This window comes from Schistocerca piceifrons, chromosome 1, assembly GCF_021461385.2.
Source record: "Schistocerca piceifrons isolate TAMUIC-IGC-003096 chromosome 1, iqSchPice1.1, whole genome shotgun sequence".
NCBI lineage: Eukaryota > Metazoa > Arthropoda > Insecta > Orthoptera > Acrididae > Schistocerca > Schistocerca piceifrons.
In genome coordinates this window covers 152910185-153403357 of record NC_060138.1, presented here as the reverse complement: position 1 = coordinate 153403357, position 493173 = coordinate 152910185, and the positions used below count along the sequence as shown (strand labels likewise).

General features: G+C 39.3%; 2 protein-coding genes across 3 annotated transcripts in view; one reads left to right on the top strand and one right to left on the bottom strand.

Moving 5' to 3' along the window:
* Window positions 1-29031, top strand: part of LOC124803722 (dynein light chain Tctex-type protein 2B-like) — a 103227-nt gene extending 74196 nt beyond the window's left edge. Inside the window, exons 4-5 of one of the 2 annotated variants that reach the window (XM_047264695.1) lie at window positions 26141-26211; window positions 26511-29031. In XM_047264695.1, coding sequence (XP_047120651.1) covers window positions 26141-26188 — 48 coding nt within the window. In that variant the 3' untranslated portion in view covers window positions 26189-26211; window positions 26511-29031. Of the gene's footprint in view, window positions 1-26140; window positions 26455-26510 lie in introns of those variants that run through there. The other variant, XM_047264694.1, reaches the window with a different exon arrangement.
* A 15922-nt stretch (window positions 29032-44953) lies between these two features.
* Window positions 44954-414953, bottom strand: LOC124803706 (protein dopey-1 homolog). The gene is made up of 33 exons (XM_047264693.1): window positions 414627-414953; window positions 379527-379605; window positions 366391-366481; window positions 363185-363371; window positions 362503-362668; window positions 359889-360078; window positions 359189-359364; window positions 356194-356344; window positions 354887-355020; window positions 343947-344214; window positions 334951-336034; window positions 298141-298388; window positions 272994-273262; window positions 254822-255818; window positions 249312-249743; window positions 249035-249238; window positions 232390-232532; window positions 232087-232285; window positions 231570-231727; window positions 228795-229020; window positions 226675-226811; window positions 184030-184189; window positions 171351-171488; window positions 165603-165836; window positions 156307-156433; window positions 149534-149696; window positions 137226-137437; window positions 136989-137141; window positions 111235-111430; window positions 87608-87619; window positions 73710-73877; window positions 58219-58345; window positions 44954-45803 (listed from the first exon to the last, which is right to left on the bottom strand). Exons 2-33 carry the CDS (start codon window positions 379580-379582, stop codon window positions 45606-45608), a joined length of 7404 nt encoding a protein of 2467 aa, XP_047120649.1. The 5' UTR covers window positions 379583-379605; window positions 414627-414953; the 3' UTR covers window positions 44954-45605.
* Between the last annotated feature and the right edge of the window lie 78220 nt (window positions 414954-493173).

The window sequence follows — 493173 nt, the reverse complement described above, 5'->3', positions numbered from 1 at the left end:
TAAGATTCCCATGAAAATCATACAGGATCTGCATTTACCCATTCCGGGATGACTGAAAGCTAATTTGAATGCCAACAGTTTTCCTGTGCCGTATAATGCGTGGTATGGTGTTGTGTATGCAAATAATGGCTACATTCTGACCATTTACAACATTGTCTTAAAAAAGATGTGTTGGCCTGGGGTGGATGGCTCCACATTGGCATTTGTTGAGTCGAGGCAGTCGGTTTTTGTTAGGATGATGACCAATGGTTGACTACAGAACATCTTTATTAGTCATACATGTTTTTGAAGAACAAACTATAACACTTGTAGCAGCACTCTGCAGTGGCAATGAGATTCGAACCACAACCTTTTGTATGTCTGGAATGTACGTTAACCACCACTTCCCAATGCCGCTCTGTGTACTGTTATCATTTTTAAGGCCCTAGAATATGACATGAAATTATTATTATTATTATTATTATTATTATTATTATTATTATTATTATTTGCAAACTGGGGCCTCCAGAGTGAACAGCTGTAGAATGTGTTATCTGGGACCTTAACCTATAACGTGATTTCAAAATTTCGATCTCAGCCTTGGGGATCTCTCCTTGTTAAGTCCACAGCATTAAGCCTGCAGGTAGTGGGTACCAAGTCTCGTGTGGCTGCATGTACAGTCGTGTTGCTTTATGGACCATTGTAGGCACCTCCTAATAGATTTCGGCAGCCAGACTGCAATTCTTTTGGCTGAAAGTGGCAATTTTATACTGGTTTTGCATTTACTTGTTTTGCTGAAACACCTCTTTCGACCACTTGGATCGCAGATAGGGTGAGCAGTAAGTGGTCTGCTGATGCCACAGTCAGTCTACTTTTCTGCTGCGCAGTTGTTATTGCAATGCTGGCCCCTTGCCTGGCCTGCAACGTGGAAATCAGCCAGTGGTGTTGCAGCATCTGACATAACAGGAGTTTGGGCAGATCCACGCTTGCCCACAGCATCGCTGTTTTGCTCAGTAGTGGCAAAATAGTGGCGGTACTACAATACAGATATGAATTAGTAATTCCTACCCACCACTTTCCATGTGTTACAAAAATAGAACTCTTCTATAGAATAGAAGGAGCCTTCAAGGATAAACTTTTCCATTTTCTTTTCAGATTGAACTTTGCTTTCTGTAAAGACACAATGTTGGGTAATTGATCAAGAATTTGGCGGCAATATTATACACTCCTTTTGTGATAAAGACAAGCTTGATATGGAATAATTAATAATATAATTTTTTCTTCTGGAACTGTGTTCCTTTTGAACATTGTTCCTTAAACAATATGCCTAGCTCTTAAGCAGCTGTCTAGAAGGTGATCATATGGGTGAGCATCACTAGTTATTCTTGCATCATGTTTGTGAACAATAAAAACTTTATTTCTTAAAGGTAAGTTACCTTAAAACATTATTCCATATGATGTTAATGAATGAAAATATGAAAAATCTGCTAAGTTACTGATTTATCTGTCCCAAACATATCTATCCCAAACATTCATAATAATTTAAAGTGCAAATGTGGTTGAACAGAGTTGTTTTAGCTCTTCTAAAAAGTGTCTCTTCCAGTTTCATTCTCATTTATGGGGACACTAAAATTTTTGAAGTTTCCACCCTAGTTGTTATTTCATCATTTGTTCCACTTATCATTGGTGTAACTCGAGGTGCGTAGAACTGAGTGTGTTGCTATATGTATTTTGAATTGATTGTGGTACTGTGGTCATCTGCAAAAAGAACTAATTCTTCTTCTTGTTTATTAGATGGAAAGTCATTTACATACATGCGAAACAATGTAGACCTAAGATTGAGCCTTGTAGAACCCTATAAGTGATTTCTCCAGAGTCAATTCTCATGCTTACATTGGTTGTATTGGTGTCTGTTAAATTGAGTGGGATTACACTAGTAGCAGTGGTCATTAATGGTCTACTTAAAATTTCCCTTGATTAATGGTATACTCTTTACAAATGGGTAAACCCAGAGCATGTAATAAACTATCCTCAAGGATAATTCATCTCAGGCACACATACATAACGCAATAGAAATTACCTTGACACCTGAAATGATCTACTATAGATTATGGTGACGTAGTTATGTAACCTTGTCACAGAACATAATCATGATATGATGAAACAGCTGTTGTCCTGAAGCTTTCAAGGCAAACTTACCTTCCCTGACCTGAAAATAAGATACTGAGAAATGCTTGATATTTGAATAAATTGCTTGGAACAGAAGTGGCTCAAGTTGAACTGTCGATTGAATAAAGCATGAGAATATTTCTGCAATTACCTCTTAATAAGGCAGGTTACGTAAAGGCTACTCATCTTGAAAAATCACTTATTTAATTAAATTGATCAATGAAATAGAAATAGGCATGGTATTTTCTTTTAACTCCTGGGGTATTATTTGATCCCAAGAAACACAAGGATTCTTTACAGAACAATCAGATTAATGTTACATGACTAATATTGTGCTCTCAGCACACTCATACAAAGACCTGATCTATAACATGGCTTTGAAAAATGTATAAAATGGAAAAAGTCTCGTTGACAACAGATTCTCTTGTGAAGCCACTTCCAGTTCCTTCCTCCCTTCCTGCCCCTTCCACCGCCATTACTAAAAAGTAGTTTAAACTGCCAATACGTGAGCACTAGCCAGCTCTGAATGTGTAGATCAGTGAACAGCTCTGTTCTAGAATACTTCCGAATGTTCTGGAATACAACACGACATGTGCTGCATTGATCCGTACTCTGGCAAAATCACCCTAACTGATGAGTTGTGCTACGTATCAGACACGAAGGAACAACTCACTGAAAAATTGTATCTGCTTATAAGGAAAAACTATGTAAATAAAGCCTAGGTGGATTTACAAAAAATTTTAGCAACAAAAAATTAGTTCAACAAATAAATCAGTGAATACTGAGTGATACCAGTGGGAGAAAAAGATACAGTATTTAAATCTGTTCATACAATGATAAACTAAGGCAAAATCTTAAACCATCCAACAGAATTCCTAAGTTTGCTCCACATTCCTAGTATGCCCTTACATAAAAGCTTCTAACCAACATTTAGAAAACAAATAGGAAAAAAGACTAAGCAAAGAGGGTCCTTTTCAGCTAGGTAATTTGCAAAGAGACAGCAAAAGGACTTGGAAGAGCAGTTGAACGGAATGGACAGTGTCATGAAAGGAGGGTATAAGATGAACATCAACAAAAGCAAAACGAGGATAATGGAATGTAGTCGAATTAAGTCAGGTGATGCTGAGGGAATTAAATTAGGAAATGAGACACTTAAAGTAGTAAAGGAGTTTTGCTATTTGGGGAGCAAAATAACTGATGATGGCCAAAGTAGAGAGGATATAAAATGTAGACTGGCAATGGCAGGGAAACCGTTTCTAAAGAAGAGAAATTTGTTAACATCAAGTATAGGTTTAAGTGTCAGGAAGTCGTTTCTCAAAGTATTTGTATGGAGTGTAGCCATGTATGGAAGTGAAACGTGGACGATAAATAGTTTGGACAAGAAGAGAATAGAAGCTTTCGAAATGTGGTGCTACAGAAGAATGCTGAAGATTAGATGGGTAGATCACATAACTAATGAGGAGGTATTGAATAGGATTGGGGAGGAGAGACGTTTGTGGCACAACTTGACTAGAAGAAGGGATAGGTTGGTAGGACATGTTCTGAGGCATCAAGGGATCACCAATTTAGTATTGGAGGGCAGTGTGGAGGGTAAAAATTGTAGAGGGAGATGAAGAGATGAATACACTCAACAGATTCAGAAGGATGTAGGTTGCAGTAGGTACTGGGAGATGAAGAAGCTTGCACAGGATAGAGTTGCATGGAGAGCTGCATCAAACCAGTCTCAGGACTGAAGACCACAACAACACAATTTGCAAATAATAAGATTATTCGTTTTGTTTTTCAAGCTGATAATATTTTGGTGCTTGATACTACATTCAATCTCCAATTTTGCTTTCTTTGTACTGCTTATAACAAAGTTATGTGTTCAAACCATCTTTGGGTAGAAGACACCTTTCTCATGTGTTAGTTTTTCCCATTTTCTGCCCTCTTCTCCCAGTAATTCTCATAGTACAGATTTCACTTAGCTAAGTTCTGACTGGAGCCAGCTTTTCAACAATTTTTCTGCCTTTGCTGCAAAGCCTACATGTCCAAGAAGAACCTTGTCAGGAACCCCCTAGTTTTTCTCCACTTCATTTACCCACACAAAAATAGAATTTGCAGTTCTCCACAAAACATTCAAACATACTATCTGGCATTTCACTTTTTGGGCGAGACAAGCTCTGGCTGTTACATGCAATTATATGTGAGGAATGATGCAACAGTGGCTCATTAAAAATACTGGTCTGACTGGCCTAGTAGTAGTGTCTAATAAGTTCTTCTTTCCAGAAAGTTATGGTGAAAACTGCAGTGGTCTATGAGAAGAACGGAATGAGGTGATCATCAATATGGCTCTCACAGCAAAAGCAGCAACTCTCTTCATTGCCATTGGTACAAAGAGAAGTTCCATTCTGGAAGTAGTCACAAATGATAGAAATTGATGATATTGGTAGGCCGACTGTGATACTGTTACCTGCTGGCACCTTCCAACAGATGTAGTACTGCAATGTGGAAGCCAACAAGAAACCACCTTAGTATTATTTACTCTTCTCCTTGTCAGTAATAGATTATTTTATGATTAGCATTATGTGATGCTCAGTTGGGTGGAGTTCATGAAGCACAGTGGATTGAGCTGCCGCTATTAGTTTGCTGTATCCTTTGTCAGAAGGTATTATTGAATTATAGTAACAAAATCATGTCATGAGATTCAAAAGAAACTTCATCTTTCATGGAAGTTTAATCTTGGAAGACATTCCCTACTTGCAAATTATTGTTCAGTATCCTTCTGGCATGCAATTGTAAAATTCTCTACAATACTTGGCTTTCTTTGTAATACTTCCTTTGTCCAAGTGTTCACACCTGACCACATCTTAGACTCCACTTTAACAACTACCCTGCTTGTACACACTGTAAAAACGAACAGCTGCAACACTCATTGTCAAGTCCAGAGATGCTGAACTGCTCATTGTTGCACTTCACTTAGGTATATTTGTGCTCATATCGTTTGAGCTGCAGCAAAGATGACATCACATTCCCAAGAACTCTTAAATTTTCATCCTTGGTTGTGCATGCGAATGAAAAATCCCTGATAAGGAAGCCCAAACAAATTTATGATTCAAAACATCCAAATCGTCCAAGAAAGATCACAAAATGTGATAAAGTTCAATTAACATTAACATTGTTGCATGTCTATAACTAATATATTGTGTGCATAATGTTAGGTCTAACCAGTGTAAGGGTGCAGGTGATGGTATAAGCTGTGGCGCTATGGAATGAAATACTTCTTTTTCGGCAGATTGTAGAGAAATCCTCCTCTTCTACGTCAGTCCTCTTCATTAACACATGTCAGTTTTAGAGTGTGGCTGAATGTGTGTAGTATTAACAGTCAGCAACACAGAATGTTCATAATCTACATGAGAATAACCTACCATTGTGTAAGGATGACTGTAACCATGATTTAGCAATGATGCATCGTAGAATGTTAGCTAAGCCCTAGTAACTGTCTAATCTTGTGGAGCAATTTAGAAAGAAATACTACTAATAACATCAACCATAATGATAATTGATTAGTAAAGGTATGATGCTATGTACAGTAAAATGTACATAATGGATGAAAAGGAATTATGGGCAAACTTTAAACTGACTCTAAATCACACCCTGGAGCAGTTTGTGCCAAGTAAGTGGATTAAGGACAGAGGGATCTACTGTGGTTTAATAATAAAAGTCGGAAAATTGCGGCAAATTGAAGATTTTTGCACTCTCAGTTTAAAAAAATGCAGAAATGTTGACAGGCAAAAGTTAGTAGAAATCCATATGCACATAAAAATATTGATGCGCAGAGTATCCTGACCTACAATTACTTCTCCTTTGAAGGCATTACCTACAAACAAACCCGGCATATGGCTATGGGCACCCGCATGGCACCATCCCATGCCAACCTATTCATGGGCTGACTAAAGGAATCCTTCCTAAACACCCAGAATCCTAAACCCTTCACCTGGTTTACCTTCATTGATGACATCTTTGCTGTCTGGTTTGAAGGCGAGAACAAGCTATCCACATTCCTCCAGAACCTCAACTACTTCTCCCCCATTTTGCTTGACCTGGTCCTACTCAACCCAACAAGTCACCTTCTTAGATGTTGACCTCCACCTCGAAGATGACTACATCAGTACGTCTATCCATATCAAACCTGCTAACCACCAGCAATACCTCCACTTTGACAGCTGCCACCCATTCCATGCCAAGAAGTTCCTTTCATACAACCTAAGCACTCGTGGTCATCGCATCTGCAGTGACGAGCAGTCCCTCTCGAAATATACCAAGGGTTTCACTGAAGCCTTCACTGACGATAATTATCCTCCCAACATTGTACAAAAACAAATCTCTTGTGCCTTATCTTTCCATTCTCACACCACCTCCCAAAGCCCTACCGTCGGACCACAGAGGAGCATCCCCCTTGCAACTCAGTACCATCCAGGACTGGGGTCTAGTGCAGCAGGGGATACAACCCGTCGGCTTTGAACAATGACGTCATTCCTTAGTCATAGATCTTAATGTCTTCGCTTCGAGGCATAGATAATAAAGCAGTTCTGTGTTCTAATAAGCTTTTGCTGTTATGTTTCAATTTCGTTTTTTTACTGATTGCTTAATAAAGTAGGATCAGTTTATTCTATCTAGTGAGATTTTTTTTTTTTTTTTTAAGCCAAAAAACACTTATCAGCTACTGAAGGCAGCTACAACACTAGAAGAATCACTTCTCGGCTTTTGACAAGATATTGCTTAATAAAGTAGGATCAGTTTATTCTATCTCGTGAGATTTTTTTTTTAAAAAGCCAAAAAAAACACTATGGCTTAATACAGTAGGATCAGTTTATTCTATCTCGTGAGATTTTTTTTTAAAAAAAGCCAAAAAACACTTATTAGGTACTGAAGGGAGCTGCTTAATAAAGTAGGATCAGTTTATTCTATCTCGTAAGATTTTTTTTTTAAAAAGTCAAAAAACACTTATTATGTACTGAAGGGAGCTAGAACATAAAGAACAATCGCTTCTCGGCTTTTGACAAGATATTGCTTAATAAAGTAGGATCAGTTTATTCTATCTCATGAGATTTTTTTTTTTTTAAAGTCAAAAAACACTTACGCTTTTGACAAAATCAATGTTTATCTCTCTCGCATTCCTTTGTTTCTCAACATTCTCCTCAGCTCTTTCATCTCTGTAATACATGCTCTCTGGCGACTTGTGACGTCATTGTTCAAAGCCGACGGGTTGTATCCCCTGCTGCACTAGTCCCCAGGACTGGAGCAACTGAATTACATTCTCCAATAGGGTTTCGATTAGCTCTCACTGTGCCCTGAAATGAGAAATGTCCTGCCCACTATCCTTCCGACCCCTTGTAACATTACGAGTCAAGACAGCTGTAACGGAACTTGAATAGCGTAAAGTTATCATTAAAAACGCACGCCGCGTGATTTGTTACGATTTGGTCAGTCATAATAGTAGTAACATGCTTTTGAATACAATTAAAATATAACGGCGATACCTGTTTCGCGTTATTGGAAATAATATGTAATAAATTAATGAGTAAGGTAGCCGATCCTATAAGAAGAGGTAAAATTGGGCATATTAAGGTGTTTTGCTTTATATCGACTAAGCCGATGATACGGCGTCTTTTTTTTCCCGTTTACTCTTAGAAGAAAAAAAAGAAAACAAGTAACGAAGTGCTAATTGTGCGTTGAGAAAAATATAGGGGCGAATTTTAAATAGCTACAGTGTATAATCAGACTAACAAATGGGCATTCAGTTACGCGAAATAGCGGACAGTGAAGTGTGGTCATTAAATTGAGTACACCTACAGGGCGGTCAATTCCGGGATAAGTCTATTCGCATCTCACGAGGGACGCGGTATTGAGACCGGTATTTTTTTTATTATATCACGGAGAGCGGGCTTCAATTTATAAAAAGGAGAAAAGCTGTATCATTATCATTGACTGTTGGTGTTAAGCAACCAAAACTGTTCATCAAAGGGTTTCGGTGAATGAGTGGTGAATGCGAAATGAAACAGTGAACGAAGTTATGTTAAATAAAGCAGAAGAGACAAGACAGTTTGGTCGTATCTGTTATTATTCCATAAACCGTAACATTTATTCTCGTTGTACGAAGCCTTTATAGACGATTGTTATGACAATTTGCTTTGAAGGGATCTCGTTACGAGTTAAGTTTTGGGGACCTGGTCAACAGGGGATAGTTCGTAGATCTTAACTACTGCAGCTATTCTGGGATCAGGTGCTACCGTGACCGTTGTGTGTTGTCAATGGCTTAAGGTCATCATATCTCATGCTCTAAGATCGATGCGCCTTTCCTCTTGGTATAACGGTGTCTCACGGTAACCACGACAACGCCGACAGCGAAGGAAGATACGGTAGCAGTGGCGCCCAACGTGGGGCTCGATCGAGGAGGATTGCTGCATCGAGTCGAGTGTCATCCGGATTCACGAACCCTAGAGTTGGAAAATATTGTAGCAGCCAGTGAGTCTGTCCAATGAAAGAGGTATTCTTCAATAATCGCTAAAAGTGAGCGATACTACCAGGTATGATTAAAATAACTGTATAATTATAAAAAAAGGAAGTTGAGACTTGTGATTTCGGTAGATAAATATATATAAATACATAGTGAAAGTAAGTGTATGTCTTGGTAGTGAATAATCATGTCAAAACGAACGAAAAGAATACATGATAATGTGCAGTTGAGTAGAGTAATGAGTAGAGAGGGAGAGGAAAGTGAAGAGGATAGGGATGATGCATCCCATGAGCTCAATGTGGGACAGGAGACATGTACAGATAATAATACAGTTATTGATTTAGAGCCGTTAGGAGATTCAAATACTATGATAAGTAAAGTAAGCAGCGTGGGAGAACATAAAGATCTTGAGGTTTCGGAAGTAGATCAGCAAGTTGATCCTCAAAATGGAAATATTAATCAAAAAATGTTTGATATGCTGGTATCAATAAATACTCAAATGGGTGTAATGAATGGAAGACTTGGTTCACTAGAAAAAGATAATAAGCAATTAAAAGAGGACAATCAAAAGTTAAATGAAAAATTTGAGGCCAAATTTGGTTCATTAGAAGGTAAAATGGATTCTTTGGAAAGCAAACTGAACCACCTTTGATTATAAATTGGAAAATACTAAGAAAGAATTCAAGGCGGACTGGGAGACTCAATTAAATGCGAAATTTGGAGAACTAGATGTAGAGTTTTCTAACACCTTAGAAAGGCAATATAATAATTTAATGGGAAAACTTCATGACGTAGAAAAGAAATATGAGGTAGTTTCGAAGAGTTATGATGGCCTGTCCAATAGGATGGTTAAGTGTGAAAGCAGCTGTTTCAATGGTAGCGCACAGATAGAAGAGCTTTTGAAACAAATAGTCGAGTTTGAGTCTGATGCTCGTAAGGGGATTGACAAGTATTTAGTAGATCAAACTAAAAGACTTGACGAAGATCTAACTGAATGGATAGAAATAAAAGGAAATGAAATTGTAGACAAGGTTAAGACTACTATTGGATCCCAGCCAAATGAAAATATCAATGAGCACCTAAGTAGAAATGATGAATTAATTAAGCTCTTCACTAGCGAAATTCAGAAAATAAAAGAGAAAATAGTTGATGAGTTACCTAAATGGCAAAAGGAAACCAATCATAAATTGGCGGAGTTAGAACGAAAGTCATCACAAAATTTGTTGACAGAGGACGAACGTTCGGAGAATAGGTCGAAAAACAACCGAACATGTGATAATACGAAGTACAATTGTGGTGAAAATTTGCATTGGGAAGTTGATGATTCGGTTGGTAAAGATGATGATTCTTTTGGTCAGCGAGGATATTTATCTTCTTTAAAGGTGGAGAACAGCATTTTTAAAAGTAGACAATTCCCAACATTCTCCACTGAAAAGAACAACCTGCATCCGAAAATCTTTATCAATAATTTCAAAAGAATATTTCCGCGTAGCTGGTCAGAACACGACCGACTTCAATTTATAGTATCCAAAATTACCGGAGAAGCCGCATTATGGGCCGCCGAAGTAAGTGAAAGTTGCCATACTTGCGCTGAGTTTGAACAACTTTTTTTGGCTGAATACTGGTCGTCGAGTAAACAAGAGAAATTAAGAAAAGAGGTTTACCAATCTGAGTATTTTAACAGTAAAAGGAGTACTTTAAGGCAATATTTTGAAAAGTACATAAATAAGACACGTTATTGGAGTGATCCAATTTCTCACAAGGAAGTGATCAGAATTTTGAAGGGAAGGTTGCCCATAAATATACGTGAAAAGTTAATAAATGTTCCTGACCACGATGTAGAACAATTCTTGTCGGTGATTGACTCTATAGATATGATTATGGAAGACGCAAGTCAAATGAGTAGTAATCAAATGTCGACTCACACTCATAGTAATATGAATAATTATAATAATAATTTAACGTATGATAATAATAATACCGAAAACCAGGTCAAATCCGCATCACAGGAGCGTGGACAATCTTCATCCTATGGTTGCAATAAAAACAATGATTATAATAAATATAGAAGAGATACTTACTGTGCTAGAGGTAAACCTCGATATGGTGACGCGAATGTGCATAGTAGTGATATTAATAAGAGTAACAGGTACCCAAGTGATGAACCCAATTGCATTCGACCTTGGGAAGATAATTCGAAGCATAATGTTCATCGGCAGGATGGAACAAATGCGTCGAGTCCTCATCCAGCACAAGGAGTTATACCAATGGGCGAAGGAGCCTCCAATGTGCGACGGGGTGAATACCATAACTCGGATCATACTGTACGGATTGTGGAAGTTCATGAACCCCCACCGATGACTCAACGAGATAGATTAAACTAATACCAGTCACCAGATGCCTTCCTAGGATGACTGGAAAGGAGAAGGAAGGCAGGCATCAATTTGAAGTGAGAGTATTAAGGTACAATAATGGTCAGGATATAAGGAATGAGTTAATTGAAGAAAAACCTGAAGTTTCTAATAAATGCGGACAAATTTTACAGGCAATAATTCCAACAAGTATAAATAATGTTGATGTTGAAATATTAATTGATATTGGAGCAACTATTAGTGTCATGACGCTGGACTGTTTAAAACAGATAAGCCGAGTGGGTAAAAATGCCCACTTTTCCTATCACAGGATGTACCGTGTCTGGCGCGTTCAGCGCAAAAATGCAAAAAGTTGTGAAACAGGTAGATGTTGACGTTACAATACAGGGGGCTCAAATAGAAAGTACATTCCTGGTTGTTCCTAAAATGACAGTACCATGTATCTGGGGTTTGGATTTTTTATGTGAGACCGGTGCAATCATTAATTTAGAGAAAGGTGAATGTATATTTAATTCAAATGGTAATGTTTTGACAACCACCCTGAGAAAGGGCCGAGTAATTCCATATCAATTGTGTATGAATCTAATGGTAAAATATGTCAGTATTGATGATGAAAATGTGTATGATATATGCCTTATTGAGTGTTCTGAAGAAATAATGGATAAAATGTCATTGCAGGAAAAGGTGTTAGAATCAGAATATTTATCTGTTATCCAAAGGGATGAACTGTACTACTTGTTGGAAGCATATCAGACAATTTTTAGTAAACGTCCGGGTATAATAAAAGTATTTGAATACCATATAAAGACGTATGCACATAAACCCTTTTGTCGTACTTCCTATTCTATCCCATGGACAAAGAAAGAAGTAGTCAGAAAGGAAATCAATAAAATGTTAGAATGGGGTATTATTGAGCCCTCAGATTCTGAATATTGTAGCCCTCTTGTGGCGGTAATTAAACCCAATGGTGACATCAGATTGGTGTTGGATGCCAGAGAGATCAATAAGATCATTATACTTGTACAAACGCGACCGGAGAACCTAGAAGAGTTAGTACAAAAGTTTTATGGTGCCCGCTTCTTAACTTCTTTGGATATGCGTAGTTCATATTGGCAAACTAGAATATCGAAAGAATCTAGAAAATATACTGCATTCGTTTTACTGGGCCGAAATTACCAGTTTACTGTCATGCCATTTGGGTTGAAAATAAGCGGTGGTGTTTTCATATTGGCATTAGATACCATACTGGGCAGAGACCTTTTGAATGAAGTTACTTTATATGTGGATGATTTGCTAATTGCTTCTGAAACTTGGGAGGAACATTTGGACTTATTAAGAAGAGTTTTTGCGAAATTTTTGGAATACGGAGTTACTATAAATTTGAGAAAATCCAAGTTTGCTCATAACCAATTGAAATTTCTTGGACATATAATCACTCCTGAAGGGATAAAACCAAATCCTAAAAAGATGGATGCGATTAACAGATGTGCTTATCCAAAAAATAGAACGGAATTAAAGTCATTTATCGGCTTAGTTTCATTTTTTCGACGATTTTTACCCAATCAGTTAGGAAGCCAAGACTTTGTTACGGCTGTTAAGAAAAAATGTCATGTGGGAGTGGAATTCCGAATGCACGCAAGCTTTTGATAACATCCGCAATGCTTTGACTAATGCTCCACTGTTACATCATCCGAGACTTGATCAAGATTTTTATATTGCTGCGGATGCTTCTGAAACAGGATTGGGTGCCACTCTTTTCCAGATGGACAATCCAGAAGATATCAGTACCATCAAGATAATTGGGTTTGCCAGCAGAACACTCTCTAGCTGTGAACGTGCATATTGTACTACTGAATTGGAAGTACTGGCCGTGGTCTGGTCCCTTAGAAAGTTTCGCTATTTTGTATATGGAAAGAAGATCATTGTATTCTGTGACCACAAAGCTTTATCTTTTATTTTAACAGGAAGGATGTTCCATTCACGTTTAACCCGGTGGGCCTTGCTACTGCAAGAATATGATATTACGCTCAAATACATCAGAGGGAAAGACAACATCATAGCCGATGCTCTTTCAAGACTACCGAAAAGAAAGAATGACGACGGGTGTGAAGAACGGACTATTGACTTTAAAGTCATGAATTTATCAATCCACAACTGCAAGAAGATGATAAGCTGTGGAAAGCCATTAGGCATGCTGTTGAAAGCAAAACGCTAAGTCACTCTCAAGAACAGTATCAATTAAAATCCGGAATATTGTATCGGAGGAAGGATGAAGAAGATGTTTGGAAAGTTTGTGTTCCAAATAAATATTTAGAATCACTAGTATGGTACACTCACTTGAATTGGGGTCATTTTGGTTCCGCTAAATGTACAGCCAAAATAGCACAATACTGCTATCATCCAAATTTGGGACATATAGCTACAAATATTATTAAGAAGTGCAAAATATGTCAGAAGGCGAAACCCATAAACTATTGTCGGAAGATAGAATTACATCCTATCATCCCACAACAACCTTTAATGTTGGTGTCATGTGATGTCTGTGGGCCATGTCCCATGACACGTGGACGGTTCAAATATGTATTGGCTTTCTATGATCTCTTTTCAAAATATGTGAAATTATATCCTTTGAAAAATCTCCACGTTCGACCCATGTTACGCAAATTTATCAACAACTATATAACTGAGCTCGGCAAACCTATAATGATCTTGACAGACAACGCTGCTTATTATACAAGCAAAGTATGGAGAGACACTATGAAAGAACAAGGAATCCAGCACATTTACATCTCAAGATTTTACCCTTGTGGAAATCCGGTTGAAAGAATCTTCCGAGAGTTGAACCGATTTTTACGGATGTACATACCCAAACAACATTATAAATGGATCGATTGGATTTATGAATTTGAGAAAGTGTGTAATGACTTACCACACTTATCGACAGGTTATTCACCTAACCAAATAGTATTTGGTGAAAGTATTGTGCCAGAATGGATGAAGAAATTACCTGCGATAGAACAAAAGATTACCAAGAAAGAAGATATGGTGAAGAAGGTCTACGAAAACCTGAAGCATCAAGCACAATTGAGAAAAACCCGTTTTGATAAAAATGTGAAGAAAGTAGTCACATATGATGTAGGGGAAGAAATTTTATTGAGAAATCACCCAGGAAAAGACTGAATAAGAAATGGCAATATTTATATACAGGTCCATATAAAATAATGAAAATACCTCATGAAGGGAGCTACCTCCTGGCAGATTGTGATACTGATGTAATTAAAGGCTTGTTCCCTCACATAGACCTGAAGAAGTATTATCAATAATGAGCAAAATATAGATTCAAGAAACACTGAATGATACCAAGACTACACTCAGTGGACTAAATAAAAGCACCAATGGATAAATACGTACTTATACTAACTTACAAAGAAAATTAAAGAATGTACCGACGATTTCCATGGATACCTTCTTCGTATCAGCAACAATGACGACGCTGAAATACGATTTATCCTCTCACCCAACAGCGAGGATGGATGATTTAAAAGTGGAATTAAGAGGAAAAGAAAAGGACCAAATCCTCTCTGGTTAAACAAGTGGCCTGATAAGGGTTTTGGCCTAGGATGCCAATCGTCGAACCCGGCTGTGATCCCTGCCTTGCACAGTCGGTTGAAGAACTGAGGGCTTCATCCAAGAAAAAAAAAATGTGGTGTGAATATGAAGTGATTAGTGCGAAGTGTTTCTAAGACAACCTATAAACAAATGTGGAATTTAGTTAAGGGCATTTTGTCTAGGCCCATTAATTCAACTTAAATATTGTAGAATGTATGTACTGACTTGTTGAGTGAATCTGAGAGTGAGTGTATTCGCCGAAACAAATACCCTCTCCTGTCGCAGTACACAAAAAAAAAATAAGCCTATTCTGTCTGGAACCCTCTTCAAGACATCACAGTCTGGGGGGCCGTGTAACATTACGAGTCAAGACAGCTGTAGCGGGACTTGAATAGCGTAAAGTTATCATTAAAAATGCACGCCGCGCGATTTGTTACGATTTGGTCAGTCATAATAGTAGTAACATGCTTTTGAATACAATTAAAATATAACGGCGATACTTGTTTAGCGTTATTGGAAATAATATGTAATAAATTAATGAGTAAGGTAGCCGATCCTATAAGAAGAGGTAAAATTGGGCATATTAAGGTGTTTTGCTTTATATCGACTAAGCCGATGATACGGCGTCTTTTTTTCCCCGTTTACTCTTAGAAGAAAAAAAAAAGAAAACAAGTAACGAAGTGCTAATTGTGCATTGAGAAAAATATAGGGGCGAATTTTAAATAGCTACAGTGTATAATCAGACTAACAAATGGACATTCAGTTACGCGAAATAGCGGACAGTGAAGTGTGGTCATTAAATTGAGTACACCTACAGGGCGGTCAATTCCGGGATAAGTCTATTCGCATCTCACGAGGGACGCAGTATTGAGACCGGTATTTTTTTTTATTATATCATGGAGAGCGGGCTTCAGTTTATAAAAAGGAGAAAAGCTGTATCATTATCATTGACTGTTGGTGTTAAGCAACCAAAACTGTTCATCAAAGGGTTTTGGTGAATGAGTGGTGAATGCGAAATGAAACTGTGAACGAAGTTATGTTAAATAAAGCAGAAGAGACAAGACAGTTTGGTCGTATCTGTTATTATTCCATAAACCGTAACATTTATTCTCGCTGTACGAAGCCTTTATAGACGATCGTTATGACAATTTGCTTTGAAGGGATCTCGTTACGAGTTAAGTTTTGGGGACCTGGTCAACAGGGGATAGTTCGTAGATCTTAACTACTGCAGCTATTCTGGGATCAGGTGCTACCGTGACCGTTGTGTGTTGTCAATGGCTTAAGGTTATCATATCTCATGCTCTAAGATCAATGCGCCTTTCCTCTTGGTATAACGGTGTCTCACGGTAACCACGACAACGCCGACGGCGAAGGAAGATACGGTAGACCCTCCCACAGTGGTATTCCACCATCCACTAACCTACACTATATACTCGTCCATCCTTACACAACCCCTCCTCCCAACCCCTTACCTCATGGCTCATACCCCTGTAGTAGGCCTAATTGCAAGACCTGTCCCATACATCCTCCCACCACCACCTAATCCAGGCCAGTCCCTAACACCACCTATCCCATCAAAAGCAGGGCTATCTGTGAAACCAGTCCTCTGGTCTACATGCTAAGCTGCAACCACTATGCTGCATTCTATGTAGGCATGACAACCAACAAGCTGTCTGTCCTCATAAATGGACACCGACAAATTGTGGCCAAGAAACAAGTGGACTACCCTGTAGCTGAACATGCTGCCAAACATGATATCCTTCATTTCGATGACTGCTTCACAGCCTGTGCCATATGGATTCTTCCCACCAACACCAGCTTTTCTGTATTGCGCAAGTGGGAACTTTCCCTGCAATACATCCTACGTTCCCATAACCCTCCTGGCCTCAACCTTCGTTAGTCACAGTCCTCACCCATCCAGCCCCTTCCCTGCTCCCATTCCAGCACTACACATGCATCATTCCACCACCACACCCAGTCTTTTTTAATTTTTTTATTTATTTTTCTCTATTTCTCTTTATGTCTCACCTTTTCCGCTACTTCCTCCCCCCCCCCCCTCTTTCCCCACCTCTCCCATGCCTGGTGCTCAACCTGGAGCACTTTACTGTCGGCCATTACCACCAGACTATCCCCTCCCCGCCCCAGCCTCCTCCTTTTCCCCACCCTCCTCCTTTTCCCCACCCAGTCGCTACTCCCGTCATGCACTGGTACTGCTGCTCGCAGTGTGGTTTCAGTTGCCTAGGACTGCAATTGTGTGTGTGTGTGTGTGTGTGTGTGTGTGTGTGTGTGTGTGTGTGTGCGCGCGTGCACGTGTATTGTTGACAAAGGCCATTGCCTGAAAGCTTTTAGTGTGAAAAACTTTTTGCTGTGCCTATCTGTGATTTAGCATCTCCGCTATATGGTAAGTAGCAACTTTGCTTCTCATGATATTGGAATATGCTTATGACTTTCACATCGCCAGGAATCTGCCACTTAAACGTGTCATATTTCAGTCGCCATAGCAATTGTTTCAGTTGTCATAATTTTCTTTCATGTAAGGTCTATTCCCAATTGGAATCAATGATAACACGTTGCTGTTATGCTGTAGCACATAGTTGAGACTTACTTTGGAGGATTCAATTTTGTACATCACTACAAAATACCAAGTTCTTTTCAGTTTTGGAAAATTGAAGGACTGGCATATGGCAGTTATGGAATGCAATCACATTTACCAGTCTTATCAAGACAATTCCACTGTTGTTGTCTTGATGCCAGTGGTTCAGCTTTGCTTTCTAGCAATTCCAAATGTCTCGTTAGGTCATTAAATTCACACTGTGTTATTTTGTGAATTTCTGTACACTCATAGTTACCCACAAAATCGGGATCTTTTGAAGAACTGAGTTTTGAAGGTGATGGTGCAGCAATAGTTTCACTACTGCCTTCATCATTATCACAGTCAGTTGGGACAGGAACAGGCAGTCCGTCTCCATGAAGCACTGGTCACATGGCTGATGGTATGTTAGGATATGTCAAGGAAGACTCTTTATTCTTAGAAGTACCATGTGTTATTGGAATTTTCATACAATAGTAACAATCTTTCATTTGGTTTCATGGTTTGCGCCAGATCGTGGGTATAAAAAAGAAAACGGAACACACTTTGCTTAAATGAAACATGCTCAGTTCCTCCCTACTTCTTCCCCTTGTTGCTATTTGCCTGGGCTAAAAATAGCAGCAAAATACACTCAGCTCTTGTTGCCTGAAATTTCATCACTCTGTCTACCATCTGTGGAATCTTGAAGCCTATACAGGAAAGGATCAACAATGAATGCCATTAAAATATAACTGTAATTAAATGCACCTCCTTTAACTTGGAAATGAGAGCTAATTTGAGTTTTTTTCCAATTAACAAACATTTATTTCATCCCAGTTACATCTTCACAGTTGGCTAATGTTATAAATGTAGGCAGTAATGGACTTAAGTTGTTCAGGTCCAAATATCTTATCAAGTGCTCTCATAAAGATGGTAGATAATACATTCAAACGAAAGGGGTTTCCTTAATTTGTAGCCCTAACCCTTGTGCAGAAACACAGTGTATTTCTGACTTTCCAGGTGAGATAAAAATTGCTGGAAATTGTTTGTGGTCCCTAAACTTTGGTAAAACTTGAAACAATTAAATTTCTGTAATAGCTTCTGTAAAGTTCCAGATTGTCTCCTTTGTGGAAGAATGATGCTGTTGGTTGCTCTGGCATCTAATACAATCCAGATAGTTCCATTCTGCGTGATGAGTGCAGGGATGGGACTGCTTCACACTTTGTCGTATCTCTTGGTAATTCCCATATCTGACATTATCAGAATGCCTTGGTCAGTGGCAGATGCTTCATAAAGATTTTCTTGTAATTCACAAACAAATCCTTTTAATAGTCTGGACTGGGACAGAAATACATCTAGGTGGTACTGCAGTACCACTGTCAGCTCTTCTTCTGGATGCTTGGCAAGGTGTGTTAACATAAGTTAACAGAACTTGCCAAGCGTCCAGAAGAAGAGCTGAGAGAGATACCACCTAAATGTATATCTGACATAGCCAAGAGTAATGAAAGGATGTAATTCTGCTTGAATTTGTGCAGTAGTGTCATTCACCCTCATCCTGTGTCTTCTTACATGCTAATAAAATGAAGATTCAGCGCGCAGGCCTTCACTGTCTTTGTCTAAAATTTCTTTGAAGTAAGCTTTCATCTTTTCTTCCTGATTTTCATGTAGCACACTCATCTACAAAATCTAATCAGTAATAATACCTTTCTGTCATACAGTCTGTATCGAATATGATTCCAAAGCTCAAAAACAGAGTAATGAGAACCGGCTGCTCAAAATATTCACCCAAAATTCAATATTTCAATGGAAACTGTCCTGTAATTGCCTTGCTTCAATTCCCAGCTGCAATTACAATTTTTAGTTCATTTATCAAAAAAATAGGCATCTTTACACAGTCATTGAGCTCTTGAAATAATTTATCTGTTATTACACTTACATCTGAGTCAGAATCCAATAAGATATCAACAGCAGTTCCTCATTCTTCTCCTGTAACAGTCAGTTTAACTGCATCCTTAGTACATTCATCTTTCCCTAATAAGTATTCTGTAATCTTGCTTCCATTGCCGTATGTGCATAGCTTGTAATATGCTACCAGAAAAAGGAAGTTAGTCCACCTGGAAAGACGATATCGAGTTTGATCTGATGACGGCATATGCCACTGGGGGGGTAGTAGATGCACTGATAATGGTTTCAGTGTGTTTTGCCAACAGTTAGCATAGTGGCAAAGCTACCAGAATGCCATCTATGTCTAACTTCTAATAGGGAATGCTCACAGTCAGAAAGCTCAGTATGGTGCAAATGAGTAGAAAGCAGGCAACCATGTCACAGACATGCTCATGCTTCCTGCAGCCAACTGAGTGAATTTGAAAGTGGTCAAATTGTGGCCTTCTGAGTGGCGGATTGGTCTTTGAGAGAATGACCACACAAGTTGGACAAGCTGCATCAGTTGTGCAACAGTGCTGGTATCAGTCGTCACTTGAACATTCTTAGACCCATGGACGAGGTTCTGGATGTCCACATAGCACAGATAGATGTCTGCCATTGTAAGGGCAACAGTGGAAAATGGTACAGTTACCACAGCACAGATAAGAGGGCTTGTGAGCTCGGACAAGTCAATATGAACTATTCCAAATTGATTATTAGTAGTGGGACTATGGTCACGAACACCTCTACCCTGTCATCCACTCACGCCACAGCATTGATGTGCACGGTTCAACTGCTGCCACCAGAGGATCGTGTGGAAGATGGAATGGCATGCCATATTGTTCAGCGATGAAAGCAGATTCTGCATGCACGCAAGTGGTTGTTGTTTATGCGTGTGACACAGAGCTGGTGAGCATTGTCTCATCGAGTGCATTTGCCCAAGACACATTGGTGGAATAAGCTTCAACTCGTTTCTGGAGGGGACTCTAGTCAGTGCACAGCATGTGCAGAATGTTGTTAGACCCATTCTTTTGCCATTCTTGCAACAGAAAGGTGATGTGTTGTTCCAACAGGTAAGTCCTCACCCACACTCTGGTCGTGAAACTCCAGTTGCTCTGCAGGACATGCAGCAATTTTCCTTGGCCAGCACAATCTTCAGGTATGTCTCCAGTTAAGCACATGTGGTATTTGATGGGATAAGAAGTGACTCTTCCAATTCATCAGCCAACAACTTGCACAAAACTACAAAAACATGTCATGCAGGCATGGTATAAAGTATCCCAGAAGTGTATTTGCCATCTGTACGATTGACTGGATGCCAGTGTCAGTGCCTGCATTGCTGCCCGGAAAGGGTACGCCTCATACTAATATGAGCATTTTAGCATGGGTCAGTAACTGGTGCCACAGAGCCATTTTTGCTATTGATCTGTAAACGTAATCATTTTATGTACTCCATATACATTGTTGCAACAATAAATCTTGACTGAATTGGAAACCTCTAAAAGAGTGTACCAATATTTTTTTTTTCTGGCATTGTAGTTTGTATTGCTATAGGTGATGTCATGTTCATAGATACAGTGTTGGAATGGATCACATCCAGAACTAAAATCAATTATTTTGTAAATCCTGATGTGGAACCCCATGAGAATTTCCTCTACATTGTGGCAATTGATTGTAAGTCTTGCGATCATCATTCGTGTCATAAGTCTTGCGATTGTCATTCATCTGGAATTCACGATGATACTCCTGCCATTGTGTCTTATTGTTACCTGCGGTTGTCATACTTTCTTGGTTCATTATTATAATTCCATCAATTTGCTGCCCTGAAGTTCCATTCATTATGATTTCATTTTTTCGGTGCTTCATTGCCTCTGTTTCTTACACTGGAATGATTGCTCTCACACCACCTTCTCATGGTGCTGAGAATTTCAGTTCGCTCTACACTAAAATGTGTGTTGTCACTGTCTTTGTATCACATGTGGGCTAATCTCTCATGAACAGACAATGTTTATTGCTGTGTGAGAAAACTATGATGTTTTTGTCTTTGATAGGCTTTTTCATATGTTCGTTACAGTGCCAATACCTCTACAATAATTCACAAATGCTACTGTCACTTTGACTGTATAGTGGTGTTGTCAGTAATGTAGTCTCGGCTGTCCACTGTTGTTTGACTGACCAAAACCTATTCAAAAAGGGACCCGAAATTCACTGAAATTATTGTTATTATCAGCTACCCCATACATGTGCACTGTATTTCACGTTGCTCACCCAGATATCTAGTTTTTGTTTCTTGAAATGCCATGTTTGAATTGACACATGAAAGTAACAGGATGCAATTACTTAGTTGGTTTGAAGTCGGAAAACTTGCATCTACCAATACTGATATCAACAGTCAAGTTTGGCATTGCACACAGCATATTATGACATTTCTCTTGTACCATATTATTGAATTTTTTCTTCTACCATATGTTCATCTAAAGCAGATTGCTGCTTGTTTTCAAATTCAGCTGCCTCCTCCATGCGTTGTTCCTGTATGCCAGCTACCATTTTAATGAGTGACTGTTACAGTAGTAATCAGCCTTTTTTATTGTGATCTCTGCTTTGTGTTAATTGATTTTACCTTCTACCTGATTGAGTGTGGTTTTATTGTGTGCACAATCATCGTCTTGCTTAAATTTTAATGCCTCAGCTTCTGATTTAAGCTTGAATTGTTCCATCATAACTTTGTTACGTGACTCATCGTTTATTCCTGTGAACACTGATGAGTTCCTTTTGTAATTTTTCTGTTGCTTCTCTGAATTCTTTTTGACTTCATTCTTCACCTGATTTAATTTGTGATTACGATCATTAGTTCACTATTTAATATCATTATTAATTGTCTTGATGTACTCAAACAATTGACTTAATCCAACCATCCACGTTTAATGACTATTGTGCTGTCACTTGGTTAGAAACAAGCAACCATAGAACTCATTATTGAGCTCTGATCTTACTTATTCTTAGGGTCATACTGTAGCAAAGGATTAGGAAAATTTATGACATGGTTGTGGGAGAATTGCCCTGTTTTTCAATTCGAAACATTCCATAGCTTTAAAATGACTCCCACAAAATTCTGTGGCAGGCACAAGTTAAGTGTTGTGAATAAACCTTTTGAGAAACCTTTGAAACGGAAATGTACATGGAAGTGTGGGGATGATATGAAAATATCTCAGACAGAGTGTGTTTTGGTAAAATAATGATCCAAGAATTGAAGAGGACAGCAAAAAATTATTGAGGTGCTGACATTGAAGCAGCAGAAATATTGGAATAATGAAACTCAGACTGCCTGGGAAAACCACGTAAGAAAATGATTATGAAAGTAGCAAAAATTCATGGATGGAGGATATGTAAAATAAGGAAAAGGGGGGAATCACTGTCCTATAGCAGATCAATGTGTGGAGCACATTAACGCATAACAGAAAATAGCTTTCACATCAGCTCTTTTTTCAGCAGTAGTACACACATTTACACATGCAAACACACAGGAACCAATATGCACACTCCTGTGGCCATGGCAAGCCTAACTTGTCTTGAATGGCTCTGGGATGGTTGTGTATGCGTGGTTGTTGGTGTGAATTTGTGTACTAGTGCTGGAAAAAGTGCTGTTACTTGAAAGCTAGTGTGAATGCTGTTTTCTGTTATGTGTTACTGTACACCATGCATCGATCCATTATGAGTAAATGATTATTGACATAAAAAACCAATGGAATTGCCTTAAAGGGGTATACTAAATGCACCAGAAAAGATGCTAGAATTAAATAACGCAAAAGAGAAACAGCCATGGGTAATAAATAAACCTGAAAATAACCACACATCAATCCTGTATTAGATGCATCAAGAATTCTTGCAAGTGTGCTTTATTGAGGAATGGCTGGGAAAATTGGAAAGCAGTCTAGAAGAGGGCTAGTTTGGTTTTAGGAGCTCTTTTAGCACTTTGTTTAGCAGTGCAAAATGAGGAAAAATGAGGAAACCGACATCTATAGATTTGGAGACTTTTGATAATATGAAATGGAATAAAATGTTGTTTATTCTTAGAGAGTCTGTTTTCCTGTACAAGGTTAGGAGGATAATCTATTCTTTCTACATGAAACTGCTTGGAGTGGTCAGCATTAATGAAATTACTTTGGCTATATCGAACCTTTTCTTTAGTGCAATGGTTAATTCGTTGTACTTGAGAGATCAGTGCTGACAAAAAAAATAAAGATCATAAATGAACCATTGTGGAACTATGGCCATAAAATGAGAGCCAATCAGTGCAAACACATGAAAATGTGTGCATTTAACATAATTTGTCCCAGCTAATGCATATTATGTTAAAATGAGTGTAGATAATTAAGCTGAAAAGTCAGAACCAGGCAGACTTGATATTCATGACCATGCTTGGTTTGATTAGATGTTATTTTTCTGTTTCATTAACTGGATAAAGCTTGACATTCAACTAAATACACTAAAATTACCATAATACCATTAATTATTAAGATTATATGTTGTACTGCAATAAGGAAGTCAACATGTGTTTTAATTTTAATGTGTCATTAAAAATACAGTCAGTGTGAATAAACTTTTATTGTAAGAGGTAGATCAATAACTGAAAAAAAGAAAGAAAGAGAGAGAGAGAGAGAGAGAACTCAAATTTAAAACAGTGTTAGTGTCTCAGGTATGTCTCCATTTCTTCTCCCCAGTAACTGATAGAAGTTTCTTTCTGTAACTCACTAAAAAGGTGATGTTGTCAAAGAAATGATTGCATCATTATTTTCAAAATTGTGTCAGATTGAAAATTATTGTTTTGGCCTCAGAAATTCTTGCAATCAGCTCTTCATGGCTGTTGACTTCCACAGACTGGTTGCAGAATGGCTACTGTTTTGTGGCCATAATTCCACAACAATACACAACAGTTGCTTTGTGGTTTCACTTAAAAACGCTGTTGTTGTTGTGTTTTTTCACTGAAGAATACGGAAAACTAACTCTTTTCAAGGTTAGGAAATGACTGAAAGAACTCAGTAACGGTTGCCAACAATGACATAAATGTTTCTACATTCTTAATGGAAAGTAAACAAATTTACATGTATAATAATCTTTGCTTCTCTGGATCTTCTGGAAAACTACTGCAGATACTTCTCTGGTACATATTTTATTAGATTGACCAGACCACTTACAGCAAAATAAATGGAAGTTGTTCTTTAGTTTAATCTTGAGCAGTTTCACGATGGCTTCATATTAGCGAAGTTGCTAAAGTTCAGGCAAAATCTTATTAGCCATAACTCCCTAACTAAAAATTTGCAGGCCTATGTTTATATGAACTTTTTTCTTTAGTTTTACTTGTAGAATAACATATTAAAATATTTGCATATCTTTGTGAATCACCCTGTATATTAGTTTTAATGTTTAGTGAAAGCATATCAGTTAGCAACAATCAATTAAAATTGTTTGGTCAAAATTTAACACAAATAAATACCTATACAGTTAGAATCATAAATACACTCCTGGAAGTGGAAAAAAGAACACATTGACACCGGTGTGTCAGACCCACCATACTTGCTCCGGACACTGCGAGAGGGCTGTACAAGCAATGATCACACGCACGGCACAGCGGACACACCAGGAACCGCGGTGTTGGCCGTCGAATGGCACTAGCTGCGCAGCATTTGTGCACCGCCGCCGTCAGTGTCAGCCAGTTTGCCGTGGCATACGGAGCTCCATCGCAGTCTTTAACACTGGTTGCATGCCGCGACAGCGTGGACGTGAATCGTATGTGCAGTTGATGGACTTTGAGCGAGGGCGTATAGTGGGCATGCGGGAGGCCGGGTGGACGTACCGCCGAATTGCTCAACACGTGGGGCGTGAGGTCTCCACAGTACATCGATGTTGTCGCCAGTGGTCGGCGGAAGGTGCACGTGCCCGTCGACCTGGGACCGGACCGCAGCGACGCACGGATGCACGCCAAGACCGTAGGATCCTACGCAGTGCCGTAGGGGACCGCACCGCCAATTCCCAGCAAATTAGGGACACTGTTGCTCCTGGGGTATCGGCGAGCACCATTCGCAACCGTCTCCATGAAGCTGGGCTACGGTCCCGCACACCGTTAGGCCGTCTTCCGCTCACGCCCCAACATCGTGCAGCCCGCCTCCAGTGGTGTCGCGACAGGCGTGAATGGAGGGACGAATGGAGACGTGTCGTCTTCAGCGATGAGAGTCGCTTCTGCCTTGGTGCCAATGATGGTCGTATGCGTGTTTGGCGCCGTGCAGGTGAGCGCCACAATCAGGACTGCATACGACCGAGGCACACAGGGCCAACACCCCGGCATCATGGTGTGGGGAGCGATCTCCTACACTGGCCGTACACCACTGGTGATCGTCGAGGGGACACTGAATAGTGCACGGTACATCCAAACCGTCATCGAACCCATCGTTCTACCATTCCTAGACCGGCAAGGGAACTTGCTGTTCCAACAGGACAATGCACGTCCGCATGTATCCCGTGCCACCCAACGTGCTCTAGAAGGTGTAAGTCAACTACCCTGGCCAGCAAGATCTCCGGATCTGTCCCCCATTGAGCATGTTTGGGACTGGATGAAGCATCGTCTCACGCGGTCTGCACGTCCAGCACGAACGCTGGTCCAACTGAGGCGCCAGGTGGAAATGGCATGGCAAGCCGTTCCTCAGGACTACATCCAGCATCTCTACGATCGTCTCCATGGGAGAATAGCAGCCTGCATTGCTGCGAAAGCTGGATATACACTGTACTAGTGCCGACATTGTGCATGCTCTGTTGCCTGTGTCTATGTGCCTGTGGTTCTGTCAGTGTGATCATGTGATGTATCTGACCCCAGGAATGTGTCAATAAAGTTTCCCCTTCCTGGGACAATGAATTCACGGTGTTCTTATTTCAATTTCCAGGAGTGTATATATTTAGTTGTTGAACTTTTTGTGTGGTGTATGACAGTTGTATCATAAGAAGTAATTCTCTTTGTTTATTTTTCAGGACACTATAGTTTGTATGGCAGTAATATTTGCAGTGTATTTCTATTGATTACTTACTGCACAAAAACTTTGGTAAGCTGTGTGCATACAGTCTATTGTTTATACTCATTTTCTTTTGTGCTGAATATTTATTTGATCTGTTTATATGTTGAAAAGTAATGATATTATGGTGTGTTGCACAGTTACATCCATAGGATGAAGTTGAATGTGTGAAATAAACTTGTAGGCATAATTTATTTCATAAAAATTGGTTCTGATGTTCTGTATCATGAATTAATGTGCTGACCTAAATTATATTGCTATTTGTATACAAAATATGTGTTTATTATTTGTATATATTAATCTCACATTTTTACGTGGACCCTGTACAGAGGCATGCTGGGGGCAGAAGATCCGGTCAGCTCGTAGTTCATTGGCAGCTCAGACAAGCCCCACATCCTTCTCCCAGGAATCCAGCGTACAGCTTGTAAAAGAACCTCCCATGGCAGCCAGCTTACAGCTTATATAAGAAAAGAATGTATAATTGGGTAATGAGTCACAGAAGTCTCATAAAAATTGATGGTGAATCATTAGAAGGAGCAGTTACGACATTGACCATCACCAGGCAAAACACCGCATATGAGTCAACAGTATTCACGCAATAGTTACTGATCATTACAGCACACAATACTGTTACATAGCTTTTGTTGGCAAGAGCTGTAAACATTGGGGAGCAGCCCAAAATCAGCTGACTTCCATTGATCGTAGAGGGGCCAAGTAAATGTTTGTGATTAGTAGTTGTTATTGCTCACAGCCCATTTACATGTATTGAAGCCAAAGATAAATTACACTGATAAGAAATTAGGTGGATCTTTTTGTGAAACTACTACTACGTCTACATCCATATTCTGCAATTCACAGTGAAGCACACAGTACAGAATTTCCCATTATAACAGTTATTAGGGCCTCTTCTCGTTTCATTCACACATGGAGCACAGCAATAATGACTGTTTAAATGCGTCTGTGAGTACGCTGTAATTATCTCCCTACAGGAGTTATAAGTAGAGGATTTTAGCATATCCCTAGAGTCATCATTTCAAGCTTGTTCATGAAACTTCATTAACAGGATTTCTCGGGATAGTTTGCATCTATCTTCAAGTGCCTGGCAGCCCAGTTTCTTCAACATTTCTGTAACATTTTCCTGTGGGTCAGACAAACCTCTGACCATTTGTGCTGCCCTTCTCTATAGGCTATACATTCAATATCCCCTATTAGTTCTATTTCGTACAAGACCCACATTCTTGAGCAAAATTCCAGGATGACTTACACAAATGATTTGTAAGTAATCTCCTTTATGGACTAATTGCACATCCCTAGTATTCTTCCTATAAACTGAAGTGTGCCGCATGCTTTACTCGAGTCTTAGCTTATGTGATAATTCCATTGCATATTCCCTCAAAGTGTCACATCCAGCCATTTGTATGAGTTGACTGATTTAAAGCACATTGCCAGTCTTTACACCACTTTGAAACCTTACCAAGGTCTGACTGAATATTTGTGCAGCTTCCTTCAGATAGTACTTCATTGCAGGTAACTGTATCATCTGCGAAAGCTTGAGGTTACTATTAATATTGCTGCAAGATATTAATGAGTTCACCAGAAAAAATGTATACACTCTTTGTCAGGCTCTATTGAGATATTGGTATTGTCATTTGATTTGAGTTACGAGTGTGTTGTAGAATGGTCTTTAGCTCAACAGTTGTTAGTACTTTCATCTCAGTATTGAGAAAACAAGATGGCTGGAGCACGCTTGACATTCGAGCAGTGAAAAAGTATTGTGAGGTGGTTCTTTATGTTTGATGATAATAATAATCCGTGCAACATCAGTGGAAGTGGGAATTTCAAACAGAACCACCAACCCGCTTAACAATTAAATGCATCATTGACAAGTCTGAATTGTATGGAATAATTTGTGATATATGCAAAGGAAGATCAGGAAGACAGCGTACAGCTACAAATCTTGCTTTGTTGGCTCTCTTGTTGGAAACTTTTATTTATTCTCCACAGATGTCTGCTATGCAATGTGCACATGAAGTTGGGGGTTAGCAGTAAAAGTGTACGAAGAATTCTGAAAGCTGCAAAGTGGAAAGTTTACAGTCCACGATTACTGCACGCAATTAATGATGACAATCCTGATCGCCAAATGCAATTTTGCGAATGGTATCAGCAAATGGTAACTGCTGAGGAACAATTTGTGATGAAGGTAGTGTGGAGTGATGAGGCACAATTTAAACTTATGGAACTTTGAATTGACATAACAGTGTGTATTGGGCACTGGAAAACCTGCATGTTTATGTGGATGAAGTGGTCAAACTACCAGCGGTTCATGTGTGATGTGGAGTATCATCTAGGGGCTTAGTAGGACCCCTTTTCTTTGATGCTACTGTCACTGGAGAAGTGTAGCTGGAAATGTTATACACATCAATTTTGCCAGGTATACGTGCACTTTTTGGAGCTGATGAAGAGGTCTTCCACCAACAGGATGAGGTGCCACCACACTACCAGCTAGCCATACGAGCCTTCCTGGATGACGATTTTCTGGGGCATTGGGTTGGATGAAGAGGGCCAGTTGAGTTTCCTCCATGGTCGCCAGATCTAACATCTATGGACTTTTACTTGTGGGAAACTGTGAAAGATAACATCTGTCAATGTAAGCCACGCACGCTGGATGAACTTCGCCCAGTACATTATAGTGATGTGTGCAGTGATCTCCACTGTAACATTGACTGACATTGTTGCTGTTACCGCTCGTTGTTTGTTATGTGTATAGCTGCCAACAGTGAACATTTTGAACATTTAAAGAAATCTGGTGCTAAACTGAAGGTTGTACAACTTGTGTGATCAATTATTAAATGTAAAATAAACACATATGTAATACTTTTTGTTCCTTAAAGTGTGCATACATTTTTGTGGCGGACTCTGTATACAACATGAACAGCAAGGTTCCAACACACTTTCTTGGAGTATACTTGAAGTTACTTCTACATCACTTGATTCTTTTTCATCCAAAAAATCCTCAGTTCGGTTACAAATATTGGTTGATACACCATATGACAGTACCGTGATAACTAGCTTAGTATGGAATCGAATGCTTTTCGAAAACTAAGAAGTACTGCATCTACCTATCTTGGTCTGTGGCAGTCAGCCAGTCACCTGAAAAAAGTGCAAGTTTAGTTTCACATTAGCATCATTGTGTACTACTGTCTAGTGTTGTTGTTGTTGTTGTTGCTTTCTTCAGTCCAAAGACAGGTTTGATGCAGCTGTTCATGCTACTCTATCCTGTGCTAGCCTCTTCATCTCTGAGTAACTACTGCAACCTACATCCCTCTGAATCTGCTTACTTTATTCTTCTCTTGGTTTTCCTTCTACTATTTTTATCCCCCCTGATCCCCTCCAGCACTAAATTGGGGATCCCTTGATGCCTCAGAATGTGTCCTATCAACCATTCCCTTCTTTTAAACAGGTTTTACCACAAATTTCTCTTCTCCCCAATTCTATTCCCTACCTTCTCATTAGTTACATGATCTACCTATTGAATCTTCAGCAATCTTCTGTGGCACCATGTTTCAAAAGCTTCTATTCTCTTTTTGTGTAAACTGTATATCATTCATGTTTCACTTCCATACAAGACCACACTCCATACAAATATTTTCAGAATGGACTTAATGACACTTAAATCTATACTAGATGTTAATAAATTTCTCTTCTTCAGAAATGCTTTTCTTGCCATTGCCGGTCTACATTTTACATCCTCCCTACTTCAACTATCATCAGTTATTTTGCTTCCCAAATAGCAAAACTCATTTACTTCTGTAAATGTCTTATTTCCTCGTTTTTCTTTTGTTGATGTTCATCTTATATCCTCCTTTAATGTAGTGTCCATTCTGTTCAATTGCTCTTCCAAGTCCTTTGCTGTCTCAGACAGAATTACAATGTCAGCAGCAAACCTTGAAGTTTTTATTCCTTCTCCCTGAACTTTAATTCCTACTCCAAATTTTTCTTTTGTTTCCTTTACTGCTTGCTTAATAAACAGACTGAATAACATCGGGAATAAGGTACAACCCTGTGTCGCTCCCTTCTCGACCACTGCTTCCCTTTTGTTCCCCTTGACTCTTATAACTGCCATCTGGTTTCTGTACGATTTGTAAATAGCCTTTTGCTCCCTGTATTTTACCCCTGCCACTATAGAATTTGAAAGAGTGTATTCCAATCAACATTGTTGATAGCTTTCTCTAAGTCTACAAGTGCTATAAATGTAGATTTGCCTTTCCTTAACCTATCTCCTATGAAAAGTCATAGGGTCAGTATTGCCTCACGTGTTCCTCTGGAATCCAGACTGATCTTCCTCGAGGTCAGCTTCTACCAGTTTTTCCATTCGTGTGTAAAGGATTCATGTTAGTATTTTGCAGCTGTGACTTATAAAACTGATAGTTTGATAATTTTTACACCTGTCAATACCTGCTGTCTTTGGAATTGGTATTATTCTACTTTTCTTGAAGTCAGAGGGTATTTTGCCTGCCTCATACACATTGCTCGCCAGATGGAAGAGTTTTGTCATGATTGGCTCTCCCACAGCTCAATAGCTCTAATGGAATGTTGTCTATTTCCAGGTCCTTGTTTTGACTTAAGTCTTTCAGTGCTTCATCAAATTCTTCATGCTATATCATACCCCCCTTCTCATCTTCCCCTGTGTCCTCTTCCATTTCCATACCATTGCCCCTCAAGTACATCTCCCTTGTATACAGATCCTCTGTATACTCCTTCCACCATACTGCTTTCTCTTCTTTGCTTAGGACTCATTTTCCATCTGAGCTCCTCATATTCATGGTTCCTATTTCTCCAAAGGTCTTTTTGATTTTCCTGTGGGAGTATTTATCTTACCCCCTAGTGATATATGCTTCTGTATCCTTACATTTGTCATCTAGCCATTCCTGCTTAGCCATTTTGCACTTCCTGTCAATCTCATTTTTTAGACGTTTGTATTCCCTTTGGCCTGCTTCATTTATTGCACATTTATATTTCCTCCTTTATCAATTAAATTCAGTGTCTCTTGTGTTACCCAAGGATTTCTACTTGACCTCGTATTTTTACGTACTTGATCATCTGCTGCCTTCTCTACTTCATATCTCAAAGCTATCCATTTTTCTTCTAAGGTATTCCTTTCCCCTGTTCTTGTCATCATTCCCTAATGCTCCCTCTGAAACCCTCCACAACCTCTGGTTCTTTCAGTCTATCCTGGTCCATCTCCCTAAATTCCTGTCTTTTTGCAGTATCTTTAGTTTTAATCTGCCCCAATAAATTGTGATCAGAGTCCACATTAGCTCTGGAAATGTCTTAAAGTTAAAAATCTGGTTCCTAAATCTCTGTCTAACCATTATATAATCAATCTGAAACCTTCCAGTGTCTCCAGGTCACTTCCACATATATACAACCTTCTCTCATGATTTGTAAACCAAGTGTCAGCTATGATTAAATTATGCTCTGATCATAATTCTGTCAGGCAGTTTTCTCTTTCATTCCTTTCCCCCAGCCCATACTCACCTACTACTTTTCCTTCACTTTCTGTTCCTGCTATTGAATTCCAATCCCCCATGACTATTAAATTATCAGATCCCACAACTATTTGGATAATTTCTTTTACCTCATCATACATTTTGTCAATCTCCTCCTCATCTGTGGAGCTAGTTGGCATATAAAGTTGTACTGCTGTGGTGAGTGTGGGCTTCATATCTATCTTGGCTACAATAATGTTTTCACTATGCTGCTCATAGTAGTTTACCAGCGTCCCTGTTTTCTTAGTCATTATTAAACCTACTCTTGCATTATTGTTATCTGATTTTGTATTTATAACCCTGTATTCACCTGACCAGAAGTTGGGTTCCCGTCCCACCAAATTTCACTAATTCCCACTATATTTAACTTTAACTTATTCATTTCCCTTTTTAAATTTTCTAACCTACCTGCCTGATTAAGGGATCTGACAGGCCATGCTCCAATCCGTTAGAACACCAGCTTTGTTTCTCCTGATAACGATGTCGTCCTGAGTAGACCCCCGCCCGGAGGTCTGAATGGGGCATTTTTTTTACCTCTGGAATATTTTACCCAAGAGGATGCCATCCTCATTTAGCCATGCAGTAAAGCTATATGCCCTCGGGAAAAATTACAGCTGTAGTTTCCCCTTGCTTTCAACTGTTTGTAGTACCAGCACAGCAAGGCTGTTTCAGTTGATGTTACAAGGCCAGATCAGTCAATCATTCAGAGTGTTGCCCCTGCAACTGCTGAAAAATCTGCTGCCCACCCTCTTCAAGAACCACACGTTTGTTTGGTCTTTCAACAGATACGCTTCCATTGTGGTTGCACCTATGGTACAGTTGTCTGTATTGCTGAAGCACGCAAGTTTCCTCACCAGTGGCGAGGTCAATGGTTCATGGTCTAGTGGGTGCCATTTATTTCTGTAGAAAGAGAGTTGCAGTGCGACCACTTTTCGAGAAGAAAATTGCCACTATTAACTTGTGACACTTCACATTCTTTCATGGATATTGATTGGTTAAGGTCAACACTTAATCAATACATATTTTTCTACACTGAACTTGTAACTCCGGTTTTCAACACCAGCAATAATGTTGGCAATTTTTAAAAGTCTCTGTCTTATACAGGGTGTTAAAAATTGTTAATTATTTTGAGAAGTCAGAAAAATAAAAAGCAGTCCATTGAATATGGATCTGAAAATGCACACTTTTTGATGTCTGGGAATTTCTTCACAATAGGTAGTAAAACACTTCTGTTTGTCATTATGTGCACAGTGGTTGAATTGACACTGGGTTAGCAGTGCGATCTGATGTCTTTCTCTTTCACAATATTTCAGGTACACATTAGTCTACAGGGGATTTGATTTAATTCATGTTTGTCTTCTGCTGTAGTACAATAAATTGTTCACAACTCTGGGTAAGTGTCACAGTGTCTTGTCTACTCACTGGGAGTATTTTACGTTTGTGTTTACTATTAAAGTGCTGTTTGTACATATGAGTTACTCAGAAAACTTTATTATTTCTTTTCCACCACTTATTAGCAATTGGAGGCTGCCACTTCACAAGTGATACAGCAGGTATGATTTTGTACTATGGTTTAGCAAATGGAAGTAACCAGTGAGGGTGAGACCCTCTCCATTCAAAAATACCCATGTGGCAGAATGCTTTATGGTAAGCCATTTGGCTGACTTTTGTTACAGATTGTTTTGAACTCCAAAAGGTAAACACTAGAAGGGCCTCCTTCATTTGGCTCGCCTGTGATGGAGGAACATGTGCTGCATTTGTTGAACAAAAGTTCTGGAACCAATGAGTGACGATTGACAGCAATTGAATACATGACTCATCCTGTTGTCTGAGAGGTATTTCTGAACAATTACTGTTCTTTGAAGAATGTGAGATTCTTTACACTGAAGGACAGACAGTGGCATTGACAGAGACGGATTTCATGATGAGTACCTCCTATTAACAAGCTTTGTGAATGGACACCACAATGACACCTTCCCCTATGAAAAAGTGTTTGCATGACAGAAAGTATGCACTCTGGAGTACTACCACTTCTCAGAATACTCGACAAATTTTTCACCGTCCTTTTCGACTTATATCTGCTAATTTTGAATCAATCTTATTTGCTTCTGACCAATTCTGATGTTAGCAGGATTATTTTCCAACAGTATATAGCATTAGAGTGTAGCACATAATTTTCATTTAAAAAAACAATACCATTGTTTGATACAGATGTTTGTTCACTCATCAGTGAAGTATCCATAAGGATGAAATTTCCCTTGGAGGTTATCATGCAGGATTTTCAAATACGGCTCCATTGTTATTTTGTACAATTTTGTCTGCAGCAATATTGTTTTTCTCTAGTGATACAGGTGCAGAAGGGAAATATTTTCAGCCCTTAGAGCCATAATAATAAGTGTAGAAAGCAAATTGTACAAAATACTGGTGAAATATGTTATTGTCAGTTGTAACTCTAGGATATACAGTGGGTTCTCTCAAAACTTCTGTAGTGCATCTTGTACAACTGTGGCTTTGGCATCTGTAAATGAAATTATTCTTGATCATATCATTTGCCTTTATGGAAGAACAAAATAATCTGCATTCTTGACCTTAGAGGATTTTAGTTTGTTCAACTAAAAAAAATATAGAACAACAAATGCAACACAAAGTGTGGAAGAAGCTCTTCATTGTGAGGTGAATAAAATACCACAAGATTTACTGGGGTATTCAATGTTAAACTTCAAAATAATAGTTCAGGGGTAAATAAGCATCAATATCCTATTAAGCTGTTCTAAAAGAATAGTTAATTCTTTGTTTTGGTAAACAATGACCTCAATTAAAAAATGCAAAAGACTTAACATAAAAAAATAATTATGCAGCCTCATTTAATGGACCTTCATATCTACATGTAAGATGCTATATTTTACTTATAAGTGGGTAATAAGAATTGTGCAGATGTGCCACCTAATTGCTTTGGGAGCGAAGGGACAATAACATTGATGATGTATACCGACTATGGTCACTGGGTTTTTTTAATAACTAAATATTTTGGATGGAGCTGTGGAATACATTCATCTTAACTAGTGAGGAATATAGCAAATTCAAAATACTGAAAGAGCTATTAAACACAGCTATTCTCATATCTCCTCTGAAAAAGTGTCTGCCACCCACCTGTTGAGCCATGTCAGTGTGCCCTGCTGATCCTTGTCTAAAGTGAAATGACCATCCAACCATTTCTTCATGATCAGTTTAAGAAGTTGAAGTAGCATCAGATTGGGTACTGTCATGCAGTGGAATAAGATAGAAGCCTCTTTATTCTGAATTACTTTGTGCAGTACTTGCAATGTTTCACAATGTGCAGCCACACTAGTTGTCCTGCCTGACAGTATGAGTTCAACAAACCAAAGATTTGTAATCATAAGCATTTTGTTGCTACATGTTCACTGAAAGTTTTCTGCTAAATGTCCGCTGAAAGTTTTCAGCTTGTTTGAGGGAGTGAGTATGCATCCACTATTTTGCCATGAACTTTTGAAAGAACTCCATGGTTCATCATCTGTCACACGTATGTTCAGTAAGTCTTTGCCTTTTTCCTTGTTCCACAGCAGTAATTTTAACACCATCACCTATCAGCCAAGTTGTATTGTCAATCAACATTTAGGGTGCCCACTGTGCACCAAGCTTCTTGGTAATGGTGCTGACTTTGAAATTTCTGGGAGTTGATAATTGTAAATGTGTCTCAAACTGCTTGATCTGTTTGCTTATTAAAGACTTCTTTCTTTCATCACCTGCAACATTCCCGCTTATCTTAAAAGAAGAAGAAGAAGAAGAAGAAGAAGAAGAAGAAGATGATGATGATGATGATGATCCTGCACCACTCTCTCATTGTTGTAAAGTTGTGACCATGCTCATTGTAAGATAAATTTTTGTCTCATTATTCTTCTCCACTAGAACTTGTCAGAAGAGTTGACAGTATGCACTATGTTTATTTGCTCTGATTATGCACTTGTTCCAGCACCTTTTCCAAGCTTGGAAGCACTCCTGGAACTGACTTTTCATTAGGCTGTTCAGCTCTGTGAGCAATTCTGTTTTATCTCATCAATAGTGGCAAAATTATGTCTCTTCGTGGTTCTCCTCAGCCTCGGGAACAGAAGGATTTGCAGGGGGCCATGTCCGGTGGATATGGTGGCTGGGGCAACATGATGTTGTTGTTGTTGTTGTTTTTGCAAAAAAATCATGAACAATCATCAAGGTACAAGTGGGAGCATTATTGGGAGACAATTTCTGTGAGTGGTTTTGCCACATTTCCGATTGTCTTCTGTAGATTGCTTCATGCAGCTGGCGCACATAACTTCCAGGTACTGTTATTTCTTATTAACTGTACAGCCTTAAGACAGGAACTCATGATGCACTATCCTACTGTAATTGACCTACAATGAGGAGAAGAACCTTCATATGTGATCAAACCTATCTATATTTCTTTCTTACTTCTTCTTTTTGCTGTCTTGGCTCTTCAAGCAGATTACATTGAGGCAGTTGGACCTTTTTGTTTCGATGTTATACCCATATTTTGTCACCTTCTTTAAAAGTTGTGAATCTTCTTCAACTTCATTCGGCAATTCCTGAGCTACTACATGTTTCATGCCCAAAACATCAAAAAAAAAAAAAAATTTGCTTGGCATGAGCCAAAGGATAGGCTGACATCATCAACAACCTTCCTGATGTTGATTCGGCGATTTTGCAGAACCATTTTCTTTACTTATTCCTCAATGTCTTCAGTAATTGGTATGCTAGGGCATCCAGGACAGTCATAGTCTACAACGTCTTTTCAACCCTCTTTGAAACATTCATACCACTCATAAATTCTTGTCTTGTTCGTAGCAGATTTGCCAAAAGTCACAGTCAACAGTCTGAATCCGGTGTGCTGTACTTATTAGTTTTTCAAGCAAAATATAATACAAAAGTTTTGAGATACCTTTTTCTGAAATAAAAATTCACTGACTGCTTGAAAACACATATAGCCTTTTCAACAAACTAAATATTCAAAACAGCTGAAAATGTAAACATACATCAGGAATCAATAAAATTTTTCTGAGTTTGTGACTGCACTGTCAATATGTAAAACTAACGACGTTTCGGTCCCTAACACAAGTGACCTCCTTCAGGGTGTATTTGTTTACATGCTGCGGAAGTCTAAATTTACATACATCAGGAACATATGTACCAACAAGATAAAAAAGTTTCGAAAATTGGGCATATAAAGCCCATGGAATAAAAATTCCTATTAATTTTTGATAACATCTCATACATGCAAAAAAAAATCCAAGTGTTAAAATTTAATAATTTACTTTATAGTGCGAAGCACAGGTGCACGGAAATTTCTAAAAATGCAAGAAACAAGAAAGCGATTAGCAAAGGGACTAAGCCTATCCGTAGAACTACAATGACTAGTATTACTACTTTTGTATTCGGGGTACATGCCTACAACAACCTGTAGTGCCCCTCACATAGGTAGGTAGCTCAATATCGAACTGTTTTGAGTAATTATTTTCACCATCAGCCAATGTAGTTTAATCTCATTCCAGGCAATGCGCCATAAAGAATGCTAGGTGAGGGTAACTGCGTAGTTTTGTTCAATGTTGACTGCAGCAACACTTCGTAAAAGGTTATCAATGTGAGAAATGCATCTTCCCGTCCGCACTTCCCTACCTATTTCTGTGCAAATTATCTTCAAACCTAAGGCTTCTATAGCACCACATCTTAAATCCTTCGATTCTCTCTATCTTCTCATGTTCCTCTCCCCCTCTCTCTTCACGATTCATTACCATACAGTGTTGTGTTCCAGTTATACTTTCTCAGAAGTTTATGCTTCAAATTAAGGTCACTGTTTGAAATGAGTATACTTCTTCCGGCCAGGAATGTGCTCTTTGTCTGTGCTCATATGTTATTTTGCTTCAAAGGTAGCAGAATTCCTTCACTTTCTACTTTGTGGTTTCAATTTTTACATTAATTTTATCACTGTTCTCATTTCTGCTAATACTCAATTTTGTCCTTCAGTTTACTCTCAGCCCATACTCTGTGTTCTGTAAACTGTTCATTTCAATCAGTATGTCATGTAATTCTGCCTCGCTTCCACTGAGCATCGCAATGTCATCAGCAAATCTTGTCATTGATATTCTTTAACCCTGAATTTTAATCCCACTCTTGAAGCTATCTTGTATTTCTGTCATTGCTTCTTCGGTGTACGGATTGGACAGTAGGATGGAAAGGCTGCATCTTTGTCGTACATCCCTTTTAAACCTGAAGCACTTCATCCTTGGTCTTCCATTCCGACTGTTCCTTCTTAATTCTCTTATACATATTGTATATTAGCTGTGTGTATTGCTTACACCTGTTTTTCTGAAAAGTTATAACACCTTTGCACCAGTTTGCATCATCAAATGTTTTTCTAGGTCAACAAATCCTATGAAGGTGTCTTGATTTTTCTTAAGTGTTTCTTCCATTATCAAGCATATCAGAACTCTCTCTCTGGTTCCTAAAGGAAAAATGATCTTCATTTAACTGATTCTCAATTTTCTTTTCCATTCGTCGTTGATGGATGAGTTGTAAACTGAATGAAAGCACTTGTTACCTCAGGATTATGTGGATGATGTTTTTCCAAATGTCAGATTGTTTGTGTCCAGTCTAATACATTCTACACATCCACATGAATAGTCGTTTGGTTGCCACTTCCTCCAAATTCTGAAGTAATGCTAGCTATGTGTCCTGCCTTATTTGGTAGCAAATCTTCTAAAGCTCTGTTGCCTTCAGGGTGTAATACTGGATCACCTGTCATCCATATCAATACCCAATTCTGTCACCCCATCAGACAGTTCCTCCTCCTTGTAGAAGCCTCCAATGTGCACTTTGCATCTGTCCATCTGTTTAACAGTGGAAATCCTCTTGCACTCATAACACTGATGCCTTCGGTTTTAATTTCACCCAAAGGTTGTTTTGACTTTTCTATATGCTGATTTTCTTTCAGTCTGGGTCTGTTGTATTTTAATCAAAGAGTAAGAACTAGGTCTTGCCTCCCACATTTCATTTCATGAAATTTACTTCATGCTAGATGTCATGACGGAAGGTCTCACTGATGAATACAGATGATGAGTATTCAGAAGTCACATTCCATCTGCATACATTTCTTAAGTTGACAGCCAATGCATTCTGAACATCAAAGTCACCAACTTCCTAGAATGTTTAGACGCTTGCCTCACATTGCTTTCATCCACAGTCTTGAAACATTTAAGAGAAAGTGGCATGTAGGTGCTACATACTTTTTATCTGCAGTGTTTCCAGAACAAGGTACACACACTGATGGAAAAATAAATAATGTAGAGTAACAAAATTTTGGGAACACATTTGTCTAGGTAACATACTTAAAGTGATTAACATTGCAAGATCACAGGTTAATGTTAAGTGTGAGATAAGCCACTGCAAATGTGAAATTCTGGTACTTTAATTATCCGTGTGACTGCGAGAATGTTGAATGCAAACATGGAAATGTGCATGCGTTTTGCTAGATGCCGGATGTCAGTTTGTGAGATAGAGTTTCATGCCTGTTCCACTTGGTCAGTCAATACAGGGTCAGTTAATGCCGTTTGTAGATGATGCTGGATTACATCCCATCTTGATTCGAGACAGATCTCGTGTAACCACAAGAGTGCTCCCACTGTCATACAAAATAGCACCCCACACATAACTCCAGATGTAGGTCTACTGTGTCTAGCACGTAGACAGGTTGGTTTCAGACCCGTAACTGGCATCCTTCTAAGCAACACACGAGCATCACTTGGACCAAAGCAGAACCAGCTTTTATCAGAAAACACAGTACCTGCACTCTGCACTGCAGTGAGAAGTGGTTTAGGGGTCAGGGGAATACATGCTACAGGTTGTCTGGCTGTGAACTGGCCTTGAAGTAACTGAGTTGTAATAGTTCGCTGTGTCACTGCAGTGTCAACTGCTACTAAATTTGCTATTGCAGATGCAGTGTGCCAGAGCCGTATGCCGAACTCAATGGTCTTCACTCTCAGTAAAGCCACGGGCTGTCCTGAGCAGCCCAAACTCCTTGCAACCTGCGACCATACATTTTGGTGACAAAACGCTGCCAGCAATCGTGTTCAATGGCTACATTCCTACCCAGTCTTTCTGTTATATTGCAAAAGGAACATATTGCTTCTCATAGCCCTGTTACATGACCTCATTTAATCTCAGTAGGTGACAATAATGGCACCTCCATCACCTTAAAGGCATTCTTAACTAACATCATTTCACTAAATCCAGCTTCAAAGATAGCCCATGCTCACGGCCGTTACAGTGTGTATTTAAAAGGAATTTGACTTGCAGCTTCATAGCGGCACTACTAGCACTGGCACAACATTTGAATATATGTCATCTTTCGAATGTAGAAACACACCTACCAACTTCCGTTTATGTTGCACAACTACTCTTTGGTGTTGCAATTATTTTTTCTATCAGTGTATTCTTGGCCTGTATTACACATCTTCTGCTTAAACTTTCCTTGTGTGGTGTCTCTCATCCTCTTCTGAGAAGACCTCTTCAATTGTTCTGCCCTCTGCCGCTTCATAACAGGTAATTGAGACAGTGAGCGAGTGCTCAATATTAAGGCCAATTTCAAATGATTTGCAGATTATTTGAATACCAACAAAGATTTTTTTTATCATCATAATCTGTATTATTATTATTTCTTGTAGGAATAAAAAAGAAGAAATATGCATATTCACACTACCAAGCTGTCAGAAGCAGCTATTCAATAATAGCCTCATATTTCATGCATTTCAGGAACATAATGGTATGTACATTTACTTGCCATTATGTTCCTGAAACATACTAAGCACAACAGTTTTGGAAATTTAAATATCTGTGAGTCATTGGGAATGTAAGCAGGAGTCTGTTCAGATATATCATGATCACATTAAGGACATTTTTGTTCTCTTGCAGCTCATAAAATGTGGCTATAATCTTAAAAAACATACTTTGGGTCCCTCATGTTGCCAGTTGTTTTACTTGTCACTTGCCATTCTGTTACTGCAACATGTAGCCATTGTCATTTACCATGAAGCTTCACCCTCACATTTGTACTCTTTAGTGTTGACTCTACAACTCAAAATACATGGCAGTGGCACTTACCATTGTGTTCCCCCAAGCTGCTCAATTAATATGACCCAATGGAGTTCTTGCCTTGCCTGTATTGCAGCCTCGGTGAAAGAGATCCTGGTATTTGTTGAAAATGTTTTTGGAACCCTTGTCAAGACCACGTAGGTAATTTGTCCCGCACTCCCTTGGTGTGCACTTGTGTGTTACAGTCTTTACTAGTTAACAAAGTCTCCATATAATTTTGGGGAACTGAGTAATTTTTTCCCTCTTTCCTTGTTGAGATCTTGATGAACTTGCTCCACTGAACAATGTTGCTATTGAATCATCTCAGATTGAACATATGTTTCTATAATGGAGATGAGAGTTTTGTGTTGTTTTTCCCTTAGTGTACTGCAACATTTGTAAAAATGTTTTGGTTATGTTCAAGTTTTCCATGTATTCTTTAGTGTTTAAAGTAAAGTAATGTCAGAACAATTTCTTTGAAAAGGATACATCTTACATCCTTAGTGAAATTGTCAACAAGGTATTAAACACTATGGTTCATTTGAAATTGTAGGAATGTTATATAATGAAAAGTGTGTGTGTGTGTGTGTGTGTGTGTGTGTGTGTGTGTGTGTCAGTCAGATAGCAATACTGATACTAAATTGGAACAAATGGCTTAATATATGTGCTGTATGTTTTGGTTATTTTAGGTTCACACATCCTCTTGATTCCTCCAAATCTGTGTAAAGCATGAGGAGATACAAGAAATAAGTCATATACCAAACATTTTTTGACCAGTGGTTTCATTAAGAATAAAAACAATGTAATAATACTTTAAAGTCATATACAGTGTACTGACACTGAAAATTCTTAGATAATACATCATAGTAGCAGAAATACTTTTCAAAGCTGCAGAAAGCACCACTGTAGAATAAACATACTCTGAATAATATAAAAATAATGTTTTCCAGCAATGTTTCAATATCTGCAATTTAAAATTAAATAAAATCTCCATATTACATACTATTAACATGTACAAAATACTACCATACAAGAGTTGATGTTATTAAAGTATTTACAAATAGTAGTAATGAAATATAGTACAGATAAAATATACCATTTCTTTTTCCTCAGATGAAAGTCAAAAAACTTAGTTTCATAGACACACAGTAATTACAATTTATATGGTCATTACTCTATTATCATCACATATACATATATATATGTATCTATTTTCAAACAATGGAAATTCCATTGTCATTCATACTCATTTCTACATTTGGCTCCAGGTGCAAAACATATATGGTCCCTTTAATTTTGACCATGAGTGAATTGAACAACAGATAAAGTGAATGTATTCCAGAACAAAAAGTAAAATATTACTAGCCCTACACTGAAATGTATATATACTCTGGACATAACAGTAACAATAAATTTTATACACTTTTACAGACGTTACAAATTTACAAGTAGATACAAAATATTTTCTGTTCACATATCTCTTTTTCTTTAAGTGTTTTAATGGAATCAGTCTTTTATGCAATAAACTGTACACAAATTCCAGTCAGTACGATTGAACATGAAAATACGCTGACAACAAAGAACAAAAAAAAAATGAAATTACTGTCACTAATAACAGAAATTTAAGCTTTGGTACAGGCTCGTGAGAGTACTCATTCATAGCAGGATGTAAACAAACAAAAATTAGCAAAGACAATCACCCACTTGCAGCCGATTGATGTATCATGCATAACAACATGTACCAGCTCAGAGATTTATTAGCTTTGAATTAAAGGAGGTCTGGATCAGAAACTAGTATAGACTGTGTTGTTTCGAATTTCTATGTGCTACACACAAATCAGATACAAGCTGCCTTTCCAAATTCTTGTTTACAAAATGGTATTTGATTTATATATATTACAGTTAAACTACATTAGCAACAGTGCTCAATTCTATGTATTGTGTATTTCAGTCCATCACAGCAACAGATAAATTATGCACGCTAAACCAGATTTCTTTTTTTTGTTTGTTTGTTTTAATTATTAGTATCAGTACAAGATACTATCCATGTAAGCACCATAATACAACCATATACACTACATAACAAACAGTGAAAAATACATATACTCAACTGTGTGACAGCACAATACAAGGTAGTTAGAATACAGGAAAATGGCAAAACAAAATAACTGACATTGTAACACCAAGGATCAGACAGATCTGGAAAATAACATTGCTCAAAGTAGTGTAAGGTAATGACTGTTGCGAAAACCAGTAAGTGAAGAATGGGTAAAGACTCTCAAAATCAGTCAGGGAAACTACAGGTTTGTTTTTGTTCACATACGATTAAATAATTAGGTAATACATACAAAGAATGAGTCTATCAGCAATAATTACTGAAGGACATTAAAGACTGGCCGTATAGGATTTGAAAAGTCAGAGCCCAGACATCAAATTCCTAAAGCAGTATACACCCCTCCCAAATCACCTTTGAAGATCAGGAGATTTCCAAGCAGTGTTCAGCAAAAAACATTTGTATTTCATTAATTAATTGATCAGTAGGTAGGAGCATCTTGTTGTCAGATTGCAGTCATGAAGTCACTAATGTGCATAATTGTTTTACTTTTTAAAATGGAAATTTTAATTAACAAATATTAAATCATAATTGTTTGTAAGAAATAAATTAAAAGTTGATACAAACACAGAAAAAGGATGTTACAAAAAAATTAATTTTATATTTGACATTACGCATTCACTGGGAATACTCGCATTTTTGAATGAACAGCAATTAAAAGTAAAATTGTTTTTTTTACTAAAAAATGTGATTATTTATTAGTTAATTTCCATTGGTTAATAAATATGGAATTTAAAAAGCTAATAACAAATAATCTACCACCTACCTACATTCAAACCTATGACTCTACAATTACAATTCCATAATGCTATGCACTGAGCTACCAACAAATTTGTTAATACAATACAAATGTTTTGTACTTAATTGTGTTCTGAAAATTTCCATTCTTCAAAGGTAATTTATTTGAATTTTCTGAGAACTGAGTCGTACAGCTAAATGAAACTGAGGTACAGACACTGGTTTTCAAAGCCTATAAGTTGTTGCAATATCTACCATTAAATGGATGTATGCAGATTATAAGTAGGAAGGAAATTGCAGGGGGGCCACTTCCAGAGTCCCCTTGTTTTAATTTTACCTCCTGAAGGTAAGAATGTAGTAAGTATGATTACAGCACATGAAGATTCAGGACTCCTAGATAGCAACGACTTCACGCTCAAACACATCATTTAAAATTATACATTCCAAATGGATAGAAATTATTGAAAAACATGGTTGCTTTATATCCCATGTCCAATTGCAGGTACAGTATCTAAACAGTAACAACAATAATGTGAAAGTCGTACCTGTCTCCCCCTTTTCATTATTTCTCTTATAAGTATGTTCAAGTAATGAAACATGCAAGCCTAGGATGACTTGTTTGCAAAAATTGTAAAATATGTCAGAGGAATTTGTTTCATTGCTCATAAGGTATTTTCCAAGATACTTTGAAGCTGTTCTGTGGAAGTGCTACTATTCAATAGAAGAATTCATAGAGGATGAAATGATAATTTGAGCAGTGGGTAATCAAGTGTTAGATTTTCTTCTATGTATACAGAACAAATGTGTATTAGTATCCTTTTGTTAACACCAACTGTTCTATGTTTATAGTGAAATTTTACTGCAATTTTGACATGTCTCCAGTACTTGAATCAAGTTATTTATATTATGTGCGTTAAGAGTCTAGTAAACCACAATTCACAATAGAATGACTTAGTAAATGCAGTGTTGTTAAACCAGCTACCTCTGTACCAAGTGCAGTATGTAGCATCAATTTCCAAGTAGTGTCTCTTATTGAGATACTCTGGACAACAAATACTTCAGACAAATATAAGATGAAATCTGCCATACGTTCTTATGTAACTCTGAAGTTAGAAATACTAAAGTATTGTGCTTGACTTCTTGATATGCCTGAACATTATTTTGCTGGAAATTGTAGAATAGTGTGTGTGTGTGTGTGTGTGGGTGGGGTAGGGGGGGGGGGTGGGGGGGGGGGGGGTGAGGGGGGGAACTATGCACTTCCTTTTAATAGATCAGACAATCATAATCACTTTTTGTACAAAAAAATAGGCTTGTCATCATCTTCAACATCCGATACAACAAAAAGGACTTGTGAATGTAGTAACTAAACAAACAGGTAACATTTCTCAGTTTTTAAGTTAACACATGCCCATATTTTCCCTGCACTTAAACTATTATTTGTGTTATGGTACGTTCACATTTACTAAGTTGCTAAGAATACACTGTGCCTATTCTACTATTAGGCTCTTACTAAACTAGAACCACGTTAAGAGACAAGCAACTGGCCCATATAACTGTGCCAGATAAAATTATTTTGCTGCATGCATCCATCCTCTGAGACTGCCAGTCACTGACATGAAAGGTGTGTAAGAGAACAGTCACATAAATAATGTATAAATTCAAAAAACAATTACACTGTATAACTGAGTGCCTCAAAATTGTTTTTAACCGTACGCTATAAGATCCCTATTCTCTGTTCTACCTGACATTCCCTGATGATGGCAGAAATGAAATTTTACTTGTATAGTCAGAAATTTACAAACCCAAAACCAGAACCAGAAGAGGAATTCAGGAATTCACAACACAGAGCATGCAATTCTTGATACCAATTGTAGCACATGCTAATGGATTTATCTAGGAGGTAATTTTTCCAAGAAGTCTAATTCTATGGCACTTTCAAGCTGACTGATTGATGTAACTGGAGGCTGAGTACGATGCTGACTTAGTGTTGTGAAAAATGGATGCAAATCTTGAAGTGTATCAATGGTGCTGGTTGTGAGAAGCAACTGCCCAGGCTGGCGTGTCATTGGTTCCACTGATGTCTGAAACTTTACAAGTTAAAGCAAATTAAAATAGGTAAAACATCTTCACAATTTTTTATAAATAAAAGGACAGTAACAATTCATCCCTTCTCCCCCAAACACTCTCTCTCTCTCTCTCTCTCACACACACACACACACACACACACACACACACACACACACACACACCTGTTGTTGCAAATGAAATTTTTTATGGTAAAGGAAACACTCAAATAATATGAAAGTAAAAAAAAGCATTATCATCTTATACACTTGTAGCTCTGTCACTACACAACCAGTAAATTCAACCTCCCCCACCCCCACCTTTCCTGTTCTCTTTTAAGCCAAGTATCAAATACAGTGCAATGTGTCAGGTACACATTACATTTATAACTAATCATTAGCCAATGCTTCTGATGAGGTAACATGAGCACAATTCTAGGCACTAAATCACACCTTAGTTCAGTCAGAACCCCTTCCCCCGTCCCATCCCATACACATCCACCATCTTGAAGAACTTGTTCACAATGCAATGAGCATTTAACACACATTAAACTTAACTTTATAATCTAATGTGGACTATTCATATGCTAGATATCAGACTCATTTCTTAGAGAGTATGTAGTACCAGCTTAAACCCCCTCCCTCTTTCTTTATTATATTCACAATATCATGGCCATTAACACTGATTTTTACATAGTTTTCTGCAAAAAGTTTATTGTACTCCCAGTCAAGTCAGCCTTGGAACAAAACAGGAAACACACACTATACACAAAGTCATTTCAGTGCCTTACTGATAATCACAACCTGATGAAAGTGACTCTAGTAGCAACCTTCCTTCAGCTTGTTGCATTGTATTACAACAGCTTTAATTTAATTACATGGTCACCTCTACTCTACAATGGGCTTTCACGAGCCTTTGTTATTTTCACATGAAATATGCTAATCCATACTGGGCACACTGCCTCATGTGGTATGATGTCATGTCAGATGTAAACATTGCTCCTCAAGATGCTCCAGAACATGATGACAATTTTTGCGCCCTGTTTCTCACCTGGTACATCCCCTAGAACTGAGTGACCTCCCTGTTGTCAACAAGATGTGGATTTCATGCCTATTCTTCTCTGTTTTACAAAGACTACCAACTTTTAATGTTTTAACCAGTACTGTGTTTCAAGTTTTATTTACCATAATTTCATAATGATTATCAATAATAAGTCTCACATTAGAACATGAATATATTTCTAATGTGGTTCCATGAAAGACTTTCGCTTCTGTGTTTCCTTTACACAATCTGAACAAGAGGGGAAACACATGTGTGCGTTTGTGTCAGTACTCGGCCTCTTGACACTGCCATTGTGTTTGGTGCTTTTTATACTGTGAAGAGACAAGTAGAGCTAATTGCACACAGATTAAGGGTTAATGCCGCACAGAATCAAGTTACTTGTACACTGAGATAGAGATTCTAACAGAGAAATATATCCCAACTGATTTTAACAGAGAAACAAATACTGATGTAATACATTTTGTTTCCAAATGCATGACATCCACATTACTAATTACAAAATACTTGATATTATGATATCTGTGATTTTCAAATCCTCCTCATAAAATATTATCACTTATTATCTCGATAAAAATGTAAACAAATTGTTGATATTCTTTGTTCTAGATCAGTGGGATCAGTGGTTCCCAATTTTTCCTACCAGGTGCTGCCCCCCCCCCCTCCCTTTGCAACCCCAGAATATCTATTGCCTCTATGTTTATTTATTAATTTTTTCCGACTGTAATCCACAATCAACACTTCGATAAGAGAGAGTTTTCAAAAGCAGAGTAATACAAAACTATTCTGTTTGAAATGGCTTAGTAACCAAGATAGAAATACCTACATGTCTTCTTAAATTCCTTATGATATCGTTTTCAACTGAACAAGACTTTTCACATCCAACTTTTTATTTTATGTGACGAAAGTCGCAAAAAAATTCCAGATCATCAGTGAGATCCTTGAAATTGTTTTTATTTAAGCAGCTCCTGAATGTTGGTTTGAAACTAGTTGAAATATACCTAAGGACATTCTCCATGTTCAGGCAACCAAGATGTTTTGTTTTCATGGCTAGTCGAACCCAGCTCACTTAGGCATGTAGATGAGGACTGGCGGAGGATTTTTAAGGCGGCTTTTGCCACTACAGCATTCTGAGGACAAATAAGGAACTTAAGTTTGAACTCTTCTTGAAGCCATTCTAGGCATTGGGACTGACAATGTTCTCCACTCATTGACATGGCACTGTTGCCAATCTAAAAGTTCATTGAATGAAAAGACAGTAATGGGAGCATCTAGGTGACACTTTAATAGATGTGTCTTTCACAAGAAGGCCCTCAGGGTGTTCCATTGACCAATTTCACGATAAGCTTAAAATGGCACAAAATGCATATATTATACCTATAGATTTATTTATCCCTAGTCAAGAATTCATCTATGGTATAGAAGGAGATATGTTTCAATTTATTTTTAAAAATATTACTGCTGTCTGTCAGATATTTTATTTCATGTGGTAATTTATCAAAATGTTTTACAGCAGCATATTTTACCCCTTTCTGTGCCAAAGATAGGTTAAGTAGAGGATAGTGTAAGTCTTTCTTTCTTGCATTATAATCATGAATGTCACTGATTGAGCAAATGTACTATGAGGCTATTGTAAGAATTCCTAACCTTTTAAACAGACACCTACAAGATGTGCGACTATGAGCCCCACACATTATTCTAACTACTTTAATCCATTGCTATGGTGTTTTTACCTTGTAGTAGTTTCAAATTTAGATCATTCAGGGTTTCAAAGAAGTATGCACAGTATGCTGAGGAAAACAAAGCTGTCATCAGTGATAGAATGATGTAGCTCAGGTTTCCCTCGACTCAAAAGTCCTATCTCTGACTTCAATTCATACAGCCTGCTGAGCACACTGCCCTTCGTAAGCCACCAGACTTGTTTATGGAAGATTGGTGTTCAGCACTGAGATCAGCACACAGGACTCGGAAAAAATGAATATTCACAGCACCTGAATTAATTTTATTAACTACACTGACAGCCACTTTCAGTGAAATGTTCAGTTAGAAGCTAGGGCTTGTCTGCGGATCATACAGCGAAAGCCAACAAGGTTAGGATTTGTTTTCTTTGACAATATTTAGGAAGCCAAAACATGAATCTAAAATGGCTTGTGCTCCAGCAGTACAAATTCCCATAAAGCTGTCCCCAGACAAACAGCTATGTTCTTCCAAGTTCTTAGAAAATAGTAGTTCTTCTCATCCACAAATCAACAGTATACTATTAAGTGGGTGGCAGGAGGAACAAGACTTCTGGTCAGGTGAATACACTGTTATAAATATGCAATCAAATAACTGTAATGCAGGATTGGGCTTAATAATGAATAAAGAAATAGGAACGTGGATAAGATATTACAAACAGCATTATGAACACATTATTGTCACCAAGATAGATGTGAAGCCCACACCCACAACAGCAGTACAAGCTATGCAGATGAGGAGGAGATTGACGAAATGTATGATCAGATAAAAGAAATTATTCAGATAGTTATGGGAACCGATAATTTAATAGTCATGAGGGACTGGAATTCGATAGCAGTTGGTTATGAACTACAGAAACTGCAAAAAGACAGGAATTTAAGGAGATGGGACCTGGATAGACTGAAAGAACCAGAGGTTGTAGAGGGTTTCAGAGGGTGCATTAGGGAACGATGACAAGAACAGGGGAAAGGAATACCATAGAAGAAGAATGGGTAGCTTTGAGATATGAAATAGAGAAGGCAGCAGAAGAGTAGGTAAAAATATAAGGTCTAGCAGAAATCTTTGGGTAACACAAGAGACATTGAATTTAATCGATAAAGGAGAAAATATAAAGGACACAGAGAAAGATGAGAAGGGAGATATGATACTGCGTGAAGAATTTGATAAAGCACCGACAGATTTAAGTCAAAACAAAGACCCGGAAGTAGACAACATTCCGTTAGAGCTATTGAGCTGTGGGAGAGCCAGTCATGACAAAACTCTTCCATCTGGTGAGCAAGATGTATGAGACAGGCAAAATACCCTCTGACCTCGAGGAAGATCAGTCTGGATTCCGAAGAAAAGTAGGAATACGCGAGGCAATACTGATCCTACGACTTCTCATAGGAGATAGGTTAAGGAAAGGCAAATCTACGTTTATAGCACTTGTAGACTGAGAGAAAGCTTTCAACAATGTTGACTGGAATACTCTTTCAAATTCTATAGGTGGCAGGGGTAAACACAGGGAGGAAAAGATTATTTACAAACTGTACAGAAACCAGATGGCAGTTATAAGAGTCAAGGGGCACGAAAGGGAAGCAGTGGTTGAGAAGGGAGTGAGACAGGGTTGTACCTTATCCCCGATGTTATTTGGTCTGTATATTCAGCAAGCAGTAAAGGAAACAAAAGAAAAATTTGCGAGTAGGAATTAAATACCAGGGAGAAGAAATAAAAACTTTAAGGTTTTCCGCTGACATTGTAATTCTGTCTGAGACAGCAAAGGACTTGGAAGAGCAATTGAACAGAATAGACACTATCCTGAAAGGAGGATATAAGATGAACATCAACAAAAGCAAAATAAGGATAATGGAATGTAGTTGAATTAAATCAGGCAATGCTGAGGGTATTAGATTAGGAAATGAGACACTTAAATTAATAAGTAACAGATGATGGTCGAAGTAAAGAGGATATAAAACATAGACTGGTAATGGCAAGGAAAGCGTTTCTGAAGAAGAGAAATTTGTTAACATCGAGTACAGATTTAAGTGTCAGGAAGTCTTTTCAAGTGAAACACGGACGATAAACAACAATTTCGACAAGAAGAGAATAGAAGCTTTCGAAATGTGGTAGAATGCTGAAGATTAGATGGGTAGATCACGTAACTAATGAGGAGGTATTGAATTGAATTGGGGAGAAGAGGAATTTGTGGCACAACTTGACTAGAAGAAGGGCTCAGTTGGGAGGACACATTTGATGCATCAAGGGACACTAATTTAGTACTGGAGAGATGCGTGGAGGGTAAAAATCGTAGAGGGAGACCGAGAGATGAATATGCTAAGTAGATTCAGAAGGATGTAGGTTGCAGTATTGCAGTAGTTATTCAGAGATGAAGAGGCTTGCACAGGATAGAGTAGCATGGAGAGTTGCATCAAACTAGTCTCTGGACTGAAGACCACAACAACAACAACACTTTTAGGTCATTGTTGAGCTATATCAGTAGAATCGTCTTGTTGCAAGGCAAAAAAAAAAAAAAAAAAAAAAAAAAAAAAAAAAAAAAAAAAAAAAAAAAAAAAATAATAATAATAATAATAATATATATATATTTTTCCCACGTGGAATGTTTCCCTCTATTATATTCATATATATATATATATATATATATATAAAATTATTGAGACAGTTTCAGTCTTTTAAGTAGATGTTCTTTCACATTCAGGGAAATTTCGTCAATCCCATGTTGTACATTTGTTGTCTGAAAGAGTTATATTGTCCATTTTTTCCTGACTACCTTCTCCAAAAACAGTTCTGGCTGCTTCAAGAATGGGATGTTTGAGTAATGCCTACCCATGGTATGAGGTTTTTTGCTGTTAAGAGAGAAATTTCACATGATGCTTTAATAACTTTCTCATTTTCATGTTGAAACATACAATCAGAATTCAGTTTCATGTGATTTAAAGGAACTTTTTTCCAATAAAAGACACTTTTTCTATGCCAGGTGAGTTGTTGTATGATGTTCCAGACACACAGGCCGCAATGAATCGTTACTGAGGGCATTATGACACACAACATAATGTGGCAGTTGGACATTGTCTTTTTCAAAAATGTGAATCCATGCTTAATAAAGTCTTCATTATAGAAATCTTCTTTTAACCAAAATTTTGCTCAATGCAAAAAGTGAATAAAAATTATATTTACTTCTACAGAGCACAACGGGCAGTTACGAATGCAAGGTCCAGACCAAAGAATGTATTGTGTTAGTAATAACTTAGTAATGTGCAAGGCACACCTGATTCTGCCAATTCTAGAAAAAAAAATGCAGTCACTAACTGTAATAAGATTATAAAATTTTCGATCTGTCTGATCACATGCTTCTATTCTTCTGATGTGTCTTCTGTCCCACTCCCTCCCCATAAATTTGTCACGCTCCCCCCATTTGGGAACCACTGTTGTAAATGCATTAATACAGATTTTAAGGTCAGGGTATAAGAATAACTACCATTCTTTTAGCATTCCTGAAAATGCTGGTGATATTTATTCTCATGTTCAAGCTGTAAATAAGCTCATTTGAAATACATGGGGCCTTCTTCTTTATGAGGTTCTTACATATATTACACTATGTGTAAACTACTGCAGGAACATCAAGAAAAACAAAAAATATTGTAAACATTTATATCTCAGGGCTCCTTTTCATTCACGGTTTTTATTCTGTCATTTGTAGTAGCAGGTCAATACTTTTCTCAAGCCTACATCATATAAACATTCAGAAAGACTGCAACAGGGCATCTAATGCTATCGTTCACTGTTGTGTCACTGGGGCATCTAATGCTATCGTTCACTGTTGTGTCACTAACATTTTCACCTGTAGGAAGAAGATCACTAGGGACAACATACAAAGCGTTTGATTTCCAACTTAAATGATACAAAATAATATATACAGGCACTGTGCAGCATCTCATCAAAGTCTTCAGTGCTTGTATTGAACAAATTGTGTAAGCATTAGTTAATATTAAAAATCAACATTATGCCTCTCATTTATTTGAACTACTCTGCCCACATCGCATTCCTAATCCATTACACACTGAAACATTTCTATACAACTTTCTTGCATTCACGGCATTAGATTTGCACGTGGTAGCCAAAAGTTTCCAACTATAGTCAGTTTAAAATTACTTGATAGTTGACACTTCACAGTTGGAGGTGTCAGTCTCCAACCAGAGCACTCATGCAACATCACTCCTGAACCGTTTTCCATTGTCAAAGTGTCTCAACAAACTCTCAGTTAACTTCTAATTACTTGTCTGGATTTTTTACAAGTTGTGTTTGGATCCTGAGTCCTGGGTCTGGTCCTTTTATTTCGCATTTCATCACACACAATAAACACACCCAAAACAACACACACACAAACAGACAACACGATGGTAACGAAATAACGCACATTTCATACACACCACTATCCAAAGACTGCTGGATTCTTTTGCACAAGACGCGATTCAGCTTCACATATTTAATTATCATCACAGAGATTGGCCTGCAATAGGTAAACTTCATATGACACGTTGTGAAACTGATTTTTTTGAAGACAGAAAACAATTGTTGCAACTGGTTCTATATACCCTGTATAAATATAACAACATAATTTCAACCGGTTCTGCAGTGCAGTGGTAATGTCACAGTCTGTGGTCAAAAGTAGGCAGGTTTGAATGTTGCAATATGTGATAATATTTTTTTGTTTTTCAAGCCTTGACCAAAATAACTCTATTATTTTCAATTAACAGCTTTCAATCTAATTTCTTTTTTTTTTTTTTGTTGCATCATCTTTCATGTTGACTTTTTTATTTGCTCTTATTTTTTCTTTGTATCATTATTCTTCCTTCTTTTGGAATTTGCTTGTGTGAATAATAGCCTGTAAATGAGTTCCAACCAGGACTGTATTGTGACAGCCCATGTAGCAAAAGTGGGAAGTTACAGTTCGCTTTTAGCACTGAAACTGAATTTTTTCCATCTTAAGTTCACTCGTACAGGTCAGCTTTAAAATCTGTGAGCAAAGCGAGTGTGATTAATAGTTCTGCCACAGGTGGAAAACTGCCATTTTCTCAATACATTGTACGTCAAGAGGTTGTGGCTAAGATATGAGTGTACCGTATTTACTCGAATCTAAGCTGCACTCGAATCTAAGCCGCACCTGAAAAATGAGACTCGAAATCAAGGAAAAAAAATTTTCCCAAATCTAAGTCGCACCTGAAATTTGAGACTCGAAATTCAAGAGGAGAGAAAAGTTTTAGGCCGCACCTCCAAATCGAAACAAAGTTGGTCCATTTTAATATGAGACACAATTTAGGTCGAATGAATGACGATACAGCTACAGTAGTTTGGTTCGAGTCGTAAGCTTAGCAGTTAAGCTTTACCAGGTAGCCATTGCTATGCGTCAGGCGCTCCGTCCGTATTTATACGGGTACCCTTCCTTTTTCACGTGCCTCGTCTGGTTTGAATGGATTGCTTATTTTTCTTTGATCTGATAAGCGCCATTTTTTGTTATAGGTGTTTACGTCACTCTAAGCTGAAAATGCATTACTGTACTGTGTCATGCATTGTTTGCCGCATTCTGATAGTGCGTGTTTACGGCCTGTTGCCGCTCGCGGCATGGCTTGCTTTTCTGCGCGCTACCGCCGCTTTCAATTATTTTTTTAAAAAAGAGAGGAATCGTCTCATTAGCGAAACCATGGCAAGAGACTGCTATTTGTTGTTACTTACACTGCTGCTTTCTTTGATAATGATCAACAAGAACCAAATAACAGACTGCGTATGATAGAAGATGTTCTGCACGAGAGTTTAGCGAAAATTTTTCCCCGTTTGAAAATCTTTGCAGACGCCTCTTTAGTACATCACATTACCTTCTGCACAGAAATTAGAGTCATCTTAGATTTAAAAATCTAGTCAATTGCCGTGCTTCGTTTCTGACTGTATCACTATTAGCCATAAGAATAATACGAATATAAACATGACATGATATGTATATTCTTCCGCGTTTGCTGTTGTCTCACTCTAGTTTCGTAGTTTATTTGGCAGTCAGGATGTAAATGAGATAGCAGCAAACGCGAAAGAATACATCGCGAAATGCTTATATTCGTATTATTCTTATGGTGAAGAGTATATTGCATGTGATTCACAATTCAGAAAAGTTCCTATTAGCAACCATCTCTTCTCACAGGTAGGAAAAAATTCAGAATGTAGAGTTGGCCATATTGACAAAAACCCCGAACAGTCTTGCCAGTCGATTTTCTCAGTACATTGAAATGCTGCTACATTCGAAGATGAAGAATACAGAATTTGTATTTACTTCGTTGGATAACGTATGAAAATGCAGTGGTCGAAACTCGGGGCAGAGAAAAAAGCTCTTCTTCCACCTTTTTTTAAATTTATTTACTGACGCAGAGGTTTTGGCGCCAGTATTTATCTTTGTGCCTGCAAAGCAAGCCTGTTTAGCGCTACATATATTTGACGGTAGAAGTTAGTTGTGGCGGCACCTACCAACATTTTTCATAACTACCGCTTACTTTGCGCTCGATTCTAAGCCGCAGGCGGTTTTTTGGATTACAAAAACCGGAAAAAAAGTGCGGCTTGGATTCGAGTAAATACGGTAAATTCAGGGCTACAAAATGCATTGTTTGTTGCAATTCAATCACTGGCCATTTAAAGTCTGCTATGGATAGAGCTGGTACTACATACTCTCCAAAAAATGAGTGTGATATCTAGCATATGAATAGTCCACATTAGGTTATAAAGTTTAGTTAAATGTGTGTCAAATGCTCACTGCACTGTGAACAAGCTCTTCAAGATGGTGGATTTGTATGGGGTGGGAGGAGGGGAAGGAGTTCTGACTGAACTAAGGTGTGATTTAGTGCTTAGAATTGTGCTCATGTTACCTCATCAGAAGCATTAGCTAATGATTAATTATAAATGTAATGTGTACCTGACACACTGTACCTTAATTTAATACTTGGCTTAAAAGAGAACAGGAAAGGGGGGCCTCACTGCGGAACCGATTAACGCTGCTCCATGTTAAATGAAAAGCATTTCAGCACATGTGAAGTGACCCAACATGCTTGCGTGTTGCCTTTAATTGTGCAGTAGCTGATATGGCAACACTGTAGGGCCAAGTGACAGACATCATCAACTATCAAGTAATTTTATCCCAGCATTAATCGGTTCCGCATTAATGCATTAGAATATCAGCAAGTTTTCGTGCCATATGCTGATTACAGCCCGCACTGGTCATCTATAAGTATCTGCAACTGGTATCTGATCAAAAACCACAACAGAAAATTATGTAAGTTTTGTCATTAGAGGCAGAGCTCATGCTCACAAGGAGACACGGCCGTCAGAATTATATATTTTTTTATCTTTACAGTATGAGAAGCACAGAACTCTGATATCACTCTGCCACAGCAGTTCAATGCAACTCTCAAAAATTCTTGAGAAAATAAACTTCAAAGTTTTCAGAATATCTTTAATACCCTAAACCAAGTTCATTCTTCAATGGATTGTGTGGCTTTATGTTAGAATACTAGCCTGCCATGTGGAAGGCCCAATTTTGACTCCTAGCTGTGGTATATTTTTAATCAAAGGCATATGCCCCTGTTTTTAAATTCAAGCAATCTTTGTTAACAATCTTTCATAAAAGATCAGTAATCAAGAATTTATGTTTGCTATGAAAACTGAATTTTTGTGTGCAATATGTAATTAGAGATAAGAAGACATGTATTATGGTAAAAGTGACAAATAAGTGCAAGTTAATTAGCATATGTTGATGAATTTAATATTTAAATAGAGGTATTCAAACTCAGCGGGGATGGAACGACCGAAAAAAGACTTGATCCAGCAATTACCAGTCTCGACCCATACGGTTTCTTTTTTTTTCCCCATCTTTCTGTATTTTATGCTTCACAGATGGGCTTGTAAAACATCACTTTTGATTAAAAATTTAAACTGGCTGGCAATCAAACCCAGCGCCCCCACATGGCTGGTGGGCATCGTACCACAGAACCACACTGCCTTTTGGAAAATCAAACTTAGTTTAGAGTATTAAAGGTGCTCGAAAGACATTAAAGTCAATGTGCTTGAGAATTTTTTAGAGTTTCATCAAAATGTTAGGAAAGACTGATATTAGAGTTCTGAACCATAAACATGAAAAATTACAAAAATGCAATTTCTGTGTGGTCCTCTTGTCAGTTGGAGATAAGGAACTGGGTTTGGGAAACGGCCATAGCCCTATTAAAGTGATCAGCCAAGAATGTGTCCTCCATTCATTTAGACAAATTCTGAGAAAAACTTATACTCACATGTGAGTTATAATCTCATTCCACGTAATGGGAATTTGGAGTCTCAACCACTGCATTGCCTGCCTTGGTTACAGACTGTATCCTTTTGAGGTTGTATTAATAAATTTGAACATGCAGCCAACTTGCCACTGTATGTATACTGCTCTCTGAACGTGCATTGTGCAGAAGCAATTACAACTACGTTTTGGATACGTCTTTTATGCATACTATAAAAAACTGTCGCCGGATACATGCCACGATATGGTGCATCAGTTCGTACCATTCTTGTTTTGCATGTTGGTATTCCAGTTGCTTTACCGATCGATATTTTTTATTTGTAGTTCACTGTTTCTATTTGAGTTCACATATTATCATTTGGAGATAGTGAGTAGAGCTGTGGACACTAGAAAATGGAGTTCAAAGTGAAGACATCGGAACGTTTCTGACAATCTGCTGTTTGAGTTTAATAGAGGGGTGATAGCAGTGGAGTCAGCCAGAAACATTTGTGCCATATATGCGGATGATGTCACTGGACAGAGCACAGTAAGAAAATGATTTCTTGTTTTAAGGAGCCTCAATTTGACATCAGTGACTCTCTTCATTCAAGAAGATGTTTGGGTTGTGGTGAATATCGTTTTAACGTATTAATCCACAATGCTCAATTTCAGTGTACACAAAAACTGGCAAATGTGATGACTATGCTTGCATGCAATGCAGAAAGTTCAAAAATCTGGTGTATGGGTACCGCATGCTCTATGCCAAAATCACAAAAATGTTATGCATCTGGGGGAACAGTGATGGTGTGGTGTACTACAGATTGCTTCCCCAAGGTGCAATCATCACTGCTGACATATTGTCAACAACTGAGAGATTTTGCAGATGTAGTCCAAGAATAACAACCAGGAAAATTGTATGAAGTGATGCTACTCCATAATAATACTCGCTCACATTTTGCTAGACTGACAAAAAATACGTTACAGGAGTTGGGTTGGAAAGTCATTTCGCATCCACCTTATTCACCTGATCTTGCACACTCAGATTTTCACCATTTCCACATTCTCTCACACACCCTTCAAAGGACTTCCTTTCTGGATGAAAATCCAATCTGAAAATGATTCAATGAGTTCTTCACCTCAAAACCGTGCCATTGCTACAGTCATGGAATTGAAAAGTTATATCAGTGTTGGCAGTCTGTTGTAAATAGCGAAGAAGAATATATTATTGATGACTAAAGTCTCTGTTCTATGTGTATGTCGTGTTTATTAAATTATGGAAAACCATTACGAACTTATGTATTAACCCAATAATATGCAATCAGTTTATATTTACAGCTAATATATGCTACCTTTATATCCATTAAATGAGCTATCCGTTTGATGTGAGGAACAAAATCGTGTGGACGAGCTGTTTCACCTAGTCCTTGATTATCCACATCTGACAGCTCAGAACTATCCACAAATGCCCAACGATACCTGGAGAGAGAGAGAGAGAGAGAGAGAGAGAGAAAATGGTTATGAATACACATCACATTACAAAGGTACAAACAAGTGCACGAGAAAATAATAAAATGGTAAATACTATCATATGATTCATACTAAAACTCAATATGAAACGGATTTTAACATAAAATTAATCGAACAATTTTTCAGCAGAATACTTCATTGTGTGAGATGATGGGCTATCATCCGCTGATGAGTATGATTGTCTTCAAAACTCAGTTTCTATGAGATCTTAAGTAACTGTACAGGCTAATCTAAGAGTTGCAGATTTTTCCACAGTTGAAATCAACTAATACAAAAATAGATCCAAACCCTGATGATTTAGAATTTTGTAATTTTATTCTATGTGTCAAAATAAGATAAAATTCAAAATTAAAGTTTTTGGGATGTTTCATTTTTGAGTCATTAATTTTTAAAGCTCCCAAAACTGCAATTTTTGCAAAATTTTGAAACTTCAAAGTGGCCATATTGCAAAAAGTATCGGACATATAGGCCTGAAATTTATACCATTTTATTGTTTGTTATAGGCTTTAAAAATTTGTGTTGCTCGACCAAATTCATTAAAATGCAAAATTTTCCCAAACCAAAATTTTTAAATTCTGAAAATTTCAAAATCGGAATTTTCTTTTTTTTTGGAAAAAATATGTTAGTTGTACACTGTTTGTTAATGCATGTGCCAAATTTCATGATGATATTCCACAGAGAACATACGGAAATAAATTTTATTTTACTGTTACTTCTATTGCATATTCTATCTCAACTGCACTTGGTTTGCAAGCTGGTTCACAAAATTATCATTAAAATGAAAGTACTGAGTACTAGGACACTTCACTTAAGCATTTTAGATTTGTAATACACTACACCATACACTGAGGTGACAAAGGTCATGGGATAGCGATATGCACATATACAGATGGCAGTTTTATCATGTACATGAGGTACAAAAGGGCAGCGCACTGGCGGAATTGTCATTTGTACTTAGGTAATTCATGTGAAAAGGTTCCCAACTTTATTATGGCTGCACAATGGGAGTTAAGAGACTTTGAATGCAAAATGGTAGTTGGCACAAGATGCATGGGAGTTGTCAGACAAACAATAATATGTGAAATAACCGCGGAAATCTGTGTGGGACTATGACATATGTATCCATTAGGACAGAGCACCAAAATTTGGTTTATGGCAGCAGATAATCGATGCTAATGTTTTTGCTAACAGCTTGACATCACCTACAACGCCTCTTCCGGGCTCGTGACTATATCGGTTGGACTCTAGACTGAACTCTAGACTAAACTGAACTGATCATTGACTGAAAATGATTATGTTTGTTTGCTTGGAGACCATTTGTAGCCATTCAAGGACCTCATGCTTCCGAACAATGATGGGATTTTTATGGGTGACAGTGCGCCATCTCACTGGGCCACAATTGGTTGTAACTGGTTTGAAGCGCTTTCTGGACAAAGCACATGGTTTAGCACCGAGATTGCCTGGCATTAATCCCATCAAACGTTTATGAGACATAATCGAGATGTGAGTTCATGCACAAAATCCTGAACCAGCAACACTTTCACAATTATGGACGGCTACAGAGGTAGCATGGCTCAATGCCATGTCGAGTTGCTGCACTACGTTGGACAAAAGCAGGTCCGACACAAAATGGTATCAGGTGACTTTTGTTACCTCACTGCATAACAGTTAATATAAATAATGTTATGGATAGTATGCATTTTTCATTTGTTATATATTTTAATTTACATTAGTTTAGTTCTTATTTGTACAATGACTGTGTGTGTGTGTGTGTGTGTGTGTGTGTGTGTGTGTAAAAGCAATTTATAATAAAATATAAACAATCACTTCTATTCTTAACGTTTGAGTGGGATAAAGCATGTATGCCATCAGTCACTTTTTCTATGTGACAAATGATGAGCATGCAGCATAAAAATGGAGCTTGGCAAAAAGATTTTATAAAGCCACAGTCATCACAGGGACTCAAAACTATCGTGAATTTATACCTATGAGCAAGCCAAAGATATATGTTTATGATTCTAAGGATTTTAATGTTCATAAAATTCAAGTGGGTCCAGACGCTGCAGCATTTGAACAGATTACAGAACTTGTTTCCTGTGCCCATGACAATAAATGGTGGATGGTTTCTGTGCTATCAAAGTAAACCTAAACTTCATACTTTGTAAATTAAATACCGCAATTACCACAGGAAGAACATATAGACTATGACCTGAAGAGCTACGTACGGCTTCAGAATACATTGGAAAAAGACTGTGTCATTACATCAACAATCTGTCACTGCGCTTGGAAGAACTAGGTTATGTCATTTGAAATAAAACTCCAATACACAATCATAGATTCTAGTAAGATTGTTAGTGGATCACCTTAATATCTACCTTGTTGCCGAGGAAAAAATTTTTCTTTGCAAGGCACTCAATTACCACATTGTTAAGTAATAACAGCTACATCACCGATAATTGATAGTATTGATGAGTATCAATGTATTTGTAAAGTGAAGGTATAATTAAGGAAATTATTCACAGTGCCGAAGAAACTGGTACAGACACGTGTAATCAAATACGGAGATATGTAAAAAGGCAGAATATGGTGCTGCGGTCGGCAATGCCTATATAAGACAACAAGTGTCTGGCACAGTTGTTAGATAGGTTACTGCTGCTACAAAGGCAGATGATCAAGATTTAAGTGAGTTTGAATGTGGTGTTGCAGTTGGTGCATGTTTTCCTGTATGACCATTTCACGTGTGTATCGTGAATATACGGAATCCAGTAAAACACCAAATCTCAGACATTGCTGCAACCAGAAAAAGATCCTATAAGAATGGGACCAATGACGACTGAAGAGAATCGTTCACCATGACAGAAGTGTAACCCTTTCACAAATTGCTGCAGATTTCAATGCTGGACCATGAACAAGTGTCAGTGTGTGAACCATTCAATGAAACATCATCGATATGGGCTTTTGGAGCCACAGGCCCACTTGTGTACCCTTGATGACTTGATGATGCCTCGCCTGGATAACTTCATGAATCCATGGAACCTTGCATGTCAGCAGGGAACTGTTGAAGCTGGCGGAGGCTCTGAAATTGTGTGGGGCATGTGCAGTTGGAGTGATACAAGACCCCCGATACATCTAGATACAACTCTGACAGGTGACACATACATAAGCATCCTGTCTGATCAGCTGCATCCATTCATGTCCATTGTGCATTCCGATGGACTTGGGCAATTCCAGCAGGGCAGTGCAACACCCCACACGTCCAGAATTGCAACAGAGCAGCTCCAGGGACACTCTTGTGAGCTTAAACACTTCTGCTGGCCACCAAACTCCCCAGACATGAACTTTATTAAGCATATCAGAAGACACCTCCAACCCCTTGTACTCTTACGGATTTATGAACAGCCATGCAGGACTCATGGTGCCAGTTCCCTCCAGCACTACTTCACACATAAGTTGAGTCCTTGCCATGTTATGTTTTGGCACTTCTGCAAGCTCACAGGGACCCTACACAATATTAGGCAGGTGTGCTACTTTCTTTGGCCCTTCAGTGTAAATTTTAAGTGTATAATTCTAATAATGTAATAAATTCATTATCACAAAATAAAAAATAATGACTGGGGAGTCTTATCTGGTTTTTGACATATTACATCTGAGTAAAAACTCCAAATCCCTCCAGACCATGCATTAAGTGCTGTGCCTACCAGTAAAATAAAACTTATTTTAGTGCTCCTACTGGAACACAATCACAAAATTTGGCACACACATTGACAAATAATGTGTGACTAACATAGATTTTGTTTGTTTGTTTCTTTCTTTCTTTCTTTTCTTTTTTCCCCCAAAAACAAAAAAATTCCAATTTTGAAATCTTCGAAATTAAAAAAATAATTTAACCTGAGAAAATTTGGCATTGTTATGAATATTGTCAATTAGTATACATTTGCAAAGTTTATAAGAAAATTGGGTGAAAAGATACAAATTTTACATCTGTATGTTGAATAGTTTTTGAGAGATGGTGATTTTTATGTTTAAAAACCTAACAAAAATCACTTAATTTTGGAGGTTTTATAAATTAATAACTAAAAAAGGAGAGGTTTTAAAATTTTAATTTAAGATTTTTCATGCAACAACTGCTACTACAAATTTACAAAAAATTATCAAAATCTGAAGTATCAAGAACCAGACCATTGGTGGATTTCATATAGAATGTCTGTTGTTGACATACATTTGTTCTGGTGGGGACCATGTGCACAGAATTGGTTATCTTCAGGAGCTCCCATGGTTTCCGAGCACTGTGCTTGTCAGTTTCTGTTTTCCGTACATTTGTTTGAAGCGCTGAATTCCTTCCCAAACATTACAACAGCATACTGGACAATTAAGTGCAGTAGTTTGCCAGTTACTTTTCAATTTGACATCTTTGAATATTGTCCTTTAATAGAGCATTGTATTGTTTTTTGTGGTCTTCTTAGTTTTCTTTGATCATCCTTTGGCTGGAAATACATAATTTGTTTTGGTAAAGGGGCATATGAACAAGGGGCATATGAAGAATGCGGCCCATCCAATTGAGTTGACAATCATCAGGACTCAATGTTAATAGAGTTTGCTTCTTCCAGAACACTGATGTTAGTGCACCAATCTTGCCATTTCACCCTTAGGATCCTTATGAGGCAGCAATGATGGTACCTTTTTCAAAAAATGCCTTCTGTAAGTATTCAGTGCTTTGCACCCATATGTAGGACATGGTATACCAGCAGCTTAGTATATATAGAGCTTGGTCTTGATGTTGTTATTATGATTACCAAAGACACTTACCAAAAGACAACTGAAAGCAGTACTGGGACATTGGAGGCAGCATTGGATTTCAGCATCAATATATGCGTTTTCTGAATGATAGCTGCCATAGTATGGGAAGTATTCTATGTTCCACAGAATTCTGCCTAATACTGCAATTGTTAGGCATGTGGCAATATGTAGTTAGGTTCATGCTGACACAGGATCTGCTTCTCCTGGATGTTAAGGTTTAGTCCGATAGTCGTATATGCGTCATCAAATGTATTTACAACTGCTTGTAGATCTTCTGAGTTGGCAAGAATGACATTAACATCAGCATATTGATGTTCAATGATGGTTGTAATGGACACTTTTACAGCTGGGCACAAGATTGTTAATCCATTAATTAACAAAGTTAATTTCTCGAGTAATGGGTTAACTTGTAACTCAATTTAAAAATATATATATATTAACGGGCTCTTTAACTTCCATTAACTTTCTTTGAGTCCATTAATTGTTAATTAGGTACCCACTATTTATGGCAAAAATGATGCTATGCTGCCAGCAGGAATCATCTTTTGACAAGTTCAAGTCATGTGGGTGTGGGTTACACCGGGATGTGCACAACTGAGGTAAGCAACTGAGTGCAAGTGAGAATAACTAGGTGTTATCTGGTTATTGTTGTTTGTTTACCGAGTTCCTGTTAAGTACTACTTTTTGATAGCGGATTTACTGTGGAAACTAAATCATGGAATCGGATTCAAGCTTACAACTGAAGAAAATCTGTGGCTGCACCTAAGTGATTATGTTAATTTTGTATCCAAATCAAGAGAACAAATACTTTTCAATTGTAAACTGAGTTTGCCTAAAAATGAACACTTAGGGCTTACACTTTGAGCTTTAATAATTTGAAACAAAACGTAAGAAGAGCACATGAATCACAGTACGTACAGTTCGAAGAAACTGTGAAAGCAAGGTCCAGTTGAGGAAACCCAAAAGGAAAAATTGATCTTGGGCATTCAGATATCAACAGTGGAGCCAGTAGCAGTAAAAAGAATACGTAAAGCTCACTATTATGAGTTAATGATTAACTTTACCTTCCGATAAATCTGCTGTAAAGTAACGCTTTAACATTTATCGAAGTTAACTTTTTGAGTTAACACTGGCCAGCTATGGATACTTTAGTCTTGGCATGTAGTCTACTGAGATTGAACAAACCACCACCTGTGCTATATTCTATTTCTATGCCCTCTGGCAGTTTCGCATTGACAAGATGAAGTGTAGCTCCCACAAATATCGAGAAGGAAGTGAGAGGTACCACACGACCTCACTTCACTCCCACTGTGTTTTCGAAATTCTCTTCGGGGGATTTTCACAAGAACCATGCCATTCTTGTCATCATGCAGCAATCTAACAAATGTACTTTACAGAACAGCGTATTTTAGCTAATATATTCCACAAGACATCTTTTTTGACTGAGTCGAAGGCCTAGACAAGATCTATGAATCCACATACAGATGATGATGTCATTATTTGCAAAGGTCCTGCATTTGTCTGGCACAGAAGATCACATCTGTGGTGGTCAAAATCCACCCTGTTTTTCAGGCAACTAGTCTTCAATCAAGATGTATCAGGTGGTTGGACAGAATCTGAGCAAGCATTTTTCCAGCAGCATATAAAAGGGATATTCCACAGTAGTAACCACAGTTGGCTCAGTCGTCTTTCTGGTAACAATCAGTGATTCTTTGATGTCGGGAGGAATGGTTTCAGTGCTTCATATTTTGACAATGAACATTAGTAAATGTTCAGTGAGGATTCGTCCACCTTCGTTGAAAAAATTCTGCAAGGATTCCATCTTATCCAATGGCTTTGTTGTTTTTCAGCTGCTTAATAGCTTTTTAAACTTCTTGTGGAGAAAGAACTTCACCAAGATGAAGTTTTGTAGGTGGTTTTTTTTTTTCCTTTTTTGAATTGTGGAAAGTGTTGTTTCATAGATCTCTGGGTCTTTATCAAGAGTTCATGGAAGTGGTCCTTACATCATGTTGTAATGGCATTACTGGCCTTCAGTAGAGTGGAACCATTCCTAACTCAGTTGGGTTTAGACCTTGAGTTACTGGATCATACACAGTTTCCACCATGCTGAAGAAAGTTTGATTGTTATTAGTTTCTGCTAGATGTTGCATTTCTTGAGATATCATGTCCACCATTTGTTTTTCAGAGCAAGAGTTTTCGTTTGAACTTCTGCCTTTGCTTCTTGATATTCTCTTTTCTTGATAATTGACTTAAGATCACTCTTCCAAGTGTGGTATACCTTTCTCTTTTTATGTAGTAGTGCCTGAATTTCTTGGTCATTTTCATCAAACCAGTTTTGATGTTGTTTGGTTTTGCAGTATCCAACTGATTCTTCATCAGCCAATGTCATTTCAGCCCTTCAGTGCCACTCAATGTTCTTCAGTGCTTTCAGGATATTTATCTGGTAGCCTTTCATCCAAGAGTTGCTGGAATTTTTCTTTACTGCTACTATCCTTCAGATGGTTTGTGCTGTATGTAAGAGGCAAACAAGTGCAACTTGAATGATTGGGCAGGCACTGAAGGTGGAGATCATAATGCTGCAGCATGAGTATTTCACTTCGTACCATTACAGGGACATGCTGAAGGATAAATTAGTTGTGCCTGCAATCCAGGCTTGAAATAAAAAGTAATCTTACATTTTTGCAGAATTAAAATTTACTTTCGTAGCTGTGATCTCTCATTAAAATAAGACCTTTTCGTAACAATTAGGGCAAATGAGCTTTACAAATAACTACAGATCATTAAATAATATAGTTGATTTAGTCTACAGATGCAGTTTAGAGTAGCTGCATCTTTGTGCTATAGTATATTGAATCATTTCACAACTTTGAAGTTTCTTCCCTTAAACACTATGCATAGAAAGCTATAATTAAATGAATAATTCTTTATGCTGTCTAAATAAGTATTCCAATCAATGACTAGCTGCTTCTTATTCTTTGTGAGTATATTCTTGAAGAATATCCAACTGTTAATCCACTCAACAACTATTTTGTGCAGTTTTATCATCTACTTTAATTTTCTCTTACATAAAATCTTTGCCGTCATCTGTAGCCTAGAGCAATGAAACATCTCAGAATAAGTCAAACTTTAATTTTTCTTGTACCGAAAAGAACATGGAAAAATTGCCAGGATATAACAACTATAATGATAGAAAAGAAAATATTTGTTTGTAGTCATTCTTTCACAACTGGTGAATTCAGCAAACACTGATTTTCACACAGATTTCTGCTCAGAGTCAGATTTGGAACAAAGGAGAAAATTCAGACTATATGCAGTGTCATTGATTACGTAATGTAGCATTAGCATGGTAAGCAAGATTTTCATTGTTTGCGTGTTGGGTCATGGCCACCTATATTATAGGTTCATCATGTTTGAAAGGTGGGGAAGTATGCTGAGTCATTGCCTTAATCATAATCACTATTAGACAATAGTGACTCTAGTAGCAACCTTCCTTCAGCTCATTGTGTTGTATTATAACAGCTTTAATTTCATTTCACAAATATTGCGTTTCAAGTTTTAGTTACCACTATTTTATAATGATTGTCAATAACAAGTCTCACATTAGAACACGAATATCTTTTTCATGCGGTTTCACAAGAGACTTTTGCCTCCAAATTTTATTTACACCACTGAACATGATTGGAATGAAGAGAGAAACCAGTGTGACCGTTTGTGTGTGTCAGCACTCAGCCACTGCCTTTTTGATTGTCTTGAAGGCAGTGGCTTAGTACTAACACTCACAAATACGTGTTTATTTGTATAAATGCCTGTGAAATTACATTAAAGCTGTTGTAACACAACACAATGAGCAGAATGAATGTGGCTACTAGAGTGATTTCTGTCAGATCGTTTAAGCTGCCGCAACTGAAAACAGAAGACAGTTACAAATCATACCAACATGTTATGAAAAGAACTAGGCAAAAAGTCTTCATGTATCTAAAAAAATAAAAATGGTTACTGCATATATAATTAAAAATTCTGAAACAACATGTGCCATTAGATTAAACTTCACTAACAGTAGCTGCTAAAAATTATATTCTACTTTTTCCATACAGTGACCACTTGTTTGAATGTAACAAGGGAGTTGTTATACTAGCTGCTAAAATTTATATTCTACTTTTTCCATAGAGTGACCACTCGTTTGAATGTAACAAGGGAGTTGTTATACTAACAATGATCCTGAAAAATAGTACAGTACCGGTAACAATAAACAAATACCTATGTAAAATTCACGTTCTGCAGTAACTATACCCGGGCCTCTGAAACATTGCACTTGACGTTTGCGTATGAAGTTGGTAGCGTAACAGTGTAACAAGTGAAGAACGAGAGGCGCTAGGCGTTCAGCGTGGGGTGACAGCCAATCACAGCGCAGTGAGCACTGCTGTTACTCACGTGCTTTGACATCAAAGTTCCTGCATTGCCGGCTTTGTTTAGTGAATGTGTAAACAACGTGAATTGTATGTTGTTTACCGGCATGTTTTTGTAGCAATGTGTTCTATATCGTTGTGACTTTTGTTACGTTGTAAGTTTACATACTTGGAAAATGTCACCGAAAAGACTTTTTTCACCTAGTGACAATCCTTAGTGTCGAGGGGTGCCGCTAACCAGCCAGGCACTGGAGTTACTACACAGAACTCTATAGAGTTTTACGACCAGGAGAAAAACTACGTAAGCATTCATGGACAGCCATCAATTCCTGCCGATAAAGTGGTGGAACGTACGTCAAAAACTCTTGGAATTAGTGCAAGAACTGTAGTAATTAAGGGAGTATTACTACAAAACTTGGAAGATACTGAAGTGAGCCATAATTATTCTGAGCTGTCTGGATCAAATAATACATTTTTAACGACCCCGGGAAAGAAGAAAAAGCAGCCTAGTCCTATCACAGATTTAGACTCTTTCCAGACTGATGCAATTCGCAGGCATGTTTATGCTTACTACAGCAGAAAAGAGTATCCAATTGTAGCTAAGTTTTTAGTCTCTTTAAAAGAAAGTGAACTCTTCACGGGTGGTAAAACATCACTAAAAATTGTGCTAAAAATATGGGTTTCCGTTACAAAATACTAGACGGACGCAAAATACTGTTAGAAAGGGCACATACTGTTACCGCTCGAAGCATTTTCTTGCACAAAATTGTGGGCGGAGACATTCATTCCATAATTTGGCTAGGCAAAACGTGGGTTAATGCTGGGGAAGCCGTCAGTAAATGCTGGACGGATAACACACCCAGCAGTAGCGGCCGTCAGCTGATGGGAGGAGGAGCAAGATTAATTGTGGTCCATGCAGGCTCCTCCAGTGGTTTTATCCCCGACGCGCTTTTAGTTTTTAGATAAAAAAAAGACTGGTGATTACCATGAAGATATGGATCACACACGATTTGTTGAGTGCTTCAGGAACCTTTTAAAACAATTTCCTGTACCTACAACCATTGTAATGGACAATGCTCCATATCATTTGGTGATACTGAACAAAGCCCCAACCACAAATTATCAGAAAGAAATTATGGTGCAGTGGTTACAGGCTCGAAATGGATATGAGCATGACAAAGGTTCTATTATATTCTCTTGTTAAAGAAAATAAGCCTACGACACCTGCATATGTAGTAGATGAAATTGCCAAGGAGCAGGGTCATAGTGTAATAAGGCTGCCACCATATCACTGCCATTTCAACCCCACTGAGTTAGTATGGAGTGATGTAAAAATGTATGTAAGGAACAACAACAAGTCCTAAAGCTGTTGGTTGAAGCTCTTGTGACTGTGGATGCAGCCTCATGGAGGAAAAAAGTTGAGTACGTCGAGAAGCTTATACGAGCAGCACAGACAATAGAAGGCATTATCAGTGGCCATGAACAGTTAATGATTTGTCTTGCTCATGACGACGATGAAGACGGTTTTGGCGATGAATCGGACAACAGTGACAATGGCGAGCTGGATGGAACTGCGCCATTATCGCTGTAAATTGGTGAGTGAAAAATTACTAATATTGGTTATTTATTGCAATCTCGGTTATTATTTATTTTGTAAACTATGTCCAGTATTGATTTTAAAGTACCAGTCATCAGATGCTTGTTTTCTGTATTTCTTTGCTCCGTTATCGAAAGGGTGTGCATTGTTATGCTTTTACGTGCATTATTATATGGTTGTTTACTTCCTGTCATTGTAGTATCACTAAAAATGAGTTTTTATATACTCTGTAATTGCTCAATCACTTGCATTTACGAGACGGGATGGAAAACTGTATCGTCTGCTGTGTGTATAGAGGCTGCTGTTGCAACATCGCTATTACAGTATAGCCAACCTAACTTGACAAAAAGTGAATTGTCAAGTGCAATGTTTCGCCAGCGTGGGTATAGAATAAGTGCCTATGAGTGAAACGATTAGAAAATATAGGAAATGTATCTATGTGGAAGATGATTCTGCAAAATATAGATTCACATGATGGATTGTGAATTCAATTAGTGAAGGACATCCCTGAACACGATTGTCAGAAATCATGCCAATATCAAAGCCAATGCGAGGCAGCCTGGTTCTATGGAAAAAAGCATAACAACATTCAGCCATCAGGATATGATCGTTTAGATAAGCTCATTGCAGAGTAGTTTGTTTGCACAAGAGTGTCGGGAATTCCACTTAATGGCAACATACTGGGAGAGAAAGCTCTTTGGTTGCTGCACAAATGAGGATCCTCAACTTCACAACATCGAATGGCTGGATCAATCAATTTAAAACTTGTCATTACATTGTTTACAACCAACTGTGTGGTGAAAGTGTACATGTTAATAGTGGAACTGTGGACCAACGGGAAAAAAAAGCTGTAAAATATCTTAAAGATTATTATCCAAAAAATATTTTTAATGCTTACGAAACTGGTCCTTTTTTTTTTATAGCATTTTACCAAGTAAGACCCTATGTTTTAACAGTGAGAAATGCCATGGAAGGGAACTGAGTAAGCAGAAGATAAGTGTCATTCCAACAGCACTGCATGGGTGACAAGTTCTATCTCCAAATCTATCATGCATCCACTGAATGCTAAAATGGGGGCAAAAAATAGGAAAATAATGCTGCTACCTGACAGATGTTCGTCACACACTGAAAATCTGCAGCTCAAAAATATTAAGTTAGTGTTCCTACCTCCTAATTACACGAGTGAGCTTTAACTGTTAGATCTGGATATCATCCATTCACTGAAATGGAAATATAGAAAAATGCTTGTCCATAAGTCTGTATTTATACATGATAGTGTCATGGATTTGAAATCTATGACTATGTCATTGTGTAGCCAAAGCATGCATGGATGTAACTCTTTTAACTGTTTCATGAAAGCAGGATTTTTCACAGAAAACAAACAGAAACCACTAGAAGAAGATTCTTCAGATTTTTCTGTAATAGGCATACTGTCTACATTTCAAGAGTATGTAGGTATTGATGCTTCAGTCATTCCTTCAGAGGTGCCAACAATTGATAGCATTATTGCCAAACATTTTGAAGCAGGGAAGAGAGAGGTAAATGGTGAAGAGGATGATGATGATGATGATGATGATGATGACCAAGAACCAGTTGTTCCAAGCAGTAGAGAAGCAATGAAAACTATTAACATTTTGAGGCAGTACACTGGTAATGCATCAGGCGATGGTAATGCGTCTGATGCTTTGTATACTGTGGAGGGACAAGTATAGATAACTACTGTGAGAAAGAAACAAAAACAATTCATTATTTCAGATTTTTAATAGGTAAATTTTAAACTGTTTTAATTTCATATTTTGAAAAATATAAAGAGAATGACTGTGAGAATAGTTCATTCATTTTCATTTGTTGTTTTTCCTATCCTTTCCTGTATTTTACACTTTGTTGCATTTTATACTTTTTTTGGATCAGGACACTTCAAAGTATAAAAAGAGGGTTTTACTGTATGTATGTGTGTGTGGCACCTTCTCCTAAAGCACTAGACCAATTTCAACCAAATAAGGTACACATATCCCTTACTGTCAGGCAACAATTGCTGTCACACTAAGAATAACCTACCTATAATACATAGTTCAGGAGATATGACACCATAAACAATGAGCTGCATGAAAAACTGCTGCATTGTGCATAATGTCTAAATTTATCACTTCTTTGCTACTAACTCTATCTGCAATACATTTTGCAGACAGTGTCCACATATTTCTCTGTATGTGCCTACAAAATTATGTCATTGTATGACACATAGGTCAGGAGATACGACACCATAAATACCGAGATGCGTGAAAAATGGTGCATCATGCATGAAGTTTTAATACACTCCTGGAAATGGAAAAAAGAACACATTGACACCGGTGTGTCAGACCCACCATACTTGCTCCGGACACTGCGAGAGGGCTGTACAAGCAATGATCACACGCACGGCACAGCGGACACACCAGGAACCGCGGTGTTGGCCGTCGAATGGCGCTAGCTGCGCAGCATTTGTGCACCGCCGCCGTCAGTGTCAGCCAGTTTGCCGTGGCATACGGAGCTCCATCGCAGTCTTTAACACTGGTAGCATGCCGCGACAGCGTGGACGTGAACCGTATGTGCAGTTGACGGACTTTGAGCGAGGGCGTATAGTGCGCATGCGGGAGGCCGGGTGGACGTACCGCCGAACTGCTCAACACGTGGGGCGTGAGGTCTCCACAGTACATCGATGTTGTCGCCAGTGGTCGGCGGAAGGTGCACGTGCCCGTCGACCTGGGACCGGACCGCAGCGATGCACGGATGCACGCCAAGACCGTAGGATCCTACGCAGTGCCGTAGGGGACCGCACCGCCACTTACCAGCAAATTAGGGACACTGTTGCTCCTGGGGTATCGGCGAGGACCATTCGCAACCGTCTCCATGAAGCTGGGCTACGGTCCCGCACACCGTTAGGCCGTCTTCCGTTCACGCCCCAACATCGTGCAGCCCGCCTCCAGTGGTGTCGCGACAGGCGTGAATGGAGGGACGAATGGAGACGTGTCGTCTTCAGCAATGAGAGTCGCTTCTGCCTTGGTGCCAATGATGGTCGTATGCGTGTTTGGCGCCGTGCAGGTGAGCGCCACAATCAGGACTGCATACGACCGAGGCACACAGGGCCAACACCCGGCATCATGGTGTGGGGAGCGATCTCCTACACTGGCCGTACACCACTGGTGATCGTCAAGGGGACACTGAATAGTGCACAGTACATCCAAACCGTCATCGAACCCATCGTTCTACCATTCCTAGACCGGCAAGGGAACTTGCTGTTCCAACAGGACAATGCACGTCCACATGTATCCCGTGCCACCCAACGTGCTCTAGAAGGTGTAAGTCAACTACCCTGGCCAGCAAGATCTCCGGATCTGTCCCCCATTGAGCATGTTTGGGACTGGATGAAGCGTCGTCTCACGCGGTCTGCACGTCCAGCACGAACGCTGGTCCAACTGAGGCACCAGGTGGAAATGGCATGGCAAGCCGTTCCACAGGACTACATCCAGCATCTCTACGATCGTCTCCATGGGAGAATAGCAGCCTGCATTGCTGCGAAAGCTGGATATACACTGTACTAGTGCCGACATTGTGCATGCTCTGTTGCCTGTGTCTATGTGCCTGTGGTTCTGTCAGTGCGATCATGTGATGTATCTGACCCCAGGAATGTGTCAATAAAGTTTCCCCTTCCTGGGACAATGAATTCACGGTGTTCTTATTTCAGTTTCCAGGAGTGTACATGTATTCTTTACTACTGAGACACTCCTACAGTTGAGTCAACTTAAGGAAATCTCTGACACCTGACAGCACTTTTGATAGATTTCAGCTGTGAAACACAAATGGCTGTGGCCGAAAGCAACAACTGTCTATAAAGCTATGAAGAAGTGTTGTCACTGAGATGTTTACAAAATCACATTGTGGATATGCAAACCAGCTGCACCCAGTGTACAGAAACTGTACACTTCTAATACGAAATTTGTGAAATGAACACCTGGGCAATGGCGGGTTTGCCTATTAATAACAATATAAAAGCCCACCCAGGTAAATTAAATAATTGCTATAAATTTCAATACTAAATGTACCATTCACTATGTCGCCAGGCTGCTAGTTGTGCTTGTGGGCATCCATAGAAATTTAGCAAGGTAGCACTCAAGACTTTAAAAGTGTAATTTTTTTAATAAAAATGAGCTAGCCAGTCAGTTTTGAGATGCGCCACGCCATAAAACTGAATTTCATAGGTTATACTAAAAATGTATTGCATCCCATAGAATTTATGGTTATCCATGGCTATATGAGAATTTTACAACGAATGAAAACTCGGTACTCCAAATTCATCCCCCTGCCCCCTTGTGTACAAGTAGTGTTGCAGTTCTTTCTTGACTGGAAGCTACCTTGTGCCTAATTAAGAATTGCAAAAAAAATTTTCATAAGTTCTGGGAACAAACTATGTTTCTGACTGACCTTTTTTTTCTAGTTATAAGTAAAATTACTTTTAAGAGTCCGTGATACATACATCTGAAACTGAGGCAAGTGGTGTGCAGGCAACAAAAGAGCGAGGTCCAAAAGCTTAGCAGCACTCAGCTGCAGTTGGCGCCAATGTGGATGACCATGAGCGTGCAGGCCGTTGTTACTGTTTACAACCCAAGATGAGTCAAGGGCAGACAGCAGACGGATGTGTGAGCTGCAATCAGAAGACAAATGCACTGTAACATTACCAGTAAGACCACTGGGAGGAATCTAAATTACATTTCCTCTTTTAGTGGTATGTAGGTGACAGTATGAGACTGAAACAGTAGTTAAAAAGTCACACGAGGGTTGTAAGGGCTTAAATACCACTTTATAATATTTGACAATTTGTTTCTGGACTTTTGACTCTCATGGGGAATGGAAAATATTTGTTGCAGATAAATAACAAGTACTTACAAGCCAACGAACTTGAATTGTTCTAACAGACACAGAAGAAAATAAATAAATAGAAACACAGATGAATCTCAAATTTTCAAAGTTCTTAAATAGTGGTTTGTAAAAATACAGGAAGATAAGAAATATGAAGATAAGGTTACATGTGGTGGATGGAAGGATTATTCAGTTTTACATTCTAAGCAGAATTGCAAAAAGACAGTTTTAATTGTACCGTACATCAAATCAATAGTATATCAACACAAAATAGCACATTATGTAGTCACCAAGTATAATGGCAACACACGTTTATTATTTCATGTTCAACTTTCAAATTCATTGTGTGGACTGATGTCCTAAATCACATGACAGACATTGGAATATACAATAATCCATCAGTTAAAGAAAAATCACGCACACAATAGTATATCTTGAGAAAGAAAAAGAACTGCAAATAAATAAAAATTGTGTGTTCCCTAATTTCAATAAGTACTACACTTGATGCTTCCTATGACAACTATTTTTTTCTTCTCTTTTGAAATTATATTTAGAAGTATGTTACTGCCCTACAGGTAAGTACAGAGTACCACCAACCCCAAATACACACAATATTAGAGATAACGACAATCCATACATACCATGCAGCTGCATTATAAGACATTAAGCACAAACATGCATAACCAAGATACAAATAAGCACCAAGCTATTAAAACTGAAGCTATTTACTGTGATGTTGGCTGGTGTCTTTTCATGTATGTAACTGTGCTCTTGTTTCTTTTTGGCACAACATTTGTCAATGAGAGCCTGACAATAATAAGGCACATCACTCAAATATTGTGTCAAACAAACACTGACTTCTTGCTGCATGCACAACAAGGCATCAGACAACAATGTGCTTTATTCAAATGGTAAAATACACATGCAAGAAAAACTACAAAGTACACCTATAGCAATACTGTGTAATAACTGCTAAATTCCTGTCAATAAAGGGGCTTAAAATACGAATATCAATACAATGATTCGAAATTTATTCACAAGTAATGGATACAAGCCAGGTATTAAAAGGGAATAAATCATCCTGAGACTAATTTATTTTTGTAATCCAATTCAAGGTAACATTAAGAAACAAATGAAATTGTGAATGGAGGAAGAGGAGGGGGTGGGGTGGGGGGATGGGGGTTGAGATCAGGGCTTACTGTCCCATTGACGATGAAGTCATTAGAGATCGAGCACAAGTTTGGATTAGGAAAGGATGGAGAAGGAAACTAGCACATCCAGAGGGCACTGCTGTATTGAAGAACACCCATATATGCCTTGAAACACCTAATGTTAGCACAAATTGGAAGTGTGGACTCACATATTGTTATGTGCAAAGAAAAATAGGATTGTTTCGTCTGTCAGTGATGAAAACATGCAATGGACTTCCTATTTCGCCAGTTACTTAACTTAACACAGAATATCTGTCTTCTGCCAACATTAAGGGACTTAAACTACTACTGAACTTAAAAATAAAGAGACCCTATGTGAATGACCAACACATGAGAAGTGCAGTATTAAGAACTGTGATGTCAGAGTGTGTATGTGGGATAGAGCATGATTGGTTTATGAATATATGCTGCAAAAAAATAGTACTAATTGCATAATGTAGGAGATGCATATATCATTATCAAATATACACAAAATATGGAACATTTTCGAAAAGTATGAGCTGTTTGCTTGTACTTAAATGCTGGCAGCTCAGAAAAGGCAGCACCATCAATTGATTGTTTACAGAGCCACAGGAGTCACTGTTGTAATTCAGCATTATTGATTGTGGCTGAAACCTGACAATGCTGGTATACAAAATTGTTGCTCTTGTCAACTGTGAAGTTAGTGCCATTATTTGACTTTTGTGTGACTAAGACTCTGCTACTGCTGAAATTCTTTGGTAATTGAGCTTTTAGCTAATGTGTAGTGAGTGAAGGAAAGCTTAGACAATGGAGCTCAGGCTTTAAAAGGATAACACAAATATGCATGATGAAGTAATCAATCAGACCAATGAAATCATGTAATAAGACAACCAATGATTTGATCAACAATCAACAAATTGTGTTCTGCGTGAAGAATTTCCTTTATTGGATGCACTACTAATTTCATGATTTTCACACTGAAAAGCTTGGAAATGATAAATTTTGCGCAAACAGATACTGATAATGCTTCCTAATACAAAGGTTAAAAGCTATCAAGCAGATGAGCATTTTTGAAATGCTATCAAAAAGATGGAAATGATTGTTTCCTCATATTGTTAAATGGATATCATATACCAACACGGAGTCAACAGTTAATGGGTGGTGCCACTCAACCTCTTCCATACTGACAAAAATTCAATAAAGGAAAAGACAAGATTGCTACTTACCGTAAAGTAAACATGTCACGTTGCAGACAGGCATGATTAAAAGACACTAACATATAGCCTTCAGCCGCAGCCTTTGTCAGTAAAGACACACACACACACACACACACACACACACACACACACACACACACACAAGCACCCTCACATGCACACAACCACCAACCCCAGCATCTCGGGCTGCGATGGCATGCAAGCAGTAATCTGAATGGGGCGGAGAAGGGGAAGGGATAGTAGTGTACAGGTGGGGACAGAGACAAACACTGTCTGGTGGAGTGTGCAGGGACTAGACTGCCAGCAGATGCAGCATCAGGATGTTGTGGGGCACCTCCCTGCCCCACAACCTCCAGACGCTGCGCCTGTTGACAGTCTAGTCCCCGCACACTCCACCATACAGTGTTCATCAGTCTCCCCACCTGTACACCACTATCCCTTCCCCTTCCCCCTCCCCCTCCCCACCCCCTCCAGATTGCTGCTTGCACGCCACATGATGTTGCATCCGGGCCCAAGATGCTGGGGTTGGTGGTCGTGTGCGTGAGAGGGTGCTTGCTTTTGTGTGTGTGTGTGTGTGTGTGTGTGTGTGTGTGTGTGTGTGTGTGTGTGTCCTCTCTCTTTACTGATGAAGACTGTGGCCAAAAGCTGTATGTGAATGTCTTTTAATCACGCCTGTCTGCAACTTGATGTGTCTTCTTTACGGTAAATAGCAATCTATCTTTTCCTACATTGTTGATATTCCTACCTGGAGTTTCCATTGTTTGAAAAATTCAATAAATCTCTTTACTCTAGATAAAATTTACTGCTACCTTCTTCTGCTCAATTTCATGGAATGTGGGTTGACTATTAGGAATTCCAACTGAAAAAAAAAAATTCTAACATACTTCATTAGAGCTGAAAACAATTTGTTAGCTATACGCCAAGTAGCAGTATTCATTGCAAGCTACTTGACAAATAATAATGTACTATAAACAGGACTGTATTTACAGACGCAAATAACTATTTTTTTAATACCACTGCAATCAAGTAAATAGTAAGCTACCAATAGGAGACAGTGCAGCTTTTTTTAACATAACTGAGAAAGCAGCCACTTTATTTATTTATTTGATTTTTTTATCAAAGTAGTAGCTTTTCTTGCAATTTGCAATTTAGTAGCTGATATAAGCACAAACAGTATCAAATTGTGTAGTGATAGTTTTGCTAATACAGTGTACACATACAGTTTGTCTACTGTATGCTTTTCTTTTGTTAATGTATACTACAAAATCTTTCACATCCCTTCTTGATAGGATCTACAGAACACAATGAATGATTGATTGTATAAATTGTTTTTAAGTGCAGGGAGAGCAGAGCTGTAGGTTGTGAAACATTTGTAAGTGTTTTCAAATTGTGCACGTAGTACAAAAAGTAACTGAATTTTGAAAACTGCACTACGAAGAGTAGTCATAAAATTTTAATTATCACCTTGAAAAAGAAAAGTTACTGGAATGTGATTAATATTTTGTTTTTTTGCATATTATAATGTTTTCAGTAACAGAAATTCATTTTTGGAAAAATATTGCTGTGTTATAATCACACCTATGATTTATCGATCGAATTTTAAGTTTGCATCACACATGGACTGAGTCACACAGATTTAATAACAATGTATTTATGTCCTTTTGGACTTACCATTTTTTTCTCTTTGATTATTTAATTGTTTGCTTTTCTTTTCTCAGTACAAAAAAATAATAATAAAATCGTTACAAACAGACACCAACAATGGGATAGTGGCTCAGTTAAATGCATATTGCTTGTTTCTCTAGCTGCATTAAGTGTGAGAACCATTTTGGACTTGTGCTTATACAGTCTTCTTTATGAAGTAAAAATAAAATCTTTCACACTCAATTATTTGTAGACTGCATTCCAAATATATTATGTATGTACAAGATGCTCTGCACCTGCAAGATCTCACATCTTCTTTCATATGAATACATTTTCACCATGATAACAACTTTATTTTTCTATTTGTATGTAGTGTATCATCCGCAGCTTGTTTTCTCGCTTCCTGAGCACAGGGTCCCAGGTTTGATTCCCGGTGGGGTCAGGGATTTTCACCTGCCCCGAGATCTCTGGGTGTTGTTGTGTCGTCTTCATCCTCATCATTCATCCCCATTACAGTCGGAGGAAGGCCATGGCAAACCACCTCCATTAGGACCTTGCCTAGTACGGTGGTGCAGATCTCTTGCATTGTTCCCCTATGCTCTGTCAAGAAGCCTGGTACTTCATTTCCATTCCATGTATCATACGTGTAGACATAAGTTTCGTATATTCTGAAACGTGTGCAAAATTAGAAATTTAAAAGTATGGATCTCCGGTTTAAAAGCTCATAAAGCAGGTCTATCTGGAATTCTTTCTTCTGTACTCATGTCACATAATCCATAATTATGAAATGGAAAGACTGCACTCACTATAAGGAGACATGCTGAATTGCCATCAGGTGCAACCTGGGATGGATGGATGGTTGGACGGATAGATGGAGAAACACACACACACACACACACACACACACACACACACACAATTGCTATCTACGACCAGAATGCAACTGCGTTGTGTCAAATGCCAGCAGCAATCTGGTGTGGGGCAGGGAACGGGCAGGGATAGCAAGGTACAACTGGAGGGAGAGCAGTCAGTGCTGTCTGGCAGATCATGCAGGAGATGGTGGCAGGACAAGACTGGTGGACACCGGATTGGTAGTCTTACCAGTATAAAAAGCCGTGTAATGATTGCGGCAGAGATAGTATATGACATGGCTACTTTTACAGGTGGCCCAGCCTCAAATGGGATAGGATAAGTATGTAACAGGACTGGGATAGGTAATGCTGGGTCTTCCACAGGGATGTCATCCCTGTGATAAGTGGTTGTCATTGGGAGTGGCATAGGAATGGACTAGGATGTTGTGAAGGTTGGGTGCACAATGGACACTACTTTAGGAGGGGAGGGAAGGATTTTTCATAGGATGCCCCTCATTTCAGGGCACTATGATAGAAAATCAAAGCCCTAACAAAGGAGATGGTGCAGTTGTTCCAGTATCGGGTGGTACTGTGTGACAAAGGGGTGCTCCTTTGTAGCTGGTTCATACTTTTTCTTTAAAGGGGAAGTAGTTGTCTGTTAGGATAAATTTTCTAATGTGTACAAGCGCTTTTCAAAAAGTATCCAACATTATTTTTTATTGTTGAAACCAACAATGATATAAATTTCCATGTTCATAGGCATACGAGGTCAGTTCAAAAAATTCCAGAACAATTCATAATTTCAAGCCATTGGTGTGTTGGAGCAAAATGCGACTGGCAGCCTTGCACACCCCTGTGCTTAATGTGTAACTGCTGAAAGTTTTATTGTTGTATGCCTGTTAGTTATTGTTCAGTGCTGTATTGAGTAGAACATAGCAAAGTTTGCGAATTTTGAGAGGGCAATGCATCTGCATTAAATTTTGTGTGAAACTCAAGAAAACCTTTACAGAGACAAATCAAATGATGTTGGAGGCCTAAAGCTGTGAGTGATTAAGCCATACTCATTGGGTTCACACAGTTTAAAAGTGGCCATACAGAAGTTAAAGATGACTCTTATTCAGGATGCCCTTAGACATCTACCGACGATGCTCATGTCATGAACATCAATGAAACTGAGTGTGACAATTGAAGATGACTGTTCAAGAGATTTCAGAATAATGTAACATTTCAGTTGGATCATATCATGAAATCCTGACACAGCATTTTGGAATGCATCGTGTTGAGTCAAGACCACAAAGATCTTCATCTCGCAATCTGTGAAGAGCTTCTGGATCACACAATTGAGAACTAGATGTTCCTTAGGAGAATCATAACTGATGATGACATGTGAGTCTACGGCTATGAAGTTGAGACGCTGAAAGGATGAGAATTTGCAAAGACAGATAAAAGAAAATTTCCAGACAGCGCTTCACAGAATCCCTAAAAGGCATACCGAGACTGCTTCTGGAAGTGGAAACAGCATTTGGAGTGGTTTATCAATTGTGAAGATTTATTTCGAAGAAGACCACGCACAATAAGTAAAAGGTAGCCTAGATAAATTTTGTGGACAAGATTCTGGAATTTTTTGAACGGATCTCATACATAATGTACATGCCTGATTTTTTTTCATGACTTTGGAAACAGCCAGTTACTGGCTATCCATTGACGAGTGGACACATGTAAGTTGTCAGATTTTGTATTGTGGGCGACTCTCAAGTTGAAATAATCCATAAAATTTGACAAGTGTTTGGGGGTTAAGCAAGTGGTCCAGTACAATATAGGAGAGGTAGAACCACTTCAAAGAGGACCGATCATCAGCAACAAGTGAAGCACATTCAAGTAGGCCCTCAAAATCCACGAACGAGATTTTTATTGATCACTTAAGGACCCTGCTGATGAAGGATAGACAAATTCTAATCACAGAACTCGTAAATGAGGTTAAAATTAATACTGGATCCATTAATTCCACTTTAAAGGAACGTATGGACCTCAGGAGGATCTCAGCAAAATTTGTACTAAAGTTGCTAACAACTGCGCAGAAGCAACTTCGTTCAGAGATCACACAGGACATGCTGGATACTGTGAACTGTGATCCCAACTTTCTTAACATGTTGATCAGTGGTGATGAGTCCTGGATTTACAAGTATGACCCAGGAACAAAATTTGAGCCACAAACATGCCGCAGAAGGTACTGACGTCAATAAGGAGTATTACCAAGAGGTTCTGCAGAGCCTTCGTGAAACAGCGAGACACAAATGGCCAGACTTACGGGCAATGGGCACCTTCACCATGATAATACAACCACTCATCGTTCTCAATTAATTGAAGAGTTTTTGGCCAAACGTAACACGGCTGTGGTTTGTCAGCCTCCCTATTCCCATGGCCTAGCACATGTGACTTCTGCCTTTTCCCTAAATCGAAAGAGATTCTAAAAGGGACCAGATTTCAGAATTGGAAAGACACTACATAGAATTTGATGGAACAGCTGTGCACAGTACCAAAAGAGGCTTTCCAGTGATGCTTTCAGCAGTGCCAGCACTGTTGGGAATGGTGTTTAGAAGCTGAACAAGACTACTTTGAAGGTGACTAGTGTCAAACAATTTTATCTGAATAAAGACTGATTTCATAAATAAAAGTTGTATACTTTTTGAACAGCCCTCATGTGAGGAATGAGATAGTGGGTTTGGAGTCTGGAGGACATTTGGAAAGGTAATATTCAATAGCGGCAAGACTGGGTATGAGGGAGCTTGGTGTTTAGGGAAGTGCCATTAACATGAGTAGGGATGCAGGATTCAGGGCCAGGACCCCTACCCTGATTTCTTCACAACCTCACCACCTTCTCTCCAATCTGCTTCACTGGTCCTCCTCAATCCAGTGTTTCAATTTCCTGGACATTAACCTCCTCCTCTTGATGGCCATATCCACACATCTGTCCACACTAAAACCACCAACCACCAGTAGTACCTACATTGCCAGGTCACTCAGGGACAGTGTATCTGCAGTAAGGAGAACTACCTTGCCCAGTGTATTGAAGGTCTCACAACTGCCTTCACAGACAGGCACTATCCTCTGAACCTACTCTACAAACACATTCCCCACACCATATCCCTCCACACACCTCCAATCCTCCACCCCCAAGAACCAGTTACAAAGGAGTGCCCCCTTCGTCACCCATTACCACTCAGACTGGGACAACTTAACCACGTCCTTCGTCAGGTCTTTAATTATTTGTCATCTGTCCTGAAATGAGCAACATCCTACAGAAGAGCCTTCCTGCGCCACCTAAAGTTGTGTTTGTCATCTATCCAACCTCCACAACATCCTACTCCATCCTTATGCCATTCCCAATCCCAATAGCTTTTCACAAGGATTCCTGTAGAAAACCCAAGTTCAAGACTAACACTTCCGATTCCAATCCTGTCACAGTTTTACTCTAACCCACCAGAGGCCAGGCCATCCACCATACTGTATTGCACACGTATACGTGCATTCCCTTCACATGTTTAGGCCAAGTATTATGCACATTTATGTGATTGGGAATGCTCAGTAGCAACCAGGCTACATGTACATCTGACAATTATACGTCAGCAAGGAGCATTAATAACAATATCATAGGAGGCAATATATATAGTAGATGAGTAAAGTGTTCTTATTGGCTGAGGGAGAAAGGTGGGGTCTCTCTTGTCCTTAGGGAAGACAGGGCGAGTTAGTAACGAGGCACCACTCAAAGCACACCGTCGAGTAACTGGGGCGGCTCTGAAAGAGCGGCCGCGAGTAAATATTCCAGTTATTAAACAAGATATAAAGTGAAGGTATTAGTTATCAGAATGCCACGTGTCGTGGGTGGTGTCTATCAAGAATATGGAAAGTGAGAACTGTGTTAATGTGTTGTAAAGGGTTGAATATAACAGTGTAGCCCAGAGCCGCCATATTGTAAATTCTGTGACGTGTATGTCAAAGTATTTTCTTTATTAAAACAAGTATAGTACAAAATGTTGTTGACATTTAACAACTGGCATCCTGAAACAATCCACTTCAGCAGGATAACAACCTACATTGAACGTGATGCCTGAGCGCTACTACTGTGTGACGAGGGACTACCGAAGCAGCAAGATACAGAAACCAGAGAAGTAAGGCAGAGTCACTTCCTTCTCGCTACAATGCCACAGAGGGCACTATAATACACCATGTCATAGACCCACTCTGCTCCAATTGTTGCACAGCTTTTTGTATTGGATATGACTAGCAATCAACTGTTTGTTCACTATATCTCTGCAGTATAAGTTGAAGGATCATTTTTCCCCATTTAGCAGCTACAGCTCCTGTTTGTTAAAAGTATATTGGTGACATGCTTTTTGTTTTGAAATCATATGCATTTTCTGCACTAACAGAGTGCTTAGCAGTTGTGTGTTCATATCAGTGTGAAATTCTGTCTTGTTCTTCCCCACCAAACAAAAAACTCTTTCCATTGGGCAATTAATATGAGGTACCTGAAGAACAGTCATCATTAACTTACTCAATGGATGGTACTTTCTTATTCCTGGAGTATCAGTGAGTTCTGAAATCTCATACCAAATTCTGTCAGCAAGCTGCAAAAACTCATCTTTAACTGGCCAGTTGTTGGCAATGTATGCACACGTTTTTGCATAGAACAGTCTGACATCAAATAAATGTCATGTAGTTTTGTCTAGAGAAGCTTACTTTATGCAAGCCCTCATGTTTGCTTCGATCACCAGCTCACTACCACTTTTCTGTACCTTAACAGACCCAAATTTCACATGAAGTAAATTGCCACCAGTCTCTCGAAGTGAGGATGTTCTCACAAAGCACACAATAAGATCACTGAAAAGATTGTTTAATTCTGAGTGAAGTTTATGAATAAGTGGGGCTTCTTGTGGCAGGAACAGATTTAAGGAGTTGAGAAGTGGAAGAACAAAGCTGAGAAACAAAAGATAAACCGTAGTAGACGGATTTTCAATCTGTGATTTAAGCTTGTAGAAATTCTCAAGTGGCCTTATCAAGATATGATTCACAGAAGAATGGTTCCACTGTTCTAAGACCCTTAATACACACTGTAGCACAGACAACCACCTCATGGAAACATTCTTCAATATTTTGTGTGGCTTTTCAAAGACTTGCTGACATATCTTTAAAGCATTTTCATCTCCCAATGATTTAGTAAAAATGTTAAATTCTTGATTTGTGGCAATTGTCTCTTCCACCATGCACAACTGAATAATCCCTGCTACGCACACACTACGTGAATTAAATTTGGAGGAGCGTCGTAAACATGGCCATGCTTTTGAGTATTCCTCCCTAAATTTTTGAACAATTCTTGGTTTCTTAACAGTGTCATTTTGCTGCACCTAGAATCACTGCACTGTTTATTTCAAAATCTTTCTAACATATTTCTTCAACACCATCTTAGTATGCACAAGAATAAAATTCTATGTTAATTTTGTTTATGAGAAATAACTCTTGTTAATATGTCACACACAGCTTGACTCCAATTTGTTGTCACAACAAGACAAAAATATCTGCACAGGAGCTCACCAGGAAGAGTGATCATGTGGCTAGCAAGAGAATAACTATGTAAGATATACCACTTCATGCCTGGTTATGTGTTGAGTGAAGTCATATACCACATATGGTATTTTGTGTAATCAAAATTCTACGAGGGTCAGAGAAGGACAAATACACTACCTGTTTATGAAAAATGTGAAAAGAAATATTGTTGAGAATTCAAATTGTAAAAAATTATTTTCTGTTGTGCCTCCTTTTCAGCACTTTATGAGCTTACACCTATAAATCAATAAAAAAAATTGAAAGAATGGTAATTTTTGCCATGTCATTCATAAAGTCATAATTATGGGTGGAAATTTGCCATTGTTATAATTGATTCAAAATAGTTGGCATCTTTGCCCTGTGTATAATATGCAGCTGAACATAAACATGCTTGATTCCAATGACTGCTTCACACACCTGGCCATCTGTATCCTCTCCTCCAGCACCAGTTTTTCTGAACAGCACTGATGAGAGATATCCTTATAAAACATTTTCCACTCCCAAAATCATCCAAGCCTCAACTTATGGTAATTTACTGTCCCCACATCTTGCACCCAACAGTTTCTACCTCCTCTGTTCTATCACCTCCTCCAGGTCATGCCCCCTCACCCTCAATGTGCACCACTCTCTACCAAAGCACACACTGTCTTTTCTACTTCGCTGCTCCTCTCAATTTCAGCTCCACCCCCCACTCCCTCCCACCCCAACAGCCTCTTTACGCCATGCCTGGGAGCCTTATCTTGCCACCATCTACTCCCTGAATGATCTGCCAGACAATGCTGACATCTCTGCCCCCACCTGTAACTTGTTATCCCTTGCCCTTCCCCACCCTGGATTGCTGCTTCTGTTCGAAATGACACAACTGCAGTGAGGTTGTATTGGCCGGAGGTAGAAGTCATGCGTGTGGGAGGTATGGTTCCTTGTGTGATTGTGTTTTTTTTTTCCTTTCTGAACAATGATTTTATCGAAAACTCAATTGGTACAAACTTTTCTTTATGCCTGTCTGCAACTCAATGTGTCATCTTTAGAGTGAGTAAAAATCTATCCTTATCATAATATTGTTGATATTCCCACCAGGACTGTCCATTGTATAATTAAGGGGCATTCAATTTAAGGGGCATTCAATTTATTAATGATGTTATAGCTTTGTGTAAATACTGCTTACATGTTATGTCCTCTTATTTTCTGAGGTCAGTGCATTCTATTTTGTCAGAAAGCGAATGGTATGAGATTTCAAGAATAAGAGTCTTCCTTAGCAGCCAAAGACCTGTTTAAACAATATCAGGCCTGAAGCCAAAGAATGAAAGCTATTTGGAACATAGGCATATAAATATGTTAAAATGAAAGTATTTAATAATTTTAGGTTGATAAAAATGCTACTGTTAATAATGAACTGTATATGTACATCAATTTATTATTTCTTGGCTAGACTTTTATATATTCAGTAACTTATACAGCCCTTTCAAAAATTTTTGAGTTAAACACAGTTGTTGTTCCTGGTGCAGAAGTTTAATCTCTCAGATTGCATAAAAATGCCCAATTATTACTAGTTTCAGTGAAATTAAATCACTATCTCAGATTACTTGTATAGAAAAAAAATGTTACCGGGCCAATCCATTTTGTCAACTATTCGCATTAATTGGACACCTTATAAAGACGATATTCCACAATATTATCTCCTGTCATACTATAAAAGAATAGCTCTGCAAACAGTGCACAACAGTCACAAATAAAATACACAAAACATGTATACAATCCTTTCATCTTGTGGCCTTGTAAACAAAGACACAACAACTTGTTGACAAGGGCACAACATGAAAGAATTTTATACACATCTTATGTATTTTATTTGTAACTATCAAACAATGGAAACTCCAGGTAGGAATATCAATGTAAGCTAAGATAGATTGCTACTTACTGAAAAGATGACACATAAGTTGCAGACAGGGACAAATAAATTGTGTAAATGTCTCAAGTGTACCTGTCTGGAACTTAACGTGTCATCCTTATGGTACTTAGCAATTATTTTGTGACTATTGTGCACTGTTCACAGAGCTATTCTCTTATTGTACAATGAGAGACAGTGTTATGGAATATCATCTCCATAAGTTGTGTCCAGTTTAATGAGAACAGTCGACGAAATTGACTGGCCCTGTAAAACTTTTTTCTGTACAAAAGATCTGAAGATTGAGATTTAATTTTGCTGAAACTATTAATCATTGTGTGCTTTTATGCAGTCCAGGCAAATAAACTTCTGCAATAAGAAGGACAAGCATGTCCAAATTCTGAGATCGCCTATAAAATAGCTAACAACATCAGGTAATCATCACAATATTTTTGAGATAGCTGTTACTTTTTACACTGGCATATGTTCTTCCCACACTTTCTAGTTGCCGTAAATGTCTTACTAGATTTAGTGTGCATACAGACTTCTACTTTTTCCTTATTTATCTTCTTATTATCAAACATCTCGATTCTCATTACTACATAGCACATCAGTCACGTACCACTAAATAACTAGGCACAGAAGGACATATAATATTTCCTTAACTATTTTCAACTTTTCTGAGAAATAATGTGTTGTGATCTATTGACTGATCACAGTTCTCTTTAAATGCAATGAATTATATAATTATTTTGGAAGGATAAAAATCACAAAAATTGAGTAGTCCTTTTTTCCAAATTAATATAATGATGTCACAATATTAAAAAAGTAAAACATTACATAACAAATAAATATTATTAGAACTATTTAAATTCAGTATGCGCACTTATATATTCTTAAATATGAAATTGGACTGCCTCCCCAAACTGAAATAAGATTACATGAACTTGATGTAATTATTTCCCTTTCTACAGGACAGTGGCCACAATTATTCACACTATATAAGCAATGCTTGTAATAAGTTGAAGCTTCAATTTAAAAATATGATGAAAGCTAAATACTAATGCAATGTATATACATGCAAGCAGGTATTACAATATCAAAATACAGCAAAAATCGCCTATAAAAGGAACTTCATTTACCTGTTGTTGCGCCTGTGCTTCCCAACACCAATTTAACCACCAGGAAGAGGAGCAAAATAGACAGAAAAAATACACACATTAAAAACCAAATGACTGCTTTAAGCAGTGCAGTCACAAACACAATTTATATAATATCTCTAAAATGCCAATAAACTAATGTTAAAAAAGTGTTTGCATTCCCATTTAAAGTTACATATTATCACTTTACAAAGTCTGTTAAAAAAATTAGAGATCATATTTTTTTAAAGATCTTAACTCCTCTTATAACTCTAGAGCTTTCTTCAGTCCCGTTTTCCCATTTCTGGGAAGTATTCTTACATACAACTCCTGGAATCATCAAACAATGTCATAAATTTTTCTTCATGCCTTCAATCTGTCTGAATCACTTTCAGTTTAATGAGGATTTAAACTGAGGAACTAAAAAGAATTAACTGTGTGAGGAAAAATTATTGTTTATTTACTATGAACATGGAACTTTCTGAACAGACCTTGTACAACAAAATCTATAACATAAAGTTTACAGAACTTCAATCACACAAGCAAGATTACAAGACAAACATATCCATTGCATCACACAACATAAGACATTTTGCTGCTCCTCATCTAGGTGGCACATTAAATAACAGCCAAAATAGTGACCTTACCAGAGTACCTTCTGGGAGGGGGCAGGAAGAAAGACAGTAACATTTAGAATCAGAGAAATGTCTTAAGATTAGATTCTCCACCTCTCTGATCACAATAAGTGAGAAAGGAAAAACTATAGGAAGTTATAATGCGTGCAAATGGGAGCAAAGAAATTGAACTGAAGCCCAGGCTAAAGGGGAGAGTAAAATTATTGGCTAAGATATAGTGAAATGCCACGATTATTTCAAATTTTCATGTTTTGTCTTCTATGATTTCATGTTTATTTTGGTAAGCACAACGATTTAATATGTCATATCAACATATTATTATCTGGAAATGTCAATTTAGAGGCATAGGTTTGGAAAACTTTTAAATTCACTTTAAAAGTAAAAAATCTGTAAGGTGGCTAGTATTTTAGAGCACTAAATCTTGGACATAAATGTGACACATCCCGACATAGCTCAGTCTTCGTATACATACACGACTGGGTGAAAATCAAATTAATATACAGATTTTCAGGAAACTTGTTCAGTAAGATTCACATTTCATATTTAATTTTAATTACAAACTATATGCACATACAACAAGCTTTATACACAAGGTACAGGTCTGTAAATTATGTTGCTCAATTTTGCTGACAGTGGAATATCAATTCTACTTAATTTGTTGTGTTAAAAACGTTGCACATACTGTAATGCATTTATTCAAATTCTTTAAAAATCTACATGCTGCCTCTAAATTTCATTTATCCTTTCCTTCTTTTAACATGGTATGTTTCAGTGCCTATAAACCATCTTCAGTATGTCTCACTTCATTTCAAATTGAGTTCCTTTGATATTGTTTTCTTGTGGCCTGTTAATCATCAGCCATTATGAATTCAGTATGGGGCAGTGAAAAGCACTGGGGAAAAAAAAGACTTTATGTCCTGAGCATGACTTTGCAGGTATACAAATGTGACAATACAGGGCAGAAAAGACACTTTCTAGGAATTTTAACAAATTTGTGAATGTTTGAAATGTTATTACATCATTGCTTTTCCATAAGTGCAAATTTTTTAAAAAAAGATTGGAGAACCAATAATAACTATGCATGCAGTGATTTCTGTCACAGAAGATGTTGTTCAAATGTAAATATATTCCGCTATCTCTCAACAGTGATAATAATGCAATATTTTTTTCTCTGTATTTTCATAAATAGTAGAACCGAACTTTGCATAGACCTTTTTTTCCTTCTTCAGACTTAAATATATTTCATTAGGTCGGAATACATCTGATTTATGGTCACTGCCAGCTGATTAGTGGTGCAAGTTAGAAAGTGACCTACACATAAATGTGAGGTTACTGCTTATCACTCTTTTAGTATTGTGTCACAGCAATAAATCACTACACATAACTACCAAATCCATTGAACTAATAGCTTGGTCAGTACAGCATCAAATGGTACACAACAGCCACCAATAACATTCAACATGCAATATCTGCCACCCAGCATTGTGTATCAGACATGTTACAGTCAACAAAATGTGAAATATGAACAACAACACATGATTAGTTATACAGTATGAACTACATGAAACTCTCATTGCCACAAACCAGTAATTATGCTTACAGACTCAACTCCAGATGATGATGATGAGACTGACTTGAGCTTTTAATAAATGAACATATAGTTAACAGGTGAAACGAGGTAAATATTTTGTAAGAGCACATTATTTAATAAAATTATACTTAATCAAATCATACTTGCTGGCACCTTGAAGGTACTTAAAAATACTGAACTCTGACAATTTGAATAAGTCTGCACTGTAAGATTTAACAGGTAAGTCCATTCTTCTTCAACATAACAGAATTCACACAGAGCTAAAGAAAAATGAATAAAATGACAATTTGCTATTTAAATGTGTAGTTAGTGAAGACATATATGTCTGCTTGTGTCTGTGTGTGTGTGTGTGTGTGTGTGTGTGTGTGTGTGTGTGTGTGTGTGTGTGTGCCTGTCCCTTTTTCCCCCTAAGGTAAGTCTTTCCGTTCCTGGGATTGGAATGACTCATTACCCTCTCCCTTAAAACCCACATCCTTTCGTCTTTTCCTCTCCTCCCTCTTTCCTGATGAAGCATCTGCGGGTTGCGAAAGCTTGAAATTTGTGTGTGTGTTTGTGTGTTTTTTATTGTGTCTATTTCCAGGACTGGATCAGACTCTGAATGTGGCTCTCCAGCAGGGATACGACTTCCTCAAATCCTGCCCTGAAATGAGATCTAACCTTCATGAAATCCTCCCCACTCCACCAAGAGTGTCTTTCCGCCGTCCACCTAACCTTCGTAACCTCTTGGTTCATCCCTATGAAATCCCCAAACCACCTTCCCTATTCCCTGGCTCCTACCCTTGTAACCGCCCCCGGTGTAAAACCTGTCCCATGCACCCTCCCACCCGCATGAATGGACACAGGCAGACAGTATTTGTTGGTAATGAGGATCACCCTGTGGCTAAACATGCCTTGGTGCATGGCCGGCACATCTTGGCACAGTGTTACACCGTCCGGGTTATCTGGATATTTCCCACTAACACCAACCTATCAGAACTCTGGAGATGGGAACTTGCCCTTCAATATGTCCTCTCTGCCTGTTACCCACCAGGCCTCAACCTCCGCTAATTTCAAGTTGCCGCCACTCATACCTCACCTGTCATGCAACAACATCTTTGCCTCTTCACTTCCGCCTCGACTGACATCTCTGCCCAAACTCTTTGCTTTTACATACGTCTGCTTGTGTCTGTATATGTGCGGATGGATATGTGTGTGTGTGCGTGAGTGTATACCTGTCCGTTTCCCCCCTAAGGTAAGTATTTCCACTCCCGGGGTTGGAATGACTCCTTACCCTCTCCCTTAAAACCCACATCCTTTCGTCTTTCCCTCTCCCTCCCTCTTTCCTGATGAAGCAACCATGGGTTGCGAAAGCTTGAATTGTGTGTGTGTGTGTGTTTGTGTCTCTATCAACATACCAATGCTTTCGTAATCACAACTAACACACTCATGATCACTGTTTCTGGCCACTGAGACCACACTGCTACAGCAGCTGAGTCTGATGGGAGAAGCAACCTGTTGGTAGTGGGGGTAAGGAGGAAGCTGGAGCAGGCATGGGGAGCAATAGCAGGATAAGGATGGGAGGGAACTTGTGGCAGCATGCAAGGATGTAGTGGTGACAGCATAGGGCTGGGTCGTGAGCTATGTGCAGTCATTAGGCTTGGGCAGGAGGGAGGGGTGGTAGGTAGGAAAAGGAGAGTAGGGAAAAAAGACTAGTGGGTTTATCGGTGGAACAGAATGCTGTGTAGTGCCCAAGTGAGAGCAGGGAACAGGACACATGGGAGGAGAACAGGGGGTTATGGAAACATAGAATTTTGCAGGGAGAGTTCCCACCTCAACAATTTCGAACACTTGGTGTTGGTAGGAAGGATCCAAATGGCACAGGTTGTGAAGCAGTCATTGAAGTGAAGCATGTTGTGTTGGGCAGCATGTTAAGCAGCTGGGTAGTCTACTGTCTCTTGGCCAAAGATTGACGGTGGCCATTCATGTGGGCAGACAGCTTGCTGGTAGTCATACCCAAGTAGAAAACAGCACAGTAGTAGCAGCTTCATTTGTGACTTTTCTGAATAACAACACATGACTGCTTGATGAGACAGGTGATGCTTCTGACAAGACTGGAGTACATTATGGTGGGAGGATGTATGGGACAAGGTCTTGCATCTAAGTCTATTGTAGGGATATGAGCTATGAAGAAAGGGTTGGGAGCAGGTGTGAAGTAAGGTGGACAAGGATACTGCATATGTTTGGTGAACAGGGGAATACCCCTGCAGGAAGGGTGGGATGGAAAGTGGGTAGGATTTTCCTCATTTCAGGGCATGACAAGAGTTAGTCAAATCCCTGGGCAGAGAATGTGATACAGGTGTTCAGTCCCAGGTGGTGCTGTTTAATGAGGAGAGTGATCCTTTGTGGCTGAACAGTGGGAGTGTAGGAGATGGTTAGTGATTGGAGAGGCAAGACATCGGAGATCTGTTTCTGTACAAAGTTGGGAGGGTAATTTCAGTCTGTGATGGTCTTAGTGAGACCCTCTGTATATTTGGAGAGGGACAGATTGTCACTATAGATGTAAGAGCCACAGATGGCTAGGCTGTATGGAAGGGACTTCTTGGTGTGGAATGGATGGCAGTCTTGAAGTGGTGGTATTGCTGATGGCTGGAAGGACTGATGTAGGACTGATGTAGCTACCTTTGATGTGGATGTCAACATTGAAAAAGGTGATTTGTGGGATTGAGGAGGACCAGGTGAAGAGAATGGGGGAGAAGATATTGAGGTTCTGAAGGAATGTGGATAGGGTGTCCTCATCCTCAGTCCAGATCATGAAGATGTCTTCAATGAACTTGAACCAGGTGAGGGGTTTGGGATTCTGGGTGGTTAGGAAGGATTTTTCTAGAATGTCTTGGCATAGGATGGTGCCATGCGGGTGCCCATTACAGTACCACAGATATGTTTGTATGTTAGTGCAGGGGGAGATGGTATTAATGGTGATGAGCAGGGCACATTGTGGTGAAAGAAAAAGAACTGCAAAGAGTCAGTGGAAGAATGGTTGGTGTCTTTTATATAAGAGGGTAGGTGACAGGTAATAGGCTGAAGATGTTGTTCCACAAGAGCACAGATTCTCCCAGTGGGGGCACAGTAACTGGCCACCATGGGGGGCTTCCTGTGTGTGGGGAGTGGTAGGTGTGTGGACCGATATAGACTCAGCAGAGAGGTTCTAGGATGATACTAAGGATTTTGGAGGGCATTGGATATGCTGTTGGATTTCTGCAATGTGGTCATTTCGGGAGCATTTGTAGGTGGATGATCAGGAAGCTGGTGGGGTCCCTCCACCAGGCAATCCCTGCAGTTCAAAACCACAATGGTGCAGCCTTTGATGTCAAATATGATTATAAGATCAGGATCAGTTTTTTGTGGTGAACTGCAGTTCTTTCTGTGGGCATACAATTAGTTTCCAAGTTGAGGGATTTGGGAAATGAAGGCGAGGCAAAGCTTGAGCATAAGAAATTCTGAATTGATAACGGGGGTGATTTTTGGGCAGTGGGAGTGGATCACAGTTGGATGGAGGAGTGAACTGAATCTGGCAGGGTTCAACATTGGCTTTAGGTTGAGTCTGATTGGTAAGGTTGGTGGCAGTAAAGTGTTTCAACTGTAGGGGGAAGAAAAGAAGGTCTTTAACAAGTCCAGCATGACTGAATTTCATAATGGGACAAAAAGTAAGGTGCTTTGAAAGGACCAATACTTATGTGGGACTAAAATCTTTTGGTGGAAAGATCATGATTCTGTTCTCTGCCTGATTAGGTTCTGGATTCTGTATGGTGATCGGAGAGAGTTTCTGAGGGATCGGTAAACATAACAGATCTGTGACGCAGGTTTCGTCAGCTGTGAGGGGATGCAAGGGAGGGTTGGAGGATCTTATGGAGGTGGCAGATAGTGGTTGTCCAAGGTGAACAGGTTGGAAAGTTTTTGAGGTGGCATTGTGCATGCTGCTCTGGTTCCTGGTTGGCAAAAGTTTCAATTTGAGAGATGTGATATAGGAATTTGAGATTGCAGATCAGGAAAATTTTATGGGTGTAAAGAATATATTGCAAGGAGGTTTGCTGATTTACTTGGTTCTGCAGGACTAGGTTGGTTGGGGCTCTGGACTAGCAGAACTTGAACAGGTAGAGGTCATTGTGGAATGAGAGTTTGCAGCCAAAGATGTGTAATTTGATGCTAAGGCCATTTGGTGGGATTTCATGAGCTGAGCAACAATACAGGAGAAGTAGCTGTGACTGGGTTCTGATTAGAGACAAGGAAACTTTTCTGTATTGGTGCAGATGGAAGGAGTTAGAATCGATGGTGGAGTGTAATAAACAAGTAATAATATGTAAATTACATAAAAATACATGTGAAAAACTCATAAAAATATGCAAAATACTTAAAACCTGGTCCCAACCTTGTAATCCTAAGTACCGACAAAGGCTTCACCACTGTGGTTGTGAACCACAAGGATTACCTGGGGAGATATGTTCACCTACAAACCCTGCCACAGTGACCCCTATGCAGAAATCCATCACAATTGCCAGTCCCTCCTCAAATCCTTAGGCCCATCCCAGAACCTCTCCTCTGAGTCCATCACACTGCTCGCTCCCTCCACTCCCCACAATTCTACCTTCTACATGCTTTCCGAAGCTCATAAACCCAACCACCCAGGACACCACATTGTGCCTGGTTGCTATACCACCATGGACTAACACCTTCAGCCTCCTATATAAAAGACAACAATGATCTCCTCCACAGACTTCCTGCTCCTCTACCACACAGTGCTCTACTCATCACTGTTCAATACTCATCACTGTTCAAACCACCCGCCCCTACACTAACATCCCAAATGCCCATGGCTTTGCTGTTATTGAATACTATCTCTTTGAATGCCTGACTGACTTCAAACCTGAAGCCTTCCTGATCACCATGACCAACTATAACCTCGCTTACAATTACTTCACCTTTGAAGGCATCATCTACTAACAAATATGTGGTACACCAACAGGCACTCACATGGCACATCCTATGCCAACATATTCATGAACAATCAAGAGGAATCCTTCCTAACCACCCGGAATCACCTGGTTCACATTTACTGATGGCATCTTCGTGGTCTGGACTGAAGCTAACCTACTCTCATTCCTTCAGAACTTCACCATCTTCGCGCCCATTCACATCACCTGGTCCTCCTCTACTCGACAAGCACCTTCCCGATGTTGATCTCCACCTCAAAGATTGTTACATCAGTGCATCCATCCATACCAAACCTACAACCACCAGCAATACCTCCACTTTGGCAGCTGCCCCCAATTCCATACCACAAAGTCTCTTCCATATAGCCTAGCCACCTGTGGCCACTGAATCTGTAGTGACAATCAGTCTCTCTCCAAATATACCAAGGATCTCACTGACATCTTCACAGACCAAAATTAGCCTCCCAACCATATACAGAAACAAATTTCTCATGCCTTGTCTCTCCAGGCACCGACCACCTCCCAAATTCCCACTGTCTGACCATGAAAGAGCACTCCCCTTGCCAATTAGTGCCACCCAGGATTGGCACAACTGATTCACATTATCTGATAGGGCCTCAACTACCTCTCATTGTGCCCTGAAATGTGAAACACCATACTCAATATTCTTCCCAGCCCTCCAAAAGTGATATATTGCCAATATGCAGTATCCTCGTCCATTCCTACTCCCAAATCCCTGCCTCATGGATTGTAACCTTGCAACAGACCTAGATGTGACCTTGTCCCATACATCCTCCCACCACCATGTACTCCAGTCTGGTCAGATGCATCACCTGTTCTGTCAAAGGCAGGGCTACCTGTGAAAACAGTCATGTGATGTACAAACTAAGCTGCAACCACTGCACTGTTTTTTTACTTGGGCATCATAATCAATGAGCTGTGTGTCTGCACCAAGAGCCACCGATAAACAGTGGCCATGAGACAGCTGGACCACCCAGCTGCTGAACATGCTGCCCAACATAATTTGGTTCACTTCAATGACTTCTTCATAGACTGAGCCATTTGGATCCTTCCTACCGACACCAGCAGTTCTGTATCACACAGGTGCTCCCTGCAATATAACCTATGTTTCTATAGCTCTCTGGCTATGATCTTCACTAGTTCCTGTCCTTCACCCACCTATCCCCTTTCCCTGCTCCCACTCCAGGTCCACACAGTCTCCTGTTCCGCCAACACACCGACCAGTGTTTTTGCCCTCCTCTACTTCTCTCTGCTCCCTCTCCTCCAACCATCTGACTGCACCTAGCAGACCTATGTTGTCACCATCATGCCCCTGCATGCTCCCACTATATCTTCCCCCACCCCTATGCTGCTATCCCTTCTCCTCCCCATCTCAGCATCCTTGTTACTCTGACTGCCCAAAGATTGTGTCTTCCATCAGGCACAGTTGCTATATGCAGTCCAGTCTCAGTGGCCAGAGACAGCAGCCATGTGTGTGTAAGTTGTGCTTGTGTGAATGCGTATGCGTATGCGTGTGTGTGTGTGTGTGTGTGTGTGTGTGTGTGTGTGTGTGTGTGTGTGTGTGTTTTGGTTAAGAAACATATTACTCTACAACTGTTAACAGTTTCTCCTGTGTTATTAAAATTCTTCCCGTAATCCCATAATTTTTATGACTGCCACAAATTTCACATATAAACACAGTGCCTTACAGACCATTTATGTGGACATGCAACACAAATACTTACATCCCAGAACACTGCGACAAAACAGGCTAAGGAGTTATCACATGAATGTAAGTTGGAAGACTATATGGTCCTCATAATATCTATTTAGCGAAGACAAATAGCTTACATACAACGGTATTTAATAAACATGAATAAACACAATGTACTGCACAACAGATAATGTACAAACATACTGCCAGTTTTGATATAAGACTATTTTTGTTGATGATTAGTACTTAACAGTTTAAACAAATACACAGCTATGAGTGATAAAAATAATTTTAGTATCTAATCCAAATAATCTAATCCAAATAATTTTAGTATCTAATCCAAATTGTTACAAACAGTTACCATACTTGCAGTGAGAACATTGCATATGTAAGGAAAACATGAGTGTATGAAAGAATGAAACTTAAATTAATAAATAAAATGTAAAGGGTCTACCCAGTTACTTGTTAACAAGCATAACATAAAGAGTGGAGACAAATTAAAACTGACACCCTTCATGTAAGATATTCCAATTCATCAATGGTTATAAAATACAAGATAAGAGACTGTTGTTAAAGGCAAGAGATAATTATATGTTCTTTGAAGATAACTAAGGTTGGAAAACAGACATGACAAGAGTATGAACTCAGTTTCTGAGAGAAAAGTTTACTACAGGAAAATGTATAGTAGTTTAAAGTAATAAACTAATAAGGAATAATAGAAAAATAAGGTACAGAAGGTGGGCAAAGAGCGTCGGGAAGCAAGAATGTGTGATTTAAAAATGCAGGTGCGAAATTCGCTGAATGAAGCATTGAGAATGTAAGTTTTTGATGCAATGTGAAGGATGTTCATATTCTACATTGGGTGGTACAAATGGCAATAATATGCTTGCCTCTATACATACAATTTGGTTATGTTTAAGCTCTAAATGGACGAAAACACCCAGTGATATCAGCCTGCAGTCTGAAGTTATTAATTTCTCCATCAGTTATGGAAACTCCAGGTAAGAATATCAACAATGTAGAAAAGGACAGATTGCTACTTACTGTAAAGATTACACATTAAGTTGCAGACATGCACAATTAAAAGACAGTTCTCATAAGCTTTTGGCCACAGCATTCAACAGAAAAACAGTTCTCATAAGCTTTTGGCCACAGCCTTCAACACACGCACACACACACACACACACACACACACACACACACACCAATCATTCAGACAAGCAAGCACACCGCACGCACACATGGTCACACACCTCACGCACACAAGGCCACCAACTCTGGCCAGAATCATTCTGGCCAGAGTTGGCAGTCATGTGTGCATGAAGTGTGCTTGCTTTTGTGAATGAATGGTGTGTGTTTCTCTTTTTTTAATGAAGGCTGTGGCCAAAAGCTTACCTGTGTCTTTTAATTGTGCCTATCCACAGCTTAATGTGTAATCTTTACGGCAAATAGCAATCTGTCTACCAAAGAGATTCTTTTCATTTGCATGAAGGAAATATATCACATCTGTTTCAGTACCTATTTTAATTTTTACAAGTTCTTATCATTTTATGATAGGGATAAAAATTGTCACAAAATTGTTTACCAAAAGGAAGGGTGTGAAAGACATAAGTAGTTGTTTACTGAGTAAACTGCTGCTACAAATAAACACATACTGCCACAGTACTTACTACCACACAATCTTCATGCATCACATTGAAGTCTTTGAGAATTATCACGATACACAAATTCTTTGAGTCCACTAAACACAAAATAATAGACAGTGAATCAGATAGAGGATTCCGGCAGCATGTGGCAACAATATGAGTCCAGTCTATCATAAGCTGTGCCCACCCTCACAAATTATAGTGAATAGGTGGGGAGGCGAGGGCCAAATATTCACCTCGATTGGGGGTGGGGAGTTAACTTATCACGGATTGAACTCACCAACAAATATAAAAGTGTAGTTATACTGATCCACAATGAATTAAGGGCTACCCACTGTCTGATGTGACTCCACCAACTATGTTCCAAAGAGCACATACGTCTTTTAACAATATCCTACACAAACTCAACAGGCCTTGGGTTGGTAATTTTGATGCCATGACATGACACCATCAATCTGCAGGGCATCCATAGATCCACTTTGATAGAATTCAGAAGAAATCAGCTAATGCATAGTATTGTTGAGATACTTGTCTACAACGGTGTCTACTTAGTAGTGTGATCATCATAATGTAATGATACTACTACAGATGTAAATATATATATTTTTGAACATGTTTCTAAAGTATATTAAAATCATTGTTCATACTTCATTTAAAGACAGTAATTTCAGCATTCACAATATTAATGTTAATACAACTGAATGTATAAATATAAATAAAAAAATAGGATGTATATATGTTCAGCATCTCTCCTCCTAAACCATTGGACAGATCTCAACCACACTTGGGTAACATACTGCTTGCTAGCTGACCATATGAGAGTCAGCCCTATGGTGGCAGGAACTTTCTGCCTCCCATAGGAGGAGAGATCTGGGCAAAAAAGTGTTTTCCAACGCAGATGCATTTAGGCTGCCCTGATGGCAGGCATGTTATGTGGGTAGTATTGGCATGCCTTGCAGAGGCTACATATGCGGGAGGGTCTGGTTGAGGGAGAGGTGGGGGCAGAATGAGATGGGCAGAGAAAAGGGAAGGAAGAAATTGACAGACAGAGAGGGGGGAGGAAGTTATGGACATAGAAAGGGAGAGGAGGGGTTAAACAGAGATAGTGAGGAGGAGGACAAACAGAGAGAGAGAGAGAGAGAGAGAGAGAGTAGGAGGATGTTGGGGTTGGGTTGTTTGAGGGAAGGGACCAGGTTGTTGGTATCACTGGGTTAGGGAAGGCCGGGGAAGGCCGTGACCTTTCAAAGGAACCATCCTGGAGCGATTTAGGGAAATCATGGAAAACCTAAATCAGGATGGCCGGACGCGGGATTGAACCATCGTCCTCTCGAATGCGAGTCCAGTGTGCTAGCCACTGCACCACCTCACTCGGTTAGGAGGATGTTATGGTCAGAGAGAGGGGGGTGAGGAAGATGGGCAGAGTGGGGGTGAAGAAGGGGCAGACAGAGAGAAAGGGAGAAGTGCAGAGATAAAGGGAGTAGCATGTGGGCAGAGAGAGGGTGAGAAGGAGATAGACAGAGAGAGGAGGGGAGGAGGAGACAGACAGAGAGGGGAGGAGGAGATGAACAGGAGGAGGAGATGCCGATGGAAAGTGTAGACAGGTAGTGAGCATGCGGAAAAAGAAAATGGGGAAGAGAGAGAGAGAGGAGGATATGGACAGAGGGGGAGGGGAATCGTTGGAAAGAGGGATTGTAGGATATGGACAAAAAGAAGAGGGAGGAGGGGATGGATGGATAGAGGGATATATGGTGGAGGAGACTGACAGCAAGAGTGGGCGGGGGGATGAATGAAATGGACAGAGAAAGGAGAAGGACCAAATGGACTGGGGGGCTGAGGCGATTGAATGGGAGAGGGGAGAGGAGGGGATGGACAGAGAGACGGATGAGGAAGGAACAGACAGAGAAAGGGATGAGGAGGGAACAGACAGTGGGTGTAGGACAGGACGGACAGAGAGAAGAGTGAGGAGAGGGAAGACAGTGAGAAAGGTGAGGGGGGATGAGGAGATGGCCAAAGAGAGGGGGAAGGAAGAGGTGAACAGGTAGAGAGAATGGAGGAGGAGATGTGTGTTGAAGAAGTATGTGAGAACCTACAGGGAGAAGGCTAGTTTAACTATAAAAATACCGTATTTACTCGAATCTAAGCCTCACTTTTTTTCCGGTTTTTGTAATCCAAAAAACCGCCTGCGGTTTAGAATCGAGTGCAAAGCAAGCGGAAGTTCTGAAAAATGTTGGTAGGTGCCGCCACAACGAACTGCCGTCGAATATATGTAGCGCTACACAGGCATGGTTTGTAGGCACAAAGATAAATACTGGCGCCAAAACCTCTGCGTCAGTAAATAAATTAAAAAAAAAAAAAAAAAAAAAAAAGGGTGGAAGACGAGCTTTTTTTTCTCCGCCCCGAGTTTCGACAACTGCATTTTCACACATTATCCAACGAAGTAAATACAACTCCATATTGTTCACCTTCGAATGTAGCAGAATTTCAATGTACTACGAAAATCCGACTGGCAAGACTGTTTGGGATGTTTGTCAATATGGCCAACTCCACGTTCTGAAATTTTTCCTACCTGTAACAAGAGAGGGTTGCTAATAGGAACTTGTATGAATTGTGAATCACATGCAGTATTCTCTTCACCATAAGAATAATACGAATATAAACATTTTGCCATGTTTTCTTTCATGTTTGCTGCTATCTCATTTAAATCCTGCCTGCCTATTTAAACTACGAAACTAGAGTGAGACAACAGCAAACGCGGAAGAATATACGTATCGTGTCATGTTTATATTCGTATTAAGTGATACAGTCAGAAGTGAAGCACAGCAGCTGACTAGATTTTCAAATATAAGATGACTCAAATTTCTGCGCAGAATCTGATGTACTAAAGAAGCGGCCGCAAAGATTTTCAAACGGAGAAAAAGTTTCGCCTAACTCTCGTTCAGAACATGTTCTATCATACGCAGTCTATTATTTGGTTCTTGTTGATCATTATCAAAGAAAGCAGCAGTGCAAGTAACAACAAATGGCAGTCTCATGCCATTGTTTCGCTAATGAGACGATTCCTCTCTCTCTTTTTTTTTTTTACTGTTAGCGGCAGTAGCGCGCACAAAAGCAAGCCATGCCGCGAGCGGTGACAGACCGTAAACACGCACTATCAGAATGCGACAAACAATGCATGACACAGTACAGTAATGCATTATCAGCTTAGAGTGACGTAAACACCTATAACAAAGAAAACGGCACTTATCAGATCAAAGCGAAATAAGCAATAGATTCAAACCAGACGAAGCACGTGAAAAAGGAAGGGTACCCGTATAAATACGGACGGAGCGCCTGACGCATAGCAATGGCTACCTGGTAAAACTTAACTGCTAAGCTTACGACTCGAACCAAACTACTACAGCTGTATCGTCATTCATTCAACCTAAATTGTGTCTCATATTACAATGGACCAACTTTTGATTCGATTTGGAGGTGCGGCCTAAAACTTTTCTCTCCCCTTGAATTTCGAGTCTCAAATTTTAGGTGCAGCTTAGATTCGGGATTTTTTTTTTTCCCCCCCTTTATTTCGAGTCACATTTTTCAGGTGCGGCTTAGATTCGAGTGCGGCTTAGATTCGAGTAAATACGGTAAGTGTCAAAATTGTTAGTAAATTATAAACATATAACTGAAACTTCCTGGCAGATTAAAATTGCATGCTAGATGGGTACTTGACTTGGAATCTTTGCCTTTTGTGATCAAAGTTCTCTACCAAATGAGCTCGTCATGAGCTATCCTCATAGCTTTACTTCCGCCACTATCTCATCTCCTACCTTCCAAACATCATTCTAGAAATATTTAATTGTATTGAAAAACCCTGTCGTTTTGAACGGTCATCAAGTTTTTTCAGAATCACCAAGTGAATTTCTAGAAATTAAAAGATGTCACATGTCACCAGATACGTGATACAGATGCACAAGAGAGATGCTGCTACTGGATGAAATGTTGACAAACCATTGTTGAGATCTGTCTATCTACTTATCCAATATGATGACAGGAAATCATTATTCAAGCACAGATAACAGTGAATTTGTAATTAATGAGCTGAAATAATCAGCTGAAACATCAAGATTACGAATACAGTGAGTGTTCTCTGCATGTCAAGGGATGTAATTGACTGCCATTAACTTAAGCACTAATTCAAAAGTCACAGAAGAGCTAAATATAATTGACTTGAAGCACAGAACTGTGCCAGCTCTGCAATTTTGGCCACAATTCACATTCTGGTTCTTTTGTACTGATTGTTGCTCAATGAAACAGCCATATGAGTAGTTCAGCTAAAAGTTAATTACCCAAACAGCAAAATTTCTAGTTATTTTTAATAAGATGATGTCCAAGCTTAAACAGACAGGTTTTAACCTATTAAAAAATAACTTATTAACATAACTTGCTTAACTGCAACATAACCATGATGTAACCCCTAAATTGCATACACCTAGGGGATATATTACTTAGATAGTGACATGTTATACTATGTATGACAATTTTTGTGAATGAATCCATGTGCAAATGGTTTGTGAAACTACAAATGAAAGCACTGAGCTTGTATTGGGGAAGGATTATTTTGAAATTGCCACGAGGAATTAAATTTAAGACAATTATTCTCATCCATGCATCACCTGAAAATCTTATCAATTTTATTAGATGTAGGTTGGGGTTAATTAAATGTGTATCCTCTTCCCATTGTAGAAGTTATCTGATTATAATACACTAGCAGCAGGTGGATTCACAGCAAGTTGATTTGCATTTAGGCATGTGGGAACATAATAATTTATACAATATCATTATGAGCAGAGTAGTTAAAAACAGCCAATGCAATGCAAGGGGAAGAAGTAGTTTCTCTTGGAAACCAATCAATACACATCTACGTAATTGCCACACAAGTCCTCACCCTGCACAGTTTTAATGCACAGCTATGAGTGAATGAACAAAAGATCTCTTAAACAATTGTATTTATACCTTCAAACTCAGTTTCTCCAACAAATTTCTCCAGCATTGCCAGTGAACTATCCCTGATTAGTAGAAACTGTAAGACTTAACATTAATGATTTATCTACACTCGTGTTCATAAATTAAGGATAATGCTGATACATGATGAAACAATGCTCTGGTGGGCAGTTTGCGGGTTTAAATCACCTCGGGGTATGACCATGCGGTGCATTTGACTTGTGGTCATTGTGTGATGGTGCTGACAGCAGTCCACATACACAGAGGTGTATTGGTGCATGTCAGAGTACGGTGCAGCGAGTAAGTGTGCAAACGTTTTCAGACGTGCTAATGGTGACTGTGTGTTGAAAATGACTCAAAGAACACATATTGATGACGTTATGAGGGGTAGAGATATTAGGGCTACTGGAGGCTGGTCAAACACACCAGGTCGTAGCACGGGCCCTCTGTGTGCCACAAAGTTGGGTCTCAAGATTATGGCAATGATTCCAGCAGACAGGAAACATGTCCTGGCACTACAGTATGGGACATCCACAATGTACAACACCACAAGAAGACCGATATCTCATCATCAGTGCCCACAGTTGGCCACGAAGTACTGCAGGTAGCCTTGCTCGGGACCTTACTGCAGCCACTGGAACAGTTGTCTCCCCAGTTGTCTCGAGACACACAGTCTACAGACGACTGAACAGACATGGTTTATTTACCCAGAGACCTGCAAGATGCATTCCACTGACCCCTTGTCACAGGAGAGACCGTAAAGACTAGTGTCAAGAATACAGTACATGGTCATTGGAACAGTGGTCCCAGGTTATGTTCACGGACGAGTCCAGGTATAGTCTGAACAGTGATTCTCGCCAGGTTTTCATCTGGTGTGAACCAGGAATCAGATACCAACCCCTTAATGTCCTTGAAAGGGATCTGTATGGAGGTCATGGTTTGATGGTGTGGGGTGAGATTATGATTGGTGCATGTACACCCCTACATGTCTTTGACAGAGGAACTGTAACAGGTCAGGTGTATCGGGACGTCATTTTGCACCAGTATGTCTGCCTTTTCAGGGGTGCAGTGGGTCCCACCTTCCTCCTGATGGATGATAACGCACGGCCCCACCGAGCTACCATTCTGGGGAGTACCTTGAAACAGAAGATATCAGGTGAATGGAGTGGCCTGCCTGTTTTCCAGACCTAAACCCCATCGAGCACGTCTGGGATGCTCTCGGTCGATGTATTGCTGCACGTCTTCATACCCCTAGGACACTTCAGGAGCTCTGACAGGCACTGGTGCAAGAATGGGAGGCTATGCCACAGCAGCTGCTCAACCACCTGATCCAGAGTATGCCAACCTGTTGTGTGGCCTGTGTACATGTGCATGGTGATCATATTCCATACTGATGTCGGGGTACATGTGCAGGAAACAGTGGCATTTTGTAGCACATGTGTTTCGAGACGGTTTTCTCAACTTATCACCAATACTGTGGGCTTGCAGATCTGTGTCGTGTGTGTTCCCTATGTGCCTATGCTATTAGTGCCAGTTTTGCGTAGTACCATGTTGTGTGGCACCACATTCTGCCATTATCCTTATTTTATGAGCACGAGTTGTAAATAGCATAATCTTTTGAAGTTTCTCAGGCAGCGGGTGACAAAATTGAAGTGTGAGGTGATGCAGTAGTGTCACAAGATGTGCCCACTGGGACGACAGATAGCTTGCACAAGGAAGTGGCAGCAGCAGCGAGCAGAATAAGGCCGGTCCAAGCAGCTGCAACTGTCATATGATCAGAATTCTCTGCTTCAATTTTTTTCTTCCTGTTTTGCCCAGCATAAACATTCAACATGCCCTAAGCAATGAGCTACTTGTAATGCTTGCCAGGAGAAATGCCACATAGCCTCCATGTGCCATTTGCTGAAGGTCGCTCAGGATATGGACATGGAAGTAAACTGTGTGACTTCAATGCTTCTGACATCTCCAAGTTGTTAATCGAGTTACGTTTAGGTCGACACAGGTGCTGCAGTGACATTATTGAATTCTCAAGTCTGTGTGAGTTTCGGCCCGCCACCACTTACAGCAGTCTCACAGAAGCTGGTCAGTTATAACAAACAGAAGATAGTGCTGTTGGGACAATTTACAGCATCTGCCTCTTACAAGTTAGTGGTTCATTCCATTACATTTTTGGTGGTTGTTGATGCCAGTGTTGAGAACTTGTCTGTGATGGACACATTTCAAGCATTTGGATTTTCTATCATTGATGTAATTCATCTGGTGTCCGATCAGGTACCATATTCTCAATTGGAAACATTGTGTGAGGTGTTTACAGACTTGTGTTCAGAACATATAGGGTGTGTTCTGAATTTTTCTACTCATATTTTTTTGAAATCCACAGTTCAGCCTTGATTTTGTTTTGTGTGTCTTACTCCTGTTTCCCTGAAAGATCAAGTGAAAGCAGAATTGGACAGACTTCAATTTCGAGTGGTGAAGCAAACTGTTTTGGCTAGTGAATGTTTATCTCCACTAGTTGTAATTCGGAAGCTGTTGGGGAAACTTCACCTCTGTAGCAACTTCAGTACTACTGTCAATGCACATTCAATCATGGATATATATCCTCTCCGACACTGGGAGGAACTATTGGTGAAAATATTGGGTGGCCAGTACTGTTCTAAAATTGATCTACCTAAAGTGTATCTGCAGCTTCCTATGAACGAAGAGGGTCAGCGAGTTCTGGTTTTGGATACTCCTTTTGGTCTCTATCAGTATTTGCACCTTCCTTTTAGTGTGGCTAGCATCCTCGCTATTTTCCAACAATTTTTAGAGCAAATGACTGTGCCTGCCCCGGTTGCATTAATTATCTTGATGATATTGTTGTTACGGGCTCCTCCACAGATGATCACTTGAAAAATTTGCGCACTTTGTTTTCTGTCTTACAGTCTGCAGCCTTACGGTGTAACCTCGCAAAAAAAAAAGTTTTTCAATATTCTATTGTTTTTTTGGGGTTCGAGGTCTAATGTTGTGGCGTTTGCCGTCTTCCAGACCACATCTCCATTGTTATGTCTATGCCTCACTCCTAGTCCATGAAGGAGCTTCAGGCCTTCCTAGGAAGACAAGGTACTATCGTTGCACACCTTGTTATACAATGATGTATTTTTTTGCTGGATTCTGGTTTGCAAATACGCTTTTCAAATGTTGAAATCCAAGCTACTCTCAGCCCCTTGTTTAGCTACATTCTCTTTGGACCAGTACATTGTGTTGGCGACTGACACCTCACACTACAGCCTTAGCATGGTCCTAGTACGCCAATGTGCCGATGGCTCTGAATAACCTGTTGCTTTCACCTCTAAATGTCTAAGCATCAAAGGAACGATTTAGATGCATCCAGTGGAAAGCCCAAGCATCAAAGCATGTAGCAGAAACACCATGAATTGCTTGTATGAAAGAAATTCAAAATATAACGATTGACTAGTAAGGTCATTTTATTCAGCTTATGGAGTGCCCATGGTCTGCCCTGCCTCTGACCCTTCAGATTTCTATTGTTTGGTTGAAAAAAACGAAGCTTTGCATGGCACCAACTCAATGGAAAGAAAGAGAAAAAGAAGAAAGTACAAAACAAACTTTGAGGTCATGGCAAAGAATTCTTTCCTGAGAGGATAAGAAAACTTTTCACAATGTGAGCCAAAAAAAAAAAAAACTGTATTAATTTAACAAACCATTCTTGCTTTATGTTTATTTGTCTGTTTGATTAATGAACTATCCTTCTATAATGGAGAGCACTGTGAAGGTGATAAAGTTGTGCCAGAGCCCAAGACAAGGAATCATGAACTTTATTTTAGCACAGTTAGTTCCAGTATTATCTATCCTGGATTTTCCATAGTTAGTTCCAAGCACGCAAGGTTATGTCAAACATTTTTTTTTTCTCCCCCTTGTATTGTCTTCAGAACTCCGGCACTTAATGAGAGTGCCAAAATTGTAACTACCTTTTCTTGTTGTTGCTACTGTATGTCTGAATGTTTCTGAATTAAATAAGCATACCAGCAACGACCTTTCCAATACAGATACTTGACTTCAATTTCATTTTGATGGTAGGACCCTATGTATTTGACTTAATAAGGAAATGTGCAGTTTCTTTTGTGACTGAATTAAAATGGACCTGTATAAACTGCCAAGAAATTGCTAAAATTAGCAGGTCACAAGAAAGTACCTAAAAACAAGGAAACCTTCTGGACTGATTTACATAGCTGTTAATAATGTATGGGGGGTTGGGGGTTGTTTGGGGAAGGAGACCAGACAGCGAGGTCATCGGTCTCAATGGATTAGGGAAGGATGGGGAAGGAAGTCGGCCGAGCCCTTTCAAAGGAACCATCCCAGCATTTGGCTGGAGTGATTTAGGGAAATCACGGAAAACCTAAATCAGGATGGCCGGATGCGGGATCAAACCATCGTCCTCCCAAATACGAGTCCAGTGTCTAACCACTGCGCCACCTTGCTCGGTAATAACGTATGGGAAGTGTAAAAATGTTTTATGGTGCAATAAATAAAAAATAAATAAAAACAGTAATTGCCGGTAAACAGTGCAGCGGAGACTTTGCATTATGCTTCCTACAGCTGGCCTTTCTGTTTTAGGAACATAACTTATATTTTCTTTCTCTTGCTTCTAAGTACACGTGAGCTAAGTTTTGGAAACAGCACAAGCTGAAATCGTGTCTGTGAGCTTAGTGGGTGAGACTCAAATTACTAGATTTAAGCTACATAACATCCTACTGTAGAATGGTATATCAGTTTCCATTGTCAGTTAAGGTAATTAATATACACTCAATGCTCTTCTCAATCTTTTTCAAAAGCAGGCCAACTCCACTGATGGGATAAATTGTAAAATTGTCTCACTTTTGAAAAAGAGCCTGCTGCCTGAAGATGTAATCCAGAAAAGTAGGGGTGTGGTTGGTTCACCAAGATTAAATGGCGTGCAGAAAATCCACAAAGAAGGATGCCATTATGTGCCACTGTCAGTACTCTGTGGGTATCCATTCCAACTCACTGAAATATTTAATGAAGGTCCTTCTTTCTTTCATAAGAAAATGTGATCGCCATATTTCCAATGCCATGGCATTCATATGGTGGCTGAAATCATTAAACCTGGATGAATTAGAACTTCCAGTCAGTTTTTATGTTGGCTGTCTTTTCATTAGCATTCCACTTAAGGGGTCCCACAGTTTTTTAGTGGAAAACTTTATATGGAAACAATATAACTCTGCCATCATGTGCTGATATCAGCATATGTTTTGTTTAATGATTGTGTTTTTGAACAAACTAAGAGACTGAAGTCTATCATTCTACATGGGAAGCCATTCATCTCTCAGTTTTACAAACTTATTTAGGGAATATTTTGAGAATGATGAAGGCAGCTTTGAAACCAACCTGTTTTTGGAGTTTTGATGATACCTTCATTGTCTGGCCACCTGGAGTGGTACCTCTTAATGGTTCCTGGAAAACTTCTCTTCATCCCAGCATTAAGTTCATGATGGAAGTTGAAAAGATGGAAAGCTCCCTTTCTTGGATGTATTGGTTTACAAAAGGAACAATGGAATTCTTTAACACAAAATTTACCACAAATCCATGCACACTGACTGGTAACTACAAGCAACAAGCTGTCATCTGCTGTGTGAATGCAGTAGAGTTCCTAGGATGCGGGTACAAAGAGCATACTGACAGCATGTGAAAAGAAACTGAACACCTGACGAAAAACCTAATCTCCTGCTCCTTGGTTCTCTTAAGAACTATTTGGGACTAAGGATGCCTAGTGTGTATAAAACTCTGCAGCCCTGCAATGACACTTTCATAGCAGTTCCCCACAAGGCTTCAACAACAGGAAATTTCCACCATGATTGAGCCTTGTGTAACACAGGGATGCTGGATAGTATATCAGGGCACACAAATTAGTTTTCACATCTCAGTATTGGGATAGTGTCTTTAGAAAGGTATCTCATCAACTGAAATATGGAACACCATTTTAACAACAGGCAACTGTCTTAACTATTGTATATAAATCCTTCCAGCATTCATTACCGGTGAGGCTGAACGTGTGCTGTGGTAAGGAGCAGCACTGGTAGCTTCTGGAGCAAGACTGGGCGTCTTCTGTGGTTCATATAGGGGTGACAGCTCTGGTATCTCAGTAGTTCAGCTTGTATTTGCAGATGGCAGCTGGTTGGTACACTGAATATCACAATTTGGTTTTATGATATGACTGGTGGCCATCAATACGTGTTAATACGTCAGTATTTAATAAAAATAAATAAATGTCATGTAGCTGATCCCACTTCAGTTGCTCTCACATTAGCGTTACTGCTTCTTATTTCGAGCAGCTTATCATTTGATCACACAGGTCTGGAAGGGCTTCATTCCAGATTTTCAAGTGGCAAAACATATAAAATGGTCATCTAGAATTAAACCTTACACATTTAAATCATTAACCAGCAATGCAAACCTATATTTAAAAAAGGTCTTTCCTATTTACTTCACTCAAATGATTACATTCAAGTGGAATGACATGATTTCTTTTCTGTGGATGTGTTGCAGACTGACAGACTGAATATGTATTAGACTGCATGACAAGGCAAAGCCTCCGTTTATGACTCAGCCTGTAGCCACAATGGGCAAGTAGTAAAACATATTGTTCTTAGTGTACTGCATAGCTGTGACACAAAAAGTGTTCTCATCTTCTTGAGAGTCTCTCTGAGAATTACTTGAGCTTCTCAAGGCATGAGCTTATATTTCTCACCCCTACTGTTGATCCTCCCATGTCTCGGACAACTGTTCACACTTTCCATTTTGACACCCCTCAGGTTTCCTTCTCAGCTGTAGCAAAGCTACAAATGCTACTTATGTTGCTTCATATATATATATATATATATATATATATATATATATATATATATATATATATATATATATATATATATATATATTTTTTTCACATTTCCTCTTAAAACACTGTATCTATTTCAACCAAACTTGGTACACATATCCCTTACCATCATCAGGAAACAATCATTGTTGGGGTTATAACCACCTACCCGGCAACAATAGCTGTCAGGCTAAGAACCACCTACCTATCACAGTGCAGGAGATATGACTTCATAAAAAATGAGGTGCATGAAAACTGCCATATCATACATGATATTAAAATTTATTACTTCCGTGCTATAAAATTTATTTGCAATAGATTCCACAGACAATATCCACATATGCTGCTAAAAGCACCTACATAATTATATCATGGTACCATACAGAGTTCAGGAGATACCACATCATAAACATTCAGATGTGTGAACTCTGCTGCACTGTGCAAGACATTTAAATTTATTACTTCTTTCTCACTAAATCTATATGCAAAATATTTCGCAGACTGTAACCACACACGCCACAAAATGTATCTATACAAATACATCACTGTCCAATACATCGTTCAATAGATATGATGTCATAAATACAGAGATTTATGAAAAAATGCACATCTTACATGAAGTTTTAATGCATTTGGTCTTTACAACTGAGACACTCCTACAGTTGAGTCAAATTAAGGAAATCTCTAACACCTGGCAGAACTTTTGACAGCTTTCAACTGCAAAACGCATATGGCTGTAATTGAAAACAACAGCCATCTACAGAGCTATGACGAGGTGTTGCCTTAGAGATATTTACAAAATCGTGTTGTAGATATGCAAAGCTGTTTCACAATTTCAAAGGTGTTTTCACAAATACATGGAAATGATTTTTTTCCCTTCGATATTGCACTACAAACACAGTTCATTTTTTTCTGTTTCTAACAGAAAATAGGCAAAATAAATACCCATGCAACATTTATCTGCAAATTTTATGACACATATCCCCTCACTCCACCACATCAATATCTTGTTCAAATATTGCTTGAGCAGTCACTGGCACTTATGCTGAAGTTACACACCCATTCAGCAATTGAATTAACATTTTTACATATTACATAAAGTATACTGACAACTGATGGATCCGTCAGCATCAAAACGATGTACATAAATGTTATGAAAATCAACAGTATAAGAATAATGTGGGAATATGAGAGTAAAAACAAACCTGAATTGCTCAGTGTCAGTACTAAGCTCCTGTTCAATGTGCAGGAACACTTGGACTAGTTCACTGACAATCACTGGCCACAATGATGTTACATGTTGCGGTGACATTCGCAGCAACAGCACTCGGAAGCATAGAAACACTTGTGCCTGGACTGATGGAACCACTTGCGGCAACCGCAGGCTTTCAGCAAGTCGTTCTGTGAGCATATGAGATCTTTATTTCACCAATTTGTGTGACACGTGTCAGTAAAATTTATTTTTATACATAAGAATATAGCAATTATAAGCACAGTTTAAGATATGAATTGTGGAAGACGATATCATATGATATAATTGCACTGGCTTCAACAGCCAGAGTCAGTTGACATAAAAGTTTTCTGAGTATCATCATGCATCATAATTTTAAAAACTATATTTGAGAAACCAACATTTCAACCACGGTTATAGTGACCTCCTTCTGAGTCCACTGATGGCCCAGTAGACCCAGAAGAAGGGCACGGGGACTGAAACGTTGGTTTGACCAGTATAGTTTTTTCCATTATGGCATGGTATGACACTCAGAAAACATTTTTGTCAGGTGTCATATGAATTTATCCTTCACAGGTTAGGGGTAGAGAAGATATAACAAAATGAAAGTGTTCTGGGCCAAGCCCATAACCTATTGTTTTGACAGAATTTAAAATAAAGTGGTCACAGTTTGAAGCAACTCGCATAACAGTTTCCCACAGATACTAGAGTAAAATTATTTTATCCCAATATGCCTATACTTCCACAACTTTGCTTTGTTTCTCTTGCTTTGATTACTGTTGTGTATGAGAATACATGCCTTTAACAGAGACTTAAATAAAAATATCTGTTAGATTTCAGTTTTGGCAACACTTGGTCACAAGTCAAGGTTAGGTATTTAGTGTAGGATAAATTTATTAATAGTGCAAAGCAGTGTTTCATTCTGGCAGTGTGTTAATTCTATAAATATTAGCTGTTCCAGTTTACTACATTGTATTAACCTATTTTGACTATCTCCCGACAAATGATCAGGGTAGTAAGTATTATATTCAAATGTTTTATGTTATACTTTGACATGTTCCATATCCACGAGAATCATTCCATTTTTGATTCCATGGAACAAAAACTGAATCTAATCTTATCTTTTGTACCTTTGTCGACATATCAATGGATACTTGGTATATGATGTGTTGTGTAAGTAGTAAAAAGGTTATGCAAGTTGCTTCAAATTGTGACCACTTTGTCTGAAATTACATTAAAACATTACGTTATAGGCTTGGCCCAGAACACTTTCACTTCCTTATATCTTTTCTAAGATCAGCAGGGAAAAATACATGTATCTCTGTTACATTATACAACAGAAGAATATTGGAGTTATAGCTTCTTACAGAAGTAGGATCTACCTAACACGTTTGCAATGGCTCTACGATTTTTTTCCTGGCTTATCATGTGTGTTAATGGGGTCGGCATGTTATTCTGGATTTGGCAATGTTAGGGACAGATGGCAGCTGGATGCCCTTCCTATCACCATGGTCTATACCTATTTTATGGATTACAAGGCAATCTTACAATCAAAATTAACATAAAAATGTCCAGCATTTGGTTTAAAAATTCCCAACAGTCTTAAAAAAGGCCATATATTTCATGCCACAGGAAACCTATCTCTATCTGGCAACATTGGAATCAACTGGTGGCAGCAGTGCACCAATGCGATGAACATGAGTTGCGGGTATTCACAAGCTTGCTAACATTGTCTCCCTCCCACCCCACTATCACAAACACAGAACAGCCTATGGTGCGTCACTGCAGTCTATTGTGCCAGTGAACTTGAACTGAAAGTGATTTTCATCATCAGTAACAGTACAATATTTTTGGTAGTAGCTAATTTCATAATGGAAAGAAAAAGATATTCATAGTGAGCTATAAACTGGAAGAATTAGCACAATGTAGAACAACATGGAAACAGAGCAGCTGAGCGGCATTTCGGGCCTCGAACAACATAAAAAAACCAATTGCGATTGGCAAGCTAGTACAGAAGAACTGGGGGGAAAAAAGGGAGGAAGACTAAATGTGCAAATAGAGGACTGAATGCAAAATGGACATAACTAGAAGGTGATGTACTTAAGTGGATTCATGGGCACCATCAAAATGGCATTGGAATTAATACAAAAATGATTCAAACACATCCCAATAAGCTAGTGCTACCGTGGAACTTTGACCCTGCTGTTGGCGGGGATGCGTGCATGCCTCAACGACACAGATAGCCGTACCGTAGGTGCAACCACAACGGAGGGGTATCTGTTGAGAGGCCAGACAAACATGTGGTTCTTGAAGAGGGGCAGCAGCCGTTTCAGTAGTTGCAGGGGCAACAGTCTGGATGATTGACTGATCTGGCCTTGTAACACTAACCAAAACGGCCTTGCTGTGCTGGTACTGCAAACGGCTGAAAGCAAGGGGAAACTACAGCCGTAATTTTTCCCGAGGGCATGCAGTTTTACTGTATGATTAAACGATGATGGTGTCCTCTTGGGTAAAATATTCCGGAGGTAAAATAGTCCCCCATTCGGATCTCCAGGCGGGGACTACTCAGGAGGACGTCGTTATAAGGAGAAAGAAAACTGGCGTTCTACGGATCAGAGCGTGGAATGTCAGATCCCTTAATCGGGCAGGTAGGTTAGAAAATTTAAAAAGGGAAATGGATAGGTTAAAGTTAGATATAGTGGGAATTAGTGAAGTTCGGTGGCAGGAGGAACAAGACTTCTGGTCAGGTGAATACAGGGTTATAAATACAAAAGCAAATAGGGGTAATGCAGGAGTAGGTTTAATAATGAATAAAAAATAGGAGTACGGGTAAGCTACTACAAACAGCATAGTGAACGCATTATTGTGGCCAACATAGACACGAAGCCCACATCTACTACAGTAGTATAAGTTTATATGCCAACTAGTTCTGCAGATGATGATGAAATGTATGATGAGATAAAATAAATTATTCAGATAGTGAAGGGAGACAAAAATTTAATAGTCATGGGTGACTGGAATTCGAGTGTAGGAAAAGGGAGAGAAGGAAACATAGTAGGTGAATATGGATTGGGGGTAAGAAATGAAAGAGGAAGATGTCTGTTAGAATTTTGCACAGAGCATAACTTAATCATAGCTAACACTTGGTTCAAGAATCATAAAAGAAGTTTGTATACATAGAAGAACCCTGGAGATACTAAAAGGTTTCAGATAGATTATATAATGGTAAGACAGAGATTTAGGAACTAGGTTTTAAATTGTAAGACATTTCCAGGGGCAGATGTGGACTCTGACCACAATCTATTGGTTATGAACTGTAGATTAAAACTGAAGAAACTGCAAAAAGGTGGGAATTGAAGGAGAGGGGACCTGGATAAACTGAAACAACCAGAGGTTGTAGAGAGTTTCAGGGAGAGAATAAGGGAACAATTCAGAGGAATGGGGGAAAGAAACACAGTAGAAGAAGAATGGGTAGCTTTGAGGAATGAAATAGTGAAGGCAGCAGAGGATCAAGTACGTAAAAAGACGAGGGCTAGCGGAAATCCTTGGGTAACAGAAGAGATACTGAATTTAATTGATGAAAGGAGAAAATACAAAAATGCAGTAAGTGAAGCAGGCAAAAAGGAATACAAACGTCTCCAAAATGAGATCGACAGGAAGTGCACAATGGCTAAACAGGGATGGCTAGAGGACAAATGTAAGGATGTAGAGGTTTATCTCACTAGGGGTAAGATAGATACTGCCTACAGGAAAACTAAAGAGACCTTTGGAGAAAAGAGAACCACTTGCATGAATATCAAGAGCTCAGATGGAAACCCAGTTCTAAGCAAAGAAGGGAAAGCAGAAAGGTGGAAGGAGTATATAGACGGTCTATACAAGGGCGATGTACTTGAGGACAATATTATGGAAATGGAAGAGGATGTAGATGAAGATGAAATGAGAGATATGATACTGCGTGAAGAGTTTGACAGAGCACTGAAAGACCTGAGTCTAAACAAGGCCCCGGGAGTAGACAACATTCCATTGGAACTACTGACGGCCTTGGGAGAGCCAGTCCTGACAAAACTCTACCATCTGGTGAGCAAGATGTATGAGACAGGCAAAATACCCTCAGACTTCAAGAAGAATATAATAATTCCAATCCCAAAGAAAGCAGGTGTTGACAGATGTGAAAATTACTGAACTATCAGTTTCATAAGTCACAGCTGCAAAATACTAACGCGAATTCTTTACAGACAAATGGAAAAACTGGTAGAAGCAGATGTCGGCGAAGATCAGTTTGGATTCCGCAGAAATGTTGGTACACGTGAGGCAATACTGACCCTACGACTTATCTTAGAAAATAGATTAAGGAAAGGAAAACCTACATTTCTAGCATTTGTAGACTTAGAAAAAGCTTTTGACAATGTTGACTGGAATACTCTCTTTCAAATTCTTAAGGTGGCAGGGGTAAAATACAGGGAGCGAAAGGCTATTTACAATTTGTACAGAAACCAGATGGCAGTTGTAAGAGTCGAGGGGCATGAAAGGGAAGTGATGGTTGGGAAGAGAGTGAGACAGGGTTGTAGCTTCTCCCCTATGTTATTCTATCTGTATATTGAGAAAACAGTAAAGGAAACAAAAGAAAAATTCGGAGTAGGTATTAAAATCCATGGAGAAGAAATAAAAACTCTGAGGTTCGCCAATGACATTGTAATTCTGTCAGAAACAGCAAAGGACTTGGAAGAGCAGTTGAACGGAATGGACAGTGTCTTGAAAGGAGGATATAAGATGAAAATCAACAAAAGCAAAAACAAGGATAATGGAATGTAGTTGAATTAAGCCGGGTGATGCTGAGGGAATTAGATTAGGAAATGAGACACTCAAAGTAGTAAAGGAGTTTTGCTATTTGGGGAGCAAAATAACTGATGATGGTCGAAGCAGAGAGGATATAAAATGTAGACTGGCAATGGCAAGGAAAACGTTTCTTTGTTAACATCGAGTATTGATGTAAGTGTTAGGAAGTCGTTTCTGAAAGTATTTGTATGGAGTGTAGCCATGTATGGAAGTGAAACATGGACGATAAATAATTTAGACAAGAAGAGAATAGAAGCTTTCGAAATGTGGTGCTACAGAAGAATGCTGAAGATTAGATGGGTAGATCACATAACTAATGAGGAGGTATTAAATAGAATTGGGGAGAAGAGGAGTTTGTAGCACAACTTGACTAGAAGAAGGGATCGGTTGGTAGGACATGTTCTGAGGCATCATGGGATCACCAATTTAGTACATCAAGGGATCACCAATTTAGTACTGGAGGGCAGCGTGGAGGGTAAAAATCGTAGAGGGAGACGAAGAGATGAATACACTAAGCAGATTCAGAAGGATGTAGGCTGCAGTAAGTACTGGGAGCAGTAAGTACTGGGAGATGAAGAAGCTTGCACAGGATAGAGTAGCACGGAGAGCTGCATCTAACCAGTCTCAGGACTGAAGACCTCAACAACAACAACAACAACTGTGGAACTTAACAGACTTAAGGGTGGAGTTGGTTGGTGCCATACGCTCATGATGCATCATAGACTTAGCATGCAAACCAAAACCAAAACATATTGGAAAATGCCACAAGAGCATGAAGAGAAAATATTGTCTTTCCACGACTTTATTATTCAACATAAAAAAAGTGGTGTGGGACTAGGCTAAATGGAGACTATGGATGGAAATCTCTGCCATTTGATGTGCCGAGGGACATAGCTGTTGCCTTAAAAGGTGCTAAAACTCGAAACTTAATCCAATGCCAAAACCTTCTCAAATACTGCCAGATGTTGTTGTTCACTTACATGACAAGAGTTGGATGGACGAGGCTGTTATGAAATTATGGATTAACAGAGTGTTGGGGAGAAGGAAAGGTGCTTTATTAAAGTTCTCTTCTTGCACTAGATCTGTTTAGTAGTCATTTGAAAAATTCTGTGAAAGAGAAATTGAGACAGGGAAATACACAGCTTGCTGTTATTCTGCAATCTTTTGATGTCTCAATAAATAAACCATCTAAAGTGTATGAACTCACGCCAAAGGGAGCTTTAAAACAACCTACAATCAAACAAGTGTCTCACTGGACAAAACACATTGTGGTCTAGAGTGAGAGAAGACATTAGTGTTAAATTTTTCAAGAAGTGTGGCATAATTAGCGTCTCAGTGACAGTGAAGACCATCTTACATATGAAGAGGAGCAGTGAAGACCATCTTATGTATGAAGAGGAAACTGATGATCATGAAGAGGAAGAGGAGAAAGAAGAGGAAGAAAGTTCAGATGACGATTTTCAAGGATTTTAAAGGTCACTTCGGTTTTGTAAACTAAGTATTTCTTTTTTATTCTGGCTTTGCAAGCTATCAATAAGAGTGGTGAAATGTTATTTCTTTTTTTAAAAAAATTGCTTAAAAATTAAGGTGTCCCTTGGAGTCCATAGCATCTTATAGCCCGTAAAACTCGATAACAACAACCTCTTACTTAATATGGACAAAACAGTTCATATGGTCTTCTGCACACCAAAGAAATATACAACACACATAGTCACTACTCATAAACAATAAAATAAATGAACAGGTCAGTGAGATTAAGTTCCTTGGGTTGAGGAAATAAACTGCTGTGCAACAGGAGTACCCTCTGCTATGCCAGTTCTTTGTCAAAGGTGTGACTTGACTACCATTAGAACAGTAGATTTTGCTCATGTGAATTCAATTCTTTTATGTGGAATTCCTTTCTGCAGTCAATAACCAAAAATTACTATGCAAAAATTATTTGTCAAGGTCATGACAAGATTGTCACCACATGCATCCACCAAGCCACTCTTCAAAAAATTGGGAATTTACGTCTCCCATGAAAAAGGGTCACTCCAAAATAAATGCACAGTTTTTTCAAACACTCAATGTATTTTACATACCTTTGATATTTCTACCATATGTCAAAAAATTCGCAAGAGACGAAATGACATTTTTCCACATAATGTCTGTCTCTTTCCACTGCTTTATGCCACTGTGGAAACAAGGTCTGTATACTGGCTCTGGTACCGAGCGCCACAGGTTTCGAATCCATGCCATATGGCATGGAACTTGATGACCACTAGAGGTCTCTGCAGCAGTCACGCCGTAAGCCATGGCTGCATGCGCTCCTGGCTGAGTATAATGTGAGATCACCACTGTGGAGCACGTGGTCCCAGCGGCCAATAGTGACATACCCTGTCATGTATTAAGGCGGCTGACTCTCACTCAGTGAGGCAGTCTGGTATTCGCGTTGAGTCGGTTGATATCTCACTCACAGACATCGTGTTTATGTTGCGTGTGCTTACTTCCCATTTATGAGTGGGCGTTGTTTCGATTTCGTAGGATTATCTCTTGTGACCCCTTTGCTTAATATTTTTTGTTAATCTTGGTGTCTTGCTCGGTTGTCTGTCGTGCTTGTCCTTCCATTCGTGTTCGACCGTCTTGTTTGTTCGCGGGCCACTCTCATTCAGTCCCACCGTGTTTTTGTTTGTGGCAAATGTGCAACCGTTCCTGTTGCAGTTACAACATAGGCTCCTGCAAACATTCTCAGAACCCACCTTACACAAACATTTTCCAACTTCAACTGTCTCAATATTCTGCACACACCCATTTCTCCTACTCCCACTCGGATTTACAGTTCATTCATTGCAATACATTTGTCGGCCAAAATCAGATCGAGAATACACATCACTCTATTGGCAGTCTGTGGAGTGCTCATGCTGCAGTTGTGCGGGAGGCCCCGAGTATTGCCATACCCACTTTCAGCAGATAATCTGGTTGTCTAATGTACAGTGATCAACAGTACTGTCTGCCTACACCTTCTTTAATCTCTTGTGAAAGTTAAGTCACTGTATTGTTCTCACAACATACGAACTCTACAACAGCACATTGCTTCTCAGAGGAACATCATGTGCAGCAGCAGTCTTGATGGAATGCCATAATAGCATGACTTGCAGAAACAGATTGAATTAAATTTGTATACACATAGGAAGAACGTTTCTATGACCTCTGTGAGCAGCTACGATTCAGAAAAAAAGTGGGATTTTTGAAGTAAAAAAAAAAAAAAAGTGTGCATTTCTTTTGGAGTGACTTTCATACATACATCCTAAAGACATTTTCATTTGCAAATAAGAACCTCCATCTGATTGTATTCGTCTCGGTTCTGCAGTCAGATCATACAATCATTCTATCGCTTGAGCCTTGTCCCACAGTTATGCAGGGTCAGCCATCGTTAATCGGATTTGGCATGTTAATGTTTAAGGGGTGGCCGGATGGCCTCCCTGCCGCCACCTCGTACCCCCCGGGACAGAATCAGTGTAGCCCAACTGTCTGCGTCGAGTGTAATCCGTGGAATAGTGTGAAAGTGTTCAGATGTCTGTGAGCCATGTAACTGAGGCGGAACATGGGGACCAGCATGGTATTCACCTAGCGGGATGTGGAAAACCGCCTAAAAACCACATCCATGCTGGCTGGCACATCAGCCCTCATCGTTAATCCGCTGGGCGGATTCGATCCGGGGCCGGCACGCCTACCCGAGTCCAGGAAGCAGCGTGTCAGCGCTCTCGGCTACCCTGGCGGGTCTCAGATGATACAATCATCTGAACACAATATTTCTGCAGTCCACCTGGATGCCACCTCCAGGTGAGACAACTGTATGCTTGTCTCTCTGGAACTGATTTATACCATGAAATTACAGTCCTTTTATACAGTGCATAAGGGCAAGAGCCCATGCACCAGAAACCATCACAGCTGCCCCCTAGTGCAAGTGAATGTACAGAGCCTCAGTGGAGACAGCTGGGAAAAAAATCAATGAATTGCTGTTATCACTGTCAACATATTCTGCCGACTAGGTCAGTGACCATTGTCTTTTAACATCAAATAAAACAGGGTTCCAAGTCTTACTTAAAAGGATAACCCTGACCTCCACTTATAATGCTGCCTGCCAGTATTATCTTGACAGCTTCCATTAAAATACTTTCTCAATAGCAAGATGCAGAGGCAAGCAGTTGTGTCTTATCATACAAGGTTCTGTGTCCCTTGGTAAGGCACTGTGCCACTGCAGATTTCTCAGAGTGCATCAAATGTGTGTGCTCAGCGCACCTGTGTTGAATGATGCAGATTTTTGGTCTATATACAATTTCCCAAACACCAGGCTTCCTCGATCCTATGTCACCTTGGGATTGCTCTTCTTCAGCACTATCGAACTGTGCACAGAAGCGCCATCAGTAGGTAATCTTTAAAGTTTCAACATTTTTGTTCTTAACCAATGACATCCGATGATGATACCCACTGATGGATCATGATTAACCTCATGAGTAAAGAACTATATGAAGCCACACTATCAGTGTGCAAAGAAAGGCCTAAATTTTGCTCTTACTTCAGAAGTCTTCCAGCAATGAATTTATTCGCTTGGTGGAACGAGCAGTGTCCAGCTTTCCTGCAGACCCAGCAGGAAAAAATCAGGCAAGAGATTTCATATGGGTCAACCCCTCCCCCCATAACAATCTCTCCTCTGTCAAAAGGGCAGCAGAGAAGATTCAGATTTATTTGCCCTATCAGTGGACAAAGGTAATGCCACAGTTCTTCTTTCACAGGATGATTATGTGGGCAAAATGGAAGTTTTACTCAAGGACTCAGCATACCTTCAACTGCAGAATGACCCAGCTGAACAGATAAAGCAGAAAATGCTTTCATTCTGACAAAGAGTTTGTTGCTTGGAAAATTTCATCGTGCTGCCATTCTAACAAGATCTATGCTTTCGCAAAAATTCACAAGGAAGTTCACTATATCCCATTACAAGCTTCTCTTCTTAGACTTCATGTCAGAAGATATCAAAATCGCTTTTCCAATTCCACAGTTGTTATACAACTATTGAAGTCTTTATGTCTTGGTCCCTTGGATTTGGGTGAGAGCTTTTGATGTAATCTCTCTCTTTACTCATCCTCTTGAAGAGTCCTTGATGATAATTAGTGAAATCCTGGAAATGACGACGCTTTGCCACAATATGGTTTATTTCATGACAATTTCTTTGAACAAAATGACTATGGGAAGCCCATCATCCCCCATATTCATCAATTTATTTTTGGAAGTTTTTGAAGGTAGCACTCTGAGACCGGCATTTTTAACCTTTAAGTGGGTGTGTCTGTGCACAAAATACACCAACCACAAAAAAACATTGTTTTGTAACATTCCATTGTTGTTTTACAACTGTGAGCCTGTACTTATTCCTACATTACTGCTTCAGCTAACACAATGATAAGTTGTGTTGTCATACATCTAAGCGAGCATCTGTAATATAAAATAACCACACAACTAAGTGAGAAAAAATTTACGATCTGTGTAAGAAAATGACCCTGATTCTGAGCTAGCAATGTAATCCTACATTGGGGCAAATATCTTTGGGATAATTAGTAATCAGATAAGAGGCTGGCAGAAATCTGATGCAACTGCACTATTTAATGCTTCGAATGGGTCACTAGTGTGCAGCAACACTTCTACATGACAAGAGAGTGATATAATGAACATTTTTTTCATTGTATACTTAAACAGTGATTTAACTAATATAATGTAAGTTTATTTTATAATTGTTTAACTTTGGTAACATAAAGACAGCTATTCTTTACATGTGTACAAAGTACACTGCATGCCTGCTTGTGTTATGTGTAACGGCACATCTGCTCGAGGGTTAAAACTTAACTGGTTTTTTTTTATTATTATTATACCAACATTTCTGATATGTACAAATGGAATACACATTCCAAACTGTTTTCTGGGTCACTTTAATTGCTTTCACCCCAGTATCAAGTTCATGGTGGTGGTCAAAAGGGATAGAAAGCTTCAATTTTTACATATAATGGTCTACAGAAAGGACAATGGGACTCTGGGAAAGAGTGTTGATCAAAAAATGACACACATGGAGTTGTATCTGCCTGCAACTAGTTGCCATTCATCAAAATAACACACTAGGGTCCTGCGGATGTTGGCAAAGAGGACAAATCCCATCTCAGATGTAGAAATCTTGACACAAGACCTGGATCAATTGTTCAAGCAGAATGGCTACACATACAAATGTGCCAAAATGACTAGAAAATGTATGTAGATTAGTGGCTTTTCTACAATACATTGGGGGCATATATTAAAAAAAAAAAAAAATAAACAGAAAGAATTTTAAAAAGATATATCATCACAAGTGTACTCCATCTGCCAGCCAAGACTAGAGCGCTCCTGGACTCATTAGGAGATGACTTGGAATTGAGGATGCCCGGTGTTTACAAAATCCAACGTTTCTGTGGAAAATCATATACAGGCAAAACAATTTGTACCAATCAACACAGATATGCCGAGCTGATAAATCTGCAGTGGCAGGGCAGTGTCTTCCCAAGAGATGCATAGTTTTGTATGATAAGACTAAATTTTTGACTACCATATTTACTCGAATCTAAGCCGCACTTTTTTCCGGTTTTTTGTAATCCAAAAAACCGCCTGCGGCTTAGAATCGAGTGCAAAGTAAGCGGAAGTTCTGAAAAATGTTGGTAGGTAGTAACTTCTGCCGTCGAATATATGTAGCGCTACACACGCATGCTTTGCACTTTGCAGGCACAAAGATATATACTGGCGCTAAAACCTCGGCGTCAGTAAATAAATTTAAAAAAAAGGTGGAAGACGAGCTTTTTTCTCCGCCCCGAGTTTCGACCACTGCATTTTCATACATTATCCAACGAAGTAAATACAAATTCCGTATAGTTCATCTTCGAATGTAGCAGCATTTCAATGTACTACGAAAATCTAAGTGGCAAGACTGTTTGGAATGTTTGGCAATATGGCCAACTCTACGTTCTGAATTTTTTCCTTCCTGTGAGAAGAGATGGTTGCTAATAGGAACTTTTATGTACTGTGACTCACATGCAGTATTCTCTTCACCATAAGAATAATACGAATAGAAACATTTTCTATGTATTGTTTCGTGTTTGCTGCTATCTCATTTAAATCCTGTCTGCCTAATGAACTACAAAACTAGAGTGAAACAACAGCAAACGCGGAAGAATATACATATCATGTCATGTTTATATTCGTATTATTCTTATGCCTGATAGTGATACAGTCAGAAATGAAGCACGGCGATTGACTAAATTTTTAAATCTAAAATGACTAATTTCTGTGCAGAATGATGTGTACTAATGAGGCGTCTGCAAAGATTTTCAAAGGGAGAAAAATTTTCGCTTAACTCTCGTTCAGAACTTCTGTCATACGCAGTATATTATTTGGTTCTTGTTGATCATTATCAAAGAAAGCAGCAGTGTAAGTAACAACAAATAGCAGTCTCTTGCCATTGTTTCGCTAATGAGACGATTCCTCTCTCTCTCTCTTTTTTCTTTTTTTTTATAGAATTGTAAGTGGCGGTAGCGTGCACAAAAGCAAGCCATGCCGCGAGCGGCGACAGGCCGTAAACACTCATCATGAGAATGCGACAAACAATGCATGACACAGTACAGTAATGCATTTTCAGCTTAGCGTGACGTAAACACCTATAACAAAGAGAACGGCGCTTATCAGATCAAAGAAAAATAAGCAATCAATTCAAACCAGACGAAGCACGTGAAAAAGGAAGGGTACCGGTATAAATACGGACGGAGCGCCTGACGCATAGCAATGGCTACCTGGTAAAGCTTAACTGCTAAGCTTACGACTCGAACCAAACTACTGTAGCTATATCGTCATTCATTCTACCTAAATTGTGTCTCATCTCACAATGGACCAACTTTGTTTCGATTTGGAGGTGCGGACTAAAACTTTTCTCTCCCCTTGAATTTCAAGTCTCAAATTTCAGGTGCGGCTTAGATTCGGGAAAATTTTTTTTCCTTGATTTCGAGTCTCATTTTTTAGGTGCGGCTTAGATTTGAGTGCGGCTTAGATTCGAGTAAATACGGTAAGTTTTAAAGAGAGCTACTGAAATTAGATTGGCAGACAGTGCTACAGAGAGGGTTAGCCTGTAAGTAACACTCAGAACCCTGTTTTATTTGACATTAAAAAGTGACGGTTGTTGACTCAACCAGCAGGACACGTTGATATGATAACTGATAGTAATTCACAGCTTTTTGCCACCTTTACCCACTTGGGTGCTATACATTTACTTTTGCTAGGGCAGTAGCGGTGGTTACTGCCACATCTTCTGTTGGTCTCCTGCAGCATGTAACAGGACCACCATTTCATGGTATAAATGAATATCAGTGAGATTAGCATACGTCACTTCTTAATATGTCAGGAAAGCCTACACAGTCACACCAAGAACTCCATCTGTTTGAAACAAATATTTATATGCATGACCAACACACCCATGCTTGTGATAACATTCATCAGACAAACCAGAGACTGAGAAGATGCCATGACATAGGGAGCATACTCTATAATGAAGTACCTTGCTCAGTCAAAAATAGTAAGAACTCCTTTGAGAAGAATTTTACCAGTATGACACTTTGTTCTGTTGCTGCATTTTCTGTTAGAAAGAGCAGATAAGCCATTGCTAGTATCCCCCTTAGACAATGAATGGACATCATTTAGTTCCAGTATGATGGAAATAAAGGATTTATGGGCAAAGTTTAAATGGATTGTAAATCACACTCTGGAGAAGTAGGTGCTGAGCAAGTGGATTAAGGATGGAAAAGACCCAACACAGTTCAATAACAAAATTCAGAAAATAATGAGGAAGCAAAGACTGTTGCACTCTTGGATCAAAAGAGAACACAAATGGTGACAAGTAAAAGTTAGAAAAGTTTCTTGCATCTTTAAGAGAGTGGTGTCTGAAGCATACAACTACCACCATCACACTTTAACAAAGGATTTAGCCAAGAACCCAACAGCATTCTGGTCCTTCATAAAATTGCTAAGTAGGTCGAAGGCTTCTATCCAGTCACACATTGACCGATATGGTGTGACAATAGAAGACAGCAAAAGGAAAGCTGAAGTTCAAAATTTTGTATTTAACAAAATTGTTCACACAGGAGGATCATACAAAATGTCATTGTCTGATCATCACACAGACTTATATGAGGTGAACTTAGTAATAGGGATCCCTAGTGTAGAATAGCAACTGAAAAAGTTGAAAACAAAAAGTCACCAGGTCTGAATGGAACCCCAATTTAGTTTGACAAAATAGTCATCTATGGCACTGGCCCCAGACTTAACTTGCATTTATTGCGAATCTCTCACCCTGCACAAAGTACCAAGCCAATGGAGATGCACAGGTCTGTCCCATATGTATGAAGGGTAAAAGAACTGACCCGCAAAATTACAGACCAATATCCTTAACATCAGTTTGCTGAAGACTTCTCAAACATTCTTAGTTTGAATATAATGAAGTTCCTTGGAACAGAAAAGCTTCTATCCACAAATCAGCACAGTTTTAAGAAGCATCACTCATGGGAAACTCAGCTTTCCATTTTTTTCACATGATATTCTATGAACTATGTATGAAGGGCAACAGGCAGATTTCATATTCCTAGATTTCAGAAAAGTGTTTGACATCGTGACACACTGGAGATTGTTAATGAGGGTACAAGCATATGAGGTAGGATCCCAGATATGTGAATGGCTTTACGGCTTCTTAAGTTATAGGACCCAGCACATTGTCTTTGACAGTGAGTGTTCATCAGGAGTGTCCCAGGGAAGTGTGATAGGGTTGCTATTATTCTCTATACACATCAATGAGCTGAAAGACAGGGTGAATAGCTATCTGTGGCTGTTTGCTGAAGACGCTGTGGTGTACAGAAAGATATCACTGTTGAATTACTGTAGGAGGACACATGATGACTTAGACAAAATATCTAGTTGGTGTGATGAATAGCAGCTACGTCTGAGTGTAGTAAAATGTAAGTTAATGCCGATGAGTAAGAAAAACAATCCTGTAATGTTCGACTACAGCATTAGTTACATAGTCAGTTGATTAAATAACTAGGTATAATGTTACAAAGATATATTAAATGGAACGAGGATGTAAGGATTGTAGCGGGGAAGGTGAATGGTCAACTTCAGTTTACTGGGAGAATTTTAGGAAAGTGTGGTTCATCTGTAAAGGAGACCGCACATAAAACAGCAGTGTGAGTACTGCTTAGTCTCTGGGATTCCCACCAGGTCAGAGTAAAGGAAGACATTGAAGCAATTCAAAGGTGGCTGCTTGATTAGTTACTGGTAGGTCTAATCAACACGCAAGTATTACATTAATGCTACTGGAACTCAAATAGAAATCCCCAGAGGGAAGGCAATGTTCGCTTCAAGGAATGCTACAGAAAATATTTAGGGAACTGGCATTGGAAGTAGACTGCTGCAAGATCCTACTGTCACCAATGCATATTTTGCATAAGGACCACGAACATATGATAAGAGAAATTAGGGCTCATACAGAGGTGTGTAGTCATTTTTCCCTCATTCTATTTCTGATTGGAACAGGTAACAAAGTGACTAGTAATGGTACAGGGCACCCTCCGCCACACACCAACGGTAGCTTGCAGAGTATTATGTAGATGTACACCAACATATGCCATGTGTAACTTTAATTTTGTCCACAATGTAACGGTTTTAAATGTTATGTTAGTTGGCTTACAATTAATTCTTACATCGATATGTACACTTTGTCCTCTCCAGTACATATATATTTAAAGACTACCATAACAAAGACATATGTATACTTTGTCCATTTGCAATGCACAAATACTTAAATAAAATTCTAACAGAAACACATATTCTTCTTCAATTACTGCTACAATTTGTCCCATATGATAAACATGACGCATGGGCAAATGAGTAAAATATATCTGTAACACAAAAGTTATAGGAATGCATCCCAGCCATAATAATGGATGGAATGAAAGTGTGTATCTTGAATGAATTAATGCATTAATGTGCACTTACAGAACAAACAAATGCAAACTAAGTGTGGGACAAATTAAAAAATGTCTATGAAGACTGTGGACTTTATTGAAAATCTGTTAGCTGAAAACACTCCTCACAACTCAATTGCAGAACGACATGCCAGATAAGGAAACGTCTCCAAAAGAGTTCCAAATTCTAGGCAGTTAAACATTATGAGCTGATGATTGTGAATGTAAAGAATTCCTATACACCAGTAATTAAAGTGAAGGATGATACATGGCACAGTGCAAACAACTGTCACAGCAAAACGAAGGCAGGTGGTAAGTAATCGGTAAGCAATGCAAATTACAAAACATTTTTCACTACTTCTGGGGTAACAACCTCATAGATAATTAATGATATGTAGACACCAGTGGAGCAGCACATATGCCTAAATCCCTGTGTGACAAAGTCTTGTACATCAGTGTTAAGTACATAAGTAGTGGTGACAAGTTATGAAAATTTAAACAGTGAAGAAATTGCTTGCACACACATTGATACATTTGTTGGCATAAAAAAGATGAATATTAATCTAATAGACATTCTTTACATGTCAAAAGTTAAGCACAAAATTTATTTTCTTTGAGCAAGTTAGTTGAAAAGAGACATTCAGTTACCTTTGATATGCAAAGCTGTCACATTCACAATACAGACAAGAAACCTGATGCACGAGTGTACCTTCATAACAGCATGGCTCTACCAGATAATCAGTCTGTTGCAACAAAGTCCATACCTACATTAAATATCATGAACTTGTGGCATAGAAGGTTATGACATTTAAACCCTGACACAGTGGAAACTTATTGGGAATGTGTGGCCAGTAGCATTGAATATGTGGGAACTACTGATTCTCAATGTGCTACATGCTCGGAAGCTATACAGGTAAATTTACCTTACCAACATTCCAAGTCAACAGTGAACAGTATTCTTGTATTAATATATTCTGATTTGTATGGACCCAATGAGACATGGTCGATTGAAGGTGCATTGAAGGTGCTAAACATTTCCTAACACTAACAAATAACTAATGAAATCAACAGAGTTTTCAGGAAGTTAGTGGAAAAACAGACTTGTAGTAAAGTTCATATCTTGCATACTGACGATGGAAAAGCAACTGTGAACCTGAATCTTGTATACTTCCTGAAGACAGAAGGTATAAGACATCAAGCAATAGTGCTACACATATCACAACAAAACAGAGTGGCAGGTTCCTACTACAGAACCATAGTAAAAAAGCCAGATGCTTACAGGTTGATGTAGGTCAACCGAAAAGAAGATTGGGGGGAGGGTGGGGGTGGGGGGTGGCAAATATCTACAACAGTGCAGTGAATTTCAGTAACATATAACACACAAAAGCCTTAAAACCATGGAAATTGATGTAGGAAGAAGCATTCATTGGAGAGAAACCTGACATTCAGCATTTAAGAATATTTGGAAGCAAGATTAAGTGTCATAAACCAAACTCAAGAGGTTGTAAATGAGATAAAAAGAACACTGAATGCATACTGGTGGATAATTCCAAAGAGAACAAGGTATATTGGCTACCTCAAACCATCCAACATCCAATACAGTCCTATAAATTTTATTTTCCAATAAAAGGACAGTACAACCTGTTTTCAGGACAACAGTCTCATTGTTTGGTGTATCCGAAAAATTACAGCTACAATATGATGACTACAGTATACATATTGTCAAACTCTAAGAAACCAACAGAATTTGCAGTAATATTCTAAATAGCACACCACATATTGATAAAGGATGTCCACGCGAGTCAACTAAACGGGTTAATATAGTGATTCTCTGGTACATAGTACACACACAGAAAATCCATCTCATATACTTCCACATAATATATTCGATTCACGTATATAAAAGAGTGTAACCAGTCCAAATAAAATCAAAAGATGAACTATTAATGACATGGCATCCTACAAACCACAATACATATGTACAATGTTCCCGGCTTAAGTATGTCAATAACATGTTTATGCATAACAAGACAATCACACACTGGAACCAGAAAAATGTAACATAAATAGCCACTGCACCTATAAGCTTCAGTGTGAACATGATACGCCCGCCTTCGTAAAGATTCTGACTTACCTGTACCATACACACAGCCATTTAGTACCATACCAACCACACAGCAACATTTAAATGCCAGGTGATGGGTCTTGTAGCCACCACGTAAGTAAGTGCACCACTCACATTATCTCATGGTTAAGTTCCAACCAATTATTCCCGTTATTGTCATATCTAGAACCTCTAAAAATAGCATAGCCATCGCGCAAACTCTGCTCATGTACGAGAGATGCACTATTATTACGCATAACAGTTCCTGGATTTTCTGCTTATTAGCCATATAGCAGAGAATCACAACATTAACCCCGTTAGCTGATTTGCAAGGACATTCTGTATATATACATGGTATCCTCCTTAAAATATTACTACAGCTTCTCTTGGTTTTTTAGAGTTTGACAATACATATAGTCACCAGATTTTAACTGTAATCTTTCAGGCGCACCTGAAGATGGAACTGATATTCTGAAACCTGGCTGTGCTCTACTTTCATTCAGAAATAAAATTTATACAGCTGTAGCTGATATTATTAGTCATGATTCGTACACACAACAGTTGTGGATATCCTTTCAAGAGAAACATGTTCTTGAATCTGAATATGGAGTTTCCAAGACTAATGATGTCTCAAGAGGTACGTAATCTGATCAAAGCAGCTCAGGAGGATCAAGTTCAATCAAGACAAAAATACTGCACCTTCACTGCAAATTTAACTACTTAGAGGAATTTCATATCCAGTAAGAATGGGTAACAATGTGTCCTATTATTCTACAGATTTATGTTATAATACCAAAAGTAAATGTTGATGTTAAAAATGCTAGGACAAATGTACCATGAGTCTTAAAAGAAGAGCAGTTTAGAGGTTAAAACTAATAACAACTGGAATGTTAAGCTAGATAAAGTAATGTTACAATTAAACTTTAAAAGATGTACAACACACTAGCGTGTTTATCAGAAGAATAATGGAAGCGACGTACTGTTTCAGTTTATGCTGATGTCATGTTGATTTTTTAGCCATTCTCACCAATAATGGGATAGCTTGAAAAGGAGCCTCAGGGAGGCCCTTTATACATGAACATGTTGCTTCTTTGGCCAATTGTTTAAACTATAAATAAATAAACACAGTATAACCTGCCACTAAAATTAATTTTTTATATTACATCTGATGTGACAGTTATGGAGTTTAGCTCATCAGCATTGCTTCCAATAATGTCTAAATATCTGCAGTTCCATGCATGTGTGTTGCAGATTTTTCTCTAGAGTTCTGTATTTCAGATTTACACATATATTGCGCACTATTAAAACAGTAAGATTGCATGCAACATCAACATGTATGCATGGAAATGCAAATGATAGCATTTTTGTGCAACTGCACAACTACATTACATCACGCGTAAAGGGAAAGATTACGCAAAGTGTTTATCATTCAGAAATCATATTTTTAGTTAGATGTTTGTGAGGAGATCATGTTACGCCTCCTGCAAGGAGCAGAAACATCTACCAGCATGCATCAGAATTCAACCACAGTAGGATTTTGGACAACTGAGGCTGTGGTTTATCGTGTCACATTATTGCTTTTAATGTTGGTTGTAACTTCACGAATGTCAACATGGAACTGACGGATTCAGGAGGACCATACTCAACATGATGCAGCATATCAGTGGCTACACTGTACTACTGTCTGAGAAGACACACATTGTTCACTTGGCCATGTAGGATTGTACAGTAATGTTGCATACTCATATACTGAGTCAAGAAATGGGTTTCTTTGCAGCAAGATAAGTATCCACATGGACAGTGTAAAGATGCCTAGAACGCTACAGACTATTGGCATGTTGTTGTTGTTGTCTTCAGTCCTGAGACTGGTTTGATGCAGCTCTCCATGCTACTCTATCCTGTGCAAGCTTCTTCATCTCCCAGTACCTACTGCAACCTACATCCTTCTGAATCTGCTTAGTGTATTCATCTCTTGGTCTCCCTCTATGATTTTTACCCTCCACGCTGCCCTCCAATGCTAAATTGGTGATCCCTTGATGCCTCAGAACATGTCCTACCAACCGGTCCCTTCTTCTTGTCAAGCTGTGCCACAAACTCCTCTTCTCCCCAATTCTATTCAATGCCTCCTCATTAGGTATGTGATCTACCCATCTAATCTTCAGCATTCGTCTGTAGCACCACATTTCAAAAGCTTCTATTCTCTTCTTGTCCAAACTATTTATTGTCCATGTTTCGCTTCCATACATGGCTACACTCCATACAAATACTTTCAGAAACGACTTCCTGACACTTAAATCTATACTCGATGTTAACAAATTTCTCTTCTTCAGAAACGCTTTCCTTGCCATTGCCAGTCTACATTTTATATCCTCTCTACTTCGACCATCAAGACACTGTCCATTCTGTTCAACTGCTCTTCCAAGTCCTTTGCTGTCTCTGACAGAATTACAATGTCAGCGGCGAACCTCAACGTTATAATTTCTTCTCCATGGATTTTAATACCTACTCCGAATTTTTCTTTTGTTTCCTTTACTGCTTTCTCAATATACAGATTGAATAACATAGGGGAGAAGCTACAACCCTGTCTCACTCCCTTCCCAACCATCACTTCCCTTTCATGCCCCTCGACTCTTACAACTGCCATCTGGTTTCTGTACAAATTGTAAATAGCCTTTCGCTCCCTGTATTTTACCCCTGCCACCTTAAGAATTTGAAAGAGAGTATTCCAGACAACATTGTCAAAAGCTTTTTCTAAGTCTACAAATGCTAGAAATGTAGGTTTTCCTTTCCTTAATCTATTTTCTAAGATAAGTCGTAGGGTCAGTATTGCCTCACGTGTACCAACATTTCTGCGGAATCCAAACTGATCTTCGCTGACGTCTGCTTCTACCAGTTTTTCCATTCGTCTGTAAAGAATTCGCGTTAGTATTTTGCAGCTGTGACTTATTAAACTGATAGTTCGGTAATTTTCACATCTGTCAACACCTGCTTTCTTTGGGATTGGAATTATTATATTCTTCTTGAAGTCTGAGGGTATTTCGCCTGTCTCATACATCTTGCTCACCAGATGGTAGAGTTTGTCAGGACTGGCTCTCCCAAGGCCGTCAGTAGTTCCAATGGAATGTTGTCTACTCCCGGGGCCTTGTTTAGACTCAGGTCTTTCAGTGTTCTGTCAAACTCTTCACGCAGTATCATATCTCTCATTTCATCTTCATCTACATCCTCTTCCATTTCCATAATATTGTCCTCAAGTACATCGCCCTTGTATAGACCGTCTATATACTCCTTCCACCTTTCTGCTTTCCCTTCTTTGCTTAGAACTGGGTTTCCATCTGAGCTCTTGATATTCATGCAAGTGGTTCTCTTTTCTCCAAAGGTCTCTTTAGTTTTCCTGTAGGCAGTATCTATCTTACCCCTAGTGAGATAAACCTCTACATCCTTACATTTGTCCTCTAGCCATCCCTGCTTAGCCATTTTGCAGTTCCCGTTGATCTCATTTTGGAGACGTTTGTATTCCTTTTTGCCTGCTTCATTTACTGCGTTTTTATATTTTCTCCTTTCAGCAATTAAATTCAATATTTCTTCTGTTACCCAAGGATTTCTACTAGCCCTCGTCTTTTTACCTACTTGATCTTCTGCTGCCTTCACTACTTCATCTCTCAGAGCTACCCATTCTTCTTCTACTACATTTCTTTCCCACATTCCTGTCAATTGTTCTCTTATGCTCTCCCTGAAACTCTGTACAACCTCTGGTTTAGTCAGTTTATCCAGGTCCCATCTCCTTAAATTCCCATCTTTTTGCAGTTTCTTCAATTTTAATCTACAGTTCATAACCAATAGATTGTGATCAGAGTCCACATCTGCCCCTGGAAATGTCTTACAATTTAAAACCTAGTTCCTAAATCTCTGTCTTACCATTATGTAATCTATCTGAAACCTGTCAGTATCTCCAGGCTCCTTCCATGTATGTAACCTCCTTTTATGATTCTTGAACCAAGTGTTAGCTATGATTAAGTTATGCTCTGTGCAAAATTCTACCAGACGGCTTCCTCTTTCATTGCTCTCCCCCAATCCATATTCACTCACTATGTTTCCTTCTGTCCCTTTTCCTACTCTTGAATTCCAGTCACCCATGAGTATTAAATTTTCGTCTCCCTTCACTACCTGAATAATTTCTTTTATCTCATCATACATTTCATCAATTTCTTCATCATCTGCAGAACTAGTTGGCATATAAACTTGTACTACTGTAGTAGGCATGGGCTTTGTGTCTAAAACTTGTACTACTGTAGTAGGCATGGGCTTCGTGTCTATCTTGGCCACAATAATGCGTTCACTATGCTGTTTGTAGTAGATTACCCACACTCCTATTTTTTTATTCATTATTAAACCTACTCCTGCATTACCCCTATTTGATTTTGTATTTACAACCCTGTATTCACCTGCCCAAAAGTCTTGTTCCTCCTGCCACCGAACTTCACTAATTCCCACTATATCTAAATATCTAACTTCAACCTATCCATTTCCCTTTTTAAATTTTTTAACCTACCTGCCCGATTAAGGGATCTGACATTCCACTCTCTGATCCGTAGAACACCAGTTTTCTTTCTCCTGATGACAACATCCTATTGGCATAGCAACCGTTGTTGCAGATTCCCTTTACAGTGCACCAATGAGGGGTGTACCAAGAAGATTGATGATCTATAAGTGAACGAAACTGCTGAAAAATATGAAGTAAGTGCTGGCATAACTCATCCATCATTCAAATCAAACTGAATTACCATAAGACTTGTGCAAGGTAGCCATTTATTACAAAGAACAGATATTTCTCATTTGCACTGAGCTCAAAAATCATTCCAGTAGCAAAGGTGGTGTACTTTTGGACATGATTTTAACTTGTGATCAGACTTGGATACATAATTTTGAGTGCAGTCCAAGTGTCAGAGTGCGTCCTGGAAACACCCTGAAACACTCACCTGTAGAAACTCAAAATGCAACCATTGATTGGCAAAGTCACATTAACCATTTTTTGGGGTGTCCATGGTCTGATTTTCCATGCATTTTTGGATGAAGAAAGCACTATAAATAGCCTATACCATACAGGCTTGACTGTAAATAAAGTCAAATCCATTATCAAGAGGAACATCTGGGATGCCAGAGGAAAAGATTCTTCTTCTTCTTCTTCTTCTTCTTCTTCAAGACAACACTCAAAATGTGATGCTGGAGACTACTGGCAAAATGGATTGGTATCTTCGGCCTCATCCTCCTTACAGCTCTAACCTTTCCTCTTCATACTGTTATTTGTTTGGTCCAATGAAAAAAGCTTTGCTTGGCATCATGTTCAATGGCAATGAAGAAGTAAAGAAAAAAGTACAAGGCTGGATTTGAAATTAAAGTAAAAAATTTTTTGGTGAGGGGATATGCAGTACATCTATCTTAATATAAACTGCCTGACAAAATAAGTGAAGCACTCAAAAATGAAGAGGAAACTAAATGAAACTACATTTTTTGAGAGGGTGTATGGTGTTATGGAAGTGATTTCCAAACTGAGTACATGTAAAAAGAACTTGTTAGTATGAGTCGATTTATCAATATGTTGTTACACTCCCTCTGGCGTGGATGCATGTACTGATTCAGTTGGGAAGTGAACCATTGTATCCTCACCTGAGGCAAGCTGGCGCACAACTGTCGCCACTGATACTTGATATCCTGGATCTGGCACTGGGATAAAGTTAATGACTAAGCTGGTCCCACACAGGGCTGTTTCTACCATCTACCATTAAGCCTAGGGCAGCAAAATTTCAGGAGCAGCAAAGTGTGGAAAAATTAATTTCAAATCAAATAGAAAAAATATTGAGCAAATGAGCCAAAAAATGAGAAACAGGAAAAATTAAAACACATAATTGTTTTCAAAAGCATATGACACAGTTATTTAATAAGTCTTTACTTACTCTGACAAAGGTAAAAGCTTTACCTCTACCTACCCCGAAAACTAAAGCATTATAGGAGATTTGCATTGTTGTGCCATTGGATGTTGTGTTGGTGGAATAGGGAGTGGGGGCATCAGGGAGACTGATGGTAGTAGAAAATAGAGGAGTCATTTTTCCATTCTCAACTTGGACTGCAAAACATGTAGCAATGGTCTTGGTCTGACATGTTCTGCAGAGGACAGATGCGGGGGTCTTGCTGGTGACACGAGTGCCTCGCCTCAACATCATGCAGATAGTTCATAGAGGTATGTGCCATGTGTGCAGGAGCACTGTCCTGTTGAAAATGGGACGATAATACTGTAGCCTGAGAGGTGACACGTAAGGATCACCACCAGCCATGATTTGATGTTATATCCAATGGCCCGCCACACCATGATGCCACGAATAATACTGCTGTGCCTCTCAAAATAATGGAATACCGGGACCTCTCTCAAGGTTGTTACCATATTGACCAACAACAGCCATCTGGCATAATGCAGAACTGCAATTCATTGCTGAACACAATGTGAAGCCAGTCATCAGCAGTCCATGCTTCCCAGTCATAGCACCACTTCATATGCAGTCATTTGTGTTATGGTGTTAACATCAAGCTATGCATGAAATGGTAATCCTCTAGTCCATATGCTACTAGTCTCCAACAACCAATGGTGCAGGATGTAAGTGTTGCAGGGAGTCCATTACTTGCTCTTGAATGGAGGGCTCAGATATGAAGTGGTTACGATGTGCTTGGTGCACAATGCAGTGACCCTCCCTTGTGGTGGTCAAACGTGGTCAGCTGAAACCCTGACATCCAAATGCCCCATAAATTTGGATATTACATGATTTGACTAGCTGGCCAAATGGAGATCCACAATGAGGCCCCTTTCAAACTGTGATGTGTTGATAATGCTGTCCCTCACAAGTACACTGCATCTCTGTTCCTTCACAGTGATCAGTCAAATTCTAACAAGCACCTTACATACCCTACCGATCCTAGTAACAAAACTAAACATGAACAATGATAATGCACTCTGGTGGCCATTCTACATGGCAGAGCCGCTTGCACCTATACTCATTTACATACCTGCTGATGGTGTGTCCATGTACAAAGTCGCATTGACATCATCTGTGTGAGGTCGTTTAACCCCCCCCCCCCTCCCCACCTTCAGGAACTGTATATAGAAGTGAGCAACCAGATGGTGTCTTTTCTTTATAAATGTGGTCATGGTTCCCCTAAGGCATCATTTCTTCTGTTATAGCAGGATCACACTTTTTGAAACAACATTACAACAAAAATTACCTCTCTAATATTGAACAACTCCCAAAAACATCTCAGTATTATGCTCTGTATCTGCATGTTTCAAGTAAGAACACACAGTTCGCCTGTCTGTAACACAGCTGAAGTTTTAACAGCACACAGTAGGATATACAAGAAGTAACAGAAGGCAGATTATGTTTTAACATTCTGTCAAGAATGGCACTATCAAAATAGAACTGATATGCAGAGGGATCGAAACTTGCAGACTGACCTTTGATAAGCCAAAAAGTCGAGGAAAAGCAGTAAAATAAAATATTAAATGTAATTCATTCTGTTTGTAAATGTGTTGAAAAATGCATACAAGCTAGTGTACATGCAGTACCAATGTTGACCACTAAGACAATGCTCCTTACTGTAACATGTTTTAGGATATCAACTTTGTGTTTAATATTTCAAGTTTATACGAATTTTTAACAATAATTTCCAAACCGTAATGCATATTTTTACCTTGAATTTCAGGCATATACTTGTGGTACTGATCTGTTTCACTGCAGAGAATCACAAATGCAAGACGTTTCAGGAGCTGAGCTCTTTGCTCATACTCTTGCTCACGGCTGGAAAAAATGCTCAGAGATCCACTCTGGGCCAGTGATACTCTCCCTAAAAAAGAAAGAACACGTGATGTAATTCATAAGTAATCTGAAACTAGGTAGTGAACACAACATAAAAGTTCTAAATTTTTACCCATAAGGTCACGGAAAGTTGTAGTATCATGAGTCATAAGGTTGTCCACAACAGTTCTCCAGAAAGGAAGGCATTTAGCTTCCATCTGAAATAGGTTGGGGTCTAGAAGCAACTCAAACACATCCTTCCGCCATGCCTTCCGAGTATACTGATAACCACTCAGACTTGCCAAAAGTTGAGAGCATGTGAAGAAACTCGGAACATTCCGGCGCCTGAACATCATAAGCACAAATTTAATGTTTTAGAACACTAATTAGTTAAAACAGTTTCACAAGTATAAATCTCCCGCCAAAAATATTATGCAACTGTTGCTCTAAATCTGTATACGTGCAATTCATATGAAGTAGTGGTATGAAGTTTGTTTATTTCTTTTAATAACATCTAGAATAGGCACTTGCATGAGGGATACCTCACTCTAAGTAAAAATAGTCAATAGTTTAACAATCAATGCAATACACTTCGTAAGTTTAAACAGCTTACGAATTAAGGCATAATTAGTTACAGCTAAGTTTTAATAAAATTCTCAGCTTTAAACCTGCAATGTCCTACATACAGTTGACAAGGACTTACTGGCAATAATAGACAAAACATTGATAATTCATTATCATCACTCATTTCTTTACATCACTACAATATCCAAGGTCCTATTTCAAAATTAAAATCAGGTGACCTAAAAAATTAATAGCAGGTGACCTAACAGAAGTGAATGAATGAGTGAAAAGCCGAATAACTTTATTCAAACTGCAAAGGTCCTATCTACTGTTTAATGCTGCAACTACAAGTAGACCGGCTAACTTTCTTCATATCACTGGATGAAAGCCAACAAAGAAAGTCACTATTGATTTTATGAATATACTGCACATTACGAAAGACTACACAAATAAAAATGAATGCACATAAATTCAGCACATCCGTCACATAAATTTAACACATCCTTAACATTGCCCACACATCTTTAGATATCTAAATTAAAATTATACATGATTTTAAGACATGTACACTGTTGGTATAAATTCAGTGTCTACATAACATACTTAATAAATAAGGACTGTTCTTGTGACAAGAGAAATAAAAAAGTATTATCGTCAATTGACAATACTTTCTGTGAGACATACAGAAACATCAAATCCTGAGGTACTTTTTTGATTACAGAAAATTTCTACATGCAACCCCATGTGTAGCTGATGTAAAAGGAAATTTGCATTCTAAGTGTAGTTTAGCAGATTTCACTGCTTTTCCAATCATGAATGGGACAGAGAAGCTTGTATTCATTGCTCTGTCTGTCTATGAGCTTCAAAAAGTAATTACCTGCTTAAATATGAGTGTGTTGTCACTTTGGAGAAAGAAAGTCATCAGTATGGAATGTTGTCCACCAAAGTGGCATATATCACAGCTATGCGACTCAATAATTCAACTGATGTTGTGAGATGCAAAACACTACAGAATAGTGTCTGCCTGCAGTCAACAACACCAGCTGATGACCGCTGCCTAAAAATTATAGCCTGTAAGTACCCCGAGGAAAATGCAACAGAACTGCACACTGCCTTTCAGAAGGCAACTGAGAGGGCATTGTTAACCCAGATAGTGCACAAGCATCTCCACACAATTGATTTGACCTCTGAGAAGTCCACTGCCATCAGTAGTACAAATCTCCCAGCACTGTAGTGCACAAAGAAGATGGGCTAGGAAACACCTGGAATGGAACCTGGCTCAGTAGCATTGTGTTCTCTTCACTGACAATTACAACAACATCCGTCTGACACCAGATGACCATCATAGAAAAGTGTTAAGATGGTCAGGTTCCAATATACACTCCTGGAAATTGAAATAAGAACACCGTGAATTCATTGTCCCAGGAAGGGGAAACTTTATTGACACATTCCTGGGGTCAGATACATCACATGATCACACTGATAGAACCACAGGCACATAGACGCAGGCAACAGAGCATGCACAATGTCGGCACTAGTACAGTGTATATCCACCTTTCGCAGCAATGCAGGCTGCTATTCTCCCATGGAGACGATCGTAGAGATGCTGGATGTAGTCCTGTGGAACGGCTTGCCATGCCATTTCCACCTGGCGTCTCAGTTGGACCAGCGTTCGTGCTGGACGTGCAGACCGCGTGAGACGACGCTTCTTCCAGTCCCAAACATGCTCAATGGGGGACAGATCCGGAGATCTTGCTGGCCAGGGTAGTTGACTTACACCTTCTAGAGCACGTTGGGTGGCACGGGATACATGCGGACGTGCATTGTCCTGTTGGAACAGCAAGTTCCCTTGCCGGTCTAGGAATGGTAGAACGATGGGTTCGATGACGGTTTGGATGTACCGTGCACTATTCAGTGTCCCCTCGACGATCACCAGTGGTGTACGGCCAGTGTAGGAGATCGCTCCCCACACCATGATGCCGGGTGTTGGCCCTGTGTGCCTCGATCGTATGCAGTCCTGATTGTGGCGCTCACCTGCATGGCGCCAAACACGCATACGACCATCATTGGCACCAAGGCAGAAGCGACTCTCATCGCTGAAGACGACACGTCTCCATTCGTCCCTCCATTCACGCCTGTCGTGACACCACTGGAGGCGGGCTGCACGATGTTGGGGCGTGAGTGGAAGACGGCCTAACGGTGTGCGGGACCGTAGCCCAGCTTCATGGAGACGGTTGCGAATGGTCCTCGCCGATACCCCACGAGCAACAGTGTCCCTAATTTGCTGGGAGGTGGCGGTGCGGTCCCTTACGGCACTGCGTAGGATCCCACGGTCTTGGCGTGCATCCGTGCGTCGCTGCGGTCCGGTCCCAGGTCGACGGGCACGTGCACCTTCCGCTGACCACTGGCGACAACATCGATGTACTGTGGAGACCTCACGCCCCACGTGTTGAGCAATTCGGCGGTACGTCCACCCGGCCTCCCGCATGCCCACTGTACGCCCTCGCTCAAAGTCCGTCAACTGCACATACGGTTCACGTCCACGCTGTCGCGGCATGCTACCAGTGTTAAAGACTGCGATGGAGCTCCGTATGCCACGGCAAACTGGCTGACACTGACGGCGGCGGTGCACAAATGCTGCGCAGCTAGCGCCATTCGACGGCCAACACCGCGGTTCCTGGTGTGTCCGCTGTGCCGTGCGTGTGATCATTGCTTGTACAGCCCTCTCGCAGTGTCCGGAGCAAGTATGGTGGGTCTGACACACCGGTGTCAATGTGTTCTTTTTTCCATTTCCAGGAGTGTATGTCACAGGTACGTAGTGTCTCAAGTTTAGTTAGGAAGCAGACCAGTCTTGCTTTGGGCCAGTATCATGGACATGTGGTGGATACCTCACATTGCTATCAAGGGCAATTTAAAGGTTGTGCAGTACCTGGACAGGATCCTCCAACATACTTTCCAGCCATTCAGTCAACATTTTTCTGATGGGGTTCATCATTCTTTTTTTTTTTTTAAATCATCAGAAAACCACAACCACCTTGTGAACACCTTCCTCTAGGAGGCAAGAGTCAACTGAATGGATTGGGCTGTGGTATATGTTGACATGAATCTGCTTGAGCAGCCTTGGCACCAGGTCAAATTTGTGGTGTGTTATCATAGCAATGCTCCTCAAACACTGGATGACCTGAGAAGAGTGGGCCAGGCTTGAAAATCCAATGTCTTGACCATTTTGTGGACATCAAGCCAGAGGCAGATAACAAGCATGTTACAATCCACAGAGTGTAGTAATGTGGTATTGACTGTTAATAGTAAAAGGAGTTTGATTTAACAAATGTGCATTTTTAACAGATTGCTTCTCCTCCCCTCCCCTTCCCATAAGGCTATAATTTCATCCCTTGCAACCATTGAATCAAAGCTCACAAACACTTGCAAAACTGTTTTTGAGAAGTTAGTATGTATAATTTTCTGCTAGTCTACAGACTTTTACTTTAGCTGTAGCATGTTAGCTTTGTAACATCAATTGGACTTTGTGTAGAACAACTGTGGCTGAACGAACCATTCAGCCATTGCAAATATGGTACAATCTTTCAGAAGCATCACACTGCCAAATTACAATCTCATTAAACTGCACATCAAGATTTATTACATTATGGCAAGATTCCTTCAATGGCATAGAGCAATTTTTTATTTTATTTATTTTGAGTTGCATGGATCCCTGGATGCCAGTGTCTCACTAGTATGTAAAGTGGGTCACATTATTACAGTAATAATTACATTTAAGTGGTCATTATTTTGTATGTGGCATCTAATCCGAGTTCCTTACAGGCATGGCTTCTGCATCACAAGACAATTGTCTAATGCATATTATTCAGTTACAGGGTGATAAAATCCAGTGGTTGCTGCAAGCCGTGACACAGCTAACACAAAAACAGCAGAATCTACAAGCAGCCTTAATCGCAACCCCCATCAGCCCTTCCACCATTCCGCAATTTAAAAAAAGCTGCGCGAGGACTGATCAGAATACGTAACTCAGTTGATGAATCATATGGATGTATACCATCTACTAGGTACGAAGAGCAAGGCATTTTTTTTCTTTCCACAGTGGCCATGGAAGTTTACAGGCTCATAGTGAAATTGTTTCCTGACAAACAACCAGAACAGTTAGAGTTTGAGATTTAAGTTAACAAGTTGACCACTTACTCTGATGAACAAACACTTGTGGCAGTTGCAAGGCTCAAGTTTTTCTGTCTTCAGCAGACAGCAGGTCAAGCTCATAAACAGTGGATCAAAATATTTGTGACAATAGAATTTGTGTTGCCATTTTGAAACAAAAAAATGGCTCTGAGCACTATGGGACTTAACAGCAGAAGTCATCAGTCCCTAGAACTTAGAACTACTTAAACCCAACTAACCTAAGGACATCACACACATCCATGCCTGAGGCAGGATTCGAACCTGCAACCGTAGCAGTCCACGGTTCCAGACTGAAGCGCCTAGAACCACTCGGCCACTCCGGCCGGCTATTTCGAAACAACCTGACCCTTCTTTAGATACAGTATTATAATTAATTGAGGCTCAGGACACTTATGATTTAGCTAAGTGCGAGATGCAAATGTCAAATATTAATGAACTGCATATTGACAGTGTTAGTAGTGCTGTAGAACGTAAACTGTCCCATGCCTGCCCGGCCCGTGTGACACAGCATGTGACATCACATACAGAGATAGTTATATGTGGTGACTTCAATATTAATTGTATAAGTGATTGTGCAAGGAAGAGGATGCTGGTAGACCTCTTTAATTCATATAATCATATGCAAACCGCATTCTTTCCAATGAGAGTGCAAGGGAACAGTAGAACAACCATAGACAATATTTTTGTTCATTCCTCATTACTAGAAGGGCATTCTGTTAGCAAAAAGGTGAATGGGTGAATGGCCTTTCAGATCATGATGCACAGATTTTTGTGCTGCAACATGTGTTAAATATAGTCATCAGCTGTTCAGGAAAGCTGATCCAGTTGCTGTAGAGACCTTAGTAAACCTTATAAAGGAACAAGAGTGGCAAGATGTTTATAGCGCTGATACAGTAGACGATAAATATAATGCTTTTCTCAAGACTTTTATCATGCTCTTTAAAAGTTGCTTTCCGTTAGAACGTTTAAAACAGGGTACTAGCACAAACAGGCAGCCTGGGTGGCTGACTAGAAGGATAAGAATATCTTGTAGAACAAAGTGGCAATTATATCAAAACGTTAGAAACAGTCAAAATCTAAATGCAGCAGCCCATTACAAGCAGTATTGTAAGGTGCTTAAAAATGTTATTAGGAAGGCAAAAAGTATGTGGTGTGCAGGTAGAATAGCTAAGTCTCAGGATAAAATTAAAACCATATGGTCAGTCGTAAAGGAAGTTGCTGGTCTGCAGAGACAGGTCGAGGATATAGAATCAGTGCATAGTGGGAATGTCCGTGTTACTGATGAGTCGCATATATGTACAGTATTTAATAATCAATTTCTGAATATAGCAGGTGAACTAAATAGAAACCTAGTCCCAACAGGGAATCATATAGCGCTCTTAGGAAAAAGTGTTCTGAGACTGTTACCTGAAATGCTCCTCCATGATACTGACAAGAGGGAGATTGAGTGAATAATTAAATCACTAAAGACCAAGAACTCTCATGGATATGATGGGGTATCTAGCAGAATACTGAAGTATTGTTCTATGTATGTTAGCCCAGTTTTCAGCCATATCTGTAACTTTTCCTTTAGGAGTGGTCGGTTTCCTGACCGATTAAAGTACTCGGTAGTGAAGCCACTCTATAAAAAGGGAGGCATTGATAATGTTGACAATTTTAGACCTATTTCTATGCCATCGGTGTTTGCTAAAGTTATCGAGAAGGTTGTATATACAAGGTTACTGGAGCATTTAAATTCACATAATTTGCTGTCAAATGTTTAGTTTGGTTTTAGAAATGGTTTAACAACTGAAAATGCTATATTCTCTTTTCTCTGTGAGGTTTTGGACGGATTAAATAAAAGGTTGCGAACGCTAGGTGTTTTCTTTGATTTAACGAAGGCTTTTGACTGTGTTGACCACAAAATATTACTGCAGAAGTTGAACCATTATGGAGTAAGGGGAGTAGCTTACAATTGGTTCGCCTCTTACTTTAAGAACAGAAAGCAGAGGGTAATTTTCCGCAATATTGAGAGTGGTAGTGATGTTCAGTCCCAATGGGGCACTGTTAAGTGGGGCGTTCCCCAAGGATCGGTGCTGGGGCCACTGCTGTTTCTTATTTATATAAATGATATGCCTTTTAGTATTACAGGTGCTTCAAAAATATTTCTGTTTGCTGATGACACAAGCTTGATAGTGAAGGATCTTGTGTGTAATATTGAAACAGTAACAAATAATGTAGCTCATGAAATAAGTTTGTGGCTTGTGGAAAATAATTTGATGCTAAATCACAGTAAGACTCAGTTTTTACAGTTTCTAACTCACAATTCAACAAGAACCGATATTTTGATCAGACAGAATAGGCATATTATAAGCGAGACGGAACAGTTCAAGTTCCTGGGCGTTCGGATAGATGGTAAGCTGTTGTGGAAAGCCCATGTCCAGGATCTTGTTCAGAAGCTAAATGCTGCTTTATTTACTATTAGAACAGTATCTGAAATAAGTGACACTTCAACACGAAAAGTAGTCTACTTCATATATTTTCATACGCTTATGTCGTATGGTATTATTTTTTGGGGTAATTTTTCTGATTCAAAAAGGGTATTTTTGGCTCAAAAACGGGCTGTTCGAGCTATATGTGGTGTAAGTTCGAGAACCTCTTGTCGACCCCTATTCAAAAATCTGGGAATTCTGACATTGCCCTCACAGTATATATTTTCTTTAATGTTGTTTGTTGTTAGCAATATTAGCCTATTCCCAAGAGTTAGCAGCTTTCACTCAGTTAATACTAGGCAGAAATCAAATCTGCATGTAGAATGCACTTCCTTGACTCTTGTGCAGAAAGGAGTGCAGTATTCTGCTGCATCCATTTTCAATAAGCTACCACAAGAACTCAAAAATCTTAGCAGTAGCACAAACTCTTTTAAGTCTAAACTGAAGAGTTTCCTCATGGCTCACTCCTTCTATTCTGTCGAGGAGCTCCTGGAAGAGCTAAAAAATTAAGCAAATTCCAGTGTTACATTGTTGATTTTCTTCATTTAAACTTACGACTTGTCACCTGAATATGTTTTTTTATATTTCATTTTATCTGTTTCTAATATCGTGTTATAATTTCATGTATTGACTCGTTCCATGACCATGGAGACTTCTCCTTAATTTGGTCCCACGGAACAATAAATAAATAAATGATGCCAAGCCGGGCCGGCAGAACGCCAGTAGACACAAAAAACATAGCAAAGTCTTGCCCAAAGTACTTTAGTCGTCGTAAGTGTGCTCAGTGCCGAAGTCACAACAGTATTTGTTACTTTTGCAACACAAAATGTTATGTTCAGTCAGTGCGCAAGGAAAAGCTGCATGGACAGCAAATTCCCAAGCCACATGCTACTAAACCAGTTCAAATCATTAATGATGTCATGGCAGTCACCCACGAAACAGTGCGACCCTGTGGCTGTAGTAAATGTCGTAAAAGGTCACCCAAGTACAAAACTTAGTGAACACTAGTCAGGTGGGTTTCATGTGCCAAACAAGTCACGCCAATGCAAACACAAGTCCACTACTAAATCTTTGCCCACTTTATCTGTCACACACTGTAGTGGCTCACGGACACAGGCAGGAAGCGATAGTTATCTCTTAGATGTGGAACATAGTCGGGGCAAGGTGTTTGTTACTATGAATGATGGCAAATTGCAACTGGACAATGGTGCTTCTTTTACCTGCTGAACAAACCTACTTATGAACAATTAGGATCACCAGTACTGAGTCCAGTTAAACATGTGCTGTCAGCTGGTAACGGACAGGAAATTCCAGTTTTAGGAACTTTCAGTACACCAGCTACTTTTCAAGTTGTAACGAAGACAGTTGTATTCACAGTGCTTTTTGCCAAATCTTTACAGAATTTTTTTGACATTTTCGCACTGTCAATCCAAAAGTCAGTGTTTGAAATTTCAACACGTGTGTACAGGAAAGCTTCAAGCTGTGTGTGAGAAATTTAGTGAACTTTTTAGCAATTGTCACGTGTCATTCAAAGACAATGCAGAACCGAAGTTTTGACGAACTAGACAAGTGCCCATTGCCATTTACGGAACATGTCACTGAATGATTACAACAATGGCAAGTTGATGAGGTCATCTAGCAATTCAGTGCAAGTCAGTGGTCTTCCCCATTAGTCATCCTTCACAAACCCTATGGATGTCGTCTTTGACTGTGTGCTGATTTTAAGTCGACTGTGAACTCTCAGACCGTGATAAGACACTTACCATTTGGCCCTCGGTCAGAGGAACTAGTGGACAGACTAGGCAAGGGTCGTTATTTTTCCAAGATAGACTTGGCTATGCTTATCTCCAATTGCCTGTGGATGACTACTCAAAGAAATTTTTGGTTATTACCACTCATCTCAGCTTATTTTAATTTCAATGTCTGCCCTTTGGTGGTGCCTCAGCACTGGCGATCCTTCAACACTTCTTATAACAAGTGACTGGCAAGGTGCCTTTTTGCTCAAATTACCAGGATGACAGTGTCATATCTGGAAATTCTGCAAAGAAAGATTTAGATAATTTAGAGTGCCTTTTTCAATTACTGTTATTGGCAGGTGCTCTTTTTTCCAGACGGAAATAAAATATCTGGGACATGCCATTAATGTGCAGGGTATTCACCCCACCCAGATTCATTTGCGAGCCATCAAAGATTTTTCCGGCTCCCAAAAAACTAAATGAACAGCACGCAGTGTTAGACAAACTGAAGTACTACTTCAAATTCATTCCTCGCACCTTTCAGATTGCAGCTCCGCTTCACAAGTTACGGTGTAAGGATGTTCCGTTTGCATGGATCAAGGCACGCCAGTTGGCTTTTGATCAACTGAAACAGGCACTATTTAGTAACATGTGCCTCATACATTTTTATCCAACAAAATCAGTGGTTTTAGCAGTTCACACTTCTTCTATTGGCCTAGGCGTTGTGTTGGATCACTGGATTGTCTAACAGCATTTGCCTCCAACTGACTAAAACTCAGGCAAATTACAGTAAAATTGAAAAATGAAGCATTGGGCATCATTTGTGGTGTAACCAAGTTTCATCATTACCTCTGAGGAAGGAAGTTCTACTTGGTCACGGATCAAAAGCCACTCACTTCACTCTTCTACCTAAGGAAGCTTGTTCCGCCACAAACGGCACAGAATTTGCAACAGTGGGCTGTACTGCTGTTAAATCACACCAACCTAGGGCTCAATATTCCAATGCCACTGTTTTGTCAAGGTTATCACTGGACAAGGTTGATCAGTTTGACTCCTCCAAAGCATTATGTTGTCAGATAAGTGCTCTGGACACTTCCACGGTTAACAATTTTCCCACGGACCTTCAATGCATAGCACAGGAGACAGCTGTGGATGCCGATTTAAGCATTGTGCTGAATTACAAGCATGCAGGGTGGCCACAGAGAGTGAAAGACATTGTTTGGCCAGAAGTTTGTTGATACTTCACTATCCGTCAAGCCTTGTCAGTACAACATGGTGTTTTGCTGATGCACACTGAGAATGACCAGGCCTGAGTCATCATCCCTTGCATGCTTCAGCAGGATGTTTTAAGTTTATTGCATCAGGGACATTGGGGTACTATGAAGACAAAGCAGCTTGGTCGATGCCACTGTTTTTGCCCAGGGATGGATACCCAGATTGAAGACAGGACATCACGCTATGTCGCTTGCATGGAGCAACAGGCAGCTCACTCTCAATGCTTTTCTAACTGGTCATGCCCCAGCAGTCCATGGAAATGCATCCACATTGATTTTGCTCGACCTTTCTGGAACACATGATGGCTTATTGTAGCGGATGCCTTCAGTTGTTTTCCCTTTATGGTTCTGATTAACTCTACAATGCAGGCCAGTACAACCGTTACACTTACTTCAATTTTTTGCATTGATGGCTTGGGGCTTGCCAGAAGTGTTATACATGGAGTCATGAACGATGGATGTCGAGTTTAAACTTGTTCGGGGCTCAAATGTCACGTATGCTCTGACAGCCAACAAGTATTTGGTATGTTCTGAGTGCTCCACTGTGAATGGCGTAGCTAATGCGAGCATTAAACATGATAACAGTGAGTTGCTTAGTGAATTTTGATTCCATTTGATGCGAGTTGTCATTGCTGATAGTGATGGTGTGTGACAAATTCTGCAAAAGTAAGCGAAAAAAAGAATTTGCAGGATATACGCTTTCTTCAAGCGGAAAGCACATGCACATGTTACCGCTACTATCGCTCTGAATTGTCAACAATGCCATCCCTGTCCATGAGTCAACATGCACGAACCGCCATTGTTCGTGAACCGGACTATAGTGTCTGATAATGCTTCATATGCTGCACCCACTAACGAGGAGTACCCATCAATATAAAGATTCTCATTTTCAGATCCAGGACACAATACTCAAGACCTTCAAGCCCGGACAGCGATGGCAACAGGGGATTGTTACGTGCGTCCTTGGGCACAACATGTTGTTTCTTCCTTTACAGGGCAACTGCTTGGCATGCAGCCAACAACCAGGGTCACAGCAGTTCACTGTGGACCAGATGGCATCTCAGCATGAGGCACTTCCCATAGAGATGGATGCGCCCTCATCCCTGATGCCATCATCACAACAGTCCATGTCACTGAGGGCGTCCATCTTTGCCCTGCCGTCTTCCTCTTCAAGAGGGGTCCTGCAGCGTACAAGACTATGCCCTGGATGTAGGAAGGTGTCCTCGCTGCAATTTACGAGGTGTTCTCGTGAGGGCTCAGGGCAGATGCTTGGGCACGGACGGCAGCCTGTCGCCGATTTCAGTTCTGTTCCCGTCCTATCTGCCACCCCTACATCCAAACCTCCATCTCACTGTCGGTTTGCACCACAACCATATGCGACCATGGCCAGGGGATTTGGGGGAAACAAGTGTGGTGTTGTAAGCACAGCACACACCACCAGGCATTGACAGGTCGACAACCCACTCTGGGGACAGCATATAGTCCAGCAATTGCTGTGCACCAAGAAGTCACAGTGGTGACATAGCCAGAGAAGTGATACGCACCAGCACTGTAGCAGAGAGGGCAGTTCCAAGTCAGCTCAATAATGAGAACCCATCTTTCTACTTGTGTACTTCGCACTGCATCTGCTTCTATTGAGTACATGCCAGCCTGTCTTCGTGAACATTCTAGAGGGACAAGAACTGTTTACTATCCAGCCTTGGCTTCTGGAATAGTAGTTGAACTTCAGGATCTGGTGCCTAAGCCAATTTGTAAAGTCGAGTATTCACCAATAAATGCGTGTGTTCTTGACAGTAATCATTATCAGTGTTCTCCTCATTCTCCTCTCACAGTGTTTCACTCAGCACACTATACACAGTTGAGGCTTGTAACACGTAAAATCTCCTTCTGTGGTTGTGTCAAAAGTGTGATAAAACAGATACAACTAGAGATCTCTTAGAAGGTTCATGGAGAGACAGGACAACTAAACATTTTAGATCTGAAAACTATGCAAGAGCAAGAATTTCATGGCATTTCACACTGAACTGGCACAGAGAGCAACATGAGACTTTATTAACTTTGTAAATCTTTTTTCAAACAATTAAAAGTATCAAAAGAAGCTAGTAAGAGCCAACTATTTTCTTGAATCCTTCTGCAGCACATCCATAATAAAAACACAATCTATACGAAATGTTAAGTAGAACAAAAATGAACAGCTGTACTCACGAGTGGTTTTTGAGATAAGGTGTTATGTTATACATAACAGTTGTAAGAAGCGTAACCACTCTCTCTTTTTCTTGGCTGCCATAGCTGACATCAAGAAGAGGAGCCAATAATTCTGCAAGCACAGCCTGTGCCTGAATACTGTACTGTGCTGCTGATGTTGATACTGTAAATATAAAGAAGGAATAGGTCAGAGAATGTACGTTTAAATTTCTGAATCACATATATTACATCATAATGCAGCATAATACTTGCAGAGTCCAGTAACTGATGCTGTGACATCATTAAAATTTATTACAATATTAAATAGCAACCATTATTTGAGTTTGAGAATTATGAATAATGAGTATTAAACATTTGTTGAGACCTGAGGTGACTTACTATCATTACAGGCTTTAATGAAGGTAATTTTCCACTGTATTTTAAAATAGGTTTCTACAGACAGGTTTGTACTGTATCAATGGATGCTTAGCCTGTGTCACTCAGATCAAGCACCCTCCCCTCCCCAACTCAAACTTAAGAATGCAGCTTCAGCAACAAATACTACTACCCACAAAGATTATTACCTGCAATAAAAATGTTTATCTTCCCATACATTGGAGCTCCTAATGAAGGAAAGACAGGTTCAGTAAACAGCAATTTTCAGGGAGAGATGAATTAGCTGTTAGCTCAGTACTGCAAATCTTATTAGTACCTGGGACATTAAGTCATGCAGAAGCAGATGATATCTATTTCAGTCTTAGCTGCATCAACATTATTACAATTTAGCTTACATGGATCTTACTCATGTGCTTCTGGTTCTAGTAACATACATCTGCGGAAATGACAGAGAATATGTAGCAGGGCTCCAGGCGACAGAGTCACTGACAAACACAACACACAGGAATCACAGAAGTAAAATTGTATTTTGTGGATGATGGAGCTGACACATCGAACTTGCAACAACAGATAATGTTGCACACTTATACTACTGGTGTCAAGATAATATCAGATATGATTCATGTTCCTGGAGAATGCAACTCTGTTCTTGTTCACTCTGTTTGGCTATCAGAATAACTCTCTAATACTTTTGTGTTGACTGTTTGTGAGTGTTCACACAAGATGAACATTTAAAATAAAGTGACTTAAAGTTAGTGTAAGTATGGCTATGCAGTCTATCCAGCAGTATAACTATATTAGAGCAACATATTTCGGCTGTGGAAACCATAACATATTGTGGCAGAGTGCCGAGTTTCAGATTTGAAGGCTTGGAATCTGGCACTGCAATCTCCAGGTTGTTATACTGGTAGCATCAAGTTCGTGTGATTACAGAGCTGCTATCTCATATCGACACAAAATATATATTAAGTAATAATACACTGGGAAGTCATTTGTATTAAAAAGTAATTTCTTGGCTTACAAGAAAGATTATTGATCAATATAATGAATCACCACATACAGACAGTAATCTGCAAACATGTTCTCTATATGGAATGATTGTGAATTGTGGATTTTGTGGTATATACTCTCACAATGTACACTATGTGATCAAAAGTATCTGGACAGCTGGCTGAAAATGACTTACAAAGTTCATGGTGCCCTCCATCGATAATGGTGGAATTCAATGTGGTGTTGGCCCACCCTTAGCCTTAATGGCAGCTTCCACTCTTGTAGGTGCTCATTCAGGTGCTGGAATGTTTCCTGGGGAATGGCAGCCCATTCTTCATGGAGTGCTGCACTGAGGAGAGGTATCAATATCGGTTGGTGAGGCCTGGCATGAAGTCGGCGTTCCAAAACATCCCAAAGGTGTTCTATAGGATTCAGGTCAGGACACTGCGTAGGCCAGTCCATTGCAGGGATGTTATTGCATGGTAACCACTCTGCCACAGGCCGTGCATTGTGAACAGGAGCTCGATCGTGTTGAATCGTCTAATTGCCGTCCCAGAATTGTCTTCAACAGTGGGAAGTAAGAAGGTACTTAAAACATCAATGTAGCCCTGTGCTGTGATAGTGCCACACACAACAACAAGGGATGCAGGCCCCCTCCATGAAAAACACAACCACACCATAATATCACTGCTTCTGAATTTTACTCTCGGCATTACACATCCTGGCAGATGATGTTCACGGGGCATTCGCCATACCCACACCTGGCCATCAGCTCACCACAGTGTGTACCATGATTCGTCACTCCACATAATGTTTTTCCACTGTTCAATCATCCAATGTTTACACTCCTTATACCAAGCGAGGCATAGTTTGGCATTTACCGGCAAGATGCGTGGCTTATGATCAGTTGCTTGACCATGAAATCCAAGTTTTCTCACCTCCTGCATAACTGCAATTCCTGTGTGATGGTCTGGATAGATGTCTGCCTATTACACATTACAACTCTCTTCAACTGTCGGCAGTTTCTATCAGTCAAAAGACGAGGTCGGCCTGTACGCTTTCGTGCTGTAAGTGACCCTTCACGTTGCCACTTCACTATCACACTGGAAACAGTGGACCTGGGGATGTTTAGGGAGTGTTGAAATCTCACGTACCAACGTATGACACAAGTGACACCGAATAACCTGACCACATTCGAAGTCCGTGAGTTCCGCAGTGCACCCCATTCTGCTCTCTCATGAAGTCTAACGATTACTGAGGTCGCCGATATGGAGTGCCTGGCAGTAGGTGGCAGCATAATGCACCTAATATGAAAAACGTATGTTTTTTGGGGGTGTCTGGATACTTTTAATCACATAGTGTACATAATCCAAATCATTTGATTCAGGCACAGGAGACATATCAAATTTTTTGTAAAATTTCACCATAAACTTAGAACAGCTGATGTTAACAAACAGCATAATAATAACAACAATAATAATAATAATAATAATAATATAATTTTGTTATATATACATACAATAAAACCCAACACTTAATTACCCCTTGCTCTCTTCAACTTTTATAGTCCTGTCTTCCTCAGTTGCGTGAAATATTACGGTATATTAATAATTTTTACTTATGGACCGTCTGACATGGCACTTAAATTGTGTTTTATTCAGTTGCTGTCAGACGGTCCATAAGTAAAAATTATTAATATACCCCTTGCTCTAATTATCATTTCATCCTCTATGAATTCTAATACTGAATAATAGCATTTCCCCCAAAGAATCAAATGTAACCTTGTTTTTAGAACCTCTGGTTTCATATTAAACGTACTTTTGTCAATTAACTTGTTATATATTGTCATCCCTATATACTGTGGAGTCCGTGCATATGATGTCAATTGGCAGGTGGGTAGCAAAATGACTCCCCTCAAGTATAATTTGCCTGCTGTGCAGGAAAATTATAATTTCATAAATGTGCATGGAGGGAACAGTTAGGATTTCAGGGTGAATACGTGGACAAGGAAAAAAAATTCCCGGGTTTTTCCCGGATTTCCCGGTAAAAAGATAAACTTTCTCCTGGGTAAAAATACACTTTTTCTGTGTCAAGTGACAGTATACTTTCCCTCGGGATCACAGAACTTATCAGTCCTTTAACCCTTTAACTGCTCTGGAAGATTTAACGCATGTGCCTCTGTACCTGTCCTTGTATGCTCTGAACGTGTTTACGCGTGCCATAAGTCGTCCTACCTGGCCTGGTACTCTGAATGTGTCTACGCGTACACATGTTCAGACTACCAGGCAGAAAGACTGGTGGCGCGTGTAAACACGTTCAGAGCACACAGGGACAGGTACAAAGGCGCGCGTTAACTCGTCCAGGGCAGTTAAAGGGTTAAATGGTTAAGCTTTTATATACCAGCACAGAGCCTCCTGCCACTTTAAACTATACAAAAAAATGCATTTTGGAAAGATCTTTGATTTGCAGCAACATGTATGCTGCATATTTTCATATTACGAAAGTACAGGGTGTACTTAAAGTCCAGGAATACTTTCAATTATTTATTGTCCAAGAACCAAACTTTGTACAGATATCACACGTGTCATTTTGAAGAGAAATACTGAGAGTTTGTTTTCGTGTATACCACCACAGCGTAGTTTCGTAAGTTCGTGGGTACCTGAACACGGAGCTGCCTTATCAATGGATCAGGCATGCTACAGAAGGGCACAGCTGCTTCATGAAACGGCCACCCTGATCACCAGATCTCACTCCTAGTGACTTTTTCTGCGGGGAAACATGACAGATCTGGTGTATGTACTGCCTCTAGCATGTGATGTAGCAGAGCTCCAGGCGAGAATACGGGAAGTGACTGCCACAGTCTATGATGCCATGCTGGGAGGGGTATGGCAAGAATTCGATTACCATATTGACATCTGCCAGGTCACTCATGGTTCGCATATCATATGTTTTGGGGGGGTTAGTACTTAGTTCTTGTGCAATAAATAATTGAAAGTGTTCCCGCACTTTATGTACCCCCTGTACATGGTCGATTTCCACCAAACACAGAACGTTAGTTTCTGAAGCACTGAAATCGAGATCATCATGTGCTTTTGTAAGCCAATCACATCTCATGTCACGTGACCTCACCAGCCGATGATAGCAGATATTCATTGCGTTTACATGGGGCTCCCAAAACGTGATTTCGTAAATCTATCTCCCAATACCACTCCTGGGTAGTCATTTAATCACTTCAAATTCGATTCTGGAAATCCGCTTCTGTTTGCCTGTTTTCCAGTTCCGCAATCGATTTTCACTGCCATGTAAATGCAGTCAGCGTTTTGTCTCGTTTTTAAAAATTTCAGCTAATATGAACGGAGTGACTTTTTGTACAGTGAAGGATAAGCTGAAATATTAGGCTGAAGCTGTTTACACCTCGTCTAACTGAAGAGAAATAGCGATTGTGTTGACTAAGTCATGTACTACATCTGCTGTTTTCCAGGCACCGTAGTTGACTGGGCTAGCAAATCTGCTTCTGACCTTAACTTGTCAAAACGACAGTAAAAAATGGTTTCTGAAACTCAGTTTTTGTCTTTTGGAAGATGTGTCACATGTAAAAGTAGTGATTCAGATCATAGGACACGTGATGTAGTCAGCTTGTAGCAACATCACTGTTAAGCAGCATGAACACACAAGGAAAAGTTAATGGTTTAAAATAATGTACATAGAATAGCTACAAGAAAAGCTAAGGTTTCACACATAATATTTGTCTGTTTTGAAGGTGTTACACTTCGATATATCACACAAATGTGTCAGTAAAATTTTAAGTAATGATGTAAATGTCTAGTCTTCTGGGCTCAAAATTCTTGTAAGTGGACGGCCCTCAAGGTGTTAATCTTTAAATTAAAAGCTCTGTGATTTAAAAAATTCAAAGCACGTTCACACACGAACATAACTCATATTGCATAAAATTAAATGTACTTTGAAAGTAATGCTTTTCAAACGACCAATTGCAATATTTTCCAGTGACCTGTTAAGATTTCGTTTCAGCAGTTGTCAGAGAGCACCAGAAAACTTCTTACCGTGCCTGCAAAGCCATGATAACGTAGGTAGCCCATATGTTCATATGTAATGACATTAATAGATCTTACATTACGTCATAAACAAAACAGGACATCAGAGGATAATCCAAGAGCATCGGAATTTCGTAAACCATACTAAAATCCATAATTCGGTTTAAAGAACACATTCGTATGTCCAGATGCACAAAGAAGTAGGTCCCAAGCTGATATTAAACTTTTCAGTGTGGTTTTTGGAATGCGTATTTTCTTCTATTACCAGTACTATATTGTCTCATGTTTAGTTCTATGGCATAATGCAATACCTCGCAAAAGATAACAATGTGCACTTGAAATTCCGCAAACATTTTACACCAGCCAATAGTGTTTCAAATAAATTGACAGCCTCTGTGGAAAAGGTTAGTTAAAGACAATTTTGTTTAGCAAATCAACAAAAATAACTTAATTGTTCTGCAAGGCAATTAATACCTGACTGCCAAAAACCTGGAAATAATAAAAATCAGAAAACTGAGACTAATAACATATTTTAGCCTTCCATAATTATGTTAATATTTTAATTCACTTTATAGCTCCCAGCCACAGAAATCCGTCTTGTTTTTGAGAGCTGTAAACCAAGAGGAAATAGCAAACCGTTATGACATCATGCCCATCGGAAGTAGTTTGTTGTTGTAAATTATTGCAGTATTCATCCAAAAGCCTTCGACACATTTTGCTGTTGGCAGGTGCTTGTGTGTGAGCTGTGTTTTGTTGCTGTAAATGACGCTTCTCTTCGCAAATTAAGTTTTATTTTTTTTCCTCATTTATGTTTTATTGCTGCAGTATTATATTGCCATGACAGGCTAAAGTGGAATTCTTTATCAGATTATGAGCGCTTACCAGTCAAAACTACTAAAATTTAACTGAAGACTTAAACAATGAAAAACTCCCAGAATTCTTTAAAATTCCTGTGTTTTTCCCGATTTTCTCCTGGATGAAAAAAGTCCTGGATTTTTCCTGGTTGTCCCAGAATGTATACACCCAGGATTTGTAGTTTCCGAAATAACAGGCAACAAGATTTTTTTAAACTGTGCAGTCATCATGTTGCCGCATGCGTTTTATACACTGAAAATTAAAGTAAATTATGACAGCCTTTCCACAATTACTGACTATGTTTGAAGTCTGTCACAAATCCATACCTTCTGCATCCTAATACACATACAATGTATCCATATACAATGAAGACAGCCACAAAGGTTTCAGAAATGAAATTCCATAAAACAAAATTTTCATGGTGGAACGAGAAAGATCCCCACTCAAGCTTGGAAGTACCAAAAGTATTATGGAAAACAGTGCTGATCAAAACTAACTTACCAGAGGAATCCTTTTCCTTTCCATCAGGCATACTTTCCAGCTCCTCTTCTTTGACAGCCATGTTGCGACGTAGCCAAGTTGTTTGCTCCAGACAAGCTCCTGCTATCTGAGCACATGACTCTATAAGCTGTGCACAAAGATAAAAAAAATATAATAACTGTAAGACATGTATGGAACACTTATTAACCCAATACTGAAGCTTGAACATAACAAAAGTTTTACCAAGAATCTGAATCTGATTTCACAATTGTCTGAATTTTTCACCAGGTATTCAGGGTAAATCTTTGAAGCTGAAGGTGAGGCAATACCAGACCATGTAGAAGATGGTTATGTAAAACAAATTAAAAAAAGAGACATTATTTATACACTGACAAATATTTATAAAGCATATGGTTACATGACCAACTCAATTTACCGAGTTAATCACTGCCCACAAAACTTACAATGAAAATATAAAAGAAAACAAATTTCATTAAGAAGTTAATAATACTGGTGATATAAAGCAACATTTCACAGCACACACATATCAATTCCAAACTATATTCTTGTTTCATAATCAAATCATTCTAGACCTCCTTTTGAATGCACCTGCATCTGATACCTACTTCCCATCTTAATTAGGATAAATTTACATTATGTTCATTCAGCACATCCCCCTCTTCCTCAAGAAACTTTTCATATTACTGAATCTTATGTAAACTAATGGAAAATTCAAGATGGTACAAACATATCTACAGAAGGAAAGATCACTATGCAGTGAAAAGAGGAGATTTGGCAACAGAAAAGCATGTAAAACAGCAAAGTACTGACTGAAATTTCAGACCACTATCTTTGTAAGGGAGCTCCAACTCGGTGAGTGGAGGTAATGAGGAAAATGTGTGGAGCTGTGTGGCTGAGCAACAGCATGGATGGAGGTTAGGCAGGATTACAGATGTAAAAATTACTTCAAACAGACAAAAAACTGAATCATGAAGGCAATAGACTACTTAGCAACAAATAGATCCAAACTTTGCAGATCAGTTAACAAAGATGAGGGTTTAGGTGACAGCACCAATGAATATAGGTGTTACGAGAAATTTTAAGAAGGTAGGGAAACATTTCTCCTTAGGAAAAGTGGCAGGATACAGTAACAGGTGGACAACACAAGAGGAAGATAGGCAATGGAGACAGTACAACATAATAACAAGTCCAGTGAGCGAACAAAGATTGAATGTTAAGGCATAGCGAATTCAGAGCCAAGACAACAATGAGTAGTGAGACCAGTACTGTGGCACAGAGATGCACAACTGATTGTGGAGCTGCTGTGCTGCCAGCTTTAAAGGGAAGCCCTGGGTGCAAATAGGCTGGCCCGGTGTGTGTGTGTGTGTGTGTGTGTGTGTGTGTGTGTGAGTGTGTGTGTGTGTGTGTTGCAGCTGCACTCACAGTGGCAAACGCATTACCCACAGGTGCAACCATGTTGCCTAGCAGTTGTAATCAATGTCCAGAAGTCCTTCAAACTCACTGGGCTGAGATACCAAATTCCTTCCCCTTGAAATGGGCACATAGGGCCAGAAGTGACCTGCACAAAGCTGTTGGAGGCCAATAGGTGACTCAAGTTGAGGCCTGGCATAGAAGCCCGCAGGCAGAAAGGAAAAGCTGGGGTGCCTGGTTACATGCAAGGGTCCAGCGGCATAGTTAATGATGGTGTGGGTGATGATGGCTCAGAGGGTGGAGGCGAAGGCCCAAGAATGGAAGTTGTAAAAGTGTGGGTGTGGGAACAGCTTAGGTGGGTGTTCCAGGACTGACCTGTGTCAGCAGCGGTGGTAAAGCTGGTAGGCTTGGATGGAGCTGGTTAGCATGTTGATGCTCTAAACTTATCAGAGTGTCCACCATTGTACGGCACCGCCCTTGGATGGCAACCACCACGACCACCATCTATGAAGATCACCCCATATGAGTGTGCTCACGTAACTGAGCACGGCAGAAAGCACCTGCCGTTGTGGATCCAAGCCCCTGTGGCCTGTGGGCCCAGGGGTTTGAGGACAAAATGTGGCTTCTGCCCAAGAAGGAGCTCTGCTGAGCTATGGTCATGGCAGGACTGGTACTATCCTTGATGTCACTGGAGATGTAGAACTGTTCAAAAGCTGCAACGAATTGGGGTCTACTGTCTGACACTGTGGGGCAGCGAATCCTCTGTCTAGAATTTGGACAAGAGAATTGAGAGTGGCATCGGTGGTGGTGGGCACCATGCTGACAACATATGGGTGGTTAGAATGATGACATATAGGTAGTTATAATAAGTGTCCACAATAATGAGCCACACAGGAGTCAACTAAGTCCAGATGAATGCTGTCCAAGAGGTGATGGGGGGGGGGGGGGGGACCAGGGGGCAAGAGACTGAGATGGAGCAGGTTGGTGCTGGGAACAAGTGGGATGTCTGAGCACACAGGTCTTCATATCTCTGTTAGTCCCGGCCAGTACACTTGTCACCTTGCAAGGGTTTTCATCTGCAACATACGCAAACACCCTTGATGGAGTAGTTGCAGAACCTGGGGGGACACATTAGGTGGGATGATGACACACTGGGTAGCCGCTCCGTGTTATGCAGGAGAACATCATCAGAGACAACTGACAAACAGTGGAAGAGGTGAGCCCAGGCCCAAAGTTCTGGATCAGCAGACATGGAAAAAGAAGTGCGCCACCCATGGAGCACATAGTGTATGACATGCTGCAAGACAGGCTCGCTTTGCAGCTGTGTAGGTAGCTGTAATGGGAAACCCATCCCAGGAGTGCAATCTAGATGAAAACAGGATATTTTCTGTTGGTCAAATGATGGTTTGCACCCCACAAGCAGAGGAGAAAGGACAGCCGCATTTGTGTGTTGTGCAGTGGGCTCATATTTAATGTCATAAATGTAAGACATGAGGAAGAGCACCCAGCACTGGAGTCATCATGCAGTCTGCTCTAGAAGCCGAGAGTGAGGCCCAGAAAGAGCTATTAGAGGCTTGTGATTCATAATGAGGGTGAACTTGGTTCCAAATAAGTAAACATGGAGGTTCTTAATGACACTCCAGATGTGTGAAAGCATGCTCACAGGCAGCTGTCCACCTGTACTGAATGCCCTTCTTCACAGCTGGCTGAGGAGATGCACAATTTGAGCCTCTTGTGGAAGGAAATGATAATTCACCTTTCCCAAAAAATTCTGCAGCTCCTGTAAGTTTTGGGGCAGAGTAGATAAGTAATGTCAGAAATGTTGCAGTCAGGGGAGTGGATCCTGTCTTTTTTGAACAAATGATCAAAGTATTCCACTTGCTCCTGAAAAAACTGACATCTTGTGCCCTGCATAACGTAACATAGTACAGGGAGTGCGGAGGTTGTGCAGGTGGTCCTCATGTATAGTGCTAGTGGCAATTAAGTCATCAAGATAGATAGTAGAAGCAGGAATGGACAACGTTAACTGTTCCAGATACCTCCAGAAAATCGTCAGAACTGAAGAAATCCCAAAGGGCAAGCGCCTATATTTGTATAAGGCGAAGGTGATGTTGACAACTATAGTGCACTGTGATTCCTCATCCAGGTGGATTTGCAAATATGCAACAACAAGGTCTATCTCAGAAAAATATTCACCTCCAATAAGCTTTATGCAGAGATTCTCTGGATGCAGGATTTCGTATGAATCCATTTGTGCCTGGGGATTGACTGTTGATTTAAAATTGCCACACAGCCGGAGAGAGCTGTTGGGTTTCTTGGTCATTACCAGGGGTGTGGCCCAAGCACTAATTTTGACAAGTTAAATTACCCAGCTTGTGGAGTCAATCAAAGATGACTTGAACCTCATCACTGATGATTGGAAATCCAAACAGCAAAAAGGCATCAACTGTTGCTCACTGAGTGACCATCGACGACAAACAGAGTTAAAAGGCATATGGCCGGTTTGTAAGTAGTGGTGGCTGAATTGACCCTGGAGAGGTATTGAACTGTCACCATAGGAACCAACATATGAACAGGTGGGGCTAAGTCAGGGGAACCAAAGTGAGCATACATTTAGAGGTTAATTAAAGAAACAGTAGTTCCTGTGTCCACCAGGAACAGGAAGTGAACACTCTTGTTTGTAGTCATGAGGTTGATAAACAAAGCAGTTGTGGAAGGAGTGCCCTGAGAAACAACTGCCCAAAATTCATACCCCATCCCGTGATGCACATGTTCTTGTCAAAAGGGGGTGGGGGAGGGAGGGGGGGGGGGGGCTGGCTGTCGCATCTGACTGTCCTGATAGTTGAGGACAGACAGTAATGTGGAAATGTCCATCTTTTCCAAAGTGAGTACAGTGTGCCCAGTGATCTGGACAGCCCACACGCCGATGTGCTGTGAAGCAATCAGGACATGGCATGTGACACAACTACTTAAATCGATGGGGTGTTACAACCTCCTCCGCAAAGGCCATGAAGACCTGCAAAATTGATGAATCATGATGCCGCCAGCAGGAAACAGACTTGTGAGAATTCCGCCCCCAAGGCAATCACTGGACCACTGTCCCCTGGGTTCAAGCCATGAGGCATTAGTTTGGTGCCTTTGTGATCTCAGTAGAGTGTGCGATTTTCAAAATATCGTCTAAGGAAGTGAGTCCAGTTTGAGGGCTACAGTGTGAAATTCCAGACTGGGACCCAATTGGATCACATCTTGGACCAGAGAATCTGGGTATGAAGTTTTGCAAGCTGGGTTTGTACAAGTGAAATTGCAACATCAACTCAACTCTTCCAAATCCATCACCCATGATTGGTACGACTGACCATGGTGCTTATGGTATTGATGGAACTCGAGGTCTGATATAACCACATTGAATCATACTGAATAATAATTGGAGAGCAATGAACATATTTCCTCAAACATGAGTGCAACCGGGTTTGAACACGGAGCCAACTTCTTTAGCAAGAAATACGTCCCCGAGGAAGCCCAAGAAAGGAAGGGCAACTGTTGGAGGGCACCATCCAAACCGAAAAGCAACTAAGTGCTGTTTCAGCCACTGCAAATACGTGTCCCAATCATCCTTTGTGTAGTCAAATGGTGGAAATGCATGGACGGCACGTCACCCAGGAAGTGATGACAGCCGGGATGTGTTGGGAACCCCGAATCTGTAAGTGATCAAACAAAAGTTGAAATTGTTGTTGGAATTGCTGTTGCTATTCCATGAGCTGCACGAGTTTGGTGTCCATGGAAAACCACTAACCTTTTTACCTTACCATCAATTATAGTAACCAGAATCAGACATAACATGGAATGACTCAAGAACCAGCAGAGGTAGCCTGACTAGCCGAGAGCATTTACTGTAAGCCACCAGAGAGTAACAGGTGGGCAACATGAGAGAAATGCAAACAACACAGATGGCAGAAGAGAATAACAACTCAAGTGAGCACACCAAGATTGAAAACTAAGGTGCAGCAAATTCAGAATGAAGCCAACAATGTGAAGTTACATCAACCCTGTAGCGAAGAGAAATAACTGACTGCAGAGCTGCTGGTGTGCCAGCTTTAAAGGGAAGCCACAGATGTCAGTATACTGGCATGGTGGGCGTGTCTTACGGCAGCACTAGCAGTGGCAACAGCAATAACAGCAGACGCAGCCACAGCTGCGCCACTTAGCAGCAAGCCTTCAAACTAGCTTCGCTGGTATAGGGTGTATACATGGACGAAGAAAAAAAATTCCCGGATTTTTCCAGGATTTCCTGGTTAAAAATACACTTTCTCTCCTTTTTCTCTGTTAAGGAACAGTATACTTTTCCTCGGGACTGTAAAACTTATGTGGTTTTATACAAAGACGTAGAATTTCCCAAAACTATAGAAAACGAAACTCAGGGGGAAAAAAACACGTTTTGGAAAGATATCTGATGTGCAGCAACATGTACACTGCATATTTTCGTATTACGAAAGTATAAATTAGAATTCCATCAAACACCACCTGTTACTTTCCGAAGGATTGAAATCGAGATTACGATGCGCTTTTGTAAGCCAGTCATAGCTCATGTCAAGCGATCTCACCAGCCGATGACAGCGGATATTCAAAGCATAGGACACGTAATGTAGTCCGCCAATAGCAACATCATTGTTAAGTAGCGCAAACACACAAATAGGAAAAGGTAATGGTTTAAATTAATATACACAGTGTTGCTACAACAAAAGAAAAGCTTTTACGTATAATATTGGTCTCTAATAAGTTACAAGAGAAGCTAAGCTTTCACACATAATGTCACTCTTTTTTGCACGTGTTACACTTTAGTATACATCACACAAATGCGCCAGTAAAATTTTTAACTCGACATAAATGTCTGATCTTCTGGGCTCTAAAATATTCTAAATGGTCATCCTCAAAGATTTGATTTTTGAATGGGAGTGAAACGCTCTGTGATTTAAGAAACTCATCGGACATTTGCGCACAGAGTTCATCTTGTGTAAAACGAAATTTACTTTACTTGAAAGTAATGCTTTTCAAACAACCACTTGGAATATTTTCCCGTGACCTGTTAGAAATAGAATCGTTTCAGCAGTTGCATCAGATGACAGGCATCACCACGCTTGCACAGCTACGATGACGCAAGAAGCCCGCACGTTCGTACGTGTAAAACATTAGAAGATCTTACATTATGTCATAAAAGAAACAAGACATTAGAGGATATTCCAAGAGCATGGGAATTTTGTGAACCATACTAAAATGCATAATCTGGCTTAAATGTTCATTTGTATGTCCAGATTCAGATGTAAATTTTCTTGGAGTACCAGTACCATATTATCTCATGTTTGGTTCTTTATTATGGCATAATAACCATACGTGCTAAAGATGAAAATGTGAACTTGAAATGCAGCGAGCAGTTGAAACTAGCCAATTGTGTGGAATTAAACACTTCACTTCAAATAAATCGACTGCCTCAGCAGAAAAGATTAATAAAAGTCAAATTTCTTTAACAAATCGACAAAAATAACTTCATTGTTCTGCAAGGTGATTAATGCTTGACTGTCAGAAAGGTGGAAACAAAATAAAATTTGAAACTAATAACACGTTTTAGCCTTCAATAAGTATGTGAATGTATTTTAATTCACTTGATGGCTCCTGGCCACAGAAATCCGATTTGTTTTCATTTAACATGAGAGCAATAAACAAAGAGGAAACAGCAAAATCACTGAACATAAACACAGGTCACGTGGAGACTACCACCTACCCACTACAACTCAGACTGCACTGTGCATCAGGCCCGGATCTACGATATTTCCGAACCGGGGCAATGTTAGGTAATGGCGCACCCCCTCCCTTGAGTGTTTGAGGTAGGTGCCAGAAATTTGAAAATATTGGACTTTTCAAAATATCTTCATTTTGTAGCACACGTCTTTCTAAAGAGTCTGATACATGAAACAAATATGTTTGAAGGAACGTAAGACATGTTATTTGATCTTAAGTGTGCGAAGTACAGTGCCACGCCTCTTCACACAGGATTCTTCCATCGCACATCTCTGTATTTCGCTCTGTGGAATTCAAACGTGTAATATTTTGTAATGGGTGCCATCGAACTATATTCAGGGCAGTGGAAATTAAAATGACCTGTGGTGCCTCTCCTACTTACAGTCGGCCAGTTTGACATCCTGTCCCTCTTTAAAAAAAAATCTTGCAATTAATACTGGCAGAACCGGCAGAACAAGAACTCTTCAGAAAATTTGCAGTCTTTACTGCCTATTAACTTGCTGTTTTGTGTGACATAAAATTAAATATATGATACATAAAATGAGTAAAGACAAGAGACAAGCAAGACAGTATACATTTCTCAATCGTTAAGTCCTAGCTTTTTTTCTCTCTAATCTTGCCACAGCTTTATATGGCCTACTTTCCTTTCTGGGAAAGAATCTATTACCTCGTCAAAGTTCGTCAATCTTTTGCTATATGAAAAAATGAAATGTCGTAGTCAAATACTAGAAAAGCTGTTCCCCTCTCTCCTCCCCGATGAAGGAACATTTGTTCCGAAAGCTAGGAATGTAAATTTTCAGTTCTGTTTTATGTGTATCTATCGGCTGTACTGAGCTGAGGTAAGTACTGGCCAGCCCCTCTATCTCTTTGTTAGTATTTGTAATACAAATAGTACCGAAGACTGGTGTGGTTTCTCGATCTGATTAAGTCTATTTTGTCACTGTCTGAAAAGATAAAACGAAATAGGCCAGCGTAATACTGAAGCAATTGTTACACACACCAAATAAACGCGACTGTTTTGGCATAAATGGTCATTTTTATAACATGACAGAATATAATTCACGAAGTACCAATATTAAATGTCTATTAACTCTACTATAAGCAAAAGGCTTTATGTTAGGAAACAGTTTCACATTTAATTCATGCACACCAGTTTCTCAAGCAAGAGATCAAAAAGTAGTATTACGAAATATTTATATAAGCTTGGAACTGACTTATTCTTCTACAATTTGTGTGATGTCCCCGTTTCTTCTCCCTCCTTGTTCTAACAAACAATCTCGCCATCACCAATTCTGTAGCTATTCCTGCCACTGTCAGAATTTGTTCGCCGATTAACTTCACTACCTCTGCCAGAATCACTAGTTTAGTTATCCCGCCATTATTCTCCAGTTAGGTGTTGTTACATGTTTGTACAACGCATTTTCCGCACTACTCCCAGAATAGAACAGTAGTGGCTGCTAGCTGGGGACTGTATAACTGGCCTTTAGTAGTGTAGCCGTATGGCCAAAAATTTTCTGTCAAAATTTCATTTTCTTGGATACACGGAGAAGACAATTCGTAATCTTTGTTGCCTTTTATTCCTGTTAGTCGTTTATTTCTGCTCTGGCAATCTGAATCAATGGAATTTGCTAATAATTATAACAACGCTGATTATTTGCAAACCCAGTCAACCACATAAACAGAGACTGTCATTCGCCCTTTCGGATTTATTCACTCAGCTTGTATAGGCTCGCCCCCTTTTGTATGCAGGAAAGTTTATTTCTAGATGCAATGGGGATTCTCCTGGCAGACGATGCACGCATTCAAAAATATACTTACGATTCATTCAGAAATCAACTTAGAATTTGAACAAAAATGTCCAAAAATCAACAGGGATGGATTCAAAATCGTATGAGTAATTGATAGACCTATGTGTGCTGGATGCTAGGTGCTTTATGAAACAAGGTCTTTATCCTCAATAATATGAATTGTATGATTCTTTTCTATATTCCAACCACTACTTTAACTGCATTTCTAGAATATGAAAAGAAATACAAGTATTCTACTGAAATCACATAGAGAAATTCAATTCACACTACTAATAAATGACAAACCTTTGCTGTGATGTCTTGCAAATCCCTAAGCTCTTTTTTCTCTGAAAGTGGAGGTGTCTTCTGCACAAACTCGTTCAGTATAGCAAGCATCAAGAACTGAGCTGGTGGTGAGAGTGTTAAGCCATCACGCAGAAGTCCTATTAAAGAACTCCAGCTCTCAGTGAGTTGAGAACCAGAAGTTGTTTGCATATAGCAGTAAAACAACTCCAGAACACTAACTTCTATACAAGCCTCCTATAATAAGAGAAAAATGTATGTAAAGTACTTTGAAATAGAGTATATACACTTATTTTTTCCCGTCCATTATTTTCTTACACAATCACAATTACATACACATCATTTAAAAAAAAAGAGCCCATCATAGTAAAATTTATGTCTTATTGTATTTTTGTCTATATTTAGTGATAGTTCACATGCACATAAATAAAATGTACAAATTAGTTTTAAAATCTGCCAATTTTCAAGACAACTAACTAGTAACAAAGTATATACAATATTAGACACTCTAGTTGACCATCTGTTAGATATGGAATTAAGCACCTCAGCTTCTAACATTTTTCTTCATTGTTCTTAGGTCCACACAAATCTCAACAAATTTTCTGGGGCATATGTACTACATTATTGCTTCATTTACGATTTTATGATGACAGTGGTTTCTGCTCTTCTAGGACTAGTCTGCCTGTACTCCTGTGCTCTGTCAAATGAAGCCCCTTAATTTTACAAGGGAAGGTCAGCTACTAATAGCAAGAAGCAATACGAGTAGAATCGATGCATATGATACGAGTTGACCCAGCAAGATTACCTCTCTGACTTCAGGCAGCAACGCGTAATTTGTCAAACAGTTCCAGAATCATGCTTAGCCATCCCTTTATACACTGGTAGGCATTAAAACTGCAACATCAGAAAGGATAACAAGTGATGAAAGATAACACTATCAAAGACTGGTCACAGCCACCAGCTTTAAGATGCCAGGAATCCAAGCCAGGTGTCCAAAGTATCACCTATATGAACTAGACTAACCATTATCACCATACAACGTGATCGGTCCATATGATGATGACAAATGTAATATGGGACTCCTCCACACATGGATATGTCCACTGTGATGCTATGCATAGAACTGGGACTCAGCTGAAAAGATGACAAAATGCCATTCCTGTTTCCAATTCGGTTATTAGGTATATCGCTATCTCTGCTGCCACATCAAGGCAAGCCACAACAATGGTGCTGAAAGTCCAAGAAGCCATAGCCTTGATACTTGCAAATTACAATACTTGTTAGTAGATATTTCTCCTTTTTACACAAGGCACAATAATCTGCTCAAAATTTACTAATATTCCAATGTGACAGGATGAAAAGTAAAGGAAAGGTGACCTCTCATCGATAACAGATCAATGCATGGACCACAGAAACACATAACAGCATTTGCACTAGCTTTTGAGCAATAGCTCTTTTTCTAAAACAGGTACACACATTAACACACATATACACCCAAATCCACACTCCTGTGGTCACTGCAGAGACTGATTATTGATATTTGATTACGGAAAGCAGATGCCTCCGCAGATAGTGGTGGGAAGCAGATAGGGAAGGATGCAGGGAAGGAGTAGTGGGAAAGAGGCAGGTCTCTGGATAGATGACTCTGCAGCTGCACAAGATGAAAATACTACAGAGGGTAGAGCAAAATGAGATGCAGGAAGAGCAATAGGAGGGGGGGGGGGGGAGTAGGAGGGAGGGGAAAATGGAGGTGGGAAACAGATGAAAAGACAAGAGAGGGAGAGGAGAAAGAAGGGAAAAGGGTTGAAAAGGCAGAAGGAGGTGGAGGGGAGAAGGAGCGTGAGAGGGAATGCTCACATTGAGGGAGGGGGAGGGGGAGGGGAGAAGAGTGGTGAGAGAAGGCAGAGCACGATCTGGATGGAGGAGGAGTAGTCTGAACAGAAGAAGTAGGGAAAAATTAGATAAGGCAGTGGGAACACGTTCATGGAGATTTAGGCCAGTGGGATTGAGAGAGTGCGGGATTTACTGGAGAGACAATTCCCATCTGCATAGAGTAACCAAATGAAGTCAGTTGTGTTGCAGCATGCAGCATGTTCAGCAACTGGATGGCCAAATTTGCGGTTTGGACAGTTTCATGCGAGCAGACAATCTGTTACTTGTCATGTTAACACAGAATGTCATACATGTTCAGCAACTGGATGGTCAAATTTGCGGTTTGGACAGTTTTGGAGTGGCCATTCATGCAAGCAGACAATTTGTTACTTGTCATGTTAACACAGAATGATATGAGGGTGGTTTGAAAAGTTCTCAGAATCACCATGAGAGGTCAGCACTAGCGCAACGAGTTGTTCATGTGATATTCATTGGACTGTTTCCTGCAAACACGTGCCACATCACTGCTCTTGGAAGATAGCTGTGGTGGTGACGTGGCTCATTGTTGTTCCCATGCAGTGATTTGCGAAGATGGGGGAGGGGGGTGGGGGGGGGGAATCGAGATTCAAGCAGTGATCAAGTACTTCGTAAAGACATGTATGAAAGCAAAGGTCATTCATGCTGATTTCCAGAATATGCTGGGGGACTCTCTTCCTTCATATTCAACTGTTGCCAAGAGGACAAATGAATTTAAATTTGGTCGGGAGAGCTTAGATGATGAACCGCATAGTGGTCGGCCAAGATGTGTCACTACTCCAGAAATCATTGCAGAAGTGCACAAAACGGTCATGGAGGACCGCCGACTGAAAGTGCGTGAAATTGCTCACGCTTGCCAGATGTCATCTGAAAGCGTATTTCACATTTCAACTGAAGAATTAGAAATGAAAAAATTATCTGCAAGAGGGGAGCCACGACTCTTGACGCGCACCCACACACATGTGCCATCGCCATGGCAAAATTACACTAACTAAAGTAGAATTGTTGCCACACCTGCCTTATTCACCAGATTTGGCTTTGTCAGGCTTCCATCTCTTCCCAAAACTGAAAATTTTTCTCGGTAGATGAAGATTCACTTCAAACGAAAAATTGATTGCCAGAGTTGACAACTATTTTGCAAGCCTGGAGGAAACTCATTTTCAAGATGGGATCAAGACACTGGAACACCACTGGACCAAGTGCATTAATCTACAAGGAGACTACATTGAAAAACAAAAAAGATTCACTGATGTAAGTACTTTTTTCCCATTCCGTTCTGAGAACTTTTCAAATCACCACCGTATATAACAATTCTGCTTTCACATGTGGGCCTGCTTCTTATTGGGTAGATATTCCAGTGACTGGAATGCTGTAGGAGGTGGTGGATGGGTGTAAGGGACAGGTCTTACACCTAGGATAACCTCAAGGCAATGACCCATGGGGTGCAAGATTTTCAGCAGGATTGGAAAAGAGATGGAAAAGGATATTCTGTAGGTTGGGTCGGTGACAGAACACTACTTTGGGGGATGTGGACAAGATTTTTGGTAGAATGTCCCCTATCTCGGGGTATGACGAGAGGTAGTAAAGCCTTGGTGGAGGATGTGGTTGAGCTTCTCAAGGCCATGGTGATATTGGGTTATAAGATGAGTGCTTGTCGGTGGCTGCTTAATAGATTACTTGCAGCAGGGGGGATATGTCACAAGAGATTTATTTATGGATGAGATGACAGACAATTCCCCCCCCCCCCCCCCCAATACACTCTCTCTCTCTCTCTCTCTCTCTCTCTCTCTCTCTCTCTCTCTCTCTCTCTTTCTCTCTCTCCCCTCCCTCTCTTTTCAACCCCTCTGCCTTCTTTCTTCCCTTCCATTTCATTCTGCCTCTTCATCTTTACCTTTCTCTCTTTTTTCTCCTTTGCTCTTCCTGCATCTCTTTTTGATCTACTCTCTGTACACTCTTTTGTTCCTGCTGCGCAGCCACTGAGTCATCTGTCCAAAAACCTGCCTGTTTCTGTTACCCCATCTTTGCGCCTTCCCTATCCCCTCCCAATCTCTATCAGCTCAGGCAACTGCTTTCAATAACTGAGTATCAATAATCATTCTTCCATGATTTTTAATTGAGAAAAGTGCTATGTAAAAGATGTAGAATGCATTACTGATATCTACTTTGTTAAGCTGCACTGAAATGTTTATCATTTGCATATCCAAGTATCTAGGACACTTCATGCATATTTAACATTTGTTGTATGCCACCTTCGTGGTATTGCCATTTTTAATGTCCAGCAATGCAATACTACGATACAAATAGTGTTGACTGAGGCTGACTTGGTAAACATTCATAGGTATCAGTTTGGACTGCCAGGAGATGTGGTTTCGTTAGACAAAACCTGTACATAAAAAAGGAACAGTTAATTAGTGTCCGTAAAGGTAATGGAACTTGGATCTCATTTGGTAAAAATTCCAGTTCTCACAAGTAAGAGGCAGAGCATTGTTTTTCACATTGAATCAAGATGTATTGGACACCTACTCACTCAATACAGTAGTCCTTTGTGAAATTACTATTGGCAAGTTTCACCTGATACTAATCAAAGAAATAAAAAGTACAACAAATAAAAAGGAAAGAGTGAAAGTGGCTAATCCATCTACATCAATGAAGAAATTCATTTCCAGAGAATGTATTTAGTGTGCTTTCTAAAAACTGAGACACAAAATAAATGCATAAGAGCTAAAATGCTTCTGCCACCCCGCAAACACGGGTGGGGGGATGGGTACAGGTATTTTATTCATTACAGAATTCTAACAAATTTCTAGCAATCTTTGGCTGTGAATCTATTGTAGATTGCCAAGCATTACAGAAAATACTGTTACTTTAGTACTCTGTACGTATCTTGGGGCTTTCTTAGTTGTCATACTTTTCATTGGAAATTATGTTGATTCCTTGGTGTGGTGGCAGTTTCAGCACTGGTCTGTAAGCAATATGGGTGTGAATCTACACAGAATCATGCTTCAATCTTTAATTCTCAATTCACAGTACAGCTCTTATTGCCTCAAAACCTGCAAATTCCCAGGACAACATATACTTTATAGGAAAGACATTGTGAATAACACCTTCAGTTGCTGAATCAAGTAACTTTATTCAGCACCAATTTCAGTCTCCATGACTGTCTTTTGATGCAAAACTTGAAATTCATAACTGTGTGTCAATAGTATACCACTGTTTTCACTGGTTACAAACCATTAGTCAGCTCTCATATACTCAAATCTAATAACCTAACTGTACAACCCACATAAAAGTTGAAATCCATATTTTAATTCTTGGTGGACAAGATTCTTTACACACCTTAGTCAATTTTAGATTAGCTCCAAACTATACAAACCAACCACAAGAAATAATTTTATGATGCACGGAATTCCTGTTTATCTATTTTTATTTGAACCACACACTTGCCCCCCCCCCCCCCTCCCCCCACCCCACATCACCAACATACAACACATAAAATTTCGATAATGTCAAGCTGCGTGCAATTTCCCCATCCTGTTATTGTTCCTATCTTGCTGTCTTAATAGTAAAAACAGTTATGTAGATAAACAATAAAAGGAATGTCACAGCACACAGAATTAATTTGTTAATTGCACTGAGGAAGCAATGGAAGTCCTATAATAATAATGATAATGATAACAGTCAATCTGTGCCATGTACAGAAACAATAGCTAGAATTTCAAGACATGTCACATATATTATAAAACATGGGCTGTTTATAGAATATGCTTTCATGTCTGTATGTTATCAGAAAACTTAGAACATTTACTTTCTGACATCATTACACACACCTAAATATGATCTCACCTTCTTAAATCCTTCAATGGGTGGGGGCTGCTTCACTACCTGGTGTACAGTCTGCACCAATGTATCCATAGGCATAACACGTATCGCTGATATTAGATACACCAGCACTTGCTGGCTTTGGGTTGCCACTGGAACAGCCTTAAAGGATGGAAGAGGTCTATTCAGAATCAGAAAGCACATCACAACTTCTTACACCTGTGTGTCAATACAAGGACATTCAAGTATATTTAAAAAAACTGGATTAGCTTTAAGATAACAAATCAATAAAACTAGGAGGAATTCTTTTCACGCATCAGTATATTTCAACTACGTGAAGTGCAGGGCTACGTGTAAATGTTTTTTCAGAAGCACTTTTAGCCAAAAAGTCTCTTTATTACAGTGAGTTGCTGAAATAAATCTGAAAAAGGAGGGGATAATTATTCTATATTCTGTCCAAGGAGAGTGGATTTTCACATGAGATGAGCACAAAATCAGAGTCAATTATTAGTGGCAAAAATATATATATATAATAAAAAATAAAATAAAAAAAAAATTTTAAAAAAATAAAAAAAATAAAAATAATACCTTGTTGTACACCAAATTCTGCCTGAAACATGCGGGGTGTATTGTTTCTCATCCCCAGTATCACATGAGAGTATATGACTTTCATGATATTTATTCAGGTTGTGCAAACATCTGCATAAATGGGTGCTATGCACAAAGAAAACAAACAAATTTACATTCTTGAAGAATGGCATCACAAAACCACAAAAAGCTGCTGTAATGACTGTTCACATATTGACAATCAGTTTCCAGTCAATCAACCACCTCCATATCATGAATATCAATACATCAGGTTAAAGGAGGATTGCTTGATGCCAGGCATATAATTATTATTAGTTGCAGCATATGTAATATAAGTAACAATGCTGCAACAGATAATAATTATGTGCCTAACATAAAGAAACCGTCCTTTAACATGTTGTGATGATATTCATGACTTGAAAATGGTCGATTGACCAAAACTAGCTGTCAAAAATATTAATACACACTACGGCAGCTTCTGGTGGTTTTGTAATGCCTTTCTTTGGGTACACTGAACTGTGCAGCACAGTTTACTGAAAATTTACATCCCTTTGTGCCAGAAAAATTAAAGTGAATTCTGGGCACAATGATCGTGTTTTTTAATGAAAAATAAATAAATAATAAAAAAAGTCCTCTCACAATCCACCTACTACCAAAACTGAAAACATTCTTACATTAGGAGTGAAAGAAGCAGACGACTGCATTTCCACTCAACAAAGCAATCATCAAGCCTTGCTTATAATTATGGTATTATCTAGAACTTTGCAAACAGATTTGCACAGGTTTTGTGTAGTGTTTTTTACATGGCCTTTATGATTTTCAGTTTCTGTTTGATACAATTTCTGCTAGTTGGAAAATTGCTACAAAAACTTATGCCACCTCACAATAATGAGAGTAAAGTACGTTTCTTAAACATTTTTTGCTCAACATTCAGCAAAAATTTTCTGCATAATAACATATTGTATGTAATTTTTAGAGTTTTGTACTTTCATCAGTAAATACTGAACCCTTGTAGGGAAATCTATCAGTCTGACCAACTGTTAAGAACATCCTTTTTTCAGAAACGGGTACACATATCAAGTTTAAATTTATGCCACATACTTTAAGTCTATGGTCCCTTAGCAGTGGAAAAAACTACTTAAGCTTCTAAATAAATAGAATCAGAAGTAATGGCCATTTATGTGACATATTATGATAGTCGCAAAATCACCCACCAAAAGCTATAGTGTACTTCCCACAGACCTAGAATCACGAAATTTGGCAAGAAACAAGGTTTCACAGTACAAGTAAAGTAAAAAACCTGTAAACTGTTGATTTGTAATTATATCAAACAAAAAATATTTCTTTTTTCATTTGTTATCTGACTTCAAACTTATAAGGAGTGATCAAAAATTTCTCTTCAGAGGCCGTACAGCCCAGAATTGGTATGCCAATAACACACAGTTTCAGTGAGCACTGAGGCAATCATCCTTCTGACATACCAGGTTGATGGCAGTTGTTTGATAAAACACCTTGTCGTGCTGTATGAAGAAATCCGTAACTGCCTGCTGCACATTCTCGTCTGAGGATACACATCTATTTATTACAAAAATTGTATTTTTGTGTTGAGACTCGTTGGTTCTGCCAACTCACAAGCAAATTGTCATGTTCCAGCCTAACCTAGGCCTTGACCTACGAGGGCTGTTCAATAAAGAATAATCATAATTTTTTTATGGCCATAATTTCTTGCACTAAAATTTAATCTTATGATATTCTGTTAGCTTAATGTGCAACAAACATGCCGTAGTAGTTTCATTGTTGGGACTCCTGGTTCCCACCTGTGAGAGGCAGGCAAGGTCAGACATGTTCAGTATTGCCTACCGATGCAATGGAGATAACATGTGAGGAGCAATATGCAGCTTTGAAATTCTGCTTTCGTCTCAACAAATCTTCAGCTGAGGCCTATACAATGTTGTAGGAGGCCTATAAAGAGTCTGTTCTTCCCTACAGCACAGCTTGAAGGTGGTTTAAAATGTTTAAAGAGAAGAGAGACTCAATTACAAAGGAAGGTAGACCTGGTGCTCCAGTAGCTGCTCTAAGGAAGAAAACATCAACACTGCTGCTCTCATTGTGAGAGAGTATCGACGAATTACCTTACGATCACTTTCTGAAATACTGAACATTTCATTTCACAGGGTGCCACCCACACATTAGTGATAGAAAAATTATACGACACATGTTTGTGTGTGATGGGTTCCAAGGCTGTTGATTCTCAAACAAAAGGACATTTGTGTACAGGTCTGCATGTAGTTAAAGTTGATGCTAGAGGAAGATCCGGAGTTTCTTTCAAATGTAATCACTGCTGTGAAACTTGGCTACATCATTTTGATCCTGAGAGCAAACAGCAAAGCTCAGTGCGGAAGTCTCCTTCATCACCAACCCCCCAAAAAGCAAAAGTGGTTGCTTCTGCTGGGAAAGTTATGGTCATTTCATTCTTTGATATTCATGGAATGGTTTTCAGCATGTTGTACCTACTCATACATCAGTAACTGGACAATACTACAGATACGCCCTGAAAAGATTGTAATTCCATATCAGACGCAAAAGACCACATTTCCGTGAGGCAGGCTAGATGCAGCATCACGATAATGCGCGACCACATATTGCCAATGTTGTTGCTGAATATCTTGCAAAAATCAACGTGAAGTGCATCCCTCACCTGGATTTAGCCCCGGGTGTGACTTTTTTTCTATTCCCTAACATGAAGAGGCTGCAGAGGATCAAGTAGGTAAAAAGACAAGGGCTAGTAGAAATCCTTGGGTAACACAAGAAATATTGAATTTAATTGATGAAAGGAGAAAATATAAAAACACAGTAAATGAAGCAGGCAAAAAGGAATACAAACGTCTCAAAAATGAGATTGACAGGAAGTGCAAAATGGCTACGCAGGGATGGCTACAGGACAAATATAAGGATGTAGAGGTTTATCTCACTAAGGGTAAGATAGATACTGCCTACAGAAAAATTAAAGAAACCTTTGGAGAAAAGAGAGCCACTTGTATGAATATCAAGAGCTCAGATGGAAACCCAGTTCTAAGCAAAGAAGGGAAAGCAGAAAGGTGGAAGGAGTATATAGACGGTCTATACAAGGGTGATGTACTTGAGGACAATATTATGGAAATTGAAGAGGATGTAGATGAAGATAAAATGGGAGATAAGATATTGTGTGAAGAGTTTGACAGAGCACTGAAAGACCTGAGTCTAAACAAGGCCCCGGGAGTAGACAACATTCCATTGGAACTACTGACGGCCTTGGGAGAGCCAGTCCTGACAAAACTCTACCATCTGGTGAGCAAGATGTATGAGACAGGTGAAATACCCTCAGACTTCAAGAAGAATATAATAATTCCAATCCCAAAGAAAGCAGGTGTTGACAGATGTGAAAATTACCAAACTATCAGTTTAATAAGCCACTGCTGCAAAATACTAATGCGAATCCTTTACAGACGATTGGAAAAACTGGTAGCAGCCGACCTCGGGGAAGATCAGTTTGGATTCCGCAGAAATGATGGAACACGTGAGGCAATACTGACCCTACGACTTATCTTAGAAAATAGATTTAGGAAAGGCAAACCTATGTTTTTAGCATTTGTAAACTTAGAGAAAGCTTTTGACAATGTTGACTGGAATACTCTCTTTCAAATTCTTAAGATGCCAGGGGTAAAATACAGGGAGCGAAAGGCTATTTACAATTTGTACAGAAACCAGATGGCAGTTATAAGAGTCAAGCGGCATGAAAGGAAAGCAGCGGTTGGGAAGGGAGTGAGACAGGGTTGTAGCCTATCCCCGATGTTATTCAATCTGTATATTGAGCAAGCAGTAAAGGAAACAAAAGAAAAATGTGGAGTAGGTATTAAAATCCATGGAGAAGAAATAAAAACTTTGAGGTTCGCCGATGACATTGTAATTCTGTCAGAGAGAGCAAAGGACTTGGAAGAGCGGTTGAATGGAATGGACAGTGTCATGAAAGGAGGATGTAAGATGAACATCAACAAAAGCAAAACGAGGATAATGGAATGTAGTCGAATAAAGTTGGGTGATGCTGAGGGAATTAGATTAGGAAATGAGACACTTAAAGTAGTAAAGGAGTTTTGCTATTTGGGGAGCAAAATAAATCATGATGGTCGAAGTAGAGAAGATATAAAATGTAGACTGGCAATGGAAAGGAAAGCATTTCTGAAGAAGAGAAATTTGTTAACATCGAGTATTGATTTAAGTGTCAGGAAGTCGTTTCTGAAAGTATTTGTGTGGAGTGTAGCCATGTATGGAAGTGAAACATGGACAATAAATCGTTTAGACAAGAAGAGAATAGAAGTTTTCGAAATGTGGTGCTACAGAAGAATGCTGAAGATTAGATGGGTAGATCACATAACTAATGAGGAGGTATTGAATTGAATTGGGGAGAAGAGGAGTTTGTGGCACAACTTGACTAGAAGAAGGGACCGGTTGGTAGGACATGTTCTGAGGCATCAAGGGATCACAAATTCAGCATTGGAGGGCAGTGTGGTGGGTAAAAATCGCAGAGGGAGACCAAGAGATGAATACACTAAGCAGATTCAGAAGGATGCAGGTTGCAGTAAGTACTGGGAGATGAAGAAGCTTGCACAGGATAGAGTAGCATGGAGAGCTGCATCAAACCAGTCTCAGGACTGAAGACAATGACAACAACAAAAACAACAACAACAACATGAAGAAACACCTTCGTGGGAGGCATTATCAATCAGCAGCAGCAGTGGTGAAGGCTGCGGAGGTGATTTTGAAAGACCAGCATGTATTCGAAAACTGGCAGGAACACTGCCGCCACATCTCACGGTCTTTTTCCAAATAAATACAAAAATATTAACTAATTATAACATATATAGTTACAGGGTGTTTCAAAAATGACCGGTATATTTGAAACGGCAATAAAAACTAAACGAGCAGCAATAGAAATACACCGTTTGTTGCAATATGCTTGGGACAACAGTACATTTTCAGGCGGACAAACTTTCGAAATTAAAGTAGTTACAATTTTCAACAACAGATGATGCTGCAAGTGATGTGAAAGATATAGAAGACAACGCAGTCTGTGGGTGCGCCATTCTGTATGTCGTCTTTCTGCTGTAAGCGTGTGCTGTTCACAATGTGCAAGTGTGCTGTAGACAACATGGTTTATTCCTTAGAACAGAGGATTTTTCTGGTGTTGGAATTCCACCGCCCAGAACACAGTGTTGTTGCAACAAGACGAAGTTTTCAACGGAGGTTTAATGTAACCAAAGGACCGAAAAGCGATACAATAAAGGATCTGTTTGAAAAATTTCAACGGACTGGGAACGTGACGGAATGAACGTGCTGGAAAGGTAGGGGACCGCGTACGGCAACCACAGAGGGCAACGCACAGCTAGTGCAGCAGGTGATCCAACAGCGGCCTCGGGTTTCCGTTCACCGTGTTGCAGCTGCAGTCCAAATGACGCCAACGTCCACGTATTGTCTCATGCGCCAGAGTTTAAACCTCTATCCATACAAAATTCAAATGCGGCAACCCCTCAGCGCCGCTACCATTGCTGCACGAGAGACATTCGCTAATGATATAGTGCACAGGATTGATGACGGCGATATGCATGTGGGCAGTATTTGGTTTACTGACGAAGCTTATTTTTACCTGGACGGCTTCGTCAATAAACAGAACTGGCGCATATGGGGAACCGAAAAGCCCCATGTTGCAGTCCCATCGTCCCTGCATCCTCAAAAAGTACTGGTCTGGGCCGCCATTTCTTCCAAAGGAATCATTGGCCCATTTTTCAGATCCGAAACGATTACTGCATCACGCTATCTGGACATTCTTCGTGAATTTGTGGCGGTACAAACTGCCTTAGACGACACTGCGAACACCTCGTGGTTTATGCAAGATGGTGCCCGGCCACATCGCACGGCCGACGTCTTTAATTTCCTGAATGAATATTTCGATGATCGTGTGATTGCTTTGGGCTATCCGAAACATACAGGAGGCGGCGTGGATTGGCCTCCCTATTCGCCAGACATGAACCCCTGTGACTTCTTTCTGTGGGGACACTTGAAAGACCAGGTGTACTGCCAGAATCCAGAAACAATTGAACAGCTGAAGCAGTACATCTCATCTGCATGTGAAGCCATTCCACCAGACACGTTGTCAAAGGTTTCGGGTAATTTCATTCAGAGACTACGTCATATTATTGCTATGCATGGTGGATATGTGGAAAATATCGTACTATAGAGTTTCCCAGACCGCAGCGCCATCTGTTGTTGAAAATTGTAACTACTGTAATTTCGAAAGTTTGTCTGCCTGAAAATGTACTGTTGTCCCAAGCATATTGCAACAAACGGTGTATTTCTATCGCTGCTCGTTTAGTTTTTATTGCCGTTTCAAATATACCGGTCATTTTTGACACACCCTGTAAGTTATTCTGGTACTCTCCACACTGAAAACAAATTAAATTGATCTGTATCTTTTGCTGAAATAAATCAATAAAATCAGTGTTTTGCACTGGCTACAATATACTGCCAACCAACAATTGGCTATGACCAATATCTACAAATTGCTGACATCAGCACACAATGCAAGAGCTATGGCACCAAAAGTGTACTTTAGCCTAACACATTAAATCTAGGTCAACAGCTGCATTTCACACACTGTCACTTTATAGTAGGCATAAGGAAGAAATTAGTAACAGTACTTTTATCCTCTAGGCCATTCACAATGACTCCCAGCTTTCTTAGGTACATGATATACACTAAAAAATTATGTTCTGGAAAATGTGTCTTAAGGCCTGATCCAGAAAGAAAACATCATGCCACTGCAACCCAACCACATGGGACATCACTGCCACTGCTGCCTCAGCCATGACATCATGAAAGTAGTTAAGAATAAAGTCAGTATTTAGTTTGCAGGTTTCAGACAAGTGACACTGTGGCAGAAGATTTACTAGTGCAACATAAGATACAAATTTTTGATAGAAATGGTAGTTTCAATGAGGAACAACTTGAAGTACTAGTAAACTGAGAAATACTACAAGGAAAATACAATGTTAGGTGGCACAGTATTTAACCCTTGAGTGGGTGTGCCATTTTTCATAACATAATCATGTGCGCAATGTACTTTGGACACTTATAAAGAACAGCTGACTTTATGTTACCAAGGTAAACATTATGAGCAAAATCACAGTTTAATCTTAGTTTAATTAAATAATTATAAAGTCACATAATATGAGCTGAAACATTGTTAAAGTAAACAATAGTGAAATAAACTTTCATTACATCACTCTGTTGCCACACACAGAAACTATCCCTGGGTAACAATCTACTCTAAGCATTAAATAGCATACCTGCATCAGACTCTAGTTTATTCGATTACTAATCATCTCACAGACGACTGTTACTAACTCATAATCTAGGTCATTTACTTGCATGGCTTGTAATTTTTTTTCTTACCTAGATTGCTGTTTATTTATATTACTGCTGCACATTCGATGTATGAGAACACAATCTATCACTGTGTTAGCTGAAGCAATAATGAAAGAATTGGTATGAACTTGCAACTGTGAAACAACAATGGATAGGTGCAAAACAATTTTATTTGTGGTTGATGCACTTTAGACATAGGCTCCCCCGTTCAGCAATTAAACAAAGTGGGAAAAACTACAGGAATACCTCCAATTGTATACTGAACTGGAATATTTTGAAGACAGGCTATTTTTAAAACATATTTACAGTTCTCATTAGTTTAGAGCAGCTCACAAATTATTCAACATTTTCCACTAATCAGCTTCAAGGTACAAGGATGTTAGTGTTTTGCCTCAAATACACACATTATCTTTGATCCTAATCTTTCTCCACTAATCACTCCTCTGTAAAGTGCCATTTACAGGCCAGTCCTCTAGTAAACATAAACTACATATCACAATACTATGACAAGGACAGACTGCTGCTGCTCCACCTTATACAGGAGAAGCTAAGTCACAGACAGGCACAGAGCAAATACATTCATTTTAGCTTTCAGCCAAAAGGCCTTCCAAAGTAGAAAACATACACTTTCACAAACCACAATTCACACACACATATGACCACTATCTCTGGTTGCAGCAACCGTACTGTGTACAGCAACTGTGCCTGATGGGAGCAGCAATCTAGCGAACATGGTGGGTTAGGAATGATGCTTGGCACAGGGAGGGGGGGGGGGGGGGTGTAGGAAGGTGGTGGGGTAAGGGAACGGGCAGTGCTGTTTGCTGGAGCATGCAAGGACATGGTAGCGACAGGGTAGTGGCTGCTAGGCACAGTTGAGGGGTAAGAGAGCAAGGGGTAGAGGAGTGCAGGAGGGGAGGCAGCAGCAGAGAAGAATAAAAATAGAAAAGGACTAGTGGATGCACTGGTGGAATAGGACTAGCAAAGGTTGAGGCCCTTGGCGGGGGGGGGGGTTACAGGAATGCAAGGTTTATTGCAAGGAGAGTTCACATCTGCGAAAATCCTTGTTAGTCATCATGCTCACACAGAAAGCAGCACAGTCATTGTAACTTAGTCTGTAGACCGGACTGCTTTCCCAAGAAGTTCTGGCTTTGATTGGATAGGAAATGCCTGTGACCAGGTTGGAGCAGGTAGTGGTGGGAGGATGTATGGGACAAGTTCCTGTATTCAGATTTGTTGCAGGGGATAGTGGGTAATATATTCCTCATCTCAGCGCACAATGAGAGGTAATCAGAATCCTGGCAGAGAATGTGATTTAGTTGCTCCAGTACTGGGTGGTCCTGAATCACAAGGGGAGTGCTGGTTTGTGGCTGGATGGTGGGTGTGTTGGAGGTGTTAGGTGCTGGGGGAGACAAGGCACGAGAAATGTGTTTCTTTAGAAGGTTAGGATGGTAATTTCAGTCTGTGAAGGCCTCAGTGAGACCCGTAGTATATTTGGATTGGGCCTGTTCATCACTGCAGGTGTGACAAGCTCAGGTGGCTAGCCTGAATGGAAGGGACTTCTTGATATAGAATGGGTGGTAGCTGTCAAAGTGGAGGTGGTTGGTAGGTTTGATATAGACTGAGGTACTGATGTAGCCATCTTTGAAGTGGAGGACACCATCAAGGAAGGTGGCTTGTTGGGTTGAGGAGGACCAACTGAAGCAAATTGGGAGAATGTGTTGAAGTTCTGGAGGAGTGTGGATAGGGTGTCCTAAACCTCAACCAGATTATGAAGGTGTCTTCAATGAATCCGGACCAGGTGAGGGGTTTGGGATTCTGGGTGGTTAGGAAGGATTCCTCTAAATTGCCCATGAACAAGTCAGCATAGGATGGGGACATGTGGGGTCCATTGCTGCACTATGGATTTGTTTGTAGGTGGTGCCTTCAAAGGAGAAGTAACTGTGAGGATAAGTTGGACATGGTGACCAGGACAGAGGTTTTAAGTTTGGAGTTTGTCAGCATTGGGAAAGGTAGTGTTCAATAGCAGCAAAGCCATGTTTTTGGGAATGTCAGTGTGTAGTTATGCTGTGGAAAAGCAAAGTGTTCGGGGAGTTATTCTAAATATAATTGGTCTGTCATGCGGCATTTAGGACTTATTGAGTTTTTTGGCATGTATGAATCTGGAACATATCGGTCAGGCAAACCAAAGTGTTGGGACATTATTATAAATACAATTGGCTGTATCCTTATTTACTAATCATTAATTTTCTCAAGATGTTCCTGGTGGCAACCTTTTGGCGGATCTTATGGCAATGATATTTGTATGTCAGTGATCTGTCTAGCATGACACCCAGGTATGTTCGTTTGTTTGTTTGCTCCAGGTTGCTATCATTCCAGATGACACTCAGCTTCCTATTTGCCTGTTTTGAGCAATGGTGGAAAGCACTAATTTATGACTTTGAGGGGTTTTGTAGGTAATATTTAGGCATGATGTTTAATGAGTTTTCAATTTCCCTTCTACTTCCTCAAAGCTCTTTCCTTGTGTGGTAATAGCCAGATCATCAGCGCACAAGAAATGGGTATTATGGTCAGGTGTTGGTTATCATTTGTGTGTAGATTAAATAAAAGGGGTGCCCAGACACCGTCCTGGGCAAGAATGTTGCTTTGTTGAATTTTCCCACTCTCCAGCATTACATAAATCTGTCTGTTTTGTTATGGACATTCAATAACTTTTGTGAACTGATGGTCTTTAAATGTGTTGTACAGTTTTTTCAAGAGCATCCTATGACCGACTATGTAATATGCGGAACTTAAGTTTACTACAGCTAAACCTATTAATTTATGTTATTTATTTTTTTCTAATATTTTTATTTAGAAAAAAATATCCTTCTGCTATGTGTTCTGTAAGGGACAAAATTTGATTTTAGTTGTACAGATCAGAATCTAGCCTTTTCGGGAATTAGCTTTTGGTCTATGATATTTGCTACGCGATTTAGGATCATTCATTCTTATGGCTTATACGGATGACATAGGAGCACTATTGGGCGGCAGTTGTTTGGTTAACCTGTGTCTTTCCCCACATCAGTAAATTCCCTTGACATTTTTAGTGTAATAGGTATACCAAATGTGACTGGATAGCCAGTAGGGATGGCCTAAATATGAGATTTTGCTCGTATTATCTGTAACTTGGAAAGGAAAGAAATAGTACTTAGACAAAATGCTGAGTACATGCATTTGAGAAATTTAGTGGAGTTGATAACCAAGCAGGGACTGACTGTTAACCATTTACGATTGTCTGTAGCTATAGCTGTTTTTGGGCAGATCAGAACAGCAACTGCACTTTATGACCAACTTAGAAATGAATTATCTCTACACCATCAAGAGCTAAGGCAGGATAGGAAAATCCTTAAAAAGGCTTATTAATGCAGTGTGTCTTCTGGAAAACTGAGACTTGGCCTTTTGAGGAAATATAAAATCTATTAAGCAGGAAAATTAGTTGGAATTGTTGAAATACACTGCAGAGTATGATTCTTTTTTAGCAGAGCACAAAGAAACATCTATGGTGTTTGATGGATTTTCTAATCAAATTAAAAATGATCTAATACAAGTCATAGGTTCGACTGTTTCATCAGCTATGAAATGGAAAGCTGTAGATGTACTGTATACAATTACTGCAGGTACAGCTTCAGCAGAAAGGTCACTTTCAGTGCTGAAGACAATCAAACACTACTCTCAAAATTTTACTGGTTAAGAGAGTCACTGTCATACCTAGGAATGTTTTTCAACTGAAGCATGCTACTTAGAGAACTCAGAAAGAAGAAATTCTTCTCTGAGGAAGGTTTTACAAAATTTGCTTTCAAGCATAGAAGAATGGAATTTCAGTTTTGTTGACACTGCATAGCAACCAACCAAAGTGCGAAGGGTGCATTTAAAGCCACAAACTAGTTTTTCCTATGAAAGTTTTCTATAAAAGTTTGCTTACAGTAATATAAATTGATATTAGTTCCAATTATTTCAATACGGATAATATAATATTCAGTGCTTTGGCTATCTGAATGGTCAAGGCATGTCACTGGTTGTAACACATTATCATTTATAAAAGTAGTCCCAGTTATTTGTTGTCATTAACATCTGGCTGACCTGATGTTCCAGTTTAAAAATTATGTTCAAAAATGTTATCAAAGTTATTTAATAAATTCAACAACTCTTTCTCAAAGATAAAGGACAATAGAAGAAGAAATCTTGAACAAATTTCTATATTACACTGTATTTGTGTTTCCTCAAGCAAATTTTAACCTCAACTTCCACTTTACACATGAGTTCCAACACGAGTGTAGTCAAAAAGCCAAAGTGAAAATACTGACAGCATAAAATCTTAGTTCAATGCACTCACTTCCCTGCCACCCTCTCATCCATAATTTTATTCGATGACCCACAAAGGCACAATAACAAATACAAACATTATTTAGTCTTCAAGCATACATAAAAGGTGAAAAAAATGTAATACAGTCTTCATTTTAAAATAATGGTTACAATAAAATAAATAATCAGAAAAAGAAAATATGCTAAAGTAAGTCAGTCTCTCTCTCTCTCTCTCTCTCTCTCTCTCTCACACACACACACACACACACACACACACACACACACACACACACACTAAAAATCGTCGGAAACAAACCTTTCGTCCAGTCTGAGGGCCAGTTTGTTTACGTTCCTGCCATGCAATGGCAATAGCTGCTATGAAGTTTATGCCATGGTGGAGAGAAATAGGACTGAGAAATTCCAGTAACTGATGCTTGACAATTCTAGGACTGCCCAGCACACAAGACTTCTGCTCCCTGCAAAGAAGACAATGTAGCTTTATTAGCAAACATCAAAAGTACATTTCCTATGCCTGATTAGTTTTTAGCAAACTGAAACGAATTACCCCTGTAGAAGTCAACATGCAGAAAGAAGTTCATTTCATTGGGGCATTAATGAGTGCGATTACTATCTAATACATACATATTATAAATGTGGATGCACGTATTTATGTTCCACATCTCCTAAACCACTGGACTGATTCCAACCAAATTGCTGTCTGGAAAGAACAACTGTGGAGGTAAGAACTACCTACCTCTCAGAGGGGTGGAAGTGAGGGTGAAAAAGAGCATAGCTTATGATGTGCAAACTCCAAAATTACTTATCCAGTGTTTGAGAATGAGGGCACTTAGTGACTTGCTACAAAGTTTATAAGTAATTTTGAGATGTGTGAAAACTGCCACATTATGCATGACATTTTGATTTATTATTTCTTTACTACTAGCTCTATCTGCAATACATTTCCAGACAGTATTCACTTGTATCACTGGATGCACCTGCAAAATCATATCATTGTGTGAGAGACAGTACAGGAGACACTACATCATAAACATTGAGCTGTAAGAAAACAAAACTGCAAGTGAAATTCGCTGCAAGTGCAGGTGAAATATATTTAATATGTGTGAGAAATTGAGTTACAAACAGTTGCAATGAAAAGATTGTTATTTGTTTTAACATTTGGCCAAAAGACCTCCTTCTGAAGTAGGAAACATACAATCACAGGTCACACACACATGACCACTGTGGCTGGCTGGTGGACATCAACTACATCTGAGGGAGCAGCAATCTAACGCAGGTGGTATGCTAACGAGGAGGCCTGGGGCTGGTAAGGGGAAGGTAGCAGAGTAGGGGTGGGGAAGAGGTATAGTGCTGCTTGTGGCAGTGTGCAGCAATGTGTTGGGGACAGCGTAAGGCTGCTAGGTACAGTTAGGTGGTTGGACTGGGGGGGGGATAAAGGGAAGCAGAATAGGAGAGAGGTACAGAAGTGGGAAAAACTAGTGATGGAGTGGGAGCAGGGAGGGAGATAGACAGGTGGAGGGCAGAGACTACCAAAGGTTGAGGTTACAGATGTTTATATTGCAGGGCGAGTTCCCACCTGAGTAATTCCGAAACACTGGTGTTGGTAGGAAGGATGCTTACAGTGAACACTGTGAACTACTCATTAAAGTAAAGCACAGTGTGTTGGCAGCATGTTCAGCAACTGGATGGCCCAGTTGTCTCTTGGCCATGGTTTGTTGGTGGTCACTCATGCAGACAGACAGTTTGATAGCTGTATGCCTATGTAGAAAGCAGAACAGCAGTTGCAGCTTAATTTATAGATCACATGACTGCTTTCACAGCTAGCCCTGTCTTTGATGGAATAGGAGATGCATGTCACCAGACTGAAGCAAGTAGTGGTGGGATGTATGGGACACATTTTGCATCTACAGGGTGTTTCAAAAATGACCGGTATATTTGAAACGGCAATAAAAACTAAACGAGCAGTGATAGAAATACACCGTTTGTTGCAATATGCTTGGGACAACAGTACATTTTCAGGCAGACAAACTTTCGAAATTACAGTAGTTACAATTTTCAACAACAGATGGCGCTGCGGTCTGCGAAACTCTATAGTACGATATTTTCCACATATCCAACCATGCGTAGCAATAATATGGCGTAGTCTCTGAATGAAATTACCCGAAACTTTTGACAACGTGTCTGGCAGAATGGCTTCACATGCAGATGAGATGTACTGCTTCAGCTGTTCAATTGTTTCTGGATTCTGGCAGTACACCTGGTCTTTCAAGTGTCCCCACAGAAAGAAGTCACAGGGGTTCATGTCTGGCGAATAGGGAGGCCAATCCACGCCGCCTCCTGTATGTTTCGGATAGCCCAAAGCAATCACACGATCATCGAAATATTCATTCAGGAAATTAAAGACGTCGGCCGTGGGATGTGGCCGGGCACCATCTTGCATAAACCACGAGGTGATCGCAGTGTCGTCTAAGGCAGTTTGTACCGCCACAAATTCACGAAGAATGTCCAGATAGCGTGATGCAGTAATCGTTTCGGATCTGAAAAATGGGCCAATGATTCCTTTGGAAGAAATGGCGGCCCAGACCAGTACTTTTTGAGGATGCAGGGACGATGGGACTGCAACATGGGGCTTTTCGGTTCCCCATATGCGCCAGTTCTGTTTATTGACGAAGCCGTCCAGGTAAAAATAAGCTTCGTCAGTAAACCAAATGCTGCCCACATGCATATCGCCGTCATCAATCCTGTGCACTATATTGTTAGCGAATGTCTCTCGTGCAGCAATGGTAGCGGCGCTGAGGGGTTGCCGCGTTTGAATTTTGTATGGATAGAGGTGTAAACTCTGGCGCATGAGACGATACGTGGACGTTGGCGTCATTTGGACTGCAGCTGCAACACGGCGAATGGAAACCTGAGGGCGCTGTTGGATCACCTGCTGCACTAGCTGCGCGTTGCCCTCTGTGGTTGCCGTACGCGGTCGCCCTACCTTTCCAGCACGTTCATCCGTCACGTTCCCAGTCCGTTGAAATTTTTCAAACAGATCCTTTATCGTATCGCTTTTCGGTCCTTTGGTTACATTAAACCTCCGTTGAAAACTTCGTCTTGTTGCAACAACACTGTGTTCTAGGCGGTGGAATTCCAACACCAGAAAAATCCTCTGTTCTAAGGAATAAACCATGTTGTCTACAGCACACTTGCACGTTGTGAACAGCACACGCTTACAGCAGAAAGACGACGTACAGAATGGCGCACCCACAGACTGCGTTGTCTTCTATATCTTTCACATCACTTGCAGCGCCATCTGTTGTTGAAAATTGTAACTACTGTAATTTCGAAAGTTTGTCCGCCTGAAAATGTACTGTTGTCCCAAGCATATTGCAACAAATGGTGTATTTCTATCGCTGCTCATTTAGTTTTTATTGCCGTTTCAAATATACCGGTCATTTTTGAAACACCCTGTATGTATATCACAGGGATATGAGCCATAATGGAAGGGGTTTGGAGTAGGGGTGGGAAAGGATGTTGCACGGGTTCGGTGTGTGGCAGAATACCACTGTGGGAATGATAGTAGGTAGGATACTCCTCATTCCAGGGCATGAAAAGATGTAGTCAGAACCCTGGCAGAGGATGTGATTCAGTTATGCTAGTTCTGTGAGGTACTGAATCATGAGGTGAGTGCTGCTTTATGACCAGACAGTGGGTATGTGAATAGTTGAAAGGTGAACTGGGGAGACAAAGAGTGGGAGATCTGTTTCTGTGTAGTGTTGAGAGTGTAATTTCAGTCTCTGAAGGCCTCAGTGAGACCATTGGTATATTTGGAGAGGATCTGCTCGTCACTAAATATGCAGCAACCATGGGTAGTTAAGGCTATTTGGGAGGGATTCAACTTCTTGGTATGGACATACTATTTGTGGTTGGTACATCTGATATGGATGGAGGTACTGATGTAGCCGTCCTTTTGGTGGTGGACAATATTGAGGAAGATGCCCTGTTGGGATAAGGAGGACCATGTGAATGCAGGAGAAGGTGTTGAGGTTTTGGAAGAATGTCAATAGGGAGCCTCACCCTTTGTCCAGATCACAAAGATGTCATCAATGAACCTGAACCAGGTGAGGGGTTTTGGATTCTGGGTGGTTACGGAGGATTCCTCTAAATGGCCCACAAATAGGTTGGCACTGGATGGTGCCATGCGGGTGCCCCTTGCTGTACCATTGATTTATTTGATATCTTCAAGGCAGAAGTAATTGTGAGTGAGGTAATAATTGGTCATGGTGACCAGGAAGAATATTGTAAGCTTGAAGTCGGTAGTGTGTTGGGAAAGGTATTATTCAATACCAGCAAGGCTGTGGGCATTTGGGATGTTAGTGTAGAGGGGGGTGGCATCGACAGTGATGAGTAGGGCACTGTGTGGTAAAGGAACAGGAAATGTGGAGAGTTGGTGAGCATAATAGGCTGAAGATGTTGGACCATGAAAGCAGAGATTCTCTCAGTAGAGGTCCAGTAACCAGTCACAATGGGGTGTCCTGAGTGGGTGACTTTATGGAGTTTAGAAAGCATCTACGGAGAGTGATAGTGACGAGGAGGGAGGGAGAGTCAGGTGCGAGATTCTGGGATGGGCCTAAGGATTTGAGGAGAGAGACGTTAGCTTTCTAATTGGGATCAATGTGGAAGGGACTGTATGTGGATGAATCTGACAGCTGGCAGAGTCCCTCCACAAGGTAATTCCTGTGGTACACAACCACAGTGGTGGAGCCTTTGTCAACAGATTGGATTGTAAGGTTGTGATCCATTATTAAGTGGTGGATTGCAGTTCTCTGTGGATGTCAAATTAGTTTCCATATTGAAGGATTTGGGGAATGATTGTGAGGCAAGGTCTGAAGTTAAGAAATTCTGGATTGTTAATGGGGTTGATTTGGGGGCCATGGGCGTGGATCACTGTTGGGTGGAGGAGTGAACTGGATGAGGCAGAACCTGATAGGTAGGACTGGTGGCGAAAAGGTGTTTCCACTGAAGGGAGAAGGAAAGAAGTCTTCAACAAGACCAGAATGTCACTTCTGGTGACCAGTTGGGCGAGTTTTTTTATGTGGGTTGTGCATGCTGCTCTAGCTCCTGGAGGGCAACAATTTCAGTGAGGGAGATAGGATGCAGGAATTTAGGATTGCAGGACAGAAGAATTTTATCAATGGAGGGGAGGTGATGTAAAGTGTTTTTGACCTGATTTATTGTCTTGTAGTACTAGGGTGGTGAGGGTTATGGACTGACAGACAGAATCTGAACAGAGATAGGTCATTGTGCAATGAGGCGTTGCAAACTGGAGATGGGTAATTTGATGGTCAGGCCATTTGGGGATGGAGGGAAGTCATCAGCTAGGCATTAACAAATAAACAGTACGTGGGACTGGGTTATGGCTAGGGATAGAAAACTTTTCTGTATTGGCACAGAGCCAACATATTACTTACTATCTGGAAAGACATGTTGTGGGACTGGGGTGGGATTGGGATGATAACATGGAGAAAGAAAGGGGGAGGAGAAAATGGATAGAGAGAGAGAGAGAGAGAGAGAGAGAGAGAGAGAGAGAGAGAGAGAGAGAGAGAGACAGAGCACAAGGGCGAAATGGACGTAAAGAGGAGGAGATCAACAGTGAGAGAAGAAAGGGGGAGATGGACTTAAGAGGTGGGGAGGGGGGAGGGGGAGATGGACAGAGGGGGAGAAGCAAATGAACAGAGAGGTGGGGGGACAGGTGAACAGAGAGGGGGCAGGATGAGATACACAGAAACTGGAACTGAGAGGTGGAGGAGGAGATGGGGGGGGGGGGGGGGGGGACAAACTAATAGAAGACTAGGATAAATGCATACCTATGCTGGGTACTCAGCTAGAGGTTCAACAGAAGAATACAGGAAAAATCACAAGTAATAACACTAAATGGAATAGCCTTAAAATGGAATGAATCGAAACAGATGTAACTGAAATGCATACTCCAATATTTGTAAAAACATTGGGCTGTACCAAAGCACGATGCCATTCACAATTGGCCAGTCAAATTATAAATTAAAATGTTGTAATAAGTAATCAGACTTAATTTTAACAGTGGACTGACTAGAGGGACAGACAGTAAAGTGGTTTCATAGGAATGTGGCACCAGTAAGCTCATGTGTCGCCAGGACATTACAATTTACAAAGAGATCCTAAAGCCGTAAACATGAAGACAGCAACTTCAGCACTCCACCGTATATTGAAAACCAAAGCACTGCGAATAAAATATATTTATAGCTCAAATCAATGGAAAATTCAGGATGGAATGTAACAATATTACGAAAAGGAGAGTTGCTACTCACCATATTGCAGAGATGCTGAGTCACAGATAGGCACAACAAAAACACTGTCACAAATAAAGCTTTTGGCCATTAAGGCCTTTGCCAACGACGGACACACACACACACACACACACACACACACACACAGGTGCACGCACAAACACAACTGACACACACAACTGCAGTCTCAGGCAACTGAAACCACACTCTGAGCAGCAGCACCAGTGCATGACGGGAGCGGCAACTGGGTGGGGGTAAGGAGGAGGCCGGGGCAGAGAGGGAGAGGGATAGTATGGTGGGTGTGACGGACAATGAAGTGCTGCAGGTTAGGCAGAGGGCATGGAAGAGGTGGGGGAGGGGGGGGGGGGAAGTAGCGGAAAAGGAGAGAAGTGAAATGACTGGGTGTGACAGTGGAATAACGGCTGTGAAGTGCTGGAATGGGAACAGGGAAGGGGCTGGATGTGTGAGGACAGTGACTAATGAAGACTGAGGCCAGGAGGATTACGGGAACATATGATGTTTTGCAGCAAAGGTTCTCACATGTACAATTCGGAAAGCTGGTGTTGGTGGGAAGTATCCATATGTCACAGGCTGTGAAGCAGTCATTGAAAAGAAGGATGTCATGTTTGGCAGCGTGTTCAGCAATAGGGTGGTCCACTTGTATCTTGGCCAAAGTTTGTTGGTGGTCATTCATGCAGACAGACAGCTTGTTGGTTGTTATGATCACATAGAATGCAGCACAGTGGATGCAGTTCAGCTTGTACATCTCATGACTGGATTCAAGGGTAGCCCTGCCTTTGATGAAATAGATTACGCTAGTGACTGGACCGGATTAGGTAGTGGTGGGAGGATGTATGGGACAGGTCTTGCATCTAGGTCTATTACAGGGATATGAGCCATGAGGTAAGGGGTTGGGAGCAGGGGTTGTGTAAGGATGGACGAGTATATAGTGTAGGTTCAGTGGACGGCGGAATACCACTGTGGGAGGGGTGGGAAGGTTAGTGGGCAGGACATTTATGATTACAGGGCACACTGAGAGGTAGTCGAAACCCTGGCGGAGAGTGTAATTCAGTTGCTTCAGTCCTGGGTGGTGCTGAGTTATGAGGGAAAGGCTCCACTGTGGCTGGACGGTGGGACTTTAGGAGGTGGTTGGAGACAAAAGATATGGCATGGGAAATTTGTTTTTGTACGAGGTTGGGAGGATAACTGTGGTCTGTGGAGGCTTCAGTGAGTCCCTCAGTATATTTCGAGAGGGACCGCTCGTCACTGCAGATGCGATGACCGATGGTTGCTAGGCTGTTCAGAAAGGACTTCTTGGTATGGAACGGGTGGCAGCTGTTGAAGTGGAAGTATTGCTGGTGGTTAGTAGGTTTGATGTGGACAGAGGTACTGATGCAGCCATCTTTGAGGTGGAGGTCAACATCTAGGAAGGTGGCTTCTTGAGCTGAGCAGGAGTAGGTGAAGCAAATTTGGGAGTTCTTGAGGTTCTGGAGGAATGTGGATAGGGTGTCCTCACGCCTGAATCGAGATCGCAGAGATGTCATCAATTAATTTGAACCAGGTGAAGCGTTTGGGATTCTGGATTTTTAGAAAGGATTCCTCTAGATGGCCCATGAATAGGTGAGCATAGGATCGTGCCATGTGGGTGCACATAGCCTTACCCCGGATTTGTTTGTAAGTAATGCCTTCAAAGGAGAAGAAATTGTGGGTGAGAATGTAGTTGGCCATGGAGACTATGAAGGAGGCTGTTGATTTGAGATCCTTTGGGTGTTGGGAAAGGTAGTGTTTAATAGCAGTAAGGCCATAGGCATTAGGAATGTTAGTGTAAAGGGAGGTAGCATCAATAGTGACGAGCAGGGCACCTTGTGGTCAAGGGACAGGAACTGTGGAGAGTCTGTGGAGGAAATAGTTGGTATCTTTTATGTAGGAGGTTAGGTTCCAGTTAATAGGTTGAAGGTGTTTGTCTATAAGAGCAGAGATTCTCTCAGTGAGGGCACAGTAACCAGCCACAATGGGGAGTCCTGGGTGGTTAGGTTTACAGACTTTAGGAAGCATGTAATAGGTAGGAGTGCAGGGTGGGGTAGGGATGAGTAGAGATGGACTCCGGGGAGAGGCTCTGAGATGGGCCTAAGGATCTGTGGCAAGGTTTGTAGGTGGAAGGGGGTTCAAACCAACAGTGGTGAACCCTTTGTCTGCAGGTAGGATCATAAGGTCGAGATCAGTATTTAGATGGTGGACTTGTTCTAGAATAATGAAAGTGACAGCACAAAGATGAAGAACACAACCGCAGAGAAGGCTGTGAGACGACTTCAGCCAATAGCAGGCTGAGCAGATGTCACCATGACAGGAGCGCCCTCTACAGGAAGATAATATAAGCGCCGCTCCTGCCAGCCTCAGCAGCACAGTTCTAGACCGGAACTTGTAGACCAGGATAGTCAGAAGTTGGACACTAAGAGAGCTCTATGATAGCATTAAAGTGTGACCCATATCAATTGCTTACATGGACACTGTCTATAGTGAAGAACATTACTTATTTGCATGTCGCCCACCATTTGTGACAACCTGTTATGTATACAAAGTTAAGTATTGTCGATCTGCTTATTTGAAATAAAAACTATTAACTTGACAAGTTTGAATTGTTGTATAGCTTTCCAAGAATGCAGCATCCTTTAGGCACCCTATACGAGATGAGTGGGGAAGACCCCACATTGGCGATGAGGAATTACAAACCCTGGCCTGACAGCCAAGGAATTTTTTGTTTGCTGGCACCTTAATTCTCTTTTGTCTTTCATTTGCAGTGGCACTTATTTGTTTTAACAGTTTCTTGTTGTTATTGCTAATCAAAGTTTACACGTGGCCCCTGCAGAAATTTTCTTTGCTTTTGTCCTTATATTGCTTGCTTGCCTTGTCTGTTTATAGCATTTGTAACTTGCAACATGCCCACCCCACCTATTCTGCTCCCTGCTCAGGCGCCAGAGCCGCCAGTGTTAGTTGCCACACAGCTAATACAGATGTTTCGGTTCCAGATGCAGCAAATTTCTATGTTATTCAACGCGGTGCAGCAGCGTCTGGCTAACGTTTCAGGCCCGACGGAACAAGCAACACCTACTGCCATATCGTCTTTTCAACAGTTTCGTGAACGAGACGAGGAATGGCTCGGATGGTTGTCCTAGTTTGAAGGACACCTCCTAGTTCACAAGGTACCAGGTACTGTGAAAAGCCATTATTCCTTATCTGTGGCAGGCAGTGCAGTGTTCCGCCTCATCAGCAAGTTATTTCCTAATGCCACTCAGAGTGAACTTAATTATGACCAAATTATCGAGTCACTAACTATTATGACCAACAAATAAATGTGGTAGCATTCGGCGGTGGCAGCAGCTCGCCATGCCAAGCAAACAATTTTCCATGAAGGTTTGGCAAGAAGGCCCCTCCCAACAAGCTCAATGTTACACTTGTGGTAAGAAAGGACATGTACAATCCATATGTTTGCAACAGAACAAACATAAGAATTCAGCCCACTCACAAAACCCTAGTCAAAGGCCCATGTCATTAATGCAGTACATTCAAAGTCTGCAACAGGCATTCACAAAACTGGCACGTGAGCAGTTTCTTCAGTGATACGCCAGTTGAACAAACTTTTTGTTCAATTATTGCTTTGTGGGAAACGTGGGAAATTTCAGTTGGACACTGGTGCCTCTGTCACACTGCTGAATTGTCACACATATTAACTGTTAGGCTCCCCACACTTGTCTTAACACTAGCACGCAATTGATGGCTTCTAATGACCCAGACATTCCTGTTCTCAGAACATGTATCACTCGAATACATGAACAGTTACTTTTGCACTGCTACAATCACGCGATTGTGTGAAGATATTTGGTCTTGATTCTTTTGATTTGTTTGGCTTTATCATTCAGGACAATGTGTTGTCAGTGTCTGCATTCCATACAAAAGACAGTGTAGCTATCTTGATGAAAGAATTCCTAGAACTCTTTTCTGAATGTCTAGGCAAAGCTAACAATTTTGTTGCACATATTACTCTGAAGGACAATGTTCAGCTGAAATTTTGCTGGGCCAGAACTGTTCCCCTTGCATTACAGGACAAAATTGCGGTTAAACTTAAAGAATTGCAAGATAGCGGAGTTATTGCGCCCATATCAGCTTTTCAATGGGCAAGTCCACTGGTTTTGATCCCTAAACCTTCCGGTCGCATTTGCCTCTGTGTTTACTTGAAGTCTACAGTCAACCCACAAACTGTGATTGATACTTATCCATTACCAAACCCAGATGATCTCGTGGACAAATTAGGCACTGGACGCTACTTTTCAAAAACTGATTTGCGCAACGCATATCTTCAAATAATGCTTGATGAAGAGTTTCAAAAAGTGTGTATAGTGAATATTCATTTGGCTTGTTTAAATATTTGCATTTGCCTTTTGGCAGTGCTTCCGCACCCACCTTTTCCAACGGTATTTGGAAAAGCTGACTGCACAAGTGCCAAACTCTTCAAACTATTTGGACGATATTGTCATAGCACGTTGTCCATCTGAAGAACATATTGCAAATTTGCATGCTTTGTTTCATGTTTTATCTGAGGCAGGACTAAAGTGTAGACTGGGCAAGTGTGATTTTTTAAAAACTGAGTTGTAGTGTCTTGGTCATGTCATAAACAGTCAAGGTGTACATCCTCTTCAGTCGCATTTGTTAGCCATACGAGACTTGCCAGTTCCTCACAATATCACAGAATTGTAGTCAGTCTTAGGGAAAAAAAACTATTATATTTGGTTCATATCAAAGCTGCACAAATCGCAGATCCATTGCATTGCTTGCGTCGCAAGAATGTCCCCTTTGTTTGGACAGATGAGTGTCAAGTAGCTTTTCAAACACTTAAAGATGCATTGCTCTGTGACAGATGGTTAGTTCACCTTGATCCCAACAAACCAGTTGTATTGCAAGTTGACACTTCCTCTTACAGAATCGGTGCTTTTGCACAGAATTAGTGATAAAGGCAGGCTTATTACTTTTGCATCAAAAGTGTCGTCCAAAGCTCAGAGGAACTATTCGCAAATTGAGAAAGAGGCATTGCCTGTTGTGTATGGTGTCACCAACTCCACCACTACTTGTATGGCAGAAAATTTTATTTAGTAACGGATCACAAGCCTTTTCAGTCCTTGTTTCATTCAATGAAACCGGTTCCTGTACAAACTGCCAAAAAGTAGCAAAAATGGGCTTTGTTGTTGTCTCAATATCAGTACGAGATTGTGTATCGTCTGACAGCTCTTCCGATTGGCCCTGATACAGACTTTGACGCTTCTGCTGCATCTTACTGTCACAACAATGCACAGGATTCTGAATTGCTTCAATCTTTTCTGCTGAACTATAGGAAAATTGCACAGGCCATGGAAGCTTGAACATTTTGCTAGCATATATTCACACATCTTGGCTTCGTTCCTTGCATAGCATACAGAACCTTGTAGTGCACCGACACTTTGCCCATTGGCATAGTCTCACTGTACAGAAAGGTGTGATTCCTGTTCAAAATGATAGTGGACTGTCATGTGTGTTGATCCCTAAAGCTCTGCACAAAAAAGTGTTGCAGTTACTTCACCAAGGACACTGGGAGATTGTTCGTATGAAACAGTTAGCGCGTCGACACTGTACTTGGCTGGGTATGGTTGCCAAATAGAACAGATGATGGTTGTAAGACGACATCAGCCAATAGCACGCTGACCAGGATGTCACCATGACAGGAGCAGCCTCTACAAGAAGAGAATATAAGCACCACTCCAGCCAGCCTCGGTCGCACAGTACTAGACCAGCACTCACAGACCAGGACAGTTAGAAGTTGGACACTAGGAAAGCACTACGATAGCAGTAGCGTGTGATCCATATCAACATGGACATTGTCTATAGCGAAGAACATTACTTATTTGCATGTCATCCATTGCTTGCGACAACCCATTATAAATACAAAGTTAAGTATTGGCAATCTGCTTATTTGAAATAAAAACTATTAATGTGATTTGCTTGAATTGTTGTATAGCATTCCGAGAATGTAGCATCCTTTAGGCACCTTACACAAGATGGGTGGGCAAGACCCCACAGGACTGCGGTTCTTTCTATGATCGTAAGGTTAATTTGCATGTTGAGGGATTTGGGAAATAATAGTGAGGCAATGCTCGAGGTTAAGAAATTCTGGAAAGTTAACAGGGGGTGATTTGGGGGCAGTGGGGGTGAATCGCGGTTGGATGGAGGAGTGAACTAATTTAGGCAGGGTTCAACATTGGTCTTTGGTTGAGTCTGATTGGTAGGGATGGTGGCGAAAAAGTGTTTCCACTGTAGGGACTGGGGAAAGGAGAGAAAGTCTTTACCAAGTCCTGCATGATTGAATTTGGGAGTGGGGCAAAAGGTGAGGTCTTTGGAAAGGACTGATATTTCTGTGGGGCTAAGGTTTCTGGAGGAAAGGTTCATGACTGTGTTACAGGTCTGTTAGGTTCTGGATTCTGTATGCTGGTGGGAAGGAGTTTTGGAGAGTTGGGTAAGTGTAGAAGGTCTGTAAGACAGGGTTTGTCAGCTATGAGAGGATGTGGGGGAGGTTTGGAGGTTGTTGTAGAGATGGTGGACAGTGGTAATCCAAGGCAGGAGTAGTAAGTGAGCAGGTTGGAGAGCTTTTTGAGGTAGCGTTGTGCATGTTGCTCAAGTTCCTGCAGAGCAAGAGTTTCAATGTGTGTTATGGGTTCCAGGAATTTGGGATTGCATAGCAGGAGAATTCTGCAGATGGACAGAAGGTACTGCAAGGAGATCTAGGCTTGGTTGATGTGGTTTTGCAGGACTGTGTTGGTGAGGGCTAAGGATTAGCGGAATCTGAACAGGTGGAGGTCATTGTGGAAAGAGGGGTGGCAGCCAGAGATGGGTAATTTGGTGGTAAGGCCTTTTAAGGGGATTCAATGAGCCAAGCAACAACACAGAAAACGTATATGGGACTGGGATCTGGCTAGAGACAACGAAACTTTTCTGTATTGATGCAGATGGAAAGAGCAAAGATCCATGGTGGTGGAAAAAATTCTAAAAATTACATAAATAATGTACAATTACATCCGAAAAATTTTGCAAAAATAAACCCAAATAAATGTGAAAATTCAGGAAAAAGGTGAAATAGATGCAAAAGGGGAAACAATGAAATCTGAGGGAGTCGACAACAGCGAAACGCGAAAACTCACTAAAAGTGGCGAGAAGTCACAAGGATGAAAGCAGAGAATAAATTATTTAAAAATATACACTCCTGGAAATGGAAAAAAGAACACATTGACACCAGTGTGTCAGACCCACCATACTTTCTCCGGACACTGCGAGAGGGCTGTACAAGCAATGATCACACGCACGGCACAGCGGACACACCAGGAACCGCGGTGTTGGCCGTCGAATGGCGCTAGCTGCGCAGCATTTGTGCGCCGCCGCCGTCAGTGTCAGCCAGTTTGCCGTGGCATACGGAGCTCCATCGCAGTCTTTAACACTGGTAGCATGCCGCGACAGCGTGGACGTGAACCGTATGTGCAGTTGACGGACTTTGAGCGAGGGCGTATAGTGGGCATGCGGAAGGCCGGGTGGACGTACCGCCGAATTGCTCAACACGTGGGGCGTGAGGTCTCCACAGTACATCGATGTTGTCGCCAGTGGTCGGCGGAAGGTGCACGTGCCCGTCGACCTGGGACCGGACCGCAGCGACGCACGGATGCACGCCAAGACCGTAGGATCCTACACAGTGCCGTAGGGGACCGCACCGCCACTTCCCAGCAAATTAGGGACACTGTTGCTCCTGGGGTATCGGCGAGAACCATTCGCAACCGTCTCCATGAAGCTGGGCTATGGTCCCGCACACCGTTAGGCCGTCTTCCGCTCACGCCCCAACATCGTGCAGCCCGCCTCCAGTGGTGTCGCGACAGGCGTGAATGGAGGGACGAATGGAGACGTGTCGTCTTCAGCGATGAGAGTCGCTTCTGCCTTGGTGCCAATGATGGTCGTATGCGTGTTTGGCGCCGTGCAGGTGAGCGCCACAATCAGGACTGCATACGACCGAGGCACATAGGGCCAACACCCGGCATCATGGTGTGGGGAGCGATCTCCTACACTGGCCGTACACCACTGGTGATCGTCGAGGGGACACTGAATAGTGCACGGTACATCCAAACCGTCATCGAACCCATCGTTCTACCATTCCTAGACCGGCAAGGGAACTTGCTGTTCCAACAGGACAATGCACGTCCGCATGTATCCCGTGCCACCCAACGTGCTCTAGAAGGTGTAAGTCAACTACCCTGGCCAGCAGGATCTCCGGATCTGTCCCCCATTGAGCATGTTTGGGACTGGATGAAGCGTCGTCTCACGTGGTCTGCACGTCCAGCACAAACGCTGGTCCAACTGAGGCGCCAGGTGGAAATGGCATGGCAAGCCGTTCCACAGGACTACATCCAGCATCTCTACGATCGTCTCCATGGGAGAATAGCAGCCTGCATTGCTGCGAAAGCTGGATATACACTGTACTAGTGCCGACATTGTGCATGCTCTGTTGCCTGTGTCTATGTGCCTGTGGTTCTGTCAGTGTGATCATGTGATGTATCTGACCCCAGGTATGTGTCAATAAAGTTTCCCCTTCCTGGGACAATGAATTCACGGTGTTCTTATTTCAATTTCCAGGAGTGTATATTACTGTGGGCAGCAGGGGTCTGAGGGTGGATAAGTGTGAAGAAGGGGGACGGCTGATGTGACTGGATAAGGTGGAATTAGTGGGTGCAAATTTGGATGAGTGGAGAAAGAGTGGGGGTGGAGGGGATGGGGAGGGATTCGTAGGATGAGATACAAGGTTGTGTGGCACTGGAAGGGTGCAGGAAATAACATGCAAAAATACAGGAGATTGACGCAGGGGCAGTGATCAGTTTGAAAGTATAGGAGTCATTATATCTGCAGGAGTAATGTGGGGCATACAAAGCTGCACCAACAATCAACGTGGACTTGTAGCCATCTGTTGTGCGCGGCCGAGACAGTTGATACAGTGAGGCTCGTAAGTAGAGCGTGCAGTGTGGTTTGTAAAGCGACAAGAGAAACACAGGAAAGAAGAGAATGAAGGATAAACATTGAGTATAATGATGCATCAGTAAATAGTAACAAAGGAAAACATCACTGGATTAGGATCGAAGAAAAGCAATCAGGCAAAAATCAAACAATGGAAAATCCAGGAAAGAATGTAACAATATTACGAAAAGGAAAGTTGCTACTCACCATATAGTAGAGATGCTGTGACAGAGATAGGCACAACAAAAAGAATGTCACAAATAAAGCTTTCAGCCATTAACGCCTTTGTCAACAACAGACACACACACACACACACACACACACACACACACACACACACACACACACTCATGCAAACACAAGTCACACACGACTGCAGTCTCTCAGCTACTGAAATGACACTGTGAGCAGCAGCACCAGTGCATGATGGGAGTGGCGACTTGGTGGTGGTAAGGAAGAGGATGGGGTGGGGAGGGGGAGGGATAGGTATGGTGGGGGTGGCAGACAATGAAGTGCTGCACGTTAGACGACAGAGGGCAGGGGAGAGTTGGCAAGGGAAGAGGGGGGGGGGGGGGGGGGGAGTAGTGGGAAAGTAGAGAAGTAAAAAGACTGGGTGTGATGGTGGAATAACAGCTGTTTAGTTGAGACCAGGAGGGTTATGGGAATGTAGGATGTATTGCAGGGAAAGTTTCTACTTGCAAAATTCAGAATAGCTCCCTGTTGGTGGGAAGAATCCATATGGCACAGGCTGTGAAGCAGTCATTGAAATGAAGGATGTCATGTTTGGTAGCGTGTTTAGCAACAGGGTGGTCCACTTGTTTCTTGGCCACAGTTTGTCAGTGGCCATTCACGCGGACAGACAGCTTGTTGGTTGTCATGCCTACACAGAATGTAGCATGGGGGTTGCAACTCAGCTTGTAGATCACATGACTGGTTTCATAGGTACCCCTGCCTTTTATGTGATAGGTGACGTTAGTGACCGGACTAGAGTAGGTGGTGGTGGGAGGATGTATGGGGCAGGTCTTGCATCTAGGTCTATTACAGAGGTATGAGCCATGAGGAAAGGGGTTGGGAGCATTGCTGCATCATTCATTGAAATAATAATGTAAATTCGGGAAAAATGGTTACTTGTGTTGTCTATAAATGCAAAACAGGAGCAGAAAATCAGCTGCTTTCACTAAGTTAATACTTCTTGTTCTTCAATTGTTTCCCCACACCATCTTCAAAATTTTATGTTTACAATACATAGATTCCTGATGGGGAGCCCAAAGAAAAGCTTATAGGTCAAGGCACTGGGACAAAATGACTGCAACTAATACAATGCAACAGAATATGGTCAGACCATTCCCGAGAATCTGACACTGATGAACTTCAATATCAAGCATTCACAACAGAGACAGTGCCATGCCTTGCATTTTCTTATTGTTTCCCTCATACATGCAGAATGTTAAGTTGCACTAGATGTTTAATAAATGTTGTAATGGTTAAGTGCATGATGCAGTTTACATGACATAATTTGATAACAGCACTGTCCCCCGTGCTTTTGGCATCTGATGTCACAGCAGCAGTCTGTGACTTTTATTTTCACTTCACTGTTTGTGTTTGAGACAATCCAGTGAGTGAATATCATAAATCAGAAAGAAACCATTCATTTAAAATTTTCAACATATGAATTATTTTCTGGTGTATATATGATTGCTGTTCGCTGTGTTAATTATTGTGTTGGAGAGTCCTTGTGTTTTTGGGAAAGCTATGACCATTGCTATTTTTTGCAATTTGTATATGTGTACACAAAATTAATAACATGCATGTTTGAAAAGTGCTTTGCGGTTTTCAATCCAAAGACTGGTTTGATGCTGCTCTCCATGCTAGTCTATCCTCTGCAAGCCTGTTCATCTCCAAGTAGCTACTGCAACCTACATCTTTCTGAATCTGCTTAGCATTTCCACCCCTTGGTCTCCTTCTATGATTTTTACCTTCCACACTTACCTCCAATGATAAATTTGTGATCCCTTGATGGCTCATAATGTGTCCTGCCAACCGATCCATTCTTCTAGTCAAGTTGTGGTACAAATTTCTCTTCTCCCCAATTCTACTCAGTACCTCCTCATTAGTTACATGATCTACCCATCTAATATTCAGCATTCTAATGTAGCACTGCATTTTAAAAGCTTCTATTTCTTCCTGTCAAAACTGTTTATCACCCATGTTTCACTCCATACAAATACTTTCAGAGAAAGATTTCCTGATACTTAAATCTATCTTCAGAAACGCTTTCCTTGCCATTGCCAATCTAAATTTTATATCCTCTCTACTTCTACCATCTCCTTTCAAGACACTGTCCATTCCATTCAGCTGCTCTTCCAAGTCCTTTGCTGTCTCCGATAGAATTACAATGTCATCAGAAAAACCTCAATGTTTTTATTTCTTCTCCCTGGATTTTAATTCCTACTCCAAACTTTTCTTTTGTTTCCTTTACTGCTTCCTCAATATACAGGCCAAACAACATTGGGGCTAGGCTACAACCCTGTCTCACTCCCTTCTCAACCAGTGCTTCACTTTTTTGCCTTCCGACTCTTATAACTGCCATCTGGTTTCTGTACAAATTGTAAAAAACCTTTCGCTCCCTGTATTTCACCCCTGCCACCATTAGAAGTTGAAAGAGAGTATTCCACTCAAAATTGTCAAAAGCTTTCTCTACGTCCACAAATTATATAAACATAGGTTTGTCTCTCCTTAATCTATCTTCTAAGGTAAGTTGTAAGGTCAGCATTGCCTAGCATGTTCCTGCATTTCTACAGAATCCAAACTGATCTTCCCCGAGGTCAGTGTCTACCAGTTTTTCCATTAATCTGTAAAGAATTCGTGTTGGTATTTTGCAACCATGACTTATTAAACAGATAGTTCAGTAATTTTCACAGCTGTCAATGCCTGCTTTCTTTGGGACTGGCATTATTATATTGTTCTTGAAGTCTGAGGGTATTTCGCCTGTCTCATACATCTTTCTCACCAGATGGAAATGTTTTGTCATGGCTGGACCTCCCAAGACTTTCAGTAGTTCTAAAGGAATGCTGTCTACTCCCAGGGCCTTGTATCGACTCAAGTACATCACCCTTGAATGGACTCTCTGTATACTCCTTCCACCTTTCTGCTTTCCCTTCTCTGCTTAGAGCTGGTTTTCCATCTAAGCTCTTGATACTGATACAGGTGGTTCTCTTTTCCCCAGAGATCTCTGTAATTTTCCTGTAGACAGCATCTATCTTACCCCCAGTAATATATGTTTCTACATCCTTACATTTGTCCACTTCCCATTCCTGCTTGGCCATTTTGCACTTCCTGTCAGTCTCATTTTTGAGGTGTTTGTAGGGTGATTTCATTTCAAATCATACAAGTCATGTCAACTCATGGTCATGAATTTCTCTCAAAAAAATATATAATGACCTCTATATCGTAAGTGTTAAGAAATAAAGTATTTTCATTTTATCTTAATTTTTATAAATGATATGGCCCTTTGAAAAATCTATATTTCATAAATAACTCTTAAAACAGAAGGGAACAAAAAAAAAGCTAATAAACCAAAAGTACTGGAAAGCTGGAAGATGTTTTACATTATAACCCCTCTTAGTGTGCTGAAATTTAGTTGACACCTGCACACTAATGGGCTTCCTGTAACTTACAAATTTAAGATGACAATATGATATTTAAGTTGATTTTTCCACTTAAAAGAATTTTTTTCTAATTTGGAAAGTCACAGAACACTTTCTTTTCTCTCATATTACCAGATACCCCTGATGTAATTAAAAACAGGAACTTTTCTGCTCCAACTGGCTACATTATGTAAATATTTATTCTAAAAATGTAAAAAAACTGCATTTTTACAAGTTTTTATGAATTATTTACTCAAAAACACCATCCAAAAACTTTTGAGAACTACACAAAATATTGTTCAGTTAATATGCTAGTACTCAGCACAAAAACAGTAGGCAATATTTTTCTGTGTAAAGTGTTAAACATTTTTCAACATTCTACATATTTCACATCACTGAATTTCTAGTGTAAAATATGCAAGTTGGCAACACTGTTCCAGTGCTTTTCTGTTTATAACAAAACAAATGAGAACTTGCACATAAACCATTCTGCATCGAGTTTTGTGTTTGGTTTGAACTTTTTTTATGTCAGTGACGAAATACAGTAGTGAAAAACTGAGGTGTGTGGACTATGAAAAAAAGACACAAGAAGGTGGTGTTCAAGAAAAGTGAAAATCTTTCACCTTAGTTGGAAATCTGTCAGAGGTATTGCAGTAATATCTTGGTCCTCAAGTAACGGAATTAGCTACACTCGCTACAATAAGAAATTTAGTGACAACCCACCTGAACGATCACCCTCACCCGACTGTGAAACTGAAGAAGACAGTGCAGATGTATACATTCCTGGGGGTGAAGTTACTGATGAGATGAATCTTAGCATTTCTGCTGTAGCACCTACTATAATTCCCCTTAAACACCCAGGAAAGGTAAAAAGCACAAGAAGAAAAGTGGAAGAAATTGAAACAATTCTACACAAGCAACATGTTCAAAACTTTGTGAAGTGTGTCGTGTAAATGCACTTGGTGCTGAATCTGAAATTTGATGTGTGGTTTCAAAACCTAAATACTGCCACCTATACTGAGAAGGTACAGTTACTGACACTGATACCAGGTAGCTACACTAAGCTAGAGAGGATATAAAATGTAGACTGGCAATGGCAAGGAAAGCATTTCTGAAGAAGAGAAATTTGTTAACATCCAGTATAGATTTAAGTGTCAGGAAGTCATTTCTGATAGTATTTGTATGGAGTGTAGCCATGTATGGAAGCAAAACATGGACGATAAATAGTTTGGACAAGAAGAGAATAGAAGCTTTCGAAATGTGGTTAGATGGGTAGATCACATAACTAATGAGGAAGTATTGAACAGAATTGGGGAGGAGTTTGTGGCACAACTTGACTAGAAGAAGGGATCGGTTGGTAGGACATGTTCTGAGGCATCAGGGGATCACAAATTTAGCATTGGAGGGCAGCGTGAAGAGTAAAAATCGTAGAGGGAGACCAAGAGATGAATACACTAAGCAGATTCAGAAGGATGTAGGTTGCAGTAAGTACTGGGAGATGAAGAAGCTTGCACAGGATAGAGTAGCATGGAGAGCTGCATCAAACCAGTCTCAGGACTGAAGACCACAACAACAACAACAACAACACTAAGCAGCAAGTACAGAAATAAATACCCACTTCTTTACATTATTTGATTTCAGAAGCTTGTAAAATAAAGAACGAGAAAGGTATTTGGGCATGCCCAGATTCTTACTGTGGGCATCCGTTGCAAGATGATACACTTACTATTGCTCTGGAATATTACCTAAGTGATGACAAAGACTGCAGCAGACTAAGTCTTAAACAAGCTGATGTTATCTCTGTCAGTGCAAATGGTGAAAAGATATATGGCAAGATCAATAAGAGAAGCATATCTCCTAATGAAAAAGGAAAATCCAAATTTAAAAATTTGGATAGCAAAATTCTACTCCTTACGGCCAAAACAGATCAAATACCAACCAGTGAAGGAAGTATGCACATGTATTTACTGCACTAATTTGAAACTTGTTTGTCTCACCATAAGAGGTGTCACAGGAAAGAAGTACACGGAAATGGACCTGATGCTTTTACGTGTATGTCAAAAGCCGCAAGACAGATGTTGGTTGCAGGAGTATGCAATGTGTCCTGATACTGAAGGGATAACTGTTGAAGCATTACACCTTCAGGATACTGACAAAGACATAACCTATACAATGTGTGAGGGAGATGAGTTGATGAAGAATACAGTAGAGCCAGAGAAGTTTGTTACAGAGGTTTGGCATTGGGTCATGAAAGGAATAGTTCGTCAACATATCCGGAGGATTCAGGGACAGGCCATAGCAGAAGTAAAATCAGCCACATCCCAGAGTACTGACACAATAGTTCTTCATTTTGACTTTGCTGAGGATTGGTCTGTTGCTTTGCAGAACGAAATTCAAAGTTACCACTGCATACATCACAGGTATCAATATTCACATGTGTTGCTCATTTCCTAAGATCATCACACTGCTTAGCTATTGTGAGTGATGATCTCATTCATGACAGTGCACATGCATGTTACGCAGTAAGCATGATTGCTGATGACATAGCATCTAGAGGCCACACATTTCCTAAACGGAAGCTGCTGTTGGTACAAGAGATGCTACTGGATTTGTACACACCATATCAACATTAATAACAAACATGAAACTCTTAATTCTAAATGAAAGTACATTAAAGGAATTCCATTTAAAAAAAGAGAGAAGACTGGTCTGCTATGAATCTTGTGATAGGAATTCAATCAAGTCACTACTGGGTTGCATCCTGGAGTGGCACACACTTGGCAAGAATGGTTCTCCATGAACTGCAGCCTGTTACTCCATGTGAAATGCATAGACCACATTATACATTAGAAGACTTTGTAGTGAGCCACTTCATTTCTTGTGTGTACCACAACCAGTGGTGGGTGAGACAGATAATAAGTGTCTCACATGAGCTGCAAGATATTACTGTATCCTTTATGACACCTCATGGTCCTCCTAATGCTTTCAAATGGCCAGCATCAGTGTGCAGTTCTCATTTCCCAAGTACTGCTCTTTTTGGATCATCCTTCTCTGTATGCAAATTCAGCTCAGCTATACAAGTTCAATGAGAAGCAGATGAAAATAACTAATGAACTCTTTTCTACAGTGCAGTGTTGATTGTTACATTGTAGGCAATTTTAATTCATGGAAATGAAGAAGTCAAATCATTACAGAAGACAGTAATAATTTGCAAATAGTATCATAAAAAGAAAAATGGTTAGAAATATTCTAAATCTTATTTTTGTTATAAAATACTTTCCAACAAAATTATGAATTGTTTTCCACTCACTTATAATGTTGCAAAGTAATTATTTTGATTCAGAAATACCAGTTCTGCATGAAATTCACTTGAAATCAGCAATCAATTTAAATATTTAAGTGTCCATGATTTTTTGACCTTGAGAGTAGAGCTATGTCTACCTAAAAAATTTCTCACATTTTGTACATACAAGTACTGCACACTCTGATTGTACATTCCGTAAGTACACTGACCAACCAATGCACTGTGAAATTTTTAGAGCATTTAGGATGGGAGTTTTGGAGAAAATAATTCCTAAATAACCAAAAAAGTTCAGATTCTTTCATCTTTATGTAGAAGTATTTTGACAGTTTAAGAACTTCATGGATTACTGTCATGGCTGACAGTTAGCAGTCCTTTCCCTTTATTATTTCCCAAGACAGTTAACATCCTGTGACTATTCATAGTTTCAAAACATGATTCTGAAATTCGCAGTAAGTTACAAATATTTATAGTTCATTTTTCAAAAATAAAAATTACATAAATAAATCAATCTCAGAGGCATGTATGTATTAACCATGTCTCATAGTACTGGGAACAAAGTATTTATTGAAAATAAATTCATATCTCTATCACTTTTGGTTTCTTTATTACAATTTTCCCTTTCATTATAACATTTTCACAAATACTCTCATTTACAGATGTCTGTAGTATTTTAACAAATTATCAGAAAATCAAAATATTGTAGTTTTGGAGAGGTATCATGTGGAACTTCAACATATATATATATTTTTTTTTTCAGAAAATTTTGAAATAGTGAAGTGACACATCCACTCTTGACCTGTTGATTTGACATGAAACCACTCTGTATTCCTTTTTGCCTGCTTCATTTACTGTATTTTTGTATTTTCTCCTTTCATAAATTAAATTCAATATCTCTTATGTTATTCAAGGATTTCTACTAGCCCTCATCTTTTTACCTACTTGATCCTCTGCTGTCTTCACTATTTCATCTCTCAGAGCTACCCATTCTTCTACTACTGTATTCCTTTCCCCTATTACTGTCAATCATTCCCTAATGCTCCCTCTGAAACACTCTACAACCTCTGGGTCTTCCAGTTTATCCAGGTCCCAGTCCAGGTCAGCTGTACCGGAGGTGCAGCCATAACAGAGGTGTATCTGTTGAGAGGCCAGACAAATTTGTGGTTCCTGAAGAGGGGCAGCCGCCTTTTCAGTAGTTGTAGGAGCAACAGTCTGGATGATTAACTGGACTGGCCTTGTAGCATCAACCAAAACAGTATTGCTGTGAAAATACTGCGAACGGTTGAAAGCAAGGGAAACTACAACCGCAATTTTTCCTGAGGGCATGCAGCTTTACTGTATGGTTAAATGGTGATGGTGCCCTCTTGGGTAAAATATTTGGCCAGGGAGTACTCAGAAGTACATCATCATCAGGAGAAACTGGTATTCTATGGATTGAAGCATAGAATGTCAGATCCTCTAATAGGGCAGGAAGGTTAGAAAATTTAAAAAGGGAACTGAAAATGTTAAAGTTAGATATAATGGGAATTGTCAAGTTTAGCAGCAAGAGGAACAAGGCTTTTGATCAGGTGAAAACAGGCTTATAAATATAAAATCAAATAGGGATAATGCAGGAGTAGGTTTAATAATGAACAAGAAAATAGGTATATGGATAAACTGATATGAACAGCATAGTGAACACATTATTGTAGCCAAGATAGACACAAAGCCCTACCACAGTAGCACAAGTTTGTATGCCAACCATCCCGGTCAGTATTGTTTCATCTAAGAGTTCATTTTATCTGATACTGTATCTGCGAATGCCTTCAGAAACTGCCTGGCAATGTTATCTGTATTGTACGGTTCTAGTTTAAGATGTACTGCTCTAAATGGATATTCAAAACAATTTTATATTTCGTAGTAATGTTTTAGTAGTTACAAATGATGGTTTGCAATAGTTGTACAGACTACCAACAGGTCAGTATGCTAATTGCTCAACTCCTCCAACCACATGATGAACTATTTTTGCTGTCGTATTTACATGTACTGACGGTCTTACAAATAACACAACTCCACAGTATTCCAAAATCGTTACAGTTTCAGACAACAGAACTTGAGCACAATCTGTTGAATACATGCTGCATTCTTGATACAAGTGTTTAATGTTGTAGGTTCTGAAACATATGTATTTTTCAGAAGCCTTTTTCAAAAAAGAAAGGAAAACAAATGCACATTCACAGAAGGAGGCACACCTCACAAACACATGACCACTAGCTCTTGTTGTTCTGAGTAGACTGCATCTGTTGCACTGAATGAAATCAGCAATCTGGAGTGGGGCAGGGGAGAGGAAGATACAGTAGGGATCAACTGGGGGGAGAGAAGAGCACTGTCAGGTGGAGTGTGCATGGACTAGAAGGCAGCAGGACAAAGTTGCCAGGTGCAGTATAAAGTGGCTGTGGGGGAATGGAGGGTCTGAGCAGACAGTATCTGTTGCATTGAATGAAAGCAGCAATCTGGAGTGGGGCAGGGGAGAAGAAGATACAGTAGGGATCAACTGGGGGGATAGAAGAGCACTGTCCAGTGGAGTGTGCATGGACTAGAAGGCAGCAGGACAAAGTTGCCAGGTGTAGCATGAGGTGGCTGTGGGGGAATGGAGGGTCGAAATGGGGAGCAGAAAACAAAAGGAGCAGAGAGGGGGAAAAGACTGATGGTTGTGCTCGCAGAGAATGATGCACAATGAAGGTGACTGGACATGAAATGGGAGGAGTTGATATGACAGGAGGGTAGAAACTATTGGGTGCAGTGTGTGTGTGGACAGTAAGTTGTTATAGGCTGAATCCGGAACAATTTTGGGGGCAGAAAATGTGTTGTAAGAATAACTCCCAATTGCACAGTTCACAAAAGCAGGTGATGGAGGGGAGGCTCAGATGGTCCAGGTTGTGAAGCAGCCATTGAAGTCATGCACATAATGTTCAGTTACACATTGTGTTACAGGGTGGTCAACTTTGCTCTTGGCCACGATTTGGCAGGGGTCATTCATCCTGATGGACAGCTGGTTAGTATTCATTCCAATGTAAAAGGCTGTGCAATGACTGCAGCAGAGATGGTATACGACATGGCTGCTTTCACAGGTGGCCCGGCCACTTCTGGGGCAGGATAAGCCTGTGATGGGACTGGAATAGGATGTGCTGGCCGGGTGGATTGGAAGGTCTTGCACCTGGATCTTCCACAGGAATATGATCCCTGTGGTAAGCGGGCTGGAACTGGGAGTGCTACAGGGATGGACTAGATTGTTGTGGAGGTTTGATGGACAATGGAACACCACTTTATGAGTGGTGGGAAGAATCATGGGTAGGATGTTTCCCATTTCAGGGCAGATTATCAAAGGTCTGGTGAAGGATGTCGTTCACCTGTTCCAGTTTGGGGTGGTAGTGGGTGATGAGGGGTGTGTTCCTTTGTATAGGGTTCTTGGGGGGTGGTGGAAGGATTGGGGGTGTGTGGTGATACAGCACAGGTAACCTGTTGGCAGACTAGATCTGGGGAATGATGCCCATCCATGAAGGCTTTTGGGAGACCTTCAGTACACTGGCCAAGAGATTTTGTGTCACTAGAAACTCCATGCCCTGGTGGACAAATTGTATTGGAGGGTTTTTTTTTTTTTTTGGGGGGGGGGGGGGGGGGAAGGGAAGGGACGGCAGCTGTTGAAATGCAGGTACTGTTGGTGGTTGGTGGGTTTAATGTTAACAGAGGTGTGGATGGAGGCATCAAAGAGTAGGATGTCAATGCCTGTGAAGGTTGAGGAGGACCAGGTGACACGGATGGGAGAGGTGTTGAGGACATGAAGGAATGATGATAAGGTGTCTTGGCCCTGAGTCCAGAACATGAAGATATCATCAATGAACCTTAACCAGACCAGCAAGCCCAAGCAGGTTTGCTCTACAGGACCCATAAATAGGCTAGCATAGCAGGATTCCATGTAGGTACCGATGGCTGTGCTGCGGTTTTGTTTGTATACCTTCCCTTCAAAGGTAAAATAGCTGTGAGTTAGCATAAAGCTAGTAAGGTTTATGAGGAATGAAGTAGTTGGTCTGTAGACTGAAGGACGTGAAGTGAGATAGTGTTCAACAGTGGCATAACCATGGACATGAGGGCTGTTGGTGTATAGGGGGGGTAGCATCAACAGTGACAAGTAGGGATCCAGAAAGTGAAGGGTTGGAGACAGTGGAGCATCGCTAAATGAAGTGGTTGGTATCTTTGATGTGGGAGGCTACATTCTGGACAATGGGCTGACATTCTTTCATAGGGAGGCACAATAACCACCTACAATGGGGCGTCCAAGGAGCATGTAGAAGGTGGATGTGCAGGGTGTCATAGAGGTGAGGAGGGAAATTCTGGGATGAAATCACTGTGGCAGAGTTTATAGGTAGAGAAGTCGAACAACTGGTACAGCCCTTCTGCCAGGTACCGTATTTACTCGAATCTAAGCCGCACTCAAATCTAAGCTGCACCTGAAAAATGAGACTCGAAATCAAGGGAAAAAAAATTTCCCGTATCTAAGCCGCACCTGAAATTTGAGACTTGAAATTCAAGGGGAGAGAAAAGTTTTAGGCCGCACCTCCAAATCGAAACAAAGTTGGTCCATTGTAGTATGAGACACAATTTAGGTCGAATGAATGACGATACAGCTGCAGTAGTTTGGTTCGAGACGTAAGCATAGCAGTTAAGCTTTACCAGGTGGCCATTGCTATGTGTCAGGCGCTCCGTCCGTATTTATACCGGTACCCTTCCTTTTTCACGTGCTTCGTATGGTTTGAATTGATTGCTTATTTTTCTTAGATCTGTCAAGTGCCATTCTCTTTGTTATAGGTGTTTATGTCACTCTAAGCTGAAGATGCATTACTGTACTGTATCGTGCATTGTTTGTCGCATTCTGATAATGAGTGTTCACGGCCTGACGCCGCTCGCGGCATGGCTTGCTTTTGTGCGCGCTACCGCCACTATAGAGAGAGAGAGAGAGAGAGAGAGAGAGAGAGAGAGAGAGAGAGAGAGAGAGAGAGAAATCGTCTCATTAGTGAAACAATGGCAAGAGACTGCTATTTGTTGTTACTTACACTGCTGTTTTCTTTGATAATGATCAACAAGAACCAAATAATAGACTGCGTATAATAGATGATGTTCTGAATAAGAGTTTAGCGAAAATTTTTCTCCGTTTGAAAATCTTTGCAGACACCTCTTTAGTAAATTACATTCTGCACAGAAATTAGTCATCTTAGATTTAAAAATCTAGTCAATTGCCGTGCTTCATTTCTGACTGTATCACTATCAGGCGTAAGAATAATACGAATATAAACATGACACGATACGTATATTCTTCCGCGTTTGCTGTTGTCTCACTCTAGTTTCGTAGTTTATTAGGCAGACAGAATTTAAATGAGATAGCAGCAAACACGAAAGAATACATGGCAAAATGTTTATTTTCATATTATTCTTATGGTGAAGAGAATACTGCATGTGATTCACAATTCATAAAAGTTCCTATCAAGAACCATCTCTTCTCACAGGTAGGAAAAAATTCAGAATGTAGAGTTGGCCATATTGACAAACATCCCTAACAGTCTTGCCAGTTGGATTTTCATAGTACATTGAAACGCTGCATCATTCGAAGATGAACAATACGGAATTTGTATTTATTTCGATGGATAATGTATGAAAATGCAGTGGTCGAAACTCGGGGCGGAGGAAAAAGACATCTTCCACCTTTTTTTTTTAAATTTATTTACTGACGCAGAGGTTTTGGCGCCATTATCTATCTTTGTGCCTGCAAAGCATGCCTGTGTAGTGCTACATATATTCGACGGCAGAAGTTAGTTGTGGCTGCACCTACCAACATTTTTCAGAACTTCCGCTTACTTTTCACTCAATTCTAAGCCACAGGTGGTTTTTTGGATTACAAAAACCGGGAAAAAAGTGCGGCTTAGATTCGAGTAAATACGGTAGTCACTGTTATTCATAATGACATTGGTGGAACCTTTGTCTGCAGGTAGAATGATAATTTTTTTTTATCTAAATAAATATGCCACAGTTCCTTTACCCTGCCTGACTCCTTATCTACTACCCATGTTTAATGGTTGTGACAATGGAGAGGAGGTAGATGGGATTCACTTTTTATTTGTTTCTGTAGTGGCATTGGAGATCCCTAGGTTGAGGAAAAGTGAGGTGTTAAGCAAACTACTTATGGATCGATGAAGCATAGAGCAGAGATGCCTATGAAGCACTTATGAAGTGCTGCTCCAGAAAGTGACATAATTTATGGGATTCAAAAAATTGTAGCATGTGTTGATACTTTTCTAATTTCATGAATCTATTTGTTTTCATGTGTTGCCAAAAGATTTCCCTGTCAGGTCAGACACTCCATATGATGACTCTACCATTCATATGAAGAAAAAGTTGAACATGGTGTGTGAAGTAAACAAGCAATACCAGAAGAAAATAAAGTTTCTTCAGCAAATAAACTTTTGTCTCAAGAAGTGAAATAACAGAATAAGATTTTCACTCTGCAGCGGAGTGTGCACTGATATGAAACTTCCTGACAGATTAAAACTGTGTGCCAAACCGAGACTCGAACTCGGGACCTTTGCCTTTCTCGGGCAAAGGCTCTACCATCTGAGCTACCCAAGCACGACTCACGCCCCACCCTCACAGCTCTAGTTCTGCCAGTATCTCGTCTCCTACCATCCAAACTTCACAGAAGCACTTTTGTGAGCCTTACAGAACTAGCACTCCTGAAAGAAAGGATATGCGGAGACACGGATTAGCCACAGGTTGGGGGATGTTTCCAGAATGAGATTTTCACCCTGGGGCGGAGTGTGCACTGATATGAAACTTCCTGGCAGATTAAAACTGTGTGCCGGACCGAGAATCGAACTCTTGACCTTTACCTTTTGCAAAGCACAACTCGCACCCCATCCTCACAGCTCTAGTTCTGCCAGTAACTCGTCTGCTACCTTCCAAGCTCCACAGAAGCTCTTCTGCGAACCTTGCATAACCAGCACTCCTTTCTTCCAGGAGTGCTAGTTCTGCAAGGTTCGCAGAAGAGCTTCTGTGAACTCTGGGAGGTAGGAGACAAGATACTGGGAGAACTAGAGCTGTGGGGATGGGGCATGAGTTGTGCTTGGGTAGCTCAGACGGTAGAGCACTTGCCCATGAAAGGCAAAGGTCCCACGTTTGAGTCTCGGTCCAGCACACAGTTTTAATCTGCCAGTGAAATACTAAGTCGAATAATGTTATAAAGGCCCTGCAAAAGAAGGATTGTATAAAAGAAGAGGGTGTTTCAGTGCTTACGAGTGAACCAGAGATAAATGAACAGTGTTGTCATGCCGATTTGCAAAGACTATAATCATTGTTGTTCCTGGAAAATATGGCTCAGCTTTGAGGTCTTTTAATTCACCAGGAGCTTTTGAATATGTCAGAGCCACATTTGACCCTTGCTTGTCACATCCTCGACCGATAAGTTGTATCAAAATGTGGATGGAGCAACTGCTTCTCGAGTGAGACATTTGAAAGTGTCTTGTTTTCAGATGAGACTGACAATGTTGTTAACCGTGATAATGACTATATCCTTAGCAGTGGTAGTCTGGTGTTTCTGTTTGTATAGCTGCATATGTAGCTGGTTTTTCGTATGGTTTGTGAAGAAGGAGAGTAAGACTCATGGTACTCTTATTATGCCTGCAGATGATGATAATGTTCATACATATGCAGAGCAAGTGCTTTGTTCTAGTAATATGGGTGGCAAACATGCTTGTCTGCAGAACGCTATTGTTTTCATGGTAAATGAATTTTTGGGCATGTGCATAAACAAGCCTTTATTTCTTACGTTGAATGCCCACATGAAAATCCAATTGCTACTCACCAATCATTTGATGTTACTTATAAAATCCATTTCTAAACCACACTTACACTGTAGAATGGAGTAAAAATTGCAGAACGACTTTGTATACAAAAACAAGATTAGGTGTAAATACACCAAAGTAATAACCTTCCAAGGTCAGTAACACAGATTTATGATAAACTGTGTTACATAATAGCTCCGGGAAATGAAATAAACAATTTGTGAGACAAAGTATGATACTGGAGTATTATGATGTAAATACAATGCTAATTTAAGTGTGATCTCCAATGTTGAAATTTCATTTTACAGACATATTAACTGAATATGTGTCCATCAATGAGTGCAATGGTTACTTAAAATCATGACTGAGGCATACAGTCTGGAATATGCAAAATAGGTAGCATTTAGGATTACCTGAACTGATTGGGGGGAGGGGGGGGGGGGAGTGTGCAAGACAAAGAAAGGCTTTACCTGACATTAACTGTACCTTTTCCAATTCTAGAGGGATGGTTAAATGCACCTAAGCTCAAACAATAATTTTCATACAATGTTTCGGTGCTCCTCTGACTGAAAAGTGTCATTTCAGTGTTGATGTTTTAAAAATCATTCATTTTGGTAGTGAAATTACTGGAAGGATCTTGTACTGTGATCTAATACAGCTCATAGTTAGACTTAAATTAAAGCAATTGGCTATTTTGCTGAGATGTAGTCCATTTTTCATCACCAAATTAATTTTACAACTCTATGGTTGCAAATATTCTTCCAAGAAAGTATGTCATATCTAAATACAGTACGTACTCAGCTATGCGTGTTAATTCAGTGGTTTAGGTAGAGAAGACAAGTTTCACACAAGGTTTTAATGGAGAAACCAGTCCGCCCCCGGTAGCTGAGTGGTCAGCGCGACAGACTGTCAATCCTAAGGGCCCGGGTTCGATTCGCGGCTGGGTCGGAGTTTTTCTCCACTCAGGGACTGGGTGTTGTGTTGTCCTAATCATCATCATTTCATCCCCATCGACGTGCAAGTCGCTGAAGTGGCGTCAAATCGAAAGACTTGCACCAGGCGGGCGGTCTACCCGACGGGAGGCCCTCATCACACGCCATTTAATGGAGAGACCCATGTTTTTGTCTCTACAGGATGGCAAGATGGAGGACAGACATGCCCCTGGCTTCAGCTAATGCCTGTTCTCAGCACAGGTAATGCCGTCTCCCTGTATTCTAACATCCTTACATATGCCATACAATGGAGTTGAGGGGTGGATTGGGAGGGGAAGACAGAACAGAAGAGAGGCTGTGGTGAACAAAGCATGGATGTAGAATCAGTGATAAGGACGGATATGAGTGTGTGACAGGGGCTAGTGGAGATTCAGCCCAGGGTAAATGTGGGGTTGAATGATGGTTGGAAGGAGAATTCTCATCTATATAATTCAGTGGTACTGTTATTTAAAAGGGGGAGGGGGAGGAGGAGCCAAAGGGCAAGAGAATCATTAAAGTTAACTATCTTGAGCTCAGCAGGGGTGGGGTGGGGGGGGGGGGGGGGGCCCGACCTCTGCTACCACTGTAAGATACTGTCGTTATGTAATACAGAGTATCTCTAACTGATCTCCTAAGTTGGATCCCTTGCCTTTCAGCAACTGGGAGAGAATTCCAAACACCATCTGCAAAAGTTTTCCAATTCCCTGACAACCTACCCCCATCTCAGAATACTCTCACCCAACAATACCTATCCTAACAACAAGTGATGCCCCCCCCCCCCCACAACCCTAATTCAACCTCTTATAGTATCTAGACCCAACTTGATGACCTCTTTCATAAATCCAAATGACTCACTTTCACCATCACACCGAAATTCAAATGTATTGGGCAGGGCAAAGATCTAATCTCCTGCAATCGTGACTCTCCCCTACCAATCATGAACCTCCACCACCACTTCTCAACCACAACCTGGTCACCTTCCAGGAATCCCTTATCTCCAATGTGACCTCGTTCTCCTTTCTTAGATCTCTTCCCAAAACCATAAAGCTCTAAGCAGAGCCATAGACAACCTAAGGACAGAATCTGACTTCAGAATGAGATTTTCACTCTGCAGCGGAGTTTGCACTGATATAAAACTTCCTGGCAGATTAAAACTGTGTGCCGGACCGAGACTTGAACTCGGGACCTTTGCCTTTCATGGGCAAGTACTCTACCAACTGAGCTACCAAAGCACAACTCGCAACCTGTACCCATCCTCACAGCTTTAATTCTGCCGGTACCTCGTCTTCTACCATCCAAACTTCACAGAAGCTCTTCTGTGAACCTTGCAGAACTAGCACTCCTGGAGGAAAGAAGAGACATGGCTTAGACATAGCCTGTGGGATGTTTCAAGAATGAGATTTTAACTTTTTTATTTTTTATTTTTATTCTTTTTAAAATCTTTGCTTGGAGCCCACACAGGGAAAAAAAAAAGCAAAATTTCATGAACATGGTAGAATTAAACTGGAAACTGTGAAATGTGGTGACTGGAAACTGTGAAATGTGGTGAAAGATGTCAGAATGTAACGTGTGGGTGTGTGTTTTCCTTCTGTAGCCAATGGCAGTGTGGCATACTTTGATACTCAGTGACCTCTAGTGTAGCAATGACCTTTAGTGTATTGCTTGTCAACTTTTTCTTGTTCCTTGTGCTGAATGGTCGAAGAGGAGCATTCTGCAGTATTGCTAATGTGTGCTGTTTGCACTTCAAGTTCCTCACTTGCTGCAGTGTAAACACATCAGGTTTCTTGAAAGTACATACATACACACAAGTTTTCCTTCACATGTAGTATTCATTTACACTTATGAATATGAAATAAAGTCAAGCCTGCTGTGATTTCAGTGTTTCTCTGTCCCAGCAATCCATTACATTTATAACAATCTGTCCGCCATTACAACATACAAACACAATTGAGGACTGCAACAAAGATGATCAAACCATCATACAGCTGTTCAGTGAACACATCCAATTAACTATGGTGCCGCACATAGCAAATGGAGTAGCCTACATTGGCTACAGTTGGTAGCGGCACGATATGTTCCAGATTCCGTCAAGATGCCCTGAGCAGAACTACTGTAAGTAAAATTAATGCACGTTAGTGAGGGGCATATAAATTAAATTGAAGTAGGAGCCATGGTCACTCCATTTGCTGTGCATCAATCACATCAGCCATACTTTGGTACAAGCCAGCAAGTAAGCTCGCTGTGTGGAAAACAAAGATCCAAGATGTTACAAACATCCGAGATGTTGTAATGTGGCAGTTTTCACCGTATTTCAGAATTTTCAGTTTATTTCACGTTACAGCTATAAATTTCTGCTATTGTCGAGATGAACACAAAATGAAAAAATTCTCAAAACTGTGTGTTTTAAGGTTTAATTTGCGGCAGTAATGTGCTGCAAAATGGCTCAATTACCCTTTACATCATTAGCTAAAAGTGATAAACTTTTTAATTACCTATCCTACAGTATTGTTGTTGTTGTTGTTGTGGTCTTCAGTCCTGAGACTGGTTTGATGCAGCTCTCCATGCTACTCTATCCTGTGCAAGCTTTTTCATCTCCTAGTACCTACTGCAACCTACATCCTTCTGAATCTGCTTAGTGTATTCATCTCTTGGTCTCCCTCTACGATTTTTACCCTCCACGCTGCCCTCCAATACTAAATTGGTGATCCCTTGATGCCTCAGAACATGTCCTACCAACCGATCCCTTCTTCTGGTCAAGTTGTGCCACAAACTTCTCTTCTCCCCAATCCTATTCAATACTTCCTCATTAGTTATGTGATCTACCCATCTAATCTTCAGCATTCTTCTGTAGCACCACATTTCGAAAGCTTCTATTCTCTTCTTGTCCAAACTATTTATCGTCCATGTTTCACTTCCATACTGGCCCATTTAACAACCAAAAACAAAGAAATAGTGGTTGCTGGTGATTTCAATGTAGATTTCCTTAAAGACTCTCCCAATAAGAACCTATTTGAGTTAGTAACACTATCATTCAACTTAATTCCCACAGTAAAGTTCCCCACTAGGATAACCACTTGCTCACAAACAGCCATTGATAATATCCTTATAGAAAAGTCAAATGAACAAAATTATATTACAAAACCAATAGTCAATGGCCTCTCAGACCATGACATGCAGTTCCTTCTGTTAAATGTTAATACTGAACAGGATATAAAATCTGTTAAATCTGAGCTCAAGAGGGTAATCAGTAAGCCAAAAATTGATTACCAAGGTTAGAGCAAAGTCTACAAAGAAGCCATGGATTACTCGAGGAATAGGGGTATCTTGTAAAACAAAAAGAAAACTGTATCTATCAATCCGAAACATTTCCAATGTTGATGCTATAGCACATTATAAGAAATACTGCAAAATATTAAAGACTGTAATACGGATGTCAAAGCAAATATATTACAAGGAAAAGATAGTCATATCAGATAACAAAATAAAGACAATATGGGATATAGTGAAGGAGGAGACCGGTAGAACCAGACATGAAGAGGAACAAATAGCATTAAGAGTAAATGATGCATTGGTGACAGATGTGTATAGTGTTGCAGAACTTTTTAACAAACATTTTATAACTGTTACTGAAAAGATGGGGTTGTCAGGTTCGGTAGATGCTGCTATGGATTACCTTAGACCAGACATTTCAAGTAACTTCCATAATATGAATTTGACCCTCACTACCCCAACAGAAATAATGTCGATCATAAAATCTTTAAAATCAAAAACATCTAGTGGGTATGATGAAATATCAACAAAGTTAATTAAAGAATGTGATTCTGAGCTAAGTAACATATTAAGCTATCTGTGTAACCAGTCGTTTATCAGTGGAATATTTCCCGAATGGCTGAAATATGCTGAAGTTAAGCCACTGTTTAAGAAGGGAGATAAAGAAATAGCATCAAATTTCCGTCCAATTTCACTGTTGCCAGCATTCTCAAAAATTTTCGAAAAAGTAATGTACAGTCGTCTTTATAACCATCTTATCTCAAATAACATACTGTCAAAGTCACAGTTTGGATTTCTAAAAGGTTCTGATATTGAGAAGGCTATCTACACTTACAGTGAAAATGTACTTAATTCATTAGACAAAAAATTGCAGGCAACTGGTATATTTTGTGATCTGTCAAAGGCATTTGACTGTGTAAATCACAATATCCTTTTAAGTAAACTAGAATATTATAGTGTAACAGGAAATGCTGCAAAATGGTTCAAATCTTATATCTCTGGCAGGAAACAAAGGGTGTTATTAGGAAAGAGACATGTATCAAGCTATCAGGCATCATCCAACTGGGAACTAATTACATGTGGGGTCCCACAAGGTTCCATTTTGGGGCCCTTACTTTTTCTTGTGTATATCAATGACCTTTCATCAGTAACATTACCAGATGCCAAGTTTGTTTTGTTTGCTGATGATACAAACATTGCAATAAATAGCAAATCAAGTGTAGTCTTAGAAAGATCAGCCAATAAAATATTTGTAGACATTAATCACTGGTTCCTAGCCAATTCTTTGTCACTAAACTTTGAAAAAACACACTACATGCAGTTCAGAACTTGTAAGGGGTGTCCCAAGAGTATATGTCTAACATATGATGACAAGAAGATAGAAGAAGTGGACGGTGTTAAATTCTTGGGATTACAGCTTGATAATAAATTCAACTGGGAGGAGCACACCACAGAACTGCTGAAGCGTCTTAACAAATCTCTGTTTGCAATGCGAATTTTGTCAGACATAGGGGATATAAAAATGAAAAAGCTGGCATACTATGCTTACTTTCATTCCATAATGTCATATGGGATTATTTTCTGGGGTAATTCATCAAGCCAAGCGAAAGTTTTCCGGGCACAAAAACGTGCAGTAAGAATTATATGTGGTGTGAACTCAAGAACATCCTGCAGAAGCCTGTTTAGGGAACTAGGGATACTAACTACAGCTTCCCAATATATTTATTCCTTAATGAAATTTGTCATTAAAAATATATCACTTTTTCAAACCAACAGCTCAATTCATGGAATCAATACTAGAAATAAGAATAATCTTCACAAGGATTTAAAGTCACTTAGTCTTGTACAAAAAGGTGTGCACTATTCAGGAACACACATTTTCAATAACTTGCCAGCAGCCATAAAAAGCTTAACAACCAATGAAATTCAGTTTAAGAGAAGCCTAAAGGATTTATTGGTGGCCAACTCCTTCTACTCCATTGATGAATTTCTGAGGAAAACCAACTGATTTGTATATAAGTACAACATAACTTCTGCACAATTTCAGTGCAGTAATGTGTTCACTGAAAATTTGTGTGTGTGTGTGTGTGTGGGTGTGTGTGTAAGTATAATCTAACTTCTGCACCATTTCAGTGCAGTAATGTGTTCATTGTAAATAAGTATTACAGTAGTTGTATTACATGTTTCTTACCTTATAAATAAATATAAAACTTTTTTATTTTAAATTCAGTGCAATAGTATTTGTAAAATGACTCTTAGTGTTCATTAAAAAATGACGATCATTCCACTTGGGCCTGTGGAATGGTACATTAGCTTATTTGTTTTAGTTTAAATATTTGTCATGTATTGTTGTTTTTCTGACATGTTCCACATCCTGGAGGACCTCCTCACTACGGATCAATTGGAATGAAAGTAAATCTAATCTAATCTAATACATGGCTACACTCCATACGAATACTTTCAGAAATGACTTCCTGACACTTAAATCTATACTGGATGTTAACAAATTTCTCTTCTTCAGAAACGCTTTCCTTGCCATTGCCAGCCTACATTTTATATCCTCTCTACTTCGACCATCATCAGTTATTTTGCTCCCCAAATAGCAAAACTCCTTTACTACTGTAAGTGCCTCATTTCCTAATCTAATTCCCACAGCATCACCCGACTTAATTAGACTACATTCCATTATCCTTGTTTTGCTTTTGTTGATGTTCATCTTATATCCTCCTTTCAAGACACTGTCCATTCCATTCAACTGCTCTTCCAAGTCCTTTGCTGTCTCTGACAGAATTACAATGTCATCGGCGAACCTCAAAGTTTTTATTTCTTCTCCATGAATTTTAATACCTACTCCGAATTTTTCTTTTGTTTCCTTTACTGCTTGCTCAATATACAGATTGAACAACATCGGGGAGAGGCTACAACCCTGTCTTACTCCCTTCCCAACCACTGCTTCCCTTTCATGTCCCTCGACTCTTATAACTGCCATCTGGTTTCTGTACAAATTGTAAATAGCCTTTCGCTCCCTGTATTTTACCCCTGCCACCTTTAGAATTTGAAAGAGAGTATTCCAGTCAACATCGTCAAAAGCTTTCTCTAAGTCTACAAATGCTAGAAACGTAGGTTTGCCTTTCCTTAATCTTTCTTCTAAGATAAGTCGTAAGGTCAGTATTGCCTCACGTGTTCCAGTGTTTCTACGGAATCCAAACTGATCTTCCCCGAGGTTGGCTTCTACTAGTTTTTGCATTCGTCTGTAAAGAATTCATGTTAGTATTTTGCAGCTGTGACTTATTAAGCTGATAGTTCGGTAATTTTCACATCTGTCAACACCTGCTTTCTTTGGGATTGGAATTATTATATTCTTCTTGAAGTCTGAGGGTATTTCGCCTGTTTCATACATCTTGCTCACCAGATGGTAGAGTTTTGTCAGGACTGGCTCTCCCAAAGCCGTCAGTAGTTCCAATGGAATATTGTCTACTCCGGGAGCCTTGTTTCGACTCAGGTCTTTCAGTGCTCTGTCAAACTCTTCACGCAGTATCATATCTCCCATTTCATCTTCATCTACATCCTCTTCCATTTCCATAATATTGTCCTCAAGTACATCGCCCTTGTATAGACCCTCTATATACTCCTTCCACCTTTCTGCTTTCCCTTCTTTGCTTAGAACTGGGTTTCCATCTGAGGTCTTGATATTCATACAAGTCGTTCTCTTATCTCCGAAGGTCTCTTTAATTTTCCTGTAGGGGGTATCTATCTTACCCCTAGTGAGATAGGCCTCTACATCCTTACATTTGTCCTCTAGCCATCCCTGCTTAGCCATTTTGCACTTCCTGTCGATCTCATTTTTGAGACGTTTGTATTCCTTTTTGCCTGTTTCACTTACTGCATTTTTATATTTTCTCCTTTCATCAATTAAATTCAATATTTCTTCTGTTACCCAAGGATTTCTACAAGCCCTCGTCTTTTTACCTACTTGATCCTCTGCTGCCTTCACTACTTCATCCCTCAAAGCTACCCATTCTTCTTCTACTGTATTTATTTCCCCCATTCCTGTCAATTGCTCCCTTATGCTCTCCCTGAATCTCTGTACAACCTCTGGTTCTTTTAGTTTATCCAGGTCCCATCTCCATAAATTCCCACCTTTTTGCAGTTTCTTCAGTTTTAATCTACAGGTCATAACCAATAGATTGTGGTCAGAGTCCACATCTGCCCCTGGAAATGTCTTACAATTTAAAACCTGGTTCCTAAATCTCTGTCTTACCATTATATAATCTATCTGATACCTTTTAGTATCGCCAGGGTTCTTCCATGTATACAACCTTCTTTCATGATTCTTAAACCAAGTGTTAGTTATGATTATGTTGTGCTCTGTGCAAAATTCGACCAGGCGGCTTCCTCTTTCATTTCTGTCCCCCAATCCATATTCACCAACTATGTTTCCTTCTCTCCCTTTTCCTACACTCGAATTCCAGTCACCCATGACTATTAAATTTTCGTCTCCCTTCACAATCTGAATAATTTCTTTTATTTCATCATACATTTCTTCAATTTCTTCGTCATCTGCAGAGCTAGTTGGCATATAAACTTGTACTACTGTAGTAGGCGTGGGCTTCGTATCTATCTTGGCCACCTACAGTATTACTAGTGCAAAACCACTTTTTCCCAATTGGTCTATTACATGACGTACAATTTTGAAATTTCTTTCTTATTTGCTTATGGATTTGCGATTTGATTATGAGTGTTGGTAAAATTGCTACTTAGGAAGATGAGAATGAAACTCTCACACCAACTTTGATTTACAGGTTCTGTGCATGTATATTTTATAATCCAATACTTCAGGAATTTCGAATGTTTCATACACTAAGGTCTGTAAACTTATTACACAATTAACTAAACAAAGTGGTGTGTTAGTGTGGTAAAGTGGCTGCGCTGGCTGTTGGGTGACGTAACAAGTCACCAGCCTATAAGAGCTCACTAGCTGGAAATGGCCGTTTTCTTGATTCTGATCGAGCAGATTCTTTGAGACACAGTGTTTGAATTTAAAAAGTTGATGATCAATACCGTTGCTGAATAGAGACTGAGTCATAAGTGGCATAAGAAAAGATGACGGCTGGGCCCCTTTGTCACTTATTGGCTCGGTCCAGAACACTTCGCATCGACTGTCCCATTTTTCTACTGCTGCAGCAACCTAGTAATAGTTATGTTATTATTGTGGGATGAAGCTAAAGTCGTGTCAGCAATGCTGGTCATGGATTACATCAGCATTTCCTCTCTCACATCTCCGCTCTTCGCAATGGTCTAAAATATTCCCCTTAGTCAGACACTACCAGTGGTGCGAACCATCGGTCTTTTGAGCCACTTATAGCTTGTTCAGTCACGTCAAATGTCAATAGGAAGGAAATGGGACAAAGTCAAGTGAGACACAGGGTAAGAATGTAGAATCAAGACAAATCTTTCTAGGAAGAAATGTAAAATCGAGGAATTTTTAGCACTGATCTTATGGGTTTTTCACAGGGCCTACAAATTCATAGCGTATAATCATGAAAAACATAAAATCAGAGAATGTAAAATTTGAAGTTCCACTGTATACTTTAAAATGTGTCTAGTGGAATGCTGCAATGCTCTACATTTGACAGTTATGTCTTGTCTGCTTAAGGGAAGACCGAGGCACTTGTGGCCACCATCACACGACTCAGAACGGTCACTTATTCCTTCCACGTATGTTGTCTTAACTCTGTACATGCGAACAAGGCTGCGTTGAAAACTCGCCTCACCTCACAACTGTAATGTTTCGATTGACTGTTATGTGTCACAGTTAACTTCATACAGCACATGTAAAATAATTTGATATTTCAATACAATAACAGAAAAAAGGTAAGATACTATTCCAAACAGATACTTTACTCTGCTTGGCAGTAACAGGAAACTATGTACACATTAAGTGAACCCTATCACTGAAGTCAAGGATGTCTGTCTTTTTTTAAGAACATTGTATAATTGCAGTTATAAATTTTCAATAATTCATTTGTTAGCAAGAGAATAAAATTGATAATTACTGTTGATCAGTGGTAGATCACTCACACATTATGGATTTAATTGGTTGCGGCGAATTGTTAGTAACATGCTAGCTCTAATAAAGCACAATTAACTAGGTGTACTGGTTGCTAGGATACATAAGAGACACTTTTCAACTGCAATCAGTCCTGGTAGGTCCTTTTCAGGTCTGCTCCAAAACTTAAAGATGTCATGATCACCTGTGTGCATTAAATGAGCAGATCTAATTAATCTGCTGCATAGGGTTTGTTATTTGTCCAGTCGCTGAAACAATCTTTCTATCTTTTGGGTTGGCAATGACACTGTACTGAAGGATCTGTGTTAGTAAACAAAAGAGAGAGAAGTGAAGGGTAAATTCTGAAGGGGTACCTGGAAAGACAGCCAAAGGAATGCAGCAATGTTATGTTTGGAAGTAGTTACCACATTCACACGAAGAAAAGCCGAAGTTTGATTTTTAATCTCTTATAACCCCTATTAAAAATTCATATTTATTATTACACATCAATTATGCTAGTTAATTAGAAATCCATCCTTTCCTCACATCATATTGAAACATCACTTTTAACTGGAATAATTAAATTTTTTGTCATTGACACTGCAGATTTCTTAAAGTGAGTGAAGCCAAAGAAGAGCTAAATGGATTGTAGGTTCTTTTCCACCTTCTACTTCATCTGTGGCCTCTTTAAATAGTTTTGGGAAATTCAAAATTCATTCTGTAAGCTCATTACCATATCCTTCAATTGTAAGTGGAATTCTTTCCCATCTGTAAAGTAGCATTTCCTTAATCTGAGTGTGTATGAACTCTAACAGAATTATGTAGCAAATCTGACGAAATGTTCCAGCCAGCCATCCTCTTTTCTATTTCTTTCATGGTGTTTACTCTTGTTTTCTTAAGGCCTGGGAATTTAGTTGGAAATAAAACATTATTCACAAGAGACAATCTGTGTTTATGTAATGTGCTGTAAGCAGCAAATCATATGCCCAATTGTGTGAATCAGTCCATTTATTAACTGTCACAGCACATGCTTTATTAGTAGCTTCCATTAACACAGAGGGCATTATGATGTTTCAACTTGCATCAGCCTGTCCTTTGACATGCCTGATTACAGTAAAGGGATGTGACATGATATCTGAAGTGCTGGCTTCCTCATAATGTGCCCTACCTCTATTAATTCTTGGTCTATTACATTGAAATCGTAACCAGAAACAGTATTACAAGGTCTCATATCTTTTTGTACTCTTTGGAACACACTTGATTGTTGTTATAATTTTTTTTTATTGTTGCTGATATCCCTGAAGGAGCTGTGTCTCTGGGATTTCTTACAACTTTGTTTCCCGACTGGAAGCAGAATAACGTATAGCATTTTGTGCACAATATGTTGCCAGTAAATTAGCTGTTTTCATCTGCAACCAACAGAAATTTATTCCACTTTTAGACTTTAAGACCTTCGCATTTTAATCTTACTTTTTAATGCACTGGTTCCCTCATGCTGCATAATCACATACCATGAATGAGGAACCTATGTTGGATGTAGTTATGTACACGTAAATACATGCTTATAAATAATTGGGCAGATAACAAATCTAATAACCAAACAGTGGCAGGAGCAAATACACAAAAAAAATAAGGAAATTTGCAAGCTTTTGGAGTCTATGGCTCCTTCTTCTGGCAGAAGTTTTGAAGAAGAAGGATAAAGCAAAAGGACTGGTGAGGTTTAGGAAATGGGAAGAGTTACAGTAATGTCTCCACTGGCCAGGAGTTGTGGGCAACTTTTTCATAGCTCTCCCCTTTTCCTAAATCTCATTAGTCCTTTTTCTTCATCCCTCCTCTTTCCCCTTCCACCATTCTGCCAGAAGAAGGATCCACTGACTCCAAAAACGTGCACAAATCCTTAACTATTGTATGTGTTTGCTCCTGCCACTGCTTGATGAGTAGATTTTTAACCATTCAATTCTACTTTATCTGTAATAAATACATTATTTTCATTGATACAAATACACATCTAGCATCTTTGGAGTCAAATATTGCCTATGATTTGGTCATGACTTCTGCGTTTGCTCACAATAAATGGTCCAGGCAGCCTATCCACTTAGGCTGTACTCGTCCTATCACGCATTTTGTGCTCGCTTACTCAGCCATTCAGGACTCTACTGCCCACTGGCAGTAACTGGGATTCCACTTCCTCGGCATGAATATTGGCCAGCCTTTCTGTCTCTCTGTAATCTTATAGTTTTCTCAAGTGAATTTCACCTTTGATTTAATTAGACAGCAACATTCTTAGTACGTTTATTCATTCATTTAAAGAGTTCTCTTAACTATTTTACCCAATTGCAGAACATTGTAATGAAACTAATTCTATTTTTATGTTAAGCCATTGTTTCACTGTTGTCTACCTCATACAGTAATTTTACTGTTACATACAATAAGAACCAGGAAAATCAGATTTGTTACCAGTCTTGTCCAGTCATAATTGCTTGCCACAGAGCTGCTACACTCGCAAAAATACGTGGCATGTTGCTCAGAACTTTGCGCCTGGCTGAAATATGTGGATCCACAACTGTAGGTTTATCCTTCCCATGAGTATTGTCCTGCATTAAAGAAGAGAGGAAACAATCATCAAAACAAGAAACAATGAATGGCTGTTCATTGTGGCAAAGCCGTAATGGTAAAGTCATAATCGTCTCTTTTTGTTAGGCATGGGAGGATAAAGCATGATTAAAATAAAGAAAGAAGAAATGGAAAAAGAAAGGTTTGTGTTACATCGGACACATTCATTAGGCACAAGCATGTTGGTTCTGGAGTAAAACAGTGCACACTGATTTTAAAACAGATCCTAACTACTGATGCCATCCCACTTAATTTTTTTGATGTAACATGTGAAAGCAGTTACCATGATACAACAACTTTTTTCTTCCATACATTGTCAGACAGCACTTTTATCAACACTGATCAGCCAGAACATGATGATCACCGACCTACTATCGATAAAAACGCATCCACGCAATAGCAGCATCACCTGGCAAGCAATGACTGCTAGTCAGACAAATGCACGGTGCGTGTAGTATCAGTGAATGTACTGTCCATGTGTAGGATGGGGAATGTGCACCATCTGTCTGAGTTTGACTGAGGGCAGATTTTGATGGTCCAGAGCCTTGGCACAAGCATTTAGGAAACTGTAGGACTTGGTGGGTTTTCGAGCAGCACTGTGGTGAGTGTATTCAACACATGACAAAACCAAGGTGAAACCGCATCCAGACATCATGGGGTTGGGCAGCCACCCCTCATTACAGATGTTGGACATCATAGGGTGGGCAGACTGGTAAAATGGGACAGGCAGCAAATTGTGGCAGAATTAACATCAGCTTTAATGCTGGGCAGAGTACATGTGTGTCTGACCATGAGTGCACCGAACACTCTTAACAGCAGACCCCCACAGCCAGCGACTCATATTTGTGCAAGTGTTAACACCATGACATTGGCACCTACAACTGAAATGGGCACATAACCATCGGCACTGGACATTGGCGCAGTGGCAGAGCATTGCACGGTCTGATGAATCTCAATACCTTCTTCATCATGCAGATGGGTGGGCGCGAATCAGGCATCTTCAAAGGGAACAGCTCCTTGACACCTGTACTGCAGAACGGAGACAAGCTGGCAGCCACTGGCAGTACTTTAGTTGTTTCATCTTGCTGCTCTGTCCTCCAGCCCTAAATAAGTGTGTTCCACTGCTGCACTGTATTTTGTATATAATAACCTTAAATATCCCCATCATGCTAATTATACAAATGATGGACGAACGATGAATGTCTATATAACTTTGGACTAAGGAAGACACTATCCATGTGGCACTCACTAGCATGCCACATTCTCTGTAACTTCATATCAGTTTGCCAAAGTAATGAAGTCTGTATTGGATGTAAATCCACAAGTTATAAGTGGAGAAATAATAGAATTAATTGCTACTCAACACATATGAGTTGTGGGCAATCACATTTGACACCTTCTCTATGTGATGAGTACCAAACTATCCTAATTCTACTGTTATTTTGTCAACAATTATCCACTGTTTCATTTTGGCAAGTTACAAAGCCACATTTGTAAGCAGTTGTGTTGTGTATTCACCAAAGAAGCAACTTTGTCATATGTATAGAATGATTTTTATCCTGACATAGTTCCTGTTACTCTGGATTTGTATGGAACTTCATTACACACTGCGCAATAGTAGCCGGCCAGAGTGGCCGAGCGGTTCTAGGCGCTACAGTCTGGAACCGCACGACCGCTATGGTCGCAGGTTCGAATCCTGCCTCGGGCATGAATGTGTGTGCTGTCCTTAGGTTAGTTATGTTTAAGTAGTTCTAAGTTCTAGGGGACTCATGACCACAGCAGTTAAGTCCCATAGTGCTCAGAGCCATTTTGCGCAATAGTACCTACATAGTCAATACTCCACCCTACACATTGTAACTAAGCAACTTTTATAATTTCTGTCTAAAATGAGACTAAGTATATATCTGTATGTTTTCAGTGAGCTATTAAAGTTACAATTGCTCAAGTAAAACAGCGAACACTACCTGCTGTGCAGGGACAGGCATGAATACATGCACAAGGTTGCTGAAAACCTGCCCTGGGTTGGCACCAGGCAGACCAACATTTAAAGACGTAACTGCACCAAGCATCTGCTGACTGAAAGCGTGCGATTGCTGCTGTGTGCTGTCCAACAAACAGTAGTGGCACAACAGTGTCAGTGCTTCCAGTTGAGTAACTGCGTAGTCTGCAGGTAGGCAACACAAATCCTCCCTGGAAAGGAAAGAGCGTTAAAACACAGTAAAAATGGAAATTATTAACTATGAAGTGCAATGTCTTATTTGTAGCATTTATTGATCACAGGACAAGAGAAGCAAAGCATTCACAGACAAATTTCAAGCTTCCAGGGCAATAATTTCCTTTTATTTGAGGAACCAAGGAAAGATGGAGGGGGATAGCTATCAAAGACGATACTTTCAGGTGTGTGTGTGTGTGTGTGTGTGTGTGTGTGTGTGTGTGTGTGTGTGTTTGGGGGGGGGGGGGGGGAGGAGGGGGAGATAGCACTTCCAATGAAGAATGCAAATTCAGAAATTGAATTACAGAAGTGAAGCATGTGCTCTGTGATGAGGGCAGCACAGTGACTTGTGGTGTAGCGCAAAATATTCTCAGTGTTCAATTAAAATCAGAAATGGAAGAGTAACTAGTGTGTTAACTCTTCCTTCCTTTCCATGAAAGAATACAAATATCAGACATTGTTTCACAGAGCTAAAATGTTAAACATCTAATTTATATACCTATTCACAATTTAACACATTCTCTATATATTAACTTTATTCACATCCTTGTTTTAATTGAATACCTATGTTACTTACGCAACATTGCACACAAAGAATGCTTGTGTAAAAGATATTGTTAACTTCAGTCAGTCAAAACATTGGTTTGATGTAGCTGTTCACTTTAGTCTATCTTGTGCATGTCTTTATATCTCTGCATAATTATTGGAAACTACATTGACTTCCATGTTTACTTTTACTGTAATCAAGCATTAAGTCTCCCCTGCAATTTTTACTGCTACACTTACCTCCATCACCAAATTAGCTAGTCTTTGACACCTCAGAAAGTTTTCTTTATCTTGTCAAGCGATCCCTTCTTTTCACCAAATTGTACCATAAATTTATTTTTACCCTCATTTCAATTCAGCACTTCTCCATTAGCCATTTGAATTTTCAACATTCTTCTGTAGGACCACTTTTCAAAACCTTTCATTCTCTTCTTATCTGAAGCATTTATCATCCACATTTCACACCCATACAAGGCTACATCCCAGACAAACACCTTCAGAAAAGACTTCCTAACACTAAAATCTATATTGGATGTTAATATATTTCTTTCCTTCAGAAAACTATGGTAAGTCCAGGTTGGAATATCAACAATTATGAAAAGGACGGATTGCTATTCACATTAAAGATGACATGTTGAATTGCAGACATGCACAACAAAGAGACTTGCACAGCATGGTCTGAAGGGCCAGAGAATGTGGTCATGTGTGCCTGCTTGAGTGACTGTGTCTGTGTTTTCCCTTCTGTTCTGAAGACGGCTTTGGCCAACAGCTCGGTGTGTTACAGTGTTTTCATTGTGCCTGTCTGCAACTCAGTATGTCATCTTTAGGTGAATAGCAATCTATCCATTTCATAAATGTTCATATTCTTTTTCAGAAAAACTTTTCTTGTTAATGCCAGTAAGCATGTTATATCCTATTTATTCCTGCCATTATAAGTTACTTTGCTTTACAAATTTCAAAACTCATCTACTTTTTTTGGAGTCTCATTTCCTAATTCTCTCAATATTACCAGATTTAATGCAACTACGTTTTGTTACTCTTGTTTTATTTATTTATAATTCTCTTGGTATTACCTAATTTAATGCAACTACATTTTGTTACTCTTGTTTAATTTTTTTAATCTTCATCCTATAACCTATTTGAAGACACTGTTCACACAGTTCAACTGATTTTCCAAGTCCTTTCCTAATCTGACAAAATTACGTCTTTCGCAAATCTTAAAGTTTTTACTTCTGCTCCCTGAACTTCAATTCCTCTTGCAAATTTATCCTTTATTGCTTGCTTGCTATACTGAATAACATAGGGGATAAGACATAAACCTACTGCACTCCCTTATTGACTACTGCATGGTTTTCATATTCTTCAACTCGTGGAACTGTGGTGTCATCTCTCTTGAAGTTTTAAATAACCTTTGGCTCCTTGTATTTTATCACTAATAACTCTAGTATTGCAAAAAGTATATTCCAGTTAATGTTGTGAAAGGCTTTTTTCTAAATCTACAACCATTATAAATGTAGGTTTGTCTTTCTTCAATCTCTCTTCTCAAAATATATGGGCAGTACTGCCTTGCAAGTTCCCATATTTCCTGTAACTCATCCCCCAGGTTGTCTACTACCAGCAGTTTCATTTTTTCTATTGATGAATATTTAGCTCAAAAACATGAAAATACAACAGAACTTTTTAGCAAGGTCAGAAACGAGATATGTGCATAAAGAATAATGTTTCATATTGTAGTGCTGATACTCTGATATCTAAAGTATAGCATATCAGTACGCACAACATTAAATATATGAAGAAAAAGTGAAATGCAAAAGAAATTCATTTACGTAATGTGTTACAAAAATGTTTAAACTGTCTAGTTACAATAGGTCTTTATTCAGTTTTTGGGAATAAATAGTCATTTAAATTTAAATGACTATTATGGTTCTAGAGGCCACTCTAAGTACAGTAATTCTGTTATGAAACACAGTACTTCTGTTACCTATTGTCTCCTGAGCCATAATGCTGAGACAGGTTTTCTATGTTGCTGCATAATTGATTGATGACACTCATAACTACTTCAGTCAGAGATGACCCCATAAATGGGAGAGCAGAAGCTATGAGATTGGTCCACTGATGATGCAGATGGCGCATATGTCTCTGCAACAATGAGACTATCATCAACCAACCAAAATATATAATATAGTTTTATCAACTAACAGTAATATTAAGAATATGAAGAAAAAACACATATGAAAGACAAAACAATACCAACAGGGCAATGCTCATAAGAAGAGGTAAAATTACTCAACTATGTGGCTGAACCCATGTAGAATCAACACAAAAGCTGTAGAACAACAAGAAATTTAACATTTATTTTACTGACTTATAACTATATTAAAAAATATTCCTAAACTAAATTACCAGCAGAAGAGAACACGATAGATAATCTCAAAGAATAGCTGTCGAGGAACTGAAATGAATGTAAGAATCTCAAAGTGGAAGCCAGTGATTCACACCTGTCTTAATGCAGTCAAAACAGAAGCTAAGAACATTGACTGTTGAGGTATGTCAAGTCCTGGATGGTATTTTAACTGATTCGAAGATGAAGTGCTCTTCACAGAAGATGTGCTTTCTCTGTTTGTAACAGTTGCAGACTCACTATCACTCTTCTGAGCATTAACTTGGTGTTCAAGCATTACTAAAGCAAGAAGTAGTCTGGAATCAAAACAAAAGTTGAGAACATAATTGAGCTGCTAGAACTAATAATATTATAACAACTTCCAATACTGATGAACAAAAGCAGAAGCAGCAATACTTACCTCAAAAGTTGCACCTGAAATCCCTCTGAATGTTCAGAACAACGAAATTTACATCTGCTGCTACTTTCCGCATATTCTGAATCAGGGTCATTGAAATGCATAATTTCTTCTGTTAGTGTTCTTTGTAAAGGGTTGTCATTAACCTGCAATATTTAAGATTTATTACTCAACCAAAAACAATTCTCAACAGCTATCCAGCATATACTTATACAGATTGGGAGGGGGACACACCTCCGCACATGGGGGCGCAGCCCTCCACCCCAACACATACAAATCATAGAGGGTGTTTCCACAAGAGCACGCAAAAATTTAACAGGACATAGAGGATGCTCCACGGAACAAGTTGAAGTAGGGAACCTGGGGTCAGAGAAGTCAGCTTCAGTAGATAATAGGAACAAAATCATATTACTGCATACTTTCTATTTACATTAGCCACAGTTAAGTGCAAATACAGTCACTGACACAACGAACTTCTCATTTGCACTGTATCTTACAAAATGTGCTGAAAGTAATGGCCATCAATCTTAACGCAAACATGACATGGGAAAACCAGATTCTGATGCACCCTGACAAATCTCCCTGGTGTTTTTTGAATCACATTGCAGACAGCTACAATTCTGGCACATAATTCCATCTCTGTATCCACTGGGGTCTCAGACACAAGTGAATTTAGATATCTCCATAGGAAATAATCAAGGGGATTCAGGTCAGATGACCTCGCAGGCCATGGAATAGGACCCCCCCTTCGAATCCAGCAACCAGGAAATACAGTATTGAAATGGTTGTGGGCATCCACACTGAACTGAGGCAGAGCAGCAGATTGTTGTAGCCACATCCTCTCACCAACAGTCAAGATTACGTTCTCCAACAATTCAGGTAGAACTCTTTGCACAAATCTTAAGTACAGGTGCCCATTCAGACAGCCACGTAGAAGATATGGCCCAATGAGATTGTTCCCTACAATACTGACCTAGATAATCACACTTGATGGTGTGCTTCCTGTTCAAAATGAGGCCTCGACTGTAAACAGCATCATTTGGAGGAAATCTGGTCGATCAATCCATTGTCGGAGCAACCATTGATACAACATGTCTCTTGGTACAGTCAGTCACAAGCACTGCATGGACTCGTTGTGGGTGATAAGGGTGTAATTGTTGTTGTGGAGTACTTGTCACACACCAGTATGTGCAGCACCCATTTCACATGCAATATGATGAGTACTTGTAGTAGGATTAGCTGCAACACGTTCCAGCACCTCCTCTTCAAAATTGGGTGTGCAAGTGGTCCTCATGTTGCCAGAGCCCTCATTTCCTCTTTCCAATGAACCATTCTCCCACATTCATCAATCAAGAGAAATAAACACTCATAGTGATGGATGATGCCCATTAGGAAATCATTCCCTCTACAGCCTTTCAGCAGTGAGAGCGTTGCAATGTACTTACACGTAAACAATACACATGTCAGTGAGTTCTGTGAAACTGTACCGGTACTGCGCCACTGTATTGTACTGTATGTCTCTGAATAACACTGAGTAATGAATGGGCCTGTTGTTGACTCAAAGCACATTCTGTCATGGGATGATGTAAATACAATACAACAGAGCCACCTTATTGACAAGTGAAGTAAACAAAACCCTCATCATGACTTCCTAGTAATTAGGCTTGTCCTCCTTGTTTCCTTACAAGAAATAAAGAATGTACAAGTAAATAAACAGCATAGTATGTGTAAACTTGTACATGTTAGTTGTAAATAAGCTGGAAAACAGTAATGCAAGACAAAGTGGTAGACAAGTTTACTTCCATATCTGGCTTATCTAACACCAGGTTCCCTACCTCAAATCATTCAATGGAGCCTTCTCTATGTGCTGTTACATTTTTGCACACTCTTACGGAAACACCCTGTATATTGACTGGTGTAATTTCACATGAACAACAGAAAAAGAATAAAATAACAATTATATGAAAACACCAGACTGCCACTCACTATACAGAGGGGACATTAAGTTGCAGAAAGGCACGACAAAAAGACTGCCATGTCTGTCTGCAACTAAACATCTCCTCCATATGGCGAGTAGCACTCCATCCTTTTCATAATATTCTCATTATTCCATTCTGAATTTTCCATTGTTTGAAAATAATAATTGTATATGACAAGATCACAGAAAATAAGTCACCTCCTCTGTATATTACAAGAACTATTTTTTATGACTTTAGGAAGGAGTCCTGGCCCCACACAAAATATAATATTGCCATTACACCCATATCTTGTAACAAAAAGCATAATTGGTTGAGCTGAAAAAACTTGGTTGTGAAAGCATTATGAGTTTCTTTTGTTCATCTCGTTACTTTTTATTTTATGTAGCTGGAGAAAAATCAAGAGGAGTATACAATTTATGGAAGAACTGCTGCAACATAACTGACACGCATAATTTAGAATTTAATAGACCTGTACCTGTGTTTGAGTGTTGTAAAAGACAGTACTTAATTTACTTAGCAGTAATGGTAGAGGGAGTATACAACACACAGCTTGGATCTAGCTTCAACAACTACAACTTAGAGTGTCAGTCATTATAAACAGTCAGAGGAGGCAATCATTAGTCAGTCAGCGCAGTAGTCAGCAACTGTTACTACAGTAAAACAGGGATTGTACGAGTTATGTCATCCGAGAGAGAGGACAAGCAACTCATCAGCTAAATGTGCTACTTGTTTGCATGTTGAAGAACAATGAATTAAAATGTACTGCACTGAGCTTGATACCCAACAGGCTTTGCAAATTTGTGGGCCTAGTGTGCAGAGGAGATAGCGATGTTTCCCATAACATTGTCTTCTCCTAAATCTTGTTAACATTACTGGTTGTCATTGATGAATGTAAAGACATTAGACAGTTTACCAAAGTGTGACATATACATGGTTCCTTTGACAATATGACAGCTTCCTTATTGCCTTGGGACTCCCACATTCCCTGGTACCCAGAAGAAGAGCGATTTTTTTGCTCATGACATATTTTTCATGAAAGGATCATTTTCTCTGCAATGAACCATTTCCAGATAGTCTGTGGAGCAGTCAGCAAATCAAAGCAAAATGCATGTTAATTTTTTAAAACAACATTCATTTACTCTAGCAACATGAGATCACACATCACTCTTCACCAAAGATAGTAAAATACTGGAAGGTGAATGCCACAAGTGCAACCAGGAATCATAATTGAACATGAAACAATGTCTTCCTGTTTGGAACCATCAGTATAAATGGCAATAAAATTATGATGCTTATATAAGATAAATAAAAATGCTTGCTCACAAATGTGATCTGTAGTGCAAGGTTTCTTGCAAACTATCAAGTTTAAAAGCACTTGTACTATAATTAACAATGACGATGGAGTCTTCCTTAAAACCTATGGTGTCATGACTGTATTACTGAAATCATTTTTCTCTTATTGCAGTTTGTTTTCTTACTCAACTGGATGCGAGGAACATGAGCTTAACACATGGCCAAACATTTCTAGCCAGCACTGGCAACCAAGGTGCCGACCAACCTATGTACTTGTCACACCATTAGCTGCCTTCTAACAGACAGAAGCAGCTCAGCTCCTGCATACTGCTTTTGGATTGAGCTCACCCTATAAAACTTAATCAAAAATTTTATGTCCTCATGATGGACAGTGTCCAGCATCTTCAGATAATTAGGTTACTCTGATACACAAATAATATTGACACTTGAAGCAGGAGAAATTAAAGAATTATAGAATTGCAACATGCAAAAAGTATCTGCTACCCAAAGCCACTCCATGCTGCATCACTACTTTTGAAGAACAGAAAGAGCAATGTAAATGTATGATTACATTAACAAATGGAAAGGAGTCACATGAAACTTCGATCAGTCATGATCTTTTGTTTTAAATTAAAAACGCTACGTACAGACTGAATAGATGCTGCACCAGCTTTTTTGCTGATCACAGTCTGAATTTTCAAAAAGCTACTCCACAGATGAAAATATTTACTCCCTTGCCATCATTCATTTGCTCTTCTTTTGGCAAGTTGAAGGTCTGACTTGATTTGAGAGGTGAGCTCAGAAGGCATGATTGGCAGTGCACCGCATGCAAATGTCAGATATTTAACAAAATTTTCTAACAGGGGAGTATTGCCCTCTGAGGCACTTGATTTATCCTAAACTTTTAATCAAGTGATAGGGAAGTATTTCATAAGTTGGACTGTAATGGTTCCCCATTCCTAGTCTCCTCTACCGAAAAAGACTGACATACGGAATTTTCCTCCAACAATACGTCACTGTGACCACAAGATGCACGTGGACAGATACATTGGATAACCTGGAAGGGTAAATCCAATTAGTCTGCAGTGTTTCGCTGATTGTTCATATCTTCTAAAGCAGTATCGTTGTCTCAATTTTCATTCTTCTCTTTGGCTTCAAAGAGAGGCATTTTTTAACAGTGAAATTACTGCAGCTTCATGGGTTGCTACTACAACACAATCAGTTCTACGTGAGAGCAGGTCGTAATTCATAAATCAGTTAATGATTACAAGCTCAATCATACTATCTCGAGCACTACAAATATTAAACATAACTTTATTATCTTTAAGTCAGAGTCTTTTGAAACCAAATTAGTGTTTCTCAAGGCAAGGTCATCATTTATATCATTTTCACTTAAATGAAAGTAGCTAGTTCACTTCATTATAAGTGAAACATATTGATGACTGATACAAGATTAGTACTATATTGTAACTGACTGTTTCCTTCTCTCCCAAACAGAGCACACTTTTGTGATAGCACAGCCATCTCTGCCAATATCTAGTAATCTATTTCATTTGTTATCTTTATAAGTTTATTTTTAATAAATTATTGCAATTATAACGTGTCAGCATGGATAAAGAATTCAGCACTGCTAGATTGGCTTTTAATAAGTCAAACATAAATGTTATTACTGCACACTGTGCTTCTTGGTGGCAATTTTGATATGGCAGTTCTTCGAATCTGTCGTCACTCAAGTGAGTGAAGCACTAGCCTACATTCAGCGCTTTACCACACTGCAGGTCCAGGTGTGACAATCTGTCATTTGCGAAGTAGGTAACCAGTCTCTCTCTCAGCTCACACAGATACAGCAGCGAATACAATTTAATATGTGTCATAAATGGCACAGCACTCCTGTGTGATTGGTTTTATATATAAAATTATCTTCAACAATCTAAGCAATGTATGAAATGTAAACTGCTTCAGTTTTGAAGAGGGGCCTCATGCAGGGACTTCCACACAATAAATCATAGTCCTACATTGAAGTTATCAAATGTCAAAGATCTCCTTACAGTATAAAAATTGATGCAGGAAAATTATAATAGAACCATTCTAACAGATGAAAGTAATAAGGCAGACTAACACTGGACGTATGTCCTTATCTTTCACAAGCAACTCTCTCATAACTGCATTATTCAGGTGTGGCATTTCAAAGCACCAGAGGAGCTGGTGTTGAGGGGATGGATCCAGATGGTACATATTGTTGAAGCAGCCACTGAAACTGAATTCGTTGTGTTCAGCAGTGTGATCTGCCTTTGGGTTATGAACTCTGTTCTTGGCCACAGTTGACTGTGGCCATTCATTTGTGTTGACAGATAGTTGATGGACATGTCCACATAAAATGCTGCACAGAAATTACAGCAGAAGTGGTATACCACTTGACTACTTTCACAAGCAGATCTGCCTCTGATAAGATAGGATAAGCCAAGCCCGTGATATGATAGGAGGAGTATGTGGTGGGCATGTGTATCAAACAGGTCTTCCACCTCAATCTCCCACAGGGGTATGACCCATACAATACTAGGAGATTACACAGAGTGAATAATGGTGAAATGCAACTTTTTGAGGGGAAACTGATAGTGTTTCACTCACAGAAATTGAAGCATAGCAAGAAAATGGTATCTCAATGTGCAACTAACTGTGATTCAGGACAAGAGAGAGTAATCGGCAGCATGGGACACTTATGAAGACTGACAATCTAATCCTGTACAGAAAATCTGAGAAATGCTGCAGACAATGATGTAGAAGAGATGGAACTGGAATCTATAAAGGCAGTTGTAATGATAGCTTAAGTCGGAAAGTATTTCATATCGACAAATAATTATAACCAGGTCTTTCTGTAGCAATACGGAAAAGGAAGATTAATGTAGTAGAAATGTATCTATTCCCCAGGTACACACATGATAATGTTTACAGCACTGACTTACAATTTAGACAACAAGCTTTACATTGATGACAATAGCAAGTTACTTCACATAAAACCAATTACAATATTCTTCTGGGAACGAGTAATTTCATATTTGCAATGCCAACATGAGAAAAAGGATTTGAATAACGAACTACTGCAGAAAGAACATCCCATGGCTTCAAATCATGTTGTTGTGGTCTTCGGTCCAGACTGGTTTGATGCAGCTCTCCTTGGTACTCTATCCTGTACAAGCCTCTTGATCTCCGAGTAACTATTGCAACCTATATTCTTCTGAATCTGTTTACTATATTCATCTCTTTGTCTCTCCCTATGATTTTTACCACCACACTTCCCTCCAATACTAAACTAGTGATCCCCTGATGTCTCAGAATGTGTCCTACTAACTGATTCCTTCTTCTGGTTGTGACCCAAATTTCTTTTCTCCCCAATTCTATTCAGTGCCTCCTCACTAGTTACATGATATTACCATCAAATCATTTAAAGTATATTATATAACCTTAGTTTATACAGGTTGATCAATCCTCAACACAGCCATCTGGCAGGGATTCCCACCCACCAGCAGCCAGCCAGTAGTGCTGCTAATGGGGAGCCAGGTGGCCTTACAAAAAGATTGCAGTTTTGTGAATGGATTTTGAATAGAGTACATGACAGAGAAATTGACCCTAATGCAACTTTCTTTTTGGATGGGTCATGCTCCACCTAACTGGGTACATGGAGGAAAAAAGCTGTTACTGGAGTTCTCAAAAGCCAAACATAATACATGAAGACCCCCTGCATGATCCAAAAGAAGGAGTGTTGTGCACTATTAGCTGTGAGAGAATAACAGGCTCTATTTTTTCAGTAAAAGTTAATACTGAGAGGCATGTGGAAAACATTTGTGGTCTCTCTCTCTCTCTCTTTCTTTTTTGACCAACTGAGAGGGCCTTCCTCATTACAGGAAATTCATAATGTGTTTCAAGACAGAGTTACTGCTCAAAACATATGGCCCCCTTGTTCCCCCAGTTTAACCCTCTGTGATTTTTATCTCTGGGCTGCATTAAAAGAGAAAGTAAACAATTGAAATTTTCCCAACCAGTTGTTAGAAATGTTTGAACAATGAAAGGAGGCAGTTCCAGCATCTCCTTGCTTAATATGTGTAATTTACTTTTCTTTTTACGTATTTACATATTGTATGTTAGAAATAAATTATGTGACAAACCATACTCTATTTACTGTGGACCTCTTGTCACTCACTCCACAGACACTACAGCTAATGACTGATCACCCTATATTACAGAAAAGCTAGAGCAGGCATACACTCGACTTGGTAAAAATGCTTTTTCATATTTATATATATTTCAAACAAGAAAAACATCATCTGCTGGAAAAATTATGAATTATGCAAGACCTTTTAATTTACATGCTTAAGGTATCTGTTTTCATCATTAACTTATGACAGACTGGATACAAAACCAGCATAATGTTGCATGTGCTTTACTTTGATGTGTAAATGACACTAGTGCTGTATTATATAAGAGCATGAGACTTGCAGATGAAAACTATACGAACATTTCACTGAACATGATTTCCAGATCTATGTGGTGGTTAGATATTTGTGGCACAGCAATCATGTCACACAGCTAATTGATCAAAATGCACTGCTGACTGCTACATGGAAGAAATTTATGGGCCAAGGCCTCAGAGACAACCATGCAATGAGACATCTTGGAAAAACTACAGTTACTATTGTCATTAATGAATTGTTCTAAGTATTTTGGAGATTATCAGTATGATCACATTAAACTATGAATCCCCCCATAACTGGCTAAATAAGTCAATTCAATGGGTGTAGGAATGCAATAGACCATAGCTTCCAATAGAACCATGTGGTATTCAAACCAACTTTTATATTTTTGACAACTTTACCACAAGAGAAATAATTTTAAAGAGCAAATTGGTTAAATATCACCAGTTTTTAATACTGAATTACAAACTATCATTCAAAAATCCAATGTAATTTGAGATCCTTCATCTATGAGATGTTTGAGAAAAGCTATGATAGTAAATTTTTATCTATTGAAGTGTTTATTTTTTTCAAACAACAATATTGTTGCCTTCAAAGTAGTTCCCTTTGGCAGCTACACACTGGCGGAGTTCGTGTTCCCACTCTTGGTTAGCAGCGCTAAAAGGCTTCAACTGGTAGGGCCTATAACATGTCAGTCATGTGCTTTTGAATGTTCTCCAGAGTCCCAAAGTGACATCCTTTTAAAACATTTTTCAATTTCAGGAAAAAAAAAGTCACAAGGACTCAGATCAGGTGAATATGGGGGCCTTGGAACAACAGAAATGCCTTCTGAGGTCAAAAATTATGTGATGGAAGAGGCTGTGTGACATGGGGCATTGTCATGATGCAGCATCCACTTATCTGCAATGTCTGGTCTCATTCGATTCATCCTTTTCGTGAGCCTTTCAAAGACATCTTTGTAAAACACTGTTGACAGTTTGCTCTGGAGGGACAATCTCACGACAGCAAGCATGCGTTTGTCGTTTTCATGGATTGAAGGTCTCTTTGAGAGAGATTAATCTTCAACGTGTTCTCTGTCTTCCAAAAAAGATTTATGCCAGGAAAAAACTTGTGCTCTTGTTAAGGGATGTTCCCCATAGGCCTGTAGCAACAAAAGGTCACACTTATGGATTCTAAGTTTAACACAAAACTTGATGGTATAATGTTGCTCTAAATTCTGTTGTTCCATTCATGTAACACACAACAATACACAACCTCACTGATGGTGCTTTCAAAAATCACATGATTGCTGTACAGAGCTGAAACTCTGACTGAGCATGTGGAAGGGATGAACACACAGGTCTACACAAGTAGAAAAACACAGTGTTGCCAGAACACTCGCAGTGTTCATAGTCTCATTACTTTTCTCATGCACCTCATACATTAAGCAAAATGAGATCACCGACAATAAGTATTTAAGGGTCAAGAGCAAACAGGACAAATCATTTCAAATTGAAATTATCATAGTGCAAGTGCTGAAAAGAACAAAATTGCTGAAGAGAAGGAATAGTGAAAAATGCTGCAATAGAAGAGGAAAGAGAGTGTCTTTTACAGTTCAGTGTCCTGGGGCATCACAGTGTGGAAAGTGAAGTTTCAGTTAAAGTCAATGTAAAAAAGTGGAGTTAGGAATGTGAAAAAATAAGTGACTGCAGAGAGATAAGAAATGTTGAAATGGGAAAGATGAGTGTTCCTTTCCAAAATAATGTGCTAGGCAGTGGCACATTATTTTCTCAGAGAACTTGTAGAAGATGAAAGCAGCAACACCATTCTATAAATTCCTAGGTTGACAAAAAACAGCTGCATTCAGCAAAAAATAGATAACATTCAGGCAGAATGAAAAGGAAAGAAAAGCACTGAAGTGCTACAGAGAATATTAAAGGTTGAAAATTAATAGTTTTCTGAAATTGGTATTGAAAAATTAGTTCCTGGTACTAGATTTAGTTTAGAGTTTTAATTGACATTAACCAACATTAAAACATTAAGTTTTAATGTCCAGTGTGCAAACCATGCATTCCACAAGTTAAATGTTGTGGGTATACAGCTTACCATTCCAGAAATTTGAGCAGATTTAGTGCTGTACATTGTGTGCATGGATTCCTGGTGCTTGTTGTGGGCCACGTTTCTTAGCAACAACTTTTCTGAGGCTATGGTACTGACCTTATTCTCACTGGTGTCACCACCAATTGATGAGGATATATCCTCCTTGGTGAGGGGACAGCTGGTACAACTGATTCCATGAGATGGCCTTTAAGAGTCAATAACGCCTCAGAAATGATAAGTTGGTCTGATTTTGATGGGCCAGAGTGAATAAGAAAATCAAGTGAAGACAGCAGCTGGTTGATGTGCTATTATGGCTCTAAGTTATTCATGAAAAAAAAAAATGAATAAACCATTGCATTTATAAAGTTACTGGCAACCTACCCTGTTTTTGCATGGGTAGCATTAAGTATCTACTGCTGGACAACTTGTCTACTGAAGCATTAATTTTGCCACTGTCTAGTCATAATTAAAATTCAGAGACAGAATATTATCACTCTAATATAACTTAAATGAAATAAAAATCTGTCATCATCAGCTTAATATCTGGTATGTCCTGCATCACAGGTCATTTGGGAAGTCGGTGGTAACTTGTGTGTGCTTCCTGGTAGCAGTACCTTGTGCCACCTGACTCTGCAATATAGCGGCCTTTGGTTATCTTCTGCATCCACATTCTAAGTTCTCCATTCACCATTAGGAAACAATGGCACCAGTTTCACAGTAGCAGAATGCATGAAATATTTAAAATTCTGCAGGAAGTGTGTGTGTGTGTGTGTGTGTGTGTGTGTGTGTGTGTGTGTGTGTGTGTGTGAGAGAGAGAGAGAGAGAGAGAGAGAGAGAGAGAGAGAGAGAGAGTTTTCGATAAACAAGGGTATCTGAGCATCAGAAGAGCCTTAATGAAGTTCGCAAACATTGGTGAAGGACTTGATAGTCAGAGTAATTTAACCCCTTTACTTAATATTTTTCCCTCCAATATTATGTTCAAAAAATATCTTTTGTTATTTACAAAACACATCCTATAACGAATTACATTACATATAGACATATAAAGACAGCTTTTAAAGTTCAAAGTAATGAGTTACAAATTTTGAAAATCACCAGTAATAAAATCCTGAGTATACTCATGCACTGGACTTTGACTAAAATATCCTGATACTTGAAGTCATTTTTCAGTTTCTGTGTAGCTATGAAGCCTAACCACACATTTCACAATGGTTTCCTGTGAACATAAATCTTGGAGGAGCTTGCTGGTATACAGTGGATGTATTTATCTCATACCAGTGGTGAGCACTTGTCATTCGACTGACAAAATGTCATCACTTTCCGTCTCCTTTTTTTAAGTATGTGTTTTGTTGTTGAGTATCCAAAGCTGCACACAGTAAAGATGATATCTAGTGGCAACCACCTAAACCAAAACACGACAGCCAGGCTACAAATGTAGTACCAGATGCTCTCTAGCTGCTAAACATTTTTTTTTTTTTTTTTTTTTTTTTAAGGATCTTTTCTTAAGTTGCCCATGTATATTCGGGATTTTAAGTTTCTGTCAAAATAATAAGAGAGATAACTAGTTGTTTTACGTTCAGGAGTTATGAGGTGAATATTAAGTTACTGTTCATTCCATAGGTAATGAATCTACAAATATCACTCATGATGCAGACAATGAAGTAAGCATGAAAGATACATTTATTTTTCCCAATAATAAAGGTTATGAATTTTTCTTCCACTAACATTATTAAGAAGAATGATAATACACATTACTAAGTCTACCACGAAACCAATCAAAAAAGTCTTGCGTGGGGTTTGGCCAGTCTCAATATTCCAATATCTACAGGGAGGTAGTCATATGATTGTATTTATCACTAACTGAGCCCTAAGCAATCCTTCACGAAAAGTCAGAGGTTGCATAGTGGACTCACTTGCACATTATTTCTGCAAAATCAAATTCCTGACCCTTTGTCTCCATTACCTGCAGGTTTTCATTTGTCAAGGGATACGAGAGAAAGGTGTAATTGGGGTGTGGTGTTTTTCTTTGAGGTCATTTGGAATGTAGGTTTGAGCAATACTGCCTGTGTGACACAGTCAAAAAACCACTAGCTGTTAATAGCTGCCCCATCTCCAAGAAGGATTTCAGCAAACAAATTAAATAATCATGCATTAATACTCACACAATATAAACAGCATAACCTTCACTTTCAAGCTTTGGGTGCTTCCTCATTTATGACAAATGACAAAAAAGTGAAGAACCTCGCAGGTGAGAAGAAAATGAAATGAAGCTTCATGGATTGAGAGGGTATGCAATATTATTTCAGTGATTACAAAACTTACAAAGAACTTTCCTGTATGAGCTCACTTAGCAGTATGAGGCTGCACTCCCTCTAGCCTAGATGCATGCAATGTTTCAGTTGTGAAAGGTGTCAAAGCCATTGTATCCCCTCCAGGAACAAGCTGCCCCACAATTGTTGTAATTGGTCCTTGATACCCTGAAATGAGACTGAGCTGCCATCTGAGCTGGTCTCACACATCGGTAACAACTCCAGGGGCCTTTGGGGCTACATGATACGAAGCACTTCAACATCAAGCAAACAGTTCATAGATTTGTGTTTCAATTGTGAATGAGACTTATCCTGTTTAAAAATGGCACCACAATACTGTCATGTGTAAGGCAACACATGAGGACATAGGACACCTGCGACTTATCGCTGTGCCATCAGAGTTCCCTCAGTCACTACCAGCCATGACCTGAAGCCATAGTCAATGACTCTCCTACACCATGAGGTCAGCAATAACACCACTGTACCTTTCCAAAACATTCGAAGAATGGGACCTCTCTCTCCAGGGTTTCCGCCATTCTCACCACCAATGGTCATCTGGAGTAGTGCGTAACTGCAATTTATCATTGGACACAATAATGAAACCATTCAATTAGCAGTCCATACTTCCCAGTCACAGCACACTCTAAACAAAGCCATTTGTAGTGGGGGGTTAAAAGGAGCCTATGCACTACACAGTAATTCCTCAGTCTGACTGCTGATAGTCTCTGACCAATTGTGTGTGATGATAACAGAATGTTGCAGGCATTCCATTACTTATTCTCAGATGGCAGATGTAGATGTGAAGGGCTACAATGTGCTTTGGTGCACAATTCAGTGAGCCTCCCTTGTTGTAATTAAATGTGATCAACTAGGACCTTGACAAAACATATCCCTGGTCCTCACATATTTCTACTATAGTGCCACTGTCACATCCAAATGGCCCACAAACCTGGATATGATATTGTTTGACCTCTCAGCCAAATGGAGACTACAAGAAGGCCCTTTCAAACTCTTGTCAAGCATTTAATGCTGTCACACATGAGTATGTGACATCTCTGTGTCCTCCATAGCAATCACACTACTTATATACCCTTCCAGGCCTGGTAACAACACTAAAAATAAACAACACTAATGGTCATTCTACCTGTCACAGAGATCTGCAACTATTATGATTTATATATTCACTCAATGATTTGAACACTATGTGAACAAAAGTATCCAGAGACCTGGATGAAAATGACTTACAAGTTCGTGTCGTCCTCCATCGGTAATGCTGGAACTCAATATGGTGTTGGTCCACCCTTAGCCTTGATGACAGCTTCCACTCTCGCAGGTATACATTCAATCAGGTGCTGGAAGGTTTCTTGGGGAATGGCAGCCCATTCTTTGCGAAACGCTACACCAAGGAGAGGTATCGATATCGATCGGCGAGGCCTGGCACGAAGTCGGTGTTCCAAAACATCCCAAAAGTGTTCTATAGGATTCAGGTCAGGACTCTTGTGCAGACCAGTCCATTACAGGGATGTTATTGTCATGTAACCACTCCGCCACAGGCTGTGCATTATGAACAAGTGCTCAATCACGTTGAAAGATGCAATCGCCATCCCCGAATTGCTCTTCAACAGTGGGAAGCAAGAAGGTGTTAAAAACATCAATGTAGGCCTGTGCTGTGATTGTGCTATGCAAAACAACAAGGGGTACAAGCCCCCTCCATGACAAAATACAAGCACACAATAACACCACCGCCTCTGAATTTTACTGTTGGCACTAAACACACTGGCAGATGACGATCACCGGGCATTCGCCATACCCATACCCTGCCATCATCAGACCGCCACAATGTTTACCATGATTCGTCACTCCAGACAATGTTTTTCTATGGTTGAATTGTCCAATGTTTACACTCCTTGGACAAAGTGAGGGGTCGTTTGGCATTTACCGACGTGATGTGTGGCTATGAGCAGCTGCTCAACCACGAAATCCAAGTTTTCTCACCTCCTGCCTAATTGTCATAGAACTTTTACTGAATCCTGATGCAGTTTGGAATTCCTGTGTGATGGTCTGGATAGATGCTGGCTATTATACATTACGACCCTCTTCAACTGTCAGTGGTCTCTGTCGGTCAACAGATAAGGTCGGCCTGTACACTTTTGTGCTGTACGCGTCCCTTCACGTTTCCACTTCATTATCACATTGGAAACAGTGGACATAGGGTTGTTTAGGGGTACATGTAAGTGACAGCCAATCACTTGACCACGTTCGAAGTCTGTGAGTTCTGCAGAGAGCCCCATTCTTCTCCCTCACGATGTTTAATGACTACTGAGGCCACAGCACAATGCACCTAATACAAAAAACTTATGTTTTTGGGGGTGTCCGGATACTTTTGATCATATAGTGTACGTGTAAAAGGTTACAATAACATCCGACCATGTGTTCTGGGTGCTTCATTTTTATTATTATTATTATTATTTTATTTCCCCCCCCCCCCCCCAAGGCAATGTATCAAAATGTAGCTTATTTACAGAAGAATGGAAAAACTGGAAGAGCTGCTATCAGGGAAAATCAGTGTGAGTTCTGAAGAAACGTAGGAACATATGAGGCAATACTGACTATACAGTGTATGTTAGAAGATAAGACTTCAGAAAGGCAAATCTATGTTTATAGCATGTGAACATATATGCAAAGCTTTGAAATTCTGAAAGCAACAGGGGTAAAAATTGGGGCAAAAAGTTATCTAAAATTTGAACAACTCGTACAAAAACCACCAGACTGAACGCGTGAGACAGGGTTGTAGCCTCTCCTCAGTGTTATTCAATCTGTACACTGAGCAAGCAATAAGTGAAACCAAGGTAAGCTTTGGAAAGGGAATTAAACGTCAGGGAGGAGATGTAAAAACTTTGAGGTTTGGCAATGACATTGTAATTCTCTCAGATATGATAAAGGACTTGGAAGAGCAGTTGAATTGAATGGATAGTGTCTTGAAAAAATGCAATTTAATTAAAACCACATGTGAGGCTGAGCAAATTAGATTAAGAAATGATACACTAAAAGTAGTGAATGATTTTTGCTATTTGGGCAGCAAAATGGCTGACAATGACCAAAGAAAGGAGGGTATAAAATGCAGACTGTAAATATCAAGAGATAACAGAGAAATTTGTTAATACAAGCACAACTCTCACACACATGACCACCGTCCCTGGTTGCTCTGTCTGGACTCATGCCACTGCAGCCGGAGACAGTTGTCACATGTTTGTGGAGTTGTGAATGTGTGCATGTTTTTCTACTTCAGAAGAAGGCCTTTTTGTCGAAAGCTAAAATCTTTCTATTGTGCCAATCTGCAACTTTCCACTGTTAGAAATTTGTTAATGTTGAATATAAATTTAAGCGTTAATAGGTATTTTCTGGAAGTATTTGTATGCAATGTAGCATTGTTTGGAAGTGAAATGTGTATGGTAAGCAATTCAGACATGAAGAATCTAGAAACTTTTGAAATGTGGTGCTATAGAAGAATGCTGAAGATTAGACTGGTATATCAACTAATGAGGATGCACTATATCAAATTGGGGAGAAAAGAGGTTATGGCACAACTTGATTTAAATAAGTGATCAATTGATAGGACACATCATGAGGCACCACTAATTATAAATTTGGTATTGGAAAGAAGTGTGATTGAAAGAAACTTTGAAGAGGCAAACCAAGGCTTGAATACAATTAGCAAATTCAAATTGTTGTAGGTTGCAGTAGCTATACAGATATGAAAAGGCTTGCACATAATAAACTATCATGCAGAGCTCCATCATACAATAACAATGACATCTACTTCTTTGATTATTTTACAAATTAATTCCCAAATTTGACTCATGGACAATCTGCTCCTTCACTAGCATTTAAGTAAATAGCTCTTGCCATTTACAAGCAATGTCTCTTCCTCTGTGAATGTAACTAACAAGTGTGCCTGCATTGTGTTGTAACTGTATGTATGCATCATACTGAAGGACTATGACGTATTTGCTGGTCACAGAGAGCCCCACAGTTTGATTAAATTTGAGCTGTCCTATATTTTCACTGCTAACATAGAAAGTCTCAATGCCTCATGAACTTATAGAATGGTTTCCTTGATGATTAACCCTTTTGAATTTAGTATGTTCAGGTGACTGGCTTTTTATTTCCACAGCTTACTGCTTTACCGTTTTAGAAATGTTTACTCACTTAATATTTTCTCCTGTGTACTATTACTACATGAGAACTAACGAACTTTCAGTTAAGTGTTCAAAAACAGTCATACATGAGAATCATTATATCATGAATGTTCCGTAACTGTAGAACAATGTAAGAACAACTGACAATGTCAGTTTTTATGCACCACAAATTGCAAAGAAAACTTATTTTCTAATAGCCCATCAAGTCTGCCATCTGAATGTTTGTGGATTGCTTAGCAATAAAATGAAACAAATGTGGAAAAGCAAGATCAGAACTGTCCCATCAAATAAAAATAACATCTAACAATTTTTTAACAAACCTTAAGAGGGCTGTCTTCTTTACTGACGTCATGGACTTTCATGCTGTGCACGCTCGACAATATACAGTGTAACGCAATTTTCTGAACTTTACATCGGGCCATCAAATCTGCTATGTAGCTAGCAAAACCTCTGCCACTGTCTCTTACAATCAAAATCAATTCATAGCAGATGATCGTAAGCAGTTCAGTACTTGCTAGCTGGACCTACAGACAACAATCAAATTAGCATGAGGAGTTATACTAGACAGATAAGGTGAAATAATGTACAGAAAAATACCTTGCGATTTCCAGATATCTCCTCCTGTGTCAGTCGCATTTCTCCTAAATTGGGATAGTAGCTTCTTGCAAAATAAAGGCAAACCAGCAGCAGAACTTCCAAATACATGCTGCTTCTATATGCAGCACCAAATTCCCCACCACCAGACGGTATTTCTCCATGAAAATTTCTTCCAAATACAGATTTACGGTGTCTTGCTAACAACATCATCAGTCCAGATCCACGTGCAACATTTGCTAGCCCTGTTGTCGCAGTTGCACACAGAAACATCCTGGAGTTGGTCAATAGTATGTTCCTCAATGTACTCAGTGCATATAATGTCCGATTTGAGTCATAAACAGCACAATATAAGAGCATATGAGAATGTAACTGATGAACTCGCAAAGTAGTGCTTGGGACTTTGCTGGCAAGACTCGGCTTTTCTTCTGAATCCTGTATGAAAAAATATTATTTTGATTCTTTACTGCAACAATCACTGTATTATAGGAATTTCTGTTTATACTTATGATGAAGAGTTATGAGAATTACTGACATCACATTAAAAGAGTAAAATCAGAATACGTCTCAACATTTAAAAACATGGCAGATATAAATGATTCCAGTCCTGTACACTTTTCTCCTTTCGTTACAAGCATACTTCCCCCAGTATCATAAACACATCAAAAGATCATTGATAAAGAAGTGACAGTCATTTTACATTTCCTGAAAAGCAAAATAATGAAAACTGTGTGAAAATGTGAATTAAAATATCACTGTTACACAAGATATCATTATATTACATGAATATTAGGTGTCCTTTCCTAAACATTAGTTACATTCAATTCTTTTTCTACGAGAACAATAACTTTGATAAACTTTAAAATCTGTTTCTTTTCTTTAAGTTCCTTCATTCCTTTTAATCAGACCACATCTTCTGGTCTGGAATTTGTATGAGTACTCAAACAGAAATGTCTAAAATAAAATATGAACTCACTGAAAATATTTCCTGGTAAGATGAATGTGGAACTGGTTCTTGAATTAAATCTTGTGATTGGATTACAGAGACAATAACTGTTAATGGATTTCATGTTTCAGATGCAAAGATCCTATTTTAATCAGCTAAAAATAAATAGGAGAATTCCGAGCAGGGCTTTTTTTCTGGGCTGTAATCATAAGGTGAAATACTAGTAAGAGAAGTTTGAAAATTTTTATTATGGAACAAGAAGTCATGTAATTTTTTCTAACAAGATGGGAAGAACTGCTACACAAACATATATCAGGGCCTATCAAATGAAAACAAGTCAGATGGAGAAACTGTTCACTATTTCAAAAGTAATTGCCACAACTGTTAACAAATTTATCCTACTGTGAGATAAGACAGTCAAGCCTTCATGGAAAAATATTTGTGGTTGCCTGTGGAACCATGTTTGAACCCAGCCATGCACCTCTTCATCCAAAGCAAATCAGTGGCCATGAAATGTCCTTCTTCAGGGCCCCAAATATATGGAAATAGCGTGAGGAGAGATCAGGACTGTACAGAGGATGTGTAAGGGCTTCCCAGTAAAACATCTGCAGCATAGTCGAAACAACCCTGGCAACATGTGGAGAGGCATTATCCCATAACAGAATGCTGCTGTCCATCAACATTCTAGGGCGTTTGGACTTGATGGTGCACTTCAATTTTTGCAAAGTGTTCGCCTACTGCTGTGGGTTAATTGTGGTTCTGTGGTCCAGAAAGTCAATGCACAGTGGGCCCTAGCAGTAGAAGAAAAAGGTCACCAGGACTTTCCCAGAGCTGACATTCATGGCTTTGGATTTTTTTGGTGGGGGTAAATCCATGTCCTTCCATTTTTGGCTCTGACACTTGGTCTCCAGCTCAACATGATAATACCATGTTCCATCCCCCATGAAAACATGGGGCAGGAAATGATATTCTCCATTTTGATACCACTCCAGGTGCTGCAGTGACGGCATTCTGTTCAACTTCTGCTCCTCCATCAGACTGTGGGGAATCTACTTGGCTTAGATTTTCCAGGAATGTCATGAAGACGTGAGCAGTACCACTACTGGTGCTCAGCATGATTCAAATGCCTTCCATTGTCCACTGTCATTAAGTTCTGACAGGAGCATTCACCGCAGCAGTGACAGAGGGGATAATGACATTAATGAGCCTGTCCTGGCTGACTGCTGTCTTTCAATGACACCTCTTGCATATCATTTATTTCAAGCAAGCACACGTGTGTGTGACATACTACATTCGTCATATATAGTAGACATTTGGGCAGGGAGTTACTGAATTTCACTTCCTGACACTCATTCCACTGCACTACACATTGCTGTTCCTCTTTTCCGGCCTGCATAGTTAAGTCAGATGCACACACAACTCATTGACCTCATGTCAAGTACGTGCAACAGACAAATTGCACAGTGGTGAATGTTTGCTCTGTTCCTTCCTGGCTCCCAACAGATGACACATCTATACACACACCTACCTGCATCACAATGCCTATACAATGTCCGTTACATTGTGTCTCTTGTTTTCATCTGACTGCGTCTTGTAGTATGTCCAAATGATCAACAGTGACAATTATCTTAATTTTGCTCCAGTTCTATGCTAGTTATCAACATCTGAAGAGGGAAAGGAATATCTGGAGCAACCTTTGTGAACTCCATCCAGCAGAGCATGGGCATCTGTGAGCTCCTGAGGTCACCTGCTGGTCAGATCACCTAATAAATTGCCCACTAGGTAGCTTAATATATAACACATGACCTTGTGGCCTGAGCACGTTGAGTAGTAATGATTCTTGCCATTAACAGTCTTCTACTTTGTAACGAATGTGTAAAAGAGCAAGGGAAACTGCCGTGAGTAGCCTATTACCAATATCACTTTATTGTGAAGAATAGTTTTTGTTCACTGGAAAATTAGATTGGTGCTTTGTGTGCCAATATCAAGAGCAAAGTGTAACAAGATGTAAATTTGAAGCACAGAGCATTCATACATAAATAGTCTACCTTTCCTTCAGGAATAAACAAACTATCAGAAGAGTTTCATGTAAGTAATTTTTAGATCACTTACTTTGACAAATATGCATCCAATGCAGCATTGCTACCAGATAACAATGAAGTACATACCACAGAGACAATTAACACTCAGATCTCTTTCAGTAACCTGCTCAAAAGCTATATGTGCGCCATCACTGAGGGCTCAACAGGAGAAGCAGTAACATAATTTGAGAGAGTTCACTTTTCCACGTAAACTGTTTCTCACAGGATACACAAATAGGTATATAACTGGAAAAACACACGAAGCAAAGGGGTCACATTTTTGTTGCTTATTCACTAACATTTAATGGGAGCACAGATGTAACAGACTTAACTTCTGTGAGGTACTGACTCAGAAATGCAGGTAATTGAGGAAAACTTAGATGGGAGATGCACAGAATATATAACCTACAGTTATCACATTTTTGAAGTGATGAGTAAAGTTCATGAAAACATATTCATTGTAGGGTAACATGACGTGCTGTTTGGTGGATTAGTAAACACAAAGTTCTTAGTGCTTCTCTGCAGTTTGGTAGGAAATCACCCTATTTTTGGAAATGAACTGAGAAGCACAGCACTAAGTGATGGCAAATGGGCAGCAGACTTAGCGTATCTTATTGATATAAAGAATTATGTAAATAACTGAAATATCTCTCACTGCAAAGAGGGAATCTACATGTCTAAGGGTCATTATATGTATGAAAATAAATGCACTTTTATCTCGCTGAAAGATTTGCACTTACCCCCAAATTTATCTTTTATGGTACATCAAAAAACTCTTGTGCGAGTTTGCTGGAGTTTCAAAACAGGATTTGACTATCTAAACAGTATAGGAAATCAAATACTTTATTTAGAAAGCTTTTACACTTGCACTGGGAATTGTACTTCTGGTAATGCAATAAGAGAGAATTCTGATACTAAATTTTATTCTACAAGACCCACATTAAAGACCGAGGCCAAACACTTTAAACTTGTAAATAGAAACAAATCACAAATGTAATACAGGTTTTTTGACACTTGGTTTGAATTTTATCTGTTCAACACAACTTGTTAATACTGTCTATAACTGGGCACACGATAACTGTAGAAATGTGTAGAGATTATTCTCCACAATAAGCAACTGAAAGTGTAGAACAAGTTAAGGGAAAGGAAGGTCAGTTTTTAATGATCTTTAACATTGTAATGAATGAGGCAGATGAGACATCCAGGCAACCTCTGATGCAGGGGCCTAACTATCTGAAGATTCGAATCGGAGACAGAGAAAGACTCCAATCAAATCCCGACCGCCCTCCCCTTCCACGGCTCTATTTTATGTATTTTATGCCTCAATTGGGACCAGAGGTAGATGCAGAATAAAGATGCTTCTCAACAACAGAGCTGACAAATGGACACTTCAAATGGAGATGTTGGAGAAATTAAAACAATAAACATTGGGTACTATCAGAAAAAACTTTCTTCACACATACATGAGCCAGTGTAATATGGGGAAAGTGGGCACTACAGAAGAACTATGTAACTTGTAAAATAATTCAATTTGTAAAGAACCTGAGCTGGCCAGTCCGGGGTACAAACACAATCATACAACATTCTGCAGGAGGTTAAAAGAGAGCTTGCTCAAGGGATGAGACTTCAATGCACTTCAGAACAGCTTTTGAATGGTCACTCAGTACTTGGGTTCCAAGTGCTATGACTCTTTGTTTGAGTCATAGCTGGTAGATGCCTATCCACGCACAGCCCTAGGGCACAGTGGAAACGCACATCCCACTACCACTTACACAGGCTGCTTTCCTCTAAGGTGCACCATGGACACTGCACAACCATGCCTCCAAAACATCAGTCATTAAATGGCAATGACATTCACTTGAGTGTTCCCATCATTGTTCACCTGCCAATGTCAATCCTCTATTGGTCTCACAGCAACAATAAAAAAATGTTGCAAAGTGATTCTGGAAGATTTAATCAATATCATGATCTTATTTTGTATTCCTTCTATAATCACAATGACAAAACAAAATTAACTGTTTTGTAAAGGGTAACTGAAATTCACTAGCCAAGGTTCATTATCACATAAATTATTGCAATGAACTCTAGTTACATTTCTACTGCTTGTGCATCTACTCCATTTATTATCAGTTTGCAAATGTTACACTCAAGTGCAAGTCTACTGTAATCATTAAATGTAATAAACTTTAATTAACAGCAAATGTGGGGCACTGACCACATCTATCACTACAATGTTGAGGTCATTAGAGACAGGTGAGAGTTGGGAGCTAATGTGTGTTGACACAAGTGGTCCAATTATCTCTCTGTGGTGTTATTAAAATTAGCATTGTTTTATATTTTAGGTCTCATTCATACTGTAAACAAAGTTTCTTCTGTTGCAGACTTCATGCTATCACATTTTTACGGAAATGGATGCATAATATAGATAAATGAAGACACTGCAATCATAGTATGCTAAATCTTTAGAGAAACACTATATATCATACCTGATCTTTTTCTTCAAAACTGCTGACAACTTTATCCAATACCTCGTACAATATTTGTTCAACTATCTCCTTGCTGGTTGTTACTTCCTTCCCCATTTCAAGACAGCTATTTTCAGCAACTGAATCATCAAAGTCGGCTAGTACATCCTCTCCAAGTGACCATCTTCTAACAACACCAGTGCTATCCTCACAACTTTCTGATAAATTACTGTCAGAAGAATTTTCTTCTTCGTCTCCACAACTGAGACTAGTTTGGCTCCCACTGCCAAGTTTCCTGTAAGTTCCATTGGGCAGTATGTCAGACTGTAGAAATTCAGCACTCTTGCTCTTTTTGTGAATTGCAATTGTGGAAGCATTGCCAAAAGCAGCCAATTTATTTCTCCCCCGGCCACTTCTTAACTTCCAAGAGCGACCAAACCTAGGCAATTCACCAGGGTAACTTGATGCCTCAGGTGTTTTACTGTGTGAAGTAGCAGTAGAGTCTTCCTCAGTAGCAGAATCATTTGAGTTTGTATTGCTGCTAGCAGATGCAGCAAACGGATTCACAAATAACGATATATTTCGACAGCTGGAAGGAGAATGTGGTTGCAATACATCTGGAAGTTTCATACAAGAATCTTTGTCTGTGATGTGGCATTTTCCATTACCACCAGCTGCCAGTGTTGTCATTGTATAAACTCTTCTTGCAAAAGCATCACCATGTCTGGGAGCAGAAGTACTTGACACATGATAGATAATGTGGCCATCAATGGAGCTTATGGCATAAACTCGAGGCACATCAGTAGATGACAGGTTCTGTGGACGGTCACGCTCTTTGACACTGACATGCAGTACACTAACACGAGCTGTGGCTGGATCCAATAGCATCAGCAGAAGAGGATCTATTAAGCGAGCAACATCACCACGAACCAACGAATGAAGTAGCCACGTCTGGGCCTGTAGCCGTAATGGGCAACTCTCACTTTGCTGTAACTGGTCTAGCATTTTCAGTAGACACCTGCAACATTAAATCACGTATATGGCACAAGTTATTACAGTGCTGCAAAGGAATAATCACTTAAAATGTACAACAAAAATTTCTGGATATTATGTGAAATACGTGGGTGTGCTTTACAATGAACACGAGAATGAAATTTTATTCCATTGCAATACCAGTTTTCATTTATTTTCTATGCCCTTCAATGTTTTAACCTAAATGAGAAAGACAACACTGCAAAGTAACCTCAACCTTGCGAAGTATAAGGACTTGTGAACATGTACACTCCTGGAAATGGAAAAAAGAACACATTGACGCCGGTGTGTCAGACCCACCATACTTGCTCCGGACACTGCGAGAGGGCTGTACAAGCAATGATCACACGCACGGCACAGCGGACACACCAGGAACCGCGGTGTTGGCCGTCGAATGGCACTAGCTGCGCAGCATTTGTGCACCGCCGCCGTCAGTGTCAGCCAGTTTGCCGTGGCATACGGAGCTCCATCGCAGTCTTTAACACTGGTAGCATGCCGCGACAGCGTGGACGTGAACCGTATGTGCAGTTGACGGACTTTGAGCGAGGGCGTATAGTGGACATGCGGGAGGCCGGGTGGACGTACCGCGGAATTGCTCAACACGTGGGGCGTGTGGTCTCCACAGTACATCGATGTTGTCGCCAGTGGTCGGCGGAAGGTGCACGTGCCCGTCGACCTGGGACCGGACCGCAGCGACGCACGGATGCACGCGAAGACCGTAGGATCCTACGCAGTGCCGTAGGGGACCGCACCGCCACTTCCCAGCAAATTAGGGACACTGTTGCTCCTGGGGTATCGGCGAGGACCATTCGCAACCGTCTCCATGAAGCTGGGCTACGGTCCCGCACACCGTTAGGCCGTCCTCCGCTCACGCCCCAACATCGTGCAGCCCGCCTCCAGTGGTGTCGCGACAGGCGTGAATGGAGGGACGAATGGAGACGTGTCGTCTTCAGCGATGAGAGTCGCTTCTGCCTTGGTGCCAATGATGGTCATATGCGTGTTTGGCGCCGTGCAGGTGAGCGCCACAATCAGGACTGCATACGACCGAGGCACACAGGGCCAACACCCGGCATCATGGTGTGGGGAGCGATCTCCTACACTGGCCGTACACCACTGGTGATCGTCGAGGGGACACTGAATAGTGCACGATACATCCAAACCGTCATCGAACCCATCGTTCTACCATTCCTAGACCGGCAAGGGAACTTGCTGTTCCAACAGGACAATGCACGTCCGCATGTATCCCGTGCCACCCAACGTGCTCTAGAAGGTGTAAGTCAACTACCCTGGCCAGCAAGATCTCCGGATCTGTCCCCCATTGAGCATGTTTGGGACTGGATGAAGCGTCGTCTCACGCGGTCTGCACGTCCAGCACGAACGTTGGTCCAACTGAGGCACCAGGTGGAAATGGCATGGCAAGCCGTTCCACAGGACTACATCCAGCATCTCTACGATCGTCTCCATGGGAGAATAGCAGCCTGCATTGCTGCGAAAGGTGGATATACACTGTACTAGTGCCGACATTGTGCATGCTCTGTTGCCTGTGTCTATGTGCCTGTGGTTCTGGCAGTGTGATCATGTGATATATCTGACCCCAGGAATGTGTCAATAAAGTTTCCCCTTCCTGGGGCAATGAATTCACGGTGTTCTTATTTCAATTTCCAGGAGTGTATTTCACAAGATAATTCATTGTGGAAACAAATTTCCGGTCCTTGTTCTACATTTTGACAAATACCGTGAGAGAGGAGGGTGAGTAAAATGTAAAGAAATTAGGATATTGTGAGTTTCATAATTTGCACTAAAATCTCTACAGGACATTTGATGTTGCTGGTACCATGCCCCATAGGGAATAATTTCAGTTTTTCTTCTGGTTAATCATTAGGGGTTTTATAATGTCACAGGAATACAATAATAAGCTGATGAGAGAAAGTAAGTGTCTTGAAGAAGAAAATATAACTAGTGGAAATATGAAACAAACCTATTTACTTTTGATACACCCTAGCACTGTCAGAACAGTATTTAAAAAAAATTTAAAAAATGTCAAGACACACTTGGAAACCACAGAATAACCTATTTGCTTATGGTCAATGCTCATTATAAAACTTAATACTAGTTTAAAATGCCAAGAAGTTAACATTAATTTTCTGCTATTCAGCTTTTCATACTACTATATTGAAATTGTAATTTCAGTTTCATAGTGTTGTACATCTAAACACAAGGGAATTAACAATCAGTACCCTTTCAGCATTTTCTCACTTGTTACACTGCTTGAAAAAAATTTGTGGCTATTTTCTAAAGAGGCATGTTGAAAAAGAGGCCAGTTTAGCTTAATTTCAATACTTCTTCAGAAGGCACTCTTTGCACTGCAAGTTTGTAATGCAATAATTATTTTCACCATTTTGTTAAAAAACAACATTTGCGCTAACAGGTATTTCCCTTGGCAACTGTTGGCTAATGAAATGCATACCACCAGTTCGATTCCCACCTCGTAAAATAATTTATCACTTACAATTTGTACTCCTGGAGTGTTTTGGGACTTATTTAATCATGGAATATTCGAATTTAACAGAATATTCTATATTTGTACAAACAGGAGCACAGACTGCTGAGGCACACAGTACAGCTCTGTATGCACTTTTACGTTTTCTCAATAAAGATGCTGACAGCGTGAAGTATTTGTTCTTTTTTACGAACTTTTTATTGTAACTGACACTCAATTCTAAATGACATAGTAAGTTGGAGATGCTGGGTATCTCAGACACTGACACTGAGATTGACAACTATACTGACACTGCCATGAATTCAGTAATGCTACACACAGAAAGTTTGAAGTGGGATACACTTGCAGACAGACGACACGCTAAATGGAAGGGGCTGCTCACTAAATTCTGAAATCCAATCTTCACCAAGGACAGAGAGCATATATTATTACCACCAACTTTGAAATCGTGCAATGACCACCATTCAAATATAAGCATAATTAGAGCTCGTACTGAGGCGTTCATACAGTCATTTTTCCCTCATGTGATACGCGAGTGGAACAGAGGGGGGAATATGACTTTGGTGCGAATTGTGCCCTCCGCCACACACCGCTTGGTGGCTAGTGGAGTATATATGTAGATGTAGATGTAGACAAAAATCATCACCTTCATGGGCAGAAACATGACTATAAACAATATGGTCTGAATTGTCAATGTACAAATGTATAGTGTCCATAAATAAAGTTCCAGTTTGCAGAACGAGAACCACTGCCCAGAATTATGTAAAAGCATATTATTGACATAGGGGAAATGTCATTGGAGGGGAGGGCATTGGAATTTGACCAATAGACAGCGCTGTAAGCATCAGAAAATGCAAACCAACAGCTAGTGCGGCACACAGCTGTTCCTCGGTTTGTGTCCGAGATACCCAAAACGACTGTCTCCACAAGGGATTGTGCACTGCTGGTAAAGCTGTTTTATAAGAACAGTGACAGTGCATCAGCAGCCCTACAGCAAGGGTATGAAAAAGGACACTGATCTGGTGTCCACTACAGGGCTGGAGTAAATGATTACAAAGTTCAGAATGGCAGGTTCTTTTGAAATTCAATGTGGCAGACGTATGACAGCAGTTGATCCAACATCTGTCAAAGATGTGGCCACAGTACTGCAAATGGGCTCAATTGGTGGTGTGCAAACCTACAGTGCAGGGGGAATTGCCCTAATGCTGGACATGTCTGTGAGCACAGTGCATAAAATCCTTCGAAACAGCCTGCATTGTTATCCATATAGAATTACTCATGTTCAGGAGTTGCTTCCTGCTGATCCGGCAGCAAAACAAACATTTGGCTTTTTTTGTACTACCTCATTCTGCAAAGATGACTGTGTGGTTCAGGCTGATGGCATCATTTACTGTTGGACTGTGCTTTTTGAGGAAACGAGTCCTGCGGGTCCAGTTACCTGTACAGTCACTAGTAAATGCTATGAGAGTCTTTTGCATGCCAACACCATTCTAACTCTTCACCAGTGTGGATGTGTCGGTAGAATCATTTTTACGCAGCATGGCCTTCCTTTGCACATTCTACAGCTATTGAAGCAGCTGCTGCAGAGACATTCCAGAAACGTTAGAATCACCTGATCTTAATCTGTGAGACTTCTGGCTATGGGGTTATCTGAAAGATACTACATTCAGTGCTCCAGTTATGAACGTAGCTGAATTGAAGGCATGCACTGTACAGCAAACCCCGAGAAACTCCAGTTTGTTTAAAAAGATATTGTTTCTCTGTTTAAACTTGTGGCTTTTACGATGGACAGCATATTGAACATGTCTTGTGCCAGTTTCATGACAATTAGAGTCATTTTGCATGCCATGGGATACTTAAAAAGCAATGTCATTTTGCTTTTTAAGCATTTTTTTACCCTCAGGACTATCAAAAACCAGTATCATTTTGCTTTGTATGCGGTTTTTGACATCGGGACAATTAAAAACTGATTTTTCCCATCTGTTGTGGTACGACCTTGCAGTGGTGGATGGGATTACCTAACTAAAGCCCGCTTCACGTAAGATGGCCCTTCCACGCATAAAGGCGGAGCGATAGGGAGGCATGGAGGGGATGAGGTTTGTGCATGCATGGATGGCAGCAGAGAGCGGGCAAACGAAGTCAATGTTGCCGAATTGTGTTGCTGCGGTCAACAGTCATGTTCATTTGCCTTTGGTACATATTAGACGTACAAATCTAAGAGGGAATAACACATTTTAAAACTGATTTTGATCACTCGTCTACACGAGAGAAATCTTACTTCCTACTTTTGAGACTTGAGGTTGTGTCCACTGGTCCACAGCAATTGTCTATGTGACATCGGAAGGCGAGAACAGCTGATTCAGCTTTGTGAAGACATCAAGCACAATTTTTCTCAAAAAGGTGATTGTCTAATGACAAGATCATCAAAAATAATTGCCATTTATTGCAATTTGGACTGTATTATAAGTAAAAATGTAATACGTAATAAAATAAACTTCAGACAAAAAACCGAAATCATTATATTTGTTTGACAACTGCTTCTATTCTGTATAATTTTTTAAATCTGTATAATGAGTGTATGTGGGTTTGTTTCACTGCTGTTCAGTGTAAATCACAATGCATAAAAAAGAATTTGTGTTAGCAAACACTAGTGCAAGACTATCGTAAAAATTTTCAGTTTATTATATTTTTCAGTGTCATCAGGCATTACGATTTAGTATAAACTCGTTCGATGTTACAGTGGGAGAAGACTTTATGATCCATTGAACAAACAAACAATCAGCCATCTTCAGTGAATAATTCGATGGAATGCGGACTGATAATGTCGAAAACCATCGACATCTTGACAGGTTTTGTGGAATCGGTGTGACCGATATCCCGTCTGCATTGTATGTTGAGTGGTCGCGACGCACCCAGAGGTAATTGGGTTGCTTGTCGTTTTTATTGAGGTGGCTTGGGTATTGTGCGTCTGTGTATCGAGAAGGGAAAGCCTCGAACACGTGTTGGTAGTTGTATTTTCAAGACCGCTAGCTTGCAGCAGACAGCGAATTGGCTCATAGAACTATGAACTGTTTCACTGTACGGTGATGGTGTACACGTATCACTGAGTAGACAAGCAATAGTAAATTGAAGGAACCATTTAATGAGCTACACATAGCTAAACCAAAACTTGATTCATCAAGGTGATGAGTGGTCGATTTAAATGTTAGGGAACTTAGCGGGTCGCATGTGGTCAACGCCTGAAGAGGTCAAGATTTGCTTTTAAATTGTAACTTAAGGTTAGTTGAAAAGTGGCGGTGACATTTAGGATTTTTGTTTGATTTTTTTATTACTTGTTTCCGTATTGTGGGGAAAGATAATATATTTGCTGGCACTCAGGCACTGGTGATAACCAACGTGTATTGAGATACCTAGAAGGAAAATAAATCCAATTTTATTGGGGTTAAAGGAAACCTTCCAGTCTATTTAATTGGTATCTAGTGTAAATATATCTATAGAATTTTTGGAAGTATAAACGAGTGTAATTCAGAGATATTGATACAGTGGAGTCAATATCACGTATAATATGGTGTTTTTAAATGTGCTTGGTAAAAGGTTCTAGAAAGAATGAAATTATAAATAATCTACTGAAAGTAGATCTTCTCAATATTAAAGAAAAGATTTCAACTAGGGGAAAAAGCTTCCTAAATGATGAATAAGTTTAATTGAAGTAACTGAATTATTTATGGAAAGGCCAAAGATTTTGCTACTAATAAAAATTCGTTATTCTGTGACGCATGCGAAGTATCATCACTTACATATTATCACTGCGTCGAGTTGGAAAAAATATTTAAGGAAGAATTAAAAATGTTTTAATTCCTAACAGTAGTGATGGAAGTGTCCATAAACAGAACAATCGTTTCAAGATGGTAGACATTGGTATTTTAGTATAAGCAATAAAATAGTTCCGAGTTTATGTCAGAGAGTACGTACTGCGTTGTGAAAAGCTCGTTGCGAAAGATAACAATTGCTAAAGTGCGCGTCATTTATGACGGCGGCCGAGTTTAGGTTCGTTCTGCGCATCTGACGTCACAAAACACAGTCAGCCAATGAACAGAGAACGACGTTATCAGAGCTTGACTGCAGTGCAGAGCACGGACGAGTGTCTTCAGTTTTAGAAATGTTCAGTCATAAATAAAGTAATTGAACAAAAGCAATGTCTTGACAGCAGACTTTCTTTTATAGAAAGTTTGGAAAAAGCATTATTTATACCAAATGCTTCATATTCTATTAATTAATTAAACCAAACAAGCAATAAGCCTCCTAATAGCGATAGCAAGGAAAGGTGTTTGTATCATTCTCACTAACCGCTTTTTCGCAATAAAGAACAGCGGTACTTGTTTACTTCCTATTATACTTCGACGAAACGTGAGTAATTCATAGCCATACCAACAGTGTTTGTCGGTATTTTGCGTTATGTTTTAAACTCCTCCGGGAGTTGTATTGAACAACGAGCTGCATTAGCGTAATGGTTAAAGCGTATGGCTGCTAAGCAAAATGTTCCGAGTTCAAACCTTGTTCAGTGCTTAATATTTTCTTTATTTAAAAACAATATCGAAGTGTCTTACTTCATGAATTTTATTCATTTGAATGTAATTTTTTGAAATTTCTATGGCAACTAAAATCGACCATACGGGAAGTATATGCTATGGACTTTTACCTCTGCAAACTCTTCAAAATTTCGTGCAATGGTTTACTACATCTAATGCTGCACAATAACTGCGTTGAACATCGAAACAAAATTAAGTCATTTATGGGGGGAAGGTATCAGTCAAGATGATGTGTAAAAATCAAATTTTTGGGCCAAATAGTTTTTGTGAAATCGAATGATAAAGTGTGTCAAAGCAGTTGAAACACCATGTGTCTGTACAGGCGAGCAGTGCAATGATGACAAAACAGCGCACATCGCGGAATGCGGGGAGCACGCCTCTGTAGCAGCGAAAGGATTAATGCGGCCGTGGTGGCTTTACTTCATACACAGCGCGCTCCCACCGAAACGTAAGTTTGCGAACTATACTATGGTGCTGCTTCTCTTGGCGCATACAAATGACAACGCAGCAATCTCCCTTGTCTGGGCGGGCATGCGCGAACCGCCAAGATAAAAGAATTGAACTATAGTTGGATGTCGCATTTATCATCACGCAAGATAATCAGGTACTGAAATTAAAGTAATTTGCTGCTCTGACGATATCAGTATTGTAGACAACAAGAGTGGTTCATTAAAAAGGCCCATTTATTCACTACTGCTTAACTTCAGTAATCATTGGCGTGTGAATATTGTTAAGTGATTATTCGTAGTTCTATCGTGGTTTGGTACGATGTCGGCGTCGTGTCTAGGCAGGGTGTTGTTCCCACTCTTTGGCAGACAGGCTGTTTGCATGGACAGCGGTTGAGGTGGCTGCAATATTAATTGTACTAAGGCTGATTTCATATCCGATTAGTCCATTGCCAGTGTGATTGCGGCGCGGGCTAGATTCTTGTCGTCATCAGAGGCTCCTCTCCAACAGGAACCTTCTGCAATTAGATAGCGTTCCGCAGTCTTAACATCTATTTAAAAATAAGAAACTGTACTTAATTAAAGGTGTGGTGGTTGACTGGTGGCCTAAGTACTTTGCGCAACAGCATACTCTGCAATAACGGCATAGAGACGTTGGTACAGTATGATCCCTTGTCATTGTCAATCAATCTTGGGTACTGCCAGTCACAGACCAGTACAAGGTACGTTAGAAAATTTAAAAAAAGGAAATGGATAGGTTAAAGTTAGATATAGTGGGAATTAGTGAAGTTCTGTGGCAGGAGTAGCAAGACTTCTGGTCAGGTGAATACAGGGTTATAAATACAAAATCAAATAGGGGTAATGCAGGAGTAGTTTTAATAATGAATAGGAAAATAGGAATGCGGGTAAGTTACTACAAACAGCATAGTGAACGCAAGATAAATATGAAGCCCACGCCTACTACAGTAGTACAAGTTTATATGCCAACTAGCTCCGCAGACGACGAAGAGATTGATGAAATGTATGATAGGATAAAAGAAATTATTCAGATAGTGAAGGGAGATGAAAATTTAACAGTCATGGGTGACTGGAATTCGATAGTAGGAAAAGGGAGAGAAGGAAACGTAATAGATGAATATGGATTGGGGGGGGGGGGGAGAAATGAAAGAAGAAGCCGCCTGGTAGAATTCTGCACAGAGCACAACTTAATCATAGCTAACACTTGGTTCACGAATCATGAAAGAAGTTTGTATATATATGGAAGAAGCCTGGAGATACTAGAAGGTATCAGATAGATTATATAATAGTAAGACAGAGATTCAGGAACCAGGTTTTAAATTGTAAGACATTTCCAGGGGCAGATGTGGACTCTGACCACAATCTATTGGTTATGAACTGTAGATTAAAACTGATGAAACTGCAAAAAGGTGGGAATTTAAGGAGATGGGACCTGGATAAAGTGAAAGAACCAAAGGTTGCAGAGAGCTTCAGGGAGAGCATTAGGAAATGATTGACAAGAATGGAGGAAATAAATACACTAGAAGAAGAATGGGTAGTTTTAAGAGACGAAATACGGAAGGTAGCAGATGATCAAGTAGGTAAAAAGATAAGCGCTAATAGAAATCCTTGGGTAACAGACGAGATACTGAATTTAATTGATGAAAGGAGAAAATATAAAAATGCAGTAAATGAAGGAATACAAACGTCTCAAAAATGAGATCGACAGGAAGTGCAAGATGGCTAAGAATGGATGGATAGAGGACAAATGTAAGGATGTAGAGGCACATATCACTAGGGGTAAGATAGATATTGCCTACAGGATAATTAAAGAGACCTTTGGAGAAAAGAGAACCACATGCATGAATATCAAGAGCTCAGATGGAAACGCAGTTCTAAGCAAAGAAGGGAAAGCACAAAGGTGGAAGTAGTATATAGAGGGTCTATACAAGGGCGATGTTCTTGAGGACAATATTATAGAAATGGAAGAGACTGTAGATGAAAATGAAATGGGAGATATGATACTGCGTGAAGAGTTTGACAGAGCACTGAAAGACCTAAGTCGAAACAAGGCCCCAGGAGTAGACAACATACCATTAGAACTACTGACAGCCCAACCATCTGGTGAGCAAGATGTATGAGGCAGGCAAAATACCCTCAGACTTCAAGAAGAATATAATAATTCCAATCCCAAAGAATGCAGGTGTTGACAGATGTGAAAATTATCGAACTAACAGTTTAATAAGCCATGGCTGCAAAATACTAACACGAATTCTTTACAGACGAATGGAAAAACTGGTAGATGGATGCCAACAAAGTATTTTCACACACTGAGGAGAAAGTTGGCGACTGAAATTTCATGAGAAAATCCTGCCACAACGAGAAACACCATTGTTTTGACAATTGCCACCCCAATTCACGTATCATATCCGTAGCATCTCTCCCCTATTTTGCGAAAATACGAAACGAGCTTCCCTTCTTTGAACTTTTTTGATCAATTCAATCTGTAGTGGATCCCACACCTGACAGCAATACTCCAGAAGAAGGGAGAAAAGCCTAGTGTAAGTAGTCTCTTTAGAGGACATGTTGTATTTTCTAAGTGTTCTACCAATAAATCACAGTCTTTGGTTTGCTTTCCACAGAACGTTACCCATGTAATTTGCAATTGTAATCCTGAAGTGTCTAGTTGAATTTACAGCCTTTAGAACTGCGTGTTTTATTCTGTAAACCGAATTTAGCAAATTCCTTTTAGTAATCATGCGGATGACCTCAGGGTTTTCATTATTTAGATTCAATTGCCTCTTTTCTCACCATATAGATATCTTCTCTAAGTCATTTTCTAATTTGTTTCAATCTCTGATGACTTTATAAGATAGTAAATCACCGTATCATCTGCAAACAGTCTAAGTGGGCTGCTCAGATTGTCTCCTAAATCGTTTATTAGATCAGGAACACTTCCTTGCGAACGCCAGATATCGCTTCTATCACTTCTGTTTTACTCGGTGATTTTCCATCAATTACTACATACAGCGATCATCTTGACAGGAAATCATGAAACCAGTTGCATGACTTAGACGATACTCCATAGGCAAGTAATTTAAGCTGCTTGTGAGGGACTTCACATTTATTGCCGTCACATGACATTTTCATTTGCAAATCGCACTAAAACATTTACAGAAACACATTCACAGCTATATAGCTACAAGAAAGTAACATCAACATCTGAATGAATAAATCGGTCACTCTGTGAATGAAATTGCATTGTCGCAAAATAAGGCAACAGCGCAGCACGTGGGAGAGAGATTCTCCCAGTCCAGTTTGTAACTCGCAGCTAGTTGCTCGAAGAGAGAATGAATCTTATTGGCTACTAACAGCTAATGGTGGGGGATGCGTAGAACGACTGAAAATAGGGCTCCCTTCCAATATGACACGAGCTATAACAGTGCCAAAACTGTTCACTGCTGAACTTGTGCGATTATACACATTGAACAGTATGGATGGTGTAATGTGCAACTCATTCAATAGCTGTCAAATTGCAATTCATCTGTCATTTCCAGCCAACCCCTTTTACATTATGACGCTTACAGTGCCATCTATTGACAAATTCCCTCCCCCCCAAGTGTTTCATCTGCTTGCATCAATAGGTCAATAACATGAGTTTTGTATTTGACATCATTCTGAGCAGTGGTTCTCTTTTTACAGCATTTTGAAACTAGAACTTCAATTATGAACAACCGGTACAAAAGCGTTGGTGAGTCAGATGCAATGCAAGTATCCAGAAGTGTTTTCAGGAGATGTTGGCCCGGATACAACAAAATGGCTGAAAGATTCAAGCTTGTTGCTAAATGAAACAGATGGGATGATACATACTGCCAACATCTACATTTAGGATGGCACTTCCAGCAGTGGTTTGAGAACAACAAAGAGAAGATAAATGCCGAGTCAAATTTCACACCGGTGATTAAGAAACATTTGGCAACAACCAGCACGAGGTATACTACCCAGCTTCACAAAAGAAATCTAGGTGCCAGCAATCATACTCATTGCAAATGGACAAGCAGACCTCTAGGTCACCAACTGCCACGAAGTGCAGAGAACTCATACAAGTTGTGATTGGAAAGTTTTAAGAATGGATCCGCTACTGCTTACCAGTTTGGCGGGCAGCTACATGGAGGGAGGGGAGTGGGTCATTACCTTGTCCTTGAATGCCCGCTGACAGGAAACTGTTTCCTTTATTCAGCTCATTGTGCTAGCTGGTTGAGTGTGGGTCCATTAGGGCTTGTTGCCGGATTCTGTCTGTGTGAAAATGGACGTAAAAACGGAGCAATGAGTTTGTGTGAAATTTTGTTTTAAAACTGGGAAATCAGCTTCTGAGACTTACGAACTATTAAGAACAGCTTTTGGAGATAATTGTATGAGCTAGTCAAATGTTTCTGTCTGGTTCAACAGATTTAAAAATGGCCACAAATCATTTGAAGACGAACCACGATCCGGCTGTCCTTCCACCTCAAAAATGAATGAAAATGTTGTGAAAGTTCATGACTTAGTGCACTCTGATCATGGACTTACAATTAGGTAGATGGCTGATGAACTTAATTTAAGTTTCTATGCAGTTCAGTCAATTTTAACTGAAGATCTGAACATGCGTCAAGTGCTCGCAAAATTCGTTCCAAAAATGTTGTCAAGTGACCAGAGACAATACGGACTTGAAGTGTGCCAAGAACTGATTAATTGGACTAAAAATGACCCAATTTGTTAAATAGGGTAATTACATGTGATGAATCATGGGTATATGGATATGATCCTGAAACCAAAGTGCAGTCTTCGCAGTTGAAGATCCCCCCCCCCCCCCCCTTTCAGGAACCGTGCATCATGAATTTACCCCTGGAGGACAAACAATTAACCAGGAATACTACAAATGTGTCCTTGAGCATTTGCATGAAAAGGTGCAGAAGAAAAGGCCTGCATTGTGGAACGACAGGCGTTGGGTGCTACACCATGACAATTCTCCAGCTCATCGTGCCTTCTCCATTGTTGAATTTTTGACCAAATTCAACATTCCGTTGCTTCCACAACCGCCATATTCCCTTGATGTGGCCCCTGTCTCCTAAACTGAAATTTTCACTGAAAGGGAAGCGATTTGACTCGATTGAAGACATCCAGGCAAATACAGAGAGTGTCCTTAACACACTTCAGGAAAAAAATTTCCAGGAATGTTACCAGAAGTGGAAACACTGTTGGAGTCGGTATGTTCAGTCAGAAGGGGATTATTTTGAAGGAGATACATCACAGTAGCATGTGAGAACCACCACTGTACAATCACAAGCCCTTTCATAAAACTTTCCAATCACACCTCATATGACAGCAGCATTCAGCTGTCAGGGAGTCCTCAGTCCTCCCAAATGGTCCTTGAGAAAAAGAAAGGTGACAATTGGCATTTCTGTGTTTATTACTGGGAGTTGAACAAAATCACCACAAATTATGTATAGCCACTGTTATGAATTGATGACACCTAGGACTGTCTGAATCGCATCAGGTATTTCACTGTTATGAATATGGAGACTGTACTGGCAGAACAAAGTTCAAAGGATGGAGACTAGAGTTTAATGGTGAGGTTCATAAGGCTGACTGGGAAAAAAAGATTGCTTTCATGAAGAACCATGGTCTATATGAGTTCAAAGCTACACCATTTGGTCTGCGCAGTGCTCCAGCCACATATGAATGCATGATGGACAAGCTACTTTGCTATCTGAATGGGATTATTGTTCTCTCAAAGACATTTGAAGAGCATCTAATGTGCCTGGCAGCTGTGCTGAATTGAGTCCATCATACAGAACTTTGGCTGAAGAGAGAAAGTGCTTCTTCACTGACCAAGAAATAAGTAAGATGCGGTATATAGTTAACGGAAAAAGGCTCAAGCCTGATGCAGAAAAAGTAAAGTCATAATAGATTTTCCAACTCCTCTGCATATTCAGGATGCAAAGGGTTCCTCAAAAAGTGCTCTCATTATAGACGTTTCATAAAAGATTTCAGTCATAAAGCATACCCATAACAAGAACTCCTGCAAGGACTCAGCTAATTTTCTTGGAATGAGGTGCAAGAAGGATCTTCATGTATATTTAAGGAGGTACTGGCATTGTCAAAAATCCTGGAACTTTTGTATGAGAATCCCAAGATGGAGCCAAGAACTGATGCTAGTGGTTACAGAGTAGGTGCAGTTCTAGTGGAAATTCAGGAATAGGGCAGAAAGGGTTTGCACATACCTCCAGAATACTCTTTGTGTATCGAGAGGTTATAATTAAACTGATGGTATTCCAAGGGGCGCAGTGGAGGCTGTATACATCGCTGTATGCTGAAACATCTTAGGTGTGTTATTTAGTCGGTGCGCTCACAGAGTATGCCAAAAAAAAAAAAAAAAATAATAGTTCCACTTTTCCCACCAGGTTAAAATACAGCACTCTAAGCAGTTAGAATGTGAAATGTTTCCTGTTTTAACATCAGCTTGATGTTTGTCACTTCATAACTAGTGCTGAGATCTTTTGCAAAGTGACTATTGGTGTAAAGGGTTAAAAAGGTTGATGATTTCCGTACAAAACGCCTTGGCTATTGAGAAGAAAGATATTGCATTGCTGGTAAAGTTGTTTAATCAGAATGGCAGCAATAGCAACAATGCGTTGCAGTAACACCACCAACAGAAACAATTGCAAAGAAGCCCCATGCAAATAAATGGGCTATGACGAAATTTGTATAAAACAGGTGAATTAGGTGGTGCCCCATTCCCATGGCAGTTGATGAAGTTGCTGTAGTTACAGCTAACTGTACGGCACATGACTCTAATTCTGCAGTCAGTGCTGAAACTGTGTCACATGAACTGTTACTTATGAGGTTCTACTCTACCACATGTTGTGCAAGGACATCCACTGCACTCAGCTTTAGTGACTGTGTGTTGTTGTTTAACAAGCTCCTTAATTCTCAATCCATTTTTCTTCGAGGAGATGACACCTCATGGGCCTGTTAGGTGTACAGTGAAATCTGCATGTTTAAGGATGTCCTTGTGCAAACATGATTACAGATTTGTAAGAACGGAACTGTGTCCACACCACTATTTCCATGCTGGATGGGGCGACATCACACTTGCCAGGTGAAAGATTTGCCTTGAGAAACTTTCAGTAATCTCTAGGAAATTTCAAGATGTGTAGCCTTCCAGATGCCCTGACCTAAATTCATGTGACTTCTGGCTGTGGGGATATCTGAAAGATCATGTCTGTTAGGGATGTGTCTGGACTACTCCTAATCCGAAGGATAACATACAATGACATATCATTCTGATTACACCGGATATACTATGAGCAACTGTCGACCATGTCATGTTATGGGTACAGCATATTGCTGACTCGGGAGACCATACTGAACACATGTTGTAACTTGTGACCATATCATAATAAATGTGACAGAACCACTGTTATAATGTGTTTTATAATTTCTCCCCTTTTCCTACTCCCACACCACATTCTGACTGCTTACAGCACAATATTTTCACCTGGTGGCAGAAAGCGGAACTATCACTTTTTTTTCAGCACACTCTACAAGTGCACCAATTAATGAACATACCTATGCTTTTTTAGCATTCTGTGATGTTTAAAACCTGAACTGAAACACTCAGAACACCACCAGTTTAATTATAACCACCCAGTACAAGAAGAATTATTCTACAACTGAAAAAGTGTGTTTCAGTACACTGGGCAATCAGCAAGCTCTGATCCTATTTATATAGCAGACCAGCATTTATATAGCAGACCAGAATTTATATAGCAGACCATCCACTGTTGTGACAGAACATAATTCTTTATGCCGGCTGACAAGCCTGAAGAAGCCATCAGGCTGATCATGAAAATGGGCACTGCAGCTTGTCACTGTTATGCACACATACACTAGGGTACCAACTGCCTTTTGTGGTATCTTTGGAAGAACACTACAGTGCTGGTGATAGCTCAGTCATTGCTGCATTGAAAAATACTGCAAATGATTACAGAGAAGGCCCAGCATTATTGAAGACCATAGAGGCCTTAGTGAAAAAAGAAGTTGTAAAAAGGAAAATTTTGATTAATAGTTGAAACAGTGTATAAAATACAGGGTCATTCTAAATGATGAACCCTTTTTCAAAAATTTTTATGTATTCAAGTACAAATCCAAAATGAACAAGCTTTATATCAATGAAAAGAGGAAGTTTCAAAGTTTTTGGCACGCGCCGGAGGGCGGGCGGTGACGGTTTCAGAAGTGGCCGGTACAGTTCGCATGACAATAGGGCCATCATTCCATTTCACTGTGAGTTGTCAGTGTAATGGCAACTGAGGAGCACCAGGTTTTCTGCGTTCTTGAGTTCATGAAAACTGAGTCGCAAATTGCAGTGCAGCAGGCGTTTTGTACCAAATTCGGTATTCAACCACCAACTCGCAAAAGCATTAGCAATTGGTTTAAGCAATTTAAACAGACTGGGAGTGTGTGCAAAGGAAAAGGCACAGGTCGACCATGTGTGTCAGAGGATGATGTCAGACGGATTCAAGGAAGTTCTGTGCACAGTCCCAGTAAGTCCACCAATAGGGCCAGTTGAGAACTTGGAATATCCCAACCAACTGTACGGAATGTTCTGTACAAGCCCTACCGATTACAACTATGCAGGCTCTCAACCCCAATGACAAAGAGATGCGTCTATCATTTTGTGGTTATGTACTAGCAAAGATGGAGGATGACGCATTTCTACAGCGTGTAATTTTTAGGGATGAAGCAACGTTCCATCTAAGTGCACGCACGCGCGCACACACACACACAAACACACACACACACACACACACACACACACACACACAAAATTGTGCATCTACAATTTGGTGTCTAGATGCACAATGCCAAGATTGCAGCTTGGTAGGTGAACAGGGGTGGGATGGGGTTGTGTTCAAAGGGTGTGTACTGGGAGAAAGGGGCATGAAATGAGAACTATGAAGATGGGTTGGGGATGGATAGCTGGGGACTAGGAGAGAGGCAACAAGTGTGCCAGCAGTCTCCAAACCCTCTACCCAATAGTCTCCCCTTCCACTGTCGTGTCGCCCCTCCCAGTCCAAGCCACAATGACGTCTCCATCGTGCGTCACACTTTATTGGTTCTGGTATCTGTACATTACAAACTTAGGCCATGCATCTGTCATACATTCCTCACACATTCCTATCCTCCAGTAAGTACCCATATCCTAGTTGGTCAAAGAATTTCTTCTGGAAGCTAGCAAAGTTTTCATTTCCTTTTGTGTTTGCCTGTCAGTAACTCAGTGCACATGCTATTCTGTGAGTGGTCCCATTTACTCCTAATTTATCAATCCATGTAAAAGTATTATAAGGAGTTTACATTACAAAAAAGTATGCAGTAAACCTTGATCCACAGAAACTGGCACAAGATACTTGGTTGACATATGATTTGCCTCTGCCATTTGGTAATCGTATCATTTCTTAATAATACTGGAAGTCCATGGGAAACTGAAAAGATTGTCTTTATAGATGTGCATTCAAATTAATTATTTCTCCAGTTTTATAAGTTATAATCTTACAGACCAACCTTTTTCTCATGAAATCCTTCCTTACCTGTCAAATGATCTGACTGGGTGGCAGCCTGCACCCTTGGCTTCAACTTCTCTCCCTACATGCCAGAGCAGTGAAAATTTCTCAAATGTGCTGGAGCAGTAATCAGACTGGTCAAAACTGATTGGTCCACAAAGAGATTCACCCACAACATCTTCAACAACTCGTGAACCGGGAAGTAGGTTGTGCAGTTGATGCAGGAGCTCCACACAGTGCACCTGACCATCAGGCTCCAGCTGACCAAGTTGATCCCAAAGTGCCTTCGCCACAATCTGAAAAAATGATTTTGCGTTGCTTTGTGAAACATTTTCTGTATGTGTCAATTAGTATTACACTTCATTTCTAAATTTTAACACATCATTGTTCTGTAACTATAAACATTACCAGCTTTATTTCATATATCATAGGGTAAATACATTCCAGATCATTTGCAATGAATCAAATAAATAACTTGCTTAGAGTCCACTCAATTCAAACATACTATGTTGCATTCTAAAACCACAGCTCAATTTTCAATTTCACGCATCGCCACTATGCTGCAGTTCTTAAAAATTGCTCTATTAAAAGGGGCAGACCCTTCTCACCCCATACGGTAAGTCTCCCCTGACCCACGGTTCTGGGCGACTTTCCCAAAATCTACCCCTTTTCCCAGACCTCTCCAGTCCTTTTCCTTCACCCTTCTTCCTTCCCCTTCAACCCTTCTGCCTGAAGGAGGAGCCACAGGCTCCGAAATCTTGCAGCAGTCTTATGTGTGTGTCCTGCTGCCACTTGGTGATCAGATTTTTTTCATCTATCCAATTAAATAAAACTATTTTGCTTGTTACAACACTTGTCAGTGAGTTTCTGTGGGTTGTTTTCATTCTCTTCACTATGGAAAAAAGTCTCATACACAAATATGTTCATCCAAACATTGCTATAATCATAGCAAGGACTTTTAAAGTTGTGAAAATTTATGTTGTGGAAAAATTCTTAAAAAGCCAGAGAGACTAATTTATCACAAAACTAAAAGTCACAATGTAGCAGGAGAACTATGGCTCAAATCAGCATCCGGCCATCGTGATTTAGGTTTCCAGTGATTTCCCTAAACTGCTCCAGACAAATGCAGGGAGGGTTCCTTTGATAGGACAGGGGTGATTTCTTTCCTTGTCCCTGCAGCAATCAGAGTTTGCACTCTGTCACTAATGATCTTAATGTCGATGGGACATTAACCCTAAGTTTCTTTCCTTCAGTTTCCACAATGTCAACATGATCTGAAATGGGATGTGAAAAAACATTATACTTTTTATTTTACTTTTCAAAACCCTGGAATAAAATCTCAAATTCATGCAGAAGGTCAATGGTATACTTTGATACTATTCAAACTTCCACTCTGCTCCCATAATTAAAGATGACAATTTCGAGAAATGAGTAGCATTCTTATTTTCTAGCTGTCTATCCCAAAAAGAGTGTTTCATCTCAAATCTCTGAATTGCGTCAAACATTTCTCAAACTGACATGGTTTCAACCTGCAATACTAAATTCAATACACTCATTTTGTGCATAATATCACTGTGTAAGGCCAAACAATTTGTCAGTGTTACAACAGGTTTAACACTCATCTATTTCACTCTCAAATTTAGAAAATCGCTCAAAGACTTTACTTCAACTCAGCCAGTGTATTTCACCGAGATATGGCACACCACCATAACTGCTTTCCAGGTTCTCCAAAACGGCACTGAAATGGTGATGTCTGAGAGCATGGCTGCAAATGAATTTTGTCATTCCCTCATGTTCACACTCTCACCACATGTATTCCCCAGGTGGAGAATGCAATGTATTGCAAAACTCTTATCTGTAATGAGTAACAATTTTACTAACTCTCATAAAAGTGCCATGAAACCAATATTTTGGCAAAACATAGCCACTGCACTGTCTGTAGCCACAGAAGTGAGATTTTTCCATTGCAGACCCATACTGTCAACACTTTCTTGCACACACGCACGAATGCACCCGCACACGTGCACACGCACTCATGCACGCTCGCACACGCGTGTGCGCACACACGCACACACACGCACACACACGCACACACACACACACACACACACACACACACACACACACACACACACACACATATTAGAGTATCTGTCCCATTGTAGTCTTTCACTGGAACCAATTCCAGCAGTTCTTCTGTGACAAAGAAACTACTATCTATCTACTCCATGTAAGCACTTTTGCTTACCTAGCCACCAACTGAAGAGGGGCGTATTATACAACTTGATAATTAAAAGTTATGGCTAACTTACAACACAAGCATGGATCAATTCATATTTATTGTTATGAAACTTGCAAATATTATTTCCAGCAAAAGTAGAGATACAAAATATAGACATTTCTATATTAATGTAAATAAGCAGAAAACATATACAAAGTTGGGTGACTGTAAAACAGTTCTGAACAAACATAACTGATGTAAGAAAGATTACCACACTTAATTATCAACAACTTATCATTGCTGGTCTTACTTTTACATTCACTTCTAACATGGCTTCGTTACGTAGGTTAATATAATCACATTTTAAGCTGACAGTAACTCTGAATAAAATAATCAAACGCTTGTTACTGATGAAGTAGGACATAAATTACAATAAAGAAAATGATTCTCTCACACAAAAAGCAAAGAACAAGCCACTGGGTAGCAGAAAACCTTCATTTACAATTGCACATCAACAAAATTACCAGAACAAAGAATAGATCATTAGGCAATAAAAGTACAATAGGAAAGGATTTTGCTTTAGTACAGCTGACAAGAACAGATATGATCTCTCACAATGAATTTCAATAAAATACACAGACTTTGCGAAGCAAACATATTCTACATTTAAAAACCAGGACTCCTATTATTTGGCAAAAAAGAGGAAGGATACAAAATAGGAATTAAATATGAAAAGGCATAGGTCATAGGAGCCACTGAAAGAAACCACAAATCGTAAAATCTTTACAAATAGATATTTTCTACCTAGAGTCAACAAAATTGCAATCCTAATTAGAAGACCAGGTTCTACTAGTGTTATGAAATGTAAGTCATTAGCATCACACTGTCAGAGCCAACACACAAATAAGTAGTTATCACCTTGCCAAACAAAGTAAAATGGTCATATACATCTATCTGTCGGGGAAGCAGGCTAAAATTTACTGGAAGACTTACTTACTAAAAAAAGTGACTTTTTTAGAAAGGAGACAAAACACTTGTCTTGTTCAGTCTCGAGTACTGTTCCTCTGTCTGGGTCCCTTATGAAACAGAATTAACAGAAGAGACAGAACAAAGAAGTTCAGCATCAGTCATGGACTACGCACTGACAGGGAAAAGAGCAAAGTATTTATAACAGACCTTAACCTTTCTTTTCATTACTATCTGATAATAAAGCCAAAGGCAAGTCACAAAGCTACAGACACACAAAAGAATCTTCTCAAAAGGTAAAATACATACAACTTCTAGGTCTGGGAAGAGTTGTAAATGGAAAACAATGTAGATGTTAACTTCTCTAAATTCAGCACATTGTTTAAATTAATTTTGAGGATGCATTTCCACTTCTACACTAGCATTTAAGGAAATCAGATGGATAATTGCATGTTTTAGGAAAGTAATCTCAAACACTAAAATTTCTCAGTTGTTTACAAAACCACTACACTAATCCACAGTTATTAGATTACTATCACAGGCATTTAAAAAATATACAGCAGGATACTGCTTGCTGCAAAAAACCATTCAATGATGTAACTTACCAAACGAAAGCATTGGTATGTTGATAGAGACACTAACAAACACAAACACACACACAAAATTCAAGCTTTTGCAACCCACAGTTGCTTCATCAGGAAAGAGGGAAGGAGAGGGAAAGACAAAAGGATGTGGGTTTCAAGGGAGAGGGTAAGGAGTCATTCCAATCCCAGGAGCGGAAAGACTTACCTTAGGGGGGAAAAGGGACAGGTATACGCTCGCACACACATACATATCCATCCGCAAATATACGGACACAAGCAGGCATATGTAAAGGCAAAGAGTTTGGGCAGAGATGTCAGTCGAGGTGGAAGTAAAGAGGCAAAGATGTTGTTGAATGACAGGTGAGGTATGAGCAGCAGCAATTTGAAATTCGCGTAGGTTGAGGCCAGGTGAGTAACGGGAAGAGAGGATATATTGAAGGGCAAGTTTCCATCTCCGGAGTTTTGATAGGTTGGTGTTAGTGGGAAGTATCCAGATAACCCGGACGGTGTAACACTGTGCCAAGATGTGCTGGCCATGCACCAAGGCATGTTTAGCCACAGGGTGATCCTCATTACCAACAAACACTGTCTGCCTGTGTCTGTTCATGTGAATGGACAATTTGTTGCTGGTCATTCCCACGTAGAAAGCTTCACAGTGTAGGCAGGTCAGTTGGTAAATCATGTGGGTGCTTTCACACTTGGCTCTTGGCTCTGCCTTTGACCGTGTACACCTTCCGGGTTACAGGACTGGAGTAGGTGGTGGTGGGAGGGTGCATGGGACAGGTTTTACACCGCGGGCGGTTACAAGGGTAGGAGCCAGAGGGTAGGGAAGGTGGTTTGGGGATTTCATAGGGATGAACCAAGAGGATAAGATTTTTCATCATTGAAAATTGTCTGCTTGTGTCTGTGTATGTGCGGATGGATATGTGTGTTTGTGCAAGTGTATACCTGTCCTTTTTTCCCCCTAAGGTAAGTCTTTCCGCTCCCGGGATTGGAATGACTCCTTACCTTCTCCCTTAAAACCCACATCCTTTCGTCTTTCCCTCTACTTCCCTCTTTCCTGGTGAAGCAACCGTTGGTTGCGAAAGCTGAATTTTGTGAGTATGTTTGTGTGTCTATCGACCTGCCAGTGCTTTCGTTGGGTAAGTCACATCATCTTTGTTTTTAGATATATTTTTCCCACGTGGAATGTTTCCCTGTTCCAGGCAGGGTTAAAATATATATATATATATATATATATATATATATATATATATATATATATATAAAAATAAAAAAGAAAGATGATGAAACTTACCAAACAAAAGCGCTGGCAGGTCGACAGACACACAAACATACACACAAAATTCTAGCTTTCGCAACCAATGGTTGCCTCGTCAGGAAAGAGGGAAGGAGAAGGAAAGACAAAAGGATATGGGTTTTAAGGGAGAGGGTAAGGAGTCATTCCAATCCCGGGAGAGGAAAGACTTACCTTAGGGGGAAAAAAGGACAGGTATACACTCGCACACACACACATATCCATCCACACATACACAGACACAAGCAGACATTTGTAAAGGCAAAACAAACGTGATTGTTGGCTTCAAATTAATGATATGAATATAATAGAGGGAAATATTCCACGTGGGAAAAATATATCTAAAAAGAAAGATGATGAAACTTACCAAACAAAAGCGCTGGCAGGTCGATAGACACACAAACAAACACAAACATACACACAAAATTCTAGCTTTCGCAACCAATGGTTGCCTCGTCAGGAAAGAGGGAAGGAGAAGGAAAGACAAAAGGATATGGGTTTTAAGGGAGAGGGTAAGGAGTCATTCCAATCCCGGGAGCGGAAAGACTTACCTTAGGGGGAAAAAAGGACAGGTATACACTCGCACACACACACATATCCATCCACACATACACAGACACAAGCAGACATTTGTAAAGGCAAAACACGTGATTGTTGGCTTCAAATTAATGATATGAATATAATAGAGGGAAATATTCCACATGGGAAAAATATATCTAAAAAGAAAGATGATGAAACTTACCAAACAAAAGCGCTGGCAGGTCGATAGACACACAAACAAACACAAACATACACACAAAATTCTAGCTTTCGCAACCAATGGTTGCCTCGTCAGGAAAGAGGGAAGGAGAAGGAAAGACAAAAGGATATGGGTTTTAAGGGAGAGGGTAAGGAGTCATTCCAATCCCGGGAGCGGAAAGACTTACCTTAGGGGGAAAAAAGGACAGGTATACACTCGCACACACACACATATCCATCCACACATACACAGACACAAGCAGACATTTGTAAAGGCAAAACAAACGTGATTGTTGGCTTCAAATTAATGATATGAATATAATAGAGGGAAATATTCCACGTGGGAAAAATATATCTAAAAAGAAAGATGATGAAACTTACCAAACAAAAGCGCTGGCAGGTCGATAGACACACAAACAAACACAAACATACACACAAAATTCTAGCTTTCGCAACCAATGGTTGCCTCGTCAGGAAAGAGGGAAGGAGAAGGAAAGACAAAAGGATATGGGTTTTAAGGGAGAGGGTAAGGAGTCATTCCAATCCCGGGAGCGGAAAGACTTACCTTAGGGGGAAAAAAGGACAGGTATACACTCGCACACACACACATATCCATCCACACATACACAGACACAAGCAGACATTTGTAAAGGCAAAACACGTGATTGTTGGCTTCAAATTAATGATATGAATATAATAGAGGGAAATATTCCACATGGGAAAAATATATCTAAAAAGAAAGATGATGAAACTTACCAAACAAAAGCGCTGGCAGGTCGATAGACACACAAACAAACACAAACATACACACAAAATTCTAGCTTTCGCAACCAATGGTTGCCTCGTCAGGAAAGAGGGAAGGAGAAGGAAAGACAAAAGGATATGGGTTTTAAGGGAGAGGGTAAGGAGTCATTCCAATCCCGGGAGCGGAAAGACTTACCTTAGGGGGAAAAAAGGACAGGTATACACTCGCACACACACACATATCCATCCACACATACACAGACACAAGCAGACATTTGTAAAGGCAAAACACGTGATTGTTGGCTTCAAATTAATGATATGAATATAATAGAGGGAAATATTCCACATGGGAAAAATATATCTAAAAAGAAAGATGATGAAACTTACCAAACAAAAGCGCTGGCAGGTCGATAGACACACAAACAAACACAAACATACACACAAAATTCTAGCTTTCGCAACCAATGGTTGCCTCGTCAGGAAAGAGGGAAGGAGAAGGAAAGACAAAAGGATATGGGTTTTAAGGGAGAGGGTAAGGAGTCATTCCAATCCCGGGAGCGGAAAGACTTACCTTAGGGGGAAAAAAGGACAGGTATACACTCGCACACACACACATATCCATCCACACATACACAGATACAAGCAGACATTTGTAATTTACAAATGTCTGCTTGTGTCTGTGTATGTGTGGATGGATATGTGTGTGTGTGCGAGTGTATACCTGTCCTTTTTTCCCCCTAAGGTAAGTCTTTCCGCTCCCGGGATTGGAATGACTCCTTACCCTCTCCCTTAAAACCCATATCCTTTTGTCTTTCCTTCTCCTTCCCTCTTTCCTGACGAGGCAACCATTGGTTGCGAAAGCTAGAATTTTGTGTGTATGTTTGTGTGTCTATCGACCTGCCAGCGCTTTTGTTTGGTAAGTTTCATCATCTTTCTTTTTTTATATATATATATATATATATATATATATATATATATATATATATATATATATATATATATATATATATATATATATATATATATATATATATATATTTTTTTTTTTTTTTTTTTTTTTTTTTTTAACCCTGCCTGGAACAGTTCCGTCCTCCGTCACAGCGGGACCCACCTCCTCTTCCTCAAAATCACCCTCTCCAAACCTTCCAGGAATTTCTGACTTCCAGCCTTGCGTCTCAATCCTTATTAAAAAACCTTAATCCTACTCCCAACATCACCACTGCTGAAGCCCAGGCTATCCGTGATCTGAAGGCTGACCAGTCCATCGTCATCCTTCCGGCGGACAAGGGTTCCACGACCGTGGTACTTGATCGTCGGGAGTATGTGGCTGAGGGGCTGCGTCAGCTTTCAGACTACACCACATACAAAGTTTGCCAAAGTAATCCCATTCCTGATGTCCAGGCGGAGCTTCAAGGAATCCTCAGAGCCTTACGCCCCGTACAAAACCTTTCACCTGACTCCATCAACCTCCTGACCCCACCGACACCCCGCACCCCTACCTTCTACCTTCTTCCTAAAATTCACAAACCCAATCATCCCGGCCGCCCCATTGTAGCTGGTTACCAAGCCCCCACAGAACGTATCTCCGCCTACGTAGATCAACACCTTCAACCCATTACATGCAGTCTCCCATCCTTCATCAAAGACACCAACCACTTCCTCGAACGCCTGGAATCCTTACCCAATCCGTTACCCCCGGAAACCATCCTTGTAACCATTGATGCCACTTCCTTATACACAAATATCCCGCACGTCCAGGGCCTCGCTGCGATGGAGCACTTCCTTTCATGCCGATCACCTGCCACCCTACCTAAAACCTCTTTCCTCATTACCTTAGCCAGCTTCATCCTGACCCCACAACTTCTTCACTTTTGAAGGCCAGACATACCAACAATTAAAGGGAACAGCCATGGGTACCAGGATGGCCCCCTTGTACGCCAACCTATTCATGGGTCACTTAGAGGAAGCCTTCTTGGTTACCCAAGCCTGCCAACCGAAAGTTTGGTACAGATTTATTGATGACATCTTCATGATCTGGACTCACAGTGAAGAAGAACTCCAGAATTTCCTCTCCAACCTCAACTCCTTTGGTTCCATCAGATTCACCTGGTACTACTCCAAATCCCATGCCACTTTCCTTGATGTTGACCTCCACCTGTCCAATGGCCAGCTTCACATGTCCGTCCACATCAAACCCACCAACAAGCAACAGTACCTCCATTATGACAGCTGCCACCCATTCCACATCAAACGGTCCCTTCCCTACAGCCTAGGTCTTCGTGGCAAATGAATCTGCTCCAGTCCGGAATCCCTGAATCATTACACCAACAACCTGACAACAGCTTTCGCATCCCGCAACTACCCTCCCGACCTGGTACAGAAGCAAATAACCAGAGCCACTTCCTCATCCTCTCAAACCCAGAACCCCCGCACAGAAGAAACACAAAAGTGCCCCACTTGTGACAGGATACTTTCCGGGACTGGATCAGACTCTGAATACGGCTCTCCAGCAGGGATACGACTTCCTCAAATCCTGCCCTGAAATGAGATCCATCCTTCATGAAATCCTCCCCACTCCACCAAGAGTGTCTTTCCGCCGTCCACCTAACCTTCATAACCTCTTAGTTCATCCCTATGAAATCCCCAAACCACCTTCCCTACCCTCTGGCTCCTACCCTTGTAACCGCCCCCGGTGTAAAACCTGTCCCATGCACCCTCCCACCACCACCTACTCCAGTCCTGTAACCCGGAAGGTGTACACGATCAAAGGCAGAGCCACGTGTGAAAGCACCCATGTGGTTTACCAACTGAACTGCCTACACTGTGACGCATTCTATGTGGGAATGACCAGCAACAAACTGTCCATTCGCATGAATGGACACAGACAGACAGTGTTTGTTGGTAATGAGGATCACCCTGTGGCTAAACATGCCTTGGTGGACGGCCAGCACATCTTGGCACAGTGTTACACCGTCCGGGTTATCTGGATACTTCCCACTAACACCAACCTATCCGAACTCCGGAGATGGGAACTTGCTCTTCAATATATCCTCTCTTCCCGTTATCCACCAGGCCTCAATCTCCGCTAATTTCAAGTTGCCGCCACTCATACCTCACCTGTCATTCAACAACATCTTTGCCTCAGCACTTCCGCCTCGACTAGGTCTTTAAATATGTCTGCTTGTGTCTGTATATGTGTGGATGGATATGTGTGTGTGTGCGAGTGTATACCCGTCCTTTTTTCCCCCTAAGGTAAGTCTTTCCGCTCCCGGGATTGGAATGACTCCTTACCCTCTCCCTTAAAACCCACATCCTTTCGTCTTTCCCTCTCCTTCCCTCTTTCCTGATGAGGCAACAGTTTGTTGCGAAAGCTTGAATTTTGTGTGTATGTTTGTGTGTCTGTCGACCTGCCAGCACTTTCATTTGGTAAGTCACATCATCTTTGTTTTTAGATATATTTTTCCTACGTGGAATGTTTCCCTCTATTTTTTTTATTTATATATATATATATATATATATATATATATATATATATATATATATATATATATATATATGATATGATATAATAGAGGGAAACATTCCACGTGGGAAAAATATATCTGCTTGTGTCTGTGTATGTGTGGATGGACATGTGTGTGTGTGCGAGTGTATACCTGTCCTTTTTTCCCCCTAAGGTAAGTCTTTCCGCTCCCGGGATTGGAATGACTCCTTACCCTCTCCCTTAAAACCCATATCCTTTTGTCTTTCCTTCTCCTTCCCTCTTTCCTGACGAGGCAACCATTGGTTGCGAAAGCTAGAATTTTGTGTGTATGTTTGTGTTTGTTTGTGTGTCTATCGACCTGCCAGCGCTTTTGTTTGGTAAGTTTCATCATCTTTCTTTTTATATATATATATATATATATATATATATATATATATATATATATATATATATATATGTCTGCTTGTGTCTGTATGTGTGGATGGATATGTGCGTGTGTGCGAGTGTATACCTGTCCTTTTTTCCCCCTAAGGTAAGTCTTTCCACTCCCGGGATTGGAATGACTCCTTACCCTCTCCCTTAAAACCCACTTCCTTTCGTCTTCCCCTCTCCTTCCCTCTTTCCTGATGAGGCAACAGTTTGTTGCGAAAGCTTGAATTTTGTGTGTATGTTTGTGTGTCTATCGACCTGCCAGCGCTTTTGTTCGGTAAGTCACCTCATCTTTGTTTTTATATATATATATATATATATATATATATATATATATATATATATATATATATACACACACACACACACACACACACAGTTTTTCGATGGTGTTTTTGTCAGTATGCAATATCTCCTGCATTATTTAATCAAAATTAATGATTCAGATATCATTTTCAAAATTTCATTGGCCACTAACGACAAAAACTACACAAATAGTTTAAAGTTATTCTTTCCATTCAAAAACTTTATTTTAATAACATTTTTACAAAAAAATATGTAGAAGATGCCATCTACTGATAGTCTATTTAACTACCATGTAGGACAGCTGCTGCAGATGTCTGCATTCTTTATGTACATGTACGCTATTAGACAATTTTGGTCATACACATCAATACATAAAATCCAGAAGATGCCATATGTTGACAGTCTAATTTTACTATTATGCACAACAGCAGTTGGGGTTGTTTACTTTCTTCAAACAACTGCATGAATTAAGTCAATCACATCAATGTTCATCATTTCAGCTAAGTACCATTTACTTTTATAATTGAGTTTATAACTTAATTTAACTTTTAAATTGTCATTACTCACAGCAACTGAAACATTACATTACACTTGCCCTAGCCCAAATACCATTAATCTACATCACCAGAAAAGATAAAACAAACTTTCACTACCGGCAATAGTTGTTTCCTATTGATTTTTTTTAACAAATGAATAAGTATTACAAAAAAAAGGTAAATATCTGCTAACTTTTTCCTTCTGTATTTAAGGTTTACATGATGCCATGGGACACAACATGCAGACCGAGAGGGAGACCTCCAATCAAAGGGCATTCCCTACCACTAGAACACGTCACAGGCCACAAAAGAAGAAATTCCAGCCTAAGTGATGAACAAAGACAACTTCGACTTCAGCAAGATACGAGAAGTTCAGTGCAATCACAGACAAGACTGATTCAAAGCTCAACTGCAACAATTAGTCCAACAAAGAGACATTTTATCACACTCTTACCTAATTCACCACTATCAAAATATCAGTGCAAGAAGAAAACAGCATAAACTTCAAAAACACACTGTTCTGCCCATCTTTCCCCTAAAGACAATGAAGTGCAAACACACAGTGTTGGTAATATGGACCAAATGTGGATACATTGCTCTGCAAGGTTGTTTGCAGTGGAGGTCAGTGACAACTCAGCTACCACGTGCTGCAACAAGAGAAAGGTTAAAATACAGCCCATTAAAATTTGTGAAGAGTTTCAAAACCTCAAAGTGTAGAAAAACAACTATACTAAGAACCACCCAGGAAATATGAGAGAATTTAATAATGCTCTGGCATTTGCTTCAGTTCAGTTTATCTTGGTCCAAACTCCAAAAATAGTTGTTCACATTGTTTTAAAATATGTGGGTAAGTGTATCATATGGTAGGAACTCCTGCAGGAATTGCATTTTAGGATGGATTCTCCATTATAGATTTTTAATACTGCATTACAATATCACATGGAGAATAAAGCCAATAGAATCTGTTGCAGATGAGTGCACACAATCCCTGATTCACATAATCCTTGCCCACTGTTTTTTAAATACATATAACATATACCTCACAATAAAGCATTTTCAAATACAATTCACTACTAGCAATGCATTTCATTCTGGAATCTCCAAGGCACCTAGTCAGTAATGTTGCTGCTGTTTTTATCACTGATGACAGATCAGCACCAGGCAATTGATTTTGTCATCTATTCTAGAATAACTGGTGCACTTAGTGCTGTATCTTACTTGAACCCACATTCTGATCCAATGTGTTTCTTCCATGTGGTGATTCTGAAAGGACTATAGGTAAATCAGATGTTTATGGTACTGCATTGAGAATAGTCACAAAGCAGCTACAGTGCTACTGCATATAATGATATTGCATTTTTACAATGAGACTAATATTTGTTACTATTCTTCAAAATTCCTCAAATATAATACCTTTTATTAATAAATACTTGCATTTATTTCTTTCTCCATTACTATCTTACCTTTCACTGACCAATCAGGATAGAATGCAAATTATTCACAGAGATCAACTAGTAATATTTAATGCAAAAAATAAAAGCAAAGTAGTGGGGGCTGTCATAAAACAAGAAACTGGAAAAAGCAAACCCAAGTATAATAGGATGCAAATCAAAGATACGCGTGGAATAATAGAACATCCTTCGGAATTGGCAACTTTTATAAATTAATATTGCTCTGGTACTGCTCAAAACAAAATCTTCCTAAAACCCACTAGACTTACACAGAAAGTACTATTATGATGTTTCCCACAACATAGCTTGAAAACACCCGGACAATTAAAAAATAAGAATTCAGCAAGTAAAGATGGGGTTCCAGCCTCTGTTTTGAAGGCATGCATAGAGAGCATACACACCACATTAACAAATATAATAAATGAGTCCTTTAGTTCAGATGTTTTTCCATAGTACCTAAAACACCCACAAGTTATGTTCTTACTAAAGAAATGTAATATGGAGAGTATTGAAAACTACAGGCCAGTTTCACTAGAGTCTGCAGTCTCAAAAATAATTGAATTAATCATGAAAGACAGACTAATGAGTTAAATGAATAAATGCAATCTTTTTAATGAAGCACAGTTCGTATATGTGAGTGCAGACTCTCCCGACATCTACTGTTGGTGGCGAGCTCTTGGATTCCCAGCTGGGTAGCAGTGTTCAAATAGTGTGATGTTCAACGAGTGTCATACACATCATTTTCCAGCGAAGACCACTTCGCCGAAAGATGATGAATATGACACTCATCAAAATGTACAGTATTTTAACTGACATCTGCCTGGAAAAGCACACCTTGGTTTCCGAAATGGGAAAGAGACAATATCGGCCATTACAGAGCTCATGAAAGTAACTGCCCAGACAACTGCGTGCATTAGCATGTGGCTACCAGGATTCAGGAGGTGTGGGGGGTGGGGGTGGGGGGAGGGAAGTAGGGGAGTATGGGGGGGAAGTAGGGGGAGTATGGGGGGGGAGTATGTGGGGGGAAGTAGGGGGAGTATGGGGGGGAGTAGGGGGAGTATGGGGGGGAGTAGGGGGAGTATGGGGGGGAGTAGGGGGAGTATGGGGGGGAGTATGGGGGGGGGAGTAGGGGGAGTATGGGGGGGAGAGGGCAAAAGGGCACGAATAGCAAGCAGCAGGGGGTGCTGATGCCAGATCCGATCCATGATGAAGGCTGATGTGCCAGCCAGCCTGAATCCCACCTCACTTACTTGATCCTCAAATATTTCAAAAACATTCCCATGGATCCCACTATATCCATAATATGCAGACAGTTGGGGTACACTCTGGCAGGGGAGAAGAGAGCGGGGGCAGCAAGAAGGACATCCAGCTACACTCTACCAATAATGTTGCCAAATTCACAGTAACATGCCAGCCCCGTGAAGATAAGGCCAGGAAAAAGTAGGATGACAGAGTTCATAAAAACGATACATGATGCTCTTATCAAGAATGACTGTGTTACAGACACTTCTTAGACTTGTCTCAGGCTTTTGACATGGCTGACAACAAAATACTATTAAACAAACTAGAAGCACAAGTTGTGGTTCTGCTCTTACTTGGAAAAAAGTGAGCAAAAGGTAGAGAGGGTTCACACATCTGCTGAAGATAATTTTATAGTAAAACAATTGTCCGACAAGAAACATATAAACATAGGTGTTCCTCAGGGAAGTGTATTGGACCTAATTTTGTTCTTAATATATGTCAATGACTTTCCAGATAGTATACCACATGGGAAAAAAGTCCTCTTTGCTGATGACAGCAACATCTTACATACAGATAAAACACCGGAATGCCTATTAGAGAAAGTAAATGAAACCTCACAGATGTTTAAGAATGAGCAGTGTGTAATAAATTAACACTGAATATAAAGAAAACAAACAGTACTCACTTCAACATAATGCGGGAAAACAATCCTCTCGCATTAAACGTAGATGATAAATCTACATATTGTGGAACTAACACAAAGTTTTTTGAGCTGAATAGTGATTGTCAATTAACACAAAATAAGAGACACAAAGATGTTGGCAAAATGAATCTGTTGAGCATGTTTTGCTCTGAGCTTTCTATCATGAATACGATATTAAACAGGTGTAATAGTTTCTTTGGCTCTCAGTTTCTAACTGTTGTGAGACTTGCGCAAGACATATTCAATATGCTGTCCACCAGTTTCTGTCACAAGTTGAAATCAATGAACTGCGTGTCTACAACAGATCAGAGAGTAAGAATACGTTGTGCAATGTATGCCTCCAATTCAGCTATATTTGTAATTGGAGCAGCACTGAATACAACAGCTTTCAGATAATGCCACAGTCATAAGTCATACAGATTAAGGTTATCTGGACAGCCACACTGTAGAGAAATGGCGGCTGATAATTCTAGCATTTCCGAAATGCCTCTGTAGCAGCCACTCATTGGCTGTGCAATGTGTGGAGGAGTGTCATTTTGTATAAAAATGATCCTACCCACCAATCCATACTGTTGAAGGTTTGGAATGATGATGGTGCACAAAAGGCTCTTGTAGCGTTTACAACTGATGGTACAGGTAAAAGGACCTGCAGGACTCATCCCCTTGAAAAAATACAGCCCTATGATAAACAATAGGTCAACCTACACCACACAGTGACCCTTGCAGAATGAGTTGGTACTGGTTGACGTGCATGTGTGTGGATTTTCAGTTGCCCATATTCTGCAATTCTGCATACTGATGTGCCATACTGACATGACAATGGAGAGGAAAATGGGCTTCTTCTGTCCACAGAGTGTTCCATGGCCAAACATTGTCCAGTTCCATGCGAGCAATAAATTTCAGGGTGAACATTTGTCTTGCTGGAAGATCAGTCGAAAGCAATTCCTGAACATGGATGAATTTGTGTAGATAGCAATGCACAATGTTTCATAGGATTTTAAGCACCATGCTCACAGGCATGTCCACCATTTGGGCAATTCCCCATACACTGCATGTTACACACCACCACCTGACCCTTCCAGCAATGCAGTGGCTTACACCTGACAGATGTAGGATCGACTGCTTTCCTCCCTCCATCACATTGCACTTCAAACGAATCTGTCTTTTCAAATTTCATAATCATTTTCTCCAACCAATAGGAGATGCCGGACCAATGCCTTTTTTCATACTCCTGAGCACCCAGAACTTCTGCTGGGATACTGGTCCACAATGATTGTTCTTGTACAACAGCTTTACCAGCAGCATGCAATCCTTCATGGAGACGGTCATGTTGGGTGTCTTGGATGCCACCTGAGGCCGTGTGCCAAGCTGTCAGTCAGTGTCCATATTCTGTCACTTACTGGTCAAATTTACATTTTTTTCCCCACAATGTTTCCCCCTGCATCAATAACATGCAGCACTAATCTGATATTATTCTGAGCAGCACTTCCCTTTCTACAACATTTTGTAACTGGAACTTTAATTATGCACATGAAATATTGTATAAGTCATGCAAATATTGTGTAATGTTAATATCAGACAAATGTGAGCTCTTGTACAGTAATTTTAAGCTGACACGGCGTCTCAAATAACTCTTATAGGAATTTCTCTTCCACATACCATTTGCATAAGGAAAGGAAAAGAGGATCAACCACACTGCTGAACTTTTTATTTTCCACAACACTAAGAACATCAGCATGGAAGAGTATAAAAGTAGATGCAGAACATATAAACATTTACCGCTACATGGATTCTCTGCAAATCATATTTAAGTGCCTGGCAGAGCGTTCATCGAACCACCTTCACAATTCTCTATTATTCTGATCTAGTACAGCGCGCGGAAAGAACAAACACCTATATCTTTCCGTACGAGCTCTGATTTCCCTTATTTTATCGTGGTGATTGTTTCTCCCTATTTTCGCATTCGGAAGAGAATGTTGGTGATTGGAATTCCATGAGAAGATTTCGTTGCAACGAAAAACGCCTTTCTTTTAATGATGTCCAGCCCAAATTGTGTATCATTCCGGTAACAATCTCTCCCATATTTTGCGGTAATACGAAACATGCTGCCCTTCTTTGAACTTTTTTGATGTGCTCCACCAGTCCTATCTGGTAAGGACCCCACACCACGCAGCAGTATTCTAAAAAGAAGATGGACAAGCATAGTGTAGGCAGTCTCCTTAGTACATCTGTTACATCTTCTAAGTGTCCTGCCAATAAAATACAGTCTTTGGTTAGCCTTCCCCACAACATTTTCTGTGTGTTCCTTCCAACTTAAGTTGTTCATAGTTGTAACTGAAGTTTAACGAATTCCTTTTAGCACTCATGTGGATGATCTCACACTTTTTGTTAACTAGGGTCAACTGCCAATTTTTGCACCATTCAGATATCTGATCTACATCACACCGTTGTCCCTTTTTAATTCGTTTACAAAGAACGCGATTCCAATTGCCTTTAATAAAATATTCAACTACAAGATTTTGGAAATTAAAATGCAAACAAATATTAATATAATATCTACTCACCATATAGCGGAGATGCTGAGCCAAAGACACAACAATAAGACTCTCACAATTAAAGCTTTAGGCCATTAAGGCCTTCGTCAACAATAGACGACACACACACACACACACACACACACACACACACACACACACAACCGCAACTCACTCACATGACTGCAGTCTCAGGCAACTGAAAACACACTGTGAGCAGCAGCACCAGTGCATGTTGGGAGTGGCAACTGGGTGGGGATAAGCTCGAGGCTGGGGTGGGAAGGGGGAGGGATAGAATGGTGTGGATGGCGGACAATGAAGTGCTGCAGGTTAGACAGAGGGCAGGAAAGAGGTGGGGAGGGGGTGGGGAGTAGAGGCGTAAAAAGACTGGGTGTGAAGGTGAAATGACAGCTGTGTAGTGCTGGAATGGGAACAGGGAAGCTTTGTTTTTGTACAAGGTTGGGAGGTTAATTATGGTCAGCGAAGACTTCAGTGAGACACTCAGTATATTTCGAGAGGGACTGCTCATCACTACGGACGCGACAACTACAGGTGGCTAGGCTATACGGAAGGGACTTCTTGGTATGGAATGGGTGGTAGCTGTCAAAGTAGAGGTATTGCTGGTGGTTAGTAAGTTTTGTACTGATGTAGCCTTCTTTGAGGTGGAAGTCAACATCTAGGAAGGTGGCTTGTTGGGCTGAGTAGGACCAGGTGAAGTAAATGGAGGAGAAGTTCTTGAGGTTCTGGGGGAATGTGGATAGGGTGTCCTCACCTTTGATCCAGATGGCAAAGATGTCATCAATAAATCTGAACCAGGTGAGGGGTTTAGGATTCTGGATTTTTAGAAACGATTCCTCTAGGTGGCCCATGAATAGGTTGGAATAGGATGGTGCCATGCGGGTGTCCATAGCCATACACTGTATTTGTTTGTAGTAATGCCTTCAAAGGAGAAGTAATTGTGGATGAGGATATAGTTGGTCATAGCGACTAGGAAGGAGGTTGCTGGTTTGGAATCTGTTGGGCATTCAGAAAGGTAGTGTACAATAGCAGTAAGGCCATGGGCATTAGGAATGTTAGTGTACATGGAGATGGCATCAATAGTGACAAGCAGGGTACTGTGTGGTAAAGGCATGGGTTGTTGTTGTTGTTGTTTTGGGGAAGGAGACCAGACAGTGAGGTCATCGGTCTCATCGGATTAGGGAAGGACGGGGAAGGAAGTCGGCCGTGCCCTTTGAAAGGAACCATCCCGGCATTTGCCTGGAGCGATTAAGGGAAATCACGGAAAACCTAAATAAGGACGGCCGGACGCGGGATTGAACCGTCGTCCTCCCGAATGTGAGTCCAGTGTTTAACCACTGCGCCACCTCGCTAAAGGCATGGGAACTGTGGAGAGTCGGTGGAGGAAATGGTTGGTATCTTTTATATAGGAGCGTAGGTTCCGGGTAATAGGTTGAAGGTATTGGTCTATGAGAGCAGAGATTCTCTCAGTGGGGCACAGTAACCAGTCACAATGGGGCGGCCTGGGTGGTTAGGTTTATGGACTTTAGGAAGCATGTAAAAGGTAGAGTGGCAGGGGTGAGTAGAGAGATGGATGCCAGGGAAAGGATCGGCTTATGGATATGAGTAGTGACTGGAGATCCTGCTGGATTTCTGGAATGGGGGTCACTGTGGCAAAGTTTGTAGGTGGAAGTATATGACAGCTGATGGAGTCCTTCTGTCAGGTAATCCTTACAGTTCAAAACAGCAGTGGTGGAGCCTTTGTTCATGGGTAGAATTGTAAGGTTGGAATCAGTTTTCAGATGATGGACTGCGGTTCCTTCCATGGATGTAAGGTTAGTTTGCATGTTGAGGGATTTGGGGAATGATAGTGAGTCAAGTTTCGAAGTTAAGAAATTCTGGAAAGTTAAAAGGGGTGATTTGGGGGCAGTGGGGGTGGATCACCCCCACTGCCCCAAATCACCCTCTAAAAACTAATCCTGACCTGTAGACAATGGTTCCACCAGTCGAGGAGAAGTCTCAAGACTAGTGGCCTGCATGGAAGTATCAAAGCTCATTACTTTGCTTGCATTAGAATTGTTATACTGAAGAAGCTTCTTTATTTTGGACATCACCCTTTGCTTGTGACACATTTACGTAATTCTCAAAGTTAAGTATTGTCATTTACTTTTCATAATAAAACTGATTAATATGATTTGTTTAAATTGTTGTACAGCAACCCGAGAAAGCAGGTTTCCTAGACACCCCATATTCGACAACTAGGCAGGATTCAACATTTGGCGACGAGGATGGGATCAAATGTTGAGTCCTGCCTAGTTGTCAAATATGAGGCATCTAGGAAAACTGCTTTCTCGGATCGCTAGATAACAATTTAAACAAATTGCATTAATGAGTTTCATTACGAAAAGTAAATTACAATACTCAACTTTGAGAATTATGTAGATGTGTCACAAGCAAAGGGTGACATCTGAAATAAAGAAGTTTCTTCAGTATAACAATTCTAATACAAGCAAAGTAATGAGCTTTGATTCTATTCAGGTCATTAGTCTTGAGGCTTCTCCTCGACTGGGCCACGACCAGTTGGGCGCGGTGCTTTTGTTCTCTTCACATAGAGGCCGTTACTGTCACCTTGTCGTCCAGGAGAGGCGTTGTTCAGCGAGCAATTGGCTGACCTCTTCTCAGAACCCTCTCTGGTCTATCACTCCTGACTGGTGTGCCAGCGCTTGACTTTATGCCGTAACATGGACTGAATGGTGAAATGGAGGTTTACTCATCTCAGTTCTCAAATAATTTCATTTGCTATACTGAAGACAAGTCAAGACTTATAATGAAACATTCTTTTAAAGAGTAATACAGAACTTTTATCTTATTTTAGACATCTTACTGTGATATAGCCATATATTCACTATAGTTTTCATAGTCTGTAAAGAAATGTAAAATTATCTTTTTTAAAACTATGGAACAGTCCATTATCCCATAACCTTTCACTGATGAAAAACTTAACTATTCCTTGATATCTCAGGATTTCTCCTATCAAACTCTCACTTCTTTTAGTCAAGATGTTTCATAAATGTTCTTTTTCTCCAATTCAGTCCAGTACTTCTTCATCAGATGTCTGATCTACCCACCTAAACTCCAATGCTCTTCTATAGCATGACATTTACATAGCTTCTATTATCTGCTTGACTGATGTTAGTCACCCACATTTCACACTTTCATTAAACACTACAGCCCAAACAAATATTTTCAGGAAATACTTCCTAACGCTTAATTTATATTCAACACAAGTGCACCCGGCAATGCTTTGCAATATGGGAATTAGATATACATTTTGACCTGATGATTCAGATTCTGCGATGGTATTCTACTCAAATGCCAATTCCCCTTCCCCCCTTTCTGTCCATCTCCTCTTCCTCCCCTCCTTCCTCTCACTGACCTTGTCACTTGTTGACAGTTACTGCAAACTAAACCTTGAGTGGGATTTGAAGTCACTTTGAAAGAATACGTAAACTGGTTGGGATCATTGGTTACGGGATATGAAGAGTATGAGAGAGATCTTTCCAGCTGCTGGATCTATGAGGACAGTGGCTTTAATGATAGTATTTCACAGTTATCTGCAGATGCATAGTACTACAAACTTTCGGGCGATTCAGATTCTGCGATGGTATTCCACTCAAATGCCAATTAAGGCATAAACAGAACTTTAATACTTTAATGTATTCTGTTAAGAAAACAAAACAATACACTGTTATGTTTCCAAATTCTGTTTAAAATTATATACAAGGAAAACGAATATAAATGAGATAAATAATCTGTCTTATAGTTTAAATGCCCTGTTACCACAGTTAAAAATGACAGTGGGAAAGAAAACAAAACTGAACTGCACATTTTCACAGCACAGCTGAGCATCATCTTTCTCGCAGTTGGTTAATAAAAATAAAAAAGTATACTGTTGTTAAAAAGAATATATTGCCTATGTCTGTCTAGTTGTTTATTAGAATTACAAAAATTATCAATTTTTGACAATATATTGACAGTACAATGTAATTGGATAGATGAAAAAAATCCACTTACAAGCAGTGGCAGGAGAACACACATATACCATCCGATAAATCTTCCATGACCCTGGGTTCTGGGTGATTTTTCCAAACTCTAGCCCTTTTTCTATACCTCTTGAGTCTTTTTCCTTCACCCTTCTTTCTTACAGTTCAACCCTTCTGCCAGAGGTAGGGGCCACTGGCTCTGAAAGCTTGCATGTGTCAACTTTTGTTTATACATGCATTCTCTTGCCACCACTTCGTAAATAGATTTTTTTTCCTAGCCAATTACATTATTTGGTTGTTTATTAGAGTATCATATAAAAACCTTAAGATGAGTTAGAATGAAAAAAAAAAAAATTCACATTTTCAGATTTTTGTCTCATTATAAAATTTGCGATTTTCTGAATAAAATGATACACACATGGGAAATATTTTATTTTATTTTGTTAAATATAACCTACATCGGTTGAAAAAGTTAAAATTTTTATGTGCATTACTTCAAGATCTAACAAAATCTGTAATTTTTTATATAAAAGACTGTGGACTGCTGTGTTATAAAGGTTAAATTACGTGTTTGTATTGGTAGCACTGTCAAAAATAGTACCATATGTTACATAGTATAAACATGCATTGTATGTCGAAGTGCTAGCATTTTTCCGAGGAAAAGTGACGAATAGATTGGTAAATCTCTCAAAAAGTAAACTACGACGCCAAAACAAAGTGTTTTTAAGAAACATGGGTTTCATGGTAATAGCTTTTCAAATAAAGGGAAACATTGTCTTAAACATGTGAAGTTACAGACAGTGAAATACAGACAAACTTGTCAGTATCTAGAGAAACATCCATTCATCATCATCAGTTATCTGCTATATTAGCAGGTCCTTTGCCTCTCCATTTTCTGCGATCCATTGCTTCCTTCTTAAGGCTGCTGTATGTTGTTGCTGTATGTTGTACCATCCATCCATTAGTGCTTCTCAGATTAAAATAAAACGTAATAAACAGTTTTCTCAAAATGAAAGTGATGTAAATGGTAGGTTAGGTTATATTCTGATAGATTTACACATGGTAACAAGGGTGTTAGGTGAATGTGTGTGTTGTAAAATATGTGGAGGGCCAGTCAGATTACATGAAGACAGTGAGGTATCAAATGGACTAGCCAGGAAACTTTACATTAATTGTGCAAGTTGTAAATATATTCATTCATTTTGGAATTCTGATAAGTGTAAAGATAATTATTTTGACGTTATGTGGTTTTATGGATTGAGAGCTATTGGCAAAGGACACACTGCAGCAAAAACAATGTGTGCGGTGATGAATATGCCACGTCCACCTTGTAAAATCGACAATTATGCAGGATTTATTGGAGCTGCTGTGGAATCTGTTGCATGTGAGTCAATGAAGCGTGCTACAAACAAAGCTGTTGAAATAAATGATGGTATGACTGACGTACCAGTAGCTTTTAATGGCACTTGACAGAAGCATGGCTACAGTTCTAAGAATTCTCTTGCTATGGTGACCAGTGTGGATAAAGGAAAGATAACTATGTTTGGTTAAAATCTGGTAATCTGTTATAAGTGTAAATCAGGGATTAAAGAAAGGCATATCTGTGACAGAAATTATGAAGGAACAAGTGGTGGTATAGAGGCCTCTGCAGCTATTGAAATTTTTAGTCAATCTGTGAATGAAAGGGGAGCGTGTTAAACTAAGTTCTTAGGTGATGGAACTCAAAAGCATACAACAACATAGTAGCCGCTCAGCTTTATGGTGAGAAGATCATCACAAAACTGGAATGTGATGGTCCTGTCCAGACGAGGATGGGCACCAGGTTGAGGAAGTTGAAACAAAGTTTGAGGACAAGAAACTTTCTGATGGTAAAACCATAAGAGGCAGGCTGACAGACAAAATGATTGATGAACTACAGCAGTGTTATGGGATCGTCATTAGAAATAATACTGAGGATTTGTTGATAATGAAGCAGGCAGTAAGGGCTATCTTCTTCCACAAACTGTTAACTGATGAAAAACCATTACATCACATCTGGCCTTCTGGATCTGATTCATGGTGCAATTACAGCACTGATCAGTACTCAAACAGTTCATACAGCCATAAACAATCCATCCCAGCAGCAGTCATGGATATCATAAAACACATTTACAGAGACCTGGCAAATACTGAATTACTGAAGAAGAGTCTGCATGGTCAGACTCAAAATCTCAATGAGTCGTTCAATAATCTTATATGGACTCGCTTACCAGAAAATGTTTTTGCTGGAATGAAGACACTAAAATGGGGGGGGGGGGGGGGGGGGGGGGGGGGGGGGGGGGCGGAGTTCAGAAAGAAGAAAAAACTTGAAAAAAGATCAAGAGGATGTATATAGTATGGTGCAAGGTGCTTCTGAGTGACTAAAAATAAAAAAATTAAGCATATTAAGTGAGGTATAGTCTTGTGAAACTTTAGAAGCCGTTCCTGAAAATTTACTTTTTCTGTTTCATTTTGGCCTAAATCTCAGAAACCACTTCAAGTAGAGTATTCAAATTTTCAGGGAGTAATAACATACATATCCTGAGTCTACTGAACTATAAGAAAATAATCTTGTGTACAATTAAAATTATTTAGGATAGGCAAACACTACAAAAGCATTGTGTGATTAGTTAGTGGAAACAGGTTATGTGGCACATCAAGAGGAAGGTCAAGGTCCCCAATGGGTAGCAGGCCACACTGTGGAAACCGCGATGGGGGAAATACACATGGAGTCCAAGGAAGCCCACAAGGAGGGCAAGCTTGGAACTGAATGTTCCTCAGCCTACAGTATGGAGAATTTTACAACGGTGACTGCAGTGCAAGCGATACAAGTTGAAACTGTTGCAGGTGTTGAATGATAGTGACAAGCAGAGATGGTATGAGTTCTATACGGAGATGATGAACAGGATGGAAAATGAAGACTATTTTCCTGACAAGACAGTGTTTAGCACTGACTCCATGTTCCACTTTAGTGGTAATGTTAACCACCACAATGTGCAGATATGGGGTACACAGAAACTGACCGAGGTCTTGGAACATACACGAGACTCATCAAAAATTAATGTCTTTTGTGCATTGACTTTCATCAAAGTGTACCAACCATTTTTCCATGAGCCGACTGTCAGTAGAATTACATATCTAGATAAGTTGCAGAATTACCTGATTCTACAACTTATGGAGAACACTCGTGTATTCACTTTCCAGCAAGTTGGCGCCCATCTGAGAAGTCACAGTGTACCTATCTCACACTGTTCCTTGTTGGAACTGACAATGTGGGGATGTAGCTTGTCCTTCGAGATCTTCTGAGCTGAAACCATTAGGCTTTTTCTGTGGGGATATGTTAAAGACAAGGTGTACATCACTTCATTTCCTGCAACTATCGACAGACTTCACAAACACATCAGAGGTGTGCTAGCTGAAGTAGATGCTGGCACGCTCTAGAGCATCTGGGAAGAAATTTCATGCAGATGGAATATCTGCTGTGTAATAAGAGGAACCCATGAGTATTTATTGTAGAAAGAAACTTGATGTTCTGTCAATTTCAGAACTGAGAATACATTATTTAAGTATGCAAATCTCCTGTGTTATTTTAGGCCACTCTTAGGTAATTAATTTAGAATCACCATGTATATATATTTATATTTATGTTCAACAGATGGCACTTCAGTAGGTCTATAAAAACATGCATGTATTTGAATCTAATGCTACATCAAAATTTCAAAGCAACTGGTGAAGAACTTCCAGAGACATAAGGTTTTGAACAAACATACGTTTACATTTTTATTTACTAGATCAAGAAATTTATATTTTTTTACCAGATCTTTTCTTGACATTGCTTCCTGTTTCATATAAGTTAAAAAATACACACAACTGTTACATACCTGGACTGTAATTGTGTGATGTTCAAGAAATGTCACATCCCATTGCCTCAAAAGAGGTTTCATGACAACAGAAACAACACCCTGGTGGTCCAAATGATCTGTCACTTCATCTCTGTGAGTCTGTGATCGCAACAGCGACATTAGCTCAAGCAGAGTGGCAATGGCTGTTAGCTGCAATGCTGGGGCATCCGCAAGATAGCATGCACAAACCACTAGAACTTGTAGCCATTTGGGAAAGTTTGCTAATCCTGTATACAAAAATATGCATTATGAGCAACACTTGTTAGCAAAAACTCTCTTGAAATGCTATAAGATCTGTTAATTGTGCTTCAACATTTCTTGCTTAATTTACATTTTAAATATACAGAAGCTAAAAATTATCAAGAAACAACCATTAAAAAAGGTCAAGGAAAATTAGTGAGCACTAAACCAAACACCTGAAACATGATGACAAAATTTAACATCTTTACAAGACCTAGTATTATTTTCTTCATTCATTCATTGTGTTTTATATTTCACACCCAGAGAGAAAATCTTCATGGACGCGAAAAAAGTCAAACTACACATGAACTAGAGCCAAGCAAATCATAAAAGCTTAGTCTGTTTACTGAATTTTGTATACACTGAGTCATGTTTCCAGTAGCTTATCACTTGTAATGTAGCTTCACAACAAGCACTGCTCTGCTCCACGTAACAAACAGAACTTTTCAATCCTTGAACCTGGATAATCAGATAATTTATAGAAACAAATTGATACAGTATGTATTTAATTTTCTTTTGAAATGATTGGGAGTCCAAAGTTCTTGGTCTGTGTTAGACGAGACCATGTTGAATATCGTTGCATCGGTCTGCGTAACACCACTCTGAGCAGTTTGAAAGAATGTACAATTCTACATTAAAATTATTATTATCTTTTATTGTGATTTTATGTGTTACAGTTCAGTTGAAACTGATTTTTACTGTCAGCAATAGATATCATTAAGAAGTAAATGTGTTGGGAAGTGAACAAGAATTCCAAGACCTATATAACATAATTCTCATCTTTGTTCAGTCTCAGCATCACATTTTTAATTAGACTGCATGCTTAAATCACTCAGGATCACCTTCAGGTCCAAAACAATGTAAAACTAAATATGTACCATCTAATATTTTACAGTAAGTAGAAAAAAGGAATTCTACACAGGGATGGAATTTACCTAAGTAGTTGCACGAGGAACCACATATCACAGTACTCTATTTCACAACAGCAGTCATTGTTTTAAACAGGAGATGTTGGAAAGGAGATGAAAGGTAGGGTGGGGAGCAAGAGTGGGGGGGGAGGGGGGGGCAGGGTAGGAGTGAGGATGATTTGGGTGGGGAGTGGGAGGAAGGAAGCAGGGAGGGGATGGTGAGGATGTCATGAGTTTAATAAGAGGGGTCTTGTTACAATTATAGAAGGTATAATTATGTAAAAATTCTTGTTAAAATATTAATAGTGTAAAACAATGGCTATGTGAAATGTAAATGGCATAAAACAGTAAAATTATAAAAGGGAGTGAGCAAGACAGAGATAGGGTGGAGGGAAGGGTAGAGGCAGGGACGCTATGGGTTTAGAAAGAGATCTTACACTAAAATCCCAAAAAGTCAATCACGTAAAAAACCTTCCGTTAAAATACCAGAAGTGTAGACCAGTGGATGCATAAAAATGTCAATAGGGATAAAACAGTAGATTATAAAAGTGGAAACAAAGTAGCTCATACATATTAAAAGTGTGAAACTTTTAAAATATGAACCCATAAGGTCTTTCTCTGAAAGTATTATAAATTGTATAAAATTTTTTGTTAAAATGTTAAAAGTACAGACCTAAAATAATGGATGTATAAATTGTGAAAGAAATAAAGATTGTAAAATTACAGAAAAGGAATTATGTAGAGGGGCTAGAGCTGCATAAAGTGTCATTAAATATTATAAAGTTTAAAAACAGTGAAAGTGTAAAACCATAAAAAAGTATAAAAGAATAAATTATAAAATTGAAACTATGTGTAACAACTTAAGTTACAATGTTTGATGAGCACCTTCTAACATCAAAGCATGCTGGTGGAAATACTGATACACATTTGGAAGTGTTGCACAATGAATATAAGGGACACCTGCTGACAATGTTGGAAGAAACTGAGCTTTTCTACACCATCTGCAAGAGCCTGGCAACACACAAAATCAGCAGATTGATTTTACTAACAATGCAGTTTTTTAGAAACTTACTGAGCCTTTTTCAATAGCCTGCCACATCACAGCACACACAAGATCAATAGCCCCACTCACCTAGAAGAGACAGTGACTGCACATCAGTTCACACACTGTCCTGGCAGCAGGCCAGTGTGCAGAGTGGCTTCCATACATACTGTAATACAGCGCACTGTACAACACAATCAATTGGAGCAAATGCTGTTAATCATATCTGTCACATCCTATTCCCTATAACTTCATTTGATACACTACAATTTATTGTTTTATACTTTTTATGGTTTTATATTTTCCATTTCTTTAATTTGTAATATTTTGTAACACTTCATGCAATTCTAGCTTCTCTACATAATTCCATTTCTGCAATTTTATGATCTTTTTTGTCTTTCACTAATTACACATCAATTGTTCTACACTATACTTATAATTAATATTAACAAAAACTTTTACACAATTTATAATACTTTCAGAGTAAGACCTTATGCCTTTGTACTTTCAAAGTTTCACATTTTTAATATATTATGACGCTAATTCAGTTTTAGCTGCTTTATTTCCACTTATATAACCTACTATTTTATCCCTTTTTACATTTTTTAGACATCCACTGGTCTACAATTCTGATATTTTAACAGAAGGTTTCTTACGTAATTGAACTTTGCAATTTCAGAGTAAGACCCTCTCTTTTCAATACCTACCACTTCCCATCCCTCCACCCCTCCTTTGCCTTCTTTCCTCCCATTCAACCCCCTCTTTAAATTTTACAATTTTACTATTTTACGTCATTTACATCTTACATGCCCATTATTCTACAATATTAACAATTTAATGAGAATGTTTACATAACTATATCTTCTATAATTTCAGCAAGACCCCTCTTATTGAACTCATGACATCCCCACCGCCTCCTCCTTGCTTCCTTACCCTCCACCCCTACCCCTACCTCCAACATATACCCATTAAAAACAGTACTCTGATATGTGGTTCTGAGACAGGCTGCTGACACAAATACTTAGGTAAATTCTACACTTATGCAGAATTCCTTTTTTTCTGATTATTGTAAAATATTATATGGTACATATTTAGTTTTAATTTGTTTAAGATCTGAATATGATCCTGAGTGATCCAAATGTGATGTAATTAAAAATGCGCAACTGAGACTGAACAATAAATGAGAATTATCTCCAGTATCTTAAGATAAATATCTTATCTACTGACTCTCACGAGACAAATATGTCAACTACAACCTAACTAACCTAAGGACATCACACACATCCATGCCCGAGGCAGGATTCGAACCTGCGACCGTAGCAGTCGCTCGGTTCCGGACTGAAGCTCCTAGAACCGCACGGCCACCACAGCCTGCAACTACAGTGAAAATTCCAAGATCCCTCAAAGAACTTCTGCAAGCTGTACAGTTATCTACTTTATACAATTCTTATGTTTTGCTTCTACTGAATTAAGCATTTTATTTACTTTAGGTGCACTGCCCCACAAGATAATTCCTTAACACGGCAAGGAGTGAAGTACGTAACTCCATTTTAGTCTGTCATCCAACTGGAGCCCAAAGAATTTTACACAGTGTGTTTCACTTTGTGTAGGTACATGAAAGACTACACCACACACACACACACACACACACACACACACACAGATAGATCATAAGCATTAGAAAATCCGTTAATTATGAATACTTGGTAAGGCGCAGACAAATGGAAGGAAAAAAACTTTCAATTTTTTGTATAGGTGTTTTTTTTTCTGCACACATTCTCTCGTAAGTAGAAGGATGATGATGATGTGTGATTTTAAAGATGAAAAGATGAAGTATTAAGAGTTCTATATATCATATGTGTGAATGAATAACAGTATACTGAACAACAGTATCAAGTATTTTTTATTTATTAAGTGAAGTGAAAACTATGTACGGAGGATTTTCTCCATTATGACAAGCACCGGTGTTCTCGCAGTCCGCTGCCTGCGAAATGTAAGCGAAGTCTGATAGCCAAGAAAAATTCAAATAAGCACAGAACATTTCTAATAATGGAATCGTATTATATCCTACAATATGTTTTCATATGAATATTTAATAATATTTAGTAATAATAATAATAATAATAATAATAATAATAATAATATTTTTATTTATCTTTTTTTTTTTATTATTACAACACAACTGGCGACCGTGACAGGACTAAAGGTTTGATTATTAGGGAATAGTGATATATGTGGTGCCATGTGGAGATCTCAGTGTATCTTCACTTAGCATGAAAGGTGGCAGGTGTTCTAAAAAGTATCCTTGCTCATATACAGGGTGAGTCAAAAAAATAAATAAATATAGATATTATTACTATTAAAATTTGGCGTGTGTCAATTAACATCTACTTCTGGCAGTAGCAGAACATTTTTGCTTGTTTGAAATCACATAATATTAGTCTTTGTGAAGTTAACACTTCAACAGTTACCTACAAACCACTTGTACATCTGTTCGACTATTGCCTGATCTGTACTACTGAGCTTGAGTTTTGACATTTGAGTAAAATGTTTGTCTCAACAGCAAACATCGCAGTTTTTGGACTGACCTATATAGTTACATAAGATCATTTATTTATATTAATAACAAGAGTGAGTTCAGAACTTATCACATGTTATCCATGTTCTCCTCTCCAAACCTGCTCTTATATCAGTTTCATACAGTTGACACAGACTGTCAATGATATTCAATGCTTTGTGTTATGAAGGTAAAACTCCATCCATGCAAAAGAGATGCCACTGATTCCCTAACAACTTAATTTTAAAAGTAGAATTTTCTGATTTGCACAATCAAAGGCTTTGGAAAGGTCAACAAATATCCAACAGGAACTACTGTAATGTCTCATTTAGCTGTGCCAGGATCTTATTTGCGAGGTGTTGCTTCCTCTGTGAAGAATTCTTTAGAAATGCCAAACAGAGAGATTGGTAACAAGTTCTGTTCATCTATCATAGGCCACTTTCTCAAACACTTCTGAAAAAACTGAAAGGAACGAAACAGACCTGTAATTACAGACGATTTGCTTAACTTTGATTTTACACACTAGGGTTACTACAGCATATTTAAGTCTGTCAGAAAATATTGTCATATATGCTGGCAATGCAATGCCTGAAGGTGAAGGCAGCAGCAAGGTCTGAAAGAAACTTATAAGCTTGAAGCCTTAATTGAGTGAAAGGGCTATGAAGAGGGTAGGGACATCACAGAAGTAAACAATATGGACACAAGCAGTGCTCTGGTACCAAATCTGGAAGCCTCCGGTAAATAAAAAATTCACTGCTAATGAAGGAGACACATACCAGAAGAGCTAAAAGGGAGACAGTTGCCTTTGTGTCTCGAGGTATAGAGCACGCATAGCCATAAATAACACCTAGTGCCGGCCGGTGTGGCCGTGCGGTTCTAGTCACTTCAGTCTGGAAGCGCGTGACCGCTACGGTCCCAGGTTCGAATCCTGCTTCGGGCATTGATGTGTGTGACGTCCTTAGGTTAGTTAGGTTTAATTAGTTCTAAGTTCTAGGTGACTGATGACCTCAGAAGTTAAGTCGCATAGTGCTCAGAGCAATTTTTTTTAACACCTGGTGCGCAATGTGGAAGCAGTTGGCAATATCTATGAGCATAGTCCACGGCTACAGGACATAGCTGGAAAGCTGAAAGGGTCACTGGGATCACTGACTTCAAGTGTTTGCTTCACGTGTGAAGGAGGATACTGCAAACACACATATAAGACTACCGTGTGTCACCCGTGCACATGGAGTTAGACATGAGACAGTCAGTCAAAGGGACTCCCATGTCGGTCGAGCCTCAGGCCAAACTCAGAACTTGCTCATCCTCTACTGTTCCATACTTAACCTTCTGTACCTCCTCAATGGGAACTTTGGCTTTGTAATGAGTTAGCTCTTGTACCCCCAGACATTCATCCAAGTGAACACTAAAAGCAGTCAACTGAAGTTTAGCCTTGTTTGTATTACCTTGTCCAAATTTCCTTGATCAAGTTTCCTAATTCTCAAAATATTCAATCAGCCAGCCATATTTTACATTTTTAATTGGATGAAACAAGTTCCTCTTCCATGCCCTAAAGGCCCAAGGGATGTCAACTGGCCACCATGTCATCCCCTGATATGCAGTGTCTTGTGGATTGATATGTAGTGTCATGCGGACGCCATATGAAGGGGCATGTGGTCAGCACACCGCTCTTCCAGCCATTCTGCGTCTTTCCAGACTTTGGAACTGCTACTTCTCAATCACATAGCTACTCAGCTAGCATCATAAGGGTGAATTCACCTTGTACCACTCCTTCCACCAAGGGAAGACCCTTGGCAGTATTGGGAATCAAACCCGGGCCCTCCACATGGCAGGCATCTATGCTGACCACTCCGCTACAGAGATTGACCTGTAGGACAAATCTTTCCCGGCGTATTGCCAACGTCAACTAACATCCACACCAGTCTCTGGAGGTAATAATATGGTTTGAGTTACTGACTGACCACAAAGATAGCTGAATGGAAGTCCTATCAAGTAAGTACAAGACTTAATATTAACAAATGCCATCATGTTCAACAGAATGACTACTTATTAGTAAACTGATGAATTTTGTAATTGTCTTGGGGATAGTATTTCTGATACTGATGTCTGTTCGCATTACATACTGTGTCTGTACAAGTACATCAAATGAATCTGAAAGATTTGCCATTGGCAAGAGCAACGATTTCTGCCCTGTGAAGAGGTAACCAGTGAATTCCGTAGTCAATGATTTCAGAGTGTCATCATTTATGCTAGAGATATTTTCTGGGGACTCAGATTCATTAGGATTAGTTACAACCTTTGTTTGATTCATATTTATTGGCAATTCAAACTGTTTTTGCTTTAATCTTGAAGTGTTTTATTTTTTAATCATATTGCATGAGTTTCAACTATTTAATAACAAACAGGGGGATTTTTCAATAGTGGTGGTAATAAACTTTCAAGTCTTGACTACCACTTGTCCTGTCAGTTAGGTTAGCCAGCAAAAGCTACTTTCATCCCAGGGGTTATCCATCTCTTATCCATGCTTCTAATCAATTTTACCATTGTTTGTTTTGGGGGAAAATATGACTCAAAGTGCTGCTGGAATATTTTTAAGGAAGAGTCAAATTTTCAGTCTACACTGTCTGCTTTATAAATTTCTCTCTAAACACAGTGATCCAGTCACCAATCATGATTATGCAAAACAAAATTTTTCTTCTGTGATCTGTACCTAACTGATCATCATCTTTTACTGTTAACATCTGACCATTGTGGATCTCAAAACAACTTGCCAATGCCTGTTGCACTGTGTCCTTCAATCCTTGTTAGGGACTCTACTGAAGCAAATAATCCAAAGCTGGACATCAACAGCTCCCTTGATAAGTCTATCACACACAAAAATCAACAATTTTCCTCACATTAAGTCTGTATAATCTGATGAAAATTGTGTCTAGCTGCTTTATGAAGCTTCAGATACTTCCAGCTGGTGGCCTGTAAAGTGCCAACAGTACAAGCTTCTGTGGTTTTTGGTTCACTGCTGTGACATAGCATTCAAAGAACTACAAAACTCTTAAGGCTTTCATGGCCACTTTTTGACAAATTTCCTGTTTGCTTTTGTCTCAGGTTCTTTGGCAAAATGCAGGAAGATCTGCAGTGGATAGGCACTTGGTGCGGGGAGTGGCAACTGACCCTTAACATAGACAAATGTAATGTATTGCGAATACATAGAAGAAGGACCCTTTATTGTATGGTTATATGATAGCGGAACAAATACTGGTAGCAGTTACTTCTGTAAAATATCTGGGAGTATACGTACGGAACGATTTGAAGTGGAATGACCATATAAGAGTAATTGTTGGTAAGGCGGGTGCCAGGTTGAGATTCATTGGGAGAGTCCTTAGAAAATGTAGTCCATCAACAAAGGAGGTGGCTTACAAAACACTCGTTCGACTTATACTTGAGTATTGCTCATCAGTGTGGGATCCGTACCAGGTCAGGTTGACAGAGTAGATACAGAGCGTTTCGTCACAGGGTTATTTGGTAAGCGTTATAGTATTACGGAGATGTTTAGCAAACTCAAGTGGCAGACTCTGCAAGAGAGGAGCTCTGCATCGCGGTGTAGCTAGCTGTCCAGATTTCAAGAGGGTGCGTTTCTGGATAAGGTATCGAATATATTGCTTCCCCCTACTTATACCTCCCAAGGAGATAATGAATGTAAAATTAGAGAGATTCAAGGGAGCACGGAGGCTTTCCGGCAGTCGTTCTTCCCTCGAACCAGAAGCGACTGGAACAGGAAAGAGAGGTAATGACAGTGGCACGTAAGGTGCCATCCGCCACACACTGGTGGGTGGCTTGCGGAGTATAAATGTAAATGTAGATGTTGATATTAAACAAAATGTATTTTGTATCTTCCATAAAAATATCAGAAGCCTTATTAATGAAGAGGACAACCTTCTCATACTCATAAAGGAAAATGAAATGGTGGATGGAATGCCAGTAGATCACACAAAAGTCACTGAAAGTGAACAGATTCATCTTGACAGATGCAAGGTAACATTGTAGTACAGTAGTACCAATAAGCGTAAAAAGTGGATGGGGAGAGAGGGGGGGGGGGGGGGGGGGGGAGAGGTTGAGAAAGGCTGTATATGCAAAAAATGGAGCCAATTCACAGGCTCTTCAGCTTAATGAGCATTTTGTTAAACAGCTCTTCGAATGACAAATTTCCTATTGACTTCTGTCTCAGACACTTTGGCCAATGTAAGTTTGAAAATTTCTTTTTGACTTTTCACCAGCACAAGTGACTAACATTGTCAAAGCTTCTCCTGTCGTTGTTGCTGGCAAACCTGAGTTGAGTTTACAGCTGCAGATTATATGCACCTGGCCTGGCAAAGTCAAAAGCCTTTTCCATGGTCATTGTCACTATTGTTGCTACTTGCAATGGTTTTTTGCTGCAGTACAGGAATCCAGGATCCATTCAGCTTGAGACTTTCCTTTTTCTTGTTGAATCTGTTGTCATTTTTGTGGATTTCTATAGCTTGCCTGAACAAATGGGTCTTTTAGCTCTTCTCTATAGCAAGAACTTCCATGTTAGTGAAATACATTATGTGGTCAGTCTTGTACAGCGCATGCAGCACTGCAACCAATTTATACACTTGCTCCAACCTAAAGAGCCGTTCATGTTCAGTGATCCTGGTTTTGATTCATTATCCACTCATTCTAGATAATACTTTTCCACATATACATGGTATGCGATGTATTCCCGACATTGCAGTTGTGTTCCTTTTCTGCTTTGCCGATCTGAGACACTCTTTGTTCTTCTTTGTCATTTTATAAATAGCCTTTGCGCCATGTTTACACCATATACAGCTGATTCTGTCTGTTACTCTATGAATGTATGGTAGAGAGGTTGTATCTGGCATTTCTTTTTCTGATGTGCTGCTCTACTAAGTTTTTGAGTCTGTGATACTACTTATGTAACTAGTGTAGTACCGATTGTTCCTCAGAACACTTTTTAGGTGTTGCATCTTGCATCTGAGGTGCTGCAGCTCACACATTTATCTTGCACACATTACGAGCATATTAATCATACCTCCTTTCTGACTTGGGTGGTGATTGGATGGTTTGTGCAGATAGAAGTCCTTGTGTGTTGGTTTTTGACAAATGCTGTATCCCAGAGTTTCACCATCCCTTATAACCAGTCCATCTAGAAAAGGCAACTGTTGGTCCTTTTCTGTCTCTGTAATAAATTTTATGGTGACATGGAGACAGTCCAGGTGTCTAAGGAAGTTGCCGAGCTGTTCCTTACCATGGCTCCACCCAGCGAAGGAATTGTTGACCTATCTGTACCACACCTTAGGTTTACAAGGTGCTAAGTCCAGTTTCTGTGCTGTTAAATGTTCCTTGAAGAAAGTGTGCTGCCACTGGATTAAGAGGACTACCCACAGTGATGCCTTCTAGCTGTTCAAAGTAGTTACATGAAATAGTTCATGGTAAGACATGCATGAAAAAGCTTGGTGATGTCTTGCAGGAAAATGAAACTGATATACTCTAGTGAATCACTGAATAGCACTTCCGAAAACAAAGAAACATCAGAACTGACCAGAATGTCATTTGGTCCAGGTATTAGTCTCCTTAGCCTCTCAATGAAATGTCCTAAGTCTTTTTATATGTGTCTGTCTTTCTCCCTTGAGGATGAAGCAGAAATGCCAAGTATTTTGTGTGTTTATACCTCATTGAGTCAAGAGCACTTATAGTCTGTCTTAGTGGAAAATTATCTTTATAGAACTTTGGTAATCTATACAGCCAAGATGGTAGGGCTTCTGTGTTGTGCAAGTTCCTCAAGATCTTCTGCTCATAATCTTCAGTCTTCATTGCAACATTTCCCTATTCGGCAGGCAGTCACAGTATACTCCTGTTGATGTTAAAGCTGCTAACAGCTTGTTACTCTTCTTTCATCAGGTTGAAACCTGGTGGTTTTGCTTGGTGATTTCAGTGCATGTTTCCTCAACTTTTTCATAAGGAATTATTCAAATGGCCACTTCTATATTAGCAGTGATATTCTCTACAGGTATAATTCTCAGGATGATAGTGAAATTCTCTCCTTTTCGAAGGACAGACTGTTCCTCTTTTGTAATGGTCATTCACTGAGGTTGACCACAGTCTGTGACATGTTGAGAATTGTCTTATTGGTCTGATTCCTGCATCTTGCAAACTTTTTCTTTGTCAGTTGGTACAGTGGTCTAGTTTGTTCTGCCTGCTTCTGTGAGTGGTGCTATTGATCTTGTCCTAGTCATCTCGCTGGGTGCACAAAAATCAAATCACCAACCGAACCAGAAAAGAGGCATGATTAATATGCTTGTAACACACAGAAGATGAATATTTGAGCCACAGCACGTCAGACACAAAGTGTAACACCTAGGATGCATTCTGAGGAGTAATGGGTGCCCACCAGTTACATAAGAAGTGTCATGGAATCAAACACTTGGCAGAGTGACATATCCGGAGAGGAAATGTTGGGTTCGACCTTTCTGCCATACATTCCCACAGTGAAGATAGAATTGGCCATATATTGCACAAAAACAGTTTAAAGACTATTTATAAACTGATCAAGAAGAACAAAGTGTGTCTCGGATAGGCACAGCAGAAAAGGGACCCACTTACAGTGTCACGAATATACCGCATACCATTTACATGCGGAAAAGCCTATGTTGGAATCACTGGATGATCAATTAACACCAGGATCACTAAACCCAAGCGGCATTGCAGGTTGAGATAGGTAGGGCAATCAGGCATTGGGGAACATTTGTAAACAAAGTTCTTAAAAGTATCATTGGCTAGTTTTCTGCGAATGGTCTCACCCTTATTTTCAAAAAGACACAAAATATTCAGTTCTGCACATCTAGAGGTACTACACCAATGATAATGGTAACACATGCTAAGGAAATAATAAATAGGGTAGTAACTTCAACATTCTTAGGGGTCCAATATAAAAAACACATTTTAAAACTATGTTCAGCCATTTATACCCTCCCCCGCTCCTACTACAGCGCTTAGTTCAACAACATTTGCACTTAGAATGCAAGTCTTTGTGGGGGAGGCAAATCAGTAAGTTGACATATTTTCATTCAATAACATCACACGGAATAATACTCTCGGGTATCTCATGTTTAAGAAATAAATTCTTCATTGCACAAACACATGCTATAAGAATAATACTTGGTGCTCATTCACAATCATCTTGTAGACATCTGTTTAAGAAGTTCATCATTCTGACTACTGCTTTACAGTATATTTATTCCCTCAAAGTTTGATGTAAATTATCTACTATAGTCCAAAAGGAACAATGATGTACATAACTAAAATACCTGAAGGAAAACTGACATTCATTACACAACATTAAAATTGTCTTAAGCACAAAAATTACTGATCACTTATCCAGTGATATAAAATATCTGATAGACAACAAAGTAAAATTTGATAACAGATAGAAAAATTTTCTCTGTGACAGCCCCTTGCATTCTGCAGAAGAATTTCTATTACTGTAATGTGTAAAAGGTAGTGGGCAACTTAATTTGCGATATGAATGTAAAATGTTTCGTTCCATACTTATCATCATCTAGCACGCTAAATAATCCCTGGAACACATAACTAACTAGAAAAGACCAATGACAGTCTTGGAACTGCGGCAATACGAGGTCATTGAACATAATTGCATATCTGTAGTTTTAACAGTAACACAAAAATCACATCTCTATTACATAAGATGAAAGAGGATACGGCCTGCAACATAGTGAACAGATTATTTTTCTACCTAAAGAAATACAAAAAATGTTTCAAACAATAGTGACGTAACTATGGAATCTTATATAGACACCCAAATGATCTTATCAGCATGAGTCTCCTTCTTTGAGTTTCCAATCATTTTCAATGTATATTTAATTATAGATGTGATTTATAAAATATCATTGTTGTTGTTGTGGTCTTCAGTCCAGAGAATGGTTTGATGCAGCTCTCCATGCTACTACATCCTGCGCAAGCTGCTTCATCTCCCAGTACCTACTGCAACCTACATCCTTCTGAATCTGCTTAGTGTATTCATCTCTTGGTCTCCCTCTACAATTTTTACCCTCTGCGCTACCCTCCAATACTAAATTGATGATCCCTTGATGCCTCAGAATATGTTCTACCAATCGATCCCTTCTTCTAGTCAAGTTGTGCAACAAATTTCTCTTCTCCCCAAATCTATTCAATACCCCCTCATTAGTTATGTGATCTACCCATCTAATCTTCAGCATCCTTCTGTAGCACCACATTTCGAAAGCTTCTATACTCTTTTGGTCTAAACTCTTTATTGCCCACATTTCACTTCCATACATGGCTACACTCCATACATATACCTTCAGAAAAAGACTTCCTGACATTTAAATCTATACTCGATGTTAATAAATTTCTCTTCTTCAGAAACACCTTCCTTGCCATTGCCAGTCTACATTTTATGTCCTCTCTACTTCGACCATCATCAGTTATTTTGCTCCCCAAACAGCAAAACTCATTTACTACTTTAAGTGTGTCATTTCCTAATCTAATACCTTGAGCATCACCCGATTTAATTCACTACATTCCATTATCCTCGTTTTGATTTTGTTGATATTCATCTTATATCCTCCTTTCAAAGACACTGCCCATTCCGTTTAGCTGCTCTTCCAGGTTCTTTGCTGTCTCTGACAGAATTACAATGTCATCGGCGAACCTCAAAGTTTTAATTTCTTCTCCACGGATTTTAATTCCTACTTCGAATTTTTCTTTTGTTTCCTTTACTGCTTGCTCAATATACAGACTGAATAACATTGGGAATAGACTACAACCCTGTCTCACTCCCTTCCCAACCACTGCTTCCCTTTCATGGCCCTCGACTCTTATAACTGCCATCTGGTTTCTGTACAAATTGTAAATAGCCTTTTGCTCCCTGTCACCTTCAGAGTTTGAAAGAGAGTATTCCAGTCAACATTGTCTAAAGCTTTCTCTAAGTCTACAAATGCTAGAAATGTAGGTTTGTCTTTCCTTAATCTATTTTCTAAGATAAGTCATACAGTGAATATTGCCTCACGTGTTCCAACATTTCTACGGAATCCAAGCTATCCTCCCCAAGGTCGGCTTCTACCAGTTTTTCCATTCATCTATAAAGGTTTCGTGTTAGTATTTTGCAGCCGTAGCATATTACACTGATAGTTCGGTAATTTTCACATCTGTCACCACCTGCTTTCTTTGGGATTAGAATTATTAAATTCTTCTTGAAGTCTGAGGGTCTTTCGCCTGTCTCATACATCTTGCTCACCAGATGGTAGAGTTTTGTCAGGACTGCATCTCCCAGGGTTGTCAGTAGTTCTGAAGGAATGTTGTCTATTCCCGGGGCCTTGTTTTGACTCAGTTCTTTCAGTGCTCAGTCAAACTCTTCACACAGTATCGTATCTCCCATTTCATCTTCATCTACATCCTCTTCCATTTCCATAATATTGTCCTCAAGAACATTGCCCTTGTATAGACCTTCTATATACTCCTTCCACCTTTCTGCTTTCCCTTCTTTGCTTAGAACTGGGTTTCCATCAGAGCTCTTGATTTCATGCAAGTGGTTCTCTTTTCTCCAAAGGTCTCTTTAATTTTCCTGGAGGCAGTGTCTATCTTACCCATGGTGAGATAAGCCTCTACAGCCTTACATTTGTCCTCTGCCATCCCTGATTAGCCATTTTGCACTCCCTATCAATCTCATTTTTGAGACATTTGTATTCTCTTTTCCTGCTTCATCTACTGCATTTTTTTTTTAAATTTTCTCCTTTCATCAATTACATTCAGCATCTCTTCTGTTACCCAAGGATTTCTATTAGCCCTCATCTTTTTACCTACTTGATCCTCTGCTGCTTTCACTATTTCATCTCTCAAAGCTACCCTTTCTTCTTCTATTGTATTTCTTTCCCCCATTCTTGTCAATTGTTCCCTAATGCTCTCCCTGAAACTCTCTACCGCCTCTGGTTCTGTCAGTTTATCCAGATCCCATCTCCTTAAATTCCCACCTTTTTGCAGTTTCTTTAGTTTTAATCTACAGTTCATAACCAATAGATTGTGGTCAGAGTCCACATCTGCCCCTGGAAATGTCTTACAATTTAAAACCTGGTTCCTAATTCTCTGTCTTCCATTATATAATCTATCTGAAACCTGTCAGTATCTCCAGGCTTCTTCCATGTATACAATCTTCTTTTATGATTCTTGAACCAAGTGTTAGCTATGATTAAGTTATGCTCTGTGCAAAATTCTACCAGACGTCTTCCTCTTTCATTTCTTACCCCCAGTCCATATTCACCTACTACGTTTCCTTCTCTTCCTTTTCCTACTATCGAATTCCAGTCACCTATGACTATTAAATTTTCGTCTCCCTTCACTACCTGAATAAATTCTTTTATTTCATCATACATTTCCTCAATTTCTTCATCATCTGCAGAGCTAGTCGGCCTATAAATTTGTATTACTGTGGTAGGCGTGGGCTTTGTGTCTATCTTGGCCACAATAATGCATTCACTATGCTGTTTGTAGTAGCTTACCTGCATTCCTATTTCTTTATTCATTATTAAACCTACTCCTGCATTACCCCTATTTGATTTTGAATTTATAACCCTGTATTCACCTGACCAGAAATCTCGTTCTTCCTGTCACCAAACTTCACTAATTCCCACTATATTTAACTTTAACCTATCCATTTCCCTTTTTAAATTTTCTGACCTACATGCCTGATTAAGGGATCTGACATTCCATGCTTCAACCCGTAGAACGCCAGTTTTCTTTCTCCTGATAATGACGTCCTCTTGACTAGTCCCCACCTGGAGACCCAAATGGGGGACTATTTCACCTCCGGAATATTTTACCCAATATGACGCCATCATTATTTAACCAAACAGTAAAGTTGCATGCCCTCGGGGAAAAATTACGGCTGTAGTTCCCACTTGCTTTCATCCGTTCGCAGTACTAGCACAACAAAGCTGTTTTGGTTAGTATTACAAGGCCAGATCGGCCAATCATCCGGACTGATGCCCCTGCAACTACTGAGAAGGCTGCTGCCCGTCTTCAGGAACCACACGTTTGTCTGGCCTCTCAACAGATACCCCTCCGTTATGGTTGCACCGTAGCTATCTGTATCGCTGAGGCACGCAAGCCTCCCCCCCAACGGCAAGGTCCATGGTTCATGGGAGGGGGGGAGTTGTCATATTATTGTGAAAATTATGAATGGTTGCCAGGATGAACCTGCACTGAATCAAGGACTCATCGTGCAACCAGACCTCTACTTACACATGCTGGGTAGAGCTCAATGGCCTTTTGTCTGTTATCGTGCATCTAGAGCTTCGGTGAGGTCTTGGTTTCATCTAGAGTCGGTAACACAATAGGCAGTATGTATGATGGGAATGTTATTTTCCTGCAGTGGGCCTTTACTTTATTACTTAATGCATGCGGCTAGGTGTAAATGCTATGTTTGCGCAAAGTAATTCCAGATTCTGCACTTTTGATAGATAATTCAGTGAGCTATTTGTATGTAGCCACCATTCACACACATTGTGCATATCTGAAAAATAAAAGGGATATATATCAAAGTTTAAATCAATCTGTTTTGAGAAATATTATTATCCTTCAGAATGTCAACCAAGAAATCTAACCTCGGTACAACTTTCATTAAAATATTCACTAATGTCTCACTGCTAGTATAAAGTTTTGGTATAAACATTATTACATTGTGTTATTGGGCTATAGAGTGACTGTGTACAGTGACCCTCAATTGATGATGGCGAGCCACACTCAAAGTTAATTGGCATGAAATGCCCACATTCTACAACTACAATGTACCTATGTGTGTATAAAAAGGGATACACAATGTGAAGAGTGGGGGGCAAGAACCCCGAGGCAAAATGTCACATCACTCCAGCCTCATACAGCCCTTCTATTCCTTCAGTGCACCTGCATAGTCCTTTCCCCTCTGTTGGTTCTCTTCTCTCCAGCCTCCCAATGTTACACCTAGCAGGTCACCATCCTGTCTCTGCCATGTTCATGCATGCATCTATCGACAGCACTACAGCATCATTTCCCATCTCTACTCCGCTATTCCTTCCCCTCCTTGTCCACACCTCTACTGTTCTCTATGTGTTCTGTATCACTTTATAGTCTACTGTTAAAGTTCTGATAGGATGCATTCCTAGAAGAGTCAACCAATATTTTGCATCCTCCTAGATATACCTTGCCAAAAGACCCTCACGATAGAGTTAGAGAGATTTGAGCCCACATGCAGGCCTACCTGCCATCTCACTTCCTGCGTACCATATGCAACCGGAACAGGTGACTTGGGAGGTGAAACTAGTTCAAAAGTATGCTCCGTCACACACCACAGGGTGGCTTGTGGAGTATGGATATCAACTTAGGTGTAGATGTAGATGTGGATGCAGATGTGGATGTAAATGTGCCCATCTGACACTCTACAAGCTGAATAGCAATCTATTCCAATTCATATTGTTGTTATTCCATCCTGTACTTTTCATGATCTTGAAGTAACACTTAAGGCAGACAACTGTGTTAAAGAGACTTGAAACTTCCTGGCAGATTTAAAAGTGTGTGCCAGACCGAGACTCAAACTTGGGACCCAAGTTAAGTGCAGGCCTCCTTTATGTAAATATTAGCTGAGTATCCAGTGTTGCCTAGGCATGCATCTATTTAAATTTTATTAGTCAACCGTCCCCCTCTGTCCACCCTTATCAGTGAATCTCCTCCCCCCCCCTTCTTCTCGCTGGTCCATTTCCTCTGTCACCCCCCCCCCCCCCCCCCCCCCGTCTGTCTCCTCCTCCTCCATTCTCCTTTCTCTGTCCATCTCCATTTCTATGTCCATCTCCCCCCCCCCCTCTACCTATCCATCTACTCCCCTCTATCCATCTCCTCTCCCCCCCCCTCTCTCTCTTTCTCTCTGTCATAGAATGATATAACTGCATGTGGATTCAGTGGTATATAGAAACACAGTCTGTAAAATTTGTTGCAAGTACAGTTAGTACTAAAGAAGTAATAAATTAAAACGTCACACTTGCAAAAATGAACAGAGAAAGTGTAGTAAGAGATAAGGTTATTTCATTTCATCACGGTATGGGAGGTGTCAGTGAGAAAATGTTTTGTACGGATTTGAAATTACGTGTAAAGTTTGTTCTCATTCTCAAATACTCGATGAACATAATCTGGGCATCCATGCGTCATGGCTTACACTTCTTTTTCACCCCCACCCTTACCCCTATGATAGGTAGGTGGTTCTGACATGCACAGTGATACTCTGCAGACAATAAGTGACATGTATACCAAGTTCGGTTGAAATTGGTCCAGTGGCTTCGGAGGAGATGTGGAACACAAGAACACAAATACATACATATATACATTACAGTTTTGTAATATGTATGAATGTAGATGTAGATGTAAATGTAGAATATCTTTATTTTCCATGGTCCAATTTTGATGAACTTAAGTCCATACACAGCCCAAACTATGCTCAAGATACCTGCAAAAACCCCACAAAAATTCATCTAGACGCTTAGGAGATTAGCATGTACAGAGACCGACAGACGGGACACGACCATTTTGCAGATTTATTATTAGTACAGAGTTCCAAGACAGACTGTAGAGCATTATTTATTAATATTTTCTGCAACTCCATTATGTAGCCTATTTCATATGACAATGGAAGAGACCATAGTCGCGAGGTGGTTGTTTAACAAGATACAGATTTACATTTGAATCAAGCTAGTGTGTACTTGAAGGGACAACAGCATGGTTGTGAATAAAGTGTTGCACAGTGGCAAGTACAGTCAGTTATGCAGAACAGTTACAAGGGCTAACTGCAAAGTAGTAAATCAATGTTCCACAAAATTTCGGGAGAACAGCCGAATATTTGTAACTTCCTGCCACAATATCTGGCCATCTTAAGGTGATACTGGCAAAAACACACTGAGTTCTGGTATTTAAGGTCCTGCCAGCACATGTGTGGTGAATTCACTTGTTGTTGTGGGTGCGCTAATTGAGCACATTAGATTCTGCTGTGCCGCGCGCCATCCGTGGTGAAAACTCGCTGCATCAATATCAATTTGATTGTCTTCCCGTGATTCCATCACAGAACTACGCTGGCTATGGAGAGCACGAAGTTTTTAAATAATTGGATTCCATGCCAAATTCAACTGGAAACCGCCATCTCAATTAATATGAGACTCACTGTCAGACAGTTGTATTTCGATGGACTCATTAATAACAGAACTCCAAAGTTAGATGCATGGGCCACAATTTTTGTCTCACTGTAATTCATTACATGACCAGTGGAAATATAGTGTTTGGCGATGTTAGACTTACAAGGCTGAAAGAGGCGAGTATGCCACTGATGTTCTACAAAGTGATCCTGCACTGTACGCGTCATTTGCCCTATATAAGATTTGTCACATTAGCACGGAATCCTGTAAACACCTGCCTTTCACAGCTCTAGGTCATCTTTGACAGATCCCAACAGCGACAAAATATTTGCAGGAGGGCAAAAGATTGCTTTCACTTTATATTGTCACAGAAGAAGCTGAGTCGCACAGTCACTGTAGCGTAGTGATTATGATACTAGACTGCTGCAGGGAGGGTCTTCAGTTCAAAACTCCCCTGAACTGTAAAATTTTAATTTCTATATTCGGTTCCAGTACATTCTAGAAGTAGCCACAAATGTCAAGAATCACTGTACACAAATGTTCTGTAACTGTATCTATTCCATATGTGTTCTGGTCGGAGGCAATTCGCTCCGCGCTCTTGTATGTGTAAGTGGTGAATAAACCTGCATTAAGTGAAATTAGTGTTCATCATTCATCTAGTGACTCCTTCTTCTATGTGACATTATTCTGGTGGAGGCACCAGGTATTGGAACTTGTGACAGCGCACATTATCGATGACACAGTGGCTCCCATCAGGCCACGACAGAGCCGCCGTTTACGTGGTGAGAAACCTGAGTTCAAGTCATATTCAACAGATCGCAATCTATCGGAGACAGAAGAAGTAGAAGGCGTTACGATGACAGCAACTGTGTGCCACCACATGAGACATCCTTCCGGGTTCTCTGGTGATGATGGCCAAGATCCAAACAAGTGTCTGAAGGTACATGAGCGTATAGCCAAATTTAACAAATGGGGTGACAATGTGTGTTTGGCTAACGTACTCTTCTACTTGGAGGGCACTGCCAAGCAATGGTATGAGGACAACGAGGAAAGGTTCACAAGCTGGGAAGTATTCCAGGCAGAACCGTGCAAGTATTTTGGCGACACACAAGACAGAAGTGCAAGGCTGAAGATAAATTAAAGTCTAGGACACAGCGTCCAGGAGAAACTACAGCATCCTACATTCAAGACATCTTGGAACCGTGTAAAATAGTGGATCCTAGAATGAAGGAGGAAGATAAGGCTGCACATCTCATGAAGGGTGACACTGAGGACATGTATCAAGCCCTACTCCTGAAGGAGGTTTGGACTGCAGACAACTCCATAAAATGGTGCCAGTATATCGAGACAATGCATCAAAAAGGAATTACATGCAATAAGTTTGAATGGCTTCTAAACGTCATATCGATGTCTGTGGTGGAGGAAGGAACTGATTTCACAAGTGTTCTTCATCAAATAGTGAGAGAGCAAGTTCAGAAGGAACTTGGATTGCACGGCGAGCAAAAACCCGAGGTGCTTCAAGAGGTCATAAAGGAGGAAGTGGAACAGACATTGAACCCAATCTCTCGTCCTTCATTTCCCTTTAAAATGATGAAAAAGTCAATATCCAGGTGAGGTTACGTTCCTACAATGCTGCATGAGGAACCTGTGTGGGCACCAAGGAAGACTGACGTCTGGAGGACCCAGGATAACCAACCAGTATGTTTCCACTGCAGATGACAGGGACATGTGGTGCGCTACTGTCGAGAAAGGCGGCAGATACTTGATGACACCTGCACCACAAGACACCAGACCGATCTTAGCCGACACCAGCTCCGGGACGACGAAGATGAACAAGAAGATGTGGGTGCAGGACGATATAGGTCGCCATCGCCGCAAGCTAGCCGCTGGAGAGGACGCTCCCCAACATGCTGATCAAGGTCTCCATCGCTGTTTAGAAGCTCCAGTTGATAAACTAGCCGCTGCAACCTGGAAAACTAAAGCGTGCGACCTTCCTTGGAGGTGAGCCCGCTGAAAGAAAAATCCTCTGTCGTCAATCACTACAAAAATGATAGGACACTATGTTGATATCCTCATGGATGGCTGACCAGTCCAAGCTCTTGTATATTCAGTCATTTCAGAGAAGTACTGTCGCCAGTTGCAGAAAACCATATTCGTCGAGACAACAAAACATCTCTGCTGAAGATGGCTAATGGGAAATATGTAAAACCTACAGGAAGATGTGTCATTTGTATGGGTATAAGTGGTCTTACAAAACCCTTAGAATTCGTCCTCTTCCATAATGTAGTCATGATGTCATTCTCAGATGGGACTTTTTGAAAGCTTCTCAGGCAATTATAGATTGTGGTCACTTGAAGATTATGCTGGACACGACGAGATACTGTGGACAGGAAGATCTGCATCCGAGTGTTTGGAGACTATGTGTGCTGGATGAAGTGATCATTCCTGCAGTCAGCACTAGAAAGGTAACTGTCATGTGTCATGCCATGCATCAACCCATGGATCTTGTAGTGCAATGTAAGAGAAGCATACCACTGAAGAATAACTTGATCATCCCAGCCTCTGTCATCTCATTTAAGAATGGATTCGGTGAATTGTGGATAGTTAACTGTCAACGAGAACCGCAAATCCTTCCAAGATGCATGTGTGTAGCAAACATTGAGCCATTAACTGTCGAACAGCTGAGCGTCATAGAAACCTCCATGATGAGTCTGTGGGTGAAATTGGCGATACCATACCAAGACAAGATCTTCTAGCTCGACTATCACCAGATCTCACTAAGGAACAACAGAAGAAGCTATTTGCCATTCTTCTTGAGTTCTCTGAATGCTTCAATCCACAGGTGAAGAACCAATTAGACAAATCAGTGGTGAAGCACTGGTTTAGCACTGGAGACTATCAACCAATAAGCCAGAGAGCATACTGTGTGTCAGCAACGGAACGTCGAATAATTTGCAACGAGGTAGAGAAAAGGATGAAGAATGACATCATTCAGCCTTCGCAGAGCCCAGGGTCATCACCAGTGGTTCTCATCAGGAAGAAGGATGGCAGTTGGCACTTCTGTGTTGATTACAGGAAGCTTAATAAGATAACTAAAAACAATGTTTATCCCCTTCCACAAATTGATGATACACTAGATTGTCTGAAGGGGGCTAAGTTTTTCTCAACCATGGACATGTACTGAGGGTACTGGCAAATTGAAGTAGATGAGGCTGATCGTGAGAAAACTACATTATCATCCCTGAGGGCCTGTATGAGTTTAAGGTAATGCCATTTTGTTTGTGTACTGCACCAGCAACTTTTGAACAGATGATGGATAATCTTCTAAGTCACCTGAAGTGGGCGATGTGTCTTTGTTATTTAGGTGACATTATAGTGTTCTAGAGACATTTGATGAACACATAAAAAGACTGAGGGCTGTTCTTAAGTGTCTCCAACAAGGTGGACTGAAACTTATCCAAGAAAGTGTCTCTTTGGAGCAAAAGAAATCAAAATACTTGGACACCTTGTGTCAAATGAAGGCGTGTGGCCAACCCAGAAAAGGTGAGATCTATAACGAAATTTCCTACTCCTAAAAGTATTAGAGATGTGAGAAGCTTCCTTGGATTATGTTCTTATTATCGTCGTTTTATCGAAGACTTTTGTATCAAGGCCAGGCCACTCCAAGAGTTGTTAAAAGCCAATGCTAAATTTATCTGGGGTGGTGCTCAACAAAATTCTTCCGATGTGCTGCAAAAAGTCTGACGATTGACCCTGTACTTGGTCTGTATGATGAGAGGGCACCTACAGAACTACACACAGATGCCAGTGGGTACAGGACCGGTGATGTTCTGGTGCAAATTTCAGATGGAAAAGAGAAGGTTATAGCCTATGCTTCTAGGACACTTACTAAAGCTGAGAGAAACTACTCAACTACAGCAAGAGAATGTCTTGCTGTGATCCGGGCCACATGCAAATTTCGACAGTATTCTATGGAAGGCCATTCACAGTTGTTACAGACCATCATTCACTTTTTTGGTTGACAGGTCTTGAGGATCCAACGGGTCGACACGCCAGGTGGGCACTAAGACTTCAAGAGTATGACATTACCATAGCATCTAAAAGTGGAAGAAAACACCAAGATGCCGACTGTCTCTATAGAAACCCTGTGCGAGACCATCAAGACTTTGATGAAGATGGTGACTGTCTCGCTGCACTCCAGGATCTCTCTGCTGAGCAGAAGGAGGATGCCAAGATACACTCCTGGAAATGGAAAAAAGAACACATTGACACCGGTGTGTCAGACCCACCATACTTGCTCCGGACACTGCGAGAGGGCTGTACAAGCAATGATCACATGCACGGCACAGCGGACACACCAGGAACCGCGGTGTTGGCCGTCGAATGGCGCTAGCTGCGCAGCATTTGTGCACCGCCGCCGTCAGTGTCAGCCAGTTTGCCGTGGCATACGGAGCTCCATCGCAGTCTTTAACACTGGTAGCATGCCGCGACAGCGTGGACGTGAACCGTATGTGCAGTTGACGGACTTTGAGCGAGGGCGTATAGTGGGCATGCGGGAGGCCGGGTGGACATACCGCCGAATTGCTCAACACGTGGGGCGTGAGGTCTCCACAGTACATCGATGTTGTCGCCAGTGGTCGGCGGAAGGTGCACGTGCCGTCGACCTGGGACCGGACCGCAGCGACGCACGGATGCACGCCAAGACCGTAGGATCCTACGCAGTGCTGTAGGGGACCGCACCGCCACTTCCCAGCAAATTAGGGACACTGTTGCTCCTGGGGTATCGGCGAGGACCATTCGTAACCGTCTCCATGAAGCTGGGCTACGGTCCCGCACACCGTTAGGCTGTCTTCGGCTCACGCCCCAACATCGTGCAGCCCGCCTCCAGTGGTGTCGCAACAGGCGTGAATGGAGGGACGAATGGAGACGTGTCGTCTTCAGCGATGAGAGTCGCTTCTGCCTTGGTGCCAATGATGGTCGTATGCGTGTTTGGCGCCGTGCAGGTGAGCGCCACAATCAGGACTGCATACGACCGAGGCACACAGGGCCAACACCCGGCATCATGGTGTGGGGAGCGATCTCCTACACTGGCCGTACACCACTGGTGATCGTCGAGGGGACACTGAATAGTGCACGGTACATCCAAACCGTCATCGAACCCATCGTTCTACCATTCCTAGACCGGCAAGGGAACTTGCTGTTCCAACAGGACAATGCACGTCCGCATGTATCCCGTGCCACCCAACGTGCTCTAGAAGGTGTAAGTCAACTACCCTGGCCAGCAAGATCTCCGGATCTGTCCCCCATTGAGCATGTTTGGGACTGGATGAAGCGTCGTCTCACGCGGTCTGCATGTCCAGCACGAACGCTGGTCCAACTGAGGCGCCAGGTGGAAATGGCATGGCAAGCCGTTCCACAGGACTACATCCAGCATCTCTACGATCGTCTCCATGGGAGAATAGCAGCCTGCATTGCTGCGAAAGGTGGATATACACTGTACTAGTGCCGACATTGTGCATGCTCTGTTGCCTGTGTCTATGTGCCTGTGGTTCTGTCAGTGTGATCATGTGATGTATCTGACCCCAGGAATGTGTCAATAAAGTTTCCCCTTCCTGGGACAATGAATTCACGGTGTTCTTATTTCAATTTCCAGGAGTGTATCTCAAATTATGCTTGCCTTAAATCGGTCAGAGGATGTGAAAGGACAATTTAAGGTAGTTAATGGATTACTTTGCAAGAAAACCTTTGATCCATTTGGAAAGAGGTGGCTAAAAGTGATTCCTAAACACATGCACTTAGATGTTCTACAGAAATTCCATGACACACTTGAGCCCAGACATTTGACATACGATAGGATCTGCAAGAGATTTTTCTGGCCATGTTTATTTAGGAGTGTCCATCACTATGTGTCACACTGTCGGAGCGCCAGAGGAGAAAGGCAGTTCCTCAGTAAAAAACCTGGCCAACTCATACCAATTCCACCAGCCGAAACACCTTTCCAGCATGTTGGGATTGACCTCCTCAGACGATTTCCAACGTCTGCTAGTGGCAATAGATGGATTATTGTTTGCACTGCTCATCTGACATGCTATGCCATTGCAAAAGCCGTGAAAAAGAGTCAAAGCATTCGAGGTAGCCAAATTCATTTTGGAAGACATTGTATTAAAACACGGTGCCCCAAGGTCGTTAATTACAGATCGAGGGAAAGTTTTTGACAGAGACAAAGTTGTGACAGAGATAAACGGTTGGTGCAACATTACTCATCACATGACGACTGCCTAACATCCGCAAACTAACGGGCTTACTGAACGCATTAATAAAACCTTGGCCGAAGTGCTATCAATGTTCGTCAATGTTGAGCAGAGCAACTGGGATGAGGTGCTACCTTTCGTGACATTTGCCTACAACACTGCCAAACAAGACTCCACACGCTGCAGGCTCAAGAAAACTATTGCTGAAGGTATGACGTGAGCCACCACCCTGTTGTCTACCAGCCTGGTGACCTCGTCTGAATCTTCATTCCTGTTCGGAAGGTTAGTCTCTCTGAGAAGCTCCTCAGGCGCTACTTTGGACCTTATAAGATTGTAAAACAATTGTCTGATGTTATTTATGAAGTTGAGGATTTCGACTCCAACACAAGAACATGAAAGATCAGAGGTACGGTCCACGTCCTTCAAATGAAGGATCCTGTAACCCAGGGTAAATTTGAAGCTCCAGCAACAGGCAACAAGCAGAAAGGTGACAAAGAGTGCAGCGACAAAGGAAGTTCTAAGAAGATCACCGCCAGGGTGAACATCAGCAATCAGAAGTCAGAGTATGCAAGACCAATGACTTGTTCCCGAACTAGGAGGACTTAACACTGAGACGCTGTTCTCTTGAGGAGGAAGCAATGTCGCAGAAGAAGCTGAGCAGCACAGTCACTGTGTTGTAGTGGTTATGATACTAGACTGTTGCGTGGAGGGTCATCAGTTCAAAACTCACCTGAACTGTAAAATTTTAATTTCTATTTTCGGTTCCAGTACATTCTAGAAGCATCCACAAATGTCAAGAATCATTGTGCTAGAATGTTCTGTAACTGTATATACACCGTATGTGTTCTGGCCAAAGGTAGTTTGCTCCGCGCTCTTGTATGTGCAAGTGCTGAATAAACCTTCGTTAAGTGAAGTTAGTATTCGTCATTCACCTAATTACACCTTCTTCTATGTGACAATATTTTCTTAGTATTCTGCCTATTTGCACTGAAATATTACCAATATATGGTAAATAGGCAATCGTTTTAAAAGCCATTTCCTGTCCTTGCTCTGTCATTTACAGGTCTGCAGCGTTCTCTCCACTTGCTGGAATGAATACCCATTCTTCAAAAATACAGTCTGCAGGGGCTCCAGTTCCATTTGCACACTATAGGTGTCAGAGATGACGTGGGCTCGGTGGATCAAGGTCTTCAAAACACCCATCATTTGTGCTGGATGGTGGTAACTAGCGGCTTGCAAGTAAAGATCTGTGTGAGTGGGCTTTCTATATACTGAAAGACCAAGTGTTCCATCGCTCTTACATCGCACCAAGACATCTAAAAACGGCAGGCAACCCTCCTTCTCCAACTCCATAGTAAATTTTGTTTTCGTGTATGGAGTTCAGATGTTGTAGGAACTCTCACAGACGATCCAAACCATGAGTCCAAACTATAAAAGTATCATCAACATATTGCCAGAATACTATTGGTTTAAAAGTGGCTAAGACAACTGTTCACTCCTCAAAATCTTCCATAGATTGATTGGCCACCAGGGAAGACAAAGGACTCCCCATGGCGACACCATCTGATTCTCATAAAACTCATTGTTAAAATAAAAAATATGTAGAGGAGAAGGTGTGCTTAAATTTGTGGAACAATATGTATGCCGGAAAAGTTTTAAATCTCGGTAAATGAGTAACTAGAATATTGGAAGGAAATCTAAATTACTTCTCTATAATATCATCATTAAAATTTAAGCACATAACTTATGAGTTGATAAATTCCTTGCATAAAATTTCACCTGAGATTGCAATCAACTCTTGACAGCTCTTGAGGTTCTTTATAAAAATCCAAATGTTGGGAGCCAAGCCACTTTCTCATATGCATGAATTGGTGGAAATCACTTGGCGCCACAACTAGGCTGTAAGACAGACATTAAACAAATCGTACTTGAACTGAGGCAACAATTAATATGTCTGCTGGGTAGAATGTGGCTGAACATTGCCATGAAAAATGACATTGGTGGTCAAGAGACTGTGGCATTTGTTTTGAATGGTTCTTTTCCATTCTTTTAATGTTTGACAGTACACTTCAGAATTGACTGTCCTTGCACAGCCCATACAATACACAAACATGGTTCCTTTGGCATCCCAAAATGTGGTAGTCATAACACGTCTGGATGATAAAATATGGTGTGCTTTTTTCGATTTGTTGAGTGAAGTGGAAGCCCACCACCCCCTCATCAATGACTGTGGTTTCATCCCTGGTTTAACATAGGAAGCCCAGGTTAGGTCATCAAGAATAAAACTGTCAGTAGGCCTTCTGCTTCCACACTATACGAAAAAGGAAGTCAAGAAAACAGTCATCCACACTGTTTTGTGATTACAAAGAAGGAGTTTTGGAATCCAAAGAGCAAAGAAGTTATTATTTGGTCACTACCCCCGTGCACAACACTGACAAATCTGCAAAAAGTTGTCCAACACTACTACTTCATTGATGACTACAAACAAATGGCTACTTCTGTCATCATAATGAATGGCACTATTGACATACACCACCCTCACTCGTACTGTCCTGTCTATATATAGCACAAAATTTTGCAATGAATGACAACAGCTTTGAGACTTTTTGCTTGGTGATATCAATTGTGCAGCTAATTTTGAACAGCTGCCTTATTTGTACGTGGATTTCTCACTACCACAATTGTAGGCATACTGGCTTACTGCTTGAATAGGTGCACCAACTGTTCAGCTGGTGTTTTTAATTCCCATACTTGATGAAAATTGAATTTATCTTCATGATGGGGCTCCCTTCATTGGATCAGGCCATAACAAACTTCTGATGCATCCTTCTGGAATGTGAATTTCAGTTAGCACAACATTTTGATAACTAACAAAACTGGACTCCATTTGTGTACTTTCATTCGCTCATTTCTGTTTTACTGGCAGGTAGTATAAATTTCAGTTTCATGTGACAGGTGCTGTTAAAATATCACGATCAAGATTTGAACAATGGAAAGTCCAGGATATAATAACAACAATATGGAAAGCGCAGATTGCTACTCACTACACAGATGAGGTGCTAAGTCACAGACAGACACAATGAAAAAGATTGCTAGAAATATGTCAGCTTTTGGACAAAGATATAGAAAACATACACATTCACTCAACAATAACAGCTCATACACCCATGCCAGTGTCTCTGAGCACTAAGCCCTGACTGCAGCTGTGTCTGACATGAGCAACAATCTAACTGGTTTGGATAGTTGGGGAAAGGAAGATGCATGGGGCATGGAAGGGGTGCAGTATCAGGATAGGGGTGGGAAAATATGCTAATGCTGGCTGTAGCTGCATGTATGGGCATCGAGATGATGGAACAGAGCTGCTAGGTAGGGATAGAGGTAATCACTGAAACAACCGGTTTTAGTTTTACTACTTTTTCCCTCTCTTCAGTTTAACCTACTCTTTAAAACTGCTCAAAATAATCAATTTTCAAAATAAGTTATTTTTGGTTTTTCGATGCTGTTATTTTCAGTAGTAAATATAGATGTTAATCAAAGATTGAAAAATTCTAATGAATGGGAATGAGCAGAAAATCTTGATCTACATGGGGTGGAGCCTGAGGCAGAAATCAGTCTCAATGTCTCCAGCAAAGATGGTAAAGATGAAGGAGATGGACACGGTGATGGTGAGAGCTAAATGTCACATGATGATGACTTTCCTGCATCATCATTTTTGAATGGTATCACTTTTTTACTCTGAAGCAACCACAAAATTAAGGGTTAAGTTATTATATAAAGTTTATAGCACATGATGAAGTTATAGGTACATCAGTCAAATTTACCTTCTCTTCCAAGGAACACTGTGTATGGTTTCTCCTTACATAATGTCACAGTTTTATTGTACCATGCCCACTTTTCGTCCTTTAAAGCAAATGAAGCACTGTACTTCATTGCTACCACATTTCATAAAATACTTCCAAACTACAGATGATGCCATTCTGCAATACAACTGATGCACAAGGACAAAATGAGAAACTATCTTGTATATGGGAAAGTCTTTAACACTGCATGTACATGCATACCATCTAAAACCACACCATGAAGCAATGTCATACATTTGTTGCTCCTTTCTAGCCATTTGGAATCATCATTAAAGTAGCACTGATCGATTTCCCCATTTTCGATAATGACACTTTATTTCATAGCAATCAAGATTTTAAGAATGAAAATTACTATTTAAAAAACTTCTAGCATTGATGCTATGGCAAATTATACGCCCGTTTTTGTACCTGCTCACATGTAAAAAATGAAAAAACAAACTGTTACAACCATGACCAAACAAATACCAAAAAATACTGGTATTAGTTTTAACCAGCATGTTTTTCCCTTCTCTACTGTCAGGAGCAGCATTACAAGGCTGTGCACAGAAGAAAGGAGAGAACTACGGAGGTGTACTGAGGGATGTAAAGTGTGCGCAGTACTAGAGTAAGGAACAAGGGAGGGGATAGGCAAGTGGAATTGACAGGGACTAATGAAGGTTGAGGCCACAGGGTTATGGGAATGAAGGATGTGTTGTAGGGAGAGTTCCCATGTGCGCAATTCAGAAAAGCTGGTGTTAATCAGAAGCCTGTGAAGCAATCATTACAGTGAAACACATCGTTTTGGGCAGCATGTTCAGGAACTGGTGGTCCAGCTGTCTATTTGCTATTGTTTGACAGTGGTTATTCATGTGGACAGGCAGCTTCTTAGTTGTCATGCCCACTTAGAATGCAGTGCAGTGGCTGCAACTAAGTTGGCAGATCACTTGGCTGCTTTCACATATGGACTTGGCTTTGATGGGGTAAGTGATATCAGTGACAGAACTGGAGTAGGTAGTAGAGGGAGGATGTATGGCACAGGTCTTCCATCTACCGTATTTACTCGAATCTAAGCCGCACTCGAATCCAAGCCGCACCTGAAAAATGAGACTCGAAATAAAGGAAAAAATAATTTCCCGAATCTAAGCCGCAGCTGAAATGTGAGACTCGAAATTCAAGGGGAGAGAAAAGTTTTAGGCCGCACCTCCAAATCGAAACAAAGTTGGTCCATTGTAATATGAGACAGAATTCAGATCGAATGAATGACGATACAGCTGCAGTAGTTTGGTTCGAGCCGTAAGCTTAGCAGTTAAGCTTTACCAGGTAGCCATTGCTATGCATCAGGCGCTCCGTCCTTATTTATGCGCGTACCCTTCGTTTTTCATGTGCTTCGTCTGGTTTGAATTAATTGCTTATTTTTCTTTGATCTGATAATTGCCGTTCTCTTTGTTATAGGTGTTTTCATCACTCTAAGCTGAAAATGCATTACTGTACTGTGTCATGCATTGTTTGTCGCATTCCGATAATGAATGTTCACGACCTGTCGCTGCTCGCGGCATGGTTTGCTTTTGTGCGTGCTACCGCCGCTTACAATTAAAAAAAAAAAAAAAGAGAGAGAGAGAGAGAGAGAGAGAGAGAGAGAGAGAGAGAGAGAGAGAGAGAGTAATTGTCTCAGTAGCGAAACAATGGCAAGAGACTGCTATTTGTTGTTATTTACACTGCTGCTTTCTTTGATAATGATCAACAAGAACCAAATAATAAACTGCGTATGATAGAAGATGTTCTGAACAAGAGTTTAGCGAAAATTTTTCTCCATTTGAAAATCTTTGCAGACGCCTCTTTAGTACATTATTTTCTGCACAGAAATTAGAGTCCTCTTAGATTTAAAAATCTAGTCAATTGCCGTGCTTCATTTCTGACTGTATCACTATTAGGCATAAGAATAATACGAATATGAACATGACATATGTGTATACTTCCGCGTTTGTGTTGTCTCGCTCTAGTTTCGTAGTTTATTAGGCAGACAGGATTTAAATGAGATAGCAGCAAACTCGAAAGAATACATGGCAAAATGTTTATATTCGTATTATTCTTATGGTGAAGAGAATACTGCATGTAATTCAGAATTCACAAAAGTTCCCATTAGCAACCATCTCTTCTCACAGGTAGAAAAAAAAATCAGAACGTAGAATTGGCCATACTGACAAACATCGCAAACGGTCTTGCCAGTCGGATTTTCGCAGTACATTGAAAAGCTGCTACGTTCGAAGATGAACAATATGGAGTTTGTTTTTTCTTCGTTGGATAATGTATGAAAATGCAGTGGTCGAAATTTGGGGCGGAGAAAAAAGCTCGTCTTCCACTTTTTTTTTTTTAATTTATTTACTGACGCAGAGGTTTTGGCACCAGTATTTGTCTTTGTGCCTGTAAAGCATGCCTGTGTAGCGCTACATATATTCGACGGCAGAAGTTAGTTGTGGCGGCACCTACCAACATATTTCAGAACTTCCGCTTACTTTGCACTCGATTCTAAGCCTCAGGCGGTTTTTTGGATTACAAAAACCGGAAAAAAAGTGCGGCTTACATTTGAGTAAATACGGTAGGTCTATTGCAGGGATATGGGCCAAGACGTAACGGGTTGGGAGCAGAGTGGAGTAGGGATAGATAGGGATATTGTGCAAGTTGTGTGGGTGGCAGAATCCCACTGTGGGAGGGGTGGGAAGGATAGTGTGGAGGATATTTTTCATTTCAGGGTAGGAAGAGAGATAGTCAACACTGTTGCAGAGAATGTGATTAAACTAATCCAGTCTTGTGTGGTACTGAGTTACAAGAGGAGCGCTTCTTTGTGGCCAGACAGTGTATATGTGGGGGATGGTATGGGACTGGTGAAGCAAGGTAAAGGAGATTTGTTGCTGGATAAGTCTGGGAGGGTAATTTCAGTCTCTGAAGGCTTCAATGAGATCCTTGGAGCATTTGGAGAGGAGTTCTCATCACTACAGACGTCCACATGTGACTAGGTCATGTGGAAGGGAGAATAGCAATCTATCCTTTCCATATTTTTGTTACACTATCAAGATTTATATACACATGAAGCATGATGCAACAGAATGAATATAGCTGAGGTCTCATAGGTTCAGACTAAAGAGAGGTATCATACACAAGGACACTACGTATTGTCAGGCTGCAGGAAGAACATCCCTGACACTTCACACACATGTAGCTCACTGTCTGGAGGGGACACTTTAGCGACAAACCAAGCTCTGGAATTAATTAATGTTGCTATGGTGACAGTCCCACATTGCTACCTTACAACTCACAGTCATGCATGGTGGCTCTCAGTGGCTGCAAAGTGTCTGTCCTGTACTTACCGTCTGTCACGAATTGAGTAACCAATTTGGTTCACATTATCATGTGCTCTAAGACGTCTTTCTCGTAATTTCATATGGATGTGATATGGTCTCTTTCTCAGGCTGCAGGAAAGTAGGCACGGGTGTTATCTTACAGTGTCAATCTTGTGAGCTCATATATATATAATGTTACCTTTAGGACGAAAGGGATAACAGTGAGCATGTTATATCGTTGCTGAACATCACTGAATGAGTTGCTGCAGCTCTGAAAATTGGAACGACCTCTGTAAAGGAAATACTGAGGTGTGCTGGAGATCTACAGGAACCAACCGCTGCTCTTTCGACTCCAGGAAAAACTAGCGTTTGTGCTACTAAAATGACGGAACTCGATAAGTTTCAAAAGGACGCTATTTGGCGAAATACATATGACTATTACACATGAAAAGAAAGTCCGCCTAAAGGAAGCTGTTTCTCTCACTATGAAATAGTGAACTGTTTTTCAGAGGAAAAACCAGCCTTTCAGCGGTACTAAAGAAGACAGGGTTCTGATGAAAAACATTTTCTGGAAGAAGAGTTCTGGTTGAACAGGAGGATACCATTGTCTGAAGATGCCATTTTTTGAGGTTAGTATCTAACTACAAATCAAACAAAATCAATTGGTTGTACAAAATGTGAGTAAATGCTGATCATTTCAGATCAGCTGTATGGACTGACGATACTGCATGAGGGTGGAAAAGGCAGCGGCTCATTCTTTTACATGCTAGAGCAATCAGTGAGTTTACTGCAAAGGCTTTGTCGTTATTTGCATCAAAGAAATCTGAGAACTACCATGAAGAAATGATGGCAACTAAATTTGAAGAGTAGTTCATACACTCTTTGATTCCACACATAGAAAAGAACTCCACTACAATATTCAATTATGCACAATCCTATTGTTGTTGTGGTCTTCAGTCCTGAGACTGGTTTGGTGCAGCTCTCCATGCTACTCTATCCTGTGCAAGCTTCTTCATCTCCCAGTACCTACTGCAACCTACATCCTTCTGAATCTGTTTAGTGTATTCATCTCTTGGTCTCCCTCTACGATTTTTACCCTCCACGCTGCCCTCCAATACTAAATTGGTGATCCCTCGATGTCTCAGAACATGTCCTACCTACATGGCTACACTCCATACATATACCTTCAGAAAAGGACTTCCTGACATTTAAATCAATACTCGATGTTAACAAATTTCTCTTCTTAAGAAACGCTTTCCTTGCCATTCCCAGTCTACATTTTATATCCTCTCTACTTCGACCATCATCAGTTATTTTGCTCCTCAAATAGCAAAACTCCTTTACTACTTTAAGTGTGTCATTTCAATTCCCTCAGCATCACCCGACTTAATTCGACTACATTTCATTATCCTCGTCTTGCTTTTGTTGATGTTCATCTTATACCCTCCTTTCAAGACACTGTCCATTCCATTCAACTGCTCTTCCAAGTCCTTTGCTGTCTCTGACAGAATTACAATGTCATCGGCGAACCTCAAAGTTTATATTTCTTCTCCATGGATTTTAATACCTACTCCGAACTTTTCTTTTGTTTCCTTTATTGCTTGCTCAATATACAGATTGAATAACATCAGGGAGAGGCTACAACCCTGTCTCACTCCCTTCCCAACCGCTGCTTCCCTTTCATGCCCCTCGACTCTTACAACTGCCATCTGATTTCTGTACAAATTGTAAATAGCCTTTCGCTCTTTGTATTTTACCCCTGCCACCTTCAGAATTTGAAAGAGAGTATTCCAGTCAACATTGTCAAAAGCTTTCTCGAAGTCTACAAATGCTAGAAACATAGGTTTGCCTTTCCTTAATCTTTCTTCTAAGATAAGTCGTAGGGTCAGTATTGCCTCATGTGTTCCAACATTTCTACGGAACCCAAACTGATCGTCCCCGAGGTCGGCTTCTATCAGTTTTTCCATTCGTCTGTAAAGAATTCGCGTTAGTATTTTGCAGCTGTGATTTATTAAACTGATAGTACTGTAATTTTTACATCTGTCAACACCTGCTTTCTTTGGGATTGGGATTATTATATTCTTCTTGAAGTCTGAGGGTATTTCGCCTGTCTCATACATCTTGCTCACCAGATGGTAGAGTTTTGTCAGGACTGGCTCTCCCAAGGTTGTCAGTAGTTCTAATGGAATGCTGTCAACTCCGGGGCCTTGTTTCAACTCAGGTCTTTCAGTGCTCTGTCAAACTCTTCACGCAATATCATATCTCCCATTTCATCTTCGTCTACATCCTCTTCCATTTCCATAATATTGTCCTCAAGTACATCGCCCTTGTATAGGCCCTCTATATACTCCTTCCACCTTTCTGCTTTCCCTCCTTTGCTTAGAACTGGGTTTCCATCAAAGCTCTTGATATTCATGCAAGTGGTTCTCCAAAGGTCTCTAATTTTCCTGTAGGCAGTATCTATCTAACCCCTAGTGAGATAAGCCTCTACATCCTTACATTGGTCCTCTAGCCATCCCTGCTTAGCCATTTTGCACTTCCTGTCCATCTCATTTTTGAGACATTTGTATTCCTTTTTGCCTGCTTCATTTAGTGCATTTTTATATTTTCTCCTTTCATCAATTAAATTCAATATTTCTTCTGTTACCCAAGGATTTCTACTAGCCCTCGTCTTTTTACCTACTTGATCCTCTGCTGCCTTCACTACTTCATCCCTTAAAGCTACCCATTCTTCTTCTACTGTATTTCTTTCCCCCATTCCTGTCAATTGTTCCCTAATGCTCTCCCTGAAACTCTGTACAATCTCTGGTTCTTTCAGTTTATCCAGGTCCCATCTCCTTAAATTCCCACCTTTTTGCAGTTTCTTCAGTTTTAATCTACAGTTCATAACCAATAGATTGTGGTCAGAGTCCACATCTGCCTCTGGAAATGTCTTACAATTTAAAACCTGATTCCTAAATCTCTGTTTTACCAGTATATAATCTATCTGATACCTTTTAGTATCTACAGGGTTCTTCCATGTATACAACCTTCCTTTATGATTCTTAAACAATACTACAATACTAATCTTAATTAAATACAGCCCCTCCATGAAGCAGCAGGAAGAGTGAACATAGCAAACCAGCTAGAGAAGAATGGCACATATTCATTTGATAGGGAAATGAGAAAAGCAAAATCATGAAAGAGCATAAATCACTTAATATCATTTATGATAGTGACAAAATTCCAGAAGAAAATGGCCAGATAGTGTTGCACCTTCTACGATATCATTGCCATTTCAGTGCAATAGAACTTATCTGGGCTCAGTTGAAATCATGTTTTGCAGATAGAAATAATAGTAATAAATTACGACACATCAAATTTTTTGTGCGTGAGGTATTGGGCAGTATTAGTCCCAGAAAGTGGAACAATGCTGTCACAGATAGGTGGCACATCTTAGAACAGATATTGCAACGAGAAGGTGCACTGAAACAAGGAGTGGAAGAGTCAATAATAACAAGAGAATATGATTGCAGCAGCAGCAGTAACAGCAGTGGCAGCAGCAACAGCAGGGAAGATGGCGACAGTGACATAGGAGATATGGCTAAGAGTGACATAGGAGATATGGCTAAGAGTGAACATACTGAAGACTGTGGAGTCCGCTTTCTTCCATAAGATGCAGGTAAGAGGTGCACCTATGCATTAAAATGTGTATTTAAATACTGAAACATTGTAATCTTTATCTCAACATACATTTCTAAACCTTTTCTTTTTAACTGTGATGAGAGTATGTTTTGATCCCTCAAGGCTATAAGAGTTTTTTCAAGCTTCAGCAGTAGGACATCACAACAGCTCTAAAATTTTCTGGTGTGATATTCATAGTTAGGCTACCGACACATCGTAACAACAAACAGCTGCATAGTACCATTGGCAACGCAATCGCTGGTTGTCAATGACATTCTTTCAGTGGTTCAACTGCAGTTCATCTTGTCTGTAAACTTCACACATTTACTGAGTGACAGGTATCACTGCAACTCTCTTACGTAGTTGGTTCAAATGGATCTGAGCACTATGGGACTTAACTTCTGTGGTCATCAGTCCCCTAGAACTTAGAACTACTTAAACCTAACTAACCTAAGGACATCACACAGATCCATGCCCGAGGCAGGATTTAAACCTGCGACCGTAGCAGTCGCACGGTTCCGGACTGAGCGCCTTAACCGCGAGACCACCGCGGCCGGCTCTTATGTAGATCAAATATCAACTAATCGTCAATATTTTACAACAGCTGTTTATGTTCAACACAAAAACTATTACTTTGAACATACAGATGAACTATAGCGATTGCCTCAAACAATTGAGGCTGTACATGTATTAGCAAAATCAACTGAAGTAAAAAGCACAGTATTTTACCTGTTGGCTCGTCTATCGGTGTTTCTGGAAGACAGTAAGTGGGAAATGTGGACAGTTCCACCAAGAGATTGCATGATACTTTTACAGGTGATTCCCACTCTTGGGCATTAGACTTGCAAAAGTATATTTTCCTTCTATTGTCATTTTTTCCTGATAGAGTAGAATAGTTATGTTTTTCCAGCTCTGTAATTTCTTCGCAGAACTGACAACTGTGATCATTGCTTTCCAAACACCTATTCAAAATACATATAAGCTTTTCAGTCCTTTCATCATCTGTTTCTTGTGGATGAATAATAAGTTGTTTGAAGAGAGAATCCACATCACAGCCCATTAACCGTTTATTACACATAAACTTCACATAGAATATTTTATACTGTTTTAAGCACTCTTCAAGCAATGACTGCTGTTTTGAGGGCAATAAAGGAGGTTCACACGACTCTTCTGAAACTGACTGACTAGTTATATCAGTTTCACTTCCCACCAAACTAGTTTCAGTATCTGTTAGCTGCGCTGCACTTCCGTAAGACAGATTGGGACTGAGTTTTCCTGAACTACTAATACTAATGTTCAGATGTCCATTGGCTGTAACTTCAGCAGCAGATTCATCAACTGTCCTTTCTTCACATAAATTTTCTTGAGAATTGGAACTCACTGTTACTACAACAGGACTAATTTCATCAATGACTTCATTTTTCTCACCAGACTGTTTCAAGCGAAACTTTGATTTCTTGTTTTTGTTTGAACCCTTACCACTGGATCTTGATTTTTTGCTTTTATCAGTAATATCTGGTAAAGACTTGCTGTACTCTATGGGGCTACATACTTGGTTAATGGTTGTGTCTATCTGATCACTTGCTGATTTCCCATTTAGTGAACTAACCGCTACCACTGAGGGCTGCACTTTTGAAAGTATTTTTGCACACAGTTGGAGAGAACGTGCTATATCTTCTGCTGAGAGATTATCACAATGCTCTGTTAACTTGCAAATAATGTGAAGAAAGAGTCCTGGTAAATGCTCACTCGTGGTGTCCATATATGCCTCCAGAGATACAGCATCCAGAAGGAATTCTGCAAGTGTACATACCTATAAAAACAAAAACAATATATCAGTTTCTTGAAACTATGGAAACTAATGGTCAAATTAATCAAACAACACATTACTTATAATACAGATTCAAAAGAATCTATGTTTATTAAACCTACAATATTCCTTTATGTAAGTACATTTGCAGATGACAAAATTTCTTTTCCAGTTAATTTTGCACTTTTAGCATCACGACACTGTGATTTATGTTAAAATGCGAATATCAAAACATCAGTCTATTATACCATCATTGAAATAGAAGGATTTGGATAAATTATGATAAAATACAAACAAATTCATATGCAAAAATGACATGTTTACTTTTATTTCTTTATTCTTCAGTGCCGAGTTTTTATTAGAAATGGATGCATCCATTTACGTTAATGCTTAACAAGTTTACAAAGGGGTATATTTGAAACCCAAGCTGTACCAGTACTGTCAAACGTTCTTCATGGGTTGAAGTTGAAAAAACTGTGAATATTTATTTATTTTTATTTACACATCAAGTTCTGTAGGACCAAACTGAGGAGCAAATATCCAAGGTCATTGAACATGTCAGTACATGAAATTACAACATAAAAGTAATAACAAATTAAAATTAAATGTTTATGAACCCAAAAAAAGTCAATCTATAAGTTTAAGTAAATGCAATCCACAATACAACAAGAATCAGCTTAATTTTTCAAGGAACTCCTCGACAGAATAGAAGGAATGACCCATGAGGGAACTCTTCAGTTTCGATTTGAAGGCACATGGCTTACTGCTAAGATTTTTGAACTCAAATTGTAGCTTATTGAAAATGGATGCAGCAGTATATTGCACACCTTTCTGCACAAGAGTTAAGGAAGTCCAATCCAAATGCAGGTTTTATTTCTGCGAGTATTAACTGAGTGAAAGCTGCTTATTCTTGGGAATAAGCTAATATTGTTAACAAGAAATGACAGTAAGGAATAGATATACTGAGGGGCCAATGTCGAAATACCCAGATTCGTGAACAGGGGTCAAGAAGAGGTTCGTGAACTTACACCACTTATTGCCCAAACTGCCTGTTTCTGAGCCAAAAATATCCTTTTATAAGAGTTACCCCAAAATATAATACCATATGACATAAGCGAATTAAAATAAGCAAAGTAGACTAATTTTCGTGTCGTACGATCACTCACTTCAGATACCGTTCGAATAGTAAAAATGGCAGCATTAAGTCTTTGAACAAGATCCTGAACATGGGCTTTCCACTACAGTTTACTATCTATCTGAACACCTAGAAATTTGAACTGTTCAGTTTCACTAATTATATGCTTGTTCTGTGAAATTAAAATGTCAGGTTTTGTTGAATTGTGTGTTACAAACCATAAAGACTGAGTCTTACTGTTATTTAGCATTAGTTTTGTGGTGTCACCGGCAGACACCACACTTGCTAGGTGGTAGCCTTTAAATCGGCCGCGGTCCATTAGTATACGCCGGACCCGCGTGTCGCCACTGTCAGTGATAGCAGACCAAGCGCCACCACACGGCAGGTCTAGAGAGACATACTAGCACTCGCCCCAGTTGTACAGCCGACGTTGCTAGCCATGGTTCACTGACAAATACGCTCTCATTTGCCCAGACGATAGTTAGCATAGCCTTCAGCTACATTTGCTATGACCTAGCAAGGTGCCGTATTCAATTGCTAATTAATATTATGAAGCATGTATCATCAAGAGCGATGTTCTACAATTATGGATTAAAGTTAAGTATTCCAGAAGCTACGTACTTTTCTTTATAGCATTCATTACGTATCCTGTTTCAGACCTCACGCCAGCCTGCGTGAGTTTAAGCGCGTGCCTTTCGGCTTCCTCTCATTGTGTCTAGGCTGTCTTGTCTAGACACAACAAGTTTATTTTCTACAAGCCATGAACTTTGGTCATGAACTGCACTATTTGAAACCTAGTCAATGTTGCACACAACATCCTTTACTACCAAGCTAATGTCATCAGCAAACAGAAATATTTTAGAGTTACCCATAATACTAGAGGGCATATCATTTATATAAATAAGGAACAGGAGTGCACCGAACACTGATCACTGGGGCATCCCTCACTTGACCGTGCCCCACTCAGACCCCACCATCACAGCCATTCTCAACATTGTGAATAAGGAACTTCTGCTGTCTGTGGCTAAAGTAAGAAGTGAACCAATTGGGAGCTACTCCCCATATTTCATAATGGTCCAACTTCAGGAGCAATATTTTGTGATAAACACAATCAAACCCCTTAGTGAAACCAAAAACATGCCTAGCATTCGAAACCTTTTATTTAACCCACCCAGTACCTCATAGAGAAAAGAGAATATAGCATTTTCAGTTATTAAACGACTTCTAAAAGGCCAACTGTACATTTGATAGCAAATTGTGGGATATAAAATAATCAACTGTCCTTATATATACAGCTTTTTCAATAATTTTAGGAAACACTGATGGCATAGAAATAGGTCTAAAATTGTCTACATTATCCCTTTATCCCTTTTTGTAAAGCAGCTTTATTACTGAGTACTTTAATCGTACAGGAAACTGACCATTCCTAAAAGGAAAATTACAAATATGGCTAAGTACAAGGCTAACTTGTGCAGCACAGTACTTTAATATTCTGCTAGGCACTCCATCATAACCATGAGAGTCCTTAGTCTTCAATGATTTAATTATTGACTCAATCTCCCCCTTGTCTGTATCACAGAGGACTATTTCAGCCATTAATCTTGAAAAGGCATCTGCCAAGAGAGTTATATGATTCCCTGTAGAAACTGAATTTTTGCTTAATTCACCAACAACACTGAGAAAATGATTGTTAAATACTGTACATATATCTGATTTATCAGTAACAGAAATATTTTTACTATGAATTGACGTTATATAGTCGACCTTGTGCTGCTGACGAGGCACTTTCTCCACAACTGACCACATGGTTTTAATTTTATCCTGCAAATTAGCTATTCTATTTGCATACCACATACTCTTTGCCTTCCTAATGACATTTTTAAGCACCTTACAATACTATTTGTAATGGGCTACTGTAGCTTGAATGTGACTACTTCTAACATTCTGATATAATTCCCTCTTTGTTCTACATGATATCCTTATCCCACTAGTCAGCCACCCGAGCTGCCTATTACTGCTAGTACCCCGTTTAGAACATTCTAATGGAAATCAACTCTCAAAGAGCATGAGAAATGTGTTAAGGAAAGCATTATATTTATCATCTATGTTATTGGCACTATAAACATCGTGCCACTCTTGTTCCTTGACATGGTTTAAAAAACTCTCTATTGCTGTTGCATTAACTTGTAATTACATGTGACATCTGTTTGAGTACAAAAAACTTCTAGTGTTAAAACTTGTGAATCATGGTCTGACAAGCCATTCACCCTTTTAGTAACAGAATGCCCATCTAGTAATGAAGAATGAATATAAATATTGTCTATGGCTGTGCTACTGTTCCCCTGCACCCTATTTGGAAAAAAAAAACACAGCCTGCATCAGATCATATGAATTTAGGGGATCTACCAACATCCTTTTTCTTGCACCATCATATACAAAATTAATATTGAAGTCACCACATATAACTAATTTCTGGTACTTTCTAAAAAGTGAATTAAGAACCCTCTCTAGCTTGAGCAGAAACACTCTGAAGTCAGAATTAGGGCACCTACAAACAACAACCGTTAGAAGTTTAGTTTCACTAAATTCACCTGCCCCTGCACAACATTCAAATACCTGTTTAGTGCAGTGCTGTGATACGCCTATGGATTCAATGCAATACTGTTTTTTTACGTACATAGCCACTACCTCACCCCGAAAGGAACTCCTTGAAAAACAGGCAGCTAATCTGTATCCTGGTAAAGGAAGCCTCTGAATTGTCAAATTATTTAAGCGGTGCTCTGACATACCAATAATTTCAAGCCAACATCTATAAGCAGTTCACTAACATTATCTCTAATACCTCTTATATTTTGATGAAATATACTAATTCCTTCTCTACTTGGAAACATTACATCCTCTGAAGGTGAGCCCTTAGATAGAGGGACTTCCTTTAAGCAGGTATACCTATCAGCTGACTCCAATTAAAAAAGAAGGGTGCAACTCTAACACCAATTAATACAGGAAATTTTCCATGAGTGATTCCACCACTACCAACTACACTGTCACCTATACACTTTGCCAGCCTCCCCTTTCCATACCTCTTGAGGTGCAGGCCATGCCTAGTGAAACCCGATCTACTGACAGACCCAACTGGCACCACACACACAAGCACAAGCTTTTGGAAAAGGAACTAATTCTTGTAACTCTGATAGTACGCTGCTTCTAAGCAAGCATGATTTTTCATTTTGCACCTACTACTGAAATTGTTGAGCATTTCCTTAGCCATATTATAATGTTCTGAAAATACCATTGTAATCCCACCTGACATACCAATGGATCAAACGATATAATTATGAATACATCCACAGAGTCCGGTAAGTGTGGCGCAAAAGAAACATCTGCTGCCACCTGGTCAAAACAAAACAATTGCAATACATTTAAGGGTGGCTGCAGACTGCCCTGTCACTTGTCAACGAGCCAATGCCCATTCTGACAACTGATGACGACCCTGCGGTAATTGGTTTATTCCTGGACTGTGGTTTGAGCTTCATTGTTATCTTCTGACAATATTGGCTAGCTCACTGATTTACATATATACTTAATATGGGACTATCTTTGTTCATCATTTAATTGACTGCTGTCTTTTCAGTGAATTAACTGACGACATATGGGAGCACAGAGAGCGCAATCTGCATCTCAGCATTTCCCAACCAAACCTACAAACAGTGTCCTTCAGAAATGACGTGTGAGTTATTCAACAATGATTCAGAGTACTGTTTCAACCATGAAGTCAGAAATCTTTTGTTCTGTGTATTTCCAGAAGAGTCAGATGCTATTAGTTTTTGTGGAATCATTCAGTACTGAAACCACATGTGCATGTTTACATGCTGGAAGCAACCATGTGACTGTACCAGCAATATGTGGCCGGCTGCAAGACACAGTCTTCTCAGCCAACACAGCCAGTGCTGCCACAGATCCGACTTAAAGAACACTGCATGTTGCATCTGTCAGTTCAGTTAGTTATGACTGTCGAGCCTAATCGTTGTGCCTTGACACTCAGCCCCTATTATTGCTGAATATATGCCAACTCAGCCTGGCTCAAGGACTTTATCTGTGTGGTATCAACATTTAATACCACACTTGTTAGGAGTTGCAGTTATCGACCGCGGTCCATACTAGTATCGCTGGACCCGCAAGTCGAGACTAGTGCCGCTCCGTGGCTTGCAACAAGTCTCTAGCGTGAGCTCAGCCACTCTTGCTCATGACATCAAGTAGGAAAGTAGTACAGCCTTCAGCCGATAGGAAGCAACCTCTAACAAGGCGCTTAGTTACAGTATGGCCAATGGGATTACTTTGCTCTCTGCACAGAATCCACCAATTCCTTGGTATTCAGAAGCAGGGTGACAAAGCAATTTCTGTGGTCTGGATTTTGCTAGTGGAATTCACGATAAGTAAAAGAGGTTTATCAAACACTACACATATACCTTATTATATTGCTCCCCGTCATAGAACCACCAACTCCTTGGCATCCACAAGCAAGACAACAAAACAGTTTCTGTGCTTTAATTGTAAATGTTTGTGATTAATACAAGCTGTTTTGCAGAAGCAGACATACAACATGTATGTGTGCTTAAGAACACACACATTTGACTGTGTTGCAGTGTTGTTCTCACTAGTGGTTTGTACACATACTTCCTTCATGATGGTGTTGTACTTCCCAGTATATGGCAATGAACTGGATCTTGCCACTTGCCTTATTTACGAGGGTTATTCCAAAAGTAAGGTCCGATCGGTCGCGAAATGGAAACGACTATGAAAATCCGATAAAGCTTTGCACAGATGTGTTGGGTAGTGTCTCTAGTATAACCCCAGTTAGCATCACGTCGCTCTTCTCATTTCTGAGCTCGCAGTGAGTGCGTAAAGATGTCTAGAAAATAGTGTCTGCCGCCAAGTACGAGGGCCTGGTGAGAAATTTCGCCTGAAGCTATGCAGCCAACATTACATAACTGTCGTGCTGTTTCGTCTTCACGACAATTCTCAGCCGCATTCTGCAGGGGCAATGAAGATGCTCCTGCATAGTTTTCAAATGGAAATGTTAGATTACCCACAATACAGTCCGCAATTGTCGCCCCCTGAGTTTCATCTCTGGTCACATGAACCGCTGTCTTTGAAGACAACATTTTGACACAGACAACGAGGTGTAGGCCAGCGTGGAGAATTGGCGGAAAGCACTGGCGGCTGCCTTCTATGATGAGGCTATTGAAAAGTTGGTACAACGCTATGACAAAAGTCTAAGTCAGAACGGCGACTACGTAGAGAAGTAGCTGAAAGGTGTAGCTAACTGTTATAAGTAAAACATTTCTGATGTTCACTGTGGTTTCAATTTGGCAATCAATCGGACCTTACTTTTGGAATAACCCTCGTACATACGACCTTACTTAACTTTTAGGCTGCTGCAAATGTGCTTGTTACAAGCCATATTGAGCACTTAAGCACTTATTTGTTATTGCTTAGCCCATGTGTCTGTATTGACTGCCTATGTTTTGGATAGATACCCACTTGAGGCTGAATTAACTTGTGATCTATTTCATATCATGCTGAATATTTTTGTAGGGTTGACAATGACAACCACACCTGTTACTAAGGGTTTTGTCACCACTGAGGCAATATTAATAATGGGACTGTAAATGTTGTTCAGATACATAACAACAGTGACACTGAAGCTACACTACAGAGGAATTAATGTACTGGTATGATGAATTATTCCTTGACAAATATAGGGTTATCAAAAATATACATTTTTGCAGTTTTCATAGGAATTTACTATCCATGACAAAAGCAGTATGTCTCTTCTTATTCCTCTCTGTTGTTCTATTCCTTCTTCACTACCCATTCGTAATATGTGGTGTTCCAAAGCATTCCTCTCTCTATAAGTCAAGAAGTAAGTCCCTATGGGACCAAACTGCTCAGGTTATATGTGTATAAGTCAAGAAATGAGCATTACTTGTCAGTATCCCTGACATTTTTTGATTGCTCGTCATGGGATGGTACTTGATATCTGCAAGAGAGGTTACTGCTTATCTTAGGGTGTTTTGTAACTCACGTGTCATATTACAATATTCAGAAGTACAAAATATCGCTATAATACAGCATCATTCACTGTGAACTACTGTAATAGCTTATTATACCCTTTTGAGAAATCTGTTTCATTTACTCTGTCAGGTATCTTGTTGTTTTTATTTATTTATCTTGAAGTAGGTGTGCCTCAGTAGATTTGTGACTGACAATGGGTCCATAGGTATGAGGTTCAAACACTGGCCAACTTTAGGATTTTTATCTGCCACTTATCATTATTTCACGCCCACCAAGGTTGGTTAATATGGAAAATGCCAAGTTGCATGTTGGTTTGGGGACTGTGTTAAATGGTTGGTACAGGTAGGTCAGTTTAAAATTTGGAGGAAGGTAAGGAATACTATTTCCAATAGGACCATGCCTAGTAAAGTGCTTCAGCATTCAAACCAACCTTTGGATTGATGAAAGCTTTACCTTACCTAGCTCAATGTGGCACTGACTACCAGTGATATAGCTAGCTCAGTGGTTATCTGTAAGGCTCAGTGATCTTCTTTATGTTCATATTACATGTTAATGCTAAATGCTACAATGTTTCAATGTCTACAAATTTCAAACATATGCTCAATTTCTACAAGTAGACAGTACACATACAGCAATGGCACAATTACAACCCAATTCCAAAGTTACAACCCACTATTCAGGTACATACACTCAAACATACTCTACCTCTAGGAGATTTGGTTGTCCTTGACCAACAGATTTCACTTCATCGTTAACTTTCAAATCCACAGGTTGTGAGATCTTTGCTGTATCAACAGTTGCTTGAGCACCACAAGCTTTATCAAAAAGGGTACCCAAGTAGACCCAAATGTAACATGGCTCAAGTGTGCTGAACAACAAATTAGCAGACTTCAGAAGCTCTTGGCTGCCTTTGTATGTAGCTGTGGAAGCAGCAGAAGCCAGTTTGCCTCCATCACAAGCTAAATAGAGTGTCCTAAAAAGAAATGCTTGTTAGTCTGCTGCTTATTTCACACTTTTATCAGCAAAGTTTGACAACTTCTAAACTGCATTTTTAGCTCATCCCCAATAAATTAAAATTAGAAAAGGAGATCAATATAAAATTACCAGCTGAAAACACAAAAGTGCAAAAATAATACAAATTTTCAAATATTCACAGCATAATTCATGTAGATGAATAAAATCTGGCAGTTGATGGTTAAAGTTAAATTTAACTGTATTAGTTTTAGTGTTAGACTCCATTTACAACATAAGCAGAAAGTCATATCTGTACAATTTGGAAGAACACAAATAAGTGATTGTTGACAAATTCTGAAAATGAGTGCAGTCTTGACTGAGTCAATAAAGACCACATACGCCAATGATAGAATTCATTACCAACTTTCTGAGATTTTTCACAGATGATATAATTATAGGAAAGAAATGTCATGACCAAACTTCTTGTAAAATCTACAGGAATCTTGAACTACCATTAGCTGAAGAGCTGTAGGTCAGGTTTCCATGAACACTATTTCACTACATCTCATACTAACAAGAGAGTCCAAATATCATAATTACACATGTTAATACCTGTGTTGCTATGAACGTACACTTTCCTGGTGTAATACTCCTGACGGAAACCTCTTGGATTTCCAGACAGTTGGCAGTCTTAAAATACTACTTGGTTTCGAAGTGTATCATAATCAACACGTTCTGGCACTGCAGATGTCATAATATTTATACAAGCAGTAACCCCCTCTAAATGGTTGCAGACAGCTTGGTACTGTCCATTCAGAGGGCACATGGTGAGGGGAGTGAAGCTGCAGTGGTGGGAACAGCAAGTGTGCACGAAATTGTTCTCTAATCTCTGTAAGGGCATTCCAGATGCATCGGACAGCGCATGGCATGTACCACCTGCCTTCTTCTTTGGCAGTACATCCATGATATAGGAAGAAGACACACGCAGACTTGTAGCTGCTTGCAATGAGCTGCCACCATCCAACACAATAGCAGGAATTGCAAACCATCCTGATACATAGGGCACATTTCATGTTCAATAAAGAAAGCCTCCCAGCTGAATTACAATGCCTGAGACAATGAAATAATGATTAGTAGGCACTCAAGAAGAGAAAATATGCGGCCAACTGGGAAGAGGAGAAAGAAGACAAGAGAGACACTTTACTTCCTTACTTGGGAACACTCTCAGTAAAGATCAAGGTGTGCTTGAAAAATCCAACATAAAAACTACCTTCCAACCAGTGCCTATGACAAAAGAGCACCTTGGCTCTGTGAAAGACTCACTAAAACTGAATGTGCCTGGAATATACAGCATGTCTTGTGAATGTGGCCATGTATACATTAATCGAATGCAGCGGATATCTTGAAACTCTGTGAGATGACACCAGGCACATATGACTGGGACAAACAGAGAAATCAGCAATAGCAGATGATAAAATAAAGGAAGACCTCATTTGTGACTTTCACAACACCAAGGTGCTATACCGGGCACCTGGATATTGAGACAGTTTTTATAAAGTAATCCACAGACATAAGGACTCAAGGGAATCTAGTCAGTAGGTACAGAGGAAACCAGCTTAGTTTGGCAAAGAATCCCACACTAGTGGTGATACAAGAGTGTGCCCAGCACCATCCAGCTGCAAGACACATTCGGAATGCCCAGACAGAGTTTCGAGCACAGCCTCTAATGCTCTTGCTGATTTCATGCCTGCAAACTTATCTCTTCCCAAGTCGCTGGCCACATAGTTTCCAGTCACCTGCAGCCAGCTGCACCATTAGTGGACCATTCCATGTCAAGTGGTCTAATTTTGGGGAAGGTTCCCGCATGACCATAGTAGAATTTGATGAAATTTTGTGTGAACATTTGCACATGTTCCCAATGAACATTGGTGAAGTTTTACATTCATCAATGTAATACTTGCCGAGATAATAGTCATGTGTTTGGCCCTGTAATGCAGCTTTCATCACTGCACCCCTGAGTTTTCAGCAACTTTGAGACAAAATATCTCCAGCAATATTTTCTTGAAAGAAACAAAACTAGGCTGCCTTGTACAATTTTTTGTGTTCTCTTATGAGCAATAATAAAGATTTAATAAACAATTCTCATTCAGACAATTTTAAGCAAATTTGGCTGAGGAAAAAAACAGCCACTAGAAAAAGTTGAAAATTATTGTAAAAAGAAACTAATGGGTATTTTCAGCCCACTTTATTGTAAAAACAGTTTCTCCAAATACTTTTACACTGTTTTCATTAGAAAGGTCATGTTCTAAAGTACTAAAACACTAGATCTTTTTTGTAACAGTAGCAAATGAATTAAATCTTACATATTTTATTATATTTTACAATTGTTTAGTAGTATCAGGAGAAAGTAAAATCAGAAGTTCTAATGGACAGGAAGTGAACTTAAAAAAAAGAAGGCAAAAAATAACTTTTTTCTTTTTGTTTAAAGTGTTGAGCTCTACAAAATAATTATTTTTTTTTAAAATCAAAGAACATCAAGAACCCAATATCGAAGACAGTATTTTCTTTTTTTCCACACCATAATATAAGGGGTTATCAAAAAGTTTCTGTTCAAAGACCATACAGTCCAGAATCAGCACACCAATCAAAGGAAATCGTCTTGGCGTTGAGGCAATCACTCCACTAATGCACCAGGTTGAAGGTACCCATTTGGTAAAACACCATGAACTGCTGCATGAAGCAGTCTGTAACAGCCTGTGGCACATCCTCTTCTGACAGGAATCGTCGACCTTTCAAGGCCTTAAAAAAGGCTGGCCTCCCAGAGCGATCAGCATCTTGTGCTGAATCATGGAAATTGGCATACAATTCCAAATTGTGGTTTTCAACATATACGCTGGCTCATGCACAGTCTTTATTCTCCAGCGGATGTCCACTTGTGTTTTGTCATTCAGCAGCCCAGAAAAAGAATAGCAACAGATTGGTCCTGTTCAGACACATTTGGTAATAATGTCACCATCGTTAACATTTCCACATTTACTTCACGCCAGTTGCAAAGATAAGCATGCCACACTAATTCCTTGTCTGCATGTTGGTGCTTGTATACCCACATCAGAGTTGTGCAACATTGCATATATGCTGAAGCAGTGCCCTCACATGGAAACTGTTTAATCACCCCTTACAATTTAGATAATTGCTTGAGCTTCTCAGCATGGCAGTTTGCAGTATGGAATTTAAAGAATGCATGCTAGATTGTTGAGACAATTGTACTGAACCTGAAACTACACATATGCAGTTGTTAGCTACACCATACAGCATGATCCACAGGAAATTATTGCATATAATTAATAGATCGATATCAAACAGGACACTCTGGACACAAAGTAAATGGCAGTGAGTGACTTATTGAAGAAGTAGGAACAAAAATTTGGAGTCTGTCATACCATCATTACAGCACCAAACATCCATGTTTGCATATTACAGCCCTTAAATCTGGCCTAAGGGAAGACATAATCCTAATGGATTTTGCAAAAAATTATTCATTTATCATTCAGGACGCAGTGCAAGGATTTTACTGGGAAATATTCAAGCAACTCTCCATCCATTTGTCATTTATTTCCCCAATCTATCAGTTTTTGTGTAGCTAGTGACTGTCTGTGACATGACACAATTGTTGCCCAGGCTTTTGTCAAGGATCTGATCAAATAAGTAAAATACAGTTTGCTCAGATTTACCACATCCATTATTTCAGTGATTGCTCCAGCATACAAAACAAAACTTTCAAAAAATTTCTCAAAGTTTGCTATCATAAAAAGGACTGGAAATATGGTACAACGGAATTTTTTTGCTACATGTCATGAAAAATCATCCTGTGATGGAACTGGGGCTAGAACAATGTAATTAGCAGCAAGAGCAAGCTTGCAACCGCCAGTCAATAGGCAGATTCTTGCACCTATAAACGTACTTGGTTCCTGCACTGAGAGCATTAAATTTGCTTCCATCGGCATAGAAGAAATTGAACAAAATAAAAACTCACAAGAAGAGAGTTTCAAACATGGCATACTCTGGCAGGAACTAGAGAAAATCACAATTTTCTGCCAACTGATTAAACAATACTGCAGATCAGTAGAGTTTTGAAATAATGCATCACCTTTTTTGGTCAAAATTAGTGAAAATAATGAAGGAGGTATATTAACATCAGCCTTTGAGCCAGGACAATATGCAGCATGCATTTATGAAAAAGAGTGGTGGATTGGAAATGTCTTTACCTCTGAGTAGAAGGACACTAACAGGTTTTATGCACCTGCATGGTCCAGCAAATTCATTTGTATTGGCCATCACAGAATGACAAATGTTGGGTTCCAGAACAGCACACTGTTGCACTTACTGCAGCACCATCAGAGGTATCATCTTGTTGTCAGTATGGTTTTTCTTGCAATATTCAACACAAATTTAATCAAACCTCTAAAAAATTCAAGTATCTTTGAGTAAAGATAAGGTTAAGATCTTAAAGAAATCTCTTCTAGCTTTGGCCTGGGGCACTTAAAATGTACCATCAAGACTGGAACCCTGCAGAAACAGAACCATATCAGGCTTGGGATCATTTGGTAAAGAAACCTACCTGTGGCTGCTATTGCATAGCTTTGGGCCTGGCCCCTGTGGTGATGGGGATGCTGGTTTTTCTCACTTTAAAAGAAACCAGCAGTGGTTAAGCCAACAGAGACTAAAGCAACACATTTATAAAAAATTTCATGTCCCATGTAAACTGCAAACTTTTTGGACAGAAATTTGCTATACTTCAGATTGGAAGTAAACTTGCACATGAATAGCATCACAAAGTAGAAAACAGTATCAAAATTCTCATTAACATGAATCCTTTTCCAAAAAATGTCCGGCAGACTGCTATGAACTTGACCAAAATTAACGCAATGTGACAGTGATGTAAAACTTGAAGGCAGTTAATAGAATGTGTGTTCCAGGTATTCTGCAACGAATGTGTGTTCCAGGTATTCTGCAACAATTTTGCTACCATGACCTCCAGTACCTTGGTAATGGATAGTTAAATTTTGAAGTTTATAATTAGTTTGATTCCGTAGTTATTACAGCAGAAAAACTACCTCAAATGTGTCATGAAGGGTCACAACAAAAATGTCCTCCTTTTTTTGGTACATTTTCCACTTCTTCCGACTCGAGGTTTCCCATTCATCAGAAATTTTTATATTGCCTTCCCCACAGTGTATTAAACAACTGCAAAGCATAATTAATTATGATAGACTTAATTTGAGTACAGGTGGAACATGGGTGTTTCTTCATGGTGCTTTTACTTTGTTGTTGCACACTGCATTGCACAACCAAACCAACTTTTTCAGATGGTTTGGAATGTTGTCTTTCTAATGAAAATGATTTTAAGAAGCCTGCAGAAAATACTTTTTTTGTAAAAGTGGGCTAACAGAGTTGTAAAGCTAATGTAGGCTACCACAGAGTATCGTAAGGAAGCGTAGACTACAGTATTTCCAGAATGAAATTTTCACTCCGCAGTGGAGTGTGTGCTGATATGAAACTTCCTGGTAGATTAAAACTGTGTGCAGGACCGAGAATCAAACTCGGGACCTTTACCTTTCGCGGGCAAGTGCTCTACCGACTGAGCTACCCAAACATGACTCACGACTCATCCTCGCAGCTTTAATTCCACTAGTATCCCATCTCCTACCTTCCAAACTTCAGAGAAGCTCTCCTGCGAACTTTTCAGTACCAGCACTCCTGGAAGAGAGGATACTGTAGGGACTTGGTTTTGCCACAGCCTGGTGGATGTTTCCAGAATGAAATTTTCACTCTGCAAAGGAGTGTGCGCTGATATGAAACTTCCTCGCAGATTAAAATTGCTTCATTCTGGAAACATCCCCCCTGGCTGTGGTAAAGCCAAATCTCCGCAGTATCCTTTCTTCCAGGAGTGCTAGTTCTGCAAGGTTTGCAGGAGAGCTTCTGTGAAGTTTGAAAGGTAGGAAACGAGGTACTGGCCGAATTAAATCTGTGAGGACGGGTCGCGAGTCGTGCTTGGGTAGCTCAGTCGGTAGAGCACTTGCCCGAGAAAGGCAAAGGTCCCGAGTTCAGGTCACAGTCTGGCACACAGTTTTAATCTGCCAAGAAGTTTTGTAGACTACAGAAGTTTTCCTAAGGGCTTTGGTCAGTTAAGGTTGTACCGCATTAGCGTACATTAGGTGTGTTGCATACCTATTGGGCATTACCTCATAACGATTGCTTTTTTTATGTATGCAACCAATGTCTTAGCTGATTCAGCTGAAAATCAGAAGTGGTAAACCATCTAGAAACTGAGGGAGGATATACACAGGGCCCCATAATCTAAGGAACATTTTTGTTCTTCATAGTTATCTTCATGTCTGTAACTTAACAATAAAAGTTCTTATAGCAAAACTTAACTTGTCAATGTTTAATTGAGACTTTTTTAAAAAACTGATGATTTCTAGGTTGCACTTGAATATGTCATACAGGGAAAGCTAGAGGCATCAGAAATGTTGTGACAGCAGTGAATTTTGATTTGAGGGAGTGGGAAAGTATTGGGGAGGCTATTCCTCATTTCTGGGTATAACAGGTGCCCATAGCTCACATGGAGAATGCAGTTAACTGGTGTGTACAATAATGGTACAGATCAGGTCATTTGCAGTTAGTTGCAAGATATATGGCAACAGATAAAAAAATTTACTCACCAACCGGCGGCATGAGAACACGCGTATAAAAGTACTAAAATTTGCAAGCTTTTGGAGTCACTGGCTGCTTCTTCAGGCACAAGGGTTGTCTGGGAAGGAAGAGGGGCAAATAAAAAGGACTGGTGAGTTTTAGGAAATGGGTAGAGTTTGGAAAAGTCACCCAAAACCCTGGTTCAGGGGTGATGTGCTGAACAGGATGAGAAAGAAAGACTAATTTCTGGGGACTGCACCGGATGAGATTTGAAAACCTGAGAGTTCAAAAGTGGAAGACAGGGTAATACGCAAGACAGAGATTACTGACCAAACATCAAGTAAGAGTTAATGAGTGTGAAAAGCTAAGCACATTATATGTGGAAGAGGTAAGGAGTAGGGAAAAACAGACAGATCAGAAAATAAAAGGTACATTAAACTAAAAGGAAGTGAAGAAAGGAACAGATACTGAGAAGAAATGCTCAGACTGCAGAAATTAACAAAAATTAAGGCCTGGTGGACGGCAAGAACCAAGGACATGTTTTAACACAAAGGGCATGTTGTACAACACCCTGTCGAAGAGGATGCTCTGCAAAATAATAGTAGTAATGTCAGAGCCTGTTTCAACATATATGCCGTATGAAATCTTCCCCCAGATACCAGTTTCTCAGACCCCTGCATGTGGGAACTGGCATTATGACACGTCCTTGATTCTCGCCATCCACCTGCCTTAATTTACATTTATTTCTTTCCCTTTTGGTTTTCTATATCCTTTATTTTCTGACCTGTCTATTTTTTCCCTGCCCTACCCCCCCCCCCTCCCCTCTATCATACAAAATGCACTTAGCTTTCAGTTCTTATAGACTTGAGCATAATGTTTTGTCAGTAATCTCTGTCTTGTATGTTGGCGACTTTTCCAAGCTACACCCAGTTCCTAACCCTCACCAGTCCTTTTCCTGCATACTTTCTCCTTCCTCTTCCACCCTTCCACCAGAAGTAGGAGCCACTGGCCCCAAGAGCTTGCAAATTTCAACACCTTTATATGTGTTTTCTGCTGCTGCAACTTGGTGAGTAGATTGTTTTTAACTGTGCAGTTATGTTTTTAAAAATTGAGTATTTTTGTTAAGATACGTAAGATTATTAAGCAAGAGTCTAAAATGCAGTTAACAAGGTGCGGAGGATAGTGGATTTGGTGAAACCTGCACATTGTTAAGACTGATTGCTTATTATGCCAAGTTCAGGACACACTGAAAGACAACATGTTTTTGGTGGAAATGATATTTGCTGTATCCAAAATATTACTTCTGAATATGAAGAACTGCATTTGAAAGAACATGAGAGATATAGACCATGCCATTCACATAACATGTTGACAGCTTATCAATTTTTCATGTAATCTACGAGATGTTCTAAATAATGAGTGCACATGACTTGAAACAGTAATACATCAAAATGCTTGAATAAATAAAGCACAAGTTAAATTACTGCATGAATTCATATATCAATATTCAAACCTGTGTAACTACCCAAAAAATTAATTAAAAATAATGCCTAAAACAGAACATGAACTGCTCAAAATGTGGGTATAGCAAACTATGATATCACTGAAAATATAAGTTCAGTGTGGCACATTTTCAGCTTGAAATTTAGAATGGACAAATTGTAGTTAGTTCTTCATTTCGATCAACCAATATAAAACTAATCTATGGTGAAAATGACAACATGTGTTTGTATGGAACAAGAATTAACTTAAGAGATGAGAAGCAGCAGAAAGAAAAAAGAAGAAAAGGAAAAAGGAAAACGATAAGGAATCTTTTGAAATAAAACACACTGACTAAATCTGTGCAAACAGTCCATCACTAATAAGAAAACAGTAAAGAGTTTTATACAAACATTATTTGTTCTTTCTACCAACACTGTCCAGAGATAATATCTGCCTGTCTCTTAATTTCAATTACAGGCTATAGCACTGACACAATTACAAAATTAACCTGGTGAGGTTGTGGTAGGGTTAATTAGACCCTGCTCATTTTGTTTTGTTGGCAGTTCTTTGTTGCGCAGTTGCACATTGTCGAAGATCTCAGTAGCTGTTCACAATGAACAGAAGGGTGGAAGATCTTCTATTCTTACTGATGAGTTCGTGCAAAAAGTCAAAGAATCTATTCATGAAGACTGCCCATTGACAGTGGCTGAAATTTCTGCGATGTTTCCACAACTCTCTAGAACTCTCTTATACAAGATACTCACAGAAATGCTGGAATAATGGAAACTGCGTAAGTTGGGTCCCAAAACAGATTACAGAGCAGCACAAGAAAAATAAGGTCTATAGCACTCGCAAATTTTTCAAGCAACTTGAATTGGAAGGTGAGGATTTTCTGAGCTCTGTTGTGACTGAAGACGAAACACGGGTGGTTTATTACATGCTCGAGACGAAAGGTAGTCATCACAGTGGCATCATACCAGTCCCAAATCTGCCAAAAAATTCAAAACCAATATTTTGGCCACAGTGTTTTGGGACCGAAATAAAATCGTTTTGGTTGAATTTCTGCCGCAGGGAGAGAGCATCAATGCAAAACAATATTGTGAGACCCTAAAAAATCTCAAAAGGAGCATTCAAAACAAAAGGAGGGGAATGCTGATGTGAAGAATGTGATTGTTGCACAATGCCCATCCTCTCAAAGCCTTCGCCACCAAGGCATTCTTTAACTACTCCCCATATTCCTCAGAATTGGTGCCTTCAAATGGTTCAAATGGCTATGAGCTCTATGGGACTTAACATCTGAGGTCATCAGTCCCCTAGAACTTAGAACTTCTTAAATCTAACTAACCTAAGGACATCACACACATCCATGTCCAAGGCTGGATTCAAACCTGTGACCGTAGTGGTCGCACGTTTCCAGACTGTAGCACCCAGAACCGCTCGGCCACACTGGCCGGCCTTGGTGCCTTCAAATTATCATCTTTACACCTCCCTGAAGGACCATATGAGTGACATTAAATTTTCAACCTACGAGTCGGTGCAGAAAGAGGTTCTGAATTGGGGAAAACAGCTGGCAGGAGAATTCTTTCCGGAGGGCACAAAGAAGTTTGTGCCACAGCTCACCACACGCGTTGAATGGATGGCGATAACAGGGAAAAATCATCAACAAGTGTATCAACAATTTCCTGTGGTTTATTTTCAGCACACAGAGAGACAGAGAGAGAGAGAGAGAGAGAGAGAGAGAGAGAGAGAGAGAGAGAAAAGAACATCATTTTCACCAAGAAATAATACCTTGGAAAATGTATTCTCAACCAAATGCATGGGAAAATTGCACGATGATAAACATATGTTTTACAAATTAACACAAGTATTCAGTATGAAGAAAGAGGATGGAGAAGCGGGGGTCGGGGAGGGGGGGGGGGGGGCAACAACTACCATTCTGGGCAATTCAGACAAAAACATAATACAACCAGTTATACCAGTGCATCATAAGGTCGAATACCAAAACACTTTTTATGTGGTTCATAATAGAACTGAACTGAGGCAAAGCACACAATGTTGGGGGCATGGAAATTCAAATGAAAGAAAAGGGTGATGTATACGTACAGATAGTACAACAACTAAAAAAAACAGCAGGTGTGTGTGGGGGGGGGGGATATAAGACGTTCCACCATAAGCCAAGCAAGAATGCTGACTGAAACTTTTAAAAAGCAGAAATGCTGACCATTAAATGAAAAGAAGATTATGAAAGTAACTAACAAAATATTTTGACTGGCAGCCACTAAAAGAGAGAACAAAGTAATCTTAATTAACAAATGGAGTATAGAACTCAACTACTGGAATGGCTGTTGTCCGCAACTAATTTACAAGAGTTGTAATACACAAACAAATATCTGCAAAAGAATGTTTTCCACAAGCTCAGCTAATAATTGTCATTTCCATATCCTTCTCTGTGGCTCAACACCTTTCTATTCAGCGTTCTGCACGTAATGATCAATCGAAAACAGTAAATTACATACCTGAAAACTTCATACAGGATATCATCTAAAATCTCAGGCCCTATGTCTGGCTTGTCCAAGAGAGAAACCAAAAGGCGATAAGGACGAACATCTTGTGGATGACTTGCACTCTGACTTAGAGTAATTTTTATAGCCTATAACAAAAGATTATATAACATTATAACACCCATGACAGACAAAAGGATTTAATATGGATGGTTTAAACATTTAGACTAAAAAAGAGCTGCCATTATTAGACACTTTTATGGGTAAATTCAAATCATTACAGAAATGCATTATATCTTTATACATCTGTCATCTATTTTGAACACCAATATTTCTCTTCTCTCCTACATTAATAGTTAACAATTAGCCCATAACCTAAAATAGCTTACTGACACAAATAAAATACCTTGGATATGTATAATATGAATTTAACATTTAAAAAACTGAAACAGTGAGTTACACTGGAACAAATAATGCAAAAAAATATCATGGTAATTTACACTTTGTGACTGAACTATGCCAAAGTGATGTGTTGCCCCAAGTCTACCTAGCTGAAAAATTATGGTTGTGACTGTTGATACCATATAATAGTTTAATAGTTAATGGTGGAAAGCTGTTTATGGGTTTTTGTCATCTGTTTTGCATGTAATGCTTATACGGGTGGATGGATGGATGTCACACATTTTCAAGGTGGGACTGCAATAGCAGTATTACTGTTGTACCTGTGTGGGAGTGGTGCACCACCGAGTAAGGAGCACTGTGTAACATCGAATCAGAGTCAAATAAGCAATCTCCAACAGTATATATGACTGATGTTTCCCTGTAACTAAATCTTGAAATACAATAAGTGATTGTACATTATGATGCAATATAAGTCTTCATTACAAGAAGAAGTTGTATTCTTTCATAGGCATTTGGAAGTGCTCAAAAATTCTAAGCTTTCAATGCAAAAATAAATGCAGCAGTGACGAAGACCACAATGCTGCCCAGATGTGTTCCAGGAATTCAGAGCAACATCTCAGAACTGCATGATGTCAACAGATCTAAATCTGAACATATAATATAACATGACACATTTAAGAAGGGCAACATTGCAACTGATATCAATATCAATGTGAAATAGTGGCACAGAGCTCAGGTGAACATTAGATTTGTATGTCAATTTACCATTTTAAGTCAGCTCTTGCTCTTTTATACATTTCTACTATAGAGCCATAAATTAACTAAAAATGACACCGCATTCATGAGGAGCTCAGTTCTATATCATAAAATGAATTTACAAAATACAACATTGCACATTTAGGCCTATCTTATATGCATACCTGAATCAAGAGATCTCTGGAATACATCTCAAAATATGGTGAGGTATTGGATGAAGAAGATTCTATGCTGCGAGATTTCTTAACAAGAGGATGTTCTGAACTCAGTAAAGATACATTTACTTCTGATCCTAGTAGCCAAGCAAATAAACGCCTGAAAACAGTATTTCAATTAATATTTTAAAACAATTTATTAACACAGAAGACCTTACTTATTACTGACTTACTCCTTAGCTGATACAAAATGCATTCCAAAATTCTTAATTGTACATGGGAACCATAATATAAACAATTCCATCAAAGTCTTTCTATTGTTACACCGTTGCTACTTTACTTCACTCCTAGACATTCCCTGGCATACTTCATGTAAAATACCTTGGGACCTGCACAAAAACTCATTCTCATCCTGATTGTGGAGCAAGTTCACCTCTCTGTTCTGAAGGGATGGCCACATTTGTTTGCTGTCGTTTGCAGAACTGCAAGCTTCATCCAATAACAGTGGCTGTCTCAGTTGTTCATACACTGATTTTATTACTCATTATTCTAGCCAGAGGCTACCGACTTGTCACATTATCGGGCTTCATGATGTAATAAGTTAATGTGATCATTTGCAAACATGCTAGCTATAGCTTAGAAGTTCTGCTTGTGCAAAGGCAACAGCTGTTAAACTACACCTCGCCAATCACATCATTGCCAAACAGAACAGAACCCCCACCACTGCCACTGCCCCCTCAGCTACTACGCAGTATGTGCAGATATGGCCCAAGTTATTTTGTGCTTTGACAGACATAATACCAGTAGTTCACCAAAAATCGCACTAACCACTATATTTTGCATATAATGTATGAAACAAAAGTCATCTATACTGATTTTATTTTGTAAAAAGAAAAAAACAAATGCTTTCAGCTATGCCACTACATGTGTTTTTATTCTTGTTGACACATAAGAATTAGAACATCATGAAATAATGTTACAAAAATTTTGAAAATTTTTTTTCTAAAGACAAACTTAAATACTACTTATAGAAATTAAGATGCCACATATGGGAAAATCAGAGACATCTTTGGAGAAGAGAGCTTCAGCTTTATGAATACCAAGACTTCAGATGGTTAGCCCATGCTAAGCAAAGATGGGATTGTTTGAAGGTGGAAGGAATACATAGGAGGCCCATACTTAGAAAACAAAGGTGTGGTGCTGACAGTATATTAACAATCTATATCTACATGTACATCTACATCTACATTATTACTCTGCTATTCACACTACTGTTCCACTCTCAAATGGCACGCGGGAAAAATGAGCGCTTAAATTTTTCTGTGCGAGCCCTGATTTCTCTTATTTTACCATGATGATCATTTCTCCCTATGTAGGTGGCTGCCAACAGAATGTTTTTGCAATCGGAGTAGAAAACTGGTGATTGAAATTTCATGAGAAGATCCTGTCGCAACGAAAAAAGCCTTTGTTTTAATGATTGCCACTCCAATTCACGTATCATGTCTCTGGCACTATCTCCCCTACTTCGCGATAATACAAAATGAGCTGCCCTTCTTTGGACTTTTTCAATGTCATCTGTCAGTCCCATCTGATGCGGATCCCACACTGCACAGCAATACTCCAGAATAGGGTGGACAAGCGTGGTGTAAGCAGTCTTTAGTAGACCTGTTGCATCTTCTTAATGTTCTCCCTATGAATCGTAGTCTTTGGTTGGTTCTACCCACATCATCTACATTAAAGTTCCAATTTAGGATATTTGTAATTGTAATCCCTAAGTATTTAGTTGAATTTACAGCCTTCAGATTTGTGTGACTTATCGCGTAATCAAACTTTAGCGGATTTCTTTTAGTACTCATGTGAATAACATCACACTTTTCTTTATTCAGGGTCAATTGCCACTTTTCACACCATACAGATATCTTATCTGAATCATTTTACAATTCAGTTTGGTCAACTGATGACTTTACGAGATGGTAAATGACAGCACCATCTGCAGACAATCTAAGACAGCTAATGAGATTGTCTCCTATGTCATTAACATAGATCAGGAACAATAGAGGGCCTATAATGCTTCCTTGGGGAATGCTGGATATTATTTCTGTTTTATTGATGATCTTCCGTATGTTACTATGAACTGTGACCTTTCTGATAGGAAATTATGAAATTAGTTGCATAACTGAGGCAGTATTCCATAGGCACGCAGTTTGGTTAGAAGACGCTTGTGGGGAACGGTGTCAAAAGCCTTCTGGAAATCTAAAAGTATGGAATCAATTTGACATCCCCTGTTGATAGCACTCATTACTTCATGAGTATAAAGAGCTAGATGTGTTTCGCAAGAACGATACGTTCTGAATCCGTGCTGACTGAGTGTCAATAAATCATTTTCTTTGAGGTACTTCATAATGTTCGAATACAGTATATGTTCCAAAACCCTACTGCAAATCGACATTAGTGATATGGGCCTGTAATTCAACAGATTACTCCTACTTCCCTTTTTGGGTATTGGTGTGACTAGCAATTTTCCAGTTTTTAGGTGCGGATCTTTCTGTGAGCGAGCTGTTGTATATAATTGCTAAATATGGAGCTATTCTATCAGCATACTCTGAGAGGAACCTGTTTGGTATACAATCTGGGCCGGAAGCCTTACTTTTATTAAGTGATGTAAGCTGCTTTGTGACACTGAGGATATCTATTTCTATGTTTCTCATCTTGGCGGTTGTTCTTGATCAAAATTCAGGAATATTTACTTCATCTTCCAATCAGTTTCATGCCACATTTGCAAAGTACCTGCGTGCATTATTCACATGCTATAAGCCTGCCTTGGAAAAGATCAGTTTGGATTCCAGAGAAATGTAGGCACATGCAAGGCAGAACTGACACTATAGCTTATCTTGGCAGATAGACAGAAGAAAGGCAAAGCTACATTTATAGCATCTGAAGGCAGCAGGGACAGAATATAAAGAGAAAAAAGTTATGCACCTTGTGACAATTCTAAACTGCATACCTGTTCAGTGACATATCTCTACGAAGTATGGTAGTAAGAGAGGCCGTTACAAGTCGTACCACATCAGTGCGCAATAACTGGTTATTGTGCATGGGAAATCCCACAAGCAGCAGGTCGAGCGCACTGCGCTGCACCAGCACACTAGTGTCTTGCATACATGCACACAGTGCACTAACCTTAAAGAAAAGTTGAGACTGATCACATGGATGAACAACTTTTACTGTATTTTGGTTTTATTTCTATAGAATAATTACAAAATTTAAAATTTCTAGATAATAATTTTTTACACACCAATAAACTTACTAACTGAACGAAACTTCACTTGCAACAGTCCACTACAATATTTAAGAAATGATCTATGTAGGTCATGGAATGAAGTACCATCACATTAATCGTGTTCAGATACAAGGAGGAACAGAATGCATTAGCAGTATACATTTTTCCCTATCATCAACTACAGCAGTGATTCAGATACTAATTGTTGTCTGGAGGAGGAGAAGTAAAAGATCAATAAGTAGCCACACAGTCTTTATCACACAGACATCACACAAGAAAAACAGGGGGTGGCATGATTACACTATTCAAAATGGCAGTGTGACACGAGGAAATTTAATGGGAATATAATTTATGCTTTCTTACTTTGTTGTGTCATCATTACAAACAATAAAAACCAAAATGAAGTATAAGCAGTGCTTATTACCATAATGTCAACATTGGTCCCCATGATGAATAACTGATCTTCCATAGAAAGCCTCTTGTTGAAGTGTGACAGAACATAGGATATAGCAGGGAGGCGTATACCACTGTTTGCTGCTATGCAATCCCACAGACATCCATAAAAGTGGTTTGGACCTACTCCATCACAAACTTTTTCTAACAATGAGGTAGTTCTGAAAGAAACAGACACTTTATGAATAGAAGAATTACACTACTCTCCACTGCACAATTACAGATGTCTGAATTTCAGTGATTTACTTATCATATTATTTAATAGTTTCAGGTATAAACCATATCCACAAAACATGATTCATTTGATGTTAGCATTTAGCTACTGTTTTTCCAGTAACTATGGTCTGTTGTAACATCCTTAAGCCAATAAAAAATGCTTGATCCTTGAGTAGCACCATTTTGTTAATTTTTCCTGCATAATAAATATGAAAATTTGGTTCGAAAGTTAATATTTGTGTTCAATTTTTTTCCATGCCTGTCTCCTGCCACATTCTCATCTTTATTAGATCATATATGTCCTTTGGAGACAACTTTTTTATAAATATTTATTCAAAGCATAAAACACTGCAACACTTATATAAGGAAATTAGTGGTCAGATAATAAATATAATGAAATTACAATGAAATCCAGACCATTAGCTGCTTACAAGCATTGACAAGTATCAATGGGAACAGTCGAGAATGTGTGCCCCAACTGGAATACGAACATGGGATCTCCTACTTACATGGCAGACGCTCTATCCATCTGAGCCACCAAGGACACAGAGGATAGCGCAACTACACGGACTTATCTCTGGCAAGCTCCTTGTGAGACCCACATCTCCAACTTACTGTCCAGACAATACATTTGTAGTGGCCCTGCCCACTATACTCATTACTCGTGACAGTCAACCTACCGATTCCCATAAGAGTTTGAGCAATACGAGTGCATCCGCACTCAATAAGATCATTGGCCGGTAAGCCTTATCTACAGGGTGGCGCACGAAATGTGTTACCATTCTGTTTTTGTATATAAACTTTATTGTCAATACAATCTGAAAGGAACATATACTACAATCAAGAGCCAGCCATGGAGATTTGTTCTAACTCAGCACATGCTCAATATGTCCACCATTTCGTTTCCTAACTCCCTTCAAACGAACACTGAAGTTAGTGATTACCCTACGGCACGTCTTCCGTAATTTCACTGCAAGCTTGAAGAATAAGTCTTCTGAGCTCCATTAAATCATGTGGATGTTTCGGGAAAATTTTTTCCTTTAGGTATCCCCAAAGAAAAAAGTCACATGGATTAAGGTCTGGACTATTGGGGGGCCAATTTTGTCCGGCACTGAAGCGGCCTGGAAACCTGAGTGAAATGATCTGCATGTCGAAATGCTCGTGTAAAAACTCCAACACAGTGTTTGCAGTATGTGGCCTTACTCCACCTTGCATGAACCACTGCGAGTTGAAGGGCAAGGCAGTAGCAAGAAGCTATGGAATGAAGCTATTGTGAAGCATGCTCAAATAATGCTCGCTGTTCATAGTTTCTTCAAAGAAAAAGGGTCCAATAAGTCCGTGACTGGAAATTGCTGCCCACACTGTAATCCTCGGAGCATAATGTTGTCGTTCATGAAGCACTTGTGGGTTTTCAGTGGCCCAAAAGCGTACATTTTGTTTGTTAACTACACCGTCTAAATGAAAATGTGCCTCGTCTGAAAACCAAACGTTGTTGAGAGTTTCTTCCCTATCATCCACCCACTGAGCAAACAGTAGTCCCTGCTGCTAGTGTTCTTCAGTGAGCTTCTGTGCACAGGTCATCTTGTATGGGTACATATGGAGGTCACTTTTAAGAATGCGTTGAACGGAGCACCTGGATATTCCCAGTTGCACTGCCACCTTTCTACACGGTTTCCCGGGACTTCTCTGTACAGCTACTTGTACCGCTTCAATATTCTTTGGTGAACAAAAAGGCTTAGGCCGAGGTCGCTTCGCTTCCAATACTGTTCCTTCCTGTACAAATTTATCATACAACCTGTGGATGGTCTTCTTGCAAGGGACCCATCGTGTGTTAAACTGTTGTCGAAAACGCCTCTGAGTCGCACCATGGCTTTTCGTTTCATGAAAAAGTAACACAACTGCCGATCATTGTTGTGTCGTCAGTCTTCCATTGTCAGCCATTGCTGCTTACTAGTCTCCTAGCAGCAGTATCATGAATTGCACGTCAGTTTGTAACTCATTTGTTTTTCCAAGCTCTGCTGGTACTGCTGTAGAGATCTCAGCAGGGTATCTAATGTGCTTCGTAAATTGTGAAAGAAACAATTGGTAACACATTTCGTGCGCCACCCTGTATATGAAGATGGTATCTGTTCTTTCGGACATGTCTGAAAGAACAGATACCATCTCCATATAATAAATATTATGTTTGTGCAGTTAACGGAAAATTAAATGCATATAGTTCCTTAAAAGTAACACATACGATTGTTGGGGAAGCATTATTCAATTTATGTCTGTAAACCTTAATAGAGACACTGCAAATGTCATCAGTTTCCATGAACAGTATCAACCATAAACCACATCCACTGAACATAACTGACTTGCCAGCTCACCTTTCAAAATGATCAGAACCTTCTTCTAAGCCTGGTAGAACACCACTCAAGAAACCACTAAGTCCAGGTCTAAGTCTCTCTCCCAGAGGTACAAAATGTGTTTCATATACAGTGAGAAGAGAAGGACGGACATTCATGGCAGCATGGCCCAGAAGTGGAAACAAGCCTAAAATTGTAGATACATATAATTTTTTTGTGGCTCATTATAATATTTAACCTAATAGTAGTTGCAAAAATTGGGATGTCCTTATAATTACAATTTGGAAAATAAGATTACAAAATAAATTTTGAACCAGACATTATAGATGAGAAATTGATAATTGCAGTAACTATCATCACTAGAAATGTTTTACAGCAGGCTTTATTCCCTAGCCTAGTGGGAAAGGAACAAATATCACCACATTATATAAGTTATGATTGGCAATTTTGGAGGACACTAATACAAGAAACCACTCAAAGAAACGAAATTAATTCCTATTCTAACTTTACAACCAACATTGTCTAGATTTAAGTACTATGTTTGCTGCTGTAACATTGTTCTTTTCTTAGAGGAACAACACTCAGTGCACTATTTTATGAACACATACAACATGCTTTTGTCCATAAATAATAAAATCTAAACAGAATAGTTATATTACAAATTCAGTGCAGGATGAATCTGGAGGAAAACTTGCAGACTTACCAGCACTATAAATGAACAGTTCATGGCTTAAACGGTTTGTTCCCATACATTTGAATATTATATCATAAGTCTCAAGAGCTTTTAAATGAACACCTGAAGGCAGTGCTGGATGCATACACTGTGCAAGACGCTTACTGATTTTTATACGGCGTGGAATAACTGGAAATTTCATATAATTCAGCAGCACCTGAAAAAAAAAGAAAGAGACAGAATGAAATAAATGGAAAAGTCCAGCATTCTTACAGTGATATTTCAGAAACAATGCTACTAAATGATGACATTAACTGAAAAAGGAGGCTATAAGCTAACAACACAAAAAAGTAAAACAAGGTTACCCGAATACAGCCCAATTAACAGGTAATTCTAAGAGAATTAGAATATGATATGAGAATCGGAAAGCAGCAGACAGGTTTGGATATTTGGGCAGCATAATACCTGATGATGACAGAAGTAAAAAGGATATAAACCGCAGACTGGCAACAACAAGTAATTCCAACCACTGACATGTGGAAGAATAGTGACAAACTTTGCTCCATCACTTCTACTAGAAGCTATAATTCTGTTGCTAAGCTTTGTTGTACTTTCAGTAAACCAGCTAAAAACTGTTGCGGTGGTACCAACATGGGACTTAATTGCCCATGTACTGCGTGATGCACTGCTTCTTGCAACACGGCTACCCCAATTCTTGTGACCCTTAGGCTGTCTGCTATTGAGCATAACAATCTTATTACAACCATTCTCTTCTCAATCATATTTTATCGATTTCATGTTCTATCAAAGACATTGTTTACTACTCCCATGGTATTCTTTACATGATGTATCAGTTCCACAGTTAACTCTCATACTACCCGAGTGTTATGCAGCACATCTTGTTCCAGATTCATCAGCTGCGTAGTATGCAACTCCACATCTGTCCTATCTTCATCCGCTGCTGCTTGTAATTGTCTTAATGTGTTGGTCAACTCTTACTTTTCCATCTGCCTCTAACCACCTGTGTTTCCTAAATATGTAAGTCTGTGGTGTCATGTCTACAAACAACATGATGTGGCTATTCCTTCAACACAGCTATACATAACTTACTGGTCTGTCCACGGGAACTTCATTTAAATCAGTGGTGCAAACTTGGTGCAAGATAAGCCCACGGAAATAAGATGAAGCACTGGTTCATTCATGATGGCATACCAGAAAATTCCAGTCACTTTCCTGGCGAGACACTGGACGATGCAGTAACAGATGGCTAGTTAAAGGACAGGTCTATCTCCTTCTTGCAACATCAACATCAATCTGTTTGATTATTGTCTATGGGTTCGCCTAATGCAATTTCCATATGCTATAGACATTTATGATGCAAAAACACAACAAAATGTTGGGAGAACCTATAAAAGCTTTTCATAAGTTTGCAAAAATCCAGGGTTTGTGTACACAAAATGAGACTTTGAAGAATGTCCTTTCGTTAATAACAAGTGCAGACTTTATGTACATTCATCATTATGTCCTTTTTCCATCTTCCAGTGGTGTGTAAAAGTATTTTTGCTGCATGCCATACATCTGGTATGATCATATGAGTCGATTGCTTGTATTATTTCCATGTGTTCTTAAGTTTGTATGACATAACTGAAGTTGAACAAATGTGGGTTAAATGTGGATATATTGGCGTAAGGTGTCACCCAGGACTTGCATTCATCCAGATGCATGAAGCAAATCTTCTAAAACCATGAAAGTTAGCTGGTAGACTGTCTCTTAGGATCAAACCAAAATAGTCCTTGTGTCCCCAGAATGGCAGACTGAGCAGCCCCGCCAATGCGAAACAGAATGTTGTGATTTTGTTCTTACATGTTGAGTAGTGTTGCCACCCTGTCAAGTTCAAGAAGACATCAATTCTTTGAGCTGACACTTAAACAAACTTGAAAATTTCTTTTTACTTCTAGTGCAGAAATTTGTAAACTTGTTTTCTGACAGTTCTATAGAGGTTGATAGATAAACATACAGGAAAATAATGGCCATGTCCTTCACCATCTCCACCAGTTACTTGGCCACATTGTGAGGTTTAGGCTGAATAGACAAAACATATACTAGTATGCAGATTAAGCTGTGCTGGGGGAGAGGTCATTCTCAAAACTGGTGACAAACATCAGCCACACACTTTGCAGCCCTGCCTCGTGTTTGAGTTGATCTAGTGAGCGAGTAGAGAGGTATCCGAGGAAATGTGACTAACTCTGCACACAGGGTGTTGAATCTGTTCATTTGTGATTGTAAACAATGAAGAAACAAACATTTATGGTTTCTGTCACATTGTAGGATGGTACCAAAACCACTGCCAAGCCATGAGAAACAGCATATTTATTACAAACTGCATGACAAGCAAATAAACATAAATCACGTAGTGACTGCAAGGGCCACATTTAGTACCGAAGACACTTGTCCATCCTCTGCTGGAATATTGCCAGGTAGGATTGACGGAGCACATCGAAAAAGTGCAAAGACGGGCAGCTTGTTTTGTGTTATTGCGCAATAGGGGTGAGAGTATCACTGATATGATACATGAGTTGGGGTGGCAGTCACTAAAACAAAGGCGGTTTTCTTTGCGGCGAGATCTATTTACGAAATTTCAATCACCAACTTTCTCTTCCAAATGCGTAAATATTTTTTTGACATCCAACTACATAGGAAGACATGATCATCATAATAAAATAAGATAAATCAGAGCTCGAATGGAAAGATTTAGGTGTTCCTTTTTCCCACACGCCATTTATGAGTGGAATGGTAGAAAAGTAGTATGAAAATGGTTCGATTAACCCTCTGCCAGGCATTTAAGTGTGAATTGCAGAGTAACCATGTAGATGTAGATGCAATTGAAAAGTTTTTGCAACAGGAAATATATCTCTAACAGATGGCATGCAACTGATCATGGGATACATTCCCTGTATTAGAGTCACTTGAATAAAACTGTAGCACACACAAAGCACCAGTAGCCTTGCATCAAGAGGAAAACATCCAGCAAAACTATGGAATCACTGAAAAACTAGTCAACATAAAAGTTTTCTAAGTATCATAATATATCATAATGTAAAAAAACTATAACGAGAATCCAATGTTTCAGCCATGGGTTTCTTCTGGATCTACTTAGAAAACTTCTGTGTCAACTGATTCTGGCTGTGGAAGCCTATGCAATTATACTGAAAAACTACTTTATTAATTTAACTTACTTTATTCAGTTTCCCAAGAGCAGATATTAGATCTGCCCACTCACTAGTATATTCAAAGTTTTTCAATGCTTTGTCAACAGCAGAAACATACCTACAAAAATAAAAAAGTAAATAAATAAACACAGAGTAGATCAAATTTATCACAATTATGGTATTAGTACATGGCAACAGAAAAATTATCATAACTAAATAAAAATAATGTTGCAGCAATAGAGCAAGACTAAGTTTTTGTATTTTCCCATTTACTTTTCAAATCCCAATAAAGTTCATGACAAATCACAATTTTTACTGTACCATGTATGAAGTGGTTTTTTCTGTTCCATTAATAAGCCAAATCTGGAATAAAAGACTATTCATAAGTTGTAATTAATTTAATCTCACATCAATGGTGTCACTATAATGAGTGTACAATGTTATTATCTCATTAAAATTTTGTAAGCACATTTTTGTGAGGTATTCACTGTATTTCTTTGCGTGTCTGCCAATTTATAGTTGAGAACATCTTTGCAAAACTGTACCAGAAATGAATCACACTTCAGACCTTATGTTCTGCTCTTTATACACACTTGATCATGCTATTGCCCAAAGTTGAGGTTCACTTCAGACCTTATGTTCTGCTCTTTATACACACTTGATCAAGCTATTGCCCAAAGTTGAGGTTAACTTCATTCAATAGTCACAAAAGTACTTGCAAGACAAGTTCTTCACACAGAAAATATACTTTCTCAGTGTGTTATCAATGAAACAAAACCTTTCACACGTTTTAGAAGCATCTGATCTAATATGGCATCTAATCAATTATGAAATACCATTTCTGGTCCGTCCTTACCTTCAGGAGGTGAAATGTATACCTAGTATCTCCAACAGACATGTTTTAACATAGAAGGGACACACTACTTCCCTTCCATAACTAATAGGTCCTTCGTCAGGGGGATAAGAAGGATATGTCAGGGAAAGTTAACAAGACACACGTCAAAAATTATGACATTCCCAAATCCTTGTTCCTTCCCCAAGAGCTCTGTACCTGCAGTCATTTCCACCACAAAAGCTGCCCCATGTATCCACCCACCATGACTTACTCCAGCCCATCCACTGGTAAATCTTACATCACCAAAAGCAGAATAATATGTGAAACCACATGTCATTTACCAATTAACATTTTCATTGTACAGCTTTTTAGTGTTCAGGAATCAGCATCACTAAGCTAACTGAGCACATGCATAGACACAGAAAAGCTTTTTATTTTTATTCATTCATTTATTCAGCATAATTACGGCTTTCGACTTTTCACACTAATTAAGGCCACAAAAGTAGCTTCCTTTCTGATTGTACTTCTGGCAAAAAAGTTATTCTTGTAGCTGGAGCCCAAGGATTTTATTAATAATACCTTTTGCACTGTTGAAATAATATTTCCATAGAAACTTTTATTGCTAACACATATTTCTTTATACCCAATCAAGAAGAAAAATTACAATCATCATACATTTAGCTTCAAAAATTTTTCAATATAATGAACTTCCTTAAACATTTTCCATCCCCTAATTTACCCCCCCCCCCCCCCCCTTGGGGTTTGTATTTCCAAAAACAGTGAAACACAAATCTTTTTTTATTTTTAACAGAGAAGCCAAACACAAATTTTCATAGATTGAGCTTTGAAATGCTTTCATAACGAAATAATTTCATAAAAAATTTTTATCCTGTATTTCACTCCTTTGGAAGGTAAAAAAAAAAAAAAAGTGTTCTTAAATTTTTTTCCCCATGCAAAAAGTCAAATATCAATTTTCATAGATGTAGCTTTAAAAATGTAGTGCTTTAATAATGATTTATTTAAAAAAGAAAACATTCACCCACTATTTCACCTCATTACAGCTTAAACTGCCAAAAATGCTGAAACATGAATTTCTTTTATTTCTGGCAGAGAAGCCAAACACCAATTTTCGTAGTTCTAGCTTCAAAATTGTCTTAATTGTGACATATTTTCAAAACACCTTTCATCCCCTATTTCACCCCCTTAAGAGAGTAATTTCGAACAGTGCCTTCTTAAACGATTCCTACAGTATAACATCAAAACCCTCTCCAAATTTCAAGTTTCTATCCTTAGCGATTTGGGCTGGACGATTATGAGCCAGTGAATCACTCTTGCCCTATTTCCCTCCTTAATGTTTGAACTGTCAAAAACAGAGAAACACGCCATATCTAAGTGAAAAACGAAATACAAATTTTAAAAGATTTAGCTATAAAAATGCTTTACAATGAAATATTTTCATACATTTCATCTCCAATTTCACCCCTCTAGGAGCTGAATTTTCAAAAACAGTGAAATGTGCAATTTTTTTATTTCTAACAAAGAAGTCAATTACAAATATTCCTAGATTTAGCTTTAAAAATGCTTGTATAATGAAATATTTCCATAAAAGCTTTCAGCCCCTATTTCCCTCACATACGGATTGAATTTCCAAAAACAATGAAACATGTATTTTTTATTTCTAACAAAGAAGCCAAATTCAAAATTTTATAGCTTTAGCTTTAAAAATACTTTCATAATGAAACAGCTTCATAAAACACTTCATACCATATTTCATTCCCTTAGTGGATGCATTTCCAAATACACTAAAACACATATTTCTTTATTTGTAAACAAGAAGTCAAATATCAATCTCCACAGATGTAACTTTAAAAATGCTTTAGTAGTTCTTTAATAATGATTTATTTCCAAAAAAGGCTTTTACCCTGTGAGTTATACCAATTTTTGTAGGTCTAGCTTCAAAACTTCATTAATAGCAACATATTTTCAAAAAAACTTTCACCCACATTTCAGCTGCTTAGGGATGGAATTTCAAAACAATCCCTTCTTTAACGATGCCTATAGTACAAGATTAACAGCATCTGCAAATTCTGGGTTTCTATCCTTAGTGGTTTGGGCGGGCGATGATTAGGCAGTGAGTGAGTCAGTCACTTGGGATATTGCCTTTTATATAATAGAGATTTATTCCTGGGGCTTACTAACATTTCAAAAAAATCTAATGCTACAGAAATGCTTATAATGTAAAACTTTATCAAAGCTGAATGTGTATAATTTGGAAATATGCCCAAACCGTACAAGTATTTCAGTCCAGATGCATTCAATACACTTTCATATGCTAATATTTTTGTATAAACCTATACATGCCTAATGCAGAAACAGCATGCAAATTTTAAGACTTCATTAACAATTCATTGTGTAATGTCAAAAAAAAGCTTACACAGTACTGCTGTATTAGAAATACAGTAGTTATTCAAGATTCTACAAGGACACTGCTTTTCACACAATGAATGTACAACCTTGTCAATGCTGTTAAGTGGTGCAAAACCAAGAAAAGAGGTTACTCGCAGCTTGATGCTGCGGGTGTGGACATCAGACCATGCCACTCTGCACAACAATGAACAAGTGATGTGCAATGTTAGTACATCTAAGGAAATGGTTCGTTTGTGAGCACTCTGTCCTTTGGCGTGTCTTGCTTTCGATTATTATTGACATGCCCGAGCGCACAATGGAACATTATTTCACAGCTACGAAGACTCTGCTGCAATCTGTGCAGTGAAAGAGGTGGCGGTCTATTAACCAATGGTTTTACCTGGTAAGGTCAAGCATCCCAAAGAAATGCACTACTACCAGCATTATTTTCTATCAGTTTCAGTTGACTAGTTAAGTAATAACATGATGTCAAACAAAGAGTATGTGTTGCTAACACTTAACAAAAAGCTTAAGGTAGTTGGGATGAGTGGGAAAGACAAACATCCTATGCCCAAGATAATGTTGTGTTTCAAATGTGGTAAAACACAAATTTATGATACTTTTAGAAACAAGGATAAGATATGGGATTAACAGATGAAAACAAACAGGCAAAGACGAAGAAGACGGGAAATGAAGAAATTAACGAGATAGTGTGGAAATGGCTCATAACTGCACGAGCAAAAATCTTACCTTTGCTTGGGTCCATGTAGCAAATTGAGGCTCTGAAAGTCTCTAAAGAACTTGGAAGTATGGAGTTAAGGCATCAGAAGGATGGGGTTTGACAGTTTAAAAGTAGGAAGAACATTGTGTGGAAGGAAGTGTGCGGGGAAACAAGAGATTTTAAAATGAAAATGTAGCAACAGAATGGAAGACAATATCGTACAACCTAATTGCAAATTATGACCCGAAAGAAGTGTTCAGTGCCAATAAAATGTGACTGTTATATAGGGCAATGCCTTCAAAATCTCTGGCAATTCAAGGTGAAAAATACTCTGCCAGAAAAATGTCCATGGGAAGTCTCACTGTCTGCTGAGTTAGGTAAAATGGAGAAGCCACTGCTGACTGGAAAGGCAGCAAAACCGCATTGTTTCAAAATCATGGCTGGACTCTTTCAATGCCAAAATGAAAAAAGGAAATTACCGGGTTCTTCTTTTCCTAGACAATCCAACCTACCAGCCAAAAGTCATATTATCAAATACTGTGAAATTGGCTTGGTTCCCGCCAGGTTCAACCAATCTCTCAAAACCATGGACCATGGTTTATTTACACATTCGAGTCCCTTTATAGGTGATTATTGATGCAGTCTCTTTTCTTGGTGTTGAAGAAGCTGAAAGTGTATTTTCTCTTCCACGGTCAGTTTCTGCCCCGAATGGAGTCAACTGAATTAGATTGGCAGTAAGGGAAATGAAGCCCAAAATTGTTACCCAGTGGTTCAACATAAGTGGATTTGGAGGTCAAGAACAAGATGCTTCTGTGGCCACTGAAGTTTCAGAAAATGCAGCAGCAATTGTTGATTAATTAAAATGCAAAACATTTAATGTAATGCAGATGACTACATTCTAAGTGATGACTTTCTGCCAAGTCACTTCACTTTCACTTTAGCAAGAGCTTTAATAGAAATTCGCAACACAGAAGATGATCAATAAAACAACAAAGGAAGAATAAGAGCAAAATAAGGTCTCTAGAAAAAATTAATACACATTGAGAAGATACTGCATAAATAAATGATGTTATGCAATTTATAGCACACAAATTTTCTCAATCTGCTGAAACCATCATATAGTGCACAAAATTGTGTAGGAAAAACAATTTTGAACATGAAATTCAAACTGGTTTCTCTCTTGATATGTTGCAAAAAATGTGAAATGTGAAGCAAATATACATGGAAATAATATGTATATACATACAACAATAAACAAAAGTAGAGTAAAAATACAGAAATACCATATTATTTATCAATTAGTGTAATAGTCTCGTAATCTATTTTACAATAAACAGTAAATGAACATCTACTGTGTAGGATTGAAGGTAAATACGTGCATAATTACAAATTTATAATTTTGTATATGATACTTGACAAATTTTAAGTAGCCTGGTGAATTTTTCGTAATCAGGAAACTTGTCCAATTTGGAAAATTATTTTAGTCCCATGCAATTTTGTTTTGAGCAAGTTTTACTGTACTACAACTACTTTCCACCCCTGCAAAACTACTATATAACTCCTTCACAAATTACCCAACTACTAATACAAAAAGCTATCTGCCTTATACCCCATTTCTGAATGCGCTCTATAGAATGACTCAAGTGGCCTGAATGCCTGCAGCACCACACAAGCCATTCAGATCTTCTCACCCACTAAAATTTCCCTGAATTTCAGAGGCGGAAGCTTCCTCTCCAACAGATACTTGCGTACAACCACTCTCCTAGATTTATTCTCCATTAACATGTTTTCCCCATTTTTTCCTCTTTCCTCCTAGTTCTTAATCACACCATTTATTTCACTTCTATTTCTCTTCTCCTCATTCTATCTTTATATTTCACTTCATCACCTCTGGGCAGGTTATGCTCATTTCACAATAATTCCAACAACTGTGACATCATTTTGATGTCACGCACAATATCGACGGCCACATGACTGGCTATCAACTTTGTGACGAAGAAGAATTTATGAGTATTACTTCTCGATTCGCTTGCAGCAATTTAAGCTGCCATTTTAGGTTCCTGCCTAACCACACATTTGGAAGTCGCTACATATTCAGAAATAAAGAGACATATATTTGTGAGAAGAAAAATACAAATTTTATTGCAGCTCATTTTAGTCGCAGCATTCAAAGCTGAACACTTAGTTTCCAATCTAATCATACACTTAGAAATTGCTACATATTTGGAAATACAAAGCCAAATATTAGTGAAAAGGCACAATATAAATCGTTTCAGTCACAGCAATTAAAGCTGTATCTTAGGTTCCTGTCTAGCCACACCCTCAGAAAACACCACACATTCGAAAATAAACAGCAATTTAAAGTGTTCTCTTAGGTTCCTGACTAACCACACATTTGATATGCGGCACACATTAAAAAATAAAGAGCCAAATATTTGTGAGAAGGAAGAATATGAAGTTTATTGTTGCTTTTTTTAGTTGCAGCAATTTAAACTGTCCTCTGCGGTTCCTGCCTGACCACATCTTAGGAAATCACTAAATATTTATTTCATCCCTCATTCTCAGATCAGACGAATGTAAATATTGCAGAAAATACTTGTATTATATTCATAAGGAAATAATAGAATGTGTTAACAACGCTAACATGAAAAAAAATGCATGTAACAGGATGCAAATCAACTACTTTTGATTCCAGAAACTGTGATGTTATTCATTATGCTAGCACTTAACCATGTGATGTTTAACTCCAGTCTTGGTCGTCATATTCTATCTTGAAGGCTTGTATCATTGATGCATTATTAAGTGACATTTAATAACAATGGTGATGTGTTTGTGATAAGTTTTCAATGCTCCATTACTTTGAAATGGCATACTGCAAATCACAAAACAAGTTAGTTTCGTTCTTAATTTGTAAATTATTAAATTATTGACAATAATAACTGTTATGAAACAAGTAGTACCCATGCTTCACCTCCTGAAAGTAAGTACAGGCCAGCCATTCTGCCTTCCAAAGTTGAGTCATAAAAGTTGATCCCTGACATTTGCAGTGGGCTGGGCATGATAGCTTCGAGGGACTACCTCAACTAATAACGTGATGCAATTTTGTAAACATCTGTATGGCATCACTTCATTGTCAAACGTCCATAAATGGCTACTGTTTCTGACTGCAGCCATTAGTGCTTCGTAGTTGAAAGCCGGCAATAGTGCTGCAATCAGTCGAAGACCTTCTAAGAGCGTCTCAATGCAGTGTTTGGAATAAACTCAATAACAATAAGTAAAAATATTTAATTGTGCATTCTTAGTAAAGAGTGGAAACAATGTTGGAAGTCCACTGACCTAAGGTGTTCGGAAAACTATACATAAATGAAACCTGTGACAGTGAAATTAATTCCACTTAAGTCTAATTAGACCAGTAGGAAGTGCACTTATCACGACATGAAGTTACCCAAATAGAACATTGGTACCATCCATTCTCAAGTATATATTAGCTCTGTTTTCAAGGGCCAAAAATAAAAGGGAGATGGGTTTAATGAACTGTTGGTAAAGAGATTAGTAAATACAAGGCATAAGCTCACAAAGGATACGGATGGCAAAAGAAATAAACAATGACCTTTCCAAGGAAAATATCATGGCAATCAACATAACTGATTTGAGGAAACCTCATAAAACAAAAACATGAGTGGCTTCACAAATGTTTGGATCCCAGTCCTCCGCAATCAGACAGCATCAGGGGCCAATCAGCACACTCTCATGGAGACGGTTCTCCAACTGTGGTCTACAATGAAGTTTTGGTGGTGAGCAATTTTTGGTAACAATGTGACATATTAAACAGTATCACAAACATGCAGACCTTTCTGGACAAGACAACTGTCTGCCACTACAGGTTGGCACATCTAATGTTCTTATCCAGACATCAACAGTATATTCAGTATGTTACATGGATTGTGTCTAATAGCAGTACCTACAGGTATTATGTCACAATGATGAGTGTGTTGCCAAAAAGCATGAGACGACATTTGAGTAAACGAATTTCGGTAGTGGAAGAACCTAGAAACAGAAAGCATTTCTGTAAGATGTCATGTCTTTATGACGGAAACAGGTGACTGTATATTTATTCTTTTCTGAACACACTTTACTGGAGAGAGAGAGAGAGAGAGAGAGAGAGAGAGAGAGAGAGAGAGAGAGAGAGTTCAGCACAATATCACTTTATTTATGAGACTGAATTCACCTGTTGGGAAACCTGCTGTGCTCTGTATCAAGAGGTAGCAAAAGCAAAACATTACATGAGGTAATCTGATGATGCCTTACCCAGGTAAATGCATTGTTTTTGAACCAGTGATGAGCACTGTACAACCTGGTACAGTTTTCTAATATTGAGCAAAAGAGTAGGTTCTTTTAATTGTCAGCACTTCACTTCAAACATAAGGCAAATAATGGTACACTTTACAAAAATGAAAGCAAGGGATGGAAAGAAACACCAGGTGCACACTCACTATTTATCCCTTCAGGCCTCAATCAGCATGTTGGAGAGGCTGTTCCAGCAGTTGTTGAGGGAAAAGATGTAACCAACTACCCATTGTAGTTACATTGGAACAAGCAATGCCTATCGTCTGAGCTATGAGGTCGTACTAGGGCCCTTATGATGACCGGCAGAGAAGATTCAGAAGGCCAACCTTACACACAGAGATTCAAAGTATTCAATTTGAAGCATTGTTCCCAGAATTGATCATAACCCTCTTGCTCTCAGTCAAGTGGAGAGACTGAACCAGAGACATTGAAGACTATGCTGTGAATTCCTAGACATGCACCGTTAAGTTGAGAACTGTGGGGTACCCCTAAATGGGACAAGTGTGCATTACACTTCAGATCACATGTGGGGTGCACTGAAGGATTATTTACTTTAGGCAACTTTCAGGACCACATGTGGGGTGCACAGAAGGATTTTTTACATTAGGCAAATTGCCATCCAGTCCAGATAATGATAGTCATAGGAAACCCGGAACTGTCAGTGTAAGATCCAAAAAAATGCCCCCTAGAGGCAATAGTATTAAAATCCTACTGACTAACTGCCATCGCATTCATACCAAAGTGACAGAGTTTGGAGCAATCCTAAAAAGCTGTGGAGTTCACATTATACTAAGTTCAAAAAGCGAATAAAACCTGAAATTAAAAGAATGAGATATATGGGGAAATTTAAGCACGTATGGGAAGGATGAGCTAATGGTAAATGGAGGTGGTATATTTGTCATGGTAAACAAGAAACTCAAATCCACTGAGATAGAAATAAAAACTGCATGTGGGATTCTCTGGTCAATACTCAGTATTATGACTATGCATAAAATTACGATTAGATCCTTCTATTGGCCACCATACTCAACTCCAGAAGTAACTGAAAACTTCAGACACAACCTATGTTTCCTAGTGCATAAACACCCTAATTGTACTGTCATCATCGGAGGAGACTTTAATCATCCAACACCAATTCATAAAATTAAAATGTTGTAAGTAGCGTGATAAGTTGTTCTGTAAAACATTAATAAAAGCATTCTCTGAGAAGTAACTACATCGTTTTCAGCAGCCCACTCATGATATAAATAAACTGGATCAAATAGCAATAAACTGATTTCACCTCTGTGACAATGTCTACATAGCAACTGGTATCAATGTTCATAAGGCCGTTGTAGTAATGAAGATTATCAAAGTATAAAGGGCAATTAAAACAAGTAGAAGGATTTACATTTTCAGCAAACTAGATAAATAGACAGTAATGTCACATTTCACTAAGGAACTGCAAACATTTAGTTCTGGACAGGAGCATGCAGTAGAACTGTGGCTCAGGTCTAGAAGAATAGTTGACCATGCACTTGATAGATACGTACGTTGTAGAACAGTTCACGATGGGAAGAACTCTCCAAGGCATACAGTCACTCTAAAGAAGTCTCTAAAGAAACAGACTACTGCACAAGACACATAAAACGTAACATATGGCTAGAGATAAGGAGATGCTGAATGAAATGTGCTCTGCTGCCAAGAGGGCAAAGCTTGAAGCCTTTAATGACTACTGTAGCAGAATACTATCAAATGATCTCCAACAAAATCCAAAGAAATTATGACCGTAGGTGAAAGCTGTTACTGGTACCAAAGTCAGCGTCTAGAGACTCATGGATAAGACACACAAACTGAAACTGAGGGTAGCAAAACAAAAGCAGAAATGCTGAACTCAGTTTTAAAATTTTCCTTTACAAATCAAAATCTAGGGATATCACCCCAGTTTAATTCTCACACCACTGCAGGAATGAATGATATAGACATTAGTGACAGAGATGGCTGAGAACAGCTGAAACTGCTAAAACTGAACAAAGTTCCAGGGCCTGATGGAATCCCTACCAGTTTCCATAATAAATTTGCAGCTGAGTTAGCTCCTCCTTTACTGTAATTTGCTGTTGACAACACGAACAAAAAACTGTGCCCGGGAGTTAGAAGAAGGCACTGGTCACAACTGTCTGCAACCAGTGTGCCAAAATTGTTCCACAAAACTACTGTCCAATATCTCTGATATTCGACTGTTATAGAACTAAGAACATGTTCTGAGCTCAAACGTAATGAGATATCTAGAGCAGAATTCTGAAAACTGCAATCGTGTAAAACCCAACTTGCACTTTTCTTACAGGGTATCTTGAAAACCACGGGTCAAGGCAAACAGGTGGGTGCAGTATTTCTTGATTCCTGTAAAGCATTTGACACAGTATCATATCTGCATTTATAATGAATATTATGGTAGGAAGGAGTATTAAGTGTAATTTGTGACTGGATCAAGGATTTTTTGGTGGGGAGGATGCAGTACAGATGAAGAAGTAATTTTGGGTGTGGCCCAGGGAAGTGTTTTGAGACCCTTGCTTTTCATGTTGAATATTAATGATCTTGCAGACAATATTAATAATAACCTCAGTCTTTCTGCAGACGAGGTAGCTGTTTGTAATGATGTAATGCCTGAAAAAAGCTGCACGACTATTCAACCAGTTCTTGATAAGATTTGAAAGTTATGCAAAGTTTGACAAGTTGCTTTAAATGTTCAAAAATGTATAATTGTGCATTTTGATAAACAAAGAAAATGTAAATTATTATGACTACAGCACCAACAAGCCAAAGATGGAACCGGTCAATTCATACAAACACCTGGGTGTAACACTTTGTATGGATATGAAATGGAACAATCAAAAGACTCTGTCATAACTAAAGGTGGTGGTGTGTTGGGGCTTATGGCCGCTCAACATCGAGGTCATCAGCGCCCTGACACACATTAAAAGGAACGATTGTGGACAGACCTAAGAAAACTAAAGCACACACTCAAACAAAGCAGGAAAAGAAGGAAAATGCTACCTAAGAAAGTAAAACCTAAGGAAAGGGGAAACATAGCAACAAGAATGTCACAGGAAATTGTTATTGCCTGGCCACTTACATAAAATATGGGCGAGCTTGTCACACAGTGAGCAAATTAAAATCCTCTCCCTAAAATCTTTGTAAAAACATTTGACAGGGCACAGAACTTTAAAACTTTAGCCACATTCGTCCGAGTGTTGCCTAAAAGAGATGGCAGGTCCGCTGGCAAGTCAGCCGCGACCCGCTGGTCAGAAAATAAAACGCAATCCAATAAAACGTGGCGCACAGTGACCTGGACGCCGCAAGCACCACACATTGGAGGGTTCTCTCGCCGGAGAAGGAAGCCATGCGCCATGGGGCTGTGGCCGGGGCTGTGGCCTATTCGAAGCCGAGTGAGGAGAACCTCGTCCCGTCGATGGGGCTGAAAGGAAGCTTGACTATACAGAGCTTATTGTCAGTCACTTCCAGCCACTCATCCTCCCACCGACGCATGACCCGTGAGCTCAACAGCGAGGTGAGTGCGTGCAAGGGGATAGCACACTGAGATACTTGTGGGGCGAGACACGCCTCCCTGGCTGCGAGATCTGCCCTTTCATTCCCAGCAATGCCAACATGCCCCGGAACCCAGCAGAAAGCTACAACTTTCCCCAGTCGCTGTAGTCTGAGGAGAGCATCCTGGATGGTCTGGACAATTTTGTCTGCCGCATACAAACGTTGCAATGAGTGAAGGGCACTGAGTGAATCAGAACAGACAAGAAATTTAGGAGAGGAAGAATGTCTCATGTGCTCCAGTGCCCGCAAGATCACAAACAATTCTGCATCAAAGACAGTAAAAGTCTGAGACAGTCGGACCTTGAGGACACGATATGGAAAAACAACTGAGCAACCAACAGAATCCCCTTGTTTCGACCCATCCGTAAAAACAGCTACATAGTCGTGGTGCTCAGATGAAATGGCAGAAAAAGCTGCATTAAAAACGGTGGCAGGAGTGCAATCTCTCTTGTACTGCAATAAATCTAAAATCACTCCGGGCTTCTTCAGTAACCAGGGTGGCAGGCGGTTAAAAACTAAAGCACGTGGCAGATTTTAGTTTATCAGCAGAATACTAGGGAAATGCAGTAAGTTTACAAACAAGATTGTTTACATATCACATGTGTGGCCCATCCCAGAATATTGTTCAAATGTGTGGGACCACAACCAAATAGAACTAACGGGGGATATTAAACATATACAGAAAAGCGCTGCATGAAAGGGCACAAGTTTGTTTGACCGATAAAGGAGAGTGTCACAGAGATGCTGAAGAAAATGAACTGGTGGCCAACTGAAGACAGGCAGAAATTATCCTGAGAAGGCCTCCTTACGAAGTTGGAAGAACTGGCTTTCAGTGATGCTAGGAATATACTAAAATCTCCTAAGTATCGCTCATGTGAGGCCCATGAAGACAATAATAAAGTAATTACAGCACACACAGAGGCATTTAAACATTCTTCCCATGCTCCATACATGAATGGAATGGGAATAGGTCCTAATAACTAATACAAAGGAGATTACCTTCTGTCATGCACTTCATAGAGGTTTGCAAAGTATGGATTGTAGATGTAGATATGTACATCATGTAAATGATTCACACTTTGTCATTTTTTTCAATGTGAAAGTGAACTATAATTGTAAACTGACTATGTGCATCACAGTCAGAGGTCACTATTATGCTCAATGGAACACGCAAATAACCAAACAAACACACTCATAGTAACAGTGATAACATTTTTTTCCTTAAAGACTACAATATAAATATTTTCTTACTGTGTTCTTAATACTTACACTCTGTACTTTGAGTCCTTCATCAGTTCATATTCTTCCATAGCAATAGAACCCATCCTGAATAATTTTGTTGTGTCAGCTGAAAAAAGTTCCGTGTTTAATTGTGCCATTGGACTTATTTTAAAAAAAAAAAAAATATCAAAATGAAATGTCAAGAGAAATACACTTATATACTGAAATAATGAGATTTAAGATGGAAGAATCTGCAGCAAATTTGAAAGGAATGTTACACTCTGGAGTAAGTCATCATCTTTTATGCCTACCATTTTTATAAACAAATTTATGTAAGAGAGTAAACTATTTTAAATAATTACTATTAAAAACAGTCTTGATCACAATTTATTTTATAAGGTGACCAGTTTCGACCACTGCTGTGGTCATCTTCAGACCATTGAGTGGAAACCCCTTTCTGTTGTGATTCTCCAACAGAAAGGGGTTTCCACTCAATGGTCTGAAGATGACCACAGCAGTGGTCGAAACCGGTCACCTTATAAAATAAATTGTGATCAAGACTGTTTTTAATAGTAATTATTTACAATTTTATTGATCACTGCTGTTCCCATAATGCATTCAAAAGTAAACTATTTGCAAGCAAAATTTCATAGCCAAAATAAACATATGCTAGTTACGTTAATATATATGGACAGAGCACTTAGTACAAAATAACTGTCTTACAATGAATTTAATACCTTCCTATAGAGGCACCCAAAAGTGAATAGGTTTGATTTGACATTTTAGTGATTGAAGCCAATAAATAAGCTGCTCTAATCTCTCTCCACCTCATCCCTGTATACTGCCACACACAGCACTTTATCTATTTCCTACAAGTCTTGTTGGCTGAAAGCTCACTTTCTGACAGTCTTTTTTGTCGTGTCTATCTGTCACTCAGCATCTCTGCTAAATATTGAGTAGCAGCTATCCTTTTTATAATATTGTTAAATGAATTCAATGCACAGATCATACTGCATTATCTCTTCTTACAATCAAGGAATGAAGTGGTTGTTCACTGTTTCAATAGCAGACACTTACAGTATCATCATGCCATTTTTAGATGGAAAAAACACTAGAAAGTACTGCCTGTGACATCTTGGGTCTTGTGATAACAACACAAGGCACCCATGCACCTTTTGAACTGTCATGTCATATGTGATGTAGATGGCGTCCTCTACGTTTTTTTTGTTTTAATTATAGATGATTTTGAGATATGTGCTACACGGGACATCCAATTCTTGTGGTTTTTTTTTTTTTTTTTGGGGGGGGGGGGGGAGGGGGGGGCGAGCCGGGGGATTGGGGATGGAGAGAGAGGGCAGTACTTGGTGCACGATTGTGTTGGGGGATTGGGGTGAGACACAGATACCTGCTATGTGTTTTTCTTTTTTAATAATTATTTGTTGGTGTGTATATTTACACTTTAGCATTTGTGATTTGTTGTATTTTTACAATGATTTTCCTACATTTTGTTTTGATTTTTAAATTATTTGGTATGGGTTAGATCTGTTTGCTTAATTTTTTCTTACTACTACTACTACTTTTGACAATATTATGAAATTGACTGCTGCTCACCGCATAGCAGAAATGTTGAGTCACAGATAGACACAACAAAAAGACTGTCAAACAATGTTGTTGTGCCCAGTTGGGACTCAACATCTCCACTATAAGGCGAGTAGCAATCTATTCTTTTCATAATATTGCTTTATTAAATCCCAGATTTTCCATTATTTTATTACTATGTTTTATTTTGAGCCTCTCCTTCTATTTACTATTTGTTAAGAAAGTCCTATGTGTTTTACTCATGAGTGTAATTAATTTGATATTAATACACAGAGTGATGGTATACTTACATAGAGGATTGATTAGATCATGTTGTTTACTATATCTATACATACACTGAGGGGAGACTGCTTGGATTGTGTTGTTCCTGGATTTATCAGACAACAGGGAGATGACCCATTGGTGTACAAGGGAGTAGTTACGATCATGTTGTATTTTAGATCTATACAGTTTGAGGTGTGTTCATTACTTTAGGGAGAACAGTCAGTTACGCTCTTTGCCCTTCTAAACAATGAAAGATGATTATGACATTTAATGAACACTTTTATTAATAGTTAAGTTTCACACAGCATATTGTCAGAGCAATGTTTTATTATTATGTGCAGCTAATACAAGTTACATGGGTGCAGCACATCCGCAAGACAGGATGAAGGGTTTCGCATGTCCACCTGCTATGGGCCACTTGTTCTTTGATGCTGCAGCTTGGAGGTGTGTTGCAGACATCTACGAACAGTACTCATAACAACAATAGTGATGTCATAGAAGCAAGACCAAAAAAAAAGTTTTAAAAAGTTTTGCTTGTCAAATTGTGTTCTTATTGTACATGATATTTGTTTCCAAACATTTGTGATATGATTGCAAGATATTACAATAGTATACATATCTGATGACAATTGGTGAAACGTGTAAAGATGCTTACATACATTGGTGTTGAAACAAGAACTATTGTTGGTCAATACGTAAAAATGAGAACGATTCCAGCAGTCTTTCAGCTTCTAACACCGAAGACAGTGCAAGGAGAAGTTCATTAGCAAGAGCAGAAGCACAGTTATCCAGATTTTTACTACCTGGTATGGATAGTAGTTAATTTTATGAAATAGGCGACCACAGAGAACATATTACACAACAACAAGGGGTAACCCAAAAATATATAAATTACATACCATTCTGGCTCAGTTCCATGACAAGATTGAGTAAGAAATTTACCACTCAGTTTTGGTGCCCTTGTGAAGGAATTGAATATAGTCGTGACAGAGTACAATAATGAGAAGAATTTTTTTTTTAATTATCTAGAAGAAATTCAAGCAATATGCTGTTGTCCTTTACAAGGAGTGTCAACAGCTACCAATAATTTACAGTGTAAGTGCTATTGAAAAAGACACTGACCACAAAAAAGAGAAGAAATTATGTGTAGTCAGTCAGTTAACAGTTATTTTTGACTACACCAATGGAGTCCAACTTGGAAGAAGTTTGATCAGTCCACGAGTCAGAAGAGCAATGAGGGCAGTTTGTACAATCTCTGACTGTCATGACAGCTTCATTAAACACATCAGTAATGGCCTTCTGTGCTGCCTCGCCAGAACCCACCAACCTTCCAGCTTCGGCGATCAATTCAAGTCAGAAGACACGATGTAAATAGCAGGGGGTTACCTTCATACCAGCAGTTCATCAAAAGAAGATGCACTTCTACACAACTCTGGCAAGTGATAATTGTGATAAACACTTTGTTTTCTACTTTTTTGAGTGGGTTTGCGTGATAATAACTCAACACTGAGCAATTTATGGATGAGTGATTTTCTTTTAAACTACTAGTTCATGTTTGTGATATGGCACTGCAACAAGACTAAGCTATCTCTTCTTAGAAGTATGTTGTATGCCTGTGGTTACCCTTAGAATGGAGGGAAATTTGCCAGAAATATTTAAAAAGTTGGAAGAATTAACTGGCAATGGCAAGGCTTCTATAGCATTATGAAATAACTTTAATACCTCTAGTACTGAATTAAAAATTGACTCAAATAATACGACAGCTAACAGTAATATTTAAATTTCAGAATTACAGACAGCTGCAACAACTTTAAAATGGGAGTTGCAAACAGAGGTGAAAAATCAATGTGATCAAGTACTAAATGAGGTCAATGAACAATTTTGTGAATTAAATAATGATATGAAACAAATGAAAGACCTTATGGAACATTGAGCAAATCTCAGACATCGAAAAAACGCTAAATGTATTAGAACAGACTAAAGATTCAAATGTAATGATTAGTTCCTAACTTACTTTTAATAGTTTGAAGGAACAAATAAACAAATCCATCGAAACCTTATCTGATAGGTTAGACCTGTTATAAACTAATACTTGTACTCATATTAGATAGACATTTAAGACAGAGTCAGTGAATGACAATGATAGGTGTCCTAGTGAGTGTTCTAAGTCAGAATATCAACAATCTTTATTTTATAAGGAATGTGCTCATGAATATTCTACTCAGGAACACAGTGCTTGTCAAGGAAGAGTGATTAATAAGAAAGATATTAAAGAGCACGGTAGTTTTAAGCTTTATGATAATAAGAATGTGAAGATTTATGGATATGCAGAGGTAGGTTTAAATCAGGTGTACATATTACATGAGCTGTTATGTGAATCATGGCCTACGAAAAGAAAGACTCACGAGTAATGGATTTTGCGTAATCTCTGACATTCTACATTATCTAAAGGTAGTGCATGGCTAGTACGAAGTGTATTGTTTAATGTGATTTAGGACATATCTATTGTTCAAACTAGTGTGGTGGTTATGTTATTTTATGCTGAGGGCACACATCATTGCTGCTGATGTGGTGTTCCTCACACAACCATTGGCAGAACCAGAAAGACTTTTATTTAGTTCATAAGCTGATTATTAAGATGTTTGCATTTTTTTTATTTTATTTTCTAACCTGAGGACCATTAGCCTTATTAGGGATTTATTTATTTACTGTAAAACTTGAAGAAATAAACCAGTTAGTTCTTCACACATTACAATGGACCATATAAAACAGTTGGGATTCCCCATCCTAAAGTTTGGTTTTTGAAGGTCCCAGGACAGATCAACAAAAAGGTTTACGTATCATCAATATGGTGTTAAAAATTTAGACCCTCAGGAGAATGTGCAATCTTTGCTTATGTGATGGAGTGAGACTGCCATGTCCTGACGTAGTTGCTTCAGCCTTTCATATTTTGTTTCCCCCACAGCATTTTCTTGTACTCTTACCATCTCTACTGTCTATTAATGAATTTTCCTTCTATAGGGTGGTGCACGATAAGTCACCTGATTTGTTTCATGAATAACACATTTGTTGTTGACAAGATTTGTAATTCACTGATGTGGAAGTAAAGAATACAGCTTGGAAATACAACCTAATGAATCACATGTTCAATATGACTGCCATTTTGGTTTACAACTTCTTCAAATCGCACATGTGCATTTGTGATGACTCTCCAACACACATCTTCTGGAATGGCGCGGCATAACTCAACAATGATGGCCCTACGTTGCACTGCATTTTCAGGTTTTCTGTGGTACGCCTTCTCTTTAAGGAACCCCTAAATGTTAATGTCCGGGCTGTGGGGCAGCCACATTCTTAATGCAGCATAACGTTCTGGAAATCTGTTTGACAATGCCCTAAGGCCAAGTCTTTCGTGTAGGACATCAAGCACAATGTTGGCAGTATGGGGGCGTGCTCCATCCTGCTGCAATGGAAGACATGAGGCCACGAGTTGAGGAAATAACTGGTTTTGCAGCATGTGTAAATAGTGTTCACTGGTTACTGTAGCATTGAAGAAGAATGGACCGATTATTCCATGGCTTCACATCGCAACCCACATGCACACTTTCTTCCTGTAGGTGTCTTTCATGTGGATTATTCACTATGGTTCACGTGCACAGAATTGTTCACAACACCATTCACATAAAAATAAGCTTACCGTAGTTACTCGAATCTAAGCCGCACTTTTTTTCCGGTTTTCGTAATCCAAAAAGCCGCCTGCGGCTTAGAATCGAGTGCAAAGCAAGTGGAAGTTATGAAAAATGTTGGTAGGTGCCGCCACAACTAACTTCTGCCGTCAAATATATGTAGCGCTACACAGGCATGCTTCGTAGGCACAAAGATAAATACTGGCGCCAAAACCTCCGCGTCAGTAAATAAATTAAAAAAAAAAAGGTGGAAGACGAGCTTTTTTTTCTCCGTCCCGAGTTTCGACCACTGCATTTTCATACATTATCCAACGAAGTAAATACAAATTCCGTATTGTTCATCTTCGAATGTAGCAGAATTTCAATGTACTACGAAAATCCGACATGCAAGACTGGGATGTTTGTCAATATGGCCAACTCTACTTTCTGAATTTTTTCGTACCTGTGAGAAGAGATGGTTGCTAATAGGAACCTGATGAAATGTGAATCACATGCAGTATTCTCTTCACCATAAGAATAATACGAATATAAACATTTTGCCATGTATTCTTTCGTGTTTGCTGCTATCTCATTTAAATCCTGCTTGCCTAATAAACTACGAAACTAGAGTGAGACAACAGCAAACGCGGAAGAATATACGTATCGTGTCATGTTTATATTCGTATTATTCTTATGCCTAATAGTGATAGTCAGAAATGAAGCACGGCAACTGACTAGATTTTTAATTCTAAGATGACTAATTTCTGTGCAGAATTTGATGTGCTAAAGAACCGCCCGCAAAGATTTTCAAACGGAGAAACATTTTCGCCTAACTCTCGTTCAGAACATGTTCTATCATACGCAGTCTATTATTTGGTTCTTGTTGATCATTATCAAAGAAAGCAGCAGTGTAAGTAACAACAAATAGCAGTCTCTTGCCATTGTTTCGCTAGTGAGACGATTACTCTCTCTTTTTTTTTTTTAATTGTAAGCGGCAGTAGCGCGCACAAAAGCAAGCTATGCCGCGAGCGGCGACAGGCCGTAAACACGCACTATCAGAACGCGACAAACAATGCGTGACACAGTACAGTAATGCATTTTCAGCTTAGAGTGACGCAAACAGCTATAACAAAGAAAACAGCACTTATCAGATCAAAGCAAAATAAGCAATCGATTCAAACCAGGCGAAGCACGCGAAAAAGGAAGGGTACCCGTATAAATACGGACGGAGCGCCTGACGCATAGCAATGGCTGCCTGGTAAAGCTTAACTGCTAAGCTTACGACTCGAACCAAACTACTGTAGCTGTATCGTCATTCATTCGACCTAAATTGTGTTTCATTATTACAATGGACCAACTTTGTTTCGATTTGAGGTGCGGCCTAAAACTTTACTCTCCCCTTGAATTTCGAGTCTCAAATTTCTGGTGCGGCTTAGATTCGGGAATTTTTTTTTTCCTTATTTCGAGTCTCATTTTTCAGGTGCGGCTTAGATTCGAGTAAATACGGTAGTCAGAAAAACGTGTTGTTTAGCACTGCCTCTTGGTCTTGCTCAATTGCCCACCTTGCAAACTGCAGTCTCCACTCCTTATCTCTCACAGTAAGCTTATGCACAACAGTCATCTTGTATGGATACCAGCGAAGATTGGATTGAATAATTCTTTGTACAAATTGGCGTGAAATTCCCAACTCGGCACTGGCTCTTCTTGTTGATTTACTTGGACTACGAGATAAAACCACTTGAACTGTTCCAACGTTTTGCGGCGAATGTACAGTATGTGCATGCGGCCGCTGATACTCCAAAACAGATCCAGTATCTTCAAAAAAAATTTTTTTTTGTAATCTGCATATTTTCTGTGAGCTGGGAGCCCACTGTGTGCCGAAAAGAGCAAGAAACCTTCTCTGTGTCAATGTAACATTGTTCGTCGCTGCGAACAATAACACAATCTTTGTCTTTTGTGTGACGCTCAACCGTCCTTTGCCCGCCATTGCAGCAAACCGAAATGGTGGACTCACTATGGAACAATAAACTTGCAATGACATCTGGTGAAATTTCCACAAACTGCATGAAGATGAGTGTACTATTTGAAAGCTATTGTCCCAATAGTATACTTGTAGGATCAAAATTCAATCAGGTGACTTATCGTGCGCTACCCTGTATTATCATATCTTAGTAATATAAACCAAATATAAGATGCAGAGAATCAGAATCACAAGAGTGATTATTCCATCAAAGACTGACATGAACTATCACAGAGGTAAAATTAAGTTAATTAGTGAGTAAATATTACTTAAATTTTTTAAAGTAATTTTCTGAGTCAAACAACACAGTCTTGATTAGGTTCTTAAATGGAAACTTAAAGATATTTTTTCACTGAATATGTATGTGTGCATCACCATGCATAAATTCAAGAAAACAGTAATCGTCATACAGATATTTTGTAGTACTGGACTTGTAATAATTTTTGTGTGGTATATTAACTACTGTAAGTGATCGGGTAATTCCAACCCCTAGTTTAGTGGTTCTCAAATTGTTTTCTTTTGGGCTCCTCTTCAAGAGGAAAAATAGTATCAGCGCCTCCCCCCCCCCTCCCAAGCCCATTTAATCAAGAACAATAGTAATGTTTTTATATTTTCTTTGCCTTACTCTCTGTTTCATCAAATTCAATTTTGAAAGATCTTACACAACAGAAACCAAAACAACATGAATTATTATAATGAAAATACAGAACAAATTGTTTATCTTTATCACATTTTCATTTACTCAGAAATTATGATACGAGCAATATTTACAACTCAGCAAACAAGCATTACGAGAGAATTTTACAAATTTAAATTACAAAGTTCAGTGTGATGGATTAGTTTGATTTTGACAAGAAAGTTTCTCAAGATGTGATGTAATAGCAGTAACAGTAGCTTGAAGTTCTTTCCTTGCATTCAGTCTTGAATGGTTGTTCAACTTCATAGATGACAAAAACCCAGAAAGCCAGCCTTGTACAAGTAAGTTGTTGCAAAAGGAGTCAGGATCTCCATCACATTGTGCCTCAGCGTAGGTAATATCTTGCTAATATGTATCCAAAACTCCAACAAAGACACTTCATTAAACGTACTCTTCAGTGAAGTATCACAACTGAGTTCCATAAATCGTTCTTGCCCTTTTATATCTAGACAAGATGGTCCAGGAGCATTTTTGAATGGACTTTTAGTCCAATTAACTTTATCAAAATTGTGGCTGAAATATATTTTGGAGCAAACTTTCAATGTCGCAAAATGATGATGAATTCAGGCTTTTGACATAAATGTTTTCTGAGTATGGTACTGCGTCATAAAGTATAAAACTGTTGCTGCTGGAGAAAAACCAAAGTTTTGGCCATGGTTGCAGTGGCCTTCTTCTGGCCAGCAGACCCAGAAGCCGCTGCAACCGTGGCCGAAACATTGGTTTTTCTCCAGCAGCAGTAGTTAGCTACATTATGACACGGTACCAGGCCCAGAAAACTTTATGTCGACTGACTCTGGCTGCGGAAGCCTACGCAATTATAATTCAGGCTTTTATCTCCATTGGAAGTATCGGATAATTTGTGTCCTCTTATAGTGACTGTAGACTAGGGAACATACCTACTAACCTACTTTCCATTTGGTTTTGCCACACCCTAAATTTCTTTGTGAATGCCTTCACTTTTTCATTCCAAGATATTACAGCTGCCTGATTACCTTGAAGTGTTCAGAACAATTAGTTTCTCAAAAAGGTCAGTGAGGTAAGCCATGTTCCATACAATACTTCTGTGGCTGAAAAAATGCTGAAGAGTGACTTTTCTCCTTTAAGAAATAGAATACCTCAGTTCAAATAGTCTTTTTAGTACTCTATCCTTTGAAAGATCCTGAATATTGTTAAAAAAGAGCAACTGAGTGTGTTCAGCTCACACCCCCTTACACAGCACTTTAAAATGCCTTGAATTTATGGCTTTTGCCTTAATAATATTAACTGTTTCCATAATGATTTACATCACTTCATGAACGGGTGGGCTAAGTTCTTTAGTGGCCAGAGCCTCTCAATGTTTCGTGAGCGAGTCCACACTGCATCAGAAGCTCACAGCTTTCACTTTCGCTTGCAGTCCACCATGAATTACAGACACTGAGTGAGCTCCATTGAGCATACTGGGCACCTATTCCACGACATGTCATTTTGATTAAAAAAAGTATTGATCACGTCAAAAAGTCTTTGAGCTGTAGTGGTTTTCACTACTGACTCAGAGAAAAACCAATTTGTCTCAAATGTTACACTTATCAACAAAATAAGCATGAACAATCAAATTATCATCTTTCATGAAATTCAGTTGCTTCATCCACTTAAAACGCAAAATAATTGTTACACAATTTACTGATTAATTGTTCAAATAAGTCATCAGAAATGTCTATAATTCTTCTATTCACTGTATCATTCGAGACAGGAATACTTTGCAGCCATTGAGAAAATGAATCACCAAACATTGTCAATACTATATCAATAACTTCTGGTAAAACTAGAGTATCTGCAACTGTGTGTGGTTTCTTGCAATTGTAATACTATGCGAAATCTGGAAAGAAGGTAAAGAGACCTTAGAAGTCGCAATCATTGTTTTATTAAAATTTTTCTGGGTAGATAATAAACATTTATCAATAGTTTCCTGGCAAAAATTCTTTTGGTTTACCCATTAATTCAGAATGTATGGTTTCAAGATGTCTCTCTATTAATTCACAATGTATGGCTTCAAGATGTCTCTTTAACTTACTAGACTTCCTGCTATAGCTGTTAAAATGGTTAAACAAATTACACATGACTGATTGTAGTTTTCATGAAGCCTAGCAATAAATAGTTTTCATCATATCTTCTCGTTTTCACCCTTGAAGTATCTCCCGAGGCTTCAAGATACATAATACAAAGCTTGCATTGTACACAATAATTAAGGATACAATCATAGTGCAGCTGACCATGGGCAATTCCACTGACTGGTGACATTGCCCAGCTAACCTAATCATTTCAAATACTGCTAAAAATATGACTTCAGTTTCATTGCCACCAATCATCAAAATTCAATTCAAATCAACAGCATTTTTTATGTTCAAAGGAAAAGATAAATGTTAATTGTCTGTTACTAAGATTTTTCTTTATTATTACACATACTGTGCCTCCCCCCCCCCCCCCCCCCTTTTGCACCCGCCATGGGGGTTGTGCCCCACAGTCTGAGAACCACTGCCCAAGATGATCTTACCTCATAAAAAATTTACACTGGTAACCGTACAACTACACCAGCCATACTCTATTACCAAAACAAAATTTTTTGTTACTATCTTTTCACTGGCCCACAACAGGGCATGTTAGGATCACATAGGTAAAGCCGACAAAGTCCGTTCTGTAAGGTATGCTGAACATCTTGACCATCCAGCTCCTCAATGAAGAATTTGTCAGGGAGGGAATCTTGGGGTGGGGATTGGTATGGCAATCAGTCTTGGGGTATGTCTTCTTTCTTTCTTCAGTGCTAACACTCATAGTCTTTCTTCTCCTTTCTTCCTTCTCCAATAGGAGTACCAGCTCTAATCCACCACTACCCATATTCAATAGTTTCCATCACAGAAACCCATCTTCGTTTCTTTTCACACTGTGATGCCCAAACCTGTTCTTACAGGAATGCCCAAGGGGTAAAAGACACAAACACACACAACCACCACCACTACCATAGCAGTTCAAATTATGTACTATCACATCTTTAGGTTCGATTCTGGAATTTTCAGGCATAAAAGGCATGAATATTGTAGGATATCATTTCAATGTAATGTGTTGCATGTTGGAAACACTACTGGGGGAATGGAAGGGAACTGCACCCATCCCCTAAATTTAGTTATGGCATGCTAACATCCAGGAAAAATTATTGCAATTTGCTTGGGAGTACAATGACAGTATGACAGGAAATCAGGCAATTACATACAATTTTACAACTATCCATTTAGAACATTAAGAGAGGAACATAGGTGGCAACTTTTCTAGTAAAAAGGAAACAGTACACTGTCATTTGTAAATAGGTTTAGTAGATAAGGTGAAGTCATACCTACAAGAAGACACCTTGTCAAACTAGATAAAAAGGGAAGGAGTACTTCATTTTTTCTGGATGGCATAGTGTATCTCGTATAAATTGTAAGAAAAGGTTAGGTGAGCCCAGGAAATGGAGGACTTATACCAAGTTAAAGTTGATCCACAGAAGGAATGACCTGTACCATGCTAGACTTTGCAAGGAAGGCAAGAACAGCAAAGACTTTAAATGGTTGAGAAGTATCATCCTACAGAAAAACATGTCCAAACAGTTCTCCCCACTAATAAAGTACAAGGAGACATATCTTCATTGAGCAGATTAGTAAAAGAGACATGTCCATACTGTAACTGCATATATAAAAAGCAAGCGACAGAGTTTTGCTATCGATGGTAAGGGCTTGTGATTACCCAGAAGCATGTACCTCCTTACATATGATGTAGCAAGGTTCATTTAAAAGAAATGTAACTAGCCTATGTATTACTTAGAGCAAATCATAGAAACAAGTCAGTGAATACCTTTTCAAAACAAAGAGGCAAAGATAATTTAATATGGGGTGAAAAGTTAAAAAGAAGATTTTTTAATTTCTCCCATGTTTACTGTATTGCAGTGGTACTGCTGGGCACAATTTATTAACCAAGTCGAAATGGTACCTCCTGATTGCTTAAAAAAAGAATAGCAAATAACTTAAGTTGTAAAGTGGAGATTTTCCACAAATAATTAACAATAAGTGAAAAAATACAAATAACATCAGTAAAACTTATACAAGAAACACTGAAATTAATAGAGGTTAAAACAAAGCTAACCAAATACAAGCACACTATAAAGCTAATCATCACCTTGGAGAGAGGAACAGAGATTAGCAGGGGCTGTTACCTAACAAGGAGAGCTATGCTCTTGTTCCTTTTTTATATTGTACTTAAAGTTTTTCTATTTGGCTGAAACTATGTTAGAATTATTAAAAAAAACATGTGCTAACATTTGTTTGTTACATTAAATCGCATGAAAAGAATTTAAAAAATTGTTTTTAGTTATTTGAAGATAGTAACTTTCGCGTCATCTTTAATCTCATTGGAGGATGTGGAGTGTAACATATCATTTAGAGAGAATTACGGTTTACACTCTCAGTCCCTCTAAACAATGAAAATGATCATGACAGGTAATGTACATTTTTATGAAATTCTTAAAGAAAATCCACTTTAAGGAAAAAAGACAATGCGCCAAACGCGATAGAAATTGGTAGGTGTGATGTACGTGTACAGACAGAAAAAGAGTGCAATTTCAGAAAAATTGGATGATTCAAGAGAAAGACTTTCATAAACTGAGCAATTCAATAACATGTTGGTCCACCTCTGGCCCTTATGCAAGCAGTTATTTGGCTTGGCATTGATTGATAGAGTTATTGGACGTGCTCCTGAGGGATGTTGTGCCAAATTCTGTCCCAATGGCACATTAGAATGAAATCCAGAGCTGGCCAAATGGCCCTGCCCATAATGCTACAAATGCTCTCAACTGGGTACAGATCCGGCAACCTTGCTGGTCAATGTATGGTTTGGCAAGCATGAAGAAAAGCAGGACAAACTCTTGCCGTATACGAGTGTGTGTTATCTTGCTGAAATGTGATCCCAGGATGGCTTTCCATTCAGGGCAACAAAACGGGGCATAGAATATCATTGACATACCAGTGTGCTGTTAGGATACCGTGGATAACAACCAAAGAGGTCCTGCTAAGAAATGAAACGGCACCCCAGACCATCACAGCTGGCTGTCGAGCTGTATTGGCAATAACAGTTAGGTTGGCATCCCACCACTGTCCGGAGCACCTCCAGAAACTTCTTCATGTGTCATCAGGGCCTGGAATCTCATTGACTGGAGCAGAATTGTCTTTAGTGATGAGTCCTGCTTCAAACTGAGCCCCAATGACCAGCAAAGACCTGTCTGGCAATGCCCTGGACAGTGGTGGGACACCAACCAGACTGGTACCCACAGTACGGCATGACAAAACCAGGAGTGATAGAGGTGACGTCTCATTTGATACCAGGACTCCTTTGTGTGTCATCTACGGCACCCTTACAGTACTGCAGTATATCAATGGTACTCTATAACCTGTTTTGTTGCCCTTCATGGAAAGTCATTCTGGGCTTACATTTCAGCAAGATAATTCCCTTCTGCTGAGTGCTTGCCAAACCCTCGGCTAGTAGAGTACCGCATGTGCACACATGCGACCCCCCCCCCCCCTCCCACACACACACACACACACACACACACACACACACACACACACACACACACACACCTATGACCAAGGTGGTGTCAGCTAGACACAAAATCCATGTGCTGCGTTATGGCAGGTGGACAAGGTTGGAGTGGGGGTTTATCAGGTGGGGTGGGCAAAGGGCGAGAGGGGCATGAGGTAGGGAGAGGGGTTAGGGTGAGTGACTAGTGGCTCGGAAGAAGGCAGCTAGTTTGCTAACTAGGAATACTGAAGGGAGGGGTGGCAGCTGCATGGGCTAGGAGTGTGAAGCATGGGTGTCGAAGCCGGTGGGGAGCAGTGCACGCTGAAGGTGACACAGGAACGTCAACTGGGATGGGGAGATACAATGGAGAAAGGAGAAACTGATTGGTGGGAAGTGGGGGGGGGGGGGGGGGGGGATCATTGGGTTACCATAGACTGAGGCCAGGACGTTTATGGGAGCAAAGGATATGTTGCATATATAACTCCTATCTGTGTACTTCAGTGAAGCTGGTTGTGGAGGAAAGGATTCAGATGGCCCAGGTCGTAAAGCAGCCATTGATTTAATTGAGCATGTTATAAGTAAACACATGATGTGCTACCAAATGGTTAACATTGTTCTCTGCAACAGTTTGGCAGTGGACATTAATCCTGGTGGGCAGCTGGTTGGTAGTCAAATTGACATAAAAAGCTGTTGACTGTTCGCAGCAAGCTGGTTTATGACACAGTTGCTCTTACAGGTGGCCAAACCTGCCATGGGGTAGGGGTAGGACAAGCCTGTGATAGGACTAGAGTAGGAAGTGCTGAGTGGGTGGATTGGTGATGTCTTATACCTGGGTCTTTCACAGAGGTATGATTGATTGGTTTGTGGGATTAAAGGGACCAGACTACTAGGGCCATCGGTCCCTTTTTCCATGAACTTGAAACCTGCACAAGGCATAAAAACAAACAATGGAGGAGACGACACAGGACAAGAAAGACACAGACAAGAGACCAGGCAAAAGGAATTAAAATCACACCGAGTGTGACAGTGGTTGGCCGACCATAGAAAAAAAAAACACCAAGAAACGCACTAAAAACCCCAGTCTAAAATCGTAGGCCAAAGGCCAGATTCAACACAAATAAAAAAGGACAAACACTTAGATCAAGCAATAAAAAACTCCCTGCAAGAATAAAACTCAAAACTACATCTGCCATCGCAACATCATCTGATAAAAGTGCAGGAAGTTTATCAGGCAGCGCAAACATCTGCCAAAGTGCAGTTAAAAGTGGGCAGTCCAACAAGATGTGGACCACAGTCAAAGCTAACCCGCAGCGACATAAAGGTGAGTCCTCACGGCGCAATAAATAGCTGTACGTTATCCAGGTGCGGCCAATGCGCAGCCGGCAGAGGACAACTGAGTCCTTGCGAGAGACCCGCAAGGAGGAGCGCCACGCACCGGTAGCCTCCTTGATGGCCCGAAGTTTGTTGTGTGAAGGCAGGGCGCACAATTCTTCACCACAGGTGCAAAGTACCTTCTGCCGCAAAACTGACCTGAGGTCACTCTCCGAAAGACCAATCTCCAAGGCTGGTGCACCGACAGCCTGTTTGGCCAGCGTGTCAGCACATTCATTTCCCGGGATGCCTACATGATCCGGGGTCCACACAAAGACCACAGAGCAGCCGTAATGGGCAAGAGTATGGAGGGACTCCTGGATAGCCATCACCAGATGAGAGCCAGGGAAACACTGGTCGATAGCAAGTAAACCGCTCAGGGAGTAACTACAGATAATGGATTCACCTGAGCAGGAGCGTATATACTCTAGGGTGCGAAAGAGTGTTGTTCATAATGATCCCCTTGAGTAAGAGCATAACCGACACGACCAGCAACCATCGAACCGTCAGTATAGACAACGTAACATCAGAGCCTTGAAACGCGACAAGGATTGAAAGAAAGCAGCGGCAGAGAGCCTCAGAAGGGACTGAGTCCTTCGGGTCCTGTGCCAAATCGAGCCGAAGGCACGGGCGGAGCACACATCACAGGGATATTCACGGAGGGGCCCGGAAAAGAGGAGGAAAACGGAAAACCTCAAGCCCAGAGAGAAGAGCTCTGACACGAACCGCGATCGTATACCCTGACTGGGGCCGCCGTTCTGGAAGATGGACAACTGACTGAGGGAACAGGAGACGATAATTGGGATGCGCATGCAAGCTACAAACATGTGTAACATAAGCAGCCAGTAATTGGTGGTGCCGGAACCGCAATGGAAGGACACCTGCCTCCACAAGTATGCTGTTGACAGGGCTTGTCCAGAAAGCTCCAGTGGCGAGTCGGATCCTACTGTGAAGGATGGAGTCCAGCAACTGCAATGCGACAGGGGATGCCGAACCGTAAGACAGGCTCCCATAATCTAGACAGGCCTGAATCAACACCTGATACTGTCATAGAAGGGTAGACCGATCAGCACCCCAGCTGGTGTGACTCAAGCAACTAAGAGCATTAAAGTGCCGCCAGCATGTTTATTTAAGCTGCCGAATATGAGGCAGCCAAGTCAACCGGGTATCGAATACCAATCCCAAAAACCGATACGTCTCCACCACAGCAAGAGGTTCGCCATCAAGATAAAGCCATGGCTCAGGGTGAACACCGGCAGAAATGCATAATGCAAGTCTTGGCAGCTGAAAACTGGAAACCATGCGCTACAGCCCAAGACTGTGCCTTTTGAATAGCGCCCTGCAGCTGCCTTTCAGCAGCTGCATGCCAGTGGAGCTATAATATACACAGAAGTCATCGGCATACAAAGAAGATGAGACAGAATGAGATTTTCACTCTGCAGTGGAGTGTGCACTGATATGAAACTTCCTGGCAGATTAAAACTGTGTGCCGAACTGAGACTCGAACTCGGTTTTGAAGGTAGGAGACGAGATACTGGCGGAAGTAAAGCCTTGAGGACGGGGCGTGAGTCATGCTTGGATAGCTCAGTTGGTGGAGCACTTGCCCGAGAAAGGCAAAGGTCCCAAGTTCAAGTCTCGGTCCGGCACACAGTTTTAATCTGCCAGGAATATATTGGGATGTCCGGCAGACAAAGAATTCGGTGTCATGCGTTATCCAGCGCATCCAGCAACAGGGCAATTCCATGGCCAATCAGAGCGCGTGGTGCCAAGTTTCCGTAGTTTAAAAATTGTGTGTTGTTGACCTACACAAAGAGAGAGAGAGAGTGTGTGTGTGTGTGTGTGTGTGTGTGTGTGTGTGTGTGTGTGTGTGTGTGTGTGAGAGAGAGAGAGAGAGAGAGAGAGAGAGAGAGAGAGAGAAGCTAATAGTAACTGTCTCTTCATTGTGCTGTGTGCAACTCAATATGTCTTCTGTATGGTGTGTAGCAATCTATCTTTTCATTACATGGTTTATATTATTGTCACATATGTAACATTTACAATGTTCCCAAAAAACAGCCAACTTTTGTGAAAACTTAATAGTGTCTTCAATATCTACCGTCTCGCATCACAATGTTCAACTACAGAAAATTACTTTACGATTTATGACGCAGAAAGAAACAGTGATCAATCAAAATCACAACTTAAACATCAAGCCTTAAACCACAAATTATATATGATGTAAGAAACAAGGGAATACACCAAAGAAATAAAGGAAAGGATACACGTCACACAATTATAGCACACAACATAACACCCAATCTCTAAAAGAAATTAGCACACCAAACAAACATTTCATTGTTAAATTGCTAAGACAACCATAGATAATATTTAATCTCTCGATGCTTAGAAAGTTTCATATTTTGGTTCAAAGCCATGGTGCTGACCAATTCGCATAGCTATAGTTATGGTAGAACAGTGTTCACACTGTCTCCAATTGTTGTCACAATTGGTCAAGGAATTAAAAGATGACATGATTCTGCTGAGGCTGTTTGTCATATGAGTCTAATGTTTTATTTGTCACTGTTGACCAATTTTGACTGCATGGTCATTATAAACATCTTTTTATTTATTTATTTATTTATTTGTCCACATAAATCTCTTTTTCAGTCCATTATCATATGAAGGATATTGGACAGAAAACCTTTTCATCCCTGGTTTTTCAAACACAGATCATTTAAATTTTTATAAGCAATTGGATCTATACAGTTAATAATTACAATTTTTTAATTACTGTATATTTATAACTTATTTCTGCAGTTAAAGATACAAATTACATTTTTTCTTGCCTAAGATACTGTGAGTTTGAATAGTAGCAGTTTTTCAGAAGGTAAGCTGTCACAGACTTTTTTGCAAAGTTCTGTAATTCAGGAAGAGATTTTATATGTCTTGGTAATCTGTTGCATAGTTTTGTATCTGCATGATATACACCTTTTTGGCATAATGTGGTGTTACCTTGACTAACACGTATGTCACTGTCTGACCTGGTGCTGTAATCATGGACACTTTTGTTTAGAGGAAAAAGGTTTTCTTTTCTCAGTGTACTTTTCGTGTCGTGCGTGACTACTGCCAGTATATAAATGCAGGGTAGGTTAGGATCTTTAGATTTTAAAGAAAGGTTTGTATCATTTTCTGCTGCTCACTTGTTTCATTATTCTTATAATTGCCTTTTGTTTCCTGAAAACTGTTATGGCCTGGTGTAATGATACCATACTTCAGTATTGAAAGTACACGAGCAAAGTATACAGTCCGATCTGTTTATGCACTAGTATTGTTGCAAAGAAATCTTACTACATAGCTCATTTTTGCTAGTTTTGAACTTAGGGATGTGATATGAGTGCTCCATTTAAGATTTTCCTCAATATGAATCCCCAGATGTTTAGTTTCAGTAAGAGCACTAATGTTCTGGTTGTCTATATGTATGGGTTGTCTCACATTTTTATTTTGATCTGTGTGAAAATTCACTAGTACTGTTTTTTGGGGATTAACTATTAGCCAATTTCTGGTAAACCATTCAGACACTTCTCTTGTAACAGTAACCTTAACAGACATGTATCTGTGAGGACACGAAAAAGGAGAAGTGATAACCAACATGATTATGCAGTCAACTAAACAGAAATATAAATTAAAACTTCATAATAATTAAAAATTGGTAGTCATGTATACACATGACCACAGACAAACAAATAGCGTATTGTATACCAGGTGTACCGGCATGAAATGAGCGTTTTTTTGTGAAAATGAAACACTAATTTTGAATTGAAAAGTAAAAACATTTTATTCCAAGTACTGACTATTGCTTTCTATACATTTTGACCACCTTTCTGGCAATTTGTGGACACCACGCCAATAGAAATGTTTGCTTTTGAAGCAAATCAATCAGACACCCAATTTTCAATTTCTTCGTAGGAATCAAAGTGTTCCTCAGCCAATGCGTGTCCCATTGATGAAAACAAATTGTAGTCGGGAGTAGCAGCTCCCAGCCAAGTGTTTTGATTGTATCCTGAACCAGTTTTGCTTTGTGTGCAGGTACATTGTTGTGTAAAAAAATTACTTTGCCATGTCTTCTGGCCCATGGTCTTTTTTCGATCAATGCATAGATCAAATTGATCATTTGTTGTCTGTAGCGATTAGCATTCACAGTTTTACCAGGTTTTAGAAGCTCACGATACACCACACCTTTCTGATCCCACCAAACACAGAGCATTGTCTTCTTGCCGAATTGATCTGGTTTTGCAGTCAATGTTGATGGTTGTCCCAGATTAACCCATGATTTTTCCCGTTTAGGATTCTTAAAATAAATCCATTTTTCATCAACAGTAACAATTTGATGCAAAATTGATTTTCTTTCATGTCTTTGAAGCAAAATTTGACAAATGGTTTTTCAGTTTTCCATCTGTCTTTCATTCAATTCATGTGGCACCCATTTTCCACACATTTGGATCTTTCTCATAGCTTTCAAACGGTCAGAAATTGTTTGTTGTGCAACATTTAAGCATTGCTGCCATTTGCTTCTGACTCAAAGTATCATCTTCATCCAATATTTCTTGCAATTCGGCGCCTTCAAACATTTTTGGTGGTCTTCCACGTTCTTCATTTCTTACATCAAAATCATTATTTCTGAACCACTGAAACCATCTTTTGCATGTTGCTTCTGATAGAGCATGATCACCATATGCCTCAACAAGCATTCGATGCAACTCTGCAGCACTTTTTCCAAATGAAAACAAAAAATTAATGCTTTCCGCAAATCATCACTTTCTGGTACAAAATTTGACATTGTTAACATGATGAAAACGTATGATGTTGTTTGTTCCATGACTTGATTTCTTACTAAATATCTTTGACAGATGTCATACCAACCAAACAAACAAAAATTAAGGCTCGTTCACAACAAATGTTCCCTATCAACACATTTGTATCTTAACACTCGTTTCATACCAGTACACATGGTATACATTCATAAACAAAATATTGCCAGGGCAGAACCAAATGCATCATCAATGGTCAACATAACCCACCCATACTGGCTGTCAGCTTCGTCTCATAATGTAATGATGGTGTGGCATGTACATGATAAGGATCAGTGTGAAGGTGAACATACAATGTTCACAAGCTTATCTACAGCGACCAAGAGTGAAAATTAAATATTTTATTAAAATAATAGACACTCAGTGGATAACATCTTTTAACTGATGCACAATGGCCGTGGACCAAACATAAGGGAAACAACTGATCAAGGGATGTTACTGGCAATACAGATCAGATCAGCCTCCATCCTATTGCCCCCGAACAGACTCAATTGAATGTAAATCTGGAAATCTGATGGTCAATGGAGAACATCTCGGACTTGCGTCGTGTCTGTGAGAAATGAGTGTACAAGCACTGCTTTGCTGAAGAGTATATCTCCCTGGTATCATAAGAACAATAACAAGCTGAAAGATGTTCTGCATGCTACACTGTTCAGTACTCCCTCAATAAATACCACAGGTGCACAAATATTGCAGACTACGACACCCCAAAACATAATCCTCGAAGCTACAGCAAAGATGGTTTCAAGGAAACAGTGCAACAACACAGCGCTCTCATCAAAAAGTCAAAAGTTCAATCCTTTGACATGTAAGAAATGCAAAAATTGTGTGGTCAAATGGATCTTATGTATTAACTATAATTTCCAGTAACATGAAAAATGTGCAGAAGTGACACTGAAATCCATAAACTATGACTGTTTACGTACGGAAATGGCAGAATTACTAAGTGCTGTGAATTCAACAGACAAAATTATTACCCTGCTGCAGAGTTACAAGCAATAGGCCTACTTAAAAACAAAATATCAGCACCAAATAAAATAAATGCTAAATTAGTAACCAAATCAGAGTCGTGTGTTTGCTAAAAACAGAAAGTAAACTCATATGACAATAAACGAAGCATAGGCTGTGTATTCAATGAGGACACGATAAAATGAAGAGCCGTGTGTCTGCAAAACAAGAAGCAAACTCAAACAATGGAAAATCCAGGATAGAATAATAAACAATTTTATGAAAAGGTAAGTTGCCACTCACCATACAATAGAGATGCTGTGTCACATACAGGCAAAACAAAAAGACTGTCAGACAAAGCTTAAGGCCCAACAAGCCTTCATCAGAATAGACGACAAACAGACACACATATACACACTCTCAAGCAAAGGGAACTCACACACACATGACCCACAGTCTCTAGCTGCCAAGGCAAGCAAATTCGCAAATACGGAAGCATCCGATCCCACCCGTCTGCTTTGACCCATGACGTCACAAATATGGCGGAAACAACCATAAACCACGATTCCAATATGGCACGTATAAAGTCGTTACGTACACATAATGAGGACAAAAATACATTGAAAAACAAACACACACACGTTCCACAAAAAGCCTAATAACACTAACGGGACAAGTGCGGGAAATAAGGGGTTTTTGGGTGGAAACAAACTAAATATAAACAAATTTAGACACCCACCCCCATACAAAATGACAAAAAAAATGACACCACAAAACTCCCCAAATACCACTAAACACAATATCATCTGGAATCGGACACTTCCCTTGACCTATATAGCTCAACAGCAGCTCCCGATCCCATAAATTAGGACCTAACACTTCCCTTGACCTATATAGCTCGAAAACATCTCCCAATACCAATATCAACATTCACAGCCCACATTGGGATCGAACACTTCCCTTGACCTGTTATCCTTACAACATCTCCACATACAGCCTCATTTCTTCACGACATACTGAACACTTCACGACTTCATCCAAAAACCCGAATAATTGAAGAAATTTTATTAGAGACAACGCACTGTCCCCCATCATAGCCGACAACCGAAAACTGTTGATCCTGTCAGTCATATCCATACCTACCAAAGACATAAAAAGAGCAATTTACCAAAATTCACACATGACGCCACACTCGAAAACTAAACCAAAAACATCACCTAACACACCACCAGAGAGCACCACCGATTGCATCAAAACGACACCTACAAACACACCACTCTCACAAACTAAATTCCGTGCCGTCGTGACGTCACACACCACAACAGCCTTACGCCACGGGTCAAAGCCGACGGGTGGGATCGGACCCTTCGGTCGACTTATGATGATAAACAAATTGTAGGCTGTGTACCCTATGAAGACATGACAAAAGGAAGAATCCACGAAATCAGAATCAAACTACAAATGGCACATAGTGGAGTGTAGCAAAAAGAAAAACAGGATTGATACAGAAGTGACAAAACTGTGTGATAAAAACACATCAGTACCAAAAAGATATCAAGTAATATGAGAGTCTATGTTAACAAATGTAGTAGCTCGAGACTGCAAAATGGATCTTCAGCCTGGGATTAGAACTAATCAACATGGTAAACATGTTAAAAACATTCTGACACAAACTGGATGTGGCAACCAATGCAACAGAATCTGGACAAGGTCATAAAGGTGTATTCCTACAAGTTGGGATAAATTCTTCATGAAACAGGAGCGAAGAAATTATCAACAACACTAGAAACTTGGATTGTCCAATGAAAAGTGTTTATCACTCATATAAACTAATAATAAGTGGCATCATAAACAGGAAGTTGGTACGTGAAAAGTACATCTGAGAAATATACAGTTGAATATACAGTTGTAGGAGAGAACACTGCAACAGGCTTCGAGCAATATTCATAAATCCAAACAAATTTTTAAATGGCAAATGAGTAAGGGTAAGGATTCTGGTCTTGTACTTGACAGATTGAATGTACCCTTATGATTTCTTTGCTACTGCACAGCAATATTACTAATGTGGCTGCCTTATAGTTATAAAAGGAACATACTGGCACAGAGAGATTGATTGTCTCGATGGAGACAGGATTAATTTCATATTGGGGAAGCTGTTATATAATTCTAATGGGTGACCATTCTGTAAGAAATCAGCAGTGGTAAACTCTCACAAGCTTGTGGCAAATGAGTGACTGTAATTGTATTGTGAGTGGAATTACAACAAGCAGGGATGTGATACTTGAAATTAAAGTGAAATAAATTAACTGTGTCGTGCAAAAGTGTTCAATCATTGCAACCTCTTCATTATTATTAGAAAATTTTGGAAGGGAGTGAGTTACAGAACACTGTGGGAGGATAGGTAGTACATGCATTGTAGGTTCACAGTCAGAACTTCAGTTATCGATGCATGTACATTGGGAGTAAGTTTGCCCTCCACAACTGGCTACTTATAAATGCCCGATGTCTAATTTTCCAACCACTCAGATTATGGAAAGTGATAATCAAGTCTAGCATCAATAAACAGGATGGAGTGGCAACTCACAAATGTTCAGGGAGGTATGGTATTCATTTCAATAGACTAGGCTCTGCAACTGTAAGTAAAACACATTGGGGTGTCTTCAAAATCATAAGCAAGGGAAATTAATATATCCTGATGGAGGAGGGAAATGACACAGTAAACAAAAAAACATCAAAATTTTCACAGTACCTCAACCTAACATGTCAGAGGAAATTTGTGAAAGGTATTTTTCTTGGAGGAACATCCTGAAGAAACAAAAAACCGAACAGGTTTCAAAGTGCTACAGCAAAACATTCAGTACCTAAGCAAGAAGTGTATGCAATTACAGTAATCACTGAGTGAGGAGAATGCAGACGCATTCCCTCTTACAGAACACAGTTTGTCCAATAATTTAATTACTATGACTAAATTTGACAGCTATACTCTGTCCAGTAATTTCAGTCATTCAGATCATAAAAGTGTGGGTGTTGCCCCATATTGCAAAGACCATCTACGTTTCGCAAAACTGGCATTTATCACAGAATGTAGTGTGGAATAACATTTGAAATTTCAGCAATAAAGACAGTGGTAAACAGAGTACCACTGATTGTTGTAGGACTGTACAGATCTCCTGGTAACACAGTCAATGATTTTTTATAAACATTTTATAGACAAAGGAAAATACACAACAAAAAATAGAAAACTCGAATAACATAAACAAATCAGCATGTAACTGTGTAAATGAGAACACTGAAGCAGAAAACCAAAGCCTAGCATCAGCAAAATCCAACTGAGTTAGTGACTGTGTGGCAGTTTTAGATACTTATTTGGTCAGCAATACTTTTAATACCCAGATCATAAATTCAGGTAGTGTAAAAGTAAACTCTGGTGCTGACAACTCAGAACTCCTTACCAGGCACAAAAATCTGTGTATATGTGCAAAACAGATATAACTACAATAGAGATAATAATAAATAAAATGCAAAGCAGGTTGATGGGACAAAATTCCCACCATTATCTTAAAAAGATGCAAGCATTCACTCATTCCTGTTCTGACCCACCTCTCCAATGAAAGTTTGAATAATGGCATGTTTCCACCTGAATTAAAATACATAACAAGCCATTGCACAGAAAAAGTAGTACTCACAAAGCCAAAAACTATTAACCCATCACCTTAATTAAAGTCCTAAGCAAAGTGTTAGAAAAGATTATTGCGATACGATCAGAAAATTTTTTGGCAAATAAAAAGTGTTACGAGACACCCAACATGGTTTTAGAAAAGGCTACTCAACAGCATCTGCCATACGTGACCTATTGTTGAGTCGGCATAAGTTGACCCCTGACAGTTGCAGTAGGCTGGGCATGGCAGCTTTGCCGGGGCCTACCTCAAGCAATAACATAATGTGATTTTGTAAATGCCTCTACGGCAATGCCTCAATGATGTCACCACTCTGGCTACTAATTTGGCCTTCAGCCATTAGCACTTTGTAGTTGAAAGCTGGCAATAGATCTACGAGCTGTCAGAGATCTACTTACACTGTTTTGTGTATAGTACAAACAATGTGTACAAAGTGTACCTGAAAAAGAAAAGGTGGGATGTTTGTCCCTAGATCTATCACATGCTTCTGACACAGTATCTCATAATCTGCTACTTCATAAACTGGAAACGTATGGTACCATACGAATAGCCAAAAGCCTCTTACAGTCATACCTATAGAATGACATTAGATCACACAAATCACACACAAAGTGGACAACATTATTAAGAAGTACAACTCCGGTTCAGCTGCAGTAAAGTGTGGCATGCACACGTGCCCCAAGTGTCTGTTCTGGGGGCTCTATTGTTAATAATACTGGTATACATTAATGATCTGCCTATGAACACAACAGCTAGGTACTTAACTATGCAGATGACATAACAGTTGTTAACTGGGGATGCAACATGAATGAACTGGCCCAAAATTGTTCTGGTATCTTACTTGGATTAAAAAATTACTTCCAAAACAACCGCTTAAGCTTAAATATCAATAAAACGAGTCTAATGGATTTTTACATACACTACGAATTGGATGAAGTACAATGGAGTGTGTGTCTGGTGATGGTACAAAAATAAAATTGGATGATAAAACAGCTTTACACAGTGTAATATTACACAGGTGTCTCTCCTGGAAGCATCATACCAAGCAGGGTAGTGTAGTGATTAGCACACTTGACTCACATTCGGGAAGACACAATTCAAATCCGTGGCCAGCCATCCTGATCTAGGTTTTCCATGATTTCTCTAAATCACTTAAGGCAAATTCCAGGATGGTTCCTTTGAAAAGGCATGGCCACTTTTCTTCTCCATCTTTCCCTAATCTGAGCTTGTGCTCTGTCTCTAATGACCTCATTGTTGATGGGGTGTTAAACTTTTCTCTCCCTCACTCCTGAGAGCACCATATCGATTTCTTATTCCAAAAATCTAAAAAAATTTATGAATGCGATGAAGGCAATGGCACAAGTTATTAATTATGAGTAAAATGCTATGCTTTAATGTATCTATATCTCACATATGGTATTGAAGCATGTAGGTGTGCTGTGCCAAGCATGTAAACAGGGTATTCACCCATTAAGAAAAGGAAGTACTGGCATAATCCGTATCACTTAAGGCGGGGAGGGGGGGGGGGGGGGGGGTACCTTCACAGTCTCGAATGTTATTGAATTTAGCATGTGTTAAAATTCAGGAGTAAGTAGAAAACACATTTTTTTGTTTTGTTTTCTCTAAAAACATTCCTCCCCCCGAGATACAGGCCTCCAAAGATATTGCAAAAAAAACATTTTGAAGATGCGAATTTAAAAAAAATAAATAAATAAATAAATTAAAATGCTGTATCTCTGGAACAGTTCTAGATATTTTGTTGGAGTTTTTTATATTAAAAATAATTGCTTTATGATCACAAAGAAATCCTCCATTTGGACTTACCTGTTAAAGTTCTATTACTACAGTGTTCTGAACTTTTTTATAATTTATGGAAAAAAAAATTTTTTTCAAAGTTTCCAGTTCATAAAATTTTTGATTTTTTTCTGTTGATTAGTGCAATATATTTCTACATTCCCTGAAAAAGAAGGCTTCCACTTTTAAGTTGGACAGGTTTTATTTTAAATAATAATTTTTAATGTATGTCTTCACTCAAGTTGTTTCTCACTAATTTCTTTGTTACAATGTTTATTTCTATTGTCTTTGTTGCAATTATTTCTTTTCACTTTCATTGTTGCAGATATTACTTACACTTTGTTGTAGTTTCTTGTCAGTTTCTTTGTTGTGGTTGTCCATTGCAGGTGTCTGTATTGTAGTTGTTCAGTGCTAATTTGTTTACTGAGGAGGCTTCTAATAAATCCGAGATAATCCAGTGAGTTATGTGTTTTCGTGAGGAATTTGCCGGTTGACACAGTTGCAGTGTGTTTTGTGAAAAGAACTGTTTGAAATGTCTTCTGACTGGGGCCACAGGAGAGTGAAGTGTGCTGATTATTTGCACATCCATAAAAGAATGATATATAAGACAACACAAAAACAAACTATGTCCAGGTTGGGAATAAGTGTTCTCATTTGAAGACTCTTTCAAAGTGAAGATGTTTCCAGTGACGGCTTTTTGTGTCCTAAATGTTTTAACAGAATAACAACAATGATAGTTGACATATTTTCAAAATAAGACAACAAGTGTCGTGAAGCACCATGCTACAAAACATAATCTTTCCAGACCAAATACAGCTGTGATTCAGAGTGCTGAGGATTTTACGAGAGTTGTGAAATCTTACACATCCATAGCCCTAATTCTTTTGTCCAAAGAGGAAATCGAATTCCATGAGCAGAAAAAAGAAGAATGGTCCAAACAAAATACTTCAGTGAAAGAAATTCAGATGACACATTTTTGGACTCAAAGTAATGGGCGAACTCATATTGCACGCACTTTAAAAAGCAAGAAAGACTCTAGTACATAGGGCGCGCACTATCTCTGATGCAGAGAGTCTACCCCAGGAATTGGAACATCTGAGAACTGTATTTCGAAAAAATGGGTACTCAGAGTGGCAGATTCAACGTGCTCTCCGCCCAACCACTGCAGCACAACCTGTTGAGATGGATGAAGTCACGAGGGAGGAGGTAGGCACTGCATTTATTCCATACACAGGCGCACTCTCGGGGAAAATCGCCCGCATTCTGAAGAAACACCGGGTCGGAACTGTGTTTTGTCCTCCAAATAAAACTCGTGCACTGGTGGGGAGCGCCAAAGATGACCTCGGTTTGAGGAAGGCCGGCGTGTACCAGATTCCGTGTCAATGTGGCAAGTCGTATATTGGTCAGACGATGCATACCGTCGAGGATCGATGCCATGAACACCAGAGGCACACTCGACTGATGTATCCGAGCAAGTCGGCGGTCGCTGAACATTGTTTGTCGGAAAATCACGCCATGGAGTATGACCGCACGAGGATTCTGGTACAGACGTCGAGATACTGGGACAGCGTTGTTAGAGAGGCCATCGAAATTCGCACCAATGACGACCTCATAAACCGTGACTGTGACTATAATCTTAGCAAGGCTTGGGAACCAGCGATCGGGTTAATCAAGAGTAAATCGAGCAAACGTATAGTTGTGACGACCACGGCGGACAGAGCCATCACACCGACGTCATCTCAGACGCCGTTGCAATCTGTTCCACTGCGCGACCGTGGCGCGGGACACGGACGGCGGAGGGTATTTAAATCGGCCGCCGCCGCGACCAAACCCAGTTCCCTCTGAGCAGCCTTAGCGTACGGATCTCCGTGCCGGCACGTTCACAGGAGCTCAGTCCGTCAGTTCACCTGATGATGGCGACATGTATGATTGCCGAAATATTGTGCCCGTTGGACACAATAGACCGGCAGCACACCCGTGGATATTTTGATTAACATTTTTAGTTCATTGACTGGCTAATTTCAGTACAAAACAGAGTGCACAGAAGTTGTATAAATTGAAACCTTTAAGTTTCTGGACCTTTCACAGACATTTTGGAACCATCTAAAATGCTTGAAAATACAGTTTTTTACACATCTTTCAAAAGTAAAATTATGTTAAATAAGGCTAGGTTTTGATTTTTATGAGCCCATTATGTGATAATAAAACAGGTTTCATGTATGGAAAAATTTAAAATTTTTTATAAAACCTGTTCAGCCTAAAAGTGGACACTCTCCTTTTCAGGGAATGTAGAACTATATGGTACTAATCAACAGAAAAAAATCAAAATTGTATGGATTGGCATTTTTGAAATATATATTACTTACAAAAAACATTCAGAACACTATAGTAAAATAACTTTGACAGATAAGTCCAAATGGAGGATTTGTTTGTAATCATAAAGGAATTATCTTTCAAATAAAAACAAACCAACAAATATCTAGAACAGTTCCAGAGATAACAGCATTTTAAAATTTTTTCCAAAATTCACATCTTTAAAATGGTATGCGCAGTGTCATCTTTGGAGGGCTGTATCTCGGAGCAGAATTTTTTTTGGAGAAAACAAAGAAATACATGTTCCTTACTTAGTCCTAGTCGTTATCAGGAGAAAGAAAACTGGTGTTCTACAGATCAGAGCGTGGAATGTCAGAACCCTTAATCGAGCAGGTAGGTTAGAAAATTTAAAAAAGGAAATGGATAGGTTAAAGTTAGATATAGTAGGAATTAGTGAAGTTCACTGGCAGGAGGAACAAGACTTTTGGTCAGGCGAATACAGGGTTATAAATACAAAATCAAATTGGGGTAATGCAGGAGCCAGTTTAATAATGAATAAAAAAATAGGAGTGTGGGTAAGCTACTACAAACAGCGTAGTGAACGCATTATTGTGGCCAAGATAGACATGAAGCCCATGCCTACTACAGTAGTACAAGTTTATATGCCAACTAGCTCTGCAGATGACAAAGAAATTGAAGAAATGTATGATGAAATAAAAGAAATTATTCAGATAGTGAAAGGAGACAAAAATTTAATAGTCATGGGTGAATGGAATTAGGTAGCAGGAAAAGGGCGAGAAGTAAACATATTAGGTGAATATGGATTGGGGCTAAGAAATGAAAGAGGGAGCCGCCTGATAGAATTCTGCACAGAGCACAACTTAATCATAGCTAACACTTGGTTCAAGAATCATAAAAGAAGGTTGTATACATGGAAGAAGCCTGATACAGGTTTCAGATAGATTACATAATGGTAAGACAGAGATTTAGGAACCAGGTTTTAAATTGTAAGACATTTCCAGGGGCAGATGTGGACTCTGATCACAATCTATTGGTTATGAACTGTAGATTAAAACTGAAACTACAAAAAGGTGGGAATTTAAGGAGATGGGACCTGAATGAACTGAAAGAACCAGAGGTTGTACAGAGTTTCAGGGAGAGCATAAGGGAACAATTGACAGGAATGGGGGAAAGAAATACAGTAGAAGAAGAACGGGTAGATTTGAGAGATGAAGAAGTGAAGGCATCAGAGGACCTAGTACGTAAAAAGACGAGGGCTAGTAGAAATCCTTGGGTAACAGAAGAAATATTGAATTTAATTGATGAAAGGAGAAAATATAAAAACGCACTACATGAAGCAGGCAAAAGGAATACAAACATCTCAAAAATGAGATCGACAGGAAGTGCAAAATGGCTAAGCAGGGATGGCTAGAGGACAAATGTAAGGATGTAGAGGCTTATCTCACTAGGGGTAAGATAGATACTGCCTACAGGAAAATTAAAGAGACCTCTGGAGAAAAGAGAACCACTTGTATGAATATCAAGAGCTCAGATGGAAACCCAGTTCTAAGCAAAGAAGGGAAAGAAGAAAGGTGGAGGGAGTATATAGAGGGTCTATACAAGGGCAATGTACTTGAGGACAATATTACGGAAATGGAAGAGGATGTAGATGAAGATGAAATGGGAGATACGATACTGCGTGAAGAGTTTAGCATTGAAAGACCTGAGTCAAAACGAGGCCTCGGGAATAGACAACATTCCTTCAGAACTACTGACAACCCTGGGAGATGCAATCCTGACAAAACTCTACCATCTGGTGAGCAAGATGTATGAGACAGGCGAAAGACCCTCAGACTTCAAGAAGAATTTAATAATTCTAATCCCAAAGAAAGCAGGTGGTGACAGATGTGAAAATTACCGAACTATCAGTTTAATAAGTCACGGATGCAAAATACTAACGCGTATTCTCTACAGACGAATGGAAAAACTGGTAGAAGGTGACCTCGGGGAAGATCAGTTTGGATTCCACAGAAATATTGGAACACATGAGGCAATACTGACCCTATGACTTATCTTAGAAGCTAGATTAAGGAAAGGCAAACCTACATTTCTACCATTTGCAGACTTAAGGAAAGCTTTTGACAATGCTGACTGGAATACTCTCTTCCAAATTCTGAAGGTGGCAGAGATAAAATACAGGGAGTGAAAGGCTATTTACAATTTCTACAGAAACCAGAAGGCAGTTATAAGAGTCAGGGGGCATGAAAGAGAAGCAGTGGTTGGGAAGAGAGTTAGACAGGGTTGTAGCCTATCTCCGGTGTTATTCAATCTGGGTACTGAGCAAGCAGTAAACGAAACCATGAGGTTTGCTGATGACATTGTAATTCTGTCAGAGACAGCAAAGGATCTGGAAGGGCAGTTGAATGGAATGGACAGTGTCTTAAAAGGAGGATATAAGATGAACATCAACAAAAGCAAAACGAGGATAATGGAATGTTGTCAAATTAAGTCGGGTGATACTGAGGGAATTTGATTAGGAAATGAGACACTTAAAGTAGTAAAGCAGTTTTGCTATTTGGGGAGCAAAATAAATGATTATGGTCGAAGTAGAGATGATATAAAATGTAGATTGGCAATGGCAAGGAAAGCGTTTCTTAAGAAGAGAAATTTGTTAACATCGAGTATAGATTGAAGTGTGAGGAAGTCGTTTCTGAAAGTATTTGTATGGAGCGTAGCCATGTATGGAAGTGAAACATGGACGATAACTAGTTTGGACAAGAAGAGAGTAGAAACTTTCGAAATGTGTTGCTACAGAAGAATGCTGAAGATTTGATGGGTAGATCATATAATTAATGAGGAGGTATTGAATTTAATGAGGAGGTATTGAATAGGATTGGGGAGAAGAGAAGTTTGTGGCACAACTTGACTAGAAGAAGGGATCGGTTGGTAGGACATGTTCTGAGGCATCAAGGGATCACCAATTTAGTATTGGAGGGAAGCGTAGAGGGTAAAAATCGTAGAGGGAGATCAAGAGATGAATACACTAAACAGATTCAGAAGGATGTAGGTTGCAGTAGGTACTGGGAGATGAAGCAGCTTGCACAGGATAGAGTAGCATGGAGAGCTGCGTCAAACCAGTCTCAGGACTGAAGACCACAACAACAACACTTAGTCCTTCATTTTAACATATGCTAAATTCAATAACATCTGAGACTATGAAGGTAAGTCTTTTTCCTAACCTGCCTGAACTGATACGGACTATGCCTACTGTAATGTTCACCTGTAAGCTTAGCTATAATGGGTCTTGCACTGAGATTTTCAAAAGTAAGAATCTACTAATACTATCTACTAACTTTTAAATACAAGCAGTATAATAGTCTAAATAGAGATGTGCACATTTACAATACTACGAAACATTTTGATAATCATCTGGAAAGACACAGGCCTAACACGAAAAGCACAGACAACAGCTCCCATTACACAGGGATCAAATTCTAGAACAAACTTCCAAGAAATTTAAAAATCTCAAGTGGAAAATGCTTTGAAATGGCCTTTAAGAAGTTTCTCGTCATTAGGCCTACATGTTTAGTAGTATTAAGTAATTCCTTTCAGTGAAATAAACTATTTTCATTTGTACAAAGAGTATTACTGTATTATGTGTCAGTAATTCAGCAATATAATTTTTTATCTTTACTGTTTGTAATTGTTTATACAAAGTTATGAGAAGTAGTATGAAATACACTATGTGATCAAAAGTATCCGGACATCCCCAAAAACATATGTTTTTCATATTAGGTGCATTGTGCTACCACCTACTGCTAGGTACCCCATATTAGCAACCTCAGTAGTGATTAGACATTATGAGAGAGCAGAATGGGGTGCTCCATGGAACTCACGGACTTCAAACGTGGTCAGACGATTAGGTGTCACTTGTGTCATAGGTCTGTACGCAGAGAGATTTCCACACTCCGAAACATCCCTAGGTCCACTGTTTCTGATGTGATAGCCGAAATGTGAAGGGACACATACAGCACAAAAGTGTACAAGCCAACCTCATCTGTTGACTGAAAGAGACCGCCGACAGTTGAAGAGGGCCGTAATGTGTAATAGGCAGACATCTATCCAGACAATCACACAGGAATTCCAAACTGCATCAGGATCCACTGCAAGTACTATGACAGTTAGGCGGGAGGTGAGAGAACTTAAGATTTCATGGTCGAGTGGCTGCTCATAAGCCACACATCATGCCGGTAAATGCCAAACAATGCCTCACTTGGTGTAAGGAGTGTAAACATTGGACGATTGAACAGTGGAAAAACGTTGTGTGGAGTGACAGATTACGGAACACAATGTTGTGATCTGAGGGCAGGGAGTGGGTATCATGATTGCCCGGTGAACGTCATCTGTCAGCGTGGGTAGTGCAAACAGTAAAATTTGGAGGCAGTGGTATTATGGTGTAGTCGTGTTTTTCATGGAGGGAGTTTGCACCCCTTGTTGTCGTGTGTGGCACTATCACAGCACAGGCCTACACTGATGTTTTAAGCACCTTCTTGCTTCCCACTGTTGAAGAACAATTCGGGAGTGTCGATTGCATCTTTCAACATGATAGAGCATGTGCTCATAATGCACGGCCTGTAGCAGAGTGGTTACAAGACAATAACAACCCTATAATGGACTGGCCTGTGCAGTCTTGACCTGAATCCCATAGAACACCTTTGGGATGTTTTAGAACACCAACTACATGCCAGGTCTCACCGACCAACATCGACACCTCTCCTCTATGCAGCGCTCCATGAAGAATGGGCTGCCATTCCCCAAGGAACCTTCCAGCACCAGATTGAACACATGCCTGCAAGAGTGGAAGCTGTCATCAAGGCTAAGGGTGGGCCAACACCATATTGAATTCCAGCATTACTGATGGAGAGCACCATGAACTTGTAACTCATTTTCAGTCAGGTGTCAGGATACTTTTGATCACATAGTGTATGTACACGCCCCAAAACAAACCACTTTACTTCTCTATGGTGAATAAACTGGTGAATAAATGAACAAATATATAAGTGATCATGTAAGTTTCTGCTCATATACTCCAGCAGCTACCACAAAACTTTTGAGCAATATATTTACAAATAAACCTCACTGGCTCCAAGACTGTTCTTATCACCAAACATGATGTGGTTATTTGTCCCTCCAGTTGCATCTTTCACCACACTGTCACACGTGAATTGCACGGTGAATCCTTGCAACCAACACACTTGTTAATTATCCATCTCATAGGCCTACGTGTTTTGTTGGGTTCAACATTTTGCCTAAATTAGGTGCCATCAGCACACAATTAGCAATGCATTGATACAGAGCAGCCATCTTGTATCAAAAACATTGCCGTTGAAATATTCCTGGATTACAATGACATCTCGATATACGGTAGAGTTAAAATTCAATTTAAAGCGTGATTCATGTCAAGGGCATCATACAATGAGTTAAATGTTTACTATGGGAGAAAAACTGGTAAAATAAACATGTAAAAAATATGTTACAACTCTTTTAGTAAGACACGAGAAATAAATACGAAAATCTCATTAATCCCAAAAAGTAAACAAACAAACAAAACTCTTGTGACAATGCGTCCAACAGTTACTAAAATAAGTTAAATGACAAGTAAAAATATTATCTAAAACCGTCTGAAATCACATGCATTGACAAAATGAAGGCACATATTCACCACACTCATCTGCTATTGCTATGAAGAAGACATGATCAAAAATTAACTGCTTGCATACCAAGATAAATCTGTCACATTGTTCATTGACTGAATCATACAATAACAGATAGAACACCACGAAGAAAATGTAAAAACAGGTCACGTTATTCACTCATAACAAAAGTGAATTCTGAGGAAAAATGATCGAAAGCGAATGTTTCATTACCAACTAATGAGTGATATTTTCTCGAGATATACGATGTGGTGTATAATAAGAAAATGTCAAGTTATTTGTCCAAATTTTCTATCAGAATATTTGCATTACGCTGAAAAAAATTGATATAAAGTAATGTTGCCTAACTAAATTCTTAACTGATCGAAAGTTGTTCAAAACTTGAATGAACGACAAGCATATGTGTACTTTGCACGAGGGTGAATCCTGAAGCACACTAATTAAAATCTGTAAACATGGAATCAATGACAACGACGTCGTAAGTTAACAGTGGCATAGAAGATCGACAAAGTCATAATCTGTCATAATATAAACGCAATGTGCAAGTCAGATAACTATGCATTAAAAATTACAACACAGTTGCATTACAATTTATGAAATTTCCGTGTGCCACACTACCGCTTCTATAACTTATAAAACAAAAGAAAATATTAGCTTACCTGGACGTAAATTTCGAAATGTTTCTTGCTGATTCGGCAATGTTTAATCCAAAAGACAACACATTTCCTCTGCGTGAGTGCACGCAATATGTCAAACACTTCATTAACGTTAGAGCGACACACACGTTTTCGCTTTACATTTCTCTATAAACGGCACGTCAGCAAGTAATATGTAAACAATATTTAGCGCTACAGCAAACAGATTTGTTATCCATAGATTTTCTACGTCTATATCACGCATAAATAAACTATATCACACCATATTTACATAACACTGACAAACATTGCTTATAATAAAGTTACGCGACATTGTTGTGAATTTTTATACGTAACTCAGTTGTTACGCCAATGCACATCTTCTGCTGCTTTGGTAGCACTGTCACCATATAAACGATTAATTGTCAATATTACCAAAGATATTCTCCATAAAAACTTCGATTGTGTAACTCCATGTTCGATTGCAACGTGGACGAAACCAGTCTTTCGATTAGCAAGAGGAAGAACTTCTCTGGGCCAAAAACATTATTTAAACTCACCATGTGTCAAACCTTAGTATCTCATGGAAAGTACTCCTGGATAAAATTGGTGCGTAAGGAAGGATAAATGACAATTTGACACATTTTACAAAATATAGGTTTATAAATAGCGCGACAAAACTTAGAAACAAAATTATTTCCTTCAGATGAATTACGAAACAAACCTTAAATCATAGTTCTCAAAACCGTTTCCCTCATCACAATACTTGACGTACGACATTGAACTAACTCTTAGACAGTTATCGCCTGTCACTTAAATTGTCCAAATACAAAACGCACTAAATTTCACACAACAAGCAAAAAACTACCTTGACATACTTAAGATAGTTGGAACCGCTTCATTGTCGTCAAACAAACTAAATATGTAGATGTCGAAACATGTCTGGGTAAATATAAAAATAAACTAATTGTGTTTGCATAAGGCTGATTTTCAAAACAACCCAGTTTTTAAATGTGTATCCGTTTAGAATCCAAAGAGTCAACTGAATCTCATGCAGCCGTCTTCATATATTTACAAATCTTTAACATAGTACGGCGCTTCAGCAATCGTGAATTGTTCAGAAATTAAGAAATTCAGCCATCAGTTGCATCTGAAGGCTGAATTTCTTAGTTTCTGAACTCTAGATATATGGCAATATGGTGCCGGTCGTTGTAGCTAGTAGCGATTCAGCTCCCAGAAACAACACATACATCCGTGTTATTAAATGTGTAAAATGTGACAGAAACTTGAGAAATGGTATTTTGTGTGATCCATGTGATCGTTGTAATCATTTTGCATGTGCAAACATTACCGAACATGATCTACCTGAAGAAAGTGCCGAATGGATCTGTCCAAAGTGTGCGCATCAATACGATAGATAACATCGTAAAACATAACACGGTATCTGATGAAATTCTTTATTGTGAATTATTGCTCAGCTGCAAGATGACTTAAAAATACTGAGTGATGAAAACAGAAGACCCAGCCTTAACTTGGAAGACAGTGATCAGCAGATGTGTGTTAATATGTCTAAAACCACAGAAGAATTGCCAGAAAATGAGGTTAGATCCGTAATGGCCCACAAGAAGTGGTCATGGAGTAGATGTGTAACTGTAAAATCGAAGGGGAGTTCTTGCAGACTTGTTGACAATAAAAATGAGCATGACTTTGTTCTACCAATTAATAACAAATATGATTCACTTCAAAACAGATATGATATAAAAATTGTATCAGTATGCTCATCTGATAAGGTGGTGCAACAGACCTTGAACCTAGTAAATAAGAAACTAATATGTAAGAAGTATCGTAAAATCAAGATTTACGCAGACAGTTATGCATGAGGATTATCAGCAATGATAATGGAAAGTAGGCCCTGCGTGACTAACGAGTTTGAAATACAAGGAATCGTTAAACTAAGGGCTGGTTTATGAGAGGTTTCAGCATCAATCAGGAAAGACAGCACAGTCCTAATGGACAAAGACTTTGTAGTGTTAATGGTCGGAGCAAGCAAAGTCAGCAGAAACGAGAGGAAGATAGCTATATTGACACTGAAGAAGATTCTCTAAGTGTTAACCATACCAATGAGATCATCGTTAATGTGCCTCATCAACATGATTTGCCTCAGTGGTCATGGGTGAATAAGGAAGTTGAACGGACTAACAAGCAGTACAAAGCTATCTGTAAGCACTTTAAAAATGTTACCATAATTAACGCCAGTAGTTATAACAGAGACTGTCATACCAATCATGACATCACTTCATCAGACTAGGTAAACGTGTTTTAAGTTTTACAGTTCTTGGAGTAATATCAGATGAGCTTGGAAAGGAAGAAAGATCAGTGCTTTGTTTGGATTATGTCTCAACTGAAATGACAAAAATGTATAGGTATAGACTGCAGTGGATGTCCCAGAAGTACAAGGACAACCTGGTCAACTTTTATATGGTAATATTAGGTTGCGTCAGCTAAGTGAATATGCAAATAAAGCTATGCCAAAAGTAAAATTTAAAATTGGCTTCCTCAACATTCAGGGTATGGTGGATAAAAACTTAATAAAACTTCCTGGCAGATTAAAACTGTGTGCCCGACCGAGACTCAAACTCGGGACCTTTGCCTTTCGCAGGCAAGTGCTCTACCAACTGAGCTACCGAAGCACGACTCACGGCCGGTACTCACAGCTTTACTTCTACCAGTACCTCGTCTCCTACCTTCCAAACTTTACATAAGCTCTCCTGCGAACCTTGCAGAACTAGCACTCCTGAAAGAAAGGATATTGCGGAGACATGGCTTAGCCACAGCCTGGGGGATGTTTCCAGAATGAGATTTTCACTCTGCAGGCTGTGGCTAAGCCATGTCTCCGCAATATCCTTTCTTTCAGGAGTGCTAGTTCTGCAAGGTTCGCAGGAGAGCTTCTGTAAAGTTTGGAAGGTAGGAGACGAGGTACTGGTAGAAGTAAAGCTGTGAGTACCGGGCGTGAGTCGTGCTTTGGTAGCTCAGTTGGTAGAGCACTTGCCTGCGAAAGGCAAAGGTCCCGAGTTTGAGTCTCGGTCGGGCACACAGTTTTAATCTCCCAGGAAGTTTCATATCAGCGCACACTCCGCTGCAGAGTGAAAATCTCATTCTAAAAACTTAATAGTTAACGAATATTCAAATGAAAACATGATGGATATTTTATGCTTAAGAGAACATTGGTGTAAAGAGGATGAGCTTGGGTACAAAGTATTAGATCATTACATATTACTTAGTTGCTACAGAAGAGAACAACACCTGTATGGAGGGGTAGCAATATATGTAAAAACACCACTGCATCTCAACACCCTTGGTGCTGAACTGCATTTTGTAATATCAGGCCCAGCAATTGAGAGTATTAAGCTAGTGGTAGTAGCAGTGTACAGGCCACCTAGTGGTGACCCACATGTCTTCTTTGAGAAACTTGAGGACCTCTTAATGTACTCTGGTATACCAAAATGGAGAAACATAATATTGTCATTGGAGGGTACACCAATTCAAGCTTTGATGTTCAGCACTACAAAAAAAAAAAAGAACTGTGGCAGAGCTCATAAATTTGCTTCAACAATTTAGCCTATTCTTTGTTAAGTGTAAACCTACAAGAAGCTCTGCCTATCTAAACAATGTATTTACAAATATTAAGAGAACTTGTATGAACACTGATGTAATTATTTTCCCTTTCTCAGACCATGATGCAATGTTTATTAGTCTTAGTAATGTAACTTCAGATTGCATCAGCCCAAAAGTCGAAATTGTGACGACTAGACCAATGAGTAGAGAGAGGATAGATAGGTTTAGTCATGCACTCACTTGTTGAAGTCGGGAGTTTCCTTTTAGTCGGCTTCAACATTGTTCCCAGATATTATATTTTTAAATATATTCGAAATAAAATCACTCTGAAAAAATTTGCAGTAAATATTAGTATAAGGAAAAACAAGGAATGGTACACTCCAAAGTTAGGGCTACTGAGAAATACTGTTATGCAATATTCTGACCTGTACAAAATTAGTAAGTCAGAAGTGTATAAAGAAATGGATGCTAGAGCTATGTATAAGTATAGGCAGGCAACCAATGAAGCAAAGAAATTGGATAATATAATAAACATTGAAAAGTCCAAAAACAAATGCAAAGAAGGATGGAATGTAATTCACTCTATTGACCACACTAAAAAAAAGATAGTATTGCCATAACACCAGAAGAATTTAAAAAAAAATTGTATCCAATAGACTGAAGAAATTAGTAGTTTAATAAACAAACCTCCCGAAACTGTACTTAGTATCAAGGATAATTGATTTGAAAAGCATTTCCTGAGCACTTTCACAGAAATGTGTCCAAATACTATCTTGAAAATAGAGACACATTTCAAACCTTCAGCTAGTGTTGATTACTATGATTTGTCATATAATTTGTTGAAAGATGTTATTGGCTGTGTAATTTATTCTTTAACTTATTGTGTAAATAAATGTCTTGTTGAAAGTGAGATCCCTGATAAACTAAAAATTTCTAGAGTTATGCCCATATTAAAAAATGTGGAAAGAACAGTCCTACTACCTATAGGCCCATATCCATAACTCCTGTATTTTCTAACATTTTTGAAAAAATAATGTAGAGCCAAGTTAGTGTTTATTAATTCACAGAATGGATTTCCTAGTATAATTTGTCCTAACTGTGTTCAAGGCTAGGTACTACTCCCAAGCTACGTTTTGTGACCTGAGCAGAGCTTTTGATTGTGTAAAACATAATACTTCGTTGAATAAGATATTCTGTTACGGTTTTGATGCCAATGGTATAAATATGTTTAAATCTTACCTAGAGAACCGATAACTACTTGTGTGTATCGGTAAAGAGATATCAAATTTGGTTTATATTAGTTCTGGACTGCCACAAGGGTTGGTGCTGGGACCATCATTGTTTCTGTTAACGATTAATGATTTTCCTTTATTCATAAATTCTCACACAATATTGTATAATGATGGCACAAATTTTCTAAATAAAAGCTCAGATTTAGCCACACTGGAAACATTGACCGAAAACACAGTTGCTCAATCTGCATTATGGTTCAGAGTGAATGGTTTGTTGCTAAATGAAAGTAAAACCCAAGAACTTTACTTCAGATTGAAGGAGATTCCTAACAACCATGGATTAGAAGCTGTGAAATTTTTAGGTGTTACTATTGACAACAAATTGACCTGGGAACCACACACAAAAAATATATTGGGTAGACTTTCAAGAGCTATTTATATAGTTAGAAATTTAAAAAGACATGTTCCAGATAACGATGTAAGATCAACATATTTTGCTTTCTTCAAAAGCATTACATGACTTGGAATTTTATTGTGGGGTAGTCGTTGTCACGTAAATGACATCTAACTTTTGCAGAAGAAAGCATTAAGAATGATTACTGGTTCTGGTAAATCAGAACACTGTAACCTTCTGTTCATTAAATTGCAATGTCTGGCAGTAGTAAATCTATTCATTTATATTGTTCTGTTGTACATTGAAAACAATGTTTCGAAATTTGTATTGAGAAGTGATATTCATAGCTATATTAGAGAACATGAGTAGTCATGCCACATCATAGACTATATAAATTACAGAACTCCTACCTAGACCTTGGACTAAAGATGTTTAACCCTCGAGAGAGCGCCCCGTTTTATATAACACGAGCGGGCTCGCAGTGCACTTTGTACACATCAAAAGAATAGGTTTCCTTGTGTTACCAAGGTAAGTCATGTATCATCATAATCATCATAATCTTAGTTTATTTAAACAAGGAGAAAATAAACTTACATAATGTGAGCTAAACTTTTATTAAACGATAATGAAATAAATTTTCACTATAACTCTCTGTTGCCAAGGACACATGTTAAAGAGACAGTAATAACACATTCGAAGCATTAAGCAGTGCACTTACATCATATCTCGGTCAGCTGCTTATTCGATCTCTAATTATCTCGTAGACAACTGCCTCAATGTGGGATTATGTTGCTAGTTTGTAACTGGGATCATTTCTTTAACTGATCGTAAAATTTTTCACATATAGCTCACTTTGTATTTTATATTACTACGGCTCACTTGGACGTTCGACAACACAATTTATCGCAGCGTTACCTGAAGCAATACTGAAGGAATCGGTATAGGTTTACAGTTGTGAAACAGAAATGAAACCACACAAAATCATTTCATTTTTGCTTGGCGAACTTTATACACAGGTGCGCCCACTTGAGGGTTAACAGCCTAAGCAGTCTTTAAAGAATTGCCTGTAAATATTTTAAAGCCATATTGTATAAGCTATTAGTAAGCAGTCCTTTTTATACTGTTGAAGAATTTTTTAAAGATGAACATACAGCTTTGTAACATGTGGTTTCTACTTTTACGCATTTCACGTAAACTAAAGTAAATTGAGATATGTATGCCCATGACTTTGTCTATTCCTGTAACGATCTGAACGACAGTAAAGTTTTATTATTGTTATTATTATTTTGTAATATTTAAAGGAAACGAATTTTTGGGATTTTGTGAACAAAATATTTGCAACTTTTAATGTAAGCTCTTTGTTGAGAAAACTAGAACATTTGACAATATGCTAAAGAACCACAATATATTCATAGCAACCACTCAAGAAACGCGGCATATTGATACAGATACCTTCGACTCCGAAGGTTTTAGGGTATACAAAGGGAAAATGGTACTGAGAGTGATGAAAAATGTGCCATATCTTGGAACCACCTTTATAATGGACAAAAAAATCGTGAAGTCAATAGCTGACTTTAATTCACATCAGAAAGACTCTAAAGTCTTACATTCACAAGTACAAACAAAATCTACATAATCATGAATACCCATGACCCTATAAATGAGAATAACAAGAAAAACAAAGAATAAGTCGAAGCCTTTTGGAATCAATTAGATAACATTATTCAGAAAATTCCCGATAAAAACATCAGCATTCTTCCTGGAGACTTTAAGGCACAAATTGGTAAATACATATATATATATATATATATATATATATATATATATATATATATATATATATATAGATATATATATATATAATAAAATTGTTAGATATGATCCTGCCCAAAAAAGAACAAACACAAATGGCACCACTTAATACTTGTATATACTCCGTTCAAAAACTGCTACAAAAACAAAAGACATGAACATCCCTAAGCCCCATCCTAAGGGAATTTCAACTTGATCATGAGGCAATAAAAAAACTTTTTCGCAAAGAAATCATTAATGTTAGGATACTCAGAGGTGCTAACTTGGATTTGGACCAACACATCATTAAAATTAAGTGCAAAGTCATCCCAAACAGGAAACGATGCATGAAACAAATCAAGGGGCAAAAGCACAAAATCAGAAAACATTAAAATCAGATGAATTCACAAAAGCAATGGAAACGATTCAGATCAAAATTTGGGAGGCTTTCAAGGAAAACCAAACAGATAGCTCCCACCATAAAAAGCACGTCTGGTGGTCGTTAGAATGTGATGCCCTCGTTGTAACAAGAAAACAAGCATGGCAAAATTGGCTATCACAGAAAACAGCAGTAAGCAGATTAAATTTCATTACAGCTAGAAAACTGGTAGATAAAAGAACAAAAAGGTTTAGGGACACTCAAGAAAACAATACTCTTCTACAAATTGATGATGACTTTACTAAAAACAACACAAGAAGCTTTTACAGAACGGTCAAAGAAAGGTGATCAAGATACAAAATGCTCCCACCCTCAGATTTCGAGCTGTAAGTGGGACCATTGCTCACAATAACACGAAAAATTGTAAGATACTGGCAGGCTACTTCGAGAAGCTGCTGCATTGTGAACCTATCCTTGAAAAATTTGAATTCACTCCAAATGACCGTGAGAAGCTGGAGCCAGAACCACCAATGACTGAAGAACTATGTAAGGTAATGTCAGAACTGAGAAAAACAAAGCATTCAGAGAACACCAAATAGTGGCCATACTGCAGAAGAAACTGACAAAAACGCAATTACATCCACTGAAAGTGTTTTTGACAAAATCTTAAAAGAAGAAGAGATCCCCACAGACTGGAGAACAGCTCTCATCCACCCTACCCTCTAGAAAGGCTCAAAGACGTACCACAACAATTATGGGGGAATATCACTGCTGTATATATCACATAAGATTTTTTCTAAAGTCCTTTTGAACAGAGCAATTGCACCCATAACTGGAGCAAATACTAGACCTCAAAAACATTATGGCATAGGGCATAGACTGTATGTAATCTCCTTCATTGATTTCAAAAAATCATGGGATTCGAATGACAGAGAATCTCTATTAGCAGTCCTGGCTGAAATAGGTTTGGATAAGAAATCAACTGATATCATAAAATCGAACCCTATAAATCCATTTTCGAAGTTACATTCATGAGCAAACTATCAGAACACTTCGAAATAATAATGGCGTTGTGACGGAGGGATAATCTCTCACCATTACTGTTCAATTGTGCGCTTGAGAAAGTGTTCAGAGACTGGAACACAAATACAAAGAGTGATATAAGATTGGGTTGCAAAAACAAGAATCTCAATTGCCACACTAGTTGAATGTGCTATGTCAGCTGTGCAATGATGCTGATATCAGTGGTTACATGAACATTCTCATACTTGCAGACGAAGTTCTTCACGTCCACACAGCACTGATGTCTGCTAGTATCGTCGTATTGTACAAACAGTAGTGGCAAATTGTACAGCTACTACAGGAGAGATAGGAGGGCTTCCATTTCAGTTCCTTCAGTATCTATGAGACACTTTCCCATAGATTAAATTAACCTATGAACATTCGTGTTACCCTTCTCTGTATATGTCCAACATCCTCTGTTAGTCCTACAAGTATCTGGTATGGGTTACACAAACTTGAGGAATATTCTAGAGGAATATTCTATCACACGAGTGATTTGTAAGCAACCTCCTCTGTAGACTGATAGCACTTACCCAGTATACTACAAATGCACAGAACTCTACCACCTGCTTTACCCATGACTGACTCTATATGATGATTCCATTTCACGTACCTGCAAAGTGTTGCACTCAGGTATTTGTATGAGTTGGCCGCTTCCAACAGTGACTCGTCGATATTATAGTCATAGAACATAGCATTTTTTCGTTTTGTCTAGTTCACAATTTTACATTTCTGAACGTTTAGAGCGAGTTAGCAATCTCTGCACAACATTGAAAACTTATCAACATCTGAATGAATATTTATGCAGTTTCTTTCAGATAGTACTTTGTTATAGATAACAGCATCATTCACAAAAACCTTGGTATTACTGTTAATACTGTCTGCAAGGTCATTAATATACAACATGAACAGCAAAGATCCCAATACACTTCGCTGGGGCACACCTGAAGTTACTTCTACATCTGAAAATCACTTTCCATCCAAGATAACATGCTGTGTCCTCTGTACCAAAAAGTCCTCAATTCAGACACAAATTTCACTTGATACCCGATGTGAGCGTACTTTTGACAATGAGTGTAGGTGTAGTACTGAGTCAAATGCTTTTCAGAATTCAAGAGATACTGCATTTACTTGGTTGCCTTGGTCCAAAGCTTTCAGTATGCCATGTGAGAGAAGTGTGAGTTGGGTTTCCCACTATCGGTATTTTAGAAATCCATGCTGTTGGCATTGAGGAGGTCATTCTGTTTAAGATACTTCATTACATTTGAGCTGAGAATATGTTCTAAGACTCTGAAGCAAATCGACATCAAGGATATTGGACGGTAGCTTTGTGGATCACTTCTACTACCTTTCTTGTAGATGGGTACAGTTCTTTTCCCAAGAACTGGGAACAGTTTTTTGTTTGAGGGATCTACAATAGATTATAATTAGAAGAGGGGCTAACTCAGCCACAAATTCAGCATAGAACTGGAGAGGAATTCCATCAGCAGCTGGAGCTTTGTTCAGTTTTAACGATTTCAGTTGTTTCTCAAAACCTCTGACACTAATACTTATCTCACTCATCTTTTCAGTGTTATGAGGATTAAACGGGGGCGCCTCCTGGGTTTTCCTTTGTAAAGGAACATTTGAAAACGGAGTGCAGAATGGAAGTGGCATGTTAACACATTCAGTTATCTGGGTGAGTTTTATTGTCATTCATAGATAATATTTTAAATGATATTGGACACAGTGTGTTGAAAGTTTTATATGGGACAAAAAATGAGTACAAATTCAAAATTATTGAAACAGAAAAATAATTTTTAAGAAATAATAGTGACAGTTATCAACAGTAACAATATCTTGTAGATACAGTAAAAAGAAGCTCACACACAGAGGAAATAAATTATTTTAGTACTATCTAATAACTATAAACACTAACAGCATGCATTAATTACACAATAATCTTATAGACTTAAGTAAAGCAGAAAAGTTGTGTATGTCACTATATCATAATGTAGCAAAATACTGACACATTTGTGCAAACAGTAAAAAACTATTTTTAATAACGTTTGGTCTAATATAGGATCCACAGACGCAGTTTCCCAATTTGTCTACACATTATCTTCTACCAAGGATCACTAAAAGAAACCTATTTCCAAAGGTGGTTTAAAGGCACCTGTACATTCTATACTCTCAACGATTACTTAACTAGAACAATGTAGGGGTTTGCTGAAAGATGTGACACAAATAAATAATAGCAACAATAGTAAAGCATTTATCATTTCACATAACATTTTCACATGTCTTAATACACTGTTTCCTGTTCTGGGAAGCCTTGCCACCCAAGCTATGCAATTTATAATACTGACACCTTATCATCTTTCTTGCCTCAATGTTGATGTGTTTTGCTCCAGTATTTTAATAAAGTAGCAAAATTTATAAAAATTAAGTTACTGAACGAATTTAATTTCTCTCTTATTGGGCAATGGAGCAATGGTCATTGTTGATGGTAGTGTGCATTCTTCCTACTGAAGTTGATACACATCTAAAAGGAATGCAATGATTTCATTTAACTGGCTCCTAAAGTTTTTACCAATTATAAGTTGTAGTAATTTAACATCACCATAAGATCTGTGGGGCCTGTATCTGAGAGAAGCGAGATCAGCAGATTCACAGTTTGGAGAAGTTGACACATATTGGATTAGTGGTGTGTAAACATATCTTCCGTGTTTTTTTGTTTTTTCGTTAAGACTTTTTTAATCTGATTTTATAATGAATGGTATTTCATTGAACTGAGTTTGCTGGGAATTTATACAGTTCTGAATGTTCTGTTCTCTATACAATGCTATGAGTCCAGATGGTAGATGGGTTTACAATAAATTGGTGATATAATTTAGTTTTGTGCAGGTTTGCTTTTGTTTTGACGCTCAGCGATGGTCATTGTGGGTGTAGGATGGAGGAGTTTGAAATGTTACAATAAACAATTTTGGTGCCATTTGCGATATTATGATCTCTGTAGAGAAGCAGTAGATATGTTAAGGTTGCTTTTGTTTTGTAACATTCTGGTTTCTTTATTAATTTTAACATTGAACAGAGCTTTTCTAGATGGGGATATGTCCGTTCATTCTTTAATAATAGCCATTCAAGAAAAAGAAATCAGAGTACAAAATTATTATTACCTATTGTACCTTTTACAATAGGGGTTTAGGGATTTTTTTAGGCCATAAAAGCAGGTAAGTGAAAACAGATTAATTTCTGAGTTGCTTGGACTGTGTCAAAATGGCTGCTTGCACGGTAAGTCAAAATTAAGAGAGTTGTTCTTACCCTTTTGAAAAGCCTAGACTCTTTAACTTTCTGATTTCACGGTCAAAACACAAAATGAATAATAGTTTCCTCCAGGTCAGCTTATTAGTGAAGCCGTCTGCCTCCTGAATACCGATCTAAAGAGATAGAGTTTTTGTAAAAGTCACCATAATCACGAAATGTGGCGCTAGGAAGTAGCCTGTTCGTACATCTCTGATTGATGTAAATCTTTTGTGTGCTGCAATTAATGAAGCCATTGAGAATCGTCCTCAAATTGTGGGCTTCTCTAATTTTTCAAAATTATTAAATTATATTTTCTCTCACCAAGCAGTCAACAGGTGTCTCTCTTTGAACTTTCATGGGTAGTCGAAGCTCACAGTAGTTAGGTTTCGACCCCTTGATTATTTGGTAGTGCTCAGCCTTCTGTCAGCATCGTGATATGTGACGCACTGCAATAGTTTTCATCTTCACATACTTCCACACTATCACAATCATACATATCATAAACTTTTAACTATATTTATCTTGCGATGCAGTCCTTTCTTATATTTATATAGTACCTAACACTCTACAAGCATTTATCTTCTTTCACTTTAGGATGAGTCAATACATCGTTCCCTGGAAGGAAAAAACTTAATACTAACCTAAAACTAAATCTTCATAGATAAGTGTATGGTGGCTCAATAGCTACTAATACCTCTTCCATATGTTCAATCATACATTCAATTACTTCAGTGTGCAGTCTGCATACTGCTGCCCCCCACACTGCTGAAACGCTCCAGAAATTCAAATTTGAAGTACTGGATCATCCTCCATATAGTCCCGATCTTGCCCGTTCTGACTATCACTTGTTTGGTCCACTCAAACAGGCATCAAGGGGCCGTCGAATGCCTTGGACGAAGGAGTGAAAGAAACGGTGCATTCCTGCCTCGAAGCTCAACCGAGAACCTCCTTTTATGAGGGCATCAGGAAGCTTGTACAACGATGGACCATTTGTGTTGAAACGCAAGGAGACTATTGCGAAAAATGATGTTCTTGTAAGTTTCCAGTTTGATTACAATAAAATTTTACAACTGCTTTGTGAATAATATTTGACTTACCCTCGTATATAGGTATAATGTATATAGTATCATAGCTTAAACAAATATCTCGCAGTTAAGTGTCCCTTTCCTGTGTATATAATCCAGCAATTCATCTTTGTATGTGTGTATTATGTAGATAGCTGTAGTTGTGGTATAGATTCTCCCTCAATTTTCTATGTCCCCGTTTATGCAATAGGCTTTACAAATGCTACTACAGGCTGTATCTCATCGGGTTTGTTTATTTTGGGAGCTCCAATGCTCCCAGATGTGCCTGTTTGGCGCGCACGCGCTGACTAACATCCTCCCCAATGGCATGCGCTACATTGCTCTGATACCACTTACGCCGTGGCAAGTTGTATTATGGCATTGCGCGCATCTGAGCGTTTCTCAAGTTTGTTTATTTGTTTACAACTGGGCTACACGCAAGGCAAAGCGTTGTATTTAGAGTATCGTCGCCTCTAGAGACTTAAAAGTAAACTTCTTTCTTGTTACAACCACTCATCTTATCGTTTACACATTTGACATATAAGGAAAAATACAAACAAAAATTTTCATTATCAACTAACGACATAAATTCTGGAGTGTGACTTTATAGCATCCTGTGTCCAATACTATTATACATATATACAACTTAGAGTTTATACAGCCCTTCTTCAATATGTAACATTCTCAAGCCTTCGTGAAGGTAAAAGCCCTTGTCTTTACCCTTGTTCGTGTGTGCCAATCTGTATGTCCCTTGGTAGGGGATTTTAGTAATTATGTATAGTCCTGTGTATAGTAATGCCACTTATGTCTCAGTTTTTCAATTTTGTGGATTTGGGATGTTTTCTAAGTAACACCTTTTTCCTATATAAAACTATGTTGTACCTTAGAGCTTTATATCACAAATTTCTTTCCTATATTTAGCCCATGTTTCAAGACTGATTACTGCTTGTCATATGTTATCATCCAGTGATAATTCCGATATCGGTATCTTGGGCAAAGGTTTCTCCCACTTGCCTACTCATTTGCAGTTGAACATCAGCGCTTTTGGTGAAAATCCAGTTCATGTATAAGTAGGTACACTTTGTAGATTCTGGCACACTAACGCAATGTTAAAATAAATTCTGTATCTTATAAGTAAAACAACTGATTTTTAAAAAATAGATTAAAAATTAAGTATATTTAATTAAATAAACCGATTTTATATAGTTAACTAAATACCTACTCTTTACAATAACACAACTAAATACAATAAGCAACAGATTTCTAACTACATTATTTTATTTATAGCGTGATTGTAGCACAATAACATGTGTTGGCTAAAAAAAGTAAGTCATTTTTAAAAAATCATATTGTGAACATAAGTAAATAAATAAAATGTATTAGTTAACAAAAGTAAGTTACTGATAAAAATTTCAAAATTTAAAAAAATTTAAAAATTTATTTACTTTCTGCTTTAGCAGCCTAAGGTTATTATGATTTGTTGTTTGTACATGTTTTTTTGAAATTATTTTACTTATAGTTCTACCACATTTACAAGTAACTTTAAATTTCTGACGTTTTATGCAGCATTCTTTACATGTATACTTATGTCTAACTGTTAGATATTTATCTTTATAAAATTCTTAAATATTATTTTCAATTATGCATTCACTGTCATAACTGTGGCGTAGTGTTGTCCATTTAAAGAAAATAAAATTAATGAGAAAAATAATTTTTTTTAATTTTTCATTGTGAAAACAAGTAAAATAATTAAACTGTATTTTTTAACAGAGTACTTTATTTTAAACATTTTACATTGTGAATGTAAGTAAATAAATAAAGTAAATTAGTTTACAAAGGTAAATTATTTAAAAAATTTTGGCTTTCAATTTTTTCTATCTTACTTAAAATGTTTCAGAAAATAATATAAGCATGAAGATAACACTTTTATTATTTTTTAAGTTTTTCATTTATTTATATAGAATCAAATGTTAATAATTAAAATTTTTCAGTAAGTAATTTACATTGTGCATCATAAGTAGGATTCTTTTTCCAATACGTAATTACATAAGCAAATGTATCATTTTTTATCATTAAAAGTTGCACACAGTGTAAAATTTTTGTTTTTTGAGTAAATATACAATTTTTTCTACTTGTCATATCGATTACTTAAATTGAATAATTATTTATAAAACTAAATCGATTAATAGAAGTATCTGTTTTATCAAAAGAAAATCTTTTAACATCAAGAAATGCATCATATGCTTTTAGAAAATTATTTGGTGGATTAATATTCCACATTTCTTGACGGTAACTTTACTTTTACTATTTTTTAAATATAGATTCTGTAGTTGAAAATGATCAAATAATGATTATTCAATTAATAGATGTTTATTACCATTTGTCTGATTTACAACATGAACAAAATATGGTATATCAAAGTTTGTAGAGTTACAGTAGTCAGTTATTTCTAAAACTATTTTTACTATCTCAAACTATTTTTACTTGCTAAAGCAGCAACTTCTTCTGTTAGAAGTGCATAAAAAGAAATAGGAATTTTAGGATGTTTTTAAAATATTTTCAAGAAGTTCACAATTTGGTACATATTTTACAAGTGGTACATGAATTTCCATAGAATCAGTAATAATTTTACCTTCTTTTGGAAGAGTATCTTTTATTACAACTCCAGCATTATCTTTATCAAACCAACATAGAATTGCATCTTCAGAAGATGAACTATGTGTTAAAACTACAGTTAAGTTTCTTTCAAACATTATTTCTTTAAAATCTTAAAAAAATCCACCAACCATTGACAATCGATAAAGTAACTCATTTTTTTACTATTCATTTTTCCTGTATTAAGTATAAGTACTCCTAAACTTATTTTGTCAGTAACAGATAAAGTAAGATGTAGTAAAACTCTTGATGAAATAAAAAGATGTTCAGTTCTTAGTAATATTTTATTTCCTTTTTTTATTGTTACAAAGTCAAACAATTTTGCTACATAATCATCAATTAATTTTTTGTTTGATATTCCATCAGAAATTGGATAATCTGTACCATCATTTCCAATATTAATAAAATTCATACAGAATTGTGCATGATTTGGAATTGTATGCAAATAATGCTTCATTTGGTGAAAAAGGTGCAGCAACAGCTGTTAGAGGAATAATGTATAGAAAAAGATAATTAGGTATGGGAATAAATGTCAATATTGATGAAAATGGTTGGGGACTATAAAAATCTATATAAATTTGTTACTATACAAAAAAATTTTCATACATTTTCAAAACCTGTAAAAAACCTTTATAAATTTTTAATCTATTCAAAAATCAATATAACAGTGTATATAAAAATCTTTATAAAATATCTTTATAATTTTTTAATCTGTATAAAAATCTTTATAAAAAACTTAATTATACTTCTAGCAATAAAAGTGAATAATATTACAATTAATTTACAATTAATTATACTTTGCTACATAGTTGTAAAAACGAACCACAATCAATTAAATTAAAGTTAAATAAGTAACAATTAAATCTAATTACACCATTTTCAACTGAACCACATAATCGTAATAAAGAGAAAAAACTGGTGGATATTTACTTGTTACATTACCTATTCGTGTTGTAAAAATGTTACTGAATATTTTACAAATTTTTTTCCATTATTATTAGCTGTATTACCATATTTAGCAACAATTGGTTCATTAGATGGATGATCTGCAGCAGTTGCAAATGCCATATTAAACAAAATGAAAACACATAAAAAATTATTAGAACAAAAAAGGCATAATTTACAAAAAAGTTGTTAATGGCATAAAGAAAACAAAAAAGTTTCAAAATTAATTGATAAATATCCTAATGCATTAAGTAACTTTGATATAGAAAAAGTTACTAAACAATTGATAATTAAAAACTTTCATGGTGTATTCATGATTGATGAATTAGTAAGTAAACCATTATAAATTTAATGTAGTCCAGTAAATTTAGATACATCTGATAATCCTGGGGTTAATTGGATTTTTTTAATAAAAATAACGATAAAAAACTTTGTTTTTGATTCATTTTGTGGTAATAAACGAAAATAACTAGTTAACTATTTAGAAAAAATGAAGCATACTATAGTACAGAAAGAATCCAAAATTTTGATGAAGTGATATGTGGACAGTTATGTGTATTTGTTTCAAAATTGCTTTGTGAGAACTATTATTTTTTTATATTTTAGATTTAATACAAGAACATTTTTGGAAACAAGATACATCTAACAAAACAAACTGAACAAGTACATAAAACACGTACATTCGATTAAGAAAAAATTGAAAAGATCGAAAATATTGTTAAACAAATGTAATCATCGATAGATCCAAAGATAACTAATGCAATTGATTTCAAAAAGAATTTAAATCTATTTTTAAAATAACTAAAAGTTATATTGGTTTTAAAAATAGAAGACTTGTTAACAAAAATGTTCCAATTGATGCTAAAGACATAGTTAAGGTACATTATTTTGCTAATGAACTATCTAATTTTGTTCGAAGAAAAGTGTACAGATGCATTTTAACACAATGTGATAACTACATATATAATAAACAATTTTGTGAAAAATTGGTCAGATTCATCAAGATAACTACAAGAATATCTTTACAACAAAGGAAATAGAATAGCTTTTTCACATTATTCCTCAAAAACAGATGGAGCCCCACTTTTGGATGATATAAGTATTCTTAAAGGTAAGGTATTATATGATAAAAAAGTAATGGAATTTATCTTTGCAACAGGTGGTGAACAAAAAAAAAACAATTTCGATTACAGTTTTGTTTTTAAAAAATAAATGGTTATTAGTAAAAATATTAATAAGTTGTTTACATTTTATGATTATAAAATTTTAATAAATGTTTATGTATCTTTATATACTAACTTCATCTGATCAGTCAACAACAGAACTAGATGAGTCATTATAACATTGAAAGATTTTGTTAAAAATGTTCCAGTTGATGCAAAGTTAATTATATTCGGTAAATTAATTTTATTACTTTAATAAATTTTTTATCAACATAAATGGAAAATCACTGTCATAATCCACATGTAGTTCTTAAAGATGATCACATTGTTTTCAGTGTTTAAAGTTTACAGAAAATCATAATCCACATTAAAGTAACAACTAAAAATTGAAGACAAAGAATTGAAGGTATTCGTACAATTTGAAAATCTAAAAAAAGGAAATTCATTAAAAAATTGTAAGTTGTGAAGGTTTAAATAAATTTCGTGAAAATATAATTTATGATTTGCATAAATCAATTAGAAAGAATTTTAGTTGATCAAATGTTGTTGCACTTCGTATTGATGGTTTATGGCAAGCTAATCTTATGAAATGGATTGTAGTAATTTAAAAACGTTATTTCAAAAAGAAACAAATGTTATAGTAAATATTTATTATCAATAAGTGATGTTTTTTGAAAATTAGCAATTGCTGTTACTGTTAAAGATAAAAAAGCTAAAAATATAGTTGATGCTCTTTTAAAAAAAATTATAGTTAGAAAACCAAATAATGATAAGGAGTTTCATAACAAAGATTTTAAAGAATTAATGCAGAAATATTACATTAATCATTATTCAATTATTTTTGAGATTTTTAACCATCTGATGTTGTAAGATTTAACACAACACATAAAGAAAAAACGTGCAAAAAATTTGCTTTACAAGGAAATTATAAATAGTTAAATTTGGTTAAAATTCATTTGATGAATAGAATAATACAAAACATTCTACATTAAAACTGGAATCAACAGAAGTAAGCGAAAAAATTTAATACTAATTAACATTACATGTAATGAAAACGCTTAATTTTATAAAGGTGATAAAGTCAGCATTAGTAAACTCAAAGGTCTTTTTGAAAAAGGATATACATCTAATTGGTCAACAGAAATATTTAAAATTGAAGATGTTATTTATTCTAATCAAATTACATATAAATTAAAAGATATAAAAAGAAATTTTTATGAATTATAACTACAGAAACCTAAATATGGAGAATTATACTTAGTTGAAAAAGTTTAAGAAAGAAAGATAATAAATATTATTTTAAATGGTTAATTTTTGATAATTCACACAACAGTTGGATAAATAAAGATAAAGTAATTTTATAAAGAACTAGTTTACTATTTAGTTTTATAATGGATTAGTTTTTAAAGAAAAAGTTTCTTATGTACTTCAACAATCAATTAGTTTTTAAATAAGTATAAAATTTTTCCATCAAATTTTGAATCTGGCCATCTGTTGATTTAATGATATCATCTTTTACTTAAATTCTTTCTTCTTTTATTTTAATCCTTTCATCTTTCATTTTAGTTCTATCATCTTTTATTTTATTTATTTCATTGTTTATTTTATGTAATGTTTGTCTTTTTGTATACAATAATCTTTGTGTTTTATTAGATCTTTGTTAAAAAGTTTCCATTTATATACAAAAATAATTTATATAAATTTTTTTATTACTTTTATATAGAAATAGTTTTATTAATTTTATATATACAACATCTTGTAAAATTTTTAGTACTTTATAATGACCATATGGTAAAGTATGTATTTTATTTTCTAATACCAATTTTTTATTATCATAAGTACTTAGTGCTTTTTTGTTTATTTGAATTGTATATATATCATGTTTTTCACTTTTAATTAAATTAAATTTTTATTTTTTCCATCTTTATAATCTAAATACTTATTTTATTTTTAACAATACATTTGTTAACTCCTTTACATTTGTCTCTTTTTTGCCACCAACTTTATAAGCATACATTTTTGCTCTTAAACCACAATATTCTTTAATTACTATTTCTCTACATTCATCTTTCATTTTAGCAATTACTTTTTTGTTTATATTATGTATATTACCTGTTGGATACTCACTTGTATCAATTATTGATTTCATATCTTTATACAAATCTTTAGATTTAATGTTATAAATATAATTATTCATTTCTTGATAAAATAATTCATTGTTTTCTCATATTTAGGTTTCTAAACTCTATAGTGAAAAAGATACATTAATTCTTTAGGTAAATCAAGTATACTTAATCCAACATATATAAGTTTTGTAAGTAGGCTGTTTATGTTTTCTTAGTGGCAACGTTATGTAGTGCTCTGTATGTAAACCACTGGCTGTGCTGTGTGCAGTCTGTGGCTAATTTGCATTGTTGTCTGCCATTGTAGTGTTGAGCAGCTGGATGTGAACAGCACATAGCGTTGCGCAGTTGGAGGTGAGCCGCCAGCTGTGGTGGATGTGGGGAGAGAGATGGCGGAGTTTTGAAATTTGTAAGACTGGATGCCATGAACTGCTATATATATTATGACTATTAAGGTAAATACATCATTTGTTCTCTATCAAAATCTTTCATTTGCTAAGTATGCCTATCAGTAGTTAGTGCCTTCTGTAGTTTGAATCTTTTATTTAGCTGGCAGTAGTGGCGCTCGCTGTATTGCAGTAGTTCGAGTAACCAAGATTTTTGTGAGGTAAGCGATTTGTGAAATGCATAGGTTAATGTTAGTCAGGGCCATTTTTCTGTAGGGATTTTTGAAAGTCAGATTGCGTTGCACTAAAAATATTGTGTGTCAGTTTTATTTCGCAGCTTGCAATTAACTAGATATTATTTTCAGCGCTATGTTAATGCGTTCTCTTATTTCCTGTGTTATCGTGTGAAATATTGTGACAATAATGGCGTGTGAAAAACGTAACACTAGGCTCTAAAATAAACAGAGAAATAATAGTGACGACGAGCGTAGCTTACCAGCACCGCTGTGTAATGAATTAACAGACATTCAAAGTAGTAATTTGGTAACTGTGCATAGGGAAATGGAGCGGGCGTCAAATAATGGTGTAGACAGTGAAACAGTTAGTGAACAGGGACGCATTATCGATCGATCGGTCGGCAACAGCTCGCCTTAGGAATCGGGAATGACAGAACACAATATTGCAAATACTGTAGACTCAGGTTTTGGGTTCTCACCGTTTTCTCAAATGAGTCAAGACACATTTTCCGCTTGTCAAAATGTGAATGTTGCCAGTGCAAATTCACTGCCGAAAAGCACTGCGGAACATGTTTCAGACACCAGTGCATTGTTGTTTCAATTAATGCAACAAATGGGACAAAAGCTTCAAAAGTTAGACACAATGGACCAACACCAGAGACAAACACAGCATCAGTTAGACGCAATGGAACAAAATCTTCACACCACGCTTCAACAAACACGTGAAGATTTAACTACTGAGTTACATAAAATCGAATCAAATTGTCAAAAAGTCTGTAACGACGTAAAAACACAAATTTGTGAGCATTTTCAACCTATTTTTTCGCGGCATGAAAATGCATTACAGAATCACGAAGCAGCCATAAAAGAACTGCAAATTATTGTTCATGAAAATCATGAGACCTTGCAAGCTAAAATTGACTCAGTTGCATCTACCGATTCGGTTACGCAACTTGCAAAAACTCAGGAAAACTTAAAGGACACAGTAGAAAGACACATGGAGAAAATTAGTTCATTATCAGAGAAAGTAGTTGAACTTTCGGATCAGCTAAATAATTTATCTACGAAGGTAGATGATAATCTGAATGACACAAAACCGGTAGTCTTTAATGACACAGAAGAGTGTGAACAAATTAGGAAATTCAAAGAAAATCAGAATCAAATTAATACGCAACACCAAAGAGAAATCCGGGAAGTACAAGATCAGCTGACACAAATAATACAAAAATTACGTTTTTCAGAGGACACTCGCGCTCCAACACGGGAAGAGGGACTTAGAAATACGGAACAACCACAAAATAATAACACAGGACACTTCGGAAATTATGAAAGAAATTGGCAAGGCACACCGAATTTTGAGAGGGAACCGCCGAAACGACGTAACAATGGCCGACATGTGACTCGCCGACATGATGATTTTGACTATAAGCTGTTCATTACTACACGTAAATTCAAAACATTTAAGAATTCTGGCAACGACATTCATCCACAAGCATGGCTCCATCAATTCTCCATTGTTTTCCTCCCAACTGGTCATTAGAGCACAGATTAGAATTTATGTGTGGCTACTTAGAGAATGAACCAGCTGTAAGAATGCGATCGGTCATTCACGTTTGTCACAGTGAAGGAGAATTTTGCCATGCCTTCCTCTCAGCATATTGGTCTCAAGCTACACAAGACCGGGTAAGACATAGCATCATAATGATGAAACATTTAGAACAATCTGAATTTTCCAGTCTTGTGAAATATTTTGAAGACATGTTGCACAAGAATCAGTACCTGTCAAACCCATACAGCCCCTCAGAACTCATCCGCATTTGCTTAATCAAATTACCTGAACATTTACGACATATTATTTTGGCAGGACGTTGCAAAGACGACATTGAAGCTTTTCAGGGACTCTTACAAGAGCCGGCTGAAGTGGCCGTGCGGTTAAAGGCGCTGCAGTCTGGAACTGCAAGACCGCTACGGTCGCAGATTCGAATCCTGCCTCAGGCATGGATGTTTGTGATGTCATTAGGTTAGTTAGGTTTAACTAGTTCTAAATTCTAGGGGACTAATGACCTCAGCAGTTAAGTCCCATAGTGCTCAGAGCCATTTGAACCATTTTTTCTTACAAGAATTAGAAATTGACACTGATACTCGCGGAACGCTAAAACAGGAACACAACAATTACAGGTCACATCTGTCGCAATTCCGCGATGAAAGAAATAATAACTGGACACGACAAGGCTATTCTCACAACACAAATCGTGACCAAAACAGACACCACCCATATGACAACCGTTGGCAGAGTAGTAATAACTACAGGGAAAGATCACCTCTCCGCGGTAATCACTGTCACAGAGACAATCAGAGAAACAGACAATATGGGAACCAAAATAAATATTATCAAGGGAGACAGAATAACTTTAGACGCAACGGACCAGTGCGCAGTTACGATTCAGGGAGAAGTTCTCCACCACGTGACCGATAAGAAAGAAACTATGGAATCTACCGACATGACGACAGACGATATGATCGTAACGACAGACCTGAATTGCATCAGAACTGGCGGGATTCAAACAGAGCAGGGCCCTCTCGACAAGGTGAATTTGTAGAAGTTAGGTCTCCAAATCCCAATAACGACGCGCTCCAACAAAGAGACAATAGGCAATGACTCATACCGCTGGCAGCCACGAAACGTACGTATGAAACTGACGACGCAGCTGCCGTAGCTAGTAATTACGTAAGAATGGAAGACATTAGGGACATCTTACACCAGGAACACGACGTAAAACATAACAACATTGCATATCCTGTGATTCACATTACAGTAAATGACGTAAAATTTACGGCAGTACTTGACTCTGGCAGTCCCATTTCAGTAATTAGTGAAACAGCCTTTAGCAAATGTAACAAATCGAACGATTGCCCCACACTTCCGTTATGTAAGATTAAATTACAAGGTGCAATCTTTGGAAAAAGTGTAGATGTACGCCAACAAACCAACTTAGAATTCTTTTGTCAAAGCCACAGCTTCTCTATGAACTTTCTCATTGTTCCGTTATTGTCGACGGAAATTATATTGGGAGTAGACTTTTTGTATGAATACAAAATAATCTTAAACTTTCACGATGCTGAAATAAGTTTAGAGAAAGAAGGTAAGTCAATAGCTTTGAAATTTGAAGATTGGCTCTCAAACCATGACGAGGAAATTAATCGGCTTTACCCTCTGTTAGACAACAGTTCGGAATTTTCTATGGAAGTAGACACTAACAATCACTCTGCAAGTACTGACAGGGATGATATCGACGACATATTTGATACTAATGAGTTAATTCAGAATAAAATTCGAACAATTGAGAATTGTAATGACACTGATAGGCAAGACCTTTTTGAGATTTTACAAGCACATTCCACAGTTTTTACTCACAAAACAGAAACAATCAAGGGATTTCAATACCAATTTCGTGTTTGTGAGCATACTAAATTTTGTGTTAGACCATATGTAATTCCAGCACATTATAGGGACCGTGTTAGAACAGAAATACAATCTATGCTTAATGAGGGCATTATTGAGCCTGCAGTAAGCTCATACAACAATCCATTACATGTTGTTGAGAAGAAAAATGGATCAATCAGACTTGTCTTAGATTCGAGACAAATCAATACTATCATCATTCCTGAAACAGACAGGCCGCAAACGATGGAAGAACTTCTTCAAAATTTTAATGGCGTAAAAGTGTTGTCTTCTATTGATCTCAGATCCAGCTTTTATCAGATCGAACTTCATCCAGAATGTAGAAAATACACTGCTTTCTTTTGTTTCGGCGTTTGTTATCAGTTTCGGAAACTTCCTTTTGGTTTGAACATTTCTTCGGCAGCATTCATTCGCGGGCTAAATTCCATATTACCTGAGTTCTTAAAACGCCACATCACCTTATATGTGGACGATATTCTGACAGCAGAAGCCACATGGGAACAACACAATCGCATCCTCAACAGCGTGTTACATATTTTTGCAGAATCTGGAATTACAGTTAACTTGGAAAAGTCTGAATTTGCTAGGACAAAGGTGAAGTTTTTGGGACATATTATTTCTTCTGCAGGTATTCAGCCGTATCCTGAAAAGTTAGAAGCAGTAAGAGCCATTCCAGTTCCATCCACAAAAAAACAAGTCCGCAGTTTTCTAGGTCTTGTAAATTTTTACCGTCGTTTTCTGAATATGCAAATTCTAGTTACACCAAAACTTTGTTCTCTCACTGGAAAAAATACTATTTGGAACTGGGACGAACAAGCACAGTTAGAATTCAATTCTTTGAAAGAATCGCTACTTAACGCGCCAATACTAGCTCATCCAGATCTGTCACAAGATTTCTGCCTTAGCACGGATTCTTCTAAAGTCGGTCTTGGTGCGCATTTATTTCAAGAAGCCATAGAAAATGACACTTCTGTTCAGAAAACCATTGCTTTTGCTAGCCGAGTGCTAACAAAATCTGAAAAAAATTATTCCGTTACTGAATTAGAAGCTTTAGCTATCGTTTGGGCATTTAACAAATTCCGTTTCTTTCTTTCTGGTAAGCACGTAAAAGTATACAGTGATCATCGTGCATTAGAATTTCTTATGTCTTCAAAATTAAATCATGACAGGTTAAAACGTTGGGCATTGTTTCTGCAAGAATTCCGCTTCACAATAGTCTACATTCCAGGCAAGGAGAACATTGTTGCGGACGCACTGTCAAGTGCACTGGCTGGGCTTGAGAAACGTAACACAGAAGGCAACATCGAGAAAAATTTCAATATTCTTTACATTCAGAAAGTCGCCTTTGAAAACTTCATCATCACATCTTTAAAGGACATTGCTCATGAACAAGATAAAGATCCGATTTGGAAAGACATCAAGAGCAAATGGCATGAAAAGACACACACACACACAGATTCGGCATTATTACCTGGTTAGAAACAACATACTCTTCAAATGCTGCACTGTTGATGACAAGCTATGGGTACTTTGCATTCCAGACGATTTTGTTAATAAGCTCATTTGGTACATTCATTTCAGCTATGCACATTTTCGTCCACGAAAATGTTATAATGTTATCATATTCCTCGAACGACTTGTTATTTTAACAATATGGAAAAGAGAATTCGAAGAGTCTTGTCTATTTGTAAACTTTGTCAAAAGGCGAAACCATCTACTGTCTCACATCGTGCTCCGTTGTTTCCTATTATTCCTTCTAAATTAAAAGAATTTGCTGCTGTTGATCTCTTGGGACCGCTTGTCAGAACATCTAATGGATTTTCGTACGTTCTAGTCGCTGTTGAACTTACTTCAAAATTTGTTTCTTTCACTCTGTTACGTAAAGCCACTGGACGGTCTGTATCCAACGCCTTTGTTAAAAATTTCTTACGTGAAGTTGGACACGTTAGTAAAGTCATTTCAGATAATGGACCGCAATTCTGATCTGCTGTTTGGTCACGCATGCTTCGGAATCATAAAATCAAACCTGTTTTTATTTCATTGTACTCACCACATTGTAAGCCGTCTGAACGGATTATGAAAGAAATCAATAAGGTAAGCAGACTTTATTGTCACAGAAAGCATCAGCATTGGGACAGATATTTACTCTTATTTCAAAACGTGCTGAATGAAATGCCTCACGACTCCACTGCTTTACCACCTACTCTTGTACTAAAGAATGAAGAACCACCGAACAGAATCAGAGAGCTTGTACCTTTCCCGAATACACGTAAACTTCGACACAAAGATATAATTGATTTGGCTATTATAAATATAAAGTCTGCAGCAGACAAAAGGAGAAAACTACACGGTAAAGCAAATGCAAAGAAATTATATATTGGTCAGAAAGTTCTCATTAAAGCTCATTCATTGTCACATAAGAAGAAACACTTGAGTCACAAATTCTTTCTAGTTTACAATGGACCTTACAGAATCCGACGTATACCACATGATAATTGCGTTGAAGTTGAAACTCTAGGTACTAGGAAGAGTAAAGGTTTACACCACATTTCACATGCAAAACCGTTTATTGAAAAATAATCTGCCTTTGAACTTTGTCTTTGCCATAAAACTTTTCATTTCACATTTCTAGTATGCTTTGTCAGAGTTAAGAAACTGTTAACATGCAACAATGTTTGAAGTTAAATATCCAGTCTAGAACCTTGGGAATATTTTTAAACAGAAATTACGAATGCATTGATATAGTGAACAGACGACACAGTGTTGTATTTGTACATTCAAGCTTGTTAGTTGCACGATTACATAATGACTATCAGGCTTACATACTTAGGACATAGACTGGTACTGCCAATGAGATTTTAATGCAACATATTGGTTTACTTGGAAATACATTCTGGATTTAAAGTACTTTCAGTGAGATATCAGATGACATAGTGGTTAGTTTATGTGACAGCTATTCGATTTTATCACGACGCTACTAATGAGTGACAATTTACAATGTTGCTTTTGCAGTGTTTCTCTTTTATATCTGCATAGTTTTCTGTTTTATTCTGGAAAGTAAAACATGTTTTAGTAGTAACTTTTGTGGTATAGCTACAATGAGACAGCCTTTTCCGTAGCACAACAATACGTTACAGCACAGTACTTTCTTCATCACAACAATAAGCGTAATAACTACGATATCTATACACAAAGCATTTCACTTTTGTTTATCATGAGGTAAGTACATTGACTTCTGCAGAACTTAGCTTTCGGAGGACGATAACTACGAGACTTCCACAGAGATTATCTTACAACATGACGCACAATTTAGCGCTACAGTACACGTATTTGAGTGATTAATTTCGCACTTAAAACATTTATTTTTTAAGATATTTGAAGTACAATGATACAAGGGTTTTCCGTGATACATTTCATTCCATTTCTGTAATCCGTAACACCTGAGGGTATAATTACATTAATCCTCAGGGGGGTACACGCTTACTTTGTGTACCATGTGTTTGGAAAGCACAAGGAGCCCTAGCTAATATGGTATTTGCTTATACAACTTTACACATCGGTACCATATTTCTCTAACACACAAATTACACAGCTATCTGATCATTTAACTGAGAGATAAACTTTTTTTTTACTACATCAGTGACACATGTTTACGCAATTACACAGTTGGATAGCTTCACACTTATGAAACTGTATTATGTCTGTACTTTGTGAACTGTTCATATTTTTTCGGAATCATTGTGATACTATGAGAGCTTTGAATGATATATTTGATACGGGATCATGATTTTTATAGTACGTTTGAGGTAGATGACACTATTTAAAACCGAGCAAGGTGGCGCAGTGGTTAGACACTGGACTTGCATTCGGGAGGACGACGGTTCAATCCTGCGTCCGGCCATCCTGATTTAGGTTTTCCATGATTTCGCTAAATCACTTCAGGCAAATGCCGGGATGATTCCTCTAAAAGGGCATGGCCGACTTCCTTCCTCATCCTTCCCTAATCCGATGAGACTGATGACCACGCTGTCTGGTCTCCTTCCCCAAAACAACCAACCAAACAACCAACCACTATTTAAATGAGCAGAGAATTTTCTTTAGGTTTTGAAATTGTTGCAGAAAGCTACGACATTTTCAAGATTTGACTGAGGTGTTATGATGTTATTATTACGACGACGATGTGTATTATGCTGCTGAGGTATGTTTATGATCAATAATATGATGCTACCATAAATGAGGAATTTGATTATGCTACGCATTTATTTTGATGAAATATTGAAGAAGTGTTGACGAATACGTATATGAATAATGAGGGACTCTGATTTGTGGAAAAGGGTGTTGGAAACCAAGAATCGTACTTTAAGAGTTATGAAATGTGTGTAAATGCGCGAATGTATCACAATGCCGACGAAAACTTTTTGAACACTGTTATATCAAAAGGATTTTGTTTCTACAGATTTATAACGCAAATTCTTGACCTGTGAAATATTTTTATATCAGACTGTCACTGTAGTGGAAACTGCTGTCGTAAATATTTCCGTAAGAAAGTTAAGTGACCACCTGCACGTAATGCGTCGCAACAGTCGCCTGGAAAAAAGCCATTATTGTGTGCCTTTCAGAGGCACAGGTGGAGAAAAAGAAGAGGCCATTATCCTCACTATTGACATTCCTTTGTAGAAAGCATCGCAAAAACGACACGCTCAAACTTGAAAACATATGATTATACTGTGGAGCTCTTAATTTATGATATTTACTAAAATGCCTAATGAAACGATGAGAAACATTTCACAGCTATTGTCTTGCTAGTTGAGAGAAATGCCATATGGCTTGCTTTATGTATTTATTTACTCAATTTGTTTAATATCTAGTTTCTAGCTGCACTGCAGCACTGGTTAAAATAAAATTTATAGATGAACTAATATAAATATTTTCTGTCTACAAATCGAGTAAATAATAATTTTTTTCAAAAAAATGAGGGAGTACAAAAAGACATTTACCTTCACAGGAACTGCATTCATGATTTTCTTTTCAATTACTTGGTAATTTATTTTGTAGAATAAGTTGTGGTGCACCACTTTAATTACATAGACATTAAGATGTGAATAGACATTTCCCTTATCTGCATTGTTGTCTTTACTGTAATATTTTTCTGCTTGAGCTTTGTCATGATTAGATATAATTTATTGCATTTGCTGCTGCTGTTTGCCAGGCATAGTGCTACTAAATTTCACTTTACATTACTCTGTTAAGCCAGTTTGTAAGTAGGCTGTTTAGGTTGTCTTATTGGTAACGCCACGTAGCGCTCTGTATGAAAATCACTCTATGTAAGTAAGCTGTTTAGGTTTTCTTATTGGTAACGCCACGTAGCGCTCTGTATGAAAATCACTGGCTGTGCTGTGTGAAGTCTGTGGCTAGTTTGCATTGTTGTCTGCCATTGTAGTGTTGGGCAGCGGCAGCTGGATGTGAAAAGCGCGTAGCGTTGCGCAGTTGGAGGTGAGCCGCCAGCAGTGATGGATGTGGGGAGAGAGATTGCGGAGTTTTGAAATTTGTAAGACTGTCATGTACTGCTATATATAATATGACTATTAAGGTAAATATAGTGTTTGTTCTCTATTAAAATCTTTCATTTGCTAACTATGCCTATCAGTAGTTAGTGCCTTCCTTAGTTTGAATCTTTCATTTAGCTGGCAGTAGTGGCGCTCGGTGAATTGCAGTAGCTTGAGTAACGAAGATTTTTGTGAGGTAAGTGATTTGTGAAAGGTACAGGTTAATGTTAGTAAGGGCCATTCTTTTGTAGGGATTATTGAAAGTCAGATTGCGTTGCGCTAAAAAATATTGTGTGTCAGTTAAAGCACAGTCTTGTATAATTTTTCTAAGGGGACGTTTCAAGTTTTACTACTGATTTATTTTTCTTGTTTGCTGCTCATTGCCTTATATTAGTTGTAATATTGCTGCTTGCTTGGCCAATTTGAATATTTTGTCATTGCTGTTTGTGTTAATTGTTTTGTACTGCTGCATTGCCTTGTCCCTTAGTTTAGCATCTGAGCTCAGTAGTTTTAAGTTAGCTTAAGAGGGGGTAGACTATATATGAGAATGAGTTGCTATGAATTGGAAGAAATGCATTGAGAAGTTATACGAAAAAAGTACAGAAAGCAGGTATAGATAGGACCTTTTGGGAATAATGATGAACGAAGGGAGAGCTCCAAGAAAAAAAAGGTTTTGTTTGCAAAATACTGCAGTACCAAATGTTACACTGAAAACAAACCCTGTCCTTTCCCCCTGTGTTATTCTGCTATGTGTTTGTGTACTCTTGCATTTTTGTGTTTTTCCTGTCTTTATGTGTTTGGCTAATAAGATTTCTGTTGTAGAATTTTTCTAGTACTAAGCTACATTTACTATGATGCGGAATACTGTTATCCTCAAATATAATTTGCATTAATAATATATTATTTACTTTGTAAAGATGTTAGACATTATTAATTCTGTTCTCTTTTAATGCTCATGTGTGAAGTTGATGTTTCAATAATTATTCTGATCTTTTATGTATTTACTTATGTCATAATTCCTGTAACACTGATGTTTATGTTTATTTCTATTCTTTTGTAAAGCCCCTATTACTACAAATGTTATCTGTATTATTATGTTTTTAATGATGTATTTTGTTCCTTTGTTATTATATTCTTATGTTATAAAATTGTAATTGATACCAGTTCATCATATTATTAACTTGTAAGTTACATTTCACTGCACACGTTTCTGTTGGTCATAGTATATTGACAATATGTGAGAAGTAATGACTGATAGAGTTTGCACGTGTGTTAACAATTCAGCAAGGGACTGGATAACAGCATTGCTGGTTCTAAGAACATTTCAAAAAAATTTTTTGTGAGTGAACAAGTGGTGGTTTATGGACTTGCTATATTCTCCGCAAGACTCTTCAATGGTGATTGTGCACCTGTACGGTCGCAACAGATGGCTGCTGGCCGTCTCTACATGGACTACAGTGGGTCTGCACCTTCGATGGCCCACCAATACCATTATTTCTACAAGGACTGCAGTGGGTCTGCTCCTCTGGTGGCCCACCAATACCGTAATCTCTACCAGGACAAAAGTTGCTCTGCTCTGTGATGACCTACCTACCAATATTCTTCAAAACTTCGACAGACTCTGCGGTGGGTTTGCTCGGTTGTGGCCCATTACCTGTCTGCTTGTCAAGAGTCAGCACTGTCTTTCCGTTGGAAGGACAACACTACTTCTTCAAGACTGCATGGAAATCCACTACTTCCGTGTGCATTTTCTTTTACTGCTCAGACATTGAGAAAAACACTGCTATTTTACTGTGATGAACGATCAGGACTGTCTTTATGGACTGTGAGAAAATTTTAGCTTTTGACCAACATTGTATTTTATCATCTTTGTTTTTGTAATTATGAAAAATTTTATCAAATCATTATTGGCCACTGCCCAAAACAATTTGTAAAATTTTTTTGTGGGGAACATTGGGGCTATGTAAGTAGGCTGTTTATGTTTTCTTATTGGCAACGTTACATAGCGCTCTCTATGAAAATCACTGGCTGTGCTGTGTGCAATCTGTGGCTAGTTTGCATTGTTGTCTGCCATTGTAGTGTTGGGCAGCTGGATGTGAACAGTACGTAGCGTTGCGCAGTTGGAGGTGAGCCACCAGCAGTGGTGGATGTCAGGAGAGAGATGGCAGAGTTTTGAAATTTGTAAGACTGGATGTCATGAACTGCTATATATATTACGACTATTAAGGTAAATACATCATTTGTTCTCTATCAGAATCTTTCATTTGCTAAGTATGCCTATCAGTAGTTAGTGCCTTCCGTAGTTTGAATCTTTTATTTACCTGGCAGTAGTGACGCTCGCTGTATTGCAGTAGTTCGAGTAACCAAGATTTTTGTGAGGTAAGCGATTTGTGAAACGCATAGGATAATGTTAGTCAGGGCCATTTTTTTGTAGGGATTTTTGAAAGTCAGATTGCGTTGCACTAAAAATATTGTGTGTCAGTTTAAGCTCAGTCGCGTATAATTGTTCAAAAGGGGACGTTTCAGTTTGTCAAATTATTCATATGAATAGCAACAATATTTATGTTAAATGCATTGAAGAAAGAAGCAAGGCATTCTATCGTATCTTGATCACATCAACAAACGATTATTTAAATGTCAATAAGAACAGAACTATGTAGGGGCTGAAACAACTTCAATAAAAGTAAACATCACAATCATGATTCGTGTATACAAAAGAAAATATCGCTTGAATGGCTCCACTTATGAATGATATGTGATTCCTTTTAAACTTCAGATTACAGTCAAAACCATTAGTACACCAGTAAACGATGCAAGCTGGCATCAAACCAACCGCATCTCCACACAATTGGAGCACCATATGCTGTTTAGTATATGACCATGAAAGTCAATAGACACCACCAATGGTCCAAACTGGGTAGGAGCACATCAAAGTGATGTCAAGGGGAAGTACCATCCCGTTACTAATGCGCTGAAGATCTACATAAGATGACGGACTTCAGCTTCAAGTTTGTGACATAATGACAACTCCCCTCTTTTTCCACCTCCATTGTGTAATATGCCTGTGCAGTCTGCTTTTGGTTGTATACATGGAAGAATCCTGGAGATACTAAAAGGTATCACATAGATTATATAATGGTAAGGCAGAGATTTAGGAACCAGGTTTTAAATTGTAGAACACTTCCAGGGGCAGATGTGGACTCTGACCACAATCTATTTGTTATGAACTGTAGATCAAAACTGAAGAAACTACAAAAAGGTGCTAATTTAAGGAGATGGGACCTGGATAAACTGAATGAACCAGAGGTTGTACAGAGTTTCAGGGAGAGCATAAGGGAACAATTGACAGGAATGGGGGAACAAAATACAGTAGAAGACGAATGGGTAGCTCTGAGGGACGAAGTAGTGAAGGCAGCAGAGGATCAAGTACGTAAAAAGACGAGGGCTAGTAGAAATGCTTGGGTAGCATAAGAAATTTTGAATTTAATTCATGAAAGGAGAAAATATAAAAAAGCACTAAATGAAGCAAGCAAAAAGGAATACAAACGTCTCAAAAATGAGATCAACGGGAAAGCAAAATGGCTAAGCAGGCATGGGTAGAGGACAAATGTAAGGATGTGGAGGCTTATCTCACTAGGGGTAAGATAGATACTGCCTACAGGAAATTTAAAGAGACCTTTGGAGAAAAGAGAGCTACTTGTATGAATATCAAGAGCTCAGATGGAAACCCAGTTCTAAGCAAAGAAGGGAAAGCAGAAAGGTGGAAGGAGTATATAGAGGGTCTATACAAGGGCGATGTACTTGAGGACAATATTATGGAAATGGAAGAGGATGTAGATAAAGATGAAATGGGAGATACGATACTGCATGAAGAGTCTGACAGAGCACTGAAAGACCTGAGTCGAAGCAAGGCCCCGGGCGTAGACAACATTCCATTAGAACTACTGACGGTCTTGGGAGAGCCAGTCCTGACAAAACTCTACCATCTGGTGAACAAGATGTATGAGTCAGGCGAAATACCCTCAGACTTCAAGAAGAATATAATAATTCCAATCCCAAAGAAAGCAGGTGTTGACAGATGTGAAAATTACCGAACTATCAGTTTAATAAGTCACAGCTCCAAATACTAACACGAATTATTTACAAACGAATGGAAAAACCGGTAAAAGCCGACCTCGGGGAAGATCAGTCTGGATTCCGTAGAAATGTTGGAACACGTGAGGCAATACTGACCTTACGACTTATTTTGGAAGAAAGATTTAGGAAAGGTATACCTACGTTTCTAGCATTTGTAGACTTAGAGAAAGCTTTTGACAATGTTGACTGGAATATTGTCTTTCAAATTCTGAAGGTGGCAGGGGTAAAATACATGGACCGAAAGGCTATTTACAATTTGCACAGAAACCAGATGGCAGTTATAAGAGTCGAGGGACATGAAAGGGGAGCAGTGGTTGAGAAGGGAGTGAGACAGGGTTGTAGCCTCTCCCCGATGTTATTCAATCTGTATATTGAGCAAACAGTAAAGGAAACAAAAGAAAAATTTGGAGTAGCTATTAAAATCCATGGAGAAGAAATAATAACTTTGAGGTTCGCCGATAAGATTGTAATTCTGTCAGAGACAGCAAAGGACTTGGAAGAGCAGTTGAATGGAATGGACAGTGTCTTGAAAGGGGGATATAAGATGAACATCAACAAAAGCAAAACAAGGATAATGGAATGCAGTCGAATTAAGTCGGATGATGCTGAGGGAATTAGATTAGGAAATGAGACACTTACAGTAGTAAAGGAGTTTTGCTATTTGGGGAACAAAATAACTGATGATGGTCGAAGTATAGAGGATATAAAACGTAGACTGGCAATGGCAAGGAAAGCGTTTCTCAAGAAGAGAAATTTTTTAACATCGAGTATAGATTTAAGTGTCAGGAAGTCGTTTCTGAAAGTATTTGTATGGAGTATAGCCATGTATGGAAGTGAAACATGGACAATAAATAGTTTGGACAAGGAGAGAATAGAAGCTTTCGAAATGTGGTGTTACAGAATAATGCTGAAGATTAGATGGGTAGATCATATAACTAATGAGGAGGTATTGAATAGGATTGGGGAGAAGAGAAGTTTGTGGCACAAGTTGACTAGAAGAAGGGATCGGTTGGTAGGACATGTCCTGTGGCATCAAGGGATCACAAATTTAGCATTGGAGGGCAGCGTGGAGGGTAAAAATTGTAGAGGGAGACGAATACACTAAGCAGATTCAGAAGGATGTAGGTTGCAGTAGGTACTGGGAGATGAAGGAGCTTCCACAGGATAGATTAGCATGGAGAGCTGCATCAAACCAGTTTCAGGACTGAAGACCACAACAACGACAACAACAACAACAGTCTGCTTTTGTAAATTTTTGGGAACAAATTAAATATAATGAATCATATGTTCCTAATTAGTGTTTGTTCTCTAGTATTATTTCACTGCACAAATTTATAAATCAACACAATGTTAAATGTAGTTGTACATCTAAAGTTTGGCTTACCTACAAGTTCATCACATATTTTACTATTTCAAACTTATTTTATGTCTTCTCTATTTCTTATATTCACCATTGTTTTACCAAATACACTTGGTTCATGTTTATGATATTTCATTGTATATGGTTTTTCAGGATTCCGTTCACAATTACCCATATTGAAAAGTAAACTTTCAAAATCAGCAAAAAATACAAATGGAACTTTTTGTGTATACTGATAATTTTTAAAATATACACATTCTTCTATATTTGGCATATTAACTTTTAATAGGTTCTATAGTTAAACAATTTGGTGTATAATTATCTAAATCTTCTTTACTATTAAAATGTAGTTAACATAAATCACAAATAAAATTACTGTTCCATGTTTGGTGATTTGACTTGATGCAAATCTGGATAAATTTTTTATGTAATAATAGTGTGAATTATTATCTTTCTGGAAGCAAAGTATGGATACACTTGATATTTTTCATCTTCATCATCAAGTGAATAGACATTAATAAATACAATAATTATATTTTCTATTTTGGAATATGATCAACTAACACAGGAAATACAATATTTTCAATTTTTTTTATCAAGATCAAGACCAACATTTTTATATTTAGTTCTTCTTTCAGCTTCTTTATCTACAAGAAACAAAGCTGCTTTTATAGCCCATAGAAAACATTTTTCATCATTTTTTAAACATTTATCAAGCATTTTGGTTTTTTATTATTTTACATATATCGATATAAGATGATCCTTTTAGTGAAATATTTTTATGAATTGCAAGTTGTTAAGCAATAATTATTTTTCATCACCATCCTTATTCTTGTACTTGAAAACTAAAATTTTTTTAAAAATATCTCTTTTATCTTGTATAAATTTTTTACTAAAATCTTTTTCTGTTATAATAGGATAGTTTCATGTTTGTTGTCTAAATTCTAGAACTTTTTCATTTATTTCATTTAGCTGTAATTTATATTCACAATATAAATTAAAATTTATATTCACAATATGAATTAAAATTTATCTTTAAAACTTGATGTACTTGCAAACAGTCTTTAACAATTGTAAATTTTTTTGTTTTTACTGCAGTTAAGAAATGATTAGGATCAAGTATATCTATATTATTTTCAAAATTTTTTGTTTGCAATCTATTTTCAAATGATTTTTCAACCAACTATTCTTTATTTGTTTTTCTAACTCTTGGTTTCATTTTAAGAAGTATATTTGTAGAAAATATCTTTTTAATGGTGTATCTTCTTTAGCTAGAAAAAACATCATAAATATTATAATATCATAACTTCTTCCAAACATTTTTACTTACTTCAGCTGTATAATTTATAACAATATTTATATTATTCTGACTTACTTCAAGTGTATACTTTTTAACAATATTTGCATTTCTTTCACTTACCTGAGTGTCAGTTGTAACAGTCTTAGAACTGCGACCAGATGTATAATTTTTAACAATAATGGTATTATTTTCAGTTACTTCAGGTGTATAATATCTAACAATAGTTGGAAGATTTCTAACAACAATTGAATGATTACTAATAACAAACGTAATTAAATCAGCTTTATGTAAATTTTAATATACTCATAAATTATTTATTTTAGAAAATTCAGAAATGTTGAGCAACAGTAAATTGTTGTCGTTGTTGAACAGCAATCTAATTTTCCATTTTGGTCTATTGTTTATTACAAAAAAACATTACTTTGTAAAAAAATTATTTAAAAAAAATTATAACTATTTAATAGATGGATTGGACAAATAGTTAAAAAGACATTTTTTATATTATTTAGCTTAACATCTAGTTTTAACATTGGTTAATCATAGTTAAAAAAATACTGAGATAATTTTTAAAAGAACTTGTTTACTACTTATTTAACAAATCAATTAGGTTACTATTTAGTTAAACAATCAATTGGTCTACTATTTAGTTCCCCAATCACTTAGTTTTTATAGTTTTATTAATTAATCATAAAGGATTGTTGTTTAATAAATAATAAAACATAAAGTTAAAGCTTTCTTATTCTTAATTTATTCTAAAGTACATTTCTTACATTTATTGTTATATTTATCTTTATGTGAAGGCTTTATGAAACAGCAATTTAAATCTTTAATTTCTTGACAACTTTTACATTTCTTTGTGGATGTAGATATTTCTTCAGTTTCACCTTCTTCATTATTCGTTGTAGATGTAAATTTTTCTTGATTAATTATTGATATTAATATTTTTGTCTTGGATTTCGTTGTAAATGTTCTTTGAAATAATATTTAGCAAAATTTTTGCCACATACACAAGGAATTCGAATTTTACTGTAATTTTGTACATGACATGTATTTATACATCGTCTACATATAGCTCGATAACTATCTTTTGTAAATTTTTGTAAAGTAAAATTATCAATTGATTTCTTTGTATAACGGTAATTACAAAAATTTAAATTTCGCAGAAGGTTCTTGTTGAATTTGCTCCTTTGATATATGAAAATATGTATTAGATTTGTCTTAAAAAGTAAACTTTTATAATTTTTATTATTTTTGGAATTAATATATATAATTAATCACTATTACAACCACATAGTGCTGCTTCATTTTGAATGTAAAAATTTGTCGTTGCATCATATGGATCTCCAAATATATCATAAATATCAATTATTTCATCTTGATCATCAAATATAGCTTTAATATCAATTATATCAATTTTTCTGGTGTTTATTTTTAATAATAGTCCTAGAAAGTGGACAATTTTCTTTTTCCTTTAACATTTTATCAATACATTCCTTGTGAAAAATGCAATTGCAACTTGTTTTATTAAATTGAAAATTATTTTCATCACTTCAACAAATAGGACAATCGATATCTTATTCAGATACCTCAATTACTTCATAAATTTCTTTTAGTTAGTTTGCTTTTCGTTTAGGTTCTCAATTTATTAGAAATAATTTTTAATCGAATTATAAAAAAATAAAAGAATAATTTTCAATGAAACACTTACTTATAAGTTCAAAATTACCTGCTACAAAACTATTTTTTAAAATTATATTAAATACAAACTACAAATTTATTTTTGTAAAAGTAATAAAAATTATTTCTATATATATGGAAACTACTTTAATCAAGAAGCTTAACACTAAGTATTTCTAAAGAAATAAAAATAGTAAATAGGCTAGAGATAAATGTTTTATATAATATTACGATATGTGAATATTTAAATACTAGATTTGGAGAACAACTTTGTCTAGAACTCAATAATAATTTTAAAGTTATTTTACTAAACAGAATTTCTAATTTAATTGGTGATTCTGATTTGAAATAATTAAGAAAGGACAAATGAAATTAAAATATAAATGAATGAAGAAACTTAAAAACAGAAGTAATGAATTTTATGGCAGAGAGTTCACAATGCAATTTTTTTAATGTAAATTACTTTTGCTAACTATACATTTTAATTAGTTTACTTACATTCACAATGTAAAATTTTCAAAATTATTAACATTTATTTTAACTAATACATTTTAGTTCACTTATTTATATTCACAATTTGATTTTTTGTAAATAATGTACTGTTGTTTTAACTAATACATTTTATTTATTTACGTATGTTCACAATGTGATTTTTTAAAAAAATAACTTACTTTTTTAACTAATACATGTTATTGTGCTACAATCACACTGTAAATAAAAAAATATCTTTAGAAATCAGTTGTTTATTGTATTTAGTTGTGTTATTAAAAATTTAGTTCTCTTGTTAAAGTTTTAAAATAGGTTTATTTAATTAAATACAATGAATTTTTAATTTAACTTTTAAAAATCAATTGTTTTACTTATAAAATACAGAATTTATTTTTATATTGCGTTAGTGCACCAGAATCTACAAAATGTACCTACCTGTATAGGAAAGATTGTGTACAGCTTGTAAGATGGTAGTGACATATTCAATCCACTTGGTACATTTACGAGGTATATAAGCCCTTAAAGATGTTGAATTCCTTGAACACCCTCTCTGTGGGGGATGCTTTGGGATGATATTTGGATACTAAAATCTGGATCTGTTTGATTTAGTTGGAATCTACAAACTCTTTCCATTTACATCCAACAAAATATGAAGCATTACCTGTTAACATGACTTCTGGTTTTCCTACTGTAGCAAAATAATCCTCTTTGATTCATCTTATAACTGAACTGGCTGTAATGTTCTGTACCACATAGAGTTTTACATGTTTGCTGAAAATATCATACAGACCTACTATATATTTTACTCCCCATTCACCTCTGGCATATGGTTCAGTCTCATCTAAAGATACCTTTTCTAGAGGTTTTAAGTGACAGTTCTACGTGTTTGGAGATGTTAGAATGTTTTGCTTTCTGGCAAACAGTACACTTTATTACCACATGTAGTACTCTTCATCCAAGGTTAGAGAAATAACAGTATCTACCTATTTTGTCTGTGCATTCTGCAGTGCCATAATGGTCCCAACTGTTATGTGTCTATAAGATAAAATCATTCACATATTCCTCTGGCAAACACATGTGCCATTGTTCTTGTTCAGGACGGTTCTTATGGAACAAAACATCTTTGTGAATAGTGAAAACCTTTTAAACTTTTCATAACATTTTTCTGTACATTTCGCTCTTACCTTATACCATCGTGTGTCTACCTGTGGTAATTGCTCCATTTGTTTACACATGCAGACATAGTATGATTGGAGTGTTATATCTTCCATCAACATAGCTCTTATTTTATCTTCCTGCTCTAAGTGATCGTTGAATTCCCCTAAGTCTTGCGGTAATCAAGAAAGAGCATCAGCTACTGTGTTTTGGTTTCCTTTTATGTCCACTATTTCAAAATCGAATTCTTGAAGATACATACACCACCTTGCTATCTGTTGGTGTAACAATTTACTAGTTACACTACTGGCCATTTAAATTGCTACACCACGATTATGACGTGCTACAGACACGAAATTTAACTGACAGGAAGAAGATGCTGTGAATTGCAAATGATTAGCTTTTCAGATCTTTCACACAAGGTTGGCGCCGGTGGCGACACCTACAAGGTGCTGCCAAGAGGAAAGTTTCCAACCGATTTGACCGCTATGGTCGCAGGTTCGAATCCTGCCTCGGGCATGGATGTGTGTGATGTCCTTAGGTTAGTTAGGTTTAAGTAATTCTAAGTTCTAGGGGACTGATGACCAAAGATGTTTAGTCCAATAGTGCTCAGAGCCATTTGAACCATTTGAACCAACCGATTTCTCATACACAAACAGCACTTGACCAGTGTTGCCTGGTGAAACGTTGTTTTGATGCCTTGTGTAAGGAGGAGAAATGCATACCATCATATTTCCGACTTTGATAAAGGTCGGATTGTAGCCTATCGCGATTGCGGTTTATCGTATCGTCACATTGCTGCTCGCTTTGGTCGAAATCGAATGACTGTTACCACAATATGGAATCGGTGGGTTCAGGATGGTGATACGGAATGCGTTGCTGGATCCCAATGGCCTCGTACCACTAGCAGTCGAGATGACCAGCATCTTATCCGCATGGCTGTAACGGATCGTGCAGCCACGTCTCGATCCCTGAGTCAACAGATGGGGACGTTTGCAAGACAACAACCATTTGCACGAACAGTTCGACGACGTTTGCAGCAGCATGGACTATCAGCTCGGAGACCATGGCGGGGTTACCCCTGAAGCTGCATCACAGACAGGAGTGCCTTCGATGGTGTATTCAACAACGAACCTGGGTGCACCAATGGCAAAACGTCATTTTTTCGGATGAATCCAGGTACTGTTTGCAGCATCATGATGGTCGCCTCCGTGTTTGGCGACATCACGGTGAACGCAAATTGAAAGCGTGTATTCGTTATCGCCATACTTGTGTATCACCCAGTGTGATGGTATGGGGTGCCATTGGTTACACATGCTGGTCACCTCTTGTTCGCACTGACGGCACTTTGAACAGTGGACGTTACATTTCAGATGTGTTACGACCCATGGCTCTACCCTTCATTCGATCCCTGCAAAACCCTACATTTCAGCAGGATAATGTACGACCACATGTTGCACATCCTGTACAGGCCTTTCTGGATACAGTAAATGTCCGTCTGCTGCCCTGGCCAGCACATTCTCCAGATCTCTCACCTATTGAATACATCTGGTCAATGGTGGCCGAGGAACTGGCTCTTAACATTATGCCAGTCACTACTCTTGATGAACTGTGGTATCTTGTTGAAGTTGCATGGGCAGCTGTACCTGTACACGCCATCCAAGCTTTGTTTGACTCAATGGCCAGGTGTATCAAGGCCGTTATTACGACCAGAGGTGGTTGTTCTGGGTACTGATTTCTCAGGATCTATGCACCCAAATTGCATGAAAATGTAATCATATGTCAGTTCTAGTATAATATATTTGTCCAATGAATACCCATTTATCATCTGCATTTCTTCTTGGTGTAGCAATTTTAATGGATTTTGGAGCATATATTGTATTCAAACATTATGAATCACCTCGAAGGGGATGATCTATTGATACGTAATCAGCATGGTTTCAGAAAACATCGATCTTGTGCAACGCACATAGCTCTTTATTCGCACGAAGTAATAGCCACTATCGACAGGGGATCTCAAGTTCATTCAGTATTTCTAGATTTCCGGAAAGCTTTTGACACCGTTCCTCACAAGCGACTTCTAAACAAGCTGCGGGCCTATGGGGTATCGTCTCAGTTGTGTGACTGGATTCGTGATTTCCTGTCAGGAAGGTCGCAGTTCGTAGTAATAGATGGCAAATCATCGAGTAAAATTGGAGTGATATCAGGTGTTCCCCAGGGAAGCGTCCTGGGACCTCTGCTGTTCCTGATCTATATAAATGACCTGGGTGACAATCTGAGCAGTTCTCTTACGTTGCTCGCAGATGATGCTGTAATTTACCATCTAGTAAGGTCATCCGAAGACCAGTATCAGTTGCAAAGCGATTTAGAAAAGATTGCTGTATGGTGTGGCAGGTGGCAGTTGACGCTAAATAACTAAAAGTGTGAGGTGATCCACATGAGTTCCAAAAGAAATCCGTTGGAATTCGATTACTCGATAAATAGTACAATTCTCAAGGCTGTCAATTCAACTAAGTACCTGGGTGTTAAAATTACGAACAACTTCAGTTGGAAAGACCACATAGATAATATTGTGGGGAAGGCGAGCCAAACGTTGCGTTTCATTGTCAGGAAATTTAGAATATGCAACAAGTCCACTAAAGAGACAGCTTACACTACACTCGTTCGTCCTCTGTTAGAATATTGCTGCGCGGTGTGGGATCCTTACCAGGTAGAATTGACGGAGGACATCGAAAGGATGCAAAAAAGGGTAGCTCGTTTTGTATTATCACGTAATTGGGGAGAGAGAGTGGCGGATATGATGCTCGAGTTGGGATGGAAGTCACTAAAGCAAAGACGTTTTTCGTCGCAGCGAGATCTATTTACGAAATTTCAGTCACCAACTTTCTCTTCCGAATGCGAAAATATTTTGTTGAGCCCAACCTACATAGGTCGGAATGATCATCAAAATAAAATAATAGAAATCAGAGCTTGAACAGAAAAGTGTAGGTGTTCGTTTTTCCCGCGCGCTGTTCGGGAGTGGAATGGTAGAGAGATAGTATGATTGTGGTTCGATGAACCCTCTGCCAAGCACTTAAATGTAACTTGCAGAGTAATCATGTAGATGTAGTGTAGTAAAAACGATAAGGACTGATGGTCACAGTATACTTTTGTGTGTTTACACCAAAGGAAATATTCAAACATTTTAAATGACCAAATTTCAGCCAAACCCTCCAACTCTATAACTGACTATGAATGTTCAGCTGCGATTATGGTGTGGCTGGCGAAGCTAGTTACTTTAGGGATGAGATTTCCCTCTTCTTCTACCCAGACCTTGAGAAGACATGTCAGTGCATAAACAAAAATCCTTCTTAATGTCTGGTTGAGATAAAATATTAGCATTTAATAAGGCTTGCTTCATGTTCTCGAAATCGGTTTGACACTGATTGTCCCATAAGCATGGTCTGTTTTTCCAGAGAAGATAGTGTAAAGCATCACTGTTCATAAGTTGGTTAGGTACGAATTTCCTGAAAAATGAGACTATACCTAAGTATACCTTTAATTGCCTCTGGTTTGGAGGAACAGGGAAGTTCCTAATGGCATAAGGATCTGGCAGTACGCCTTTCGAAGAGATTATGTGTACTAAAAATTTTACCTTTTCTTGTCCAAAATTACATTTCTTGAGATTTGCTGTTACTCCATATTCAGAAAAACGACTCAATCCTTATTCAGTTAATCTTAAGTGTTCTATCCAAGTGGGGGTAATGGATAAAACGTCGTCCATGTATACTGTCACCTTACTCAAATGTTCGGGCCCTAGTACTTTGTCCAGTACAGATACGAATACACTTGCATTTACATTCAATCCAATCAGTAATGCTTGTAATTCGAACCTCTTGTCCTCGCATACGAAGGCGGTATATTACCTACTTTTTCATGTAGTTTTATTTGCCAATATGAATACCGGAGATCGATTATAGTAAGAAATTTAGCATCATGGAATTTCATAAGCTGATCCTCTAAATTGTCTGGACATGTTCAGACTGGTACAATAATCTTATTAATGTTACGTGCATCAAGGACCAAGCGCAAGTTGCCATCTCGTTTATTCACGACCAAAATAGGACTACAATAAGGGGAAAATGATGGTTGTATTATGCCTCATTCAAGCATCATGTTAATCTCTTTTCTTTCTGCTTGCCTCTTTGTCCGTGGTATAGGGTGTGAAGTAGAACAAAAAGTTTCGTGAGGATATACTTCTATTTAGTACAAAGTATCCTTCATGACACCTGGTCTTTTTTCAAATACATGTATATAAGCAATTATCAGTTCCCTAAGTTGCGCTTGCTGTTCTTGAGACAAGCACTTTGATTCACTTACCTTTGTGCTTATTGTGTCGACGTTTACTTCGTCTGCTGCCGACTGTTCGTTATTGTATGTCTCGACAAAGATAACTACAGGAATTACCAACTGAACCTTAAAATCGCGAGTAACTTCAGTTTTACATCTACTAGTACTTCCCCTGATTAGATTTATACAAATAATTGGGTATTTACAGTGAAACTACATAGTCCCTTTTCCTACATCAATGTGTACTTGTTATGTCCTAAATGTATCCATACCGATTAAACAATTAACTATTAATTTCTCTGCTATTAAAAAATTTCATCATACTGAAAACTGTCCTAATTGGACGGGAATTAAGGCTTGTATTTAGACTCCTTTCGATTTCTGACCAGTGGGAGTTTGTATCTTGCAATTTTGCACTGGCAGTGTGGGTATATGCCCACGTTTCTTCAGTTCCTGAAAGAATCCCTGTGACATCAGATTAGTTGTACCACCTGTGTCGAGCATAATGGGTACAACAAGGTCAAATAGTTTGGCTTTGATGATAGCTTGTATCTTGCTCTCTGTCAAGTTTCTCTGTGTACCTTCGGTACTTTGATACAGATCATCTTTCACATCACTACGTTGATCGTATCTGATAAAGCAAGTGTCGGTCAAGCTCGTGCCCCCCACTCTCCTCCAAAGTCACAGAACAGGAACCTACCATGACAAGTTTAAGTTTTGTGGCGTCGCGGTGACATCGGTCTCTGGGTTAGGCGTAGATGGATGGAGAGGGTTCTATGGGTGCACGACGGCAGGGTCTTCAGCGCCCGCTCAGTAACAGATTGAGACGGGTGTCAAGAAAAGACAATTTCCACTATATGGACTGTTGGTGTTTGATTACTCCAATTAGTATCCTGTGAAGCTCTCGACTGAAATTCTCTTTGGCTTTGTGTGTTGTTTGACATATGGGCGTTACTTTGCTGGCTGAATCCTGCTGTCTGTGAATTATTCAGCTACCTGGTATTGTTTTGTGTTTGCCAAGCGATCGGCTGATTATTGCTGGTAGCTAGTGTCTGTATATATTGTACAGGCTGGCCATACGCTACGTGCCCATTGTAGTTGTTTTGTTAAATCTTTGCCCATTTCTTTTATATCTGCCCTTGAATTTATGGTGTTCTCCATTGCCGTTGCGATTACCCTTACTGTCACCATTGGTCTGTGTGGGGTAAGGTTACCATCCATGTTGTACTACAAATCCGTTGGTCACTTGTTGGTCCGTAAATCTCTGTGGCACTATCTGTGTATTAACAGGATTGGTTTATGCTGGTCTCTCTTTTTATATCAAATTTATTGAGCCTAGTTCAGACAGAAAGTATTCCCTAATGTGGGCAGGAAGATGGCTCTTTAAACTTTTCAGCACATATACTTGAGATATCGGCTTCATCCAGTATCTGGTTTTATTCAATTATTTTTCAAGCTAGCCGCTTAAGCTTCCAAGTTTGCTGTTGAATGGAGCTGGGTTGAATACTTGATGTCTTGAGGTATAGCGCCTTTGCATCGCTCCTGTAACTTGTTAGGACGATATCGTCATAGGCATGAGTCATCGACAGATGTCACCAGCTGACGCGGACCTGAGTTACAGAGCTGCACGTAGTTGTATTAGTAGGCGGCAGAGGTCAGCAGTTGATGGACAGTGCTAGCAGTCGTAGTCAAAACAATGTTGTCAAGTTATGTTTGATTCATATTTAATGTATTTGCATGACTGTAATTGTTTTATGCGTGTAGTAATTAGCAGTGTGAGTGTTGTATGAGTGAAGAAGAACAGAAGTAAATGAAAATTATTCACAAAGTACCAGTTAAACTGTACAGGGGATTTACTATAATTAAATGTGTAGTCAGTTTATGGTACTAATAAATCGTGAGTAGAACACAAATTAATCGGTAATTTCGGAAGGAGTAATTTTATGTTTGATACTTTTCTAAATTTATTTATTTAGCAATTGCCATAGAAAGAAATGTTTTACTATGATTGGTCATTGAAGTAAATCGCGGGTTAGCGTGGGATAATACTGCAACCTGATTTACTGTTTGTGATATCAGCCAATCAGAAAAATGCAGGCTCGTGCCAATCTATGCTGGGAACAAAACCTTGAGTGTGATCTAGTCAAGTCGAGGGCTGAGGGTTCGAACTAGTAACATCTCACAGAAAGCAGCTCCGACGAAAGTACTGTAAAATCGCGGAAAAATGCTAATTACGAGTTCGCAAAGTAGAAGAAAGTGTATTTAAGTGAACGGTATAGTGGAAGTCGTGTGGAATTTCGGACGGAATATCAAAATTATTGCTTTTGACTGTTAGTTAAAACCGCGTGGCGTGTTGTGCGATCTAAGACTGGAACAGGTATTACATGTAGAGCAGAGTGCACAACATTTGAGCGAGCATTTTCATAACCAAACGATCTAGTGAACTCTATTAACTTCGGTAACGGGTGTAAATACCATAAACTGGCTATGTGTGTGATTGCGGTGTGCGTGGGAACTTTACATTGTGTAGACGCTTAGTACGGACTTGGCAGTATTAACTGTGATCTTTATCGTAAAAATCCACCTGAAAATTTACATTGCCAAGTTAAAACTTTTATTTCAGCACTAGCCACATCCAGTTTACCGGACAATTATATATATGTTCCGACCTGCAGTAGACAGTAGTGGTCTAGTATTTTCTACTATAGCTTTTAGCTAGACAAATGAACACTGCTGGACATTTGCAGGGTGGCAAAAAGAAACGTGCCGCGCCACAGTCTGAGCCTCTCTTGTATGGCCTCAGACCTATATTTATCCTGAAAGGCTCTCTCAAACTGTTTCATAGCAGTGGCAACGTTCCGCCATGTTCGTAGCCCACAGCAGAACGTCACCCTGTGTGTATCCAACAACAAATTTAATTTTCTGGTTTTCGGTCCAGATATGACGTAAAACATTTCGAAATGCTGTAATAAAGACCACGGGGTATGTTATTTTCCCTTCCTAGGCAAATACCGGAAGCCGCACAGGGTAGCCGTGCGCTCTGAGGGGCCTTGCCACGCTACGCGCGGCTCACCCCGTCAGACGTTCGAGTCCTCCCTCGGACATGGGTGTGTGTATTGTCCCTAGCGTCAGTTAGTTTAATTTAGATTAATTAGTGGTAAGCCTAGGGACCGATGGTCTCAGCAGTTTGGTCCCATAGAACCCTACCACAAATTTCAAAATACTGGAAACTGACGATTCCTAAGTAATCTTTCATCTGCAAGTAATGTTGACTAACACGCCGCACTGTCAGTGACAGGCGCGTTTGTGTTCACTTGTGGCGTAGCGCATGGCAGTTGCGCTTGCTTGACAGGCACAGCTGCTGGCAAGTGTTGTTGCATTCTGCAAGCTTCGCTGTTTTTCTTCGACAGGCTAACACGTATTTTGGGTAAGTATCTAAATTCTCTAAAAGCATGGGTTTGTTTTCTGTCAAATGTTGTTTTGGAATGTCAGTAGTTTTAACAATACTGCGTCATAACCTTTCCTCTCCTTCCTTTAAAGCTGAATCTATTTTAATTAGAAATTTACTTTCTGTTTCTTTTAGAGCTTCTTCTACTGTATCTACATAAATTTTGCTCTCTGACACTATCTTTTCAGCAAAGGTGCAGCCCTCATCCAGCATCCTAGCTTCAGCTTTTTCAGTTATTTCCTTTACATCTGCACATATCTTATCTCGCTGTTTTTTTGGCAAATTTTGACTCTAAACTTAACTGGTCTGATCTTAGACTTAACTTTTGTACTTCTGCAGGTAAGATTTTGCATACGTCTTGCAGCTCGCTGATTGCATTTTTTACCAATGCATCCACTTGGGATTGCGTTTCCTGAATTTGAGAATATGCTTCACTAAGGTTTTGTAACTCAATTGCAAGTTGTTCCTGTTTATCGTCTACGGATGATACTTTTCCCGTTAAAGTATCTATATTGCGGGATATGTCGATAATTATTTTTGTTTTACTCGTTTACTGTCAACTTCCCCGGTAGTTTGACAGATAATTCAGTGCGTATAGTTTTGCTCACCTCATTGAACGATTCTTCAAATCGTTAAATGGCTGATTCTGCTGTGTATGCCGGTGTCCTATATTTTCCTTATGTTTTGTGAACTGCTGTGTAAACAGTTGTCCTATTTTGCCTGATGGTTTGTGAACTGCTGTGTAATCTGTTATGTTATTAGTTGGGTGAGTTGTGTCAAATTGTGTGTCTCACTAGTATTTACATTGCTTTTACGAACTGTTCCCTACTCTTGCGTTCGCGACGTCGTGAGCAAATAATCAAAGGAGTTTTCGCTGTCACGCACTTCAGTTTCGCTATTTGGAAAACTGTTTCCCAGTGAGAACTGAGAAATTGTCTCATTCAGCATCATAAAAGTGATATCATGATTAGTTGTATTACCAGTGTCATCATTTTTGATAGTGGGACGCCAGCCTCATTGTATTGGTTGCCATCGGCCAGTTCACAAGTTGGCACATTTACCTTCCACTGTTGCCAAGCTCAGGTTTCTGACATCTTGGCATACTGCATTTTGTAATGAATTTTCAAGAATGACCATTACCTTTGACTCCATTGTGAATAGTTCTTCACACAATTATGAACTAAATTTTTCATAAATTAAATTTTGTCTGTATCATAATTTTCAATTAAATTAGATTTAGCTGCATAATCACTAATAAACCTGATTATTATCTGACACAGTCTTATAGAATTTGATGACTTATCTTGCACTTCAATGATGACTTTTAGAAATGCACTTTTCGTAAATGATATTAATTGGAAGGATAAGAAATTATCTTCTGCCAGAGGGACGGTGCCTAGAGCGGCCATATACAGTCCCTGGCCAAATCATTAGATGCACAGCACATTTTTAATGTTATTTGTAATAATTAGTGTTGAGTTCTATATTTAATGCGATTAATCGGAAATTTTATGACAGTTATTCAGGGCACTTATTACATTGTTGAATTTAGTATCAATTGTTGCTACGTGACATTGGATTGTTGACTTATTGTAGGTATCAATGTGCAGAGTACAGCGTACAGGAAAGGGCCTGTTCAATTTTGGAAATTTGTGGAAAGGTCTTATGGGACCAAACTGCTGAGGTCATCGGTCCCTAAGCTTATGAACTACTTAATCTAACTTAAACTAGCTTACGCTAAGGACAACACACACACCCATGCCCGAGGGAGGACTCAAACCTCCGACGGGGAGAGCCGCGCAGACTGTGACAAGGGGCCCTAGACCGCGTGGCAGACCTGTTCAGTGGCGTTCTCCCGTGTAACTGGTGTAATACTTTGTTCGCTTTGATGATCAATTTCGTAATATCGACATCACAATTGATTGTTTAACAGCTAGATATTGCTAATTGTGAACTTTAAAAATGGGTAAAAGAGGGGGCATTTCACCACATAAAAAAGTTGAGGTCAAAACCCTCGTTAATACGAAAATGTTTTCCAATCGGCAAATTTCATGAAGGCTGGAAATGTCAGAAGCTACAGTCAGGCGCATAAAGAAGAAATGTGATTCGGGTGAAGAACTGAGGCCCGAAGGAAGAATAAATGTGAAAAAAAAAACAATTTTCACCTCAAGGTGAGAAAAATTTCTCACAAGAATATGCCTAGAAAACAGATCTGCAACAACAAAACAGATAAAATATCAACTGGAAGAGGCTAACATGAATGTATCTGAAGGTACTGTTCACAGAAAGTTGAAGGATATAGATTTCAATGCATGTCGACCCGCTAGAAAACCAAAGTTAACAGCCACAAGAAATGCAAGCGTCTGAAGTGGGCTAAAGAGTGGTGTGATAGGGATGTGGACTTCTGGAGATCTGTAATTTAACTTTAAAATTATTATTTATGATGTGATATAACCTACGTACATTTATTCCCTGAATGGGGAACCATTTTAATTTTTATGCAGGGTGGAGCTCCCTGTCACACAGCCAGGTCAGTCAACTCCTTTCTGAAGGAACAAAATATCCCTCTGAATGTATGGGAACTAATGAAGAGGCGGGTGTCAAAAGATGTCATCACAACAAAAACACAGCTCTTAGAGAAGATCATCCATGTGTGGTATCATTAACCACAAATGCAAAACAGAGTACAGTCCTGCATACACAACAAGCCACGTCATATTAAGGCTCTCATAGCTGCAAAAGGTGGCTCAACAAGATGTTAATATTTTCAGTTTCACAATATTTTAATTTTTGTTGTAATTACTGAAATAAAATATTTTCAACAAATACTGTTTTATTTATTTGTTATATCACCTTAGTTATCGAGTAGACTACACGTAATCATCTTATCAAAATTTATGTATTAATTAAACAAATTTCGTTAGACATAAACCAAAATTTGCTTAAAAATGAAGTGTGTCTAGTAAATTGACCAGGGACTGTAAGCAATCAGCGTAGCAGCTTTCTACCTTTACTGCTGAAATTAGCATTCCCGGCCGGTCTCGTTTCTAGACAGAATTTAATTTTAATTTGCTCCTTCAAGTTTTTATGGGTCACAGTCTCGTGGACATGTAACAAATTAGACGAAAGTTTCACTAGTTTCTTGTAACAATAAAATGAATCATTTATCTCAAAAAAATTTTTTTCTCAATAATTGAAAGGTCTGTTCATATTTCGCTCGACGCCGTTCTTTAAACGGTCGCTGTTGAATAGCGTCATATGAGTGGGGGGACAAAAAATGGAAAGTGATTAATAATTGCTACTTGAATAATTAAAAAATTAATTGGAATGAATAAATGAAAGAAATTGAAAGATACACATATCCTGGGTGAACTTTAACTGGTACTAATATCAATAGACCTTCAGTGTCAATACATAAGACCAATATTCATCATTTAAATTATGTACTTCTTTACATAAAGTCTATTGTGCCTAATCCTGATTATAATGCCAATGCAGGATTGCTCCCCAACTGCGTGTGCAAATTTCTCTTGTCTGCTCTAAACCTCGGGACGCAGGATTCTCGGCGTGGACCAAATGATGAACAGACAGGTGTGGTCGATGTGAATATATGAATAAAACTTCCTAATAACTTTTTCTAACACTTTTAATGTACGTGAAATACACTTTTCCAAAGAATACTGGTATGATGGAACTCGTCATTCATCCGCACACTACCACTTATAAAAACAAACAGCTGAAGATACAGAAATTAATCAATTGAAGAGCAGTTCTGTTCTCTTTTTTTTTGTATCAAAACATTATCTCTGCCACAAAGCAACTCGTTAATTTACCTGTGGATTTGTGTATATATAGCTTACATGTATAAAAGGAAAAGAACGGACAAAGAAAAAATAATATGATCTATTATAAAGGGCACTTCTTTCTTATGTATCTTTGGTCGATACAATCTTGATAGAATGACAGCACCATGGTGAAATTTTTTGCACTAATCTTCTGACAACAGGCTTGCTTCCAAAAGTGAAAGAGACGTGCATTTAATCCTTTCCGTGGGGTCACTACACTTGGCCTGTGAATTTGAGGACAGTCTTGGCACTGATGTCTACTATGGGCATAGCGACAAGCCTAGTCTTGGGGGTAGCTCCAGTGATAAGCAGCACATGCGTTGTGTATAGTACAGTGTTTCAATAGGACAACAATTTCCAACCTTGGCATCGGTTTTGAGCGAAACTCAGCAGGAACAGCTTTTTTCTTGGTGCCGACGGGCAGATGGATAGATGAAATGTTGCACCAAGTTTATTTTGGGACCTGGCAGGAAATCTGTTGAGACTACCAAGAATTATTATGACAAGAATCCCTACACAGTCACGACTACCTTTCTTGAATAGCGACATAAACCAAGTGGCTTCTCTGACACTGTTACCATTGATGAAGAATGCACAAACCAGGTAAACAATTGCACTCAATCTTTGGTAAATGCTCAGCTATGGCTGTTACAATGAACAAATGTGGAGAGCAGAAGTCTCGTGTTCCGAAACTGACTCTGTCCACCACCAACCTGCGATAGCACATGGCACTAATGCTTTTGCAAAACAGGCTCTTGTTTTTGAACGGGTATACATATCAAGGTCTTCCGATGATTTTTAAAAAATCATCCTTCTGCTAGATTTCGTACACTACATTTTAGCAGTGGGGTAACAAGGACATGAGCGCATTTTGTTAGTGCGAGTTGCCTACATCAGGGGCGAGTATGCACTCAGGGGCAAACCTATTGTCCTCGTTTGATTGACAGGTCCTCTGCCTACAGTTCTGCTCAGAGGATTATGATCGTCCTATCCTTCTGAGAAACCTCACCCTACCCCTCCCCCTCCTCCCCCAACACCTCAGGAAATATCAGAATTCGATCGAGAACAGCTGCCAACATGAGTTACGTAGGAGTAAATATCCTCGGAGTAGTGAAACAACTCAAATCACTTAGTAAAAGCAAGTCTTCTGGTCCAGACTGTATACCAATTAGGATCCTTTCCGAGTATGTTGATGCATTAGCTCCATACTTAACAATCATATACAACCGTTCGCTCGACGAAAGGTCTGTACTCAAAGACTGGAATGTTCCACAGTTCACACCAATATTCAAGAAACGGAGTAGGAGTAATCCACTAAATTACGGGCCCATACCGTTAACGTCGATATGCAGCAGGATTTTAGAACATGTATTGTGTTTGAACATTATGAATTACCTCGAAGGAAACGGTCTATTGACACACAGTCAACTTGGGTTTAGAAAACATCGTTCCTGTGAAACACAACTAGCTCTTTATTCACATGAAGTGCTGAGCGCTATTGACAAGGGATTTAAGATCGATTCCGTATTCCTGGATTTCCGGAAGGCTTTTGACACTGTACCACACAAGCGGCTCGTGGCGAAATTGCGTGCTTGTGGAATACCAGATCAGGTATGTGACTGGGATTGCGATTTCCTGTCAGAGAGGTCACAGTTCGTGGTAATTGACGGACAAAAAATGGTTCAAATGGCTCTGAGCACTATGGGACTTAACTTCTGTGGTCATCAGTCCCCTAGAACTTAGAACTACTTAAACCTAACTGACCTAAGGACATCACACACATCCATGCCCGAGGCAGGATTCGAATCTGCGACCGTAGCAGTCGCGCGGTTCCGGACTGAGCGCCTTAACCGCGAGACCACCGCGGTCGGCAATTGACGGAAAGCCATCGAGTAAAACAGAAGTGATTTCAGGCGTTCCAGAAGGTAGTGTTATAGGCCCTTTGCTATTCCTTATCTATATAAACGATTTGGGTGACAATCTGAGCAGCCGTCTTCGGTTGTTTGAAGATGGCGCTGTCGTTTATCGACTAATAAAGTCATCAGAAGATCAAAACAAACTGCAAAACGATTTAGAAAAAATATCTGAATGGTGCGAAAAGTGGCAGTTGACCCTAAATAACGAAAAGTGTGAGGTCATCCACATGAGTGCTAAAAGGAACTCGTTAAACTTCGGTTACACGACAAATCAGTCTAATCTAAAAGCGATAAATCCAACTAAATACCTAGGTATTACAATTACGAACAACTTAAATTGGAAAAAACACATAGAAAATGTTGTGGGGAAGGCAAACCAAAGGCTGCGTTTTATTGGCAGGACACTCAGAAAATGTAACAGACCTACTAAGGAGACTGCGTACACTACGCTTGTCCGTTCCCTTTTAGAATACTGCTCCGCGGTGTGGGATCCTTATCAGGTAGGACTCACGGAGTACATCGAAAAAGTTCAAAGAAAGGCAGCACGTTTTGTATTATCGCGAAATATGGGAGAGAGTGTCACAGAAATGATGCAGGATTTGGGCTGGAAATCATTAAAAGAAAGGCGTTTTTCGTTGCGAGGGAATCTTCTCACGAAATTCCAATCACCAACTTTCTCCTCCGAATGTGAAAATATTTTGTTGACACCGACCTACATGGGGAGAAACGATCACCACGATAAAATAAGGGAATTCAGAGCTCGTACGGAAAGATATAGGTGTTCAATCTTTCCGCGCGCTATACGAGATTGGAATTATACAGAATTGTGAAGGTGGTTCGATGAACCCTCTGCCAGGCACTTAAATGTGATTTGCAGAGCATCCATGTAGATGTAGATGTAGATAGCTTGTTTTTATTCCGATGGCACAGGTATACGGCCATGAAATACCCATCACATGTAATTACACTGTCAAAAATCGTTCGATGTGAAGCACTCACAGTCCGCCATCCTGTCGCGCCACCTGCGCAGACTGCCTGGTGTCGGGATGCACCGGCGGCCTCCTGCAAAGTGATGTGCTCATCAGCGGCCAAAAAGATCGCTGAGCAGGAGTTCACCTCAATTTTGCGGGCCCCGCGACTGACAGACCGGGTGTCACGCTAATCCCTGAACAAAAGCCTCACAGGAATTCCTGTCGAAACATGAGCTCTCTATTTCTCCTCCTGTAATGTGCCACTGCTGGCCCTGCACTTGCCATTGGTCGTGGTCGGACCGAACTGCAAACAATGCAACGTTTACCCGGCAAACCCCTGCGGAATACGGATGCATGCGAGATGCATTCCTTCTAAGGCAAATGCCTATCTGAGAATTTATTCTGCCACGGACTCTAAACTGCCCCAGCCTCCCTGGTGCACTTTCTTGTGTTGCATTTCATGAACTGCTTTGGGAGTTATTATGTCTGGTGCTATCTCATACATAACTTGAATACTGTGACACACATAATTTGAAGATGTCACAGGAACTAAATGTACCGCTGCTCAAAGAGAGAGCTCTTCAGATGATATGAGAATATTTAAACAATTCCGAGGGATACCACCACCGCCACACTTGACCACATACTCTAAAACAAAAGATCGCAACACACTGGTGAAACCATCCCTGAGACACTTCACGAACTTTTGTGGGAAATACCTTCTCTTTAAGCACAAGCTGCTTCAGGAGTTACTAAATCCAGTTGGCTATTTCTCTTAACGCACTTTCTAAAAGATCGCTGCATAGTAGTTCATCTCAATTTTGCGATGTATACAGCCACTGACTCTACAAAAGGATAGCGGCACATTTGTGAAACCTCTCAGAGTTCCTCCACTACTCTGGAATATTTGCATGCGTAAACAAATTAGGTAAAGTGTGCCTCAATACATTTGCAGATGTTGCCACACAAAACTCAAATCAAAGTTAATAATACAAATATCGATACATTTTCTTTATTTAATCAATTTACCGGAAACGGGATTCCGCACTCGGGTAGACATCATGACTGCACGTACCATTCCTCCTCCACATGACATAATAACTGTAATCACCAGGGAATGGAACGAAGAGCGGTATAGTAGCCACTGTTTGCGGTCTCCCGTGTGTGTGTGTCTATAATCAGGGCGCCACCACGAAGGTCAAAACAGCCCAATGTCCTAGTTACAGATCACGTTACTGAATACCACCGACCACGGACTGGATATCGGTCTCCTTTGACCTCACGGCTCCCAAACAAAGCACCAAGTGGGGGCATTCTGTTGGTCGGCAAATTCCAGATTCACTTCCAGTCTCACCTCAATCTCAAGAAGCTTCTCTGTGTGAAAAGCTGACGCAATTTCAATGCCAAAAATAGAGTGAAGTAATCCATTTGCAGTACCCTGTCAAATTAATTGTTTAAAAATTTAAAATACTCCAATAGATCGCTTAAAATACTCACTTCCGTCTTACGATGATCTTTCTTTGTAATAAAGCTTATTTTCAACGCTTGAGTATCACACGCAAACATTATGCGAATCACGTAATGAAATTTCCGTCACAAATAGACCTTAGCGCTAAATATATCTGAGGTCTTGTACGTGCACTCCTCCACACAACGTTTCCACAAAACATATGTAGTGAAAAAGAAAACCTGATGACCACACTCACTATCGATCGCGAGACGCGCCCGTCCCGACAACAGGGAAGCCCCAACCTCACTGTCCAGGAGAGAGAGAACTCCACAACCGCCCCGGCCGTGCCCGCCCATACCGAACGCATGTGTGCACGCAATGCAACTATCGGAAGCAATAAATTGATCAATGGGGAATTTGACTTCGCGATTGGGTTTTTCAAGCACTATAAATTCGTTCTCTCCGCTGCATTCGGAAGGAGGAAGTGCTACTGCATAATACAGGGTGTCCGAAAAGTCTTTCCCTGATTACATAAATTGATAACTCGGGCTAGAAGTAAGATACAAATAAGAAACTCGTGTCTAATTGTTTACAAACTATCAAAGTTTTTTTCACACATCAGTAAACTTCCACATGAGTACCCTTGGTAGCACGTAGCACATCTAGGCGATATTCAATTTCCGTCCACACATTAGCCAACATCACTGGAGGGATCGATTCAACGACTGTGGTTATCTGTTGCCGCAGGGTTTCAAGATCTGGTACACGTGTTCGGTAGACCTCGTCCTTGATATAACCCCATAAAAAGAAGTCTTATGGGGTTATGTCAGGAGAGCGTGGAGACCAAACCGTTGGCCCCTCACGACCAATCCATCGCCCAGGAAAGGCCATATCGAGATAGGCACGGACGTCTAAACCCCAATGAGGCGGTGCACCGTTTAGCTGAAACAAGACACCGGGGTGATACTGAAGCAGCTGAGGAACAGCATACAGTTGCAACATGTCCAGATACACTGCAGATGTAATGGTAGCCTCAGCGAAGAAGAATGGCCCGATAATTCGATTGTGCAATAGCGCGCACCAAACATTCACCTTTAGACTGCCTCTGGTGCACTCCATGACCTCGCCAGGGGGTTGTGAACCCCAAATGCGCACATTATGGTGATTCACTACTCCACTGACTAAAAAGGTCGCTTCATCGGAAAAGGCAATTCGTCTGATATAACCATCTTCGTCCTCAATACATGATAGCATTTCGATCGCAAAGTCATATCGACGTGTACCGTCATTGGGCAACAAGGCCTGAACGATTTGCACTTTGTATGTACGAAACAACAAACGTTTGTGTAAAATGTCATGGAGAGAGCTTTTTGGCATCTGTAATGCACGTGAAGCCCTGCGCACCAATTTCTTCAGACTTAGCAGAAAAGACTGCCTTACAGCTTCCACCCTGTCTGCTGAGGTTCTTGGTTGACCAGACCTCGGAAGGTCAGCTACCTATCCTGTGTTCTTGAACTTCTCGTACCAGGCTTTGATATCTCTTGACATCAGGTGGATTCCTTCCAAATGTTGTCTGGAAGTGTCTCTGCACTGTGGTTGGTGATCGTGTCTCATGGTACCACAGGACACACTGTGCCTTCTCCTGATTGGTTAACATGGCTTCTTGGGCACTGCACCTCATCCACTACTTACGTACTGCGAACCTAAAACATAAAAAAAACTTTGATAGTTGTAAACAATTCGACACAAGATTCATATTTGTATCTTACTTCTAGCCTGCGTTATCAATTTATGTAATCAGGGAAAGATTTTTCGGACACCCTGTAGGATAGAAACAACAGCAAAACCACTGCAAGACAGAGTCCACTGGAATGTATTGAGAAGTACTAAACGAGACACACTTAAACCACGATCCAGTCCGTAACAGTAGTTGTCATGACTAGATGCCAGAGATAGCTGACACCACTCACACACCTTTGCGTGCTCCTGTCCCGAGGTACACACGCAGCGCGCCCGTCCCCCAGAGCTGGCGTTAAGAGGTCGGTGAAAATTACTAGCGCAGCCGCAGCTGTAGTCGCGGATGCGCATGTGTGCCAGAGTGGACCACCCCTGGCCTTGGAAGGCATCCGAGGATGACTGGAGTGGTAGGAATTCGGATCTTATCGCAAACCCCATAATTTTGAATCTTCTCTCACGCAACACACACACGTTCGCTTCTGTCGCGCTCACCCAGTACACTGGTCACTTCACCAGTCCTTGCTGCCACGGGCAAGAAGACAGGTAGGCAGGTTCTTTGTACACGTCAATAGCTGCGCTAATCCATTTATTCCGCTTGCCGAATTCCCAGGACCGCCCTTGCAGACAGCCGCGGTGCACTGCGAAACAAGCAACTGCAGATCGGACGTATACACTAGTTCTAAATAATTCCGCCCCGACATAAACCCACCGGTTTAAAAAATCTACTTAACCCACTACGAGGCAGCAATGTTGTTGACCATACACTTCGGATTTCTCATGCGAAATGTTGATTCCTCCAGTTTATATGAGCTATTTTCGAAGCTAGAAGAAATCGGACAACACACGCGTTTTCACGTCGCTAAAGTATCATTACTTGTTGTGAAAATCCTGTACAGGACTACGGCATAGGCTACTGAACCGTCAATTAGGGCGATTCACAAACAACAACTCAAGTACACATGTTATTCCAAAACGTTATCGGGGAAGTAGGGGCCAGGAGGTGCTGGTGAAATAACACACATTGCTAAGGTTATCTTTTTATTTTAAAAGCTTTCTCAATAATAAATTTTTAAATCTGGCATTAAAAAAAAAACCATTTCGAATAGCTGACAAATTTTCTTTATGAAAAGGAGATTGCCGTTAACAACTTCCCAATAGTAAGATTGTAACTTGACACACACACAGACAACAATAAAAAAACTCTTTTAAATACCTGGCAAATTTTCTCTATCTAAAGGATATTCCAAGGTATGACGTTAACAACTTCCCAATAATAAGTTTTTAAACTTGTTATATCTATAAGAGAACAATTCCTTAAAAAAAGAAACACCTTGATGTAGCTAGTTTGTACTAAAGCTAAAATAGTTGTCTCCCGCCAGTTAAATAACTTATATTACACCTGTCAGTTGTTACAAGATAAATGTGAATAAGCCAGCACACAAACCTTCACATTAAAGGCAGTTCCCCCCAAAAAATTGTCCTTAGTTCAGTGAGGGAGTGACACGTATAAAGGGGCCCAAATCACAATAGGCAGAATAGTTATTGGTGGTCTGCAGGGCAACAGCAGATCAGCCCCAAAACTTCCATTACAAGCCACCACCTCCCAGAGTTACCCAAAACCAGAAGATGTAGCAAGGGCGGTGCCTGCACAGACTCCGAACCACAGAGACACGCGACACCGACCCTAAATCACCCAATCGAGGTGTGAATGAAACCGCCCAACCAAGAAGCAATAACCACATTCCCGTGGACAGGCAAACGAAAACTGGTGGGAAGACCCCAACAAAACCACTGTTGAAGAGACTCATACACTTCACTAGAACTTGAAGAACCCCTAACTCTGTTACATAAAAACAGTACTCAACTTCTCACACTCCACCACAGCACCGGGAACACGTTGCACTTGCACTTCCAAATGCTCGTCAGAGCCAACCGCTGCCATTAGTTTCAACGGCCGATAAGAAGACATACGATCCCACGCGCCGATCTCCTCCACCACGGCTTCTAAGCTTCATAAGCCACGTACATTCAGGCAAGGCAGACTTAGCCCCTGACAGCCAAAAGGTCGGGCAAAGCACGTGGCGAGCAGTTGACAACCCCCAATAACAGGGCCTCGTTCGCGCCACCACCTCTCTCTGTCACCGCCCAGTACGTACTCCTCGATCGTCACGCGACCGTACACTTGCTCCACCACCCGCCAGAGGGCGGTAGCGATCTAAACAGCGCGCTAAACCGAAAGCGCCACCGCAAACAGTAGACGCGAAGCGAAAGCACTCCGCCTGGCGCGCTTTTCGAAGAGCCGGACGCAACTACGGCTCAGTTATTTTATCCCTAAATATTCATTCATCAGGCAGAAAAATATCTTTTCTTATCTGTCACGTCATGCATTACAGGACTAGAATATTAAACTCATTTCTGGCTCATGTCGGCGTGCTAAGATCTACCACTGTCACAGGACGCGTCCTCTCTTCCGAACTCTCTCTTAAGGTAACCAAAGGTCTCACCACATACGAAGTCTCTTAGGCTAACAGCAGAGTAATTGTAAATACAAGTTTTGTACTACGTATCACTTTATAAATTGGGTAACACATTTGATTTTGTTACGAAGGTTGCCTCTCCCTGTATAGGTGGACGATTGAAATATCGTTGATATCGCTGCAACGAAAAACGCCAAGCGAAGAATCATATCCGCGGTGCCATAGCCATCGCCAGGCGGTATGTCATTGGTATCAAATTGATAGGCTAATTAATTAAATTGATCATGTGAGTCACTTTACGTGGCGAGTAATTTTTCTTTTTCAGTAGTCAGATTACATTCACCGGGTAGTTCAACCGGGAATCCCTGGAGGGAAGACGATGTTCTTTTAGAGGAACACTATTGAGAACCAACATTTGGACCTGACCACAGAAGGATTCTTCCGCCAGCAACATACATTACGCGTAAGGGCAGCGCTATTAAAAACACGATCGCAATGACTATGTTACCGTCACCCTGCATCAAAAGAAGTTTTGGTTCTACAGGCACACACAAGAGTCGCTGATAGTGTGACGCTGTCTGGTAGAAATGCTGTCTGCGATTTGGAATCAAGTCTCTCCATTCAACCACATACTTGCACTGGATCCTAAGGAGACGCCTTTTAATGATTACCGCCACTGGTGAACAATATTCGTGCCACTCTCATATTTCGAAACAACTCATCCTTTTCGAACCTATCTACTACAGCAAAACCGCAACATGGTTTTAGATAGTCCCTCTGCATATTGCAAATGTTCCTCAGCCTCTGCACCAGCCTCCCTGCAGCTTCGCTCATATGATCGTCCCAATTTAAGTCGGAACTGAACGGAAGTCGGAGAGCGCTAGATCCACTACCTTCTGCAACCCAAGTAGAAACAGGGTGAACTGAGTTACTGCGACAGGGCCGTCTTTTGACCGTCCGGTGGAAATGGAAAATCATTATCGTAGCTCTGTCAATGGTGTATGATGTGTAAGGCCAGCGTCAACACGAAGCTTTCTCCTCCTACTTGGGGTAGCATGAAAGTATGAACAGTTACGGTAGTGTTTCTTATCGGCAAAATTATTAAGACTCCACATCATACAGGAACTGGAAGGAGGACGAGAATTTTGCTACTGCAATGCGATGCGTTACCGAACTACATACAGGTACTACAGTCCGTAAGGACATCTGTGCCCCTCAGGGTGCATTCACGTCTTTCAGTCAAACACTCTATCATCGTTATTTTCTTCCATCAAATAGAGAATACAAAAGTACGAGTTATAAAAACTCCGCTAACTTCATCCAACAGAGAACTCGATAATATTTTTATCGCATCTCTCTCTTCCAATATATAGAAAACAAACACTCTCTGCGCGCCTGCGTCGAGCATATGTGGCGATCCTATTAAACATCCATAGGAGCAGGTGGTTAATGATCGAATTCGCATGCACAGAAGAGTGTAAAGTTTCAATACGTGTACTTGTAGGAGGACCATATCCCACAGACTATCAGTCACAAGAGAGGATCCCTGTTTTGTTGTTTAAAATACATTTTTGTTTTTCCTGCTATGACTTCGAGGTCTGCATCAGGTTCTAAACTGACATTTACACGTTTCGGTCCATTGGCTCTCACAGAAAATTGGACATCGCACAGTGTAAATCATGTGTTGCTCCCCCCCCCCCCCCCACACACACACACGCACACACACACACACACAGTAGGTGATTGAAATAAAAGATAGTCACAACATAAGGAAACTAGAAGAGTTTCGCAGCATTGTGGAGCGTTTCCAACTTCTGTGCGAAAGTAATTCATGACCTCTACATTTAAAGTCATCTTTCATAATGACCGGACAACTGATGGCTCGGTGTTCCGTTTTGATTGATTTCTCATATTGCAGTCATGTACGTGATCATTGTTTCAGTGCCAGCTACCCCCGGAAGGTGTTGCCCCTGCACCAAGACCCTTACTCCATCTCGAACAAGTGATGTCAGTCAATCATTATGTGGTAAACAACAGCATCGAAAAGACACCACCGTTTTACTGTAATAAGCATACGGTTGATAGTGCGATCAATTTTAGCAATTTTATCAGTTTTCTACAAGACCGACCAGTGATATGGCAGCATGCTTCCCTCTTTCTGCATCATCGCTAAACCGCCCGTCCTCTACTTTGCGAGTACCATTGTGAATGTAGATAGATGACTGTGCAGTACATCCATTTATTGCGCATGGGAGTCACAGAGCATTCTCGCATTCTTAGGATAAAGTTTGAGACTGAAAGATCGCCTCGTATCGTCTTTGACCAACTCTCCCTGCAACAGTCATCGTCTTTATCTGCAGCTGACCAGAAGTAGACTGCTACGTTCCACGGTTCGTGAAGGTTCAAAGCGAACCGAGTCCGTAACTGCTGTCCCGCAACCATCCGAGAGCACAAGAGATCTATACATTTGCGTATGTCTCGGGACTACTCAGGGTCATGAGAGCCCTCTGCGACACATGCACACACACAGACATGTAGAAAAGAGAGCCCAGGCACTGCAACGGCAGAATATGTGGCTGGAGGTGACTGGATGCGTTCGAGTACAGTGCTCTACTATGCCGCCTGACCCGAAAAATAATGCATTTGCGCTAGGTGCTGGCAACTGGACTACATTTACAAGCAATTTTAGAACACGGGACGAGAAGTGATGTCATGATCGCATGGGTAGAAGTGATATAAAATTGATAAAATTTCGAAACATGACGGAAAATACCTATAAATTGAGGGAAAACACGCCAAAATGCGGGGATATTGCGGGACCACTTGCTTGTCTTCTGCTTGGTGCAGGACATTTCTTGTACACGGGAACGGATTTGCGATAGGAAGAGGAATACGAGAAAACATTGACATGGAAGCGCTGGAAACTGGGGAAACAGTCATTATTCGTTGAAGCAACATTCTACTGTATGTCCATTAATAGAGATCCACGCGATTTGATTGCTATCTTTGATGCTTTCCTGAAAAAAAGATAACTATCTGCCTCTAAACTTACTTGCATCTGTGTTAAAGGATGACAGGGAGTGGATGGAGTAATCGGTCGAGATGGAGTTGTGTCGTGGTATGATTTAATGGTAGACTGATGATGCATTCTATAGAGAGAGGGACATGTTGCTGCAAGTCATTTGACCATTTCTTTCCGTTGTTGTCTCGAGATGCATCATTTCTGTGACATAATAGGCGTACGACTCGTATACAACTGCGTGTTCTGTGTGTTACTTAGATGGTGGTGGTGGTGGTGGTTAGTGTTTAACGTCCCGTCGACAACGAGGTCATTAGAGACGGAGCGCAAGCTCGGGTTAGGGAAGGATTGGGAAGGAAATCGGCCGTGCCCTTTCAAAGGAACCATCCCGGCATATGCCTGAAACGATTTAGGGAAATCACAGAAAACCTAAATCAGGATGGCCGGAGACGGGATTGAACCGTCGTCCTCCCGAATGCGAGTCCAGTGTGCTAACCACTGCGCCACCTCGCTCGGTGTTACTTAGAGCACTGTCTACTTGTGATTATTAACAGCAAACCTCTCAGTCATCAGAGGACTTCATCTCATGTGTGATGAAACATGTCCATCATGTTTCGACACATTTCCTTAGTCAAACGAAGATTAATGTGACGTACTCAGTTCATCTGCTGCGTCTTGGGCGTAAAATCGAGTCTTCAGTTTCATAGCTACAGTGATTCTAAGTCAACGACAGGTGTTTGTGAGGTAGTGCAATCCCCATACATACATCTGCTTGACTCATGTCCTGTTTACGGAGATAGTGGCGGCATGATGTGTAATTTCACACGACAAACTCCGCTGCTATGCGTGCATGTATCACAAAGAATCGATGTTTTAAGGAAGTAGTTTTTTCATGTTACAGTTTCTTGCCATAGTTTATCGTAGAGAAACCTAGAAGGAGAATGTATGTCATGCGCTGGAAATATATTTCTTACATTGTAATAGTAACAGCGGTGCATTCCACGTGACTAATAGGTCAGAAACAGCAATGATCTAACATAATTGCTCGTTTTAAGTGTAGAACCGTGCAGCCTTAGGGGTGAATGTGTTTATGTTCTCTCTTACCAGTGCATTCTTGGTACAGAGAACAGACACTAGAGTAATACTTTAGAATTGATAGCATAGTTGATTTACGTAAAATACTTCAGACTCAATCCGATTGGAGCTCCTTCATGCCTAAAAATCACCCGTTTCTTTGTCTAAACCATCCATTATATCATCACAATATTTTCATATCTAATATGCACCGATAGCGGGTGCTAACCTCCACCACATTCGCAAATATGGAGAATTCTTGTGCTCTTGGATGAGTGTGAGACAGCAGTTACAGACTCGGTTCGCATTGTTCCCCCACGAAACGTGAAATGTAGCAGTCTACTTCTGGTCATGTGCAGATTAAATTGGTGACTGTTGCAGATAGCGTTTGTCAGAGACTATGCGAGGAGCTCTTTCAGCCTCTGACTTTATCCTAAGAATGCGAGAATGCTCTGTGACTCCCATCTGCATAGGGAAAGATGGGCAACCGTAATCGTTCATTACGCACTATGAAATATGTAGATCGTTATCTAGTATAATTTGGTGTACATGTTTTGCAATGAATGGATGTACTGCACAGTCATCTATATGCATTCGCAATGGTACTCGCAAAGAAGAGGAGGGGAGGTTTACCGACGACACAGAATGATGGGAGCATGCTGCTGTGTCACTGGTCAGCGTTGTAAAAATGGGTAAAAATTGCTAAAATTGATCACACTACCAACTGTGATACTTATTACAGTACATCAGCGGTGTCTTCTCCATCCCATCAGTATACTGATATGGTTTTGATTACCACATAATGATTGACTGACATCGCTTGTCTGAGATGGAGAAAGGGTCTTGGGGGATGGGCGACACCTTCTGGGGATAGCTGGCACTGAAACAGTGATTGCGTACATGACTACAATATGAAGAATCAGTCGAAACGGAACACCAAGCCATCAGATATCCTGTCATTGTGAAAGATGAGTTTAAATGTAGAGGTCGTCAATCGCCTTAGGACAGTGATTGGAAATGCTCCATATCGCTGCAGCACCCTTCTAGTTTCCTTATGTTTTGACTGTCTTTTATTTCAATCATCCAGTGTGTGGCATGTACAAATAGTTTGCAGCAGAAAAAAAAGTTTGAAACAAGAAAACAGGGATCCTCTCTGGTGACTTATTATCTGTGGGATATGGTCCCCCTACAGCACACGCAATGAAACTTTAGGCTGGTCTGTGCAAGTGACTTCGATCACTGGCCACCTGTTCATATGGATCAATACCTGTATATTTAATAGGATCTCCACATATGCTCGATGCCACTGCACATCATCTACAGAGCTCTCTCTTAGTACAGTGGTACATTTAGTTCCAGTGACATCTTCAAGTTATGTATGTGACAATATTCTACAACACCAGATGTAATAAGTCCCAAAGTTGTTCGTCAAATGCAACACAAGGAAGTGCACCAGGGAGGCTGGGAAAGTTTAGAATCCATGGCGGAATACATTATCAGACAGGCATTTGCCTTGGAAGGAATGCATCTCATGTGGATCGGTATTCTGTGGAGGTTTACCAGGTAAACGTTGCTTTGTTTGTGATTTGATCAGATCACCACAAACGGCTTGTGCAGACCCAGCAGTGGCACGTTACAGGAGGAGAAATAGAGAGCACATGTTTCGACAAGAATTTCTCAGGTGTTTTTGTTCGGGGATTGCGTGACATCCGGTCTGTCAGTCGTGGAGCCTTCGTGGACACCGGTGTGTGGTGCGGCTGCTGATAGGCAAATCGTTTTATGGGAGGCCACTGGTGCACCCTGACTCCAGGCAGTCTGCGCCGGTGGTGCGATGGGATGATGGACAGTGCCTGCTCCACAATCGAACAATTTTTAACAGTGTAATTACGTGTGATGGGTGTTTCATTATTGTATTCCATGCACGATAAGAATAAAAAAGCAATTGATTTAATTACTTCTTTTCGATGTATTTTACAAGACCTTCCGCTTCCCAAACAGCAGAGAATGAGTGAGGGAGATCCAACCGCTGCAAACTGAATTTTTTTATAAATAAACGATGTACCCTCTGCTATATAATTGAATTTCCTGTCATGAGATCCTTCTTTTCCAGCATAGAGCTACCAATTGCCAGGTGGGGTTGGGAGATTGGGAGAGGAGGGTTGTGGGCTTACCAGAGGGGGGAAGGTTGATTAATTGATCAATTTAATTAAGAAGTCAATCAAATTGAGAGAGTGGGAGGGGGTATTTGAATAACTCGGGACTAAAAGTGTACCTGTATCAGTGAGGGGGTGAGGGGTGCTGAAGGTTTCCTGAGGGGTTGGAGAAGGAGGGGGAGGGGTAGGGGGAGGTTTCTCAGAAGGACAGTGGGATCATAATCCTCTTAGCAGAACTATAGGTAGAGAACCTGTCAATCATGGCATGTTTGCCCCGAGTGCATACTCGCACTAACAAAATGCATTTGTGTCCTTGTTGCCCCACTACTCATGCTCTACATGTAGTGAGCTGTAAGTTACACACACTCACAGTTTTTCAATGCAGTATTTGCGTATCAAGTGCACGTGCTTGACTAATTAAGGTTTCATAATGATCATCGCCCCTGGTAGCTGAGTAATCAGTGTGACAGAATGTCAGTCCTAAAGGCCCGGGTTCGATTCCCGGCTGGGTCGGAGATTTTCTCCGCTCAGGGACTGGGTGTTGGGTTGTCCTGATCATCATCATTTCACCCCCATCGACGCGAAGTGGTGTCAAATCGAAAGACTTGCACCCAGTGAACAGTCTACCCAACGGGAGGCCCTAGTCACACGACATTTACATTTACTTTATAATGATCATAATAAATGACGAAAAGGTAAGGCATGCAGCACAAAGCTAAGATGTTACTCTATCGTATGTTATAAATTAAACATCTTTAACGAGTACTTCGCTCATAATCCAGTGAGAAACGTTACATGAAATGAAAAAGAGAAGTAGTCTGTTTTCATTTGAAGATTAATACACATTCTACAAACTAGATCCAGGAGCAGACGCAATGTCATGGAACTGTTGACACAAGCATTCATATTCCTACCGCTGGCGCCTCCACAGGTAATATTAAATTTGACTATGTTTCGTTTAATGGACTATTATGTTATATATTTAATGTTTTCTTCCATAATGATTTGGTTGTCGTTGGTTCTACCGAGTCTTTCAGCAAAAGTAATAAGAAGTAGTGAGAAATCCGCCATTCATTATGGCGTTAGAGGCCATAGGCTAGTGGCCATAGTGTGCTGACGTGTGGGTCAGAATAACATGCACATAAGGGGATTGCAAGAAAAGGCTAGCTGCACTCAGCAGAAAACTGTTCCACACGGCAGTAATTACTGTTGTAGGTGAGTTGATGTCACCACACCAAGGCAAGTCTCTTGCTATGGGCGATGTGACTAGATGACAGATTCTGGTGAAACAAACGCATCTCAGAGTCTCAATTAACTCCTGCCAGGAGGTAGCAAGTCGAACCCTGAGCACAGCAGTCTCTCTGTGCTGCTACGGTGAACCTGTGTAGGGGATAGGGACCACTCCAGGAGTCATCATCGATGGAGAGGTAGCACGCCACTGACGTCATCACCATCTATGCAACATCGTCTCAACCAGGTGGAAGCTGTCTCCCATATCCCAGAGCCAGCCAGGTTCGACAGAGTGAGGCATAGTTTTTCTTGCTGAACCATGACAAAGATGTAATCGAAGCTGAATAAGACATTCTTTACTGTCAGCCGTTTTTCTTCACTGGAACCTCTGACCCATCACTACCATTAATCAACCCACTCTGTGAAACTGCACTCCTCAGAGTGGTGTCAGGGAGCTGATGTCGCCACAGTTAACGCGGACAGTGAGCCCTCCTCTGCAACACAACGTCGAAGCCACAGCCTACAATACCGTCGTGTTTGGCGAGTGAGACTAGATTTGTTCTTTTGTTGTAACGATAGTGGGGCCAAGCATTAGGAGGCTTAATAGTAGTAGGGTTATTTTTGTAAAACCAGAGGACGCAGTGGACTTATTACAGTATGAGGAAATTCTAGAGTCGAGTGGTTAGGATCTGTGCATTGTACACAGTGCAATTTCCTTGGACATTTTGTCCCTTGTGCTGAGTCTTAGTAGTTGTTCGCTTTATGTCTAATTATTCTGGGCGCTTGGCTGGATAGTGTAAAGAGTCCAAGTGGCTCATGATTAGGGAAAAGAAGTAGGTTGGTAGCACAGGTAGCCACAGAGTGTTCCATCTGTGTTATTGTTGGATTATTATTTTATGTTTGTTTCATTAATGCTGATTCGTAAAAATGAGTAATCGTGAGACAATGGCAAACTCTGAGACACAATGTGACATCAAGGAGGAAGCTATACAGTGACTGGTAAATGAGGTACCTCAATGAAGGGCGGATAAATTGGTTTCAGATAACAAACTAGTGGAGAAAAATGAGCAGATAGATTTGCTAAAGCCATAGACTCTAGGAGTGGATCTGCCTGTTGCTAACGTCGTTTCTCCCTTTTCTGGTAGGTCGTTTGAGGTTGTGTTAGCACTTGTGGAGGATTTCACTTCATCGGCTATCATAGGGGGATGGTCTGATAAGCAGTTATGACAGATAGCAAGGTTATGGTTAACAGGAAAAGCGAAGTCGTTTGTATGGTGCACAGAGGGGCTGTTTAAGGCATATGGGAATTAAAACAAAGATATAGGAAAGAGAACATTGCACAGTTTTTCCATGTGCAGTTGAGTGCAGTTTCTGAAAGGCTAATGAAGCAGTAAAAGCTTCAAGGACAGAATTAGGAAACTTAATGTACATACATACATATGAGTTGACACAGAGTGAGGAGGTAAACGAAGTGTTGTTACAGGAAGCCTATCAATGTGCACTTGAAGCTTTCCTGAGAGGCTTATCACAAGAGATGTCTAGAAGGATGCACATTGGGAAGCCTGAAGATCTCCATACAGCAGTTAGATTAGTACTGTAGAATAGGTGTAAGGGACTGGAGAAACGTGTTCACATTGAATGTAAAACGCTTTAATTGTAGGCGTACAGGGCACGTGCAGAGGCAACACTCCAGCCATGGAGGGATGATGAGGATGGAGTGAACCTACAACGATTTATTATAGGTAATGGTGTGGGTGGTCTGGGGAGTAAGAAGTACCCTTTAAACTTGAGAGGGAACCCCAGAGCCACCAGAAGCTGTTCTCAGTAAAGGTAAATGCAGTAAAAACGAATACAGAGGTGCAATGTCTAGTAGTGGGTGGGATAGGTGCTAGGGAATATGACGTTTTATTCGAGCGGTTCTAGGCGCTGCAGTCTGGAGCCGCGCGACCGCTACGGTCGCAGGTTAGAATCCTGCCTCGGGCATGGATGTGTGTGATGTCCTTAGGTTAGTTAGGTTTAAGTAGTTCTAAGTTCTAGGGGACTGATGACCTCCGCAGTTAAGTCCCATAGTGCTCAGAGCCATTTGAACCATTTTTTGACGTTTTATTGGACACAGGAGCACATGTGTTAGTGGCTTCAAGAGAGTTAGTAGGTAGGAGGCGTTGGAACCCTTGACGTTACTAGTAGTGTGAAGTAGGGGATAGTGACTTACAAATATTGGGGTCGGTAATGATGAACTATTTATTTGACACAGCCAAGTTCAGGCAATGTGTGGAACTGGTGTTTCATGTAAGCGAGTGCTACAGCATAATCAGACTTTCTGCATCAATTATGCCATAATTGATCCTCGACGACGTACATTGGAGTTTTGTGGGAAGATTTTCTGGCCAGGGGAAGCTGTTGTCAATGCTGATCTCTCACAAGAAGCATCTAGTGTACACGACAATCCAGTTAAACCGCAACAATGACATTAAGGCTTAATTTGCATGATAGTGTGTTCAGTATCACCAGAAATTCGCTATGGGTGAATGTGGAGCCTCACTTACCAAGTGATACACTGTCTATAGTAGAAACACTGGAGGATAGTGAGCATTGGATGCAAAATGTTGTTTGGTGAGATGTAGTACCGCATGCCTACAAGAGACAGATTGAGCCAAGGTAGTACCCATAAATGCGTATAATTTTGGCGCCAAGGAAGTTAAGCTCTTTAAGGGAACACTGTTGGCTACATTGGAGATAATAGGTGAGGAAGATTGCTGCATTTAAAGGGGACAGAAAGGAAACCGATGGAGAATCTGCTACTAGAATTTCAAGAACTGTTCTATTTCACAAGGGTTGTTGCCTTCTACACCAGTAAGACAACACAGGATTCCGACAGGGTGTGAAACAACCATGTATCAGAGACTGTACTGAATTCCAATCTCTGCAACCAATTTTGGATAAATTTATTAATCTACAACTGTCCGACAGCACAGGGTGTACCAAAAAGAATCATCCGATTTGGAACGTCTATATTTCTGAAACTAATAAACATATACAATGAATTTTGGTTTTTGATTAACCGGAAACTCAAAAAGTTAAGGATCTGATAGGTGTTCAATATGCTCCCCCCCCCCCCCCCCCCCCCCGGAGATGCACGGCATAAGTCAGTGCGGTATTCAAATTGTTCCCAAACTGCAGCGAGCATGTCTTGAGTTATAGCTTCCACAGCTGCTGTAATGCAAAGTGCAATTCATCCATTGTTGTTGGTAACGATGGCATATAAACAGAGTCTTTTATAAACTCCCACAAGAAATAATCACATACAGTCAGATCCAGAGACAATGGAGGCTAGTAATGGCAGACTGAATCATCTGGTCCAGTGGGACCGATCCATCATTCAGTAATCCTTTGATTTAAAAATTCCCGAATTTCCAGATGGCAGTGTGGCGGTGCCCCATCTCGTTGGTAAATGAAATTGTTCGAATCAGTGGGAAAAGGAATTCTCAAGCATATCGAGATATTTGCTTCCTGTGATAGTATTATCAGCAAAGAAAAATGGACCATACACCTTTTCCCATTACTTTACTTTACTTTTCCGTGTCCAGATCAAATTTTATTTGTCCAATAGTTAGCCACCGCAACGGCTTTGTCGTTGGCTTGTAGCAGGTCACTAAAACTGCAGGGCTCCGACAGTAGTCGGCACATGAGCAGATGTGCCTCCTCTTGTACCTCTCCGCATCCGCAAAGAACGTCGTCATCGTTAGTCAGCATTCCCCACTTGCACAGATTAGTTTTGCATCTGGGTACACCAGCCCTCAGCCTATTTAGCGTTCTCCACACTGTATAAGGAAGTTTGTTTCCAGGTGCCATTTGCTCTTTTGGTATTATCTGCAGTGCGGTTTGTTCATTCTTCCATTTACGGACTCTGTTATCTTCCTATGAACCGTCAAGGATCCTTGTTCTTGCAATAAAGCCATTTCTAGACTTCAGCCTCCGAGCCTGAGTGACGTGCCCATTCAGTGGGTGTCGAGAATCTGTTTCTTTCTTTGTTCTCTGAGCGTCTGCTGCCATCTGCCTTCTGATCTTGGATGGGGCAATTCCAGCAAGTAGGTACAAATTACCTGTTGGTGTGGGTCTGAGACAGCCTGTAACAATTCGCATTGTCTCATTTACACTTACATCAACCTGTTTAGCATGTGCAGATGCTTCCCATACTGGCGCTGCATAGTCTGCTGCAGAAACACACAGACCAAGTGCTGATGTTCTCAGTGCCGATAGTTGAGCTCCCCATTCATAGTTTGTCAGCCTGCGGATGATGTTATTCCTGGAGCAGACTTTAGCCTTGGTGTTTTGCCAATGCTGCTTGAAGGAAAGCGTTCTGTCAAGTACAACCCCAAGGTATTTAGGTGTTGGACAGTGCTTTAGCTTCTTACCTTGCCATGTAACGTCGAGCTCAACTCCAGCATCTCTATTGCACAGATGGAAAGCATGAAACTACACAAAACACTTTAAATTTTGGTGAGTCTCTCTCATGCTGTGCAATTCATGTGGTTGTTCCATACCCCATATTCTCACATTATGATGGTTCACCTTATGATTTAAATGAAATGTTGCCTCGTCACTAAACTCTAAGTGTGGAAGAAAACTGTCATCCTCCATCTTGCCAAGAACGAAATTACATAAATCCACATGTTGTTTTATGTCACCTTCAGGAAGAGCTTTCAGTAACTGATTTTTGTATGGTTTCATGAGTGAACGTCGACGCAACACACTCCAGACGGGCAATGGGGGCATGTTGAGGTGTCGAGCTGCATAGGGAATGGATTTCTGTGGACTCTTTGTGAAACTATGGCAGATGCGTTCGACGTCTGTGTCAGACACTCGGGGACGGCCAGCCGATTTGGCTTTGCACAAACAACCTGTTTCTCAGAATTGTTCATGCCATCATCTAATGCTCTGTGGTGTAGGAGGAGCTACATCGTACCTAGTACGAAAGTCGCGCTGAACAGTTATTACTGACCCTCACTGCCCAAAACGTAGAACACAAAACGCTTTCTGTTGTCCCGACACCATTTTTACTTGAATTGAAATGGGCGCACACTGCTGCTACATAGCGGGAACCATGTAAAACTCTTTCCAACAGTCGTTGTTCACCCACATATCTCAAATAACATAATAGTTATGATTTTTTTTAATCAGATGATTTTTTAATACATTCTGTCTAATAGAAGAATAGTAGTAGCCACTGCAGGGCAGGAATTGTAATTATATTGAAGAAGTCTCTGGGAAATTGGAAGATATATCGATTCTGTTGTAATTACCACAATTTAAACAGTAAAACTACGACAGATGCCTACCCAATTCTGAACATTTCTGAAACGACAGATAATCGTGGGCAATGCCAGTGCTTCTCGAAAATGGACTTGAGGAGTGGATACCATCGGTTGGAAGTAGTTCTGGACGATAGAGTGCTTTCAGCCCCTTGGGGACACTATCGGTATACAAGAATGCCATTTGAGCTAAAAAATGAATCCGCAACATTCCTGCGTTTATTGAATGCAATAATACAAGGACTGAAACTGTGTCAGTGTCTGGTGTATCTTGATAACATAATCATCTTTTTGAGAGATAGATAGGGGCATAAGCAACTACTGATGGGAATGCTCAACAAATTATGGGCAGCTCATTTGAAAGCAGGTACTAAGAAATGTCACTTTGCTCTAGAAGAAGTCAACTCTTTAAGCGATGTAATTATTAATGATGGCGTAAGAACTTCTCTTATATTAGTCCAAGCAATGCAAGATTTTTCAGTATCAGGACCAACCAAGGAGCTATTATAATAGAAAGTTCATGAAGGAGCCTGTGGATATTTGCATGACAATTTATGCAGTTGTTGAAGAAGGGTGTTCAGTTTTGTGGTCGGAGGAATGTCAGGGTTCGTTTGTCGTATCCAGTGAGGTGCCCCTGGACTTTTGAAAGGAGTTATATTGTTGTGTGAGCTTAAAACCATGTTCCTGTGAGCATTTTGAGCCAGATGGTCATGATTAAAAACATCCTATTCCCTTTGGATCAAGGCAGTTAAACGGAGTAGAGAAAAATTATTCTACTATAGAGAGAGGGATGCTTAGCTTGGAGTATGGAGTAACATACTTCTAGTGTTATCTGTACAGAAGGATGTTTTAGGCCATGATAGATTATGCAGCTTTGAAGTGGTTAATAGATTTGAAGGACCCACACAATAAACTGACGAGATGGGCTTTAAAACTCAGTGAATCTGAGAATAAAGTATTCCATAAACCAGAGAAGAAGCATGAAAATACAGACGGTTAAGGAGAAAAATAGCAGTTGTGCAAAGCCTGGGTCAGGACCTTGCACGGAGCAGAGACATGGATGTAAACAGTATGGCAAGCAACAGCATTTTACCAAGCATGATAGATTATTGTGCCAGTGGTGTTAAATCAAGAACTACTACGTGAAACGCATGATTACATCCTATCAGGCCTCAGGTGCCTTATGGCTATGAATCAGAGAGTGGTGGAAAAGAAGTGTTGGTAGTACGCCAGAAATGTGCACAGTGTTCAGATTTGAATCAGAAGTACATACTATTGCAGAAGTTGTCAGAAACAACAGAATTGTTTAGGTTCATTGGGATGGATGTGCTATGACCATTCAACCAAACACCAACAGGTAATCGTTCTGTGCTGACCATAATAGACGATTTTACTCGTTACATCAATATAGTGCTGATGCTCAACCAACAGGCGCTCACAGTCATATATACATTAGTGGATACTGAAATTTGGGGCACACAATTACGGACCATGGGACAGACTTCATGTCAAACCTGATGAAGGTGTTGTGTCGGTTATTAAAAGTCATAAAGTTAAGAACTAGTCCATTTCATCCTCAAGCTAATGGAACGACAGAACGAGTTCATCAGATGATTGGGAAGATGCTTAATTATTATGTGAATGCATACCTGTTTGGATTTAGACACTTATTTATCCTTCATAGTGAGTGTATTTAACTCCAAAGTGCATACTATGATGATTAACGATACAAAGATGCCCTCGCCATTCTACAGTTTTAGCCAAAAAGGACGCAGGAATGGAGAATTAATCTGAGAGTTTGCAAGAACGGTGAGGGAAGTGTGAAATAAGGTAGAGTAAGCAAATAATAAAGCTCTGAAGGAATAAGAAGAGGCAATAAAGCGAATGGGAGCGTTACCTCAGTACAAAGTAGGTCAGTTGGTGATGTTGTTGAGTCCATATACACTGGAGAGGAAAACGAAAAAAAATTGTAACACAGTACCAGGGCGCATACTAAGTAACTGCTCCAATGGCACAATAATCTATCATCCTTGGTAAATTGCTGTTGCTTGCTATACTGTTTACATCCTTGTCTGTACTCTGTCCTTTTTGCCATTCAGCGAGGTCCTGACCCAGCATTTCCACAACTGCTATTTTCCTGTTTAACCATCTGTATTTCCATACTGCTTCTCTGGTTTATGGAATACTTTGTTCTCAGATTCACTGAGTTTTAATGCCCATCTCGTCAGTCTATTGTGTGGGTCCTTCACACCTATTAATCACTTCAAAGGTGTGCCTGAAGCAGTTCCACGAGAGGTGTTGATGAAGTGGAGGAAAGAGTAATGAAGAGGATGAGAAGATGAGCAGTAGGAAGGCGAGATCGATAAACCTCAGGCTCAGCATACATTGAGGCCAAGGAATTAGTTGATATGTATTCTGTTTTTAGGATTTTGAGTATTTTTTCTTTTGGTGAAATGTGTAGGTTATTCAAGTTATTTCTGATATAGTTATATTGTATGTTGAGTTAGGAATTAGCTTTAGCGTGATGAGAAATGCTGTTTGTAGATAGCACATTTGTGAGGGTAAGTGATGTAACGATGTTCCATGTCTTCAAGTTCTCATATGAAGAAAGGTGTGGGGAGAATTACTGTCAGCATTACAGCTGGTGGCGGAACTGAGCAAGCAGAATGTGCTGTTCCACTACCATAGGGCAACTGCCGGTGTAACGAGAGACAATGCGTGGGTGTATGTATCAGTGAAGGTTCTGGTAGCGAACAATCATGTATTGTTTAAGTGTTATACAGTGCACACATATGCAGTGAAGTTCTTGGCAGCTGGCAGATTTGTGAAAGTGAGAGAGTAGGGACTACTACTAGTGGCAGACAACAAAGATAGATACATGATAATGAACAATGGTGAGCTTCAGCAATGTTAGAGCAAAGTGGTCACCATACACCTGACTTGCGAGACTGTGATGAGTGGAAGCATACGCATCATGTAGCTCTTCAGATGTAAATCAGAAGGATGTCTTTGACAAAAAGTGGTAATGAAACCAAAGCCGTATTTTCAGAAAGCAGGTTTTCATTGTGAATACTCTGTATACAATGGCATAGGAGTGGTTGCTAGCTGCTATGACAAGGAAAGCTCATGGGAGCAAGATTTTTGGAAGCACAAGGCAGTAGATAGTTGATCAATGGGACTAAGGGTGATGTCATGGGGCCTACATTTCATTTACTGGCTACAATGACGGGAGTTACTATGTTGAATGTAACACAGTCACAGGTCTGTTGGTCAGATGAACCTCTAGAGATGTTGTCCGAAAAAAAACCTTACCTTCCTAAACGACACATGGAAACCAAACCTGGGGTATTTACTGAGTCTAAACTGAGTCTAATATGATATTGCAATGTCTATGTTATTTTGAGGTATGATGCACAGTTCCTTTGGACATGCATTCATGCCTAAAGGAATTGGCACTACTGCGACTACAGACGTTATGAAATACGTTACATGTATTCACAACTGCGAATACGGATACCCACCAGCTGTGCAATGGAATAACGACAGTGAAATTTTGTGCTGGATCGGGATTTGAAACCAGATTAGCCGCTTATCGCGAGCAGTCACCTTACCATTTGGCTATCCGCGCACAACTCATGGCCACTTCCGTATTTCATCAACCATGCATCTCCAACTTGAACATCCATTACATATATTCCCACACAGATGAGACAGTTTACTTGGAAGTCACTAGCGTGTTACTAGCCAATAAATACGATACTGCATGTTCAAAGGAAGAAGCACTGCGATGACAACAGCCATTATGAAATACATTACATGTATTCGCAATAAACTGTAGGCACTTTTAATGTCGCTACATAATGTAATATGATTGTAATATTGCGGCTCCGAATACCAGCGATGATGCGCTACCGGAATTTGATATGACAACGCTCTTTCCTCTGACGACAACGCTCTATGCTGAAAAAAAAAGAGGATCATCTATGTTTTCTTGTAATTGTTGAAGATAATAAATGCCTATTAGACATTGTGCCTTATGAGGTCAGATATGTTTGCGTATAGAAGTAATATGAAGTGCAGAGGTCAACTTGCAATCGCAATTATCACGAATAAAAAATTTAATTTGTGAAAAAGGTAAACATCGTTTACGAACCTTTATTCGATGTTGGATCCCTGGGCCTTCATAAAAACCGTTACTGTGTTTTGCAATGCAGTGCATAGTGGTTTCTTCACGAATTAACAATACTGGGTGAATCTGCTACTATCACAGTACGAAGGACGTGCAATATTCCGCTGTCAGCTTGTGTGTTCAAGACGTTCCTTAAGCCACCAGTTTGTTAGTCAGAAGATACCATACTGCCACTGTTTGTTCAAATTTCTCATTTTTAAAGCGTTTTCCAGAAAATCTTACGGCGACTGTGAGTACTTTGTAGCCATGAGAGAGACGGAGTCTTCACCACGAGTTATAGCAGTTCTCTCCAACCTTGCCTGGCGATTTGTGAGAAGCGAGATGCGGAAACCTCCGACCGCCAGCTCGTCTTGTACCTAACCCGTACTCTCCTTACAGCAGCCACAAAGGAAACATATTCATCTACAGTCAATTTTTTTGACAGATTTTTTTTATCTTAGGCAGAAATTTTTTTTTAGAAAGTATGCATATAGGAAAAAGACCCAAAAGCGAGTTTAAATATTTATGTACAGGTTTGATGTAATACCCTCTGCTGAAAATACATCTGTCCCAAATGAAATACTTCGTCCATTATGACTGACCCCAATGTTCCTGAAACATATGGGCAAGCACAGGGGTTGGGTTTGGTGGTTATTGAGAGCTCCAACGTTAGATCAATGGTGGAGCTCCTCAGGAAAGTAGCAGGCAGGCCACTGTTCATTTTGTTTGGCTGATTGGGGGAAAGGGGAGGCTCGCCCATGATTTGGAGGAGGCTCTGCCAGCAACGATTGAGCTCACTACATGCATGCAACTGGAGATCGTGGCTCATGTCAGCATGAATGACTCTTGCAGCCTGGATTTGGAGATCATTCTTGGTTTGCACAGCTGACTGGCTGTTTTGGTGAAGATGGCTAGTCTAGCACCTAGGCTGGAAGCAGAGCTAGCGTTTTCCAGCATTATTATCAGAAACAATCGTTGTCCTCTTGTTTGGAGACGAGTGGAAAACTTAAACCAGAGGATTAGATGATCGAATGGTGATATGGGATGTGTATACACGCCAATGGGAGAGAACTGTCAGACCATCACCTCCATTAGTAGGTGAGGCGTGCACTATACATAGGAATTGGCTACTAGTGTAGTGAAGTATATGTGGCATTCACGCAAGGCTTTTTTTAGGATAGAGAAACCTCTCCACAGGTTTGATAAGATATGTTCTGATTTCAGACAGGGAAAAATATCATCTGTATTAGCTAAAGGCAGTAGCATTCGTCTTAGCAAAGAGCAGAAATAAATGTTAATATGATATTAGTTAACTGCAGTAGAGTTATGGAATGGTCTCAGAACTAGACTTGCTTGTAAATGTAATACTTTCCACATAATGTTTGCTACAGAAAGCTGGCTGAAACCAGATGTTAATAGCAGTGAAATTCTAAATTATGGCTGGAATATATTTAGCAAAGCTATGTAGATTGCCAATGGTGGAGATGTGTATGTTGCTATATATATTACTAATAATATCTAGTGAGCTGTGAGATTCTGAATGGAAATCATTAAGCTGAAGATAAGTGTTAAACTTGGATGAAACTTGGTAATCAGATGTTTTTACACATGTCTACCTAAGGAGCAGCAGTGGCGAATCATTTTAGGGAAAAGTTGCAGATCGCATTGTAGTATGAAGAGGAGATTTCATTTACCAACTATAAATTAGGAGATTCAAGTTATTGGGATGGGTAATAGGGACATGAAATTCGGTGAAATTTTTCTAAATGTCTTGTCCGAAAATTACCCTGAGCCGATAATCAGAGAACCTACTTGCGAAGCCAAAGAATTAGATCTCCTGGTTTCCAACAGACTTGAATTATTAAACTTGGTACATGTAGAACATGGAAACACTGATCATAAGGCCTTTATGGCATCACTGAATGTGACTGTAAGTAGAAATGTAAAGAAAAGTAAGTAGTTATTTCTGCTTAGCAATTGAGATA

Bases quoted from the DNA above. Each gene is read 5' to 3' on its own strand.
- LOC124803706 (XM_047264693.1), bottom strand. From the start codon at position 379,582: ATGGGTTCTATTGCTATGGAAGAATATGAACTGATGAAGGACTCAAAG. The intron at 355,021-356,193 runs GTATGCATATAA...CTTTTGTTATAG, and splicing joins CCAGAGATCTCTTGATTCAG to GCTATAAAAATTACTCTAAG. The intron at 249,239-249,311 runs GTATTTTTCTGT...TGTTGTCTGTAG, and splicing joins AGATATCTGGAAATCGCAAG to GTCCAGCTAGCAAGTACTGA.